Source organism: Ambystoma mexicanum, chromosome 2p, assembly GCF_040938575.1.
Source record: "Ambystoma mexicanum isolate Mex_15411 chromosome 2p, UKY_AmexF1_1, whole genome shotgun sequence".
Taxonomy (NCBI): Eukaryota; Metazoa; Chordata; class Amphibia; order Caudata; family Ambystomatidae; genus Ambystoma; species Ambystoma mexicanum.
The window spans coordinates 279,861,317-280,438,032 of record NC_090923.1 but is presented as its reverse complement, the minus strand read 5'-3'; the positions used below and the strand labels follow the sequence as shown (position 1 = coordinate 280,438,032).

Below are 576,716 nucleotides of genomic sequence, written 5' to 3'. Positions count from 1 at the left end.
AGCATTGAGCCCCTCGGAGAAGGTGCTCAATGTCCTGCATTTTTTGGCCACTGGGTCATTTCAGCAGACAACTGCCATAATGGGGGGGTCTCCCAGGCCACGCAGTCACGCTGCCTACACCAGGTGTTGGCAATCATGATGGCCCGCCCCTGAGTCTGCAGGCACATATACATGCCCAGAACACCCGCAGAAAGGCAGTCCATGGTCCAGGACTTTTACAGGGTGGACACTTCCCCAAAGTGCTTGGTGCCATAGTTTGCACCCATGTGGCCCTACGTCCACCTAGGGCCACTGAGCACATCTATCGAAACCACAAGCACTGCCATTCCATCAACGTGCAGGTCGTATGCAATGCAAAGGGAATCATCACCTCTGTCTATGCAAACTATCCTGGCTCCACTTATGACAGTTTCATATACAGAATGTCTGCCCTGAGCCGGGCCCTGGAAGCTGGGCAGCATGGTGACACATGGCTCCTAGGTGAGTACAAATGCCTGTGCACATGCATGCATGTCACACACAGACAAATACACAAACCCTAATAATCACAACCATTATCACCTTCCCAGGGGACAGTGCCTACTCTCTGAGCAACCACATGATGACGCCAATCCAGGTAAGATACAATGCTGCCAATATTGCAACCAGGGGGATAGTGGAGTGCACAATCAGAGTGCTCAAGTCACGCTTCTGCTCCCTTGACCGCTTTGGCGGGCAGCTACTATATGCACCCCCCAGTAGTGTGCAGGATCATTGTGGCAGTATGTGTCCTGCACAATGTTGCAACACGGCAGGGTGTACCAGTGGACATGGTGGTGCCCCCACATCCCCAACCACAGGCACAGGCGCTGCCCATGGGAGGGGATAGGTGTAAAGGACCGGTAGGGGGTGTCTGTACTTCTGCTCTCTATATGGTAGAAGAGAGGCACTGAAGACCCCAGCCAAGATTCTCTATTACGGTAGCAATGGACGAGCAATCAAGGCCTAGCTTCTCAGGAGGTGATGCAGGCTGGTTCTTAAGTACAGTGTAGTCCCCAAGCCCCCACAAAGGAATGTCCACACACTGTATTGGTTAGAACACAGTATTTATATAATCAATATTCAAGGTTATGTACACTTATCATAATAACTCACTTTGTACTTAAAGTGCATCAACAATACTGTAACAATGTCACACAGATCAATAGAGTGAAACCAGCAATAGAGAGAGGAGAGAAAATAAGATGGTTGAGCAATAGGCAGAATACTGGCCCCTACCACTAGACACAGTTCTGTGTGGAGATCCCCCCACCTGGGCAACCTGTAAAATAAAGATATAGCACAAGCCCATTCCATATATTGTTCTGCAAGTCTTATTCCCTCCTATAATGTTTTTACCCCCACAATGTACCTGGTGGAGTCGAGTTCTTCGAAGAGGCGTCGACAGATCCTTCTTGAGCGACCCCCTTTCAAGCGGGAGACACGGGGCGTTGAACGTCCGTCGAGGAACTCGGCATTCGGCGGCGGGGAATCGACGGCCCTTCTTGAATGCCTTCCCTTTCAAGCGGGAGACACAGGGCGTCGAACGTCCGTCGACAAACAGGGTAGAACGGCGTCGATGAGGCGGCAGCTTCGTCCGAGCGGTGCTCGTCGGCGTCGGAGCGTCGGCGTCCTGCAAGGCAGAGGCCTGCGGGGCACCTCAGTGACAATAGTTCTGGACCGCAAAGATTGTGGAGACGGAGGCCCAGCAAGGGCGTCGAGTCGTTCGAGTCTTTGTGGTCTTCGGGTGGCGGGAAACCCACCAGCAGGTTTCTCCTCGGCGCGTTGGTCGTCCTCGACTTTCTCCGGCAGGATAAAGCGGTCGACGGTGCGGACGAGGGAGTCCTTCGATTCGAATGTTCTTAGGCAAAGGAGCGGACGGCTCCGGTCATCGGCGGCACGGCATCAAGTGGTTCCCACGGCTGGGCAACACAACTTTGACGGGCCTCCAGCGGTTACACAAACCTGCGAACCCTGGTCGACGGCAATGGGCTTCGACGGCGGAGATGTCCGGGTGCTTCACTTCGATCTCCTCGACGGTCCCGTCTCGGGTCGGCAGCCTTTCGAGGGTCTGTCTTCCAGGGCGCTTCGGCGAAGATGGAGCGGTGCTCGATGGTCCCTCGGTGCACGGGAAGAGGGCGCCTTACCAGGTCCTCTCTCGGGTCAGTCTTCGACGATTTCGGCAGCCTTCGGATCGGTCGAAGCAAATGCAACAGCAAGTCGTCTTCTTCCAGCTGGACGTCGAGGATCAGCAGTTCCAGTTACTCTTAGAGTGGAGACTCAACTCCAGAACGCTTCTGAACGCTTCTGAACGCTTCTGAACAATTACCAGTGGTGAGAGGTCCCCAGATATACTATTCTGTCTCTCATCCACACAGCTGGCACACACTCAGCAGCCAGTCATACAGAAAGGCATTCATGCAGTCAGTCAGCCAATCAGGCACACAGTGCATTCAGGCCACACTCCTCCCTTTCAGACACTCACAACAAGGAATGTGGATTGGGACAAGTACCCAGCCATTCAACACTACAAACTGCATTCAGGCCAGTTTCGGGCAGTGCTGTCTCAGTCTTTGTCTCTCATGCCAGAAACCAGACAACCACAACAAGGAGTGTATATTGGTCACACACTCCATTCACCCAGGTCCCACCCACAGGAGGTACCCACAACATACAGTCACTGGGAAGGCTCCAGTCAGTCTAGCTGGGCCTTCACAACAACACCATATGTGGAACTTCCACCCAACAGCCAGTCAGGGGGAAGGGACAGAGTCAGGGTTTCCCAGGACTTTGGGAAACAAGGTAACAGGCAATAGAAAGCAAGAGGCCACATGGGCCATCTTGTTTCCTATCAGGAATCAACTGATCCCAATGGCAGGGCCTGGGTATCCCAAAATGGAGGACACCCAGAGCACCTGTCAAATTCAGCATGGAGCTGCCACCAGCCCATACCCTGCTCTGTGGGCCACCCACAGGTGCCCAATAACATACACTAGGGGTACAGGGTTGTACCACTACCCATGGGTGCCATAAGGGTATCCCATGGGTCTTTTCACCAAACCAAAAGAGAGAGCTGCACTGCCAGGAGTCCCACATGGACTCCTGGGCAGAAAACATGACAGAACACACGATAAAAAGCAGTAAAGTACAAGGATTCAGAGGCCCTGTCCCGCTGATGCATTTCCAGCATCACAGTCGCCCCCCCCCCAGACTGAGGTGGAGGGTGTCTAATCTCCCACGGGATAGACACCCTCATCCAGACGGTCAACATACCTTCTGGAAAGGCCATCTGCATTATCGTGACTCTTCCCTGGTCTGTGCTCTATGGTGAAGTCTAGCCCTTGCAGGCTAATGGACCACCTGAGCAATTTCGGATTCTCACCCTTCATCTGCATAAGCCACTTCAGGGGCTTATGATCTGTTTGGACCTTGAAGGTAGACCCCGTAAGGTAGGGCCTAAAACGCCTAAGGCTCCAAACTATGCTAAAACACTCCTTTTCAACGGTAGCCCACCTAAGTTCTCTACCCTTGAGTTGTCTACTGATGAATATGATAGGATGTTCTCTCCCTTTGTCATCTAACTGGGACAAGACAGCTCCAATTCCGGTGTCGCAGGCATCCGTCTGGACGATAAAGGGTCGGCTGTAGTCAGGCGCACACAACACAGGTGCCCTACACAGGCTTTCTTTCAAGCCATCAAAGGCCCTCTGACAGTCTTCGGTCCAATTAACCTTCCTAGGCTGTTTGGGTGAAGTTAGAGCTGTCAGGGGTGCAGCTATGGTTCCATAGTCTGCCATGAAATTGCGATAGTACCCAGTGAGGCCCAAAAAGGCTCTCACCTGGGTTTGAGTAGTGGGAGTCTCCCAGTTCTGTACATCCTGTACTTTACTGGAGAGAGGTTGGATTTGACCCCCTCCTACCTCATGACCAAGATAGGTAACTTTCCCCTGAGCTATCTGGCACTTGGTGGCCTTGATAGTGAGGTTAGCCCTTTTCAAGGCCTGCAACATCTTATCCAGATGTGTCAAATGCTCTTCCCAGGTGGAACTGTAGACGGCAATGTCGTCTAAGTAAGCCACACAAAAGGCTTCCAGCCCACTGAGCGCATGGTTGACCAATCTATAGAAGGTGGCAGGGGCATTCTTCAACCCAAAAGGCATGACCCTAAACTGGTAGAGTCCCTCAGGTGTTGAGAAGGCCGTATTTTCCTTGGCATGGTCCGTCAGAGCTATTTGCCAATAGCATGAGGTAAGGTCACAGGTGCTCACAAATTTGGCAGCACCTCTGGTGTCCACAAACTCATCAGCCCTGGGCAATGGGTGTGCGTCAGTTTTGGTGACGGATTGACTCCTCGGTAGTCCACACAGAACCTCCAATCCTTGGTACCCGCCTGGGAACTTGCCTTGGGGACAAGGACCACTGGACTGGACCAGGGACTGGTTGAGGGTTCAATAACACCCAGATCCAACATCTTGGCGACCTCAGCCTGGATGTGGTTCTTGACGGTATCTGACATACGGTAGCACCTGCTTTTGTCAGGCACACTGTCACCAGTGTCAATTTCATGCCTACACCACGGTGTAAGGCCTGGCGTCAGTGAAAACAGAGAGGCATACTGTTGGAGCAAAGCCCTGCAGGCCCTCTGTTGCTCTGTTGTCAAATCCGGAGAGAGATGTACTCCCTCCACTGAGCCATCCTGAGGGTTGCTATGCAGCAAATCAGGATGGGGCTCACTCTCATCCTCTTCTTGCCCTGAAGCTAGCAAGAGACATGAGTCTTCTGCTCGCCGGTGGAAAGGCTTGAGCCTGTTGACATGGAATACCTGAGGGGCTACCCCAGAGGCTCCCATGTCAACCAGATAATTGACTTCGCCCATCTTGGAGATGATCCTGAAGGGTCCAGTCCACTTGTCTGCCAAAGCTCTAGGCTTGGTAGGCTCCATCACAAGGATTTCCTGTCCCGGAGTCGAATCCACTTGCGAGGCTTTAAGGTCATGCCAGTACTTATTCAATTCCTGGCTGGCCTTGAGATTTGCGGTTGCCTGACCCATCATCTGTGTCATGCTCCGTCTGAGGCCTAACACATAGTCCCCCACTTGCTTGGCGGGACCTGGAGGGGTGGCTTCCAAGCCTTCTCTGATCAAGGCGAGGGGCCCCCTCACGGGATGTCCAAAGAGTAACTGAAAGGGGCTGAAACCAACACCCTCTTGAGGTACCTCTCTGTAAGCAAACAGCAGGCATGGCAGGAGGAGATCCCATTTCCTCCTTAGGGGTTCTTCCAAAGCCCCTAGCATGCCCTTGAGAGTTTTATTAAATCTCTCAACCAGACCATTGGTCTGGGGGTGGTAAGAGGTGGAGAACTTGTAGGTTACCCCACACTCTTTCCACATGGTTTTGATGTAACTAGACATGAAGTTGGATCCTCTGTCAGAGACAACCTCCTTGGGGAATCCAACACGGGTGAAAATGCCCAGGAGAGCCCTGGCAACCACCTTGGCAGTAACAGTCCGAAGGGGTATTGCCTCAGGGTACCTGGTGGCATGATCTACCAAGACCAGGATGAACCGATGTCCACCTGAAGTGGGAGGGTCAAGGGGACCGACAATGTCGATGCCCACCCTCTCAAATGGTGTGCCAACCACTGGCAATGGCTGCAGTGGGGAAATGACACTGCCTCCAGTCTTGCCAGACAACTGACAAGTTGGGCAGGTCCTGCAGTGGGACTCCACCTCTACTCCCATCCGTGGCCAGTAGAAATGGGCAGAGAGCCTCTGCTTAGTCTTCTTGGTCCCAAGATGACCAGCCAAGGGCACCTCATGCGCCAACTGCAGTAGGAAGGGCCTGTAAACCTGGGGTACCACCAACCTCTTGAGGGCACCAGGTTCAGGCTTAGTGGGCTCACTAACAAGGAGCTCACCCTCCCAATAAATCCGGAATGTCCTAGGCACTTCTCCTTGTGCCTGGGACAGGGCCTGTTTCCTCAGTCCCTTGAGAGAGTGGCACTCTCTCTGTCCCTTACAGAAGTCTGCCCGGGAGGGTCCCCCTTCAGCTAACAAGCATTGAAGGTCAGGATGATCCTCCGGGTTGAGAACCTCTCCCACAGGAGAGTCTTCTGTCTCTTCTCCCACAGGAGTTGAGTTTGGGTTTTCCACTGGACCCAGCCCGTCCGGAGCATGGATCCCAATGGGTGCTGTCGGAACAGCAGGAAGAGAAGGTGTTCCCTCCACAGAGGTGGCCTTCTTGGTCTTCCTTCTTCTTGCCTTACGCCTCGCCTTTGGCTCGGGTACCTGACTCACAGCCAGACCCGGTGTCACCTGTGACCTAGTGACTGCAACAGCAGTCATGGGAAGACCATCCGAGATCAACCCCAACTCTACTAGATCATTTCCTAACAGAATGTTAGCAGGGACATTGTCCTGAACCAGGACAGGAAGCTTTGCTGTCTTGTCTCCAATCATGAGTGTGACTAAGGCTACAGGCGATACTTTGGGAGGCCCACCAGCTAACCTGGTGGTTCTCAGAGGAGCACCTACATAGTCCTCTGGCTTGAGCAGGGTCCTGTCCACCACTGTCATGCTTGCCCCAGTGTCTCTCAAACCAGTAGAAGGCTGGCCATTCAAGAGGACACTTCTCAAAAACCTACGGGTGCTCTGTGGGATAGCCGCCAGTACTTCTGCATACTGGTCCCAGGCCCCAAGGGACACTAAGGAAATCTCTACCGGAGCACCAAATGTGATCCCGGTAGAGGAGGGGAGGACAGTGGCCTCCAACTCAGACACGGGGTAAGGGTAGGTCAGGCTGACAGCCTGTACTCCAAGTGCCTTACCTTTACACTTGGAGTCACCCCTTTTGTGATCCAGAGCCTCACAGTCCCAACAAGCGCCAGGAGTGCGGGGTACGGTACTGGAACCACTGTGAGCCTGCTTTGCAGCAGGTGGACCACTACTCTTATTCCCACCCACAGATGACTTATCCCCACTAGATTTTTGGGTCTTGGGAGAGGAAGGTTTAGGTTTACCCGACTGTGACTGCTTGTGGGACTCCTCAGTTTTCTGAGAGGCCCCCTTTTCTTTGTCTTTGTCCTTCCCACTGGAGTCCTTAGGGGACACCCGGTGGGAGACCCACTTGTCAGCCAACCTAGCCAGCTTAAAGGGGTCCAAAATGTTCTGGTCAGCCACATACTGACACAGCTCTGGTGAACAGGCTTCAGAAAAATGCTCAAAAAACAAGAGGTGGGACAATTCAACAAAAGTCTTAACCTTGTATCCATTAATCCACCCCATCATGTTCATGTGCGCAGCACTTACCCAGTCAACCCAAGACACATTCTCTCTTTTCTTAAAATCCCTGAACCTTCTAAGATATTGGGTAGGTGTCTTGCCAAACTTGGCAATCAAAGCAGACTTCATACACTCATACTGACCCCTTTCTTCCACACTCAGCTTCAGAATGCAGTCATATCCAGTTTGAGGCACTCTGCTTAATAAACACTTAGCCCAATCTCTTTTATCAACATCATGAATCGCACAAGCCATTTCAAACGCTTCAATCCATTGGAGGATATCTGAACCCTCCACAAATACACCAACCAAATCTTTCATAAACTTGGTGGCTGGGGACCTGACACTCTCACTGGTTTTAGCTGAAGTCTCCACTCTAGCTTTCTCTAGCTGGATTCTCTGACATTCAGTGTCCTGGCTCTTGAGTTCAAGGTCCTTATTCGTGAGCTCCACTTGTTGAGCCAACTCCTCTTTCTTAAGTTCAGCATCTATTTCCAACTTGAGGTATTCAAAGGCCAATTTCATCCTTAATAACTCAAGCTCCAAGGAATTGCTGGGGTTTGGAACAGAGGCAGCAGGAATGGCGGCATTCCCAGAAACAGATTCAGCAGAAACCCCAGGGGCAGAGTCCTCATTGGTTGCATTCCCCCCCTCATCAAGAGTTTCACCATCAGTCTGGTAGTCCACCAGGGCAGCTATCAGCTCAGCCCTAGACTTATCCACAAAGTCTAACTCCCTGGCTTCACAAGCACTCTGGAGAGCCTCCAAGCTCATCCGGGTCAATTTGCCATTTGCAATAGACTCCATTGTTTGTAATGCAGTTATCTTGTACACAACTAAACCTTAATTTAATAAAGTGCAGATATTTTGAAAGTGGCACGGTTATACACTGATTCTTAAAACCATAAGCATCCCACCGCTGCCGCCAGTGTAAAGGACCGGTAGGGGGTGTCTGTACTTCTGCTCTCTATATGGTAGAAGAGAGGCACAGACAACCCCAGCCAAGATTCTCTATTACGGTAGCAATGGGCGAGCAATCAAGGCCTAGCTTCTCAGGAGGTGATGCAGGCTAGTTCTTAAGTACAGTGTAGCCCCCAAGCCCCCACAAAGGAATGGCCACACACTGTATTGGTTAGAACACAGTCTTTATATAATCAATATTCAAGGTTATGTACACTTATCATAATAACTCACTTTGTACTTAGGAAAATCAACAATGGCAAATATATACAATTCTAAAGTGGTACCACCCTTTGTATTAGATCTCATTAAAGTGCATCAACAATACTGTAACAATGTCACACAGATCAATAGAGTGAAACCAGCAATAGAGAGAGGAGAGAAAATAAGATGGTTGAGCAATAGGCAGAATACTGGCCCCTACCACTAGACACAGTTCTGTGTGGAGATCCCCCCACCTGGGCAACCTGTAAAATAAAGATATAGCACAAGCCCAGTCCATATATTGTTCTGCAAGTCTTATTCCCTCCTATAATGTTTTTACCCCCCCAATGTACCTGGTGGAGTCGAGTTCTTCGAAGAGGCGTCGACAGATCCTTCTTGAGCGACCCCCTTTCAAGCGGGAGTCACGGATCGTCGAGAGGCGTCGAGAAGCGTCGAGGAACTCAGCGTTCGGCGGCGGGGAATCGACGGCCCTTCTTGAATGCCTTCCCTTTCAAGAGGGAGACACAGGGCGTCGAACGTCCGTCGACAAACAGGGTAGAACGGCGTCAATGAGGCGGCAGCTTCATCCGAGCGGTGCTCGTCGGCATCTGAGCGTCGTCGTCCTGCAAGGCAGAGGCGTGCGGGGCACCTCGGTGACAATAGTTCTGGACCGCAAAGATTGTGGAGACGGAGGCCCAGCAAGGGCGTCGAGTCGTTCGAGTCTTTGTGGTCTTCGGGTGGCGGGAAACCCACCGGCAGGTTTCTCCTCGGCGCGTTGGTCGTCCTCGACTTTCTCCGGCAGGATAAAGCGGTCGACGGTGCGGACGAGGGAGTCCTTCGATTCGAATGTTCTTAGGCAAAGGAGCGGGCGGCTCCGGTCGTCGGCGGCACAGTGTCAAGTGGTCCCCACGGCTGGGCAACACAACTTCGACGGGCCTCCAGCGGTTACACAAACCTGCGAACCCTGGTCGACGGCAATGGACTTCGACGGCGGCGATGTCCGGGTGCTTCACTTCGATCTCGTCGGCGGTCCCGTCTCGGGTCGGCAGCCTTTCGAGGGTCTGTCTTCCAGGACGCTTCGGCGAAGATGGAGCGGTGCTCGATGGTCCCTCGGAGCACGGGAAGAGGGCGCCTTACCAGGTCCTCTCTCGGGTCAATCTTCGACGATTTCGGCAGCCTTCGGATCGGTCGAAGCAAATGCAACAGCAAGTCTTCTTCTTCCAGCTGGACGTCGAGGATCAGCAGTTCCAGTTACTCTTAGAGTGGAGACTCAACTCCAGAACGCTTCTGAACGCTTCTGAACAATTACCAGTGGTGAGAGGTCCCCAGATATACTATTCTGTCTCTCATCCACACTGCTGGCACACACGCAGCAGCCAATCATACAGAAGGGCATTCATGCAGTCAGTCAGCCAATCAGGCACACAGTGCATTCAGGCCACACTCCTCCCTTTCAGACACTCACAACAAGGAATGTGGATTGGGACAAGTACCCAGCCATTCAACACTTCACACTGCATTCAGGCCAGTTTCGGGCAGGGCTGTCTCAGTCTTTGTCTCTCATGCTAGAAACCAGACAACCACAACAAGGAGTGTATATTTGTCACACACTCCATTCACCCAGGTCCCACCCACAGGAGGTACCCACAACATACAGTCACTGGGAAGGCTCCAGTCAGTCTAGCTGGGCCTTCACAACAACACCTTATATGGAACTTCCACCCAACAGCCAGTCAGGGGGAAGGGACAGAGTCAGGGCTTCCCAGGACTTTGGGAAACAAGGTAACAGGCAATAGAAAGCAAGAGGCCACAGGGGCCATCTTGTTTCCTATCAGGAATCAACTGATCCCAATGGCAGGGCCTCGGCAATCCAAAATGGAGGACACCCAGAGCACCTGTCAAATTCAGCATGGAGCTGCCACCAGCCCATACCATGCTCTGTGGGCCACCCACAGGTGCCCAAAAACATACACTAGGGGTACAGGGTTGTACCCCTACCCATGGGTGCCATAAGGGTATCCCATGGGTCTGTTCACCAAACCAAAAGAGAGAGCTGCACTGCCAGGAGTCCCACATGGACTCCTGGGCAGAAAACATGACAGAACACACGATAAAAAAGCAGTAAAGGACAAGGATTCAGAGGCCCTGTCCCTCTGATGCATTTCCAGCATCACAATAGGGCATGTGGTGAGGCAGCCCGGACCCAGCTTGTGGACACATTTTTCACCTAAACTCCCACCCCTGCGGAGTGCACACAGGCCTGGCACATACCAGGTGACAATCGATGATGACAAAGAGACAGTCAACTGTCACAACCTTACCACCCTGTGAATGTTGCCATGGAAGTGCTACATTGTGTGCATCCCTAGCTACTTAAACCCAACCAATCCTGTGTGACCAAAAGGAACACATGCAAGGTGTGTATCACATCCCGCCCCCCCCCGTTCCTCCTGCAAAACAGGCCATGACAATCCCTGGTATGTCACCCAAACCCTCCCAACCCACATCACCCTTGTCTGCCACACCATGACATGGCATGCAATACCAAAAGCCCACCACATGACCAATAAGATACGAAGTGACATGTGATAAATGGAAAGTGGCTTGAGACAATGACGCCTGACATGGAATCAGATGAAATGATGGAACAACAACCACCCACACATACCAAGTCATACACAAATGCTTTCCACCAGTCGTAGCATGAACATAACACTGAATGCCTGTTCACATGCACATTGGGCAAGGCAAAATCCCTACTCCAGAACCTGTGTGCTGTGTGTGTCTCCTGCAACACACTGCTCAGCACACAGCAGTGAGCAGCCATTGTGTTGCAGATACACCTTGAGCATCACATGAAAAAAAATAATTAAATAAATAACCAATTGATGCATGTACAGGATCCCCTAATGGTCATAGATCATGCGCTGCGGGGACACAGCTGGCCCCAGAAGGCAATCCGTGTGCACCTGTGGCCATGGAAGGGTGGTTGTACATGTGGTGGATCATTGTGCAACTGTGTGTGTCATTAGGGACATGCACTCAAGACATGCATGTGAAATCAAGTGACCCTCAGTGTCCTGCACACATCACATGTGAACATTGCCCATGTGTACACCCCAGCATGTCAAACCACACCAATCCCCTGACACCTGAAAAGTAAAGACAACACAGGAACAGGCATTGTTCAGCAGAACACATCATGTACATAGTACCTCACAATTACAATGTCAGAGTCCCCAAAACATTGTAGCCCAAGCCAACTGTCCAACAACAAAAGGCTCTCCCTCATTTACACATCACCATGATCTACTGAACAACTGTGTCTAGGGTATGTAGCCTTCTTCCTTCAAGTCTACCTGGCTACAGGATAACACTAACCCTTGGTCTCCATGTTTCACCCTGCGTGTAAATAGGGTCCAGCCTCCTGAGAGGCCGCTTTGACTGGTAAAAATACCAAATCGCAGAGAGCTCCAAGGAGACAAACCCACAAACCAGGGAAAAAACCTGTAGGCACCAAAAAACCCTGGAAGAGTCTCCAGTAGATGACTTGAAGTAGCAGAAAATGTCCAAGCACATGTCCAAGCACAATGATAGAACAACCAAGGCGCAGGAGTGGCACGAACCAACCACCCCCTCCGTGGTCTGGGCGCCTGCAAGGTCAAACTTACACAGGCCTCTGAGACCCCGGCAGGGAAGGAGGGTCAGGGATATGTTGTTCAGACAGGCATTGGTATTCAGGATAACCGGAAAGAGGGGCAGGAGAGGGGAATAGGATTGTCAAGGGAAAGTAGGCAAAACACAAAAAACAACTATTGACAATAACACATACTCAATCAGACAATACATGTTCATCATGCACATTGTACCAAATGAGTCAAATGCAATCCAAAGAGAGACTTATCTCTGGGGTGAGTGCTGGCCTCCTCCCTGCGCACTCTCAGGTCCGGTAACAGGAGCAGTTCAATGCTGCAAAGAGAGTGTCAATCACTAATCTGTGTGTGTTTACAACACACACACACAACACCATACATGCCCCAAAGTAAGTGACTCCTCCACAAACAAACACTGTTGTCTGCTGCTTTGTACCCATACGTTAGCTTGCCCCCGTGATGGTACATACTGTCAATGCAGTAAGGCAGGCGCACGTGGGCGCGCAGGAAATGGAAGACCAATGCGTCAAAAATCACATATCATACAATGGTCCCTGGGTGAGCAGCTAGATGCGTATAGCGAGGTGCGACTTCAGTACAAATTGTGCTCTGGCATCCGCAGATTTCAATAGGTAGTGCATGTGTCAATTTGCACATGCCAATGATATGCACTGCACACGAGTCTGTGCCTCGCTAGTGTCCCTGTGCGCTGTATAAGTATCTAGCTATGAACGCTACTGCGCTAATAACTCTGCTTCTATGGAGCAGGGGGGACCGGAGGTGCGACAGCCCCTGCGTGTGCCCCTGACAACTTGGAAAGCAACTTGCCATTTGTCCCCCAACGCATCTTAGCTCTACTGTGCACTTCAACAACAATATCTGTCCAAGCTCCCCATCAGTGGTGCTACTTAGCATGCATGTGCAAGTGGTCTGGTGGAAGGTTGGCTGCGGTGTGGCCCCCTTGTGCTGCTCACCTTGCTTGGATCACCTGGGAACATGTCTGCTTCTGTTGGACGTCTGAGCACAAGCCCTGTGCCACTGCTTGCACACACATGTGCATGTCTGCCCCACCAAATGTGGCCAGCTGTCTGTAGTACTATACCCCATGTCTGCTGGCAAAGGTGGTCTGGAGGTTCATTCTCCTGCAGAAAGGGCACAAAACATATAATTAACGCTGGAAAGTTCCCTGTGTGTGTCTCTTCATGCTGGTTGTGACTGGGCCATGTCGGAGACCTACATCAGAATTCCTCCCACCATCAGTGTGACTTTCACAGGCAAAGGGTGCCGGCCACCGACTACAGCATGAAGTGCATCAAGCACATGTACAGCAAAGAAAAGAAACATACATCACAATGTATATCAATTAATGGACACATCAATCATGAACCCACCCAAATCTAATACAGACATGCCGTGGATAAAACCCCCACAATCCCCAATAGGGGTGTTAACACAAGTAGTACAGCAGCAGACAGGCCACAGATATGACAGTCCAAAGCCCTTGTGTAAATGACTAACACCAAACCATCCTTGCGAGTCCATGGATAAGGGAAGCAGGAGTGGCCCATGTGAGTCAGGACCCCAAGCTGCAAACACATACACGAGACAAGCTTGAAGGGCCCAGCTGGAACAGACAGTGGATGCTTTCAAAAGCCACAAAGCACCACACTGTCACATGAATGCACAATAGACAAGCAATTTTAAACTATATTGACTAATTAAACTAACTATAAAAAACCTACATTGCCTAATTAAACTAACTATCAAAAACAATTTTAACTAACTAAACTAAAATGAAAAATCAAAAATGGCCACATACGACCTGGGGTGGGGGGGACCCAGGAGCGGGGAGGTACAGGGTGCACCTCAACACCCACATGCGATGATGTTGAGAAAAAAAAAAAACTCCATGGGCTCAACGCCTGCACAGCCCAACCTGTGTGGGAGATATCTCGTCGTCCGAGCCAGCCTCTTCCTGAAAAGGTAGACGTGGCACAGGAGCCTGACCACGCCTAGGCGCTGCTTGCCCCTCGTCGGAAGCAAGTCTGCCGGACGGGTGAGCCTGGTTCTGTGCGACAATGACATGTAGGTCAGCATGCAGAACCTCCCATGATACGCGTGCTTCCTCTTGCAAGGTAACACGTGTAACACAGAGTTCTCCCTGCGTTGCCTGGCTGGACAACTGATGCACCTCCCGGCAAGCACGTAGCTCAGCCGAGATGCTACGCTCAAGCTGCGCAAACCACTCCTCTGACCGCTCCCTCTGGGACATCAAGAGCACATCCAGAGTGGATCTGAGGGATTCATACTCAACCCTCAGGGCCTCCATGTGTGCCTCTGTGTGAGCAGCAATTGCTTGACGCAAAGACACCATTTTAGCCCATCGTGCCCTGACTGAGGCTGCCATGCCCAGCCTGAGCGAGCGGGCCGTGGACTGTGCCGTCCGCTGCTGGAGTTCCACATGCCTAGCAGGTGGTAGCACGGATTGGGCCACACGCTCCATGCTCTCAGCGATGTAATCAATTGCTGCCCCCTGGTGTTCTGAATTGGGAACCATGGCTTGCTCCCACTCAGTATACCCGGGTGGCGCGCGGCCACCGCATTGCTGGGCTTGACACCTGCGGGGCCCAAGGCACCGACGTCCTTGTTGGGTTGGCACCGCCAGCGGCTTCAGGACTACATTCCCCCATTGACGTGATGCCCCAGGCACATCAGCAACTGGTGTGGAGGGTGTCCCTGCATCCCGATCCACCACAGGCGGAGGTCCCACCACTGTCTGGGCCCTCAGTGCAGGTGTCGCGGACAGAGGAGCGTCCACATCAGAATCACCCACCCCTGATGAATGGACCCGATGCACATCCAACTCGACATTGTCGTCAGAGTGATCATCCGGGCTTGACTCATTGCCAGCCACAGACAATATGGTCTGTAACACATGTGGGCTCTCGTGGTCTACCACCCCACGACCCCCACTTGTACCGGGTTGCTGGTGTGATAGCAAACCTGTGCCCGGCATGACAACACCATCCTCAGGATCCATTGCATCATCGTCTGGAAAGTGGAGAAAAATGTACATTAGTACACAAGTCAGAAGCACATAACACACACATAGACATCACACAGACAGCCAACACATAAAGCAGACATGTTCCACACAAATGTGAACCTTGCATGCATGCCAGGTCACTTTGACATAGCATCAGGGAGTAGGCATGTAGAATGGTGCAACACAGCTCTGAAGTGGGTTGATGCAGTGTAGAACATGTGTACGTTATCCACTATCTACATGAACAAGTACATCATGATGTGTATCAATGAACTTGAAGGCAGTGCAAGGGCAAGTTCAGGCATCATGTGCAATTTGCATGCAATGTGTTGCATGGCTACAAGCAAACCACCCCCCTAAGTGAAAATGCAGGGATGCATTGCATGGCAGCGAAAGGGCGACCAGAGACCTGTGCATTGGCAAACAGTTTGTCTGTTTGTTTGTTTGTTTGTTTTATTCACTTATAATGCGCAGCAGACCCGAGGGTAACCGGGCGCAATAGTCAAGAAAATGCAAAGCTTAAGTTACAGGGTAGCATTGGTTACATACAGAGTACAGGATACAAATACAGATATCACAGGTAGTAGGAAATTATAATTTACAAAAGGCAGCGTGAGAGGAGTACGTGTATTCTGAGGGGTGCGCAGAGAGTTTTACACGCGAATTTGCTAGCGCGAGAGGGGTACGTGTATTCTGAGGGGTGCACGGGGAGTTTTACACGCGATTTTGCTAGCGCGAGAGGGGTACATGTATTCTGAGGGGTGCGTGCAGAGTTTTACACATGATTTCGCTAGCGCGAGAGGGGTACGAGTATTCTGTGGTGTGCGCGGGGAGTTTTACACGCGTTTTCGTGGTTGGGGGGGCCATATGCTGGTCCACTGGCCTGTGCACTATGTACGGGATTTGTGCGCTGTTCATGGCGCACGGCGAGGGTTTGGGGGTGTAACTGGCGCTGCTGCAGGGTCGCTGCGCCACTCTGCGCCACGGCTGGTTCTGGATGTTGAAATCCATGAATACGCTGTGCGCTGAAATGGGTCTTGGTGCACGCGGCTGGCGCAGACGGCCGCACGCGCACCCTGTTCGCCAGCCGCGTGCACCACTTGTGCACCGAATTCTATGAATTGCCCCCTTCATTTCACTTCCAGATTGTACCTAAGATCTATAGCTACACCCCAACTAAAACACTGCAGTCCAAATCAATTCAATCCCCACGTGTCATTTTGATTATAAACTGTTGTAAATCTTCCATTCAATTTCGAATTGTATGCTTTTGCTCAATCCATTGCTTGTGATTGCTGTTATCTTTCCAGTGTTGCTCCAGTAAAGAATTGTTTTTGTTTCAAGATTTTATACACATTCATTGTTTTATTCAGCCATTCCCAAGTGTCATTTTAACATTGAAAGGGTTTCAAATCCGTTTGGAATCCGTTTTTTCACTCTCATTTGAGGAGGGAAAGTTAGATTTGAATTCCGTTTCCAGATTTATATTCCTAACCACGTGCTGCTTCCTTAAATCCATTCAGAAGCAATTATTTGTGGGTTGAGGGAACATTGCAGGGGGATATCCTAAATTGAGTGCTATCTTTCCAAATATCCAAACGTGTTTCTATTCCCTGGTGTTTTCTATCTGTGTTAATAAAGGGCTGAATTAACTGCATTGCCTACATTCCTATTGTTATTATCATCAAAGTGGTGATTGCTGCCCCATTTATTAAAACGTGTATGATTTCTTTTGAATTTTTAAATAAATAAATAAATATTACCTTTACCCGCCAGCCTGGTTCCTGGTCCATCGTGACCCAGGGTATTTGAAAAGGGTGTGTGATATGAGTGGTATATCTCTCAAATATTGAATCTATATATAAACAAATAAGCATTTCAGTAGGGCGCTGCATACTAGGCTGAGACCAGGGTGTGTCGCCTGATTGAAATCCTTAACACTATAGCCGGATCTTCTTATCCCCAGAAAGTAATGATATCTCAATAGTGAATTGCTTCTAGATAACCTTCAAGAACCACCTCCAGTCACAGGCCTGTGAGTTCTCAGAGCTACATAGTGCTACAATGCCCCCAACGATCCCAACCTATTTTGACTGTGCATGTGGTGTAGGCAATCAAAGAGGTTGGTCCCAATCCGGCGGCATGTTAGGATGGGTGTACATTACATGGTGTATGCCAGTTTACAATTAATGAGTAACTGGCTAAGTGGATTTATCATCTTTCCACAATGTGTCGGGAGTTCGGCTATACGTGTCACATTTGTTTAATGCGTACAAGCCGAACACTTGGTGCTGTTGTCAGCAGGTTTTTTAGCGGCTGCTGCATTGCATCACCCTGTAGATAGTTGACATTTGTCTTCATCCCCAGGTGCCAGTGTGGGTCATCTGTTTATTGAGAAAGTTACAATTTGTTGCCTACATAGTTCCATCGTGACCAGAGGTACCCGGGTGCTACATGCGATCTCCGTGGAGGTAATGTTGTTGTCATCCTATGCCATTTTGCAGACCATTCAACGACTGGTGTATGGTATATTGTGGTACTTATACAGAGCATGGTGTCTCTGTCTGTTGTCTGTTACTACAGGACCTCTAGAATACCCAGGCAAATTGATGCGTCGTTTAGAAATGATATGTGTCCCATTTGTGGTACATGAGGCGATTACTGATTAGAGGACGCCTGTTAAAGAAATACCATTGAAGGTAATCTTTGAGTTTCATTCTTGGAACTGGTAGAGGTGGGTTAACTAGTGGGCCCGACTCTGTGTTTCATTACTGTGATATTTATTTCCAGTGTTATGGATCTACAGAATTTGATTTGTATGTTGTGAACATTGCCCCAGAATCATTTAGTATATGCCTTTTTATTTTTAAGCACATTGGCCCTCCATTGTTGGTGTTAAAAAAGACCCTCTCAACACGGTGTTGAAGAAATCTATACATTTTACAAATATTCCCCTGAAGAATGTTCTCCCTACATTGGCTTGATGAACAGAAACATGTCGGGATTGATGATGTTTTTATGACACATTTAGAATGTTGTATGTTTTGATGTAATATCTTTTGTGTCCTGCACATTTTTGGCTATGCTGTTTTAGATTACGATTAGTGTTGTTGTTTCACTGTGTGTGATGTCAGGGTCTATTATATGTTTTAGATATTTGAATTGATTTGAATAAATACATTTGATGAAAAAGTTTTTGAATTACTGCACACAGTCCATTTTGTCAGGACTTCCTGTGCAGGGTCATCAGCGGATTGCAGGTTCTGGGTGATGAGGTGATTGTGTAGAAAAAAATCATCTGACTCCTTATTTATACATATGATCCATTTCCTGTTGGTGGAGTGATATGATTTATTTAGAATAGGGATTGTGTCTGATAGACCTATTTTAGCATACTAAAGCAGTATTCGGCAACATCCGCTCCAAATCCACCAGATATTTTGGGCTACAACTCCCATGATTCCTCAACATAAGCTTTGCTGGCTAGGGCTGATGGGAAATGTAAATCAAAACATATGGAGTGCTGCACATTGCCTACCACTGGTGCAAGGATTCCAGCAAGGGTTCTCACCCAGCCATCAAGAACCCCTTTGTGCAGTGCTTCTTGGTAACGTGAAGCACTTATTTTGAATAAATAAATACAAATAAAATTACTCAGATATTTCAGGTATAGAATTCCGTAAAGTTGCCACTTGATTTAAAATGCAGGATTCACCACATTTCTGGGTGGATACATTTTCCGATTGCAAGTATGGTGAACCATCTTAAAATCTGGTATAAAAAAAGTTGAGTACTACATTGTTCAGGGCCTTGTGTACTGTACACAGTGATATGAATGGGACTATTCTCTCCAAAGGCAGCTCAAATGTTATTACAATACTGGGGAATTGTTGCTCCCACACAGACTCACAAAGCAGCATTCTGAACACGCAGTGGCCTCAATTCAATCTAAGTTCATTGAGAACACAGTGCCCCCATACAAGCTATCACCAGAGTCGGGTATCGGGGCTATAATAACAAAAATGGCTGTGTGTTTGTGCACCAATTAGATTCACTAATCACAGCACGAAGAGTTTCGCAAGGATTATGACTGTGCAGTGTGAATCAACAAGGTGTACCATACACAACCCAAAGCTTTGAGCTGCACATTGTGTTCAGTGTATTTGTGAGGTGCATAGCCTGTGTGTGACGATCACAGACGGTGCTGTGTATATCTGTGGGAGAACACACAGTGATTGTTTCAGATAAACCACACAGCCCGTAGCTTTCCTAGCGCCCAACACCTCTGGGGTCCTGGTCAGCCGTCTGGGGCGCTGCCCTTCTTCTCGTGACCCCCTTGACCCTTATCTACCCAGTTGTTAAGAACCTTTTTTCGGTCTACTTAAATATGGTGGAGGTGTCAAGAGACATTAGGAAAACATACGTGCACAGGGTCAATGATACACACGTTTTGCATCACAGAGTAACTGAATGAAACCAGCGTTATCTATACATTAGATAAACAGCAGCACTCGCTCTCTGATGAGCTAAAAAAAAGACATATTGACCCGCAACACAGCCCAAATTGACTCTTGACACAAACCAAAGTCTTTTTCTGTTTTTATAGTGTATGCCTTTCATTCGCTATCAGGGATATATTTTCTAATCAAATATTTCCAATAGAGACGGTAAACAAGATATTTTATAGTTTTTATCAATGACATTTCCTGCTATGATTCCATGTTTTTGTCTGTGACTAGCCGGGCCATGTACACAGTGCTCATTGTGATTGTGGTACAAAAGGCTCGGTCTCCACTGCCAGGGTCAGGATTCTTGCTTCCCCAACGGGAAAAAAATTGCAGTAGAACAATCCTGAAATGTCTTTAAGTGAAGCACAGAGAAGAATACATAAACACTCTGTCGGTTAATTAAATATTATTCTTCATTATATAAAACTGAAGGCCCATTTCTGTAATTATTTAACCTTCAACCCAGTCCTGTTTTGCTTTTGAATTGAAACATCTGTGCATTAGGCAATGAGCAGTTTGCCACGATTACTGTCTAAATGGCAGTGTTAACCTGAGGCGTTAAGGACTTCAACCCAAGGTACTGAAATTAAATACAGGGGAGCAGAACTTAGTAAATAAGTGACATACTTATTACAAGCATTAGCAAATCCAATAGGTTTTGGCTGTCAAATATCAAATGCATCTGATCTTCAACTGCCTTAATGTGTGTTGTGTAGTCACTGTACAGTAAGATATTGCACCAGATATGCAGCTGCTGCCATCATATCCCATGTGCACCCTCAAATGGCCCAATACTGTGCTCCATGTATTATACAAATATTCAATCATGCAGGAATCCCTTAAATTGGCAAGTGAGAGCCCTTTTCTTAGGAAGTCTACCTTTGCATTTTACCTGACAGTATCTAGACTACATCCATGAGGAAACTTAATTATACGTCTGCTTTTAACACTCTTTCAAAAAAATCTATATATTTTAACCCAGTGACTCTGAAAAAGAAACAAACCTCCATATCACTAAGGGCCTGATTCATGGAACGTTTTCCTATGAGACGGCGCCATTATAAAACACTTCCTCGAATCAGGCCCTAAATTGCATTTATATGTGTTTCATGATCTAGCTTACGATTATCGTTTTACATTTCGGGTATATTCTCAATGTCACAGAGGGATTCATAGCACTCCCAAGGAAGCTGCAGGTGTTTCTTAATAAAATGCAGCGAGGGGAAGGGTGAAGCTCACAGAGAGCAGTCTACATATGTACAGACATAGGAAGAGAGAGGAGGGGGAAGTGCACAGGGATGGAAAATAATCACTCAGAGCAGGTCAGGCGATGTACAAAAACACATATGCCAAAAAATAGATACAGGAGAAATAAAATGGTTTAGTGCAGTGGTCTTGAAACTTTTTCATTCGGTGCACCCTCCCCTTTCCCCCCCCCGAGCAAATTTTGGGCAGGCTGCGGCACCAAACTTCCAAATGGCTAGTTGGTCAAAATCACCATGAATTTCTGTGTGCCGGCGTAGAGTCCCAGGGGTCCCTCCACCCTGCTTAGTCCCTGGGCGCCCGACCCTTCTCCCAACCACAGCACCAGGGCTCCCCACCCTCTCCCAGCAGTCCCTGGGTGCCCCACCCTGCTCTCAGCAGTCCCTGGGTGCCCTGCCACACTCCCAGCAGTCCTTGCGTGCCCCACCCCACTCCCAGGGCTCCCCCATCCTCTCTCAGTAGTGTTTGGTCACCTCACCCCACTCTCAGCAGTCCCTGTGTGCCCCAATACCAGCAATCCCTGGGTGCCCCCACCCCACTCCCAGCAGTGTTTTGGTGCCCCACCCCACTCCCAGCAGTCCCTGGGTGCCCCCACCCCACTCCCAGCAGTGTTTTGGTGCCCGACCCCACTCCTAGATGTCCCTGGGTGCCCCACCCCACGCCCGGCTGTCCCTGGGTGCCCCTCATCCCACTCCTATCAGTCCCTGGGTGCCCCCTACCCCAGTCCCAGCAGTCCCTGGGTGCCCCACCTCGCTCCCAGCAGTCCCTGGGTGCCCCCAACTTCCAGCAGTGCTTGGGAACACCCAGCCCACTCCCAGTAGTCCCTGGGTGTCTCCACCCTGTTCCCAGTAGTCGCTGGGTGCCACATCCCACTCTTAGGGCTGCTCCACCCTCACCCAACAGTGCCAGGCACCCCAACCCACTCTTAGCTGTCACTGGGTGCCCCACTCCCAGCAATCTCTGGGTGCCCCCTACCCCACTCCTAGCAGTCAGTCCATGGAGGGCCCCACCCCAATTCCAGGGCTCCTCCACCCTCTCCCTGCAGTGCTTGGGCACCCCTACCCCACTCCCAGCAGTCCCTGGGTGCCTCTAACTCCTCTACCAGCCGTCTCATGGCTCCCCCAACCCACTCCTGCACAGGAGCAAGCCCACCTTCATTACGTGAATTTGTAAGGCGCCGAAGCCTGCAGGCATCAGGGTGCCACAGATGTCCAGATGCCTTGTCTGCTGCACCGTTTCCCCTCTGCAGCAGATGGAAACAAATGCAAATGCACTTTCTCATGCTTACATTTGTGTGTGTTTCCTGGGCCAACCACGCTTGCTGACCCAACGACTGGCCCTCCGTCACACAGAGCATGATGAGCGGGGGCCATGTTGAGATGGGATATGCACAATGGTGCACCCCATCCCGTGCACCTTCTAACTTACCACCCCCTCCCACCTTGCTTTACAGATCTGCCAGTGCATCAAGAAACCAAGCCGGTGGCAACAGAAACTTTCACATAACATAACCTAAAAACTCCAAAAAACTAAGGATCTGTCTGTGTCAGGATGTCAATAACTGAAAAGCCGTCCTTGTGTCCAAAATGGCATATCCTGGATCTCACACTATCAAAAAAACAATAAATAGTGCAAGAAAATGTCTTCAACCTGATATTGGTAAATAAAGTGTTCACAACTGAAAATAAGAATAGCTCCAATGAAAATGTTCTCCAAGGTGAAAGATTTTGGATCCAGAGGGTGTTCCCCTTCCCCTAGATTCTTCAGTAGGATGGCAATTATCTCTTTTACTAACAGTTCCTGTGCGTCTCTCCTTGACTCACAAGGTTCCTGTTTAGGCAACAAGTTCTGTAACAGTCTTTCTTTAACACAAGTTTCTCCTCTGTTTAGAAACACTGTCTTTCTTTATTATACCTAGTAGCTTTGCAAACCGCCTGATATACTCCTCTGCCAGGACTCTTTATGCAATTCCAACTGCCTGGTGTACTCCCCTGCCAGGACTTCTCTTGTAACTTCACTGCCGGGTATTCTCATTTGCCAGGACTTTTTATGTGTTTCAATTGCCTGGTATCTTTCCTTTGCAGGACTTCTTATATGTTTCACACGCGCCCTCTGTATCTCCAAAATTGTATGTGCTGTTCTTCAATTGGTATATATATCTGGAGTAATGTTTACTCAAACTTGCATCTCATGCATTTGTAACTTACTAGGGTTTGAATCTGTACTTTGCCTTTTCTGCATTCAAACAAACTTCGTATTGGGGTTTGATTCTGCACTTTGCCTTTTCTGCATTCAAACAAACTTCTTGTGTTCTGCGCAATGGTATCACATTCCAATAGGCATTGGTCCAGTTGCTGGAATTCCCTGGGCGTCCACACTGTCTTTGCGTACACTCATTGGTTCTCTTCAGCATCTCTGGTAGGGTTTGTGCTAGTGAAGTGAAGCTCTTTCACTCGCTTCCCATTCTGGAGTGCACAGACGTCCTTCCGGCTTCCTTTGCGGCTCTGAAATCACATGCTTGCATTCCTTGAGGTCCCGGTCTGGAGAATACTGCCTCTTCGAGCTCACAAGCATCTAGGAACTCTCTTGTGGTTCCCAGCGTCTCCACAGCACTTCCTGCTCATGCTCTGCATTTCTCCTTTGGTTGCAGCGGTCTACTGCCCTCCGCCACACTGGTACTTGTTTGTGCTGACAAACCTCTGCATATGAGCCGACATCTTCTCCTGCACTGCTACCTTCAGTAGTGCGGTTGCCATCTTTAAATGTCCCGCTCACAGGTTATTTGGAAAAACAACTAGACTGCATGTTGTGCTTCAAACTCTTGATAACTTGTACAAACTCCTTCATCCTTCTCGTCTCAGTACTTGGGTGATTTTGGGAATTTGAGTCTACGGGTGTCATTGGACACATGGTGCTTAAACAGTTCTTCTTAATGATTTCAACTAAAGGTATTTGATTTGATTAGATTTTGGATTTGTAAGGCGCCAAAGCCTGCAGGCATCAGGGTGCCAAGAACCCATATGAGTGGGAAAAGCCAGCAGAGGGTGGGCATAAGCAACAACGTAGGGTACTCAAAAAGAATAGTCTTTAACCTCTTCCTAAATCTCAAGAGGTCTGTCTCAGAGCGTAGCTCCCTAGGCAACTGATTCCACAGGGTGGCGGCACGGACAGTAAATGATCTGCCCATTCCCCTGGTTCTTCTACTTATTAGGACCAATAGGTGCACTGACTCACTTCCTCTGGTAGATCAAAGATGATATTTCAGAAGCAAAAAGTGTTGTGCTGGAGCTTTGCGTGTTTATGTCATAGGTGGGGGTTGCACCAAAGGGATATTGAGAATAGGTTTCTTCACTCCCTCTACAAGGGGGAGCCAATACCTGACAATATGCCATTAAGCTTTGGGTATTAGAGGGTCTTCCTCAGGGGAAAGCGGGGGATACCGCATCTCATCCAGAAAAGTCATGATATCCCCCTGGCAGTTGTCTCCTCCCATGTGATCCTCCCTCATATAGTCTCCCCCAGGGCCAGGATCAGGTAGCGGCTGCTGTCCCCTGGCCACATGGGAGGAGGTAATTGCTGGGGAATCCATGATGACTCCATTGGATTCATCACAATGGTTACAAGGGTTGGGATATGATATGTGGTTTCTTGTCAGCAGTGTAAAGGGATATTTGTGGTGGTGAGATATATCAAGGGCTTTATGTCAGCCTTTAGCCATAGCAAGTGGAGAGTTTGCCTGGGGCATGACATTGAGTATTTCCCAAGGGACCTTCTATGCTCTCAATGTGTCCATTTCACATATGCCTGGCCTGCAGCCATGCACAGTGTACACTTTGCTGGGACCTGACCTTCAGCCATGCCCGAGGCACCTCCTATGCACCCAATACACCCACTGGGCATAGACTGCAACTGCGCCCCTCAGGTCACTTTGCCAGGGAAATGCCATTTGTCCATGCTCTGGACCGGCCTTGACACTGAATGTCCAGGCCCAGTCAAAGTGGCCACCAGATAAGGCAACCTGCCATGCCCATCATTCTCTTGCCCAGGCCATGACTTTCAGTCACGCAGCAAGCACCCCTACAGACTCCAGGTCCCAATGGAAATGGCCTGTGGTCAAACCTAGTGGGCACTATGGCATGGGGCATGGCCCTCAGGCATATGAAAGCCACCCTACATGCCCACAGCGTATGACCTGAGGTCATGCCCATTTGCCACTTTTGCTGGGGCTTAAGCTCTAGCAATTTCCCGGGTTTGTAAGGGCCTCTTGATCAGGCCAACAGGTTTGGCCTTTGGCTTGCCATTTTACCCAGTGACCACTTTGGATAGCTTTGGTGTTCATCAATCTGACCATTGGGCATGGCCTAACATCATGCACAAGAGCAACATTTCCCAGATTCTGACCTTGGAAATACCCCAGGCAGCCCCAAGACACCCAGGATGACCCCTGGGAATTGCCTTCACCCATGCAGTGGCCACCTTAAGGACAGCATGGCCTTTGGATATGCCCCCGGTACCTCCAACTCCCCCTCTGTGACACATCCACTGCTCCTGTATGCATACTGAGCATGGCCTGCAACTCAGAGGTACACAGAAATGCTGTATTGTTGCTCATTTTAAGTCTTAGGTACACATTTATAAGTACAAAATTGCTCATCAAATAAATTGGTTTGCTAATCAAGAAAATGTTAATTCGCAAACTGCTAATCCATTTTCGAAAACGAATGTTTGCCTTGGATGGAGGGGGGCAGATGTTGGGATTTACTGCTGGGCATTTGATAGGTGTGATGGATAGGGATGGTACCATGATCCAACCAGTCTTGTGCAAAGGGGGCGAGACAGTCAATTTATAGGGATTAGGGTAGGAGCTAATCCAGCAAATTTCCTTTGAGATGGTGTTGCCTGTGGCATGCTGCGTATTGTAAAGTTGGTCAATGTAGCCCACGAAGGACGCTGTGATCCCTGCCTAGAGTAAGTTACCAAGAAGATGTTATTCAAGTTGTTGATAGCTAAAATCATGGGCGTCTCTAGAAATCATTGTTGGAGACACAAACACAACTAGTGGGTACCGATTCCAAACTGTAAAATCTTAATAGTATACTCATACTATACTTTGAGACACTACAAGATTTGTTTTCATTCTTGAAAACAATACATCCCATTATCAAACTCAAGCTTGTAATAGGTACAACTTTGGTTCGTTCATTATCTAGATAATGCAGTGAAAACTGACTCTGACTCGGATTTCAATTTTCATTTACACAAAAAAACCTACAGCTCAGAATTTACTATTGCAGGCAGACTCAATGCATCCAGTAAACATGATATAGATGTTGCCATATTCGAAGCTGCCAAGGCAGAAGATAATCATGAGTGGTCTACAAGTATTGCATGCATCATCTCCTACAGAGGTGGCTCCATACTTTGTCTGCAGGTGTCAGCAGGGGAAGCCAGTAGCCAGGCGTCAACCCGCAGCTACTATGTAGGTAGGAGTGGTCTGGGTGGGGAGTAGAGCAATCACTCTACCCTGTAAACCCTGCCACATAGCAAACTTACCTATACTGGGATACTACTGTGATTATTAGCCTGTGCCTCTCTGGGATAGTACTGTGATTATTAGCCTGTCCCTCTCTGAGATAGTACAGTGATTATTAGCCTTTGCCTTTCTGGGACAGCACGGTGATTAATGGCCTGCATCGCGCCCTTAGAGATTTGTGCATATTGATTTGAATCACATCTAGAAAGCACCACAATAGAATATTACTGTGATTATTAGACTGTGCCTCCATGGGATAGTACTGTGATTATTAGCCTGTGCCTTTCCGGGATAGTTAAATGTTAAAGGTATTTGTACTGCGCACCGTCACCAACAGAGTTGGTCCCCAGGCGCTCTGGCGGATCTGCAAATGAGAAGGTGGGATGGGTTAGTAAGGTGAAGAGGGGGTAGGATAGGGAGAGGAGTGATGTTCTGTTGGCAGCTTCAACTCGTTATACATCGGGTGCTGAGCTTTGATGCAAATATCGGATCGATATCAGTCCTCGTGTGCTGTTGGTGCGGCTTATGTGTTGTTGCAGTGTTGTGAAGTGCGTGTGGGTTGTTGTACGAGAGATGGTTATGTGAGTTTTTTGAGTGAGATTAGTATGCAGAAATGTTGAGCTTTTTTTTTGGTTAGTGGGTTATGTGATATTTAACATGCTAACCCTCACAATTCTGCCTAAGTGTGGCACTTGCTAACCTTCACAATCCCGTCAAGAAGCGGCTCAGGCTAACGTTCAGAATTCTATCCAAGTGTGGCACATGCTAACATTCCCAAATCTGTTTAAGTGATGCGCTTCGTAAACTTCATAATTCCATATAAGTGTAGCAGCATGATAACAACCACAATTACATCTAAGTGTGGCATTTGCTACTCTTCACAATTCCATCCATGTGTGGCACATGCCAACATTGACAATCCTATCCAGATGCGACGCAGGCCAGTGGTCACAATTCCAAGTGTGGCACTTGCTATCCTTCACAATCCCATCCATGTGTGGCACACGCTAACATTCACAATCCTATCTTGATGCAACGCATGCTAAAGTTCACAATTCTAAGTGTCAGACATGCTAACATTCAAGTTCCATCTAAGTGTGGTACATGCTGACATTCACAGTCCTGTCTATTTGCTACTTAGGTTAATGTTCACAATTACATCTAAATGTGGGACATGCTGGTATTCATAATCTTATCTAGATGTGACGCAGGCTAAAGTTAAGAATTCTAAATGTGGCACATGCTAACATTCATAATCCTATCTATATGCGACACAGGCTAAAGTTAAGAATTCCATCTAAGAGTGGCACATGCTAAAATTCATAATCCTATCTAGATGTGACGAAGGCTAAAATTCACAATTCTAAGTGTGAGGCATGCTAACATTCAAGTTTCATCTAAGTGTGGTACATGCTGACATTCACTGTCCTGTCTATATGCTACTTAGGCTAATGTTCACAATTACATCTAAGTGTGGGACATGCTGGTATTCATAATCTTATCTAGATGTGACGCAGGCTAAAGTTAAGAATTCTAAATGTGGCACATGCTAACATTCATAATCCTATCTATATGCGACACAGGCTAAAGTTAAGAATTCCATCTAAGAGTGGCACATGCTAAAATTCATAATCCTATCTAGATGTGACGAAGGCTAAGATTCACAATTCTAAGTGTGAGGCATGCTAACATTCAAGTTTCATCTAAGTGTGGTACATGCTGACATTCACTGTCCTGTCTATATGCTACTTAGGCTAATGTTCACAATTACATCTAAGTGTGGGACATGCTGGTATTCATAATCTTATCTAGATGTGACGCAGGCTAAAGTTAAGAATTCTAAATGTGGCACATGCTAACATTCATAATCCTATCTATATGCGACACAGGCTAAAGTTAAGAATTCCATCTAAGAGTGGCACATGCTAAAATTCATAATCCTATCTAGATGTGACGAAGGCTAAGATTCACAATTCTAAGTGTGAGGCATGCTAACATTCAAGTTTCATCTAAGTGTGGTACATGCTGACATTCACTGTCCTGTCTATATGCTACTTAGGCTAATGTTCACAATTACATCTAAGTGTGGTACGTTCTAAAATTCATAATCCTATCTAGATGCGACGCAGGGTAAAGTTAAGCATTTCATCTAAGTGTGGGACGTGCTAACATTCACAGTCCTGTCCAGATGCAACACAGATTAATCTCCACATTTCTCTCTCGGTGTGGCAGCTGTTAACATTGGCTAGTATGTTAGTATGTAATGCAAGATAATATTTACAGTCCAGCCATAAACAGATTTAGGCTGGTGGACATAAATCTCTCTAAATATGCATGGTGTAAGTCTATGGCAGTCTACGTTATGGAAAGGTAAGGTGGAGTGGCAGGGGCTTTCTGAAGTAGAGTAATTGCTCTACACCCCACCCATGCCACACTTACAGTTTTTGTTGGTGTCTGTTAGCTGCTGGCTTCACTGGCTTCCCCTGCGGACACCTGCAGACACGTCCTGGAGCCACCAATGAAGGAGCCGCCCTTTGCCTCTGGCCCTTAGCCGCAGAGGGCTGCTCTGGAAGGGTCAGTTAAAGGAGCCAATCAGACCACGGGGAACGGCTGGGATGCGGGATGAGGGAGGAGAGGGCAAGCAGGGACACTGGGCAAGCAACACTGCAGGCAAGGCACTGGGGGCTCAAAGAATAAAACAATGCCCAGATAAAAAAGCCCAGGAGGGTCGGGTCCTCACCCACGCTCACCTGAACACGCTGTGATGTTAAAGGTGGTCGGGAGCTGGGAAGGCGACTAGGTTCGCCGGCTGCATTAAACAGCGGCCAATCAGACCACGGGGGATGGCTGGGAGGCGGGATGAGGGAGGAGAGGGGAAGCCTGGACACGCGGCAAGCAATGCTGCGGGAAGGGAGAAAAGAACAATGCCCAGATAACAAGGCTCAGGAGGGTCGGGCCTCACCCACGCTCACCTGAACACGCCGTGATGTTAAAGGCGGTCGGGAGCTGGGAAGGTGACTGGCCGCTGATTAATGCAGCTAGCAAACCTAGTCACCTTCCCAGCTCCCGACCGCCTTTAACATCCCAGCGTGTTCAGGTGAGCGTGGGTGAGGCCCGACCCTCCTGGGCCTTGTTATATGGGCATTGTTTTATTCTTTGAGCCCCCAGGGCCCTGCCCACAGCATTGCTTGCCCCATGTCCCTGCTTCCCCGCTCCTCCCTCATCCCACCGCCCAGCCGTCCCCTGTGGTCTGATTGGCCGCTGATTAATGCAGCCAGCATACCTAATAAGACCACGGGGCATGGCTGGGAGGTGGGATGAGGGAGGAGAGGGCAAGCAGGGACACGGGGCAAGCAACGTTGAGGGCAGGGCCTGAGGGCTCAAGGAATAAAACAAAGCCCAGATAACAAGGCCCAGGAGGGTCGGGCCTCACCCACGCTCACCTGAACACGCCGTGATGTTAAAGGGGGTCGGGAGCTGGCAAGGCAAATAGGTTCACCGGCTGCATTAAAGAGCAGCAAATCAGCCCACGGGGGACGACTGGGAGGCGGGATGAGGGAGGAGAGGGGAAGCAGGGGCACGGGGCGCAACGCTGTGAGCAGGGTCCGGGGGTTCAAAGAATAAAACAATGCCCAGATAACAAGTCCCAGGAGGGTCGGGGCCTCACCCACGCTCACCTGAGCACTGGGATAGTGCTGTGATTATTAGCCTGTGCCTCGCTGGGATAGTACTGTGATTATTAGCCTGTGCCTCTGTGGGATAGTACTGCGGTTGTTAGCTTGTGCCGCTCTAGGATGGTACTGTGATTTTTAGCCTGTGCCTCTCTAGGATAGTACTGTGATTATTAGCCTATGCCTCTCCTGGATAGTACTCTGATTATTAGCCTGTGCCTCTCTGGGATAGTACTGTCATTATGAGCCTTTGCCTCTCTGGGTTAGTACTGTGATTATTAGCCTGTGCCTCACTGGGATATTACAATGAATATGAGCCTGTCCCTCTCTGGGATAGTACTGTGATTATTAGCATGTGCCTCTCTGGGATAGTACTTTGATTATTAGCCTGTGCGTCTCTGGGATAGTACTGTGATTATTAGCCTGTGCCTCTCTGGGATAGTACTGTGATTATTGGCCTACATCACACCCTTACAGATTTGTTCATGTTGGTTTGAATCACATCTAGAAAGCACCACAATAGAATAGTACTGTGATTATTAGCCTGTGCCTCTCTGGGATAGTGCTGTTCTCTGGGATAGTACAGTGAATATTAGCCTGTCCCTCTTTGGGATAGTACTGTGATTATTAGCCTGTGTCGCACCCTTAGAGATTTGTTCATATTGATTTGAATCACATCTAGAAGGTGCCACAATAGAAAACTGTGCGTATTGGCCTGTGCCTCTCTGGGATAGTGCTGTGATTATTAGCCTGTGCCTATCTCTGGGATAGTGCTGTAAATAGAAGCCTGTGTCGCACCCTTGGAGAATCGTTCATATTGACTTGAGTCACATCTGGAGAGTGCCACACCAGGATAGTGCTGTGATTATTAGCCTGTGCCACACTGGGATAATATGGTGAACATTAGCCAGCATCACACCCTCACAGGCTTAGTAACAGGGCCTTAAGTCACATCTAGAGAATGCCACATTGGGATAGTGCTGTTGAATGGTAGCCTGTGCCACACTGAGATAACACTGTGATTATTAGCCTATACCACACTGGTATAGTACTGTGAATATCTGCATGCCTCCCACCCGTAGATAATTGTCCATGTCATCCTGAATCACATCTAGTTCGTGCCACACTGAAATAGTACTGTGATTATTACCCTGTCCCACACTGGGATAGTACTGGGATTATTGGCTGGTACCACACTGGGATAGCACTGTGGATGTTGGCCTGCATCGCACCCTTGGAGAATTGGTGATAGGGCCTTGAATCACATCTAGAGGGTGCCACATTGGGATAGTACTGTGAGTATTGGCTCCTGCCACACCGAGATAGTACTGTGATTATTGCTGAGATGGTGCTGTGAACATTAGCCTGCCTTGCACCCTCAAGAATTGTTAATGTTGCCTTGAGTCACATCCAGAGAGTGCCACGTGCCACATTGGGACAGCACCTGAACTGCCCTAGCTATATAACCTTGGCTAGACCTTCCCCACCAGACAGCGCCCAAGCTTGTATCAGACAAACCCACTTCACCCAGACCAAACCCAGAAAACAGCCGGACTAAGCACGAAAAACTGACTCTGAGCGACAACACCACATCCACAATCACACATACAACAAAGAAAGGAACCGAACAAAACCAATCAGAAAAAACGCGAGCAACCGTACAATCATAAGGCAACCGAGCCACCCAGCAAAGCACTGCGCGAGGGCTACCTCCACTGCAACCGCAACCTCAACCCCGAAGGAAACCCAAAGGAAATATAAACCCAACAGGTTACAAAGAACGCAACTGTGACAACACAAAAAAAAACACAAAAAACCCCCAAAAAGGACAAACACCCCGACACCAACCCCACAGCGACCGACCAAATAACTCAAAATGCCGGGAAAATGACTTGGACCAAAAGAAAGACAAAGTGCAGAGGGAACAAACCCAACTGAATGCCACCAAAGATTCACCACTGCAGAACACACCCCCATTGACAAGAATGAAAACAGAACCAGAGACAACAGAAGAGAGAAATCTCTATACCTAACACCATACCTCGCAAATAGCCACTCACCGGAATGAACCGACCCAATGAACGAATCAAGAAAGACAACAACCATTTAGAAGAGGAACCTGATGAAAACAAAAACCCAAGACTTAACCTAGAAGAGCTGCCCCCAGACATCTACAAATCAATCCTCAGACAAGGAACTCCATCTGAATATTACAGAAATCTCCTGAATCTGTCACTCGTGACAGGTACTGTACCACAATCCTTCAAATCAGCATATATTAAACCACTTCTTAAGAACACAAGACTTCTCCAACTACAAGCCGATTTCAAACATTCCCTACCCGGCAAAACTCCTAGAAACATACATATACAAACTAACCCAAGAACACGTAGAAAAACACCAGTTGCTAGACCAAGCACAAGGCGGCTTCTGACTCGCAAGAGGAGCAGAATTGGCACTCCTATCCATCTGGGACAACCTAAAAACAGATGCCGACTCCAACACAACCTCGGCCCTGATTCTGGTCGACATCTGGGCAGCTTTGGACACAGTAAGCCATGACAGTTTGATCAAAACATTAGAAGATATAGATATAACGGACATGGCACTACTATGGATTAAATCATTCCTAGCAAACAGAACAAAAACTATATGGCTAAAGCCCTTCAAATCTACTCAACAAGTTAACGACTGTGGAGTACCACAAGGATCCTCACTATCACCACTGTACTTCAATATCTACCAGACTCAGTGAATCGAGATTTTCAAAAAATACAACCTTACGTGCTACAACTACGCAGATGACACTCAAATCATTTACAACATCGAAGATACACAAGCAGATCACTCAAATCTAGGAGAATGTCTATAAGAAATCTATGACTGGATGAACGCCAACAACCTAAAAATCAACCCAGGAAAGACAGAAATCATGATTATATCCAAAAACTAAGAGAACAACACCTACATACCCTGGCCGATTGCATTGGGAACCGCGCCCACACCATCAAAGGTAGTCAAAAACATGGGAATCCTAACAGACAACACACTAACCTTAGAACCACAAGTAAATGCAATAATTAAGAAATTCTTCTTCCTCCTACACAACAAAAAGAATCCTACATTTCCTGTCCTTCACCCACAAAATACTGACAATCGTCACCCTCATCATGTCAAGAATCGACTACACAAACAGCCTCTACCTCATGAGGCTGGAACACCTCCTGAAGAAATTACAACGCATCCAAAATGCAGCAGCTAGACTACTCCTCAAACTATCTAGAAGAGATCACATCACTCCAGCGCTAAAAATGTTATATTGGCTCCCAATCAAACATTGTATCACGTTCAAAACACACAGGGCAAACAACAAACAGGGAGCAGAATTCCTGCAAAAGAAAATAACAATCTACAAGCCAACAAGACTCCTCAGATCAAGCAAAAAAATCCACCTGCAACCAAAACCATACGCCAGGAAAAAACTAAGGGGCTCCCTTTCGCCCACCTAGCGGCAAAAACCTGGAACATGGTCCCCAAAAAGAATAAGAAATACCAAAGACCACCTAAAATTTTGAAAACTACTAAAAACCTCGCTCTTCAACACCTTGGAACCAGATGGAAACAACTGAAACAATCAAACAGGAAATACAAAAGAACAGGCTGCCAGAATCCATGACGGCATAGACAATACCTAGAACCGACTAAGAGAAAGTCCGACAAGAACAAGAGAGACAATGCTAGGTGGAACTGACCACGAGCGGCAACCCTATCAGGACAGAACAATTGCAAACAATCCTAACACAAAGGCACAACCACCAATCTTACCCAGTCAGACAGGGCGTTGGGTACGGGCATAGGTCGCAAGTAGATTGATCCGAGAGGACTAGTTTGCACCAACCACAAACTGGGATGCAGGGGCTGGCCAAAAACGAAGATAGAAATGCAAAGACTAGCTAACTTAACATAATGACAGAGAGATGAGAGACAGCCTTATCATGCTGAAATTAGATCACTGAAAGGAAGACAACCTTGTCTAAATCCCGAAAGACACACAATAGGAGTGTGCATTTCTCTGGACAAGGCTACTAACCAACCCTACAAAAACTTCTGAAAACCTCACCCCTCTTCACACATCTCTCACACCCTAACTAAACACAACCACACCTCTAAAACCGAAGCGAACCCACATGCACTTCACCACACCAGAACAACAAACACACCACACAGACCCTCACACAACAGCACACGACGGAATCGGACCAGATACCACACCAGAAAGCTCAAAGTACAGTGTTAACCGAACTGAAGCTGCCAACAGTACATTACAGCTCCCTTGCTCCTCAGCAAACTTTGTCCCACTAACACGCCCTAACCTACCCCCCTTTTCTTTCATATCCGCCACTCCCGTGGTGAAAGTGTAAGGTACAAATATCCTTTAAAATTAACAATAACATTCCAATAACAAGCAGACAACGTTATGGCTAGTCAAAAGGAATGAAACACGTTAAGCCCAATCTCTTGTATTTGTATGGGAAGAATGGTCACCCAAAATGAAACAACAGAATAAAAGCACCATGAATTGGACTCTTACGTATGATGCACGATGTGCCATTCGAATGTTGGACATTTTAGCAAACAGACCCTAGACACTCTACAATTACAGCGAAGAAATTGAGACTCACATACAAAACACAGAATTTAGCAAACATGTTAATTTGTGCAGCTATTATTCATCAGAATAATTGCATCGCCATCTAGTGACGAAAAGGGGACATTTCACCGTTTGCAAAGTTCCTCCTGTTGCAGAACTGACATTAACGGAGATTAATCATTCCAGTACCGGCAAAACAAATCCCTCGCGTCATTATATACATTCTATAACTGAGAGCGTCGTTTACTTGCTGAAATGCCTCTGTGGAACATTTTATGTTGGAAAAGCTACAGACCAATTTGAAGACTGATTGAACATAACATTGATATTCGCAGTACCACCATAACATCAAGTGGGAGAAGTTATTTCTCAGCCAGCAGCCATTCAGTATCTAAAGAGAACGGTCAGGTTTTGGAAGTCATTCAACAATTGTACTGTACACACACTCTTAACACAAAAGGATCAAAATAAAACTTTTTTCAGCTAGCCAGTATTCATTTATTGGGTAAGAACGTGCAAATGTCTTAACAGACACACGTTCCTCAATTTAGTCCAAGATGAGACGAATGTGTGTTGGTACCACATCTGATACACAGGTATTTCCTGTGTTTATATTTCTTCCACCTTGCTATGCTTGTGCTGTATTTCAGAACTCGATAAAGGGAATTATATGTTTCTGCTGGGGGTGAATCTAGTGTCGTTTTACATTCTGGGACTTACAGTTTTCCTTTTAGGATGTGCAAAATAAAGCTACATTGAAATTATTTTGGTTTGACATAATTTTAGAATGATTTACTTGCGGGAGAGTTGCAACAATTCGTTTATTTTGATAGTAAAATGTATAAGCAGTATTAGGGAAGTCCTTCGAAACCCAAACTATTATTTTGTTTGTACCAAGTACAGCTTGGAAAGGATATGGGGACATGCTGAACTTTCACAATGGGCTAAAATCACTATTTAGCCAAAGTGCGTGATCCTTGCCAAATAATGTAACTTCACTCTGATTTAACTGCAGACACTGTAGTCCCATCGCATGATTTGAGAGGCAGATATATAGCCTCGCCAGTCAGTGAACCCGAGATTCGGATATAAACTGGAAAAGTCTCCATCTGGACTTACAGCCAGTGAGGTAGGACCGATAGAGACCTGAAGATCTGATATATAAAAAGTGATGCCAGGAATCAGGCTGGACTCGTCCATCCACTACTGCAATAGACACTGATCAGCACTGTGGCGTTGCCCCTTTAAGGGTGCGCACGGGACAGAGTGACGTATCACTCTGTCGCATGCTTGTATAAATGAACGGGGCATTCCCGGAGGCTTCAGAGCCACCAGGGAGCCTGCACCAGCAGCACCGTGTCCGTGTGTCTGTGTCCGGGGGTGGGGGGTTCACGGGGCACGTGGCAACCGCTAACAGTGGCGACGAGCTGGGATCATGACCCGGGAAAGGCGGTAACTTTCATCAGGGTGTTTTGATGATCCGACGTAAAGCGCACTGCATGAAACATTCCGCGGAGAGGGGCATAATCCACGCGGTTGGTGGCCATCTTTGATCTCAGGCCCTGGAAAGTCGCGGCTTCATTTGAAGCGACGGTGAGCCATCCAGGCATAATTTTTGGGTATTCAGGTGGCAGTCACATGATGCACTGAATGTGCTTTTTGAAGTGACTTTCCAGTATTTTCACTGCTTTTCGTCAAGTATTGGGTGTGGAGCCAAGGAAGGTCTGCTATTGTGTGTACACCCTGGGCCCACCCTGCTCAATTTTTGGGACATCTGAATTGCCTGGTATCTGCCCTGCTTTGTTGAGGGACATTGTGACTGTGGGGAACCTTGATCCTTGGAGGCTGTTGGCTACAACTGGTGCGAGTGAATCATCAAGGGCCTGCCTAGGTCCATCTGTGAAGGTGGTGAATTGTGACGCCGGCCAAGCTGCAGACAAACAGCAAGCCCCTCCACCAGCGGTTCAACAGCCAATGACAACATTACCACCCAGGCCACTGCTGAGACCACGTGGGCCCTGCAGCCAAGGCCTGAGTTTGATATCTCAGGTGCACCATCAAGTCTGGGGCTAAGGTGGAAAACGTGGATGGACAGGTTAGAAATGTACTTTAGAGCCACCATGGAGGCTAATGACGACAGTAAGGTGGCTACCCTCTCTGTACTGTGCTGGCCCTGCGGTACATGAGGTGTTTCTGCCCGTCAACCTCCAGATCGTTCATATGCAGGGGCAAAGGATGCTCTCCACAATGACTTTCTGCCCTTGGCAAATGCTGATTACGAGCGCTTCCTCATGGGCGCAGCACGCCAAAAGGACAATGAGACGCTGGACACATTTTATGGGAGACTGTGCAGGCTTGCGGTCCCCTGTGCCTGGAATCACCCCGATACGATGATAAGGAACCAACTCATCCAGGGGTGTGTGTATGGCAAGTTGCGCCGCCAGATCCTGAGGGAGCCTGGCATCAGCCTCCCTCACATCCTGGAACTGGGGAGGTGCCATGAGGTCTCTGAGCTGCGGGCGACCCACATGGAGGCAGGAGTGCGCCCTAACAAGGTGGAGAACATGTGTGCTATTGTCAGAAGCAGAGGGATGAGACGCCCAGCAGGCAACCAAAGGGATAGGGGGCAATCATCGGTCAACCCATGCTTGAAGTGCGGGTTTGAACTCCCACATCCTGCAGAGTGCCCAGACATTGGAAAATCGTGCGGCCGCTGATCATTATGCCTGCATGTGCAAGGCCCTGACACCGACCACCATCCCAAGAGGGCCAGTCCGGGCCAGTTTCTTCCGCCAACAGCGCTCGTCAAATGTGGTTCAGGTGGACCAGGGGGACGACGGAAATGGTCCGGAAGGTAAGAAAGAGGAAGAAGAAGAAAATGTATTGTTCGTGTCGAGTGTGGGTGTCTTGCCCTCCAAGTCCAAGCAACAGCCCAGATGCAATGTACTGGTCAATGAGGACTCTGTACCGATGTTGGTGGACACTGGCGCATCAGTGAACGTAATGGCCAGGGAACATTATGATACCATGCAGTCCCCGCCTGGCCTGTCCACGCCGAAGGCACGCATCTTCACGTTGGGGGGGGCACAGCCAATCCTGCTGGACGGTGAATTCATTGCAGATGTGAGATATGGTGGAACCAAAATCCGGGCAAGGTTCTACATCACGCCAGTGAGCAACAACACCTTACTATGCTGTGCAGCGGCAGAGGCCCAGGCAGTGTAACCTTCACGTACTCGGTGTATGCAGATGACATCCAGGTGCTGCTGGGCAAACACTCATCTCTGTTTGAGGGCATAGGGCAGATGGCTGGCGAACCTGTCCCGGCTACACATTGATGACTCTATACAGCCTGTGGCGCTGAAATATCAGCGGGTGCCATTCAACCTCAGAGACCTGGTGGATCAAGAGTTAGATAACCTGGTCAAGCTGGACATTATCGAAAAAGTGGAGGGTCCCACCCCGTGAGTCTCCCCGATTTTGAATGCCCGGAAACCCAAGCAGCCGGATTAGGTAGAATTTGTGTGGACATGCGCCTACCCAACAAGGCGATAAAGCGGGAGAGACACCTAACGCCCACAATTGATGACTTCATAACCGAGCTACAGGGTGCCAGGCTCTTTTCCAAACTGGACCTCTGGGCTGGGTACCATCAGGTGGTGCTCCACCCAAAGTCACAATATATCACCACCTTCACCACATACTGGCGGGTTGTACAGATACAAAAGGCTCAGCTTTGGGGTGTCTTCAGCGGTGGAGGTCTTTCAAAATATCATCAGAGGGACCCGCGCAGACCTGGAAGGGGTGCTTAATATCAGCGATGATATCGTGGTGTTCGCAAGGTCCGAGGCAGAACATCTGGCCTGTCTGGCAAAGACATTTGAGCATCTGCACTCCCTGCGACTCACCCTGCATAGAGATAAGTGCACATTTCTCAAGACAACCATAGAGTTCTTCGGCTTTGTTTTTAAGGCGGACAGGGTGTCCCCTGATCTGCGCACAGTGAGAGACATTCAGGAGGCCAGGCCCCCAGAGAAAGTGGCTGAAGTGAGGAGTTTCTTGGGCACGGTCACGTACTGTGGCCGGTTCATCCAGAACGTGGCATCCCGGTCAGAGCCGTTGCGGACACTAACAAGGAAAGACGTCACCTGGAAGTGGGGGGGCACTGGAACAGGCTGCCTTTGATGACATCAAGGGTGCCCTCATTGCCGAGGACAGAATGGCGTTCTTTGACCCGGCCCTAGAGACGGAGATCATCATGAATGCCAGCCCGTATGGCCTCGGAGCGGTCCTCACTCAAGTGGGGGCTGATCAGGAAGTCCGGCAGATAGCATATGCCAGCAAGGCGCTGTCGGACACCGAACAGGGATACTCGCAAATTGAGCGGGAGGCGCTGGCTGTACTGTGGGGCTGTCACGGGCCCACAGTCACGTACTGTCACGGACCATAAGCCCCTACTTCCCATTCTGGTGGGCTCATCCTCCAAGCCTCCAGTGAGGATAGAACGGTGGATGCTACCGCCCAGGCAGCATCAACGCTGCAGACTATCTTTACAGGCACCCAAGGGGGGGCGACCAGCCATCTACGTGCGCGTAGGAGGCGGGTGAGCATATCCGGCTGGTGGTTGAGGCGGCTATGCCCAATTCGGTGCCGGTAGAAGAGCTGGAACAGGCCTCGCAGGCAGATGACTGTTTTGGTACCCTGAAGGCGGCCATGGAGCATTGCACCTGGAGGGCTGTGATGGAGTCCCTGGCCCAGAGAACACATGAGGCAAAAGTGGCCCTGGAACAGCTCTGGCCGGTACGTGAAGAGCTGACATTCTCGGACTCTGGACTTCTGCTAAGAGGGGACAGGATAGTGATCCCACAGGCCAAGGTGCTACAAATCATCGGCCTGGCACACCAAGGGCACCAAGGGGCGCCAAAGATGAGCTTGAAAAGATTTCCTGGAGCTCGAAAGGAGGGTCGAAGAATTTGTGGACTCCTGTGTATGGTGCCAGGCAGCTTCACCTGCGCTGCGTGAGCCAACCATCGAAACCATGCCCAGAGGGACACGGCCATGGGAGGTGGTGCACGCAGACTTTGGGTCCACGACCGGGGGCACACACTTCCTGGTGGTTGTCAATGAGTGGTCCCGATACCCTGAGGTGGAGTTTGTAGAGTCTCTGGTGTTTGAAAGAGTGGTGGTAGCGCTGGAGAAAATCTTCACCACCCATGGACTGGCCAAGGTGCTATATTCCGATAATGGGGCCCCATTCCAGGGCTAGAGCTTCGCCGACCTCATGAAAGGGTATGGCATACACCACAGGAAGGTCACCCCACTGTGGCCTGAGCGAACGGAGAAGCATAGCGGATGATGCGCACTCTGAACAAGGTCTTCCGGATGGCCCAAGCCAAAGGCGAGTGTCTGCAAAGGGCACTGTATGTGTTCCTGCGAGGGTACAGGGCCACCTCACACTCATTCACGGGGGTGGCACCGGCGGAGGTCTTGTTTCAGCATTGCCTGAGAGACATCATACCGGAGGTAAGGGAGCGAGAACCTGTGTGTTATTATCAGGTGTAGCAAAAATGAATTTGTCCCATTGCCTTTCTGTCTTCCCTATTGGTTCTGTGACCCACAAGTCCTAAATCCTATTTCCAATTCACATTGATGTTTGGAGGGTGAATGTTGCTGGGACGAAAGTATCACGTTCCTGTCTGTTTGCATTCATTTTCCGGTGTGCTTTGAACTGTTCTCTGCTTGTATTTCGGGTAGCTATTGTAACTGCATAGTCTGGTATCAGCTCTGTGGTGGTACTCTGCTAAAAAGGATATTTTGTCTTTGTGTTGCCACAATATTGGTGGCTGCTGTAATCTTTTGGTTCTAATTTGCTTGAATAAATTAATTAATAAATATCTTATTAATACACACCGGCCTGGTTCTTAGTCCATTGTGGCACTGGGTGTTTGTTGAGGTTGTGTGTGAGACAGGTTGGTTGGAGGCCTCACTACAGTGATCCAAATAAAAACTCATGGTGATTTGTTGTGTGCCACATTCATTGTAGGGGAAGAGGCTCCTTGACTTAATTGTGACCGTACAATAAACCGCGACAAAACTGATGGCTCGTGCCGTGATGGATTAAGTGTTTTCACTCATGACAGTGCAGCAGAGCAGAATATTCATTGAAGGTATTGTTACATTTAGTGGATAGAAAGCTGTGTTGCATTGTGAAGGCGCCATCCAAACCTGTACCCTGGGTTTTAGGGCTGTGTGTATAGATACAAATAATCAGTGAGTCCATCATTGTGAATACAAACTAAGCAGGAGCACTGCTAACTTAATTCCTACCCGTTTGCAAGAACAGGGAAACATGAGGCAGCTGGACTCAATCAGGACTAGTATAACTGAGCCGGAAGGCCAGTCCCTATCAGATATTGACGGACATTTATCTTTATCCAAATTTAAAAACACTGTAGCAGATACTTCTGACCAGGAGGGCTCCTATGATGAGAGGATCAGGGAATTAGACTGGCAGAAACACAAGTTACAAAGGGACCACTTGGTCCGCTTTGCAGACATAGTAGAATCAGAGTCCAGGCCTCAGAAGAGCATCTTGGAAACCTTCACATATATAGAGAGATGGAGGGAGGTCTCCACCACACCCAGAAGAAGGGATGAGGAAGATGAGTACTCCCAGGTGCGAAAGGGGGAGCCCAAGGGAAGTGACCCAGAGAGCCCACAGCGCCACAGGGGAGAAGAGACCAGGCCCATGTCATTCTGAGAGGGATTCCCATTCTCGGGGAGGCAGGGAGCACCTAGAGGACATGGAGTGGACCACAAAAGTAGCAGCTCTGAGTCAGAGGCTGAGTGGACTCAGGTGCAGCGGAAAAAGAAGGCGGCCAAACAAAAGAGAGCTCTTGTAAAAGACACAATTTGGCAAATAAAAGCCATCAGAAGCTTTATGACACTCTATCACAAAAATGCCAAATACTCAGTATGGGAACATCTGGAACTGTATGACCAGATGATGACATCATTTGGCGTCAAAGAATTATTACAATTCCATGGAGTTTGTCAAATGGATATTTTCCCCGGAATACTCCAGCTTCTTTGCTGGGCTGGAGGATCAAGACCACCAAAGATGGCTGAGGTACAAGGTGGCCATATTAAAGCACTTCTCTATGCACAGGAACCCTCAGGAGGCCCGCAAGGTGGCCTACAACCTGCAGCGTGGAGAAGACCAAGCACCTAGAGAGTTTGTGCAAGAACTGAAGCAGGCATTTGCCCAGACCTCTGGACGGCTGCGCACCAATAGTAGGGAGATCATGAATACTTATTTCCATGCCCTCCCTAAGTACATAATGACCCAACTGGTTAGGGACTTCCATGAGAAAAGGACCCTTGATTACGCAATAGAACAGGCTACCCGTATTTATGAAGTCCAAAAGCCAGTGGAAAACAAAAATAACCCCAAAAATTCCAAACCCTCTAACACCTCTGCTGCCGCCAAGGTGGCAGAGGTGAAAAATACCCCCATTTTGGACTTGGAAATGGGGGGCCTAAAATACTCCTCCCTCTAATAAGCAGAATAAGAGGCAGAGGAGACCCTCTGATCAATCTCAATCAAGTGGTAGCCAGGCAGGGTATCCAAACAACTCTTCACCTGACCCTGCCACCTATATTAGCCCAAGATACAAGGGTGACAGACCCATCTTGGGGTATGTATGGACTCCCCAGCACAAGAGGGGGGTCCAATCAGGTAAGTACCGCCCCAGGAAACCTCCCTTAAAACTTCTCTCAAAATGTCCCTCAAAACTTCCCTCAGGAGGGAAGAAATACTCCACCCTCCATCTTAAGCTTCTTTCCCAGATACCCTCCAAACCTCAACTTCCAGAACAATCCTCTCTCCCCGCTTTCAAGACAATACAGCCTCAAATCAGGGAGAAGGGAGACCAAGGATGCAGGATTATCAGGGAAACACTCAATACCTGAGCTACTCTGGGAGAAGGGGCAGCTATTCTTCCCAAGAGCAGAAAAGGTATGACTCTAGACCCCCATACCAACCAGAAAGGAAGTCGCAACTGGAGCGCCATGTCCACAATCTGACACAAGACCTGGGTCGCAGAGCCCTCAAATTAACATGGCTGCCCAGAACAGCTCAACACCCGGGTCTGGTGCCCCGGAGAAATGACGGGCCGAAAACCCTGATAACAACAGGTTCCAGAGTACGAGGCCTGGGGGGAAGGGAGATTCAAAGCCCTAAAGAGAAACTTCCATTCTCACCTGTGAAAAACCCCTAGAAACCTTTGAACCTGAACCCAAATCTCCTACCCCTGAAAAGCTGCAACCTATGGAACAGAGGGTAAGTAGGAGAAATCAGGGGCAGAAGAAAACCCACTTTGTGGAGGAGATCTGAGTCATCCTGTTTGAAGGGGAAGAATCCCTGGAGGATTCAGGGAAGACAATATTCTATTTCAGGGGTGGGGGATCCCTCCCAAGGATAAATTGCTTCCAAAAGACCCTAACTTAGACTGGGTAAGTATGAATATTGTCCTAGAACCACAAATTCCTAAACTCCAACAATGTCACCCAGATGACTCTGAAATCAATGAGGGATCCTCCCCACACATCGGTTCAAGTGACTGTCTCCAGGAAAAGGGGGACAGCAGAGAATCCCAGGAAAAAGGGGATTCCACAATCCCACAGATATCTGGGTGGCAAATTTTCTTTACAGATTCCCGGACTCCGACACAGAAAACTGTCCAAGAGCACACAGTGTCAGAGTTAAAAATAAAGAAATTAACTGCCAGGCTGGTACAAAATGTACATTTCCTTTGCCCCCTTGAGGAGAGGGAAGTGAGATGTTATGCCTCCATAAAGATACAAGGTCAATGTGCATTTTCAGCACTGGTAGATACTGGACCCCAAGCCACCATTCTGTCCAAAAAGGCCTTTGACCAAATGAATTCAGGAAGGGGGGGGAGAGTCAACAAATTCCCCTCACACCTTTTCCTGGACAACTCCGAAACTTCGATGGAAATGACATTTCCGTCAAGGGGACTGCGGATTTAGAAATCAAAATTGGGCGACATAGGTTGAAACACCTGGTGATAGTCATCACTCCAGAGTGCACACATTGTCTCCCGGGGAATGACCTCCTTCGGAACTTATCACCCCTGATTGTCTGTGTGAACAAGATCCTCTGGACTCAGACTAACCGACCAATCAAACTGAAACAAATCACCAATATATGATTTTAAATAGCACATGCCACATGATTGAACAATGGTCCGACCAGGTCGAATTTCACTTCAGGAACAATCAAGTCCCAGACATCACTGTCATCTCTCTAAGAGAAAAAACTGGTGATTGGAACCCTTCTCCATTTTTGAAATTGAAACTTCCTCCCAGTTTTAAGTGGCATTCCACACTGGAAGGAAATACTTAGAAAATGTATACAGATCCACAATATGAAGAAAACCCAAATCCCATGACAAAAGATGATGAAAAACAAGTTCAAAGTTTGGCTGATATACAGAAAAAGGGTGAACAGTTGTTTCTCCCCATTCAGGTAAATGAGGGAGGGAGCCTGTTCTCGCCATATTATGCCTGAATATTGGAAAAAGCTTCATTCCCGAAGCGTTATTCAGGAAACTCCCAAAATTTCAGACCATTCCCACATTTAAGTTGATCGATAAGTGGGAAATGGGTCTAGAAACTCAAAATTCCAAAAATCTCCCGCCTAGCAGGTGCATGGTAAAAATGTCCATTGGCGACAAACGCATAGAACATAATTGTTGGGTTGTGAGAGAAGTCCCCCCTGCATTTTACTTAGGCAGTGACATTCTCAATCGATTCGCAATTAATTTGGACCTAATTAATTACAAACCTGGTCCTGACTGGGCGGTAACCCCGTGGCCTTTGACAGCACTGAGAAAGCATATCGGTCAGCCCAATTGCTGGCGTATGCAGTTGACGTTCAAACGGGAGAAGAGGTCACCATCCCAGGACAGGTACGACAATTCACAATTCACCTAAAAATTAAGCAAGGACAGAACCTCAAAATTCAGGACACTTATATAACTTGAATTATCACCTCCAACAGCAAGGGTTGTATATGAACCCGACACCACTAGTGGACCTAGAACACAACACCATTCGAATATTGGTGGATATCAGCGACCCTAGGAGTATAACTCTGGGCGCAGACACCTTTATTGGATTGGTGGTTGATTCCCAACATTATTCTATTGACTTAGGGAATGAGCTCATGGGACATATTCCAAATGACTGTTACAATTGTGACGACGATATCCCTCTGGAAAAGATTTTCACCCGGCAAGGGGGGAATTTCTTGGTGTACTCTTCCTGCCCTTATGGTGGGGAAGAGGTAACCTGTGACATCAGGAAGGATGAGGTGGTATTTCAAGTCAACGGTGACTACCTCCCCTCCTGGAAACCACATGTCCAGGCCAACAACATAACAAGAGATCTCTCCACTCAACTGGAGGACACCGCAGAAATTGAGAAACCTGAGGTATTTCCAGGCTTCAAGCAGATGGTTGAGGAACAAATCAACCAAGCTGATGCCTGTGAGACAGAGGAGCAAAAGCGAAAGCTGAAACAGGTGTTTTGGGATTTTTAAGAGAGGAGATCTTTGCCATGGACTTGTACGACTGTGGACTCGTACAACTGTGGTCACACCGAGATACATTCAACCTCCATATCAACGGACCCTGGGATGCCCCAGTATTTGTCAAGCAATACCGGTTGCCTCTCACGTCTATGGAGTCACTCACTGTCATCCCCCGCCACGGCAGCAGCCGAGATTGGTGGATACTTCCGCGTTGGAGTTGGCGACGCAGAGGTAGGGTGTTTTAGTCCTTCCTCTGTGTTTTTGCTTGCGGCTCCACTGACATAGCGCCACTGGGAGTATTTAATCCTCCTCCTCCCGGCTGGATGTAGCGTTACAAGCCCCATTTGGATGTTTCCTGTTCCGGGTTTCCTCACTCCCAACTTCTGTCTTCCCACTTCGGTCCGGTCAGAAGTTCCTTGCACTCGTGTGTTCGTATTTCATACGAAACCCACCTTCTCCTTTATTTCCGACCGCTGCCCTGAGCGGTTCGCTTCTATTTCCTCTCTGGTGGCTTTGTTACTTCGGACACCACTTTTTTCTCTACCCTCTATTCTTCCTCCTCCTATTTTTCCTTCTGTTTTCTCCGGGTCTGTGCACCCTTCCTACTACTTCCTCCTGTTCGGCCCGCCTTGGATTCAGCATACACCATTGTATTGCCTCGTCTCCACTTGCAAGGTGTTATTGAGTTCTGCGACTGCGACTCCTTCGCTACAGCTCTGTTGAACTTTCTACCTGGCTACCTGCATTTTTAACATAGCCCTCCAGCCGGCGGTCCGCCTCGTCATCAGGATTGGAAAAGAGTATACACTCCATGAAGGGTTTTTTCCCCGAATTCGTGTTTTTCCCTTATTCCGGCTTGATTCCAGAAGGGAAGTCCCGGGACTGCTGTTTTTCCAGCGGTCACTGTGGCTTCCCTCCGTGACAAGCATGTTCATCTAAAAAAAGGGAGAGACTACCTTGCACGGCGACGCCTACAAGAGACCGAAAACTCCAGCAGCTCAGGTGAGGAGAGTGTGTTAGTAGGGGAGGAAGGAACCAGAGTGCAAACTATACCACACTCACAGAGATTATAAAAAACTTAGAATCCAGTGGGATAATTCGTCCAGTCCACAGTAGCTTTAATAACCCGGTACTGGGGATACTCGAACCCAATGACCAATGGAGACTTTGCGCAGACCTTAGAGAGTTAAATAAACGGGTACACAAGGGGGCTTGGCCACCGAGCGTACAATGAGGACGTGACTCCTCTGAGCTCCCAGGGCCGCCAGCTAAATCCTGTTTTTATCCTGTGAAATTGGGCAGTTATCAAAAAAAACCCACACCCACGGGTGGCGGAACCTTGATGGGATGGAGCGCTGCTCTGGCGGACTGAACCGGAGCACAGAGGGTGAGATAATTTCTACTGAAGGAGACGGCGTTCGTGGGCTGTGCAAGCCCCAAAATGGCCGCCGCGTCTGTGGAAAGGAGAGGAGTGACGCGGGAGAACTGACGCGACACAGCCGTGGTCGCCTGTGACTGGGCCTGCTCGCTTGGCACTGAGGCCAGGAGAAGAAAGTGCTGAGCGGAGGGGGCGCGAAGCGTCCTATTCCAACCTAAATGGCATTGGCGGAGACAGGCTTGGAAGCAAACTGAGTGTGAGCGATGCCCGGCCTCCCTGCACCTCTCCCAATACAGAGCGGGGCCTCCTGTTGTGGTGCCGGGCTGCTTGCCGGGTGAAACCCGACCTCGAAGGTACTGCAGCACCCGAGGTGCGCGGGGCGCGCGGCACACTCTGGAGCTACATCCCAGAGCAGAGCTGGGGCTGGTGCGGGTGCGCACGTGTCCAACGGCGAGAGCCTGCTAGCGGTCCGGAGTCCACCGCGCAGATCTCCTTCTCGCTTGCCCTGTTGGTCATCGGACGTTGTAGAATAAACAACGGGGAGTGAGGAAATTTGAGCACTGCATCTCCGACCCGGAAAGGACACAGGATACCACCATGAACGACCACGGAGTGTCCCCTGGTCCAAATCCTACGAACTACGCTGCGGCGCGGTGTGGGTCACTCATCTGTAATCTAAAGACAAGCAGCCGTTGCACTGCATCCAGCTCTCAAAATGGTTACTATGGACATGTGACAGACGAAGGGAATGACCCTGAGGCGTCATGCCAGTCAGGGGGAGCGGAGAGGAGGGCACCAATTGGTCTCTGTGGCGGGTGCGATACGTACAGGTCCCCACCAGCATACTTCCTATTGCGCCGGATAAGGCGACAGGGCTGCCGTGGCCTGCTCCGGTGGCGCTGCTGCTATGCCAGGAGTGGACCAACACATCGCCAAGATCTGCAACGAGATCCCGAGCACTCCGGAAGGCGTAGTGCGTCCGCTGTGGCCCCATCGATCCTGAAGTAGCGCTCCTATTGCCCTGCTGTCGACGGAGATCCACAGCGGTAAGGAGTGGTGGGAATTGGTAGCGGGAATTGGGGTGCTGGTGGCAAAGAGACAGGACATTTTCCGCCCCCTCCCTGTTGTTTCCGCATGAGACACTGAAACTACTGTTACAGCTGAACCCTTCTACAACGGGGGCCGGGCCCGGTGTCACTGACCCAAGAATCGGGAAACAAAGCATGCCGCTGATGGTATAAGACAAACACTGGGCCCTCCCCAGGTCCCAAACGAGAGGTACAGGCCTCTAGGGGGAAAGTGTGACTGCCCGAAACTCTGGCGTCAGTCCAACAATAACAGCATGCTGCAGCACAGCGCCCACAAGTCAGCCATAGGCACCCAGAAAATCCTCAGCATATTGTTCATACCAGGCTGGTGTGCCAAAGCAGGAGACCGCACGAACAACTGCACGCTACGGCCTCAAATAGACTGTTACAGCTCATAGCAAAGGCGCATCACGACAGAGGCGGCTACCTTTCCCCCCTCTCGTTGTGAAGCACAGAACGGAGCTCAACGTATATTGGAGACGCGCTGACACGGATCCTCCCGATGCAGCCCGTCATCACAAACAACTAATAAGCACTGAGCCCTGCGCCCATAGTGGGAATCGCATCGTATCTCCGACCAAAAACACGATGATCACGTCAACTAGAACGATAGCACGCGCAAGATCATATCTAACGCATCCCCACGCGAAACCTTACGTTCTGTGGTCATCCTAGCTGTAAGGCATAATTGGAACATTATAGCCATATCTGAAGCAGATCCACGCGATCGCGTCCATACCGTGTCAAAGCATAGTGTATTCATCACCGGCCCCCCCAGAAACATCTGCTTACCCACTCTGTCACCCTCTTCCCCCTCCAAGCGGGGCACGAATCTCCAACGTCACTACACCGAGCACCTGGAAATGGGGAAAGATAAGCCCAGGAAAACCTCTACACAAAGCAGAATCGAGCAATATACAACCACACCATTGACTCGCTCCCCTGAGCTGCTGCCACTACCCGGAACAGACTGCATGGAGGAAAATATCTCCCTCAGAGACATAATGAGTGCCATTGCCAGCGCTAGAACTTCAATGGAGAAGAAGATGGACAGTATTGGCGCGGACGTGTCCCTACTAAGACATGATCTGCAAAAGCTGACCTCACGTACGGGGGAAGCGGAGGCACAGATTTCGGAAATCGAAGACAACCTACGAGGGGTGAACCGCCACATGTCCGGTATGTTAGCACGTATTAAACTTCTGGAATCTTGGCCTCCCGAGAAGGCAGAAGGGGCCTACATGGAACTGTTCCTTGAGGAATGGCTTGTAGACATATACGACGCTCAGTCCTTCTCCAAGTTTTTCTCCATTGAGCGGGCCCACTGCATTCCAACCGGCAGTTACACCAGTTGCGCCACTGCGCACAGTCATCACAAGATTCCTAAATTATAGGGACAGTGACACGTTACTACAGCTGGCAAGATCAAAAGGGCCAGTCAAGTATAATGGTTCAAAAATCGCCTTCTTCCCTGACTTTACCAGGGAAGTACAGAAAGCATGGCAATCATTTGACCCGCTTAAAAAACGCCTGCAATCAATGGGTGTTAAATATGGGCTAATCTTCCCTGCCCAGCTCAAAATATTCCACAAGAACACCACAGTGCATTTCACAGATCCTAAGGAAGTGTGGAGCTGGGCCGAAAGACATATAGATGGGGACTGGAGCTCTGAAGGGAGGAGGAGAGGGGAGCGCAGCAAACCACCCCCTGCGCGACCACCGGACCTAGATCTACAGCAGCAACAACAAATGGAGAATCCGCAGCAAGAAGCTGCATAATAGGTCGCAACATTGCTCAAGACGACTAAATCACTGCAAACGAACCGCAAAGAAGCCCACGCTTCACATGGCATATTTAAGTGCAATGCACAGCACAGCTGGTGGCCAACCGAACAGCCGCCCCCCCAGACAAGGAGGCGTATCCGAAACAAAGTTTAACTGTTTGAAAGTTTATATTGGGTCGACAGATGCTTCAGTTGGGGGTGGAGGAGGGGAGGGGAGGGAGGAGTTGGTGATAACGTTTTTATTCAATGTTTAGCATACAATGGCACTATGAGCACAATGTACAGGGCAAACGCTGTGATATTGGTGCAAATACAGCCTATGAAACACACACGTGAACCTAAGCTCCAAACAACTGATGGCACCTGAGACCGCTTCAACCAAAAAACGCTAATGACATGGAACGTGAATGGGCTGGGATTCAGTATCAAAAGAAGACTGGTACTGCAACATATAAACAGGCACTCCCCGGACATAGTCTTCCTGACTGAAACGCATCTTGCAGGAAATGCATGCAAATTCTTCCAAAGATCCAGCTACCGCATAGCGGTACATGCCGGTTTCTCCATGGGAGCGAGTGGGGTGCTTATACTGATTCATAAAAGGCTTCCACTAGAGACTACGAATACAACGCACGATAGAGGAGGTTGCTATGTACAACTGCAGGCAAAGCTATGGAACCAGACCCTGGCGCTCATGGCAGTATACTCCCTGCCAGCCCTCCTCAACACTCTGTTAACCGACATTACTCCCATCCTGATGGCAAACCCCACAGACACATGGGTAATAGGTGGAGAATTCAACAAAGTCATGAACAATGCCCTAGATCACACGCACTTGAAAGCCAGAAACCCTGCCATCACCACCAAACTGGCCGCCTTCTTGTCCGCACTGGGACTGCGTGATGCGTGGCGAGATCTACACAGTAACGATTGTGAATACTCCTTCCACTCTGGTGTACACGCCTCAATGTCCACAATAGACTACTTCTTCCTACCACATCAGAACATTCATACCGCATGCACCGCATCCTTCCTCCCATGAGGAATCTTCGATCACTCCCCACTATTACTCGAATTAGAAACAGAGAGGCCACGTCCGCCTCCCACATGGAGACTCAACTCCTACTACCTGTGGTTCCCAGACCTTCAAGAAAAGATAGTGGCGGCCACCTCCAACTACTTCGAACTAAATACAAGCTCGGTGGATGACCCGAATACTATGGGAAGCATACAAACCAGTTCTACGTGGCGAAATCATCTCGTGGACATCGGCAAAAAAAAGGCACAGCGCGAAGATATCATCAAAGCCGAAAAAGAGGTAGTGTCCAGAGAATTAGAACACATCGCCAGTAACTCCCCCGAGACGAACAGAGCCCTTACATTGGTGCAGAAAAAGTTGCATAACTTATCACTCGACTGCACCAAAAAGGCACACATCGCCATGAAGGCACGCCTGTACGAAACGGGGGACAAGGCAGGCAAAATGCTTGCATGGCTGGAAAGGCACGATGAAGGGCAACGGCAGGTGAAGTGCATCAGGACATTGAATACAGAACTAGTCTCCTCCGATGCAGGGATAGCAGAATGCTTCGCTGACTTCTACGAAGATCTCTATAAACCCCCCGCTGACGCAGCAGCAAACACCATACTGGACAGTGTCGATCCCTCACAACTCACCATGGTGCAGGCTAGTATGCTGGATAATAAAATAACAGCAGACGAAATATCAGCAGCCATCACCCAACTCCAAACAGGCAAGACCCCAGGTCCCAACGGCTTCCCACTTGACATCTGTAAGAAACTAAACCATCTAGACATTTCCACCCATCTGCTCAACATGTTTGAGCACTCCCTAACAAAGGGCGAGCTCCCGTCAGACCTCCGCAAGGCCACCATTATAGTGATCCCCAAAAAAGACAAACCCCCAGATGAATGCAGCTCCTACAGGCCCATATCCCTAATCAACAGTGAAGCTAAAATACTAGCCTAGCTACTAGCTAATAGACTACAAACGGTCATCACAACATTGATCCACCTGGATCAATGTGGCTTCATGCCTCAAAGGTCAACGAGAATGAACATTCGCAGGCTACACCTGGCGCTGGAGAGAGCACCCGCCCTACAACAATCGCTGGCACTATTAGCCATAGACTTTGAAAAAGCCTTTGATTTAGTTTATTGGGAGGCTTTATGGGCAAAAATACGAAAGATGCAATTTGGAGAACCATTTATAAAGTGGGTACAACTTCTTTACAACAATCCGTTAGCAGAGGTGAGAGTGAATGGATGGCCCTCGCACAACATTCAGCTGGGAAAAGGCACCAGGCAAGGATGCCCACTATCGGCAATGTTGTTCGCATTAATAATAGAACCGCTAGCAGTCATCCTACGGGGCACATCCATGTGGACCGGCTTTCGATGGAACTCAGAATGGGAGGACAAGATATCCCTTTACGCAGATGACCTCCTAGTCGGTCAAGTGGCACAGCGAGTAGAGCGCTCGCTTTGACATCCGTGCAGAGCCTGTTAACGCAGGTTCGAATTCCGGCGGGGCCAAACTCAGCCTTTCATCCTTCCGAGGTCGATAAATGAGTACCACACACTGTGGGTAATAATAAGCCGCGCTCAGATACCTGAGGGTTCGTAGCGCTATATAAATGCCTAATTATACCTGGGCGATCCAGCGACCTCCTGCCCTATAGTCACTCAAATACTGGTAGAATATGGAACCTTTAGCAGCCTCAGAGTGAACTGGGCTAAATCTGTGCTCTTTCCGGTGAAAGGAGTGGACTGCATACCGGCACTTGGATCCCCATACCATATTGAAACCACACAGTTTCGTTACCTAGGCATCCTAATCGCAAATAGGCTGGATAGCTACGTGTCTCAGAACCTGCATCCATTAATTAAAAGATATGCACAAGATGTAGCCCACTGGGATGCACTCTACCACTGACATTGCTAGGCAAGGCAGCGCTCTTCAAGATGCTGGCCCTACCCCGGTTCTTGTACATCCTCCAAAATGCCCCTCTCCACATCCCTACTGCAGAATTCCGTAAAATAGGTAGATCAACACGCAAACTCCTGTGGGGCGGGAAACACCCGAGGATAGCTCTCAAAACCCTCCAACGTTCAGTCTGGGAGGGGGGATTAGGCCTCCCGAACATCCAAGTCTATTACTTGGCGACCCAAATGGCGACGGTAAACAATATATTACATGGTAATCCAATAATCCCGCATATAAAGGCCGAAATAGCTGCAAGACATGATGTGTCCCCGACTGAAAGCCTCTACAGTCGACAGAACTGCCCGCCCGAATGCACGATAGTAGCGCATACAGCCCAAGTATGGAAGGAAGTGCATAAACACATAGGCTGGGACAACAAAATCACTCCAGTCCAACCCATCTGGAATAATGCCCACCTCACAGGCATCAGTAACCTCCCGAAATGGCCAAACTGGGTAGCAGCCGGTATACAAACCATCCAGCAAATATATGCGAACAATCAGATTATACAGTTCGCCGAGATCTCGACAACATATGATCTACCAACTACCGAAAACTACCACTATGGACAATTACAACACGCAACCAAACCCAACTGCTGGACATGCCGGAGTGTATGCCCATAGAAAGAAGGGAATAGTTTCTTACCTGTAACTCCATTTCTCCAGCATTGGTATCTTTCATGGATTCACATGTTTAGAATATTCCCTGTCGACAGACTGGGAACCCTCGGTACACTTATAAAGCCGTTTCCCATAGGAAAACTTCCGACACTTTTGTGTCCTATTTACGTCGTTTTTGGGGCTGCCCACGCATGCCCCACTAGGACGTAGCGGTATAAATGCCCCGCCCCTGCGGCTCCCTTCAGATTTCGAAAGAAACAACAGAACAATACTGTATTGATTGAAATGGCGCCTTTTTATTAAGCATACATGTTACTAATTACTGCAATAAGTGTCCCTACAAGGGTGTCTGAGAGCTCATTCCACAAGGGCAACTTCGTCTTCGACGGCGTTGTGGGCAGGAATCCTGCTGGCAGACATTTTCCAGGCGGCGGCATGGTCAGTGCCTCACACGTTTACCCGCCATTACTGCTTCGAACGGCAGCATGCGAACGAGATACAAATGGGAAGAGCAGTCTAACGCCATCTGTTTCAATAAGGTAAGCCCTTTTCAAGAAGAGTCTGTACTTATTTTAGCATATGTATATATGGACGTATATATGTATATGTATATATATATATAGATATTGATATGTGCATGTACTTTTGTGTATTTTTAAATTGGCAGTTTTAAATAAGTATGGTTCGGTATACGTATGCTTAGGAGGGTGCCGGATTGCATTCACACCTCCCCTTTTCAGGATCACTGCTGTATATTCTATTCTAGGCATGTGAATCCATGAAAGATCCAATGCTGGAGAAGGGAATAGTTTCTTACCTGCAACTCCATTTCTCCAGCATTGGTATCTTTCATGGATTCACATGCGCCCGCCGGCCTCCCCGAAATGCAATCTACTTGTATAACTAGGTTTTCACCCCATTCTGCTTTGGAGGGGTCGAAATCTGAAGGGAAACAGCCTTAAGGCAGCTACTGGCACCCGATGTTGTTGATGTGTGTAGGTTGTTTAGTTAAAGATTCTTCCTTTTTGGAGTCTAACTGGCAGCTCTAATTCAAAATACAGTTTCCCTCAGGCTGTCCAAGGGTTGAAAAATTGAAAAAAACAACAGAACAATACTGTATTGATTGAAATGGTGCCTTTTTATTAAGCATACATGTTACTAATTACTGCAATAAGTGTCTTGCAGTTATGCACTTAGTTATCACTGTAATAAATGTCTTACAGTCTGTTGGTGTGCTCATTATTTTCTCTTTGTTTAAGTCCTTTAGCCTCTTGCTTTTTGCTTGTTCCTCTTGTGTCCTCTTTATACTTGTCCTCTTTTGAATTATTTGTGTCCTCTTTTCACTGTAATAAATATCTTACAGTCTGTTGATGTGCTCCTTATTTACACTTTGTTTAGGTCCTTTATCTGCTTGCTTTTTGCTTGTTCCTCTTATGTCCTCTTAATACTTGTCCTCTTTTGATTTATATTGTGTCCTCTGTCGTATTCGATTCTCGCAGCTGTGTTAGTTACATATTGATGCCGATGTTCCGCATCACGTGTCTCTCAAGTTTGCGATCACGTGACGTTTGTTAGTGACGATCGTCATTTTGGTTTGGGCATATTATTCTCTCTTATCTTACACGTTTTGAAACTACGTTTGTTATTGCTTCCTTATTTCAATTCGAACTTGTGGTTTTCCTTCTTATTTTGCATTTCATTGGTACCTCGCATTTTGAAAAAAACATTTCCTTGTTGCGAATGTTATATTTCTCTTTTTTACAGGCAATTATTTCTATGTTATTGAGTAGATTCTTACTTTTCTTACATTTCGTCTTTTTTGCTTTCCAGACTTCTTTTATTTTTTTTTTTTTATTTTAATAATTTTTTTTTTTATTAAGGTATGTAATATACAATCATATAGTCATAACTTCATAAGCATAATGCGGTGAAACTTTTACATGAGAATAGATGAAACAATGGTAAAGTGGAAGTGTTCCAGTAGAGCAATTAATTAAATACACTGTGTGCAATTGCATATAAGGAACAAATTGTCAATATAATTGAAAACTTACACATAAGAACTATAGCACAGTGTTGTGCACAACTTAGTATGGAACAAATTCTGCATTATGATGTCTAAGTGGGGGGGAAGACAAACATAAGACTGACATATGACGAACACGACATATGGAGGGAGGGGGGAGAAAGTGAGGTGGTAGGTATTGATGCAGAGAGGCACATTGGTATATAATGCAGTAAATATTCAGTCAAGTGTCCAGATTGGTATTCGCATATAATAATCTTGGGAACATCAAAGGAGTGTGAGAGATTTGGAGAAGTCACATTCCATGCGTGGTTACATTAAAATGGTTCAGAAATCGAGTAAAAAATGACCACTTAGCATTAAACTTAGGTATAGAGTTAAGATTGTTTGCCATGCACATTTCCATCTTTTGCGTGAGACATATGTTATTCCACCAGCTTCTTATACATAAGGAATGAGAGTCTTTCCAATTGGCAGTTATACTCTTCATAGCCAAACAAATAAAGAGATCATAGAGCCTGGAAGCATCATATGGCAAGTGGGTGGTAACTGCCAGACTACCTAAAACAATATTCAAGTCGGCTATGTTAAAGGGCGCAACATCTCTTCCAATGCCAGACTCCTTCTAAATGCTATCCATCTATCTAATAAAAATAAAAAAGATAAACAGGGCGCAGCGGTTATAGCACTAGATGCTGAAAAAGCCTTTGACCGAGTCAGCTGGGACTTCATGTTCCAATCCCTCCGCTGGCACGGTTGCAGTGACAAGTTCATTTCTCTAGTCAGTTTACTTTACTCATCCCCAAAATCTTCAATATGTATTAATGGTCTTACCTCCCCATTTTTTTCCCTCAGCAGAGGTACTAGACAAGGTTGCCCCCTCTCACCTATTCTATATATCCTCTCCTTAGAACCATTAATAGAACTAATCAGATCCAATAACAATATTCCAGGTATAGCAAGTGGCACATCCCATATTAAAATAGCTGCTTACGCTGATGACATCCTTATTCTCATCAAAAACCCCAAAACACACCTCCCATATTTACTTGAAGTATTATCCCAATTTAGCTCAGTTTCAGGGTACAAACTTAACAAAGATAAGTCAGAAATTATGCCCCTCAATCCCTACTGCTTTAAATATGACATAGACCCCTTTGGTTTTAAATGGTGCAGTTCCTCTATTAAATACCTAGGCCTTAGATTTGCTCCTACCATCCAAGACACCATTAAACAGAACACACAATCATTACTAGATAGACTTAAGGAATTAACATCCAGATGGTCCCCCCTATATTTATCTTGGTGGGGCCGACTAGATACGATCAAGATGATGTTATCACCAATAATTTTATATTATCTACAACTCTTATGTGTTCCGATATCTCCTTCCTTTTATAAATCAATTTACTCTATCCTACTAAATTTCCTATGGGGGGAGGGCAAAAGCAAAAGAATAGCCTTAATCAAATTGAAGGCACCATATGACAAAGGAGGTGTCAGGTTTCCTGATTTCAAAGCATACCACACTGCCTTTCTTTTGAAGCAAGCTAGATATTGGTTTGCCTGCCCCATAACGTCAGACATTGCCACATGGTGTACCATAGAGAAGCAGTTAATGTATCCTGTAGAAATCACCGATCTCATTTATATATTTAAGCACTCCTCGCTGGCTATATCAGAACCCATCAGAGCCACAATATCAGCCCTCCAACTCTTTTTATTCACACAGACAGACTCCCCAAAAAAATAGCTTTCCAGACTTCTAATGTTGTCATATACTTGTATATGTGTTGTTAGCTAGCCCAATGGCATGCTTTATTCATTGATGTTACTTCAGAGGAAATGGTGCATTTCCTGGTCTTTGTAAACCCAGAGGTGGAAATGTTGAAAAAATGCTAAGGAAAAGAGAGGCATTTTGGATTTGTCGTCTTGATACATGCCACACAGGACTCAACAAAGACCAGGAAATGCACCATTTCCTCTGAAGTAACATCAATGAATAAAGCATGCCATTGGGCTAACTAACAACACATGTACAAGTATATGACAACATTAGAAGTCTGGCAAGCAAAAAAGACGAAATGTAAGAAAAGTAAGAATCTACTCAATAACATAGAAATAATTGCCTGTAAAAAGAAATTATAACAAATATAACATTCGCAACAAAGAAATGTTTTTTTCAAAATGCGAGGTACCAATGAAATGCAAAATAAGAAGGAAAACACAAGCTCGAATTGAAATAAGGAAGCAATAACAAACATAGTTTCAAAACGTGTAAGATAAGAGAGAATAACATGCCCAAACCAAAATGGCGATCGTCACTAACAAACGTCACGTGATCGCAAACTTGAGAGACACGTGATGCGGAACATCGGCATCAATATGTAACTAACACAGCCGCGTGAATCGAATACGACAGAGGACACAATATAAATCAAAAGAGGACAAGTATTAAGAGGACATGAGAGGAACAAGCAAAAAGCAAGCAGATAAAGGACCTAAACAAAGTGTAAATAATGAGCACATCAACAGACTGTAAGACATTTATTACAGTGATAAACTAAGTGCATAACTGTAAGACACTTATTGCAGTAATTAGTAACATGTATGCTTAATAAAAAGGCGACATTTCAATCAATACAGTATTGTTCTGTTTTTTTCAACCCTTGGACAGCCTGAGGGAAACTGTATTTTGAATTAGAGCTGCCAGTTAGACTACAAAAAGGAAGAATCTTTAACTAAACAACCTACACACATCAACAACATCGGGCGCCAGTAGCTGCCTTAAGGCTGTTTCCCTTCAGATTTCAACCCCTCCAAAGCAGAATGGGGTGAAAACCTAGTTATACAAGTAGATTGCATTTCAGGGAGGCCGGCGGGCGCATGTGAATCCATGAAAGATACCAATGCTGGAGAAATGGAGTTGCAGGTAAGAAACTATTCCCTTCTCCAGCATTGGATCGTTCATGGATTCACATGCTTAGAATAGAATATACAGCAGTGATCCTGAAAAGGGGAGGTGTGAATGCAATCCGGCACCCTCCTAAGCATACGTATACCGAACCATACTTATTTAAAACTGCCAATTTAAAAATACACAAAAGTACATGCACATATCAATATCTATATATATATACATATACATATATACGTCCATATATACATATGCTAAAATAAGTACAGACCCTTCTTGAAAAGGGCTTACCTTATTGAAACAGATGGCGTAAGACTGCTCTTCCCATTTGTATCTCGTCCGCATGCTGCCGTTCGAAACAGTAATGGCGGGTAAACGTGTGAGGCACTGACCATGCCGCCGCCTGGAAAATGTCTGCCAGCGGGATTCCTGCCCACAACGCCGTCGAAGACGAAGTTGCCCTCGTGGTATGAGCTCTCAGACACCCTTGTAGGGGTTTTCCCGCTTTGGAATGACAGAAGGCAATCGTCGACGAGACCCATCGGGCCAGTTCCTGCTTCGAAATTGCTTTTCCTCTCACCGACGGACCATATGCAATGAAGAGTTGTTGCGTAGATCTAAGTTGCTCAGTCCGATGAACGTAAAATTTTAGAGCTCTCTTCACGTCCAAGGTATGGAGGACTTTTTCTGCAGCCGATGAGGGGGTCGCGAAAAATGTAGGCAGGACAATGGATGAGTGTTTATGATAAGCCGTAGGAACTTTTGGAATGAAACAAGGATTAGTTGACAGAACCACTTTGTCCTTAAAGAACCTTAGGTACGGTGGGTCTACGACCAATGCTTGCAATTCTGAGAGCCGCCTAGCTGATGTTATAGCTATTAGAAAAGCCAATTTCCATGACAAGAACTTCATCGACGATGTGGCCATTGGTTCAAAGGGTGCTTTCATTAACCCTGCTAAACCGGCGGGAATGTTCGGAACAGACCCCTCATGAAGTGTTTGTAACGCTCACCTGACTCCCACGGAAGCACTGGCCTGGTTCGCGCTGCTGTGACCTCTTCTAAGGTGATGCGCAGGGTTCGGAAGACGGACTGGACCGGGCCCCCTAATCTGGCTTGTCTGGCTCGCAGAAGTATCCTTCTGTAGGCGAAAATAGGAGATTAACTGTCTGCGGGGTAATGCAATCGGCCTCCCACTTTCCCCTCTCACCCTCCTCGAAACCCTTCTGTGATTCCTCGTAGCGTATCACCTTAGGGTCTGGAAGGACGAGCTCTCCATCCTGCTTCTGATGCAGGGGCGCGTTGGTATCCAGTTACTTCACTGGATTTTCGGATTGGTGAGAACCAAACTTGCTTGGCTTCCAGGTAAGGTTTTTGATAAGAGGTTCCCCTTGTGTCCATGCATTAATGTACTAATGCCAGTGTCTTTTTCGCCATAGGGGCCGGGGTACGGAATGCCGGGGAACAGGCACCGACCCGAGATGAGAGGTGAAATCCTTGTAGAAATCAGGTAAGTCTTTAATGAGCGTTTTTTGGTAATGTCTTTTCATTCGCTCATTAATGTTGATGTCTTTTTTCCCCTTAGGGGCCGGGGTCCGGAAATGCCAGGATGCGGCGCGGACCCGAAATGAAGAGGGAATGAATCAACAGGTAAGTCTTAACATGGAGATTTAGCTTTCCTTATTCCCTTCTCTCTCTCACCTTTTGTTCTTGTCTTTTTCTCCGTAGGCGCTGGGGCGTGACTGCGAATCAGGATGATCGCTACTGAACATGGAGGCGCCCTGTAAAGGTGAGTGGAATGCGGCGCTGCAGCGATCAACGCGATGAGCTTTTAAATAAAAGTCTTCCTTTTCAGGATTGTCGGCGAGATGTCTCCGGGATGCAGATTTAGCAGGTAAGGACTTTTCCTTCTTCTGTTCTCTTCTTCTCTTCCTTTGCAGGTGATCCAGGATGCTGGCAGGCGTGGCAGAAGTCAGGATGCAGGAGCAGACACGGTGAGCGTCCAGCTGCTAGATGCAGAACAACGCGAAGCACGTGTGGCTGTTCGGGTGGGGTTTAAATAGCCTTGGAAGAAGTTCCAGGTATGTATCCTTCCTCCAATCAGGTATGTATCCTTCCCCGACCACGCCCGGATGGTAAATTAGTCCCACAGGTAAAGTAGTTCCTTTCAGGCCTCAAGGAGGCCGGGATCCTGCACCATGGTCTGCATCAGGTAAGTGCACCCAAGCACTCCCATAATGAGCCTGGCGCCTATGGCGCCAGGACTGATGTCTTTTATGAGCCTGGCGCCACAGGCGCCAGGACACTGTCCAAAGGGCCCCTATATGGGGTTGCTGGGTCCTTCCTTGGGGACTGGATGTCCGCTTTCGGGGACGCAGGGCTTGAACCGGCTCCCCGGGAGCGGGCATCATGACAGTGTTTCACCAGCCTGTCACTAAACAAGGGAGACCATTGCCTCCTCCTCGTGAACCTAGAGATGGCCGCCAGGTGTACCTTTATTGATGAAAAAGATAATCCGCTCTTTGCCAGGTGTAGCGGATACGGTAGAAGTTGCTCCGGAGTTACCCTTAGAGGTTGCACTCCCGACTGTCCTTGACACTATGTACAGAACCTTCTCCACTTACACGCGTACAACTTGTTGGAAGGGGCCCATGCTGCTTGCAGGATTCTCCGACAATCCGACGAAATGCTCAAGGCACCAAATTCCGAAAAGTCAGGAGCCAAGCTGTGAGATTGAGACTGTCTGGATTGTGATGCCACACTGTTCCTTCGTCCCGGGACAGGAGATTGGGAACCTTCGGGACTGTTATCGGTTGATCCACTGACAGGTGAAGCAGGTCGGAAAACACCGGCTGCCTCGGCCAACACGGTGCCACTAGGATGACCCGGCACCTGTACCTGCTTATCCACTGCAGAGTTCTCCTTATAAGAGGGAACGGAGGGAAGGCGTAGAGGAACTTGTCCGTCCACGGGAAGGAGAACGCTTCCCCCAGAGAACCTTCCTGTGGCCATCTGCTGGCATACATCTCGCACTTCTTGTTCCTCTTCATTGCGAAGAGATCGAGCGGAGGCCGTCCCCATTTCTCTAAGACTTTCAACAACTGAAAGCTGTCTATCTCCCATTCGTGTATTTGGTCCATTTTTCTGCTGAGTGAGTCCGCTTGCTCGTTCCTTACTCCCGGAAGATGATGAGCTACGATGGATATATCGTGTTTCAGAGCCCAATGCCACACCTTCTGAGCCTCGGTAGAAAGGGTTCTGGACTGCGTGCCCCCTTGCTTCCTTAAGTAAAACATTGCTGTCGTGTTGTCTGTCAATATTCTCACCATGGACCCTCTGATGTGCGGCAGGAAAGACTTCAAGGCCCAGCGCACTGCTCTCAGTTCCAGAACGTTGATGTGCAGGAGTGACTCCCTCCGAGACCAACGACCTTGCGTTTGTAGAGTGCCCATGTGTGCTCCCCAGCCTGTCAGGGATGCGTCAATCACTATGGTTAGCCGGAACTCCGGCTCCTGTAGGAGTACCCCTCTCGATAGTTTCTGAAAGCTCTGCCACCACTGAAGAGCTAGTAGGAGCTTGTTGTCGTCGACGGTCAGTTTGTCCAACCAGAACCCTTGGGCCTGCGTCCACCGGTCCACCAGAAACTCTTGAACCGGCCTCATGAACAGTTGCCCACCAGAGGAATGCAGGATGCCATAGCGCCCAGAATCGACACATATTTTCTCACCGATAGTCTGGTATTGATTCTCAGCCGACCTGCCAATCGATTGAGTTTGGTGATTCTGTCGAGGGATGGCTTCACTAACCCTGACTGGGTCTCGAATTGCGCGCCCAGGAACACCAAGCTTCTCGACGGCGTCAACGTAGATTTTTCGATTTTTACCGCAAACCCCAGCCGTTGTAAGAGTTGCATGGTGGCCTGCAAACTTGTGTGAGTCGACATAGGGGAGGACCCCCTCACCAACCAGTCGTCAAGATACGGGTACACATGATGGCCTTGCCTTCTCAGCCAGGCCGCCACCGGGTCCAAACATTTCGTGAACGTTCTGGGAGAGGATTTCAGCCCAAAAGGAAGTACTGTGAACTGGTAGTGAGTCCGCCCTACCACAAACCTTAGGAACTTTCTGTGTCGCTGACACATTGGTATGTGGAAGTACGCATCCTGCAGGTCCAGAGACGCCAGAAAGTCCCCTTCCTGAACTGACCGAATCGCTTCCTGGAGCTTGAGTATCTTGAATTTTAGGCTTTTCAACGTCTTGTTTAGATTGCGCAGGTCTAGAATGGGACGCCACTTTACGTTTGGTTTTTTCACCACAAAGTATCTGGACTAAACCCCTTGACACTTCTGCGAGGACAGAACCAATTCTATAGCACCTTTTTGTAGCATAAGTGCTACTTCCTGCTGCAACACGCTCAGATGGGGTTGAGCTACAAACGCCGGTGGAATGTGCGGAGGGTTGCTTTTGAATTGCAGGGAATGTCCGTATCTTACTGTGTCCAACACCCACTGATCCGTTGTTATTTGCTCCCATTTGTCGATGTAGCACGATACTCTGCCTCCCAGAACGTTCCGATGCCCGTCATTGCTGGTCCTTGGTCTGCTTATCTCTCGTCGACGAGTAACCTGTTCTCTTCCTGGGGGTCTGGTAGTCCCAGTGTCGTTTTGCCGCTTGAGAAGCTCGTCTGTATTCCTGGGAAGGGTATGCCGGCCTACCGAAGGATCTGTCTCTCGATGCCGAGAATCTTGAGTTTCCCGATGCTCCCCTAAAGGGACAAAAATACCTGAAACTTCGACCACTCTGGAGGGCACCCAAGGAACGCGCCGTGTCCGAGTCCTCCTTCATGCCCTTCAGGGCCTCGTCCACCTTCTCGCCGAACTGAAGGTCTCCCTCAAAAGGCATATCCTGCACCTTGTATTGCAACTCTGATCTAAAGTTGGTGCATTTTAGCCATGCTTGCCTTCGGAGAACCACACGGTTATTCACCTGTTAAAACCCCGATTCTGCGAGGTCCACCGCGATGTTTATGGCATGATTGGAGGCCTCTTCACCTTCCCTGACAAGTAACATCGCCGCCTTACGATGTTCTTCCGGAAGATGCTCCATATGCTCTGGCTACTATAGCCAGAGAGTTGGCCGCTTTCACTGTGGTTGCTCCTACCAACAGCACTTTTTTGCTAAAGGCATCCTGTCTTCTGGCCTCACTTTCCGGGGGGGTCGTGCACTTGTGCTGGGCCCTCGCCTTTCTCGCCGCCGCTGACACCACCGAGTCAGGTGTTGGTTGGAAGGACAGACACTTGGCTGGTAGCTTCTGGGGTCTTAAATTTTTTCTTCAGGCAACCTTTTATTGCCGGTTCCGAGAAATGGTGACGCATGGTCTGTAACCCCTCCTGCCACACATGATCCAGGATGGGTACCGAGAACACTAACCTTCTTCTCTTTCCCATGTGGTCGAAAAGAAAGCAGTCCTTTTTCTCCTCTTCCTGGGCCAACCCAAATTCTGTACACGCTTTGGCCATCATGGCGTGAAATGACCCAATGTCGTCCGGGGGAGACGGCTGAGCCGGGCTTCTCGGGGCTTCTAATTCCACCTCAGACTCCCAGGTTGGATCCCTGGAGGGGGAAAGTGAGACATCCGATAAGGTTCTCCTGTCCGAGTCCGAATCTATCAGTTCTCCCTCCTCATGGCGTGCAGCTGAGAGGTCTCCACCCGCTGGCACTGCCGTGGGGGTTGACGGAGGTGGCTGACGAGACGGGCCCGGTTCATCGATGGGCGACCTGGCCAGATTTGCTTGAGGTAGCCTCTCGTCCAGTGTCTTCAGCAAAGTTTGTAATGTGGATAAAACCTCCAGCGACAAGAGTGACTGCGGATTGAGAAGAGGGGTAGACCCCAGAATGCTGGCTCCCCCGGAGAGAGGCCTGGTCATTCCTCGTAACCCGAGGTCTGCAGGGCCAGCTACTCACACATCCTCATCTCCCAAGGACACCGACAATGCCTCTTGCTGCAGTAGGGTCTCTGGCAAAACCGGGTCGAATACTTCTGGTCGCCAGGCCTCTTGCGGGATCTCCGTCTACGAGGCTAAAGATGGCCCCATCGTCGTCATCGCCATCACCATCTGCGGCCCAAGAACAGTTGAGACCAATTGTGTCAGTGGCAAAGAATGGGTCGACGACTGCCCTGCCGTCGACGACGGTGGTGGTCGTGTAGGTCCCTGAGGCGTTCCCGCCTTTTCTGAACTTGACCTACGCTTCTCTGCTTCTCGACTCGAGGTCGATCTATGGTGATTGCCCGGGGAGGATTTCGACTTTTCCTTTCTGTCTTTCTTCGTCGAAGATGAGGATGACGAGGCTTTCTTCAACGAAGACTCCTTAGAATGGCTTCTCGATGATTCCTTCTCCGCCGGTCGTGATTTCTTCACCGGGGGTTCCGACGATGTTGAGCGGCGTGGGGCCCCTGAAGATTTTGACGCTGAGGCCACGCTGTGCGTGGAGCCTACCTCCGAAGGCGGGTATGCCCCCGCTCCATCGTTTAACCACGCCACTAGTCGTCGACTTCGATCTTTAAGAGTCTTCTGGGAGAAGCCCTTACATATGTCGCACTTGTCTGCCGAAGGATGAGGGTGTAGACAATATATGCAATCCATATGTCTGTCCCCCTCATACACCTTCTTCAACCCACATGTAGTGCACGGGCGGAGCATCGCTTTTCCCGACATCAGGACAAAACTCCAACAGCACAACCTAGACAAAATAGTAGACTACACGGGGTGCTCCCACTACTTTGGAGACGGTTGAAATCTGAAGGGAGCCGCGGGGGCGGGGCATTTATACCGCTACGTCCTAGTGGGGCATGCGTGGGCGGCCCCAAAAACGACGTAGATAGGACACAAAAGTGTCGGAGGTTTTCCTATGGGAAACGGCTTTATAAGTGTACCGAGGGTTCCCAGTCCGTCGACAGGGAATATTCTAAGCATGTGAATCCATGAAAGATCCAATGCTAGAGAAACATAGTTACAGACAGTGTGAAAAACAAGGTCACTTCTACCATGTATAATGCTATCTCCTCGTTTGCCACGAAGGAGCTGTTGAGCCTGAAAACGAAATGGGAAAGGGACGTGGGCCCAATATTACCTGAAGAATGGATCTCGGCCCTGATGTATCCTAGAGACACCGCAATCTCGGCAAGAATCAGACTCATCCAGCTGAAAATACTTAACAGAATATATTATCCCTGTGCAGCATTGTACAACTGGGGTAAAACGACCGACCCCAAATGCCTATGCTGCAAGCAAGAGGAAGGAACCTTCTACCACATCCTATGGCAATGTACACGGATACAACACTTCTGGCATAAATGTAGTGAACGACTCTCGAGGGTCATGTGCAGACCAGTCCCAACGGACCCCAAACTCCTTCTCCTGGGAATCGAAGAAGATGGGGACATGTCTCGCCTCGAAAAGCTGTTGCTCTCAACATCCACAGGAATAGCCAAAAGAAACATGGCGCAAATGTGGGGCTCGGAAACAACTCGTCACCACTTGAGCGAGACAATCAAGAAAGTGCCAATTGTTACTGTTTTTAATTGTTATTTTTATTTCAATTCTATCTGTATCTTAATTAATCTGTGTTTCTATATATGTACATATCCATGCAGCACCTGTTCACACTGCTCCGTCACTTGTATGCAAAGTTATACGGTTGTGTATTGTACGTCTTTGTATTATGGGGCCAAAATGCAATACAAATGTTGTTATTAAAAAAAAATAAACGGGTACACATGTCAAGATGGCCCCTTCCCTACATCGATCGGGGACTGGCCCAGATCCAAGGGTCAAGGGTGTGTACCGCCATTGACCTGACCAACGGTTACTGGACAGTACCCTTGAGTAGGGAAGACCATTTCAAGCTTGCCTTTACTTTCTGGGGGCAGCAATACACATGGACCAAAATCTCTTTTGGATACATAAACTCTGGCAACAAATGTAACATCTTCCTGCATAAGGCCATGCCCGACTTGGACGAAAGGGGAAACCTGGCCTATATAGATGATGTTCTAATCAAAAGCTCAACTGTGGAGGAACATATAGCTGAAATATGCTATGTTCTAACCCAGTTGCAGAATGCCAGAGCAAAACTGTCCTTTCAGAAGGCACTTTGGTTTAAGACCCGCAAGAACTTCCGAGGGCATGAAATCAACCCTGAAGGTCTCAGTCCCCAGGTGAAAAAGGTGAAAGCCTTACTGAAATTAAAAGACCCCATGACTCTTTGTGAACTAAGAAACCTTCTTGGACTTACTAATTATAGTAGAAAGTTCATAGAGGACTACGCAGAGGTCACGATACCCTTGGTCAATTTACTAAAGTCCGGGGTCAAGTGGGAGTGGGGTCCAGAACAAGCCGAGGCAGTAAAACAACTCAAAAGAAGCCTTTCCCAAGTGCCTTGTTTGGTTTACCCCATAAAAAACAAGGATTTCTTCTTGGAGACAGGGTTCTCAAATACTTGCTTAACAGCAGTATTCTACCAGAAAAACAACAAGATCAACAAAGTAATCACGTATACGAACAAGACTTTGTCCTCTGTGGAGGAAAAATTCAACGATTATGAAAAGGCACTCCTGGCAACGGTGTGGGCATTGAAGAGTTACCGCCCGTTCATCCAGGGGGAGCACATCATTGTCGAGACTCCTCACCCGCCCTTGCAATATCTACAAATTGACCAAATCCGAACAGGGAACGTGAGTAATTCCAGAATTATTTCTTGGATTCTGTCCATGCAGGGCTTTCCTGTGGAGGTCAGATATGGCCAAAACAAGAAGAGTACTCCTGCGCAAGTTTTGGCTGACTTGCATGACTGTGCTCAAGAAAACTGTCTCGAGGACGAAAGTCTAAAAACCAAAGACAACATGGAGGCGTACCTCACTTCCCCACACAAACTTTGGGAATGCCTGGGTGAATTATGCCCCGGAGCCCTGTGCTGAGTACAAGATTGGTCCCCGAAGTAGTCAGGTTGCAGAGATGATGGTGGTACATCAAGCCATTCTCACTGCTGTGCAACACCAACTCCAAGAACTGGTCATAATCAATGATTCAGATTACATCAGGAATGGGTTCGTGGAGCACCTGTTTAACTGGAAAAATCGAGGCATGCTGTGTGAAAATAACAAGCCGCTCAAGCATGGCAAATTACTACAATCCATTGATGATCTGGTCACCTCTAATGAGATGACCATGGAAAAAGATCAAGGGTCACTCCAAAATAGAGGGACCAGACAAAACTGGAAATGACTTGGCCGACCAGTTGGCCAAAACCAGAGCCATCCACGGGAATCTCATAGAGATCGAGTCCCTGTTGGGGGAAATCCAGACTGCTGCTGTCACCAGGTCCCAAACACTTGCCCAAAATGAACTGTCAACTGCTCAGTGGAGTAAGGAAACCCCAAATGCTGATTTCATTACGGCACAAAAAGGGGATTTGATTATTGTGAAATGTTATCAACACATTGAAGACCCCGTGAAATTTCCTCTGACCAAAACTGATTATACCGGGAAAGAGGATCTCCGGGTGTTGATGAAGTTTTCCAAAATGTTCTGAATCCAAGAAGGTTTGTTGGTACAGAAATCCATCTCTGGATGTGATCAGTGGGTGGTACCGACCTTATTCCAAAGCCTGATATTAAGTCACGCCCATGATGCAGCCACAGCCAGTCATAGGGGGTTTCATACAACTTTGGAAATCTTGCGAGATGCCGCATACTAGCCACACATGAGTCAGGACCTCGACCAATACTTGAAGGGGTCTCTTGTGTGTGCTCAATTTCAGCCAAGTTCCCTCACACACAGAGCTCTCCTACAGAAAAGGGGAATGACACTGCCTTGGTCAGATCTGCAAGTTGATTCCATTGGGCCCGTGATTCACTTCTCTAGAGGAAACAAGTACATGTTAACCATGACATGCTTGTTTATCAAGTGGGTGGAATGTCTCCCGGCCCCAAATTGCAAGTCAGAAACAGCAGCTGCCCTGATGATCAATCACATCTTCTCGCATTTCGGCCTCCCCCAAAGGAGGAGTCGGACAGAGGAAGGCACTTTACTAGTGAGGTGATGACAAAGATGTGGGAGATGCTCGGAGTAAAGAGAAAACTCCACGTTGCCTACTGCCTAGCCTCGAATGGGGGAGATGAGAGTTACAATAAAATGAGTGTCTCGGGAGCATAGCTCAGGGGAACATTCTCCCCTTGGAAGCAAGACGACTCGGAGCAACACGGTTTCGATCCCCGGGTCCGCACTTTGAAACCTCTGGGTATTAAGTGAGTTATAAATAGCCTATAATATCATATATAATCCTAACGAAGTTTGTGGTGGATTCTGGACCTAGTTGGGACATCCGATTACTGCTTGTCCTGATAGCCATTAGGTCTACACCATCTTCTGTGACAAAAATGTCACCATACGAGTTCATGACTGGATGAACAATGGTGCTAACTCAGCATCTGCTTTACATAACTCAAGTTCAGACCCTGATCAACGTGTCCACGACCCATAAGTACATTGGGAATTTACGAAAAGACCTTCAGCACGCTTTTGCTTACGCTCAGCAAAATCTGTAAAAGTCGGCAGAGGGGATGAAAACCCACTATGACTTAAAGACTACCAAGAAAGAGTACCAAGTAGGAGACAGGGTCTACTTGTACAATTTTCAAAGGAACCGGACCATCACATCCCTACTGAGGAAAATAGTATTGTATGAAATACTTAATCTCTCCTTTCTTCTTGGCAGATTAAATAACTCCTTGCCTCTACAGGCCAGAGCAAGAGATGCCAGAAAGGGAGGGGTCCAGGACCAAAATATAAGAATCTGAAAAGAGTGGAGGGCAGACCAGAGCACCGCTCCATGAGGACCAGGAAAAGAGCAGGTGTGCTCTAAAGGAGATTCCTGTAACGAACCCAGGCAACAGTGAAATGGACACCCCATTCTCTCCTTGCTCTTCTCGGTGAAATTCATCAAAGAGTCAGGATGTGGGGATGAAATAGCCCCTGGATGTGAGAAATAAAGAGGCCAGAGTCATTGAGGGGCATGCCCCTAAATAATAGGCCTGTGCTGAAATAATGTGGGACATAAGGCCTATAGAACCCATGTAAAAAGGAAATAAAGTGGTCCTAAGTACTTCAAGATGCTAAAAGATGCAAATTGCCCTTCATGAAGGAAGCAAAACACACATGGACATAACATGTACATAAATCTATGGAAAGCTGCAGTGCAAAGGATTTTAAATAAAACACCAGAATTGTGTCTTCAAAGAGCTGCAGTGAAACTGAGCCTTTTTTTCTGTACATTAAACCACATAATGTCATTTTGTTTTTCCCTCCAAGACTAATAATATGCTCAGCAAAATGTTTGCAAGACTTTCAAAATGTGAACTTGGTTTCTGTCTATCACAAGCACATCACATACAAACCAGCAGTGCACAGAATCTATAATGGGATGCTGAACTGTGTTCAAGCAGCTGCAGTAAAATTGAGTTCTTTTCATGGGTGAAATAATTAAAATATAATTTCGTTTTTCCACCAAAGTGACAATCTGCAAAGCAAAATGTTCACCAAAGCCACTAAAAGTGTGATTATGATGCTTTCATTTAACAGCTGTATGCAAGGGACAACTTTGTAGTAACACTTATATATGCTGAAACTGTGTGCCTTCTAAGATTTAATTTAAAAGTGAAATGTGAATTAAAAGGCAATTTGCGGCTGAGTGTGAAAGGTCTTGCGCTGCTTGCCATTTCTTCAAGATGTGAGACTGAATTCCAGGGTCTCTGTTGCCCTGGAGATCTAAGCCTGCAACTTCAAACCTCAGTGCCTTCCCTTAAAAATACAATCTTAAATTACTTTTGAGATCTGAAACGCGTGAATGTCAGATAAAGACAGATCTGTTCTCCAGCCCTTGTGACATCGAGGTCACAAAATTCACATTGAAAGTGCATTCATTAAGCAATAAGCCCCGAGCCATGGGGGCATTACCGAGTCAGGTAATGCCCCAGGGCCAATAATGCAGCGTTTCAGAACAAAACATAAAAAATGTCAATGAAAATGGCCACTGGGGAAGGGAAAACAGAGTCCGTTTTCCTTTTCCATGGCGACCATTGGGAGCGGACGCACTGGGAACAGAAGTGTTCCCAGCGTGTTCTCTCCCGAAAAAGGAGAAATAAGAAGGTAAGTGGGGTTGGGAGGGCGAGGAGGGGATTGTTTACAGGGGAGAGCAGAGGAAAAAAAACACATACCTGAATCCCCGGCGGGGGAGGATGGCAGCCTCCAGCCGTGTGGAGGCTCAAGCAGGGATGGCCCCGTTTTGTGCCTCCTCATTGGCTGAGGGGCTGCCACGCCCCCGCTGGGAACAATGGCAAGGAATCCCGGCCAAGGGATTCCCAGTTGGGTAAAGCACCGACGAGGGCTAATCAGAATGTTTGTTACATTCTGGTTGACCCTCACAGTGTACTAATGGTCATTAGCTTTTAGAGGGCTGAGCTAATGTAAACACAGATCCCTCTTGACGTCATGTGCTCCAGGAGGGTGGGGGCCTAGCTAGATGAAGAGTGAGATTGTACATTGACTACAATGGGAGAAATGTATTTTATCGTGTAAAATTGCCAATATTCATTGCACCACAGTCATTGTAGGATTTATGTAAAGAGGATAGTAAACTCCTTCTGATCATCCCAAAACGATTTTTGTGAGATAAACACAACTGAAGTTATTTATCAAAATGTGATGTGGCTTTTCTTGTAAATTCCAGAGACATGAACATTTGATAAAACATGCCAATCATAATTCCTATGATGCCAGTAAAATGGCATGTTTTTCAATGGTATGGTTCCAGAGTAAATAAAGGAAAACTGTAGCTCTGCACAGGAATGACATACAGACTTCTGAGTGTCATTTGACTTGCAGTAAAATATGGTTGTCAAAAATGTATTCATACATGTAAAGTTTTGGAAGTTAAGGGTACTTGCAAGTTAGTGATATTTTAAGTGCAAAAGCATGACCGAGCCCACCTGTTGAAGTAAGATGATGAAGTGGTCTCGTCCCCTAGTGTCCCAAAGCACTCCCACATTCCCTTGTCCTATCAGCACAGAGGGGGGAGTGGGGTATGGAGCATTAACCAATCCCTTTCACGAGAATCATGGCACATTAGTGATGTCATTTGCCCTATAACTAAGCCAACTTGCCTCAGAGCAGGACTTTTTGCCACTAATCCCAAGAGGTGATGTCGAAGTCTGGCGTGAACATCCCAGCAGAGAGAGGCCTAATCTTGCAGAGGAGCCAGGAGACTTAGAAGCTGACATGGGACCCCTTGGAGGACTCAGCAGAGACCTTGACTGGCCCCCTTTTGCTCTCCCAGCAGTGCCCTGATGCTCCCTGATGTCCAGTCCAGACCTCTCCTGTAAGTAGAACTAAACCCCAAAAGCTATAGAGTATGTAGGCCCTGTATTCTTTCAGAATTGTCTTAGTCATTTTCCCATTGAGAAAGCACGTTTGCCTGTGTATTTAGTTATTTCCCCACTGAAAAATCCCCTGTTGGCCCATGTAGATCGTTAGCATATTTATCAAAGGAAATCAATTAATTTCCCCATTTATTTCACAGGATCAGTATTGTTGGCATTCGAAAACCAACCCTCGTTTCCCAGTGTATTGTGAGCCATTACAGTCATAAAGAGTTGCCCAAAAGAATTAATCCCAACCCAAAACCAATTTTCCCATTCTGTTCTGCCATAATCCTAAAGCCTTGTGTGTTATGGTCAGGTGCAGCAAAACACATTTTCCCCTTACCTTTCTTACTGTCATATTGTTTCTGTGAATCACAACCCAAAACTGATTTTTCCATTGTGTGCTGACTTATTTCCTCAAAGCCCTGCCTGTCCTTTTGGTGTAACAAAACGTATTTCCCATTTCTTTCTATGTTTTCCCATTGCAACTGTGTTAGGTAACTCAAAACCGATTTTCCCATTCTGTTCTGACCATAATCCTAAAGCCATGTGTTTTATTATCAGGCGTAGGAAAACAAATGTGTCCAATTGCCTTTCTGTTTTCCCTATTGTTTCTTTGACTCACAAGTCCTAAATCCGATTTTTCCCTTGTGTGCCCCACTCCCTGCCACTGCCTTCCATTCAAAGAAATCAAGTCAAATTGATGTTTGGAGGGTGAGGGTTTCCGGGACAAAAGTATCACTTTCCTGTCTGTTTGCATTAATTTTCCTGGTGTGCTTTGAACTGGTCTCTGCTTGTAATCGGCGGTTGGGGGTCTATGTAATCGTAAAAGGTAGCTACAGTAACTGCATAGTCTGGTGTCAGTTTTGTGATGATACTCTACTAAAAAGCATATTTTGTCTCTTTGTTGCCACAACATTGGTGGCTGCTGTAATCTGTTGGTTCTAATTTGCTTGAATAAATTAATTAATAAATATGTTATTAATACTCACTGGCCTGGTTCCTAGTCCAACGTGGTACTGGGTGTTTGTAGAGTTTGTGTGCGAGACGGGTTTGAAGCCTGACCACAATCAACCAAATAAAAACTCATAGTGATTCGTTGTGCGCCTCATTCATTGGAGGGGAAGGAGCTCCATGACAATTCCATTCCTGGGCAAATTATTGGAAAAGCTGTCCATCTCCCAGCTTACTCTCCACGCTGAATCTGTTGGTTATCTCAATGACCATCAGTCTGGCTTCAGAGCAGCCAGAGGCACGAAAGCTGCTCTCCTGAACACCTGTGAAGATCTGCTCACTAATTTTGATTCTAGCCTTCCTTCTGTCCTCATCCTCCATGACTTCTCCTCTGCCTTTGACATGGTCAATCACGCCATCCTGATCAAACAACTCTATGAGAACCTGGGCAAAACGGATCAGGCCTTGGAGTCGTTGACCTCCTTCCTCCTGGACCAACCCTCCCAGGTCTAACTTGGGTCCTTTCCCTCCATCACCTCTCTCTCCACGTGTGGTGTTCCCCAGGGCTCTATCCTCACACCCTGGCTCTTCAATGTACTTGGCCCCTTTGGACCACCTGATTTCTACCTTCTCTAACTTTCAGTATTATGCAGATGACACTCAGCTCTCGTTCAGGCTCCCCTCAGCATCCTCTCCTCTCTCGCTCATTCCGGACTGTCTATCCATGATTCAGGATTGGTGTGCCTCCAACGATCTCTGCCTTAATGCCAGTTAGATGGAGATCCCTCTCATTGGGACCCCTGCTCCCGCTTTCCCTCTCTGACTCTGGCTGCCTTACTTGGGCCCTCTTCCTTCACCTTCCTGTGAGGCTAAAAATCTTGGTGTCATCTTCGACTCCACCCTCTCCTTCTCTACTCACATGACGGACCTTGGCCAGAAGGCCCACTACCAGCTGCACCTCCTCAGAGGTATTCTTCCTTTTCTCACTTTCCCCCAGAACCTTACTGTCTCCAGAGCCCTGGTTCTAGGCTGGACTACTGCAACAACCTCTTTCTCAATCTGCAGTCCTCTACTTTCTGCCCTCTGCTAATCCATAACAGGACTGCGAGACTTGTCCTTGGCCTCAACCCCAGAGCTGCACTGACTGGTTGCTTGGCGACCTTCAGAGTCTTACTGGGTACCAGGCTCCTCCATGATCAGTCTCCCCTGTACTGCCTCTGGGCCTACTGCTCCCTTAAGGGCAGTAACTGTAACCCCACAGTCACCTGCCTTCTTGCAATTACCCAGAGCCGTGCTGCTCTGGCTGCACTTACTCAGAGCAATGCTGCCCTGATTGCACTTCCCCCTTCCCTCTCCCTAGCACTTCCCTCCTCCCTTCCCTCTGCACTTTACGTCATCGCACTTGCACTGTCAGAATGACACAAGGCCTAGTACAATCGTTTGTCTTGTCCTCCCTCTGTCTTCCCTCCCTTATCTTGTCATGCCTAGAAACACTTGTGTACAGGTACGCTATAAAAGACATATATCATATAATATCATAGTAATCGAGCCTTGGAATCTATAAGAACGCCTTTAGTACCCCTGAGTTTAAATTCGGAATGGAGCCTGATATTTAGGCCAGTGTTTACATCTGATAATCCAGCTCGTGGTACTATGCAGATTCCTTCACCCTCCTCTTCTTTGGTCTTGAATTTAGTACCGACGTCCTTAACACCCCAACCAGTGGAGGTAGTAAATAAACATGTTTCATTTGTTCCCATTTAGTGTAAGAACCTCTTTCTCCACTATAATACTAAGGGGGTACCTTGTATCGAGAAACCTGTTTTTAGGACAATTCCCCTTACATTTAATAGATCTAGTCACGCTAATTCCCTAGCTAATTGGGAATGGAGAAAGGGGAAAGGGTTAACCCAGACATCACAAACTGAGATGTATAGTGTCTTGAAGGGTTCTAAGGGAAGAGAATTCCTAAATGAGGATCCTGATCATCTTTGTCCTAGACTCAGGACCAAGAATGGCAAGGACTTTTGTGTCTAGCAAGGGAGCAGAAATTGGTTTGGGAACTTAAGGTACTCTTAGAAATGGTTTTACTCAACAAAAAACATTTGGTTCTGAATCGCACAAATATTCTTCGCTTATTGAATGCAATTCCATCTTTTGGCGCAGTCACCATTCGAGATATTGACAGAATTAATTTTTTGGATCATTTTAGGACAGATCGATTGGAAGTACATTTTCGGTCAAGAATGATTTTGGATATTGTTATGAGCGAATTGAGCACTGTCTACTCACTGGTCTTCGACATTTCAACCTATATAAAAAGGGGTAATCTTTGGGGTGGGGTGAGCGGTGGAGGTCAATTGAGTATTCCTCCTAAGGAAATCGTGGTCTCTCTAGCTCCTGAACAGGTATCAGAACGAATGGTGCAAGCTTTTAAAAGTAATACGAATCTGGAGACACAAATTAGTGATTGGTCATAGATTTCTGGTGCTTTAAGTGGACAAAAATCAGAGGCTGCGACTTATACATCCTAACAATAGCTCTTACCTAATGTCTTCTAAAAACAATATCGATAATAAGCATACAAGAAACCTGCCTTAATTTGCCACCAGTAATTGCTAGCTGTTTGTAATTTTCCATCCACTAAAAAAGGTACTCAGGGTGGTCGTCCCTCTAGAGGATTGCTGACCCTTGTGTAATCTAGTCAGTTCTATTCCCTCATTGAACGTATAAACCATACTTTCCATTTTATAGCGACCCATGTCAGATTTTCCATTGAGTGCGATATAGATATTCTGGTACTGAATGTTTACTGGCATTTGGGCTGCGGTAACCTAAACACATTTGTTAATATAATTTTTAGCTGTATAAATGAGTGGCTTGATAAATAAGAGGGGGGGGGGTTGATTCTTCTATCAGGCGACCTTACTGCTACTTGTTTTTATGCAGACTTAACTATTGGCCTAACTGCAGCGTTAATAGGGAAAGAATATTTTGGCCACATATGTGTTAAACTACTAACTGTTATGGCCTTCGTGATGTTAAATGGAGCCTTCACAGGTGACATTCCGAGTCAATTTTCTTGGTTTAGTGCTAATTGTACCTCCACACTGGATTATATATTTAGAAGCAGCAGATTGTTAGAGGCATGTAAACACGTATCCATCATTCCTACAGAATTTAGTGACCATTGTATTTTAAATGCAGAATTTGATTTGTGCAGGTAGCAGGAAAAGGGGATGGGTCCATGGATTCAGGAGTTTGTCTTAATACTCCTGGAAACAGGTTAAGATTGAACCCCTCAACGGTGCACCATGTAAATACATGTGTTACACATTATCTTAACACTATTACTACGGAACAGCAGCATAATTGCTTTTCAGTAGACAATTTGAAAATTCTGTAGGTGACTTAATAAATGTCTTTTTCGATTGTGTGCATCTTCGAGGGGTTCAAAGCGGATTCACCCTCATCTGTGTGATGCACAAGTTGCAAAAAGGAAAAAAAATCATGAGCAATTTAGAGTAGCTCAGTGTTGCCAATGGTAGACAAACAGAGGTCTTCTGAAAGGCCAAGCAGTCACTTAAATATTGGCTGAGGGTTAATCATGCATTAAGCAGCCACAGAGAAGCGGAACAAATGCTTCAAGCCTTGACTAATACAAACTATCAGGCTTTTTGGCAGTTAATAAATGACCATTGGAATGCAAGCCTGACTCATGAGCTAAACCCAATCCCGGAAATGACATGGGTATCTCATTATACCAACTTATTTGCCACCTCTGAGGATCGAGAGACCAGTGCCCGTAATGACTTGAACTTGCTTGATACCTCTTGGAAGGTATTAGTCTCCCCTGCCTCGATCTAGGAGATTGTACAAAGAAATAGTGTTTCCCGGGCCCCTAGGCTCAATAAATCGTCCAGTCTTTTATTTAAGGGCACCCCAAACATGTGGACGGAGAGCTTGACTAATCTCTTTGAAAATATCTCCTCAACTCAACGGTTTCCAACCTCCTGGTCCACTGCTTCTGCCCTGCTTGTCTTTAAAAAGGGGTTTAGATCTGAACCATTGAACTAGAGACCTATTGCCACCCTGGATGCTGGCAGCAAGGTATTTGTGGCTTTGCTGTTGTAACATCTTGAGGATTGGAAATCAAGGGTGGGCAGGATTGGGCCCTTCTATGGACTAAAACTGAAAAATGTGGGATACCTGGAGGGCTACTATGTCGTATTATTGGACTACATGAAGGTTCAAACATTCAAATACGCTTAGACCAGCAAGGTTCCCTTTCTCGTAAGATCAAAACATATAGAAGTGTTAGGCAGTGTTGCGTGTTAGCACCCTGCCTGTTCAACCTATATATGTCCGATGTTGGGGATTCTTTACTTCCGGTATCATTCGCCAGCCTTATAATTGGAAACTTAAAAGTAATGTGGTTGGGGTATGAGGATGATTTCCTCATATTTGATTGTACCCAACTAGGCCTCCAGTGCTTGATTAATACCCTTTCTGCCTTTGCAAAGGCTCACATCCATAAAGTAAACCCTACCAAAACTAAAGTAATTGATTGAACATTATGGAAATATCTCACAAAGTTTAGATGATGTCTGGAATCGGCTCTGATTGAGATAGGTGACCATCTGATTTCTTATTTTTTTTTTTAACGAACTTTTTTTTAAAAAACATCTTTTTATTCAGGTGTTTTATATGAATACAAAGCACAATACTGTTTTGACGATTACACATCTTTACACAACAAACCCAGGAGAGAAAAGATTGAAAGCTTCGTAATAACAAATATCCAACATGCCAGACCATGGTTCCTTCCAGCGTTACAGCAAGTGTCCGTTTCTTCCCCTCCATATCCCCCCCACACCCTCAATACCGCCTTCTTCAACCTGCCAACTCTTCACTGCCCTTCAGGGAGGTTTCAGGTCTACCAAGGAGTGTAGCTCATTTAACAGCTGGCTCCAACCCACCAACACCCCATCCTCTAATTCTGGATCCTGGGGTTTGTTGCACAATGTCTAACTCTGCCATCCCTCACCTACGGATGTCTCCCATCCATTGCACCAAGGAAAAGCCCTGGAGTTTCTTCCAGGCAATGGCTACCCTCATTTTTGCTAGGATCAGCTGTGCCACCTGTTTCCTCACATTGTGTTGCACTCCGCCAGGTATTAAACCCCAGAGGCACACTTTTGGACCACAATCTAAACTGGAAATCAGCAACTCATTAATCTTGGACACCACTGCCTGCCAATAGCGTGCAATCACTGGACATCCCCACAACATGTGCTAGATACCCGCCGGTCCAGACCCCTATCGTGGACAATCCACACTCACGGTACTATTCATTGTATGCAGTTTAGTTGGGGTCATATATATCCTATGCAAAATATTAAACTGAATAAGTTGAAATCTGGCATTTCTCGAAACCTTCCTCACCTGCTCCCACATTGTACCGCAGTCTGTCTCAGAGATCTGGTCCCCCATATCCTTTTCCTACTTGGTCTTAACTGCCAGCTGCTCCAGGGGAATCATCCCCCGTATAGATCGGAGAGAACTTAGCTGCCCCCTCCCCCTATGTGAGCAGCAGCTGCATCAGTGGGTGTGTGGTAGGTTCCTCCGGTATATCTGTACACATAGCAGTCAGTCGCCCAGTCACTGACCCGTAAGGAATTTGTTTCTTGAGTACCTATACTGCATCCTCCAATCTATAAAACAGCATCAGCTTCCCTGGCTCAAATAAGTCCCCCACTGATCGACATCCCTTATTCACCAGGCCAGAGAGAGAACCATGCCTGCCGTATCACCGACGTGAGTCCTGGGTCCATGCTCCACAGCAGATCTGCACTGTAGAGCCCTGGTACCCATATTCTTCCTATGAATTTTTTCCAGATTTCCCGTACCACTCGGAATATATTAGTGGCCCCCTCCCCTCCAATTTTACCCCACAATAGTTCCACCCCTTTCCGATGAACTGGAAGGTCCCCCAATAAGCCCAGCAGACGTTTCCCCTTTTTGTCCACCCTTACCAATACCACCTGCAATTGCGCTGCCATGAAGTACCATTCATAGTTCGGTAAATTGAGGCCCCCGTCCTGACGTGGACGTCACAGGGGCGCCAGTGTGACCCTCCTCCTCCCTGCATTCCGCAATAATTCCCCAAACTGTTCATCCAACATCTTAAAAAAAGATCTTGTTAATACAGTAGGGAATATTAGTGAAATAGTAGAGGAGTCTTGGGAGGAAGACCATTTTACACAACGCTATCCTCTCCATCAAGGATATCAGCAACTTACTCCAGAAATTGACCGAATCCCCTATTCCCGACAGTGCCCTACCTGTATTGTGCACAAACGTATCCTCGATGTTGTGGAAAATCTGGATAGGCAAGTATCTAAATGACTGCCCCTCCCACCTAATCCCCCAGTCAGGAAGGTCAGTAAGGTCCCGGCTGCAAAGGCCCCCATTGGGAACAGCAGTGACATTTCCTTATTGCTTCGAAATCTGGAAAACTTCTGGAAATTACTCAGGACATCCATAGTCGGAGGCGTTGCTAGGGGAGGACTAAGGGGGCTATAGCCCCTGGTCTTTTGGTTGTAGCCGCAGATAGAATCTCAGTAGCTACAATCAAAAGGCTAGCTAGCACCAAGTCCCGACAGTTCCGACATTAGCGCAGCCCTGGGTCTTTTCCAGTCCTAGCAACACCCCTGCCAGAGTAATATTGGCAGATTTTCCAATGGGTATCCCAAATATAACAATAAGTCATTGGCATACAGGAAGACTATGTGCATCACCCCCCCACTAATATACCCGGCCCCTCCATCTCCATCCTGAGTTACCACACCAGTGGTTCTAGTACCATTGAGAATAATATCGGGGAGACCAGGCACCCTTGACGCGTCCCCCTTCCCAACTCCCACCTCCGCTACACCCATTCGTTCATCTTCACACTTGCCATTGGTTTGTTATATAAGAGTCGTAGCCACCGGCAAATATTATCCCCAAATCCAAAAGCCCAAATCACCCTAAACATCCATTCCCACTCCTCAGAAAAAAAAGGCCTTCATCGCATCAAAAGAAGCCAGTGCCATGTCCTTGTGAGAGCCTTTGACCTGATCCATCACATGATGTAAATGGTATAAATTAATCGTGGTATTACGCCTGCTATAAATCCACACTGGTCAGGATGTACCAATAGCGAAGCCATCCCGGACAGTCTAGTCGCCAGCATTTTGCCCAGAATTTTTGCATCGACATTCAGTAAGGAGATTGAACGGTAGGATGCGCAATCCGGGGGAGTCTTTACGTTCTTTCAGCAGAACCGTTATAACCACCTATCGCATTGAGTCTGGTAAAATACCCACCTCAAAGGCCTCATCATAGACTTTAAGTCGGGGGACCAGAAGACCCTCATACCTACAATAAAACTCCACCCGGAAGGCTGTCGCTTCCCAAGGACCTACACTTATGCATGTGTCGCAACACCCCGCTTATTTCCGATTCCTCAATGGGTTACTCCAGCCTCTCCCTAAGATCTCCCACTAGGACTGGCAGCTGCATCAAGTCTAATAGTTCCTGTGCATCCTCAGCCAAGTACATACCCTTACTCGTATATAGGGCTTGGTAGAAACTCTGGAAGGTCTAATTGATCTCCTCCTGTGTGGTGGCTAGTTCCCTAGACTCCCGCCTTTTCCGAGTAATAGTGTGCCTGGGTTGTTTCCGGCAGATCACCCAGGCCAGTAATCGCCCAGCTTTATCCCCCTCCCTGTGAATCCGAACATTGCACCTAGTCCCATCAAACATTGATAGTGAATCCTGCATCTCCTGCTGTTTAAGAAGGGTCCCTGCTGGCTCTGATCACGTCACCCGGCCCTCGTCTAACCCCTTCTGCAAGATGTCTACCACTGCTTCTGGTTCCCTTCTAGTTCCCTTAGCTTGCGTCCCACAGGTTGCCCAGTCCCTTCACCGACCCCTCATTAATCTAAAGAAATCATACTATTTATTCCTGCAATGTCTCCCCAGTTACCACATCTTCTAAGTTTGTGGCCGATGGCCACCACAAGCTTGCTGACGATTTCCGCTGCACTCCCTCTAGATACGTTATATCGGGCAAATATTCTGATAAGATCCTCCCTAGATATGCCGTATTACCAAATCTATGGAAGTACTCCGCCATCACCTAAATCTAATCCATGTCGGAGTAGGACCCATGTAGGAATAGCCATGTTCTTTTCCATGCGATTCCCGCCACAACTCCAGATCCAGGTCACCTACAATCTTCCGTAAATACGCTGCTGCCTGTTGTTTCATTTGGCCGGATTTCCCTGTACCACCTAGTCCCAGATCTAAAAGGCAATTAAAATCCCTTCCCCATACAAACAGCTCTTCCCGATATCCACCCGCCAGTTACATCACCGATGGGAAATAGTCTCTATCGTGCACGTTGGGCACATAAGAGTTAATCACACAGAGATCCCTACCTTCCAGTGAGCCTAAGAGAACCACCGTCCTCCCAACATCATTAGTCAGCGGCTTGTTCATCTGCAAAGGTACCCCCCGCCGCTACCCAAATCAGAACACCTCTAGCATATTTTGAAAAGGACGTTGCTTCCACCATACCCCCACCACCTCCTTATTGATTCCAAACCTTTCTGTGTCAAGTGGGTTTCCTGCAGCATGGCTAAGTGCATCCTTTGTCACTTCAAGAATTCCCCAATTGCATTTAAATTTCTTACCCAACCCTCGGACGTTCCAATTTTCAAACAATCACCCCCCCCCCCAGGCTGTATACAGAAATATACATCTCTCCTAATGTTCCTCCCTCCTGTGCACCTCCCCTGTTCTTGAACCATCTCCATCTGCTTTGTCAACCTAACTGCAGACTTTAACCAACAAGGCAGGCTTGCTCTAACCATCTGCTCAGCCACCCTCCCCAAAACACTATCCCCAACTGTTTCCCCAACACCCCCCCAAGTCCTCCCGGCCCCTCTATCCTCTCTCCCTTCCTCATGTCTCCTACTCTCCCCCATGTCAACTCCACTAACCTCTCCCAACTTCCCCCAACTCCCCAACCCCTTCCCGTGCACCAACCAGTGCTCTCCACCCCCCCTATTCTTAAACCCCCCTGGTCATTCTCACCAATCTCCTCTCCCCCTCCATAGAGAAATGACCAGAAGTATTTGGGGGTCTCTCTGTAACGCTCACCTGACTCCCATGGAGGCGCTGGCCTGGTTCGCGCTGCTGTGACCTCTTCTAAGGTGATGCGCAGGGTTCGGAAGACGGACTGGATTGGGCCCCCAAATCTGGTTTGTCTGGCTCGCAGAAGTATCCTTCTTAGGGTCTGGAAGGATGAGCTCTCCATCCTGCTTCTGATGCAGGGGCGCGTTGATATCCAGTTACTTCACTGGATTTTCGGATTGGTGAGAACCAAACTTGCTTGGCTTCCAGGTAAGTTTTTTGATAAAAGGTTCCCCTTGTGTCCATGCATTAATGTACTAATGCTAGTGTCTTTTTCCCCATAGGGGCCGGGGTACGGAATGCCGGGGAACAGGCACCGACCCGAGATGAGAGGTGAAATCCTTGTAGAAATCAGGTAAGTCTTTAATGAGCGTTTTTTGGTAATGTCTTTTCATTCGCTCATTAACGCTGATGTCTCTTTTTCCCCTTAGGGGCCGGGGTCCGGAAATGCCAGGATGCGGCGCGGACCCGAAATGAAGAGGAATGAATCAACAGGTAAGTGTTAACATGGAGATTTAGCTTTCCTTATTCCCTTCTCTCTCTCACCTTTTGTTCTTGTCTTTTTCTCCGTAGGCGCTGGGGCGTGACTGCGAATCAGGATGATCGCTACTGAACATGGAGGCGCCCTGTAAAGGTGCATCCTTCGCTGTCACTTTCAGCATTTTCGTTGCACCCACCAGGCCAGAGGAGCTGCTCGCTCCCTGGCTCCTCAGCTGCTTCTCCGTCCTTTTCAAGCCCTCCAGATGTAAGGGTGTAGGCTGGGTGCTTTGCTGTGCCAATTCTTAGCCCCCTCTTCTCCCTGTGCTACGTTGTTCTGTTATGTATGACAAAGTGCTGCACTTACTTAGTGCCAAGCTGCTACAGAGGTCTGCCCCTCCACCTTGAGACCCTCCTACAAACCTGCCCCAATGCAAGCAGCACGGGTGGGGAGCTTATCTAGTCGTGTCCACTCACTGAGTGAATAAAGAAGGTGAAGGAGATGCACCCCTATCACTGTTCAGTCACTTTGCAGCTGGACCTTGCCATAAGCCACTCCAGGTGCAGTTCTCCACCACTGTGCCTCACTGGTGCCTGCTCCTCATACTCCATCGCCTCCCGCTACAAGCAGGGATGCCAGCTCACTCACCACTAGGCCTCCTAGGTTGCCAGAGTCCACCTCCTCCAGTCGGCTCCTCCCTGCTACTGTTAGCACCCAGCCACCCTCTGTTTCGCTGTCTTCCGAACTCAATCTTCTGGGTCCCCTTCTCGGGGCTCAACCACCCATTCGGTATGCGCTGCCTCACCTCACGGTGCTAGTTGCCTTTCCCGTTCCTCCACCTGCTTTGTTTCTGCTCCGCCACCACTTTGCCTGTAGTGCTTGTCACCAGGTACCTCCACACTCGTTGGAGGCGCCATCAGAGGTCCTGCCTGGATTTCCGGGCGACCATGTTGGTTTTTGGATCACCCGCCCGCCGCCTGACTCCCTGCTCTCCACCGGGGGCTCTTGCAATGCACCCCTGCACCTTGCCAGTCAGTTGGACCGTGTCCCCTCAGTTCACAAAGCTGGGGTCCATTGTGAGCGAATTTAGATATCTACAAATGCAGGATTTATTCAGGATATTGTCGGGCGGCTCAGGAGCTCCAGAGAGCCACATGCTCTTGTTCCGACAGCTGGCCATGCCTCCTAGTTGACCATCTGACTACTTGGGTTTTTCAAATCAAATAAAATCACAAAACAGCTTATAAAAGAACAATCGAAAATATGTATGATCAAGGTATTGAATCAGCTTCGCGGAATTGATAATACATATTGCAAATTCTCATTGATCCCAGCTAAGATACTTTGAAGCAAAGATCATTCCAAAAGTTCTACATGGGATTGAACTCAGAGATACCTGGATTCTAGACTTTCTACCTATTATAGAAGGTATAATGTAGAGGAAAAACTTTCAGGTCCCAAATTGCGTCCCAATAGCTGCGATTAGATACCAGCTTGGAACATATTCCCTAAAAGCTAGAGCGTTGTTAGGCAGAATTATATGCAGTACCTTTGGGAACACTACACACAATTAGGACTACAAGTGGCAGCACAAATTCACCTTTGGTACAAACCAGTACTACACAGGAAAGTGGTAGCAATGGCTGAGCAGCCAGACTTATCTCAAGAGTAAGTGAGCAGTATCAAATAGTTACACAAAGGACAGCAATTACTATGATTCAAACAAACACTGACTCAAGGTTTTCAAGTAAAATAATATACATTTATTTACTCTTCAGTTGTATAACATTTCACTAAAGTAAAGCAGTTTAAAAATCACCCTCTTAATACACCACTCCACTCCCAATAGTTTCCAGACAAGTTAAGCTCACAAAATGAAGTGGGAGCAAAATGGCACTCTGTTAATTTAAAAGGGAGGGGAAGACAACATTAGGCAGAAATGGAACAGTACCAACAAGTAAGTAAGCAGGGCAATCTAGAAAGAGGAACTACAGTGATAGAATCAAGTCAAATAGGCTTAGGGCCAAAGTCAATAGGACAAAAGTCTTTTGCTCCAGATCACACAGCTCAGGGTAATTTACGGTTAAGTCTTTGCCAAGAGTTCAGAACGAAGTTGGCCAGCAGAAACATTAGTTTAAAGAGTAGAGAATGACAAGCCCTCGGATTGGCGAAAGGTTTCACACCTTTCCACCGCAGCTGGACGAAACGAACAACCGGATGTTGAACAGTACCTTAAATGGAGAAGAAGCTGTAGCTGCGACGGATGTTCCTGGTAGTTCCAGCAAGCTCACGGTTCCTGAAGCGACTGTTGGACTGACACGAAGTAGGAAGACTGGAGGGTCCTGCACCACCCAGAGAAGAAACCAGCAGCAGAGCAAAGCAACAAAAAATAGGTGCGCTCCTTAAACCCCAAGCAGGGTCCAACCTTCCTGGCTATCCGGCCCACTGTAGCTCTGTACAGCGAATTCAACCAGAAGAGGGGGTCCTGGCTTGGAGTTTGGGTGAACTGGTTGGTCCCACCAGCTCAAGGGAAGAAGATTCTTGGAAGACCTCCCTGTCATTGGAGTCTGAAGATTTGGACCTGCAGCAGGGCTTCACCGGGTGGTTCAGTCATGGTAGGGGTCCTCTTCTGTCAGCTCCTCTTTGGTACTCTCGTTTCAGTGGCGACTCTGCTCTCCCATAACCAGAGACCAGCTTTTTATGCAGTTTTCCCCGATTCACACAGCCTGGCTGTCAATAACACAGCAGGGTGGCTGTACTGGCGGGGACAGTCACCCAGCCAATCAAACAGGAGTGCAACCTAGATTACCAAGTGAACCCATGGCAGGGGTCTCAAAACCCCTCCCTCACATCCTGCCTACCCAGACTTTCAGGCACCTAAGGGAGGGCTTCTGTGCAGAAGCCCATGAAAACACGGTGAACAAAGGAACCAAACCTGGTTTGGCGCGTAGAGACGAACACCAGAAAGACTTTTCCAAAAGAAATGGTGACTAAACCCAGCCGGAACAATATTAAAAACAATATGGTCAAGCGGGTTTAAGTTCGAGGCTACCAAGATAGCTTAAAACAATACCATGGTTATTTAAGATAACCACGGTAGGAAAAATAGGGTAGTTACCACTGCCACCAGCCAAGTCTTAATGGAAATAGTGCAAAACAGTGCTCTAAGAGAGACAGACAAAAAGGGATAAGTAGTAACCCTTTCCAGTACTCCATGTAAGATGGTTTGCACTGGGTCTGTGTATTTAAAAGAGACTAGTAAAGTTAATGGCAACTTTACATTTTCTGGGGTACAGTAGTCAGCCCCACAAAATGGAGTCTGAGTTGGGAAGTCTAAAAGACAACCCTGTGTCACTGAGTGCAGTGGAGGGTGCTGTGTAACACATAGTAAAAAGATGATGCCTGTGGAGTAGGTGCGGCTCCATAGTCCATGAACACAAACATGTTAAACATATACAGCAAAACACATATAAGAGTGGGAAAAAGGGCTCACACTCTTACCAGATGGAAAAAAATAAATCATAGAAATCCAGCAAAGCTGCTGAGGGACTTACTAGGTAAGGGAAATTAGCCATATATGAGAATTCTCCCTAAAAAGCGTGTAGAAAAATCTTAGGTTTTTATGGTAAAATTCGCTACCCAAGGAGCGATTCTTTATTTTCTGATTTGAAAACAATCTTGAAAAGGAAGGGAGATAGATATATTAACACACTGTGTTCCATACATGGATATAGTTCTTTAGGTCACTTGAGTGGGTACCATAAGAAAGCAGGAATTTCTGTCCCATATCTTGCTATATACCCAGACAGGAAAGTAAGAAGGAGCTTCCTTCCCTTTTGCTGGAATCTTACATTAACCAAGGATGCCTTAACAAGATATGGGTTATTGGGCTCAGACCGAGGTTGGTGTTGCTTCTGTAATGATGAGCAGCACAAGGAAATGTTGAAACATCTTGTTATATCCTGTGCTGCGGTGCAAGGGAAAAGGTTGCATTACTTTAAAAAACATTTAGACCTGTCTGCTGGAGGTGGTAGACTGTTTGGCAGTGCTGTTTCTCGGGTAGAACCACTTCAATAGTATTAGCTGCGACTGGCTTTTTGGATTGCCTTCAATTGGAGGTACCAGGGAACGTGTAATGCACTTTAAATTTGTACCTCCTTTTTTAACAGTAATTGTGATTGTATATCTACTTCTTGTCATAATTGTTAAATTGCTATGTTAGATTAATTTATTTCTGGTAGACTTATTGTGTTTTTGTATATTTTGTGGTACTGATGAACTCTGAATCTTGTCTGATTGTGAGTGGGTTTTAACATCTTTTTTTATTATTCTGATAAGTTAAGATGTTACGTTTGGATGAATTTATGTACTGATTTTTTCTTGTTTTTGTAAATGATTTTAAAGGGATTGAATAATTCAGTAAAATTGTTAAAGGTCATTGTTTTAACCAAACAACAATAAAAAAAGAGATTCCATTTAAATACAAATACAAATTGGAGTAGAATAAGAAGCACGAGATTCCATGATCCTGATACAAACTGAAACAATTATTCCACTTTTTCACACATTGTCTAAGATTGAAAAATATCAGAGAGACCCATGGGAAGGTCTATAGGCAGAAGCCATATCCAGATACACAGACTTCTTTCTAAAAGCAGTAAATTCCTGAAATTAGATCTTGCACAAAGAATCCCAAAGACCTTGTTAAAATGGAATAATGTTTTAAAAGAAAATCTGATTATTCTGTATGCCGACATACCACAGATAGAGACACTAGAGATGATTACATATCATTTGAGTGAATATGTGTATTTCACAGAATCTTATAGGAAATTTATCACCTGACATTCTGAAAGAAAATGTCTTCCTTTTTAAGAAACAAAACTCTTCCATCAGTTTGAAGGGACTGAAATGAGGGTTGTGGTTGCTCCCATAGTGGTTAATGCATATTTGAGTAACATTTAAGACTGACAATTATTTGGTCGATAGTCTCCATCAATGCCATTAGAGTTTCTACTGCTGAGACAGATGACATCTTAGCTTTAAGGAAAGCTCCTATAGATGATAAAAAGGCACGGAAGTTGTCAGAAATGTGTACACAAGGGTTATCCCCCTAAACTAGTAAAATCTGAACAAACAATGTCTAACAATCATTTTGAGGCATTGTTGGAAGAAAGAAGGCTATCACAGGAGGCAGATCTGTTGGAACAAATACACATACTCACATACTCGCATCAGATTTTTTAGATCAAACATATAATTCTGAAACAGTGGCACTTTCTTTTGCCATTCAACAGCATTCAGGGAAAATCTGCAGACAAAACAGATTCTGCACTGGTAATGTACAAATACTCCCAATCGTCGTGATGCAAAGAAAAAATAAACTAACAGCCTGTCACAGAGCTACGGGCGTTACCTAGAGTATTTGTACATTACCAGTGCAGAATCTGTTTTGTCTGCAGATTTTCCCTGAATACTGTTGAATGGCAAAAGAAAGTACATACAAAAAGATGGAAAGTGTGCCAAACTCACAGTGCTAACCATGAATGCTATCCACCACCTGATCAAGAGTAAGACTGATAGGGCTTGAAACAAACTCCAAACGAGCTGGTCAGAAATTCAAAGGCATAGCTTGTACAAGGAGAAGCATTATCATAAGAGAGGGAAGTAGGCCCTTACAAGTTAAATATACAGCATACTTTCTAGGCACAATACAAAAGGGTCTCTCTAAACCAAAATATTATAACATCTCCTAATTATGAAACCCTGACAGATCAACTGGTCTGTATTTTACATGTCCCAATGAACCAGTATACTCAGGACTGCATATACCATGATATGATATGATATGGCATTTATAACGCGCCTATATACAAGTGTTTCAAGGCGTAACGAGGCAGGGGAGGGGGAACAGAGGAAAGACAGACAACGATCCTACTAGGCCAGGTGTCATTCAGATAGGAAGGGGGAAGAGGAAAGTGGGAGGGGATGTGGGAGGGGACAGAGCAGTAAAGGATAATAGAATAAATAACATTAAGTAAAGTACAGCTAGCAGCTGGCAAGTGCAAGGGTAGAGGTAAAGTGCAGGCATCAAGTGTCAAGTGCTAGTAAAGGGACTGTAGGAATACAGAAAAAAAAACAGACCAAAGTGCAGGGTTGCAAAGAAAGCAGTGCAGGTGTGCAACTGGCGGGGGAGGGGACCTGGGCCCGAGATCAGAGGGTGGCCAGGTAGCCAGTGGAAGGTCAGTTTCAGCCAGGAAATCAGCAGGGGGGAGGAAGAGAGAAGGCAGCAGCAAAGAGAAAGGTGTTGAGGTGCTTCCGGAACCAGAGATGGTTCTCCTCGAGTTTCAGGAGGGCAGGAAGACTGTTCCAGAGTGAGGCCCCAGCCGAAGAAAGAGATCTACCACCAACTCGTTGCTTGGAGAAGCGACTGACCCTGAGAATGTTGGAGGTGGAAGAGCGAAGAGCTCGAGAAGGAAGATATTTAGGAATAGACAGTTGAAGGTATTGAGGCCCCAGGCTCCAGAAGGACTTATGGACAATGCAGAGGGTTTTGAACTTAATCCTTGCAGCCACTGGGAGCCAGTGCAGAGATTTCAGTCCTGGAGAGAAACGATCCCTAGGCTTGAGGCCAAGGAGAAGTCTTGCAGTGCTGTTCTGTATGAGTTGCACAGGGCGGAGGGTGGAAGCAGGCAGATTTAGAAAAAGACTGTTGCCGTAGTCTAGCCTAGAGAGAACCAGACCTCTGGAGACAGTGAGCTTCTGGGGAAGAAGAAAGGAAAAATACCCCTGAGGAGGTGCAGCTGGTAGTGTGACTTCTTAGAGACGTTGGAGATGTGAGGAGAGAAGGAGAGTGTGGAGTCGAAGATGACCCCAAGGTTTTTTGCCTCACAGGTGGGAGGAGGAAGAGGGCCAAGAGAGGCCGGCCAGAGAGTGACAGGAAAGGAGGGTGTGGGTGTGCCGACGAGGAGAATGATGGTCTTACTGGCATTAAGGCAGAGATCATTGGCAGCACACCACTCCTGGATGGCGGAAAGACAGACAGATATGAGAAAGGGAGAAGAGGTGGCTGAGGGTAGCCTGAAAATTAGCTGAGTGTCATCCGCATAGCAGTGGAAGTTGGGGCAGAGCACAGCGATGCGGTAGGCAAGAAGTGCCAGGTATTGGTTGAACAGCCAGGGAGAGAGGTTAGACCCCTGTGGGACACCACAGGTAGAGATAAAAGTAGAGGAGAAGAAGGACCCAAGTTGAACCTGGGAGGGTCGATCAGAGAGAAAAGAAGTCAGCCACGCCAGGGCCTGACCGTTGATCCCCAGGTTATCACGGAGACGGTTGAGCAGGATGGCATGGTTGACCGTGTCAAAGGCAGAGGAGAGATCAAGTAAGATGAGGACACAAGGGGTGTTGGAATCGAGGTTGGAGAGCAGGTCTTCACGGATCTTCAGGAGAGCAGTTTCCGTGCTCCTGGCAGCTCTGAAGCCAGCCTGATGATCATGGAAGCAACCAACAGATTCAGTGTGAAGATTGAGCTGGGAGATGGCAAGCTTTTCCAAGAGTTTTCCCAGGAAAGGAGTAATGGTGATAGTTAGCCGGACAGGATGGGTCAGCAGATGGTTTCTTAAGAAGGGGGTGCACAAAGGAGTGCTTCAGAGGGGAAGGGAAGACTCCAGTAGCGAAAGAATGGATGCAGAAGTCAGCCAGGGCAGGAGCCAGGGAGTCAATGTGGTCCTTGATAGATTTGGAGGAACAGGGGTGCACCTGTTTTAATGTGACTTTCATAGATTGGACTTGTCTAGAAACCTCACCTGGGGAGAACAGGGGGAAGGTTGAGAAGGGGGAGGAGAGGAGGCCAAAGAAGGGCCAGAGGAAGAGCAGAGAGTAGAAGGAGGAAGGGGAGAGGAGGAGAGAGAGGACAGGATGTCCTGGGTTTTAGAGATGAAATGAGATGGGGGTACCGTGTAGAGGGCCTGGGAAGTGACAGGAGAGGTAGAGAATGCGGCAGGATTGGCCAGTTCCTTGCAGATTTTAAAGAGTTCAGCCGAGTTGTTGGATGCCGCAGAGACGCAGGCTTGGATGTGGGCTCTCTTCTTAGTACGAACAGAGAGCCGGTATTGCCTTTGTAGCAGGCGGCAGGCCAGTTTGTCAGAGGATGAAAACGAAGCACACCATTTACTCTACAACCACCCTGCACTTGCGCATAAGGGTGAAGAGGTCTGAGTCATACCAGGAGTTGCCCTTGACTTTGGGCTTCAGACGGATACTCAAGACAGGGGCAAGAACATCGAGAGTGTCAGATATAGCAGATTGGAGCATGGAAAGGGCTGTGTCAGGGTGTGAATCAGCCAAAAAGGGGGGGGGGAGAAAGTGGTGGCGAAAGCCTCAACAGACATGCGCTTCATGGGTCGAAACATGGAGTGGATTCAGAAAAGCCCTGGGTGCCCCCATCACACTCCCAATATTCCCCCACCCTCTCCCAGCAGTGCTTGGGCACTGCCATGCCACTGTTAGCAGTCCCTGGGTGGACTCACCCCACTACTAGCAGTCCCTGGGTACCCCAACCCACTCCCAGGGCTTAATCACCCTTTTCCTTCAGTGCTTGGGCACCCTCATCCCATTCCTAGTGGTCCATGGGTGCCACACCCCACTCCCAGCAGTCCCTGGCTGCCGCTCACCCCTCAACCAGCAGTCGCATGGCTCCACCACCCACTACCGTACATGAGCAAGACCCCCCTTCCTTACCTGATGCCACAGTGCCGGCTGAGGATCTACTGGATTAGCCGAAGGCTCCTTCACCCGCCTGGGGGGCTCAGAGGTCGTTGTGGAACCCTGACCAGTGTTTAGACACGTACCTTCCCTGTGACCCACAGATTACATGAAGATCATGTTAGCGTAAGCTTTTCTTTATTCCTCATCTCACAACTGGCTTCCCTTTCCCTTGTCCCTCTTCCTCCCCGCGCCCTCCCCCTTATCACATGTCCTGCCCTTAAAGGGCTCGCTCCTCTAGTGCCTCCACAACATCACCCACTTGCTTATCATGAAACTTCTCAGGCTCACATGATCAGTTGTGCCGGTTTTCTTATGGCCCGGTTGGGTCTCCCTTGTGACTCACAAATCTCTCCTTGTCTTCCATCCGCTTAGTTGTCTTTGGGTTGATCTCTGCCACTTTCTTCTGGCACCTTCTCCCTCATGCCCTTCTGTGCTTCCTCCTCATCTGGTGGCTCTGTGGCCTCTGTCCCTGGCGGCTATAGGCGAAGGAAGAATGACGCATTCCGAGTGATCTCGCGCTGTTCCCTTGCTGCTGTAACTAGGGATCCTTTGCCCTCATTCACTTGATGTGGCTCTGGATCATATCGGGAGTCTGTTGGCATACAAGGACTGATTCCCCAACCGGCAGTTGTGGTTCTTGTGGTCTTCTCCGCTGATCCGCCCATCTCTTCACCTTCCTTTTTCTCTCGGCATCTCTTTCCCATATCTCAGCGTCCTGTTCTTTGGTGTAATCCTCAAGTTGTACCATTAGCGTTCTCTGACAGATATCGGATGTGGTGTGCCGCTTTGTTTCCCAGCACGTCATTTGCTTGTCCGTCTGGGTGTCTTGACAAGTAGTCACCAGGGTTTGCATCGCGCCTGGCTTGTGGACAATGTGGAAGTCGTATTCTTGGAGCCTGAGGCCCCATCTCTCAATACATGGGACATTCTTGTTTTTGGGTTCCCGAATAGGGATACCAGCGCCTGGTGGTCTGTTATGAGGGTGAATTTTGTTCCAATGACAAAATGTTGGAATTTCTCACATGCCCACACAGCTACCAAGCTCTCCCTTTCAGCTTGGGAGTATGCTCGCTTGGTGGACCACAGGGCTCTGCTTGCGCAAGCAATTATGTGCCATTCTTGTTGGTGGTTTGGGCCAGAATTGTTCCCAGTCCTTCGTGGCAGGCATCTACTGTTATCTCTGTGTCCCACTCGGGGCTAAAGTACGCTAGCCTGCAGTTGCTGGTTAGTTCTTCCTTTATGGCCTGGAAGGCACTTTGGCATGTCTCGTTCCATTCAAAGGTGTTATTCTTTTTTAGCAGCATTCTAAGGTGGTCTGTGAGGGTGGTGCAATTGGGCAGGTAGCGAGCGCAGTTTCCTGCCATGCCCAGAAAGGATCCGAGTTCGGTAATTTCTGTGTGGGAAGCCAAGTTGATGATTGCACTTATCTTTTCCGGGTCCGCTGTGATGCCTTGGTCTAAAAAAACATGCCCAAAGAACCTCAGACTGGGCTTGTTGATTTCACACTTGGCCTCATTGAGGGTGAGGCCTACTGTATATAAGATCTCTCAGACTTGAAGTAGCGCTTAGTCGTGTTGATCGTGGGACGTGTCGAACACCTGGATATCGTCACTGCAGTTGCATACGGCAATCACTGGTTATATTATCCTGCGGATGGTTTCCTGGAATATCTCCAACATGGATGATATTCCAAAATTAAGCCGTTTGTAGTGGAAGAGTTCCTCGTGTGTTGCAAATGTGGTGATGAGCCTGGAGTCGGGGTGAATGACCAGCTGGTGGTACCCATGGTTGAGGTCTAGCTTGAAGAATCGGGTGGCTTGGTTCAATCTGGTCATCTTGTCCTCTATGTTTGGGCTGGGGTGTCTTTCCCTTTGTATGGCAGTGTTCGGTATGCTCATGTCGACGAAGCGGCTCAATTGGCCATTTTCCTTCGGACGACTAGCATCGTTGACACCCATAGTGTCAGGCCACTCAACATTTCGATAATGTTATTGTCTAACTGAAGTTGTTGTTCTCGCACAACATGTGCTTGTAAGTGGAAGCCAACATGGCGTTGGTGTTGGGGACCTAGGGTGATTCTTGGGTTTATGTGTTGGGTGATTACTGAGTCCTTGAGCCTTCCTACTCATTCAAATAGTGCTGGGAATGATGCTTCCATCATCTGTAGTAATATCCCTCGACGGGTTAGCATGGTTAGTTCTTTCGATCCTGTCGGGAGTCCCTGGACAATTTCTGATTGATCATAATGCATGTCTATCAGGGTAGGGGCCCGTGCGGTACAGTAGCTTAGCAGACATCGGTATCGCATGGATGGTTGTGGATACTCTTGGACCTCTGTCATGTAGGTAAAATTTTGAAACTGTCCTCTCGACCAGAGTGGGCTTGTTGCACCCCATTGGAATATGCTAGCCTGGGATGGGCCCAGAGGGTATATGTCTTATATAGCCTGGTAAAGGGCCTCATTCATAATTTTTACAATTGTGTGCCCACAATAAATTTGTTATTTAGTCCTCCCATCTGGAGGGTAACCTTTGGGGCCGAGCTGTAATCTGTCTCGGCGTTGATAAAACTGACTTATTTCTTGCTGTAACGATCCTGGTAGGTATAGGTTCCTTGACCCTGGGCCTCATCCTCCCGGTCTGCGTGTGGGTTTTCATGTGGGTCAGCCGCATATCTGGATGGCATGTTTACATATGGGTCTGTTCTGTAGCTTGTTTCATACCCTTCAGTGTAGCAGGTGTACAGTTCGGGGTTATTAAGTGAGTGGTTGAACTTGTCTCGGTATTGTGGCGGTTGCTGTAGTGTGAGAGCTTTCATTGCCCTAATTATTCGGGTGTAGCTTTGAAACAGAGTCGTATTTCTGCTTGCAGGTGGCCTCTGTATCTGCTGACCTTGGTATGCCCCGCTGTTGAGTCCTCAGAATGGATTTTGTCACCTAGTCATACCTGGCTGTGTGGGAGGCTTGATGCTTGGGAGTGTCAGGGTTTTCTCCTTGGACATTCCCCAAAAGTGGTTTTCTTGGCAGCATCTCATGCACATGTGCCCTAATGCCGGGCTTGCTCTCTGGCGGAGGGGGAAGTGAATCCACATCTGTAGCATTGTTTGTCTCCTTGGGGCCGCTGATATGTATTTTTTTGTCCTGGTCTGAAGGGAGTTCCTGAGCCACGGGCACTTATTGCCAGAATGTTCTGCTTTGCTGCTATGCTGTCCCCTTTCCTGGGGTTTTCTATGGCAACTGCTTGTACATCCACCCTCTCATATACTCTGGCCAAGTCTAGTATTTCTTGTAATGTCAATGGGTTTTTCAGCAGGTGTTTTTTGAAAACCGAGGATGTGCACCCTTCTATGATCCTAAGTCGGAACGCTTCATTGTCGGAGAAGTAATTTTTAATTGGCTATTTATAACGCACCTAATACCCAGAGGTTTCTAAGGGCGGACACGGGATCGAACCTGTGTTGCTCCATGTCGTCTTGCTTCCAAGGTAAGCGTGTTGCCCCTGAGCTATCCACCAGGTTTGCAAAGTCGCAGTGAGTTATTTTCTTCTCTAGTCGGAGGACAAATACCCTGATGGTCTCATGGGGTAGTTGGGCACATTGGTTAAAGGAACATTTTTCGTAGTCCCAGTTAGGTAACACAATCAGTTTTCTGTTCACAGCCATGTTCGTCAGTGTGTATGTGGCCTTTTCTTGGGGCGGGATTGTTTTTAGGATGCTTTTTATTTCTTTTCCTCTGAGGTTAGTGAATATGTCTGCCAGGTTGGGTGAGTTTTGATCTCCCATGACGTCATCAAATTCCTCCATCCATTCCTCCCATCTCTGGCATTGGTCATGTTGTGGCTGCAGAGTAGGGTGACCAGACGACCCGGTTTTGCTGGGACTATCCGGGTATTTGCACCTCCGTCATGGGGTCCAGAGACTTTTTAAGTTTAAAACCCTGTCCCGGGATCGGGTGACTACTATCCCGGTTTTTTCCCAGATAGCATGATTTTTGGCAAAAACCTGGATGGTTGCCACCCAATTCCCAAATCCGGGACACGTTTTTTAAACTAAAAATAGCCTCGGGACCCGGGCACTGCAACATGACACGGGACAGGCCACCCACAGAGAAGTAGGACTACAGTTTCACAGCTGAAGCTGTAGTCCCACTTCTATGTCAGTGGCCTGTCCTGTTTTTTTTATTTTCAAAATCTGGTCACCCTACTGCAGGGAGTATGGGCTGTGCCTTCTCAGAAATGCAGCCCTATATGATATTCCTGCTATGAGATCTGCTGGTGCCTCTGCTCCCCCTTGTGCTCCACCATCTGCATCCATTTGCACGTTGTATACCATGATGCCCGTTCTGTGTTTTCCTGGTCATGTTTCGGTTGCAGCTGGGGTCTCTTTCTCTTTTGAGTTGCTTCTGTCCTGCTAGTAGTGGTCTGTTGTTTATTTGCTGTTGTCATTGCTCTCTATTGGGTGTTCTCGCTTGGCGGTCTGTGGCGTCAGTGTGGCATTGCTGTGCTTCTCTACTTGGGTGCGGTGCCCACAGTCCTGTGTGTTTGGGCCGGCACCCTCTTTTGTGTTCTTGCATCCTCCTTCTGCTTGCCACCTCTGCTCGCGTTGTCGCTGTTTTACTGGTCCCTCACTCCCACACTGCCTATGCGAGCGGTTCCTTCCTTTCTTTACTGCCTCTTACGGGGGCCGATGCCACAGAATCCCCTTCTTGGTCTGTTCGGCATCTAGGGCCGCAGTTTGTTGTTGCTCTCGAGCGAGGCACTGGTGGGGGCGCATCGTCGCCAGTTGTTTTGGCGCCTACTTTCCCTGTGACCCAGAGATTACACAGAGATCATGTTAGCGTAATCTTTTCTTTATTCCTCCTTCTCACAACTGGCTTCTCTTTCCCTTGTCCCTCCTCTTCCTCCCCGCGCCCTAACCTTTATCATGTGTCCTGACCTTAAACGGCTCGCTACTCTCGTGCCTACACAACAACCTGGTGAGCAAAGAAATGGAGATAATATGGTGTGTCGAAATGCCCAAATTCTGCAGGTGTACAAGGATGATTAGTGAATAAACCACCTACTCGGCCTCCAAACTTCAACAAACAAACACTGATCCCAATCTTGGAGGTGGGTATACACTGAAATAGCAAACAATCTAATTTCGGTCTGAAGATATTGGGTGCATACTCTCATGGTTTGCATTTCCCTGATGAAGACGTGTGGTGTGGCCGTATAAATGATCACACTGAGCAGGAGATTGAGTTAGTGTTATTTATTTTGCATAACACATGTAACTCTGCTTAACCCATAAATTATCTCTCAGCAGGAAGTGCAGTAATTGGTGGTATTATCAATTTGGGTCCTGCTGGAAGTCTCTGTATTTATAGTGGTGTGTGGGCCCTTGATCAGGAGGTTGCATGGGAGAGTGTTTGGCAGCCTCAGCTCATAATGCCGTGAGCAGGAAGCTCCGTTGCAATCTCGCGGTTGGTCCCGCGAGACCTCCCATGGGACTTTGTGAGGGTCCTTTACTCTACAGACCTCCTTTTGTTGGACAAAGTTTGTCTCACTCCATCACGTAGTTGGTGTACCTTCCTGGTCTTCTTCTTTCTTTCTGCAGTCAGCTGCTCCCTGCATTCGCTTCACGCAGTGTTGCATCCCCTTCACTGGTTCTCTAATGTCTCACCACATTTCTCTTGGGACTGTCTTCTACTTGGGAGGGTGTCCCTAGGTCCTCCATCTCTGAAAGTCCAGACTGTTCTCTTATGGTCAGGCTGTCTTCGACCAAGCTCTCATCTTGACTTATGTGCGCTTGTGTTACATGGCTGAATGCTTCTTCTGCCCCCCTTTCGTACAGTGCTACCCTCTCTGAGTTCCATCGCTTCCCGTTTTGCGTGCATACGTGGTTTGTCCCTCGCTGCACCACTCTCAATGGTTTGCTGAACTTCGACACAGTCTCGGGATCTCTATGCACCATTTTAATCTTTATCATATCTCCTTCCCGAACTGTGTTTTGTTGAGGCTTTCTCCTTTCGTCACTATATCTCTTCATGTTTTCTTTGCTCTTCTTAACTCGCCACACCAATTCTTCCATGTACACCCTTTCATCTTCTCTCACACTCGCCAACCATGGCGGAACAAGGGTGGAGGCTGCCCTGCTGTTGGAACTGAATCACTGTGGCTGTTGTTATGTTGGGTACAAATTCGACTTCTAGCTATTTGGATAAGTAGTCCACTAACAATATGCCATACTTGCTTCCGGGTTCCATGAGTTCTAGCGGGCATATGAAGTCCAAGCCAAATTTTTGCCACACTCCTTCTGGCACTTCTGTGGGGTGTAGTGACGCTTGTCTTACTTTTAGTCGCTTGTCGCTATTCATACCTTCATGACACTGCTCCGTCATGGTCCTTATTTCCAAGTCCATACCTGCCCACCAATACGCTTCTCTGACTCTCCTTCTCGTCATGTTGTTTCCAAGATGACCGGCATGAGCCCTGCATATGATGGTTCTTCTCATAGCTATGGGTGGGATCACTTTATCGCCTCTCATGAGCATCCCCTCATTTTCAAATATTTCATCTGACACTTTCCAATAGGGACGCAAACCCTCTGGAGTGGACCTCTCATCGGGCCACCCTTTCCTGACCCATTCTGTGATTTTGGTAGTGGCGTCATCTTTGGCTGCTTCTTCTTTCCAGTTTTTCTCACTAATTTCGAGGAATTCCCTATGCCTCAGGTCGGTGAGTGATGCGACGACACATTCATCCTGTAGGAAACTGGTTTCTGTATCTTTGTGCTGTGGGAGTCTGGACATACAGGCCGCCTGGGTATTTTTCCACCCCGCAAAGTGCTGTATCTCATACGGAAATTCTTGCAGCTTGGCTGCGATGCGAGTAAGGTGAGGTGTCACTGTGCTTGTCCCTCCTGGACTCAGTAGGTGCATTAGGGGTTTGTGATCGGTAACCAGCAGAAATGTAGTACCCCAGACGTATGTGCGGAAGTAATCCACGGCCCATACACATGCTAACATTTCCTTTTCAATGATGGAGTCATTTTTTTCTGCTTGTGATAGAGCCTGGAAGGCGCTGGCATCCGTGGTAACAATAGTTTTCCATTGAGGATTGAAAGGTTGCAGACAGGGCGCATGCGTTATTCCCTCTTTAACATCTTCAAATGCCTTGGCTTGTTCTGCCTTCCATTGGTATTCTGCGCCTTTCTTCAGTAATTCTCTCATTAGAGCAGTCGTCTGAAAAATGTGGTACAAATTTTGCGTAGTATTCGGATAGTCCCAAAAATTATCTTAGTTCTTCTTTACTGGTTGGGGGAGGCACCTTCACGATGGCTTGCAGTAAGTCTTTCTTGGGACTGATACCTGCCTTGGATATGGTATATCCCAGATATTCTGCTTCGTCTGGCTGCAGTACGCGCTTGTTATAGCGTAGTCACATTCATGCTTCTTGCAGTTTTGCCAACACTTTGCGGAGAGCTGTGTCATGTGTCTCATTATCTTCTGCATATATTAATATGTCATCCTGGAAGTAAGAGACATTTCCAATTTTTTTCAACAAGGCGTCCATCATGCGTTGGAACGCAGAGGCTGCTGAGGACAACCCAAAAGGCATTCTGGTGAATTGATACGTCCCAAATGGGGTTATGAATGCCGTGAGGGGTCTGGACTCTCGACGTAAGGTGATCTGGTGGTAGGCGTCCCTCATGTATAATTTCAAAAAGACTTTTGCCTCCTTCATCAGCAAAATATGTACATTTATGCTCGGTAAGGGGTAACTGTCTGCCACCACCTCCATATTTAGGCTGCGTAAATCGATGCATATGCGCAAGTCGTCGGTGACCTGTTTCTTTTTGAGGAGCACTGGGCTGAGCCATTCTGAGGACTCCACCGTCTCTATGGTTCTTTTTGATAGCATCTTGTTGAGCTTTTCTTGTAGTGCAACTCTCGCCGTCGGTGGGCATAGGCCTCACCCTATGCTTAAGCAGTACTGCTCCCTGTTTTAGTTTTATCTTGTTGTGAGGTGGGACCCGGAGTGGAGGGGGTGCCGGGAGGGGTAGCGGGACTCCGCGGGATCGCGGCAACAGGCCGCGAGACAGAAAGCGCAGCCCCATCCCACCCATCCTCCCCGGGACTCTACAGGATCGCAGCAACGGGCCGCGAGACGAAAAGCGCGGCCCCCTCCCACCCAGCCTTACTTGAACCCGCCAGGGGTGACGCCGGGGCTTGCAGCCCGGGATCCGGGTTAGCGACGGCGAGCCCTCGGGGAGCACGAGTGGTCGCGGAGAGCCGGCCCACACGGCCCGCCGAGCGTCTCTCACCACCAGGAAGGGAGAGGAGGCAGAGACGGCTTGCTCGGCGGGGCGGTCCGCTCTGGAGCGGCCGCGTGCACGAGCCCACATGGCGGGAGGGAGAGACTTCCAAAGGGGGGAGGGACTCACGGGATGGAGTTGCCTGGGAGCGGGACTCTCCTGGCAGGCAGCAGAATCAGGCACTTTGGGAATCAACGGCAGCCTTTAAAGGAGGCGGACATGGCTATACCAGCCAATGGGAAGCCAGATTGACAGGGGAGGTTTCCATTGGGGGGGAAGCAAGTCACTCACATCACATAAAAGCCGGGGAACTAATCCAGCGTTTGTTGTTGATTTTCCTAGTCATACGAGGAGGACGAGGAGAGAAGGAACAACTGGTGGGCCTATCCGGACACCAAGGAGACTTAGGAGGGTTTAAGTCAAGTCCCTGGAAGGCTGCCTAAGAGTGGAGTAACTCTCAAGGAGTTCATGGACTATATTTTCTTTAGTTTAAAATCACAAGAATAAAGTATAATTTCAGCAAACCAAACCTGGTCCGGGTCTTGATTTCTACACTTGTGCATGTAGTTTTTGATGCAGCCAGATGTGTCTGAAAACAATCCTGGGAATTAATCTTTGGTGATTGGCGTACCATTTTTGTTTATGGAAAGGACTTATCCTTCCACGCTGAGGTCGAGCCTGAATTGCAGTTTGGCCTGGTCATTCCAGCCCAATACTGGTGGTCCCTTTTCTGCGAGATACACTTTGGTTTTGGTGACCCTGCTTTTGAATTCCACCGTCACTCTGATGTACCCCAGAAGATTCACACTGGCACCTCCGTACGCCGTGGGACTAATGTTCGTTTTATATGCTTCTATTCTTTCTCTTTCCACCATTCTTTTGTACAAGTTCAATGGTAGAACAGTGAGGTCGGAACCCAAGTCTGTCATCACTCTAGTTTCATGGCCATTGACTTTAATGGTGCAGTGGGGCTTTTCCCTCTGGTTCGTGCTGCTGTTCACCATGAGAACAGTGGCGCATGCTTCTTTATCTGAGTAGGCCTCATCTCTGTCCTCTTCACTCTGGATTGTTGTCACAGTCTTCCTCGCTTTCCATGTGCACACGGACGCAAAATGTCCATACCTTCTACATTTCGAGCATTTTTTATTACTTCCCAGGCATTCTCTGCTGTTGGCTAGGTGGCTTGTACTGGTGCCTCAGTGGCACTTCAAGGGTTCCTGTTTCACTGCTGTGTCATCTCTGGTTTCTCGTTGTCCTCTGTTTCTTCTGCCTCTGGATTGCACCCACTGTACTTCTGGTATTTGCACAGCAATCCCCCACTTCTTGCGCCTGAAGGACGTCTCTTCTACCGCCTCACAATCTGGATTGCTTTGTCCAACACTATTTACTTTTCAAGAATACATTTGTCTTGTACCTTTCTGTTGTTCATGTGGACTATGAGCATGTCACAGATTCTTTCCTCCGACGTTGCTCCAAACGCACACAACGCAGCCAATTCTCTTAACTTGACTAGGTAATCGTGAACAGGTCCTGCCGGTTCTCGATTCCTGCCATAGAATCTGATTCTGTGTAGTACAATGTTTTCTTTACATGAGAATCTCTTGGCTATTCACCTTTTTGCTCCTTGATAGGCATCATCACCTTCTACTGCCGGGGCTTCTGGGTACAGATCTGCAAAAGTTCTTTGTCCTTCCATGCCCAGCGCATTAAGCAACATGGCCTTCTTGCAAGCCGCTTGATATCCTGTGCCACCCATGGCTTCCAAATAAGTTTGAAACAAAGGCTCCCATTGGAGCCATGGAATGGCTGGCTTGCCTGGGACTTGCAGGAACGGTTGCGTTGCTCCTTGCATCGTAAGGCAGTTGAGCCAGTCCGATCCTCGTCTCCAATTATGTTGCGGCCGTATAAATTATGACACTGAGCAGGAGAATGAGTTAGTGTTATTTATTTTGCACAACACATGTAATTCTGCTTAACCCATAAATTATCTCTCAGCATACGGTGCAGTAATTGGTGGTATTATCAATTTTGGTCCTGCTGGCAGTCTCTGTATTTATGGTAGTGTATGGCTCCTTGATCAAGAGGTTGCATGGGAGAGCATTGGGCAGCCTGCCGCTCCGTGGCTTGCCTCAGCTCCTAATGCCGTGAGCAGGAAGCTCCATTGCAATCTCGCGGTTGGTCCCGCAAGACTTCCCACAGGACTTTGTGAGGGACCTTTATTCTACAACGTGGTTAATCAATTCCAATAAGTTGAAAAGTGTCGGATTTTTAAGCAGCCTGAAAATGGAAACATGACAAAATAATTGGTCTGCATTTTGGTCCACATTTGCAAACACATTTTGTCATTGGGTCCATGTTTAATAAGAGTTTGTTTTTTTTGTCTCTTGAATACAGTGTGTTCGGGTGTTGAAGATATGGGTATGGGTGACTGTATTGATTGAGTGTCAGTATGTCTGATAAGTGTTTTTTGTCTTTCTGTATTGATTAATGTATGTTCTCCAATCTATTCATGATTAAATAAAATTAGCTTGTATTTATTAAATAAATCTTGTTATACTTTGGCAATTAACTCCTCTGGACTCCTCCTTTTTGTTGCTGTTGATACCCGGTCCAGATACCGTGTCTACTCCACTGTTCCTCCTCTGCAGCAGATGGAAACAAACACAAATGGAAACGCACTTAACTCGTGCTTCCATTTGTGTTTGTTTCCTTGATCAGCCAGACCCGCTTATCCTACGCCTGGCCCTCCATCACACAGAGCATGATGGGCGAGGGCCATGTTGAGATGGAATATGCACGATAGTGCAACCCATCCCGCACCATTTTTTCTTTTCTTTTTTGTCTTCTTTTATGGTTTCTCTTCCCTATTTTCAGCTGTAGGGCTGCACCCCCCTCTGGCTCTCCCAGGGCAGGCAGCGCCTCCCAGTTTGAAGACCAGTGGTCTAGTGGAATTTCCAGATGGACACCATGCTGTAAAGTCAAAGTACTAAGACAACAGAGGATGGTTACAAGGGTTGGGATATTGTATGTGGTTTCCTGTCAGCTGTATTAATGGATATCTGGGGTGGTGAGCTAAATTAAGGGCTTAATAACAGCTTTCAGCCATGGCCAGTGGAGAGTTTGCCTGGGGCATGAGATTGAGTATTTCCCAAAGGACCGTCTTCGCCCTCAATGTGTCCATTTTACATATGCCTGGGGTTCCACCCCAGGCAACCCCAAGACACCCAAAATGCCTGCCTGGGAATCACCTTCACCCATGCAGAGTGGCCACCTTAAGGACAGCATGGCATTTGGCTATCCCCCTGGTACCTCCAAACTCCCCTCTGTGACACACCCACTGCACCTCCTATGCCCACTGTGCATGGCCTGCAGCCATTGCCAGTGTCCAAATTATCAAGCTACATCCTTCTGTAATGCTTCTAGCAACCCCAGCCAAACCGATTTTATGAGAGAGGGAGGGTGGAAGGGAGGGAGGATGTTGAGCAGTTGACTTTGGCAAGGTTGATTAGTGATTTATTTTTCTGCAAGAGTTTCTCTGTTGAACGAATGTCTCACTTGCTATCAGTGAGATCCTGGCTAGAGATTTTGCTCTGACTCAGTGTTGTTTCAGTTATGTGTAACGGCCATTGAGGACATTGTACTATGCGTCAAACGTGTTGAGGAAGCAGAGGACACCTCTGGGTGGACACATATCTTCCATAATAGAGAGAAGGCTAGCTTCCAAAGCTTGCCTGCAAAGTCCTTGAAGACGCAGTGAGTGATGGCAAAGCATAAAATAAGCAGTATTACATATGCCCCAAACCTGAGGATGTCATTCCTTCTCCCCTAGGTGGAGACCTTGCCCATGGGGCCAGGGCGTTGTGTCCACAGTACAATAGTCCCTCTGGGGGTGGTGCACTGAGGAAGGATCACATGGGGGAGGAACCCCCTTATGGGATTAGGGACGACCATGTTCAGAGAACGCAGTATTCCGCTGCGTTAGTATATCTCAACACTTCCCCAATGTTAAATCCCTCTTCCCCTTTTGTTGATAGAGCCAGTGTCTGCTATTTTAGCCAACCTAATATATTTGGCATGATTGAAACAGCAGAGAAGACAAAGTATACTGCATATGGCTCTGTTTCAAGTATCGGGAAACCTGATTTAACTGAACTGGCCCATTAAAACATGCAGATCACTTTACTTCAAATGTTAGTCAAGCTAATATACTTGATAAGATTCTAACCTAAAAGAGTAGAAAGTATATTACATCTGACTCTAGGTCATGTACTGAGAGGAAGAAGATGACCAGGAGTCCAATGATTTTACAGATGCAGTAATGCAAGTAGGGAAAAGTAACCTTGAAGGCTGGCTACGTAGTGAATTAGATTGCGGCGATGCACCAATCTATACAATATAGGAATGCACAGAACCTCGCTATTCCACAATGCACTTTAAAGCAAGGCTGAATCCCATGGGTGAAGAGGATTTCGGTGTGTGGCGCAGTTGTAAATTACTGATTACTGATGGCAAGGTGATTTTTGAGAAAGGCTTAGCTGGCCTAGCATCAAGAAAACAAGGCCATAGTGAAGTTGGGCGCCTGTCAAAAGGCTACAAGAATGTGAGAAAAGAACAAACTTCTGTTTGAAGCAGTATGAAAAAACACTAAAGGCGTCAAGAATTCACCATTTAAAAGTCTCAAAAGAGTTGTCTCCAAGTCACATGGTCAAGATCGAAATAGCTTGGGTCAAGCTACACCGAAAGCAAAAGACAAGCAGCTTCTGCAAGGCCAAGTTCAAAGCTTAAATTGTCTGGCAGACTGTAGGAGTGATGATAGATGTTGAGCTAATTGGTGGGGAGATAAGACCACGCTAACCTACCATGCACCTGGAATGGTAGCCTGCATGCTGCCAGCGTGTGGAATATTCTAGAGGGGTACAAGGGTGCCAAACCAATTGTAGAGGGCCACGTAATGAATAGCCCTATAGTTTGTATAACCAATCAATCGTCATGTATTTAGTGACGATAATGATGACCATTTATTTGGGATGGGCTTAGTTGACCACCTGATTTAATATACCCAATCATAACCTTCGGCTATATAGAATGTATACTTAGATGTTCCCTGAAAGCCAACCACTGTTACTCATAGGTTTTTGCAGTTTGCCACGTAGTATGACGTCAATGATGACAAATCTTTGTTATAAAAGATCAGCTTTTTCAGAAATGACCTGAGATTGTGCCGTGCGACGTCGGATGTTGTCCGTTGTACTCCCTGTTTTCGATAATTGATAATTAAACAAAAAACAGTTTTGCCAACTTCCTGAGTCATTTTGATTATTGATGTTTGAGTAACTTCTGCATCCCCATCCACCTCTATGTATTGCTACCTCATCTTAAAGGGCTCTAGGTATTAAAGTTCAAAGGCCTGGAGGAACATGGCCATTGTCTCTGCTATAGTCGACATGACACTTTTCGCCTCCTTACTGGCATTACAACATCCACTGTCCTGGACGCTCTTGTGCATGAGTTGCACCTCCTGGAGGTGCTGCTGCACCAGGGCCGTCAGGGCATCCTGGCGTTGTTCCATTCGGCTGAGTCAGCCATCGATTTCCCCTCACACTGGGGAAGGGTAGGCGTTGTGGACTAATTGGGCCCATGGGGCTGAATAGCAGTGGTTCATCAATGCTGTGGTCGGTGGTATCCCCTGTGTCCACTGCACCGACGTCAGCTGTGTCTTCTACAATGCACGCATGTGCAAAGCCTCGTGGCTGCAGTGGTGGTGGCGGCACTGCTGCAGCTGGGGCTGTCGGGGTGGGTGCAGCGTGTGGGGCCTGAGGTGGCTGGACTGGTTGCACCAGTGGGGCCTAAGGTGACTGGATTGGTTGCACTAGTGGGACCTGAGGTGGCTGGACTGGTTGCACCGGTGGGGCCTGAGGTTGCTCGACAGATGCAGCTAGGGTTGCAGTAGCAGTTGTGCCTGTTGAGGCTGTGGAGTCCTGGGTTGAGGTGGTGGTCTGCTGTGTTTGTTGGCGTTGACGGCTGGTGCCCCTTGGATGGGTCCCCTCATTGCCAGATGATGTGTCTGAGGGAGTCGGAAAGGTAGGTCATCAGTGATGAGTGTGGATTGATAAGGCAGAGATTTATGCTTTGGCTTTTTTATGATGGTGCTGTGTCAGGGTCATGGCGGGGGACATGGCATGGTGCACACATGCTTGTGTCATGCATACTGTGCAGGTGGATGTGTGATGTATGTACATGGTAGGGTGGTGGGCCGGAGATACTGTTGTGGTGTACTGACAATTGCTGGGCAGGGTGTTAAGGGTGTGGCCCACACGCTGTGTGATGTTGTGTTGGGGAGGGGTGTGCCATGGATGGGGTCGCTATGTGTCTGCTGCCTGTAGCACTTACAGGGATAGGTGTCAATTTGTGCTCATGGGTCGGGCTGGCTGGGACGAGGGAGTCACATGTTTCCTTGATGTGTGATGCTGGTCATTTATGGGTGGTGAAGGGGCTTAGCACTGACGTGACTTTGTGCCAGGGCTGGCATGGCGGACACACGCCAATTTTGCAGTGGCAGCAGGAGCATGTTCTGTTGGCAGTACAGGGTGCCTGTGCTATGTTCTAAGTGTATTTGTGGTATGAGTGAGGTTTTGGACGAAGGTGTGTGTCGGTGTGTGCACCCAGGTTGCGGGTCTCACGGGGTGGGGTGGAAGGGCTGTACTGATGTTGTGCATGACACACTTGACATATTTTGCTGCTGTAGTGGGTGCAGGGTGGACAGGGTGGTTGATGTGACATTGGCGCTACATGTACTCACCAGTCTCCTCATGTCCTGGCTCCAGCCTCCACAGCACCAACCCCTTCTATTGACTCGAGGTACAGCACACTGCTGCACGTCTCCTCCCAGGGCAGCAGGTGGATTGGGGATGCGCTGCTGCCACCTGTGGCCATGCCCTGTCCGCGCTGACCCGAGAGGAGGTTGTGCCCCATCAACCGAAGGTCGTCCCACCTCTTTTGGCAGTCACGTACTGTGCGGGGGGTTGTGCCAACTGCTGTGACTTTCTGGGCAACCTCCTACCAGATGGTCTTCTTCTGCAGCTGGGCCTGCCTGCGCTGGTCAGTTGAGAAAAGTTCATCAGCATGCTGGACTATGGTGTCCGACAACATGTTCAGATTCGCCTCACTGAGGCTTGCGCCTCTGGGTCATACAGACTCTTGATACCATTAATGGTTGTGTTTCTGTGCTCAGGATTGTGGTATGTCGCCTGGGCTGTCAGGATTGGAATGGATTGTGTTTTAGTAATGTCCACCAGACCATTTCCTGTTCCGGCGAACACTGCATTTCCAGTAACTGTAATTGCGGCACCGTTGTTACCGGTGCCGGTGGCTCTGGGTTAGGTGTTGCTGGAATCTAAGTCACCGGCACCTACGACGCCAGTGTTGCCATTTTGGGGGGGTTTTGTTGGTATTTCTGGCATGCCGGTGCCGCCGTTTCTGGCATGCCGGAATGTGCGCACACGCCAACACACAATCAGCCGGAGTTTCCGGCATCACGGGTTGCCGGACACCGTGGCACCAACATGCCAGAAAATGAGATTTCATACCGACAACCTTGTTATGAGGCCCATTGTCCATAAAGTATTCTGGGCAGAGAAGCACATGCGTAAACTAAGCAAAGAGAGCACCACTGCAACATCCAGGCCTAAGTTATTAGGTTCTAGAAGCCATACCCAAGAGGGACCAGACGCTCCCGCAGGGTTCAAGGTAAGCGTTACAGAACACGAAGCCCACGTTACCACCTTCCTCGAGCGCCATGGACTCCTCGGAGATAGATCAGTTAGCGCAGCTCCTAGGTGGGCTCAGGGCGGAGATCCATGCAACCCAGTCTGAGACCAACGCCCTAAGGTGGGAACTGGTGGGGAATAAGGACCACACAGAAGAGTTGGCTAGACAGTCACTGCAAGCCCAAGCTGGGCAAGTCCCACTACCTGGTCTGGGTCCCCCAGTCAAACCCGCAGCACCAGTTCAAGTGGTTGTTCCTGGAGCAGTCCCTTTAGCCCCCCCAGAACGCTTCACAGGAGACCCCCACAAGTTTGCGGTTTTCATGAACCAATGTCGGCTTCAGTTCCTTTATAGACCCGGGGTTTTTCTCAACGATCAATCCAAGGTGGCCTTTGTTTTATCAGACCTGGGAGGGCATGCTGTTAACTGGTCCATCCTGATAGTGAATCGAGATTACCCACTCCTGCACAACTATCAGGGGTTTCAACAGGAATTAGAAAAACTGTTCGCTCACCGAACACAGGGACAAGCCCTTGATAACGAATTGCTCTACGTCAAGGCAATCAGGATTGTCTGCCTTATGTGGCCACCTTCAGCCGGCTAGTGGTGGAATCTAACTGGCCAGAGGAAAAATGAACCACTTTGTTCTATCGAGGTCTCCAAGGGGAGTTGAAAGATGTCTTGACGCAGGTAGTTAACCCGCCAGAGGGATGTGCCGAATACATTGATTTGGTCCTGCAGCTGTACCACTGGTTACAGGACCACAGAATGGATTGCGTTCACTCAGAGGGGTGATCGTTATATGTCGCCAAAGGAAGGTCCAGTACGTGCTTCAGAGAACCACCCTGAGCCCATGCAGCTGGGAGATATCCGCTGCCCACTCACCAGAGATGAAAAGGAGAAGAGAAGACAACAACAATTGTGTTTATACCGTGGTAAAGAGGGTCATTTCCTTCAGGACTGCCCTGTCAAACCACCTAGAAAGATTGTGGGGGCTATGGATACCACAGACATGGACGGCAGAGAATGTCAGCTGGAACACTCCAACACTAAGCAAGCTCCCCGGTTTCAGATCATCTTAGGGATGCCCTGGCTAGAGTCCCACAATCCCGGCATTGATTGGTGTGCCAGGACCTGTACCTTTTCGGAGAGCTCGTGCATATGTGTTACACTACAAGCCCTGTTTCTGGGGGCTCCCTGGTTGCATCCGAATGAAAGAAGATGGGCACCATCCTAGGCATGGTAGGAGTGTAACCACCTGAATATTCAAAATACCAAGATGTGTTTCATAAAGAGCCAGCAAATAACCTTCCCCCACACTGACCGTACGACTGCCAGATATACCTCATACCCAGCTCCGAAGTACTTTGCAGTCAGATTTATGCACTGACGGAACAAGAAAATGCCCATCTCAGGATGTACTTGGACCAATACCTAGCCAACTGATTTATCTTTCCATCCAAGTCCCCAGCGGCATCCCCACTCTTCTTCGTACCAAAGACGTAAGGGGACCTAATAACTTGTCTTGATTATCGATCACTGAACCACATCACGGTAAAAAAACGATATCCGTTGCTCCTCATACCTGTGCTTCTGGATCAAGTCAAAACACCTGCATTGACACCAAATTGGACCTCCGAGGGGCATACCACCTGGTGCGTGTTAAAAGCGAAGAGGCGTGAAAAACCACCTTCCGCACCAAATTTGGCCTCTATGAATATCAGGTGATGCCCTTCGGGCTGTGTAATGTGCCAGCGGTGTTCCAGTATTTCATGAACAATGTTTACCATGAGCTTTTGGACGTGTGCGCAAGTGTCTACATCGATGACATCCTGATTTATTCAACCACGTCTCAGGATCATGTGCTCCACGAACGACAGTGCTCGAGAAATTACGGCAACATAAATTGTATGCAAAACTGGAGAAGTGTGCCTTTCATGTCTCAGAGGTTGAGTTCCTAGGTTTTGTGTTGACTCCGCGTGGCATACGGATGGACAACTGGAAAGTTGATGCAATTGCCCACATAAGTAAAGAGGGTCCAGAGTTTCTTAGGATTCGCAAACTTTTACCACTGCTTCAGTTCTGGGTTCTCTCATTTGGTGCATCCGATTACCACATTAATCCGTAAGAACAAGAAGTTTGAATGGTCCTTGGAAGCGGAGCAAGCGTTCCAGGCATTGAAACACAGGTTCACAACAGCACCTGTCTTGCAACACCCAAAGTCGGATCTTCCATACGTCGTCGAGATCAACGCTTCCAATGTGGCTATGGGAGCTGTCTTGTCTCAGAAGAATCCAACGACGGGTCAATTATACCCAGTGGCCTTTGAGGCAAAAGAATTATCATCGGCAGAGCATCATTACGCCATTACAGACACAGACTGTTTGGAGTTCAAGGCGGCCTTCAAGGAGTTGAGGCACCATCTTGTTGGGCGCAAGACATCCCATCACTTTTATTACTGATCACCGGAACCTCCAGTACTTGTGGTCAGCTAAGGCACATTCATTGCGGCAGTTGAGGTGGGCCCTATTCTTTGCAGAGTTCGACTTTGTGATAATGTTTCGACCCGGGGTACCCAACGGCAAGGCTGACGCTTTATCTTGTTTGGGATGAGACAGGGCTTATGCTTTCCCTCAGCTGGTGGCCATCATTTCGCAGACAAATTGCTGGGCGCCGTCAGAACTGCGGACACTCCTTTAGATGTGCTACACAGAGCCATAAAGAAGACGGCGACATTGGACGAGCAGGAGGCCTGGGCTTCAAAAGACACCCAGCGGGAAGTCCGGGACGAGTTATCCTACTACCAAGGCCAATTGTATCTCCCGTAACCAGCATTACAGGCTCTGGTGTTATCCGACTATTACAACGTGCTATTGGATGACATCCCGGAATCACAGAGACCAGGGTTCAAGTACAACAGCATTATTGGTGGCCAACCTGGCGCAAAGACATTGCGCAGTATGTCCAAACCTGTAGCATATGTGCTCAAAACAAGACTCGGAGACAAAAACCTCCTGGCCTTCTACAGCCTGTAGCAGTGCCTCCAGCCCCTTTGCACACAATGTCATTGGACTTCATCACAGATCTACCCCTGTGCAGGGGTTTCAACATTACATTGGTTGTAGTGGATCTTCTATCTAAGATGGCACACTGCATAGCTCTTAAAGGACTTCTGAAGGCTAGCTCATTGGCCAAACCCTTCGTGGAACAGATTGTCAAGCTTCATGGTTTCCCTTCTGTGGTAATTTCTGATCGAGGCAGCGAGTTTGTGTCTCAATTTTGGAGAAGATGCTGTGACCTAGCCCAGATAGATGTACATTTGTCTACCAGTCATCATCCTTAAACAGAAAGGCAAACAGAAAGGACTAACCAAACGTTAGAGCAGTATCTCCGGGGTGTGCTCCACCAGGTTGACCAGAGATAAGACGATCTTTTCTGGACAGCGGAGTATGCGTATAATACCTCTGTGCACGCTTCAACCAGGTACAGTCCTTCCTATATACTACATGGCAGGCATTACTGCACCTCCACGTATGACCCACCTGAGAAATTAGAGCTGTCAGCAGTTTCAGCATTGCATGAGATCATTCATTACACTTTGAAACAAGCTGCGGCGCATCTATCTCCAGCAAAAGAAGCCCACGAAAGGTTTGCTGACCGGGGCCAAAGAGACTCTCCTCATTACAAGGTGGGCGATGAAGTGTGGTTAGCGACTAAACACATTCAACTGAAAGGACCGAGGAAATTTCACCCCCTATACAATATCAGCAGTTGTTAGCTCTGTAGCTATGAAATTAGCATTACCATCTACCATGCACATACATCCTGTGTTTCATGTCTCGCTACTTCAACCTGTCCAACCGGGCACATGTGTCATAACACCACCGGTCCCGGTATTGGTAGACAGTGAACCAGAGTACGAGGTCAAAAACATCCTTGATTCTAAATATGTGAGAAGCACTCTAATATCTAATAGACAGGGAAGGCTATAGGGCTCAAGACCGCACAAGGGACCCGACACAAATGCACATGCACGGCGTTTAGTAACCAGTTTCCATTGGGATTACCCAACCAAGCCAGGCCCTGGCAGTCACCCCTTGGAAGGGGCCTTGAAGGGGGGTACTGTCATGACCTCCAGAAACATGACCACCAGTAGCTTATTTTCTGGTCCTTTCCTTTTTGCAGCGGCAGATTTCAAGTCTGCACATGTCCTGGCTTCTGGTGGTGGGCTGACCACCGGAGATGCTGTTTTTCCCCACGCACGGTAGCTGGGTGACTTGAGGACGATTGCTTTATAGATGATGCAGCAAGACTTGAAGGTGATTTTGTGTGCATTGGGAGCCAGTGATGGTCGATGAGGGCCGGGGTGATGTGGTTGTATTGGCATAGAGCCTTGATGAGGCATGCAGCCACATGTAGGACACTTCTCAGGGGCAAAAGGGAGGATGACGGGAGGCCTTCAAGCAGGGCATTGCCCCCATCCAGGTGGGATAGGACGAGAGCTTGAACAGTGGATCTAAAGCTGTCCAGAGGGAGGGAGGGCTTGACTTTCCACAGAAAGGAGAGCTTATATCAAGCAGTCTGAGTATTCTTAGCTATGTGCATCTTGAAGGAGAGTTGCTTTTAGATGTGGCACCCGATGGACTTGACACAGGAGGTGAGCTCTGGTGGGAAGCCCTTAGGGTTCATGGTTGATAGCCAGGTCTGTATGTCTGGTGTTGTTGGTAAGGAGTAGGAATTCGGTCTTGGAGGGGCTGAGCTTCAAGTATGCAGTGGACAGCCTGTGGATGTCATTTATGGAGTCGATCTTGAGGTATAGCTGTGCGTTGTTGGCACATTGATGGATGTGTATGTTGTGTCTGGATAGGAGGGCTCCCAGTGGCTCCATGTATAGATTGAAGATCACTTGGGAGAGGATAGAACCCTGCGGGGGTCCACAGGTGACAGGTAGCATTGGCTATCTAGAGGAGTCCATCTGAACAAACTGCTGGTGGTTGGCGATGTTGGACTTGAACCAGCTTAGGACAAGGTTGCTGGTCCCCATGCACCGATGTAGAGTGCATGTGAGCACCTGGTTGTCTACTGTGTCGAAAGCGGTAGGGAGGTCGAGTAGAACTAGGAGGTAGGGGTGGCCGTCTTCAAGGCTGTTGAGGACATTGTCGCCATCTCTGTCCTGCATTTGGATCTCATCCCGGATTAGTAGGTTTGTAGGAGATTGTTGGTGTCAATGTGTTGCTGCAGCTGCATGGCTTTGTTTTCTCAATGATCTTACCAATGCAGGGAAGATGGGTGATTGAGTTAGGGAGCTGTTGCTGATCTCCAAGAGAGGGAGTGGAACTTCTGCAGAGAGGGTCTTGAGGATGGATAATATGATATGATTTGGTATTTATAAGGCGCCTGTACACAAATGTTTCTAGGAGCCACAAGCCACGACTTGGAAGGGGGAGACAGTGGAAGAAAGGACAAACGATCCTACTAGGCCTTGTGTCATTCCGATTGTGTAAGTGTGAAAGCAAGAGAGCAAGGGGGAAGGGAGAGGGGGAAGTAAAGAGGAGAGGCTACTGAAAAGTGTGGTCAGGGTACCATGGCTCTGACTAAGTGCAGCCAGGGCAGCAAGGCTCTGGGTAAGTGCATGGAAAGCAGGAGGCAGTAGGAGTTAATGTTTCAGCCCCTAAGTGTGTGGTAGGCCCAGAGGCAGTGCAGTAACACTGATCATGGAGGGGCCTGGTACCCTGTGAGACTCAAGAGTACCCGGCAGCTAGTCAGGGCAGCCAGCCAGTCAGGGCAGGCAAACAGGAAGGTTGGCAAGGAAGAGGGAGAGAGAATGCAGAGGAGAACAGGAAGGTCTTGAGCAGCTTCTGGAACTTCAGGTGGTCCAGCTCAGGTTTCAGAGGGGCAGGGAGGCCGTTTCAGAAGGAGGCACCTGCAGTGGAGAGATACCTACCACCCACTCTCTGCTTGGAGAAGCATCTGACACTCAGAGAGTTTGAGGTAGCTGAGCAAAGGGTTCTATAATTAAGATATTTTGGCAGAGAGAGTTGGATATAGTGTGGACCCTGGCCCCAGAAAGCCTTGTGGACGATGCAAAGGGTCTTGAACTTGATCCTTGCAGCCACCGGGAGCCAGTGCAGAGATTTCAGGGCTCGAGAGATGCAGTCCCTGGGCTTGCGGCCAATGATACGTTTTTCAGTCCTGTTCTGGATCAGTTGAAGGGGGTGCAGGGTAGAGTTAGGCAGATTGAGAAAGAGGCTGTGCCAGTAGTCCAGCCTGGAGAGTACCAGAGCTCTGAAGGCCGTGAGCTTCTAGGGGAAGGTGAGCAAAGGTAAATACCTCCGACGAGGTGCAGCTGAAAGAAGAGCTAGTTCCGTGCCTCTGGCTGATCTGAAGCCAGACTAATGGTCGTAGAGACAACCAACAGATTCAGTGTGGAGGGTTAGCTGTCAGATGGCCAGCTTTTCCAGGAGTTTGCCCAGGAAAGGAGTGATGGCGATCGGGTGATAGTGTGTTGGACAGGAAGGGTCAGCAGACGGCTGTTTTATAAGGGGGTGCACAAGAGAGTGCTTGAGGACAGAGGAGAAAGATCCAGTGGCCAAAGAGTGATTGCAGAAAACGGCCAGGGCTGGAGCAAGGGAAGCAATGTGGTCCTTGATAGTTCTAGAAGAGCAGAGGAGCACCCCTTTGGAAGACCCTTTCATAGATTGGACTTGTCTAGAAACATCAGGTATTATCGGACAGAGGGAGGAGAGGAGAGGAGGCCAAAGGGGGCCTGAGAGCGGTAGAAGGAGAGAGAGAGAGGAAGAGGAAAGTGACGACAGGATGTCCTGGGTTTTAGTGGTGAAAGGAGAAGCCAGAGTGGAGCAGAGAGCCTGAGAAGGAACAGGAGAGGTGGATACTGCAGTAGGATTGTTCCGCTCCTCAAAGTGCGATTTTTCGATGGAGTGTGGTATGGGAGGGTCAGTTAGCGGGTTGATGCAGTGCTTGACCGCTTTGAAGAAGGCTCTGCTTATGTTGTCAGCTTCTGCTATGGTGTTCTGATAGTAGGAGGCCTTGGCTGTGTTGATTAGTTGTCAGTGGGTTGCTTGGAATTCCTAGAGGATGGGGTCCTGGAGCAGAGCCAGGTTTTCTCTAGTTTCTTAATGACTCTGAAGAGGGTAGGTCGAAATCTGCCCCTGCTTCCCCTCCCGCCAGATACATGAACCAGAAGAACAAAAAGAACCATGATCAATCGTACCATTTCGATCGGTTCCCAGTGCTCCCACAATAAACAAGTACGTTGAAAGGCAACCACTCAGTCAACATTACAGCCCGGGAGCAGTGCAAACGTTGCCCAAGGTGGATGAGAAGCCTCGAGGCGCAACCAAAGATACCTCCATTGACAGTCTCGACTAAAGCACCAAGAAGCCATGCACAGTGTTGTTAGAGAAACCACAACATGGTAGCATTAGACATGATGCACACGCACCATATGCACATCGGGACACCATCACACACCCGAATACACGAAGAATACATGCGTACAGTTTTATAAGTTAGTGGACAGACACATGCACATATTGTCTTCACGTTTATTATTTTTGCCATTAGCCTGACTGGAGCAATGCAGAAACCGCAAGCAAGAAGCAAGAGATCATGTGCAAAAGGTTACAGATGCTATATGCAAATAATTTGGAACTGCAGGAGCACCTGAGGGACCTGACAGAGCCATAAACAACTAACCTATGGATACTATAGAATAGCACAACCAAGTCAGAAGCCATGCCATGGCTTAGGAAAATTACAGTAGGTCACAATCGTCTCAGTAAAGGCTGAGCTAAGCTGAATTCAGTGCGGACAAGAAGATAAACCATGTGGGACTGGGCCTGCTGCCAAGGCCACCAAGATTCAAGTGACATTCTATTCCTAGCAGTAACACCGGCAGAGTAAATGCGAATAAATCGGAGTAATTCAGACCTCCAGGAGCCCAAAACTTGGTCTCTAGACACGTTACCCGCCGAGCTGATGATGAACCGAAACTAGAAGCTGGGTACAGGGAGCAGTCTCACGCAGCCAGACAATGGCCTGAAACAAAGTTGTTACAGAAGAACCCGAGTGTTGCATGATGAGAACGAGCACTCTCATAGTCTGTGGTGGTGCACACACGTTACAATGCAGACGCATAGTTGTTCTTATTACCTTGAAAAGGTACACCTCGAGCTGAGAACCAATTTGGGTCCCAGGCCTGGGGGCGACAGCTCTAACCAATCACAGTACAGGACCATAGGGGGTGGGTAGCTACAGGCAAGAACCACACTACGACACTGTAGAAGTACCATTTTTTGGGGATGATCCAGGCCAGCCATCTGACATGGCAGAGCCAATAATATAACAGATATAGAGTCTGCCATAGGTGGACTACCACTCAGCGGCCAATTCACTTGCTCGATAGGTTTGCTGGTGAGGGACCCAGGTTATGATATCATTGTGAGTTGGAGTTGCCTAAAAACTAGCCCTGTACCCCTCCTGCTTACCTGAGAGTTTATCCTAAGAAGTTGGTAGCAGAGAGATGGTTGGCTCCGCCAGCCCGACACCAAGCCAACCTCTTTGCCACTGAACCTGAGAGGCTGTGGGACCCTTGCGTGCATTTCGAGAACCCCGGGAAACGCGTATCTGCATAAAGGCCGTCGGGAACCGTTTGAAAATCATCCAGCCTGGAATCGGTGAGTTGTCCAGACAGACCAGGACGGGGAGGCGAGCGTCTTGACGGGGGAGGTGGCAGCCGAGTAGTGCCAGTGCAGCACAGAACATAAGTATTGGTCAAGGCTAACAGCAATTGTGGGTTCAAGGGAGGGTATGGAGTATTGTGGGGGTAACAGCGGGTATTGTTTAGTACTAGTGAAGTATTGTCTACCAGTGTGTCATAGCATTGTTTAGTATCATTGTTGTGAGTAGGAACTGGAGCAGAAGTAGAAGTATCCTTTTTGTGAATAGGCCACATTCAGGTTTGGAATGCTTGGATGACAAAAGGTTATGAATAAAGGTATTCCTGTGGGTTAGGCGTTTTATCTCGGGTCATAAATGATGGTATTCCCGTGAGGGTTATCTGGAGCTATCCTAGATTGCGGAAGGTGTAATGACTGGTTAAGTCTCCTGGGGAGAGGTGTTTTACACATTAGGCAACGCAACGGGTGCAGTTCAATCACAGGAGAACAGAGGTATACTCTGTCCTGGAGAGGCAGGAAGACAGCTGTGGGGTTTGTATGGGGTTGGAGTAACGGGTCACTGTTGTGTTGTGATTTAAGCTTGGTGATGTCACCCTTAGGTCGGTGCATAGGACAGAGAGTTTGACAGTGAGGAGCTAGTATTGTGAACATGTGATTGGCAGACAAGGTGAACCAGTGGCAGTGGGCGGAAGGCGCATGCGCAGAATTGTGGTGGTGTGCCGGAGAGAGGCAGAGATTGTGAAGGAGGGGCGGTGCGTGGAGCACACCTGGTACGGTGCAGGGCCAAAAGGCTCGCAGAAAGTGGAATATACTAACTTTGTATTGTGACCTTTCTTCCATGAACAGCAAATTATCGAATACCTCAATTTGAGGTCAGGTAAAACAAGGGTTTACGAAGTGTATCAGGGAAGTAGCGGGGGAGTCACCCCCCTTCAACACTTTTGTAAGACATTGCCACCCAATAAAGAGAAAATTGTTAAGTACAGTATAGAGTGGGCCAAAAACATGGAAGGTAAATTCACCAAACCATGGCCGCCCTGCGGCAGTTTCTCGAGGGACGTGCAGCAATTGCTATTGACACACATACAAGCTACTTACAAGGGAAAGAAATTGATCAAATGCATGGGGGTGTTCGAGTTATGGTGCATGTTCCAGGAGGGAGAGGGGGAAACGACGAGGCATCCATGGATGCTGAATCAGCATAAGGTGAAGGAGGGAGGGAACAATCTCTCTGCACCTCCCCCACCCCTCCAAGTGTAATATCTGATGATACAGACGATGAACAGGGAATGTATCCAATTAGAGAACTGAGAGCAGCAGAGGGATATTCAAATCCGACATACAAGCCACCACCATACACTAGAGAGGACAAACCGAAAGGTGCAGGACAGCCTGTTACAAGTGTGGAGGCGAGTGTGGAGGGACAAAAGCATGCAAAAGCAGAGTTTGAGGGCATAGGTATGGAGGAATGGATAGCATCACAGATACTCTTGAAGCTTAAGGGGAAGGCAACAGAGGAGGCAGAGGGAGCAACTAAAGCAATTGAGAGTTTGGAAAAGGATCGCAAAAGACTTGACTAGGCAGAAAAAATGGTGGAAGATAGAAGGGAGAAGGGGAGGGAAGTGAGGTTAGAGTGGGTGGACAGAGAGAGGGGGAGAGATGAAACACTGGAGCGGGAAGATAGAGAACGAAGAAGGGAAGAGGAAAAGAAACAGTTGGAAAGGGAGTGTGAAGAAAGAATAGAAAGAGAACTGAAGGAGAAGAAAAGGGCAGAGGGGGAGAAACGGTAGAGAGAAATAGAAAAGGCAGAGAGACGAAGGGAGATAGCAGAGCACAAAAAAAATGCAAGTTAGCAGAGAGGGAACAGAGGAAGTTGCAGTTAGACAGGCTGTTGAGGGAACAAGCACGAAAAGGAGGAGGATACGCGAGCAATAAGGGCGGTTAGTGAACAAGTTTCCCTGGAATGGGAGAGAAATAGGCGGAAGGGGGAGAGGCAAGTAGAACCAGACAGCATGAATGTGCAAGTGAGGAGCACAGGAGGAAGCAGAGCTGCACACCTGGGGTATGGGCAGGAGGCAGCAAATATAACCTAGTGGATATTGATCTTAGGTCAGAATCCAACATCGACTCAACATCAAGAAGGTTGAACTTTTCCGATGACTTCTACAGCAACATGGACATAGGGTGGGACAATGACGACGGACACATTGGTGACTTGATGGGGGAGCAGAGCAGGCTCCACTCCACGGTGACAGGCGCGGTAACATCATGGGAGTGTAGACCCCACGGACAAGGAGGAGGAGGGGCTGATCTAGAAGATCAAGCACAACAAGCAACTGACAGGTGCACTACACACAATACATATATCAATATGCTCAGGGATCTCCCAGGACGCAGGAGAGAGGAGACACACTGGCACATTCCAGAGGACGATTGTCTAGCGCTCATGACAAAAGCAAACCAGTACCCGCACTAGAGACAGTGGACATATACACAGACATTGACAACGAGAGGGGGCCTATTCAGATCAGACAGTATCGAAGGACACCAGATGAGAGGGCAACGTTTTCCCAGATGCCATTATTGGAAAGGGGAGGGACGAGGCCTCAGTATGTTCCCTGGAAACACACAGACATGAAAAATGTCAAATGCAGGCTACCATCCTTAAGTGTGGAGCTGGGAAGTAGATTTATGTCTGTGGGTATTTTAATCCGCTGGATTGCGAGTTACTCAGGCAAGCCTAGTGGTGGCAAGCCAGAGAATTTCTGGATACTGGTTCAAAAGGCCTTCTTACACCACACAGCACCCTACTGGGTGGAGAGAATAAATTTGAGGATTTTGGCCTTCCTGGAAATCAATAGTTCTCTATTGCTGGCAAGAGTTTTGGCCTCTGGATCTGGAAGAATATTAAAGCTGGATGTAGAATGCTGGATCAGAGTGCTTCACCGGAATCAGGAAACTGAGTGGATCTGTGAGTCCCTATGTGTTGTCAGCTGTCTCTATTTATGCTATAAAATGACATCACAAAGAGGGTGTATGGGCCGGTTTAACTAAGCTTTCCCCTGTGAGCTGGGATTGGACCCAACTTCATCTCCGTCTTGCGATTTGAGTGATTGGATCAAGGCCGGATGATGTCACATTTTATAGTTTGCTTCACAAACCTCAGAGACCTCCCTTTAGCCACTGTTCTCAAAATCGGATTTGATACTAAATGTACATTTCTACATTGGTCACCTTTATACAAACCACACACAAATATGCCATATTTTATGTAGCAGCTATTCCTCAAAACCCTGCAGCGGTGGGATCTTGTCTCAACTTTCTACAGAATTTTGTCCTTTTCGCTATGAACACAATTTCCAAATTGTATGCAAATGTCTGTAGCTGTGTGTGTTTAACATAGGGATGTGCTTGTAAATTTACACAATTCTAACCTTAATACATTTTGTATAAAACCACATATATTGCCATTCCTGTCCAGAACATGTCACACAGTTCTACCACCTCTTCACATGTGCTGCCCAAAATTAAATTATCAACTATATCCTTTTTATATTCTTCACCCTTTTGTATGACAAGTTATGAGTCTTTTAAGAATTGTTCTTTGTTCATGTTTAGCAACAGATGGTCCGCCCCTTATTGTCTCCCTGCAGTCCAGGGGCATCCCCCTCCTTGTTAGTTCCTTCCAGGAGCCATTTACAACCAGCTTCACACCTCCAGTTTCCTGGGCTGAAGCTCTGTCATTGTTCCTTCTCTTTCCATAGACAAAAGTCTGGGCTAACCAGAAATTAGCACCTCCCTGTGAGTTTCTGCTGAGAGGAAGGTCCTCCTTCTGGGAGAAACCTGCTTTTCCAGTTCTTGTTGCTCAGCCACGCTAATTAACTTTTTAAATCGAGCAAAAACCACATTTGTTGCATCAAACATACATACATTTCTTTCTTAGCCTTAAAATCTGTGGGATCAAAAACACAACTAAGATCTGTATACCTTTTTGGCAACAATCGTTTTTATGTCTGCTAATCTAGCAGACTTTTAGTTTTAGGTCTTTTTAAAGTTTCATCAGTAACTCATCTGACAGCTGTCATTTAGGTACCGCCGGATACTGCATCCAGATTTTGGCAGAGGCTGTCAGTTTTCAGACTTTGTATGTTTCACAATGCTTCATTAGATACATGAATTTTAGCACCAGGCAAGATTTTGAATGTTGAAAAGTGTTGTGTTATAGGCATTTTGGAGTTTTTAGCAACAAAGCAGATGTCATTTGTGGGCCCATTTTGGGGTTTCACTTGCAAAGTGCTGCTTCTCTCTCTGCACTCTGTTTGCTGGTCATGGAGCCCACTGGCACATTTCTGCAGGGTGTACTCTATTCCCCCGCACATGCACCATGGGTGGCAGGTTGTGCATCCCTCTTTTTGTGTGCTGAAGCATACGGTTTTTGTAGGTTTTTGGCACACACAAGGGTTTTGCCGCCATTGTTGCCGTTTCTTTCACCATAACTGGCAGGGTGATGGCGCATAGCACAGCGGAGTGGGTCAATACATCCCACGTAACTAAGGAAGCAGACGAGGGCATTTATGAAACGATCAGCGCCCTCATCGAGAGAGACATCTTGGTACCATCAGAATCTCCATGCAACACAGCAGTGTAGCCTGTGGGAAAGGCCAACAGGGGATCATGGCATTTCATACAACACTTGAGACCCCTTAACCATATTGTAGAAGCAGAGAATCCAGTAGCAGCAAATCCAGCCACCATTTTGAGAGGCTTTCCAGCGGAAGCCACCTGCTTCATAGTCATTGATTTAAATGTGTTCTTTTCACCCAGAACCACAAGATCTCCCCAGCTTTATGTACCGCAACCAGAAGTGGAAACATACTCATTTGCCACAGGGGTACTGCAAGTCACCTTATATCTTCAACAGAGTGATCCAGATGGATCTAGGCAACATAGAGACCAAGAGCACAGTTTTACAGTATGTTGATGACATTTTGATTTACAGTGAGACAGAAGACGAGTGCAGAAGAGATTCAGTACACAGGTTGACAGTGTTAGAAGACAATGGGTACAAAGTACAAGGTAGACAATGGAAAACTACAGTACTGCCAGAAGGAAGTTCTTTACATTGGACAGTGGATATCTAAGGACTGCAGGCACATTGCCCCAAAGAGAGCAGGAACATAATTTGCCACACCACAGACCAAGACAGTGAGGAAAATGCAACGATTCCCGGGATTATACAATTACTGCAGAGCATGGATCTTTGACTACAGCACATACACCAGAACACTCCTGACTGCACTAAAAGAGGCCCAAATTGGAACAAAGACACTACAATGGACTACAGAAATGACTGACGCCTTTGAGGAGTTGAAGCTAGCCATACGTACTGTGCCAGTGTTAGGGACCCAACTACAAAAAGGTGTTTTTCCTGTTTTCCCACACTGACGGTGCAGTGATGAAGGTAGTACTGACACAGAGAACAAGCATAGGCCATAAGCCAATTGCTTACTACAGTGGACAGCTTGACCTAGTGATGAGAGAACATTACACATGCGAACAATCCATGGCAGCTGCAGCCTTCGCAGTGGAAAGAGCATCAGCTGTGACAATGGGGTGCACCACCACTCTTTATGTGGCGTACGCCCTGTTTGCGATACTGCATCAGCCAAAGAGCACACTGACAACACAGAGAGCATCAGGGTACGAGGTCATGCTGTCAAATGTGGGATTGCAAGACTGTAAACCCAGCCACATTTCTGGCAGACGTCCTTCAACCAGGAGACTGGGCTCATGACTGCACAAAGAACATAGAGCAATTCAGTGAGACACACAAGGTGGAGGAAGATGCACTTGAGGGGGGAGACGTGCTGTGCATTGATGTTTCATCGACTATTAATCAAACTGATGGGGTCAGAATGACTGGAACTGCTGTAATGTGGTTGCAGGAGGACTGGACAAGTGAAGTGGTTGCAAGTGCGCGGTTACCATCCCATTACTCAGCACAGGCAGCAGAACTAATGGATCTCATATTGAAAATAGAGCACAGTGTAGAGAAAAGTGTAACAATCTATTCTGGCAGTGCTTACATCACATTAACAGTACATTCAGGATTGGCACAATAGCTGAGGAGGGGGTTCAGAAAGGTAGATGGGACCCCAGTACAACATGCGCTCTTGCTAGGCAAACTGATAGAGATGCGATTGCATATCCAAGGGAGCTAGCACTAGTGAAATGCCAGGCCCACACAAAAGGGGAAGACGCAATTTCAAGGTGAAATGAGGCAGCAGATTATGAGGCAAAGTATGCAGAATACTTTGGAGAACTGTGGGAAATGAAAGAGAGACCCAATGCCCCAAGAGGAGTAAGAAACATGGTGATGAGGGAAGGCTACAACAACATACCCGAAAAACAGATCATGGAATTGCAGGGAGCAGCACCACAGGAGGAGAGAGAACTAGGGGTAAAAAGCGGATCATTCATGTCTCTAACAGATGCCCTATGGCGACAAAACAATACAGGGAAGGTGGTCATGCCACTCACTTTGTTGTAAACAGCACTGGCACAAATGCATTAGCCAACACACACAGGGTAAGAGGTAATTGCTGTACGCACTGGAGAATCATGGTTTTGCCCAAATTTGAATGAACATGTAGCCAATTTCATTAGTAACTGCTTGACTTGCCAGCAGTTCACAGCTGGACACACACTGAGAGTTGTGAGAGGAGCCATACCAAGACCCGAAGGCCCATTTCTGTGCCTCCATGTAGATTACGTAGACACAATCCAAGTGTGCCAAGGATCCCGCTTCATGATAGTGGTTGTCTGCACATTCTCAAAGTGGATAGAAGCGGGAGCCTGTTCACATGCTGATTCTCTTAGAGCAGCAAAATTCCTGGTCCGAGACGTTTTCCCAAGATGGGGAGTGTGTGTGAGGTCCTGCGGTCTGACAATGGCCCTCACTTTGCCAATGAAATTCTTCAGCACATCATAACCCTGCTAGGAATGAAACACAAATTCGCCTGTGCGTACCACGCCTAAGCAAATGGGGCATGTGAACGCCTCAATGGCCTCCTGAAGGAGTGCATTGCCAAAGCTCAGCAGAGCATCAAGAAAAACTGGCTTCATTGTTTGCCACTGGCACTATTCGAATTGCTCAACAAGCCAGGGTCCGTCCAAATTTAACATCCCACGAGGTGGCGACAGGACGGCGCATGCATCTTCCCCTGGTTCCTCCCACTAGAGCTTTAAAGGATTGTGGGAATGGTGCTGATGTGTTAGGGCAAGAGATGTTCGACTATATCAATTTCTTGGTTTCTAGCGCTTCTTTTATCTCTCGCCAGATGCAGCGGACACAGGGCAGGCCTGAAGACAGCAAAGCTACAGATTCTAATGACCAAGAGCAAAACATTGGACACCCACATTCAGTAAAGGTGTTACGCTCACCTGACTCCCACGGAGGCGCAGGCCTAGTTTGGAGTGCTGTTGCCTCTTCTATGGTGAAGCGCAGGACTCGGAAGATGGACAGGACCGGACCCTCAAATCTGGCTTGTCTGGCTCGCTGAAATAGCCTTCTGTGTGTGAAAAGGGAGTATTAACAATCTGCGGGATAATGTGTAAGCCTCCCACTCCCTTCTCACCCTCCACGGAACCCTTCTGCGATTCCCCGTGAAGTCTCACCTTAGGGTCTGAAAGGACGAGCTCTCCATCCTGCTTCTGATGCAGGGGCGCGTTGTAATCAAGTTACTTCACTGGATCTTGGATTGTAGAGAGTTCAAGTTTGCTTGACCTTCCGGGTAAAATACTGTGAGAATTCTGTTTATAAGTATGAGCCCGAAATAATAATTGTCCGTTGTCTCTATTTCAGGTGCAGAACAAAGATTCCAAGATGAGCAATGGAACCGACGAAGGAAACTCAGGTGAGTTGTTTGATGAGAGGTTCCTTTAGTGTCCTTGCATTAATGCACTAATCCTTGTGTCTTTTTTCCCCATAGGGGCCGGGGTTCAGAAATGCCGGAGATATGGCACCGACCCGAAGTGAGAGGTGCAGTTCCAGTAGATATCAGGTAAGTCTTTAATGAGCGTTCAGGTAATGTCTTTGCATTCGCTCACTAACGCTGATTTCTCTTTTTGCCCCTTATGGGCCGGGGTCCGGAAATGCCAGGATGCGGCACCGACCCGAAATGAAGTGGGAATGACCCAACAGGTAAGTCTTATGATGGAAAATTAAGGTTTTCTTATTCTCTTCCCTAGCTCACCTTTGTTCTTGTCTTTTTCTCCCTAGGCGCTGAAATGTGGCTGCGGATCCAGATGGTCGCTGATGAACATGGAGGCGCCCAGTAAAGGTGAGTGGAATGCGGCGCTGCAGCGATCAATGCGATGTGCTTTTAAAATGAATGTCTTCCTTTGCAGGATCGTCGGCGAAATGTCTCCGGGATGCGGATTTAGCAGGTAAGGACTCTTCTTTCTTCTATTCTCTTCTCTTCTCCCTTTGCAGGTGTTCCAGGATGCTGGCGGGCGTGGCAGAAGTCAGGATGCAGGAGCAGACACGGTCAGCGTCCAGCTGCTAGATGCAGAACAACGCGAAGCGTGAGTTGCTGCTTGGGCGTGGCTTAAATAGCCTTCAAAGTAGTTCCAGGTATGTATCCTTCCTCTCAGGTATGTATTCTTCCTCCGGCCACACCCGTGTGGTTAAGTAGTCCCCAAAGATAAAGTAGTCCCATTCAGGCCTCTAGATGGCCTGGATATTGCAGCATGGTCTGCATCAGGTAAGTTTACACCAAGCACCTTTCTACACAAAGTCATCTTTTATGAGCCTGGTGCCTATGGCGCCAGGACTGTTGTCCAATATGAGCCTGGCGCCAAAGGTGCCAGGACTGAGTCCAAAGGGCCCCTATTTGGGGCTGCTGAGACTTCCCTCGGGGACATGATGTCTGCCTCTGGGGTAGCTGGGCCTGGTCTGGCTCTTTGGAGGTAGGCATCATGACAAAAGGTGGGGGACCTAGTCCTCCGAAAGAACATTCTGCATAGGTGGAACTAAACCCAGGTTCCCTGGCCCCCACGTGGTGGAGTCCATCACGGACAGAGCTGTGCGGCTCAAGGGGAAAACTGTTTGGAACCACATCCAGGACATCAAGCCCTACAACGCAGTGGCCTCGCCCGGCAGTGGAGTAACAGTGATTGACAGAACCAACGTTGAGGATCTTGATGAACTACAAGTGCGTGCAGATCTCACAGATTTAGGGAGGCCAGGCCCACAACTTGAACAAAGTGCTTACCACGTTCTGACCACACTCAGAGATCCCTCGATAAGGAAGGTCTGGGAGGAGGTCTTTGCATTTGCTATTAGCGACTACCTAGTCTGCGGAGCTTGAGGGTACTGACAAATACTAATGCAATAACACATTTCTTGAGATTTTCAGGCAGGCAATTTTATCATCTCATCTGCTGTAAGGATCAAGCAGCGTAAGTGGTCATGTCGGGAACAATAAAATTTGATCTTACTTTGGTGTGTTTACTGATTCCCACCACAGCGTTGGGCATTATAGTCTGGCAGCTCTACTTTGCTAGGAGTGCTACCACTGTATCCACTACTAACATTCCCGATCCCAAGCAGGAGGAACTACCATGTCAGTTGGAGAAGAAACTGATGATAAGGTAAGGAGAGTTAAGTGCAGTGTTGATGCAGACATGAAGGGAGTTGACATGTACATCACAGACACAACACGAGTAACAAACATCATGTGGTTCAAACACATGTCCAAAGTTGGTAGGCAACCACTGGGGAGAGCTGTTATGTCTGCTCATTAATCCCCTACACTATAAGTGCTTCTAGAACATTCATTGCAACTGAAATGCCTGCAGCCAAAGCGCAGTGCTTGATGTACCTCGTAATGTTCCAAACACGAGGCTGATTCCAAGGGAAGACGGCAATCTTAAAATAGATGTCCAAGGGAACCTTCCCATATGAAAATAGGTATATCAAGATCCTAGTTATGATGAAAAATTACTGGCACCTCCATGAAGGATTGCTGTACATAACAGATGGTCCAGAGAAGGGAGAGACTAAGACTATCACACTGAAGGAATTGCCATGCCCATGGGCAAGAGTAAAGGAGACAGGAGGAGAGCCAGGCTGCTGGGAAAGACCACAGATATTGGTCTATGGACATGTGTACACTAACAATGGCTGGGAAGATGGAGTGGTGGGAAGCTCACTAGCCAATACACCAGTGCGCAAGGTGCAAGAAGAAAATGACAAGTGCCTGAAGGAATGGAACAGGAGTGCAAAGTTGGTAACATGTGTGGGAATTGAAGCTGGACCAATGCCAATAATTCCTTTGAAGACACTGGCTCTGTGTTAGCAACACAATGGTGATGAGGAAGTTGGTGAAAACGTGGGATGCAAGGCGGTTGAGACTATCCCGGCAATGGAAGCAGGAACAGCAGTACTGATGGATCACTATTGGGTATGCCCATCTAAAACCTATGAGAAACTACCACCAAATTGGGGAGGATTATGCTCCCTAGTGCACATCAACATGCCCTTGTTGGTGGTAACCAAGAAGGATGTGAAGCTTGATGACTTTCCAAAGAAGGAAAATAAAAGGACGAAGAGTTCCCTAGAGGGAACACCACCTGTCCAAACAGACAAGACTGACCAGCCAAGAGGACTGAGCAGAGTAAAGAGAGGGGGGAATTACTTCTCAGGAAAATAAGAGTCAGCATTGTCCGAAGTACCACCAGAACACAGACTGTTTAGTAGAACACAAATGTTCTTTACATCGCTCATACCAGGAGTGCAGACTTACACAAATGCCAAGTGGTAACAAATCACTTGTTGGTGACAATAAATTCAACAGTAAATGGATTCAATGCCATAAAGGAAGAGCTCAGAGCAATAAGGTTGGTGCGTTCCAGAATAGGTACGTTCTGGATCTTCTCACAGCAATGGAAGGAGGAGTTTGCATGGAAATAGGGAGTTCATGTTGCACGTTCATACCTGAGATATAACGTTGAAGACAACAGAACTTTCTCAGATGCAGTTACACAATTGGCACAAATGCATGCGAAGATGGAGGACGAAGCACGCGGAACGGGAAAGGACAAGAGCTGGCTAGCATATGTATATGTTATGTTAATCTATTTTATAGAGCGCACGCTTGCCAAAGCATTTTAGCGCTGTCAGAGACCTGCAAGGAGAACTGTCAAATGATAGAAGGGAAGGAGACTGAAAACAAATAAGTTTTCAACAGTCTATGGAAGGACAGGTGATTTGCAGTAGATCTCAGTGGAGCAGGCAGAGAGTTCCACAGCTTGGCAGCAGCCACCAAAAAGGAACATCCTCCAACCTGCTCAAAACAGTAATGAGGAACAATGAGGAGGCAAGAGTCTTTTGAACGTAAATCACGGGAAGGCACATAAGGACAGAACTTTTCCTGTAGGTATTCTGCACTTGATCCATAAAAGGCCAGGTGTACCATCACCAATGATTTGAACTGCACCCACTGATAAACTGGCAGCCAGTGAAGTGATCTGAGAACGGGAGAGATGTGAACACCATAGGGAGAGCCTGTACAGATCTGTGCCGCATAGTTCTGGAGTAATCGTAAGCGATGCAGCAAATACAGAGGTTGAGCTAGCAGTAGCGAGTCGCAATAGTCTAGTCGACTTAATACTAATGAGGCCATGACTAAGGGCCTAAGTGGGACCGGGAGAAGTGGGATCACCTTACAGAGGACGCAAAGTTGAATAAAGCCTATCTGACAAATAGCCTCAACTTGGGCGTTCATCGACAGTGATGAGGAGAAAATGACTCCTAAATTCTTTACCTCCAAAACCGGAAGGGGGCATGTCGTCAGTTCACTGGGCCAAAAGGCCAGCAACCAGGACAGAACAGGCTCAATGACAGCACGCCGGGGGCCGCATAGGGGTGCACCACCAGGACCTTGGTCTTGTCCCCGTTCAATTTCAGCCAATTGCTGCCCATCCACTCACTCACGGCCGCCAGGCAACTCCTAAACTGAGATGCGAGGTCCGGCTGGGAAAAATCCAGCTGGACGATCATCGGCATAGGAGTAACACCTGAAGCCAAACGAGCAGATGAGCAAAACAAGAGGCTGAATATAGATGTTGAACAAGGCAGGGGACAAGGCCAATCCCTGTGGGACGCCGCAAAGCAGCATAGTAGCTGCTGAAAAAAAGGAGGCTAGAGTCAATATTTGACTGCTGTCAGCCAAGAAAGAGGCAAACCATGTCAAAAACCTGGCCGGACAACCCAGCCACAGCCAAACGATCCAGTAGCACCTGGTGGTCTACGGTATCGAACACGGCCAATAGATCTAATAAAATAAAAGCGCCTGTACTACCCTCATCAGCCAATCGACAGAGATCGTCATACACAGAGACCAGAACGCTCTCAGTCCCCGACCTGCACGGAACACTGACTGAAAGGAATTGAGGAAAGATGAGGACTCAAGAAAAGATGTAAGCAGAAGGGATACAAGGGATATATATAAAATATATATAAATATATATATATGGCCATTGATGCCATCATAGCTGTCTGGTGGACTGAAGGTGATAGCTGGAGCGCTAGTGTTGGGAGCGGCATCAGAATGCAGAGTGAAGATATGCTTCGGAAGGTGCAAAAAGACAGCAGAAGAGGCAATGGGAATGCAGATTTTGATGGATGTGAGCATAGGAGGATCAATGGATGACATTGTGAGAGAAAGAGACAGACTATGGGAGAGAATATCAATGTGTGACCTATTTCTGGCAGGGACCAAGGTGGATAAACCCTGTGACCGAAGGAAGTATGAAGGAAAGTGGGTTTGGTACAACCCCAAAGGAGTATGCTGCTATATGTACTGTCCTTCGGTGATCATACAAACTGTTATACTGTTATGGACACCTCGGTGGAGTGACGAAAATATGCCAGCTCAAAGAAGATGAGTGGTTCTTTCATGATGTGGTCGACAAGTCGACCAGAGGGGGGACTGAAAAGGGTATGTCAAAATCTGCCCCTGCATTTCCTCCTGCCAGATACACGAATCAGAAGAAAAAGAACCATGATCAATCGCACCGTTTCTGACCGGTTCCCAGTGCTCCCATAATAAACATGTAAAGGTACCCACTCAGTCCACATTACGGCCCAGAAGCAGTGCAAAAGTTGGCCAAGGTGGATGATGAGACTCAAGGTGCAACCACAGACACCTCTAATGACAGTCTCGACTAAAGCGCCAAGGAGCCATGTACAGCCTCGTTAGAGACACCACGATATAGCAGCGTTAGACATCAAGCAAGCATGCCATCCATACATCGGGACACAATCACACACCCGAATACACGAAGAAAGCATGCGTACAGTTCTTTAAGTTAGAGGACAGACACATGTACATACTGTCTTTACGTTTATAATTTTGCCATTACCCTGACTGGAGCAACACAGAAACCGCAAGAAGCTAGAGATCCTGTGAAAAAGCTTGCAGATGCTATATGCAAATAACCCTATAGAACTGCAGGAGCACCCCCGGGACCTGACAGAGCCATAAACAACCAACCTATGGATACTATAGAATAGCACAACCAAGTTGGAAACCATGCCATTGCTTAGGAAAATTACAGTAGGCCACAATTGTCTCAGTAAAGGCTGAGCTGAGCTGAATTCAGTGCCAACGAGAACAACCACTGTGTGGGACAGGGCCTGCTGCCAAGGCTACCAAGATATGAGTGACATTCCATTCCCTGACCTGCAGTAACACCGGCGCAGTAAATGTGAAATCGGAGTAATTCGGAGCTCCAGGAGCCCAAAACAAAGTCTCTAGACACGTGACCCGTTGAGCTGATGATGAACCGAAACTAGCAGCTGGGAATGTAGAGCAGTCTCATGCAGCCAGCCAATGGCCTGCAACAAAGTTGTTACAGAAGAAGCCGAGTGTTGCATGATGAGAACGAGCACTCTCATAGTCTGTGGTGGTGCACACACGTTACAATGCAGACACATAGTTGTTCTTATTACTTTGAAAAGATACACCTTGAGCTGAGAACCGATTTGGGTCCCAGCTCTAAACAATCATGGTACAGGATCCTAAAGGTGGGTAGCAACAGGCTAGAAACAATGATTACACTCTCACACTGCAACATTGTGGAAGTAGCATTTTTCGGGGATGATCCAGACCAGCCATCTAACATGGGAGAGCCAATAAACTAACAGCTATAGGGTCTGCCATAGGTGGACTACCACTCAGCACCCATTCCACTTGCTCGATAGGTTTGCTGGAGAGGTTTCCAGGTTATGACGTCATTGTGATGTGGAGTTGCCAGGAGAGACGTTCCAGGAGCTTTTCCTTGTTCTGATCCCTGTTGGTTTTGGCTGTAATAAAACGCAGTTTGAACTTGCTGTCTGTCTGGGCCTACGTTCCTTTTGGGAAGGGAAGGAGTTAGGCCTTCAATGAGTTCGGGGTCCGCAAACTCCTAGTAGCCCTCCTGCATACCTGGGAGTTTATCCTAACAACTCTTTTGCAGAGGTTGAGCTCTTGCTTGTACCAGGGTGCTGACAGTTTCAGTTTGCGGGTGCATTGTTTCAGAGGTTTATGTCGGTCGATGGAGGCTGAGAGGGTGGCATTGAGTGCTTCCAGTAGAGAGTCGGAGTTCGGTTGGTGGTGTTCGGTCCATGTGAGGTGGAGGTTTTCAAGGTCTTCCGTGAGGGCTTCCACCGGGAAATTCTTGAAGGACCAGAATGTTTGTCTGATGAGTTTCTACTGGGAGTGCTTGACTGGGGTGGAGTGCAGGATATTGAAAGGCATGGCAAGGTGGTCAGACCAGTCAAGAAGGAGGAGAGCTGTAGTGGATGGAAGGCAGTGCAGTGTTGTTAGGTTGAGAATGTTAACTTTCTCCTATGCTGTGTGAGGGTGTCGAGAAGGCCAAGGAGAACTTCCTTCATCGGTTTGGTGGCCTTGTTGCATGGGAGGTTGAAGTCACCAAGGATGTTGTTGGCGGGCGTGTTGGACATGGTGGTGACCAGGTTGGTGAAGTCTCCGATGAAGGCAGTGTTGGGTCTGGGTGGTCTGTAGATGAGAATGAAGGAGATTGTGTCCTCTGGGAAGAGCAGGAAGTGACAGGAGAGGACTTCGAAGGAGCCAATGTTGTCAATATCAAGTCTGGTGCAGGGTCGCAAGGTCTTGTGGATGACTGCGAGGCAGCCACCGATCTTGTTCGGCCGGTCTCTGTGTTGGATGCTGTTGAAGACAAGGACCTCTAGGATGTTGATGGAGGTGGGTGATGAAGATGACATCAAGATCACGTCTGCTGCATGTGTGATAGCAGAGCAGACTTTGGCAAGAATCAACTTCCGTGTTGTGGACAGTGAGGGGGTGCTGATGGGCTTGAGACTGATGTGGGTAAGGTTGCTGCATTGCGGAATCCATGCCTTAGAGGAGGGGTGATATTGTTGACGATGGCGTTGGCGGATGATGGTGGGGATGGCCTGTGGGGACGGAGGGGGAAAATACATGTCAGCGCATGCTTACCTGTTGTCTAAGCAGGGGTTCGGGCCCGGCAAGAATCATGGGTTTCACTCTAGACAAGGTATACCGAAGTCACCCATGAAGAACCAGAAATCCTGGCGACTACAGCAGGCCCATGGTTAGAAGACTCTGGCACTTTTTTAAAACTTGGGAAAAGCAGTCTGCAGTTGCCTGGGCAAATCATACAGCGTGGTAGGGTTATCAAACAGAGTTTTAGCTAATTAAGCTCAGTTGAACATGATCATGATTACTATCCCAAGAAACAATACCCAGAGAAGACTCGACAAAACCCATTGTGAACTACGAGAGAAATGGGCAATCATGAGAGCTCCGCTGGAACAACAAAAGGGATAGGGATTCTCTTTCTAGTCCTGAAGAAAATGGTTCTGGTTGATTTCGGACATCAAAGCCCTGAATGTATTTGTGAAAAAATAGAACCTTCAGACGGTTTGTACTGCTGGTGACAAAACGTGATTGGTTTGCATCACTGGACATACAGGATGCTTATTTTCATGTGGCTATCAGGCCCAGCCATACAGCTCAGATTTGAGGTGGGAGGGATGAATTATGAGTTCCAGGCCCTATCCTTTGGATTGAAAACTGCACCCATGCTCCTTATGAGGCGGGCAGCACCATTAGTTGCTCATCCCCATCTGAAAGAGATTCAGATACTCCAGTACCTGGACAATCGGTTAATCAAGGTAGCCCAAAGGGGGACTATGCAGGTCAAACTTCAACGGGCGTGCAAGGCATTCTGAGAATGGGGGTTTCTATTGAACTAGCAGAAATCTGAAATCATTTCTTCCCATAACTTTTATAGGTGGACACCATTGAAGGGAAGGTTTTACTCCTACTAGTAAGGGCAGTACGCCTACAAGCGGTGCCAGCCAATGTTCTGGCAAAGGATTGGGTATCAGCACAGGATCTCTTAGTTGTTCAGGGTCACATTTCCTCTTGTGTATTCCTGGTTCTGTGGACTTGGCTTCACCTCAGGCCCCGTGTCTCCCATCTCCTCAGTAACTGGCTGCCTGTCACTTAGACATTGGAGTCGTTGATTACCATGACCAAGGGGCTAGGATTTAGGCATTGGGGATCCGAGGACTGAACTTGCCCTTTAAGACCATACTCACCACAGACATCAGCAGTCTGTTATGGGCGGGGCACCATGCTGGCACGGTCCTTTCAAGAGAAATTAAATTAAGAAGAACCTCATAATGGAGGGAACTGGCAGCAATCAGCAGGGCCCTGAGGGAGTTCTCCTGGATGAAGGGCCAGGCAGTGTTGGTCAGGATGGACAATTCCAAGGACATGGCCATGGCATATATCAATCAACAGTGGAAATCAGGATTGACAACCCTGAACTACCTTGTTTGGCAGATAGGACCCTGGGCAAAGAAACATGTACAGTCCTTGTTTACATTCGTGGGCTAGAGCATGTTGAGGGAAACAGACTCAGCAGAGTCATCCCTAGTTCTCAAGAATAATTGTCCCCGTCAGAAAGAACCTTGTGTGAGATCCGTCTGAGGTTTGGGACCCCCAAGATTGATGTTTGCCACCCTGACATTAGCAAAAAGTCAACCTGGTCTGCTTGAGGTTGCAGATAGAGTGGGCCATGGGGGTAGGTGTTTTCACTCTAGAATAGCCACAGGGATTACTGAATGCCTTTATCCCAATTCCCAGAGTTATCAGGAAAATCAAGGAGGAGGTATCCCAGTAAATTCTGGTACGTCCACCTCAGCCAAGAAGGGACCAGTTTCCCATCCTTCTAGAACTCCAGGAAGTGTGAAAGATTCCAATGTGACTCTGCGCTCTATAAAAGTGGCAGGTTTCTGGGGTGCACAAAATCCAATTACCAGTTTTGAAATTGAGCGGGGTAGGCTATTGACTTTAGGTTTGTCCAAACAGGCGGCAGAGATGATTCATCATTTCAAGCACCAGCCACCATGAAGGTATACGAAAGACATTGGGTATATGTTTTGGGTTGGTGTGAGATTCGATATCCTCCACTCCAAAGCAGTATAGCAGCCCTACTTCAGTTCCACACGGACGGAATCCACAAGGGTGTAGTGTAGTGGTATCTACCCTAAGGGTCCAGTGGGCCGCTCTTAAAACTCTAAAGTAGCTAAGAGGGTGTCTTCTAGCCCTTGCTGTATAAAAAGTCACATCGTCATGGGATCTGCCTATAGTGCTATGATCTCTTGAAAAAATAGGATTGTGGTTAAGTACAAGGTAATTTATCTCCAGGTTAAAAAAAAATATTCATGTCAGGGAGGCAGGTTTTCAAATTCAAGTACTGTGAAGAGGAAGACTAGGAGTAACGAGTACTGGTTAGTCACTGGGACAATAGTGTACTGGCCCTTACGGAAATGGTTGAAGGTCCTGTCTGACAGACCAGTGTGGGCAACTTTTTTTAGCCAATGTGCAGAATTTTGATACAGCCACTGCTCTGATTACTTACTGGTAATCTTCATTACTCCTAGTACTACTCTTCCTCATCACAGTACTTCTTCTATTTCTTTTATTTTGTATAACTCCTCCCCTTCATCCTCAGCTTCTAGTTTAACATATTCAAGCCAGAGCATGGGACTATGTAGTATGGAGGGCCATCCGTACTGTGACGAGGAAGAGTAGGACTGGGAGTAATGAAGATTACCAGTAAGTAATCAGCGCATTATCTTCTAGTCCCCTCTTCGTCATCCCAGTACTTACTTCATGAAGCATACCATATCAGCAACGGGGAAGAGGTCCCAATGAGACATAGAGACAGAAAGTGCAGCAACAAAAAGCACACCTTTAATGACTCCAAAATCACATCCCAACAGACAAAACATCAACCCCGAAGGAATCATCACCGGAATGGGAGACATTCAACCGATAGTGGTTGACAAAAGTGCTCTGATCCGCCCAGGTGGTAGCTCTACAAATCTCCTGTAGAGAAACGCCCCCCTCCAAACATCCGCCCAGTAAGCAGCCAAACCATTGATAGAGCGACCATGAACGTAGTCAGGCACAGGCCGGCCAGAATCCACATAAGCCATGGAGAAACAGTACAGATCCACCAGCTAATGGAAAAGTGCAGGGCCAAAAGTAACCAAGAGACTATCAGACTGCCGGAAAGGGACAGTCCGAGCCAAATATCCCAGCGCACATCTGGCGTCTGCGGATCATGGAAAAACGCAGGGAGAACCAGATCCTGAGAAGTGTGAAAATGAGAGACAACCTCACGCACAAACTTTGGATCACACCGCAAAAACCACCGAGTGCGGTAGACACAACAGAGCCCCAACCTCACCCAGCCCCAACCTCACCCAGATCCTGAGAAGTGTGAAACTGAGACACAACCTCAGAGGAGGGAACGCATAAAGGAGACCCCAAGGCCAATCCAAAGTCATGGCATCCACTCCCCAAACCCCTACGGTCAGAAACCGGGAACAGAAGAGAGGGACCTTCACAGAGGCGGGAGAGGCAAAGAGATCTAGAACCCGTCGCCCAAACCTGATGCAGACCTCAGCAAACACCCTGTCCGACAGAACCAGTTCCGAAGAGGAGGGTAACCGCCGGCTGAGCTGATCCACCCGATTATTGTCCACTCCCTTGACATAAGTGGCCACCAGGGACAACAGGCGTGACTCACCCCCCTAACACCCCAAGAACCTATCTGAGCCGCCAGTGTATTCACGGCTTGGCCAGACCCCCCTTGGCGGTTGACATAGGCCAAAGCTGTGGTGTTGTCTGTCTGGACCATCATTGCCTGGCCTTCCAAAAACCTCCTGAAGTACAACAGGGCCCGGAGAATGGCACACAACTCCTAATTGGACGAGCGACGAACCTCCCCAGGAGTGCACAAACACTGGGCCGAGAGGATGCCCAACGTGCCACCCCAACCACTTCCGCTTGCGTCTGTAGTAAGAGTGGCCACCCCCGCCCAGAGATTTGGAACCCACAACCACCACAGCAAATCGGTTCTCAGAGCATGTGACACCGGGATCAAGGCCTCGTAAGCCTGATGTCAGGCTTTGCCCATGGAAATTGTGGCAGACTTGGAAACATTAACGTCATCTACTAGAACCGGAGTCTTGGTCTAGTCTTCTACCAAGATGGCCACTGTTTGTTTATCTTTGGGCCACGCCCCCTGTACAGTGTGTTGTATCTGTCCATTCTCTGTTGGACCGCGCTGCTGTGTTTTTCGCAATTTTCCCTCTTTTAGTTTTCCTCTGTACCGGTTTGCTAACCGGCCTTCCGCCCTTATAGTTTTTGGTACAGCCTCGTACCACCTCTCTCTCTTGTCTGCCAGTGTTCACTTGCTTTCTGTCTCTTTTGCTCGTTTGTCTTTCGTGCGGCGTTTCACCGGCGCATTCTGCTTTCCTTATCCGCTTGCCTGTCCTTTCCTTTCAACCCTCCTAGCGTTTCACTCTTAGCTTCTGCAAGGCTTTTAACCATCGCATTCCACTTTACTTACCTGCTTTCCTGTTCATGCCTTTGTCTGCATTCTAGCACTTCACTCTACTTCTGCCTTTGGTATCGCTCTACACTATAATTACTTGTCTTCTGTCCTGTTTCATTTTCACAACCGCATTTCACTCTTCAACTGCTCCCGGTATTTCAACTTCCTTTTCTTAGGTACTCTTTTCTGTTCTTAGTACGTTGTCTTTATTTCTTCCTTCTTGGCTGTTGTACAAGTCTTCCTCTCCGGATCTGCTGTCCATTCCATATCTGCATCAGGGTGTTGTAAGCCTTTCCATTCACCAGTTAATCCACCTTGTTGAATATAGACTTTACTACAATCCTGGAACTTCGGATTCCAGAATCCTTCAGCTTCAAGTATCCACCCAAACAGAGCACACACATTTCCATCAAAAAAGACTTCCTCTTGGAGCTGCTATTGGTTACATCCAAAAGACACCTTCCGTTGGATCTACTACCAGGGTTTTTTCATGCCTCTGCTTTTTCCCCTAGTCTGGGGTTTCGCTCCTCAGAATTCCCCAGTAGCAGGTGCTAATCCTGCCACGGTGGCCTTGGAGGGAGCCAGACCCTACTTGCACGAAAAGAAATAAAGAAGGCCAAAGGAAAAGAAGGCTATCTTCTGAAGATAGAGGTGAGGAGGAGGTTCGAGAGGGTAGGATACAGTCGGACACCTGAGAAGCCAGGGGTCAGTGGGCGAGTAGATAAGAGATCAGAGGACGCAGATGAAGATGAGCCCAAGGGACCAGGAAGACACAAGAGGCCATGTGTCCCTGAAGCATGAGCAACAGGCGAGCCGTGACACTCCGCTGCCTGAGAACCCTGCCAAGGACAAACAGCAGGTGATGCACCCTCTCCCGGGACAGAAAAACCCTCCCCATCCTGGTGCAAATCGGAGCTCCTATCAATACTAGATTCTGGAGGGCTTCAGTTGAGATTTATGCCAGTTTATCAGAAACTCCCAGTGCTGCAATGCTTGGCAAACCAGTTGGAGATGCGCCAGGACCGTCTGCCGGAGGGCCCCCTTGACCAACCAGTCATACAGGTAGGGAAAAGCCTGAATTCCCCCCAGGTGGAGATGCGTCACCAGGTTATCCACCAGTTTGGTGAACGCCCTGGGTGCTGAGCGCAACCCAAACGGGAGCACTCGGTACTGAAATGCCGAGACCCCACAGCAAAACAGAAGAACTTCATATGGCAGGGGGCGGAGAGGCACATGGTAATATGCATCTTGGAGATTCAGGAATGCCAGTAAGTCCCCCTGGTGCAACATTGGGAGAATGTTCTGCAAAGTCTCCATCTTGAACCGTTCCTGCTGGACGAAGCAGTTCAGAGCCTTGAGGTCCAAAATGAGGCAAGACATTCCCAAAGTTTTTGGGACCAAAAACACCCTCTAGTAAAATCACACACCCAGCTGTGGAAGGGGAACCAGCATGATAGCCGCCTTCTGCAACAACTCGGACAGAGCCGTTGACATAGCCAATCTCTTGGGCAGAGAGCGGGTAACAGCAGTCAGAACCATGCAACTATGGACAGGGGAAGACAGGAAATCCACATGTTAACCCCTCCGGACAGTGTCCAGAGCCCAAGAATCCAAGCACCACCGGTCCCATATCAGACAAAACAGCCAGAAACGTCCGCCCACCGGCCTGGCCAGACCGCCAGGACTTCTGAGCGGGGTTGGATGAGAAGAGCACGGAGGACCACAGCCCCCTCTGGGACTCCCGAAAGGAGGGAGTATGAACCAGGGATCGAATGTTCAGTCCTTGCACCCGCACCAGAAAAGGATTTCTTGAATGTCAAGGAAGACTTCCGTCGCAACTTAGCGTGGTTGTCAGCATGAAATACTTTATGCAACTTATCTTCAAGCAAATCACCAAACAGTTTGGACCCGTCAAAAGGAAGCTTAAGGGCAGCCACCTTCTGCAAACCCTCAGTTTTCCAGTCATGTAGGTGTACATGCCTCCGGCCAGACACACCGACACCCATAGCCATGGCCGAGCCACTCACTCCATCAAATGCGAAATCGGACAAGAGTTCAACCTGCCGTTGCATGTCAGCCAGTAGCGGGGCACAGTCACCTTCCACGTCTTTTCTCAACTTCATGAAACCACTCAGCACCGTCTCTGCAGTGTAGGAGCCCACCCTGGGGGCCAGATGTGCACCAGCATGAACCTTCTGCAGGCTGGAATTCACCGTACAGTCCACCGGGTCCCACGCAGCCACCTCCACAGCTGACATAGACGAGCGATCTACCAGACTAGCGAGGATATCATCAACTTCAACAGTGTCCGAGAGCAACATATCACTCCCCTTCAACAGGTAGAGCTTGGCCATAAAGCGGGGCATGGCAATCTTCTCCGGATCACACCACTCGAGAAGGATCTTAGCACGGTTGTCAGAGACCAAAGGTAACCCCATCCACGGGGTATGCTTATACTGCCTATCCTCCTGCACTGAGGGCTCAAAAAACCCTGTACAGTCCTAATCATGTGTAAGAACTTCCTCCGCCCCCTCCCCATCCAGATAATTCCCTTCCGCATCAGCAGATGAGGAACGGGAAGCAGCAGGAGGCCTCCAACCCAGAAGAGGACGAAAAAGATGACAAACGCCAGCGCTTGTGCCCATGCACGTGTCCATGTTGCCAAAGGAGCAACTTTGTAATGACCTTCCTGGACAGGGAAAAACACCTTGACTTCTTCACCTTCCTTCAGCGATGCCAAGAGGAAGAAGAAGAAGAAAGAGCAAGGTGCCTGAGCTTCTCAGTGCACGTCCCCATGGTGTAGCCAGAAGAACAACACCAGCGAAACCGGAAAATATCCGTTGGAGCCATGGTTTTAAACACCAGGCCTGGGGAAAAACATCAATCATTTCCCATGGCAACGGGCCGCTACTGCATTGCTCCTCACAATCAATAACAACCCCCCATTTTCTCATAGAATGCCTTAAGGCTGCAATTATTTTAGGTGGGAGAATGTGAAAAATAGCAATATATTTCACTGAAAAATCAGGAGTCTCCTGCCTAATTCGGGAGGGTTGGCATGTACCCTTACCTTGGCCAGGGCCAGTAGGAGCCCGGGCAGCAATGCCTCACACGCCACCCAAAACACCCCACAGAAGACAGGAGAGGCTCCGAGCTCAACCAGAGTCCAAGCCCAGCAGGGGAAGCGAAAGCACGCCACACCTTCAGGGGAACAAGGCCCTGCTTCACAGCTCCGTCACAGGGCCAGCAAACGAAGCTCCCAGGCGCCCCACACCTGGAACAGACAACCTGCCGGAGGTAGGAAAAATTCAACTGGAGCTGAAAGTTAAGGGAAGTAGTTATGCAAAAGAAAAAGAAATATAAGAATGTCAAGTATCGGAGGCAGGGGCCTCATAAAATAAGTACTGGGACGAGGAAGACTAGATGTGGCGGTAATGTGCTACCCTGTGATGTCCACGTGACATGACGAGTGAATAAAGGTAGGAGGAGCCTGCCAAAAAGGCAGTTCCCACTCCAAACCGAAAGCACACTGTGTCTCTGTCTCTTTCCTCTGCACCTGCGCCTTTATGCAGCGGGCTACCCCAGGTCGCACCTCACACTGGCGACGAGGCGGGATCGATGAGACCCAAGCAACCCGGCACCACACAACGGGGAACAGGTAGCCTGTGCCCCGCGCCCCCAGGCTTCCCGAGGCCCGCTGAGCTACTCGCGCCGACGGAACGGGAGCCTGGGAGAAAATTCATTTTAAAAACATGTCACGCGGCAGCGCTGCAGACGACCAGGAGGTTGTAGCTACACACCTGCCAGCTGGCAGGAACTACAGTAAGTGTGCCGCACGTAACAGCAGCAGCCGCACGCCCACGCTCACACCCTGTGTCACACGGTCAGCCTGCAAGCATCGCAGTCAAGAAAAGGGGGAAGTACACAGCAAACACACCCCCACCCCTACGAGACAGCTTAATTCCTGGCACACCAGCCCGGCAAGGAAGCGCCCCCAGAAGAGGGCAAGGCAGATCACCACTAATATGCCCAGCATGCTAGAAACACTACGCACCAACTCCAGCTTCGCCAGCAAAAGGCCCACAGTCCAAGGAAGCGCCATAGCCATCGGGTCACGGTGTCTGCACATCCACAAGAACGAAGGTGCCGATCGCACGCTGACACACAAGAGCACAGCGACAATGAATGCAAATCTGCCACAACATGACAGACGACATCACAACGCCACAAAGGCAACTGAACCGCAACCCAGACACAAGTTTGTGGCTGGACACCACGCAAGGTACATTCATGCAGCCATTTCAACCCTTTGGACCACGCACTGGCCTTCGCTGGGAGCTGTGGATCCAACAATTCGAGCTATGCATCCCCACACTCGACATCAACAGTGAGGAAAAGAGAGCATTCCTCATGCTTAACCTAGGCACGATGGCCCTCCGCATATTCAACACCCTACCGAACCGGGGCACATCTGATGATTATGAGACAGCGACAGATGTACTTACAAGGAAATTCAAACCGAAGGTCAGCTCCAACTTCGAGAGGTTTAAAATGAGCCAGGCCAGGCAACTGCCGCAGGAAAGCATAGATGACTTCCACAGCTGCCTGAGAGAAATGGCATTACCCTGCGACTTTCCGAACGAAGAATTCTCGGTAAGACAACAAGTTACACATGGCCTATCATCAGAAAAACTCAGATGCGCCATACTCTCAGAAACGGATCTTCCGCTGGACACCATCCTGTCCATGGGGCAACTACGGGAGCTAACGGATGAACACACAACCGAGATGGAGCAAATCATAAGCCGATACAGAGTCAACGAAGAACAATGCGGCGCAATCAATGCCCTATGACAACAAAGACCCCGACTAAGCCAGCCGCCAGTCGGCCGAAAGACTGCATATGGTGTGGAGGACAGCACGCCAGGAGCGATCCATGCCCAGCATATGGCACTAAATGCCACAAACGTGGAAAATCTCAACCACTACGCGTCTGTATGCCAGAGCTCCAGACAACCCAAAGACTATTCACCTCAGGAGTTTGCCCTGCACCACAAGACCGTCGCAGGATTTAGTAGACCGTCCAAAGCAACGGGATCGCCAGCATAAAGGTCAGCCAGGCAGAGCGCGCAACAGCAGAAGTGGATGCGCTTGAGCCATTGAGGGTGAAAGCACCAACAGCTACAGCAGTGATGAAGAGCAGTCCAGCAGGGAACAGTCCCCAAACGCCGACAAACCACGCCACCGCAGAAGGGAGAAGACACATATGATCTCTGCAGTGATGATTGACACAAGGGCCACCGTAAACCCAAATTCAACAAACTTGACTCAAAACCTATGCTTCGGCTGTGTTCATTCCTGCTCTACGCCTATGGCTGCAAGAAGTCCTCCCTGTGGCTGGTTACTTCAAGACAACCCTCTTCCACCGGGAGGATCAGGTGCAGAACCTGCATCCACGTTGTAGACGCCGGGATAGAGACCCTACTCAGCTGTGCCACAGCGGAATGCCTGGAAGTCATTCAGTTCAACCTCGGTGTACAATCAGAATAGAACACCTGTTGGCGAAGCACAAGTACCTCTTCACAGGAATCGGCTGTCTCAAGGGCAGGTCAGTGAAGCTTCGTATCGACCCCACCATCGAGCCACGGGCAGTACGTCACAGGAGAGTACCATTCCACATGAAAGCCGCAGTGGAGGCAGAGCTCAAGAAACTTGAGGATCTAAGAATCATTGAGAAAACCTCAGGGCCCACCCCGTGGGTCTAATCAATGGTAGTCACAGTCAAACCAAAGCAACCCGATGCAGTCTGCATATGCATTGATATGCGACTCCCCAACGCCACAATAGGACGAGAGAGACACATCACGCCAACAAAAGATGAACTGATTGTTGATCTAACGGAAGCAACCATTTTCACCAAGCTTGATCTCCGATCGGGCTACTACCAGATCCGCCTTGCAAGAGACTCACGTTACATCACCATGTTTTCCTCACACCTGGGTCTCCGAAGCTACCACGGCCTCAACTTTGGCATCTCCTCGGCGGCGGAGGTCTTTAACATGAAATACGGAAGGTCCTACAAGACCTACCAGGAGTGACGAACGTCAGCGACGATATCCTGGTCTACAGTTAAACAGAAGCCGAACACACCAAACGACTTGCACCCACCCTTCAATGACTAGAGGACTCAGGGCTCACGCTCCTCGAGGAGAAGTGCGAATTTGGGAAGCAGTCATTGAGTTTCTTTAGCTATGTTTTCAACGAGCATGGGGTGTCACCTGACCCTAGCAAAGACAACGACATCAAGAATGCGCATGCCCCAACCAAAGCGACGGAGGTCCGCTGCTTTCTGGACATGGCAACTTACTGCAGCCGCTTCATTCCTGACCTGGCCACCTCCGCCGCCCTCCTGTGCGAAGTTACGAAAGCCAAGGCCCCCTGGAAGTGGGGCATGAAACAAGAACAAGCGTTCAAGAAGATCAAAGACTCCCTTTCCAGTGACGCCACCATGGAGTTCTTTGGCATATCCTGCATGACGGAACTGCTTGTCGACGCAAGTCTGGTGGGGTTAGGTGCGGTATTAACACCGAAGGACAAAGAAGGTACAGTTTTCACCATTGAGTTTGCGAGCAGGGCGCTCACACCAACGGAAAGAAACTACCCCCACATTGAAAAGGAGGCGCTGGCAATTATCTGGGGTGGGCAAACACTTCCACGTATACATCCGGTGAAGGTGATGACGGACCACAAGCCACTCATCCCCATTTTCGAAGGGTCAGCACCACACCTCACTGCTAGGATTGAGCGCTGGCAACTACAACTACAACAATTTGACCTGGAAGTCCAGTACCGAGTAGGTGCTGACAATCCGGCAGACTTCCTGTCACGTCACCCTCGCCCGGCCACCACCACCGAACATGAAGCTGCGAAAGTGACGGAAGGACATGTGTGCCAGATCATCGCATGTGCCAGGCCCAGAACAATGAAAGTCGAAGAAATCCAGGTCGAAACGGACAAGGTTCCATGTCTACAACTGGCGAAGGCAGCGATCCTGTCAGGCGAATGTAAAACATTTCTAACAGCAGTTGCACGGAAAACAGCCCCAGCTCAAGAGCTGATACAGGCACTTTTTGGGATACGCCAAAAACTGTCATCTCACTAGATGGCCTAATCCTGAAAAGACATTGGATCATACTACCCGCCTCCCTTCATGAGAGAGCCCTCAGACTGGTGCATAAGGGGCACCAAGGTATAGTGAAAACACAAGCATTCCTCAAGTCCTGCGTATGGCTACCGCACATGCAACGCAAAGTCATAGCACTCGTAGAAGCCTGCACTGCTTGCTTGTCCACACGCCAACCAGGGCCATCGGAACAAATGGAGTTCCCCCCACCGGAGCGACTGCAGGTGGGACGTCATAAGTATTGACTGCAGGATTGCAAACGAGATGTACCTACTTGTAGCAATCGACAAACACAACAAATACCCAGTTGAACCTGTCGCCTCAACAGACATCACATCCGTGACCACTGAACTTGAAAAGATGTTTGCGACACACGGCACCCCATCCTCGGTCCGGACCGATAACGGGGCCCCCCTTCACGAGCAAAGAATTCAGAACCTTCATAGATGATCTAGGAATACATCACCCTGTACTGGCTGCAGGCCAACGGGAACGCCGAAAGATTCATGGCCTCAATCAACAAGCATGGGCGTAATTATAGGGGGGGTACAGGGGGTTTTGTCCCCCCCAACTTCTGTGGCATGCCTATTTGTCCCCCCCAACTTTTGAAGGGAGGGTAGGGGGGCCTCAATCATCAATTATGTAATTGGACAGCACAAGCCCGGCTGGGGTGCCCAGCAAGGCTTGCGCTGTCTCATTACATAATGCTGAGATGCCTGGCAGCCTCGCTGCAACACATTCAGGGCCGGGACGCCATGCATGGCTCAGTCCCTGACCCTGGCTGGCCTGACTCAAAGTCAGCAGCCAGGGTGCTGAACTGGGTGTTGCAGGGCCTGGCGCCTGTGCTGCCACGCTAACAGCAGCACTTCCAGGGGCCGCGGCGCAGAGAATCACTTTCAGGCTTTGTGTTTCTGCGACACACAGACAGGAACTAGGAAGCTCACTCAGATTGCTAGTTTCTGTCTGGAGGTGCGTGAGTGCAAAGAGGTTAGGTCGGTGTAACATGAAACGTGGCCCGGGTGACATTTGAACGCAGAGCAGAGATACTTTTCTTTAAAATCATTTTTAATTGTGTTTGCGTATGTTTGTTGGGGGGCTGGGCTGCGGGCTGACCCTAGTGAGGGCACGTGTCACATTTGGACAATGTGAGCAGAGCGCACAGTACACATTAAGGCCCCAGGTATGAAGACACATTAACAATAATAAATGGTGCATTCACTGTGGCAAGCCACAGCCCTGCAACGCCTCTAAAATTAGTCTTGCCACTTTTCAGATGCCTCTAAAGCACCACAATCCTAATTTCAAAATGAAGTTGGCGGAAGGAGCGCCCTCCCCAAGTAGAATGGAAAGAGTCAAGCTGAGAAAACCTGTGACCAACAAATGTCATACTCTGCACATTCTGTGAAATGAATTAGAGTGCTACATGCCTTCCAAACATAGTGAACTTTTGTTAACAGTTTTTGCTCTAGGTGCGCAGAAGGAACTGTTTGGGATTTTGTATTAAAAGCACACCTTTAAGAGCCCTGTATAACCTTTCCCCCTGCTGCCAAAAATAATCTTCACCAAACTGGCAAAACGTATTTAGAGTTTTGCAGACACTTTTTCAGAACGGTTTGGTGCAAATTAGTAAATAGGTGTCATGGTTCAGGTTACAGGCCACCAAAAACTGCTTCACTTACCAAACTAAGCATGGGAGAATCCAGCACTGTAAGAGTGGGGGATAAGGAGGGGTGAGCAATGAAATACAGTGGGCCTCATTACAACCTTGGTGCTAAGTGCACCAACTTTACCACCATGGTGTAAACTCCGTTTACACCATGGTGGATGGCGGATTTACCGCCCCATTCCAAGGTGAGTGGGGCGGTAAATCCCCATTTCCCATTTTCCCTTCCCCATTCCCATTTTTGCCCCATAGGGCATAATGGGAGTGGGGAAGGCGCTAATTACGCCGCCGTAAATTGCGGCGTAATTAGCACCATGGCAGGTTAGCGCCATGGATTTTAACGCCTGCTAAAAGGCGTTAAAATCAGAATCAGGAGTTAAGGGTTAAAGTCGTGGCGTTAACCCTTAACGCCTGAGTTGTAATGAGGCCCAGTGTATGGAATTCCACGTGGTCTCATTGGCACCCCCAAACCGCCCACTCCTGCCCCAATCTACTTTTTTGGTAACATTAGTGGAAGATGGAATTTTAACACACAACAACACAAATAAAACTGCAGGATCATTCCAGATGCAGGAAACTCATCTATTAGAGCTCTGTCCAAGTCCTCTGAGGCAAAATACATGCAAACTTCCTAATAATTATATGGATTGCACCAACAGAAGTGACTTCACAGAAAAGGACATTTCAAGGCGCATCATCAGTCCTTGGTACTTGGAGGCAGAGGCGTTGCTAAGGGGGCTATAACCCCGGGTCTTTTGGTTGTAGCCCCGGATAGAAGCTCCGGGGCTACAACCAAAAGGATATAGCTAGCCCCGAATCTCACCAGTCCCGACATTAGCTTAGCCCCTGATCATTTCCAGACCTAGCAACAGCAGTACGTGGAGGTACCATGGAAGTGACTTCGAATAATTTGCCATAAACAAGCAAAGTGACAACTTTTGTGGTGCAAAATACCTAAATTGCACTTTTGTTCCATATGGAGCAACGCTATAATCATTAGGCTTTTCCATTATATCATTATACATTAACATAAGCTTTGAAGTGAATCAGAGTCACTTGTAGAGCTGCAGATAAGGAACAATGTGATTAAATGATTTGCTCAGGATCACCCACTTTGTTTAATGGTGAAACTGGGATGTGGACAATTTAAGCAATCGAGCACATCTTTCCAGGTTTAGTTGATATAGATATTTATTAAGGTTTTGCTTTACATTTCATGTGCTTAAATAATTATTTATTGCAATGCCTTGGAAGCAACCCACATTACATAATAAACTAGCCTTTCATAGTAAACTAACCATACACTATATACACTGTCATAGAAATATGTTGAGCAATGGGAGTAAGGCTTTAGTTGTATTCTCCCCATTCTGCATGCAAAGTCATAATAGTATCGTGTAGATTAATGTGAGCCTAACAAATCCCCCTTGGGGTTTAAAGCCATAGTCATTATTTAATAAAGCATGCAACTTTATGCACCCTTCTCACTTCTGATCAATCCCTCCTATTCACATTTCTAAAGTGACAAAAGTCCCTGCTCTCTCCCATCAGTGCCTAATGGCTCACATTGTAATGCTCTGTTGATACAGAGCAACATGAGAACCCTCTGCTGCCCGGAGCTCCTTGGGACAATGTCCTGGCAACGGGACACCTCTACCGTTCGGAACGGGTAAGGTGTCCTTCTGCCAGGACAATGAGCGTGCTGAGCAGGAATTGCTCAGCACAAATTGTCCTGTCGGCGGGACACCTTTGCCGTTGGGCGCCCTCTTTGATGCGCCGAATGGGAGAGGTGTCTCAATGACAAATGTCTCGGTCTGGCTCTTAAAAGTGCCATGGCGGGCAGCTTGCCCCCTTGCCTCTCCCGCTTGGTACTCCACTGCTTGGAGCCATTTGAACACAGGAAAACATACCTTAATTTTAATCAGTCAGAATCTTGTGGAAAAAATCTGTCAGCACATACACATACAGTGCAGAACCCAAGTTTGGAGATATATGGCATTTAAAAATTGGTACCAGGTATACTTGGTCACCCACTGCACTACATTAGCCAATGGCTTCTGCCTTTGAATGAAAGGAAAAATCAAGAGAATTGCTGACATTCCAGTGAATCTGTTCCTTTCAGCCATGGCTTTATAATTCAGCTTGGTCAAGTCAACTTAGCCGAAAATGTCAGGGATCAGGGGGTGATAGAGTCTGGTCTGCTCAATGGACGTTGTGCCACGGTTTCCATGTGTTATCGTATATGTACATATAAATGTTGTGTGCACACAGTGTATGTCAATGGATGTGCTGGGTGCATTTGTGTGCGAGTGAGAGTGTATGCAAGCATATGTGTGTTGACTTTTGTGCCTGAATGAATGATAAATAATGCATTGTTTATATGTTCTATTGGAATTAAGTTTGTGAATGTTATGTTGTGTCACTGGGTGCATGGCAGGCCAGCTGGAGATGTGTGGGGGCCCAATTGAATTGTAAAGATAGGCCATAAGTCTTATGAAAGTTATAACAGAGCGTCAGAAATGGACTCTTGTGGTGTAGTAGTCTAGTGTTATCCCTCACGGATTTAGGTTGTTTGACCGAGGTACATAATTACGGAGAAATTGACCGTAGTCATTTACGCTGCGAATATGTTTTTGCCTTGGTACAAAAAACCAAAACTATGTCTCCCAAAACCGCCAGTACACCCATAAACCCCACCCCCTACTGACCTTTTCTCCATCCGCCACCTCTCCTGTACCCTGCACAGTCAGATCCATCCATCCATCGAACGCGGGTCGGATCCGACGCTGCAGTGTCCCTTTTTCTTCTTTTTTTTGTTGGGTCCCCTGCCACCAATGCTGAGGAAGCAGAGGACACCCCCGCAACCGCGAAGTCCTTGGTTTTCGGTATTTCCAGCTTCGAACTAATGGCGGTGACTGAATTCAGTCAAATCTACCATTCAACCAAATTTTATCGAACAATTTGTCCAAAAAGATCCCTAAGAGCCAATTCCCCATCCCTGTCCACCCCAACATTTTCTGCAAAGTTACTCCACTGTCAACAAGACAGTAAGAATTGCCAAAGACAAATATTGGCCATGGCTCCAAGAGGTCTACAGGCTGACCCCTCACTCGACAACACGTGTCAGCCCAGCGGCCATGATGTTCGGTGTCCCTATCAAGGAAGCCTACCCCTACACTACTCCTGGAAGCCTCCACAGATGGACCTAGAGGTCGGAATCAGGAGACGCAGACACAACACTAAGGAAGACGAAGTCAGAAGAGCCACCCCCCACGAGCTTCAGATAGGAGACACGGTGCTCGTGAAAAACAGGACCCAAAAAGGAAAGATGTCCCTCCCCTATGAATCAGCACTGTGGACAATATCTCGCTGAGAACACAGCCTTGCCTCTGCCACCCGAGGACAAGAGACAGGGATCAGAAATGTCTCACACTTCCAAAAGATCCCACCAACTCTGTGGGAATAAGTGAACGTGGAACCTAACACCACTGGAGCAATGCCCTCACAGGAAGGCAGCCCCACAAGCCCCATAGCAAGTGGGAGGCCGGGCGAGGATACGGCACAGAAAGACCCAGACCAACAAGAAGAGGGGACCACAGCCATACCCTCAACACCACACCGGAGCGAGGGGAACACTACTCACTCCGGAAACAACTAAAGCCGTCAACCAAACTGACAGGCTATGTACTGAACGGCGTCTATGTGCGAAAGAGGGGCTGAACTAGATGACGAGCTCCACCAGACGGTCTAAGAAATCTTGTCTCCACAGTTCTGATTATGAACATGTGTTAGCTATCTGCTAGTTAATATGTTTTGTTTTGTTTATCTGAAGTTGAAAAGGGTTGTGATGTCCAGTCCACATGACCCTTGTCACGTGGACGAGTGACTAAAGGTCGGAGGAGTCCACCAAAAAGGCAGTAACTGATCCAGACCAAAAGCACACTTTGTCTCTGTCTCTTTCCTCCCCGCCAGCGCCTTTATGCAGCGACCTTCCCCAGGTCGCACCTCACATACCCTAACCTGCTTTAAAAAAATGTTTGGGAAAAAGGCACACCAGCCAACCGTTACTTGCTCACAGCAAAATTCATTTAATACCTCTAAAAGAGTTAGTTGTGAAAAGTTACAAAAACCTCTTTCTTGGGTACGCCCCAACCGGGTAATCCAAGACTATTTTATGTCGCATTCCGCTTCCCCCAGCAATGCTCTACGTCATGGATGCACAACATACGGCCCGCGGGCCAGTTGCGGCGCGCCATGCTGTTTTTTCCGGCCCGCGAGGCACAAAGTCTTTCCTAATGGAGGCCGGCCCGGCCGCCCTCCATTAGGAAAGTCTTTGTTGTCTTCCGGGCCGGACAAACAACTGGCCGTCATTGGCTCAGCACACACGCACCACGTCGCTCCTACGAGCCACATAGTGCGTGTGTGCTGCACCAATGGAGTGCCAGCACTACGGCTGGCGTGGTCCATAAGGCTTGATGCCGGAAGGCATTTCAGCCTTGCCACGCCCACGCCAGCCGTAGTGTCAGAGACCTCGCCAGCGTTCCTGCTTACCTGCCTTCCAGCACGTCTCCGGTAAGTGGTCTGTGTGCTTGTGTGTCGGGTCTGTTCTGCTGTATGTTTGTGTTGTGTATGTTGAGATGGGGGTTGAGGGGGTGCCGGAAGTGTATGAATGTTTGTTTTTGAGTGTTTGTGTTGTGTATGTTGAGATGGGGGGCGGGGGGGTATCAGATGTGTATGAATGTTTGTTTTTGAGTGTTTGTGTTATGTATGTTGAGATGGGGGTGGGGTGGTGTCGGATGTGCATGAATGTTTGTTTTTGAATGTTTGTGTTGTGTATGTTGAAATGCATGCATGGGTGCATGCTTCAGAGTTTGTGTGCTGAGTTGGGGGTTTGGGTCTGTATGGGTGCATGCTTGAGAATGTGTGTGCTGAGTTAGGGGGTGGGGGGTTCGGGTCTGTATGGGCGAATGCTTGAGGGTGTGTGTGCTGAGTTGGGGGTGGGGGTTCGGGTCTGTATGGGTGCATGCTTGAGAGTGTGTGTGCTGAGTTGGGGGGTGGGGGTTCGGGTCTGTATGGGTGCATGCTTGAGAATGTGTGTGCTCAGTTGGGGTTTGGGGGGGGATTCGGGTCTGTATGGATGCATGCTTGAGAATGTGTGTGCTGAGTTAGGGGTGGGGGGGTTCAGGTCTGTATGGGAGCATGCTTGAGGGTGTGTGTGCCGAGTTGGGGGTGGGGGTTCGGGTCTGTATGGGTGCATGCTTGAGAGTGTGTGTGCTGAGTTGGAGGGTGAGGGGTTCGGGTCTGTATGGGTGCATGCTTGAGAATGTGTGTGCTGAGTTGGGGGGTGGGGGGTTCGGGTCTGTATGGGTGCATGCTTGAGGGTGTGTGTGCTGAGTTGGGGGGGTGGGGGTTCGGTTGGCACAGTGTTTGGTTGGGGGTGAGGGGGCCATGGAGCATAGTGTTTGGTTGGGGGTGAGCGGGCCATGGGGCATAGTGTTTGGTTGGGGGTTGAGGAAGCCATGGGGCATAGTGTTTGGTTGGGGGTGGTGAGGGGGCCATGGGGCATAGTGTTTGGTTGGGGGTTGAGGGAGCCATGGGGCATAGTGTTTGGTTGGGGGTGGTGAGGGGGCCATGGGGCATAGTGTTTGGTTGGGAGCCATGGGGCATAGTGTTTGGTTGGGGGTGGGAGCCATGGGGCATAGTGTTGCACTTCAAGAGTGAACCCAATAATAAAGCAAAAACAGGCACAGTTAGGAGATGTACATCCTTTGCTTTTTGAGGAAACCTGACTCAACGAAGGCCATACTCCTCTTGGGCAACCCAAACAGCAAACTATAGCAGTCCAAAATAACGGAATGTCCAAAAAAGGGTCAATAAAATATATATAATTTAATTAAACAGACGATATACAATAACTAAATAGATACAAATTATAACAATGTAAAATGTGTAGTACAAAATGTAAGTTTGAAATGCAAATAAAAATCGTTACGCCTCAAAAACATTCTTTTTCCAAGTGTTTAATACAAATTGGGGGTTGAAAAAGCCTCCTGCCACGCCCCGCCTACCGCCCCACCCACATTTACTTTTGGCCCACTATAGCCCTCATGTAAGCTACTTTCGGCTCTCTGTCAAAATCAGTTGTGCACCCCTGCACTACGTAGACACTTCTGCACTTGCCACCTTCATGAACTAAGTCACATACGTTGTTTTTATACTCTCCATTCACACCTCCCACTTTTGAAAGCCGCTCGCAACTCCGAACCTTCTGACTGCGAAACATAAACTGGTGTAGCAAAACGCAACCAGCGAACCATGAACATGTTCTACTCGATCTCATACATGTTACACCTCACAGACGTTAACCCCGCCCCACGACTCTGACCGTCCAATCCGTGTTATGTAGAGCCATAATGATTAAGTCACGTGACCATGACCCTGTGCTAGGTCCGTTCTTTTAACCGGAACTATTCACTACTTGAAACTAGACACTACTCTTGCCATAAGCTGCGATAGGTTTCGTATTACATTAGACTGTGTGACACAATATATTGAGCCACACAGATCAATGACGGTCATTCTGTGAAATACAAGAACGGGGTCGCTTTCATATATCTGTGACCGAAACATGGATTCCCAGGACCTGCTCACAGACACTACCAAGCTTGCCTCCTACAACATTCTGCTGCAGGTGAGATAGGTGCCGTTTAATGCTGCCAGCAGTGTGTTCTTCTATAGTCCGTTGTTTCTGGTATGCTGATGCTCGCGTACTGCAGCAGGTAAACCAACAGGCTCTTTTTTGCATGAGTAAACTAACCTCATTGATACATATTTCTGCAGATAAGCTCTATCATGCTGTGTAATGAATATACCACTGCAGACAAGTAGTGCACTACAAAATACTGCGGCAAGTAAACTGTCATCATGTAAGGTGCTCAACTTCAGTACCTTATATAAAAAAATATGTTATATCCGGAAATAGTTATGTTATTGCCATTTGTTAGCACACGTTCACCCAAAGGTAAACTTGGTGCGAGTATTACGAGGTCACAGCTCAAAGCAGGAGGCTAAAACAGAAAAGTTGTCAGAGACTGCTGGAAGAGGAGATGATTTTCCATTCCTCTCAGCGTCGCCGGTAGTCCATCCCACAGTTTGGCGGCCGCAAATTAAAAGGCACGGCCACCAACGTGGGAGAGATGAATTTTGGTAACGACCAAAAGGTTGGCCTCGCTAGAGCGAAGTGACTGAACCGGGATATAGCTGTGGAATTTTCCTAAAGTGTTCCGCCCCCTGCCCATGCAGGGCCCGGTGAACCAGACAAAAGGATTTGAATTTTATTTGGGCTATCGGAAGCCAGTGCAGCTAGGCTCGTATCACAGAACTAATGTGGGCTCCGTACAGAGACTCTAGCTGCTAAGTTTTGCAGTAACTGATGCATAGTACCCAAAGGTTGAGCCAGGTACAGGGCATTACAGTAGTCTATTTGGCTCGTTATTAACCGAGCCACTACCATCGGCCACAGTGGGGCGGAAGAAAGGAGAGCACCTTCCGCAGGACTCTCAATAGAAAGTGTCCCACTTTACATACTGCACCAACCTGCGGAGCTATGGAAAGTGAACATGAACGCAGCACCCCCAGATTTCTAACAACCATCACAGCCACCGGAAGTTCACAGAGCATGGGAGGCCAGAAAGAAGGGGTCCAGAGCAGAGATCCAGAAGGAGAACCCACCACCAGGACTTCCGTCTTGTCCCCGTTCAGTTTATGCCAGTTCACATTCATCCACTCTCCCACTGCAGAGAGGCGATCACACGCCCCACGACCGCTCTTCCCGATCCAGTTTGACCTGTACCTGAGTGTCATCGGCGTAAGAGTAGCACCTAAACCTGTGGGAGCGGATGAGGCAAACTAGTGACTGAACGTAGATGTTTAAGAGCATAGGGGACAAGGCAGAGCCCTGCGGTACACCACAAGTGAGAACATGTGCCAACGAAAGAAAAGATGAGAGCAGCAGAGACTGGTTCCTCTCAGACAGAAAAGATGGATAGGCTAGCCGTGACCAGATCTAATTAACCATCCATTACACATTGCACCAGGGAAGCTACCCTAACTGTGTACTGCTGCAGAAGTTACTTAACCCAAAATATGGGAGTCCCCTGCGAGCCATGCTGAGGGTGTTCTCCCCCTGCCCCACAGACAGTTTGTGTTTGGTTTTGTAGGGCAACTCCAATACAAAATTCAGTATATGAGAGCCACCGACAGTGCATAGGAGCATTAATGCTTTAATTAATGTAATAATTGTCATTAGAAATGCTATTCCAGAATAAGAAAACCTGTACTCACTGGCTGCACAATGTAGGCCAGTGTAGACACTTAATAATACTTATGAGGTTTGCATTACACTTGAGGATGCCCCATAAAAAAATGCCATGCCACAGTCAGACATGGCTATACTGGCTCTACCAAAATGCTGGTCTAGCCACGTACATGTATCATTTACTTTATCATAGCTGCCCATAAAATTGTGCCCTGCCACAGTAAGAAAAAGCTATACTGGATGCACCCAAATGTCAGTCTAGCCAGCTAATAACACTTATGTATTGATTTGTACATGGTTTATTTTCTTTCATACATATGTTTTTCCAAAATCGACATACCGCTAATTGCAGCGGTATGTGCTAACTAATTTGTAAACTCTCATTTGTTAAAAGCACATTTAACCTAAAAGGGATACAATTATTCCTAAATAAACGGTCTGGAAATAACACCGATCATGTATCCTAGGCAGGGGATACAAGAGTGGGGCAGGTGATCTGAAGGTGGGTATTGCATAGATGGCACAAAGGTTGAGGCAGGTGCAGGGACAGTCGGTCGTGCATGGGTGAAAGTGGGTGGGAGAAGGTTTTGAGGTTCAAAGGTGGCAGCTCCATCACCCTCCAGATACTCCATTGCAATTTGTTGTTCAGAAGTTGGAAGCAGACAGCTCCACCTTGCTCTGCCCCCACCATATCCAAATTAACATTAATGTGGTGCACTATATGGGCTAGATGATGCAAAGGCCTTGCGTGAACCTCCAGCTCGGACAACATCTGCATACCAGGTGTTGCGTTTCAGGATTATACGTTTCAAAGTTGCAGCTTTTGTCACTTGGGGGTGGCCTGCTTATTTCATAGTGCAGTCCAGTGCCCAATTCACTGCCCCCTTCTCAAACCGCAGAGATTTGTGGGCGTTCTGTGTTAACAGACGTAAATTGTATAATATGTCAGAATATTGTAGCACTTCGCCACGTAGCATTACACATTGCAGGACAGTACAGAAGAGCGAGTGAGTGGGAGGCATAGAGAGTCGGGCAAGAAACAGACACCTACAGTAGACAGTGTGTGACCGAGGGCGAGACCCTGTGATTGGCATTGTCACCATAGTGCAGCATACACTGTACAGTAAAACAGCATAATGAATGTAGGTTGTTTGCATGAAAACACTACATTGTTGTAAGTGACAGAAGTGAGAGGCAGGCATACCGTACTGCAGTATTATAGAGAGAGTGTGAGAATGAGAATTTATGTTTGAGACATATCCCAGTAACAAGGTATAGTAATAAAAAATAAGGAAAATTGAATCTACTGCATCATTTACTATGTCTCCTAAGTGAATGGTGCTCTCAGGGTCCTGCTTCTTCAGGAGAACAATCGCAGCCACATTCGGGCCTTTTTTCTGAAAACTCGTATTACAATATTATGTCATAATACTTGATCACATAACCGAACACATTGCAAAGGAAGAAATGCTTGTACCCCTTGCTCATTTTTGGTTTGAGGGCTGTCAAATGCAGACAGTGACTGTCCATTCTTGGAGTTTCTGTTCTGTTTACTGTGAGAGAGGAGAGGTATTGCAGTGCATTGTCGTTGTAGAGGCCTGTTTAAAGTTTCCACATGCAGGTAAGGCATAGGAATGAAGCTTATTTTATGGTACATGAGACAGGATTTGCTTGTATGCTCTATAATCTGAACAGTATAGAACCGCTGTGTACATAACTTGTTATTTTGCAGATCCCAACTTAGGAATCCAAAAACGGATTCCCTGGGACCAAGACCAGGAGTGGATACAATCTCTGTAACTAATGTACAGACTGTACAGTAAGCAGATATCATAGCAATAAAAGTTTTCATCAGCAACCTGCTTCTCTCTGGATGTTTTGGACTGCAAATCCTCAGGACCCTCAGCATTGACCATGCTGGCTGTGGGTTATTGAAGTTGTAGTTTAAAACATCTGTGAAGCCAAATGTTATAGATCACCATTAGTGTGGTAGTGAGAAAGCCCCCTCCTTAATGGAAGGGTATGATTTTGATGATTTCAGGAAATGCAGCACCTTCTGTGAATTCTGTGGTTTCATAACACCATCTAGTGACATATGATATGGGCCAACTGTTAGGACAGCTTTTCTAAAGTCTGACTAAGGGCTTCATAAAACCATATTTGAGGCAGTACAAAACTCCACTCTTAAGATAAATCTGTAACACCTGACAACATTTGGTAGCGTGGACAGAGCAGACAGGCGTATTTTAGGAGAGAGAAAGGGCTGTAGCTTGGTACTAAGAAATTGTAGCAATCAATTGGTCCAAAGAAACACTATGTATTGTAAAAATAAAGGATTTATGTAAATACAAGTAGATCAAGATAAATCCTGGGAAAGTAAGTACTATAACATATATAAACACAATTATAAAAAACAACTTAATACTTATGGTATGCAAACCAAAGTATAACAGTGTTTAGAATAGCTATCAGGAGTTCAAGGTGCGTCAAACCTATAACGCATTTAGAATGGCATTTTGCTATTCGTGCAGAGTAAATCCACAGTAGTTAGACTTTTAGAATACCATAAGCAATTCAAGGGCAGCAGGCCCTATTGGTCAAAATCTACAGTGTAATTCAGTTACAGAATCACCTAATTAGACCAACACTTGTTACAAGTCTGTCTTGCAACATAGGTAACTTTCTTCTCGGGTACAGTTGCACACCAAAGTGACTTTTAAGAACACAGTTCACAGGGAGTCCCTTGAATAGTAGGGCTTGTGCACCAACAATGAGCACAGTTCAATGACAGTTCAACTGCTTCAATAGTATTGTCCCGCACTGAACACAGTAAAATGACAGTAATAACAGCTCAAATGCTTAAATAGTAGTGGCTTGCATCGGCAATGTACACAGTCAAATTATAGTTCAGTTATAAGCGATTGGTACATAAACATTTATACTATTTCTAAGCGTAGGAATAGACAATTTGACCAAGGATACTTTTCAGAAGTGTAGAATACATTATAGGGTAAGTAAGAACTCTAGCAGACTTTTAAGACATGTAATCCACAGTTCAAGGTAAGAGGACCTACATTCTTTTCAGAAGGGCTTCAAGCAACTCCAAGACAAGCATTAACTCCAATACTGTTTTAGAAAGGCACTATGCAGATCAGGGAAAGCAAATCCCCAATGGTACACTTTAAGAATGACAATAAGTCATTCAAGGTAGGTAAACCCTACTGCTAAGCTTTTACACTCATTCAGTTAAGAATAATAAAACAGTACTAACACAATTACGTTTAAGAAGAATGGAACACTATTCAAAGTAGCAATAAAGGAACATCCAGCAACTTAAAGTTAAGTAATAACTTTTGTAACACTTTGTAACTTATTCTCTTCCAGCGATACAGTCACAACACTAACTCATTTACAAGTAAGTACGTTTACACTTATTATATTTTCCAAGACAGAAACCTTATCTTTTGTTGTCCTTGCCTATTCCAAAGCTTGAGTGATCTCTGAGGCAGAAAAGGGTTCCTAGTGGTCTAGGAGCCAGCTGTAGGCAGGTCAGGATAGGGTTCAGGTACAGCAAAGTCAGAGTTTCAGAGGATATCTTCTTCAACAAGTAAGTATGAGCTTCAGAGTTAGTTTAAAGTTTTCATGCACTTCACTGAAGGCTCTGTATATGCGTTCCAGCATTAGACTTGGGCAAATGTTATGGGCAAACTCCCACTTACACGAATCACCCACTCATCATCGCAGGATTCACAGATGGCTTAAGGTAAGTATTACCTCTCAATCCACCTGCCTGTACTGTCTTCCTCTTTTGTTGTCTCTTGTACCTTCTAAATCTCGCCATCCCCCCTTTGATGTTACTACCTCCTCTCCCTGCTTACCACTCCTTCCTTCATACTGCCACTCCCTCCTCCACACTACCACTCCCTCCTCCACACTACTACGCTGCTGTCTCTTCCACACTACTACTATTACTCAGACACCCTCCTTTCATTCAGCACCATATACTGTACAGCCACTCTTTACACTAATTCTCCTAACCAAACATACCACACTAACATGCACACTCACGCTGCAGTACTACTTTCACTCACTAGGCAACATCTCACCTTCTTCAGAAATTACCTCCTCACTCTGCCACTCCGTCCTCCCTCCTGCTGGTCTTCTACATCCTCTTACTTTGACCTCTCCCAAATAACCCACGCTTAGTGTTTCTTGTGGTCCCTTTTTATCTCCCGCCCATTCATTGAATTTGTTCTCTGTCCCTGCCCAATTTGGCCCTATCTTCCCCACTCAAGACGTTGTGATAATCTGAAAAGTTACACGTAAGGGTCTAAGCCCATCCATTTCCTCTGCAGCACAACAGTGGTGGCCAGTGACGTTGGAAGTCCTTGTACGTATTAGGGGATCTGGTTCCTGACACCCCTTAGGTAAATCCTGTTGTTGCGAGGGTTTGTGGCCCTTGAGACAGTCCCTCTTGGCCAAGAATCACCGTTAGTGCTACTGTACCCCTGCAGTACCACGCTGTTAGGGAGAATTCTCTGTTTAGGCTGAATTTCCTAACCCAGTGAGTCCCCCAGCAGCTTTGCTGGATTTTTGGGGTTTATTTTTTTCTCCTGCCAAGAGTGAGACTCTTTTACCCTCACTCTTGGGCATGATTTGAGTGTGTTTCTTTGAATCTAGATGTGTTTAATGGGATATGGGGTCTTTTACTCCATAGGGCTTCATGTGTTTTTGTGATATGTGTTACACAGCACCCTCAGTGCAGTGACACAGGGGTGTCATAGTGACCCCCCAGTATAGACTCCATACCCTGGGACTGACTACTGTCTCCCAGGGCATGTAAAGTCACCATTGACTTTACTAGTCTTAAATTCTGAACAGAACCAATACAAACCATCATATTGTGGATGTACTGGCTGGGGCAATTCAATTGCCCCAGGGTCTGTTAGTCGAGGGGGCACGTCTCTGTCCCCCCTGATCGAGTTTTGGCTGGTGGCAGTGGATACTACTTTTTATATTCAACCGCGAATATTTTCCTATGGGATTTCCCATTGTTTTAGGCTACTATCTTTATTTATTTACGGTAGCCTCGAACATACCGCCGGTTTATTTAATTAATATTCATTCTCCGGTTGGTATTTTTTGCCAAAACTTGATTCTAAAATGGTGTTTGTGTTCTCTTCTATGACTCCAACCCAAGTCGAGCCCTTTGTTCCACTTTTTGGCGGGCTTCTCCACAGAAGCCCTCCAAAGTGGTGCCACTCTGTCTGGGGTACTTAGGAGGGGTTGAGGGGGATTTAGGCACCCTGGACTGAGTTTCCTAGGCAACTCAAGTCGCACTCCGTCCTGATTGGCCCAAGTGGTGAGCCGGCCGGCTCACCACTTAGCATGTTTGAGTGACAGCTAGGCTGAGTGAATGGGGGTTTTCTGCATAGAAGCAGGGCTTTGGGGACTGGAACTTCAGAAGTCGCCACAGGACCTAAGAATCTGACGAGGGAGAAGCTGAGCCGACCTGCCACGACACCACCACCGGTGGAGCCCTGCTGGACCGTCTCACCACTTTTCTCAACGACAGAGGAGATCTTCCGCCGGAGAGTCTTCTTCCTTTGACTGGTTTCACCGTCTTTTCGCCTTCCCGACGTACCTCGTGGCCGCCTTGCCTGTGCCAAGCACCCCGGCAACCGGGATACCACGTTGTACCACGACCACGAAACAAAGGTACCACCTTTAACCGGAAAACTCTGCGGCTGGTTTCTTCCCTGGTAGTGCAACGAGCTTCATCTTTCCTCCAAGTCGAGATCTTCTCTTCCCCTGGACGACGACGCAACTTGCACCCACTACCAGGAACAACTGCCACCGCTGGAGGATCCTTCCCACTTAAGGTACTGTGTCCCGCCTGGCTTCCCTTGCTACCGACTGTACGGGGTAGATTTAGTCCCTGGCTTTCGAACCTGGGTTAGCCTGGGATACCCTGGCTAAACTTTCCTAAGCCTCTCTAAACTCTTTTTGAACCCTCTGCAAGACTTTCAAAGCCTAGTGTAACTGTGTGATCTTGGGCGCATTTGTGCTCTGCTCTCACTAAGAGTGGGCCCAGCCCTTGGACTTTGGCTCACCAGTGACTTTTTGCTCTTCTGCCTTGCTAACAGTGTTCCTGAATCTTAGAGTGGTGTACCTTTCCATATTCTGTCTTTCTCCCTCCCTTTCTCACAAATTTATTGGAGTGCCATCTAGTTAAGCGCTCACCTCTATATGAAAATAAGTGGTGTTTTACTGTGAGTTATCTGATAAGGGAAAGGGGTGTATATATTACAATAGTAACTGTGTTTAGAATATTTTACAACAAGAGTGCTGGAGTGTTTCAAACCGTGTGTTTTTAAATAAATAATTATATACGTTGATACCAAAGCTCTGGTCAGTGTTTGCTTGTATTATTGTATCTGGGTGCCTATTGTGTATACTTTGCATACTGTCTAACTCTTCTTGAGGGAAGTCTGACTGCTCAGCCACAGCTACCAGGTAAATCTGGGTGGTGTAGACTGCTACTAAGTGGGTTTACTGCCAACACCTGTAGTCTTAAATCTTTTGCAGTGTTCCCTAAGGGAACTGCACAGGTTTCTGCCTAACACACGCTGCCTGCCTGGGTTTTGCACTACTCTCCCTCCTACCAACTGCACCTCCTCAGAGGTATTCTTCCCTTCCTCTCCTTCCCCCAGAAGCTCACTGACTCCCGAGCTCTGGTTCTCTCACAGCTGGACTACTGTAACAGCCTCTATCTTAATCTGCCTGTATCCACTCTACGCCCTCTGCAACTCATCCAGAACAGGACTGCGAGACTTGTCTTTGGCCTCAAGCCCAGGGACCGTATCTCCCCAGGACTGAAATCTCTACACTGGCTCCCAGTGGCTGCGAGGATTAAGTTCAAAACCCTCTGCATTGTCCACAAGGCCTGCTGGGGCCTGGGGCCTGAATACCTTCAACTCTCTCTTCCTAAAGATCTTCCTTCCCGAGCCCTTCGCTCATCCGTCTCCAACTCCCTCAGGGTCAGCCGCTTCTCGAAGCAACGAGCTGGGGGTAGATCTCTCTCTGCGGCAGCGGCCTCCCTCTGGAACAGCTTTCCTGCCTCCCTGAAACTTGAGGAGAACCATCTCCGGTTCCGGAAGCACCTCAAAACCTTCCTCTTTGCTTCTGCTTTCTCTCTCCCTCTCCCCTGCTGAATTCTTCACTAAACTGCACTGAATCTGCAACTGGGCCACTCTCACCGACCTCGGTACTGGGCCCAGCCACTCTCCACTTGCACTGCCTCCCTGGCAACCCCTGCACTGCGGGACTGTCTCTGTATCCCTACAGCCCCCCCTCCCAGCACTTGTCTGCACTTACCTTGCACTTGCCACCAGCTGGCCCTATTTTATTTATTTTATACTACTTACCTTGTACTGCAATCCCTCCCCACCCTCCCCTTCCCCTTGCACATTTTCCCTTCCCCTTACCCCTGCACTTGCACGATCTGAATGACACCTGGCCTAGTAGGATCGTTGTCTGTCTTCCCCTTGTTCCCCCCCTCCCTGTCTCGTCGCGCCTTGAAACACTTGTGTATAGGCGCGTTACAAATGCCATATCATATATCATATCATCATATCCTCTGGTCTGCCAGGAGCTTGTTACAGGAATCTGAGAAGCTGCATGCTGGTGGTCAGGTCACAGCTTTTCTGTTGCTGCATGTTTATGGCTCTTGCTTCGCTGGTTCTTGTTATTTCTGTGTTCTAATGGTGGCTCACTATAAGAAAGCAAAAAGGACTGGCAAATATTTAGTCAAGGAGGTATGGCATAAGTTACAGGTGGACTGCTCAAAAACCCACATGCAAGGGCGGGGGTGGCAGGAACTGGGCCCTTAACTGCTACTATCCTCCTCAGGGGAAGTGCTGGCTCTGGAGTACCCCTGATAACCCTCCAAACCCTGTCCGAGGGGTGTTTCCCTTCCCCTCTCTCTACACAAATGCTGTGGGCCATTCCTCCCCCATTGAATGGCTAGGAGTCATTGTTAGGGAGATTTATCATTGTTATGCTTCATCCCCTTGCCTAGTGAGACCCCCAGCACCTTTTGCTGGACATCTGGACCTTTTTCGTTCCATCCTGAATGAGCAGAGCCTTTTTCCACTCATTCATTATTATGGGCTCTGTCTTTTGTAACTCTGTTCTGTGTTTTATCTTTACTATGGAGTCTACTTACCTGCATATCTCTTTTAAGTCCTCTGTATTTTCCTTTTGCAGCACACAACTCTTTATGACCAGTGTTGCTGGGAACCTTTTGGGTTCTCCTTTGAGAGTCTTTCTATATCCTTACTTACTAGGATAGAGTGATACTTTGTAGCTCTGCTAAAACTTTGTATTCTGAGAGATTGGCACACACCACCTTATGTGGAGTGCCAAGGAGACACTTAGTATCCCCCTTCTCTCTGCTCCTGCTTTTTAGTCACATTACAACCCTCTAGTTATGGTTGGTGGTAGTGGACGTGTTCTATCAACTATTGTGCTATTATTTACAGAAGACTGTATTCACAGTACAGGTTGTGCACAAGAGGGTCACCTAAGTACTAACTTAGTGGCTCCTTTCTTTTTCTTGCCATTTCTAGCATGGATGTTTTTTATTAGACCACCTTCGGCCATTCTGGGAGAGGGAAGTCTATGTGTGTGTGTGTGTGTATTTTGCCTTTGGCGGGAACTCTTGGGTGTCGTCGCCTAGGCTCCAGTGTGTCTGGGCAGGCAGGAAGTGGAGGAGAAGGTCCCTGCCCTTTGTCTGCCTGAATGGAACCAACTCCCACTGGGGGTCTTGCTTGCCTGATTAAACAGGCACCTGCCCCTTTCTGTTAACTGCTGAGAGAGATTGCAGAAGAGTATATGCTGAAACTGAATGAAAGGTGAGGTTCCTGAGGTGAAGGTCAAATTGACCACTGGAAACTGAAATATATGAAGAACAAGATGACCAGAGACGCCGGCAGACCCTTTTCAATAACGTGAAGCCACCACTTCTGTCCTGACCCCGTTTTCTATGCAACAGAGGAACTCTGAAGAGGCAGACTCCTTCCCTTTTGGATGGTGGGACCATCCAGCTCTGAGATGAACTACAATCATCTGAGCCATCTCCTTAGGTGATATGGCGTTTTAGAGCTGCAGACCGCGAATACCAAGAGACCTCCAACTCAGTCATAGTGCATCAACTTGCCAGGGCCGAATCTGTCCAAGCCCTTGCTGAGCTCCAGGTGAACCTCAAGAGACACAATCCAACTCCTCCATGTCCCCTCACCAGAGTGCAGGACTTCAGAAATCGTAGAAGATTGACCGGGCAAATCGTGCCCTTTATTGTAGCTGCAGAAAAGGTGCCAAAACCGCAGACTGACCAGAGAAGCTGAAGAAATCTGTGCCAGAGGTCCTCCCTCGGGACTGCTGCTGAGAGATCCCGTTCATTGTCTTGGCTTTCGTCACCAGACCAAGGAATCCGGAGAACGGGTCCAGCGCTGCTACATTGAGGAGAATCCAGCCACGAACATTTCTTCTAACCACTCTTACCTTGGACCCAAGCTGTTGGCTTGTGTCCCTCTTGCGAGTCTTTTAACATGGTCTAACCTTTTGTCAATTCTTCTAGCATCTTGACCTAGAGACTGAAAGTATCCACAGGAACCTTTGCTGTTCTGCTTCTTTGTGAGACCTTGAGCCCCCACCAAACTGACTTTTCCAGATAGTAAGGGATAAGACTTTAAACGTGTTAAATTGCACTAAAATCGCCTCTAGAAACTTAAACTCTGCTACTGTTGGACTAACCAACTATTTTCCTTTCAAAAAGACTCTATCTTATGTGGTATTGCTAACTAAATATAACTACTGTATATCTTTGTGCACGAGTGCGTGGTAATACCAATAATACTGTAGAACTGTCATCAGTGTCAAACTCTAAGAATTGTAACCGTGAGCAACTGCAAACTAAGCAGTGGCCTTCGAAAAGTATCTAAAAGTATTTCTATGTATATTGGTTAAATGAAATAAGTATTTTTAAGACATTCCTTGTGCAATTATAATAGGTATATATTTTAATATACATTAATTGATGTGTTTCTTTGATCTGCTTTACTAACTGGGTTCAGTGTACTTACCTACAGCTCACATCTTCCTCTCATGATAAGCCTGACTGCTCTGTCACTCTACCAAGGTACCATCAGTAGTACAGACTGATACGAAGAGTTGGGGACCTGTATATCATTGGATAGTTTTATGAAGTCTTACCTCAAGTAGACTTTAGGAAAACTCCCCTAGTAGTCATATACTGGTGAAATGATAATCGGGATCTTTGCACAACTAATATCGAAGATATGTTGGGGCCAAACCAATGTCAAGATGCGTGGCCGATGTCAGCTGATTGAATAAAACAAAAGCAATACCTACCAAACTCGCTTACAGGTACTGTACTAACAAAATGTTTAATCTCTGTTTAATCATACAAACATCATGTTTTATAGCACATTGTTACCTCTTTTGTAGCACAAGGCCCTACGATCCCTGGTGGATTGACTACTCAATGGCACAATGATAGCCTAATTCTCTTGATGTTTTAATCTATTCTTCATCACAGTTTGGCTTCTCATCTTTCACAGTTTGATTTATATAGTTTGTTGTATTATCTTCCCCAGTTCAGTTTATGACTTTCACATATGAGCTAATATATTTCTCTGTTGTGTATATTTACTTTCCTAGCAGGGTTTCTTCTCATCCCCTGTTAGATTGTCCCGTTTTCGGTTGTACATACCGTCTTTCACAGTTTAGTTTAATCTTTCATAAATTTTGCATTTGTCATAGTCTGGAGGGCACTTCCTTGTCTTGATAGCTATGTTATGTGGCAGAATTAATAGTCATACATCTTGTATAATTAATTATGTTCCTTGGAAAACCCTGGGCCTTCCCTGTGGGTAGTGTAAGGAACCCATGATGGAACAGCAGAGACAGACGCAAGTGATCACAGTTCAAGGGTGTTTATTAAACTGAAAATGCAGGGTGGATAAACACCTAATCTAAACCTAACATGGGAGCAAGTTTCAACCATCAAATGAAAAATAAGGCAGTCCTTGTGGCATTGTGTCAAAATAAAAGGGACTATACTAAAGAAAATCATTTTGCTAATTCCTTACAACTAACTACAGAAAGAGTGTGGGATCGGGTTTCAATCATGAAATAAGTATTCCCAAATAATAAGTCAGGATATGATTGCCAGGGGTCTCCCTTCCCCACGTTTGAGCACGGGACAAGATAGGACCTTTGAGCACAGCACACGCTCGAGCTTTCCAATCACAAGCCGACAGTTCAGTTCGTTATCTGGTTATTTGATGGTTGTCTTTTTTCAATAAAAAAGTCTCTTGCCTTGGAGGGCCTGATGGATTCAACAACAAACAAAACAGTTCTGTTCCACCTATGGCTTTCGGGGACGGCTTCACACCTGGGTCCTCCTCTTGCAGACGCAGACCCCTCACAAGTCGTACTCAACAAATCAATTGAACAGTTCCTTTCTCTGTGAACTTTGGGTGATGACTTTCCACCCCTGGATATCCCTCCTTCGGGTTCGGACCCCTTTTCCAAAGCTAGCCTCCCTCCTTGGGGTTCACAATGGCTTTTCTTCCATTCATGAGTCTTAATGTCTTTTTAAACAGGTTTTCAGGCTTTGCCCCTCATTATCGGCTTCCCTCTGTTCCAACTTTTACAGACCATTCACTGTGGACATCCCTTGGTCGGGTTTACTTCGATCCACATACTGTTCTGGTTGTCGGCTTCCCTCTGCCAGGTTCACTTTCGCCAACTTCTACAGACAGTTCATTATGGGACTTTAGACTCCGCCCTGTCTTGTTGGCATCCCTCCTTTGGGTTCACTCTTGCCAACATTTACCAACAGTTCACTAAGCTGGATTTATCTCCCTTTCTTTCACAATCATCTGTCGGTCAAAGACTTTTGACGGTATAGAGGATTTTACTTTGACCTCACTTCGCCTCTTCCCGAGGCATTCTGGTTACGGTAGTCTCTACCATCGGGTAATCGCCCAGAGTTTCCTTCGTGAGCACCCACGTGGTGCTGGACCCATCTGTTGCAGGTTTTCCCCCTCTTTCTCAATAATTCCTTTAATCCTTTCAAAGTTCAAATTTAGCTGCTTTCTACTTTTCGTTCAACACAGTTCGGTCTCTTATCGACTCTCCCTTCGACTCACCAGCTGTGATGAACAGCTTGGCTTTCTTCTCCTTCAAGTCAAGGTTGGTACCACCGAGACAAGCATCTCTCCCCAACTTGGTAATCAGCGGAGGAGGGTCTTGTGTACCTTTGACATCTGCTGCAAAACACAGTGGCTTTTGTTCGAGGTCTTATGTTTCATTTGCAGAGGTTTCACGAGCCTGGATCGGGAAGGGCAAGGTCACTTCTCTCTTTGTCACCCTCTCCATATTCTCCGTCTTTCGCTTCCTCTTGAACTGCTGTGCTGAGTTGGCTCTGACGTTGTGTGGTCTGCCTTGCTTGTCTTGCTCTCTTGTGTTCTACCTTTTATCCATGTGGGGAAGAGAAAGTGCTGTTAGTTGTGTGTGTGATTCTGGTTAATTGCCTGACTCTGCCTGACCCTTAGTTTGGGACAGGTCAGGTAAACAGTTTTAGCATTTGTCCGCTGTCTGTTACAATGTAAGGAAGTGTTCGGGTTGGAAAAGGAGGGCGATACAGTTCCTGAGTATCCTACGGGGTAGGATGGAGAAAAAGTGTTATGCGGAATCAGAGCCCCTCATACTAGGGTTGTGGATACATTCGGAAGAGTGAGATTGGTAGGGGTAGTGGAATGAACGAAAATGGCCAGAGTTTTTATCGTGACCTGGATAGTGGGAATTGTGGGAACAGTAGTGTTTTGCAAAAGTGGACTGGGTGTTCGGGAAAGAATAACCATATGAAGGTGGAGTAGAATGGTTGAGAGTATTCGGCCAGGAACCAGGAAAACAGACATTCTGGGAGATATGGTTTCTGAGTGTACCGGGGTTTGGGTTTCTAGGGAATTTACCCGATATGGAGGGGTTGTTGGATTTGAATAAGGGAGATCTTTTGGACGGAAGGAAGGTAAATGTTAGTACACCTATAAAAGCTTTAGGGACTTCGTCTCCTTCACCTTCTTTTCGGTATATTACTGCCTCTCACCTGGGGCATTTCCCAGAGAATAACCCTGGTCTCCCCTGCCCAAATGATCGTCCCTCGCTCGTCCACCCCCAGTGTTGGGATCTGAGAGCGCCAGCCCTTCCTTGGCCACATGAATAAGGGATTCTCGAGGTCTACTCAACAGAATACCCCCAGTTTTCTCACAGTAGACAGACATGTGTTTAATGTAACAGTTAGTTATATTGCATACTGCTGTGAGTGGGAGTGGGATATTTTTCCTGATATTCGAAGATACCTTGATTGGCAAATGCTACCGGTAAATGATGGTCACAATCAAATTCTTTGTCGAATTGATGGGCTGCTCTGTAGCAGTGCTCTGCGAGTTATTGCAGATACCAAGTTCACTGGAGAGACAGGCACACAATGTGCGCTTGACAGTGCGACACAGCTCTTTACAGTTTACCTCATATGAAATCTATGCCAAGGTTTATCTTTATCCCAACAAAATATGAACTCAAGAATGCGTGGCTATATCTACTGGACTTGCGGTGCTTAGATGTAGTCTCCTTAAGGTCTGTTAATAGTGTCCACATTTCTAATACACTTTCTTTGATTTTTTTTTTTCAGGTATTATTTCGAGTGCTGACCTTTGGGTTAAATGCATTTACTCTTCGCTTTGTTTCAAAGGAAATTATTGGCGTTGTTAATGTGAGGTAAATAAAAAGCACTGTAAATGACATGTTTTGTCCTCATCTACACTTCATGCAGCCAGTTTAATATATTGTTTGGCTACTTATGTATTTCACAAATCTGTTATGCTAAGACCTTTATATGATCTGTGTTTGTTAATTGCCATGGTTTTTCAATGTAAGAAATTATTGTTAACGAGTTTTCCTTTGAATAAGTCACTTCCAGTTGCTTTAGCATTAGCTTGTGCAGAGTTGTCAAGCTGTGTATTGAATGATAGAATTTCTCTATTGCATTTTAAGGTACTGAGGGTTGGTGTCATGACAGAGGCTTGCAGAGTGCTTAGTTTTTTTTCTTTCGCTACCAATGCTATGGAAGCGGGGGACAGCCCAGCACCCCAGAAACCCCAAATTACCGAACATGGGGAGTGAGGGACAGCCCTGCAGCGCCCGCTCCTCATTTTGTGTTATGTGCAAACAAACTGGTAAATGGTCAAAAGGTACAGGGCAAAATCAGTTGGATGAACAATGCAAACAAAAGAATTGGAACATGGTTAATATCCATGTAGCCCCAATAGGGGCGTATTTAAAATATCAGGTTGCTGAGCTGATCGTAGGAGTTGTAGGTAGATCTCTGGTTTGAGACCAGGGAGTAGTATTTGGGGGTCACTATCATATATTACATAAGCTGCCTGAAGAAGTCATAGTGGAGTTTATTTTGTTTCATGAAAAACCTTTATGCTCTAAAATAATTTACAAACGGAGGACAAGACCACGTACAAAGTCAACTGTATATGCTAGAGGAACGCAAGACAAAAACAAATCAATTATTCATCATCAATAAATAACCTCATGTACACAGGGCAAATAACAAAAGACTACGGGGACATGAGATGAGAAGAGTTGAAAGACAGGAAGGTTGAGAGTTAGTTACATTGAGTAGAGAATAGACTGGAAATCATCTGTGTTCTTGTGAGAAAAACCTGGCAGTCAAGTGGGAATATGAGTGAATGAGATTTTGTTAAAAGGTGTAGCAAGAACCTAAGACTGTGATTACTGTAGGTCTACATAGTTTTTCTGGGGGCAATAATTGCCATTCTGATTGAAAAATATATCCCTTTACTTGCACCTGCACTTTCACCTATTTGGGTGGGTAGTTGGACTTATTGGCAGATTTAGGCTATAATCGTCTTTCTATTGCAGCTGAAATGGTCTGGTTATGCTTTAGGCTATGTATTGGGGTAGTGCATTTCTTCAGCTTAGGGGCTGTTCATTTTCTTTGTTACTAGTCTCATTGAGGTTTAGGTCACTGGGAGTGCACATTGTGGATTACACCGCATCCCTCTCTGCTCGCCGTAACCCCTAAACGAGCAGAAATGGGTTTGGTATGGTTTTGGCCAACATGAGCATAACCTGACCCTGCCTCCTTGCTTCTCTTTTGTTATAAGCAATGTCTAACACTGTTCGGGTTATACGTTCTGAGAAAGGGAAGCAGATTAGGGGGGGGGGACCTGCCACCCTGCCAATCTACCTTTGTTGAGGTATGATGGTTTAGATTTAATGGGGTTCACGAAAAAGTATTTTAAAGACATGTATATTCATCTGTAAGATCTACCATGTGAGGATGCGGATTAGGCATATCCATCACTTGCATAGGGTAGTTCCATAACACACCTATCTATAAAATGGCACTCTCTTGTTTTTGTCTTCCAGATTAACATTGCTTTACTCAACAGTAGTATTCTTAGCGAGAGAAGCATTCAGAAAGGCTTGTTTGAGTGGCAATGCAAAGCAAAATTGGACGCAAACGGTAAATCTACTATGGCTGACGTAAGTTTTTCTTTTTGAGTATTGTGGAAGGACAAGTGGCGAAACAGCATTTAATACTTTCAGTTAAAATGTTCATATATCAGTCACCTTTCTTTTTTCTGCAACTAGACACAGGAGAGAAAACCGGAACATTTTTTGCAAACAATTTTTTTTCTTCCCTTTTTCCACTTGCAGGGTTCCACTCGGTGTGTTATGGTCAGTCTTTCTGGGCTGGATCTGGCTAGAAATACTTGAGGTTCCGGTTGCTGATGCTATTCCCCATTATGGGTTTGGAGTTTTGGTGTTTGGCCTTTCTGCCGTGGTAGAACTTCTCTCAGAGCCTCTTTGGGTATTGGCTCAAGCACATATGTTTTTAAGGCTTAAGGTAAGTTAAAGATGAACACACTATGTACTCAAGTTGTTAAAGCATGACTGCATGAATCTTAGCAAATGTATAAGTAGTAATACATTTTCCAACTAATATATTTACAGCTTTCTACTTTTCGGTCCAATTTCATAAATTATAAATAACTGTATAAGAATATCCACAATAAGATTATAGACAGTAGTAAGACTGGAAATTAAATATTTGGTAATGTCATCCAGTTAAAAATAAATCTTCCAAAACTCTGAATCCCATGCATACATAGAACCTTACAACGTAGAAGTGCTTTCCATGTTTGTCTTCTCAATATATTCGTTGGTGCACATGTTGGTGCAATAGTCACCCTGAAAATAATGTAGTGAACCATATTCATTGTTGTCTCTGTGGCTCTTGTGATCTTTTTCATATGATTCAATGAACTACTACTAATATTGCAGCCAACACCTGAGATTCACAATAAGATAGTAACTAATTTATATAGTGCTTTTATCTAAAGTACTTTACGTAGAAAATGTGTTAAAAATGATTATTACCCAAATGAAATTAGTGTAAGAGAAACGGATCACTTACCAGCTTCAGGGTGAATTCTTCTTTGATATCTGCCGGGCTTAAAGCCCAACTGCCAGTATAATGTCATTGGCAGGACCTCTAATGTGTTCTTATTTCAATAATGAGAGCTTACATAAGCATTTAACAATAAAAAGTGAGGTGGAAATCGGAATACAGTGAAGTACCCATGAATTTGCCCAGTGGCTTCAACCCAAACACATAAGGCATCCCTGTCCACTTCTGTACACGTAGTATTCCAGCACGTGCAACCAGTCGGCACACTCTTGACTCCAATAAGCCAGCCGCACTGTCCACTTTTCTACACATACCATTACAGTACTTCAACCAGGGGGCACACTCTTGAACTCTTGAGTTCATCGCCTCCGGCCATGCACCCAAGACTATAGTAGCTGGCCACAATTCCCTCCCACTGCATACAGTGTCCTACACCCACTGAATCCCTGTGGGTGCTTCTGAAGCAGCTGGAAGATAAGGGGCCTCCTTTATAGAGGTGGCTTTCTTACTCTTCCGTCTTCTTGCCTTGGGCTTCCTCTTTGGCTTGGGTACCGGACTCTCAGCCGGACCAGGAGTGACCTGTGATTGGGTGACCGCCACAGCAGCCATGGGTAGGCCATCTGTGATCATCCTCATCTCCACCAAATCATTGCCTAACAAAATGTTAGCAGGTACGTTGTCCTGAACCAGGACAGGAAGCTTTGCTGTCTTGTCTCCAATCATAATGTTGACTAAGGCTACATGCGATAATTTGGGAGGCCCACCAGCTGGTGATACTCAGAGGAGCACCTACATAGTCCTTTGGCTTGAGCAGGGTCATGTCCACCACTGCCATGCTTGACCCAGTATCTCTCAAACCAGTCGAAGGCTGGCCATTCAGGAGGACACTTCTCAAAAACCTACGGGTGTTCTAAGGGATTGTCGCCAGTACTTAGCGTACTGGTCCCAGGCCTCGAGGGACACTGGGAAATCACTACAGGAGCACCAAAGATGATTCCTGTAGAGGAGGGAAGGACAGTGGCCTTCACCTCAGGCATGGGGTAAGGGTAGGTCAGGCTGACAGCCAGGACTCCAAGTGCCTTACCCTTACACTTGGGGTCATGCTTCTTGTGGTCCAGAGCCCCACAGATCCAACAAGTGCCAGGAACGCGGGGGTACTGTACTGTAACCACTGGGAGCCTGCTTTGCAGCAGGTCGATCACTATTCCTACTCTTACCCACATAGGACTTATCCACACTAGATTTTTGGGTCTTATGAGAGGAAGGTTTTGGTTTACTCGACTGTGATTGCTTCTGGGACTCCTCAGCTTTCTGAGAGGTCCCCTTTTCTTTGTCCTGGTCCTTCCCACTGGAGTCCTTAGGGGACACCTGGTGGGAGACCCACTTATCAGCCAGTCTGGCCAGCTTAAAGGAATCTAAAAGGTTCTGGTCAGCAACATAAGACGCAACTCTGACTTCAGAATAATTCTTAAAAAAGAAAAGGTGGGACAATTCAACAAACGTTATCACTTTGTAACCATCAATCCACCCCATCCTGTTCATATGTGCATCACTCACCCAGTCAACCCAAGACACATTCTCTCTTTTCTTAAATTCCCCTGTACCTTTTTAAGGTATTGGGTAGGTGTCTTGCCAAACCTGGCAATCAAAGCAGACTTCGTGCTCTCATACTGACCCCTTTCTTCCACACTCAGTTTCAGACTACAGTCATACACAGTCTGAGGCACTCTGCTTAACAAACACTTAGCCCAATCTCTTTTATCAACATCATGTATTCCACAAGCCATCTCAAACGCTTCAATCCATTGAAGGATATCGGAACCCTCCACATACACCGCAACCAAATCTTTCATAAACCTGGTGGCTGGGGACCTGACGCACTCAACTGGTTTTGCTGAAGTCTCCACTCTAGCTTTCTCTAGCTGTATTTTCTGACATTCAGTGTCCTTGTTTTAAGTTTGAGATCCTTATATTTGAGTATCACTTGTTGTGCCAGCTCCTCTTCAAGTTCAGCTTCCGTTTGCAACTTTCTATATTCATAGGCCAATTTCAGCCTTAATAATTCAAGTTCCAAGGAATTCCCTGAAGAAACATTGCAGGAGGTCGGAACAGAGTCAGCATGAGTGGTTGCATTCCCAGAATCAGATTCAGTAACAACCCCAGGGGTAGGGGCCTCCATGGTTGCATTCCCCCCCTTCAAGAGCTTCACAATCAGTCTGGTAGTCCACCAGGGCAGCTATCAACTCAGCCGTAGACTTGTCTTCAAAGTCTAACTGCCTGGCTTCACACGCACTCTGGAGAGCCTCTAAGCTCATCCTAGACAATTTACCATTTGCATAGATTCCATTGCTTGTAATGTAGTTACCTAGTACACAACTAAACCTCAGTTTAACAAAGTGTGGATATTTCGTAAGTTGCAAGGTTACACACTGATTCTTAAAACCATAAGCATCCCACCGCTGCCACCAGTGTAAAGCACCGGAGGGGAGTATCTGTACTCCTGCTCTCTATATGGCAGAGTCAAAGCACAGAGCACCCCAGCCAAGATTCTCTAATTGGTAAAACGTGGCGAGCAATCAAGGCTTAGGATGTGGGCTGGTTCTTAAGTGCAGTGTAGTCCCCAAGCATCCACAAATGAAGGTCCACACACTAGGTTAGTGAAAACACAGTCTTCATATAAATAAGGTTCCAGTTATATACACAATACAATAACACATTTTGTACTCTGGCAATACTATAATGGCAAATATATACAGGTCTACGTGGTACCACTCTTAACTATCGATTCCGTTGAAATGCATCAATTGCTAACAGTTCAAAATGGCATACGAATCAGATTTTAAGATGAATCAACGATAGACCGCAGAAAGAATGCAAGTTAAATCAAGCAATGGCAGAACAGTCTCCTGTCTACCTAGAGACAGTTCGGTGTAAGGATTCCCCCCACCAGGGCAACCTGTAAATATAGCATATTGACAAGCCATGTCCAGTTATGCTTAATATAGTCTCAGGTCTTTCTAAAGGTTCTACGACCCCAATCTACCTAGTTTTGTGAAGTTCTTCGATGAGTCGCCGACAGGCCCTTCTTGAATGCACTCCCTTTAAGACAGGAGCCACGGGTCGTTGTGATTCGGTGAAGAAAAGGTGAACACGGTCGTTGAGGCAGCAGCTTTGGTTCTTGCGGTGCTTGTTGACGATTGGTTGAAAACATCCTGCAAGAGGAGGCGTGCAGTGCACCTTGACGACGATAGTTTGTTGCTGCAAAGAGTCAATGAAGAACCTTGGCCCAGCAAGGGCGTCGGGTCATCAGCGCCTGGTGTCAGCGATCGGGACGTGACCACGGCTGGCTCTTGGCTCTTCGTCAGCGTCTCTGAGGTCTTCAGGTGGCGGGTGGCGGGAAACCGACTGGTGGATTCTCCACTGTCGTCGACCTTGACTTTCTACAGCCGGACAAAGTGGTCGATGAGGATGAACAAGGGAGTCCTTGAATCAAATGTCTTAGGCAAAGGTGGAGCGTAGCAGCTTCGGTCATTGAACAGCACAACGTCAAGTTGTCCCCGCATCTGGGCAACACACCATGACGGGCTTCCAACGGTTATAGCAAACCTGCGAACCCTGGTCAACGACGATGGATGGATGTTCAGGTGCTTCACTTCGGATTCTGCGGCGGTCCCTTTCTCCGGTGGGCAGCCTTTTGAGAGTCTGGCTTCTAGGGAGAATTGGCAAAGATCAGCTGGTACACGATGGTCCCAGCCAGATCATCTTTTGGATCAGTTTCTTGAAGGCACGGCAGCTTTCATATTACGCCGAAGGGAACAGCGGTTCACCTTCTTCTGGCTCGCCTTTGAGAGTAAGCATCAAGTATTGACTTCAGCTTCTTAACAATTTCCATCAGTGAGAGGTCCCCAGATATACTGTTTGGTCTCTCATTCACTCTGCTGGGTCCCACTCAGGAAACCATTCATTCAGAAGGGCATTCATGCAGTCAGGCAGCCAATCAGGCTAACAGTGCATTCAGGCCATTCTTCTCCATCCAGACACTTACAACACAGAATGTGGATTCGGACAAGCACCCAGCCATTCAGCACTTCACACTGCATTCATCCCAGTTTTGGGCAGGTCTGTATTCGTCACATACTCCATTCACCCAGGTCCCACCCCACTAGTGAACCCACAACATAGTCATTGGGAAGGCTCCAGCCAGTCTGCCCTGGACTTCCCAAAATACCATATATGGAACTTCCACCCAACAGCCAGTCAGGGGGAAGGGACAGAGTCGGGGCTTCCCGGGACTTCGGGAAAACAAGGTGATAGACGATGGAAAGCAAGAGGCCACAGGAGCCATCTTGTTTCCTATCGGGAATCAACAGATTCCAGTGGCAGGACCTGGGTATCCCAAAATGGAGTATACTCGGAGCACCTGTCAATTCAGCATGGAGCTGCCACCAACCCATACCCTGCTCTGTGGGCCACACTAAGATGCCCAAAAACATACACTAACGGTACAGGGTTGCACCCCCCACCCATGGGTGCCATAAGGGTATCCCAAGGGTCAGTTACCCAAACCAAGAAGAGGAAGAGCTGCACTGCCAGGAGTCCCACCTGGACTTCTGGGCAGAAAATAATACAGAACATACATGAAAAAGGACTACAGAACGAGGACAGGGAGTCCCTGTCCATCCAGTGCATTTCCAGCCTTTACGTACCTCGCCCAAACCTTTTGCTTTTATTTGGCTAGCCTATCCTGACTTTTGCCAGTGGAGCACAGCCTTCAGCTGGACAATCGTTCTATCCTGCAGGGAGCCGGAGCGCTGCGACTGCAGGACTCGAACCAACAAGCGACCCCGACTAAACTGGCGACGTTAGATCCGGACTGTGCCGAGGGTCGGTGAGTACTTGCATCGCTTACTGGTGGCCCCTTGCACAACCGATCACTTTTACACACAAATAGAACTTAAAAGGTATTCGATCCTGGCTGGATTAGCCTAGCTATTCTCACCTTTTTTAAATTTCTCTGCCACCAAGGGCAGATTGTACTCGAATAGTGGGAACCAATTCTTCATAGCCTCAAGCCTCTTCCTGACTTGCTACAGCTCTCTGCAGAAGACCCACTTTTTTTCTGCTTGCGCGCTCATGCTTTTGTACGCACAAATGTACTTTTGAGCACAAGGCTCCCCACTTCTTAGGGCTGTACTCAAAAGTTAGGGAACGACTCTGAAGAATTGTCTAATGCTCCTAGTGTGTTAACTCACCCTTCTCTTTACTGGTTGTGGCTGTGCTTTACTCATTTTCTCATTTGTCGCATCTTATTGTATATTTTATATATTTGTATATTGTGTGGTAACTATGTTGATATAACTAAAGTTTACTTGTGTCTATTGGTCCGGCCGACAGTAAATGTATAGATATTTTTCATATACACTTGTCTAAGAGTAATTTGTGGTATGTTACTGTGTGTGCTCATTGTGGGCTTTCTGTCACTCTCACCCCTCCTGAGACTTGACTGCCTGCAAGCTACCTAGATTGGCCTGGCTTGTCCAGAAGGTTCCCCTGTTTCGCTAAACCGAGGGTGACCTCCTAAACTTCGGCCCACCAGGTCAGAGTTTAGAAATCCATCTTAACAAATTGGTGTACAGTGGTGGGATAAGATCGGAGGTACCCAGTTTTGCACACTGGTAAATTACCCAGATCATACTTGCACAAGAGACACAGGGCCTCATTACGAGTCCGGCGGCAACCAGCCGGTTTTTCCAGCTCGGTTACTGCCGGACTCGTATTACCATTCCGCCTCCGTGATTCCCGGAATTACCAGGGCATTACGACCCTGGTGTCCTGGGAATTCCGGAGGCGGAATTCGGTAAACACCCATTCCCATTGAGTCCTACAAGACTCAATGGGGAAGTGGAAACACCGGCACCATCTCGTGATGGTGCTGGTGTTTCCAGGTCCGCCTGCAGGCGAGCGGTGTTCAACCCCCCAGTTCAGGCCTGGCGGGAACATCACCTCCCACCTGCAGGACTCGGGATCGGGCGGTCCGGAATTAACAGTGGTGGCGGGTTTACCGCCACTGTTATTTCCGGACCGCCCAACCCGTAATGAGGCCCACAGTGTCCTTAGGTTAAAACTAACTGTAAGCCAGCTGCCTTTAATTATAATATGGACGCAATTACAGACATTGCTTTGAGTGCCTCAAAGTCTGAGACACTAAGAGATTTGTCCCGAAAGGGGCCTAGTGGCCACTGGTGCCAGCTCCGAAATGGGCCAAAGCATCATGTATTGGCAAGAAATTAGGATTCAGGCTTTGCCCTCCTATGATAGTGCAGAAGGTAATGGGGCAATCCCAAGTACCAGTAATGTACAAATTAGTGCTGCTCTAGAAAGAGACAGTGCTGTTGAAGATGATGATGATGATGATGATGTGTCCCATACTTCGCTGACCGGTTTGGAGGCTGAGGCCATGCTGGAGTACAAGAAGCAAGAGCTGATGTTTAAGCAGAAGGAGCTTGAATTCTGCATAACTAAGCTAGACCTGTAAAGATTACAGAAGCAGAAGGACAGGGACCACCAATTGTAGCTTGCTTAACTGCAGAGCACCTATGGTCCCTCAAGAGGGTCTGGTAATGGGTCTGGCCCCTCCTCTCATCCAAGATGTCCGAAAGATCTACTTCGTGTATAGGATGACAAGAATGACATTATGGACTGGTTGACTGCAATTGAGTATGCATGTGATGTACAAGACGTAGTGGATGCTGATATGATTGCATGGTTGCTCAGTTAACTACCCTGTTCTGGCTGCAGTGTTATTATGGATATGTCAAAGGCTGACAGAAGAGACTTTGCGAAATTGAAGTAAACTCTGCTCTTAAGGTTTGGGAAGACTCCTGCCCAATACTTGAAAAATATTCAGAGAATAAAAAAAGAAAGAAGGTAATACTTGGGTTTCTTATGTGGCTGATTCCTTTAAAAACTTGACTGGTTGGGTGGAAGGCTACAAGGTAACCACCTTTTGAGGGTATGATGTATTTAGTCATGCTTGAACATATTGTTGCTTCTATTTCCCCTGAGCTTAAGCAGCACTTGGCTGACTCTTAAGGAGATGGATCCCAAGAAATTGCCCATTGCAGCAGATTTATGGGTGCCACACAGAGTGTCCCACAAGGATAAGACTGCTTCTGGTAAGCAGGATGAGGAAAAAGCACAATGTAAGGAGGGTGGGGGAATCTGAAAAATCTTCCTCTCAGAAGGCCCACAAAAAGTTTAAAAAGGGTAAGTCACCTGAGAATAGTGAGAGTAGTGGGAGCACTCCTCCCAAGCATAGCTCGGATTACGGAAAGCCTCCCTATGTACACAGACCCAGTGGATCTTGTGTGGCTTGTGGAGCAACTGACCATGTGAAGGGGGACCTCAGATGTAATGTCAAAACCTTGTGGGTTCACTCTGTGAGTCTGGCCTTTGTCTCCTATGAGGAGGAATACAATATCACAGGGTCATCATTCTCTTCAGTCTCCTTCCCCAATGAGATAGAGTCTGAAGTAGTCTTAGTTTACCTTGCTTCCTGGGAGCCAAGACTTTCAGAAGCTTTTGCTAGGATACCTGATGGCACCAAGCACTACTTTAAAGACGGTGTGCTGATCAATGGAGTAGACAGTCCTGCCCTTAGGGATAGTGGAGCCAGCTGAACTGAGGTGGATGCCATGCTGGGCAACCAGGAGAAGCTTGCCAGAGCTACCCTGATGCCCACCAAGGTAGCTGATTGTCCCCTCCCCCCGTTCTCAAGTTCCCAGTAGTGCCTGTATATCTAACTATCAATGGTTCATTAGTGAAGATTCCAGTGACCATACAGAGGCAAGTCCCTGGAAAGGTCTGCTGGGTAATGACCTCAGAAACTTGGGTCTTGTGGGGGATACAGCAGAGAGATCCTGTACAAGGTCACAAACAATAGCTGTCATGGCCTAGTCTAAGGCTGAGTCAAAGCCAAAGGGGAAACCCAAGGCTAAGGGAGTCAGAAAACCAAAAAGAGGGAAAGAGAAGATTCCCCCAAACTCACCTACCACTGAGGTGGAGGTGGTTGGCCAAGCACCTGAATCTGACGAGGAAGAGGTGCTGCCTGAACCCCCAGGACCATCCTGAACTCCAAAAAGTTGGTTGAAGGTAGTGGTCCTAATAGGGAAGAGTTCAGTAAGGGCCAATATGATTGCCCATCTTTAGATGGCCTAAGGAGACAGACCTGCTCCAGCTTGAGGGGAACCTCGCGGGAAGCATAGGATTTATTGGGAAGGTGGGCTCCTGTACAGTGAGCCCACAGAGTATACTGGAGGAAACCATAGGAGGTTGGTGGTCCTCCTTCAAGTCAGACCCTATCTCCTGCTACTGGCGTATGAAGTCCCCCTTGCTGGTCACCTTGGGATCAAGAGAACCAAGCAAAGGATATCCATGCATTTCTACTGGGCCAAGATGGGGGTGCAAGTAGAAGGCCAATGTAGGAGTTGTGTCACTTGCCATATCTCTGGAAAAAGTGGCTCAACAATCCAGGCACCATTGGTGCCGCTCCCTGTTGTGGGAGTGCCCTTTTGAGATGGTAGGGATTGAGAATGTTAGTCCCCTTGACCCTCAGACATCTTTTTGAAACAGGTGTATCTTGGTGCGCTGGTCGACCATGCCACTCCTGAAGCCATCCCATTGAAGACAGTGACTGCCAAGTCAGTCAGTTGCTAAAGCTTTACTTGGCATATTTACTAGGGTTGGCTTCCCTAAAGAAGTTGTGTCTGACAGATGCAGCAACCTCATGTCTAATTATGTGCAAGCCATGTGGAAAGAGTGTGGGGTCACTTATAGGTTTTCATCTGCTTATCATCGACAAAAAAATGGCTTAGTTGAGAAGTTTAATAGAACTATCAAGAGCATGATTGGGGCTCCTGAAGAATCCCAAAGGAGAAAATGGGATCTCCTGTTACCATGCTTACTCCTTGCTTACAGAGAGGTACCTCAAGAGGGGGTTAGCTTCAGCCCCTTTAAGCTTCTTTTTGGTCACCCTGTATGGAGACCACTGGCCATAGTGAAGGAAGGATGGGAGTTCCCCACTCCTCCTGTTACTACCAATGTAGAAGACCCTGTGCTGGGGCTAATGAAGCGAATGGTCCTTCTGATGGCTCAGGCCAGTGACAAGCCGAAGGCTGGTCAAGCTTTGGTTTAACATTGGTATGGGCAGAAAGCTTCACTTGTCCACTTTACCCTAGGCCAAGAAGTCCTGATCATGAACCCAATAAGGCCTCAGGTCCTACAGGATAAATGGTCAGGCCCTTGCACAGTTGTGTAGCTGGGTTAGGTTAACTATTTGGTGGACCATAAAAGGCATGGACAGGCCCCAAAAGGGTTTCACATAAATAGACTGAAGGCTTTCATCCCTAGGGTTGAAATAGCTGCATATGTAAGAGGAGGAATTAGAGCCTCCTCTTCCTGACTTATTCCAGAATGATCCTTCAGATGGCTCCATTGATGGTGTCCAAGTGGCCCCTCACCTGACTTCTGACCAACAAGGGGAAATAAGAACTTTGCTGAGGCAGCTCTCCTCCTTGTTGTCACTGACTCCTGGTTTGACACCTTGGTGCAGACATGAGATAGGCACTGGAGACAGTGTACCTACCAAAAGTAGGTGTTGCAGAATGTCGGCTAAGGTGAGATCCTACATCAAAGCTGAGGTCAACAAGATGTTGGGTCTGGGAGTGATTGAGCCTTCCAGTAGTCCATGGTCCAGTCCTGTGGTTCTAGTGCCAAAAGCTGGTGCTTCTGAACTCAGGTTCCGTGTGGATTAAAGGACTCTGAATGCTGTCACCAGGACAGATGCTCACACCTACCTAGAACTGATGAGCTGGTGGATACTTTGGGTGCCTCCAAGTACCTCGGCACATTTGCCCTCACTGCAAGGTATTGGCAAATGGCCCCAGAAAAGCATGCCAAGGAGAAGACAGCATTTTCAACTCCAGAATGCCTTTACCAGTTCCGGGTAATGTCCTGTGGGTTGAAAAATGCACCCGCCACTTTTCAGAGGCTTGAAAACGATGTTCTAAATTGGATGGATGAATTCTGCTATCTAGATGATATAGCAGTCTTCAGTGCCACCTGGGAGGAACATATGGGGCAGCTTAGAAATGTGTTACACACTCTTCAGAAGGCCCACTTAACCATAAAGGCCAACAAGTGCCAGCTTGGTCAAGGATCTGTGGTCTACCTTGGGCATGTAGTAGGTGGAGGGAGAATTCAGCCTCTACCCAGTAAAGTACAAGACTGGCCTACCCCCACTACTCAAACCCAATGGAGAGCCTACTTGGGTCACACTGGGTACTATAGAAATTCTATGGCACCTCTGACTGCCTGCTCTCACTACTCCAAAGATGCCCAAGAAGGTCTCTTGGTCTGAGGAGTGTGAGAAGGCCTTCAGTGGCTTAAGACTCCCCGTACCAGGCCCCTGTCATCAGGGCCCCTGACTACAAATGTGCTTTTATTGTGCAGACAGATGCTTCTGACACTGGGATAGGTGCTGTACTATCATAGATAGATGAAAGGCAAGGAATGGTACGACGTCCTTCCATCGCGGGATGTTTTTTCGCAGGGTTTTTTACTGCAAATATTTTACAGAAAAAACTCATTGTTTTTGTGGGGGTTAGAAAAATATATAAGTTGGGTGTACGGGAATATAAAAGAAAATTAAAGGGGATGGGCGTTTCAGGGGGTAACCCCCCAAAATAATAAAATAAAAAATTCTATGAGTTTTTTTCATTAAAAACTCTGCGGTAAAAAACTCTGCAAAAAAACATCCTGCGATGAAATGACATGGAACCCAAGGAACACCCGATTGGATTTGTTAGCTGAGTCTCTAGCTCTATGGGACCCACTTCACTGTGCAAACTGACCATAATCCCTTAAAGTGGCTAATAAACATGAAGGGAGAGAATCCAAAGTGCTCAGGTGGTCCTGCAAGGGTTTGACTTCACCATTGAGTACAGGCCAGGTGTCCAACATAGCAATGCTGATGGGTTGTCCAGAATGTTTAACCAACCTAAACATGAGGCCCATCCAGGGGTGGATTAGTTCCCCATTGTCCTTGGTCTGGAAGGGGCAGGTGTTAGGAAAGATTTCATCAATGTGTAATTTTCACTCCATTTGTGGACGCCCCAAACATTTTGCTTTGGTTTGGCTAGCCTATCTTGACTTTTGCCAGTGGAGCACAACCTTCAGCTGTGCTCACCTGGGCTTTTGCTCACTTGTTATGGGGAAACTGACCCAGCCTTTAGACTGACAGTGCTGGGAAACTAGGTTTCCCTTAGTCTTGGACTATGTTACATTTCTTGGTAACCATTTAACAGTGCACAATGGGGTCCTTTTTGTTTTATGGCCCTAGAAAACTTTCAATAGATTTGTTGGTCTATGTACAAGTGTGCCTGGGACGAACTGGTGGCAGCAGTTACTTTTTTAAAGTTTTTTACTTCTTTTTACGGGATCATATCCCGTTTACCGCGTTTGGTTCAAGACTGTGGCCAGGTCCAAGAATTGCTGAGCCACAGTCGTCTGTTCTGCCCTATGGCCATTTTGTCCCTTGCCTTCACACAGGTCGAGTTACCTGGGTTTTCCTTATTTGGGCATACAGCCTCCTGCAAAAATCTTTCTCTTTCGCTGGCTTCTGCCTGTCACATGTGTGTGTGCCCAGGAAGCGGGTTGGGACTGTCTGGTCCCAATCCACACTACTGGTTGCAGGATGTCTGGAGTGCCTGAATGACTGGGACCACAGTGGGCTGGGATTGGTCCACGACTGGGATGCCTGCATGAGAGCAGATCTTCGATTGGAAGTCCTCAATATTGGCACAAAGCTAATCTTGGATTAGAAAAAGGGGCTCTGAATCCATTCCAGGTCGATCACCTGAGTTCTCTCCGAACTACAGTATCCTACAGTGAAGAAACTGACTTGTGTATCCGCCAGAGAAGCTTTGGAAAGTTTGCCACCTTTCACCCTCTGCTGTCTCGTCGGACCTCTGTTTTCTTCATCGATCAAGAAGGCATGCCAAGGCGCTTCAGCCCTTTTGGAGTATTGGGAACAACTACTCTCAGCGCCCCCTGCTTACCCACCGAACAAGCCCCTGTGTAAGTGTTCCTGGGCCATCCAGTGAACTGTCCAGGTCTACCCCTGGGTATCCCACTGAATCGCTGCCACCTCGAGCGGAAGCCCGAGACTTGAGACATTGCTTGCTTGTGGTCCTGTTCCCTCTCCTGCCAAATTTCGCAGGCTTGGCTCCTCTAGCTCCTGAATTAGGAGAGTATGAACCGTTGTCTGCATCTGTGATGCCTGCATCACTACATGTTGGTGACGGTCGCTGTAGGAGCCTTGCTGTTCTGCTCTCCTGTGCCCTGAATCCTGCTGCACCAGAATATTGTTCATAGCTCATTCGGAAGCTGAGAAAAGGCAACTGTACTGTCACAGACAATCGTTCTATCACGCAGCCACTGAGAGTCAGAGCGCCGCAAAACTGCAGGACTCTAACCTACTAGTGACCTCGACTAAACTGGCAAAGTTTGGTCCGAACTGTGCCGAGGGTCGTGAGTACTTGCATCACTTACCGGTGGCCCCCTTGCACAACCGATCACTTTTACACACGAATATCCCCTATAAGGTATTCGATCTTGGCTGGGTTAGCCTAGCTATTCTCACATTTTGAAAACTTCTCTGCTGCCAAGGGCAGACCCTACTCGAAAAGTGGGAACCAATTCTTCATAGCCTCAAGCCCCTTCCTGACTTGCTACAGCTCTCTCAAGAAGACCCGCTTTTTGTTCTGCCTGCACGATCATGCTTTTTTACGCACAAATGTACTGTTGAGCACAAGGCTGCCCACTTCTTAGGGCTGGACTCGAAAGTTAGGGAACGACTCTGAAGAATTGTCTAATGCTCCTAGTGTGTTAACTCGCCCTTCTCTTTACAGGTTGTGGCCGTGTTTTACTCATTTGTCGCATTAGGAACTGATTGTATATGTTATATAGTAGAGGATTGTGTGGTAACTGTGTTGATATTAAAGTTTATTTGTGTCTATTGGTCGTGCCGACAATAAATGTATAGATATTTTTCATATTGTCTAAGAGTAATTTGGGGTTTGGTACTGTGTGTGCTCATTGTGGGCTACCGTGCACTCTGAACCCTCCTGAGACTTAGGTCATTACGAGCGCAAATACTATGTCTGTGTAGGAAAAGAGGCCGCTAACAGTGGTCTATTACGAGTTCTCGTGCACGAGCGTAGTGGCATGCCGGTATCGACAGTACCGGCATGCCGCTAAAGTCCCAAAAATGTCTTAGTGGCATCATGGGAAGCGCAGACAGCACTACCGCCGCCGTCAACCTCTAAATAACGGGCCCGGCATCAATGGATATGGCATTAGCGGGTACCACCAATAGTGGCCAACGCTATTGGCGGTCACCGCTAATATGCAGAACCGGAAGTAACGTCATCGCGCCGGAAAGGGAAAGCGCACGGCGGCCATCTTTAAAAAACACAATCCATTGCCTTCCTCACTTCACAGCACCTTGAGACTCATTCCGACAGCAGAAAAACATCCACTACACCAGCATCATGCCAAAGGCAGTGAAGAAAGGGGCATCCCGGCAGCATAAAGAGCGGTTTTCGGAGGACGAGCTCACAATGCTAGCAGATACGCTGGCTGAAAATGCTGAGGTTGTCTTTGCGAATGACCTCAAGAGAGCAGCCCAGCTCAAGAAAAAGAGATCTGTGAAGAAGTAGCCCGTAAAGTGAGTGCAGTTGGGAACCCCACATCCCCACACAGTGAAGGACGTGCGTAAACGGGTGGACGACCTGTGCCTAAGAGTGCGTAACATATGTCGGCAAACTGGAGCCAGGGCCTGGCTACTGGCGGTGGCCCTAGCTCGCCTATTAAACTCAGCCGATGCGCCAGCACTTTCAGCATTGAGTCCATCGAAGGTGTGAGCGAGATGGAACATGGCGCCACATCATCCACAGATGGAGGCGAGTGTCCTAAGAAAACACTGTAATGCAAAGTATGATGATAGTCCACCAATGTGACCGTGCCATGAGGCAATGCATGGCCCATTACAGACGCATGGACACATCCCTGCTTAGATGCCGTCTTCAGCACTGGCACATCCACATGCATGCAGCATGCTAATGCCATTCCTGAAACACACCCCACAAACATGGAAACGGCATTAGTCACACTGCACGCAGTCCACAACAGAAATGCATGTCACACAGCATACACCACCTCAAACATGTGTTACCCTGACATTTGCCTGCATGCCCCCCCCCCCATACAGCTAGCAACCTGATTGTCAAAACTCCAATACCTAATCCCCTCTAAGGTGTACATCCGCAATAATACCAATGTATGCATGATGCATGTAGAATCATCACTGATGCCGTATCTCTCTCGGTCCTCCACAGGCTCAGATCCTGACAGCGAGGACCGCGACTCAGCGGCGCAGGCAACAAATCCCAGGAAGAAGGCCAGGGGCAGGGAAGAAGGTAACAGGCCTTCAACATCAAAAGACCCAGGCAAGCCACAACTGCCACAGAAGGGGAAGGCACCACAGGATGCTACGTCACTGGGGCGGCTAAGGGCCACTGCCACAGCAACAGTCCCCACAACACCTGCGTGCACTGCACAAGAACCAGTGGCCGATGGAGCCCTTTCAGCTGCCAACAGCTCTGTCAGGGAGGCGGCAGCCACGGCACCCCATAGCGACGAGGATGTGCGTCCCTGTGGAGGACGAGTCATCAGACTTACCTGCCACACCCAGTCCCCTGCCATCACCCCAGATCACACCATTCAGCACCACCAATGACAGCACACAGTCGCAGTCTGGAAGGGAGCCAGGGCAAGGAAGCTTGAGCCCCACAGAGGAGCCACATGATATGGGACATGTGCCACATGCAGCATCCACCTCCAATGGTGTCTGGGTTGGGGTCCAGCAAATGGCACAGACGGAGCTGCGCCAGGAGGAGCTGACTGGCCTAGTCAGACAATTTGTCTCGGATGGTGCCCAAGCAAGGCAGGAGGGCCGGGATAACATTGCGTCCTTGAGACAGGCCATTGAGACAAGCACAACTCGTATCTGCGAGGAGTTGTCTGCTGTAAGGCAGGTCATTGGCCGTATGGCGGATTCCTTGGAGGCAGAGCATCAGTGCCCCGAGACTGGAGCAAGTGTGCACGACCTCCTCTTCAGCTCCACTCAGACCAGCCCCCTTTGCAGGTCTGCGTGCACCTTGCGGCGCGCAGACATGCCGCCACCAGATGCGGGAAGTGGTCAAAAGTAGATGGGGCAGCCAGAATATGGCAATTGATGCAGAAACATGCAGCATTTGATTGGACACCATGTGTGGGGGAGTTTTGGGGGAAGGGGGAGGGCGGAGAGGGTGTGTGGGGGAGTTGTGACTGGACGGGGAGGCGGGAGAGGGTGTGTGGGGGAGTTGTGGGGGGAGAGGGTTTGTGGGGGAGAGGGGAGAGGGTGTGTGGGGGAGTTTTGGGGGGGGAGAGGGTGTGTTTGAGGTGGAGGGTATGAGCACTTTTTACTATTGTACTATTTAGTACATCCGTTGTGTACCTGAAAAAATACTTGAGTGGACATTCCTTATTGTATATGTGACATTTATTGGTCTACAGTGCATAGTGTACATGTACTCCCACACCCAGTGCCCTCAGTTCCACTTTCATGGCACCCTCTGTACCCATGTGTCTTAGAAATATTGTCCAAACACAGACTGGCGCACAGCACGTCCCTCCTGTGCATCAGCACCGCGATGATGTGCGCCCACATCTTCTTCATCACCTTGTGGTTGCTGTTCAATGTCAGGGGGCAGGAGTATATTCCGTCAGATTCACATGTTGTGCAGCATGACCCATGCCATGATGATCTTGGCCACCTTCTCATGCCTGTAGAGGAGTGCCCCACCCGACCGGCTGAGGCGGCGAAAACGTGCCTTCAACAGGCCAAAGGTCTGCCCGATGACCACACGGGTATGGGAATGATTGTGGTCCTCTTTGTGCCTGTTCTGCCGGTTCCAGACAGGGGTGAGGAGCCAGGGCTTCAAGGGATAGCCACTATCACCTGCATGGGTGCAAAATAAGGCATGCGTTAGTCAATTCATGATGGACAGCTGTACTTATCACACATGCCTGCAGATATTTGTTGGTCACATGCACATGTCCCTGGTTGTATGCACACATTTTACCTTACCTCAATGTGTGCTGTGTCATGGTCTTATGTTGTGGATTGCGTCTTCAAGATGATACACGGTGTGCACTGCCTTGGTGTTGCTCATGCATTGTGGACGCATACCGCTGTGTTTGTGTTATATACGTGATGTGTAGTGTTCTGTATGATTTTCTTACGTGCAGCGTTGGCAGTAGTCTCTGCATTATTTAGCATTCAGCGCTGAATATTCCCATGGTGGCATGCTGCACTACTGTGGTTGTGGCCCTGTGACAAGCAGTGGATTCCCTTGGTGGTTTTGTTTTTTGCACCCTCATGGATGCTTGTCCTGTGTAGTGATTTTCTGCAGACATTTACATTGTGTATACTCACAGGATGTTGCTGGATTGTGTTAAGGAGGGTGAGGTCTGATGATGGGCGGTGCACGTGTTGTGGGATGTGGTGTGGTTGAAGGTTTGGCATGTTGTGGTTGGTGTGCAGGTTCCTTCATTGCTATGGGGATTGGTTGTCCTGTTCAGTTTGGGATGCTTTGGGGCACAGTGTTTTGGGATGTGCTCATCGTGCTGTCACCACAACAATGACATCCAAAGGATAAAGTTCAAAAGTTGAGTATCAAGGAATTTTATGTGATGATCTTGCTGGAGTCACATACCATCTGTACATTGATTGATTGAGTGATATAGCTTACGATTGCGGTACACCACCTCTGTTGCATGCGGGACCACCAATTCCACATGGGTGCAGTCAAGTGCACCAATACAATTTGGCATGCCTGCCAGTGCATGGAAGCCTACTTTCGTGTCAAAGATCTCTTGGGCAGTCCGTGGTAGGGATATGTAGTTCCTTGAGTGCTTCAGGAGGGCATCCAGCACTTGGTTCAGCATGCGAGGAAAATAAGGGTTGTGATATGCCATGCATGTGCCCCACTGTGTGCTGGTAGATGCCTGTGGCCAGGAAGTGGAGCACAGACACTACCTTCAGTAGAGGAGGGAAGGCGGTGCATATTTCAATCAGGCTGACAATGTCGTTGTATATCATGTCCACAATGTTGGTGATGGTGTCCCGGTCCAGGCGGGACAGGGTGTGGATCTGCTCAGGGGTTAGGTTGAATAGACTGGCACTGATGCGAGGGATTGTGGGCTGCCTGTGTGGTACCACTGGCTGCATTGGTGGGGCTTGCTGCCCCCGTCTCACCCTCCTTATCCTCTGTGTTGCCTGTTGTTGTTGCTGGTGTAGCAATGCAAGCATGTCCACCAGCCCCAGTATTGCTACTACAAGTGGAATCATTTTGGTGTGGTAAGGGGTGTGGTGTGTGGGTGTGCTCCTTTTGTGCTGGGCCAGACTCCATTGCCACCACCTGTACTGATTGTGTGCACCTGTAGCAGTTGGGAACACTGCACATTGCTGTTTGTGGGTGGTGCGCGTATTGCCGGCATACCGGTATCCCTCATTACCGCCTTCATGATGCCGTTATTTGCATGTCCGCCTGACTTGTGATGTCCTTCTGTTGGCGCCATGCCGCTATTGCCGGACCCAAGGCCTGCATGCCCGCGCGCATTCTGGTACGGGGGAGCACGCTATCAGCTGTGGTGCTAATACCGGGTTGTTGGGTCGGAATAGCCCGGAGCGGTATGCGGTGCTGGTAATCCCTTACAGGCATCGTTTTTCCATTACCTCCAACCTCGTAATGACCCCCTTAGTCTTGACCGCCTGCCTAGCTACCTAGATTGGTCTGGCTTGTCCAGAAGGTTCCCCTGTTCACTAAACCTAGGGTGGCCTCCTAAAGTTCTGCCCACCAGGTCAGAGTTTAGAAATCCATGTTAACATTTAGCTCTGCCAGCGTTGTAGTCCTATCTTAACATTTAGCTCTGCCAGCGTTGTAGTCCTCCCCGCTGCCTCAAGTTTCCAATGTTGCGGTTCACCCTGCCAAGCCCCTCCGCCTTGTGGCCGACCTCCTGGAGCCTGAGGGCGCGGCTCCCTCAAGCCAGGCATGCAGCTCTGTCACCCACAGCCTCTCTCGCCTTCACTCCGGCACCACAGGGGCAGGGCCCGCCCGCAAGCCGGCACTCAGATAACCAGCCGGCACCACTCTTTCCTAGCTCCAGGACCTGGCAAATGCGGCAGCGAGTTGGCAGTGGGAGGGATTCCACTTCACCCACCAATGCTCAGCAGGGCCTTAGTCCCATGGGCCCAGAGTTGAGCGGCTGCCTCACGACCCCTTCCGGCACCTGATCAGTTGGATGGAACTCCCGGCTTCGGGGTTAGACAAATCGTGGCGGCCTCCTCCACACCAGCGCTCCCGGATCTCAAAAGAGAGCTGCCATCTTGCAGCTAGCTCTGAAGTGGCCCCCCTCACTTCATTTCTAAAACTCAGGACATCTTGTCCTCACACTCCTCTACTCCTTGCCCTTCTCCCTCACCTGCTCTCAGGCGTCCCTTGTCCCCCTTTCTCCCTTCCCTCCTACTCTCCTCTTTTTCTCCCTGATGAAGTTTCTAGACAACTCCGCTCTATGAGAGTCTTATCCAAACAGGTGCCTCCCTGCTCCTCCAGAACTATCAAGGACAATATTGTCCCCCTTGCCTCAGCCTTGGCCGATTTTCTTCAATCACTCCTTTGCCACTGAATCCTTCCCCTCACTCCTCAAGCAAACTACCGTCCAATATCCATTACCCCCTTCCTGGGGGGCAAGCCCTTGGAGAAACTGGCCATCTCCCAGCTTATCCACCACACTGAATCTGTTGGTTTTCTCCACGACCAGCAGTCTGGCTTCACAGCTGCCAGAGGCACAGAAACTGCTCTCCTGAACACCCATGCAGACTTGCTCTCTAATCTTGACCCATCCTCTGCCTTTGACACAAATCATGCCATCCTGATAAATCGTCTCGATGATACCCTTGTCATTACAGACCTTGCTGTGAACTGGTTGACCTCCTTCCTCTCGGACCGACATTCCCAGGTTCAACTTTGCCCTTTTCTCACCACCATCTCACTCTCCACCTGCACTGTCCCTCAGGACTCTATCCTCTCACCTTCGCTTTTCAACATCTACGTTTCCCCTCTAGCCCATTTGATCTCCACCTTCTCTCCTAACTTCCAATGTTATGCGGGTGACCCACAGCTCTCCTTCAAACTTCCCTCCTCTGCCTCCTCCTCTTTCTCTCTCATTCCTGGCGGCCAGTCTGCTATTCAGGCATGGTGTACTGTTAACGATCTCTGCCTTAATGCCAGGAAGACTGAGATCTTTCTCATCAGGACCCGTGCTCCCTCTTTCCCTCCTACACTCTGCTCCCCCCCCCAGGGGCCTCCTCCCCTCACCCTCCTGTGGGTAAAAAAGCTTTGATGTCATCTTCGACTCCTCTATCTCTCTTTCTCTCTCTTTCTCTTTCTCTCTCTTTCTCTTCCTCTCTCTTTCTCTTCCTCCTTCTCTTTTCTCTTTCTCTTTCTCTTTCTCTCCTTCTCTCCTCACATCACAGACCTTGCAAAGAAGGCCCACTTTCAGCTCCACCTCATCAGAGGCATTCTCCCTTTCCTCACTTTCCCACAGAAACTCAATGTCTCCAAAGCTCTGGTGCCCTCCAGTTGGACTACTGCAACAGCCTATTCCTCAATCTGCCTAACTCCTTCCGCCCCTTCAACTAATCCAGAACAAGACTGTGAGACTTATCCTTGGCCTCAAGCTCAGGGACCGCATCTCTCCAGCCCTAAAACCTTTCCACTGGCTCCCGGTTGCTGCACTGATCAAGTTCAAGACACTCTGCATCATCCACAAGGCTTTCTGTGGCCTGGGACCCCTCTACATCCAACTCCTCCCTGAATACCTCCCTGCTAGAGCCCTTCGGTCGTCTAGCTCAAACTCTCTGCAGATCAGACGCTTTTCCAAGCACAGAGTGGGGGGTAGATCTCTCTTCTGCGGGTGCCTCCCTCTGGAATGGCCTCCCTGCCCCTCTTAGACTTAAGCCGGAGTTCCTTAAATTCCGGTAGCTTCTCAAGACCTTCCTTTTCTATTCTTACTTTCTTCTCTCCTCTCATGCTAATGTTCCCTTTCTGCCTCTTGACTGGCTGCCTGGTTCCTTCAGAGCATTACAGGGCACCAGGCCCCCCTAATCCGGTCTAACACTGCACTTGCTCTCCCCTAACCCTATCCCCTGCCCCCCCTCAACCGAAACATGCCCATCTTGTCCCTGCCCCCCCACTAGCCTGACTGGGCCTGCACCCTTGTAGCCCTTCCAACCCTTCCTCCCCTTGCCCCTGCACCCCCCTGCCTCCCCTCCCCTCCCCTTCTCTTACTGCATTTCAACCTACTGCATAAAAAAAAAATGAAATTTGCATGATCCGAATGTCACAAGGCCTAGTAGGACCGTTTTTGTTTAGTCTTCCCCTTCCTCCCTCCACCCCCCCACCCTCTTGTCTTGTTGCGCCTCGAAACACATTGGGTATAGGCGCATTATAAATACCCAATAAATAAATAAATAAAAATTGATTGCCCTGATTGGCATGGTCTGAGTGATCCGGGTGCATGTCCTTTCTAAGCACATTAATGTCACTACACTGTTCTGAGCACATTAATAATGCATTATTGTTATGCCATACTTGTGTGCTTTATTAGATTGAAATAGTTCACATTTCAAATGACTAACTTCCAAGATGTTTTTAGCTGTTTTATGTAATTGCATCTAAACCCAACCAATGGGGATGCACAATATTGCAGATCATGGTGTAATAGGTTGACTTACAACAGGACATATTGTTTTTATAGTGAAAAATTACAGTACTGTTATTTGTTCTTTTTATCACTCTCACCGTGAATTATTCCTATTTTCCTAAATATGTTTTTTTCAGGTGGTTGCCGAAAGCCTTTCTATAATCTTGAAATGCCTCTTCACAGTTATTTTGGTTGTGCTTTATCCACACTGGGGACTTTTCATTTTCTCATTGTCTCAGGTAAACGCAATTTAAACGTTTTTAGTTTGTTTAAGATGGTTTTGTTTGTTTTTGTTATTTGTTGACTTTTAGGAGTCTGTTAATCACTAAAGATTGTTGATGCACCAACTCTCCCTTTACTTTTTGTAATCCCCCACACCTTCTTACATTAACCACTAGAATGCTTCCTCCCCCAACTATGCATTACTGCACTTAGTAAAAATAGTGTATTTGGTTATCATTCAAACTTTCACAGTAGAACAGATCACAGTCATAAATAATGAATATTTAAGAAATAATCTCTAGCTCATTACCATTTGAAAAGGGTTAGAAATGGTTTATTTTGATCAATTCATTTGTTATAAAATCTCTACACTTTAATTCACCTTAATGTAATGCTCACATTACCCTGCTGTAAGAGTCTTATTCTTCATTGCCGGTGTTAGGACAGTTTTTCTGAGGTCCAACTAAGGGCTTAGTAAAACCATTCAACTGAGGCAGTAGAAGACTCCACTCTTAGTATAAGGCTGCACCACCTAAGTACATGGTTGCGCACACAGAGCAGCCAGTCTTATCTTAGGAGGGAGAGAGGGCTGTAGAATAATTACAAATGAAATTGTAATACAAATGGTCCAAAGAAACACTAAAAAACTATGTATGTAAAAATTAAGGGTTTATTTAAATACAGGTAGGCACAGATAAATCTACGAGTCAGTAAGCACAAACACATGATATGAAATCACAATATAAAAACACAACACTATACTTGAAGGTACACAGACCCAAGTATAGACCTTTATTTGAAGTACCTAACAGTAGTTCTAAGAAAGCCAAAACCTTTTCATACACATTCAATATAGGTCAAGCCTTCTTGGAGAGTAAAAACAAGTGGATACTTTCATATCAGCATTCAGTAGTGCAAGGGCAGTAGACCCTACCAGTTATACACTGGTACAAATCACTTAATCAGTCAAATGGAAAATCTACTTTTTGTGAATAGTGGAACACTTGTTCCAGGTGCAGTAAAAACCTAGAACTACTTTGTGATAACACACAGTTCTATTAGGTGAGTAAAACCTAAGGATGTAATCAATTACAGGTGCTTTTGAAATCAAGGAACCCCAGATTGAGGTAAGCAGTAACTCTTGTAACTTATTTTTGGATGGCACACGGCTAACACAAGGTAAGTAAAACCCACATACTTTTTTAACCTTACAATGAAGGGGAAAGTAAAACCCAATGTCACACTTTACTGAATGACTCAAAGTTATTGTAGGTGGAGGCAACAACCTAATACAGACTTATTCTGGACAGGCTAGCAGCAAGTCGGGGGAAGCAAGACCCAGTTGGGGGACACTCATACAATTATCCTCAAAGGACTAATCTGGTGATACCAATAGTTGGAGGAAACTCGTATGAGCTGGGTGTTCCCAAACAGCCCTTTAAGATGAGTAGCGGTACCCTGGAGATAGATGCGGATGCAGATTTTATTCATACATCAATAATCAAGATGACACAAGTAGTTTGGCAAAGTTAATCTGTTTTAATGTCAAGTATCTAAAACGGCGAGTACAACGAACATCAGCAATCCCTCGATACTCTGACTCTACTTACTTCATAAAAAAGCTGGGTTCTTATTCCCATAACTGGTCATCCATGACGTTTTGACCTGCGTCTTTACCAATGTCATCCTACATGGCAAGACTACACAAACCTAATGGGAGGTGGGATTGGTTGTAAGTGCATAACTAAGCATAGGTTCCATATGTCTCGGGAGGATAGCTCAGCGGCAATGTGCTCGCCTTGGAAGCAAGACGAAACGGAGCAACACATGTTAGATCCCTGGGTCCACGCTTAGAAACCTCTGGGTATTAAGTGCGTTATAAATAACCTATCATATCATATATCTGTTTAGGGTAATGGAGAGAAACAATTGGATAGTTAACATCAGGTGGGGCAACTAAGCCCCCCCTCAAAATGGCCACTATGAACGTCACTAAATGTACGACGTCCCATTGCCTACACAAGCTATAGGACCCCCAACTACGTGGTCCCCTACAATTGGCTGGTTTCTAACCCCCGTCGGTACTTTTCCACCTACGTTAGCAGCATGCAGACTGAGTAACCAGGTGCGGGTGAGCTCTTAACACCAGCTTCCCACAAATTAGCATATAATCCATCATCACCTCAATGGTCCAGTGTCAATTAGTGCTTTGAAGTTGGCTTTGAGTTTGTACTGTTCTCTGAGAATGTTTAAGGAGTATAGGCACCAGCCGGCTTCCATGTAGTTGTGATCATCTCGCTCATCCAACTTCCTTCTATCACTTGACTGGACACCATGAAATTGAGCCTTTTCGTGTATTTGATCTTATTCTTCAATAGTCCTCTGACGTCTTTTGTTTTTGCTTGACCTCTCTGAACAGGAAGTTCTGTTCTTTCACGTTAATTGTATCCAATGTCAGCCAGTTCCAGTTTGATAAGACCTTGGCTTTCTTGGCTCAGTAAACTCCATAGCTGAACTTTTATTCTATTTAATTCAATTGCTTTTCTCAACTGCTACACTAAAATGAGGCCTTCTTGCTTTGTTCAGTACTGCTTATATACCTAGTGGAAACATCCATCCTTTACTTGTCCATATGTATCTATAGAGGTATACATATGTATATATTGGCGCTTGCCACTGTCTAACTATTTAAAAGAATGTGGCTAGTTTCATGATTGCTATGTTCATTCTTAGAATTACAGTTACAAACCAACTCTTTACAAGTAAGTAACTTTTAAACACTTCTTTTCTAGGCAAAAGGTCAAATCCCTTCTAAGTCTTTCCTTTTTTATTGGAGCATGAGTGTTCTCGGTGGTAGAAGGGGGGTCACTAGGGACTAGGGGCCAACAGACCGTGTCAGAATAGCTTCCTTAGTAGCAAAAGTCAGATTTCCTTAGGAAAACTGGGTAAGCAGGTGAGTACTTTACTTCTAGGGTTAGAAGAGGATCCAGGGGTTTTGCAGAAGATACCCTAGCCGGATTCTAGCAGTGGACTGGGTGCACTGGATGAGAGGCCTTCCCATCGCAGAAAACAACCTACAGCTACACAGAACTCCTAACAGGCTTAAAGTAAGTACATACCCAAGCCAACACAGTACCTCAGCATTGAAGAAGATTTTGCAGCAGGACGACTTCAGGGTCTGCAGCCAAATACCCGGTCAGTTGATTCCTTGTCGTGGTGACTGAAAACAAAACCTCAGAAGGAACTTTGCAGCAGTGATCGATGAAGAAGGCTATAGGCAAGGTTTCCCTTGCGGCTGAATGCGGTTCTGCAGATTTGGCGCCTTTTCAAGGTGCACAGAAGAAGACAGAAAATTGCGGTTGGATTCTCGTCATTACAAAGGTCCAGCACTCTGAGGGGACCTTTCGGACTCGATTTGTGTCTCTGGAGATCCACCAGGATGACCACAAAGTTTCAGCGAGTTTCAGAATTCAGAAGACTGTACACCGCACGATGGCTAGAGATCCCACGGTATTGGGGTATTGCAACAATGCAAAGTCGCAGCAATGCATGGGATGGCTCAAAATGCAGGTCTTCTTGAGTCTAGTGGGTCTCACCAGGCTCTGGTTTGCGGTAGTCTTCTTAGAGTCCCCAGGTCGATATGGAAGGAAGGGCTACAGCAGGCTCCGGTTACACAGCAGGCTTTCCGGTCGCTGGGAATCGCTTCAGCCGCGTTTCCTTCATCTTCCTCTTTGGTTTTCGGTTCCAGTGGTCAACTTTTCTTCAGCTTCCAGGTTTGCAGCATTTATCAGGAACTACAGCACAACCTCTGCATTCTCTCCCCGCATTTTACAAGAAGGGGGGTCTGGTTGTCCAATCAGGACAGCCAGCCCCCCCCCCCATTGGGATTTGTCCCCATTCAAGCAAGGCATATGACAAAGGGCTGGGGAGTTTCTCATACGCTTCTTTTTCCCTTGTACTAAGGAATGCCTAGTCAATTTCCAAGAAAACCTTCTTGATTTCTAACCATTTTAATTCCTAAAGCAAGCAGATTTCAGTCATGTGTGTCATAGAAACCAGGTTGCCCCCATGATGCTTCTTCATTTCCAACACTTCAATGCAACCGTTCTGCATTTGTACACTCATCCTGATTGACCAAAGAGATGGCGTGGATAGCCCTCGCTATTTTCCCATCTGTTTTTCTCACTTTAACATTTTAACATACTACCAGCCAAGTGCTTGCACCTTCATCCCTCAACGTTCTCCTTATTTAAATTTCTCGTAGTCCCCTAACTCCTTCTTCCTTGACCTACTTTTTGACTCTATGTCCCTCATGGATGAATGTAACTGCTCAAATATGTTCTGCTCTCAACAACCTGATCTTGAAACTGTTACTCCCTTATATCCTTCTATCACCTACCTATCCACGATCAAGGCATCACTTTCAGATATTCTCTCTGTTCTCCGTTCCCTTACATTTACCAACCTTAATATTGACCTACTTCCTTCACATTCCAAGACTTGAAATATCTCCAAATGCAAGTGCAAGCCAAAGTAAATGACCTACTACCCCAAAAAGATGTGATCCGCCTTCTATGCCCTATTGGCACTCCCAACATGTATGCTATCTAGATCGATCAGGGCTTCAGTGACTTAAGCGTGGCTCTTCTCTCCCCATTCGTATAATTTTACTATGTCATCCTCTTGTTCACTCGCCCAATTATTATGTCAACTTATGATTAACATGTACCACCACAGGCTTAGCTGGCACACATTCCACTTCCCTCCTCATCTTTCTAACAAAGATTCTCTCTTTACAATCACTATGATCATAATTTAACATCATTTCCTCTCATCGTTCACCCCCACAAACTCTCTTCTACCCTATGTTAATCCCATGCCATACCTCCTTCCTCTCTGCAAATGACCTTTCCCTCTACTTTTCCCCTGCAATCTTTAAGATCCGGGATACACTTGTAGCCCTTCTCTTCCTCACTCCTCCATGCCCCCTTTTTTCACCCACTCTCACACAGTCTATGTCCTGCCTTTTGCTCTTGCTTCCCACCTCGCCCACTGAATAGACCCCTATACTTCATACCGCCAACCCGTCAAGTGTCCGTGTGGAACCCTTTGCTCCTCAAACTATTAAAGCAATTGCACCTATAACCTGCTACTATCTGTTCACGCTCTTCAATATCACACTCTCCTCTGGGGTCTTTTTGCTCTGTTTGAAAGCTGCCACTGTTCTACCTTTCCTAGAAAAACATTCTCTGGCTCTGAATAGTCTGTCTAAATATCGACCTCTCTCTTCTTCCCCACTATAGCAAAATCCTAGAATGAGTGCTATTCAACAGGATCATGCACTATGTTGAAGTCAATGAGCTTTCTGAAACAAATCCTTCAATCAAGATTCCAAAGACATCGCTCCACTGAAAAAGCTCTTACTCTTGTCTCTGACATCCTCACCCACGCCCTCTCCTCAAACTTGCCTCTATCCTCCCCCCCCCCCCTCATTTATCTATGCACAGGATTTGACACCATGGATCTCTCCACTATCTTAACGGCCCTCTTTGACGTTAGAATTCTCAGCACTAACCTGAATTTCTTCTTAGCGCACAGATCACATTTATTTCTTTTTCTGGAAACTCACACACCTCCAATATCACCCCTCTTTCTGCAAATGTCCCTCAAGTGTCTGTTTTTCTCCCACTTAGATCTATTTTTCTCTTCGTTCTTCCTTCAGTATTTTCACAATATTTCCCTTCAGCAATAGATCATCTTGTTCTAAGTATACATTGTGAAAGACCATATTTCGATAATGGTGTCCAGAGATAAAGGGACTCTGATGTGGATTGAGACCCGGCAGAAGTTTTTGGAGTTCCCAAGAACTCCACCTCCATTTGTAGTGTGACAACCATACTTCAGAAACACGAAGATAGAAATAATAAAGAGGTTGCCCAAATATTTTTCACAGGGACCTTTTCCCCATAGTCCTTCACCCACCCACCACCCAGGCCACATATTAATGTGACCACAGAGATGTTGAGCAGTTTTACTGATGATTTTCTTTTTGCTCCTTTATTCACATATAACTCTATGGAACTGTGCAAGGTTTTACTTTTCTTTTTAACCTGTGCTGAGTTCTGAAGGTCAGAAGTATTTTGCTTTACTTACCCTACTTAGCTCATCTATGTTTGGGGCACTGATCAGTTGCTATAGCTATCAGCGCAGGGGGGACTCTGCCCCCATTGCAGAATTCCTTGTTTATTTTACACTGCACATATCACTTTACAATAAGGTATGGTAGGGGTACTTTGTATCTCTTTTTTTAATTTTAAGTAACATTTCTGTTGCCTGCATGATGCGTTCAGGATGGGCTGTTGACAGCAGATATTGTTCTGCCATAAGATCTTCAAATCAGCGTACATCAAGCCACTCTTAAAAAACACAAGTGGCGACGTAGATGACCTTTCCAACTACAGGCCGATCTCTAACATCCCCTACCCAGCAAAACTTCTAGAAACCTACGTATATAAACTAACCCAAGAACACGTAGAAAAACACCACATGCTGGACCAAGCTCAAATCCGTTTCAGACCAGCGAGAGGAACGGAAACAGCACTACTATCCATCTGGGATGACCTCAAAACTAACGCAGACTCAAGCACTACTTCAGCCCTTATTCAGCTCGACCTCTCCACAGCCTTTGACACTGTTAGCCATGACACCCTGACCAAAAGACTAGAAAATATAGGCATAACAGACACAGCACTACGCTGGACCAAATCATTCCTAACAGACAGAACAGAAACCGTATGGATAAAACCTTTCAAATCTACTCCACGAGTTAACGGCTGTGAAGTACCACAAGGATCCTCACTATCTCCACTATATTTCAACATCTACCAGACCCGGTCATCGGAATCTTCAAACAATACAACGTTACATGTTACAACTACGCAGATGACACTAAGATCATCTACAAAATCAAAGACACTGATGCCGACCATTCAACCCTTACCGACTGTCTAAAACAAGTCTTCGACTGGATGAATGCCAACAACCTGAAAATCAACCCAGGAAAGACAGAAATCATGATTGTATCCAAAGACCAAGACAACGAAACCACCATCCCATGGCCTACGGAAATGGGAAACGCACCGACACCATCGAAGGTAGTAAAAAATCTGGGAGTCCTAATGGACAACAACCTAACCCTGGAGCCACAGATAAATGCAACAGTGAAGAAATACTTTTTCCTCCTGCAGACGGCAAGAAGAATTCTACCTTTCCTCTCCTTCGCGCACAAAACACTCACTATCGTCGCCCTAATCATGTCTAAAATAGACTATGCAAACAGCCTCTACCTCGGAATACCTCCTGAAGAAACTGCAACTGATCCAAAATGCAGCAGCAAGACTACTCCTCAAACTATCCAGAAGAGATCGCATCACTCCTGCCCTAAAAACCCTACACTGGCTCCTAGTTAAATATCGCATCACCTTCAAAACACTGTGCATAACGCACAGGGCAATCGGCGGACAAGGAGCAGAATTCCTACAATTTCTATTCCCTCCGATCGAGCAACGAAATCCGCCTGGAACTCAAACCATACCTCAAGAAAAAACTTGGAGGCACCTCCTTCTACCACTTAGCCGCAAAAACCTGGAACAACATCCCAAAGGAAATAAGAAACACTGAAGATCACCTAAAATTCAGGAAATCACTAAAAAACTGGCTCTACAACACCGCAGACTAAACCGGAAAAAGGAAACTGGTAAAAAGGATAACTAAACCGGAAAGACACGGACATCCCTGACCGGGTAGAGTAAAGCCCACGGCAGCTGGACGGGTGACATCGGATAGACAGGAACACAGGTGGCACGCACGGAGACTGAGTCAACAAACCCAGACAATCCCACCAACACTCTAGCCCGCCCCGTAACTTAACTACTGCCAGGTACCACGTTGGTGTGGAATTATCGAGACATTGGCAATCTACCCACTACCGGAGAGGTTGTCATTAGCAGATGCACTGGCCACTAGAGTCTAAATGGAGGATAAGGGGAGCCATGAGAGAGCATGTTAAACGCGGGGACTCGAGCAGTATGGAACCTGTATGCCAGACAGAGCCGCAACAGGGGAGACTACGCAAGCCGAGCGCTTCAATTCAGGATAGAGATGCAAACTAACCAACACTACTAACAATTTCCCTTTCTGCATACACCTCTCAAATTCCAAATCAAACACAACCAAAACCTACAGCACAACAAACCGCACAAACTTCACTACATTGCAACAACAGAACAAAAATACACACAGCCTTGCACAACAGTACACGACGACTGCCCGCCGCAAACACCCCAGGCCCAGCCAACGGACCCACCGGGCTGAGGCCGCCAACAGCACATCACTGCTCTCTTGCACTGTGCCTGCTTCCTCCCACTAACTCAACCTCCCCTCCTCTTTCAGAGCCGCCAGAGCGCCAAGGGACCACTACGGTGGTGATAGTGCGCGGTACAAATGTCCATTAACATTAACATATTTGTTTACATTTCCCGCTGTAATTTAACCATATGGTGCCTTTTAGAGGAGCATATACCCTAAAAGGGATCTATGAGATCACTGCTCCGGCCACAATGGCGACTACGAAAATGTCCACTTCCATTACGTCACGGTGTGTGCCACCGACTCCCCTCTATCCCCTGCAGCATCAGTTCCCACCCACTTGGGTGGAGCGGAGCTGGCACTGCATGGTTTTTTTTAAAAACATTTTTTTTTCTTTCTTAAACTTTCACCCGGCTCTTTATGTAACAGAAGCAGGAGACACCCCAGAAACCCCTGAGCCCCATTACACTGACTCTAGTGAGCTGGGGGCACCCCCATAAACCTTGCTCACCTTAGTCTTGTGTAATGGGGGTCAGAATTTTTGTTTTGCGGTCAGGCGCAGTATTCGTAATGTCAGCACAATCGTGGCAACATTTTGGTACGATTCCCTAAAATGACATGCCACAAGATTTTGCCTTGTCCTCTGGTCATCTTGGCGTTTGGCCTTTTTCCTGCCCTCTCAGGGCCATATATACACCATATAAATCAATCCCTTTCCTTGATAAAGCCTTGGCTTTCCCATGTAAAGCAGAGGTATGGCCTTCTGGCCAGATGTGTGGGCTGGGACTGTCTGGTCCCAGTCCATCTTCTGGTCAGAGTGTGTCTTTTGGTGGGCAGATGTGGTAGCCGGAACCTGTCAATGATTGAACAGCCTAGCCAGTCTGAATGGTGCAGATTCTTACTGTTGGTGGGTTCGGGGGTGACTACTGCTCGAATTTAGGATAAAAGAAATACTCCATGTAGCCATTCTTCAGATCGTCGTTAGATCCAACGTCTCTACAAAGAGGAGCAACCTGCTGAAGACCCGTGGAACGTCATTACAGCCAACCAACATTGCTCTCAGCAACCATTCCGGCAAATCCCTGCTCCTTTGTCAGAGCTCCTGAAAGCCTTAATTTATTCCTCAGCTCCTGGCCTAGGGGGAAAAAACCACTCTCGACCTCTGCTTTAGGATCCTGCCCTTGGAAGCCTTCATGGTAACCCGGGCCCACTCTATATACTGACCAGCTCCCGCCTGGACCATCTCATTGCATCCGTCGCCATCCTGAGTTTGGACATGGGACTCCGCAGACCCTCCACTTGTGAGACAAGAGGACTTCCCCTAGCAGTTCTCCAAAAAGACGAGGGGCCTTTTGGGACCTACTTCTTTGTCTCTGCCATGAGGGTTGTCGGACACCATCCGATCAGTGTTCATTACTGCCCTGACTACATTATGTCCTGGGGTCCACTGAGGTCATCCGCATCATTGTCTTCATCATGCCAGGGTCATCCAGATCACCGGTCCCAGAACCGTCTCGCAAGAGAGTGGAATCGTCAGTTGGAACTAAATCTTGATTCTGAAAGCAGCCTCTACAATAGTTACTCTAGAGCCCCCCTTTCAACTGAACCAATGCACACAGTAAGTGGACCAAGCTGTTTCAGAAGACACGGTAGTGTTTTCTGACGGAATCGGATTACAGGCGGTGAGTTCACGTACCTATTTCCACCCACCTCCTAACTCTGCATCTCCCGAATAGCTATCCTATTAAGTTCACACTTCATCATGTGCAGCAGCTGGGGAGCAGGTATAAGCGGATCTAGGAACCTGGCCTAAGCCCCGCCCACCTGGTGCCTTCCTGCTTGCCGCTCATTTCCCTACTTAAGGAGCCCTCCAGCCTCTTTTCCATTGCAGCTGGGGAGCAGGTGTAAGTGGATCTAGGTCACCTTGCCTAAGCCCTGCCCACCTGGTGCCTTCCTGGTTGCTGCTCCTTTTCACCACTTAGCAAGCCCCGCCCACCTGGTGCCTTCCTGCTTGCTGCTCTTTTCCCTACTAAAGGAGCCCTCCAGCCTCTTTTCCTTTGCTGCTGGTGAGCAGCTGTAAGTGGATCTAGGTCACCTGGCCTAAGCCCCTCCCACCTGGTGCCTTCCTGGTTGCCGCTCCTTTTCACCACTTAGCAAGCCCCGCCCACCTGGTCCCTTCCTGCTTGGCGCTCTTTTCCCTACTTAAGGAGCCCTCCAGCTTCTTTTCCTTTGCAGCTGGGGAGCAGGTGTAAGTGGATCTAGGTCACCTGGCCTATGCCCCGCCCACCTGGTGCCTTCCTGCTTGCCGCTCCTTTTCACCACTTAGCAAGCCCCGCCCACCTGGTGCCTTCCTGCTTGCCGCTCCTTTTCACCACTTAGCAAGACCCGCCCACCTGGTGCCTTCCTGCTTGCCGCTCTTTTCCCTACTTAAGGAGCCCTCCAGCCTCTTTTCCTTTGCAGCTGGGGAGCAGGTGTAAGTGGATCTAGGTCACCTGGCCTAAGCCCCGCCCACCTGGTGCCTTCCTGGTTGCCGCTCCTTTTCTCCACTTAGCAAGCCCCGCCCACCTGATGGCTTCCTGCTTGCTGTTCTTTTCCCTACTTAAGGAGCCCTCCAGCCTCTTTTCCTTTGCAGCTGTGGAGCAGGTGTAAGTGGATCTAGGTCACTTGGCCTAAGACCCGCCCACCTGGTGCCTTCCTGCTTGCCGCTCCTTTTCACCACTTAGCAAGCCCTGCCCACTTGGTACCTTCCTGGTTGCTGCTCCTTTTCACCACTTAGCAAGCCCCGCCCACCTGGTGCCTTCCTGCTTGCCGCTCTTTTCCCTACTTAAGGAGCCCTCCAGCCTCTTTTCCTTTGCAGCTGGGGAGCAGGTGTAAGTGGATCTAGGTCACCTGGCCTAAGCCCCGCCCACCTTCTTAGCCCTGCCTCTTCCTTCCTGCTCTTAACTCTTAGATGAAGGGCGTCTCTCGCCCGGGCGTCCAAAGTGAAGGGCAGTCAAAGAAAAGGGCTATAGCTGTTTGGACCTGTTCAGAGCAGGAGGATCCAGAGTCCGACCCCCTGCTAAGACAGCAGGTAAGCATGCAAAAACATGTGTTTACACCCTCTGTCCCAACAGGCCATCCCCACCCTCTCTGGTGCCCCAGTGTTGTTCCCTTATGCACCCCTCCCCTTCCTGCACACAGGAGTCTGTCTTGATACATTCTGGTTTCACGATCACCATCTTGTGGCCAATGCTGCGTTTTACTTTTATGGACTTTATTGATTCACGGTGCGTCACCCTTTCTCAACTCTCATGCTGGACTTCCTTTGCATCTTGTACTCATGGTGGCCCTGAATCATGCTGTTCCATCTTCATCTTGTATCCTGGCTTGCAACATTATGTGTTACTACTGACTTCTGCAATTGTATTCGCTCTCCTCTCTTGCTTCTCCACTCTTTTTGACTGTTTAATCTCTGTTCTCTCCTCCCCTCCTCCCCTTACTTTCTTCTATGCACTTACTCTATCAGAATTGTCCCTGGACCTACTATGATAGCAACCTCGTCTGTCGCTACCCTATCCCCTTACTGTTGCCCCTCCACTCCCTCCAGCACTATCTGAAACGTTGTCAGGCCTAGTACGATAGTCACTTGTTTTGTTCCTCCCCTCCCTTTCTGCACCCCTCTCCCTCACCTTTTGTTTTCCTTCAGCTCTACCAGAAATGTCGTCAGGCCTAGTACGGTTGTCGCCTGTCTGTTTCCATTTCCTTCCCACTCTCCTCCTCTCTTCATTATCTATGTCTTAACACTTGCACTATCTGAAATGTCGTCAGGCTGAGTACGATAGTTAATTTCACATCCTTACTGTTCATGGCCTGTAAGAATGTTGTTGTATTTTCCCTTGTTCCCTTCCTTGCCTTGAAGCGCTTTGAAACACATTGTGTATAGGCGCTATATAAATAAACTATCATATATCATGGATACAAGACAAAGAGTATAATCTCCAAACTTGCCCCATACGAAATACTAATCTTTACAGTCCCTATAGGACAAACCTGCAGCCCTTCTCTGTGAGTACTCTTCAGAACCTGTAAATCACCGTTAGCTGGTGTTTACTATGTTTAGTTGGCGCTCCTCTCTACATAGGATAGTTAAGATAAAATGCATCAAATTCTTTTGTATCTTTTTGAGCTTGTTTTTAATTTTAAAAAAACAATGTTTTTCTAAAATCAAAATATTCTCAGGAACCTGGCAGGTTTTATTGTTGCTGTGAGTTTTTCATGAAAATCTACAATCCTGTACTATACAGTCAAAGTGCCACCATACCAAAACCTGACTGTGGCAAAGATTTAATACATGGATCGTACCATGTAACTGTTTTTATTAGGCTTGTGATTTAATGAAAGACAAAGGAGGAGAATTGCCCAGTGGTAGGCCGATTTCAATACAGAAAGTGTAGCAAATGGCCAACTTGTTTAATGTCTGTGAAATATGTATATTTGTGCTCCATGTAATCATTCTTTTAATAATCTTTTCTCAAGTATTGCTTCTCAATATCTTCTATCTAAATAACATTTTTTATGTAGGCATTGCTCTTGTAGTAATTTCTTTTGAGTAATTAATTTGGATTTAATTTCTTCTGTCAAACATTTCTCATGTTTATTGTTTGGGATATTCAATGATGTTCCTTTTTATTTTGATATTTCTTATCCGGTGTGAGAACCCCCCAAACTAACCAGCTATACCCCATTGTTTCTTGATTGTTATTCAAAAAGATATTGTTCTAACAAAGGTTAAATGAAGTTTATGTTAAGGGTTTTTCAAAGACTTCTCTTTTCTTCCAGCTTTTGTATACAACCCTTCTTGTTCTCTGCTATGTCATTTATTTTGTGACATTTATTGGATCACTCGAAGCAAGAAGTAAATCTTTTCCAGTGACTAGAGTGACTGACCTGTTGCCCACTCTGAAGAAAGGCCAGGTAGCTATTAACTGGCACTGCATTTTGTTGCTAGAAATATGTTGATGAGGATCTATAATGAACAATGTTTTTCCAACTTGAAATATTTTCTAGTTTGTGGCTGGGCCTTTTTGTTCACCATTGTTTGGCTGGGGGATTTTTTTCATTTTTTTCTTGCAAAATGTGATTCAGGTGAGGAACTTCGCCACAAAGCTTACAACAATTTTTCCAGCTGATTGTGATTGAGATTAGTGATTCACTTCTCTCATAGTGATAAATTAATTTTTTCAACCAAAACAATGGTATGAAACATTTTTGCTTTTTGTCAGTGTGAGAATTTTAATGGAAATGATGGTGATTTGTCGTTCATCAATTAAAAGAACATTGGGGAAAATTGCCCAATTTGCTTTTGAGTAATTTAAATGTATCCATCCCTTCTCATGGGCAACAAATGATTTCATACAATTGCTGATGGTCACCGCCATGGCTTCTTATTGACAGATATTGGTTTGATACTGATGGGGTGATCATGAAAACATATTGATATGTAAGTAAGTGATCATTGCTCTTAAATGCCCTTCTTCTTTTAACCTCTTTTAACCTGTTCTTTTCAGACAAAGAGAGACGTAGATGACCATGTGTGCTCTCACCTATAAAACAGGCAGTGGAGAACTTGGGGGTCATGGACTGTTAATCAATTGCAAATATTTGTGTTGTCTTAATATTAGAATGATTTGTGATGTAGCATTGTAACATAATGGTAAACTAAAAATGGTAAAATATTGAAAGCAAAAAACCCTTCATGCAGTCCTGTCACATAACTCATATACTTAACAGTGATATTAATAATATTTGGTGTTTTATATAGCACCCCATATATAGTAAACACAATGTTTAAAGCCCCTTTTAAGAACTCTTAATAATTACCTACATTATTACCTACATTTATCATACTCAATTTACAACCTCTGAAGGATGAAAACGTGAGTCAGCCAAGAGTAGCATCAAAACCTTTTCTGAGTAGCAGCTCCTCCTCAGAGACCTAATGTCACAGCAGCATTAGGGGATGGAAAAATAAACGTGTAGGTCTACTCTTTTAATGTTACTTCTTGTATGTTATATTTGAATGGGTAGAGGATTCCAGGTACCAAATCCGAGGTAGCGTTTGAAAATTCCTTCCCTTTAATCCCTCAGCTGCTGACAAGTGTGTATGTCCCATTCTTGACACTGCTTTCCCAGTGCTGAGAAAGTGGTAAATGCATTATGTCCTCATTTACTATTAGTTGCACTCAGCACTGCATATAAATGCATGCAGTAGTTGATGTGTTAAGAAGAGTTTTGCTCCAGAGGGACCAATACCCCTTAGACAGCATGGTGAGACACATTTTAAAGAAGCCATTGCTAGGAGACTGCCCTTTATTTATGTTTTTGTTTTTTACTGAAAAGCTCTTATGCCCTAATTTGGCAAGTCGCCAATTGTGGAAACCCATTTGAGAGCCCTTTTTCACAATGCACTTCAGCCTTTCTTTGTACATACTCTTTGGTGTCTCCTTTACGTATGTGTTTTATTTGGTGGTCCACCTCGTACTCTTCCCCAACAGCTCTCAACCATTTGTGTCGCAAAGGCGGGTGAAAACACCCGATTTTATTTTTGGCGGGTGAGAGGCCCATTGAAACAAATGGGCATGCAGGAGGCTTGGCGGGTGAGTCAGCTGTTTACAAGGCGGGTGACACCTGCCAAAAGCGTGTGAGTTGAGAGCTATGCCAACCTCACTCGCTCCAGCTGCAATCTGCGCTCCACACGCCATCCATTTCCCAAGTACATTTCTCAGTCACCCGCCCCATCTCCACTAGTTTACTTCCCTCTTATACACAGCCGCCATTGCCCTCTTGCTGTCTCCTGATCCTCACCTCTCTTCACTCCTCCTTCTTTGTCCCTTTTGTCGCTATCTGGGAGTATAGCTTGGGGTATACGTGCTTGTCTTGGATGCAAGACAATACTGACCAGCATGGTGTCACGTTGTGAAGTGACAGACATTAGACTCCTCCACATCTTTATGTGGGTGATTCCCCGTTTGGGCCATGAGGGAAAAGTGAAGTGATGTTGGGTTAGGGAGGGGGGCAGTTCGGGGAGGAAGGGGAAGTGGTTGGCCATTTCAAGGTTGTTCAAGAATAAAGGAGGTTGTACTTTGCACCCGGCCTGTGTTCCGTTATTGGCGGATGCGTGCTGAAAGGTGTGATGCCTGGTTCGGAGTGAGTGCCGTCCACCACCCGAGCTGACACTGGCGACGAAGGGCACAGGGCCCCACACCACGGCCAACACTGCCACGGAGGTCCCGCACGAGGGAAACGGAACGACCTGTAAATCCAGCCCGCCTCTGTGAAGGCAGCACAGAGGGTGTCGTCGGGCACTGTACACGCATCGGCGTGCCTCCATAGGCAAGGCTGCATACACACAGCGAGGTGCGCATTACGCTATGGCAGGCCCGGCTCCGGAGAGCCACACCCCATTCCTGCGCAGCAAGCGCAGAGGCCCTTGCAACTTTGTATTCCACGTTTTAAGCCCGGCACAGTTACATCTCGCCCCCACAGGCACTCATAGGGCACCACGTACCCTCAGCAGCCAAACATGAGGCTGCCTGTCACAAGTGCAGGCAGAACAACAGTTTCCACATGCCAAGACGGCAAGCAACCGACACAACTGCAGGAGGATTGGCCCTGCTAGTAGCCTGGTGGCCCCCAGCTACATCCCAAGTGCCAGACCCAATTTTGGCCCGCAGGCCTCCCCAGTGCAGTGGCACACACACCAACCTGCCCATTTCGCCTCAACCATGCCTGGACTTTGCTCTTCCTCGCACCCACACCAACTGCGCCACCAGGAAGCCCCCACAACATTTCAAGTTAACCTCAAATAAGCCATAGCCATGTCTGACGAAGAGGCTTCATCCACGTCTGGCGTCCAGGACCCTCAGAACAGACATCTCCCTCGGGCAGTGAATCCCAGGTGCTGTACCTGCCCCACGCGTTTGATGTGCGCAACACCAGCAATCTGGGCCCCAGATGGTCCACATGGCTATGGGATTTCAAATTCTATGTGGGTGCAATAGGACTCGATGACATCCGCCTCAAAAACACACGGTCTATGGCCGTCGGACCAGCAGTCAGATACATCGCTGGAGAGCTGGTGAACCTTGACACTGCGACCTACCACGATCTGCATACCAAGTTTTTTTTTTTTTATGGTCTCCCGTTCCCTCCCCTCACCCCGAGCCTACCCTACTTTGCGATCTGCTTCTTCGTCTGGCAGAGGGGTTCCCTCCTCTATGTTCTCTGCTGGGTCTTGGTCACTCGACCAGTCCTGAATGGACCCAAACAGTGTGGCTATTAAATGTTTCCAGGCTGTCAGGGTTTCTGCTTCTTCACCTCCTCCAGCGTTACTATCTTCTTGCCATACTGCAGTTTCAGCCTCTGCCCATTTCTGGAGGTCTTTCCACCATGTTTCTATCCTTGGTCTGTGGCATGCCTTCCATCCCATGGCAATTCTACGCTTCGCAAGTATATACGCCAAATCCTTTAGTTTACTTACATGTTTAAGTTTACGTGGTCTGGGGAAACCCCCTACCAGACATGCCCATGCTGTGTAAACAGTTATCTTAATCCCTTTTCCTTTAATCTGTGGGCTATTTCTCCCCAAAATGTCTCTATTTCTGTGCATGCCCAGAACATATGAGTCATCCCAGTGCTTTCTTCGCTGCATTTGGGGCATATTTGCCTTACCGCGTTTTTAAATTTGGCTATCCTCTGGGGTGTCATATAAGCCCTGTGGGTTATATACAGTTGTATTTGCTGTAACCTCGCATTCCTTGACACTTTCTTGTGGTACCCTTGGACCCTCTCCCACATACCATCACTCATAGGGGCCCCCACTTCTTCCTCCCAGTCCTGTCTCAGCTGCAATACTTCCTTCCCCACGTTGGACATCATCAGCTCATATATCCTGGATATCTCGTGCCCTCCTTCTGCTATGTCGTATATTGTTTCTATGGCAGTGTCCGGTTGCTCCTCTAGTACTGCTTCGGACCATGTCTCTCTGATTTGCTGCACCATCCTATGATATATGATGTATTGTCCCGTGTGCAAACCCGTTTCCTCCACCAACATTCCGAATTCCTTTATCTTCCCCTCTTGCCATATGTCTCCCACAGTTGCTATCCCTACCAGATCCCAGTGCTTCCTGATCACCTTTATTAATTGGCCTTCTTTTCCCGTCAATGTGACCAGTGGCACTTGCGGGGAACGTGGGGTTGGGTTCTCCATCACCTGACAGGCCTTATGCCATATCTTCCATCCCAATATCATCATCTCTGAGCGCTCTTTCATATCTGATTTGGGCAGCCATATCATTTCTTTCAGGAAGTATGGGGCGCATTCTAGTCTAAACAACCTAGATTCCGGGGTTGGGTCTTCTGATAGCCATTTTGCCACATATTGTAGTTGGCGATTCTGTTCCTCGTCCCATGCCAGAGAAATTCCTTACATATGCTATGCATTCTAGCGAAAATTCTTCATGGTATCAGATATGGTATGTTCCCGAAATAATGCAATAATCTCGGCAGAACTACAATTTTTAGCATCGCCCCTCTTCCCATCATCGCCAAAGGGAGCCTTACCCAGCACTGCATGCTTTTTTCCATGCACTTGACCGCTTTCTCAGTATTATGTTGGTGCTCTGCCTCCACAGTATGGTAGATGTCTATCCAAAGATATCTGAACGTATCGACCTTCCATGGTATTTGCAAGACTGGTAATTTATCTTGCAGGGTCCCAATATACCTACCCAGCAGAAATGTAAATGATTTTTTGGGATTCACCGCTATGCCAGGTAACGTCACAAACCGCTCCATTACTTCCAGAACATATTGGAGGTTTTCTTCAGGGTATCTGTCATGATTCCTGCCCCTCATGTCCCCAGCCCTCCAAGATGTCAGGCTGGAGCCAGTCCACGATCACTTACATGGCCCTCAAGGGCCTCTCCATCCCTCCAAAGACCCACTTGGAGTCCGACTTGGCGCTTGTGGCACCAGACTCACTCACTCCCATAGGCTAACATTGGGGTTTGGACTTGTAGTGGATTGATGGGGACAAGATGGATGCCCCCACATATTTCGGTTCCCACAACTGCATGTGCGGTCTAGTCTTTTGGGTGTGGTTCAGCCCAGAGACACCTGGGATGCCCAGAGACTATTTAAGCCACACCCAGGCTGAGAAACATGCTTTACGTTTTCTGCACCTGCAGCGTGACATTCACTGTGTTCGGATCGGTTTCCAGTAGGCCTGCATCTTTCTTCTGCGCTCAGCTCCTGCAAAGGCATCTTCGGCGGTGTCATTCCCATCCCGGCACACCGCTTCCTAAGGGAAAAGAACAGAAAAAAGGCATTAGTAAGCATTCTGCAAATCTTCGCTTATTTTTAAATACTTTACGAGCTTCAAACACTTACCTGAATCCCAGCCGCTCTGGGGGAACTCTCTCCGGAGCTTCTCATCCATCTGCAAGAGGGAAAAGACACTCCAGGTTAGCGTGGAAACATCTAAAGGCGCCGCATATCGCGCTTACCCACCGCATTTGTTCTTCATAACCGGCATCCACGCTGAAAACGTTGCGGCACCTAAAAGACACAGAAAAAGAACTCAGTTCAATGCAAATACGAAAGGGGTGCATCGCGCATCGCGCTACTCATCTCGGCAGCATGCCGCCATTCCCGGACGCCGGCCAACATCTAAAGGAAGGAAAGGAACGAAGTTAGAGAACTGTTCAAAATACTCATTAAACTTACCTGTTGGACTCTTGCCAGTGAAGTAACTAGGCAGCAACGAGCCCGCATCAATCAACGAGCCCCTGCGCTGAAAGCAGGACGGAGAGCACACTATCCAAGAAAACAAGGTGAGCTGTGGATGAAAGGGAAGGGTTGGACCCCGGCGAAGGAGGGGTTCAAGCACACAGAGACAATAGGGAGTTAAACTCTACCAATCCTGTGTTTCAGGCCCTGTCTCCAGTCGAATAGCCTCCAGGGAAGGGTTTAAGGTGTTAAGAGGTCAGAACAGGCTGAGCGACGTCCCCGTGGATACCAGGTGAGCGTTACAGGATCGCAAATACAGCAGCATATCGTCAGCGTACAATGAGACTAAGTTTGACTCCCCATTTATGTTAATCCCTACTATGTCATACTATTGCCTTAGATATATCGCCAGGGGCTCTAGTGCTAAAATGTACAGCATGGGGGACCAGGGGCATCCCTGTCTAGTACCCCTACTAAGTTGCCACCTCTCCGATATTATTGCTCCCATTTTAACCCTGGCCAGCGGTGCACTATATAGCATTTTGACCCATTTAAGATACCCCGGCCCTATCCCATAACTGGACAGAGCCGCCATCAACCACAGCCATTTGACTGAATCAAAGGCTTTAATTGCGTCCAAGGATACAATTGCAATTTCGCTCGCATCCCCTTTCGTATGTTCTATAACTCGGTGAAGTTGTCTAAGGTTATTGGATATATTCCTATGTGGGACATATCCAGTCTGATCGGGGTGTATTAGTTTAGTAATGATATATCTCATTCTGTTTGCCAGAACAGCTGTGAGCATTTTGCTGTCTTGATTAAGCATTGACAGCGGTCTGAATGATCCACACTCATTGCCAGGTTTATTGGGTTTAGGGAGCGGTATGATAATCGCCTCTCTCAGGGACACTGGTAACCTTCCTGTTTCGTATGCCTCATTAAGCATTGCTCAAAGCGGGGGGAAGCACCTCAATTCTATACATTTTATAGAATTCACCAGGGAGTCCATCAGTCCCCGGCATCTTGCTAGTGGGTAGCTGCACTACCACCTCTTCTAATTCCTCCAGGGTAATCAGGGCATCTAGGTCCTTTTGCTCCTCCGAGCTAATTCGTGGTATCCCTATGTCTTCTAGTGTTTCCCTTATCTACCTGCGGTCGCTTCCCCCTTTGTCCCCATACAATTGTTGGTAGTATTTTAAAAATTCCCGATTCACATCCTCTTGGGTATCCACTACACTCCCATCCTCCTTAGTTATTGTTCTGATTGTTGGTCTGGGAGTCTCGCTTTTATATAACCATGCCAGCACCCTCCCTGGTTTATCTGCATACCAAGTTGACTGAATATTTCATACCCCATACCAATGTTGACTATGAGCGCCACCTCTTCCACATCACACAACAGGACAAAGGAGAGTCCCTCGACAACTGCGGAATTAGACTGCGCATTAAACTGAAACACTGCAAAATTCATCGCTACTCGAATGATGAAGCCCTACGATTGCAAATCATAGCAGGGTGCAAACCCCATTCGTTTTGCAAGAAACAGCTACAAAAACAGCGGCCGCTGGATGAAATGCTCGCTCTAGCACTCATTGAAGCAGCAGTGGATTCCCAACTGGACAATCTGGGCAAAGTCACTTTACAGCCAAAGGCCTCTTTCCCAGACGCTGCCCACAAACTTTTCACCACGCCTTCGAATATACCATCCAGGCGCATAGACGCCACATGCTAGAGGTGCGGGTCCGAATAACCCCACACAGGCGACTGCCTAGCCCTAGGACAGAAGTGTGCTGCGTGTGGGGGCCATGACCACTTCAGGGCAGTCTGTAAAAATGCCCCCGCTCCCCCGAGCAGTTGGAGAAGCATGAGGGACCGCAGGCGGACCATGCCTATAAGCCTCCAGGAGGGTGGTCCGGACCAAGAACCCAGATGGCAATGTCGGGAGGAGCGTGACCGCAGGAGAGCATACGCCTGAGAGTACCGGCCAGCTGACGTTCCCAGACAGCATGGCCGCAGATGCGATGTCTGCTATATTGAAATGTGGTCACCAGCAGTGAGGACCAGAGGAAGAAAGGATATGTCTGGGCCCTAAATAATAACACGGCCACTCAACACAGCCCAGTGTTGGCCCTTCAAGGGAATGGCGCGCCATTGGACTTCTGATAGACACCGGAGCACCAGTTAACATAATTAGTGAAGAGGCGTACAACTCCCTCCCCGACGCTCCAAAGCTCAAGAAGGCCACAGTGGACATTTACCCATACGGCTCCACCACGCCGCTCCCCTGCAAGGGTGTTATCTCTGCCATGTGCACGCACAAGGCTCATGCAGCTGAACTCCAGTTACACGTCCTCATGACAGAAGTAAACAGTGGCTGTATACTCAGCTTTAAGACTGCGGTGGACATGGGGCTGGTGCACATACTATACCAGCTGATGGCCCACAAGTACTTTGGGAGGCCTGAGGACATTGAAGTCGCATTACCCAATCTATTCAAAGGGATGGGCAAGTTGAAAAACTGAAAATTCCATCTCCACATTAACCTGGAGATCAAGCCTGTCGCACAACACTATAGGGGCATACCCATCAATATCCAGATTCAGGTGGAAGAGAAAATCAACAAACTCCTAAAGCAACAGGTCATTGAGCCCGCGGCAGGGCCCACCCCATGGGTATCCCCCATAGTACCCGTCCCGAAGAAATCCCGAGGCGACTCCATCAGACTGTGTGTGGACATGCATTGGTAATGCCAATAGTTTGGGCGTTTACTGTTTTGCAGTTATAGGCACCAGAGTGCAAGGTTGACAATGCAAAGGTTTAAAGGAGGATGTGATAAGGGTTGCAGGTGTGCATTCAAATTAGAAGGCGAATAGAGCAACGTAGGAAGCCATTGATAGGCAGATGGGGAGCTGGTGCAAGTGGATCTAGGTCACCTTTCCTAATCCCCGCCCACCTGGTGCCTTCTGGGTTGCCGCTCTTTTTTTCCCCTATTTTAATAAGCTCTCCAGCCTCTTTTCCTTTGCAGGTGGGGAGCAGGTGCAAGTGGATCTTGGTCACCTGGCCTAAGCTCTGCCCACCAGGTGCTTTCCTGGTTGACGCTCTTTTTCCCCACTTGGCAAGCCTCGCCCACCTGGTGCCTTCCTGGTTGCTACTCTTTTTCTCCATTGTTAGGGATAATTCTCAGAAATGTGCTAATTCCTCCCTACTTTAGAGACCCCCAGCTCTTCTGCTGGACTCTAGGACTTTTTTATTTTTGCCTGGAGAGAGTGAGACCCTTTTTTCCCACACTTTCATGTATTTTAATGTTATTTTGAACTCTGTGTTTCTTTTGGTTGTGGAGTCTGACAAACTCCATAGGCGGAATCTTTTTACATTGTGTCACACAGCGCCTTCAGTGCAGTGGCACAGGGAAGTCTTTCAGATTTCCCCAAGGTTTAAATACCTTCTCTTGGATAAACTATTGTTTCCAAGAGCAGTAAAGTGAAATTGACTTTACTTACACTTGTAACTTTCTAGACGCAGCACACTATCTTACAATAGGGTGTTGGAGGGGTTACTTAGTATCCCCTTTGTCTACTTATCATTTCCTCGATGAATGGCTGGTGGCAGTGGTTTACTTTTAACTATTATGGTGTGCATTTACCGCGGGCGCATTCGCAGCTGCAGTAAAGCGCCCAAGGGTGCTATTTTTGTCAAAATGGCCCAGTCTTCTTTTTTTGCCATTTCTTTGTGGAAAGGTCCTTCTTGAGATTTACTTTGCAAGCCAAACTAGGTTTGGTCCCTTTGGTTTGTTTTGTCTTTGGCGGGATTCAGAAGTGAAGCCGCCTCTGGCTCCAGGGTGTCTGGTGGGGGCAGGATGCGTGGGAGGTGCCCGAAAACTCCCTGTGCTTAGTCTCCTAGGAGACAGGCATGCACTCTTAGGTGATTGGCCGGCTGGCTGTCTGGAAAGGACAGCCACCCAGCTGGGTGACTGACAGCTGGGCTGGAATGAATGTGAGAAACCTGCATAAAAGGTGAGGCTTTTTGGCTTGAAAGCCAGAGTCGACCACTGGACGAAGGAATCCGAAGAAGAACTTGAAGAAGATGCCTCCTGCAACTCCTAGACCGTTGGTTTGCCCGGTGAATCCCTGCTACTGTGCTGAAACTCCAAATTCGTATTGACAGAGAAGCTCCTGCAAGGACGACTTCTCCCTTTGAGTTGGTGGGACCAATCAACTCCAAAGTAAGCCACCTGGACATCCTCTCGGAACTGGTTGAAATTCCACTGCAGTTGCTGCTGGAACCGAATAGCCAGGGAGAGGAACACCAGATTGTGTGTGTTGCTTTTAAACTGGCCAAGAGCTCAGGAAGATCCTCCGGACTCCGAGGAAGCAGAACTGACCGAGCCTTAGCCACCTCAACAGAGAGCTGGACCCCAGGTACAAGGAAAACCCATCTCGACAGCCAGGAACCGCAGTGTCGCTATTTGCCATAGATGCAAGGAGCTGAAACAACAAAGTGCCTCTTGTTTGAAGATTACTGGTTGCAGTCGGTGACCGTCCTATTGCAGTGCAGGAGTCCCCGGACGTCCTCCCTCTTGTCCCCACGACTGGGGCCCAGGAACACCAGGATCTGCACAGTTGCACAGGAACTGAAGTCATCTGCTGCCCTTTTTCTAAAGTTACTTTACAGTCTAAGACAACTTACCTCTTGTTGTGTAACTGCCCTTGTTCTCTGTTGGTAAGACCTGTTGCGGTTGCTCTTTAGAGTCGCTGATAGCTTCTTTACTTCACAAGTCTAAACGGCTTGTGGCCCTACTTTTGAATTCTTCTTTTCTACAAAGACTTCTAAAAAATTGTGCAAGACTTTTACTTACCTGCAAGAAGTGCTTCAGCTCACCTAGAATTTTGCCCAATTGGCTTTGGCCTAGCCGGGCTCCCTGAATGACTCTTCTGCCCTCTGACATTGTGTTTTATCATCCGTCCAGGAAGGGGTTAACTAACTTTGTATTGGGGTGACCAAAAGTACTTAACTGCTTCAGAATATTTGTGTGATCTCTTGTTCTGTTATAAGAACCTGTTTCTTTGCCAAACTCTTAAGTCTAATTCTAAATGCAAATAGCGGTATATTAATGTCCACAGTGTCCTAATTACCAAACATCACCTAAGGGTGTAGGTCTGCCATCCCAAAAGGGTACTTACTGGTTTAGAAATATTGGGATTTTGGAGTGTATTTGTGTGTTACTATTACATTGCCCCCTTCTGAAGAAGGCTTACTGTAACTGACAAATACATTAATCATTGTTTAATCAAGAAACCTTGTGTGTAGAGTTTATTTGAATACTTGTCACTGTGAATCTCTGTAACTCCACTACAGCTCACATTTATCCCTCTTGAGATAAGCCTGGCTGCTCAACATGCTACCAACCTGTGTAGTACAGACTTATAGCAAAGGTTGGATTCCTATTGCCAGGAGGTCAGGGTTGTTGTAGTGCACCCAAAGGGTACTGCATACAATTGTGCCTAACACCCACCTAGCGAGCCCCGCCCACCTGGTGCCTTCCAGGTTGCCGCTCTTTTTTTTCCCTACTTGAGGAGCCCTCCAGCCATTTTTTTCGTTTGCAGATGGGGAGCAGGTGCAAGTGGATCGTGGTCACCTGGCCTAAGCCCTGTCCACCTGGTGCCTTACTGATGGCTGCTCTTTTTCCCCACTTAGCATGCCCTGCCGACCTGGTGTCTTCCTGGTTGCTGCTCTTTTTCCCCACTTAGCAAGCCCCGCCCACCTGGTGCTTTCCGGGTTGCTGCTCTATTTTCCCTACTTAAGGAGCCTTCCAGCGTCTTTTCCTTTGCAGAGGGGGAACAGGTGCAAGTGGATCTTGGTCACCTGGCCTAAGATCGGCCCACCTGGTGCCTTCCTGGTTGCCTCTTTTTTTCCCTAATTAAGGAGCTCTCCAGCCTCTTTTCCTTTGCCGATGGTGAGCAGGTGTAAGTGGATCTTGGTCACCTGGCCTAATCCTCACCAAACTTCTTAGCCCTGCCTCTTCCTTCCTGCTCTTAACTCTTAGACCAAGGGCGTCTCTCGCCCAGGCGTCCGAAGCGAACAGCAGACAAAGAAAAGGGCAATTCCTGTTTGGACCTGTTCAGACCAGGAGGACCCAGCACCATACCACCTGCTCAGACTGCAGGTAAGCATGCACCAACATGTGTTTACTCCCTCTGTCCCCACAGGCCATCCCCACCCCTCTCGTCCCCCCGTGATGTTCCATTGTACCCCCCTTCTGGCACACAGGTGTTCACTGTTTTGCTTGATTCTTCTACCCTGCCCCCTCCAGTCTACTTCTGCGGGAGTCTGTCCTGATGCATTCTGGTTTCAACATCACCGTCTTGTGGCCAATGCTGGATTTGACTTTTATGGACTTCATTGATTCACGGTGCGTCACCCTTTCTTAACTCTCATGCTGGACTCCTTTGCATCTTGTACTCATGGTGGCCCTGATTCGTGCTGTTCCCTTCTTCGTCTTATCTCTCGGCTTGCAATTGTATGTGTTACTACGGACTTCTGCAATTGTATTCACTCTCCCCTTTTGCTTCTCCACTCTTTTGACTGCTCACTCTCTGTTCTCTCCTCCTCTCCCTTTTCATATCTCCTCCCCTTACCTTCTTCTATGCACTTACTCTATCAGAATTGTCCCTGGACCTAGTATGATGGCAACCTCGTCTGTCTCCTCCCCCTCCCCTTACGTGTACCACCCTCCACCCCAGCACTATCTGAAATGTCATCAGGCCTAGTACGATAGTCTCTTGTTTTGTTCCTCCCCTCCCTTTCAGCACCCCTCTCCCTCACCTTTTGTTATTCTCTGGCTCTACCAGAAATGTTGTGCGGCCTAGTACGGTAGTCGCCTGTTTCCATTTCCTTCCCACTCTCCCACTCACTTCCTTATCTATGACTTGGCTCTTGCACTATCTGAAATGTCGTCAGGCCGAGTACAATAGTTAATTTCACATCCTTACTGTTCATGGCCTGTAAGAATGTCATTGTATTTCCCCTTGTTCCCTCCTTTGCCTTGAAGTGCTTTGAAACACATTGTGTATAGGCGCTATATAAATAAACAATCATATATCATAGAGGGTGCCGATGATGAGCAACAGCAAATATGAGCGACAAAGGGTGAGAGCACAAAAGAAAAAGCGAGTGTGAGATGAAAGGATGAAAGAAAAATTAAGGGCTGAGAGCAAAGGTGAGGGTATGAGAAGACGGAATACGGGAATATCTTCAAGGGTGCCATAGAGAGAGTGTGACAGCACGTGCGGAGAAGGAGAGTGATAGGAGAGTTAGAAAGAGAGACAGACAGTGGGCGCAGTAGGAGAGCGAAAGAGAGCAATGTGCTCCTTAATTAATCCAAATGTAATTTGGATATGTGCGTACTTGTAAAGCACCACCGACAGTGGAGTAAGAGCGGTGCCTTGGAGGATTACCACGCATCCGACCCATATGCACTTAGGAAGGACACAATTAAAGAAAGGGAGAGTGGCCCAAAGTAGGCAAGAAAAGAAAGAGTACAATGAAATATGGGATTGTAGTTCTTCTTCTATGCAATTCCAAACGAGAAACATTTAACAGAATTATTACCTACTATCTCGAGCATTAGAATTTCTATGTACTGGATTGCACATTTTAAGAGTCCTCACTTTCAGGTTTTGAAAACTCTACTAAATGCTTTGTGTAAGTATGCATGATTTATTATCATTTGTTTTAACACTGACAGAGAGTAGCAAGAACGTTTCTCCCTATTAGGCCCAATGCACCCAAGCACTTCCTAATTCTTTTTTTTTTTATTGCATTTCTGACATCAAAACAACAGCAACACATTAGAATTCACTGATAACCACGCGCATGCTCTTCAAAAGGTCCAGCCATATGACCTAGGGTCTTTAATAATAAAACACTTGCTGAAAGTAAATTAGGTCATGAACACTTACCACTGCTTCCAACGGAAGTTAATCATTAGCAGGAGTTGTGGCTGTAAACATCCTGTGGGGGCAGCAGGAGCATTTGTTCCCTCGCAAAAAAGGTTGCCATTAATACAGCTACTTAAGTGTTTCATCTTGTGGAGATCAGAAAAGGGTTTCAACGCCAGCGTCCGGCTGAAAATGAAATGCATACTCAAGGCGTGCTGCTGAAATGTGTTCAGACTTCAGGCAGCTGTGCCATTCAGGGACACAGGCTGCTGCGGGCCGCCTTATCCCATCCATTGCACTTTTAGAAGCTTGCATTTGTATGACATTGTCTTTACAAAGCCTCTCTGAAAACAGACATTTTTTATCGGCCTACCACCACCATAGCAAAACATTTTTGAAGCGGAGCACTGCCGTTTCCGCCAGGATAAAAGGAAACCGTGATACCATGAAAATGCTGGCATACTCCGACAATGGCCATGAATATCGATCACTTTAATCGCAACCCAGCGGCCAAAGCCACAGCTAACTGATCACCCCTTACCCGCCACACTTCTCTCCAAACCCTGGATTATCCACACAAGGCTGCATATGAGGGAAAAATGGCATGGAAAATGCAGGACAAACGTTTGCCTGCAGCGCGGCGGTAGAGAGGAGAAAGAGCAGAGTCTTGCAAACAGATCCCTCCACGGCCTCCAGTCACACAAACACGTGACGTGTGACCGTACTCCTGTTTGGGAGAAAAACCATTAAACCGGGCACTATTGGATTACATCTGTGTAGTACAACATTGCTGAACACTTTGTGCACTGGGAATTGTATGGCACAGCATTTCGAGTTGTAATGCCAACACCAAAGAATGCTTCTTGTAACCCCTTTCTTCTTGTTTTTTTTTAATTTTTTTTATTGTAACAATTAGTTTATACAAACTTTAATTACAAAACAAAGACATCACATAAGACATCACTAAAAGAAAAAACACAAGTCCAACCAAACGCATAGAACCAGTCATTAGTGATTCAATTAAGAGACTTATCCTTACTCTAAAAGTTTTTCAAGGGAATCAATCACTGCACAGGTTAACATCACATTGTTAGCAGTCAACAGCATCCACCACCATTCATCCAGATTAGTGTCAACCGGAGCAAATCTGCCCAAGGTACATAACCGTTGTGTAGTTCTTGTGGGACATTCCATAATTATGTGTTTTAATGATTCTATTTCTGTGCAAAATCGACAAAGATTGTCAGCAGTCTTTATGTCGTGTCTCCTCCATAAAACTTCTTTAGTTTTGTAAACATTCAGACGTAGCCTCAGAAACTTATTGCAATGCCATCGGGAAGGAAATCTTGATAGATATTTTGGTAGTTTGTCTAGGCAATTGCATGATGGACCTAGATTCAAGGATGATGACATTGATGTGCGCCGCTCTTCATTCGAAATCCAGTTCCACTGTCTTTGTTTTTTCTTTGCAAATTGAGGCATTGCTGTTACCATCTGCCATGAGATATTAGTTGTCTCTAATATTTTCCTGATTTTATTTGCCCAAGCCAGCGGAATTCCTGCATGAGGATTCTTTAGTCTTGATTCAAAAATCTTGTACGCTGGTGCTATGTTTGACAGATGCATTTTGCGTAATGCTGCAATTGATTTCCTTTGAGTAGTTCCATATTGTGCTTCCAAGCCCAATTCATATCTTAGTGCCACAATCGAGGTACTGCTTGGGAGTCGCAATACTTTTTTCCAAAATTGGCCTTCCAATACGGCCCAAATTCGACTGTCAATGTTTCATCCTGCTTCTGCCCCGTATGTAATTACAGGAATTACTTTTCTTTATGTAGAAGGTCCGTAATGGTAGGAGTGTGAATTTGCCGTATTCAAAATGAAGCTTTTGGCCTTGCATAACTAGTATGGACGTACGATTTTTTAACACAGCCTTTCTTCTTGTAGCAATTGTTTTGGTGACATTTGGTGGCTTATGCCACCAAGAAGCTCCAAAACCAAAAAATCATTTAAGTAAAGTGTATTTTTAAGGAGAAGAAAGTCAAAAATATATATCCCCAATAATATGCACATTACCTCTAAACAGGGAGAGTTGCCATGCTTCCCTGTGCAGTTACCCCCACGAACAATTCCACTGCCCAGATAACCTTTTCTGTTGTTCTTGCCCAGCTCACGTTTTACCTGACAACACTTAACTATCGCCGGATTAGCCGTGATCTACTCATCTTCCACCACCATGGTTAACGATGGTGCCCTCAACAATCACCACCTGTACAATTACAATTTGCATGGTATATGTTTCCCCACCACCCTCCCTTACGTGTTGTCCTGGTTTAAGTTTGCGAACAGCAGCTATGCGTTACCGGTCTCGCCGCTCTGTCTGCCCAAGTTCATGGCTGTGGTCCCTCACTGCCCTCTCCTCCACTGGCTCAGCGTGACCTGCACGGTCTTTGCATCCCTCCTGGACCCGCTTTTTTATGCTTGGTCACTCAGACACTTCAACATCAGCACCTCACAGGCGCACTTCCAAACTTGCCAAAACCTTGTCACTTTAGCACTTGTGCAGAGGTAGAATAAACAAGTCCCGGCACATGAAGTGTAATCCTAACGATCGTAAAGCCTGGTCTTGGTGTCATGTCAGCATGATTGCCATTTTGAAGGGGTTACACAGATGTGAGTGACAAATGATACATTGCCTTTCTCTTGATAGACTAGCCTGTATTATAATTATGAACTTCTTATAATACTACATTCAAGTTGGCATCTTTGCCCCCTTTTACCTCCACACTTCACCTCCACACATGGATTAGCCACACAAGACTGCAGATGAGGGGGAAAAAAAGGCATGAAAAATGCAGGGCAAAGCTTGACCTGCAGAGGAAAAATAGAGAGTCTGTGTCCGTCTACTAAACAGATCACTCTGCAGCCTCAAGTCACACAGACAGGTGACAGTAATCCTGATTGGGAGAAAAAAACATTGAACAAGCCACTATTGGATTATATCTGCGTTGAACAACATTAATGAACGCTTTGTGCATTGGGAATTGTATGGCACAGCATTTCCAGTTGTCATGGCAGCCCCAAAGACTGCTTCTTGGAACGCCTTTCTTCTTGTAGCAATTGTTTTGGTGAAATGTGGTGGCTTACGCTACCAAAAAACACCAAATCCAAAAAGATGGAAAGGAATATAAATGGACACACAGGCATTTTAGAGTGCTGGGCACTGACTCAAAATAGCCACAGAGTTTTCTGACCAGCCCAGGGGAACCCACCGATATGTGGGTATCAGAAATATCTGATAAGTGCAGAGGAAGAGTGGGGGACTCTATGGGTACATATACAGATCCCAGTGCCAAGGGTGGCCCAGAGGCAGTGCAGAAGGGAAGCGGGGTGCGCAGGTGCCGAGAGAAACAGATCAGCAGGGGAGAGGAGGGGCAGAGGCAGAAGCGAAGAGGAAGGTCTTGAGGTGCTTCCGGAACCGGAGATGGTTCTCCTCAAGTTTCAGGGTAGCCGGGAGGCTGTTCCAAAGGGAGGCCCCAGCCGAGGACCAAGATCTGCCCCCAGCTTGTTTCTTTGAAAAATGCCCAACCCTGAGGGAATTAGACATAGAAGAGCGAAGGGCTCGAGAAGGGAGGTATTTACAGAGGGATAGTTGAAGGTATTTTGGTCCCAGGCCCCAGAAAGCCTTGTGGAAAATGCAGAGGGTTTTAAATGTAATCCTTGCATCCACTGGGAGCCAATGAAGGGATTTCTGAGCTGGAGAGATACAATTTCGCAGTCCTGTTCTGGATTACTTGTAAAGGGCGGATAGTGGAGGCAGGTAGATTTAGAATGAGGCTGTTACAATAGTCCAACCTGGAGAGAACCAAAGCTTTGGAGACTGTAAGCTTCTGGGGGAAGGTGAGGAAAGGCAGAGTACCACTAAGGTGGTGCAGTACGGAGTTTGACTTTTTAGAGACGTCGGAGATGTATGCAGAGAAGGAAAGTGTGACCCTGAGGTTCTTGGCCTCACAAGTAGGGATAGGAGGAGGGCCAAGAGAGGCCGGCCAGAGAGTGAGGGGAAAGGATGGCAAAGGTGTACCGATGAGGAGGATCTCAGTTTTGTTGGCATTTAGACAAAGATCATTGGCAGCACACCAATTTTGAATGGCGGAAAGGCAATCGGAGATGAGGGAAGGCGTGGAGGTGGCTGAAAGGAAGCCTGAAAATGAGTTGGGTGTCGTCAGCATAGCACTGGAAGTTTGAGCAGAAAATTGAAATGCAGTAGGCGAGAGATGCCAGATACTGGTTGAAAAGCCAGGGTGAGAGGTTAGACCCCTGGGGGACACCACAGGTAGAGAGGGAGATGGTGGATATGAAGGACCCAAGTGTTCCCTGGAAGGGTCGATCGGAGGGGAAAGAGGTCAGCCAGGCCAGAGCCTGATCGTTGATACACAGGTTGTCACGGAGACGGTTGAGCAGGAGGGTATGGTTGACCGTGTCGAAAGCAGAGGAGAGATCAAGAAGGATGAGGACAGAGGGAATGTTAGAGTCAAGATAAGAGAGCAGATCCTCACAGATGTTCAGGAGAGCAGTTTCCGTGCTTCTGGCAGCTCTGAATCCAGACTGGTGGTCGTGGAGAGAGCCAACAGTCAGAAAGAAGGCTAAGCTGGGAGATGGCCAGTTTTTCCAGGAGCTTCCCCAAAAAGGGAGTAATGGAAATTGGGCGGTAGTTAGCCGGACACAAGGGATCAGCTGTGGATTTCTTGAGGAGGGGATGCACAAAGGAGTGCTTGAGAGGGGGAAGGGAAAGATCCAGAGGCAAAATAATGGTTGCAGAAATCAGCAAGAGCCGGAGCAAGGGTATCAATGTGGTCCTTAATAGTTTTGGAGGAACAGGGTTGGACCTGTTTTGATGAGGCTTTGATAGATCAGACTTGTCTAGCAACCTCATCCAAGGAAAAAAGAGGAAAGGTGGAGAAAGAGGGAGGGGGTAGCTGAAGGAAGGACAGCAAGCCGGGCGGGAGAGGGGAGAGGAGGCGAGGTGGAGGAGAGGGTGGACAAGATGTCTTGGGTTTTGGAATGAAAGTGAGAGGCAAGGGCATTGCAAAGAGCCTGGGATGGGGAGGGGGGTGGAGACTGCAGTAGGGTTGGCCAGCTCCTTGCAGATTTTAGAGTTCGGCCGAGTTGTTAGATGCCACAGAGACGCAGGCTTGAATGTGAGCTCTCTTCTTGGAGCGGACAGAGAGACTGTGTTGCCTTTGGAGCAGGCGACAGGCCAGTTTGTCAGAGGATGAGCAGGAGGCCCTCCATTTCCTCTCAGCCACCCAACACTTGCATTTGAGTGTAGATAGGTCTGAGTCGTACCAGGAATTACGCTTGGCTTTGGACTTCAAACGGATCCTCATGACAGGGGCAAGAACATCAAGATCAGAAGAGATAGAGGAGTAGAAGGGACAGGGCTGTGTCAGGGTGTGAGTCAGCCTAGGGAGGGGAGGAGGGGAGAAGGCCACAATTGACACGCGCTTAATGGGGCGGGGCGTTTCGGGGTGTTCCAGGGTGTTCTGCAGGGTAGGAAGGGAAAGAGGTGTTACATGGAATTATAAACCCTGTATTGGTGATCTCGGAAGGGTAGGTTTTGTAGGGTTTGTGACCAGAGTAGGAGGGTTGGTGGAACAAATGCATGTCATTTTCTAGTATTAGTACATTAACAGATAAATCATCCACAACTCGGGCATTCACAGAAGAGGAAGCAACAAGAATTTTAGGCTTGATCAAAGACACAAGCAAAGTTACATCATTGGACAACATTCCAGAACGACTAATTCAAAAATTAGAATGTCTCATCAGGAGAGGGATTTCACAAAAACTCCATGTAGCTACATTGGCACAATACTATAGAGCCAAACGTATTCCAAGAGGTCTGAGAATCTACCTCAAACCAACCCTTTGTAAAGAAAACAAAGAATTTGTCAACAGATGGGAACACATCCTTAACAAGTGTTCATTGGATCTGATTCTGCTCACCCATCAAAATCAGTTCTAACACTACAGCAGGAAATAGAAGAAGTCACAGTACAATTGTCTAAACTCAAAACATAAACAGAACTAAAACAAATTTTGGAAGACACTAACAACAAATTGGATTCATATAAACAGGACATAGAACAACTTAAGATCAGAAAATTCCGCCATGATACCTTGGATTACGCCAGAGATATTGTCTACTGCTGGCAGGAGTTTTATGCAAACAATAGACCAACACCCAGGAGACCAAATAGACTTCAAAACACACCGGATAGCAACACAGATAGCAGCGAAGTACTACGTGGAGAAGTCGATGATAGAGGTCAATCGTCAACAGCATCTACTTCCATTAATAATCCAATTCCAGAACATCTTGAAGATCTGAGTACAGAAGCTACAACCGACACTCAACCACGTCCTTTTTTAGGAAATGCAAAACAAGACGAGGACAGAAGAAAACTACGTCAGAAAAAGAAATAGACAAACACCTTGTCATTAAAATCTCATCCAAACCACTAACAATGCACAAATTGAAGCATTAAACTTGGGAATTTCCTTCATACCAACCAATTCAACTTCTCTTTTTGAAGAGGGAGTCAATTTGTTCAAATTAATAAGGAAGATGGAGCTGAAGGTATTCTTCCATAACATTGAGGATAACCTACAACATAAGGAGACACCAAGATATTTGGAGATGATGAATAAGAGTACCTTCCACCCTCAGGTGAACCATCCACTTATGAATCTGTTCAAACAGAAAACTACGAAGGATTTAAAACGCCTTAAATATGCTCCCTCGAACAAATGTAACATTAGGAAACATCAACTCAAGATCATAAAGCAATTGGCAGAGGACAACATCCTCACTCTCAAACAAGCGGACAAAGGAGGTGCCCTTGTTCTAATGGACACCTCACTCTATGAAAAGGGATACTTGAAACTCTTGGAAGATGCCCGTACCTATAAACCACTCGACAATGACCCAGGATTGGGGATTATTTTAATTATCCAAACAACAGTAGAAAAAGCAGAGACCATGAACTGGATCTCAGAGAAAACAGCAGAATACCTAATCCAGAAACATCCAGTTACCCCAGTTTTTTACGGACTACCAAAAATTCATAAAAATGCCAACGATCCACCCTTCCGTCCAATAGTTGCAGGAACGGACAGTATTTTTCAACCTCTCGCCATCTACCTGGACACTGCTCTTCAACCATTAGTTCAGTCCATCAAAACATATCTCAAGGACACCAACCATTTTTTGAGAATCTTACAATCATTACAACTGCCCAGGAGAATCTACTAGTCTTTACAATGGACGTGAACAGCCTATACACCTCCATCCCGCACTCAGAAGGAATTGAAGCTATGGAATGGTTCCTATTGTCGCACAGAGAAGTCAACATCCAAAAGGTTTTCGCTTTGGAACTGCTCCACATCATTTTGTACAATAACTACTTCAGGTACAATGGACAATATTACCTTCAAACATCTGGTACCTCCATGGGGTCCTCTGTGGCCCCATCCTATGCAAACATTTTCATGCATCAGTATGAGAAAACATATTCACTAGACAACCCCACTTGGAAAAACAAAATTAAGATTTGGTTGAGCTATATCGATGATATATTTGGTATTTGGAAAGGCACGGAGACAGAACTCTTGGATTTTTGGAACTACCTGAACACCTGTAACCCAAGAATAGGGTTCACAATAGAAATTGGTAAACCCTCGGTGAACTTCCTGAATGTCACAGTGAAATATACCGGCACAAATCTTAAAACAAAAATCTTCCGAAAACCTACAGATGTCAATAGCTGCCTACATCATGCGAGTCACCACCCGAAACACTTGAAAGACAATCTACCCTATAGCCAGCTCTTACGGGTTAAAAGGATAACCTCCGAGACCAATACATTACAGGATGAATATGACGTCATGAGAAAAAGATTTCTAGATAGAGGATTTCCTCCAGAAACAATCAACAAAGCTATCACTCGGACTGAAGCTCAGGATAGAAACACTCTCCTACAAGGTCATCAGAAGACGGAAAATAGAATTCTAATACATACGCTTAATTATTCAAGCCAGAGTTTCCAAATAAAAAGAATCATCTACAAAAATTGGGAATTAATCAAATCCGACGAAACTCTTCCAAATTTATTTCCAGATCCACCAATGATGGCGTATAAACGTGGGAAAAATTTCAGCGATCCGCTAATAAGAGCTGAAAAAGTGAAACCAACATCACAGAGGACATTAAGCAAACCAAAAGCTGGCACCTTTGCCTGTTTACACTGTCAACATTGTAACAATCTGATCAAAGGCGACCATATCCGCCATCCACAGACAGGCAAAAAGATCTTTCTAAAGGACTTTGCAACATGTGATACGAAAAATGTCATCTATGCGATACACTGCCCCTGTGGCAAATATTATGTTGGAAAGACAAATAGGAGAGCTAAAGATAGATGGACGGAACACAAATCCTGTATCAGGACAAAAACACTAATTCACCTGTCTTCAGACACTTTCGAGATATGAGACACAATGTTTCCCAAAGGAGATTAGCAATACTGGAAGTCATACGCCCATTCAGCCGGGGAGGTAACTTACCCAAACTGCTAGCACAAAGGGAATTGTTTTAGATAAACAAACTTGATGCAATGACTCCTTTGGGTCTAAATGAAGAATATTACTTAGGACCGTTCCTGTAGACATACATTTTACTAGGAGTCACAAGTGCCATTTCTTAACCCCTGTTCGTTTCCTCTATGTTTTTATGATCGAAATGAAATAGTTGTATTCTAAACCATATGATGGTAGTTAGATACATTTATCGAAATCTAGACAAGATTGTACACCCGGCGGTCATGGGTTAAACAACTAACATTTTATTTTGCTAAAAAATTTGCCTTATATTTCATGACTTTAATGTACATTATGGTGGTTAGATACCCTTTTTAAATCCACACATTTTTTTGAAATCTTAACAAGAATCTACACCAACTGTTATGGGGTAGATAATTATCATCCTATTATGTTATAAAAATGCGGTTTACACTTCATGCCTTTAACATACATAACGCTATTGCTCTGTAGTTACCTCGAATAGTAGAAGCCAATCATAATTGCAAAGATCTCCAGACTTGCACCAAGCTGAGTTAGACCATATTAGCCTCTTCTTCACTGACAGGCGACCTTTCTCTTTCAATATGTTAATTTCTGGCTTTTTTACAATAACATTTTTTTAATAAATCTTCGCCTTAGACTTTACATTTTAAGAGACATTATATTCTAACCTTATTACGCTAAGGTCCTCGTTTTTACAAAAGAACTCATCCATTCGGACAAACAGAAATGACGTCATAATTATGTACGTCACTCGTGGTGGCGCAGGTATTCATTCACTTGTATAAATGTTGACCTTATGGCCTCAGAGTAATTACCATTTTTTCTTATTTATTTATTTTTCTTATTTTTTTCATCACTCCACATTTGTTTACTCACCTTTATCATGATGCCGATCATGCAACCGCGAGTGACGTCATTAATTTTAGCGCTGCACGCGCATGCGCGAGTGACGTCACGCTGACCATGTTTACATATATAAACAGACTCGCGGTAGATGTGGTCGGAAAGCAGCGCTTCCTGATCGCATCTCCGCTACTGGACCAATTTGAATCTCCTAAAATTGGTAAGTTTAAACATGGGCTACCTCTCTATGCCCATCTTCCTAACCTGTTCCTCAGTCTCTAATATGTGCATCCTCCCCTAGGAGACAAGAATCAGCTAATAATAAGCCCGCATTTTGGTACAGATGCCACTTCAGTAATGAAACAACTTGGGAACCCCATTCCCTCACCTGTAATAAAGCTACTTCTTCAGTCCTTTAGAAGAGGGGCGAGTTTCTCCCAGAGTGCTTATATCATGCATATCCATAATGGTCTATGATTAGGCAGTTGCTAAACACCACATCTAATTTAAGTATTATGTTACTGGTTACACAGAGTTTTTAACCGCCATTTTTTCAATACAACCCTACCCAAACTAAAACTTCTTCCTGATACTAATAAGTGTCTGTTACTAAAATTATTTCATAGTTCAGTATCATCAGGCATCCAAGGACACTAGGGACTTGTTGTCTATCTCTTGACTATTCTTGCTGAAAAAAGACTATTTCTCTAAAGATTTACTTGTGTTTTTTTGAAAAAGAAAAAAACTATTTGGATAAAAAAAAAACTTTATTTGAATGAAAAATGTCATAAAAACATTCCTTTTGAACTTAGTATGACACCCGTGTAATTTTCTTTCTATATATGTTCTTTATAGATGCTTGTGAAAGTTATGTTGAAAATGTAAGCCCCTGATGAAGAGAATATGAATCTCGAAATGCGTTGGGCCAATAGAAAAAATCAATTAAAAGGAGAAGACCTTTGTATTCTCAAAAAGAAAAATGATCTATTGAATTTCTTCATGAACTACTGTCAACCCTAAATTTTGAATCATTAGAGATTTCAACGTTATACCAAAACTTTGTTTAACTCATCTAGGCTTTATGCCGTCTAGAAAGTGTGCAGGGGGACGCAGTTTTCCATAAACTGGATTTATTTTTGTTCTCTATTGTATTCCGGCCTAGATACCAAGGCTGAGTCCTTCTCCCCTGCACCTTGAATCCTACTAAACACACCCTATGAATTAGAATATTTGCATAGAATTTCCATTTGAATACTGGTGTGCAAGTGTATTTCTGTGTTTTGGAACAAACGGGAATAACCAGGATTGTGAAATGAACAAGGTGGATTGACCGTAGTTTTCTGTCCTAGTAGATCGGGTGTTCAGAAAAGAATATCCAAATGGACGTGGAGCGGAAGATTGGTAGTATTTGAGTGGAGACAGGGGAAACGGAGAGTCTGGGATATATACTTTTTGGGTGCAACCGGGTTTGGGACTTTAGAGGATTGGTTATGTACGGAGGGGTTGGTGGATCTGGGCAGGAGTTTTAATGGGAGGAAGCGAGGCAGAGGTATTATATCCTATAAAGGTCTTAGGGAGTTCGCCCTCCTCTCCTTCTCCCTGGCTTGTGCCATGCCATGTCTCACCTGGGGTATTTCCCTGAGCCCAACCCCTGGCTCCACTATCCAGGTGATCCTCTCTTGTTCATCCGCTCCTAGGGTTGGAGTCTAGAATGTCAGTCTTTCCCAAGCCACCTGAATAAGGGCTTCCCGAGTTCTGCTTGGGAGAATACGCTCGGGTTTCTCACACCATGTATTTCTCCAATAGATTTTTGTCGATCATGGCTATTGCATTTGTTGAATTTGAACTATTTGTTTTTCGTTATTTTACCAGGTCATTGTAGTCATCACCAGTCTCCCATTATATTCTACTTATCAACCGCTTCCCCATTTCCAAAAACAAAGATTCATTTAAAAGAAACATGTATTTGTAAAAATGTGTGGTAAAGTAGATCTGCAGGCATTTCATGTATGTTACAGGTACAATGCTTTATTCCAGTTACACTTAATTCCTTTAGTTACATGAAAGAAACCCACTGGCACCCACCACCTAGGCTGCATTTCTCCAACTGCCTGGATTGGTATGCCAGCACATTAGCATTATCTCGCTCATACATCAACACTCTCACCTGTCAACATTCTCGTTGACCTCATGCATTCTAGACTATCCTGCATGCATCCATCCAGCGAAGGACTTCACAAAACAATCACAGGGAAAACAATACATTTTTGACACAAAACGCATACAAAAGTTACCATTTATAACAGGGAAGAGAGGACATCGATCCTTTACAATAGAGTGAGAGAATGTGACTTGAAGACCTGATATTGCAGGGGAAGGTGACAACATAACCAGTGACGAGGGCAGGACAGTTGACATAGGAACAGGATGGTGGAAGAAGTAAGGATGGAGGGGTGACAGAAAAGTGCTCTCGGGTTGTCCGTTAAGGGTAGCAAGGGAGAAGAACAGGGTGATGCTAGGAAACAGGTTCTTCAGAAATAAGGAGGGCTTTGAGGTTGGATTTAAATAGTGGTAGAGTGGGAGTAGTACGGAGAGGAAGAGCATTAAAGATTAGGGAAGCAAGAAGCAAGAGAATGGAAATGACAGGGCGAACAGGAGGCTCCAGTGGTGGCAAGGAGGTGAGCCAGGGATGATCGTAATGAGCAAGGAGGAGAGTAGAAAGTGACACGAGCAGACAGGTTGGGTGCAACGAGTCATGGATCATTTTGAAGTTGAGAAGTACTTTATACTTAGCCCTTTGTTTCATAGATAGCCAGCCAATCTGGAATTGGGCAGAGTGGGTAGAGCTAAAGCGAGAAAGGTTGAAAAGTGTGGGGACCTCAAAGTTGAGGACTTTGTCCAGAGGTGAAAAAGCATAGTTGGGATGGCCATAGAGGAGACTGGCACAATAGTCGGATCTAGAAAGGATTAAGGAAGATATTAGCTGTTTATTAGTATTGAAACGTGACAGATTTTTCTTATGTTAAGGAAGTTGAGTCTGGCTGCAGTGGCATATTTGGAGATTAAGAGCGAAAAGATGGGTCGAAAATGATGCCAAAGTTACGAGCGGAAGCAGAGTAAGGATGGTACTCGGGAGAGAAGCAAAGGGGCAGGGGAGAGGAAGAGATGGCCTGTGTGACTGGGAAGTAGATATCTTCATTCTTAGTGGAGTTGAACATAAGCAAGAATATTTGGCGGAGAGGCAGTTTGACAACCGCCTGTCATATGAGGAGTGAAAGGGGCACTTCTGAGTGTCATTGCCGAAGAGTTGATGGGAGAAGCCATAAGAGGAGATCAGGGTGCCAAGAGCTGAAGTATATAGAGTAAAGAGAAGTAGACCAAGGGTAGGCCCTTAAGGAACTCCAACATTAAGGGGTGTGAGCAGGGAGATCGGGCTGTTCCAGGACACCTGAAAGTGTTTGGGGGCAAGATACAAAGCTAACCAATCGAGGGCCTTATCTCTGATGCCAAGGAGAGATAATGTAGAGCGAAGGTCAGAATGGTTGACTGTATCAAACAGCAGCAGAGAGGTCGAGAAGAATAAGAATAGATTAAATGTTTGCTGACAAGTGGAAGAGATTAAGTTTCTGACATTGAGGAGAGCTGTCTCGGTATAATGCAGTGGTCAGAAGCCAGATTGTAGAGTATCCTGGAGGTTGTGAGTATCAAGGAACTCGGTGAGTCAGTTTGAATACTAATTGCTCTAGGATTTTGGAATAGTGTGGTAGAAGAGAGAGCGAGAGTTGGCAGGATAGTTATGATCTAGACCAGGTTCCTTAAGAAGGATGAAATTGGCTGTGTTATAGGATGAGGGAAAAGTGGCATTGTCAAGAGAGGAGTTGAAAAGGGAAGCAAGATGTGGAGCAACACTGGAAGCTATGTGCTTCACAATGTGAGGGGCCATTTGGTCAGTGGGGCACAGGAATGGTTAGCCTTGAGGAGAAGGACAAGAATCTCATCCAGGTTAGTGGGAACAAAGGAAGACATAACCGCATGAGTGGATGGTCCGAGTGGTAGAGAAAAGTAAGCAGGAGGAGGGTGTAGAAGGTAAGTAGCAAGGATATTGTGAATAGTAGAAATCTTAGAAGACGAGTAGAAAGCAAGATCATTTGCAGAAAGAGGAGATGGTGTTGTGTTTAGGAGGTGAGAGGATTGAGTTGAGAGATATAGCAGTCACGTTTGGTAGAGTAGAGGAGTAGTTTTGAAGAGCTCTGAGATAGAGTTGGAACTCAGAGGAGTGTGTTGATCTTTTGAAAACAACAATGTGGAAAATGGTTTGAACTTGGCAGAGTGTGGATGAGAAGTGTAATCCAGGGCCATGGAGAGGAGGATTTAGAAGTGGGTGCAGTAAGAGAGCAGTGAGAGAAGAAGGGATCTTAAGGAGCAGTGTTAAAGTTAATGAAGGCTTCTTCAGTGGATGGAAAGGGGAGTACAGTGTTAGGAGGAGAGTGGTGTCATTCCGACAAATAGTCAGGGAGTTTGGAGTAGGGAAACTTGCACTTAGAAATAGTTATAGATGTTGAGAGTGAGGAAGAAGCAGGAGTGTAGATTGAAGCAAAGACGAAAGAGTGATCAGACGGAGAAGGAGTGGAGTAGACATTGGCGGCAGAGAGATGAGAGAAGATGAGAATAAGGTTCAGGGAGTTTACATTTGAATGGATGAGCATAGCGTGGACAGAAGAGAGTGAGAGGTTAACAGAAGAATTAGTCTGTTGATGGAGCATCATAGAGGGAGGGGATGTTGAAGTCCCCAATGACAATGAGGTGGTGATCGGGAGGGAGAGCATCAATATTTTGGGAAATGGTGTCAAAGAATTGACCACCAGACCAGTAGAGAGAGATGATATGTATGCCATGGGGGCAGTGATTGTGGACATGGTGTATTCGAAAGAAAGGAGAATTAATGGGAGACTGGGGAGTATGCGAGATAGGAAGTTTGGAGAATAAAAACAATCCTACACCCCCACTCCTGCCAGTGGGGTGGGCAAAGTGACTGAAGGTGTAGACCGAGTCGTGAAGGACTGCAAGGGTTGCAGAGCCAGATGGTGAGATCCAGATTTCAGTAAGGGTAATGAAGTCAAGAGAAGGATAATGAGAGAGGAAGAAGTCGGAGGTAAAGGAGGTTTTCTTGTGGTCAGAGTTTGCATTCCAAAGAGCATTAGAAATAGTGAGATGTAGAAGCATAGCAATGTTGACTCTGAGAAATAGAGAGGCGCTGGAGGTAGATGCGAGATGAGGAAGATTAATGGAAGTTAGTCTGAGTAGGTTTTGTGAATATAGAGTGTAGTGGAACTAGGAGATATGCCGTTGAGTAGAAGAGATGATAGGGATATGATGGAGAGTTGAGATGGTTCTGATCAGAGTGAAGTGAGAAGTAGAAGGGAAAGGAAGAGATAGTATGAGAAGTATATGGTGAGGGTGAAGCTGAGAAGAAGCAATAATGGGTACTGGGATTCCTTTGGCTGGATGCCCCTGGGGAGTTCAGAATGGATGACACTCTGCTCTCATCACCTGATCGCCTAATCCATTAGTGGTTGGTCTCACTGATTTTATCCCTGTTGTTGCTGGGATGAGGCGATTTCTTCCTGATTGGTGTTCCCAAATGAGTCTTTTGAGCTTTCATGTGTCATATAGATACCAACTATCATTGGTTAAATATCATCTGTCTCTCTTCCAGGCGTTTATTAACTGGACACAAGCCAAGCTGACATTGAGTTTTTTCAAACAATCGTTCCTGAAACAGATTTTAACAGAGGGTGAGCATTATCCTATTTACTTAATGTAATTTCCGGAATATCAGTTTGATTAAGCTACTGACAACATGCTTTCTTGCAGCTCTCCTTTCTAACAGATGTTTGGCCTAAACTGTTAGTGTATGGATACATTGGAGCTCTGACAATGCAGTTATGGCAGCATGAACTTTATGTATTTTGGAGATTGTAAACATGAACAGATAAGGCTATATCCTTATGTAATGCTGTTGTGGGCTCTTAGATTGTATACACCTGGTAACAGCAAATACCAGTCCTTGTCTAAGCCTATGTTCAACTATTTTATTTGATCTACTTCGGTCTCTTTCCAAAGAGGCAGGTGTTGCTATACTATACTAACATGAGCAGGCCTATTTCATCACAAACCTAATCATACTGCATTTGCCACGTTTAATAATACATCAATAGGTTCAACATCTAATTTATCACTTATTTTACTAAAATGTAGAACTTTCATGTCAAAGCTTCAAAGAAACGCAGTTGACAAGTCTATATGTATTCTCCATTTCTGCTAATAGTAGAGTTGGGTATCCTACTGTCCTCAGAGCAAGCACTACTTTAGAAGGGATGTCATTCAAGCTTACAGAGATCTACCAGGAACAGTCACACACAAACCTATGTTCTCTTATTTCCAGCCGCCTGCTATGCATCCACCGTCTTCTATGAATTATTTATTGTTATACCTTAATAAAAATAAATTACCTCCTGAATCTCGTCAAGGGCATACCTATCAAATAAGATTGAGGGGGCCCAAAATATCAGTGTGTACATAACCTTCTGTAGGAGCCTTAACCCAGAAGACCTTCCATATCAGTATTGCAAGACCAAGCATTAGCTTGCAATCGAACAGTGGAATTAAATTGTTTACTTTTGGCTGAAAGTTGGTCAAGGAAACTTTGCCTAAGTATTCCTTTGTGTATATAGGCTTTCGATTGTTGTAAGGATGCATTCTAATTTGGCTCTGTCACAAATTACCCAGAAACTCCCCAGGATCAATAGATATTGCCAGAATGAAGTCTGGACTTTTCTTTGGATGTTTTCACTGCATTGATGCAAACGAAGGGATTCTTCTTACTAGTCCCTCAAACTCCTGTCGGATCCCTTCACCCTATCCCAGGCATCCCTGCCACCCCAGGTACATGTGGAATACTAGAGATTGGTAACCCCCTACTCTCTAATCTAGCCTCTCTATCCAGGAAGACCTAAAGACCAAGGCCTTTTCAAACTCACTCACTCTGTGCCTTTCAAGGGTTCCAACTCTATGCTCCCACAGTGAATGGTATAAAAGGTTTTCAAGATGATGCCAGAGTTACCTCAGTCATTCTCATGTCTCCTTCTCGCTCCCTCTCCTTTCTCTGATCTTACAACCTCTTATTCTCTCAATCACTCTGTTAGGAAGAATTCTCATAAATGTACTAATTTCCTTCACCTTAGAGACCCTCAGACAACTTTGCTGGATTTTGAGGACTTGATTTCTTTACCTGGAGAGAGTGTGAGCCTTTTTTCCCACTCTCTCATGTACTTGGAATGTGTTTTACTCTGGTGTTTTCTTTGGTTAAGGAGTTTTAGACAACTCCTTAGGCATCATCCTTTCATGGATGTCACACAGCACCCTCAGTGAAGTGGCACAGGGAAACCTATCCAGGCTTTCCCAAGGTTTAAATACCTTCTCTGGGATAAACTACTGTTTCCCAGAGAAAGCAAAGTGAAATTGACTTTACTAAGTCTTTCCAAATTCCGAGACCCAGCACACCCTATCTTGCTATAGAGTGCTCGAGGGGTTACCTAGTATCCCCTGTGTCTAGATACTCATGTAGCAGTCAAATGCTACCCTTCCCTCTCGAAATGGCTGGTGGTAGTGGTTTTACAACGAGCTACCATGATTTTTCCCAACCGCGAACACTGGTAGCGTTAAATCACAGAAGCCATGTTTTTCAAGATGGCGTCTGAGCCCCCTTTCTTTAAACAGGTCTCGGTCTTCTTGTTTCCCCATTTCTTTTTGAAAGGTCCTTCTAGAGTTTGTCTTTGCGCGCCAAACCAGGTTTGGTCCCTTTGTTCCATTGCCTTTGGCGGGCTTCAGGACTGAAAACCACCTCTGGCGCCTGATATTCTGGGTGGGCAGGAAGTGAGGGAGGTGCCTGAAATTCCTGTGCTTGGTCTCCTAGGAGACCCAAATGCACTCTGGCGTGATTGGCTGGCTGACTGTCCGGCAAGGACAGCCACCCTGCTGGGTGAGTGGCAGCTTGGCTGGAATGAATGGGAGGAAACTCAATAAAAGGCGAGTCTCTTGTCTTGGAAGTCAGAGTCGACCACTGGAACGAAAGAACCGAAGACGAGCTTGAAGAGGACGGCTGCTGCAACTGCTGGACCGTTGGTTTGCCCAATGAAGCCCTGCTGCAGGTCCGAATCGCCAAGTTCATCTCGACAGAGAAGCCCTGCAAGGACGACTTCTCCCTTTGAGTTGGTGGGACCAATCAACTCGACCCGTAAGCCACCTGGATACCATTCTAGGAGCTGGTTGGATTTTCCTCTGAGTGCTGCAGGAAACCGAATAACCAGGGAGAGGGACACCAGTTTGTGTTCTTGACTACAGCTACCGGAATTGAAGATTTGCCAGTTTCCAGCTTTACGACCAGTGCAGTGCAGGAGTCCCCTGACGTTCTCCCTCTTGTCCCACGACTGAGGCTCAGGAACAGCAAGAACTGCAGGAACTGCCAAGAGCAGAAGTCTTCAGCTGCATCTTTTTCTTCATTATAAGGTAGTGTGAAAACCCGACTGAGCGAACTTACCTCTCACTGTGAAAGTGCTTGGAACTTTTGCAACTTGCAGGCCTAGTCAGTTAGTGACCCAACATATGAATCTTTCTATTACAAACTACTTCTGAGAACTTTGGCAAAGACTTTTCCGTTTAACTACCAGAACCGCTTTATCCTATACAAGACTTTAGCCCATTGACTTTGGCCTAACCTATTGCATTGAATTGGCTCCTCTGGCAAACTCTTTTTGCACTGTCTAAGAGTAAGAGTAACTGTAATATACTTTTTATTAACCAATGCCTTTTTGCTCCTACTCAAAGTACTCTGAATGACATTTTGCTCCTCCTTCAAAGTAGTTTAAATGCCTCAGACCCGTACCGTGTAAAGTACTGAAGTATAATTTTGTGTGATATAGATTGCCTCCTTCTAGTGAATGTTTTATAACTGACTGAAAAAATGTATAAGAGTTTTACCAACCTTGAGTGTAAGAGACTATTTGAATACTTGTGATTGCTGACCTCGGTGCACCATCATTACAGCTCACATTCCCCTCTTGAGATAAGCCTGGCTGCTCAGCAACACTACCAAAACTGTGTAGTACAGACTTATACCAAAGGTTGGGTTTTCTTACACCTGTAGTCCTAGTTGTGTGTAGTGGTCCCAAAGGGTACTGCATTCAAACTGTGCCTAACACACTCCTACTCCCTCTCACCCGCCTTCTGTCCCACCCCATTTCTGCACACTGCATTCTGCTCTGTCTCTGCTTGCTTAGAGCGGGGATTATTTGGAGCTCAAATGCTTGGGCTTTGCGGGCTTGGGCTTTGCTGTAAGGTGTACTGCTGCTGGTTTAACTGGAGTATGACAGTTGCAGGAGAATGTTCATGGTATTTGAGTTTGTGGGTTCATTTCACCATGTGTTTGTCACCAAAAGGCATGATGGTACTTGGGGGTCATTCAGCAATAAACAAAAATAACTCTGCCCGGAATCAAGGGTGTACAGCATTGTTTGATTGACAGTGCTACCAATGTCAGGGACCGGGGCCCACCCAACTCCTCATCCCGCCGCTGGGGTAGGACTGGCTCTGCCATATGGCCTGGTAGGCCTTCTACCACAGGCTTTGATCTCTGTACTCCCCCTGATGGGGTCCAGCCCCTGACCCTACCACAGCTCTCCTTTTCCTTCCAGTTGTGCACGCATCCAAACGTACTGTACGCACCCTATTGTGCAGTTTTAGGTTTTGGCCCATTTAAACGCCAACTTGTGGTTAAAAACAACTCTACAGTGAATAGAGAGAAGTGAAATTGTGGTGGGAAGCAGGCCTTATCCTTTATCACAGTCCTTCCCCTTCATTAAAATCCTCTTGTGTCCTAACCATCTCTGCTCTGGAATCTCGCAATCATTTAACCGTTTGTTGATGTCCAATCTTAAACTGTCATTTAGAACTTTGGCAGTGTAGGGGAATGTCCAGATAATAAGTTAATTTATCCTTCCAATCACAATTAACCCATTGGAAGAAATGACCTTTAACGAGAAGAATAGTTGGAAAAATGTTGATCACTACAATATGGAATGACACAAATTGGAATACCTGTATTACATGTTTGTTAATTGAGGCTTCATATCCCATTTGTGGTTAGGTCACCAACTTTTATTATTAACAGATGGGCGGGTAGATGTGAAGTGCTCGAACAGATGACCCAGTTTGTAAGACTTCTGTTTGTAGAACCGCATGACGCATTATTCAACATTTCATTAAGGTCCTTAATCATCCCATAGTAGCAATCCACCAAGGCATCTACAACTTTTGGCTCTTCAGATGTTTTTGAATAGAAATCTATCATGCTTAGCGATCTTATTCAATGCTGAGGATTCATGGAAGTCCTCATCCAAAACATCTAGAGAGCCGTAGGTCGCAGACCTCTGCTGAAGAGCATTCAATTGCTAGTTAGCAGATAATCCTTTTTTCCCATTTGGGATGCAGTCACTATAAAATCCTGATAATATGAATGTTGGTAGTGCCAACTCACTGAAAGGCAAATAAATGCCTTTATTTCACAAAAGTCTTTTTATATTGAGGGTTTATGTGAATTTTACATTGTGGTGTTCTACCTTACTATTTTTTATTTAATGTTTACATTAATATTCCTCCAATACTGATGATTAATGAGCCTTATTTTCCGCTCCTTGGCACATTACAGCCTCATTAACTTGGCAATCTATGCTGTTTTGCTGCCTTGTTTCTTTGTCCTTTTCCCTTCTTATGACCTTCCCCATATACATTAGTTTCATTTTAGTGTTACTCTGCATCGTTTATTTACATTTTCTTAATTGTAATTTTGTTGAGTTTTGTATGTAACTGAGTGAATTTTCACTAAAATCTAGTTTCTTTGAATTTGTTTTTCATTGAGATGTTTCATTTAGATGTATTTGATTGAAATAAATTGGCTGGGATGGTAGAATATTGCTTGTATTCTCTTTACTAGAGCCTAAAGAACGGATTGTAAAATGTTGGCAAGCATAACCTTTCATAGGGTGCATACCGAAATGCTACGATTTTAGTCAAACACATATGATGAATAGGCTGAGTAGGTGCTTTAGCCACTTCTCACTGTCTCTTGGGCATCCAGTGTCCTTTAAACCCTAACCTAGTGCCCCTTATGGACCCTCCTCATAGCTCCTTGTACCCGTGCCTCAACACTACTTGTGCCTCTCTTCCCATTGTCCATTCCATTGGGTCCCTGCCATAGAGCTTCTTTTGACCCTCCAGCCACTCACTATGCCTCCTTGCCACAAACCACAATGCGTCTTTCCCCCCTAGTGCACATTGCACCCTGCTGTGCTCCCGGCCCCTCATGTCCCTTGTGCCTCTCCCTTGTGTTGCTTTGCACACTCACCATGTACAGGTGCATCAGAGTATTTCTTCTGCTCCACTTCTTGCTCTCCCTTTGAATGCCAGTGCGCCTTCCATGTCCCCTCTAGCACTTGTTCATGCCCCAGGACCTCTTTGTAAAGTCTTGATGCCCCTTCTTTCATACATGAGCCTGTTTGCGCTCCCCACATGATCCTTGTTTCCTCCTTGCTCCCAGCATTGTATGCCCCTTAGTGTGCTTTCCACTTCTAGCACGCCTTTGCTCCCCTGTGTGTCCCAGTGGTCCTTGCACCTTATTGCCCCTTTTGCCCTTGGGGATCATTAAGCCTTTTAAGCATTGCACATCCTAGGCCATGTGCACCCGCCCAGGGACCCTCGAACCCCTAAAGGCCGTTGTTTGCCCCAGGTATCCCCCCCCCCCCACTGTGTTCTTTAAAGGTGCTCTTTCTGTCCTCATACAAAAAATAAATCGGGGTTGTCCCTTAAGGAATAAAGTGGATTGGGACTATTATAGGAAATATCTATTGTTAAGACAAAGGTATCCACTATGCTCAAATGAAAAATAAAAATGTTTTCCTTTTTTGTAAAGAATGAAGTTCAACCAATTTAGTGTGGTTGTGCAACCTAAACCAAGGTAATCACAGATGTTCTAAGCCACAGTATTTATGTTCTGAAAACATTCCTTGTTTATCAGGATAATTTATTATGCGTTTTCAAGACAATTAAATAAAAAGGAGGGGGAAAAGACATGTGTAAAACATGGAAATGCAGTCTGAAATGATCAGAGAGTTGAAAAATCAAACAGGTTTAACAAATAAACATTCAATACAAATAAATCAGTATGTGTTATGAATACAGAAGAATATACGGTGACAGAGCAAATAAGGAAAAGATCCCCTCAGTGAGAAGGAAGCTATGGCGGCCCAAAATCCAGTATACAGGTGCCGCTATGTAGATGAATAAATGAATGCTGGTCTGCCGACGTGTTGGTGTCTAATAGGGCTGGAGACTCCTGGCAATGGCACAACAATGTTCGTGCTTAAGCAATTGTCGTTTGAGCACAAGTTTGAAATAGGACTTTAAATTAAGTTCCAGATTAGAGTCTTCCAGTTAAGAAAAAAGGTTTTTAGACATCCATCTCACGTTTCGGATCTGCCCCCTGCTGGGCAATTAGGTTTATTATCGAGCCTTACTCAGGGCGAAAACATGAAGAAAAGGGAAGCCAAACCTGTCCCTGTATGAAGGCAGACAAAAAAAGGAATGGGGGGAAGGTGTGTCATAAAACCAGTTTTATTTTCAGGAATGTTTTCAGCTTTAGTGGCATTAGTCTAAATTTAAGCACAAGTTTACTTATTAGTTTTTGCAACAAAACACAATTTTTTTGTAAACCCAGTGGGAATATGGTCCTTACCCTTAATCTGGGAGTGGACTGTAATGGGAAACCCACTTGGGCTGGGATTGTGGTCTTCCACAGATTAGAAGGATGCAGCGTGGAACATGCAGTCCCCAGGGCACAGCCACTCGCTATTTTGTGTGCACTTGCTGCAACAGGGAAGAGGAAATAAGGAAAGGGGCAAACAAACAAATGTAACTTTCTCTATGAAGTGTCATGTATGGTCGATTTACCGTACTGTGAGCGATAAATGAATTAGAGACCACACACCTCTTATGGATGAGAGTCGTGGCTGTTACTTGGTGTGTGCGGCGTTGGATTCAGATGTGCTTGCAGTGGTCCTCAGACTAGAGGAAGCCAAGACAGAAATAAAGAAAGACATGGAGATAGTAAATGTAACGTTCTCTTGACGTTACTTGAAAAGAAGCTAATGCAGATATCTAGCATTAGAAAGGTGGTGGAGGAAGAAAGTGCCTCACATGCCTACAGTGAGGACGGTTTATAGAAATGTCCCGTTAGAGCTGAGACGCCTGTGTTGTGTCCAGGGGTGCGCGCTGGGCAGACTGTCTCTGCTTGCCGAACGCTGAGTCAAAGCTGACGAGCAGAACACGCCGTCACTGCCGCGGCGGGTGTGACTCGTCATCGAGGAGCTTGATTGGCTGTCCCAGGGGTGGGGGACCCTTCCTAATTGGTTGCGTGTTGAAACAATGTGATTGGTGCACTTAACCTGTCAGTTTTGTCAAGGCTGAGGGGGTGTGTCCCTTCGGCATTGGAGCTCAAACGGCATCCATGGAAACCGTGTATTGGTACATCGAGTGCACATGCCCAGAATGAAGCGGGTGGAAAGTCCTCAGTTACATAAACACTGGCTGGTATCAACAACGCATATATGTGAATGCCGTGATATTAATTGAATTGTTAACGCCAGCCAGGGCGTTTGTTGAACAATAGTAAAGGACCAATGAGGGCATTATAACGTATGACTCAGTCACATGAGTCCAAAATGGACAGCTGAATTAGATCAGGCACGATTTTGGTCGCGCTCCTGTCTTTTGAAGAGTAGGATTTCCGAGTCCTTGTTGGTGTCAGAGCGGTACTAGAAAAGGGTCAGTTTATGAGTAAGTTGAACTGCTCAAAAATGTCAGCTGGCCCTAGCCGTGGAAATTGCTAGAAATGTGCCCACTTTTTGTACTTTAAATTAGAGGTACACATTCTTCATTTAAACCATTTTCATGACTGGAAAGTCTATGGATCCATCTTGCTTCTTTTTGCTGGAGGCTGTGTGGTATATTGGCAGATCCTTTGACTACATCCAGGATCCACCATTTGATGTCATTAGGAGTGTGATGTTTTTCTAAAAAGTGGTTCACAAGCGGTGCTGATGTGTTTTTGTATCTGATGCGGGAGCGGTGCTCAGAGATTCTGGTGTTCACCGATCTGCTTGTCTGGCATACATACCTGAGGCCACAAGGGCATTCAATGCAGTAAATTGCTTGTTTTGCAATTAGTCATGGAATTTAAGTGCCAAGTCTTGGTTCCAATGTTAAAATTTTTTATTTTGCACGTGAACTGGCATACTGAGCATGAGCCGCACGGAAAGTTTCCAGTGGTCGTTCTGAGGTCCCAAAGGCCAGTTCTGGGGGTTTTTTAAATTTTGAATGTACCAGAGTGTCACATATGTTTTTTGCTCTTTTAAAAGCAAAGCGTGGCGTTGGGGAGTTGGGCAAGCTCAGTTTTACAATCGGCCAGTATTTGTGGATTAATTTCTTAATCTGAAAGGTGTGAGGGCCATGTGTGATCACACAGGTTATTTTGTCGGAGTCAGGGTGTTCTCGAGTAATGTCATTGGATAACAAAGTGTCTCTGTCTTTGAATCTAGCTCTTTTCCTAGAATTTGAGATGAGTTTTTTTGGGGTAGCCTCTGTCTACTAAACGGTTTGTAAGATCCTCAGACTGTTGGTAAAAATCTGTAAGGTTGGTACAGTTCCTCCTGATTCTGAGGAACTGACCATAGGGTAAATTTGCACGCAGATGGCGTGGATGATTACTTGAAAAATGCAGAAGAGTGTTGCGTGCAGAAGTCTTCCGGTACACACTGCATTTGAGGATACCATCTTCGTGCTTGATTTTGAGATCAAGGAAACAGATTTCTTGATTGCTTTTTCCATGGTAAACTGGATGTTGTTGTCAACATTGTTTAGCCAGTTTAGGAAAAGATTGAGTTCAGGTTCAAGGCCGTTCCAAATGAAAACGATGTCATCGATGTATCGTTTCCAGTACGAAATCAAAAGTTGATAGGGATTTATTTCGCATAAAATGTGGTTTGACTCAAAGTTGGACATAAAGAGTATTGCAAGGCTAGGGGCAAATGTGGCGCCCATTGCAGTTCCTTTAGTCTGCATATAGAATTGTCCATCAAATTCAAAGACGTTTTTACATAGAGCTAAAGTCATAAGTTCCAGAACGAAATTGTGAGGTACCCTGCTTTGTTGATCATGTTGGGTAAGTATTTGGTGAATACATTTGATGGCCTGATCTTGGGGAATATTTATGTACAATGATTTAATATCCATTGTCACAAGTATTTGTGACGAGGGTCAAAGGGCAGTTTTTCAAAAATTTGGATGGTGTGAATGGTGTCTCGTAAGTAAGCTCTTTCTGTCCTGACATGCCCCACACTTGTATCCTCTGTGCCCTTTCCCCTTGGCTTCTTGTCTGCTTGTGACTCACCATCCCAACAAGAACCAACACTTTCATTTAGCCCGATCTATTGTTTTTGCCAATGTTATTTTTTGTACAAAACTATACACTTAACATTGTTTATGCAATTTCGTCTCAATTTTGTTTACAGGTGAACGATATGTTATGACATTTTTAAATGTCCTAAATTTTGGAGACCAAGGTAAGCATTCAGGTATTACTTTTCTATGACCAAGGATGGGGATTTTATTTACAATGAATGTTTTGTGTTGGGATGTACTTTCATGGCCCGTCGGCTGAATAAAGTTATTTTGATTGATTGAATGCATGTTTAATACACAGACGGTTATATTTATTTAATTATTGTTTGCTTGTTAGGCGCTTATACAGGAAATACAATTAGTTTTTAAAGCGGCCACAGGGCAGGAGGGAGGGGACAGGACATAGGGTAGAAGTCCAGTTAAAAACAGAAAATACAATTAAGTACACAAAATACAGAGGGGGAAGGGACGGACGAGCCTACTATGCCTTGTGAGCATTCAGAACGTGCAAGAGCAGGAAGGAAGAGGGCAGTGGGGTAGGTGCTGAGGTGTCCGTGCTTGAGGGTGAGCCACAGATGAAATGCAGGGTATAGTAAGTCCTATGTACCAGGAGCCGCGTTGGGTGGAAAGTGCGAACCACCAGTGTGGAAGTTGAGCCGAGGCCAGAGCTGAAGAAGACAGATGCTGGGGAGATTGGGTGTGAATGATCAGGGGCACTATGGATGCATAAGGGTCCCATACACCAATCCCAGCAACTGTGTGAATTAGCAGGGGAAGGAGGAGGAAAAGAGGAGAGTCTTGAGGTGTTTTCGTAGCTTCAGAAGGTCCTGCTCAAGACACAGCTGGAGGGGGAGGCTGTTCTAGTGGAGGAACCAGCTGAGGAAAGCGAAGATACTTCTGCTCTCTGTTTAGCCAAACACTTTACACATAGAGGGTTGATGCCAGAGGAGTGTAGAGGTCTAGAAAGAGAGTATTTGGTAAAAGACAGTTGCTGGTAGAGTGGTCCCCAGGCCCAGACAGCCATGTGGATGATGCAGATGGATTTGAATTTAATCTGTGCAGCAACCGGGAGCCAGTGGAGGCTTTTTAGGGCAGGAGAGATGGGGCTCCTGGGCTTAAGGCCAAGTATAAGTCCTGCTCTATTTTAGATTAGCTGAAGGGGTTGCAGAGTGGAAGAAGGTATATTGAGGAGGAGGCTGTTGCAATAGTGAAGCCTAGAGAGAACCAGGGCTCGGGAAGCATTGAGCTTCTGGGGGAAAGTGAGAAATGGGAGAATTCCTTTGAGAAGGAAGAGTTGCAAGTGGGACTTCATGGCAATGTCCTGTGTATGAGGGAGGAAGGATAAAGGGGAGTCAAAGATGACTCCAAGGTTTCAGGTTTCAGAAGAAGGAGGAGGGGGAGAGTCCAGGGAGGTATGAGAAACCTGAAAGTGTCTCTCTAGCTAGTCCCTGGGGATCTGTCATCCTGGTGGCCAGGACACGACCATCGCTTATTGGATCCAGTTCTTGGGGGTGTACCAATGAGGGAGGATCACCTGGATGGGGGGGTCCTCCGGGATTGGGACACGGATGGGTGAGACGTGGTATCCCCCTTCCTTTGACACCTTTTCTCCATCCTCTCACGTAGGACATTCAAAACCACTCCCCCCCCCCCTTTCCAACACAAACACTTTTGCACAACACAAAGGACAACGGACTAACACGAGAGCTGTTTACCTGACATGTCCCAATACAAGGGTCAGGCAAAGCCAGGCAATTGATCAGAATCGCTCACACCTGTCAGCCCTTTCCCTTCCCCATAGGGATAAAAGGTGGATCCCGAGAGCACAGGACGAGCACGGAAGACAGCACGACGAGACGGCTAATCCAGTGCAGTGTTCAAGAGAAGGAGAAAAGGCTGCAGGAATCGAGAGGGTGGCAAAGAGAGAAGTTACCTTGCCCTTTTCGTCCCATATCCGTGGAAACTTCGTGGAAGAGAGCCTAAGACCGCGAACAATAGCACAAGTGTCTTGCAGCAGATGTCAACGGTACACTGGGCAAGTCTACGCTGAAAAGTAGGTGCGAGGGAAGCTTCCACGTCCGTGGTACTGGCCTTGACTCTGGAGAAGAGAGAGGCCAATGTTACGCTCACCTGGTTCCCACAGGGGCGTCGATCGGACCCGGACAGCTGCGGTCTCCACCAACGTGATGTGTAGTGAAGAGATGACAGTCTGGACTGGCCCGCCTAATCTTGTCTGCTGGACTCGTAGAAGTATTCTCCTTATGTTTTTAAATGATGAGCTCTCCATCCTGCATGGCATGCAGGGGCGCGTAGATACCAGTTACTTCACTGGTTTGAAGGTACTGGAGGAGTTCCGGAGGAATATTGACTCCAGTGTCTATAAAGTTCAAAGAATTCAATATGTCCGATGTTCACTCTTGTTCCATTCCCTCGTTAGGTTACAGCTGGGTCCAAAAGAATATTGCCTGGAGGCAGCTGATGGCGTTCAGGTAAGAGTGTATTACCAAACACTGTCCGGTAAAAGTTGCATGAGTTTAACTTGCTGTTTTCTCTCCCTTTATAGGTGCGGCATAGAAAGATGCGGCAAATTAAAGGATAATACCTCTGGTGGTAAAGCAGGTAAGCCTATGGTGGCAAAGAGATTGTCTTTGTCGGTTTTCTTGGCTCACCTTGTTATTCCTTTTGTTTTCCTCCCAGGTGCTGGATTTCGACGAAGGAAATGATGGAGGCAGCGCCGAGTTGAAAGATGCGGTGGACTGGTGAGTATAACGCGGCGCTGCTGCTGGCGAAGCAACGCGTGCTGAAATAATGTCCTTTCCAGGCTCGGAGATGTGCTGAGTCCGGAATCAGGTAAGGAATCAAATAATGTCTGTGATCTAACCTCTTCTCCTTTCTTTTCCTTTTGTCTAGGAGCTCCGGATTCGAGGCGGGCGTGGCAGAAGACTGGATGCTGAATTGCAGACACAGTGAGTGTTACGCTGCTGGATGCAGAATAACACGAAGCATGAGCTGCTGTTCGGGCGTGGTTTAAATAGCCTGCAAATTAGTCCCAGGTAAGAAGTTCCCCAGAACCACACCCGAGTAAAAAATAGTCCCTGTAGTAAAATAGTCCCATCCAGGCCTCACGTTGGCTTGGACTCATTTGCAGCATGGTCTGCATAAGGTAAGTAAACCCCTGGCGCCTAAGGGGCTGTTGGGGTTTTAATGAGTATCTGGATGCCTGCTCCCAGGGCTGATGGACTCGATCCGGATGCCCGGGGGTAGGCATCATGACAGCACTCTTCCCCCCCCCCCAAGGCCCCTCCTAAAGTTGTTGTTCCCCTTGGCCCTGGCTTGTCTGGGAAGTCCCGATGGAATTTTTTCACCAATCTAGGAGCATGAACGTGCCCATGACCTTTCTTGTGGTCCGTAACCCTTCCAGTCGATAAAATAAAAAAGTCTTGATTTAACCATTTTAGAGTCGAGGATGTTTTTTACCTCGAATTCAGGTTCTCCATCTATTAGAATGGGGTCAGGTGATTTGGTTAATCTTGTCCCGGGTTGAACTGGTTTTAGAAGTGAAACATGAAAGACAGGATGAATCCGCATATTAGAGGGTAATTCTAATTTGACGGCCACCGGGTTGATAAAGGCCTTAATGGTGTAAGATCCCAAATATCTAGGATTAAAAGTCTGAGTTCCTTTCAGAGGTATATGTCTTGTAGCCAGCCAAACTTGGTCTCCGATTCGATATGGTGGGGTCTCACGTCTATGTTGATCAGCATTTTTCTTGTATTTCTCTTTTGCTTGTTTCAAATGTTTTGTTGCCTCTTTAAAAGCTTGTGTAATAATAGACTGCAGATGAGTTACTGCCGGCATTTCTAAATGCTGGGGCGAATCGAGTTCTGAGGTTCGGGGATGATGTCCATATATGGTATAAAAGGGGCTTTGTCCGGTTCCTGAATGTACAGAGTTATTGTATGCGTATTCAGAAATCCATAAAATGTCCTTCCAATTACTTTCGGTTTGGTGGAGCATACAACGTAGGTATTGTTCAAGAGTCTGGTTGGTTCTCTCCGTCTGACCATCGGTTTGGGGATGGTGACTGGTTGATAACCTTACGTCGATTTGTGCCAATTGACAACACTGCTGCCAAAATTGCGAAATGAACTGACTACCACGGTCAGAGATCAATACGGAAGGAAATCCATGTATTCGAACAATATTTTCGAGAAATTCCTTGGCCAAGATTGAAGCAGAAGGTAATCCTTTTAAAGGAATAAAGTGAGTCATCTTGGAATAAAGATCCACAATAACTAGAATGGTGTTGAATCCATTACATGGCGGTAGATCTGTAATAAAGTCTAAAGACAAAGTGTGCCATGGTGTCGGTGGAATATCATCTAAAGGTTGTAAAAGACCAGCTGGTTTCTTCTTTTGACTTTTGTTCTGGGCGCAGATGCCACAAGACAGTGCAAATGACTTTAAATCTTTTCGCCAGGTGGGCCACCAGAATTGTCTTTTAATTTTAGCTTCAGTTTTTGCAGTACCTGGGTGCCCTTCCATCAGAGCCTCATGGTAATTGGAGATTACTTGTTGTTGTAGTTCCTTGTGTGGTAGAAATAGACGCCCTTGATAGTAAGGTAGGTCATTGACAACTGAATAATCTGGGCCCTTTTCAACCCATTCCTGCAGGGCTGCTGAATCGAAAAGTTGTTGGATCTTTAAATGAATATCTTCTAAGGTCTGTAGAGTAGTTATACCAAGAATTCTTTGTTCAGGAATTGTAGGCACCAGTTCCGGGTTTGAATATGCTTCTCCCATCCCAATTCGGGCTAAAGCGTCTGCCTTACCATTCTTACAACCTGGTCGATAAGTGATCACAAAATCGAATTCGGCAAGGAATAAGGCCCATCGAAGTTGATGCGATGATTGGGCCTTGGCTGTTTTTAAATACTGCAAGTTCCTGTGATCGGTGATTACAGTAATGGTATGCCTGGCACCGAAAAGATAATGCTGCCAAGCCTTGAAGGCGAATTTGATGGCTAACAACTCTTTATCGGTAACCATATAGTTTAATTCGGAGGCCGAGAATTTTCTGGACCAAAATGCTACTGGATGAAGTTGACCGGTTTCCGGATCCTTCTGGAACAGGACAGCCCCCATGGCTAAACTGGATGCATCGGTTTAAACTATGTATGGGAGCTCGGGGCGTGAATGCTTTAAGACAGGTGCCGACGTGAATTTCAATTTCAGTTCTTGGAAGGCTTTTTCAGCCTCTTCGGTCCACAAGAAGCATTTGTTTTTTCGCAAAAGTGCTGTGATGGGGTGTACGACATATGAGAAGTCAGGAATAAATCTGCGGTAGAAATTAGCAAATCAAAGCATGCTTTGCACCCCTTTAACTGAACTAGGTGATGGCCACTTGAGAATTGCGTCCACCTTTCGAGAGTCCATTCGGACTCGTTTTGGAGTCAGGATAAATCCAAGGAATTCAACTTCTGTAGCATGAAAAACACATTTTTCCAATTTTGCATATAACTTGTGCTGGCGTAGTTTCTCAAGGACTGCACGAACGTGCTTAACATGGTCTGATTCTGAGGAGGAGTACACTAGACTATCGTCTATGTATACGACATCACAGACGTCAATGAGTTCACGAAGGACATCGTTCATAAAATACTGGAAGGCTGCTGGTGCATTGCACAACCCGAAGGGCATCACCTGATATTCGAATAATCCGTACTTGGTGCGAAAAGCGGTCTTCCATTCGTCGCCTTTCTTTACACGTACCAGATGATATGCCCCTCAGAGACCTAATTTAGTGTAGATGCAAGAATCCTTTACTTGGTCTAGTAGTTCGGGGATCAGAGGCAATGGATATCGGTTCTTCACCGTGATCTGGTTTAATGCGTGGTAGTCTATGCACGTTCTGAGGTCACCTTCCTTTTTGGCCACGAAGAATAAAGCTGAAGATGCGGGGGACTTAGATGGACGAATAAAGCCATTAGCAAGGTATTGGTCCAAGTATTGTCGTAGGTGATGGTTTTCGGGTTCCGTAAGGGCGTAGATCCTACTGCATGGAGGTTGTGCACAGGGTATGAGGTCAATTTGACAATCGTATGATCTATGAGGTGGTAAGGTGTTTGCCTGTTCTTTTTGGAAAACATCCTGGAATTCTTGATATTCCTGAGGTAACTGCATGACTGGATTAGCGACTGTGGCCAGGCTTTTGTTCAAGGTTTTTTCCGGGTAATAGGTGTGTGCACACTCCGGGAAGGTTACTCTCTTCTCTCGCCAATCAATACAAGGATTATGTGTTTCCAACCAAGGTATCCCCAGTATTATTTGGATTAAGTCAAACACAATAGTCTCTCGATGCCCATCTTGACCCAACAGTGTCATCTCTGTGGTGGAATGAGTTACAGGCCCAGAGGCAATTTCAGTTCCATCGACTGTGGTGATAACATCCGAAGTGGTCTTTTGGCAGAGAGGTCGATTCAACCTAGAAGCCAATTCGTGGTCCACATAGTTTCCTACGACCCGCTATCAGTGTATGCCCTAACTGCATGCATATGCGATGGCTGCCTTGGATCAATAAGGACCATTGGTATGATTAGGTGCGAGGTCCGAGTGTCCTTCTTTAAGCTCGGCAAGCGGACCTCTGTGCTTGTCGGGCGTGGTCGTTTCCCGAATCAGGCTCTGTTTGATTTCTGTCAGCAACTCTGACTACTTTCTTGGATGGTTTTATAGGGCAATCCTGTGGAAAATGTCCTGAGGCCCCACAGTACAGACACAACTGCATCTATCATCTCTTTTCTCTTTCTTTTTGAGTTAAGGGTCCCTTAACCCCCCCCGATTGGCATTGGGTCTGATGCATCTTTTCCTTTGGGAGTAACATTGGGTTTAACCAATACCCGATTCTCGAATTTAGCTCGATCAGCTTTTCTATTCTGAAGTCGGTGGTCTAGCTGGACCACTAACTCTATATATTCTGCGCAATTCTGAGGTGGGTTCACAACTTGGGCCAAAACATGAAGTCCATGATGAAATAATGTAATTCGCTTTACCTCTGGCCATCCGGTTTCCACCACCAACCTATTGAAGGTTGCGATATAAGTTAGCAGGTCCTGGTTTCCTTGTCGTAGGGATAGAAGTTCGTTATCCAGGGCCTGTCCCTGGTTGACTAATGGAATTGGCCGATCCGCTGCGCTGCCACTAAGGTATGACAGTACAAAGGCTACTTTGGCTTGGTCGTTTGGAAAAGATGCAGGGTGCATAAAAAGTGCAAGCAGCATTGGTTCATGAACAGCAAACCTTTTTGGGTCCCCAGCAAAGCGTTCGGGTGGAGCTAAAGGAATGCACAATCAGTTCTCTCCTGAGGGCATTAGTTTCTTGGCGCGCGGAGTGCACTTCGGCCCTAAGTTCTCCTAACAATTGGGCTAGTTGGTCGGTTTCTGAGGTCTCCATTAGGCCCGGGTGGGGATTTGTAGATAGGCTTTGTGTTCTGATACGCTCACCTGGTTCCCACAGGGGCGTCGATCGGACCCGGACAGCTGAGGTCTCCACCAACGTGATGCGTAGTGAAGAGATGACAGTCTGGACTGGCCCGCCTAATCTTGTCTGCTGGACTCGTAGAAGTATTCTCCTTATGTTTTTAAATGATGAGCTCTCCATCCTGCATGGCCTGCAGGGGCGCGTAGATACCAGTTACTTCACTGGTTTGAAGGTACTGGAGGAGTTCCAGAGGAATATTGACTCCAGTGTCTATAACGTTCAAAGAGTTCAATATGTCCAATGTTCACTCTTGTTCCATTCCCTCGTTAGGTTGCAGCTGGGTCCAAAAGAATATTGCCTGGAGGCAGCTGATGGCGTTCAGGTAAGAGTCTGTACTACCAAACACTGTCCGGTAAAAGTTGCATGAGTTTAACTTGCTGTTTTCTCTCCCTTTATAGGTGCGGCATAGAAAGATGCGGCGAATTAAAGGATAATACCTCCGGTGGTAAAGCAGGTAAGCCTATGGTGGCAAAGAGATTGTCTTTGTCGGTTTTCTCGGCTCACCTTGTTATTCCTTTTGTTTTCCTCCAGGGTTTCCACGAAGAAAATGATGGAGGCAGCGCCGAGTTGAAAGATGAGGTGGACTGGTGAGTATAACGCGGCGCTGCTGCTGGCGAAGCGATGGGTGCTGAAATAATGTCCTTTCCAGGCTCGGAGATATGCTGGGTCCGGAATCAGGTAAGGAATCAAATAATGTCCGTGATCTAACCTCTTCTCCTTTCTTTCCCTTTTGTATAGGAGCTCCGGATTCGAGGCGGGGGTGGCTGAAGACTGGATGCTGACTTGCAGACACGGTGAGAGTTACGCTGCTGGATGCAGAATAACACGAAGCATGAGCTGCTGTTCGGGCGTGGTTTAAATAGCCTGCAAATTAGTCCCAGGTAAGAAGTTCCACAGAACCACACCCGAGTAAAAAATAGTCTCTGTAATAAAATAGTCCCATCCAGGCCTGACGTTGGCTTGGACACATTTTTAGCATGGTCTACATAAGGTAAGTACAGTCTATGAGCCTGGTGCCTATGGTGCCAGGACTGATTTCTATGATGAGCCTGGCACCTAAGGCGCCAGGACTGAATCCAAACAGCCCCCAGCCGGGGCTGTTGGGGTTTTAATGAGTATCTGGATGCCTGCTCCCGGGGCTGATGGACTCGATCCGGATGCCCGGGGGTAGGCATCATGACAGCCAAGCGGTTCATCACAGCTGGTGAGTCGAGGGGTTAACCGGTATGGACCGGGCTGTGTTAAGTGAGAATCGCAAAGTGGCAAATTTGAACCAAGCTGAATGAACTGTGAAGACCTGTAAAAGGTGTTAAGTGGAGACCAGCTGCATTAGGAAACCGGCACCATGTGGGTACTTAGTCCAAAGACTCTGGCCAAGCCCCATCTGAGCAAAACTACAGGCACCAGAAGGCCTTAGGAGAGTCACTGAAATAGGTCAAAGTGGTTATACTGAGGGTCAAGCTAAATCCCTGTGTAATCGAAAGACTTTGATCTACAAACTGTGTGAAAGAAGGGAAGTGAATCCCGCAGTGAGAGGAAACAAAGGAAGCGAATCCCAAGAGGGTTAAAGTCTAAAGTCCCAAGAAACGGTGTGTTGACAAAAGTGAACCTTGCCGAGAGATGTCTGTTGGAATTGTTTTAAAACGACATTAAGATATGTAAAGAAGGAATAGCCATAGTGATCCACACCGAGGGAGGCTAAGATTCGAGAGGGGTCAGCGCCCGGAAGAGGGCAACCCAAGGCTGGAGAATCCTCAACCTAAGTCAAACGAAGAAACAAACTTTAATTTGTGGAAGGAACTTTTGCTTTATTATTTTGAAGACATCCGGTCCTCGAAGGCAAGAGACTTTCAAGTGAAACAAGACTTGGCATCAAAGGCCCTGATAGCTGAAAGCTGAACTGTTATCTCGTGCTGGGAAAGCTCGAGAGTGTGCTGTGCTCCACGATCCCACCTTACCCCGTGCTCAAAACATGGGGAAGGGAGATCCAGGCTATCGCATCCTGATGTATTATTTGAGAACACTTATTTCTTTTCTTGAGCACTATCCCACACACCTTTTTGTATTAGTTGTAAGGTTTGGCAATAGGTTTCTTAGTATAGGCCCTTTTTTTTGACACAATGCCACTAGGACTGTCTTATATTTCATTTGATGGTTGACGCTTGCTCTTGATATAGGTGTAGATTAGGCATTTTTCCAACCTACATACAACATTCATTGTTCAATAAACACCTTTGAACTGTGATCACTTGTGTCTGTCTTACTTGTTGCCACCATGAGTTCCTTACACGGTGGCCAGAGAGAAGGGAAGAAGGAGGGAGCAGGGGTCCCAATTGGAAGGATCCCAGTTTAGCTCGCATTACGGCTGTGATCATTGGAAGAGCACCGGGCCTGGATGGCAGACGGGATGAAGGAAGGTGCGAAAAAGTCAGCAGGAAGACTGAAAAAGAGTTGTCGTCTGCATAGCACTGGAAGTTAAGGGAAAAGGAGGAGAAGAGGTGTGTGTAACGCTCACCTGATTCTCGCAGAGGCGCCGTTCTTTACTGGGCGACTACCGTATCTTCAAAAGTGATGTGTAGCACCCGGTTGGCTCTTTGGGCTGGACCTCTGTGCACTGTATGCCTGACTCGAAGAGTAAGATGTCTGCAGATAGAAAATATTAATATTATAATATTAATGAACTGGGGTTATTGGGGTGTCCCTATCTCTTTCCTTTTCTCCTCTCCTGTAGAACCCCAAAGGTTAAAGCTCTCACCTTAGGTAAGTGAACGCCGAGCTCTCCATCTGCCTCGGGGCAGGGTGCTGTAACCAGTTTCTTCACTGGATAGGTAGCGCAGGCCTCTTGACTTCAGAGGACTGCTGTCCGTCGTTTACTTCACGAACGGTGAGTTCCGAATATTTCAAATGTCTTTAAAAGTCTTTTGTAATGCTGTCTCTTATTTTGCAGGGTTCCGGCGATGGCGGTTGACTGGCTGAAGTGAGTTGAGGATGGACCCGTATGCGGAATAGAAGCGCCTGGAAGCGCGTAAGTAAGCGCTTGTTGCTTGCTTCACGATGCGCACTAACTGTCCTTTTATTTTGCAGGTACCAGTTCGGAGCTGCTGAAGGATGCCGGAATGCCCACTGAGTTCGGCGTGGATGGAGTAATGGCACGTGTGTATTTAACGTTACCCAATGTCTTTAAACGCACCTTCTTTTGTCTTACAGATGCGGGATGCAGCGCCGAAGGCCTCCGGAGCGTGCGAAGAGTTGGTAAGCTTTTGTCTTTCAGATGCCGGAATGCAGTGCGATGACCTCCGGAGCGCGTGAAGAGTAGGTAAGCCTTTGTCTTTCAGATGCAGGAATGCTGCGCGAGGCGTTGATGACAGCCGATGGACCAGGTAAGAGATGAGCTGTCACTGAAGACCGTAGTGCTAACCTGTTCTTTCTTGTCTTTATAGATGTTGCTGAAGACTGGATTCAGGATGGTAAGCCTCTTTCCTTTAGGCCCAGGATCAGATGCAGAAGACACGATGAGCGTTCTGCTGCAGAGGATGCAGAATAACGCAAAGCAAGATTCATCCATCGGGTGTGGTTTAAATAGCCTCCTGTAGTGCTTAGGTGTCTCCTTCCACAGCCACGCCTAGGTAAGAAAAGAGTTCCTGCTTTCCAGAAGAGTTCCAGTGTTCTGAATCTAGGGAGTGGCTCCTGCCTCACCCAACAGGAAAAGTAGTCCCAAACAGAAGAGGATCAGGGGTTCAACTGGCAGGTAAGTAAGCAGCATGGTCTGCTGCAGGTAAGTCCACCCAAGCATTATGAGCCCGGCGCTTGCAGCGCTGGGACTGGGCATATTTATGAGCCTGGCGCCACTGGCGCCAGGACAGGGTCCAAAAGGTCCCAATTGGGACTGGCTGGCACTCGGAACCTGGGTTATGGGTCTGCTTCCAAGGGAGTTGGGTAAGTCCTGGCCTTTTGGAAGCAGAGATCATGACAGTGTGCAGGTTGTGCAAGGTAGATGTTAAAGAGCCAGGGAGAGAGGATAGATCCCTGGGGGACACCACAGGTGTAGAAGGAAGTAGGAGAGGAGAAGGTTCCCAGGATGACATGGGAGAAGCAGTCAGTTAGGAAAGAAGCCAGCCATTCCAGTGCCCGTTCCGAAATACCCAGTGTATCATGGAGCCTTTGTAGGAGGATGGAATGGTTGACCGTGTCAAAGGCAGAGGAGAGATCAAGTAGAATGTGTACAGCTGAGGAGGTAGAATCCAGAGATGCAAGCAGTTCTTCACGGGTATTCAGTAGAGCAGTTTCCATGACTCTGGATGCTCGGAATGCAGATTGATGATCAAGAAGACCACCGACAAGATCAGTGTGCAGGGTGAGTTGGGGCAAGGGCCGCTTCTCCAGCAGTTTCCCCAGGAAGGTGGTGATTGAAATAGGGCGGTATTTGGATGGACATGTAGGGTCTGCTGAAGACTTCTTGAATAGTGGGCGCACAATGGAATGCCTGAGAGAGGAGGGGAAAGAGCCAGTGGCGAAAGAGCGGTTTCAGAAATCGGCGAGTGCGGGGGCTAGAGAGCCAATGTTGTCCTTGAAAGTTCTGGACGAGCAGGGGGGAACCTGTTTCGAAGAAGCCTTCATAGAGCGGACAACTCCGATAACTTCTACAGGTGAGACACGGGTGAAGGAGGAGAAGGCGGAAAGGTGGGCAAGGGAGGCAAGAGGGTATGAGGTAGGTTAGGTGGGTGAGTAACAAGGGTGTTCAGGATGTCCTGAGTTTTGGTGGCAGTTTATGGCCAGTGCATTGCAGAGGGCCTGGGAAGGAAGAGGGGAGGACAAGACTGCAGAAGGTTGGCTAGCTCCCTGCAGATATTGAAAAGTTCAGCTGTGTTATTGGATGCACCAGATACCTGTGCCTGAATGTGGACCCTTTTCTTGCCACGGGTGGCGACTCTGTATTGCCTTTGGAGCAGGCGGCAGACGAGTTTGTCAGAGGGTAAACCTTAGGTTTATCACTTCCTTTCTGCTGCTCTGCACTTACGTTTCAAGGCTGCAAGATCTAAGTCATACCAGGTGTTACGTTTAGAGGCAGGTTTCCGGTGGATCACCATGACTGGGGCAAGGATGTCAAGGATATTGGTGATTGCTGAGTGAAGATCGCTGAGAGCAGAGTCTGAGGTGGAGTCTGAGGTAGGGGAAGGGGGTGGTGAAGGTAGAGGTAGAGGCAGAGGTAGAGGCAAAGGTAGAGACTGACACTCATTTCATCGGGCGAATGTTCGAGAACGAGGTTGACGGGTCTTTTGTGGATGCGGTAGGAGGGCTGAAGGGTCCCAGGTGGGAGGAGAGGAGGGCATGGTCTGACCAGGGGAGAGGGGTGGCCAGAGTGGGAGTGAGCAAGAGGTCAGAATGGATAATGGCATCCAGGGTGTGTCCAGCTGAGTGAGTGGGACCAGATGGCAGGATGGAAAGGGAGAGAGAGACGCAGAGGTCTGTGAGAAGAGTGGCTGCTGAGGCGTCCAATTGGATGTTGAAGTAGCCCAAGAGGAGAGGTTGGAAGTGGATGAAAGTAAGAAGGAGCAGAAATCAGCCGATTCAGAGAGTAACAGGGTGGTAGCACCTGGAGGCCGATAGATGGTAGCAATGGTCAGAGTAGAGGAGGCAGAGATGACCAACTTGCAAACCAGGCTCTCGAAGGAAGTGTAATGTAGAGTTTGGTTGGTACGATGGAAGAAGGAACCCACTCAGGATCGATTAAGGTGACCCCAGCACGCTGAGGTTAAAGCTTGGAAATGATCTTGAAGACGACAGGGAGGAGGGAGTCAAAAGCAGTGACAGAGCTGGCTTTGAACCAAGTCTTGTTGAGAGCAAGAACGTCAAGGTCTGTGTCTTCAAGAAGGAGGCAGATGTCAGCAGAGTGTTTGTTGGCAAAACAGACGTTCAGAGTTGCCAGGGGAGGTGGTATCTGCCTTTGAAGGTTTTCTGAGGACGAGTACAGGGGCGTGGTACTCCGCTCGGAGAAGGAGGGACAGTGAGAGTGGTGAGGGGAGAGAGAGAAGGAGGTAGGAAGTTTATGAGTGAAGGCAGGATCTTGTTAAAGAGTAGAAGGTTGGGTTGAGGACCCTGGACCATGATATTGCCAGTGTGGTAGACATTAACAATGCAGCGTGAGGATGAGAAGCCAGCCAAGAGGACTTCCCACTTGGTTCCACCGTTGGTGGCAGGGGAAGTGAAAGGGGAGAGAGTCAAGATAAGATGAGTAGTCCAAAGAGCCAGAGAGGGGACAGAGAAGAGGATGTCAGTGAAGACCTCTCCAGAGGTTGCGCTGATGTAGGTGTCTGCAATGGGCAGGCCAGGGTTTGCACACAAGATTTCTTTGTGCTTTTTCATTCCGGACTTCGTGAGAGTGGAGGTAGGAGGTTGAATAGCAATTGGGAAAGATAGGAGAGATGTTGAGTGGCATTAGGATGACAGAGGAAGTTGAAGAAGGGCAACTGCACTGCACAGTTCTGACATAATCTCAGTCACACGGAATGAAGTTAGGATGCAGGATGTCAATACACACAGCTAATTTGGAATTTCAAAAGAAAGGCCACAGGCAATGAAGTTAGAATGCAGGATGTCAATACACACAGCTAATTTTGAATTTCAAAAGAAAGGCCGCAGGAAATTATTATTATTTAAATTCTTATTAGGTGCTACATGCCCATGATCCACAAAGCGCATGCAAGAGACAAGAAGGAAACAGAAGAAGAATACCGAGAGGTCAAAGACGGGGAGGAAAAGGGAAGGAGCCGTTCAGCTCAGTCAGCGGAATTAATAAAAACGGTTTTGCTAGTCCTCTTAAAGACTGTTCGAGTCGGTAAAGATCTGACAGTAGGTGACAAAGCATTCCATTCCTGTGGGGTATGGCCATCAAAACTTGTACCAGCACATCACTTCAACTGAAAATGAGGTTGGTTCAGAAGATGCTTTTCAGTGGACTGCAGCATCTGACCAGGCTGTCTTAACTTAAGCCTTTTAATAAGGTATTGGGGAGCAGCCGCATTCTGACATTTGTAGGCTAGAGATAGGATCATATGCATAATTCTTTGCTTTATAGGCAGCCAGTGTAGCTTTTACCTCTATGCCGGAATGTGATCACACTTGTAGATTCCAAAAACCGCCCTGACAGCTCCATTCTGGGTGATCTGAAGGCGATGGATATTTGCCTCTGATTTACCCGTAAGGAGACAAACCGTGATCTGCTCTTTAATGAGAGATGAGGCCTGATCTGATAGAATAATGTCATGGCCACTAGTCAAGGGGCCAGTCCTTCCTCATCCCCAGGGTCCCATTGGACCCTAGGCCTAGGTCGTGTGCAGTTGTGCCGGGCGTGGCCATGGAACAGAACTGGAAGAGACGTGCTACAGGCCCAAAGAAGGGCAAGGTGGAGTTTGTAGGCGGAGCTAATGGGAGAGGCCTGAACCAGCCTATATAAGGCCAGCCCATCCACGTGCCCTCGCTTCGCGTTATTCTGCTTCCGAACAGCGTAACGCTCTCCACTGTACTTACCCGTGCCTCTCTGGATTTCACAGCCTCATTTTGGAGAACACTTCTTACCTGCAGTCTTCCGCCTCCCCGCGAGCGTCTCCACTTCAACAACTCCATCGCTGCGGACGTGTCTTACCTGCTGTCAGCCGCTCCATTTCTGAGCGCGCATCTTACCTGTTGCCAGCCGCTACATCGCTGAGCGCGCATCTTACCTGTTGCCAGCCACTACATCGCTGAGCGCGCATCTTACCTATTGCCAGCCGCTACATCGCTGAGCTCTCCAGCCGCTACATCGATGAGCGCGCCTCTTACCTGCAACTCGTTGCGGCCTTGCCAGACTCTTCTTCTTACCTCCATTCCATTACGGTCGGAGCTGAGCCTTCTTTCTAAATGACATTCCATCACGGTCGGAGTCGGAGACGCCCTCCTGCAACCGCAAATCTTCATCAAGGACCCAGACACCATTCTCCATCATCGGCCTGCACCTACGAGGAAATAAGAACAAACCAGTTAGAACTCATATGCATTCACACGGCCGCGTTACACAAGAGACTAAAGTTCCCTTATAAAGATCTTACCTGCCACTGTTGAAACTCCATCAGCCTCCAAGGCCTTCCGGACTCTTTTTGATCCAGATTCACTTCCCCGTACCTATGGAAATGGAATGCGACATTGCAAGAATTACTATTAAATGGAATACAGACATTCTAATCGAACTATAATCACACCAACGACTTACCTTATACGTGGATTGGTCACAGCTGGTCTAGATCAACACTCCCACGGCCCAGTGAAGTAACTTGGTCCGTTCTACGTGCCCCTGCTAGGAAAAGTAGGACGGATAGCTCATCATCACAAAATTACAGGTGAACGTCTATGGGAAAGTGCTTGCCCACCGTATTCTGGCACGAAAGGACTGGGGGAAGTCCCGATATCCCCACTCCATTCTCATTGCCTCTCCTCTTCACGCAGGGGCAACACCCATCTCCTGAGCCGCAGGTCCAACCACTCTCTGAAGGGGAAGGTGATTTCGAGGAGCCAGGTCGAGGGAGGGCTCCAACCGTGCCCCAACGCCCCCGCTGAGACCAGGTGAGCATAACAAATAATTTAACATGTACCCATGAAGAACAAACCTGTGAGCCGCGTTGTTTCATGGAGAGTTCGGCGTCAAAAATGACCCAATGTTTTCACTGATTTGCTTACAGGGTTCAGGTTACCAGAGATCAGAAGCTGGGCATACTGAGCATCAAGGTTCTTTAAACGTGGCCCAGAGGCCACGATAAGCAGCGCTGTCTTCTCATTATTAAGGGGCAACGAATTTAGTGCCATCCACATTTTAATTTTGTTGAAGACTTTGTTGACCCATTAGCACATCATCCAGATATATACCCGTCAGCTCGAACAGGACCTGGGTGTCATCAGCCTAATTTGTGTATTGGACACCCAGTCCATCCAGGCGATCGAGCAAAGTCTTGGAATAAATATTGAAGAGCAGTGGGGACAAACATGAGCCTTGTGGGAGTCCACAGGTCAGGGAGATGGATGAGGCTTGAGCGTTCTCTGCGGCCACTCTGGAGGTTTTAAGGCCCAAGCATGATGTGATCCATAAAGAGGGCTTTTCGGAGCAGTTGGTGATGGATTGTAGGCTCTTACAGAGCAGATTATGATCCACAAGATCAAACGCTGCTGAGAGGTCCCGCAGCATAAGTAACGCAGGATGACCTTCTCGAGTACCTCTGCGATGTTGGATTCAAGGTCCAGAAGGGCTGTCTCCGTTCCGTGATTTGTTCTAAAGCCCAATTGACTGGGGTTGAGAATGTTATTTTCTTCCACAAATTATTGTAACAGCAAATATGCTACTCTTATCTATAATCTTCAGCATGTAAGGCACATTTCAGAATGTCAGCAGGACATGAATCTCCTAAACAGCAAGTGAACTTAAGATTCATAACAATCTTGAGAACGTACGTTTCAGAGCAGCTGTGGGAATCAAACTTGGGGGGTGTCGCAAGATTATCCAGGATGATGGTGTTATGATTATATTTACCTACATTAGTAGCAAGGCAGGCTCGATGGTTTGCAGTGGTCATCTGGTGCCCAAAGATTCTGTTCTGGAATTCATTGTGTATAGACTGACTCCACACTGAGTCTTTAATAATAGGTGCAAATGGTGATGTGTGGTTCTCAAAGGCTTTGAGAATTTTGAAGAGTTCATTAGAACTAGATTTGGCGTGCTCAATGCGTGAGTTATGTTTTTGTTTTTGCTTCAGTCATTGCATGTTTATAGGCGTGCACGGATTTATTATGTTTCTCTAAAGTGAGGGGGCAGGGGTTCTTTTGCCAATCTTGTTCCAAGGCTCTTTGTCCTTTCCTTGCTTCCAGGATATTATCATCAAACCATGATTTATTGATGGTTTCATAAAACTTTCTTTTGCTTTTTGGGGGGTTGGGTGTCGATAGTGGCCTTGATGGCTAACGAAAGATGAGATGCTAAATGGGAGGTCTTCTAGAAAATATCTATGGTGCCCAACTTATTTGAGAGTAGACTGGAGAAAGCAACCGATGAGATATTCTTAGTGTTCCTGCACGTAATATCAGTTCTTATATTGCTGTCCAGTCTAGCAGAGGGAATAGGTAGCAGGACAACAAGTTTGACCAAGTAGTGATCGGACCAGGGACAGGCCTGAATATCTAATGCTTTGCTTTGTAGATTATGGGATAGAATCCAGTCTAGAATGTGCCTACTTTGATGTGTTTGATCCTTTAGTAACTGGGAGTAACCGACAGCTTCTAACGAAGAGAGGAAGGATGCGGTCTGTAAGTCAGCAGGGTCATCGGCCCATAGGTTAAACACTCCCAGACCCAGTATGGGCAAATTGGGCTTAGTAATACTATTTAGCAACTCCTGAAATTGTCCCTCAAAAATGGACAGGGTTTGAGGCGGTTTACATAGAATAAGAATTGTGAGTGAAACATTAGGGTTAAGTTTCATTTTTACAAGCCAGTTTTCACAGCCATGTAGGTTTATGATATCAAAGGAATGACAATAATATTGTTTCACGATCAGGGCTACTCCCCCCACACCTCTGCCCCTACCCTGTTCCTTTCGATCTGTTCTAAACATTTTGTACCCCACTGGCACAGCCCCATCTGCTGCAAATTGACTGGCATCGTGCAGCCAAGTCTCGGTAACCGCGAGTATAGCTGGGCTATGCATGGAGACCTAACCAGCAACTTCTGCCCCATGTTTAACCAGTGAGCGAGTGTTAAGCAAGGATATGTTTAACACACTATCAGGGGTTATCTTCTTATATACTTTAGTGCCTATGATAACATTAGGTGGCTGGGTGCAGTCCCCAGGATGTTCCTCTTGACTGAGTGGGATGATCTGTTTTCTGGCGGATAGCGACCTTTGTAACCTCTCATTTTTGTAAATATCAGATACCATAGCACTAGCATGATTCCCATATAACGGGAGTGGGTCAGCTAAGGAGGCGGCATTAGCGTTCACTACATGTTTAGTGACACATATCATAGGGGAGGGAGGGCAGATCGATTTTGCGTTTGTCGTCTCTGTAACAGTGTCCCCAACTGGCAGTAGTGCTAGCGCTAGACATTTATCCAGGATTTCGGCTCTTTGTTTGGAAACGAGTTGTCATGGAGGATGTCATGACGGATGCAAAAGATTCGGGCGAGATTATGCTGCAAGCAGGGCACCTTACCTAATATTATCTCTTGTTGCAAGAGATAAAGTAGGCAGTAAGATTTGTCGGAGTTGAATGAAGCAATGAAATTAGAATGCAGGATGTCATTAAACACAGCTAATTCCGAATTGGAAATGAAAGGCCACAGGCAATGAATTTAGAATGCAGGATGTCACTACACACAGCTAATTTCGAATTCCAAATGAAAGGCTACAGGCAATGAAGTTAGAATGCAGATGTCATACACACAGCTAATTTCGAATTCCAAATGAAAGGCCACAGGCAATGAAGTTAGAATGCAGATGTCATACACAGAGCTAATTTCGAATTTCAAATGAAAGACCACAGACAATGAAGTTATAATGCAGGATGTCACTACACACAGCTAATTTCGAATTCCAAATGAAAGGCCACAGGCAATGAAGTTAGAATGCAGATGTCATACACACAGCTAATTTCGAATTTCAAATGAAAGGCCACAGGCAATGAAGTTAGAATGCAGGATGTCAATACACATAGCTAATTTCGAATTCCAAATGAAAGGCCACAGGCAATGAAGTTAGAATGCAGGATGCCATACACACAGCTAATTTCGAATTTAAAATGAAAGACCAAAGGCAATGAAGTTAGAATGCAAGATATCAAAACAGAAGGGCTAGGCAAGAATGTGCAGAGGACACACATGGAGGAGAGAAAGGTGAAGATGTTGAAGTTGAGATATAAATAGAAATAGATCATGGTGCTAGAGGGAGAAGAACAGAAATAATTCACCCATCACTCACTGCAAGCTTGAAAGATTGTAGCTGTGCTGAGGCCCAAGTTAATTAGAGAGCAGGAAGTATTCAGCTGCCTGTAACATGGTCAGTGGAGGGGGGTGGTGACCATGCCAGGCTCCCCAGCCCTCCACGGCCCAGGCAGGACCCAGATGTGGGCCTTCGGTGCAGGGACTGCCTCCCAGAGCACCTGATTGGGTAAAGTACAGTGATTCAGCCAATTGCATGGGACCAGGCTACAGACAAAGGGTGGCTCCACTGCCCTAGACAGCGGTGGCCATATTGACGAGTGCCCACGAGGAGCAGAGTCAATGCAGGCATATGTAAATAGGCCCCTCAAATCATCATAAGCATCACGGATGCATCAAAAACATAATCGCTTTGCTCTAAATTTGATTTGCCAGCACAGGCTCAAATTTATGTACGTCTCGCGGGCACAGCAACAAATATTGGCAAAAATGTAATTAAATGCAAAAAAAGCTTATTTCAATGGATTAAGGGGAGGGGACGTTCACGTCGATTTTCTGAGTCCCCGATGGGTAAATTTCAAGATAACTTTGATGAACATATTCGAGATCAATTCATGACACATTGTCGATCTAACAAAATACGGGAAGAGTTATGGCTAAAAGATGAACCAAGTTTAGATGAAGTATTGGATTTGGCTAAGAGAGTAGAGCATTCCTTAGCATGTGTAGCCAAGTTATCTAAAAATGAAGGAGAAGATACTAAGGAAGTAAAACCAGAAGTAATGAACATTGCGGAAGGAAAGAACAAAAGAAGAGGAAGAAATAGACAGTCAAGCAGAAATATGCCGGAGGAAAGAAGGAGTCAGAATATTTGTCAGAAAGATGAAAAAAAAGAGGAGAGGAAAGATAATAGACTATGTTATCGTTGCGCTAGTGCAACCCATTTTGCATCCTCCGTAGTCTGCCCAGGTCGAAGGACCGTTTGCACTAAGTGCAGGAGGAGAGGACATTTTATGTCCTGTTGCAAGAATTTTCAATTTGGGCAAGAAAACCAAAGAAAAGTATTTTATGTGAATGAAGAGGAGGATGGGAAATCGTCAGATGACGATGTTGTAGTTATGCCTTCTCAGAATGTTATTGTCAATACAGTTAATGTTGTTGGTAAGGGGGATGAAGAGGATGACTGTGAGCGTCCATATGCTATTGTGGATGTTAATGGGTTCAAGTTGTCATTGATGGCCGACTCTGGGTCAAAAATAACGCTTATTTCTAGAAGTGTATTTGAAGCAGAGATGAGAGGGAATGTATCGGCATTGTCGCAACCGGACATAAGTCCAGGAAGTTACAATCAAGATAAAATTGAGCTGTTAGGGTACGTGTGGAGCAAGTTTGAATTTAAAGGTAGATGTTGCGATGGAAAGGTGTATATCACTAAGAAAGGACAATCTCTACTGGGATGGAGAGAACAAAAGAATTTGGGAATAAGACTTGATCCCAACCATCCAGACCAAGTCCTACAAGTTTCCGAAGAATCCGTGAGTCAAGGGAAATATATGTCGAAGTATAAGAAAGTGTTTGATGAGTCTTTGGGAAGAATAAAAGGGTTTCAACACCAGATAGTTTTGAAGAAGGATAGCGTACCTGTAGTGTCTAAGCTCAGACCTGTGCCGTTTGCTTTACGAGGCAGTGTAAAGAGGGAATTACAAAAGTTGTTGACGTCAGGTGTAATTGAGAGAGCTGGGGGAGTAGAGTGGGTTTCCCCAGTTGTAATAGTGAAAAAGAGTTCAGGGGATTTGAGGCTGTGCGTTGATATGCGTGAGCTAAACAAATGTGTGTTGGTGGACAGGCATCCCCTGCCCAACATGGGAGAGTTATTGACCAGGGTGGGCGGGGGAAAGTATTTTTCTAAACTGGATATGGTGAGTGGAGAGACTTTAGAAGAACATGACAAAAATCTGTGCAAGGTGTTGAAGATGTTTGAGGAGAGGGGTATCACGGTGAAAGGGGAGAAATGTAAGTTCGCTGTGACGAGAGTGGAATATCTGGGTCATGAAGTGTCGGGAGATGGGATAAGACCCAAGGAAGATATGGTGAATTCTATAAGAAACATAGAAACGCCTAGAAATAAAAGTGAACTTCGCTCATTTCTAGGGATGACAGAATTCTACCAGAAATTTGTTACGAACTATGCTGATAAAGTTCAGGAACTAAGAAAAATTTTGAGAAAGGGTGCTGACTTCGTGTGGAATGATCGATGTGAGAAAGAGTTCAATAGCATCAAAGAAGATCTAGATATGGCTCGCCCGTTAGGATGTTTTGACACTAGGAAGTCTACTATTATTACTGTTGACGCCAGTGAGGGTGGTTTGGGAGCTGTATTGTCTCAGAAACAAGTTGATGGTTCTGAAAACATTATAGCTCATGCGTCAAGAGGTCTCAGAGGAGCAGAGATGAGGTATTCGGTCATTGAGAAAGAGGCTTTAGCTTGTTTCTGGGCTGTTGAACGTTTCAAGAGTTTTGTGTGGGGAGTGGGATTTACAATTCGCACCGATCATAAGCCTCTAAAAGCAATATTTGAGAATAAGGGCCTTGACAAAGTTTCGCGTCGGGTGGCAGGTTGGGTCACCAGGATGCAGACGCACTGTTTTAAAATAGAAGTCATACCGGGTAAGGGAAATATTCTAGCGGACAGCCTGTCCAGGATTAGAGTTGCAAACTCTGAGAATGTGAAGAATGAGGATTTAGAATTGGTATTTGTGAATACTGATGGCATAGTCTCCAAATCAGAGTGGTTGGAGGGTATGAAAGAAGACCATGTGATCAACAGAGTAATTTCATATGTTGTGTCTGGATCGTGGCCAAATAAGCAGTCATTGGAGGAAGATACAAAACCATATTGGGAAGTGAAGGACGAGTTATCTGTAAATGAGAGTATTTTGTTCAGGTGGGGTAGGGCTGTTGTCCCCATTGGATTGAGGAAGAAAGTTATAGAATTAGCACACAGCGGTCACATTGGTGTTACTAAGACAAAGGGTGTTTTGAGAGAAGACTATTGGTGGCCAGGATTTGACAAAGAGATAGAGGCAGTTCTGGCAAATTGTCAGTTTTGTATCAGGAGTGGTAAGGGGATTGTAGCCAGGAAACAGCCATTGGTGGATGTTGGTCTACCCTCCAGGATATGGAGCGATATTGCTATGGACATTCTGGGTCCTGTAGAATTAGGCTATGGTCGCGGAAAATATGTTGTGTTGGTTGTGGATTTGTTTTCCAGGTGGACAGACTTTAAAATTGTCAGGGATATCACGGGAGAGAGCATGATAAAGGTTTTACAAGAAATGTTTCCCAGTGAAGGCTTACCAGAAACTGTTTTGACAGACAATGGTCCCCAATTTATAGGAGAAGCTTTCACCAACTATTTGAGGAGATGTGGAGTGGGACACAAGAGAACTTCGTTATATCATCCTGAATCAAATGGTGTTGTTGAGAGGATGAATAGATGTGTAATGGAGAGTGTGAGGATGGGAGAAGAATGTGGTTTGGACAAGATAGCCATGATACAACGTGCCCACCTTGGCTATGGTAGAAGTAGGGAGTCTGACCTGGTGGTAGATCAGGTGAGGAAGTCTCTGGTAAAAAAAAAATCAGAATGGGTCATGCGTGAAAATATGAGAAGAGGAAAGAAAGAATTGCGTGTGGAATGTGGAGATTGGGTCAGGATAAGGAAAGGATTCCTCAAAAAGAAAGGGGATTCCCTTTATTCGGACCCGGTCAGAGTGGTGGCAGTCATGAAGGTTGCAGTACGTGTGACCGGTGGGCAGGTGTGGAACAAGAGTAGGATCGCTACCGTGAAGAGGGGTCATGTGTGAAATGGGAACGCTTTTGTATAACAGACACTTGGAAAGAGAAATTTTTAATGTAAGTGTTTTAGTGTGTTAAAGAATTCTATATATATATAAAAAAAAAATGAAATGAAGGGAGATGTGTTGTAATGTTGTTTCTCTTTGGGAGCAGAGAGAGGAGCTAGTGTTGGTGACATAGGTAGAGCATGGTGCCTCTATGATGTCATTGGAATGTTCACTGCATTTTATTACTGACGTTCTAAAGTGGTCAGTTGATGGAGGTTTTGAAGGGGAAGGATCTTGTATGTTCGGGGGTCTTTCTTGCTTACATTTATCTTAAATAAAATGGGAAATCAACTTACCAGCGTCTGTGTGCTGCGTCACAACACTTACCTTCATGAAAAAGCAGCTCCAAGGAGAAAGAAGGCAGTGGGGGCTGTAGGGAGCACAATACTTCTGTTCCTTCTACTGGACAATCCACTTGTATTGGTGTATTTCCTAGATGCTACATTTGAGATTTTTTAAAAAATACAACTTTTGTTGTTTCATTTCAGTAGTAATGGTTGTTTTAAGGTGCTGAATTGTAAATGAATCACAATCCGAGTAATCTAAAAAATAAATATTTTAATTCAGGAATTATATATTGGACTGTTAAGCCCTATTTAAGTTGAATTTCCTTTTGTAGTTTAAAAATTAGATTACTTCCAAAGAAATATGTGGATTCATTCAATGTTGTGGAACGTCTATTTCACAAAGAGTAATTAAATCCAATATTTATTGCTGCTGCACATTTGCCAGTAGTCTTAAAGGGTAACTGATGAGGAAGGTTAGTCTCTGAAATAACACACTTCTTGAGAAAAAGAAAGTCAATAATGAATCTTCGGAGCATTGCTATAATGCCATCAAAATACTACTGTAATTTTGTTGTTGCTTGGTTTATTGCTCAGCTTGACCCTCTCCTTCTTTGTTTAACAAGGCATTAGAGACCCAGAAGTATATATAAATATTTTTTTATCAAGCACGATATCCAGGTTAAAGCCAAAAGAAAACCTATTCTTCCACACACTGAAAAATTCTACTCTGCGTCCTGCAGATCTTTGTTAAAAATCTGTTTTTCCAGATTTGGGTGCTACAATATGTAATCTGTAGGGGCCATTTTCAGTGGCCTGGTATGATGAAACCGAGGTGTAAAATCAACCCGTAACATGTTTATGCATTGGTTTATCACTCCGGGTAATTATGAAAATGGTTTGCAGGGATAGTGGGAGACTGGATGAGGCATCCGTTTCCTCCTCGTCCTTCCCGCTCTGCCTGCACAACTTCTTCATTGTTGTAAAGACTGGAGGGGGGTGTCTCTACTCAGAGGACCCCAGCCAAGATTCTCTATTTGGTAAAGCATGGGCGAGCAATCAAGGCCTAGCTCTCAGGAGGTGATACAGGCTGGTTCTTAAGTACAGTGTAGTCCCCAACCACCCACAAAGGAATGTCCACACACTATGTTAGTGATAACAGTCTTTATATAAATAAGGTTCAAGGTTATATACACAATGACAATAACACACTTTGTGCTCAGGTTAATCTAAAATGACAAATCTATACACAGTTCTACGCAGTACCACAATTACTATTGGATTTCATAAAAGTGTATCAACTGTCCTTAGATTAAATGTCACACAAATCAAGCAATCAAGAGAACCAACAGTAGATCTAAGAGGAAAACAGGTTGGTTAAAATAATAGGCAGAATACCAGGTCCTTACCGACCAGACACAGTTCTGTGTGTAGATCCCCCCCCCCACCCGGGCAACCTATAAATAAAGATATTGGCAAGCCCAGTCCATATATTGTCGATTAAGTCTCATTTCCCCCTAGAAAGGTTATACCACCCCATTGTACATGGAATAGCAGAGTACGAAGTTGGATCGTCGACAGATACTTCTTGAGCGGCTTCCTTTAAGGCAGGAGCCACGGAACATCGAAATCCCACGAGGAAAAAGGGTGAACACTGTCATGGTGGCAGCAGCTTCGGTCTTTGCGGTGCACATTGTCGATTAGTCAACAACGTCCTGCAAGCTGCTGCGTGCGGTGCACCTCGACGACGTGTTTGTTGCCGCAAGGAGTCAAGAACGAACTTTGGCCCAGCAAAGGCATCGAGTCGTCAGCGTCTCCACGGTCTTCGGGTGCCGGGAAAACCCACCGATGGATTCTTCTCTGTCGTCAGCGGCCTTGACTTTCTCCGGCAGGATGAAAGTGGTTGACGAGGGTGAGCAAGGGAGTCCTTGTTCTATTGTTCTTAGGCAAAGGAGCGCTGTGACTCCGATCGGCGACGGCGGTCGTCGATGGTGATGGACTTCAAAGTCCGGACACTTCTCTTTGTGATACCGTAGCGGATCCCGTCTCCGGTCGGCAGCCTATCGAGGGTCTGATGTCCAGGGAGCTTTGGCAAAGATCAGCTGTTGCATGATGGTCCCTCGTAGCTCGGGGAGAGGTCTCCTAGCCAGGTCCTCTCTTAGATCAGTTCCTTGAAGGCTCAGATAGGTGAAGGACAGCATCAGCAATTCTTCTTCTTCCAATGGGCTTCAAAGTTAAGCATCAAGTATCAACTTCAGCTTCTGAACGATTTCTTGCAGTGAGAGGCCCCCAGATAATACTGTTGATCTCCCATTCACTCTGCTGGGTCACACTCGGGCAACCAATCATTTAGAAAGGCATTCAGCAGCCAGGAAGCCAATGAGGCTACCGCGCATTCATTCCATTCATTCCCATCAAAACACTCACAACACAGCATTCATACCAGTTTTGGGAAGGGCTGTCCCAGTCATTGTGTCAAACACCAGATACAAGACACCAATAACAAGGAATGCGTATTCGTCACACTCCATTCACCCAGGTCCCACCCCACAAGCGTACCCACAACATACAGTCATTTGGAAGGCTCCAGCCAGTCTGGCCTGGACTTCCCCACAACACCATATATGGAACTTCCACCCAACAGCCAGTCAGGGGGAAAGGACTTCCCGGGACTTCGGGAAAATTAAGGTAACAGGCGATGGAAAGCAAGAGGCCACAGATTCCAATGACAGGGCCTGGGCCTCCCAAAATGGAGGATGCGCAGGGCACCTGTCAATTCAGCACGGTGCTGCCACCAGCCCGTACCCTGCTCTGTGGGCCACACACAGGTTCCCAAAAACATAAACTAGGAGTACAGGATCATATTCTCACCCATGGGTGCCATAAGGGTATCCCAAGGGTCTGTTCACTAAACCAAAAAGAGGAAGAGCCGGGCCGCCAGGAGTTCCACACGAACTACTGCGTGGAAAACAAGAATGAACATACATGATAAAGCAATAAAGGACAAGGATACGAAGGCCCTGTCCCTCCGATGCATTTCCAGCACACAATTGTACCCTTGCATTCTGTTTTCATGCAGGCATACAGCAAATGGATTCCCGTGGCATCCTCCTACATTTAGAACCTGCTTAAATATGATTGTTTCCATAGGAATCTATTGTAAATACTGTTTGCAAAGCTTTTTTTGCAGGCATCATTGACATATTTTGCATAATGATAGCTCCTTTTTTGCTCTTTACCTTTGTACTGCATTTTGAAAAATTCAAGTCAGGGGACCCAACGCTATGTACATGATGATGTTGGTGTCCTGCATACAATAAAAATGTTCTTTTAAATAACCACCTTTTTGTTTTTGTATTACAAGCCTCTTTGAGGTATATTTATCCCAGGATATACATTTTGAACCCTCTGCATGGGTGTTCTATTATTATTATTATTATTAATATTATTATTATTTAGTATAGGGCTGCATAAAGAATGAAATACTTAAGAGCGGTAAGGATGAATGGAAGATAGAAAGTAGTTGGGACACATGGTCCTTACCAAGGAGGGGAGGTGAGAAAAAGCGGGTCAGTGTCTTGTGTTGAGAGTCGTGAAGATATAGGAGACCTCCGTCCCCAAGTGCCGCCCAGGGAGAACCACTTAATCACTCCCTGTGCAACCTTTGAGGCCGCAGGTGGAGATAATCCGAAGCCGGAACCGAAGTACTAGGAACCCCAAGGCAGCTGTGAAAAAAGGCAATGGTTAGATACCAAGCAGACAGGATACTACATACAATAATCAGAAGACAATCTTACCGGGGATCTGATGAAAGGGATGGTGAACCTGAACGGGAGGATGGTTCCGGGACTCACGTAGGCAAAGGACCCACCCTGCGGGGTAGATCTAGATGTTCTTCGCCAGTCTCCACCTGGAGAGTGTATTTGTAGATGGGCCCCAGGTAATCAGATGGCAGCCACCAACTGGAAAGTTAGATTACCCGTGCAGAGGTGCAATCAGGGAGGTCCGTTTGCAGAAAAAGGTCTGAAGCCAGGAAGAGCCGTCCGAACCAAAGGGAAAAACAAAAACGTGATCCAGAGGAAGTCCGTAGTTCAGTCCGGGGTCAGGAGCCGTGACGAGCGGAAGAGCCGATGCAGCCAAATCCAAGCGTGATCCACAAGAAGTCCAGAAAACGAAAGCCAGGTCCAAGGAAGCCAGGTAAGCAACAAAGGTAAGTAAGCCAAACAGAGTTTTCCAGGTAAACCAGCTGTGAAGCGTAGTATACCGGCACTGCACTGTTTAAATATCGTCTACTTCCTGTTCACATGATGCTAAACGGAGTCACGTGACCGCGAACCCGGGGCACGTGACCGTTTCCTCGGGTCACGTGATCGGGCCACAACGGTACGAGCGAGTGTGTTACTGCTCGAGCGGTGGCCTAATCTCCATGGCAACTGCCAATGGAGAAACGGCCGCAATCGTGACTGTAGGGTGTATGGCGTTTGTTTGGCTAGCGCACGAGCCAAACTGGGTTGCCTGCGTGAGCCGCGGGAGACAGGTGAATGGGAGGGACAGGTCGCTAGACTGGGTGTCGGGACATGGCCGGAGGAACTACCCGAAGACATGACAGAGCCCCCCCCCAAAGGCCCACGACCCCGTGGGCAGGAAGGATGCTCCCGATGAAACTAAGAAACCAATCGAGGGGCATGGACATCCGAGGCGGAGACCCAGGTGCGCTCCTCCGGACCAAAACCCAACCAATCGACCAGGTACTGCAGGCGACCCCGAAGGAAACGGGACCCCAGTATGCCCGAGACCTCAAAAACATCAGGCGCATCCAGGGACACAGGGGCAGGAGAAGGGCGAAGACGCGTCGAGGACGGGCAGGGCTTGAGGAGGGAGGTGTGAAACACAGGATGCACCCGCCAAGAGGAGGGGAGAACCAGGCGATAGGCCGCCGGGTTGATGACACGGGAAACAACATAAGGACCCAAAAAACGGGGCATAAGTTTGCGGCAGCCCTTCAAATGGAGATGACGGGAGGACAGCCAAACCCGGGACCCAACGGGATATAACGGGGCCATGGTACGCCTAGCGTCTGCGGAGGCCTTCATGGATGCCTGTGCCTCCTGCAGATGAACGAGGACCTGGGTATGGAGGGCTGACATATCCCGAACGCAGGCTGCTGCGGCAGGGTTCTCGGTGGGAGAAATGTCGGGGATAGGGAGGACCCTGGGATGTTGGCCATACATGGCGTAAAACGGGGAAAGACCCGTGGAGGAGTGAGTAGCGTTGTTGTAGGCGAACTCAGCGTAACGTATATTCTGTAACCAGGTCGATTGTTGTTGTAGCATCAAACAACGCAGATACTGTTCCATGGACTGATTTGTTCTCTCGGTCTGGCCATCGGTTTCCGGGTGATAAGCGGAGGAGAGCCGTGCATCGATACCTAGCAGAGCGGTCAATGCACGCCAGAAACGGGATGTGAACTGAGAGCCTCGATCGGACACCAGGACAGAGGGAAGGCCGTAGAGACAGAAAACGGTGTCAAAGAAAATCTTGGCCAAGGCAGGGGCAGACGGGATACCATGACAAGGGATGAAACGAGCCATCTTGGTGAAGACATCGACCACCACCCATACGGTGTCGTAACCCTGGATCTTGGGTAAATCGGTTACGAAATCCATGCTCAGGGTGTGCCAGGGTTTTGGTGGCACGGGTAAGGGTTGCAGTAGCCCCAGTGGACGACCCCTACGATGTTTACCCTGAGCACAGACTGAGCATGAGTTTACGTAACAGCCCGCGTCGTGTCTCATGGACGGCCACCAACACCAGCGTTTCAAGAGGCCCAAGGTGCGGGCCTGGCCCGGGTGACCATTGATCGGGGCGTCATGGGACCACTCCAGGGCTAGGTTTCTGGTGTCAGTGGAAGGGAGTACTAGACGATCCTGTACATATGGTAGACTGTTGTGATAAGTGGGATCCCATTCTGACAGCTGATAGGGGTGCTTTTGAACCCAAGAACGTATCTCTTCTAGGAGCGCTAGAGGGGGAGTACATGTGTGTCCCCGGGGTAAGAGCGTGTCAGGAAACGCCGGCAACGAAACCCCCCCAGGGGAGCGAGACAAAGCGTCAGCCTTGCTATGCTCAGTACCAGAGCGATGTTTAATCTGGAAGTCGAAAGCGGCGAAGAACAGATGCCACCTGACCTGTCTACTGTTTACGCATTTCAGGGCTGCCAGGTCTTGCAGGTTCCTGTGATCTGTGTATACCGTAACCTTATGTTTGGCCCCCAACAGGTGATGACGCCAAGTTCGGAAGGCGTCCATCACCGCCAGTAGCTCTTTTTCGGTTACGGTATAGTGGGATTCTGCAGGGCTGAACTTACGTGAATGGAAGGCTACAGGATGCAACCGCCCTGTAGCGGAACAGACCTGTGACAGGATCGCCCGCAACGCGAAAGAAGAGGCATCGGCCTCAACGACGTATGGTTGGTCGGGGTCGGGGTGTTGGAGCACAGGGGCAGTGGTAAAGGCGTTCTTCAACGCCTCGAAGGCCTGCTGGTGTATCTCCTGCCATTCAAAAGGAACAAGAGGACTGGTAAGGGACGTGAGAGGCGACACGAGAGAAGAGAAGCCAGAGATAAAGCGATAGAAATTAGCGAAACCCAAGAAAGATTGCAAGGTCTTTAGGGTCTTTGGTGTTGGCCATTCGAGGATCGCTCGAACTTTGGCATGATTCATGGCCAGACCACCAGGTGTGATGTTAAACCCTAGGAACTCCACGTTAGACACATGGAACAAACACTTTTCGGGTTTGATAAACAACGAGTGTTCTTGCAGTCGGGACAATACTTCTCGTACGTGTTGTATGTGTCCTTCCAGAGTGTGAGAGAAGACGAGTATATCATCGAGATACACCACCACAAACTTGTCTAATATGTCCGAGAAGATGTCGTTCATGAAATGCTGAAAGGTGGCAGGGGCGTTGCACAGGCCGAAGGACATGACCGTATACTCAAAAAGGCCATACAGCGTACAGAAGGCGGTCTTCCATTCGTCACCCTTTCGGATGCGGACGAGGTTATAGGCCCCCCGCAAATCCAACTTGGTATAAATGGAGGCGTGGGTTAACCGGTCCAAGAGGGGAGAGATGAGTGGAATCGGATAGCGGTTCTTCACCGTGACGGCATTAAGCCGACGATAATCCACACAGGGACGGAGGTCGCCCTCTTTTTTGGGCACGAAGAATATGGGACTGGCTGCAGCCGACTTAGATGGACGAATGTGACCCAGACGCAGCGCCTTATCGATGTACTCCTTAAGAGTCAGGTCTTCCGATAGGGACAAAGAATAGATGCGGCCTGAAGGTACCAAGGCCCCGGGCACTAGGTCAATCGGACAGTCATAGGAGCGGTGAGGAGGGAGTACTTCAGAGGAGCCCTGATCGAATAGCAATGTGTAATCCTGATAAGCCACAGGGATGTGAGCGGTGACTAAACCCACTATATGTGAGGCAGGGGGAATGTCGTCGCCCAGTATCGTAAGTTGGGCAACAGCACCAAGTGCTAATGCTGGGGTGTCTGTTTCTCTGTCCACGGGGAGGCAGTAGTTCTGACAGAGCTCCGATTCGAAATGGACGTGTCCCGTTCCCCAATCAATATGCGGGTTGTGTTCTCGCAACCAAGGTATTCCTACTATGACGCCGAACTGAGGCGTGGATATCAGATCAAAGTGGAGGGTTTCCCTATGGACTGATAGGATAGTTAGGACGAGGGGGGTGGTCTGTTGCTTAATGGGACCAGAAGCGAGTTCCGTCCCATCGACTGCTTGAACCGGTTCGGGTCGGGGTTTATTGATCAGGGGTAGGTTTAATGTCTGAGCCAGAGCGATATCAATATAGTTCCCGGAGGCCCCGGAATCGATAATGATCCGCACCGGGTGGATAATCCCAGGGGCAGGCTGTATGGTGGCTTCTACCTGGATGGGCCTGATCTGACCAAACGTTGGAATGATTTTCGGGGAAGGGCATGGAGAACTCGATCCTACCCCCGTATCTAGGATCGAGCTGGATGAAAAACCTGTTTCTTGGGTCGGGGTCTCCGGGGACACTCCTTCACAAAATGCCCCCCTAAGCCGCAATAAAAGCAGGCGTTCTCAGCCCTTCTGCGCTCCCTCTCTCTCGAGGTGATGGGACTCCTAACACCCCCTATTTGCATAGGCTCACCGGTGGATTCAGAGGAAGACGACGGGATAGCAGAGCTGGCCGTTTGGGAAAACCCGGCCTCAGCCCTGCGTTCAGAGCGTCGTGCGTCCACTTGGAGAGCCAAGTCCACCAGGGCCGGGAACTGGACTGGTAGAGACGGTACCATATCCAAGGCGTCTTTCATAGGGCTGCTTAGCCCTCTATAGAATACAACCGATCTCTTACTTTCAGGCCAGGAGGTCTCTGCTGCCAGTTGGTTAAATCTTGTAATGTACCCAATAAGAGAGCCCTTCCCCTGAGACAGGTCCAGCAGTTCTAGATCATGGGCTTGTGCTTTATACCTGGTGTCGAACACTCGGGACATTTCTAATACTAGCTGATCGAAATCATAGAGGGCAGGATGGTCGGTTTCTAACAGCGGGTTTGCCCAAGCAGCAGCCATGCCAGCTAGGTGAGAGAGAGTGAATGCCACCTTGGTGGTAGGATCCGGAAAAACAAGAGGTCGACACAAGAAGTGCAACTTACACTGGTTAAGGAAAGTCCTAAACCTTCTCGGGTCCCCATGGAACTTTTCTGGGGCAGCCAAAGGAAAGGGAGAAGGCAGAACCACCGGAACGGGAGCCGAGGGAATCGGGATTGGGTGTGCAAGGGGTATCGGTGCTGGAGGGGCGTCTCCGAGCTCCGGGTCCACGGGTAAGGGATGTTGGGCGCTCTGTAACCGGTCAAGACGCTGATGGACCGCGGTATTAGCAGCCACCATGTCGGCCCATAGTACCGTGATTGCTTGGATGACAGCGGCCAGGGGGTCTTCAGCGGCACCCTCCATATCTTGCACGACAGGCTTCACAGTCTGTCTTGTGTTGAGAGTCGTGAAGATATAGGAGACCTCCGTCCCCAAGTGCCGCCCAGGGAGAACCACTTAATCACTCCCTGTGCAACCTTTGAGGCCGCAGGTGGAGATAATCCGAAGCCGGAACCGAAGTACTAGGAACCCCAAGGCAACTGTGAAAAAAGGCAATGGTTAGATACCAAGCAGACAGGATACTACATACAATAATCAGAAGACAATCAGAGTCTTACCGGGGATCTGATGAAAGGGATGGTGAACCTGAACGGGAGGATGGTTCCGGGACTCACGTAGGCAAAGGACCCACCCTGCGGGGTAGATCTAGATGTTCTTCGCCAGTCTCCACCTGGAGAGTGTATTTGTAGATGGGCCCCAGGTAATCAGATGGCAGCCACCAACTGGAAAGTGAGATTACCCGTGCAGAGGTGCAATCAGGGAGGTCCGTTTGCAGAAAAAGGTCTGAAGCCAGGAAGAGCCGTCCGAACCAAAGGGAAAAACAAAAACGTGATCCAGAGGAAGTCCGTAGTTCAGTCCGGGGTCAGGAGCCGTGACGAGCGGAAGAGCCGATGCAGCCAAATCCAAGCGTGATCCACAAGAAGTCCAGAAAACGAAAGCCAGGTCCAAGGAAGCCAGGTAAGCAACAAAGGTAAGTAAGCCAAACAGAGTTTTCCAGGTAAACCAGCTGTGAAGCGTAGTATACCGGCACTGCACTGTTTAAATATCGTCTACTTCCTGTTCACATGATGCTAAACGGAGTCACGTGACCGCGAACCCGGGGCACGTGACCGTTTCCTCGGGTCACGTGATCGGGCCACAACGGTACGAGCGAGTGTGTTACTGCTCGAGCGGTGGCCTAATCTCCATGGCAACTGCCAATGGAGAAACGGCCGCAATCGTGACTGTAGGGTGTATGGCGTTTGTTTGGCTAGCGCACGAGCCAAACTGGGTTGCCTGCGTGAGCCCCGGGAGACAGGTGAATGGGAGGGACAGGTCACTAGACTGGGTGTCGGGACATGGCCGGAGGAACTACCCGAAGACATGACAGTCAGAAGCAAGGGGGAACAGCATCATTCACAGCCGACACTGTGCATTTGCTTTCTTGGTATCCTGAAGACATTACAAAGGTAATTACTATAAAGGCCAGGCCTTCATTTGTGGAGACCATAGCCTTTGTACTATTGAAAATTCTTGTTGAAGCCCTTGTGTTTTGGACTTCCCCTGGGTTGTGAGGTCCAGTATTGTTAGAGTGGGGTTGATACAATTCCAATCACTTTTTGACTGGGAAGCGTATTTGAAAGAGGACTGCTGCTAGTGCTTTCCTGAACTGTAGGTTGTAGTTCTCGTGAAGCACATTCCACAGATCTGGGCCTTAAAATGGGAGCAATAAGCCACTCTGTCCGCCTTTTTGGGCGTGTAGTAGTTCTATCTGGTCTGGCCTTGGGTTACTTGTTGGTAACTCTTGTAGGAAATGTACCTTGGCCTTGGTCCAGATAGCTTTGTGGACTGTGCAAAGAATTTTGAAGTTCAATGACTTGCCGATGTAGGACTTGAAGGCCCTGTATAATCTGCCAGTTTATTATTTGGTCAGGGTCCTGTGTGTTACCCTACATGATCTGGACGTCTGTGGGTGTATATTTTGGGAGCCCAGGGTGCACATCTTTGCAGTAATGTAATTTTGATAGAGTAGAACCAGCACTCTCCCAAACTCTATGTGGCAGACCTCCAAAAGGGAAGAATTGCCCTCAGGATGTCAACATGGCAGCAGGTATTCCTGGTCACCTTGTTTATTTGTGGCTGGAAATGCAGTTTTTAACAGGATGCCCATTGTGCAGTGGCAGTGTGTTGCTGGTCCCAGAGCAACGGAGTAATGTTTCCACCTTACTCCCATTCAGGCAAAGGCAGCTCTCCATCATTCCATTTAGGATTGTCTGCATCCATTCTGTGACTCTTGAATGCGATCACTGCCGTTGTCTGTGTGGATCTTAATCTGTCATCCTCATAGGGTTGGAATGGGGTTGCAAATGGTTGTTATGCTATTGCCTGCTTACTCGGGTACAATATTCAGTAGCCATGTGAACCCCACAGGTTAGGTGGTGGAGGGCTGAGTACAATTGGCCCATGGTTACTTTGGTCACAAGGACTGTGAGGAAACCAGCCTAATGCCCACTCTGATGTCCAAGATATGTTAAAAGTGGTGGCGAATGATGGCTTGGTGAAACACCTCAAATTCAGGTGGCCGATTGAGCAGGATCATTGTAGCATGGTAGTTTATACAGGTCTTTGTGGATGTCGTCCGCGATGTAAAAATGGTTGACCATATGTTTTCAGATAAGCTCTACTTAACTATAATACTATCAGGTTGCATTACCTGGTTTAGTGACATGTAAAAGCCTCTGTAAACAGAGTGTTTACATTCTGTCACTGAAATATAACCTCAAACATGTTTTTATTTTCAGGTGTATATGATATAGTGAATAACCTTGGATCTCTGGTAGCAAGGTTTATCTTTATGCCAATCGAGGAGAGTTTCTACGTTTTCTTTGCAAAGGTGCTTGACAGGGGAACCGATGTTAAAAGGCAGAGGCAGGTATAGTAATGGCTTGTATATTGCTGACAAATGTTGATATTAGAATATTAGTATGAATACATTATTTCAACGTTAAAATGTAAAACTGTTTTGTTTGCTAGAATGTTATTATAGCGAGGAGTTTACCGCATGTTTTCCTTAAAGTTTTATTTATTTTGTAGATGTTTGGCACAGCATGCAGAAAAAACGTTTGCTATCAATTAGTTGGTTTCTTAAAGAATTCAAATAAAGCATAATTAAACATTTGAATTTTATTTATTTTTCCGCTACTAGTTAAAATGTTTCGTATTTTTTTGTAGCATTTCTGAGGGTTAATACATGAGTAGTTGACCAGTAGAATGTTCTGTTATCTAAATGTGTTTCACATGGAGGGGATTTTAAAAAGTCATTTCTGCCTGCAAAAATAGCTGACTTTAAGGTAACGTGTTAATTGCTATTCATAAGCACCTGGTATAATAACACCATCTCTTACCCAAGTATGGCTTAAGCTATTTGGTTTGTAAGCAATGCTACAGCTCATCGCACGACCCTGACTACGTTTATTTCTTTTGTATGGAAAATGTAGAGTAGTAATAACTCGGTTTTTTGTTTTGAAAATGCAGAGAAGTGTGTGTTAGTTCATCATTTTATTGAGTCGATCCGTAGAACATGTTAATGTATACAGGTTTTAGTGTCACAAATATATGGCATAGGAAAAATGCCTAAATGTAAAAAAAAGTCAATGCGTGAAGCACAGTAGCACGCAGCCATGAATAAAACGAATTAACTTCTCTTTCGTTCTCATGTATACACAGTGTAAAGACTAGGACCAACCTGCTCTTCTGTTTTATTTCGAAAAGGCAAATACTAGTAGTGGAGTAATTTTTATTGAGAGGATATGTGGAACATTTCATTTCATACGGGCTTTAATGTTCAAATATGATACGGGAACATGCCTGCATATACAAAAACACTTTTCAAACTGAATTGTTTTTAGATGCTCTGTTAATGTGAGAGGTCTCAGCTGACCGGTGGAGGTACCCGATATGTGTAAGAGGTTCTTTAGTACTTTCTTGAACCCCCTTATTGAGGGATGGCTTTTTCTTATTGAGATAGGGTGGGTGTGTGTAAAGTCTTTGGACAGGGCTGTCCTCTCTTCCCTCCCAAAATATATGCAGACATACACTAGCCTACTGAGATGTCATGGTCATTATACCTGCCACCGGCATTGTAGCACAGACATGGGACCGGCATTGTAGCACACACGGGTTCACTGGCTGCCCATCAGCCGGTGGGCCTCCTTCAAAGCCATGTGTAATACCCACCGTGCCATTTACAGGAAAGTCCCTGATTTCCTTCAAAACAAGATCACACGCTACAGTCTCACCCAAATTCTCAGATCGGGCTCTGCACATCTGGAAGTCCCCCCACTCCCATTTCAAGTTCTCCAGTCTAGGAGGTGCCTGTTTTTCCGTCCTTGCACCCTCCACCCTCCCTCTGGAGCTCCCTCTCCCCCACACTTCTGTCTCAAAGAGGATCACCTGGCCATCAGGAAAGCTTTCAAAACATGGCTGTTCACTACCACATCCTGATCCCATTCCCTTGCCCCGACCCACTCCCCTACCACTAGCACACTAATCTCATCCAGCTGCCACTGCACAAACCCTCTCACTTATCCCTCTCTCAGCTACCTGCCTCGTCTCTCCTTCTCCTTCTGTGTACGGCCACTGGGGCGCGGCCATCCCCATGCGGATGACTCAAGAAGGTAGCCCAGTAACTTGCACATAAGAATCCTAATAGTGTGCTGGGTATTGCACTCATATGGGCACATGTGGATGTTCTATGCCGCCATAAGAAAATATGAAAGGGCAGCCTTTTACGCACTAGGAGGAACTCAGGTGAGTATTATTCATTTAGCTCTTAGATCGTCTGAGAAACATAGCACTGCTCCTGTACATAGATGGAAACCAGGATGTAGATGTTGTTTGTACAGCTGACCCACTTTCTCCCCTTGCAAACCGCACCTTCGTATATTAGCGGAAGGCACTGAATAATTCCACACACCCTGCACTCAAGTTTAAGACAAACACTGCAGCACAACACCTCTGCCATTAGAATTAAGCTACTTTTAACGACAACAATTCGAACTGTAGCTTCTCACATTCTCTATTTCCTTAAACACAACCCACCCCTGCTTAGTTAATAGTTTACCTCTGCTGCGCCCAACCATAAACCATTCAAACATTGGTGACTAGTAGGGTCCTGGCCACCCTCACACAACTTTAATGGCTGAAATACACACACTCATAATAGCACCTCCCAACTTCTCCCAAAGATGTGAGGAGAGAAGGAGAGTGTGGAGTCGACGATGACCCCAAGGTTTTTTGCCTCGCAGGTGGGAGCAGGAAGAGGGCCAAGAGAGGCCGGCCAGAGAGAGACAGGAAAGGAGGTAGCAGGTGTGCCGACGAGGAGAATATCAGTCTTACTGGCATTAAGGCAGTGATCATTGGTGGCACACTACTCCTGGATAGCAGACAGACAGAGAGGAGAGACGGAGAAGATGTGGCCGAAGGTAGCCTGAAAATAAAGCTGAGTGTCATCCGCATAGCATTGAAAGTTGGGGCAGAAAGTGGCAATGCGCTGGGCAAGAAGTTTCAGGTATTGGTTGAACAGCCAGGGAGAGAGGTTAGACCCCCTCGGGGACATCACAGGTAGAGATAGAGGAGTGGAGGGACCCAAGTTGGACCTGGGAGGGTCGATCGGAGTGGACAGAGGTCAGCCACACCAGGGCCTGACCAGTGATACCCAAGTTATCACAGAGACTGTTGAGCAGGATGGCATGGTTGACCGTGCCAAAGGCAGAAGAGAGGTCAAGTAAGATGAGGACCCAGGGGGTGTTGGAATCAAGGTTTGAGAGCAGGTCTTCACGGATGTTCAGGAGAGCAGTTTCCATGCTTCTGGCAGCTCAGAAGCCAGACTGATGGTCATGAAGACAACCAACAGATTCAGGGTGAAGATTAAGCTGGGGGATGGCCAGCTTTTCCAGGAGTTTGCCCATGAAGGGAGTGATGGAGATTGGGCAATAGTTAGCTGGGCAGGATGAGTTGGCAGAGGGTTTCTTAAGAAGAGGGTGCACAAGGGAGTGCTTCAGGGGGGAAGGGAAGACACCCGTGGCGAAGGACTGGTTGCAGAAGTCAGCCAGACCAGGAGCCATGGTGCCAATATGGTCCTTGATAGTTTTGGAGGAACAGGGAGGGACCTGTTTTGATGAGACTTTCATAGCTCGGACTTGTCTAGAAACCTCATCTGGGGAGAACAGGGGAAAGGCAGAGAAGGAGGGAGGAGAGGTGGCTGAAGAAGGGCCCGAGGAAGAGCAGGGAGTAGAGGAGACAGGGGAAGAGTAAGAGCTGGAGGACAGGATGTCCTGAGTTTTAGAGATGAAATGAGAAGCCAGAGCTGTGCAGAGGGCCTGGGAGGGGACAGGAGAGGTAGCGACTGTAGCAGGATTGGCCTATTCCTTGCAGATTTTAAAGAGTTTGGTCGAGTTGTTAGATGCAACAGAGACGCAGGCTTGGATGTGAACTCTCTTCTTGGTGCGGACAGAGAGCCGGTATTGCTTTTGGAGCAGGCGGCAGGCCAGTTTGTCAGCATGTACCAGAAGCACACCATTTCTGCTCAGCCACCCTGCACTTGCGTTTGAGGGCGACAAGGTCTGAGTCATACCAGGAATTGCATTTGGCTTTGGGCTTCAAGCGGATCCTCATGACAGGGGCAAGAACATTGAGAGTTTCAGATATAGCAGAGTGGAGCATGGAAAGGGCTGTGTCAGGGTGTGAGTCAGCCAAAGGGAGAGGGGGGTTGAGAAAGTGGTGGCGAAAGCCTCAACTGACACACGCTTCATGGGTCGGATAACTGAGAATGTGGGTGGAAGTGCCGGAATTGGCTTAGCCTGGGGGGGGGAAGAGGGTGAGCTTGGAGGAAAGGAGAAAGTGATCACTCCAGGAGAGAGGAGTGGTGAGAGGGATAGAAATGGGAAGGTCTGAGGAGATCAGAACATCCAGAGTGTGCCCTGCAGAGTGAGTCAGGCCGGGGGGGTGGGGGAGAGAAAGAGATATATATCACAAAAGAGTCCAGAGGAAGGACAGGAAGCATCCAGGTGGATGTTAGTGTCCAAGGAGGAGGAGTTGAGTGGTCGAGACCAGAAGGGAAGAGGAAAGGTCAGCCCATTCAGAGACGAAGGAGAAAATCTGACTAGGTGGCCGATAGATAGTAGCCACAGTAAGAGAATGGCTAGGAGCGAGGGAGCCTGCAGACGAGGCATTTGAAAGAGGAGTAGGCCTGCGTAGGAATGACAGAGGCAGGAATCCACTCGGGTAAAATCAGGGCTACACCCCCTCGGGATTGGTTGGGCCTGGGTGCGGAGAGGGTCTTGTAGTCATCAGGGAGGAGTGTGTCAAAGCTTGTGACAGAGGTGGCCGTGAAACATGTCTCAGTGAGACAGAGGACATAGAGGGCAAGTTCCTCCAGGAGGTGGCTGATGTCAGAGGAGTGTTTGACAGCTGAGTGGGAGTTAAGACTTCCGGGAGGGGTACAAATCAGAGGTACTCCCTGCAGAGGTGTAAAAGAGGAATGAGGAGAGGGCAAGGCAGCCAAAGAGGAGACAGCACGGGAAGGCAAGGGAGCCGTGGAGGGAAGAGAGGGGACAGCAGAAGGACGGAAATTCCTGTTGGACTTAGCTGTGATTATGGCAGTTTGTATTCTTTGGAAGCTTTGGTGAAATTTAGTTTTGAGTAGATGGTGGGTTCTTTTAGCCAAGTTAACAGTGCTTGTCGTTTCATGGTGCATAATCCGAACAGGTCAGGGGTTAATCAAGAATTGTGGTGTCTGACCAACTTTGCTTTGTGAGGTACTAAGGAGGCTAGGGTGTTAACTGCTTTGTAGAGGATTGAGATGTAGGTATCCACTAATGAGATAGATAGAAGGGAGCCTGAAGGCGGAGTGAATTGATCGAGGGTAGGATATTGTGTCTGGTGAGGTTCCGTTAGCTTCTTGTGACAGCCGGAGGGAATGGGTTTGGTGATTGTGAATGCTTGATTGGCTGTATGATAGTGAAATGTATGATTTGATGGTCAGACCATGGACAGGGTGTTTTGGCACTTGTGGCGATTTGGTAGTTGTGATCTGTGATCCAGTCCAGTGTTCAGCCTTTATTGTGTGTGGGATTGGTTGATACTTTGAATGAAACCCAGTATGTTGAGTGTGTCCGATAATGATTTGAAAGGTAGATCATTAGGGTCGTGGAGGCCCAAGTTGAGATCTCCCAGCAGGATTATTTTGGAGGAGGCTTTGAGGTTATCCCGGAGAGTATGTAGTATGTTTTGCTCAAAGTTTGGAGATGGGCCAGGAGGGTGATAGATGAGGTGCATGGTGATTGTGCAGGTAGTGGATGGTGAGAATTTGAGAGGGAGAAGAGCGGTATTCTTATCAATGGATATATGAACTTGTCTGAGGGGAATGGATTTTCTTGCAATCATAGGGACTCTGCCTCCCCGGAGGTGGGTCTGTCATTACGTAGGATGATATATCCTGTGGGGATAGCTAGGGCTAGAGCTGGGCCTGATGCTTCATGAAGCCAGCTCTCTGTGATGGCTAGTGTATCAAGGTTGTTATTGGTGATGAGGTAATGAATATCGAGTGCATGGGCAGGAAGGGATTGAGCGTTGATCAAGGTGCATGTTAGGAGGGGCTGAGGGTCATTATGCAGGGTGACAGTAGCTTGATCAGGTGTAGAGGCTTGATTCTGAGAGGCTAGTTTGGGGAAAAGGGGAGGTGTCTGTTGTTGGGATGAGGTTTGAGTATGGTGGATGCTATGGATTTTAGTGGAGTCCTTGATTGTGGTGTGTGAGTGGTTGGGGGAGGCGTCTAGGTAACGAGTGATGGGTTGTATATGGTGTTTAAATCTGGACTTGGACGTTATGATGGGGGGGGTAACCTTGAGAGAATATTGCTACTTGTAAGAGGCGTGGCTGAACAAAGTGTTACATCATGAAAGTCACTTGGGTTTAGGGTGGTGCGCGACCTGTGTCGTGCGTTCCTGGTGTGGGTTTCCTGTGGAATTGTTTGGGAAGATGAGTTGTGGAGGCGCAAATAGTGTCTTGGATGTTTTCGGGGGGGCTGCCTGCCTTCTGTGCTTAGGGGTACAGGCAGCAGAACGTGCAGGGAGCGTGGGATCGCTGTGTGCCGGCAGTGGATCACATTCTTACTTTTTGTCCATATGTCAGTATTGCACGCATGGTATGCGTTGTCGGAAAAGCCAGCTTTCGCAGGGCTGAGTCGAGGGGAAGCTGCGAATACACTTGAGATCTGAGTGTGGACCGGCAACATGTGATGGACATTGATTGTGTGTGTGTTGCAAGGTGCGTGGCGTAAATCTTCCATGCTCGATGAAACTTGAGCGTTTGCGTGGGGCGGAGCTATTGGGTGTGCATGAGCGGTAGCACAGGGTTGTGGGTAATGTAGTTGTTTTTGCACGAATCGCGCTAGTCGGCCCTTGACTAGACTACCAGCTCGTGGATCGAGGCAGGAGTAGAGTAAAGCAAAGAGGGTCTGTGCGTTTGCGTCTAGCTACATGTGAGGTGTAGCGTGTCCATGATAAGGGTAAATGCCACGCCTGAGAGCACGGTTCTATGTGGCACGGCAGCTCGACAAAAAGTCACTCGTGCAGCAACGTGTTTGAACGCTGGCTTGCGCTGCACGGTTGCGTTCATCTTTTCTAATGGGCACGGTAGTGCAGAAGGGAGGAAGCGGGTTGGGGGGCAATGGGATGACATTGTGACAGTATACGCAAACGTGCACCATAGTTTGGCATGCAACAGCATTGGCACAACCAGACAAATCTACAGTGTAGTCTTTCTAAAACCTATGTGGTTGTGCATCAGCTGAATGCTGAGCAGCCCTATATGATCACAACGAGCAGAGTTCATGCTCGAGCTGGGCTACTTTGTCTTAGAGCATATTTGGAACGGGTCGGACGCTCATCGTCGTAAATAAGTGTATACCCCATGCCTTTAACTTAGCCCAAAGGAGACTTGTATTCATCATGTCAAAAGCCTTGCACAGATCAATCATTGCAGCGTACAATGGCGGGGTACTAGCTTGCCATGCCTGATCTCTTAGCATGTTCACTACCAATCTGTTCAGAGTAGTGGAGTGGCCTTTTCTAATGCCAGTTTGAACCCTATTTAGTATCCCACCACTCTCTGCCCAAGACATCCGCTTCAGCAACACTGCTCCGGCAAGGATCTTGCTATCAGCATCAGGAAGGGTGATCGGGCAGTAGTTATTAGGATCCGCTCGATCGCGCCTTTTTTATGTGGGTGTCTCTGGCCTACGGCCCTGGCTGCAGCGCCAGCCTAGGCCTCGATTCCAATATGGCTGCTATTTAAAAAAAATGGAGATTGATTTCCCATGTACGCTAGAACAAAAACATCCCCCATTCTCCTCTAACTGTGGCCCTTGCCACCAAGCTCCTCTCCCTTGTCACTTCCCGAGTCCCTACTGCACACGTCCTAACCTCTGCCTCACCCGAAAGCGCTAGGGGGCCTGTGACGAATGCCCCCCTTCCCAACAAATAGAAGTCTTAATGAAGAAGCCAATATTGATGGCCGTGGTGACAGGAAGCAGTAGCTGGTTAAGAAGGGTGCATGGGACACGTGCACACAAACACACTCGTACACTCTCTCTCTCTATCTCTCTCACACACACTTGTGCTGATGCAGCAATGCCAAACACAGCTATCAATAATGTGCACCGATATGTTACACTGAATGGCAAGGTGAGCACTACCATTTCACTATGAAGTACCGAAGATAAATGTGCTAACTTAAATATAACAAAACAACCATATTTAAACACCACTGATTGCATTCATTCTTTTTGCATGTGGGTGTGTGATAGCAAGTATTTGAGGGAAGGCATGAGAGAGAGTGAATAAGTAAGATGACAATAATTAATCAAGCTAGCACTGTCATCACTGATTCCCTGAAGAGAATCTTTCATTGCGTGGCCAGGGAAGGGCAGAAGCTACCTGACTTTGACCTTGGGGGTGGCTATCTGTGGGAGGACCGCATAGGGAAGGGCAAACTCCAGGGAGACAGAATACAAATATTAGATCAAAATAACCCTTCAGCTGTAAGTCTAAATGACATCCATGTACTCTTGTCACATGCCTATATGGCTTATTGTGATGTAGATTAGGAATGTCCACGTTTTTCCAGTCAAGTTGCTTATTTGCCGGTCCCCATCCCGTTGTTGTGCTAAGACGAGGAAGAGACGCAGAGCAATGACGATAACTAAGAACGGGCAGCCAACAATGCAGTCTAATCTATGGAAATTGCTTAGCAATGCCAGGAAGTTTAAAACTGCTACAGCTGACTGACCAGAGGGAGAGAGAGAAGTGACAGGCCCTAAAGGGACCGGTGATTTGTTAGACACAGATCAAACCGATGAGTGCAAGCAAACCATAAGAAGCAGCACAGTTGCTGTCATGAGCGTCATGCAGGGAATCTTGACGGAAGGAAGCTTGCTGCTTGAGAGCCTGAAGCAGCGAGAGCTGTAAGCTACAGAGAAAGACTAATCAGGAGCTAAACGGCTGACAGGACGCACACTGAGTTAGCGAGTCAAAGAAGACGGAGAAGAGGAGCTGTGAAGAACACGAAAGCCGCCTGGTAAGCCCTGGTCACCGCACGAGAGGGGCAAAGTGAAATCTGTGGAAAAATTGGTACGTTTGCGAACAGTACTGAGAAGGGGTGAGAGACCCCTAGTGCTTATTAGAAGAAGTTAATGGGAATGAAAATAGTGTTGGAAAAGGGGTAGTGGCCCAATGCTTGAAAGAAAGTGTTGAAACTGAGACAAACTTTGTCACAGAAGGGTCAGTGACCCAGCATTGAATAAATGCTATTTGTGGATAAAAGAAAGACTAATTAGAGAAAGTAAAAACCCTGGAAGGTTAGTGAACCAGGTGAACTGTGAGTCTGAGACTCGGATGCAGGAGAAGAAAGATAAAGAGAAGTGTGATTGAATTTATGAAACAGTAACATCCTGGCTGGAGAGCAAACCAGGAGTGGGAAGAGAAGTAAACTGGAACCTGTAATTGAAATTGTGAAACAGTAACCGCCTGGCAGGAGAGTAAACCAGGAGTGTGAAGCAAAGTGATCATGGAATTATACAACTGCAAAAATTAAACATAAAAGGGAGGAAATCATACCCCTTTGTGGAGGATCGATGAGAAAATCATTAGCTCCTGGCAACGGGAATACACCAGGAATAGCAAGAGGAATGATCAGTGGAGAGAGGTAATCCTTTGACGCCAGTGGAAATGCAGTGTATGAGAAATTGAATGTATAAGAAAACAATATGTGTAAGAGGAGCTATGGCAAAGTGGAATTTTCCTTAAACTTGTGAAAGCCTAAAACATGTAAAACTATAGGGAGAGGTCGTACAAGTTGAAGTTATACAGTAAAGTTACAGCACAGGAACGAAAGCAGTGGTGGACAAGAGGAAATCTAGGGGAAGTGAGACCCCTTTCCTGGAGGAACTTTATTCCATTTCTTTCTTTTTTTTTAACCAATTTTATTTTCAGTAAAGACCATTACATGTGACGGTTGTTCTTTGCACTATCATATATCACTGCAATTAGTTTCAACTTTCAGTTTTAACAAAGGCATCGGTTAAGTCTTCAATTTACTATCATTAACTTTCTTTTCTCACTTAGTCCCTCCACCCTCACCCGCCCCATCCCTCATCCCTTCCCCCAATTTTAACCAAGAGTATTCGATCTCGCTCCAGCTCTATTCTCTGAGCTAGGCTTTTGGGCACAGGCACTCCATGTCTCTTAGCGAACATGTACATTCTTGAGTAGGCGCGGATTCCATTTCTTTCTGCACTTTTTGAAACCGTAATGTTTTGGAACTTTGGAGGAAAGCTATGAGAGTATGACTTGTTGAAAAACCCCTTGTACACATTATGTTGAGTTTAAACTGTAAGGGTCAGTTTAGGGTTAGAACACAGGAAGGAGGATGTTTTTTTGTTAAACATCCTGACAGAGACGTTTCTTAGTTTTGTTGAGGCAGGGAACCCCCTCTTAGTATAATGGATAGATAGGATTTCACTCAACCTTCTTATTATTTTGATAAGTCTATAGCCAATAACTAACATGACACTGTGTCTGAGTCTTACTGTTGACCCCTTATATAAAGCAGAAATACAGAGTAGAGAGCCGTTAGAAGCTGTACAAGTTTAATAATGTACATTTTCGTTCAAATGTTCTCTGAGTTCTGCACATAAGGTGGGATTAACTGGGGATCATTTGAATTTGACTTTATTTGCTTGATAATTATTCGCCCTCTTTTTCAAACAATTACTGATAACATATAAGCATCTGTCAGGAAATCCAAAGTTAAAGTACAATTAAAACACTGACATACCCATTGGAATAAAGCCTATGTACATCTGTATATATGTATTTGGGGTTATATAGAGCAAACCTAGCTAGGAAGCAGCAACGCACCATACAAATAATTTGGGATTAACAAGGGTCGGTGGAAGAGGAGGTTACAGGTATAGTATCTTGGATGTCCCATGATGGATGGGGTGGTGTATACCTTGGAGTAGCAGGTCCTGTGTTATTCAGTATGTTTGAACTTGATTTGTTATAAGTAGCACCTGCTTACAAATGTTGTGTTAAACAATTTCACTTCTTTATACTTTGCAGGAAGATGTTGCTATGTCCGCAGCTGTTCTGGAATCACTGTTAAAACTGGTTCTTGTGATTGGTCTGACCATAACAGTTTTTGGTTATGCCTATTCTCAACTAGCTCTGGATATTTATGGAGGAACAATGCTGAGTACTGGATCAGGTAGGATGAAAACAGTGTTCACCTACCATTATGGTTTTACACCCCAAGAATAGGTGTGCCCTATATGAATGTGTATACAAAGGTCTGACTTACCTAAGTCTGTGCTTTGATCTGTGTATTTAAAGCGTAGTGGTGTGCGTTTATAATGTATGTATATGCTTTATGATAGTACCTACTTACCCAGCAATCTCTTGGTCTGCTTGTATATAAAATAAACGCTTTATTTTTACAATACATAGTGTGTCAGTGTTTCTTTGGACGATATGTATAATGCAATTTCTTTGTACTGATTCTACGGGTGGTGCAGCCTTATACTAAGAGTGGAGTCTTGTACTGCCTCAGTTGATGAATGGTTTTACTAAGCGCTTAGTTGGACTTCAGAAAAACTGTCCGAACATGGACATTCCTATGAAGACATACAGCACATCATGTGTATTCCTATAACATAGGTACACAAGGTTGTTAATTATATATCTTTTCAGAAGTTGTATATACGATAATTTAATGTGTCCATACTTTAGTCTTCCAGTGTACAGACTCCGACTATTAAATTGTACATACACAAGGCCTTCATTTGTAAGGCGCGGATCCCGATGGAAGATATAATACCCCTTTAGTATGCCCCTAAGTAGGCACTTTGGGTAAAATGCATTTTGGTCTTTGAAATAGAACCTTTTCATTGTTTGGCAGCCATTTATCAAGTGTCTTAGTGTATGATGTCATATTCTGCACTTGGTATATGTCTGCAGTCTGAAACACACTTTTTCCTATTTTGTAAGAAGTATGGGTAACTGTATATGTACACACACTATGATGGGTACTGCGGGCGGCGGATATGTGAATGGTATGTTGTATGACTGTTCAATGGACAGTGCTTCTTTTCTGTTTAATAAATTGTATGTTCATATCAAATAAAAGTATGTGCATTCAAACTTTGAATCAAGCTGTCAAAGGCATAGCCGTTATAGACACAAACTTCGTCTGAGTACAATTACTGGGTCATAATAATGCAAGCAGTAACTGCACAGTGTAAAATAAGCCAGGAAATGAGTGCAACCAACTGGGTCTCAAGATGATACTTTGTCGGAGTTTTTGTCTCATTGATGGTAGAATGACCTAAATGAGTATCAGAGTGCAAAAGAAGGTTGGGGGTGTGGAGGTCCAGTTAATCCCCAGTAACCTATATGGAGACTGACAGTATAACAAAAAGGTTGTAAACGTTTTGCCCCTTTTCTCCTGTCAAATGTAGGATGACCACTCACATGGGTAAGAAACCGTACATGGGTGGTTGGAATCTGATTTTGTGGCTTTAACGTTTTTGACAATAGGATTTAGTGACTTCAATATCTTCCTACCTAGCCTAGGATATGGTATTGGACTCGTACTGGCATTATGGAGGGAAAGCTTGAAAAATGTTAAACATCTGGGAACACAGTCCCACACCATGTGTTCCTGAAGTGGAAAGTTGAAAAGGGTAGGAGTGAGCTACAGTGATAAAAATATATGAACCTGTTTATATTTTCACCAACATTTCCGGATATGTTTGATTTTTCCTGTATTTAACAGTAACTTGCCAGAAGAGAATATGATTTATTTCAGCAAGTCAACACAAGGTCCCTCTCAAACCTAAAGGGGACAATAATAAATTCAAACTGTTGACTATGGATAACTATGGATTTGAGCAGAAGCAGATGTTAATGAGTTAGTGATAGATAATACCTTTTTTGTTTACATTTTTTTTTATTGTAATTGGCTTGATTAAACCTTTACAAAAGTGCAAGAACGAGCAAAAGGCAGAAAATAAAAAAAAAACATAAAAACATACATTAATAAATAGGAACATAGATAATACAATCGGAAATTATTTACATTTGGTAGTAATTAAGAAAAAAAACATTTTAAGAAGTTAGAACTCTGAGATATTTACAGAATATATCAAGTAAAAAAACTCAATATTTTAAATGAGATACATTAACATTGCATAAAAATAAACCATGGCCTATCAAATAAAATCAATGAGCAGACAAGTTTTAATGCTTCAGCTCTACAAATTCAGACTTTTGATGAAACCCGAAAAGGCCAGACCCTCATGAATATTGTGAATGTAGAGGCAACGCTTCCATACCCACTCTTCATTATGGATTCTGCAGTTCACATTCAAGGGCACAAGGAATTTAGCTCTTAGGGTCTCTAGTGGCACACACTCAAGAGCTAAATCCAGATTCTTAGTACAAAACCTACAGTACGCTTCTTCCACTGGAATTAATGACCTCCTCGCATGAATTTCACTGGTTCCATGATACCCTAAGTAAAATGTATCTATAGTATCTGTTTGGGAATTGGAGCAAAATATTCGTTAAGGAGCCTCTATATCTGTGCTTCAAATGGCTGAGGGAAGGGTAAGAATGGAAATCCTCAATGGACGGAGTCCAATCGGAGTCAAATAGGGCTCGTTTAGCCTTCATGGGATTCATTATCACGGTCTCCCAAGTCACACCAATCTCATCAAGGACCCGCTCTGATCCATCCCTGATAGAAATAAGGACCCAAGAGAAATTCAAGTTTCTTCCCATTAGATGATACAGGGTATTTGGGATTGGAGCCTTGGTTTTCGAATAAAGGGAAAGACGAGCCCATTGTACTCGTGCCCACAAGGAAACTATCCCCAATTCAAAACGGATTGCCGAAATGGGTACCGCATTCGGGACCCCCAGTATTCTCCTCCAAATATGGCCCTCAATTCTATTGAGGGTTTTATATACTTTGTCAGATTTTAGTTCTAGGCTGTAAATCAATTTGGGGATGATTTTACCTTCAAACAACATCACTGCAGGTTTGAAAGTAAACTTACTGAACTTTCTATCAATCCCAACAATCTGTGCTTCGAGCAATTTTGCCTTTTGTAACAGAGGCTCAATCACTACCTTGGAGCCGAGCTAAGCCGAAAAGTTAAAGCCCAGATATCGAACAGACTCTGAGAGCTGCAGAGGAATGCCACCAACTTTGCCAACAGGACCGATGGTCTTAGCCCTCTCATTTCTGAAGGAAAGGATCTTAGTTTTAGTAGGAATGATGACTAACCCATTGTCTTTATTATATATCTTAAAGTTGTTAAAAGACCTTTGTAATCCCACCTTAGTAAGATCAAAAATCAGAAGGTCATCTCCACAGGCAAGCCATACAATTCTTTCCTTGCCTATTTTTGGTGCAACGGGCCCTTCCTTCATAAGCGAGAGCGCGACATCTGAGAGATATTGGTTGAAGAGCCAGTTGGCCAAGGAACAGCCTTGTCTCACCCCCCGGTAAGATCGAATTCTCTGAGAGGTCCCCCTTTTGGCTGAGGCAGACTTGGATACCACAATTTTCATAGACCCCGCTAACAAGTCTTAGCAGCCCATCGGGCATGCCCCATTTTGCCAATTTGACCCATAATCTGCCCCTGTCAATACAATCAAATGCGGCAGTTAGATCGATCAAAGCTATGTAGGTACATCTCCCAGTTGTGGTCCAGGCCTCTTCCTGCACGCATTTGAGAGTGAGGCCATTGATATTCGTGGAGTAGCCCTTCCTAAATCCTTTCTGCAATTGGTCCAGCGGATGAGAGGTACTAGCCCAGTCTTCAAGATGTGTGAGCAGGAACGCCGAACAGATCTTATAGTTGGCGTCAATTAGCGAGATGGGACGATAATTAGATGGATCAGTCCTGCTACCACACATGAAGATGGGTACCACATGAGCCCTATTCCGGGAGATCGGTATTACGCCTGTGGAGAGGATGTGCCTAAACTCCAGAAACAATAGGTTTGCCCAAATATTTTGATTATCTTTGAAGGTATTATTTGTTGGGCCATTAGGCTCCGGGGCACGAGATCTCTTACATTTAGTGATCAGGTGTTGAATAACGGCAATGTCTAAGTGAGGATCCCATATTACCCGTCCTGTTAGATCAGCAGCCATTGCAATATCAATTTTAGGGGGCCCAAACCTTTCCTCATAAAACTGTACCCATTCTTGTTCAGAGATCAAATTGAGTTGAGAGATTGGATGGTTGGGATCTTGCCCATTTACCAAGTGCCAAAAGGCACTGACCTCAGAGTTAATCTGGATCCCCAATATCATTTCAGCATCTCTTTGCAGGATATGAGATTTGATAGATTTGCAGTAGTTTAAGTCTGTTTGGCTTTCCTAGTTAGCTCCTTACTGATAGCTTTATCCGAGTTGGTGCGCTGGATTAATTTCACTACCCTCCTCAGGGATTTTTTTGCTTCAGCTAGTTCAGGATTGTAACAGTGGGTATGCCTAGCAGTCTTATCCCCCTATTTCCCCTCCCTGATACTACCCTAGAAACCAGTGAGCCGACGAGTAACGAACTCATTCGCATTAAAGATGTTAATCTTCCACTCATAAGTGGATCGATTGAGTGCCAGTTTAATATTAGAATTTAATTGGCAGATGTTCAAATCAGTCCATCTAACTCCATTGCCCGCTGCATTAACAGTCACTCAAAGGTGTGGCCGAAATTCTCTAGGGCAGAAATTCCAGTCGAACAATGCAGTTCAGATGGAGTGATCACTCCAGTCATTTCTCTCCACATCAAATGACCGGCAAAGTTTCATCAAGAACGGGTCGACATAGATGTAATCAATTAGGGAGGAACTATTGCCTCTGTGCCATGTGTGCCACTCCCCAACAGAGTGGTGGTCAACCTTCCTTCCCACTAGGGGTTGTAGACCCCGTCCCCCCAGGCATGCATGCCACTTCTGGCTCAAGTATCTCTTCCCTGTGTGTCCATTCGGTATCTCATCTAAATCCCCCACATATAGATCACAATCTGAATTCAGATACCCCATGACAATAATTTTCCCATTCAGATAGCTCGCAGCCCACTCATCAATCTCGTGCATGCCCTATCCACAAAGAGGTCCACCTGTTCAATGCCCCTATGCCAATAGATCTTGCACAATAAGATATTAGTTGACCCATCTCCGGTGCAAAGACCCACTCCCAGGGCACCAAATGGTAGATTTACAATTGCAGACCCGCTAAGTCCCAGGGAGTTTTCAACTGCAATCAAGAGGCCCCCTCAAGGCCTCGCGCCAGGGCAGACCTTGGCTGGCTGAGTAAAAACACTATAGCCATCCAAGATAGGTACAGAGGTCAGCCAAGTCTCTTGTAGGCAGATGCAGTTTGCGAGTCTTAAGATATTCATACAGGGCACATTTGAGAAAAGATGGGAGTTGGGTATTCCAAGATTTCGATCATAACGGGGCACCCTCCCGGACGTCACAAGTAACATCCTCCTTTTGATGGGACCAATCTTTGACACAGGGAGGAGATTATAGATGCCCAATACCTTGGGAATTGTTTAAGAGAACTAATTGAGTTACCCAAATGCAGCGATATAGGTGGATTGGATAAAATGTATTGGATATATAGTGGGTCGAGTTTTAATACAATTTGTGTTCATTGGTATTTATATCTAGAAGCTTAAACTGTTGCGATCTAATACACTTGATTAACTTTAGGAAGCTTTTAAGATGTGCATTAACTGTTGACTGAAATTATTATGACATGTTTGTGTATATATGGTAAAATTGCTACTTGCATATCCCTAGTGCCTATATGTTTCACTATATTTTGCACTTTATGTTCAGCAGCTATCGAATTGAGGATTGTATTGTTTTATTAGGAATTACAAATTGTGTTTTTATTAACTTGTGTATGGTTTAAAGGCAATGCTGAAATAAACATGTATTGTGATATGATTATATGTTTGATTTTTGTAGCACACATGCTTTTAACGTATTTGCTTTTTTGTCTCTATGAAAGTGGGTGATAATTCTGTAATATTTTTTTAATCTATGGATCATCAAGTCTTAGATTAGTAACATAGACGTTAATTTGACATGGTATGTATCATTGTTATCAGTGGTTTGGATTGGAGACCTACTTTTAGAGGCATTGTGGGCAAAGCGATGTCTAGAATACAAACTGCACTACATTTTCCTGAATTTTACAAACTGTAGAATGATGCTGTTAAATGTAATGTTTTTATTTCTTCTGCCAATTTATCTTTTAGGTCCTACTCTTCTTCGCACATATTGCCTGTATGTCCTCCTACTTGCTGTGAATGGAGTTACTGAATGTTTTACATTTGCATCTATGAGCAAGGAGGAGGTAGACCGGTATGTACATTTGAGTATAGAAAATGCTTTATATGGTGAATAATAGAAACTCAATTATGTTCTGATGCACAATCATGTTTTGTATTTCTTTTGAGCAATGACTGTCAAATTAGAGTAACACTGTAATAACCACTGAAGCAGACATGGTCTGGTACTTTTAATGATTAGTCTAGTACAGAATAGTTTACATCACATTTATGTGTCTTATGTACTAAAAGTACTTTACCAAAAGGTGGCTGGGGAAATGGATGAAATAATAACTGAGAAGAGGGAAAGTCTGAAACATATATGTAGGTTGTCAGCTTTCCTCAGGATGAATTTGCATTCCCATAGTCATTCTGAAGAGAAACGACTGCAGGGGTGGGTGGGGGACGGGTTGAGTGTGTTGTGTGACGAATCTGAGGTTGACGTCCGTTCTCCCCCTTTCCCATAGCCCCAGGCCTGTGTGTCGTCCGTACAATATTCCTCTGGGTGGTGGTACACTGAGGGAGGATCACATGGGGAAGGAAGCCCTCTATAGGATTCGGGACTATGCTCCGGAGATGCTGTATACCCCGCTTCAGTGTTACTAACCCCTTCTCCAGTAGTAACTCATCCTTCCCTCTTGCCAAAGCCAATATGTTCTGTTGCCAAAGAAGTCAGACTAATACACTTGACGGACTGAAATACCAACGAAGTACCTTGCATTGGGTGCTAAAAGAAATACTGTGAAGAAGATGACGAGAGTCCGATGGTCACTTTGGAGGATCAACGAGAGCACTCTAGTTTTTCATGGAATGTCATTGGCCCAAACGAAAGCAGCAAACCAGCGCAGGAGTAAAGAATTAGCTTAGCTGGGATGCCAAGAAAGAACAATCCTTCAAGCAGGAACTGCGGGAGCCGTACACTGGGCAACAGGACGAGAGCTGAACTGGAAGCTGTGAAGAGAGAGAAAGGGAACGCAAACCTGGTCCATGCTGGAAGAGGCTTTCGCACTGCTGCCAAAACGCATCTCAAGGCAACCCATGCCCCGGCAAATCATTGGTGAAAAGAGCCACACAACCAGGTAGAGTGAGACGTCTGAAGACCCGCTGCAGACCCCACCTTGCAACCGTACACTACCGGAGCCTCAAGGACAAACGGAGCTGCTCCATAAACACTGGTACATACAACAAAGAAGTTAACAGGCACGTGGGTTACCAGAGAGGCAGTGGAAGTCTGGGGAAGCAAGGGGGTGAATAGAGAAGTTAGAACAAGTGGGTCTGGGACCCCAAAGAAGAAGAGGGTCTCAGACCCTGAAGAACATTACGAGTCTGAGACTCGCACCTCTTTTAAAGTCAAAGAGTAAAAGGGTCAAGGACCCTGAGAGCAACCAAGAAAGAAGATGTCTTTTGAAAGTCAAAGAGTAAGGGGGTTTGGGACCCCAAGGACAGTCGAGAGAGAAGAGTTGTATGTTTGGCAGGAGATTCAACCAAACGGATACAACAGCGAAGTTCAAGTCTTGGACCCACACCCATATGATAAACCAAGAAGAAGAGGGCCTGAGACCCTAATTGAAGAAAGGGCCAATGAGAGAAAGTTGTATGCTTGGCAGGGAAGTACACCAAGTTGTTCAGCCCAAGCTGTCATCCATACTCTAGATACATCGGCTCTCCTGCCACTTCACTCCCAGTTTGTAAAAAAACTCAGTGCCGGTCAAAGACAATAGCTCTAGAGTCCCTAATCCTATTTCTCACACAGGGACTCCTTTGATTCCTCAGAATCAATCAACCCAAAAGAATCAGCAGGCCCTCAACAAACCTGTGAAACCTGCTTCTACTGGTCAGACCTTGAGATTATCTGCATCACCTTGCTTATTTTCCTCTAAAGAGCCCTCGGAAAGCCCATCCCCTCTTTCTCGACCTCCTCCCTAGTTGCTTCCTTTTCCAAATCCACCCCCGGCCCTCCTTTGGTTTTCCACCATCTATGTCTTTAACCCTAGATACTGCTCTCAATGCAGTAAACACAAGCATATTCTCCTTAACCAAACTATATGAAGCGATTGATGCAAAAGTCACCAATCAATCCACATCCCTAAACTCTGTAAGTGCAAAGCTAGATTGGATTGCATGGAGACTTCCACTCTTCTCTGAAACTCCCCCTCCTGTAACTTCATCACTCTCGGTTCCTCAAGTAAACACACCTTCTGACCCACCTGTAAACTTGGCGGACACCAGGACAGAAAACGAACAAAGAGCGGCACCATCTCGGCAGCAATCAGTCATCCTATTAAAACTCGCCTAATCACCCCAATTCTTCAAGTGTGATCGAATCAAACTTTAATCCTGCCCCTGAGCATGCCGCTTCGGAAACTCCTTTCTATGATGTTTTTCAATCTAACATCCAAAGTAAGACCAAGAGAGGGAAACGAAGAAAATCCAAAAAAGCCAGTCCCCTACAACTGGCTCAAATACAAAAAAACAAGAACTCTAACTGCCCAAACCAAATAATATTCCAATCAGAACACTAAAAAATGTATTGCAAACCTATCTACACCACCAAAAAGTCACAACGGCTCTATTGTCAACATAGAGCATGAGGCTTCCCAAACCCATTGCTAACTGATCCAATTGCTGCTACTGCACCTATTCTCCCTCCTGTGTTGCCTTTGCAAGCAGGTCAAGGTAATCATGATTGCAAAACCACATTTCCCGTAATTATTGAAAGTGATGATACTGAATTGAGTGAGAAAGATGCAACAAATTATTATGGCATTGACCCAGAATTACTAAACTTCTCAGTGTACCCAATATCATCTCCACCTGTCACTGAAATAGTACACCAAAGTCTGCACCATACCTCCTCTCATGTGAATGACCACAGACAGACTTTCTGTGTAAACATTGACATAGACTATCCAAATTGTAAGACCCTTGACCAGAAACGCACAAATTCTCTGACCAAATACGTAAAATCTACAAACACTAAAGTCGAAACCAGAAATGCCTCAACATAAACCTCTGATTCCTGACAATCATTCTCAAAAGTTACAAAGTACCTTGCCACCAGTTGCTTCTACCCTAGCAGATTTCTGTTCTCCGCTCTAAAACCTTGATTGTGACAATGATGGATACTGCCCTTTGATGCATTTCCAAAAAGATCAACAATCATATCCATCTTTAATAAAATCTCTGGCCTAGAACAAATCGGAGAATAATTAAAAAGTAATGTTCTCCTTGTACAGATTCAAAAGATGGAACCGGTTCCTAAAAAATGAGATATAGAGACTGCCAAGTCAATGGAATTGGGATAACCTATCTGCAAATGTGCATGCACAAACAATTCAAATTTAAACCCATCTACCAAGCCCACTCCCAAACCACTATCAAGATGGGACTGGCTTTAGAGATCTAAAACTAATCCTCAACAAACCAATACTTCCTAGACGGCTGCTAGGACCTCCTTGGCCACATGCTCACTAATATCATGGAACACACGTGGATTTCGCACTTGCTCTCTGCTCAAGCAAATGTATTAAATTATCATAATATAGTTCTCCTACAAGAAACTTGGCTTACTATTGACCCAACATGACCAGAACGCTCGTTAGTATGCATTCCAGTAACTAAATCTTCTAGAGGTTGTCCTTCTACCGGCCTACTGGTAGCAGTTACCACTTCTTCTCAACTGCACCTTGAAAATTGGCTATCTCCCTTCCCGGGTATCCAAGTAGTTATAATCTCTTCAATCAATCCCCTTCATCCTTTATATCAGCAGACTGCAATTGTCAACATCTATTGGAATTCCATCACCATTAAAGAAGATCTCTTTTTATCATATATGGAATCCATATTAGATCGTATTCTGCTCACTCCATGAATTCAAACCACCATCATTGAGGGTGATTTTAATACTAATTGTCTTCTAAAAGAATGCTACACATTCTAATTCAAGAGCTACTAAATGGCTTGCACTCATGCAAATTAGGAATTTTACTCTGTTGAACGGATCAACTCATCAAGATTCTCCTCCCGCTTCAACCTGGGCTAGAGGTCTAGCATCCTCCGCATAAGACTACATATTTATTTCAAATAATGTTAATAAAAGAATATCGTCTTTTAAGACAATTCCTAACTCTGCAAGCGATCACTGAATGCTTGAAGTTAAGTGGTCACTGCATTCGAATATCACTCCAACCTACAAAACTCAATCGACATTACAAAATCAAGCCATAAATCTAATAATATGAAGCACTAACAGTCTCAGAGAAGCATCTTCTAGTGCTCTGATTATACTAAGTTTATTCAAGCGATAGTTCAATCACACCCAATCACGGGTCCCATTTCATTTAAGCATAAATACTCTTGGGACCTCAATATATTTAATCTAAAAAAAAAAAAACACAAACCATGAGACAACTCTCTGCTGATACTTCCGCTGTTCAAAGGCGCCTAATGAGAACTAGGTTTTGCAATAATATCAAACAAATTATAGCAAATAAAAAGCAAAATTATGCAGCCAATATGCTATCTGCAATTATCAACAAATCAACAGCATAGATATGAAATCTTATGATATGATAGGTTATTTACAACACGCTTAGACACCCAGAGATGCCTAAGCACGGACCCGGGGATCGAACCTGTGTTGCTCCATGTCATCTTGCTTCCAAGGCGAGCATGTTGCCGCTGAGCTATCCTCCAGAGTTAATAATATTGCCCCATCTGCTTCCTCATCTACTCTACTCAGTACCATAGACTAAAATACATGGGTAAAACATTTCGAGTCTCTTCTTAATAAGTCATCACCTAAATTGTCATCTCAATCCGCTTCATTTCCAGATCTCAACAAACACACCTTTGACAAACTTGACATCATTCTCATTATTAAAAAATTAAGCTCATCAAGAGCACCAGGTCCAGATAATATATCTAACTTCGCTATCAAGGCACATCACCAGGAATGGGCAGACGTACTAGAACTTATATATTATGAGATCATTAGATCAGGTCAAATCCCTGCATCCTGAATACATTTGATCATTATACCAATATTCAAAAAAGGAAATAGATCTAATCCACTAAATTATAGACCAATAGCTGTGCAAGATAAACCTGGAAAGAGTTTTTGTTGTCTAATACTCTGTGATTTAAAACTATGGCTCAGTGATAATAAATTATTAGATATTCATTAATCTGGATTTATTCAAGGGGTAATGACAACATTAAATGTATCCATCTTGGCATCTCTTGAAAAACAAGCAATAAATAAGAAACAGCCAATATTTGTAGCTCTAATTGATTTTAAGCAGGCTTTTGACAGTTTTGCTCGCTAGATTTTATGGACTAAACTTTTTAATGCAAACTGGCCACCTTATTTGTTCTATTTAATTCGACAATTTTATACTGACACTTCAGTCAGGGTCAAATTGACCACGGATGATTTATTATCAGAAGAGATAACCTACTTCATAGGTTTAAAACAAGGATGGATCTTTGCATCAACCTAATTACATTTTTATATAAATGACATCCATAAAGCATTTGAATCTGTTAGATCGTTTCCATCTAAACTTGGATCTCGCGAGATAGGTTAGTTACTGTATGCAGATGATTTAGTGATTCTAGACTGAACACCAATAGGACTACAACGGAAACTCGATGCACTGAATGTATATGCTATTACTAATAATCTCTCAATTAACACTGCCAAATCCAATACTATAGTCTTTCATCATCGGCTACCGAAACAGGGCTGTGAATTCAAATGGTCATTATCGCAGACATACTAATACAACTCTCCCAGTACAAATATTTAGGAATAAATCTAAACAATCACCCATCTGATCTCCCATATAAAGTGGAATTAAAAGCAAGAATGAAGGCTCTGTCAACATAAGGCAAAGCAATTCAGTTTAAATATGGTCAATTTTCTGTTAAACCAACAATAGTATTCTACTTATAAAAGGTAGTCCCTATCATTACCAGAAAGCAAACTCTTAGGCCTCAGACAATCTGGCTTTAGGCCCAGACACGGCACAGAGACAGCTCACCTTGATCTTAAGATCCAAATGGACGAGGCGATGGATAAAGTTAAGCTAACAATCCTCCTACTCCTAGACCTATCTACGGCCTTCGACCTAGTCGACCACCCAATACTAACTCACCTCACCCATCTGATCTCCCATATAAAGTGGAATTAAAAGCAAGAATGAAGGCTCTGTCAACATAAGGCAAAGCAATTCAGTTTAAATATGGTCAATTTTCTGTTAAACCAACAAGAGTACTCTACTAATAAAAGGTAGTCCCTATCATTACCAGAAAGCAAACTCTTAGGCCTCAGACAATCTGGCTTTAGGCCCAGACACGGCACAGAGACAGCTCACCTTGATCTTAAGATCCAAATGGACGAGGCGAAGGATAAAGTTAAGCTAACAATCCTCCTACTCCTAGACCTATCTACGGCCTTCGACCTAGTCGACCACCCAATACTAACAAAACACCTCACCTCAGCTGCAGCATTCTCCTCAAATGCATCTGAATGGATCAACTCCTTTCTCTCAAATCGGACCACCAGAGTCTTTTCACCATCAGCCGCAGCAGACCCGAAGCCCATACTCTGTGGAATCCCCCAAGGTTCATGTGTGTCACCTACACTCTATAACATATTTGTTGTTATCAATCTGGGTGTCATCTACACCAACTATGCTGATGACACCCAGCTCCTCATCCCTCTCACTGGCTGCTACGACCTAGACTCTCAACTACTGAACTACTGAACAACATCTATCTTGAAATCCAAGCATGGATGGCCACCAATAGATTATGTCTTAATGACGATAAGACCGAGCTAATGATCGTAGGTACCCATTCACGAGTGAACAAACTCAACCCGAGGTATTCATCCTTCAATATTGATGGCAATGAGATTAAAGTATCCAAAGAAATAAAAACTTTGGGGGTCTATCTAGACTCCACACTATCCCTCAAAAAACAAGTTAGTAGCCTAGCAACATCCACCGCATACACCAATAAGCTAATTTACAGTTGTAAATCATTCCTATCTACCAGCATCTGCCTAACGCTAGCTAGATCACTTGCACTGTGTAAACTAGATCACTGCAACACTCTTTCCTGGGCTCCTCTAAAATCAATTTAAACAGACTCCAAGTCCTACAGAACAGTCTACCCAGATCCAGCCGAATCTCCTCTTTGTGACACAAAGCCAACTGGCTGCCCATCCGGGATAGAATCACATTACGCACCCTGGCTATCACACATGTCTCTAACACAGCCCCTAAATACCTGTTTGACAAAATACGCATTCACCATCCCTCACGCACCACCAGATCGACTCACTCACTCAGTCTGTAGGTACTAAGGTACAAACTAAAGCCTGCGAGAGGCACCAGCTTCCCAGTACAAGCTGCCAAATGCTGAAATTCCATCCCCATCCATTTCAGACAAGAACCCTCCTTCCTCACATTCAAAGCTCAAATTGGCTCAGAAACAAGCCGCCTCAGTAAGAGGCTACCTACCTATCCTGGAAACTTGCAGCACTTCTACTTCCAGTTGTTCTCCCAGTTATTGTTCGACAATGCTCTATGGCCTGGTCCACTTGGCTCCTCTGTAACCAGGGTCCTGTGCCTATGACCAGCCTTAATTGCCTGTGTTTTCTGACCTCTTTGTAACCTGGGTCTCTCCTTTTTTTTGTCGATGCAAGTTCTCCTGTATGCCACTGCAATTTTCCACACATGTATGTAACTACTAAGTCTCAAGCCCCCAGTTACCTTTGGGTTCGGTGCATGATACAAGTAATAAACAAATACAAATACAAAATTACCTGGTAGCATCCCAAACGGGGGGGTATTAGAAGGACTCAATTGGAAACACATTTTATCATTACCACCTAGTATCCTGATTGTAGTAATAAGATATGAGTTGGGCCTTACATCACTAGCAACCTGGGTATCTTGGCAATCCATAGCCGCGTATAGAAACATTTTAATTGCCCCTACCACCTTGTACACACTAATTCCAATTCTAAAAGCCTCACTAGAATCCACTGATAAAGGCCCGCTACAAGCATAGAAAACGGCATGTCTTCTGATACTAGAGAAGGCAGATATCTCAATTGATTTATTAATCGAATTTCCAAAAAAAGCCAAGCTGAAATTTCACGTATGGGACTGGAGAACCACCTGGGAAAAATGTACTGTTCATGTTATTTTTCAACAAGGTGCTTTTATTCAGAAATCCTTACATGAATTGCAAATCTACCTAGAGCGATTTCCATAATCTAAGTTTGCAATGTCAAGTCTTCACCTAAGATTGAACCTATGGCCAACTAGGTCCAAACATGCATCCTTCAAATCCTCTGCCATAATAGATTCAACGTGTAGGTTCTGTAACCTGCCAGATGTTAAAGAAACACGCTGCCACTTAGTTATTGAATGTACTGCCTTATCACAAGCAAAGTCACAGACGTACCACAAGCATTTCTGCGAATTTAGAACTTTGACAAAAGAAGGAATGTGGCCTGTATTTTTAACACAAGAGTTTCCTTGAATATAGCGACAACTAATTTTTTACTTGCCCTTAATCTTGTAAATAATGAAGATAATCGGAAACATCCAAGTATTACATAATCTTCATTTGTACCTATAAACTGCAAATTTAGAATTCTAGGAGTTTTATATTCTACTTTTACTTATGATTTTAATCAAGTAATTGACATCTTATTGGTATTAAATGATAGTTCAATTATTAATTTTAGTATTAAATATGGTTTTATTGAATCAATGTATATGCTAGTGGTGTGGTAGAAAATATCTTAACGCTTACATTTTATCTATCAATTTTAGCGAATTAGTGACTGCCAGAATTGTATCGAGGCCATGGATATAATTATCAATTTTAGAGAATTAATAATGGTAATAAATACCCAAATCTAACAAAAATAGAACTGTTAAGGCCTATCTAGTGACATTATTACACAAACAGTAATTAATTGAACATACATTATTTAACAATTACATCTCAAGTGATCTACTATTCCATTTATTGTACAATTAAAACATTTTCCAAACACTGTGCAAAAGCTTGAAACTGACTTTGTTAACCAGTGTGAAGAGAGCCACACATCATTTGAATCTTGAAGTCAACTTTTCAACAAGTTCAAGTCTGGAGGGTGAACCTCTTTTGCAATGTTCCGTGGCATAGACAGGGCACTGGAACCAAAATCTGCATCATTTCTATGGGTTTGCATGGCCAGCACATTCCATGCCGGACCTTTCACATTCAAAATCCATCTGTTGGAAGATTGGCTTTGCCAACCAATGTTTGCTTCTTTTGGCAAACTCCTGGTTTTAACAAGGCATCACGAAAATTCCTGCAGGTTTTGCTTGTTCCCTTGCAATGTTCTTGTTGTGTGCAAGTACAGCCAGTCTTGTTCTGGCCTGCAAACCGTATATGCCAAAATTCAGCTTTTTAGGTCTGTACTTTAGGCACATATTATGAAACCCCTACAAATCTCCAGTGTGGCAGAACTCTGAGAGTCCCCGCATGTCTCTTGAAAGTGTTTGGTCGTACACAAATCTTCTTCTCAAGTGCTGTGTGAAGAGGGGGGGAGCCTGGAACCAAACACCTTTTCATACGCTCCTGATCCTTGCTCAATGGTTCATGTGCACATTTGGAAATGTTTTCTTTTCAAGAGTGTGTTAACAATGATGCATCAATGAACACCATTTTTCAAGAAGAATATCTACAGATCCATCACAGGTGTTTGAGCTCCACCAAAAATAGTTGCTTATGGACTGTGACCAATTTTAAATGTTTTTGGTAGCCTTTTTTCCAGCAGCTGTAATTTGTTTAGAAATTGGTTTGCTGACGTGCCATACATCCTATTGATGCTTTATGTCTGGGAACTGCTCTTGCATGACCTTGGCTATTGAATTGTTCCTGTCAGTGGCTATCGGGTCTATTTACATTCCTTTGGATTGCAGAAGTTAAATTGTGTTAAAGAACCCATATGTTTCCATAGCAACAGAAGATGTACATTCAGATACTTGCACGACGACTGAACTCACAATGTCTTTGGTTTCCATGTCTGGAAGTGATAAGTACAGAATTTAGCAGAAAAACCTGAACTGTCACACTGTCCATCATCAGCAAGCCAGAGCCCTTTGCCAGCGAGAGCATTGACATCAACAGTGTCCATGCCTGGCTAATAGCTGGGAACAAGAAATCCTCCTTATATTTGTAGTACTAGGTTTCTGAAAGGTACTCGAGTCCCACAAACTTAGAAAACTTGAAATTGTACCGTACGTTGATCCGCTAAACAAAAAACAGATAAGTACATTTCCAGCAGGCACTTTTCCAAGTATAGGTTTAGCAGACCAGGAAAATGAACTATGGTGGTGTACACAGCTACCCTGGATCTTCAGGTTGGTGCCTTTGACTACACAAGTAAACTTCCCAAAGGCTCCCCACAAATCGTCCTATGCAATTTATGATCACATCAATTTAATCATTTTCATAATTTCGATCAGGTAGCAGTCAAATACAATGTATTTTGGTTCCTTTAATAGCCAATCGTCCAGAGTATACTGGTTTTGCGATTCCATGGTGGTGGATAAGTCCTCAACACTAAGAAGAGTGAAGTCCACATCACGAGCACAATCGTCAATCAGTAGCGAAGATGCTTCGGTTATTTCTGTGTGTGACATTTCCAATTTTTCCACATGTATTGGGGAAGCAGATAACATTGTCGGTTTCGTAGATAGCATTTTTTTAGAGGGGGTGGATTGTGTGAGCGGTTCTGCAAGCAATTTTGAAAAATCTTCTTTGTTTCTGTTTCTTCTGCGTGACGTGTGCTGTAACAATGATACAGGGTTACTTTCCATGGGTCACTGCTGACATTCAATTCAAATTCCGCCCACTGGACATCTGCATCACGACACAGAATCTTGCAAGGACCATGCTGAGCCTCAAAATATAGCTGCTCCCAAGTAACGGTTTGGCAATCGACATCATTGGTTTGTGTAGTTGTCAGAGTCTGTATGCTCCTCTTCTTCCTATGCCTCTAATTGCAGAGAGAAAAATGCTCAATTTATAGCACACATACAGAATGTATGAATTACAAACATGAAAATGTAATATCAATGAAACAGTTCAATTGGATTTGCTGACCACCAGACCAAGCTGAAAAACAGAATTTCGGATGGATTGTGTCCTCCCATGTATTCCTCATCTTTGACTTTCAATTCTGCTTGCAGCTTGCTGCTGAATTTATTTTTCATAGGATCAAGCGTCAGCGTTGAGTCTTAGTCCTCAATGGCCTCCGTAGCATCCCTCATGACATTGACGCTGGTATAGGAAGCACACACGCTGACCGTTACCTCAGTTCAATTTTTTCCACATTGCTGCGTGCTTCGTTGGTACTCGCCTCAGTCTTCGAATAATGTCCTCAACACCGAAGACAGGCTTCAAGCGGTGTTCAGACTGTGGAGAGAAAATGTCTGTCACAGACCCTCACCTTGTCTGTATGTAGTGCTTGGAGTCAGGCCACAAAGTCGACGACTGTGGCTCATGTCTAAAGAAGGCAAAACTCGATGCAGGTAAGGCCTCTCCCATATACCGGCTGTTACCCCCATTGAAAAGAAAATCATCCTCTAAATCGAGAGATGTTTCTCCCATTAGAAAGCGTCCTAAACACTGAAGACGTTCGAGGTCTAGTTCACAACACTCGACGTCCTATTCTCATAAGAAGAGTAAAAAATGGCATTGCAGATCCTCTTCAGCGTAGTCTCCCTCGCCCCAAAAAAGTTTCTTTTCCAAAGAAGAACTCAAAGCGGAATTAGAAAACTTCAATTTGAAAATGCTTGAAGTTTTCCACAGGCAAGCTCTTCTGAGTGCCCCTCTGAAGGAGTCTGAGAAAAGAAGCCACCCCTCGTGTCTGTTAAGACCAGTAGGGAGTCTTGTGGGGCTCCTTCTTGCATGCTTCAAGGCCCGGGAAGAGAGACTCCTAGACACAAGTTGAAGGAGTCTTCCTAGATGCACAAGAAAGACCCTGTGTCAACAAGAAAGTGTACCCCTGTGCAATTCTCCAAGGACGGAAAAAAGTAGTTTGCTCAATAGACCCGACTATTGGGGCTATTGATGAGTCATGTTATCGGGTCTCTACAGTTGGAGATCCTCAGATATGGTTCTATGAGTACCCACCACCAATCCCGATAAGGGTTGCAACAAAAAAGTCAAAAAGCAATGGAAAAGAAAGATACATCAATACCTTTGTTTTACTTCACAAGAAATGATTTTAAAAGGAAAAGTAAATATGACTATACAAATCACAATTAGTTAATGATCATTATACTGACATAAAAACAGAAATCATGAGTGTTTGGCAATTGGTTGTGTCACTTCATACAAACTAAATATTTGGGTGTACGGTGGAAGATGTAAACTGTGACAACTCATAAAGTTAATATTTTGATTAACAAGAAAGAAGAAATGAAAAAAAGAAATTTGAACACAAGTGTATTGTTTCAACTTGTTTTTTTGGGGGACGATAAAAATGAGAAAAGATCGTTGACAATACTGTTTTGTGTCAACTCTTATACAGTTCAAATGTATTCATTTGCCCCAGATGTGGGCTGGCTGCCAATACCCCAATTTTTGACAAAACCTTAGTCGACACTGGGGAAATTGGGTTCTTATTTTTACCCTAAGTGCAAATTCTATTTGTGAGGAAATATTGTTTCGGGGCTTTTTTTGGTATTTTCATAGCCAACGTGGAAAGATCTGATTTGACAAGATCTCAAATAAGAAAACCAATCTAATTGTAGTTGTTCCCTGTGGCCTTTACATTTCGGCGGTCACAGGCTATTCAAATGCCACCTTTATCAGGACTCCTTGTCAGGCACCCTGTGAAAAAAACGCATGTAGTGTGTGAGTGGTGCGTACTTCAAAGAGTGCCTGGAGAGCCTAAGCACTTTAAACAAGCTTGGTTATCCTCTGGGCACCGGTAGCGAACTTACCTACGGGGCTCAATCCCAATTCCTGAGTCTGTATGTCCATATGGAGCAGAACATATGGCTGTGGTGGTCCCAATGTAGGGTTGTTCGGTGGGAACTGCCTGGTGATTGCAGTGGAGGGGCCTGTTAATGCGGTCTGTCTTGGTGTCCGGGAGGCCAGGTGGTATCCTGCCTTGGCTCCGGTGTGTGAACCTGAGAGTAAATGTGTAAATATAAGAGGGAAGCTCTGAGTAGAATATGTGATATGCGAAATGATAATATATAACAACACGCTGGCTTAATGGGTAAGTTTCTTGTGAACAACCAGTAGTGTGTGGATAATGGGTAGATACAGGGCCCCTAAGTTTGCCAAATAATTTACTTGAGTCTCCGGAAAAGGCATTTTATTCTTCTAATTCACTTTTCTGCAGGTGGTCCCTGATGTTGTAAACATGCTCCTCCCTCTGTCCTGAAAAGAGAGGAGTACTGAGGGGCCATGGTTAGTAAAGTACAGGGTCTGCTAGGAGACCATGACCGTTTTATCGTGTCGTTGTGCCCGGTTGCTTGGGGGCGCCTAGGGTCTAACTGATGTTTGCTGTTTGGGCAGGGCACGCTGACCTTGCGTGTTCTGTATGATGCTCACTGGCAGCAGCCAGTGTTCTGTCGGCAGTGGATGGCGGGGTGACGCGCATCCTCGCAGCATGTATCCGATTGTCATGGCAACTCTTCATGTGGTGTGCGGCTTCGGCTTTCTCACGGTGTAGAGGCAGAGACTTGTTCTTCTAATCTCCCACCTTTTTGCCGGATGATGAGATCCAGAAACCTCATTTCAGAGTTACTATGTTCCATGGTGAATTGTATGTCTTCATTGCAGGAGTTGAGCCAAGTCCAGAATTCATCCAGTTGTTCCGTAGGGCCTGTCCAGATAAAGATGACATCATCTATGTACCTATGCCAATAACTCACTTGTTCCTTCCACCTATTGAGGCAAGAATAGACAAACTCCTTTTCATATTTTGCCATGTAGAATATTGCAAGACTAGGCGTAAAGGCTGCGCCCATGGCTGTAAAATTCTTTTGCAAAGAACAACTCAAAGCAGAATTAGAAAACTTCAGTTTGAAAATGCTTGAAGTTTTCCAGAGGCAAGCTCTTCTGATTGCCCCTCTGAAGGAGTCTGAGAAAAGAAGCCAACCCACGTGTCTGTTAAGACCAGAAGGGAGTCTTGTGTGTCTCCTTCTTGCATGCTTCAAGGCCCGGGAAGAGAGACTCCTAGACACAAGTCAAATGAGTCTTCCTCGATGCAAAAGAAAGAGCCTGTGGCTGGCCCTTCGAAGCATTCATCTTCGGTATCGAAGCCATTATGTTTATCACATAAACCTTTTGAGGCATGTGATCCATCGAAGCATACTAAATTGTCGGCCCATTTACTGACTGCTTCGAGGAAGTCGTCGACGCCTTCGACACCTTTAACTTCGTCAGAGCATTCAGTGCTCTCGAAACACTGCTAAACCTATGGCTGATATATCTAAGTGTTTTAGACCCAGTCCTAGACCTGATTTATTCAGACAAATGGGATCAATCTTTGAGGAAGATGAAGATCAGCTCCCTTTTGGGTACCAATATGAGACACCAAATGTTCCTGATGAGTTGATCTCTGAAGAATCAAAGATGCACAATCTGGTTTAAGCTCTAAAGGAGACCAGTAGCTGGCAAACATCACCAGAGACAGTTTGGTAGCCCAGTGTAAGGAACTCATGGTGGCAACAGTAAAGACAGACACAAATGATCACAATTCAAGGGTGTTTATTGAACTATAAATGCAGAGTGGAAAAACGCCTAATCTAAAATGGGAGCAAGCGTCGACCATCAAATGAAAAATAAGGCAGTCCTAGTGGCGTCGTGTCAAAATAAAAGGGCCTATACTAAGAAAAACCTATTGCCAATTCCTTACAACTAACTACAGAATGAGTGTGGGATAGGGTATCAAAATAAAGGAAACAGTGTTCAAATAATAAGTCAGGATGTGATTGCCTTGAGGTCTCCCTTTCCCATGTTTTTAGCAGAGGACAAGGTGGGACTTTGGAGCACAGCACACGCTTGAGTCTTCCTAGCACGAGCTGGCAGTTCTGTTCCAGCTGACACAGAACACGCTCAAGCTTTCTCAGCACAAGCCGACAGTTCCATTCCAGCTATCAGGTTCTTCGATGATAAAGTCTCTTTTCAATTAAAGTCTCTTTCTCTCGAGGGCCTGATGTTTTCCACAGCAAACAAACATAAAGTTCTGCTTCACGTATACTTTGGGTGACGGCTTCACCCCTGTGTCCCCATCTTCCTGGCACAAACCCCTTAGTAATTGTATTCTACAAATTTATAAGACAATTCCCTTCTTAGTGAAATTTGGGTGACAGCTTTCCACCCCTGGATCTCCCTCGGCACGGTTCGGATCCCAGATAACAAGGGGGACAATTCCCTTCCCCTTGTCTTGCAATATTTCTTGCTTTCACAAATCTTAATGTCCTTTTTAAACAGGTTTTCAGGCTTTGACCCTAATTACTGGTTTCCCTCTACCGGGTTCACTCTCACCGACCTTTGGTTGTCGGCTTCCCTCTGCCGGGTTCACTCTCGCTGATGGTTATTGACAGTTCATCATGGGACTTTAGACTCCGTCCCTTCTCATTAGCATCTTTCCGCCGGGTTCCGTCTTGCTAATCTTTACGAAATACAGTTCATGTATTTATGTTCACCCTGCAGGATTCACTTCCCTTGGCTTTCTCAATCATCTGCCAGTCAAAGACCTTCAACAGTACTGAGGATTTTACAAGACCCCCTGCATGACCACTTTGACCTCTTTTCGCCTCTTTCCAAGGGCTTCTGGTTATGGTAGTCTTTCTACCATTGGGTAATAGCCCAGAGTTTCCTGCCTGAGCATCCACGTGGTGCCGGCCTCCTCTGTTGCTGGTTTTCCCCCTCTTTAGCTTCTCAAAGTTCAAATTATCCGTTGGCTACTTTTCGTTCAACACAATTCGGTCTTTTATTGATTCTCCCCTTGACTCACCGGCTGTGATGAACCGCTTGCCGTTTTTTAATCCTTGGAGTCAAGGTTGGCACCTCTGAGACCAACGTCGTTTCCCGGCTTGATTATCAGCGGAGGAGGGTGTTGCATACCGTAGACATCTGCTGCAACGCATGCTGTCCTTTGTTCGTGGTCTTATGTTTCCATTTGCAGAGATTTCACAGGCCTGGCTCGGAAAGGGCAAGGTCACTTCATTCCTTGTCACCCCCTCGGTCTGCACCGTATTTCTCCTCCTCTTGAATTGCTGTGCTGAGTTAGCTCTTACATCTTGCTGACTGCCTTGCTCTTCCTGTGCTTTCGTGCTCCACCTTTTATCCCTGTGGGGAAAGGAAAGGGTGGTCAGGTGTGTGTGATTTTGGTCAATTGCATGACTTTGCCTGACCCTTGTGTTGGGAATTGTCAGGTAAACAGTACTCAAATTAGTCCTTTGTGTTTTATGTCGGGAGAAAGTGCTTGTGTCAGAAAAGGGGAGGGGTAGAGTTTCAGTGTGTTGTGCGGGGTAGGAAAGGAAAGAGGTGTTATATGGAGTTATAACCCTCGTATCGGTGATCTCAGAAGGGGGTAGGTTTTGTAGGGTTTGTAAAATGAGTAGGAGGGTTTGTGGAGCAAACGGGAATAACCGGGATCGTGAAATGAACAAGGGGGTTTGGGGGAACGGTAGTTTTCTGTCATAATAAATTGGGTGTTCGGAAAAGAATAATAAGAGGGACGTTAAAGAAATGACCAGATGTATTGGGGGCGGTAACAGAAAAACAAGGATTCTGGGAATTGTGGTTTTTGAGTGTAATGGGGTTTCTGGATTTTATTAAGGGAGCTTCTTTGGTTGGAAGGTAGGTGGGTGCAAATAACCCAAAAAAGCCTCAGGGACTTCGTCCCTTGTAGAATACTGCATCTCTCCTGGGGTATTCCTCCAAGCATAACCCCAGGCTCCCCTACCCAGATGATCCTCCTTCGCTCGTCCACCCCCAGGGTTGGGATCTGAGAGTGCCAGTCCTTCCCAGTCGACCTGAATAAGGGATTCCTGATGTCTACCTGGAAGACTATCCTCAGGTTTCATACACCCAGAGATGGCTGGTCAGGCTGATCCCTCATGCAGAGCTGTAATTAGTAAAGTGGCTGAGTATCTGGGCTGGTCCAAACACACAGCTGCTATGGAGACTGATGACCTCACTGATATTTTAGACATTGATCCAGTTAGGGAGGCTGTGTTACCATTCCATGCAGCCTTAAGAGTAAGGGTTATGGAAAACTGTCTAAAATCAGATTCTGTTCGACCTGTTAACAAATTGTTAACAAAGAAATACAGAACTGCTTCTGTGGACCCTCCTTTTATGAATAGGCACCCTACACCAGAGAACCTGGTGGTTCAAGCAGTAATAGTTTCATCAAAAGCTGCAGCTTACCCTTCTGCTCAGGAAGTTAAGGAAAATAGAAGAATTGACTCATTAGCAAAAAGAGCATTTGGTGCAGGGAGCATGGCCTTAAAATCAGCTAATTCTACCAGTGCCTTAGCAAATTACACTCGCACCCTTTGGGGTGTCGCTGCTTTTGCATCAGAACACATTCCGGAGGAAGAAGAAAGAGGTTTCTTAAGCCTAATACAGGCTGGAGCAGATGCCATGAGGCAGTCGTTGCAGTCTAGCCTGGATACAGTGGATTAAATAAGCACGTCCATGGCTGCCAGTACAGTGCTTAGGTGCATGTCATGGCTAAGAAAATCAGGATTTTTCTGCAGACGTCCAGGCATGTTTACTTGACATAAACAACAACCACAGGCGGTGTGAGGGAACAAATGCCACAAGCGATCCCTCTAATAGGTTACTAAACCTTTGATTACAGAAAAAAAGCGCTTGTGGGCAAGAACAGCTGTTCAAGAGGGAGATTCATCTAACACCAATGCCCAGATCGATAAATCAGTCTTTTTACCATAACTTCAGACATTACATCTTTTATTATTAACATATTGCAATAAAGAACATTTGCTTTGTTTTCTACAGTTCAGCTCTTGAAGTTTAACAGTGCAAGAAAGAGACAGTTCGTAGGAAGCAAACACATTTTGAACTTCCATTACTCTTAATAAAGTGTCTAATGCTGTGAAAAAAGTTGTTTCAGCATTCATCAGGCACACCGTTCATGCTCATATCATCCCAGTCATACCAATTCATAAAACATTACAAAACCCAACATGTTTCTTTCCCATTAAGTTTTTTCTCAGTAATACCAGGAAATTCATCCGGGTCTATCTGTCAGAAAACTAAACATTGTTCAACTTTAAATACAAATACCAGATATCAGTTTTGATTTTTATATTATTGAACAATTTCTATTAAGCTCTTGATTCCTCGTTCATGAGTATCATCTTCTCTTGGCCAGAATGACGAATCTTTCCTTACAACAAAGTGAACATTGGTGTTAAATTACCATATGTCATCGAGTGTAAATCTTGTAACGTCAACCAATTCAATTAGATGCTGACTGTGTACCTGAGTTACACCATTTAAATACAACACATGCAGAATTCTGAAATACACTCGTGAGCCCAAGCATCTTACACGCTACAAGACAGGGTTGTTCACTACAACAGACTCAAAATCTGAGTCTGTGTTGAAGACCCACACATTAAACAATCTAAAATCAATTATCCGGTCACAATTATGTTTAAAGTGCTCATCCTGGCTTATCATTCTAAACAAGGTGATTTCCAATACTGCGTGCAGCAAATACCGGCGTCGGGCGTGCTTGCACCTTATTATGGATCATCAAGTATTTTATGCGGGCTGCCGTTTATCGACAAAACATACTGTGCAAATCAAAACACAGACAACAAATATTTACCACCTCTGTTTAGGCCATTGCATTGTTTAGGGGCTTACTATGCCATATGTGTTTAAGGCGTAGATGTAACAGGGTTTACCAGAACAAATGCAGTAAGACCGTACTCTCCCGCTTGGAAACTGTCTACTTGGAAAAAATCTAAAGTTGCGGGTGTACACAATACAGAAGGTTATATCTCGACCGTTGATTTCCCGGTATGATGTCGGTCTTGTGTTTGTTATGGACCTATACCACAGGCTGGTAAAACAGACCGGTAAAATATCTAATTATGATTCCTAAAGGAGTTTGTAACATTTGTCTAAGTGTACATACAAGATCAGATTTATATAAGGTGCTGTTAAACTGTGGCACATAACCTGTCTGTGAAAGCGCACCTGTGCGAGAAACGGTTCTCAGGCCGACAGGGACAGCCGTTCGAGTCAACTGGCTCAGACTACAACGCCAAGGCGTCGGCGATCAGCTTGCTGTAGCTGGCCAGTGATGGTGCTGGGTAGCATTGCCCCCACAAATCGTAACTACATTTGGAGGAAAACATTAAAAGAATCGCTCATCTAGTTTCGCCCCGAGAGACAACACATAGTCTCAATCGTTAACAACTGCACAGGAAAATCGCTTACCGGTAGGGCGGTTCCTCCTGCCTGCCGTGGCGCTCGTCTTAGCTCATCAGCCGTCTGATAGGCTAGACGCACTTGGCATTTACTTGTTTTAAGTTCGGCGTTGTACTACAAAACTCTTTCCTGATTGGGTGTGAGAAAGGTACATCTCCTATGTTGGTCTCCTCCGCCTTCAGTCCTCTTTTGCTGTCTGTTAATTGTATCATGTCTTCTATCCCGTAATGGGAAATTATAGTCTAAATCAATCAAATGTTAAAGTGAGCCTCCAGCGCTTCTCTATCTCCAAGTGTGCGGGGTGAATGTCATATCTGTTGCTAAATAGATCTTACCCCAAAGAAAGAAAGCCAAAAACAGATGTGCTTGCCTTGTACATTTTCTCAGCTATTCGCAGTTCACCATATGGATACACTAAAAGGCAGTACAGTGATGACCCAACTCATACCGTCCAGTCTATTTTTTCGTTGAGTCCTTTCTGCATGCTTTTCGACAGAAAAATTAGCTGCTGCCCTTTTCTTAACAGTATATTTTTATCGCGATTGCTGTCCATTGATCTTATTTTATACAAAATGGACCATTTCAATTCCTCAGGTTGATGTACTCTTCAATCCAGTGGTCCACCATTGGTGCATTGGGTGTCCGGTTTTTTAGGCGACTCCTAAGTTCACCTATCCTGTGTTTAATTTTCCTATCGGTTTTACTTATATAGATTTTCCTGCACGGACACCAGATGATGTAAACTACCAAGGACAAATTGCAATTGGTATGCTGAGTTTGTTTCCATGGAGATGTCAATCCAATCTCAATCTGTGCTCTTGAAGGTATAGCAGCAGCATGTGCGGTGTACACAAGGATGGTGGCCAGTAATCTCTGGCAAACCCCATTGTTGAGGCAGTGTCCTTTGTTTTATGGGTCTCAAACTTATATTGTTTCTTGTGAGGTGATCTTTCAAGTTTCTACTTCTCTTAAAAGCTATTACTGGTCTCGGTACAGGCTGGGGGCTTTTTTCCCAGAATGTTCCAAGTTTTAGAGATTATCTTCTTGATTGCGTTTGATAGCTGGCTAAATGTATTCACAAAGACTCATTTGTTGTTTTTGCCTTTGTCCACTGATCGGCCCTTATATTCTAATAGGGAGTCCCTGTGGTTGTTACTGGCCCTTTTTAGTGCTTTTTTTGTGACCTCATCCGGATAGCATAGTAGGCTCAGTCGCTCTTTCATCTTGTTGGCCTCTCTTTTGAAATCGGCTTTATTTGTGCTGAGAAATTGTCCTAAGGGAAGATTATCCCTCGAGAGTCGAGGATGAAAGCTGGTATAATGTAGAACAAAATTCCTGTCACTAGGTTTATTGAAAGGCTTCACAAAAAGGGTTTTCTTAATGGGATCCACTGTGATAGTGATGTCCAAAAAGTTAAATTCATCTGTACCATGGCTGTATGTGAATTTTAAGAATCTGTCTTGGGCATTTACCCAGAGGCAGAAATTCTTGAGCTCTTCATTCGTCCCGTTAAAGATGACAAAAATGTTGTCAATCTTATTGCCTCCAGGCTTGTATATTTTTAGCTTTTGGATTGTGGATACACATGATTTTCAAGAGTTTGAAAGCCTCCATGTAGAGGCTGGCTATGCTCGGTTCCAGGGTAGCTTATGTTTGGGGGTTCTTTTGAGGTGGAAAATTTGTTAATCCAGTGGCTGAGAAGAAATTGCCTGTGAATCTTAACATTCATCCAACTTTCCACGTTTGTTTACTCAAACCAGTAACCAAAGTTACAAGATTGAATTCAGTTCCTCCTTCAATCTTTGTTGACTCAGATTCTGAAGAATATAAGGTTAAGATAATCTTAGATTCTAGGAGAGTAAGAAATAGATTGAAGTACTTAATTGATTGGAAAGGTTATGGGCCAGAGGAAAGATCATGGGATTTTGCGGATGATGTTCATGCCCTATGTTGGTAACATGGTTTCATAAAGAAATTCCTTTTAAACCAAGCCCTGAGGCCAGGGCCTGAGAAGGACGGTACTGTCGGGTAGGGTCAAGAGAGAAACATGGATATTAATTACAAAGTTTTGGGTTTATTAAGGGGAGATGTTTATAATTGGTTCAGACCTTAACTAGTTGGCTATCAGAAAGAGGATTCCCCAAGCCATCATGGCTGACATGACATGGAAGCTGATTGGTGAATATTAACAGGACTGCTGATTGGAGGACAATTGGAACTTTGGTCCTGTTTGTGTTTTCCAACTGCCTTTCATTGTCTTAACTTGAACAGGAAGGTCCAGTGTTTATGTAACTCTAGTTTTTAAGGCCTAATCACTATAAGCTGTGATGAAATTCTAAGAAGAGTCCAGCTGCTAGCAGGAAAGTCAGCGTGGCACAAGACAAGCTGTTTTCTCTTGGTGGGAGCTGTAAGGAAATCATGGTAGCAACGGTAAAGATAGACACAAGTGATTACAGTTCAAAGGTGTTTATTGAACAATGAATGCAGGGTAGAAAAACGCCTAACCTGAATCTTAGATGGGAGCAGGCGTCGGCCATCAAATGAAAAATAAGGCGTTGTGTCAATTAAAAGGGCGTATACGAAGAAAAACCTATTGTCAAGTCCTTCCAACTAATTATAAAAAATGTGTGGGATAGGGTTACAATAAAGAAAAGAAGTGTTCCAATTCATATGTCAGAATGTATTGCCAGGGGTCTCCCTTGCCCACCTTTTCAGCATGGGACAAGGTGGGACCTTGAACACACTCAAGCTTTCTCCGCACGAGCAGGCAGTTGCATTCCAGCTAGCAAAGTACACGCTCAAGCTTTCTCAGCAGGAGCGGAGAGTTCTGTTCCAGCCATCAGGTTCTTCATGATAACGTCTCTTTTCATTAAAAAGTCTCTTGCCTTCGAGGGCCTGATGTATTCCACTACAAACAAACAAAAAGTTATTTTCCACAGTTCACACTGGGTGATGGCTTCACCTCTCGGTCCCCCTCTTCCAGGCGCCGACCCCTCCATTATCATATTAAACCAATCAATTGAACAGTTCCTTTGTCAATAAACTTCAGGTGATAGCTTTTCACACCTGGATCTCCCTCGACCGGGCTCCGACCCACTTGACAAGGGAGACAATTCACTTCCCTGGTCTTCCAATACCTGTCACATTCACAAGTCTTAATGTCTTTTTAAACAGTACTTCAGGCTTCTTTCCTGATTGCCGGCTTCACTCTTGCCAACCTTTACAACACACTTTTCATGCACTCATTTCACCAAGCAGGATTCATTTACCTTTGCTTCTCAATCATCTGTAGATCAAAGACATTCGACGGTGCTGAGGATTTTACAAGATCCCTGTATGATCACTTTAACCTCTTTTCGCCTCTTCCCACAGGCTTCTGGTTCCGGTAGTTTCTACCATTGGGTAATCGCCCAGAGTTTCCTGCCTGAGCACCCACGTGGTGCCAGACCTTTTTGTTGCTGGTTTTCCTCCTCTTTCCTCAATTGTATCTTTAAGTCTTTCAAAGTTCAAATTGTCCGTTGGCTACTTTTCGTTCACACAGTTCGGTTTCTTATCAATTTTCCTCTTAACTCATCGGCTGTGATGAACTGCTTGCCTTTCTTTATCCTTGGAGTCAAGGTTGATACCACCGAGACCAGCATCTTTCCCCGACATGGTCATCGGCGGAGGAGGCTCTCGTGTACCGTAGACATCTGCTGCAACACACGCTGGCTATTGTTCGTAGTCTTATGTTTCCATCTGCTGAGGTTTCACAGTCCTTGATTGGAAAGGGAAAGGTTACTTATCTCCTTGTCGGTATTCACCATCTTTCACCTCCTCTTGAACTGCTATGCTGCGTTAGCTCCCACGTCGTGCGGTCTGCCTTGCTCCTCTTGTGCTCTGGTGCTCCACCTTTTATCCCTGTGGGGAAGGGAAAGAGCTGTCGGGCATGTGTGGTTCTGGTCAATTGCCTGACTTTGCCTGACCCTTGTATTAGGACATGTCAGGTAAACGTCTCTGGTGTTAGTCTGTTGTCTTCCATGTTGTGTGAAAGTATTTGTGTCAGAAAAGGGGGGGGAACTGTTGGAATATCCTATGTGGTATGATGGGTAAAAGGTGTTCAAAGTAGGGGGATACAGCTTCTCTCCCGTCGGTGTACCACTCCCACTCCCCAAGGACCCCCCCCCATCTAAGTGATCCTCCCTCAGTGGTCCACCCCCAGAAACTGGATCCAATAGCGATGGTCGTGTCCTGGCCACCTGGAAGATAGATCCCCGGGGTCTAGCTAGGGAGACATTCCGGTTTCTCAGAGGTTTCTCAAGAGACGATGTTGACGTTTATTTTAATTTTTTTAAATGTTTTTATTTGCATTTGTGAACATACATCTATTGCAAGCTGTAGGTTGCATCGTACAATATATGCTGCAGTATTCGAGATTTTGGGAGACGATGTGGACGTTTATGTGGCACTTTTAAATAACGTTTCCCTTGGTTAAAAGGTTGTTTAGTTTAGGCAATTAGTGAGGGGCGCAAGATTTACCCGCATGCAACGTTTCTCCGGAAGAATTTGAAGCTCATTCTGTGAAAGTGCAAGTTTCTGTTGCGCGCGTACTCCAAATTGATACTTCGTTCCTTTTTACTTTAAGACAGTGCGCATGACTGTAGTGCGCTTTCCCGAGCCTAGAGCATTGTTTTTATGCTCGTGCATGTTCAAAGAGTTAATGAATTTTGTGAAATGCAGCAGAGCTTCTTGCCTGAAAAGAGAAGTGTCTTCTGGGAACAGAGCTGTTCTGAGCATGCATACGTGAGGATTGGATAGTGTCCGTGTACTTCCCTGTTTAATTAGAGAATCTTTGAACAACGTTACAGTACAGGGGCAATTTTGAGAAAATGCACAATTAGTTTGATCTGAGTTTGTGGAGACATTTCAAAGTCAACGCAGAAGAAAAAATCTATTCAACTAGTTTCATAAATAGAAAACGTTCCAGACCAGAGAGCTGTGTCTCCATGATAATATGATCAGCCTTCAAACTATTTCAATAAAGTAAAGATACCTCTACGAAGAGTTCTTCTCTAAAGGTTCAAGAATGTTTTGAAAACTACCTTGTTGTAAGTTATTTTGACACCTTCAAAAGGTTCTTTAAATAATGGAATTCCTCCTAACTCCTCAAGAAGGAAATACAGGTATATGTTGTACATTGGGTCTGAAAGGAGCTGTCTGGGTTTTAGAGGGGAAGTAATTGTTTTCATTTTTTCGTCCTCTGCAGATTTTCAGCTACTAGCAGGCAAGTTAAAGACTGAAGTCTGTTCTTTTTTATTTTATCCACTTCCCCGTTCCCTCTGGGGCGTTCTGACTTCTGCTGTAAACTAGATCAGTAGTTGGCTGAACACTTTATAGGGTCTGTGGGGTTCAGCAGCTTCTGCGGATGAGGTACCAGGACCTGGAGAAACTAGCTCAGGAAGATCTCCTGGAGCTCTTGCTCTTCAGGTAACCACCCCCCAGCCCCCTCCCCCCCAAGTGGATCTGTTTGCGACCAGTAGCAACCAGAAGTTCAAACTGTTCTGCTCCAGGGAATTTCCCCAAAGAGGAGCTCTATGAGAAGCGTTCCTAGTGGACGGAGTTTCCACTGCTGTATACGTTTCTGCCAGTCCCTGTCATTCCTCATGTCATCAGGAGGTCGAGGAAGTTTGGTCGGATTGGGCCAGGAGAACGTGCTACCTGGACCTTCTGGAAATTGCCATTTTCCCTCCAACTCGTCTTCCCCAAAAAGAGGACTTACTCTCGCAAGAGGGAGGTCACATTCTTTACCCAGAGAGCTTGACTCTGAATCTTTACGCCTGGTATCTGAAAGGGTGAGATGCAAAGATTGGGACCTCCCGGGAAAGACGTAATGGAAGTGTTGCTTTCGCCAAGGAGGTCAGCAATTAAATTCCTGTACCGTTACTGTTGGAATATGTTTTGCAGCTGGTGCAGGGAAAAAAGACTAGATCCTTTTGCATGTAAACTTCCTGATGTTCTGTCGTTCTTGCTCCACCTGACCCATTCTGGGTTGCAAGTAGCCACAGTGAAAGGGCTACTTAGCGGTGCTATCAATCTTCAAATGATCACCAAATGAGGGGTTATACTTCAAAGTGCCGATTCTGGTACAATTTCTGAAGCGTGTAACCAATTTCTTTCAACCCACTCCCTTCATCGTGCCGTCATGGGATTTAAATCTTGTATTAAGAATTCTTATGGGAGCTCCATTTGAGCCCTTACATTTGTGTCCTCTGAGGATGCTCACTATGAAAATGGCCTTTCTAGTATCTATCACGTCTGACCGTAGGGTAAGTGAGCTGCAGGCCTCATCTTCCAAACAACCATTTACATCCTTTTCTAAGGATAAAGGAATTTTAAGAGTTAAATCATCTTTCCTTCCGAAAGTTGTGTCAGTGTTTCATTTAGCACAATGTATTGTACTGCCATCTTCTTACCCTCTTGCTCATCCATCTAAAGAGGAGGAGAGACTACATCGACCCGAAAAGGGCACTAAGCTACTACATTATAAGAACTTGAAGTTTTTGGCAAGATAATAAGCTTTTTATCACTTATGCTGGCCAAAGACTGGGCATGGCAGTGACAAAACAGACAATCTCTACATGGATTGTAATGTGCATAACAGAGTGTTATTCATTAACAGGCAAAGATTCACCCGTAGGGGAGGCTGCTTCTTCAGCTCTGGAAAGAGTTGTGCCTGTGCGAGACATTTGTAGAGCAGCAACCTGGTTGTTGCTTTACACTTTCAGTACATTTTACTGCTTAGATCTTTTTCAGGAGAGGAAGCCAAATTTGGCAAGGCTGTCCTCCATAATATTAACAAAAAGACAATACTTGGCCCCCACCACCTAACTCAAACTGCTTTGGGAGTCTATCAAAATACGTGAGAGGACACAATCCTTTCGAAGAGCAAGTTATTTACCCGTGTGAACGTTCTTTTGACTGGATGTTCCTCCCACGTATTCCTCATCGCCCACCCATTCATCCCCTCTTGCCTGCTTAGAATTTTCCATATCTTACTTTCTCACAACGTCAAGATTGTCTTCTCCTATGACACAGCATGCAAGTTAAAGTGGGAAAAAACGAAGAACGGAAGTAATGCGCACTGCTTCATAAACCAGCGTCGATGTCACAAGGTACGCTACGGAGGCCATCGAGGACCAAGACTCTGTGCCGCTCGACCCTATTAAAAAAAAATTCAGAAGCAAGCGGACTTGAATGTTCAAGATAAGGAATACGTGGGAGCAACATTCAGTCGAAAGAACATTACCACAGGTAAGTAACTTGTTCTTTGAAATTGTAGAAACCTTGAAATGTGTTCTTCCACTTAAAGAATCATATATACATTTAAAATAAAATGTCACTATGGAAACCATTAGAACATAGTTCAGTTAAAATGAATGATAACTGATATTTTACAATATGTTGTTAAACCTCTTGTCCATGTCTCTTCAATTTCGACCACTTCAGTAGTACATTCTTTTTACACAATAAATTCAAAGAACATTGACTAAATTGTTAAACAGTTTAATGTTAAAATCTTTGATCTGACAAGTACATCTTGAGAAAGATGATTTAATGATTGTCGACCTTACAATGTAAGTTAATCTATGTAAAAAGATATGGTTAATCATCTGATTAAAACTTTTTAAATTAATGACATAAGGTCGAACACTGTGTAAATGTAACCTTTTATAAAGACCTATTGAATACTGTACATGATAACCTTTTGAGTTGTCGCAGGTTGTTGATGTGAGATCATCGTGCAAAATATATTGATTCTATTGTGGCCCCTTTTAATGGGTTGTAATGTTATTTTGACACAATTCAATTTTTCCCCTAAACAGCTAAAGTTTATAAAGAAAAACAAACCATTCATATAGTGAAAGAGTCTGTTATTCAGTGACAAAGTACATTTTTTTGAAGCTTTACTTTCATTGTTGCATGTGTTTCTGCGATAAATACATCACAGTTGTTGATCGAATACTTTGCAATTTGCTGACAGTATTGTAAATTATCACAAAAAATAAGTTATCTTAAATGTAAAAAAGATATTGTTAATCAACTATTAGTTCAAATCAATATATTATGACTTCTCATAGCTCATCCTGCAGACCGGTTGCAGTAGAAGAATAGTACATTGTTGAATTTCTAGACTGCACCTATTTACTTTATTTTATTTGTAATGCGCATCCATGAACCCTGAGGCATGAGGGCGCATACAAGACAGACAGAGACAAGAAACATAAACTAAGATGGAGACCTGCTAAGCGGAAAGGCTGAGGACTAGGGGGCGCAGGTTAGTGCACCAAAGCCTGGTTAGTGAAATAAGAAGGTCTTAAGATCTTTTTTGAAGAGGGGAAGGGAGGAGTGAGCTCACAGTGAAGGCGGCAACGAGTTCCATGTCAACAGGGCGGCCCTACAAAAAGCTCCCGTCTGTGCCTTCTTGATTCTGCATCTCGGCAAGAAAAAATAATTCTGATGACTCGACCTCAGGATTCTACTATGGGGTTTTTCCCTAATATAGTCTTACAAGTAGGAGGGCATAATGCTCAATCTACATTTGAAGGTTATAACTGCAAGTCTAAAAGTATAACGTGCCTCCACTGGGAGCCAATGCAGTGAACATCCTGGCTGATCAGCTGGCCAAAACCGGAGCCATCCAAGGGGATCTCCTTGAGATAGAGTCCCTGTTGGGGGAAATCCAGGTCACTGCTGTCACTAGGTCCCAGATAAATGCTCATAATGAACTCTGAACTGCAAAGTGGAGTAAGGAGACCCCAGATGCTGATTTAATCACAGCACAAAAAGGGGATCTGATTATTGGGAAATTTTATAAACACATTGAGGACCCTGATTACATTGGGAAAGAGGACATCAGGGTGTTGATGAAGTGTCCAAAATTTTCCAAATCCAAGATGGTTTATTGGTAAGGAGATCCATCTCTGGATGCGACCAGTGGGTGGTACCTACCTCATTCCGAAGCCTGATGCTCAGTCATGGTCATGACTCGGCCACAGCCGGTCATCGGGGGTTTCATATTACTCTAGTAATCTTGCAGGAGGTTGCATACTGGCCACACATAGGGCAGGACCTCGACCAATATTTGAAGGGGTGTCTTGTGTGTGCACACTTTCAGCCAAGGTCACTCATACACTGTGATCCCCTCCAGAAGAGGGGGATGACACTGTCTTGGTCAGATTTACAAGTAGATTTCATCGGGCCCGTGATTCGCTCTTCTAGGGGGAACACGTACATGTTAACAGTAATATGCTTGTTTATTTTTAAACCTTTATTTATCTTACACAGACATTACCGCATAACTTGACAGTGCATTAGCCATGTCATCATCACATGAATATACAGCGATCAGGTACACTTAGATACAACATTACAGTATTTCTGAATCCACATTTCCTGCATATTTATCAGCCAGGTATTGTCTATATCTGCCCCATACTTCTCTGGGATGGCTATAGCTGGATAGTAAGCGGCATACACCTCTTCAGTCACTGGCCCACAGCATGTCCTTTTCCCAACCCGCTTCCGTGGGTGGTTCTACACATTTCCACTACATCAATATTGCCCTTTTGGCTAGTAGTAAACTGAGATTGAGCAAGTTACGCCAAGTAGGATTCATTTTGCTCACTGTGCCCAGCATGCATATACCCGGATCCCATACCATTGGGTAATCTGCCATTGCATCAAGTGCTTTGCATATGTCTGCCCAGTATTTAGACGGTCGCATGCATGACCACAACATGTGAAACAAGCCGGCCTCTTCACTCCCGCATCTGGGACATTTCTTGTCTGCTATGGGATATATGGTTTTAATCCTGGCCGCTGTATAGGAAGCTCTGTGCAGGACTTTATAAGGTTTGAAGCGATAGCGCGTGTTTTATGAGACGTTTCTTGTCAGTAACATGCTTGTTTACCAAATGGGTGGAATGTCTCCCGGCCCCAAATTGCAAGGCAGAAACAGCAGCTACCCTGATGATCAACCACATCTCGCGTTTTTGGCCTACCCCAAAGGATTGAGTCAGACCGAGGAAGTCACTTCACCAGCAAAGTGATGACAAAGATGTGGGAGATACGTGAGATGAAAAGGAAACTTCATATTGCATACCGCCGGTCCTTTAGAGGGGGAGTTGAGAGGTACGATAAAACAATTGTGAGCATCCTAAAAATGTTTGTGGCAGATTCTGGGCCAAGTTGGGACATCCGATTACCGCTTGTCCTGATGGCCATCAGATCTACACCATCTTCTGCGACCAAAATGTCTCCATTTGAGCTATCACTGGATGAAGGATGGTGCTACCTCAGCATCTGCTCTATAGAACACAAGAGCAGACACTGATAAACGCTTCCACAACTCATGAATATGTTAAGAATCTAAGAAAACACCTTCAGCATGCTTTTGCATACGCTCAGCGGAATCTGGAAAAATCAGAGAGGCGATGAAGTCTCAATATAACTTATAAACAACCAAAAAAGAATACCAAGTAGGAAACCAGGTCTACTTGTACAATTTTCAAAGGAACCAGACTAAGGAGAGAAAATGTCTCCCCTCCTGGCGCGGTCCTTTTGAAATTGTAGATGAAATTTCACCTGTCGCCTACAGAATCCGCATCCCCAAAGAAGAGAAATGGGTCCACATAAATTAGTTAAAGTGTTGTCATCCCAGGCAAACCTTGCAGCTGATTGAGGCGCCAGGGGAAAATCAAATAGAGGATACATCTGGAGAATGAGAACAAGAAAAAGAAGAACCAGAAGGTAACAGATAGGTCCATAGGTATATCTATCTTATAGGGAGTACTTTTCTTCATTTTCATTGCAAAAGTGCCTCACATAATCATGGTGTAAAAATAACTGTTTGCCTTGTTAAGGAATTATTTGCTGATATTGTTCGAATACTGTAATGAATCTAATGTATGTGTGTCCCACTGATGTCAACCTTCCGGGAAGACAATCAGTGGGAACAGTTTGTAACCTGTCTTTATTTATTCACCAGTGAGTACTGATTCCGTTCCTTGATAGACCAATGAGAATCTCCCAAGGAACCCGGAAAAGGGAAGGAAGGAAAGGGGGTGTCGATCCACACTCCAACAAAAGACAAAGGGAGGATCGTGGCGTACCGTTCCTTGATGGAAGGACTCCACCCAATGAACCCCACTTTGCCCTACTCTCCCTCAACAAGATGTCTCAGGAAAGGCAGGGGGGGATTTGTCCGCCCAGCAGAACTCCCCTACATCACCAAACTATTTTTCGGTAGTACAAGCAGATCATCTGCACTGGCTCTGTTGAGCACCATTGCATTGCACCAACACTGCACTTTGCAGTCTCCAAAATGATGGCTGAGCCGTCTTACCAGCCACACATGGGGCAAGATGAAACACAGAACCCCCCGAGAATTCCTGCCAGTATTTTCTTCAATTGCACCAAAGAAAAGAATTCAAAGGCAGCACTGATATGCTGCCAGCTCAAAAGTTTTTCACTGAGACACGCGTTTAGCAAGAGTGGTTGCTGAGTGGGCTGTCTTGCTGTTCCTGTGTCCTGTGTCCAGTGTGAAGATCGATCTTGGATTGGACTCTGTTTGCTTCTGTGGAACTGGAACTTTGTTCATTGTGTAACCAGTCCATGTCATTGACGTTTTTTGGGTCATTTCTTGACTTCCTGCCTTCCCCTTTCCCAGCAACCTCTTCATAACCACCAACGCCGTGCGTTTAGCGCACACGTTTAGCAAGAGTGGTTGCTGAGTGGGGTGTCTTGCTGTCTCCCACGCTGTTCCTGTGTCCTGTGTCCAGTGTGAAGATTGATCTTGGATTGGACTCTGTTTGCTTCTGTGGAACTGGAACTTGGGTACGAATTATTTCTAAAAGGGTCTACTAAGGATCTGATTGACTTTATTCAGCGAAATAGTGGCTCATTTTCCTTATTTTCTCTGTTTTCCATAGTTCATTGTGTAACCAGTCCATGTCATTGACGTGTTTTGGGTCATTTCTCGACGTCCTGCCTGCCCCTTTCCCAGCAACCTCTTCATAACCACCAAAGCTGCGCGTTTAGCGTGCGCGTTTAGCAAGAGTGGTTGCTGAGTGTGCTGTCTTGCTGTCTCGCGTGCGAGTGGGCTGCGGCTGTATTTTGGTATTGCTAAATCAGGTGGCTGGTGATTCAAAATGACTACAACGGTTAGTAAAAAATTGAAATTAACCTCAGGCATGCCTGCAATTAATCCTGGCCAGCTATTTAATATAGAAACGGCGGCGATCAAAATTGGTCATAAGGTTAGCCACAAAAAGCAAAATTTACAGCGCTCAACGTCACTTTCATCTGACATTCGTCTGTATTATACCCAAGATATGATGTGCAGTAAAGAGAGCGGGTCTAATTGTGGAACGTGTTTGTTATCTGAGCCTTCAACACTAACGGCCCCAAATCAACCAGTGTGTTCAGAGACTGGGCAAGTGCCGATAAAGAACGTGTCGGGAGAGGCTATGGTGAGTGGCAATGTTACCCCTTTACCTGCTTCTGGTACAATTGCAGAGCCTTCTGGGTCAGCAGTAGTGACAAATATGACAAATATGAATGAGTTCCCTAGTAAATATATGGTCACTGATGAGCATGTGATTCCTAAACTTTCAGGCGAAGTCACTGACATGACCTTGGTGACAGCCTGTACCTATGATGGACTCCAGCCCGGTGGTGAGTCCATGCCTCATGCTGACATGGGCATGCAGCCTATGTTGGAGCCCATTTGCGTTTCAGTGGCAGCCCAGCGTCGTCTGCGTGCTGCCTATGAGATACTTACTCTGACAGGAGAAATTGATGAGGAGGCTATGGAGTTTCTGAATACATCGGGAGAGTCTGTCTCCCCCTCAGCTGATGTTATGTACATATGTTCTAACACAGGGGATTTAATCCAGTTACAGCAAGACAACATCACAGAGACTACAAATCAGATAGCTAACTCTGGGGGAGGTGGGACTCCAATCCAAAATTGTCATCAAACCCCTCCAGTGAATGAACAGATGATTAACTCTAATTGTATTGAAGAATCACCCTCTTTCATTGCCCCGACACCTCGAAGAACAAGGTTTGAGGAACCTCATCGGGAGTCCGATTTTTTTATTAATAAGAATTGCTCCAAACGGTTTTCTTTTCCGGAAGCCCCGGCGCTAAATAATACTCTTGGCGCCATGAATACTGCTTTACTAGCATTAGCAAAACTTTATGAAGTTCTAGAAGGTAAGCTTAATCATCAATCTACCTTATTAGAACAATGTTGCAGTGGCCTAGCGGTGTTAACACAATTACCGCATGTTGAGAAAGTGAACATGCAGCCCAATGTAGAGACTGTCCAAAACTTTCGGCCTGAATTGCAAAATCTAATGCATGAGGATTGTATACAAGTTGGTGCCTTGAATGAACTAGGAGGCAATGAAAGAATGTGTGATGTAGATCTTAATGGTCGTATCCAGCAGACATTGAAAACAACAGAGGAACTTGCCCCATCTGAAACTAACCTTCTAGGTAGTGAACAAACTAATTCCAATCAAAGTAACGATGATAAAGCTACTCGTGAGCCTGACGGCCAAAGCAATGAGAGGGGGCCTTTAGTCACCACCGTACCGTCAGGCCATATGTTCTTTTCGTCTAAACCTGTTAAGGTAAATGTAGTCAAGACGGTGGCGGTGGTCACTGATCCTGCACCCCCTGCTCCCAGGAAATTGTTCACAAAGGGGCGAGGTGCCAGATCAGAGGTCTCAGGCCGCAAGTTTATCAAAACCCTATCTAGACGTAATCAAATTGTTAAAGCTGTGAAAGTCGATCTGGTTAAATCAGGCCCCAAACAAGCCACTCAAACCTTTATGCCGTATGGGCCCCTGGATGAATTGGTTTCTATTTCAGTCGGTATGGGTGCCCAAGACTCAGAACGGTTTATCAAATCCCAAACAATGATAAATAATCCTGATTCTGATGTAACTAAGAATGATGGTACAAGACCGTGCAATGAGGGACATGTAGACACACAGACTAGTTTGCGCATGGGGATGAACGATGGGCATCTGAGACAAACGGCCCTAGCGGAACTTAGAGAAGAAATTAGAACATCTATTAAGTCATATATGTCACACATACCTGGGTCTCCCTCCTGTCCCTTAAATAGTGTAGGTTCTATGATGATCCAGGGTTCTGATGTGGGAAAGGAGTCTACTATACTGTGAGACCTAAAAACAGTAATTTCCAGTGAAACTCATCTACAAACTGATGTGAATACCAAATCAGGCCCGATGCCTCCAATGCAAGCTGAATCTTTTGCTCAACCTTGGCTCACAGCCATGCCCCGACAATCAGTCAATTTATCGGGTGTTCCTTTGTCCCAACAATATGGCATCACTCAAGCATATGGTCAGTCGCTCTGGCCCGAAACTATTGCTCAGACCCAGGATATCCGAGATATCATAAAAACTTCGATTGCAGCATATATTGGCGAAACCAGCCAATGTATCCAAGGGACTGGTGGGAATCCAATGCTGCATTATCCTGATGTGAGCCAGTTATTAAAGGGACCGGCTCAGTTGGGCAATCGAGCAGGGCCGGAAAATGATGTTTCATCAAGGCAGAAATTTTCGACAAATGCTCAAGTTGCTAATAGCAATTCTAAGGATGGTAATAAACAGCAAACTAAGCTTAGGTCCCACTGCTTAGTGATCAGATGTCGTGAAGATCCCTATCCTACATATGTATTAAATCGAGCTAGTATCTTGAATATATGCAGTGAAATCACGGCCTTGTCTGACATATCTTCAACAGATGTCTCATTGGTTGAATTTACAAACATAAATGATCCATCCGCGGCAAGACTTCATCTACAATCAGCAATTGTGATGAACATTTTGTGGCAATCTAAAACAGCCCTATATGAATTGGGCTTTCATTTATTCAAAGACCCACTCATAACAAATAATGTGATGGACAAAGCGAAAATTAGGACATACCAGCCTACCAGGAACAGAGAATCGAATCAGATTGTAAACTTTGTTCCAAAGATGTTGACATCACATGAGTTCATTACAAGATCATAACATAATGCTGATTTAGGCAGCCTACTCTCGTGGAATACGAGAGGGCACAAGCATTTATTTGAGCTTGCAAGTGAAGATTTGGCGCTATATGATCTAATAGCCCTACAGGAAACCTGGCTCGTTGATTGCCCAATCTGGGCGTCCCACAATATTATAAAAACACAGGCCATTCAAAATTATAGAGGCCGACCCAGTGGTGGTCTTTTGTTGGCAATTAATAAAGCTGCAGGTTTTGTAAGTGAAAAACTAGTTTCTCCATCCTTGTATTTCCAGATTGTCAGACTACAGAGAAACAGTGAACTCATGGTTATTGTCAACATTTATTGGAGTAGAGGTAATATGACCACTGTATCATTTTTTTCGGTCATTAAATTCGATTCTCGATCGCCTGACCCTTGAAAGCAATATATGTCAAACTATCATAGTAGGGGACTTAAATCTCCATTTGATATCGCAAACTCTCCGAGAACATACTGCTGATGAATTAACTTGGTTAAATACGATGTAGGGAGAGGTTTTGTGATGCTGAACGGTGCTATTGTGGGGGATATTCCTGCTAAGATTACATGGAGTAGGGGGTCACAGCAAGCAATCCTTGATTATGTTTTTGTCTACAAGACTTATCTAAATTGTGTACAATCCATGCAAGTGGTTGCAACTAAACGTAGTGATCCTAATAAGCTCGCTATGTATTACTCAAGAACACCACCAGTAAATCCATCAATGGTTGAGACCTATGTACACTCTAATCTTGTAAACAATAGTGGTACCCGAGTGAGATGGAACATAAATCGATTAAATCAGTTTCATGAGGCGCTTCTTACGTCAACAAACTGTTATGTGACGGTGATGCAATTGTTTAAGCAGGTAAGTATGCCGGACTTGAGTATCCGACATAAACATTGTCATCCCTTTGATCCATCAGTTCAGTGTAGAAAAGCTGAATTACGAAGAGATCTACGTAATCTTAAATTTGTACCAATAACCAATCGTTCTTTAGTTAAAAAGCAACTAAAAGCATCCTATAGAACATGGTTAAAGGGCCATAGAGCTGTATGTTATCAACAAAATGGGGAGGTTATGCTGTCTCAAATTATTAAGAAGTCCACTGGTGGCATATGGGCTTGCCTGAATGAGGCCACGCATAAAACACAGGATGCTGTACAAATAAATGCTATTCCTAATGAGATCTGGAAAACCTATTGTGGCAAGCTCTATTTATCGCCTTTTCCAAACTTGATCCCAAACACATTTTCCCAAGGCTGGTCTCATTACTTTACCATCTCTATTGAGGATATACAGATATGTATCAAAAACCTGAGTCGCTCTAGGGCAGTGGGCCCAGATGGTCTTCGTAATGGTACTCTCAAAGATCATCCAAACGAATGGGCAAGGATCCTCCATCAGATATTTAGTAAAATTCTCTTGACTGGGGTTATTCCCAAATCATGGAAGAAGTCCATCATCCTACCCATATTTAAGAAAGGAAATCGTGATGATCCAGTTGCATACCGCCCTATAGCGCTCCTGGACTGCCCGGGAATTTTTTTTGCATGATTAGTCTCGAATAGATTTAACATTTGGCTGGATGCAAATATGTATAGAGACCTGTTTCAAACAGGGTTTTTGCCTGAAAATGGGACGACTGTAAACATCATTACTCTTACAAGTATCATTCAAAAGGCATCCCAACAACAACAGCCACTCTATACAGCCTTTATAGATTTTAAAATGGTGTTTGACGCTGTACCTCGTGAACTCCTTTTTAAAAAAACTGATGGATAAAAAATGTCCGTGGTGAATTGTCAAGTGGCTTATTGACTTGCATACAGATACCTCAATACAAATAAACTATCCAGTGATGATCTCCTGTCCGATCCAATTAAGACTGCATGTGGGTTGAAACAAGGCTGCTTATTAGCCTCAGCTTTATTTACCTTCTTCATCTCAGATATTGATGTAGATTTTAGTAAAATTGTGGCTGATCCACCCAAAATCAATGGTATTAATGTAAATGATCTACTTTATGCTGATGATATGGTGTTATTCTCAAAGACCCCCAAAGGGTTACGTGCACTTCTGTGTGCGTTGGATATATACACCAAAAAGAACTGTTGTACCTTCAATTTAATAAAACAAAGGTTATGCCGTTTGGTTAAAGCAAGCAAAGGAAAACCACATATAGATGGCCTTTACAAAATGTTAACCTCTCATCAGTCTCCTTTTATATCTTCTTGGGGGTCTAGATAAGTAATTCTCCAGATAAGCGCTGCTTTAGATGTTGATGGTTAGCATGCTTAACGACTGCAATATCACAAAGTAGACTAATAAGAAGCAAATACTGCAAATTCTCTATAACACCATTATTGGTCTATTATAGACAGAAATTTACCCCGGTAATTCTCTATGGTTCGGAGGCTGTCTTGAGAAAATCCTACCAATACTGGGCCATATTAGAGGGTTGTTATTGGAAGCGTGCTTTAAATCTCCCCTTGTCGGAACCCATTTGTATCTTGCTAGATCTTCTGTCTCTTTATGCCATCTATAAATGGAGGTTTTGCTCGTTGTATCGTAAGTGTATACTAAGTGTCAACCAACCAGGGTTATTAGGTATGATTGCAGTGTACCTCTTAAGATCTGACGATGCATTTGCAGTTTCTTGGAGAAGTCACGCTGAAAAAATCATCATTAATAACGGTTTTTCATTAGCATTACTGCTAAGAAATCCCGATAAGGCGAAAAAACGTATATGGGAGGATGACTGGATAAAAACATGGTCAGCATGTCTCCAATGCAAAAAGTTTAAGATTAATCCATTTGCCTTAAAACGGTATGGGGAAACAGAAAGTTATTTAATTCTGTTTCCTCATTCCCGACAGCGGGATGATTACCTAAGGTTTCGACACAATATTTGGCCCACAAAGGAATTTCTGTGTGACCGCAGAATCATTTTAAAAAATGATGTTCAATGTCGATTTTGCAACCTTGCCGTTGAAACAATGCAGAATTTATATGTTGAATGTCAAAGCTTGCAAGCAAAAAGAATTGTTTATTTTGAACATCTGTTTTCTGGGTATATGACCATGTCTAAAACATACTGCTGGAATCTGCTATTCATTGTCATTTGAAAGTTATCAGGTATGCCATATTGAATTTTCTGTATAGTTTGGGACTAAAAGGTAAAGTCAGTATTTTGAGTCGTATCTAAGGAGATCACTATATACATTTTAGACTCTGGGTACACCCTATTGATTGTATTTTGATGGGTATGTATTTGTCCTGTTTTAAAGCATGAATGAGTATATGTATATATCTACTTTGCAAATTAATTAGGTAATTTTGTATATGTTTTGATTTGTGTTAATCTTTCTTTTAAATCTAAATATGTTATGTATATGTTGAAAAATCAAGTTTTACTTGATTAAAACAACTTTCAATAAAAAACAATTAAAAAAAGAAAGAAAATATTCTGCCTTTTTAAAATGACTGCAACCTGATGCTCTTTCATCTGTTCAACAGTAGACAGTTCTGATCCAGTGAGACCCAGCTTGGTCCCTCCATATTCAGGTTGTGCTTAGCAAAAAGGGGGCATTTCTCACTGAATGACAGGCTGTGTCAGGAAAGATCTGTGAAATAACAAAGAACTTTGCTCCAAACCGTACAGAAAAACGCTTGACTTTTTGCAACAAAATATCACAGCTAAACTCTTTGCAAGAAGCCCTGTCTCTCTGTGCGTATGTCAGTTTCAGTGGACTCTTGCCTTGAACAGATTTCTGTGTATAAGAAATTGACTAGGGTTACAAATAATGTTTAGAATCTAGATGTGAGAGAAACCCGCATTGTGAAGTGACAGCAAAGGAAAATTAACCAGGTGTAAAATGGTGCTTTTTACAAACAAGGAAATGTATGTTTAAAAGTAAATTGTTGAATTAAGGCCCTGTCCTTGCATAGAAAGGTGAGGGGGGTTTGTTTTAAAACTTATGTAGGATATTTAATTCCAACAGTTTTGCATTCTGGTTCAGGAAAGAAAAAAAAGATTTGCTGAAGCCACAGAACAGGTTTTTTCCTGGCTTTGCTTACTGGGAACAGGATTTGCCTCCCTTCAAGTAGACCAGCCCCGGGGCATATGAATAGGCAAGGGTGGGGGATCTTGCACCCTCGTCAGACTCTGTGGCAGTGCTCCAGCCTGGACAATGGATTTCTGGGACACATAGGAGTGACTTTTTAGCAGCACCTCCCCTCAACTCCAACGGGGCAGTTTCAAAGGCAACTCCATTACAGCATTGGACTCAGGCTGGCTAAAGCCTGACATTTAGCTAGGGGTTGGGAAGTATGCCCTTATTTGGAAGACCATGCTGGACCATTTGGGGCAAAAGACTGTTCTGAATTAATAAACTAAGACTTTTATTTCTGCAACCGGAAAACGCAGTAATACGGCAGTTGAACAGTTTAAATGTAATTTTGGTGGCATTAAAACAAGACATTGTAGCTTTTCCTAGCATGTGGAGGACGCAAACGGCAGAAAAATGTAAATCATGGGAAAAGTATACATGGTATAACTTTGAAATATAATGCAAACATGCTTTGTGATAATGGGTACACCTATCTAAAATTTTAGAATTTTAAGTGAAGCGGTTGCCACTAGAAATGGCGAAAGGTTATTAGAACGGTGAAACAATATCATACAAATGTGGGAATTGGAATTACATGTTCATTGTAAAATCTGGAATCTGCCTATGTGATTTTCAAAAGTGCTATAACTGTAAAAATGTGCAGTTTATGTCATAACTGATTTTGGCTAAAAGAACTGTGGGAGGGCCATCGGCCTTCTAAGCACACCCCATAAAACGGATGTCATGTCCATGAAGTCCAACCGGCCGACAGGAAGGCAGTAACAGTAACTCATGACCAATCCAGTTGTTAGAGGCATATCAAGCCAAAGGTCTGCCCCCATAGTAAATCCTGTGATGTCACCCACCTAGTAAAAGGTGGAAGCTCACAAAGACAAAGGACACTCTCTTCTGAATTTTCCAGCTTCTGCGTATCCAGATATTCCATATTCAGCCTGCAAGATTCCAGACTCCACTGCCAGGCCAGAGCATAGCTGACCCTACCCAGGCAGGACCATTGATCCAGAAAAACCCCACTAAGAAAATCCCAATAACTCGGGGATAAAGGGGAAAGGTGGTTGAATCCTCATTGGGACTATCCAGTACTACCTGCTTGCCCTGCTACCCGCTTTATCCAGCTGAGGTGCTGCTGTGCCGTGACCCTTTGCCCAGCTGTTTTCTTCTAGGAGAGCACGCCGCTGTGACCAGTGACCAGATATTGCCTCGCTGTCCAGAAACTCGGTCCGCTGTCCAAAATACCCCATTCAAGTGCTGCTTGTGAGTATTTCCCTTCCCCAACAACCACAAACTGCATCCTTTGTTCTGTTACCTTGTAATAGGTCCAATCCCATAGAAATCCCCAAACTGCCTTAGCAGAAATCCTTAAAATTGTCAGAATCCTTTGTGCCTTCTGTCCTTGATTTCCAAGTGTTAGTGCCGTTCTTCCACTCTTCTCTGTCCTGGTGTAAGTCCTTAGTACTATTTTGCTTAAATAAATGAATTCTCCCTAAAAGAGGCACACAGCGTGAAGAGGTTACAACTGTTGCAAAGGGTTTTAAATTTTGCCTCTCTTTTCGTGAGGGAAGGTCGTATTTTACCTCTGTTTGCTGCCTAGTATGCCTGGCTCCTCGCTACTCATTGCTGCCCACCCAACATTCAGTTAACAGATAATTGTGAAAGAAGGGTCTGAACCCGGCTGAGGGAGATCCCCGACAAAGAGTAAACCGCCCGACTTCAATATTTGGATAGGAACTTTTCTTGGTTGTTTCTGGTACATCAGGCCCTCTGATGCAAGAGACTTTAAACGAAAGAGATGTGGTCACAGAAGGCCTTGATGTTGGTAAAAAGAAACTGTGACCTTGTGCCGAAGAAGCCCAAGAGTGTGCTGTGCTCAAGTGACCCACCTTGTCCCGTGCTAAAAACGTGGTGAAGGGATGCCAACGGCCTAAACATCCTGACTTATAATTTTGTGAACACTTCTTTCTTTTTGTGAACATTATCCTACACTATTTTGTAGCATAGTAGTAAGAATTGGCAATAGTTTTTTTTGTATAGGCCCTTTTTTATTTGACTAAACTCCACTAGTACTGCATTATTATTATTTGATGGTCGTAGCTTGCTCCCATCTTGGATTTAGGTTTGTTTTTTTCGCACCCCTCATATGTTCAATAAACACCCTTGAACTCTGATAACTTGTGTCTGTCTTACTTTGATAGCATGCCTTCCTTACAACTCAGAGAATCCCACTGCCATATAGATAATAGATGATTCAGACCATCACTTCTCAACACAACAGGTTTCCTTAACTGTCTTTCCCCTCTATCAATCTAACAGAGCCACTTACAGCGAGGCACACATTATTGACAGGAGGGCACGTTGCAAAACCACTTTACCGTACCTTACTTTGAAGTAGGGTGGAACTAATATAAAGGGGTATGTGTGGCTCTTTACATGTACTGAGGTCGCTTTCAGAAACGGGGTTCAGTGAATGCTATGCTGAAGTCGGTTGTGTGAAATATTCTGTTCCAATCTATCCTTGGATTAGCTTTCACCTGGTAAGCAGTCTATGGGAAGGAATACCACATGCAAGGAGAATTTAGGATGAGGCTAATATGGATCCATGTATTGAATGACTATTAACAGATCTGTGTGTAACCTAGAGATCCCAGATCAAGGTTCTGACTATGTTGGCTCTGTTTTATTCTTTATAAGGTTGTTAGAATGCACATAATGAAGTACATAGTGTAGAATCTGAAGTACATAGTGTAGAATCTGAAGTACATTTCTTAATTGTGTTTTCCATTTTCTTCTAGGTACAACTTTGTCATGTTGGTGCTATCATTTACATTCCTTTGTTTTTCCTACTACTTGACCTGGTGGCTGGGAAGCATGGGTTTTATCCTGGCAAACTGCTTTAATATGGGACTTAGAATAGCACACAGTGTCCGCTACATCCACAAATACTACAAAGCTAGTGTGCACAGGCCATTAATGGGCCTGGTCTTATCACCCTCGCTGATAATGGTATACCTTATTAGTGGAGCCGTCACAAGCTATTCCGAGGTGAGTCACAAATTTAATTTGCTTTTCGACAAAGAATTGTTTGTCTGTACATTACATCCTAATAGCTCATCTTGCTTAGCATGACACACTTTGGATACCTATTTGCATCAGCGTCCGCATTTTCATATAGACAAGTAAGTACCACACTTGTGCTACAAAATAGCTATAGAGAATCTGTTGGGGAAATGTACAATTCAACTGTCAGTTAATGATCACCATAGTTTCATGGCTGAAAAGAGAACAAAAGAGGAGACAGGGACAGGAATGACAGCAAGTCACCCGCTTCCCATGCTGCAATTGAATGTAATCTCCTAAATTCCTGCATATTACTTTATACTTATCATAGAGTTTGATGTGGTGGTAAGTGAGATGCTCTCCCCATAATCCACTCTCAAGCCCAGCTGTAACTGAATGTCCGTTAGTGTAGGGCACACCTATGCATATGTGTATCTTATTGCTATAGTTGTTATTCTTTTGCATTTAACCATGTTGTTCATGTGAGCGTTAGGCTGCTAAGAAGATGCAGAGGTATTTTGCACTGCCCTGGGATTTGTCTTAGAGCTTTCTGCCATGTTCTGAGAACATATTTGATCAGTTTTGTTGCCTTTCCAGTGGGCTTTTTTTTTGTAGGATCATGACCTTTGGCCTCATTGGCATCCCTAAACTTTGGCCCTGGAGAACATACATATTGTTCCATAACAAACCACACTCAGTTATTCAAGGGGTCTGTGTTCTCTAACTAGTTCAACTTAATAAAGTAGGTGCTTTACATGTAGGGCAAATAATAGATCCTACTTTATTGATAAAAAATAAGCAACAGATAAACTGCCCCACCACAGACTATCCTCACTTCCTAAGGTTCTTATTCGAGGGGATTGGGTCCTCGGACGTATTCCATATCTATGACAGTAATCACCACAGCTGTGCTGCTTCAGAAAATCTTTCGCCGTCTGCATCGATAAAAGTTGATACGCCGCCCTTGAGGACCTCCTCAGACGGCCGACATCACTGGATGTTATAAGTAGGACGCATGACGCCCGTAGCCTCAGTTCTGTTTTTTCCGCGAACGTGTTCGCTTCGGCGATCTCGGCGTGCATCAACTCTTTGGAGTTTCTGTTCTTTCGGTTCTTCAAACCTGTTCGGTTGTGAAATGTTTTCCAGATGTCTTCCTCTTCTTCCACCCCGCGTCCGGGCTTCAAGAAATGCAGGGACTGCGGGTCCAAGATGTCGGTGACGGACTCGCACGATGCCTGCCTCTGGTGCCTCGGGGAGGCCCACGACGTGGATGATTATGTTGACTGCCAGTCGCTTACGTCCAAAGCCTTGCGGGAGTGCAAGAAGAAACTGTCGGTCGGTAAGGTGTCCAAGCCCCGGAAGTCGAGGTCCACTGGGCTTTCGACGGACGATTCGAGGGGCGACTCTCTGCATCGTCGGCGTAAGTCTAGGGGGTCTCGGTCCTGGAGTGGGTCCCGCCACTCCTCTGCCTCTTAGAGGCACTCCCGGAAGCGCTGTCATCGGTCGCCATCCCCGTCCTAGTCTGAGGACTATGCCCGTCGGCGGGTAGTTTATCCCACCAAGCATGCAACTCCGAAGGAATGGGCTTCCTTCGGTAAGAAAATGCTGGCAATTCTTGAATCGCAGGGCACCGGTCCGTCCGCGCCTCCAAGTGGGGTCGGGCGTGACCGTACTAGAGACACTGCTCGTACGCCTTCGGGCTCGGGTGGTCGGCACGATTCGCAGGAAAGGTCCCGCTCGGACAAGGGGAATCGTTCTAGTCATGCCCGTTCCAGGTCCCGGTCCTCGACGCGCTCGAGACTGTGTGCACCTCTCTCTCGAGGCTGCTCCTCCGAGGAAGTCGTCGACGCCACCGGTGCCCAGGCTGTCGAAGGACACGCTTGGGGCTCTGCTCTCGAGGCCAATGTCGCGCTGTCTATGCTGTCAGCGCCGCGTTCGGGTCAACGCCGATTCACTCGACGCCTTTCGAGGCTGTTTCGACGGGGGTACCCCGGGGTACGGTGGAACCCCCTAGAAAGGCTCTGGCCAAGGCCACGCATGGCTTTGTTCCCCCTTCTGTGCCCACTTTCCACCATCTTGATTACATTTCGGAGGTGGATGAATGCTCTGATGATGCCATGGTTCCTAATACGGTGCCAGATGAGATTATCTCGGGACATAGTCAGATTGAGGACCTGCGTCAGTCACTGCAGGACGCCAGTGGTCTGGACACCTCCAAGGTGGAGTTTTGTAGGCCTGAGCCTGGCACCCATGCAGACTCCTCGTACCGGTGCCTTATGTCAAGGGTCACCGAGTACTTGGGGTGGTCTGCTCCCCCAGGGGACTTTCTTCAGGATGACCTCACGGATATCCTCGACGAAGGTCCACCAACTGACCCGGTACTGCCGTTCCATTTGGCTCTACAGAGGAGGGTGGCAGCGGCTTGGTCTGCTCTGGAGAGTCTCCCGGCAGTGGGCAAGTCTTTGCCACGAAAATACCACCCAGCCAGTAGCGACTGTTGCTACTTGACCAAGCACCCCACTCCGGAGAGTTTGGTGGTGCAGGCGGCTAAAGCCCCAGCAAAGCATGCGTCGTATCCTACCATCCCTCCCGATGGGGACAACAAGCGTTTTCATGGTTGGGCGAAGAAAGTGTTTTCTTCAGGGGGTATGGCTCTTCGGGCTGCCAACTCCGTATGTGCCTTGTCACGTTTCACGCACACTCTGTGAAACTGTGTTTCCTTAGAGGCTGAACATATTCCCGAAGGGAACGAACAAGATGGTTTACTTGCTATGGTCCCGGGTGGCAAGGATGCCATGTGTGAGGCCGCTCAGTCGGGTTTGGACATGGCAGATTGCGTCAGCCGGTCCATGGCGGCGAGCACCCTAATACGCAGGTTTTAAGTCGGGGTTTGCTCCTGATGTGCAAGCCCGGCTCCTCAACATGCCCTTTGATGGTGTCCATCTTTTTGGCAGCAAGGCTGACGAGAGCCTTGAGAGGTTGCAGACCTCAAAAGCTGCAGCGAAGTCGTTGGGCACTGCAGTTCGCCAACCTCCGCCTTTTTGTCCTAGGGGACAGCAATGGAGGGGAGGTTCCTTTCGTTATTACTCATCCTTTTGTTAAAGCGAAAGGAGCTGTTAGTCAAAGGGGCCACCGTAGGAGTGCCAGAGGTGGAAAACAAGGTACTTGAGGTGCCAAGGCCGCTCAGGCTGTTGCCTCTTTGCCCTCAGGCAACGCCGCAGCCGCTTCAGCTCAGTCATGAGGCCATGTCCCATGGTTCGCTGGTTGGGGGATGGCTGGCTCAGCATCTTGTTGAGTGGCGTGCCATTACTTCAGATGTGTGGGTTCTGGAGATCATAGCCCACTGCCTTCCTTTCTGGCAGAGGCCTCACGACAATCCACCAGGGAACCTCTCTTTGAAGAGTCCGGATCCGCTCCTTACGTAGGAAATTCAATCCCTGCAGGAGAAAGGCGCTATAGAACTGGTGCCTGTGGCGGAGAGGAACAAGTGATGGTATTCCCCTTATTTTTTGATTTCAAAGAAAGACAGGGGATTGTGACCCATCATGGACTTGCGCGGTTTGAACAAACTCCCCAGGAAGGACAAGTTCAAGATGGTTACTGTTTCTCAAGTCCTCCAGGCCCTTCAACCTCAGGACTGGTTGGTGTCTCTCGACCTCAAAGACGCTTATTTTCATGTGCCGATCCATCCAAAGCACAAGAAGTACCTGAGGTTCGCGGTTGGTGACTCGCACTTTCAGTTTCGGATCCTGCCATTTGGATTGACCTCCGCCTTGAGTGTCTTCACCAAGCTCATGGTAGTGGTGGCAGGGCATCTCAGGAAAGGGGGGATTCACGTCTACCCCTACCTGGACGTTTGGTTGATCAGGGCACGCTTGCTCTCCCAAGCAGGTCCTGGATCATCTGTCCGTCACCTGCCACTAGCTGGGCTTCTCCCTCAACTTAAAGAAGTCCCACTTGACGCCAACTCAGAGGCTTCAGTACATTGGAGCAGTGCTCGACACGTCCCTGTGGCAGTGTTTTCCTCCCTAGGTGAGGGCTCATCACATTCAGCAGATGGTGCAAAAGTTCCAACATGCCCAGAGTCTCCCTGCGTTCGAGTTCTTGAGATTGGTCGGCTCATGGCATCCTGCATTCTTCTGGTGCCCGAGGCCAGGTTGCGGATGAGATCTTTGCAATGGGCACTCAAGCTAGTGGTCTCAGTCCTCTGGCAGGATGTCGGACCCCGTTCAGGTGCCGCCCTTGGTCACCCAGGACCTTCTGTGGTGGGCCGTCCAAGGCAATCTGTTGAAGGGGCTCCATTTTGGCTACCCTGGCCAGAGGTGACGATCGTGACGGACGCATCCCTCACAGGATGGGGAGCTCATGCCAACGAGTTGACAGTCAGCGGTCGTTGATCTCCGTTTGAGTCCAGACTCCATATCAATCTGTTGGAGCTGAGGGCCGTCAGGCTTGCCCTGAAGGCTTTTCTGCCGACTGTGCGTGGAAAGAATGTCCTGATTCTGACGGACAATACAGTGGCCATGCACTACCTCAACAAAAAGGGGGGGGCAGGGTCACTTCCTCTGTGCAGGGAGGCGATGCAGCTCTGGTTCTGGGCAATCCAGCAGGAAATTTCAGTCTTGGCAGTTCATCTGGCTAGAGACGTAAATGAGACGGCGGACGCTCTAAGCAGACAGAGCGTGATCTCTCACGAGTGGGAGTTGGCTCAGGAGATTCTCCTGGAGATCTTCACCCTTTGTGGGACCCCTCAAGTGGATCTCTTCGCCTCCAGTGTCAACTGGAAGTGCGAAAGGTTCTGCTCGCGGGAATTTCCTCCAAGAGGAGCCTTAGGAGACACGTTCGTGGTGGAGTGGTCATTCCTACTGCTGTACGCATTTCCTCCAGTCCCCGTCATTCCGCAAGTGCTGCGGAGGTTACGGAGGTTCGGTTCCCAGATGATCCTCATTGTTCCGGCATGGGCCAGGAGGACGTGGTACCCGGACCTTCTCGACTTACCCATCTGCCCTCCACGTCGTCTTCCCTACCGAGACGATCTGCTCTCACGGGAGGGGGTCAGCTTCTCCATCCAGAGGTCAGATCCCTCAACCTTCACGCTTGGCTTCTGAAAGGTTGAGGTATAAGGATTGGGACCTCCCTGAAGACGTGATGGAGGTGTTGCTTTCGGCCAGACGGCCGGCAAAAAAGTCCCTGTACCGTTGCCGTTGGAGAAAGTTCTGCGACTGGTGCAGGGTTAAGAATGTGGATCCTTTTTCATGTGACATTCCTGTGGTTCTGTCTTTTTTTGCTTTCTTTGGCCCACAAGGGCCTGCAAGTGGGTACCGTTAAAGGTTACCTGGCGACGCTGTCCATATTTATGCGCTCATCTGAAGAGTGTTCTTATTTTAAAATTCCTTTAATTTCTCAATTTCTAAAAGGGCTCACTAATGTGTTCCCTCCGTCACCTTTCCAGGTGCCCGGTTGGGATTTGAACCTTGTTCTCAAGTTTCTAATGGGTGCTCCGTTTGAGCCTTTGCATTCCTGCCCTTTGAGACTGTTAACTGTTAAAACTATATTTTTGGTTGCGTTCACTTCCGCTCGCAGAGTGAGTGAGTTACAGGCACTTTCAGTTAAGCCACCCTTCACTGTGTTTCACAAGGACAGGGTTATCCTTAGAGTTCGTCCTTCCTTTCTTCCGAAGGTGGTGTCGGAATTTCATTTAAGCCAGAAGGTTATTCTACCACCGTTTTATCCTCCTCCGCATCCTGGTAAGGAAGAGGAGAGGCTCCATAGGCTGGATCCTAGGAGAGCTTTAAGCTTTTATATTTCACGCATGTCCCGGGTCAGAGTGGACGATCAACTCTTTATTGGTTAGGCTGGAAGGCGTTTGGGACAAGCTGTTTACTAAGCAGACTTTGTCTCGATGGATTCTCCTGGCAATTTCTGAATGTTACCGCTTGGCGGGTAAGGACCCTCTGATAGGCTTGCGGGCCCATTCTACCAGGGGTATGGCTGCCTCTACTGCCCTGCAGAGGGATGTTCCTATTTGTGATGCAGCCGCCTGGGCTTCGGTCCATACTTTTGTACGTCAGTACTCCCTCGATTGTATCTGTGGGCAGGATCTGGCCTTTGGCAAGGTGATCCTTTACTCTGCAATTGGATTGGGCATTCTAATTTTCTATCTTCTAAATTCTTTTTCCCACCTCCTTACATTGGTACTGCTTTGGGAGTCTGTCATAGATATGGAATACGTCGGAGGACCCAATCCCCTCGAAGAACAAGTTACTCTCTTGCCTGGTAATGTTCTTTTGATGGGATGGTCCGACGACGTATTCCATATCGCTCCCTCCCTGCCTTCCCCGCTACAGAATTTCTTATACGATTGCAGCTTACATTTCCGCAAGGCTTTGTGTGGTCAGACTGGCAGAAGACTGGTGCCACACGTTCTGGGAAAAAACTACAACTGAGGCTACGGGTGTCGTGCGTCCTACTTATAACATCCAGTGACGTCGGCGGTCGGAGGAGGTCCTCGAGGGCGGCGTATCGACTTCGACGCAGACGCCAAAAGATTTTCCGAAGCAGCACAGCTGTGGTGATTACTGTCATAGATCTGGAATACGTCGTTGGATCATCCCCTCGAAAGAACTTTACCAGGAAATAGAGTAACTTGTTCTTCCATGTGATCCGATCTTGTTTCAAATTCCAAGCCACTTGCATCACTGTTCCATCACCACATTCTCATTCTCCGGTCAAATTGCTACATTCCCATTCTCCATGCCAGTGAACCTTCCTCACACCAGATTCCACCCATCTGACGTCTAAACACACAACAATGTGTCTCACAATGTGTCAATCTTGATAGTTTGTGAAAAACCTAGAACATAACAATTATAAACCTATATTTAAATAATTGAGACAAGGAGTTAATTGCTTGTTCCTTTATGCTTCTTCTTTAATCACTTGAATTAATGGATTCAACTGTCTCAAAACATGTTCTGTTTGAAACGACTTATTTTCAATATGTGAAGAAATCCATAACTGATGTTCATTGGTTCTTGCTGCATGATGTCATTTCCGCACCAGTTTGTACTTAGCTAAATCAGAAAATTCTGTACCTTCGTAGCATAGATTGTAATTGTTGCGCCATTTTCACTAATTCCCCGTTCTCAAGCTCTTTTCAACCACTGTGAACAAAGCCCACTGTTAGTGTTCATTACTCTCAATATCTCAAGTAGTATCTCCTAAGTGTACACATATTGTGTAAATCTACTGGCATTAATTATTTCAGGCATCATTTATTTTCAGTATAGTCTTCTAATGCTGGATTAGTTTATGTATTGTTTTACACTCCGGTTTCTATTGTGTCCTCCCACAGATTCCTCAACTTAGATAGATCATAGGCATCAATAGCTGTTACAGCAAACTGTTCGCCAGTGTGGTTTATACCAACAAAAACAATCCAAGGAACCAATAATGAGAGGCACGGGTTACAAGGAAAACGGCTTTAATGCATGTGTTAGGCAGAATCGCATGCAATACCCTACATGGGAACACTACATACAATTAAGACAAGTTTCAGTACAATTTCACCTTTGGTACAATCCCGTACTACACAGTTGTGTGGTAGCAGTGGCTGAGCAGCCAGACTTATCTCAAGAGTTTAGTGAGCAGTAGAACACGTTACTCAAAGGACCAACACATTCAGTGATCCAAATATAAACTTGCTCAAGGTTTCTTGGTATAAGAATATACATTTATTTACACAGTTTGAAAACATTACACTAGCAAGAGCAGCTCAATATCACACACTTAATATACTACAAATACATAACCGATAAGTTACTGAACAAGTTCAGCTCCCCTAAAGTGGGAGCAAAATGGCACTTCAGATACTTAATAAAGGGATACTTAATAAAGGGATAAAAAGACAAGGTTATAAGAATCAATAGCGCAAATACTTGAATAGGCAGGGCAAAGGGTTTCAGTAAATTACAACCAGCAATTCGGTTCATAGGCCTGGGCCAAAGTCAATGGTTCAGAGTCTTTGTATGGGATAGCACAGTTCTGGTAGTAAACGGTTAAGTTTTTGCCACAGAGTTTAGAAGAATTTGGCTAGGCGAAAAGTTTGACAAATGTTTAGGGAAGGACAAGCCTTCGAAGTTGAGGAAACTTCCACAAACTTTCGCGATGGACGAAAAGATTTCCGGACCGCGTTTGCAAGGTACCTTGTTAGTGAAGAAGAGCTGTAGCTGAGGCAGTTGTTCCTGGCAGTTCAAGCAGATTTCGTTGTTCCTGAGCTTCAGTCGTGGGGACAAGGAGGACATCAAGGGGTTCCTTCACTGCCCACGGATGAGGCCACAAGCTTAGCAAAACGTCGGTTTAAGTTGTGAGTGCCTTAAAGTCCACAAACTAGTATCCTTCCCACTGGCTATACGGTTTTCCACAGCACTCTGCAGAAAATTCGACCAGGCGGCTTGCGAGTTGGTTGTTCCCACCAAACTCAAGGGAAGAAGTTAACTTTGAAGGGCTTCTCTGTCGAGAGTTTCAGGCAATTCGGACCTGCAGCAGGGCTTTACCGGTCGTCCAGGAGCTGCAGCAGTCCTCTTCCTTCAGCTTGTCTTCGGTCTTTCGTTCCAGTGGTCGACTCTGCTTTCCAAGTCCCAGAGACCTGATTTTAAACAGTTTTCCCCCATTCATTCCAGCCTGGCTGTCACTCACACAGAAGGGTGGCTGTCTTTGCTGGACAGCCAGCCGGCCAATAATGCCAGAGTGCATTCATGTCTCCCAAGAGACTAAGCACAGGGAGTTTCGGGCAACTCCCTCACATCCTGACCACCCCAGACGCCCAGGTGCCAGAGGAGGGCTTCAGCACTGAAGGCCAATGAACAGAGGGACGAAACCTGGTTTGGCGTGCAGAGACAAACACAAGAAGGACCTTTCCTAAAAAGAAATGGCGACTGGAGTCTGTTTTTACAGATAGGTCTTGGGCGCCATATTGAGAAACATGGCTGACCCATGTTCGCGCTTGGGAACAATCATGGTAGTTTGATCTAAACCACTGCCACCAGCCTTTTGAAGTAGGAAAGGGTAACATTTGACTGTTACATGAGTGTTTTGACTCTGGGAATCCAGTCCACCCCTCCAGCACTCTATAGGAAGATAGTGTGTGCTGGGTCAGTGAATTTAAAGAGACTAGTAAAGTCAATTTAACTTTACATGCTCTGGGAGACAGTAGTCAGTCCCAGAGAAGGTATTTAAACCTTGGGAAGTCTGAAAGACATCCCTGTGCCACTACACTGAAGGTGCTGTGTGACACACAGAAAAAGTTGATGCCTAGAGAGTTGTTTTAAAACTCCATAACCAAAGAAAACAAAAGTAAAGCGCGCATCAAAATACATGGAAGAGTGGGGAAAAAGGCTCTCACTCTTCCCAGATAAAAATCAGATCCTAGAAATCCAGCAAAGTTGATGGGGGTCTCAAAAGGTAAGGGAAATTAGCACACTTTGAGAATTCTCCCTAACTGCATGCAAGTAAACAGAGTTGGGGTTACAGAATCTTGACAACCCCCTCGTTCCCGGGCATTGTAGCCCCACAAGCTGTAGCATACTTTTTGCAACTATCATAGTGTAACAGGTTGATGTCTCCGGCCCACAGTCTTCTAGCCTGGACACCATATCTCTTGGGAAGCAGGTGGCCTCATTAGAAGTATAACTAAAGCACTGCTCTTGGAGAACTAATTCTTCATATTTATGTCCGTTTCTAAGCCGCCCAACCATGTAACCATCAGAGCTAAGACTTGATAGAGGGCTGGAGAACCACTGCCTGGTTTTGGTGTTCTGGCATCTTCTCTACACGAGGTCTTTGTTCATATTGGAAACATTGCCTTTTAGTAACTCTTGTGTATGTCTGCCCTGCACTAAGGACAGAAACCTTTTGTGGAATGCTCAAATGTCCTGGGAACAGTCAGGGTATAATTCTCGAAACAATAGCTAATGTGTGTCCTGCCCCTCCAGATTGGGCTCTGGCATGATTTTATCTGAAGAGAAGCAGGAATGTAGTTTGACTTTAGAAAATTACACAACACAATGGGCCTAGTGTTGTGAATGGCAAAACGTATCACTTAAATGTCAGTAAGTACTTCTGAAGCAGCATGCAGACGCTGTCATCTTAGTGTTAGACATTAGGCCTAATGTAGCAGACTTGTATAATTGGTGGTGGTAAGATGATTGTGAAATGCAAAAAGGGCCTAGTTCAATAGAGTGGCCTAACCGTGGTCAGCTTGTCCGAGCTCTTCTTGTGGATATAATTCTCTGAGCCTATACTTCCTGTTAAGTTTGGTGTGTTGATAGTGCATCCCCATTTCTACACCAGCAAGGAGCTGAGGTGTGCCTTGGCATCCATCTTCTTCAACAGTCCATTCCTGGATTCCAGCAGTGACAGCACCCAGCCTTTCTATTGGGCACACAATGCCCCAGGATATCTGTTTCTTTTTTCCACATGCTACGCACGCTGGACAAGGAAACCTCTCCTCTCCTGAGTATTTCCCCTGCCCCAATCCTATTTCTGCCATGCAGGACTGTTAGGCCCCGGGATTCAAGCATTGCAGGGACTACACCTCTAAGATGTTGATGAATGACCCCCATAATATGTGCATTTGGTGTTTGGGGGTCAACCATATGAAGTGTGGTTCCTGCCTAACTATGAATACAATGGCGATTCATGAGTGAGCTGCTAAATTGGCGGTAGGTTCCCTTTGGCCTTCCCCCCCACAGCAAAATCATGGGAAACCATTTCTTTCTTCGGAGGAGAGCAGGGTAACAGAACATCTTACACCTGAGAAAGAACCCTCGCCTGAGAAAGAGACGTGTAAGAAAACACATAACAACACTGCAAGCGGTTACACTCCAGAAGTGGCTCTCGTCACTCCTCATCTTCTGCTGAGAATAAGAAAAAAGAAAGCACTGTTCCAGTCCGGTTGAGACTGAGGAGGCATTGGCAAAAAAGGTAAAATGACCCACAAGCTCTTCTTTAGCTGTAAATTAGGAGGCGTTCAGACAGAAAATAGGAGCTAATTTTTCCAAAGCTTCAGCTGCCTGCTTGACTCCAGTTTGCCACTTGAGGCTGAAGAAAAGGGGCATTATTATACTGGAACCCATTATGAAAGTGAGTCCTGATACCTTGGCATTAAAGTCAAGCACGATAATCGCAGAAGGGATTCCCTCAACAACCTTGAGGCAAGGCAGGGAAGACTTACTACACTGTTGATGGATGCAGAATGTTACACTGCTGCCTTGAGGACATTTATTTCCAAAGTGTAGGATCTATATATACACTAAAAAAAAACGTTGTTAAAGGTACGTTAATGTTAGTTGCACTACTAAAAAACCTATGAAATTCAATGGAAAAACGTTGCTACAGGGACATTATGGTTCAGGTAAAACCGAAAAACCTCAGAAATTCGCCAGTTATGGTAAGGTACGCAACCATAACTCACGCTACCACTGTGCACTGCAAGGACTAACACCCATGACCTCAAAGATGACATCACAAATGTCATTGTTGACATCACTCTCCCTGCCATCAATCTCCCTGCCGACAAAATACCAAATTATATTTTTGTTGGTCCACTACACTTCGGTGGGAGGACGAATCTCGTCTCATCTGGTGGCATGCAGACCATCACCAAAGACTGGTGGGGTTTGTCCATCGTTTAGGTGGGTTTTCGCTTGTCCTTTCCTCCTACCCCACCCTTCAAACCTCTCTTCCAACAGATCAGGATGCCCTCCCTCAGAGCAGAGGTACAGAAACTTCTATACCTTAGAGCAGTGAAACCTGTTCCCCTCATGGAGCAAGGGAGGGGCTAGTACTGCTGTCCTTTCATAGTGCTCAACCAAGCTGGCCTGCGCACTATCTTCAGTCTTTCTGAGAGAGATTCAAGTTGATCACGTCCTGCCAAATAAAGTTCTCTCTTTGGAAGGGCGATTGACTCAGTGTGGTGGTCTTCCAGGATGCGTAAACGCATATTCTGACTTGGAGCCCACATTTGAAATATCTGCGGTTCTCCGTGGGAGCACAACACTTCAGATTCGGGTACTCTTTTTATGTTCTCAGCTCAGGGAGACGCTCAGGAAACTCCTCTTGAGGGGCCCGCAGCGGTCTCCCAATTCCGGATCTTCTTCCATGGTTCCCCATTGGGAACCACCTAAGGCTGACCCCAGTTCTGCTGTGGCTTTGGATACCAGGGTTCGCCCTGAAGCGTTGCTGGCTGGAGCTAACTGTACCGAGTCTTGGCTCGAGGCCCCTCTCGAGATGGCTGTAAAACCAGGGTTAAACCTGAGGTTCCCCTGCTTGGGGCTAAATCGGTCAACAACAGAATTGAGAGTCCCTTATAGAGGGTCCTGGCTGTAAGGTATTTCCCCTAAGCCTTTCCGCGCATGCGGCCGTGGTGATACCAGTTCTGTTGAGGGGGCGAAAGAAGGCAGTCACGCACCACAGACCTTCCAGTAACGTCTCTGCCGAGGATCCTCCACTAGAGGCTAATTCTGGGGAAGCCGCTGATGTGGCGAGTAAACACCTTAGATCTGCCTGTACCTGGTCTGCCAAGGTTGCTTGTTTCAAGATTAGGATGGCACGCACGGCCCCTGACTCCCCTGGGGAGACTTTTGCTCCACTTGCTCCTGTGACACAGTGCGCCCCTAGTGTGTGGTAATGGCGGGCCAACCTCTACGGGCCACAGTGGCCATTTTGAATACCTCCCTTAAAGCAAGGTTTTACATCAACAAGCAGGGCGACACAGACTGTCCTCTCCTTGTGGATCTTGCCATACAAATTTGGGCTGTATTCAGTATATTGTTTGGCTCCAGGCTCCACACATCCCGGGTCACCTCAATATGACCGCAGATTAATTCAGTCGCCAGTCGGCATTGGTTACGAGTGCGAGATTAACAGCAATATCATCTCCAAATTTTTCCAGCAATGGGGCACGCCAGAGGTGGTCCTTTTTGCAGCTTGTGGGTCAACTTGAAAGCTTATGCTTTCCCCTCATTGGCTCCTATCTATTGGTCGCTCTGTAAGCACATCGTACCGTTGCCAAAGCAGCAACGTGGGCTTTCCCATCAGCTTTTGGTAAGCATAACTGCTTAGACCGGAGCTCCAAAGCCAATGCTCAACTCCTTTTTCAGTAAGAAGGTTTCATCCACCCTTATTTCCTGTGAGGAGTGCTTGGTAATCTCCCAAAAGTATGGAGGAAAGGGGACGGGACGTAGGAGTATAACAAAGTTATTCACTGCAGTGACTATCTTACTCCTAGTCCATAGTCCGCTTTCCTCATACGCCCGCCCGCCGTCCCCTTTAATAAGTATCCTCTATTATTGCTTAAAGGTCTCAGACATAGCAATAGAAAAGGACTGAAGGGCGATGCGCGGGTCACAACTCAGGAGGGCGGGGTTACGGCCACATGCAGTACCCCGCGTAAAAAGAGAAGAACACATTTTTCAATTTGATGCTTTTTTACAAAAGTGCTCTGGTCCCGTCCCACTGGACGGAATGTCCCAAAAGTATGGAGGAAAGGGGACTATGGACTAGGAGTAAGATAGTCACTACGGCGAGTAACTTTCTTATTCAGCCTCTTTGGTCGTAGTGTATGCTGTCCTTGGCCAGGTTTGCACTTCAAATTGGTACAGTAGGTCACCAGGCCAGATGGCTGATGATTCAAAACAGGGCCAGATTTAAAGGTCTTCTCTTGGTTCACAAATCTATCCACAGTAAGGCACCAATGTATCTATCCTTCTTTATCCAACTCTACAAGCCTTCTTCTAAACTCGCCTCTGCCTCCTCGACTACCCTTGTGGGTCCTTGCCCTCCCTGTGCTTCCTCTCATTTTTGCTTTTTTTCTCTTCTTGTTACACTTGCATGGAATTCTCTTCCCCCAAATAGCCGAGAAACAGTCCACACAGATTTGTTCAAAACCTCTGAGTTACCCTCTTAACCCTTCCTCTCATCTGCCTGCTATTAAACATTAATTAATTAATTAATTTAGTATCAGCCACAGGAAATGTTAAAAAGATGAAATGAATATTGCCTGTAAAAAAGTATGCTCATACTCAACTCAGGTTAACTTCAGTCACAGTTAGTATGGTTATTTTTGATCACACTTTATAGCAGAGGGCCCAATTTAGATTCAATGCTTGTCCATATGTTGTATAAAGCCACTAATAGGCTCATATTCCCAGAGTTTATGCAATATTGCCAAAAAGATTGATCGCTAATGGTTCCTAAATTATGTACATATTTGGCTAACATTTCCTGGATGGATTTGGCCATGACATGGCATTTAGTTAGTAAATGTCTCGCAGTCTCAGGGGTTTCTGCTCGTTTGCAGAGTCGATAAATTTGATCTTCTATCAGTACTTTTGCTCTACTTCCCAAGTTCATCCTAGTGGAGAGTTGTTCCAGTCTTAGCAAGATGATGAACCGTCTTAGTCTGATTGCTGGGCAGAGATTTAGGTATGCCTGGGGCTTCATGAAGTCATAGTGTCTGAGGTGGACAAACTGGTATCGATTTAGCTTGCTCAAATGGGCATAGTTTTCTAGCCAGTCCCATAAGGCTACCCGCTTATGGAGCGCATTCTGCACAGCTTTCGAATGGCTTGTTCCTCTGTGATTCCATCCTATATCTGTTAGGAATTTAATCATGGGCTCGTACAGTGAGCTAGTGTTGCAGCTTTTACCAAACTCCTGTTGGATAGTTATCAATAATGGGTTGGTGGAGCCGCCAGTCGTCCTCAGAAAAAAGTCTGCTCTCTTTTTTAGGACAGTGGCTTTTAAAGAGAGGAGACCGAGTTTGAGCCGTATAAGGGCCATTGGGACTCCAGGCGGTAACCCCAGGATCCGGCGCCAAAATTTTCCTTCGATGACCTGGAGCCAAGCCAGATCCGAAGTCCATAGCGCCTCTAAGCCGTAGGTGATCATTGGAGAGAACACCTGGATGTATAAGTGCCGCATAGCCCACATTGTGAATCCCCCCCTGTTTGTAGGAAAAACTAGCCATAAGGGCAGACACTTGTGCGGCTTTGGTAATACGCATTTGTCTGCATGTGTTATAGTCACTGTGTGGTTCGAATTCGATCCCCAGGTATCGATAGCATGGTGTGTATGCTATGCTCCTGTTGCCCACCATGAGGTTGACCCGACTGACTCTTTTATGCGTGTATCTGATGACCTTGGTTTTATCAAAGTTAATCGTCAGCCCGTTGTTATTGGCATACTCCCATAGTGCTATAGCAGATCTTTTGAGGCCGTTTATGGTATTGTCCAGCAGTGCCAAGTCATCTGCATAGGCTAACGCAGCACAATGAGAATCTCCAATTTTAGGGGGGCAGTTGTTAGCCTCAATTACTACTGGTATGTCATGCACATATAGGTTATAGACCAGTGGTGCAGTGACACACCGTTGTTTGACTCCCCTATTTTGGTAAACCATATTAGTCAGATGCCCTTCCTGATCTAATTTGAGCCTGGCCGTAGTATTATGATGGAGGAGTCTGAGGTAGTATAGTAATCCCTTTGGGCACCCAATGGTTTCTAATTTGAGCCACAGCCTGTCTCTGGGGATGGAATCGAATGTCACCTTAAAATCTATATACAATGCGTAAAGTGGAGGCTGCTCCTTGGTGAACGCTCTAGTGCGTAAGATGTCCATCACAGTGAGATTGTGTGTCGTGGAATATTCTCACCTAAATCCACACTGAAATGTACACAGAATGTTGGCATTATCCACCCATTTCTGCATTTCGCTCAATAGCAAGGATGCAAATAGTTTTCCTGTAGAATCTAACATAGATAATAACCTATAGTTATTAGGATCTAATATATTTCCCTTTTTGAAAATAGGGACGAGTATTGCAGATTGCCAGGAGTGAGGGATTATTCCATCTTCCACGATCTTGTCGAACAGGATGGCTAATAGACTGGACCAAAATTCAGGGTAGTTCTTGTTGACAGCATTGGCCAATCCATTAGGACCAGGTGCTCTTGAGGATTTTAGGTCTTTGATTCTGGCCAGTATAGTTCCCGGGGAAACATCAAAAGGGCGATATGTCAGTGCTTCGTTGGTAGAATTCATCTTGTCTGGTTCTAATACAGGGTTGCGATCGTCCAACTATTTTTCCCATTCAGCTCTACTTATTGGATTATCTAGCAGGGTTTTACTTTTGCTTTTGGACTCACTTAGAAGTGACCAAATGCTTCGCAAATTTTTAGAGCAAATGGTTTGGACTAATTGCTGATGAGCACGATTTCTTAGCGCCCTTTTGATGTTCTTAATGGTGGTCCTATATCTATTTTTTATTTTCCTTGCTAAAGCATCATATTGTGAGATGGGTAAGTTCTGTGCCTTAATTTTGCGGGGATTAGCTCTTAGACCCCTCTTGGCATCTCTAATCTCACTGTTAAATGGCTGCACATTTCCTTTCACTCTTGTCATTGGTCTTCTGGTAGATGTGGCATGTTTAATAGAAAAGGCCGCCATCCACTCCTCAATAGAATTAACGGATATGGCATAGAATTTAGGCAGGCTACAAGTATCCTCATCTAGTAAGGCTTTAGTGGCCCGGCTGATGTTATTGTCTGACCAACTTATTCTATTTCCTGCCTGATTTACCTTAATTGTACCCAGGTTGCTCTGCACACAACTGTCCCACGCAATGCTGAAAGTACATCGGGGGAAGGCATGGTCACGCCAGTTGTTCAATGTCACTGACATATCAACAACTAGTTGTAACATTTTGGGACATAGAAAAATGTAATCCAAAGTACTAACTGCCATACCGTTTGTCCATGTCGGTTTACCCGGTGTATCTCCGGGGGACGGCCGTTGATAATTTCGAGTTCCCAACCATCGAACAGCCGTAACCAACCCATCCCCTCGGCGTCCTGTTTATTATGCATCATTGTACATTTGTCTTTCAGCAAGGGGTTCGAAGAAGAGATTTCCGCCCCTGTCATATGACAGTTAAAGTCACCAAGCACTACCACTGCTGAGTTCCCACATTTCGTTGACCAAGAAGTCATTAACTCCTGCAGTGCTTCTTGGATTAATTCCCTTTTTGCTGCTCCAGGTGGATTGTATACATTAAGAAGGAGGAATCTTTCTGGTCTACGTTCATGTCCCAACTCCACTTCGACTGCAATAAGGTTATTTTCTTGATAACAATTAACCCGACTAGAGGCCAGTGAATTGGTCACGCCAATTAGTAGGCCGCCCGAGGGACGACCTTTTTCTCCTCTGGTTGCAAAAGCTTGATGCGCCACATACCCATCAAATATCAAGGAGTCAGTTGCCCAGGTTTCTTGCAGACAGAAACAGCTATGTTTGGCCAAAGCTTTGGCCGGACCCTCTGCTCTCAGCAAGTGGGAGAAGCCTCTGCAGTTCCATGTGAGGATAGTGAACTCTCAATTGTTGGCTACGACACCCGCGAGAGAGTCCAGCAACCGCTTTAGAGTTTGCTGTAGTTCCGCAATGTCCACTCGCTTCCCTTCCATAGCAGAAGGGGTTAATAAGGGTTTAGCTGGAGATATCAACTCCTCTGATACTGCATTAGGGTCGGCTTTGTTCAGATCGACATCAGTATCAATATCCGCTAGCCTCAGGTCATCTTTGTATTTTCTTACGATCTTAGCTGTTGGTGCAAAAATGGCCCTTGGCTGGAGGGATCTTTTTCCTGGCTTTGGCCGCTCTCTTCCTGGCTTTTTTGGACTGCATTATGGGGGAAGACCCATCTGGCTCCGATGCTGGTTGTGTACTAGATTTTGTATTCTTTAGTGCTTTCTTTGCCAGTCGGCGTTGTTTCCGGGAGAAGTAGACCAAAGGGCTTTGTTCGAGATCCGGAGAGTTCTCGTTGTTTTGTTGAACATTGCTATTTAACATTGTTCTCTCACCTCTATCCTTCTCTGTCCCTCACTTCCTTTGCCTCCACTCTATCACTTCACCCATCAGGGTCACATCCTGAGCATAGCTGGCCATACCACCTACCTGCACTTAATGTCCAATGTCGATTGTCCTTAATCTATGTATGCCCACTGTGTCTGCTGTGACTTTTCTATTTACTCCCCTCCACAACCTGGTCAGAATGTCACTCAAACTCACCCATTGTAAGAAGATCACTGCTTCCTGTCAAATCTGATGTATCATCTGTTGTACGTTCCTTTGTGATCGAAAGAGCATTGTTCCTCCTGTATATTGTGAAAAACCAGAGGGTGTTTCTCAACCTAGTCCCTGGGAACCTCGTACTCAGGTGGCCAGGGTAAGGCCATTGCTTTTGGATCCTGACCATAGGGGTAGACGAGGGAGGAATACCTGGGTAGTGGGTGTTAGGGAGAATTCTCTGTTCAGGCTGAATTTCCTAACCTAGTGAGTCCCCCAGCAGCTTTGCTGGATTTTTGGGGTTTCTTTTTTTCTCCTGCCAAGAGCGAGACTGTTTTACCCTCACTCTTGGACATGATTTGAGTGTATTCCTTTGACTCTAGATGTGTTTAATAGGCTATGGGGTCTTTTACTCCATAGGACTTCATGTGTTTTTGTGATGTGTGTTACACAGCACCGTCAGTGCAGTAACACAGGGGTGTCATAGTAACCCCCCAGTATAGACTCCATACCTTGGGACTGACTACTGTCTCCCACGGCATGTAAAGTCACCATTGACTTTACTAGTCTTGAATTCTGAACAGAACCAGTACAAACCATCATAATGTGGCCGTACTGGCCGGGGTAATTTGATTGCCCCGGGGTCTGTTAGTCGAGGGGGCACGTCTCCGTCCCCCCTGATCGAGTTTTGGCTGGTGGCAGTGGATACTACTTTTTAGTAGCCGGTCAAGTGGCACAGCGAGTAGAGCGCTCGCTTTGACATCAGTGCAGAGCCTGCGAACGCAGGTTCGAATCCCGGCAGCGCCAAACTCAGCGTTTCATCCTTCCGAGGTCGATAAATGATCACCACACACCGTGGGTAATAATAAGCAGCGCTCAGATACCTGAGGGTTCGTAGCGCTATATAAATGCCTAATTATTATTATTATTATATTCAACTGCAAATATTTCTCTATGGGATTTTCCCATTGTTCGAGACTACTATCTTTATTTATTTAATTACGATAGCCTCGAACATACCGCCGGTTTATTTATTTATTATTAATTCTCTGGTTGGTATTTTTTGCCAAAACTCGGTTCTAAAATGGCGTTTGTGTTCTCTTCTGTGACTCCAACCCAAGTCGAGCACTTTGTTCCACTTTTTGGCGGGCTTCTCCACAGAAGCCCTCCAAAGTGGTGCCACTCTGTCTGGGGTACTTAGGAAGGGTGGAGGGGGATTTAGGCACCCTGGACTGAGTTGCCTAGGCAACTCAAGTCGCACTCCGTCCTGATTGGCCCAAGTGGTGAGCCGGCCAGCTCACCACTTAGCATGTTTGAGTGACAGCTAGGCTGAGTGAATGGGGTTTTTCTGCATAAAAGCAGGGCTTTGGGGACTGGAACTTTAGAAGTCGCCACAGGACCTAACAATCCGACGAGGGAGAAGCTGAGCCGACCTGCTACGACGACACCACCGGTGGAGCCCTGCTGAACCGTCTCACCACTTTTCCCAACGACAGAGGAGATCTCCCGCCGGAGAGTCTTCTTCCTTTGACTGGTGGGGATAACCAGTTTCACCGTCTTTTCGCCTTCCCGACGCATCTCGTGGCCGCCTTGCCTCTGCCAAGCACCCCGGCAACCGGAATACCACGTTTTACCACGACTGCGAAATAAAGGGTAATACCTTTAACCGGAAAATTCTGCGGCTGGTTTCTTCCCTGGCAGTGCAACGACCTTCATCTTTCCTCCAAGTCGAGATCTTCTCTTCCTCTGGACGATGCCGAGACTTGCACCCGCTTCCAGGAACAACTGCCACTGCTGGAGGATCCTTCCCACTTAAGGTACCGTGTTCCGCCTGGCTTCCCTTGCCACTGACTGTACGGGGTAGATTTAGCCCCCGGCTTTCGAACCTGGGTTAGCCTGGGACACCCTGGCTAAACTTTTCTGATTCTCTCTAAACTCTTTTCGAACTCTCTGCAAGACGTTCAAAGCCTAGTGTAACTGTGATCTTGGGCGCATTTGTGCTGTGCTCTCTCTAAGAGTGGGCACAGCCTATGGACTTTGGCTCACCAGTGACTTTTGCTCTACTGCCTTGCCAAAAGTGTTCCTAAATCTTAGAGTGGTGTATCTTCACATATTCTGTCTTTTTCCCTCCCTTTTTCATGAACTTATTAGAGTGCCATCTATAGTTAAGCGCTCACCTCTGTCTGGAAATAAGTGGTGTTAACTAAGACTTGTCTGATAAGGAATAAGGGTTGTATATATCATAATAGTAACTGAGTTTAGAGTGTTTTACAATAAGAGTGCTGGAGTGTTTCAAACAGTGTGTTTCTAAATAAATAATTATATACTTTGATACCAAAGCTCTGGTCAGTGTTTGCTTGTGCTATTGTGTCTGAGTGCCTATTGTGTATACATTGCATACTGCCTTACTCTTCTTGAGGGAAGTGTGACTGCTCAGCCACAGCTACCAGGTAAATCTGGGTGGTACAGACTGCTACCAAGTGGGTTTACTGCTAACACCTGTAGTCCTAAATCTTTTGCAGTGTTCCTAAAGGGAACTGCACAGGTTTCTGCCTAACAGGGGGTCATTGGGTAGTGGGGGAGAAGCACCCAATGGTGAGACATGGTATCCCCTTTTTTCCACAACCCATCTAACCCATATCCATGTTTATTTCATGAAAAACTACAACTCCTCGCACCTTGTCTTGACAAACCTACTGCAGCAAGGAAGATGAGGAATGAGCACAGAAGGATTACCTGCCCTGACTTGCATTGGCCTTGTACCTGTAATGAGGCCAGGCAGAGCCAGGCACTTAGTTCTAATAATGTACACCTTGCACTTATTAAGGCTCCCTTTGAAAATTAAAGGTGGCGTGCACAGACACACTTTGAGGCTGGGTACAAAACAGAACAGCTCTTCTGAGGCTGATGTGAACCATGCTGTTGGAGTTGGAAGGCCAACAGGCTGATCAGCAATTGAGAGGATCAAGAGAAAGCCAAGCAAGATTCCCAAGCTTTCGGAAAGCCGCGAGTGTTCAAAAGGCAAAGCGTAGTGAGTGGAGAAAAGAAACCTTCAAGGTGCCAGGAATCAGTCGGCGACCCTCCCGAGTGAACGGCAGAGTTGGGGAGGAACAGAGGAGGCGTTGGTAACGGCCTTGAGCTGCGATGGAAAAGAAGAAAGACATTAATTTAACACAACTGGTAAATTATCGAGCACTTCAAAAGTCTGGTTGATGTTAAATGGAAAGTGACTTGCGATTTGAAAGTTGAAGGTTGCTCATGTGCTGATAAAATGGGAATGAAGAGAAGGATCCAGAGTAGCAGAGTGGTCCTGTGTGAGGAAGCCACACATTCAAAAGGCTCTGTGAAATGTTATGAACTTTTGAAAGCTATTACAAACGGAGATCAAAGTAAAGAAAGTTAAAAAGGATGAAAGTAAAATATGTGAAATGTGAAAGAAGCCACGACTGCAAAAGTAAAATATAAGAACTTTGGAAAAGGTCAAGAAGACAAGTGAAAGAGAATAAGAACCACAAGTACCAAGAGGCATTGGTGCTGCAAGTGAAGATGTGACTTGTGAAATATGCCAAGAGGGCAAAAGGTAAAAATATAAGAACTACAAGTACCAAGAGGCATTGGTGGAAAAGAAATACCAAGAGGTATTGGTGTTGGACATGAACTTTTGAACAGGCCAAGAGGGCAGACCAAAGAGAGCGAGAATTATGAGTACCAAGAAGTATTGTGTCACAAGATGATTATGGATTGTGAATTGAAGGAAGATTGAAAGAGAGGTTGAAGTGGTCATGAAAAGGTATATGTAAATTCTTTGCAGTTTAGAAAGTCTTCGACACTGAAAGAGATCTAAGATAAAATGTGGGGAAGGGAACCCCCACGAGGAACGTGACAGGCTTGAGCCCGGCAGAGGGAAGCCGGTACAGAACTGTGAGAAAATGAGAGCATATGAACTGTGTATTGATGACAAGGTGTGTGAAGCCTAAGGAAGAGATTGAACTACCAGAAATTGAAAGCCTAAAGATTGAACTGTTGAACTGTACCAGTAAGCCAATGTGTGCAAGACTGACAGAACTATGCCATCGGCATATCCTTTGTTTATTAAGAGACTCTCTAAACCCCGTGGGTTAAACCCTGGGTAAGGGAGTTGATATTGAAGCCATTCTAACATTTCCTTTTGACACACCATTTTCCTTTTTGTATTCCCTTAACATGTTTATCTACAGAAGCAGAACATGGTTAGGTTTTCTTAGTATAGGCCTTTTGACCCGACAGACTTGGACGTATTTGTTATTGTTTAATGGTCAAGATTACTCCCATGTTAGAGTTAGTGCCAGTTAGGAATTCTACCATCCCAAGCAAATTCGTAAATAAAGGTTTTTGAAACTTGTATCCATGTGTCTGTGTCTGCTGCTCCATACCATGCCTTCCTCACAATATAAATGAACAAACAATAAAGGGCACTCCTTAACTTGTTTTTATTGAATTTATATAATGTACAGGCTCATATACTTATCAACAGTTGAAGTTTCACTGACAAACCCTGAATACACGGTCAAACCCCTCCCCCTTCCCTCCAGGAAACATGTATGAGATACCTTCTTCACACAAGTGTAACTTAAAACAGTTATCCAATATGCAGTTATATCAGTATTTGCAGGCATAGGGGGCTAGTGTAATCGTCTTTCAAAAATGTTTAAAACTGCTTCCCGGTCTCTACGGAACCCTTGGTGGTCTCTTAATATAGAGTATGATATCCAATTACAAAATCCTAAATGTTCTTTATCCAATCATGTTCAGACTGAACCCCTTCAGATTTCCATTTTTGCACTATCAAAAACAATGTGGCAGCTAACAGAATTGCATTCACCTTGGCCTCTTCTCGAGAGTACCAGATACCTTCCGGATCCTGAATATCCAGGGGGAAAACAACGGCGAGTATTTCCGGGGTATAGCGAACATCCTGTGGAGGTTGGTCTGTAATGTTGCACATGTCCACCAAAAGTGTTCCCAATCTCCCTGTGCGTTGGAGCCCCTCCAACACTTCGGCGGTGTGTGCACAACCATTGTGTGCACTTTAGTAGGTGTATAGTGCCATTGAAACATCATTTTGTACAATGTGTCTCTATTCTGGATATCTTTGGCTTTTTAAGCTATGTTTCTCCACAACCATTCCCACTGTTGTTAACGTTGTGGTTCCTCATCTTTCCCCACTTATTGACATACAGATGTTTCTCCATCAGGGCTCCTTCTATGATTAGTTTATAGAGTGAGGACACAAGGTTCCTACTACCAGAGTGTGTAAGGAGAAATGTTTTAAAGATGATAAACTGTCATGTGACTGCAGTTCATAGAGGTACACCCGAGACCCAATGCCTCAATTTATAATAATAAAGACGCTCCTTTTCAGTAAGGTGAAAGACACCTTGAAGGCTCAAAAAAACGTATTAACACCCGGAATACATATCCCCCAGTCTCTTACATTCAGCCTTCCACCATCTGGCAAAATCTGGCCCACAATCACACAGCGACTTGTGGATACCCGAAATAGCAGTGTAAAAGGTGATGGAAACGAGGAGATACCATATGTTGTCACCAGATTGTCCCAAATCTCCCGCACCAACCACACTATTCTGCTTCGTGCCATACTTATCGGTCTGTCCGCCTCCTGGACCCACAACACCTTGTCCAGGGGCCTACCTACTACCGCTCTGTCCATTCTAATCCATGTTTCGGGTTCAGTCGCCCACAAAGCATTCTCTGATCACCCTTATTTGTGTGATTTCATAATCCATTTTCGGCAATCACTTCTAATGCCTTGTAAGAGCTGAGAAAAGTTAGCCTCGCAGAACGTCATCAGACTGTTCGTAAGCCTAATTCGTAGGCATCATATACCTTTCGATGCAAATGTAAAGGATGAGTCAGCCTTCGCTACTATGGGCCACAAGAGTCAAATTTATATATATTTTCAGACCTGACACAGACTGCAAGTCTGCTAGTTCTCTCCTCACAGCACTTAAGGAATGTAGTGGATCCGTTGATGCCAATAATATGTCATCCGCAAAGGCTTGCCTTATGTTCCCCCCCGCCCCCAAAAGGTGATCCCCTTAATATCAATGGTTTCTCTAAGACGAGACATGACTGGCTTCAGGAATATCGCAAATAGTAGAAGGGACAAAGGGCGCCCCCTGTTTAGTACACCTTTTTAACGGGAAAGCGCTTGAAAGGGTTTTGTTATTCAAAGATTTCGCTGATGGGTTGATATAATTTGCCTGCATGCTTTGCAGGTAGGCCTCCCCGAAGCCTGTGTGCCAAAGAGTAGCAAGGAGAATCTACCATTCCACTCGTTCCAACATGTTTTTCGGCATCTACGACTTGGAGGGGTGCTGGAATGTCCACCTTCTCCGGTTTCTCGAAAAGGAGTGAGATCCTCCTAATATTAACACATTTCTGGTAACCCTTGACAAATACTGTGTGGTCTTCCTTTATCAGTTCCGTGAGAATAAATTCTAAGGGATTCGCTATTTACTTTGTGTATATCTTGGGGTCAATGTTTATCAAGGCTATTGATCTATATGAACAACATTCTGTCAAGTCTTTCTGGGGTTTGAGGAAAATGATTTTTGCCTCTTCCATGGAGGATGTGATCTTGCCCTATTGTAATTTTTTTTTAAACTATTGAAGAGGTTTGTCAATGTCAGGAGCAGCTGTTCCTTCAACATTTTGTAAAAGGTAGCGTGAAATCGTTCCGGACCCGACCATTTGTTTTTTTAAGGGTCTTTCTAACTTGGGCAACCTATTCCTGTGTAATGGCTGCATCCAACAAATCATGTTCCTGTGACGATAAACATGGCAGTTTTAGGTCAGCCAGATATCTTCCCTGCATCTGCATTTCTGGTGAGTTGCAGAATAGATTTGAATAATAGTCAACAAGTTCATCAGAAATTCCCTCTATTATGGTGATTCGCTCTCCCCCTCATTAGTTTTGAGGCCTGTTTTTCTTGAATGGCCCTTGCAAGAAGCCTATCTGGTTTGTTGGCTTTGACATAATATGTCTGTTTCGTGAGTAAAAGCGATGTTTTCGGGTTACTGGGTCGTAAAAGCTCTAATTGCTTGGCCTTTCCTTGTTGGGTCTTGTTACGTCTGGGGAGTATGCTAAAGATGACAGAGGCCACGCCAGGAATGCTGCTTCAGGTAAGTGGTTTATACTCCTTCATCGATATACTTTGCCCTGTACCGTTCCTGGTACTAACATGATGGTAAGGCCCCAGAGCTGGCATCTACCTCCCAGGCTGTTACTCTTTCAACTGTCAAGGGTTACAGTTAGTTCATCAACATTCCAGCACCCACATTTCAATACTGACATAGGGATTAATTACACACTTGCACTGCTACACAGCTCGCACTTCACTGGGCCACAATGCCCCATACATCTAAGGGACCACTGCATCTCACACACCGGTAGTGATCACTGTACACCTCCTTTCCACACAAACCCACAGAGAATAAAGAGAGGGCAATGCAAATAATCAACCTAGGAAGTCCTCAAATCCTACTTTATTTAAGCAACCAAAGAGAATAACTTAGCACTTAACGCGGACCACTTCACCAGGACAATGCACACCACCCACCAAAACAGACATAGAACCACCTCTCCAGCCATCACAACATAACAGCCCATTGGCAGGTTGATCACTGTCTAGAACACTTGACTGCATCTGAACTACAGACCCCAAAGGAACCAGAAGCTCAGGAATATCCACAAGGATGAATTCCCCCAGCTGGCACTGAAAATAGCATTGCACAGGCAGCCAAAATAATTAAACCCTAATCACGAAGAACATGGAGGTCACTACACTTCACACCACATGCTCATACACTGAACCAAAGAACCTGCAGGTCACTAACCGCCTCACCACTCAACACAACACTAACAACCTGCTGGTCACTATATTTATTTTACCACACTGCACAACACCAAGAACCTGTAGGTCACAAAGCTTGCTGCGTAAATCCATACACACCGTACATAAACGCCTCCAAGACAAGCATTTCATAGGTTACAACAAATCCATAACAAGGCATAGCTCACCAGACACAATTAGACTGCCAAGTTATACTAGAACCATATTAAAAACAACTGTGCAAGGTACCAAAACCTCCTGCCTCCACATTGCATTTAAGCAATACTTCTTTACCAAGCCTGTGCTTCTACCAGTGACAGATTATATAGATGCACAACCTGCTATTATGGTTCCTACCCATCTGCGCTACTTATGAGTCACAGACAGTTTGTTCACATAAGCACTACATGCTCTTCTTACCCATGCCACCGACGAGCCACAAGCAATACGTCCTATAGTGCAACTTGCTACTCTGTCAAATACACAACTGTGCTGCGCTGAGTCACAGACACATTCCCATAACACTACATGGCATAACCATAACTGTGCTGCTCCGAATCACTGATAATTTACATCATCACAAACATGCTACTCTAACACTTGCATACTAGTGCTATTCTTACATACACCTACATGTGCTGCTCCCCAGACACAGGTGAAAACATTCCCTTAACACAAAATGCACCTGCGAAGTCCTCCAGCCACAGGTAAAAACAGTTCCATAACTCAACATTCTATTAGAATTACAATCAGGCTAATCAGGACAGCATATGAGAAAGAAACTCTGCTCAAACACGAGACATTTATTTATTTAGCATTTGTATCTATCCTATACATCAAAAGTGTTTCAAGACATCACCTCTCACATAAATCCGAACTAGAAAGCTGGTCCCATACAACCACGTTCTTGAACATTAATGGTGCCAATACACCAAAAGTATCCCCATTCACTTCTGTTCTATCACCATAAGCCAAAATAGAAACTTGCTGTGTAGGAATAGGACACTGCTCATCTACAACTTTAACAGGGTATCTGCCCACACACACACATCCCCACAATATAAGATAGAAGTGCATTTAATACACTCACGTGTTGCACTAATTGCTAAAACATGTGCATTAAACTAAACATTTAAATAGTATATGCTCTGGGGCTAAGAATGAACTAATGGATAACACTGCGTTCATTTACAGCCCCACAACATAAATACTGCTGTCAGCCCTCCATGGCAACATAGAAGGCAAAAAATATTACAAAGACATCAACTCTAATCATTACAATGATGCAGAGCCCAAATTAATTTCTTTAAAAACCCATAGATCAAGTTCTTGAAGAACTGAGATACTCATTCCCCCCAGAATTTGTTCACAAATGAGACAAAAACCCAAGGCAGAAGCCAAGTTGTTTTCATCATCAGAACAGCAGAAGCTCATTGCACATGTGGGACACATTCCCTTCCTGCTGCTGACAACATGTGAACGTCTAGGCTAGACCCCTGGGAGTTTGTTTGTGCCCAGCCTTCCTTATCGACAGAAGCAAAGGTGATGTCTCTTACCTCCCCCGCCCCCACCAACTGAGTGCAGGAAGCTGCTGTAGAAGCGTTGTTGGGAGCTAAAAAGAAAACGAGGGTAAGCCCTGCTGGGCTCTTCCCACTATGCTGGGATTATTTAAATGGAAAGAAAACGAAAAAAGGAGATGAGAAGCAGTGTTATTTCTCTGCCTGCAAAGCGCTCCTGTTTGGCTGCATCTTGTTGCTGTTGTAGCATTTCTGTGGGCATTTGCGTATCTTCGGGCCAGAAATGCTCACTCTGTCAGATGGCCGCCAGACTCTAGGGCAGGGTTGTTTTTCACTGCCTGACTGCAGGTACATCTGCAATTGGCTTCCTCCCCCTTTCCAGCCAATCGGAGGTGCCGGTAGGCAGAAGACTGCCCTCCAACAAAGGCCTGCTTCTAAGGCCCACTGCCTGTGCCTGTCAGGGCCTTACTGGGCATGTGGCTCCACTCCATGTTACTGCAGGCAAAGATATGGACTATGCTGGCCTGTGCATCCTAGCGCCCCTGGACTATGGTATCCCTCCTGCCATAACGTGAGTGCTATCTGTTGCTCAGTAGCCTGTCTCATTTCTCTGGACTCACATCCTCTGCCTTTCTAGGCACTCTCATTGCCATAGCTCTGTTCATACATGTCCCCTTGTACTTCATGATTTACCTTCCTAAATTGTCTCTTGCATTTCTTGAGCTCCCACAACACTGACTTCACTCTGTGCTACTGTGCTGTAATACCTGTGTCTCAACACTCCATTTCCGGTTTGCTTTCATCCTGCATTGATTGTGACTGTTGTTTAAAAATTGAATTTAGGTGTGCTTTTCATTCCGTATTGATCGTGACTGTTGTTTAAAAATGGAATTTAGGAGTGCTTTCATCCTGCATTGATTTTGAATGTTGTTCGATTTTAGGTGTGCTTTCATCCTGCATTGATTGTGTCTGTTGTTTAGAAAGTGAATCTAGGTGTGCTTTCATCCTCCATTATTATGTTGTTAGTTATAAATCCAACATACTTGCTTGCTCTCTGTATTGCCTCTGTTTTCTTGCTCTCTTGTACCACCATTTTTAGCTCCCACTACTTTTTCCCATTCCTATTCTGTTCCTTGTGTGCTGGTGCCCCCTGTTAACACCCTCCCACGTGCCCCACTTGCTCAGCCTGGTTAAAGGCACCACACTCTGTGCCCCCTCACAATGGCGCTTTCTAACTCTCCTTTTTTGTCTAACTGCTTCCCAATCTCCTATCCTTCACCACTCATTAAGTCTGGCAGGAAGAAACTTAAGAAGGACACACTTGGCTCCAGCCCAGGATTCCTATCGCTGACACCTACGTTTGGTACAAGGGCCCCAACTCAACCTCCATCTTTTTTATAGACTTCGCCCTTGACTTATCAACTTTCTACCTTCCTCCTCACTGGCTCCCTTGCCATCTACCACTGTCCCTGCACTCCCTTCCGCCCCTCTGCCTTCTCTTGTTACTATCTCACAGGCACCTTTGCTGCTTATGGGGAGGGGGGCTTCTGCCCCTGCACCCTCCCTTAAGTCATTCAAAAATGGCAATCTGCTCCACTTTGCCACGCTTAACTTGCGCTCCGCAGTCAAGCACTCTTCTGACATCTGCCACTTTCTGGAACACCTAGACCTGGAAGTTCTTTCCCTCACTGAGACTTGGTTTAAGGTCAGCTCTATCACAAGTTTTGACACTCTTCTCCCTAAAGGCTACACGATCCTATCTGAACTCTGGCTCAACAGACCAGGGGGGGGAGTTGCCCTAAACTTTCCAGAGTGGATTGCTGTTTCCACCATCCCCACTCAAGCCTATTCCTCTTCCGATTGTCTGGTCTGCAGGCTCTCTCTATCTCCTGTCTCCTCTCTTACTCTGGCCACCTTCTATCGGCCACCAGGCCAGTTCACCCTCTTCCTCTCAGAATGGGCTGACCTGGCATCTTCTCTCCTTTCCTCCTTCTCCCAGGTCATCCTGCTGGGGGATCTTAACATCCATCTTGACTCTCCTGACTCTTCAAGAGCTTTCTGCAACCTATGCAACTCGGTCTCTCTCCATTCTACCCTCTGGTCCGACACACACAGCTGGACACACCTTTGATGCTCTTACCTCCACAGAAATCCCTCTCTCTATCCCTCTCACTACCCCACTCACATGGACTGATCACTCTCCTCTCACTTGAAGCTTTCCAGCTTTCCTCTCCTTTAGCACTGGCACACCCTGCACTGCCTCTAACCTTCAAGGTCATCCGACCCATGAAAAAAGTGTCAGTGGCTGCCTTTGCCTCCACCTACTTTCCTCCTACTCTTGCGGCTGACTCTCACCCTGATACAGCCATCTCTAACTTTCACTTTTCCATCTCCAATACTCTCGGCATCCTTGCCCCTGTCGTGAGGGTCCGACTGTAGCTTGCCAAAAAGTGCAACTCTTGGTACGACTCTGACCTGGCTGACCTTAAACGCAAGTGCAGGGCAGCAGAACGCACATGGGGATCTTCAGGCCCACCTTCTGACAAGCTGGCCTACAGTCTTCTGCAAAGGCAATATAGACTCTGCATCCGGTCCAAGGAAAGAGTCCATATACAAGCCTGCACCTCCGCAGCATCTGACAACATGGCCAAACTTTTCAAAGTCTGTAAGGAACTGGCCAATCCTACTAAAAGCCTCTTCGTCTTCTGTACCCACCCTGGCCCTTTGCTCGGCCCTGGCTGTACACTTCACCACCAAAACACAGGACATCCTCTATTCTCTCTCCTCTGCACCCATTCATACACCGTCATCTCTTAGGCCCCCCCTGACCGCCCCCGCCACTCCCCCTCTTCTCTCCTCCCTCTCCCCTGTCACACTTGAGGAGGTCTCTAGACAAGTCCGGTCTATGAAAGCTTCTTCCAGACGGGTGGACTCCTGCCCCTCCAAAACCATAAAGGACAAAATTGACTCTCTAGCTCCAGCCTTGGCAGACCTCTGCAACCTCTCCTTCGCCACTGGAGTTTTCCCCACTCTCAAGCATTCTCTAGTGCACCTTCCACTCAAAAAACCCTCTGCCGACCCCACTATTCCGGCATACTATCGCACAATCTCCATCACTCCTTTCCTGGGAAAACTTCTGGTGAAGTTGACTACCTCTCAGCTTATCCTCCACACTGAATCTGTTGGTTGTCTCATGACCATCAGTCTGGCTTTAGAGCATCCAGAGGCATGAAAACTGCTCTTCTGAACACCCGTGAAGACCAGCATTCAAACCTTGATTCTAACTCTCCCTCTGTCCTCATTCTTCTTGCCCTCTTCTCTGCTTTCGATACGGTAAACCACAACATCCTGATCTCCTGTCTACATGAGACCCTGGGCATCACTGATCAAGCCCTGGCGTGGCTAGCATCCTTTTTCTCTGACCCTCCTTCCCAGGTAGAACGTGGGTCCTTTCTCTCCACTATCACTCTCTCTCTACTTGTGGTGCCCCTTAGGGATCTAATCTATCTCCCTGGTTTTTAAATATCTACATGGCCTTTTTGCTTTCATCTCCAACTTTCAGTGTTACGCGGATGACACACCGCTCTCTTTCAGGCTACCTTCGGCCTCTCCTCCTTGCTCATCCCTGACTGTCCCCAATGCAGTCCTGGTGTGCTGCTAATGATCTCTGTCTTGATGCTAGTAAGACAGAGATCGTCCTCATTGGGACCCCTGCTCCCGCTTTCCTCACTTTCTCTCTGGCCTGCCACCCTTGGTCCTGCGCCCTCACCCACTAGTGAGGCAAAACATCTGGGGTCATCTTTGACTCTACCCTCTCCTTCTCTTCTCACATCTTGGACATGTCCAAAAAGTTCCACTACCAGCGTCACCTCTTCAGAGGTATTCTACCCTTTCTTACCTTCTCCCAGAGGCTCACTGTCTCCAGAGACTTGGTTCTCTCCAGACAGGACTATTAACAGTCTCTTCCTCAGTCTTCCTACTTCTACCCTCCAACCTCTTCAACTTATCCAGAACAGAATCGCAAGACTTATCCTTGGCCTCAAGCCCAGGGACTGCATGTCTCTGGCACTGAAATCCCTCCACTGGCTCCCTGTGGCTGTAAGAATCAAGTTCAAGTCCCTCTGCATAGTCCACAGGGGTTTCTGGGGCCGAGGCCCTTACTATCTACAACACTCTCTTCCTAAATACTCTTTCCAGAGCCCTCTGCTTGGCCTCTTCCAACTCTCTGTGAGTGAACCATTTTACCAAACAGAGAGTTGGGGGTAGATCCTTATCCACTGCAGGTGCCTCCCTTTGGAACAGCCTACCTGCCTATCTCCGTCTTTAGCAGGACCTCCTTAAATTCCAGAAACTCCTCAAGACAGTCCTCTTTCTCTCTCCCTCTACTTGCTAACCTCCTTTTGTCTTCTCTCCTACTCCCTCCTTCGTTCTCTTCCCCAACCTGCTAAATTCGCTGACTGGTTATCTGGTGCGCCTCCAGATCCTCACAGGTCCCAGGCTACCCCGCCAGTCCTACACTTGCCTAAGGGCCGTTGCACTCTGCCTGCACTATTGCACTTGTAATACGTTCCATGAAAGTGGCAACCACTATGCACTTAACCCTGGCCCCTGCTGGTCTGGGCGCACTTGTCCCCCTCCCTTGCACTTCCTGCCTGCGCACTTTCACGACTTTGAATGTACTAGGTTTAGCAGGTTTGTCTAGCCTGTCCTCCTCTGTCCCCCCCCCCCTCCCTAGCTTGGTTGTGCCTGAAATACGCATCCATATGTGCACTGATGACCAACCTTTTTTGTCTTTGTATGTCCTTCTCCCCTCCACCCTCTCTCTCCCTACTCTTTTCTCACGCACATATCAGTAGAAATGCCTCTAGCCCAGTATGCTAGTTATTGTTGTTTAGATCATTCGGAATCTTAAAGGCCTAAGAATGACGACTATATCCCCTTGTTCCATTCCCAACCTGAAGCGCTTTGTAACACTTCACTTGTGTATAAGCGCTTTACAAATAAAAAATTACAACCGTAACTCTGGTACGACGCTTCGTTGTACTCCAAATCGGCAGCGAAACGCACTTGATGTCAGAAAGATCGCCTTCGCATCTTTCTGACATCATCAGACCAGTTCTTCATCTCCCTTGCTTCATCACCCAGCTGGAATTGCGACAACCCAATCCCCATTGGCATTGCTATGTTTGGTTACAAGTCACTCCTCTGGAACTCGGAGAGCACATCTCTTCCCAGAATGTGCTGTCTGTGTCACAGCAGATGGAGTGCACATCTCTTGTCACTGCCATCACCAGACATCTTCAACACACCCCATTCCTCAGCCATAGCGGAGCACTGGAATGGCACTCGCACTGACAAGGCAAGCAACGCCAGCAGGGGTGCCAAGTTCTGCAGCATTGCTGCTCTTCGCTGGTCGGCAAAGCCCCAGGCAATATCCTGGACCAGGGCCACCACACCTTACAGCAGCCCACCAGAGAGGTGTCCGAATGGCACTTCACTCAAGAGTCAACTCCCCACAAAGCCCTGGGTGGCAGAAACCCTGGGGGCAGCGTCTGGGCACTCCTGCGCCTCCCACAGCAGGCACGCACAGTAGGACTTGGTAAACCCGTCAGCAAATGTTACGTCGGGAGCATGCTTAGGATGACAAGGAGGCCACGCCAGTAACAATGCTTCAGATAAGTGCTTGCTACTCCTTTATTGACATCCTTGAACACTACAGGTTTCTTCCCAGGGTGGCCTTCAGCTCAGTCAGTTCTTTCTCCAACTCCAGTTCTGCCACTTTCAGCTGTTTTACCCTGTGAAATTTCAGTGAAATTGTATGTCCCCTGAGCACTGCCTTCAACGTGTCCCAGGTCGTACTCTCAAAGGTGAGATCTGGCAGATTGTCATTTAAAAAGTCTACGATCTTGTCTCGAATTGAATCTAGAACTATAGGGTCCTTCAAGGTTTCCGTAGGGAAGGACCCTCACCCCTGTGTTGGATGAAATGGAAGCTCGTCTGGACGGGGGCATGGTCCGATATATAGAAATGCTCCCTATAGAGGCTTCCTTCACCTTGGCCATTAGAGTAGAAGCCACACAATATTATCTATCCTAGAGACGGTTTGGTGCATGTTGGAATAGAAAGAGAAATCTCTGTCTTGGCTTCTTAGCTTTCGTGAGACGTCTCTAAGGTGTACCTTGTCCATACCCTTGATGCAATGCCCCCTCCACTCATTGTATTGCTACTCCTATCCAGGGTCGCAGATACTGCCATTTTGAAGTCTCCAATAAGGATCTGTTCACCTGTCCTAAAGCTTCCCAATTGACCTAACGTTTCCAAAATAAAACTCTCTTGGCCTGAGTTGGGGGGTATAGATCGAAGCAAATGTGTACATTATCCTCCCGTTTATGAATAAGAATCTACATTTGTCGTCTTTTTATATTTTCCGCTATAAGATTTCCATTGTCCCTGAAGGCTAAGAGGACCCCACACATTTTACTTTGTGGTGGCTTGGAACAATCGGGAGTTGCCTCGGAGCCTCACTATTCAGGTATCTGTAGAATGCATGTGTGGCTTTTGCAGTGCAACCACTTCCGGGTTGTCCATCCGGAGTAGGCGTCCTACTTTCTTCCTCTTCGACAGGGAATTAAACCCCCTAAGTGTATATCCTGAATTCCTTGGATTTGACTGTGCGCAATGGCTGCCGTTGTCTCTGTCTTATGCAATGTGTCCCCATTTTCCTGCCATGCCATATATACTCCACAATTCGCTGTATCCAAACTCCTATCTTTTCTCCCTTTCCGGTCTCCATGTGACCCCTGCCTCTCCCCCAAACCCTTAAACATCCCAAATTAGCCACAATAATCAACCTTTTAGCAAAAAAATAAAACAATACTAAAAAATAACAATTAAGACCAGGGTCCCAACGTCCCATGGACTCCTGAGCACCCTAAGTCTCAGACTTGAACCACTGGTCCATTCCCCCTACTGAGGCCTCCTTGATGCCTCAACTGAATACACAATACACCGGATCACTTCCTCCCTTCAAGGGAAGACACTTTCCTTTTTCTTCTGACTGACCCTCTTTATAAGTCTTGCTTTAACGGGAAGTTATGATATGATATGAAATGACATTTGTAACGTGCCTATACACAAGTGTTTCAAGTTGCCCCATCGTGGTATACTCCACTGCCATAGGGGAGCCATGATAGTTCCCTATCTCTTGCTCTCCTAGGTAATGTCTCATTACTCTTTGCTGATTCTTTCTTTCTTGAGGAAGCTGTTGCCTCAGACCATTCCCAGGGTTTCCTTTTGTGCATCCCAGTCACGCTGTAAGTCGCGCTGTTGTTTCCCCGTCTGGCAGCTGTGAGAGGGCTGCCCCCTCGCTCATTGTCATGATGCAATATTGGGTTCCCTCTCATTGAAACAAGAGGGCAAACAGGAAGGTCCATCAGTATCTGATGTCTCTTCTAGCTAACTCCTTCCGGATGTTCGCATCTCGAGCCTTGAGAGAACCAAATCCTGAAATAGGAGTACCTCTTTGTCACTAATCTTAATTGGTCCACCCCTTCTTGCTGCAGAAAGAATGACTTCTTTCTATGCATTTGAGGTAATTGCGGCAAGGACACCTATTGGATAGGTCTTAGGGCCTCCCCTCTTTGGGTCTGTGCGGCGGATCCTATCCATCACAATATTGTCCAGAGTGACATCATCCAAGACTTTGCTATAGAGTTTCTGAAAACACTTCTTGATGTAGCTATCGGGAATCTCCTCTGGAATACTCCTTATTAGTATGTTAGCCCTCCTTGATCTATTTTGAAAGTATTCACAATACAACTCAAGGTTCTGAGTGGTCCTGTTTAAGTGCTCCAGCAGCTGCCCATGTCATTGAGCGTCTTCAGTGATATCCTGCAAAGAACTTTCGGTTGAATCCATTTTATATCCTAGTTGTGCCACCTCCCCTCTTGGTTCTTTAATAGAGTTCGTCAAATCCGTTTTCAGGGTACGAATTTGCTCACGTCTCCATAGATGACTCCTAAAATTGAGAGAGGCATTGTTGGAGATCTTCTTTGGAGAAACCTTCAACCACCTGTGGTTTTTTTCTGATTGACCTTCCTTGCCATCTCCTGCATTTGTGCGGGTGCCTCCACTGTTTTGTTCCAGTACTGCTGCAGGCCACCTTCATTCATGGGGCCCTGTGATTCAGGGTGAGAGCCAAGTTCCATCCCTTATCCTTTTCTGCTTTGGATTTTTTTTTAAGCACAGTCTTCAGTCCGCTCTATGGATGTTGCTATCCAATGTACTGCAGTATTTCTGGGAGGACGTTAAAACCCAGAGCGTTGTCTTGGAGCAGACGGCCCGCTGTACAACTGCCTTTCCTTCTGCATCACCAACACAACAGAGGGAGAAGTATGCATTCAGAAGTCTGTGCCCAGCAGCCTGTCACCTTTCCACCGCTCAGAAATATCCTCTCCAAAGCACGAGTCTCTCATGTTGCATAATGGTGTGTCCCCCCTACCGATGTAGCACAGCAACTCGTGTCCTCTCCCTGCACAGCGCCGTATTGAGTTCCTGGTTTCTATTTTTAAGAGGTTGCAAGAACTGGTGTCCTACTTTGGCATTCCTAATGTGATCCAGTTTTTAAGGGGCCAATTCATGCCCATTCCATCAGAGGAGTTGCAGCCACCTCAACAGTACAATAATAATAATAATAATAATAATAATAATAATTTAGCATTTATATAGCGCTACAAACCCTTAGGTATCTGAGCGATGCTTATTATTACTCACAGTGTGTGGTACTCATTTATCGACCTCGGAAGGATGAAAGGCGGAGTTTGGCCCTGCCAGGATTCGAACTTGCATCGGCAGGATCTGCACAGATGTCAAAGTGAGCACTCTACTCACTGTGCTATCAGACCGGCAAAGACAAAGAGGGGGTTCTAACAGTAGATCTATATCCAGGGTCTATGTGGTCTTCCTTAAATACTTTTACAAAGCATTACTGTTGGGTCTCTATGGCCTCCCAGTTTGTTCGTTTTGGATGAGCAGTTCTAAAAAATATGTTGGGCTAATGGAATTGTTCATGCTCTCTCCCCTACTTCGAGTTTACTGACTGCTTTGCGAGTGTAGGAATCGGTGAGAGGATGTGGTGCATTAGAATCAACAAATTACTTGCCTCTTATATTGTTCTTCTTGATGTATGCTCCTCCCACAGATTCCCATCAAACCCCCCCTCATCGTACACCACATAGAGAGAGAGCGTGCTGCCACAGGAAGAGCTTGCATTATTTATTAACTCTGTTCTCTCAGCTGCTCCGCATGTGGGGGAAAGTATGGAACGGATGTCAAGGGGCATGGTGTGGCTGATGTATAGGCTGGGCGCATCACTCCAGGATCCAAGGAGTGAATCGTCGAAGAGTATTGGCGTCAAGGCACCTCTTCCCCCTCACCCCCTCTCTTGAGGAACGTTTTCCAGTACCAGCTGTCCTACCCACAATCTATCCAAGATTAAGAATCTGCAGGATGAGCTTCCATCAAAAAGAACATAACCAGAGTTAAGTAATTTGTTCTTTACCTTTATACCAACTGGCAACGTCTTCTCAATGAATATTTCAACATAAATGCTCATATCACACAATACATTGTACAGTATTATCTGTCACTAGCACAACTGGAGCTCATTGTTTTTTAAACACATTTTCTAAAATGTAATCACAGTTTTGCTCTTACCACAGCCCACCTAAGCCTACCTTCTCCTCTGGTAATTTGTGCATGCTCACCTCGGTCACCAGTAATCTTCCCTTATCAACTAATGTGTCTTACTGACTGATGTGCAAGTTCAAAAATACTTTCTTTAAACTCCTACCAGTTAAATACAAAATCATGTTTTAATTCTTTTTACATGACCCGCCTTCCACATAGAAAGTTCCCACCATGTGGAACATCTTTTATGTAGCTGGTTCTGCCTATTTTCTTCGTGCACACCCATACAAACCAATTCTCATGTTTTGTTCAATCTACGTCCTCCCTCTGTTCATTTCTCCACCCATGTTAATCCCGTTACACACCTGCAGAATGTTCTCTTCACCTCTGCTTACAGAGCTTTTCCTTTCCCCAATTCCCCCCTCAGTCTCGTTCCTCCTTCAATGCGCTCTGAAGTGAACTTGTTTTGAATGGATGCCCAAATAATGACATTTGAAAAATAGAAAAACAATCCACTGTTACATATTTTTCATGAATATATACAATGTTCTTTGATAATACTTTGTTTGTTTGGTTGTTGATAAATGCTTACCTTCCCAAAATGTGGAGGTCCACATCTTGGCTTGGACATTTATATTGCCCTATGAATTGATGATGGTGTCCATGCATTAGCCGCTATAACTGCAGGTGCTGTAGTAAGGCTTTTGGTTACGATAAGGTGAAGCAGTTCAAATTCAAGATAGCTAACAAGCGTGCATCATGTTTTATTGCCTAGAGGTCTACTTTGCTACTGCTATAGAAGTTAACTTATGGCTCTGCAAATTCCTCAACACAGTCAGAATAATTTGTTACTTCCACAACCAACCCAACATTACTTTCTTCACATGCAGCCAGTGCACTATGTAGAAACTCTGCTCATGTCTCGACTGGTTCTACAGAATTCCTCCATTACATTCATATATCAGCCACATTGCACTCCCTTTGTGAATTGTCATGTGGTTGTGTCCACTTCCCCTCTTGGAGCCAGTGTCCAAGTCAATACATACAGTTCCTAGTAAATGGCTTCACCTCCCTTCCCCTGTTCATTTGTCTAGACTATTGGTGGTATTTCCAGGGTTCCGTAGACCACGATTGACTTTAACACCTAATCCTGCAAGTAGACTTGCCATGGTTGTGGTCAGCAGGGAGCTCTAGAGAGGGGTCCCTATAATGGGCTGCATGCTCTGGACATTTTGCCCTTTGCCTCTTTGCTCCTGACGGTAACTTCCCTTTCCCCGTCTTGTTCCTCCTTCCACTGTTTGGGGTAAAGGTGGCCTGCTGGAACCTTCCTGTTCCAGCTGTACGAGTCCTGTCCTTTACCACTCGCTTCTTCACTCTCTGATCTTCCTACTGCTACCGCATTACCACTCTCTTCGCTTAACATGACTGGTTCTGTGTCATTCCTGGGTCCTGAATTCCATACTTCCTCCAGCACTGTGGTTCTACCACCTCCTCTGTCTTCTGCCACCTCCTCCCTGTATCTGAATCCTGATGTTGTCTGATCCTTCTCTTCCCCCTGGACCTCTTTGGCTTCTGATGTCCCCACCTCCATTTCTCTCGTCCCTTCAACTGGTTGCATGCATACTCCGGTTGCCCCTGCCTCTGGTTATTTTACTGTAAGGTCTGAACCTGTGAGTGTTGATAGATAATTGCTGGGATTGGCTAGCTTTGAGTGTACCTGGGGCGAACAGTGGTTGGAGCAATGGTATATTTGGCTTTTAGTCCATCTTGGATTCTGTATTTATCCACCCAGACCCGCCCTGAGGCAGTCTAATTGAGCCAAGGGATGTGGTGTTTCAGTATGTGAATACTGGGCTGGCAAGACTCTGGGCAAGCTCTCTATACTTTCAGCATAATTATTTGCCATCATTAGCATTGTGAATGTAGATAAACCTGACGCTCAACTTCCCTTCCCTAACTGTAGCTACAGTTACTATTAGTCACTTTTGACACACCTGCACAACACTGCACTTGAGCCGCAATCTTCCAAACATTGAGCCAGGGATTTGGATGCGCATACACCAGAGAAGTGCTCATTTGGATATCGAAGGGGGTTCTCTTCACTGGAGAATCAATACAGAAAAAATAGGGAAGGCACAGTGGTGATCATGATGGGACAGCTGGAATCTAGGTAGTTATGTATAATCAACGTTTATGCCTCCCAACGTCCATACTGCACCCTTCATTATACAGATGTTATCCAAATTTGAGTTGGATTGAAAGACGATCTGGATGTGGGATGGAGATTTCATTTGTGTCCTGGACCACCTGCTTAATAGGTCCACTTTGGCAAAATGCAGGCTGTCTACCGCTACAGCGGCTCTACAACTAGTTTTAACTAACCTCGCACTAGTTGTCATATGGCAAAGAGCCCACCCTCACACTCTAATCTATTCCTTCTACTCTCATCCACATTGTATTAATTTCCATCTTGACTACATATTTACAGGTTGAGAACACGCACATCTATTTGAGGAAGCCATATACCTGGGCAGAACTCTGTCGGACCACATGCCTCCAGTGACAACTCTGAAACTGTTCCTGTTAGGGAGAATTCTCATTTATGGCTAATTTCCCTCACCTAGTGAGTCCCCCAACAGCTTTGCTGGACTTCTAGAGTTTATTTTTTTCCACTTGGTATGAGTGAGAGCTTTTCCCCCACTCTTACCTGGGTTTTGCGATGTGTTTCTACCTGTTTTTGTGATTGTGGACTCTGAAGTACACCACTTCAGTACCCCCTTCTTTTGTGTGTCACGCAGCACCTTCAGTGCCGTGGCACAGGGTTGTCTTTGAGACTTCCCTCGACTCCATTTCTGAGGCAACTACTGTCCCCCAGAAAAGGGTAACGTTACCATTAACTTTACTTAGTCAATCTACCACAGATCCAGTACACCCCATCTTCCATGGAGTACTGGAAAGGGTTAACTCGTATCCCTTTGTATCTGTACCTCCTAGAGCATTGTTTCGCTCTTTTAACATTTAGACTTGGCTGGTGGCAGTGGTCTCTACCCTAACTTTTCTACCGCGATTATATTAGATAAACGTGGTACTGTTCTTGGCTATTATATTAGCCTCGAACATAAACCTGCTTGACCAAATTGTCTTTCTCTTGGCTCCGGTTGGGTTTATTCGCCATTTTTTTATGTTAAAGTCCTTCTTGTGTTTTACTTTGCGCGGCAAACTAGGTTTGCCTTCTTTGTTCACTGTCTTTTGGCGGGTTTCTGCCCAGAAGCCCTCCTCAAGGCGCCTGGATGTCTAGGTGGGCTGAATGTGAGGGAGGGGTGTAGTCATCCCCTGCACAGGGTATCCTAGGAAACCCAAGTCGCACTTTGTCATGATTGGCCAGGGTAGTTGTTCGGGCTGGACAACCCCCCTGCTGGGTGATATACAGCCAGGCCGCGTGAATGGGTGTTTTTCGTATAAATGGCAGGTCTCTTGGGCTAGAAGTCAGAGAGTCGCCACTGGAACTACAAGGAACCGAAGAGAAGCAGCGAGAGCGACGGCTGCTGCAACTACCCCGTCCCGGTGAAGCCCTGCTGCAGTCCTGAACTATCTGCCCTTCAACGACTCAGAGAAGATCCAGTCCGGAGTCTTCTTCCCTTGAGCTTGGTGGGGATAACCAGCTCATCTTCTACAGCCAGAGGATCCTCTTCCGTGGTCGAAATCGCTGCACACTGCTGTAGTGGTCCGGATAGCCACCTGGAGAGCCTCTCCTGTTTTTAAGGAGCGCACCTTTTATTCCTTATAGCTGCTGCCAGCTTCATCCCTGTGTGGTGCAGACCCCCTTCAGACGCCCTCCTTCACAACGAAGCTCCAGGAATCGTGGGTCTGCGGGAAACCAACAGGAACAACTGCCAGGGCACTAGCTGCACCACTGGAACAAGGTACTGTGTTCTGTTGTGGAAACTGGGTGAATCCCTTTTTCTTCATTTCCAAGGCTTGCTCTTGTCTTCCCTTCTAACTTTTGCTTCCGAACATTGACAATATCGAAGTACTTTTGGCTACATTGAATCGTGAACTGTCTGACCGTGTGATCTCCGGCAACTGGCCCCGGTGTCTTTCGACCCTGGCTCCGGCCCTTTGACATTTGACCTCCTGTCTGAGTGTTTCTTGATTCTGCCTGCCTAACCAAAATACTGCCTGTGACTTTTGCCCCCAACTCCCTCTGGGTATCTCAGGTGCTAAGTGTGTTTTTGCCCCGGTAGCATTTCATGTCACGGATACGCGTTTGTTTAGTAGACCGAACTGTCAAAAAGTGATCGCAATCGTATTTGCGGTAACATGTTTTGTTCATAACACCAGTTCATTCAAACACAGTGTACTTACCTTGATACTTACTGTACAAAGTGAATTGGTTAGTTGTAGTATATTTAAAGTGTGGTTTTTATTGAAGTTTAATAGAAGTGTTGTGTTTATAACGAATGGTTTAAAAATAAATGTACTTACATTTTTCTACCTGAAACCTTGAGTCAGTGTTGGCTTGAGTCACAGTGATTGTGATCTCTGCTACTGCTCATATACTCTTGAGATAAGCCTGGCTGCTCCGCCACTGCTACCACTCTGACATAGTTGTACAGGCTTGTACCAAAGGTAAAACTTGTATTGCTACCTGTAGTCTTAATTGTGTGTAGTGGTCCCTAAGGGCACTGCACAGGATTCTGCCTAACAGTCCCACCCAGGACCCCCATTTCTACATGGAGACATGATCCTATGGAACTAACTGATGTAGTATATAGCTCCACACTCGCTAAGAGCATTGACGCCCATGAATCTAGAAATTATTTGGGGAAACACTCAAAATAGTTGAGTGGGGCACATGCATTTCTGCTATGGTTGGAGTCCGCAAGACACTGAATAAACAGCTGATGCAGCTGGAACAGAGAATATCTGATGTGGAAAACTCTCCAACTGCGCAAAATAACACTTAGACAGTACTCTGCGAACTCAGGCTGCAATGTCTTGACATGTGGCAAAGTCTAGGGAAACATGGTACCGCTGCATCTATAAGAGAAGCCGCCTGCACTGAAGCCCATCTTGTGCAACCCTTCGAATACATAGCACTTGCTCCATTCACAGATGGCCACTGACGTCACTCCTGCTCTAATTGTAGACCCGGCTGCATCCACTCACTGCGCTCCCACACCGCGGCGTGTTCTGCCCCCAGCTCTTCATCATTACCGTGATCCAGCTTCAAAGGCCAAAGCCAGTATGAGTGGGCAGACACAGCCGGCTCCCTACCAATGCCACCTACAAAGGCTTACACTTGTCTGGACTGCCTCACAAGAGACGACCGCTGCATCCATAAGAGAATCTGCCTGCACCAAAGCCTGTCTTGCGCAACATCAGGTAAGACCTCCAGGGCTTTACCCTTTGAATTCAGAGCACTTGCTCCATTCACATATTGCCACCAATGTCGTTCCTTCTCTAATTGCAGACCCTGCTGCCTTCTCTAACTGCGCTGCCACGCCACTGGACTTCCTGCCTCCAGCTCTTCCTTATTGGTCTGATCCAGCATAAAAGGTCAAAGCCAGTATGAGCCGGCAGGCGCACCTGGCCCCCTACCAAGGCCCACCTACAAAGGCTTGCGCTTGTCTGGCCCTGTAGGTGCATGGGAGGGCACGTTCTCCAGCCACCTCTAAAGTACGTGCGCCACCCGCCCCACTCGCCTACCCTCCAAGGCTTCCTCCCTAGTCTCAACTCAGTATACATGCGCCTTACCCTTTCCCTCCCTCCTCTAGTGAGGCTATAATCTCCACCAAGCTTGAGCTATACTAAAGTACCTCAACCTGCTGCTTCCCCGATTTCCCTTCATATGCCCCTTGCCTCACCACTGCTCCCCTCCACCTGACAGTCTCCACAAGGACCCTATGCTCACGCACCTACACCATCTCCACCGCCTATGCACTCTCATGCTTAGCACTCCTTAACACTCTCATCCTGTAGCCTTGATCTTCCCGGAGTGGATCCCTGCTTCTATCATTCCTATGCAGGACTACTCTTCCTTTGAATGCTTCTCTCTCTCTCTCTCTTCCTTAGCCTCTCTCCCCCCTTGTCTCTCTCTTCCCTAGCCTCTCTCTCTCCTGGCCTTTCTCTCTCTCTCTCTCTCTCTCTCTCTCTCTCTCTCTCTCTCTCTCTCTCTGTCTCTCTCTCTCTCTCCCTTTCTCTCTTTCTCTCTCGCCACTATCTACCGGCCGCTTAGCCAGGTAGCCACCTGCCTCTCTGATTGGCTGGGTCTCTCCTCCTCTCTCCTCGCCTCAGCCACTCAGTTTTTCCTCCTCAGAGACCTTAACATCCACCTGGATGCTCCTTATCCTTCTGCAGGGCTCCTTCGCAACCTCTGCTACTCCCTCTGTCTCTCTATTCTACCCTCTAACCCGACTCACTCTGCAGGGCACACTCTGGATGTTCTGATCTCCTCAGACCTCCCCCTCTCCAACCCTCTCACCACTCCTCTCTCCTGGAGTGACCACTTTGTCCTTTGCTCCCATCTGTCTCTCTCTACCCCCGAGGCTAAGCCGAGCCCAGCACTGCCACCTACCTTCATGGTCATTCGACCCATGAAGCGTTTGTCAGTTGAGGCTTTTGCTGCTACTTTCTCTCCTCCTTCTGCATCTTTGGCTGACTCACATCCTGACACATCCCTCTCTAACCTCCATCTTTCGATCTCTGACACTCTTGATATACTTGCCCCTGTCATTACCTTGAAGCCTAAATCCAAGTGCAACTCTTGGGATGACTCAGACCTCCTTACCCTGAAACGCACGTGCAGGGTGGCTGAGAGGAAGTGGAAGGCTACTTGCACACCTTCTGACAACATCCAAGCCAGAATCTCTGCAGCATCTAACAACTCAGCCAAATTCTTTAAAATCTGCAAGGAGCTGGCCACCCCTGCTACAGTCACTGCCTCTCCTGTCTCTTCCCAGGCCGTCTGCACGGTCTTGTCCTCCCATTTCATCACTAAAACTCATCCTGTCCACCCTCTCACCCTCCTCCTCTCCCACGCCTGTCCGACCTGTGGCCTCCACTCACTCCTCCTTCTCTTCCTTTCCCTTGTTCACCCCAGATGATGTATCTAGACAAGTTGGATCTATGAAAGTCTCGTCAAAAAGGTTCTCCCCTGTTCTTCCAAAACCATCAAGCACCACATCGACACTCTTGCTCCGGCCCTGGCTGATTTCTGCAATCACTCTTTTGCCACCACAACCCCCCCCAGCCCCTCTGAAGCACTCCATTGGGCTCTCCCTCCTCAAGAAGCCCTCAGCCAATTCTTCCTCTCTGGCTAACTATCGCCCGATCTCTATCACTCCATTCTTGGGCAGACTCTTGGAAAAGCTGGCCATCTCCCAGCTTCAACTGTTGGTTGTCTCCCCAACCATCAGTCCGGCGTCCGAGCAGCCAGAGGCACAGAAACTGCTCTCCTGAACATACGTGAAGACCTGCTCTCCAACCTTGACTCTAACCTTCCTTCTGTCCTCATTCTCCTTGATCTTTCTTCTGCGTTCGACATAGTCAACCATGCCATCCTGCTGAAGCACCTCCGTGATAACCTGGGTATCACTTATCAGGCCCTGGCCTGGCTGACCTCCTTTCTCACTGACCGACCCTCTCAGGACCAACAGGAGTTCTGCCTCTCTTCTAACTCTCTCTCTCTACCTGTGGTGTTCGCCAGGTGTCTAACCTCTCTCCCTGGCTGTTCGACCAATACCTGGCTCCTCTCGCACAACGCATAGAAGCTCTCTGCTCCAATTTTCAGTGTTATGCGGATGACACTCGGCTCTCTTTCAGGCTCTCCACTCGGCCGCCTCCACACTTTCTCTCATTCCTAACTGTCCGTCTGTAGTTCAGGAGTGGTGTGCCGCTAATGATCTCTGCCTCAATGCCAGTAAGACAGAGATCCTCCTCATTGGTACACCAGCTCACTCCTTCTCTCTCACTCTGGCTGTCCAGTCTGGGTTCACTTCCTTGTCCTACCTGTAAGGCTAAGAACCTTGGGGTCAGCTTCGACTGCACCCTCTCCTTCTCTCCTCACATATATGACATCTCTAAGAAGTCAAACTAATAGCTGCACCTACTCAGAGGTATTCTTGCCTTCCTCACTTTCCCCCAGAAGCTCACTGTCACCAGAGCTTTGGTCCTTTCAAGGCTGGATTACTGCAACAGCCCATTTCTAAAACTTCCTGCCTCTACTCTCGGTCCTCTACAACACATCCAGAACAGGACTGCAAGACTTGTGCTTGGTCTCAAGCACAGGGATCGTAACTCTTCATTGGCTCCCAGTGGCAGCGAGGATCAAGTTGAAGACCCTCTGCATTGTCCAGAAGGGGCCTGGTTCCGCACTATCTCCAACTCTCTCTAAATATCTCCCTTCTCGAGCTCTCCGCTCATCCACCTCCAACTCTCTGAAGGTCAGACGCTTTTCCAAGCAGAGAGTTGGGGGCAGATCTCTTTCTTCGGCTGGGGCCTCCCTCTGAAACAGCCTCTCTCAAGCTTGCAGAACTATCTCCGGTTCTCGAAGCAACTCAAGACCTTCCTTTTCGCTTCCGCCTTCTCTCTTCCTCTCCCATGCTGATGATTGATTGATTTGAGTTATTTATACCGCGCACCTGACGAAATCAATCGTATCTGGGCGCTGATGTCAAAGTATAACAGAACTTCTTCAAAGGCTATTGTATGGCAGAAACAACCCATACACAGTCCAGTAACTACACCAAATGTTATTCTTTCAGCAGAACAAATGGGTATTCACCTTGTGAGGGTTTTAAGTTATCAGTTCTTGGGAGGCCGTTCCAGAGTCTTGGTCCGTAGTCCCCTTTACTCACGCATCTAGACCGTGGTACTTTCAACAAGTTCGTGTCAATCGAACGTAAGTGACGGCATGGGATGTAAGACAGGATTTTATCCGACGGATAACTTGGGGCCAACTGATTCACAGATTTGAACATGATGTAGTGGATTTTGAACTCTATGCGCTCTTTCACAGCCAACCAATGTAGGGACCTCTGTAGATTGGAGATGGGGGATGATTTTGTCACCCTGAACACCAGTCTAACTGCTGCATTTTGCGCCATTTGCAGTCTCCGCAGCTGGAATCCTGGTATTCCCGTCAACAGCGCATTTCCATAATCCAATCGCAAGTTGGTAAGAGTCCCTACAACTGTTGCTCGGTCCTTCTCTGCTATAAACGGCAAGATCTGTCTGAGCATTCGTAGGGTGTGGAACACAGACTGCACTTTGGCGCTAACCTGTGCTCCACATCCCATGAGCACCACACACCGTGGGTAATAATAAGCAGCGCTCAGATACCTGAGGGTTCGTAGCGCTATATAAATGCCAAATTATTATTATTGTTTATGTTGTCTTCCCAAATAAATGATTTTTTTTGGGAAAACTCCAGTTGCGAACCCAGAAAACATGGTGATAGTGCCTGCTTATTTTGTTGCAAATGATTTTTCAAGCCAAATAATGTAACCTCTGTTTTTCTGGCATTTAGCAACAGCTGGATGGAACACATCCAGGTTTGTACCTCCTATAAGCACTGTTCCACCAGCTCAAAGGTCTCCTCTGATCTCTCTACTCTCAGGAACACCCGAGTGTCATCTGCGTAAGAATGGAATTTCACCTGATGTTTCCTCAGTATGTCCATAAGAGGTTTAATGTATAAATTAAAGAGAAGCAGGAGAGTGCATGTGGAACCCCATGCATTTGCAAAAAGGAGTCTGACAGGAATTATTTGACGCTCTTATTATTATTATTATTATTATTATTATTATTATTTGTTATACGCAACCAAACAGGCCCAGAGGCATACAGGTGCAGATCATTAGAGCAGGTTAATCCAAGCAGATATCATAGAAGGACTAATGATCTAAAGAGTTAAGTCTCGAGTTTGTTTTTAAATTCACCAATTGATCCACAGTTTTTTTATGTTGGATGGTAAGGCGTTCCATGTAATAGGAGCAATTTACCAGAACGTGCCCTTTTTCACAAGTTATAAGGAGGTTTTAGGAGCCTCAAGGTTTTGATCTCCATTTGAGCCAAGTGAGCGTTTTATTTGCTTAAGTTTTAACCTATTGGGCCTCATTACGAGTCCGGCGGTAGCCGTTCTGGAAAAACCGGCAGGCTGCCGCCGAACCTGTAATTCCATTCCGCCTCTGTGATTGCCGGAATCACCGGGGCCTTACAACCCCGGGTGACCCGGTAATTCCAGAGGCAGAATTCTGTAAATCCCCATTCCCATGGAGTCCCACAGGACTCCAAGGGGATGGGGACCATGGAAACACTGGTTCCGTCTATGACAGAGCCGATGGTTCCATGTCCGCCTGCAGGCGGGTGGTGTTAATCCTGCCAGGTCAGACCTAGCGAGTGTGACACCTCCTTCCTGCAGGACTCTGAATCAGCCTGTCTGGAAAGAACAGTGGCAGCGGTTTTACCGCCACCGTTCTTTCCAGACCGGCAGGGTCGTAATGAGGCCCATTATGTATTGAGGCGCATCACTGGACAGAGCCTTAAACGTGATGGTTAGGAGTCTGAATTTCACCATTTGCTCAATGGACAACCAACGCAACTTCCTTCTTACCTCTGAAACATGGCCATATTTTCTATTCTTAACTACCTGGAGTTTGTTCAATTCAGCTTTGTTTATACCAATAAGCAAAGAGCTGCAATAGTCCAGTTTTGCAGATATAATGGCTCTTGCAATGGTCCTGCTTGTGACAGGAATGGTCTTATATGTGCCAAGAGTCGAATGTAGTATGCAGATGAGGAAACTAGATTATTAACATGGGCTGTCATAATTAACGATTGTTCAAAGGTTACAATCTCAAGCCTTTGTTTAGAGCCGATCAACATCAGCTCTGCTTTGCCTGGATTCAGGGCCATGCCGTTCGCATCCATCCATTTACAGATAAAATCATATATTTTTGCTACAGTCTCTGTTCCCTTCCAGTCAGGAATGACTCAACCCACTGTAGGTCCTGTTCAGAGACCCTTCCAACCTCCCCGAGCCGCTTCAACAGGATCTTGTGATCTACTGTGTCAAATGCGGCCCGATAGGTCCAACATGATTGATTGATTGATTGATATTTTATTTCTATTGCGCTTATACACAAGTGTTTTAGAGCGTGGCCAGGCAGGGAAAGGGAATAGGGGAGAACAAAAACAACGATCTTACTAGGCCCAGTGACATTGAGAACGTGCAAGTGCAGGTTAGAGGGAGAAGGGGGAGAAGTGCATGGAAGGGGGAACAAAGAGTGCGGAGCGAGAAGGAAAAAAACAAAATAATAATAAAATAATAAATAAAAAGGCAACAAACAATGGGAGTGCAGTCAGCAAGTGGCAAGTGCTGGGTTTATGGCAGCAAGCCGTGTACGTCTGAAAGTGCAGGAAGAAAAGGGGTGGGCTGTATGGGTACAGATACAGACCCCAGTGCAGGGGGTGGCCCAGAGGCAGTGCGTGAGTGTGGCAATATGAGCAGGTACCTGGGCCCGGAGGACAGAGGGTGGCCAGATGCATGGTGCCAAGGGAGAGCAGAATCCAGAGGGACAGTTATGATCAATAATGACCTGCCCCCCTGATCTGCTGTCTCCAGAAGATCGTCCCAGACTGTCAATAAAGCAGTCTCTGTCCCAAATCCTGATCGAAAACCTGATTGAAGAGGATCCAATAGTTTCTCCTGTTCAACATAGTCCTGTAACTGGGACGTGACTATTTTCTCCCGGATTCTCACTGGCCATGGTAGTCCTGCCACTGGTCTGTAATTCTGGAAGTTCTTGGGTCTAAATTTGCTTTTTTTTTTTTTTTAGCAATGGACTGATCATTGCCTTCTTCAGATGACCCATCTGTGCCACGCACCTGGCCTACCTGTCCACCCTCTGAACTTGGAACCAGATCCCTGCCTGTCCAGTTACACCTCACACTGACTCTTGGCCCTCCTAGCACTCGTGGTCTGTATCTGTAACCCTACAGTCCACCCACTCTGCACTTATTAGCCACCCGCTGACTGCACCCTCTGATTACCAGCACTAAGCCACCTGCTTGGCTGCACTTTGTTACCTGAACTTCTCCCTCTCCCATTCCTTTACACTTCTCCACTCTCCTACCCCTTTATTGCATTTCTCACCTCCCCTCCCTGCACTTGCGCGATCTGACTGACACAAGGCCCAGTAAGATCTCTGTTTTGTCCTCCCTTGTTTCCCCTTCCTTGTCTTGTGGCGCCTATAAACACTTGTGTATAGGCGCGTTATACATGCTATATCATATCAAATCCTCACACCCCCACCGCCTCACTGCACCATCACACATCTCACCCATGCCTCCCCACTCTTACAACTCACTCATCAGTCCTGCTGCCATATCTTCACCAACCACCCCCCCTGCACACTCATCAATGCAAGATCTATCGTCAGCCACGCTGTTGACATCAGGGTTATCATCTTACTTAATGACCGTGACTTCTTGGCAATCACTGAAACATGGCACCATCCCGCAGCTGGTCCCGCTCTCTCCATCGCTATACCCTCGGGCTGCACTATCAATCGTTGTGATCACACAGTAAACAGAAGGGGTGGAGTAGCCCTTATTTATTAAGAAGTCATCACCATCAGACCCCTGCCTTCTAACCCCCCTCCCACATGTGACATACTACATCTCAAGCTCACTCTAGCCCCAACCTCAACTTTCTCCCTCTACATCATTTACCGCCCACCTGGCCCTCTAAAAACATTTCTTTCTTAAATGATCTTCACCATTCTGAAACCATCCTCCAAACTACTCCTCCTTGGCGATCTCAACCCATCAAACCACTCTCCGACCATCTGGTCACCATCGGTGTATCTTTCACCAATCATGCCGATGATAACCAAATCCGTCTTACCCTCTCTGACGATCATACTCTTGACACCATCACTGTCAACATAATCCATGAAACCATCCAAACCCTTGATCGCTTCCCACCAACTCTGCTTCAATGACGATAAAACAGAGATCCTCATAGTAAATCACCTTCACGTCACCTTAAAGATGCTCTGTAGACCCACAACTAGGGCAGGTTAAGGGTGCCAGACTTTGAAAAATTATTTATGGCAGCGCAACTACAGTATGTGCCCATGTTGCTCTCAGATGATGTGAACTCTAAAACAAGGCTTCTCGGTAGCTCGATTGGCCCACACACAATGAAGGAAGCCCTGTGGATGGATGGGACAAATAGAGAAACCGATTTCTTGATCAAGACGGAGTCCAAATCTGGAAACAAACCTCCATCAAAATGCATTTGGGGCCCACTACACTCCAGATATTCCACTAGGCACTGGACCCGGTCTGCCCCTTACTTTATTACACCCCAAACGATCACACTGGGAAATGCATGATATAGTGACCTGGGGTCTTATATTTGCAGAGGGATGCCTCGTACCATTTGAAGAATTAAGAAATCCTCAGGAGATCCCAGTGTGGCAGTTTCTAACTTATATTGCCTTACTTGATAGAGCCAAGCAACACTTGACAGAATTGCCAGTGGAACGGCCCCAGGACGCCATCCTAAGTGCTCTTTATGGCTGTAGTGATGTGGGGAAGAGGATATTGCTAATATATGAGGTATTAACTGAGAAAGCTTCCCAGACGGAATTAAAGATCATGGTTATATCGGAGAGGAACCTGGGATATATCTTTGAAGACACTGAATGGGAGTCTATCCTCACCTACCCTAAAATAGTGTCGAGAAACCAGCGTTACGTTAATACAACTCAATCTGCTTCCTATGGTTTACCTGGCCCCTGGAAAGCTGGCACAAATGCTCCCTGACACCACACACTGCTGCCCTAAGTGCCAGACAGTGAATGCCGAGTTGATCCACATGTGGTGGTCATCTCTGAAGATCTCTCATCACTGGGAAAAAATCTGTAATTGGCTACAAAAACTGTATCTAACTCAGGCCTCGCTAACCCCTGCTGCGTATTTGCTGGACCTTTGATCTTTGAGATCCCAAAGAACACCAACAGGTAGGATTTTAAACCCTCCCTGGTACTGGCAATTGGACTAATCACAATGGCATGAAAATACTAGAAAGCACCAAGCCCTCTAACTGGGCGTAAAGCTCTACAGAGGTGGGGAAGAGTGGAGCTTAATTCATTACATCAAATGCAATGGGAGACCACACACAATCAGCATGTTGGGATGCAATGGGAAACTATTCCACTAAACATTAGCCGAGCGTCAATGAGAAGCCACTGTGAATTGTACTCTCCCCTCTGAGTTCCATGCCATACGATGAATGTACAACAAGACTTATGGTTATGTTTGTAGGCAATTTTGGGAGGCAGCTACAGTCGCATTCTGTTTATCTGGGAATATATGCATGCCTGCTGGACATCTGAGGAGTGGCTGGGAGGTATGTGAGGAAACTGTGGAATCCGCCTATTACCGGAAAGAGGACTTGTTGATATGCAGAAATGCGTCACTGCCACAACCTGTACAGGGATGTTAGCCTTATTGCATTTGATATCCTGTAACTTGATTGCCCAGTATGACATGACGTCTTTTAGTTTTAGGTTATTTTGAAAATTGAAATAAAGACATTTAAAAAAACGTTGTGAATGTTGGGAGCATGCTACTTTGTTTTCCCAGCATAGGGTTCAGCTACTTGGTTATAGTAGAGTTTACACTCTGTTGTCGAAGGTTTCACTGCATATGGAGAGTCGCTTGCTTAAAGCATTGTATTCACTGAATGGCAGTGTTTGTTGTGGGTCTGCTCACTTCCAAACCTTACAATTTATGAAGCGCCTGGTGAACTAGTAGCATTGTATCCACTATCTTTGCTGGCCACACAGAAAGTCTTTCTCTTAAAGGGGGAGCTTTTCCTTTGAGTATTGGAGATTTGGGTCTGGCTAGGGCAAACGTTAGCTTCTCTCAAGTGGGGGCTGGATCCTTTCCACTAGCCTGGAAATCGTCGTATTGGTTTGGAACACTGTTTATGTTGCTGGGGCTCTGATGTAGCATTGTGGGAGGGAAGCACCTGGGTCCCTGAGACTGGCAAGTGTAGCAGGAATGTGATTTTCTCCTGTCATGTGCCAGGATGCTGGGGAAAGTGACCCGGGGGGTCCTGTGAGAAACCTGAAGGTGTCTCACCCGCTAGTCTCTGTCATCCAGGTAGCCAGGACATGGCCATCGATTTTTAGATCCAGTTCTAGGGGTGTACCAGTGCGGGAGGATCACCTGGATGAGGGGTCTTCGGTCGGGGAGTGAAAGTGGGTCACCAGATGGCGAGGGGCGGTATCCCCCTCCCTGTAACACCTTTACCCCATCCTACCAGGTAAGATACTTAGGAGCGCAACACTCCCCTACCCCCCTTTCCAAAACAAACACTTTCTCACTGACAGCTCACTGTGAGAGACAACGGACTAACACCCGAGCCATGTACCTGACGTGTCCCAATACAATGGTCAGGCAATTACTGGTCATTACACACACCTGACTTCCATCACACTTCCCCACACAGATAAAAGGCGGAGCACGAATGCACACTCTGGGCGAGGCAGAGCAGCAGTTCCAAGATGGCAGTTTAATACAAGGTGAAAGACGGCAAGACCGAAGAGGATTGCAAGGAGGGAAGTACCCTTGACCTTTACTCCGAAAGACCATAACTTTCATGAGCCTTCGAGAATCTTGTAAAAATCACAATGCGATTAAAACTCGTAAATAAAAAAAAAAGAATAGGACTGGCCACCAGGGGGCGGACGAATGAGCCCAGCCTTCATGTGAGCTCCCACGCCTCTGGTCCCTGAGACGCGTTGAGCCCCCGTCTCATGACCCCCCCATGGAAGTGAATCAAGGTGCTGATCCATAAATACCCCCCCGTCCTCCCGAAGCAATCGCCGTCCGAAGAAACCCGCTTCCCAGTGCATGGGAATCGAAAGTACAACTTGGGCCAACTGCTGCTGCCGCCCCGCGGTCGTCTACACGAAATTCTGAGGCCCGGACAGACAGCCTCCGCAGCACCCGCCTGGGCCTTCAACCCGTCAACTAGCAGGGAGGAATCGCGGAGCGCTTCGCAGCACGCCGTGACACCGGAGATCCCCAGGTGAGGAGCCTATCCGCATACCCGTGGAACTGCACGCGGCCTCGGACGGCGCTCCTTCACGGGTGCCTGCGGCCTGTCTGCTTGCGGCCCCCGCGGCTGGGGACCTCCCTCGGGGGGGCTGCGGCTTCCCCTGCGCCCCAAGTTGGGGAGCCTGGAAACGGGCTGACACCACCGGAAGCCCCCACCTGTCATACGCCGGGCCCCTATGCCCCAAAGCTCACCAGTGTCCTCATTGGCGACGTGCCCTGGGTGCTCCCACGGGAGAGGTGAGCCTCCCCTCCTGTGGAGGACGACTCACGATAAAGAAATGCACTCCACACGGCCACCAAGCAACGGACACCCGAACATGGGGTCCAGACCCCCCCCCACCTCATACGCAGCCTGATCCCTGATCAACAAGGAAGATAGGGATTCCCTATGCCCACGAACTTCACAACCCCCATACTGAGAGACAGCAGACAAGATGTTCCCCTGACACGCTGATCATATGTGCTTTGTATTGGATGTCTACATGCCGGCATGGCAAGGGACCTCGTCGGTCCGCATTTGAACCTTACTGACCGCCACACTCTAATGATATATTGAGGACACGTGCTGCTCCCCCCCCCCAGTGGGACGTACTTTGGGGTTCCTGGCGCTCCCAACTGACAGCGACATCTCCAGGAATGCTGTACTAGACCTGGTCACCGTCGATTCTCCCTCCGATAGAGCACAATTTTGGGAGTGCTTTCCAAAGGACTCGCCCCACGGCCTCACGGAATGCTCATCGCAAACCCCGATGACTGCACGTCGACTTGCATGCGGTGCCAAATATAGGGGACAGCCCTGATCCTGCAGTCCTGTGCAACTCCGAAGAGGGTAAGGCCTCCGATTCAGGGGCGTGTGCCTCCTATGACCCGGGTCTCATCATATGGACACATCACAAACTGGCCAGATTTGCCGACGACCCATCCCCTTCGTTCATCAGACCCACAGCAACCATGTCCACAGACACCTCGGAGCCAGGTGCTGCTGCTACCAAAGGAGACATCGCCACATTATTAAGCGAGATAAAAAACATGGGGGCAAACGTTGGTGGTAAAATCGATAAAATTACCCAGAGAATGGACAGATTTGAAGAATCGGCTGGAAAGTGTTGAGAAAAAACCAGGCCTCGATTGACACCCTTGAAACCCAGATGGACATAAGGATTCTTAATATTGAAAAAAGGGAGGTTGAGGTGCGGCTCAAGATGGATGACTTAGAAATCAGAGAGGAGGAATAACCTCCGCTTTTTTGATATTCCAGAGCGCGAAGGCGAAACTGAAAAGGACCTCAAAGACACCATCCACGATATCATATAAATATTAACCGCTGATGAAGAAATTGATGAACCTAAAACTGAACGAATACATAGAGCTGACGGACCGCGTTCCGTCTTGGAGAAATTCCAAAACCAGAATTCTCGAGAAGGCCAGGTCCGGAGGCCCGCTCACAATGGGAGGCGCCCAAATCACCATTTTTCAGGACTTATCCTCACTAACATTAGCGCTCAGATGCCTCTGCAGCCCCCTGACGAAATGGCTCAAAGACCAGGGCACACGGTATAGATGGGGATATCCTTTCTCGCTCACCTTTGAGCACGGAAGCAGGAAAATCGTCCTCCGATCTGAGGAAGAAATCAAAGACTGCATTGCTGACCTCCTCGGCACGGGCCCGAGGGGCAACGAAGGTGGCGAAAATGAGCGGCCTGGATCACAATGGGAACTCCAGGGCCCCAGGCAGAAGAGAGTAAAGGGATCAAGGAAATACAGACGTCCCAACAACACTCCTGACAGTGAAAAATGAAGAGATATCCTGTGGCTCCTGCGAATCGGCTTAACTACAGCCTCAGCTGAAACATGGGACACCGACCCCCGCAGAGACTGAGAACCAGCAAGATCCGCGACGCGGGTGTCACCGCAGGTGGGGCACCCACTTTGGATCGAGAGGGGACACAGACTCTCGCGGGAGGACCCTGGGAATGCACGTAACGTTATACTCCTACATGTTTGTTGCTTTTGTTGAAATTATACAATGTTTGTGGGGGAGGGAGAATGTGATAGGGGCTCATTCTTAAGTTGAGATGATATATTTGACTGGGACAGTGAGGCAACGGTCCCCACTGATGGTCTGCCAACGGACTGCACACTGTCATCCAGTCCGTTCCGGACGCCGTCAACAGCTGCCCGTGCAGCACCTCCAGTTCCCGTGCTCACACGAGCACCACCAATTATGGCGGAACAGGGGGAGAGAGGGGAAGGGTAATTGACACTTGGGAAACGTACTAGCATTACTTGGCTCATTCCAACACACCACAGTCAATGAGACACTAAGAAATTGCATATTTCTCTGGCCGCTGAAGGTGAATGATCCCCCAATACAAGTTGCCGATGGTGTCACCTGATGAGTCTAAAGGCAAGGGCCTCCTCAGAATTGGGACCATTAATGTGAAGGGATTGAACTCGCCAACTAAGAGGTCACTGGTGCATAGAGAATTCCGCAGATCTGACATAGACATTCTCCTTCTCCAGGAGACGAAATTTGCAAAGGGGGAAGAGCGGAGCGTTCTGGGGAAGCGGGGAGGCATAGAATTCTTGGGCTCTGGCCCGCTCAGGAAAGGAGGGGTCGGAATCTTAATCAAGAGGGGAACTGGATTTGAACTAGAAAAGACTTCGGATGTGAGTGGTCGAGCCCTCCTGATAGTGGGAAAAATTGCGAAAGTCCAGGTCACAATTGCCACAATATACTCATCCAACAGTGGACAGGCCGCATTCCTTAGGAAAACGATCCCCAAAATAGTGCTAGAAGCTGCAGGCCACGTCATTTTGGGAGGCGACTTTAACCAGTGGGTCGACCCGTCCATAGACTGGAGACCAAGCAACCCGGAAACGAGATCCCAACACAAGAGGGGACCGTACAGAACTAGCTGTCATCATGGAGCCATACGAACTACGGGACGTGTGGAGAACTCTGCACCCTAGAGAGAGTGGATTCACCTTCTATTGGAACCCTCATGGCACATTTACACGTATAGATTACATATTTCTATCAGCCGACCTCACAGGTTCCACAAGTTACTCTGGAATCGTCCCGATAACGTGGTCAGACCAAGACATGGTTCTAGCAGATGTCAACTGGACCAACCTACCTGTCACTGGGGGACCTTGGCGTTGCAACGAGTCCCTCTGGAATGATGCAGTGTTTAAAAATGAAATGGGGACCGAGATTGAAGAATATTTTAAGGTGAACAATAATGGGGAGGTCTCCAAACAAATGATCTGGGAAGCTGGGAAGGCCACTTGGAGAGGCATACTGATACGCGAGGGCTCCTCCAAAAAAAGGGAACGTAAGATTGTAGAAAACAAGCTACGTAATGAAATACATCAACTAGAGGTGGAAGTAAGAGGAAACCCAGAGGTGGACCCTGACAAAATAGATGCAGCTCAACGTAAAAGAGAGGAACTACGGCTGTTCGAGCACGGCCAAGTAGTGCGCAAATTGCAATTTCTTAGGCAGATATACTACGAAAAGGGAGACAAAGCTGATGCACTATTAGCAGCTAGACTTGGGGAACAGAGAGCAGAACGCAAGGTGAAGGAGATAATGGAGACCACTACTCCCATGGTGCACCCTCCCCACTCGATACCTGAGTGCTTTGCCAGCTTTTATGAAAATCTATACACCTCCGAGTTGACCTCTGCCCAATCTGACATAACCTCCTATTTGTCCTCAATCACCATGCCCGCAATAACACACACAGAGTCCGAGCTCCTTGATACTCCAATAGCTGAACACGAGATCCGGGACACAATCAAACGGCTAACACTGGGGAAATCTCTGGGTGAAGATGGTTATACAGCCGGCTTTTATAAGATCTTTAGGGAACAACTGACACCCTTCCTAACAGAGCTCTTTAACGAGATAGTGGACACTGGAGTTGCACCGGACTCTTTCAAGAGAGCGCTCATAACAGTAATCCCTAAGGAAGGGAGAGACCCCAAACTCTGCGGGTCGTACCGCCCCATCTCCCTCCTCAATCTCGACACCAAGATCTATGCTAGGGTACTAGCAGCGAGACTGGAAACCCTAATGCCCAACTTGATCCACCCTGACCAGGTCGGGTTTATTCTCGGGAGGCAGGGAGCCGACACAATGCGTAAAATGTTACACCTCATTCATGCAGCCCATAACCTACCAGATGATCCGGTCTTCCTGTCAATCGACGCAGAAAAGGCCTTTGATAGGGTGGAATGGGACTTCTTGGGAGCAGTCCTACAGAAAGTAGGGATAGGCCCAAAAATCCGAGATGGGATACGAGCAATATGCACCTCTCCCAAGGCATCGATATATGTAAATGGGGAATATTCCAGGTGGTTCGACCTACGGCGAGGAACCAGACAGGGATGCCCCCTCTCTGCGATCCTGTTGGCACTCTCCATCGAACCGCTGGCGCAAAAAATGAGAGATGATCCCCACATAGAAGGAATGTGATTGGGAGAGGTGGAATATAAGGCAGCATTGTATGCAGATGACATCCTTCTACACATAACAAACCCTACATGCTCCATCCCTCATGCCCTACACCTAATAGAGGAATATTGGCGGTGCTCCGGCTTCAAAGTAAACAAATCTAAGTACATACTTTTCCCCCTCCAAGGTACCCAAGAAGAGAACGATGCTAAATTCCTCTCATTAGGGCTCAAAGTGGAAGACACAATGTTGCAATACCTGGGTATACACATTTCTAGAACCCTGAGTGACCTTTATGAGGCTAACTTCCCTCAGCTTCTCCGGCGATTTGAATTAGATCTAAAGAAATGGAGCAAATTGACGATTTCCTGGCTGGGGCGTATTAACACCGCCAAGATGGTATGCCTCCCCCGATTCCACTATCCCTTTCAGATGTTATCAGTTGAGATGCCCAAAAGATTCTTCATAGATGTCCAAAAGATCATGATGCGATTCATCTGGCAGGGGAAGAACCCGAGAATTTCATACAACACACTGATACTCCCCAAAGACAAGGGAGGAGTAGGGCTTCCCAATCTGAAAACCTATTATAAAGCCGCCCAGTTGCGCGTCCTAATTCCACACCTTAGGAACCACAAGCACCTTCATTGGGTACAGATGGACAATCACTATCTGTCCCCTGCTGCAGTTTCAGAATGGCTATGGTCACCATACCAATGGGTACAAAGGAAAATCAAATGCCACCCCATACTGAGCACTATATGGAACATATGGCGAACTGGGAAAGAAATGCGCAAAGTCACTACCTGGCCATCCCCGCTCAGTCACCTGTGGTCACCCGGTATAAACAACTATATCCCCAATGTAGAGTGGTGCCAGGCATGGTATGAGGCGGGTCTGGAACGGGTGGGGCAACTCCAAAGAAAGGACTCGTTCATTACATTACCGGACCTGACGACGGCATTGGGGATAGGCAATCTATCGACATTCCCAATTAAAAGGGGTACTAACGAAACCCGAATGGAGAGAAAAGCTTAAAAGAGACCTTACCACCTTTGAGAAACTCTTAGACTCCAGATCAGAAATGAAAGGCCTCATATCCGTGATGTATCAGGCGCTATTAGCGGCGCGAGACGGAACCACAGATCCCCTCAGGGCCAGATGGGAAAAAGACTTTGGCAAAGAGATACTCCCCAATCAATGGGACTTAATGTGTAGAGCTGCACCTAAATCCTCCATATCCAACCAATATAAGCTCCATGCAATAAAGCTTCTACACAGGTGGCAATATGATCCTCTTAGTCTTTCTAAAATGTCCCAGTCCATGAGCCCGAGATGCTGGAGGAATTGTGGCGAAACTGCTAACTACTGTCACATGTGGTGGAGCTGCCCACACATCAAAGTGTTCTGGACTGAAGTCCTGGGTTGGATCAAGGAGGTAGACGAGATCCAAAGGGAGCTTGACCCCTATCTTATACTGTTCGGCCTCGAAAAAGACGAGGAAGATTGGTTCCGGGTGAAAGGCTTGGCCCCCCCCAACTACTGTTGGCGGCGAGAGCCCTAATAGCGATCAAATGGAAATCTCCTTTAGTCCCACGAAAGAACGAATGGGTCAAACTGGCCTCGAACATCTACCTGATGGAAACAATCACGGCCTCCCTACATAATAAGGCAGCAAAATGTGAAACCCTATGGATGTACTTCAAGAGTAAATATATTACGCCTATCTCAGACTCCCAGTTGGAGGAACCCTCAAAGGCTTGATCTTAAGATGCAAAACTTAAAGAACACTACATGGGGTGAAAAAAAAACCTCATTTTCAGCGGCAATGGTGCTGCCAGACGTTGTACTGTGTTTACTGTGCGTTTCTAGTACTTACGTTAAACAACTATGCATAAGATGTATACTAACCCAAGTGGGGGAGGGGGGCGGAAGTGGGTTGAAGCGAACAGTGGAAGTGACACAACCAGAAATATGGAACTATTGCCAAACTATGTGATTCTTAATAACATGCTATGTTCCGCCCTGATTGGATTGACATGTACTTCTGGAGATGTATATTTCTTTTTTTTTCTCTTTTCTACTGTTTGCTTCTTGGTTTTTGTTTTTTCTCTTTCTTTTTTTTTGTTATTGTAAAACCAAATTAAAATAAAAAAATAAAAAAAATAAAAAGAATAGGAAACGTAAGACCTGGAATAAAAGCCGAAGAAACCTGCATTGTGTGTTGAAGGTACCCAGGGCTCTCACGTTTCGATAGTGAAGGCGGGGAGAATAGTTTGCTGGTGTGGTACTGTCCTTGGCTCCTACAACAAACCAGCACCAGTGAAGTCAGTGAAGTCAGCACAGCCAGTGAGTTGGGGAGACTGATACCAGACCTGTCTGTGTTGAAGCCAAGGTTGCAAGCGGCAACATTGTATAGAGAAACCTGAAGAGAACAGTGTGTGAAGCATATGCTGCAAGCAGATGAGTGACTGAACTTTGAAGCCAAGATACGATACCGTAGATGGAGTGGTCCGGCAACACGTGGGTGCTCATACGAAAGTCTCTGTTAGGTATCAAACTGAGCAGTGGCAATTGTTAAAAGGAAAGAAATTGTGAAATGAAAGCAGGCCTGCAACGGGTCAAGCCAAACCCTGTGCACATTTGAAAGTCTTCGATAGTTGATGTTAATTGAAATTGGTCCGAGCCCAGCTGAGGGAGACTAATTGTGTCAAAAGGGATCTGAGCACGGATGAGGGGGATCCAAGGTGATGAACATTGTGTTAAAAGGATCTAGCCCGGCTGAGGGGGATCGGGGTGAAAAGCGAATCACCTAAATTTCTTGTGAAAATCTGGAAGAGGAAAAAAACCTATCGTTGATTTGGTCGCATCAGTTGCTTTGAATAAATTGACCTTTATAAGCAAAGAAACCTGAGCAGAGAAGGCCCTGATGCTAATGATTGAACTGTATCCTGCTAAAGAAGCCAGAGACTGTGCTGCGCTCGAGTGATCCACCTTGTCCCATGCTGAAACATGGGAAGGGAGGCAAATGGCCTGAACATGCTGAGCTATCATTTTGTGAACACTTATTTCTTTTTCGTAACACTGTTTCCCACACTATTTGTATTTAGAGGTAAGGATTGGCAATAAGTTTATTAGTCATTTATTTAAATGGCATATAAAAGGCATTTATTTAGACAAGACACCACTAGGACTGCAGATGGTCGTAGCTTGCTCCCATCTGTAGATTTAGGATTAGATGGGTAATAATAATAATGTTTTTCAAACCCTTTTTGAAGTTCAATAAACACCCTTGGTCACTTGTATCTTTCTTACTGTTGATGCCATGCCTTCCTTACAGTCCGACCCATAACTCCACTGTTTCCAACATTCACTGGCTCTGGGTGGCGCCTGTCCCCCTGTGTTCATGTAAAATCACACAGGGTTACTTTGTCACAGTCACCTAAACTTGTTGCTAGTGTCCATGGAGTTTTGACTTTTATTTTCAGTAGAGGGACTTCTATTGAAGTCCCCATGTCACTGTATCCTTTTTCCGGTTCACTGCCCCTAGTAGCCATATGGCTAGCAGGTAAGGGGTGCTTACAAAGTATCCCATTTTGGACCCCGTGTGATTCTGTCATTCTGAAAGTGTGTTGCAAAGTATGCTGTTTGCAGTTCTGATTTAGTTTTGGCTACACTGGGTTGTAATCACTGGTTTTCATTAGTAGCCTAGTGGACCTATGTGGTTAGAGAATTAAAGTATTTTTCAAGCCCTTCTCCTGGCCATTCCTATGCCTGTGTCCATAGGGCGTGGCCAGCAATATGCTGTGTTGCTGATGAATGCTCATCCAGAGCCCACATAGCCACCCTTGGTTGTGGTTTAAACTACTGTAGACTGTTTTTACGTCATCGCCAATCTACATCCATTCTGGGAATGCCTATGCTTAGGCCAAAACCTGTATGTGCTGCCGGGAGTCTGATTAGAGGGGTGGCTTAGACAAGTCCCTCAGTGAATGTGTTATCATTGGTATACCTTGAGCATTCCTTAGATCCTTTCGTGAGTCTTACCCATGGACAAATGGATGGTGATTTGCTGCGAATGATCCTGGTTTGTTCTTACTGGCTGGAGCCTGGCTCCAGTGTCCTTTGCATTCTGCTTCTCCCTGGTGGTACAGTCCAAATGTGTTGGAGTTTTGCTCACCTGCTGTTTCGGGATGCCTGGAAAAATACTACTGTTTTATTTTCTCATTAATGTACTGTTTAATTCAAGTTAGTTTGGAAGAAACCTTATAACTGGGTTAGAAACCATGTGCATAGTGTCCAGGGGGTTTTCTTTACTTAAGCCACTGGCAATCAGACTGTATATGTGCTTTATAAAAAAGAAAGCTTATTTTGTTTAAAGAACTGTTCAGAGCTTCAAAGACAATATCGGCTAACATCAGCTATGCTCCTGCCAATTATCACTTTCAAAATGCACATATTTAAAATAAAATGGGCATGCACCAACTAATTTGCTTGCCAAAAGTGAACGGCAGTCTGGTTCAAATCCAGGAGTCCTGTTTTGTACCAAGTCGCCTCATCTCGCAGCGTAATGAAAAAACAGATAACTCATTCACACTCTGTTATGAAAATAGACACTAGTTTTGAACTTGGGCCTAGGCAATCAAACAATATATAAAAGGTTCCACAACTAGGCGGAGATATAGAGCTATGAAGCGATTCCATGATTAGGCGTCCAGATGCTGCAAAAAAGACCAGGCAATGAGCACACAGCAGGCATGTGAAGAAACGTTGATGCTAGAAGGTACAGCATGCAATATAAATCAGGCGATGAAATGCATTTTTTGCTAACTTTGAAAATGAATGCACATGTATCTCGCTCTTGGGTTTTACATCCTGGAGGTTCAGATCGCATTCATAACTAAGTAATCATTAGTAGTTAGTTGAGTGATTTATTTATAACTGTGCAAAGATTGTTAAATATGCAAGAGTAGAATAACTGATTTCTCGGAAGAGGCATCTTAGTGAAAGAATGGATCTTTTAAAGTTGTATATGCATCAGAATAGAGATCTTCCAATGATCAAAAGGAAAGTCTGGGAAATTAGTGAATAGGGAATGTTGACATTGGATGAATATATAACTGCAGGTATGTGTACAATAAATTACAAAACATACCAGTGTGGCGGTGCTTCTAAATTACTGCAATTCATTACTCATGTTGTCTCATATAGATTTTAAATAGTATTTAAAGATAAATATTCTTGTTAAAATGCATTCTGGTGTACACAAAATTAGACTTTAAATTGCTTATATAAATAAAGGAAGAGGGATCCTGTTTACATTCTAGGCAACGAGAGCAAGAGGTCCTGTGCCTGGATTACCCTTTCTAAATTGGAGTGAGACCCCAAGCTCTGCAAATTTGCCAAACACGTGGGATCTCCTCTACTGAGAATAATAACCTATTCTCTGGAATGATTCCCATTCAGAGTGGTGGACAACCACATGTTAACTATTTGTACCTTTTACAGAGGAAAAATACCCATTTGCATATCAGTCTGGTCCCTCACACAAGGACAGCAGCACAGAGGGACTCCCGCATTTGGCCCCTTCTAAAGCGTTAGATGCTCCCTGGACTAGTGTATCCTCACATATTTCTGTGAAGATGTTACTCATTATAAGATGAAACTAGGCTTTATTGGCTGCATCCCCGTTTTAGTCACTTTGAACTTTGAGGTAGACTGAACATTCTACAGGTGTGCTAAGTGGTGAGCCAGTTTCGTCATAATCAATAGTGTGTCATTTTCAAAAGGTTTAATAGTTTGCTATTTATTTAGTTCCCCTGATGCCTTCACTCTCTTGTATAAGGGGTAACGGCTGAACTGCTCATGAGAAAAGAATAGGTGAGAGTTAGGGAAGATTAGCTTTTTGCTGCTTTCCCCAAACAGACCTCTGTGGAACCCCTTGATGTGTTGCTTTATTTTTTTAACCTGTCCTGTTGTTTGAAGGCTTGTAAAGCTTTTTTGCTTGACCTTTTTTTGCTTAGGCCATCTTTGTTGGGGGCACTGGTCAGTCCCTTTGACTAATGGTGCATAGGTACTCTTTCCCCCATTACGTAATTCTTTGGGGGTTTTTGAGCACTGCACACATCACCATACAGTAAGGTGTAGTATGGGGTACTTTGTATCCCTTTCTCGTTTTTTTAAGTATCTTTTACTTGCATCCTGTGTCCAGGTTGGGCAGGTGGCAGTGGATATTTTTCTTCCATGTTTATTTACCTTTCTCGCATGCACGTTTGCATTTTACAGCATAATGCCTTTTATAGTACCATATACTCTAAAATGGCCATGCCACAGGATTTTCCCTTGTCCTTTTGGCCTCTTCCTGCCCTTTAAGGGACAGATATTCGATGTAATGCAAGCCCTTTCCTGGAAAGACCTTGGCTTTCTTGGGCAAAGTGTTGGCATATGTTTGTGAAGGGCATGGGGGCAGGGTCAGTGTTGTCCCAGTCCACATCCTGGTGAAAGTGTGTCTGTTACAAGGCAGATGTGGTGGCCGGCAGCTGCCCATGACTGGGCATGATGGATAGCCTGTGCCAGTTGAAATGTTGCAGATCCTTAATATTGGCGGGCTCAGCAGTGATTCCATCTTGAATTTAGACTAAAAAGAGGATTCTTGCAGTAACTCTTCAAGATCATAGTTGGAGCCAAGACTACTTCAAAGAGGCGCAAACCAGAATTGCCTTCAGCAACTGACCCCGCGAAGCTCCTTTGTTTGATCTGCTGATGACCTCCATTGGTGCCACAACCTCAGTGGTGGGAGCAATCAGTCTTGAGACCTGCTCGAGGATCTGCCCTTGGAAGCCTTAAGAGGTGTCATGGGACCACCCTGTGGATTGACAAGCTTCTGCCTGAGATACTGTATTGCATAAGTTGCTGCCCTTAGTACTTGGGACTCTTCAGAGCTTTGACTAGTGAGACAAGAGACCTTCCCATGTAGTTGCAGCTCTGATACGAAGAAGGGCCTTGCAGGACTAGCTTCTTTGTCTCTCCTACAAAAGTCGTCTTGCGCCACCTGATCATGATGTTCATCACGGTTTCCCATCTGCATCTCGTCCTGGGGGGTCCCCTGAGGTCCTCAGCATCATGGTTGTCTCCTCTACATCGTGCCAGGGTTTTCCAGCAGTCCAGTGTCAGAAACCATCTAGCCCAATCATGGAACCACAGACAAGTCTGACTTAAACTCTGACGCAGAAAGTGAGATCTGCCCCAGCGATCCATAGACCAACTCCAACTGAACCATGGCGCAACAAGGAAGTGGACCCAGCAAAGTTGGTAACCTCAAAAGTAGTTTCTGAAAGAATCAGAGTACATGTGGTGAATATATGTCTGTTTCTGCCCCCCTCCCTCCATAGCATTTAACAGGTGCAAAGTCTTAACCCTACGCTCAGTGGAGTTCTAGCCAATTACCCCCTTGTTCGATTACCTTAAGGTGGTGGGATTGGGGGGGGGCTCCTAAAACCTTTGCTTGCTTTGTTCTTTACTACTTGAGACAACTAGTCTTTGCCAACCCTGGTGCAGCCGCCTTAATAGCTTTCTTACTCCCTACAAAGAGTTAACTTCGAGACTTGTGACTTCAAGGGCACCAGGCCCCATCTCCTTTAGTGGGATGGAATATTCTAAGGACTTTTTAAGTTTAGAACCTTATTTTTATCAGGCTGTGTATTGTGTTTTTCTACTCTTTGAACTACTTATCTGTTTTCTAACTGCTTTCAATACTTAATTTGTTTTCTTCACTTGCTTCCCTACATTTACAGTGATCTGCGAAATTATCTAACTGTTTACAAAGTAAAGTGTTGGTGGTCCGGAGTCCGAGCACCCCAAGGCGGATGTTTATATGTTAATAGTGTATGTTGGGTAGTTTTGCTTACCTGTGGTTTTCATTGATAAGAGATTGTTCAAGGCCTTATAAATATTTCTGCATTTTTATACGCTCTGCCTAACTTGAATTATTAAGAGTGCTCTCTGTGTGCTTAACTGAAAACCTCAGCACCCCTACACTCTCCTAAGTCTTTGCCTTACTGCTCAGTAACACTACCTTGATAGAACTTGGCTAGACATCAATGTCTTTTCCTGTTACCCAGGAAAGGGTGGCCTCTTAGAATCTGTCCACAAGGCTGATTCTTAAAATCCATCTTCACATTGAGAGTTGGTATCCTTTCCTTTGTCTGGCAGCTCACTGAGGTGCCCCATGGGTAGAGCAGTGTCAACGGTTGCAAGGAGTGTGCGTGCAAGTGGATTGTCAAAGAGATGGATGGACATGGATACTGTATTTAGGGGCCTTGAGGCTAGTGAATCTACTCTTCACTAGGGTGCACCAGTGCTCCTTTGGAAGGCAGATTAAAAATAAGTTTGCCTTATGTAGAAAAACACTCAGGAGAGGCAAAGCTTCAGAAGTAAATAGCAATCAGTAGATGGTTTGTTGGGGGCAGGGGCACGAGAATCCAGCAAGTGGGCTGCTCTTTGTTGAGCTCTGTCCAGAGATTGCTTTATTTTATTATATTTATGAACTAAGAACACTTTGCACATGTTGAAGGGCAACATCTGCTGGTAGAAAGTTCAGAGTATGTGAGAATTGTGATGGCAGTTTATAGTTTAGTGGATCAATACTGGATGGCACCTCTGAACTAAGCAGCATGCCATCATGACGTACCTGTAGAGACAGAGTGCCTGTAGCGAGGGAATGGAACCTAACCCTCCCTCTACCCATAAGGGAGAAAATCGGCTTTAGCACTGGTGTGTGGTCCCAGCAGCGCTCCATGAATGGCACTGGGCATGCTGCAGCTCTGGTGTATGGAGTGCGTGGACGTCGGAGTAGGGCCACTCAGGACCCACTGCTACCTGCCTCTTTGGAGCACACATACCCAACCTACAACAGGAAGGAACAGCCACATTGTGCACTATGACTGTGGCTATCTGCATACACTGCCTTTTGGGTTGACAGACAATGATGATCTGACGATCTCTGCCATCTTGTAAGTGGAACCCCGCATTTCATTTATCAAATTACGTGTTTTGTCAGTTCTCCTAATCTGAATATTGCAATGAAAAGTTATTGTCCATCATCTCGGCTTATTAAGAGGTTTATAGGTAGACAGGAGCATTGATTCAAGTTTGTAATGCAGTATTTATCTCGGTGCAGTTGTAAGTGGCCCTGTCGGTTTTGTAAGATGCTGACACAAGTATGGGCAGGTAATATTCTGCATGCACTGGTGCTTTGACTATTGTGGCCTAAAAGTAGATGCTGGCACTGATGGCTAGTAACAAATGAGTTCTACCTGAAATATGAGTACTGCCTGCATATTTCCTTCGACAGTGGGCCTGGTCACACAGTTTATACACAAGATGATAACCAATTTTGTAAGGCACAGTCAAGATATCCCATGATTACACCCTACAAATAGGTCTGGTCTGTAGCACTTTGCTGGGTAGAATGCAATATAACTAACATTGCTAGTGAAAGCTAAAAGCTGTTGTAATCTTTCCCGGAGCAATTGACAATGTTGACACAGTAAACCTCTCTAGTGGGCTTCAGCTCCTCTTCCACCTCCTGGTATCGCATCTTCCACCACAACTCTCTCTCTCCACCACCTGTTGGTACCATTTCAACCCCCTGCCATAGCCTTGTATCACCTCCTCCACCAGAGTGCTCTCTCCACCACCTGGTGTTCCTACCTCAACTACTCTTCCACCTTCCAATGTTACCATCTCCTTTCTTCTCACCAGCTTGCTCTCCCCCTCTACTCCTCTGCCTCTCCAACTTTCTACATCTCTCGAGCATGTGATCCTTCCAACCATCTCCAAACTCTAGCCTCCTATTCAAACAGTCAACACAAACTCACTAGTGTCCCTGGGTGTTAAAGTGCTCTCCCTGATGAGTAGCTGCACTGTTATCTTGTAATTAGTAAAGGGTTGGGATTGGGTGCTGGTCATTGGTGCACCCCAGGTTGGGCATAAAGGGCCAAACCAAGCCTACATTTGGCCTGTCAAATGCACAGAAATCATCCGCCTCGCTGAAACAGAGAAATAATCATGGTTTTCCAGGGTTCTCTCTGTTTAGAGTGGTGCTCGTGAAATGTCCCATAAGTGCCTTTAAATACAATAAGAAGAATTTGTTTTTAAGCAGTATAAAGTGAACAAATTGTAAAAGTGAACTCACCCCCTCAAAATAAGAACTTTGCAGCCTAAAGCGGAATGGTGTTTCTTTGTGCATTTTGCTTTATCCTGATTTGAGAACCTCAGAGTCCAGTATCTTGATAAAGTTAATCAAGCTGTGGCCATTTTTGGTAATTTTCAGGATTTCTTTTTATCCTTGGAATTGTGATCCCACAGTGTTGTAGAAAGCTGTGACAGGGCGGCACGCCACAAATAACCACACTGACTCCTTGAGTAAATTCAAGGGTCTTTTGATGGTCAGACTGGTTGATTTGCAAGGTTCTTTGGGGTCTAATGGGGCTGGGGAATTTGGCGCAAGGGCCGGCCCTTTCCTCTCTCGACTTCCCCGCACTTGGTTTCCCCCTCCCTAACCCAGACATCCCTATCGGGATGGTTAGTAACACTCAAATCGGTAACACCTATCTGTCTTTGCCCTGAGACAATTACTACCCGTCTCCCTAGGGAACCTATAACTTTCCCTCTCCTATCATTGGTTAGAACATAGGGTATGGTGCCTTCATTTTCCCAGCATCACAATCGCACCTTTTACACCCACTCGTACCTGACCATTTGCTATACCTATCCCTTAAGCTGATCTCCTGCCGGCACGTTACTGTCCCTCCAATCTCTCACTCCGCCTTTCCACCTCCACTCTTCGATCTTACTTCCTTTCCCATTCCTATTCTTGCTACCACTTTAACTATCCTCCTTCCTCTGTTATTCATTCCTTTCCTTCCTTTCACTGTATTCTCCCTGCCTCTTGCTGGTTCTCTAGTTAAACTTCCGTCTGCACCAGTATCTACTCCTACTCTCCAACTCACTGTTGCTCTTCCTGCTCTACCTCTACTACTGTTCCTATTCCGCTATTACCACTACCTCTCTACTACCACTGTCTTCCTCTCACCGGACCTGCATTGATATCGTGCCCTACTCAACTCTCTCGCTAGCCCCTTGTCAGACCCTGCACACCCCTCTACTGGCCACTACCACCTATCTCCTTCACTCACTACTCCCACCGTCTACTTTACTTCCAGTAAATGCCAGTTACTACCACCATCTCTACCACTACTTCAGTCTGCCACTACTCCCACTCTACCTCTAATGCTGAAACGCTCCGTCTCTCACAAACATTTCACAGACCTCCTCCTTAACAATAGTCTGCGCACTCCAGCCGCTCTCGCCACCTCTGGTCTCATAGACTTCCGCCACCACCGGTCCTCATTCAAAGGCAGCCCACACCAAACAACTCCCAAGCTCCCTCTTATACATCCCTTCCTCTCTCTGGGTTGGCCACTTTCCCTACCAATGGCTTACCTTGCTTTCAAGGGGTGTAACAGGGAAGCTTGGGAGGTTACAAAAGAGCTTTAAACCCTGCCCCTTTTTCTATGCGGCTTTATTGTATTGGGGAGTTTCTCTTGGTGAACCAGCTCTTCTTCTTTTAAGGTATGTGGCTTTTCTTGCGAGGATGTTATGCAGTGCAACACCAGGTCCTGCCATGGTACCATCCTGGCAGGTAAGGAGATGGTAGGAGAAGGCCTGTCTACACATTTTCCGGCACCCAGGGTTGTTGGGGTCGGGCTCCCTCCCACCCCTGACAGGGCTGGATCAACGTCCCTGTCACAAAGCATACATTTCACAATTCTATTACCTATTATTAAGAGGAGCATCCCATGTATGTACTGTTGTTTAAACTGATTTTTACAATAATTAAAAACTGAAAGAAGGCTTGAGCATCCTTTGGTTGTGGATAACATAGGTTGTGGAAGCTTTAGAAATATGGTTCTATTATAATTCCTTCATTAAAACAATTATGAAATTTCATTTCAATGTTGTGTCTGAATTGAAGCATTAGTCTGTCCAAAATTATTAACATACTTCTGCATGCGTTTTTGTTGCTCTCTAGGTTCTATTCTGCTGCGAAAAAGGATGGCTGCCACGAATGATGCACATTGCAATAGGAGTAGTGTGTTGCATGGCGTCTCTAGTTGCGATTATCTTCAAAGAGACTAAGCTGGTTCACTTTTTAAGAACTCAGTTTATGTCCCAGTATAGAAAGAAAAAATAATTTAAAAAACTACCCTTGTGTGCAATTTACAGATGGCACACACTGTACTTTTCTACCATACCGGTTTTTATATGAATCATGTATGTGCAATGAATCAGAATCTCTGCTAGATACTTGGAGTAAGTCCCTTTTTTCTTATCTTAATTTATATTCTGTAAAATGTTAATATTAACATTGTAATGTTGATCGTGATATACCAGGACAACACGCACATAACATGTGTTCTGAATGAGTTAATGCAGCTTCATTAGAAATGCTGTACTTGCATTTCTTACCTGTGTGGGAAACTAAGACTGCACAAGCCCACGTGCCACAAGGGGAGCATCATGTTTAAAAGGGAAGTAGACCTATTACGAGGAAGCAGATCAGTTCTCATGAAAGGTGAAATAAAGGATGCAAAAATACAACTGTGCGAAGACCGACTATCTATATTTGACCATCAGTGCCAGTGGAAACCAAAATCTAATTTGTACCATCTGTGAGATTAAAATTGGATTGATCCGGCTCAGGGATGCAGCAGAGACATGCCACTATGAGAGAAGATAGAAGATAGTGGCTATAGCATGCCAGTGCTGCCCAAGAAGGCAACAGGAGGAGACTACAACATTGCAGACGACTACTTACAGTTAAGGGCACAAACCAATCGTCTGCTCTGATTGAATATGTGTATCGATTGCCAGTGCCATCTATGGGCATTTTTCTCTGGAATTATTCTCCCTGAGCACCTGGTGAACGGGACCATTTGCTGGAAATTTGAACTCAGGTTTTTTACTTTTGTTTATTGCGACATGTCTCTATTAAATACATTGTGAGTTTTCCCTGGATTGACTTGAAAACATATTGATTATCTAGCTGGTCGCTACTGGTAAAAAAAGGTTGCAGATCATACTTGAAATAGTAATATTTGCTTACAATGAGTATACACAATCTGCTTCTCCTTTTAAAGGAATTGCTATAGCTGTGTGTAAACCGATAGGTTTTGGATTTTCTGTTGCAATGTCATTTTAATGTAGGAGATTATGTATATTGTGTATTATCACATTGTCATTATGTCCCAATGTTACACCCAGGATCCAATTATGTATTGTTTATTTTTAGGTTTGGCCCACTTAGGTTGTGCATAAGCACTACCTACCTATATGTCATCATAAATTATTATTATAGATGTGCAAATAATACAGCTGGAATGTTGGAGGCACATGTAAATACTGGGTGGCGTTTTGCAGTACTACTTTGTGTCTGCATTAGAAGCCATTTTAGGGTCTGGAATTTTGTAATCCTTGTTGAATAGAATGTTACTAGACTTTATCGGGTTAGGTAATAACTCTGTTGTGGATGTTACATTTCTTTGCTAAGTTATCAATTATAGGTGAACATACGCTAACATCTACACATGTAGACTCTTAAAAGTATGTACAAGGCATGTAGAGCCTTTAGTCACTGTTAACTCATCAGGTTTTTAGATTATGCCATCACTATTTTAAATCGCACTGTAAACTTAAGCCACTAATTTAACCAGGCCCTACATACCCAATCATTAATTTTAAAAGTGCAAAATCTGTGGAAGGTTGTGTTTGCCAACACATGGAACATTGATTCTCTACACTGTGGTGGCAACTAAGGTTCCTTTGACTCCATCTTTTTAGTAAACCTATGTGTGCAGACACAAAAACCTACGCGTGTTTTTGAACTTAATTACTTGGTATGTAGATCCTATTTTATATTCTAGTGAATTTACAACCCTACAAATCTGGAAATTGTGTGCAAAATTACAAGAAAAGTGTGCACGTTTGTGCTTACATACACATTACATTACTAGTAGATCTAGTGCACAACGACCATGCACTGTAATAAATGTATATCCTTTTACCACAACATAAGCATTCTTATCCAGTAGTTCAGTATCTGTTACACTATTATCTGCACCTGTCGAGACCATTATTAGGAGCATTCCAGATGACTAAATGGTGGTTAAGAAAATTTAGAGGTGGCTAACAGACTATTATGGATGGTGGAATGTTGGACAATAGAGCAGACATATATGATGCCTTTTATCTGGTATTCAAGACCCGTTTCCTGGCTCTTTGCTACTAAGAAAAAAAGACATTCTGATATACAGAATATTTTGTTCTCTGGCACTATTGATTATCCTAGGGTTTCTGATAAAGCTTTTACTATATATCTTTTTAGACTAAACTGTTTGCGTTGCCAGTGCTTGTTCAACGTAGGCATGCTGTTTACTAGGCATTTATTTTGGTTGTGGGATGTCTAGTTGTCATGATATTCATCAACTTCGCTTACCAGGTCCTATCCTCCACCCGAAAGCGGGCTAAATGCCCATCTGTGGCTGGTTTTCTGGCAGTGAATTGTGCTGTACACAATGCTAGGCTCTGGAGAGGGTTGGATCTCTGCACTTAGTACAAGAGAAACCACTGCCCCTGACCACCTGACAGGCGTTCTATTGAACTGCAATATTCTTGTGGGTCTACCTCCAGGAGTATCTCATAACTAATGCTTATTACCCTTGTGGGTATGATAAATATTAAACATGATCAATATCTTCCCCCACATAGTTTTATCCCTAAACCAACAAGTAATTACACTTGAAATAAAGTGCCTTTTATACTCATCAGTGCTCTCACTTTACTGCTTAGCCATTAAGTATATTATACTTTGAAAAAATGAGCAGTAAAGTATTTGAATACATTTCAGCATCCTACTCTTCTGTTCACTTCTAAAATGTGAAAGCTACCTAGAGCCAATCAGCAGTGTGTGCTGTAAGGGTGCAGAAGAATGACTGTGTCGCAAAGGTGACATGTTTGGGGCTAAAGACTTTTATTAGATAATGAAAGAAGAGAAAACCTATCTTTCCCTATTCCTAAGAGGATTTTTCCTGCCTCAGCTAAAGATCTCAGGTGACTGTCAGGATGTCTGTTAAAGTAAAGTTGTCCACTGTCCTATGTCAAGAAAACTTTACTTCTGTCCCTTAAACTATAAACTAAAGAATAAAGCATTTGGTCCCAGGAGAATGCCTCCCTTCTCCTGCGTTATGGTCAAAGTTCCACTCAATATTTTATTGGTGGGCTAGGAGAATTGACTCCCTTCCTCTGGTATTCAGTCTCACATAACCTGGGGGAATTACTCCCTTCCCCAGGTCACAAAGTTCTAAACAATATCTAGTTTATGGGCCAATAGAATGCCTATGTTCTCCTGGCGTGCCTTGTCAGTCTCAAATTACCCCAGAGGTATGACTCCCTTCTCCATGCCTGTTCAACCTTCCTACCGATCTGGGTTACCAGGAGAATAACTCCCTTCTCCTGGTAGTCCTAAAACAATCTCTTACAACCAGGTGGAATGACTCCCTTCTCCTGGTCTTCTCATTAGGTTTCACACTTACTGCACCCAACTCTGAGTGTTATGAGGATCCATGACCCTGGCTTCTCTCTTCTTCTTTGCTTTGGCCCATTTGGTCCACTTCCCTGCCAAGCATTGCCACGAGGAAGATGAATCTTATCACTCTCTTGGTTTGGGTCCCTGACCCTTGTTTCTCTCCCCTCATCTTTATGTCCCCTTGGCTGCCTCGCTTTCTAAGTAATGAAACGAGGAGGATAGTCCTGCTCGCTATGTCCGTACAAGGTTTTTGCCTCCTGTACTTTCCAGCCCCTACCGACAGTATGGAGACTGATGCTTGTGTTCGCTTCACCGTCTGCCAGCCTCCCGTTACTGTCTGGATGCAGTTGGGCAAAGGACTCCCATTGTCCTCTTGACACCGGGAGCGGACTGCTCTGAGATCTGACCTGGCCTTCACGCGTCTCCTTTGTGCTTGGCTGTCTCTCATTCTGGTTGGATGTCTCTCTGATAGGCAATCCTTCTTTGATTTTTATGGCGTAAGCGGAACTACGCCTTTGCGGAAGTCCTATACCGCTGCAGTTCCTTCTTGGTATTGCTCTTCATTGTTCCTGTGTCCCACCTCGTCCCAGTAGTTGGATTACCTATCTTCCTGATGTTCTTCGTCTCAGTACTTTCCATAACCTTGAGAAGTGACTGCATCCAGTGATTCGTCACAGTGCCCTTTGTGGCACAGTAAAACTTCAAATCATACAGTCATGGTGCTGTCAGTATTGGCAATTCTGGGGACAGGTGAAGATATTACATACCAGCCACTGAATAAACCATTAAATGTAAAGGGCTAAACATTGTATATAGAGTCCATTGCCCTACGGGCAGTCAACTAAGAACAACCTAAAAGCCATCTAAAGCCATGGATAAAACATTACATGTAAAGCTTTTGAAATACTTCTGCAAAGGATTCCTCTCTTCTGTGGTTTGTTGGATCCACTTATCCTAGCCAAAGAAATATGAGGGGAAGAACATGTCCTCTGTTATGCGAAATACAGTATCACGAGAAACTCAGTGTTTCACCAGCACAGAGGTGGTTGAAAAGATAACGAACAAACAGCATGGTGCCACTGCATGGTACAACTATGTATGCATGTTGCAGAGACTAATTTCAGCCCCAAAATATTGAAACCGTCACAAAATGAGCATTTGGACAAATGTGCAAAGTGCCAAGTATCAGCCCTTTGAGAAGTTTACTGTCTCAGAGTGAAAGCATCTGGAAACTGTTTTCCGATTCTTACCAAAGCAGTTCAGTTTTGTAATTTAGTTTTGCCTTCAAATTATTGAAGCAAGCATTTCAAATCCGAATTTGAACAAATTGGCAATGAGTCACATTTGAGGCACATTGGCAGGTCGCTGTCATGTTCAATGCATTAAAATAGCAGCTTCCTTTCTCTTATCCAGGAAACCAAGTTTTGTGGAATCGGCTGCGTCCTCTAAAACTCTGCTTCCATCAGACATCTTCAGTGACCTGTCCCGTGTTGTCTCATGCAGGCATAGGTTATAAAGGCATAGGTTCGCCACTTCAGGCTCATCTGAACCATCCTAGTTTCTTCGGTGCAATTCATTTTATCAGTGTTTTCAAACTGCTGGACTTAGACGTGAGGTCCATGTCCTATTGGAGTAACATTAGATTTGCAAAATGTTTATATGTCAAAGTGTTCTCCATCTTGGAAACGCCTCCCAAGAACAGCGCCATCCCTTTTCTGGCTGTAATCATCTGACCTTGATCCCCTTTACCTAAATGCTTGCTCCGTTGTCCATTCAAATAACCATGGATTTGCAATTTGTTTTCATTTAGAACTATAGAATGTGTATACACCTTCAATATAGATCCAGCTAATTAGCATCTGATTCTCATGACTTGGCAATGCATGACAGCATTTTTTCTGTCATGCCATCAGTTTTCACTATGGGGAGATTTTCAGATCAATTATTACATTTAACTTAACTGTTACAATTTACAAAGACGTGTCCTGCAAGAGAATATAAAGATATTTTCTTACAGTGTACGATGAATCCCTTCAAAATAACACATCCTGTTTTAACAAATAGCCTTGCTTTGTGTTCAATAGTCACATTCTCTGTTTCATAATAAAATCAGGTTCGCTGATAACATTTATCTTGGCATTGAGCATGAAGCAATTTTTTTCACAAAATGACGTGTAAGCAATACAAGATACAAATGAACCCTTTCGAAGTTCTTCATGCTCTGTGCAGGTTTCATAGGAAAAAAATGTTTTTATTTTAACGTAGCAGATCTTTTCTGACTTGTAAGTCTGTACATTCCATATGTACATGTCACTTGCAGTAGACATGTTTTATTTATTTGTATTTTATTTATATAGCGCTTTCGCCAAAGCGCTTTACGAAGTTATATGAAACAAGGGTACTTGATGTATGCTAAATGACCCAAAGTCATCAAGACTGATTAGAAGAAAGAGAAAGTAGAAGATGAGCTTTTAGTTGAGTACGAAAGATGTGAAAAGTAGAAGATGCACGGATATAAAGTGCAAGAGTACTCCACTGCTTAGGAGCCAGAAGTGAGAAAGAGCTAAATCAATGCAATTGAAAAGTTTTTAAAGATGATTTGTTTATATTACTTGTCTGCAAGCTGCAAGTCACACATGTCAAAGCTGATCGTCTGAACTCACATTATGGGTATGCATCGCTCTATGCGATTGCTAAAACTTGTCAAAGTATGTGTGCATTATTGCACATAGATTCCAGGTGTATTAAGCTTGCCTTGGATTGTAAGTTGTTAAATTCACAGGTAGATCTGCTTTTAAACATCATTGTTGTATTCAAACTACGTTTCTGTCACTCATTGTTGTTGGTTTTGTATCCACATTAAGCACAAAGTGATGGGGGTATGCAACCATTGGCTCTCCAGGTTTTGGACTGCAACTCCTATGAGCCCTCTGCATTAACTAGGCTAGCTAGGGCTCATGGCGGTTGGGGGGGGAATTGTAGTCCAAAGGTTGCAGACCCTCTGACCTAGTACATTGCTTATGTGATAATAAATGTCCTTTTTAACTGAATGCTCATTCACTTGATGCTATTTTGTTCCCTTACCCTCTCTCTGTGCCTACTTTGTAGATGTGTTTCTTCTGTGCATTTTGTGATATTGACCAAATTCACGCTGGGATCTTTCATGTAACCTAGCATTAAAGACCGCAATTCTCTCTTGCTATTATGGCATTCTGTACAAATGTGCATTTTGTGATATTGACCAAAGTCACGCTGGGATCTTTCATGTAACCTAGCTTTAAAGACCGCAATTCTCTCTTGCTATCATGGCATTCTGTACAAATGTTTATTTTCATAAACTCAACCATGCACATTTAAGGCACTTTTACTCCTAGCCATTGAAAGAAACGCCACAGCAGCATTTTAACTGAAGATGTGTATTCCTTGCCCTGATGGGTGCTGCCCAGGATACTGGAGACAGCTAAATGGCATTTGTAAATATTGCTAATAAGATATTTTAAAAATTGAACCATTTTTGTTAGTAAATGCTTTCAAAACAGAAATGTCTTGCAACCAAGGCCAATAGTTTGAAAATAAACCAAAACGAACAGAAAATATTAAAAAAATACCTCATCTTGATCTTTGCATAGAAGTTTGATTCCTTTGCGACTAATGCAGATGTCTGTGTCCGTTTGTTCCATTTTTGCCTTTTTTTGTTTTCAAGAGTAAAGTGTTTTCACTTTCACTAAGGCTTCTTGTTCAAGCCTATACCCCAAACGTGTCGCTGAGTCTTTTTTATGCGTCTTATATTTTACTTCCCTATAGTTCTACTCAAAATATTCAGGGGCTGTGTTAAAGGTCTCTCTGGAAATAGAATGTCCCATCATTTTTCCATATATGACGCTCACTGCATTGAATCTGGACAAAGGAAGCCGTCGGCATGTTAAATTAAAGAATAGATGGACTCCAAGCACTTTTATTCATTTTTGAAAAGTCTTGATCTGAATCAGCTTTTTTGACAATTTAATCTAAAGAATGGAGAGGTGATTGAGCTTTTATGAAGTACCTATTAATCGAAAGGTGACACATATTAAGGACATGTGTGTAATCTTCGATGCAGGTGTTGATTTTGCTCGCCAGGTCAATGTTGTAGTCAAGTGCTTCTGTTTCAATTTTTGTTGCTACAGAAAATGCTCTTCCCTTCAAACAGAATACTGGGTAGAATGTATGATTGTGTACCACAGGCACGCCATAGCAGTATTTGCTGTAACATTTGCTGTCGCGCCTTGAAACACTTGTGTATAGGCGCGTTACAAATACCATATCATATCATATCATTTATGCCTGTCTGCCCAAGATATCTTTATACAGATTACCGAAACTTCAGGATCAAGTGTGCAGATTATGGTTAAATCTGGAAAAGTGAGATTCTTTAAAACTGGGCCTGAAATCTCTCCACTCCACCAATAGAACCCAGCATTACGTTTCCAAATCTATGTACCATGCATAAGGCATGTGAGAGAGTGGTGAATCAGCAAGCGTGTGCCAAACATAAGGAAATAGCTTTATATAGGGCAAGTTATACTCATGTATAGAGTCTGCAGCATGCACCTGAGAGGAAGCTCATCTTCACCAGGTAACCTGCTTACGTAAATAACAAATAATTACCTCAATGGCATCTTGGCACATACAAGATACTTTTTAAAGAGTGTATATGTATATTGATCAACACTGTCAACAAAGGAGAAAGAATGTGAACAAAGTAGTAGTATGTATTTATTCTTTACAATTAACTGGTGCCGAGTTTATGCGTTACAATTGGTCGCTGCCTACACTTCTGCACATGCCTGTGCTTCGTCTATACTTTGGCTTAATCAAGTCTATTCAAAATAAGAGACATTCACTATATCAACATCCAGACTAGAAATTATTATTAACACGGGCACATGCCAGAATGTAGACAGCAGTCAATTGTAACGTATAGACTCGGCACCAGTTAATTTTAAAGCATAAATGATTCTTTTTTCACATCTGTTCTTATTTGCTGACAGTGTTGATCAATATATACATACCCAGTGTAATAACTTTCTTGTCTGCGCAGAGTTGCCTTTGAGATAATCTTTTGATACATTCATAAGGCATACAGTGCATGTACCAGGTTCCAAACCTCGGAACATCTAAAACATGAAGGCAGATTGGCGAATGGGCCCTAGGATTTGGAAGGATTTTAAGACCAACCCGAGAACAGAACAAGCCCCAAGTGCTTCAGAATACTTCTGTAAACGGAGCTTTTCCAATTAGTGAATGATTGAACATTATATTCTAAGAGGCTAGGAATACTGATTGGGTTCCATTGTTTACATCATTTTGGCTTTGTCATCCCTCAAACTGTAATGTTAACATAGGTCCTGGATCTATAGTACTCCAAAAATAACCTAAAGGTGTTGTTCTGAGTGTCACAGAACTCTGTAAAGTAATTAATTTAAAGGGGTAGATGTTGAAATAGTTATATCCACCAGTGAGTTATGAGATTTATTTTAATTTCATACATTTATAATACATATTAAGACACTCTTGTGAGACCGATAACAAGATTAATTGGTTCCCATATAGCGATAACATACTGCATGTATTTTTTGTAACACCAAGGCAGTTAATCATGCTTCTAATATGTATCAATCATTATTCTAATTATTGACAAATAGAAAGAGTCTACATGTGTGTTTCATCCCACGATGTTTGAACAAATTCCTTCATCAGGATGGAGTTAAATATTTGCCTTATGGGATGTCGGTGCCCTTTGCCATCAATACCTGAATGGGTGCCAGGAACCTGTAACACAACAGAGCATTCGTCTGCTCCAGAGAGGTAGATGGAAGCCTGATATGAAATTACCAGAGTTGCTGATTCCAAATACCACATAAACTGATTCATCTTGATGCTAGGCAGTTTACAGATTTGCAATCAAATAGCATCAAGAAGATTACAATGTTGTGTGATGGAGTCACTCCTGCTCACATCCTAAAGGTTCTTGAAACCTCTGGGGCAAATTGCGAAGCCACCCCTTTAGGGGTGGTCTATTTTGGGAAGCTCTACAGTCCAGCTAAATACACTAGTCAAGGGGATTGTGTCTCGACGTATACCACATCTATGACAGGTAATGAGCACAGCTGTGCTGCTTCGGAAAATTGTTCGGCGTAGGCGTCCTGCATCAATGACGTTGATACGTTGTCCCTCGAGGGCCTCCATCGAGGGTTGACGTCAATGGATGTTATATATAGGACGCACGTCGCCCGTAGCCTCAGTTGTGGTTTTTCCGCAAACGTGTTTGCTTTGGAATCTCGGCGCGCTCGATTCTTCTACTTCAAAAGTGATGTCTTTGTCTTCTTCTACCCCGAAGTCGGGCTTTAAAAAATTTTGGGACTGCGGTTCGAAAATGTCACAGACCCACACAACATCTGCCTCTGGTGCCTCGGCGAAAGCCACGCCACCGACGACTGCGATGACTGCCAGTCCCTGACATCGAAGGCCTTGCGGGAACAGAAGAAGAAATTAACGGTAGGTAGGGTGTCTAAGCCCCATAAATTGAAATCTGCTGGGCTTTCGACCGAAGACTTGAGGGGCGACTCTCCATGTTGGCGAAAGTCCACGGGGTCTCGGTCTCTGAGTGGTTCCCGCCATTCCTCTGCCTCTTCGAGGCATTCTCGGAGGCACCATCACCAGTCGCATTCCCCGTCCTCGTCGGAGGACTCTGCCAGAAGTCGATTGACTTGTCCCACCAAGTCTTCGTCGTGGGCAGAATGGGATGCATTCCTCCAGCAGATGATGGCGATTTTCGAATCACAAGGCACAGTTCGAGCCACGCCTTCAAAAGAAGCTAGCAGGGAGCGGGCTCGGTCCACGACTCGCACGCCTTTGGGCTCGGGCGGTCAGCGCGATCATCGGGAGCCGTCAAGGTCCCATTCGGACAAGGAAGATTGCCGTAGCTGTGCCAGATCAAGGTCCCGCTCCTCGACGCCATCGAGACCGCCGGAACCTGTGAAGCCTTCGAGGAAGGCATCGACGCCATCGGCGCCGTGTCCGTCAAAGGACGCTCTTGGGGCTCGGCCCTCAAAGAAGTCGATGCCATCAGCGCCGTGTCTGTCGAAGGACGCTCTCGGGGCTCCGCCCTCGAGGAAGTTGTTGGCACCTCTTCTACGCCGATGCCCTCAGCGCCATCGACGCCTTTTGTGGAGGATTTGTCGGAGGTGCCCCGGAGGGCTGTGGAAGCTCCGAGGAAGGCTCTCAGTAAATCTGTGAGGCCTGTTTTTGAGCCCTACTCTGTTCATCCTCCCAGATTGGATTTGTTCCAACCTTTGGAGTATATGTCAGGGATGGAGGAAGGGTCTGATGAGGAGATGGTTGTGCCTCCCGATGTCCCTGATGACCTTTTGTCTGGTCACAGTCAGATGGAAGAACTCCATCAGTCCTTGCATGATGCTAGTGGTCTTGACACCTCTCCGAAGGTTGGCAGACCTCAGCCTGGAACGCATGCCGAATCCTCCTATAGGCGTCTCATGTGAAGGGTGACTGAATACTTGGGGTGGTCTGCTTCACCTGTTGATTTTGATCAGGATGATCTGACGAACATCCTGGACCAAGGTCCACCCACTGACCCGGTGTTGCCATTTCACATGGCTTTGCATAGAAGGGTGGCGGCGGCTTGGACTGCTCCCGGCAGTGAGTAAGTCACTTCTGAAAAAATACCGCCCAGCAAGTAGTGACCCCTGCTACTTGTCGACGCACCGTACTCCGGAGAGTTTGGTGGTGCAGGCGGCTATGACCCCCACAAAGCAGGCTGCGTACCCTTCCATCCCTCCTGATAGGGGCGATAAGCACTCTGATGGTTGGGCGAAGAAGGTATTTTCTTCTGGAAGTATGGCTTTGAAGGCAGCCCACTCCGTTTGTGCCTTGGCAAGATTCACTCACACTCTGTGGAATTGTGTATCTTTGGCGGCTGAGCATATTCCCGAAGGGGAAGAACGGGATGGTTTTCTAGCCCTCGTGCAAGATGGCAAGGATGCCATGTTTGAATCCGTTCAGGCGGGTTTGGACACGGCAGACTGTGTTAGCCGGTCCATGGCTGCAAGCACTGTGATACGCAGGTTTGCGTGGATGTGGAAGTCGGGGTTTGCTCCTGATGTGCAATCCCGGCTTCTCAACATGCCCTTTGATGGTGTCCATCTGTTTGGCAGCAAGGCTGACGAGAGCCATGAGATGTTGCAGACCTCCAAAGCTGCAGCAAAGTCTTTGAGTGCTGCAGTACGTCAACCTCCGCCTTTTCGTCCTAGGAGACGGCAATGGAGGGGAGGTACCTTTTGGTACTCTTTGGTAGATCGAGAGGAGCTGCCAGTCAAAGGGGCCACTGTAGGAGTACCAGAGGTGGAAAGCAAGGTACTCGAGGTGCCAAAGCCGCTCAAGCAGTTGCCTCTTTGTCCTCAGGCACTGCCGCAGCTGCGTCCGCTCAGTCATGAGGCCATGGTTCGCCGGTTGGGGGCAGACTTGCGCAGCATCTTGGAGAACGGCGAGCCATTACTTCAGATGTGTGGGTTCTGGAGATAATAACCCAGGACTACTGTCTTCCCTTATGGCAGAGGCCTCACGACAATCCACCGGGGAAGCTCTCTTTGAAGCGTCCAGATCCGCTCCTTGCGCAGGAAATCCTATCCCTGCCGGAGAAAGTTGCCATAGAACTGGTGCCTGTAGCAGAGAGGAACAAGGGATGGTATTCCCCTTATTTTTTTATCCCAAAAAAAGATGGGGGATTGAGACCCATCATGGACTTGCGTTGGCTGAACAAGCTCCTCAGGAAGGACTAGTTCAAGATGGTGTCTCTTTCTCAAGTCCTCTAGGCCCTTCAACTTCAGGATTGGTTGGTGTCTCTCGACCTCAAGGATGCTTACTTTTATGTGCCAATTCATCCCAACCACAGGAAGTACCTGAGGTTCACGGTTGGTGACTCGCATTTTCAGTTTCGGGTCCTGCCTTTCGGATTGACCTCGCCCGAGGGTCTTCACCAAGCTGAAGGTGGTGGTGGCAGCGTACCTCAGGAAAGGGGGGATTCACGTATACCCCTACCTAGACGATTGGTTGATCAAGGCGCCCTCTCCCGAACAAGCCCTGGATCATCTGTCCGTCACCTGCCACTCCCTTCACAAGCTGGGCTTCTCCCTCAATTGAAAGAAGCCCCATTTGACACCTACCCAGCGACTCCAATACATCGGAGCAGCGCTAGACACATCCCTGGGGCAGTGTTCGCCTCCCCAGGTGGGGGCTCATCACATTCTGCAGATGGTGGACAAATTTCAACGTGCATAGAGTCTCCCGGCGTTCGAGTTCTTGAGGTTGCTCGGCCTCATGGCATTCTGCATTTTCCTGGTGCCAGAGGCCAGGCTTTGGATGAGATCTCTGCAGTGGGCTCTCAAGATGCAGTGGTCGCAGTTCTCCAGCAGGATGTCGGATCCCGTTCAGATTCCGCCCTCGGTCGCACATGATCTACTGTGGTGGGCCGTCGAAGGCAATCTGATGAAGGGTGCTCCGTTTTGGCAACCTTGGCCGGAGGTGACGATTGTGATGGACGCATACCTCACGGGTTGGGGAGCTCATGCCAACGAGTTGACAGCCAGCGGCCGTGGCCCCTGCGGCTGTCAGGCTAGCCCTGAAGGCTTTTCTGCCGTCTGTGCGGGGGAAGAATGTCCTGATCATGACGGACAATACGGTGGCCATGCACTACCTCAACAAAAAAGGGGGGGCAGGGTCACTCCTGTTGTGCAGGGAGGCGATGCAGCTCTGGTTCTGGGCCATCCAGCAGGAAATTTCAATCTCGGCAGTTCATCTGGCCAGAGACGAAAATGCGGCAGCGGATGCTCTGAGCAGGCAGAGCACAGTCTCTCACGAGTGGGAGCTGGCTCAGGAAGTTCTGTTGGAGATCTTCGCCCTTTGGGGAACCCCACAAGTGGATCTCTTCGCCACCAGTGGCAACCGGAAGTGCGAAAGATTCTGCTTGCGGGAATTTCCTCCAAGAGGAGTGTTAGGGGACACGTTCGTAGTGGAGTGGTCCTTCCCGCTCCTGTATGCGTTTCCTCCAGTCCCCGTCATTCCGCAAGTGTTGCAGAGGTTATGGAGGTTCGGTTCCCAGATGGTCCTCATTGCTCTGGCATTGGCCAGGAGAGCGTGGTACCCGGACCTTCTAGACATGTCCATCTGCCCTCCACGCTGTCTTCCCTACCGAGACGATCTGCTCTCACGGGATGGGGGTCGGGTTCTCCATCCAGAGGTCAAGTCTCTCAGCCTTCATGAAAGTTTGAGGTATAAGGTTGGGACCTCCGCGAAGACGTGATGGATGTGTTGCTTTCGGCCAGAAGGCCCGCAACGAATCCCTGTACCATTGCCATTGGAGAAAGTTCTGTGACTGGTGCAGGGTACAGAATGTGGATCCTTTCCAATGTTCAATTCCTTTGGTTTTGTCTTTTTTGCTTTCCTTAGCCCACAAGGGCCTGCAAATGGGTACTATTAAGGGTTACCTGGCGTTGCTGTCTATATTTAAGCGCTTGTCTGAGGAATGTTCTTATTTTAAGATTCCTTTGATTTCACAATTTCTAAAAGGGCTCACTAATGTGTTTCCACCGTCGCCTTTCCAGGTGCTGGGATGGGATTTGAATTTGGTTTTAAAGTTCCTGATGGGAGCTCCATTTGAGCGCTTACATTCTTGTGCATTGCGTCTGTTATCCTTTAATACTGTATTTTTAGTTGCAGTTACTTCCGCACGCAGAGTGAGTGAGTTGCAGGCACTTTCCGCCAAGCCACCCTTCACTGTGTTCCTTAAGAACAGGGTTGCCCTTAGGGTGCAGCCTTCTTTTCTTCCGAAGGTTGTGTCGGAATTCCATTTGAGCCAGAAGGTAATTCTACTGGCGTTTTATCCTCCTCCACATCCTGGTAAGGAAGAGGAGAGGCTCCATAGGTTGGATCCTAGGAGAGCTTTGAGTTTCTATCTCTCACGGATGTCCCGGGTCAGAGTGGACAATCAGCTCTTTGTAGGTTATGCTGGAAGGCGTTTAGGTCAGGCTGTTTCCAAGCAGACCTTGTCCAGATGGATCATTGTGATGATCTCTGAGTGTTACCGTTTGGTGGGAAAGGACCACAGTAGGCTTACGGGCTCACTCTACTAGGGGTATGGTGGCCTCCACTGCTCTACAGAGGGGCGTTCCGATTCGGAATATTTGCGAAGCAGCCACATGGGCCTCTGTCCATACTTTTGTGAGACACTATTCCTTGGACTCCATCCATGGGCAGGATTTGGCCTTTGGTAAGGCAGTCCTCTATTCAGCAATTTGATTGGGCATTCTAATATTCTAAATTTGTAAATTCTTTTCCAACCTCCATATGTTGGTACTGCTTTGGGAGTCTGTCATAGATGTGGAATACGTTGGAGGACACAATCCCTTCGAAGAACAAGTTACTTACTTGGTAACTTTCTTTCGATGGGATGTTCCTCTAACGTAATCCACATCGAACCCTCCCTGCCTGCCCCTCTTCAGAATTTCTTATGCGATTGCAGCTTATGTTTCCGCAAGGCTTTCTGCAGTCATACTGGCAGGAGATTGGTGCCACACGTTCTGGGAAGAAATTACAACTGAGGCTATGGGTGCCATGCGTCCTATTTCTAACATCTGGTAACGTCGGCCCTCAAGGGACAACATATCGATGCAGGACGCCTACGCCGAAGAATTTTCCGAAGCAGCACAGCTATGATCATTACCTGACATGGATGTGTAATACGTCGGAGGAACATCCCATCGAAAGAAAGTTACCAGATAAGGTAAGTAACTTTTTCTTCTGTGGGGACCCCACCCCAAGTTAATCACACAGGGAAGCCCTTCATCTATAACCCATCATGAGATATTTTACACAGCAAAGCGACATCCCCCAAGAATAGGCAGAGGAATGCTGGGGTGTTGGATCTAGAAAGCACAGGCTGAATTGCAGCACCAGTACACCAGGGTTCCAGATTGAAAAGGAAGGAAATGAACAAGGCAAGTATGTGCGTAGGAGTGAAGGGACAGAATCAACCAGGAAAGAAATTGCCATACCTGTAGAGAACCCAGGCAGTGGATATAAGTTGAGTATGTGCTAGGTCGCTGAAAGAGGGCTGCAAGCCCAGGTCGATAGTTCTAGGTTCCAAGTGGTGGAACTGGCAATGGGTGTCCACACTCAATGATGCAAGAACAGAGGATGGCCCTACCAAATGGCATGAGAACACAGTGTCAACGCCCACACCACGAAGATGCAATACCAATGTTCAAACCCAACACTACCAGGACACTGAGCAAAATGAGACACAAGTGGAGCGCAAAGGAAGCCCAGGCAGAAACCCAATGAAAATCTACGCAGGCTGGGATCACAAGAAGGAAGAACGGTGCCCAGGGGAGTGTATACTGAGTTTCTGGCACTGCCTTAGATTGCACCCACCGTGCCAGTTCACCTTGTAGTTAGCCTCTGGCCAGTTGTTTATAAAGCCTATTTAAAAAAAGATATTATTCTGATTAAGCCTCATTACAACACCAGAGCTGTCCCTTCACAAAGAAGTCCTTTGGAAATTAGAAGAAACATCTGAGTCCCCAAAGTGGAAACGGTTCAGATTTATTAACAAGAAAAGAATTGGTGAAGATCCTGCAGCACATCCGACTTCACCTTGCAAACTCTGTGCTACATGCAAATGATTGATCAATACTGCCAAGCCCAACTACTACCAAAACACCATAGCTAAGGCCAAGATTGAAAGCAGAGGCCTCTTCAATGCCATCAAGCCCTGCATCAATCCTTTGTCCAACACACCCGTAGCACACTCCATCGAAAACTCTACCATCAACTCTCTTCATCAACACGATCAGCATTATCCTCCAACACATGGACACAAGTGCCACAAGAGACGACACACTAAACATCTCATCTTGAAAAACCACAACTACATGGACATCTTTCAAGACATTAGCTATGGTAGACCTCACTGCCACCTTAGCATCCCTCAAGGCTACATCGTATGCCGACGACATCCTCCCTGCCTCTGTACTCAAGACCCTTCCGAATAAAGTACTCCACCCTTACCTGTCAATCATCAACAGCGCTCTAACTCAAGGCACCTTCACCTTGTCCATCAAGACTGGATAAATCCTCCAGCTTGTTAAGAAACCAACACTGGACCCTGACGATCTCAGCAATTACCGCCCCATCTTCCCATCCTTGGTAGGACCCTTGAGAAAACAATAGCCATGCAACTCCTCCAGTACATCAAAGCGAATAACCTCCTCCAGTCCTACCAATCTGGCTTGGGACCCATTGTAGCACAGAAATGGCTATAATCAAGGCTATCGACGATGCCCATAAAATCCTCGATGATGGCCATCCTTGCCTCCTAGTTCTCCTTGACCTCTCATCAGAATTTGACACCACCAGACACGCACTGCCAATCTAAATTGCTGCATGGGCATCAGCGAGATCATGCTCAGCTGGTACAAATCTTACCTTGCTAATCGCCAACAGTTCGAACAAATCGATTCCTCCAGATCACCAACTCTGCCCATCGTCTGTGAAGTCCCGCAAGGATCCATCCTGTCCCTGGTGATCTTTAATCTTTACATGGAAGCACTCGAAACCCTCCTCGCTCCACACAACATCCACATCCATCAATATACAATTGACACGCAAATCTACCTCAACATAGCCTCCATCGAAGACATCCACAGGCTCAAGGCCTGCCTCACATTGATCTGGTCCTGGATGTCCAGTGCTTACCTGCAGCTCAACCCCTCCAAGACTGAATTTCTACTGCTGATCAACAACATTGAACACCCTGACATCCAGATATGGGTCTCTGCTATGAACCTTCACCCAGACCCTCATAGAACTGCACTGGCTCCAACTTCAGGCCTGGATTGCAGGATGTGTTAACCCGGGAGTTATCTAATTCGGTGGAATTTTCCACCCATCTCAAACCAGGTACGCACAAATCTCCTTTATTTAATAAAGTGTTTTATGAATCTGGATCCCCCAATTTAATAAAATGGATTCCTTACAGCGTCACTCCCCTTTTTGAGCAAGAAACACACACGGTTGCACAGAAGGTCTATTGATTAGATACATAAGTTATGTTGATAAGATACATAAGTTATACTTCCATGAACTTCAAATACCAATGGTAAAAAATAGTCAACACATCAGCACCTCAATTTTCAGAACTCCAGAAACATATTCTAAACTCGCTCAACTTCCCCTTTATTACAAATAGATACCACCCCCTTTTAAAAGATTTTTTTATTCAGTGTTTAGTTTATTACAAACATTTCACTATTCTCATACATTCATCTGATACTATTAAAACTTCATGCATTAAAAGTTCTTCCATTCCTTAAGTCCAGTTTTCCCCACAGATAAGTAAAATTAATTACTTTCCGCACTCCTTCAGTTTTTCAAAAGTAGCTCCAAGGAATTTTCTTGGGGCAAATATGATTTTTGGATTTGGCCCCCCTACAAAACCTCCCACCACTTTTCCGCATCCATGGCAACCTTTTTGAACATTTGGTTATATAAATGTATTGATCTTAGGTTCTCCAAGTTGGGGCAAAACAACGTTGGATGTTTTAAAGATTCGCTCTGTAGACCTCAAAGGCGGCACTTTTCTTGTTTACACCCATATCTCTTAAGAGTGGTTTTGGTCTGGAGCACATTCAGCTGGAATCGCAAGAGCAGGTCTCGCTGCTTATTGTTTGGCAATTTTTCAAATAACCTGGAATAACATTTAGTTGTCCAAGATTATTTATAGAGAGATTATGTGGGACGGAATTTGATCTTTTTACTTCGGTCTCATGCCAGTCATCCGCCCACAGAATCATTTTTACATATGTCAGGTTTCTGCATAGGATTTCGACTGGAGTCCCTAGATTCTGTAGAATAGTTCTACAGTGATTCCTCCACTGATTTAGTGCCCAATCATTCATACCTAGTTCTTTGTTCTTGATCATGTCAAACTGTGGGGGACTGTTTGTCCTGTTTATCTTCCTGAAGAGCTGCAATGCCTTCCATACAACTCTCACATATGATGGTAGGCCTAGCTCATGTCGAATAATTGCCACAAGTGTGCCCTTTGGGAGATGTAATATCGTTTGCAGAAGAAACCTTCCAGATAGTCCCACGTTTTCCAGCTCAGTCCGAGGCAGGCATCTGCCCCGTCGGTAAGAACTGGTGCCACCTTTTGGTTGCAAAAGGTTATCACTGGTTGGAGGGAGACTTTCCCGAAATTATGATCAATCGTCATGCCCTGGGAAGTTAGATGTTTTGCTTTCCTCTTCAGGTAATCAATCCATGCATTTTCCCCTATTGCAACGCTTAGGATTGTCCCAAGATATTTTATCTCGTACGATGGAATCGGGTGTTTCCCATTTAATAACCAACTTTCGCATTTCTTCTTTCTTTTTTTCTTTTTTAGCCCCAAATACCATTATTTCGTATTTTGACGCATTTATCTTCAGGCAGTTTGTTTTCGTAGCTCTGTAGGATGTCAAATCTTCTCTGCAGACCAATTTGTGTCTGGTCCACGAGCACCAGATCGTGTGCGTACAGTAGCCAGCCTAATTCTGTTTCGTTGATCTTAGGAGCGAAAGTTGTTTTGTCCGCCAAATCTATTTTTAGGTGTTCTACAAAAAAGTTGAATATAGTAGGGTCAAGGGGACATCCTTGTTTCAGTCCCTTTGAAGTGTATATTTTTCTGGTCAGGTTGCCCTGTTGATCTAACTTGATCTGCATGTTTGTCCCCGAGTATAGGCCTATGATGGCTAACAAGAAGTAATTCGGGCATACTTTAGATTTTAACTTCTGCCATAGTAATTCTCGATCTATACTATCAAATGCTTGTTCTGGGTCAATGCATACCACATAGATTTTACCTTTATTCTTTGTAACTCGAAGTTTCAGTAGACTAATTAACAATAGATTTATGCTGCATGTTACCTCCTTGACAAATCCAGCTTGTCTTGTGTCGAAGCTCTTTGTCACCAACACCCACTCGTTCAGCCGCCTTAGAAGGATCATCGCAAAAATATTTCCTAGGAGAGCGATTTGCCTGTAGTTTGTTGGTAACATTCAGTCTCACTTTTTAAATATAGGGACTACTATCGCTGCTTTCCAAGATTTTGGGTTTTTTCCCCTTTGGCTGATTCTGCTGAAGAGGAGTTGGCAGAAGTTGGCCCATGATTCCGGGGCCACTTTCAATATGGCGTTGGAAAGGCCATCCTGGCCTTTGGCTTGTGACCAGCTTACTTTTTTAATTAACATTCAAATTTCGTGCCTGTCAAATTCAACATCCAATCTCCAGCTGACTGCGTTTTGTGGTTTTGTGCTGTTTGGATTTTTTGCTTCAAACATATCCCCAAAGTGCTTTACCCATGTGTCTTCTGGTATGGGATTTGGTTGGTATGGGCATGCTGATGTTTCTCTTTCATTCGAAAGCTGCCATAGGGTATTAATATTGTTGTTATTAAGAGTCTGTAACATTGTGTCGGCATCATTTCGAAGGATCCAAGCTTTGTTTTATCCAATGCCCGTATTTTTGTCTCCTTTTCCACGATTGTTCTTTATTTATGGTTATCAAGGTCTGAAGCAGTTGTATGTCCTTTCTAAGGAGTTTTTTTTGTGCTGCCACCCCCTTGTCATAGATATGAGATGGTTTATGAAACGGCTTCAAATCTCTGTGTTCTCTGAACGCTGTCAGGACTTTATCGTATTCGACATCTTCTATTTCCTGATTTTGCCATGCAAGTAAGTCTTATGAAATGAAGGGATGTCTTTGGGCAATATACAAAGTCAGTTTCATCCTCCTTCCAGTTCCACCCGTTCCTTCCATGTGTATGTATTTTGCCGCACCATTCCTGTACGTGTCATTATTATAGGATTGTGATCACTGTGTGGCACTGGTTGTACAATTAGGGAAATTATGTCTGGAAGGGGGTTTTCTGATTCAAAGAAGTAGTCAAAAGTTGCTTTTCTGGTTCCATTTGTCCAGGTAGCTGCTGCCGGGATATCTCCCTTGATGTTTCCATTTAGCAGGTGCAGCCCTCTCAGCTCCATCTCTTCCAACCATCCACGTCCTCTGTCTCTTAAGGCTGATTTCACCATCTTCTCTTCCAAGGGTCACCGATCCTCTAGGGAGGCAATCTAGATTAAGATCACTGCCTACCACCAGCCGGATATTCTTTTGAGCCGAGTATACCTCATCAATCCAATCGGTCACTAGAATCACAAATGTCTCTCCCTCTTTGACATCAGGATTCCAGTATGGATTAAAAAAGAGCAAGAGGTCTGTTTCTTCTTCTCGTGTTCCTCTAAGCAGATGAGCAGGATCTGTATGTAGGGGTGCGGGATGGTGGTCTGTAGTACCCTCACATTGAGTCCATTTATGATCAGTACCAAGAGCACTGACAATGGTCTGCCAGTCAAGCTCCTTTTGGCCTGGTATAAGTATGCTGAATAGCCATTGAAAATCGCGGCCTCTGTCAACCAAGATTCCTGGATGCAAATTATAGCCAATTTGGCTATCACCGGGTCGATCTTGTTAAAAAGATGGATGTGTCCTCGAGTATTCCAGGACCCGATTTCCAGGTTTCTCTGCCCTCCTGTCTTCTGGCTCTAATCATGATGTTTCGTGGCTAGAACCCCTGCTAGCCAACTCCATGACTGCAGGTCTTGCAACAGTGAGGTAATGATCCGTTCTTCAGTCACTCTCCTTCTTGGTTTATCTGCAATGTCGCTCCCCCGTATGGTGATCTTAAGTTGGGTCGGGCAGAGTTTTTCCTTGCTTTGTGATGGATGGGACAGGTTTCTGCCGGCACCCTGCAGAGAGCCCTCCTTTGTTTACCTCTGGTTTCGAGGTGATCTTTTCAATAATCTCTCATGAACTATCTCTCATGTTTTCCCTTCTCAGGTCGAAGCCCAAGGTTCGAAGTTCATCGTTTGCGTCAGGGAGTAGCGAGGTCAAGGAAGCTGAACATGTGAGCAAGTTTTCTTTCATTCACTCTTTCATTCGGCAAGTCAACCATTTTGATATCGTCTGTATTTATCACTCTTAGCTTGGGGATATGGTGTAATAAAGGCATTATGTTTGATCTGTTTAATATCAGACCATCTGAGGCTCTTAATATTCTCTCAAGGGTGATTGTTAATCTTTGGTCCTGCTCACTATCAGTACTACTCGCTCTACTTGAGTTCTCTCTCCTGTGGGACATTGGTCCTTTACTGGTTCTTTCCTGCCAAGTCTTCTTTGGGAGTACAGGAAGACGATCCGAGTTAGACTTTAGGAGTAATTTACTCATTATTGTTTCCGATTTGGAGGAACCAGTTTCCTGGTCTTTGCAGATCCTTAGTTTCGTTCTTCTTTCTTCCAAGGTAAGGGGATGAGGGACTTGAGCCCATTTTGGGTGGGGGGCTCCGCTCCAATGTCATTTTGAGCTGCTAAAACCTGGCCTACTGTTGAAGCCCCCTCCATGTCAAGCACTTCCTCATCTTCATAGACAGACAAATCCATTAGATCTACCTAACAATCTTCAAGCTCCTGTGGCTGGTTGTGAGTGGTGAATCCTCAGATGTGGTCTGGAGCTGCAGACTGGCATCCTTCTGCCATGAACTGTTAGAAACCCGAAGGTGTCTTCCAGTCTAAACCTCGAGGATCTGTCATCCATATAGCCAGGACACGACCATTGGTATTGGATCCAGTTCCTGGGGGTGGACCTGTGAGGGAGGATCACCTGGATAGGGGGTCCTCGGGGAGTGGGACAGTGACGGGTGAGAGGCGGTATCCCCTTTCCTTTGGCCCCTTTTCTCCATCCCCTCGGGTTAGACATTCCAAACCACTACCTTCCCCCCCTTTTCTGACTCTAATACTTTTGCACAACACAAAGGACAACCGACTAACATCCGAGCCCTTTACCTGACATGTCTCAATATAGGGTCAGGCAACTGATCATAATCACACACACCTGACTGCCCTTTCCCTTCCCCACAGGATAAAAGGTGGAGCCAGAGAGCACAGTACAAGCAAGGCGCGTACAGCAAACAGCACAACGAGATGGCTACCATGCGGAAGGAGAGAAGTGACCTTGTCCTTTTCGTCCCAGGTCTGCAGAACCTTCATGGAAAAGATGCTAAAACTGCAAACAGATGTTGACGGTACACTGGACAAGCCTATAACGATGAGCAGGAGCGAGGGAAGGTCCTGCACCCATGGTACCGGCTTTGACACCACAGAAGCAGAATGCCAAGCAGTACGACACAGCCAGTGAGTCAGAGGGAGTACCGATAAGAACCAGGCTGTGTTGATTGAAAGTCGCAGAGTGGCAAATTTGAAATAACCTCGAGGAACTGTTAATGAACTGTAACAAGTACAACTATTGACGGGGAAACCAGCTGCAGAGGGGAACCAGCACCATGTGGGTGCTAACTCAAGAGGCTCTGGTCGAGCCCCATATCAGATAAACTATAAGTACCAGAAGACCGTAAGAGGGCCAGCGGAATAGGTCAAAGTGGTCATATAGACGTTCAAGCAAAATCCCCATACAATCAAAATACTTTGATCTACAAACACTGTGAAAGAAAGGGAAGTGATTCCTACAGTAAAAGTGAACATTTGAAAACAAGGGAATTAAATCCTGTTAAAGTCAAGAAGGGTCTGAGCCTGACTGAAGGAGATCCAGGGGTGAAGCCATGACCTGAGAATATAAAAAGGCAAGACGGGCCCGAGCCAATGGAGGGAGATCCAGGGGTGAAGCTGTTATACTTTGGAATAAACAATTGAGAAGGGTCAATGCCCAAAAGAGGGGAACCCAGGGGTGAAGTTGTCACCCTACATGAAACTGTGATAAACAATTGAGAAGGGGCAGCGCCCAGAAGAGGGGGATCCAGGGGTGACCCAGTGAAATTTGGAAACAAATTTTCATTTGTTAAAGGAACCTTTGTTTTTGTTATGTGAACACATCAGACCCCGAAGGCAAGAGACTTTCACAGGAAACGAGACTTGGCCATCGACGGCACTGATAACTGAAAGCTTGAGGGTTAAAAGCAGAACTATCCTCTCATGCTAGAAAAGCCAGAGAATGTGTCCAAATGACTACCATTGGAACTCTTGTTTCGTGCCTGAGAGGCCAGAGACTGTACTGTGCTCCAAGCTCCCATCTTACCCTGTGCTCGAAATGTGAGGAAGGAAGACCCAGGCTACCCAATCCTGACATAATTTGAGAATACTTCTTTCTTTTCATGAAAGCTATCCCACACCCCATTCTGTATTAGTTGTGAGGGTTTGGCAATAGGTTTCTTAGTATAGGCCTTTTTGATTTGGCACAACACCACTAGGACTGCCTTATTTTTCATTTGGTGGTCGATGCTTGCTCCCATCTTAGATTTAGGTTTAGATTAGGTGTTTTTCCAACCTGCATACATCCCTTGTGTCTGTCTCACTTGTTGTCACCATGAGTTCCTCACAGACAGGCCTGCTTTTTCTCTTCTCAAATCCGTTCTGGGTAGAATGTTTGGTGTCAGAGTTTTCAGATTTCTCAAGAAGCTTCGCGAGCCACAAGGTTTCAAATGCATTGATTTCTTCACATTTTTGATTTCTTAATTTGTCGCACGAGTTTGCCTATGGTTACCTCAGCTCCTTTATTTCTTACTTGTTCGAAGATGGAGAAACGGTTTCTATTGAAATTGGTCGAATCACGTTGCTCAAGCTGCTCAGCGGTTTTGGGCTTGACCACCCTGCCAATCTTTGCTTGGTCGTTTTGTGATTGGGCCGTTGTTCTTTCAGCTGCCGAGGTCATAGGTGTGTCAGGTTGGGTACTTGTGTGAATAGACACAGCTTGGGGCTGGGTTCATGCACGTTTCCATTAGGGCCATTTGGGTTGCCTACCCCCGGAAGTTGCACAGAGGAGAGGGTTGCTGACTTCTTCGGCGCCCTTGTCCACCTCAGTTGATGCTTCCTTTGCTAGGATGTCAGGGTCTTCTGGTGGGTGCTTTTGGGTTTAAGACCATGAGGCAATGTCTCTGACCTCCTTTAGGAATATGCATTTGTCTGTCTTGGCGTCTTGTAGTAAGTCGATCAATGATTTTAAGATAACCCCCTCCATCTCTTTTTCTCTTTCTTTTTTCTCCCTTACGGATTCTATAAAGAATTCATCAAGGCTATTAAGGTTGTTTGATCCTTGTAATTTTCATTTAAGTTCTCATACATTTTTAAATAGGGGGCCAATATTATAGTTACTGCTGAGAGGATGGAAGCCTTCAGGTTAGTTGCACAGGAAGGCTAGCTGCCTTGGTTCTCTATTGATCGCTTCTGTTTTTTTTTTCCTTAGTTCTTTCTTTTTGGTTTGCCCCCTGGACTCCTGTTCTGAATCAGATACATCAGAGGATTCTGTTTCGGAGGAGTAATCGTCACTGGAGGATTCTAGCCTGAGCATGGCCTCTATAACTTGGGTGCTCTCTGTGGTGGTTCGCTCTATTTGGTCTGACTTGTATTTAGGCGTCTCAGCGGCTCCTGTTGGAGACCCACTCTCCAGAATTGCTGGTTTTTTCGCTGGTATAGCACCCATTGAGATCTTCTCTAATGTCTCGGTTGATGAGCCTCAGCCTTTTAGGGCTTATTTCTTTATATAGACGCGGTGCCAGCTGCACAATATCTTTTGTAAAGCGGGCAGCCTGAGACAAATTTTCCCCTACATCTTTGTAAGTGGCTCTCCTCCTGCTTAGTTCCCCCAGGAGCCTGTTTTGGGATTCCCGGTCCACATTGGCATTCTCGCAATCCTCTTGGGAGGATCCCTCACCCAACATCAACCCTATCAGAGGCCCCTTAAAGGGTCTCTCGTTAGGAAGGGTCTTTCTAAGTCCATTTGGGACCTAGGTAGCTGTTGGTCCAAAGTCACGGAAGCACCAGAGGGATTCTTTATACTCTCTGAGCAATTGCTGTCGTAATATGGTACGCTCACTTTAAGTTCTGGGAGCTGCCCGTTTAATGATGCTTTGTCCAGTATGGTATTCTTTAAATGTTCTGAGTAGCTGTGATTTGGACCTTCTGTGTCGAGGTTCTGACAGGTACTCGTGAGTCTGGGGAGATATTATTAAGATGATTTTTTATCTTGATCACCCTGATGAGAGGAGGCACCAGTTTGCATGGACTTGTAAAGATTCCGCTGCTTAACAAGACTTCATCTGAGGGATCATCCCAGATTTTACAGGTAGCCCCAGACCCTTCCAAATCGGGAGTCGGCACAGCACCCCGTGGGGGCCAGAGATCTCGGGATTTTCCATTCCTTGTGTGTTAGGCGTCAGGAGAGTGACATCATGATGAACAGGCCGTTTAAAGTGCCACTTTAGATTCCCCAGATCTGAGACGCAGTGGCATTTTTTTTTTAATAAAGGGGCCATGTTGTATTCATTGTTGGTATATAAACTCATGGCAGAGGGGACTTTAGCAGACGTGCTATTTTCATGGGAATTTTGAATCTTTATCTGGTCTTGCCCCAGTCTCCTCTACCCCCTTCCACAGGAGTTTGATCATTTGTCACTTTGTCCCTCGTAACTTCCAGAGTTCCGGTCTCTGTTAACAACGGATTCACTGCAACGTCCAGCGTATTTGGGAAATCCACTCCGTCCTGCGTTATATCTGACAGGACTTGAATTGATGTTTTACAGGCTCCGCTAGGGTGCTGGCGTAGGTTGTGTGGTCTGTAAGGTCTGTATGAGTGTTTGAGTGTTTTTGTGTGTGATGGGAACCCCGTACTGTCAAGTAAGGCAGGGGAAGGCGCTAAGGCAAAAGTTTTGGAGTTTAGCCGTACCTGCCATTGGGTACGCTGTGGATCTCTTGTCTCCCGTTTGGGCTCAATGTTGCACCAGCTACAATCTGCTGGCCACTCCATTTCTCTCATCACGGCAAACACTCAGCAAACGCTCTGTGACACTCTGCATCCGGAGCTGGTGTTTTGTAGAGTTGACCAACAATAGAGAGCAAAGACAGACTTTCAAGACCAGCTGCAGAATGGGGTCACCAGTTGCTTTCCAAACACTCCGCATCCGCAGTGGGTGTTTTGTAGAGTTGACCAACAATCAAGAGCAAAGACAGACTTTCAAGCCCAGCTGCAGAACGGGGTCACCAGTTGCTTTCCAAAAACTCGGCAAACACTCCACCCTCTTTTTACTCAATAGACAGGTCAAAGATTCAATTAATTTGTAACAAACTATTGGACCTTCAGGTCTGTGAATGGCTTGTAGAAAAGGAAATGTATTTTCAGCATTATGTTGCCAGAATTCCCTTCAAGGTTGTTTCTATTAAACTACCATGAAAAATGTATCTTTCTCCCTTTCAAAAAGCACCTTGAACAGCAGAAAGAAATGGACAGCGAATAATCACCCTATCCCTTTTAATTTTAGCAATCCGAATATTCTGCTTCATAGTATACCCAGGAATTAATTCAATTATCTTCTTTTTCTAGATATGCGCACAGTAAATTATTCTTCTTTGCTAGACGTCATCGTCAGAGAAAAGGGTCAGGTGAATCTCACTGTATATACACCATGGGAACTAATATATAAAATATATCTCTTCCAGAAGCACATACACTTCTGAAATGTTCCCCAACTTCTCAGGATGCACAATCAATTTATATATTACCACCCCTCAGTACTGACGAAGAACAGAGCAAGGATTTAATCTTATTCCTTTTTGGGATCTCTCCCCACAGGGTTTCTTCCCTTTTAGATAATGCTCACAAAACCAGATTTCTTTTGGCTGAATCTGACAGGTGGGTACCCTCTTAAGGGCTGCTTCAATTATGCCCCTCCACAAACAGGTGGGCATTAGCCAGTAAGATAGGATTCAGCTTTTCTCCACCGCCTATCAGCTTTCTCTTCCTCTGAAGAAGGCCTGGGACTTTAACTCCTTTTAGGCCTCATGGCTCTGGGGATAATCCAACATGGGTAACAAAAGAAACCAATCTATTCCATCTCCTTCCAGTTCTTATCTATCCTCTTTCTCTCCTTCCCCGTCAGTTAGTCAGTGAGTGAGCAAATGAGTTTCTTCAGTAAGTGGCCATGAGTGTGTGTCTCAGGGTCTGTCTGTGTTTAGTCATGTACAGAACAGAACCCCGCCACATTTTTTAGGTGTGTATACTTTCCCCAATCTAATTGATGAGTGTATGTGATTGGACTGTGTTCCAACTGTGCTGGGTATGCCGCTGCAAGAGGAGAGGAGAGCTTCAGGTGTGTTGAAAGAAGAGTGGTCAGTCCAAGAAAGAGAGGTAGTGAGAGGGATAGAGAGAGGGATGTCAGTAGAGATGAGAACATACAAAGGGTGGGCCGAGGTGTGCGTGGGGCCACAGGGTAGGATAGAGCGGGAGAGAGACTTGCATTGGTTGCTGAAAGGTCCTGAGGAGTCAGGAGAGTCCAGATGGATGTTGAGATCACCCAGCAGGAGGAGTTGAAAGGAGAAGGAAAGTAGAGTGGAGGCCAGGTCAGCCCATTCCAAGAGGAAGAGAGTGGACTGTGCTGGTGGCCGATAGAAAGTGGCCAAAGGGAGAGAAGATTTAGAAGAGAGTGAGAGCCTGCAGACTAGGCACTTGACGGAGGAGTAAGACTGAGTAGGAATGATGGACACAGGTTTCCATTCTGCGAAGATCAGCACCACTCCACCCCCTATCTTCTTTGGCCTAGGTGCAGAGAGGATTTTGTAGCCTTCAGGGAGGAGTGTGTTGAAGCCTGTGACAGAGCTATCCTTGAACCATGTTTCTGTGATGGTGAGCACATCAAGGTACATAAGTTCAATGAGGTTGCAGATGTCAGATGAGTGTTGGACTGCGGAGCGAGTGTTAAGCGTGGCAATGTAGAGCAGCTTGCCATCTTTAAGGGTCTTCCGCGGGGGGCACAGGGGACGCTGGTCCCCCCGGGGAGGTGGCAGAGCCAGAGAGATAGTGGAGGATGGCGGAGGAGCCAATGCTGGCAAGGGTGCCAGGAAAGTACGGCAAGGCAAGGGCGCCAGTGAAGAGGAGGAAGGGAGGAAGGCACAGTGGGAAAGGGGGCCAATGCAGGAGAGGCGGAAGGCACAGTGGGCTAGGGAGCCAGTGCAGAGGAGGAGGGAGGCACAGACGGAAGGGGAGCCAGGACGGAGTGAGACGTAAGGTTAGAGAGGCGAGGGAATATCCTGTCAAAGAGAAGAAGGTTGGGTTGAGGACCCTGAACCATGATGGTTCCATTGAAATAGACATTGATGACGACTCTGGAAATGGCAAAGAGGTCAAGGCGAACCTCCCAGCGAGTGCCACCATTAATGGGAGAAGAGGTGATAGGAGAGAGAAAGCCGACCATGTAGCGAGTCCATAGGTCAGGTGCGTTAACATAAAAGAGAATGACTGTGAGAGTCTCTCTGGCGGAAGCAGTGACATAAGTGTTTGCAATAGGAAAGCCTGGTTTGGAGCCCAGTATGTCCTTCCTAAGTTTCTTGTAACCAGATTTAGTGATAGGAGAGGGATAGGACATAGTGAATAGTGAAGCAGTTGGAGAAGATAGGAGAGATAGATAGTGACATAGTTGGCTACAGTGGTGGGGTACACTTACCAGTCTGAGGCACTGATGCACACAGAAGAAGGGGGAGGTGCACAAGGGAGGGGAAGAGACAGGAGGGTGTAGCGCACACAGCTAATGAAGACACCAATCAGCCACTAGGCAAAGCTAGATTCGATATCAGCAGGACAAAGTAAAAACAGAATGCAGCAACTGGGCACAGCTAAATTCTCCTCAGCCTCTGTGTGTTCATGTGAGGTGTAGAGGAGCACCCACAGACCCGACCAGGCAGCGGACAGGGGCCTTAGGAGTGGGCCTTTGGATAGGGGGCCGGCTAAAGCCTGCGGGTCCCCAATAGGCCAATTTGTGAGGCTCTCAGGCCAATCGGCATTCAGGTATGGTGGGCGAGGAGGACTCCAAGCCTCCTCCTAAGGTGCACAGCAAATGGCAGCCATCTCGGAATTTCCACAAGCACCACCAGGCAAATGGGCAATTGCAGTAGATCTTCCTCTTTGGCCAAATTGCACGCCGCCCCAGGGTGTAGATGGGCAGTGAATAGGGCACCAAGAAGGCAACACGAAGGTCCACGCGTACAGAGGAGTGCTTTAATTTAAAAAAATCTTTTTTCGATTTCAAAAAGCGATTATCCAATTTCAGAACACTCCTACCTCGTGTGCAGGGTAGTGTAAGGGGGGAGCATAGTGTGACATCAGGAGAAACTGGAGTACCCCCCGGGTGTGTAGAAAAAGCATGCACGTCATCGTGGCTCCAGTGAGAGGGAGAGAAGCAAGGTAACATCCCTTGTAATTTGCAGTTCTTGGGGGTTTTACAACTTCTGTCCTGCCTCCTCTTGAGAGGTTTCCAGACCTGTAGTCCTGTCAAGTGTTAAATTCTTTGATTCAGGAAGGCTGGAAAGATGGTGTCAAAAGATTCGACTGAACAGGACCACAGATTCATCTGATTTTTTTTTTCTTTTTTAAATGTTGCCCCTAATATACACAAAGAGCAAGTAATAAAACTCAACACTTACACTTTATAGAGTGGTCTGGTTTCCTTCACCTGTTTAAAGGAGGATCCGTATCTGCAGTGGGCAGCTTCAAAGAGTTTATTAGCTTGGGAAGGGAAATTATCTGACCTCCCATCCTGTATGCTTTAGTTGGGGGGGTCTTTGCGATTTGAAAGATTCCCTTATATCAGAATTCAGTGCTGGCTTAATTTGAAGTTGATCTCGGTCACAAATGCAGCTTTTAATTTTTAATTTGACTATTTTCATAAAACACCACAGTTCATATTGCTTTAGCTTATTAACGAGGAAGAGCATCTTCTAGCCTCGGGAGTCATCCAGGGGTCCCAGAGCCATCTTGGATGCTGTTCTCCTGTGGCCTCTCAGGTACTTTGGGATGGTAGAACCTTTTAAAGAACTTTATTGGACTGGGCTGTAAAAGACAAGGTAAATTACTCTCTAACTTTTCCCTCACAGGTTGCCCAGGTGGGGGGAGGATCTTCACATAGAATTGTATATATAGTCTAAATAAAGGATTCTGGCACTGTTCACAACTAACCCACTTTTCCTCCCTATTCTAGGCTGATACACCTCACTTAAGAATTCACATGCCTATTTAAAACTGTCTGCAGTTAGTGCCTCTATTACTGAATTTAAGTATTGTGTGGTACCACATGCAGTGTATATATTTGCCTTTCTTTGAATAAGTATTTCCAAGTACAAAGTGTTATTTAAATGTATGTATATGCCTGAATCTTATTTTATATAAAGAATCTGTGTATAGGGGCTGGACATTCCTTTTTTGTGGCTTTGGGGATTCACTGTACTTAAAAACCAGCCTGCATCACCTCATGAAAGCTTAAGCCTGGCTGTTCATCCATCGCTACCAAATTGAGAGCGCTGGCTGGGGTATTCTGTGCCTTTACCCTACCATATAGAGGGCAGAAGTAGAGATTCCCCCCTCCAGTCTTTTACACCTTGTTTGATGAACAAATATATGGATGCACCAATTGCTTTTAAGTGTCACCATATTATTGTACACCATTTATTGTTGATGGCATAATTATAATGGTGTGATTAGGTGTGCACAGATTGTGAGTTATTACTCTTGGGAACATTTCTAGACTACAGAACTAAATAAGCTAGCGGATCAGTTGATAATAGACATCCAGGAAGCTCTGAGTGCAAATAACCTAACTGGATAGAACTTACAAGCCTGGACTTCTGGGAAATGAAGTCCTGCACCATTGTGAGTCTATTACTGACCATACAAATCATTGCTGGGCTGCGGGCCTGCCTGGCCGCCATAGCTAACTTGCTTGATTCCAAGATGGTGGCTGACTTATTTATGCTCATGAAAACTACAACAATCAAATTCCCAGTAAGAACAATGAATTGGGGAAATCCCATCACCTGAACCTGATGGAGAAAAGAGGGGCCACATATGGGGAGAAGCTGGAATCATCATTATCATCATCATCAACAAAACTGTATTCGGCATTCAGGCCATCAAAGTACATCCTATCACAATTTACAGACAAAACCCAACATATTGCTACACATCAAAGGTCACATTATAGGAAAAAGGAAACCACCAGGAGAAAACCCAGCCCTTTTCAAGATAGCGTCAGCACTGAAGCACATTATAACCCACTAGGCCCCTTCCCAGAGGAGTAAGATTCACACCAGTTAGGGGAGAATTTCTCAGGGGTTGCCTGGATAGGCCATCAAGACCATTGCAGTGGTGCGGACTGATTAGAATCCCGCTCATGTGCAACCGCCAATCCCCCCCTTCTTCCAAGGACCCCTTCAGCCACTCTCCAGTCCCCAAAAGACAGTTTGACAATGTCATAGGAGTTCTGCCCATTGCTTGGGACTCTACGACATCCCGCTATGGCTTCCCTTGAAACAAAGTCACACCCTCCTGTCGTTCACAACCAATGCAGGCTTTTATTTAGAAAGGCATCCCTTGGTTCTGGTTTCTTCATCACTAGTTTGGGGACCCCTTGGAGGTAGATTGTGGCACATCGGAGTGATCCTTTTACTTTGGGCTTGCCCCCACCTCTTCTTTGCCATGTGGCTTGACCCCTGATTGCCCCCAAGCTAGTACGTTTTATATCCGCCAGGCTTGATACATGACCCCCCAGCGGTGTGGGCTATGGATTGGATTTAATCACCCCTTTGTGCTCCACAATCTTGGCGATTCTTTAGCATGGGGCTACGATGTTGGCAGGGCTTTGTTTCCCAAGATACGAATTGCGGTGATCAAAGTTCTCATTAGTAAGCTCTGTACTTAGAGGCACCTGCTCAATAGGGCTTTCCATCGGTAGATTAAGATGCCCCTTGCCAGCAATGGGAATGGTCCTGGGGTCCCCCTTCTCTGCAGCTTTACTCCACCCATCCCAAAGCCTCCGTCAGGGCTATAAGCATTTCTTGTATTATTAACAACTCGGCGAGTGTTTGGATGCACCCTTTGGTTAAGCATTCATCCCCTGGCGATGGATCGGAGGCTATCCCAACACCCAGAACGGTTGCATGTCATGAGCGGTTGGGGGCCCTGCCCGCTTCCTCTTCGGGTGGGGGGCAGGAGTTGATGAGGTAGCAGTGCAGAGGTCATTTGCTAGTGTGAAAGCTGGGTCCAGGCTGGGGATTACAGAGATCGAGCTTGAGGCCATGCTGTAGCTTGCTGGTGCATCGGAGATAACATCCTCCTTCACTTCCTCATAGCGGGGGGCACAGACTTTGATCCAGGATATGGGGATTCAGGTAACAAAAGCTGGAATCACAAAGATTGTACCAATTCAACCACTTGAGGCTAATGGGGAAATGGACCCACCAATCACACAGTTTGACTTATTAGTACTAGACCCACAGTACAAAAGCTATACCAGTGACCTAGCCTTGAGGGCGTTAAGACGGCGTTCCTGAGAGTTGATGCGGTCAGGGAGAAAGTAGCTGGAGCAGAGACAGACAGGTGGCTGAGCCAGCTAACCCAGTCTCAGAGACAGATTACAAATCAAGAGGAATTGTTGCAACATGCCTATCTGGAGCTATCGCACAGAAGATGGCAAGGTCCAGTAGCCATTAAAAAGAAGTATTTGGTTACCATGTTGGGCGCTATAGCCCCGAGCTTGGTCGTAATCCTGAGACCACGAGAGTTGAGAGAGAAAATGAGAGACAGATTTGATTTTCTGTTGGGTCTGGAGCTTGAAAGGTGTTGGAGACCTTGAGAATTTGAGAATAGCCTATGTTGCGCTCAAGCGCAGGACGGTGATGGATGGTGACTTATCTGCAGCTTGAAAAGCACAAATACAGGTGTGAAGGATTGCCACGTTGCAAGGTTGTGAAAAATATTGACTTTTTAAAATGTATATTAATAAGAAATGATGTGGGTAGTCCATCTCAGAAAGGATGGACAGCTAAAGAACCCACCCCCCTTCATTCAACTCCATGCCAAAAGCATAGTGTACACCTGTGCCCTATTACATAAGTCTTCTGATCTACAGCTCCTGCTCCCCAGTAGCAGAAAGCAGGCTCAGAGGTGACAGATTACCTGTTGACAGCTGACAGCAAAGTCACTGCAGACAGAGGTTCCATTTAAATCTACCTCAGATCCAAAACCATACACCTCAGATCCAAAACCATAATAAATATGATAAAACTATAGCCTGGGGGCAGGATCATCTGGACATGTAAGCCATACCTGGCATTTGATATGGTGGCTAATAGTTTACATAATCATTAAAACCATATCTGATCTGTATCATATGAGTGTCAGCCTTGTAAGCACATGCCAGCAATGAGAGGCAATATGGATTCTAGGCACCTGCCCGTCTCATTCAAATGAACAGGACAAGGAACAGGATGCCTGCCTCTGTTTAAAATCTCAGGGGTTGAGCAACTCCTCCCTGCAAAGTCCAGTAACTCACTTAAGCAATGTGCCCCGAGCAGGGGGTAGGGGGCATTACAATTTCAGTTAAAGCCCAGGGGCCCATAGTTACAGGCCCAAGCTTTGCTTTGCTCAGGCCTGTAACTATGGGCCCCGGGGCTTTACCTGAAGTGGTGATGCCCAGCCTGCGAGGGGTTTGCTATTAGTACCCCGGCCCGTAAGACCGGGGTACTAAAAGCATTTTTTTCTGTTCCAAGACGCTCTGGCGTTTCGGAACAGAACAAAAAGTGTCCAAAAAAATGGCCACCGGGGAAAGGAAAACGAAGTCTGTTTTCCCTTTCCTCGGTGGCCATTGAAAAAAGTGAACAAAAAAAAAGTCCCTTCTCTCTTTCCTTGGCACCCATTTAAAAAAAGTAAACAAAACGGCCTGCCGGAGATCGGGAGCGTACGCGCTGGGAACAGAAGCGTGAGACTGAAAAGAAGGTAAGTGGGGGAGGGATGGTTTGCAGGGAGGGAATTCTCTGGATGGGGGAGCAGGGAGGGGAGGGGGGAAGACCGCACATACGTCGTTCCTCGGCAGGGGAAAATGGCAGCCTCCAGCTGTGCCCCTATTCCAAGCCTCCTCATTGGCTGAGAGGCTACACCACCCATCGACCCGCAGTGTACAAATACAGGAGATCTGCTAGGAGCCTTGCTTCAAAGAGGTAATTCCATAATAAAGGCCTGTCTCACAATAGGGGGTTGCATACTGAAGTGCATTTTTTTTTTGGTGTGCCGAAGTGCTCTGGCGATTTGCAACAGAAATAAAAATGTTAAAGAAATGTCCACTGAGGAATAGAACACAATGGCGGCCATTGAAAAAAGTAAACAAAAAAAATTGCTGCTATGAAAATGGGAGAAGAAACTACACGTACTTGTAGTCCCTTCTTCCTTTCCATGACTTCCTGTCGCATATCGGGAGCGGCGCACTGGGGACACAAGTGTTCTCAGCGTGTCCAGTCACGAAAACGACAGAAAAGAAGGTAAGTGGGGGGTGGGAGGGCGGGAAGGGAATTCTGTGGATGAGGGAGGGGGGAGGGATAGACTTACCTCATTCCCCGTCGAGGGGAGATGGCGGCCGCCAGCCCTGAGGAGGCTCAGGGCGGCAGGATTATCATCTGGTAACGCCCGCATTCTGAGCCTCCCCATTGGCTGGGAGGCTGCCACCCGCCCTCGCCGGGTACTATTAAAACATAGCACACACTTAGACATTTCTCACCTCTACTTCTAGCCCCTTTTTTAATTTCACCCCATCATTGTTTGTTGTTTCATTCATAAGAGTCATAGACACCCTTCAAAACAAAGCCCACTCCATGTGAACTTTGAGTATGTTTCTATTCCTACTACATCTTTCTCAGTTTTCCCCACAACGTATCCATTTAAATAATAAAGATTATGGCATGCTGTCATTAGCAAGTGGTCCGTGTTGGGTTACACTTGTCCAACACAGTCAAAGTATAGTACCTTTATTCTCATGTCTTTATTGCTGGTTCAGGCTCACCAAATCCTGCCCCGCTGTGTGTGGCTGCCACGGGACAGACACACATGACCTGCTCATGATTCGGGCATGTCTGTCCCTTTACCCCCATTTTCGGCTGAGCTGCTCTGTCTTCAGAAGTTCCTCTGTGGCAGTGCACTCGGGGCTTGTGGAGCCCAGATCTCATTTCTTCTGTGGTGATGGGTACTGGAGTTAATATTAACCATTATGGTAAAAGAATCCCATTTTCCTCTGTGGTGGTGCCTTTAATATTGTTGGAGCTAAAACAGCTCTGATGTCCTCCGTGGCAGTGTTTGGCAATCATCCAGGGTTGTCACAAACCTTCTTTCCTCTGTGGTGGTGCTGGAGATTCATGCCTCCAGTGTGTGGCGTTAATGTTGGGCTCTACTGAGGTCCTGCTTACTTCGGTGGAGCCTACGATAAATCAAGGCCTCCGCTGCAGAGCCCGGCCGCGTAGGCCTAACAAACTGGTTAGTGCTGCTTTTTGGCACTTTTTTTTTAACCGCTTCGAAGTGCTGTTGCTGCTCCTCAATCCAGTTTGCCTTTGCTCTGTGCCAGCTGAGTGCGTAGATTGCCCAGCTTGAACAACAAGCTTGATACTGCAGAAGCCTTCGAACCGCCATGTCTCCACCCATGCCTTGAACAACCAGCATCTTTGCCATAGAGACCAGCTCGCAAGCCGAAACAACTCTGGCGGTCTCAGCGACCCACATCCTTTGAATGTTGTCTTGAACGTCCGAGCGACCCACATCTTTGGAATGCTGTCTTGAACTGCTGCAGGCTTCATCTCTAACCCAACTCAATACCTGCTCCCCCTCTGTTCACTACCACTTGCTGCATCTGATCCTTGTTCGACTCCCTGGCACGTTAAGAAACCTTGTTCAAAACATTTGAACCGTCAAGAGCTGATTAAGGTGCTGCCGGAAGACTGCTTTAGCAGAGGAGGCGCAGAAAGATGGAGCTGCTTTAGCAAAGCTGATGCAGAAGGAAGATTCTGCTCCAGAAGAGCAAAAGCAGAGGCATTTTGTGCAACTGTGCTAAATGGAATTGGATGCTCAACGGTTATGCAGAACTTCTAGTGGAGAGTGAAGTATCTCCAATGGTGGGGCGTGGCCCGCAGCCATACAGTGAGGCTGCTTTCTTTCAGAGGTCCCACAAGACCTTTCCATTGATCCCTGGAATTGAGCTTTAAACACATATATAAATACATTGAGCACAGCAGAATCGTGCAGAGATCATAAGGAAGCAGGCTGCGGCGGGGTTGGGGTGAGAAGATACTTGCATCAGAGGAAGCTGCGGGCGTGGTGGTGTGTGAGGAGGCCCCAAGATGGCAGCCGCGAGCGATTGCTGTGCCGCATAACGAGCAGCACAGCGGGGAGACCCGGCGGCTCGAGGAGGGACAGGACAACCCAGGCAGACCAAAGTGACGATCAGAGGATCCTGGGTGCCACGTGCAGTGAGAGCGCTGGGCGCAGAGGTGGCACCAGAGGGAGCCGATGGCTGTTGAGGGTGAGCCGGCGGCTTCTCTCCCTCCTCCCGTCCATCCCCCGCTCTGGAGAGCAGCTGTGACGGAGCATCTAACCCAGGGGACGCAGATCTGAGCCGTGGTGTGGAGGTGGGACTGTGGCGCTCACTGGTGGAGGGAGGTGAATTGAATGCGCCACACTGTAGTGAACAGCAGCTAAACAGGGGAAGCCTGCTGCACATGGCGCCCGGGGAAGTGGGTGAAAGAAAACCAGAGACCTGGGTGAAGGATACCAGTCTGAGGCAGACCTGACAGCGGCAGTTGAAGCGAGAAAAGAGGGTTTTGTCTTGGCACCCACACAATAAGAACAGAGAGTCCTATCGTAAACCAGCGGCAGCAGGGTCCACTGGCACCTAGCTTGGCAAACAGATACTGTGGCCCGGGCAGTTGCCGTCTGTGATTGTGCGAACTGCAGGGGGCTTGATTTGGCACAAGGCTGCCGGTGTAGCAGAGGCACTGACTGTAGTGGGATTGAGCTCTGCGAGTGGCAGGGCCCTACTGAAGATACCCTGGGAGTCCTACCGCCAGGGCGTGGGGCTTGAACTAGGTCACCCACTGACATAGAAAGCATAACTGCCTAAGATGGAAGAGTCTGGTGCTCACCCAGGGGATAGTGAGTAGGGAAATGCTGACGAGGCAATATGCGAGTGCGCAACCAATGACGTCCACCCCTTACACTGCTGGGCGAGGGCTGTGACAGGGGAGGGCACACAAAGAGACTGCTAAGGCAGGCAAAAGCTACACACATGCCAGATAAGCACCACCGTGGCAAGGCAAAACAAACCAAGATGGAATAGTTTGCTAAGGGAGACGTTGAGGGGGCAGCAGAGCTGCCACAGGCTGCTGAGACCCCACACAAAGAGACACAGGTAGGGAAACATATTTTGAAAGCTATAGCCTCCCTTAAGGCGAGCGTGGAGCAGAAGGTGGACGCAGTCATCAAATATGTTTGGCTGCTACAACAAGACGTATGGATCCTGGAAGACCGGATTTGGATGGTGGAGAGACAGGTGAGAGAGACAGCAAATCCATCGTTGCTGCCACCCGCACACAGATGTCTGAGCTAGAGACGAGGGTGTGTGTATTAGAGCACTGTGTAGAATATGCCGAGGGAAGAGTGCGGAGGAACAATATTAGGATCCTCGGCCTATGAGAGGGAGAGGAGGGCAGTGATCAACTATGTATATTGAGAATTTACTCCTTCAAGAGGTTGGCCCAGGAACACTGAGCCAGGTGTTCACAGTCGAAAGAGTGCAGAGATTGCTGGTTCAGAGGTAGCCCCCGGGAGCACCGCCGCAGCCGGTGATAGCGGGAAAGGATCCTTGCCTTCTCCAGGATGGGAGGGAACATTGTCCGGGCGTTGGCGAAACTAGCCCTTTACCCGGATTTGGTAGGCTGCTGGAGCACCCTGGTTAACATTTTGTTTCCGATGCCCATTTTAAGGCATTGCGCTGCTGTGCGGTTTCCGAGCGGGGAAGTGGGAAGGCCAGGGAAGCAGTGGAGCCTGCACACATGTTCTGATTCAGGGCTGTTGGTTTTTTGTTTCGTGGAGGCGAATAGCGCCTGTGGTTGGGGTTGTTTTTCCACCCTTAGAGGGGTGGCATTGTTCTGGTTCTAGTTGTTTGTCTGTTGGCAGGCGGTTTGGCAGGACTATTTGGGCAGCACATACAGGTTGTGACAAGCCTAAAGGATGCTGGTTTCCAAAAGGGGAGCAGACAGGGATGAAGGAACCTAGCGACTTAACAATAGGGGAGCCTGGGGCAAGGGAAAGGGGAGAGGGGATTGGAGTGATGCAGAAGGGGGATGAGGATGGTAGAGAGGATTTAGGGAGCACAGTGGACTAACCAGGTGGCCAGTGGGAACTGCAGAGGCCGGATAGAAAGAGACCAGATGGCTAGTAATCTGAGTATTGCCACATGGAATGTCAGGGGCCTTAGCAAGAGGCTGAGGGTACATGATTACCTGAAAAGGAAGAAGATACATGTGGCTTTAATACAAGAAACACACTTAAGTGCAGACCGACAGAAGGTATTAAGTACGAAATGGGGAGGTAGTATGTATGGATCTGGTTTCTCAGGGTATGCGAGGGGGGTGCTAATTTTGAATTGCAGGGATAGTTTAAGCGGGACGATGAGGGAAGAATGGTGTTGATACATGGATTCCTGGTGTATAGGGAGACGTACTGTAAACACATATTCACCTAATAGTATTGCTACACAGTTCTTTGAATCCCTGTATGCTAGGATAGCCGAGCTTTCGGGGAGCCACATGGTGGGTGTGGGTGACTTCAACTGTACGCTTAATCCTCTGGTAGATGGGTCAGACGAGAAGTTCTGACTATCCTCCCCCACGAGAACCACCTTGAGAGAGATGTTGAGTAATTTTGGTTTGGTGTGACATATGGAGGAGGATTCATGCGGCAGCAAGGGAATACTCTCATTACACAGCACCTTCAGCGGTCCATACACGTTTGGACTACTTATTCACCAGCCAGGATACTGTTGGGGAGGTGGAATGTAAAGCAAGGGTCCTTTCTGACCACGCTCTTTTGGTTGCGATTTGGGGGTGGACCTCTCACAGGCCGCTGATACCGATGTTGTGACTCCGAGTAGAGGCACTGCAAGATGGTGTGTTTAGAGATCACCTTGTGGAGAGGATGGAGAAATACTTTTAGAGGAATACAGTGTCACGGTAAGGGGTGTCTTATGTGACGCCTTTAGAGTTGTGATAAGGGGGGACGCCATTGGGAAGCTGGGCGGGATTAGGAAGGAAATACTAGACAATTTGGAGGGTGTTGAAAGAGAAATTGAGCTTCTCGGGGCTGAGTAAGGAAAAGAGGGAAGAGTGGTGGCTGCCTGTTGGCCAATCGACAAAAGTGCTTTCAAGAATGGGAAAGACTGGGGAAATTTGATTATTTAAGGTACACCGAGAGAATGCATGCAGAAGGGGATAAACTGGGATGGCTATTGGCGTGGTTGTGCAGTCGGAGTAACCTAGAGAAATGATAAGTGGCGTACGGGATGAGAAGGAAAGTCTTAAGACCACCCAGGTTGCGATAAATTAATCTTTTTCAAGGTATTACGAGGCATTGTATTCAGTAAAAGGGGGAGATGCTCTGGAAACTGCAGAGGCTATGGCAGAGATTGGGCTGCCTCAGTTGGGAGAGGCAGGGGTGGATAGTCTAGACGCTCCAGTCACGGTGGAGGAGATTCAGGCAGTGATACAATTGTTACTGACAGGTAAAATGCCCGGGCCAGACGGCACATTCACAAAAAGAAAATGTACCTCATATATTAGATGTGACAGACCAGAGCAGAGAAAAGTCATGCGTGTTCCCTCTTGCAGGCCTTGCTGAGGCAGGTCGGATCCATCTTCCCAAGTTAGGACTACGGTGGCAAGCAGAGTCTTTTAGGTACTTGGGGATTACTGTTGGGCATGAAATGGTCAAAGCCCACAAACAAAATACACAGAGAGCGCTAGAAGGTATTTATATGGCAATGACCTTTTGGCAAATATTTCCCCTGTTAGTCATGGGCAGGGCTGACCTGCTTAAAATGGTAATGTGACAATCTCTTGCTTTTCTCCAATCACTAATGATGACACTTCTCTCTTGTTGGCTCGGGATCATCCGACTGCCACTCCATTTGACCCTATTTCCTCTGTGCTTATTCCTAAAGTCTATCCTTCACTTGTCTCTTATCTCACTTCCTTTTTGATATTTGCCCCTTGACTTCTACTTTTCCCTTCTCCTTTGGGCATTCTTCGATTATTCCTATCTTAAAGAAACCTTCTGCAGATCTTTAACTTGCCTCTTATTTACGTCCTATTTCTCTACTGCCTTACTTTTCTAAAATACTTTAACATCTTGTCTATTCTCAAGTCTCTACTTTCATCTCTAATAACTCTATTCTTCCCTGTTTTCAGTGGGGGTTCTGCACTTTTCATTCTACTTAAACAGCCCTTCTTTCTGTTCTAAACGCCTTACTGTCAGCACGCTACTCTAAACACTTGCCTGTTCTTATTCTGTTAGACATTTCTGCAGCTTTTGATACTTTCGATCACCCTCTTTTACTGGCTTCTCTTTCCTCTTTTGGTTTCACTGGGTCTTTTCTTTCTTGGTTCAGGTCGTACCTGTCCCAAAGGACATTTTTGGTTTCTTGGGCAGGGGCATCATCTGTCATGCTGTGGCTCATCTACGGTGTCCCACAAGGTTCGGTTCTTGGTCCTTTTCTTTTCTCTCTGTATACCGCCAAACTAGCTGAAGTTATTTCCTCCTTTCCTCCTTTGGTCTATCGCATCCGTTTTAGGGTGACGATACTCAGCTTTTTCTGTCTTTCCCATCCTTTGCCCCTGAAGTCCAAAATAAACTCTCTTCATGTCTATTGGCTATCAAATCTTGGATGTCGTCTCACTTTCTGGAACTGAACGCTGCTAAAACTGAGGTACTTTTCTTCCCTGCCAACACCATTCTGTCTCCTCTTGCTCCTTCCTTTGTTTCATTTCCTCATTTCCTGGTTTCTATTTCTCCCACAGCTCGTAATCTGGGACTTTATTTAGACACTGATCTATCTTTTTAAGAATCACATGTCTTTATCTTCATGTGTCTGCTGCTATTACTTATATAGCATTCGGAAAGCTTGTTCTTTCTTAACTTTTGATGCTACTTAACTCTTGATATCTTCCCTAATTTTCTCACAACTGTTGTACTGTTCTACCGCTCTCTTTGGCCTTCCTCTCACCCGTCCTGACGCCCTGAAATCTGCTGTGTTCAATGCTTCTATTTGTCTACTATTGCTTCTTGTGATTCTGTTTCTTCTTCTTCTCTATCTACTCTTGGCTGGTTCTCATTCCATTTCTGACTTAAATTCAACTTGTTGTGCCTTGTCTTCAAATCCCTTCATGGTCTTGATTATCTTTCTTCTTTAGTTTCATTCTATACCCTTCTTACTCTCTTTGCTCTTGTTCTCAATTTCTTCTTGTTGTCCCTCGTCTTCCATTTGCTCCGTCACGTTTTCGTGCATTTTATTTGCTGGCTCCTCTGCATTGTAACGTTCTCCCTCTTTTTGTTCTATATCTGTTTATTCTTTATTTCGTGACTCCTTGAAGTCTTATCTACCTCACTCTGTTTAGTATGGCAGATTGTTGTTGTTAATACTCCCTTGTATTGTACTGTTTTAAAGACCATGTCTAGAGCGCTTTGGTTTAAGGCGCTATATAAAATCCCCAAAATAAATGCAGTACATTAATTGCCCTCACATTTCAGCCCAGTGCAACCTCTGGCCCACCCCTTAACTCTATCACATTGGCTCATTGGTCATAAGAGATATTCTGCTGTCATCCTGGGATTAAGTAGACAACTCAGGGGGTGAGGCAGGTTTATTTATGGAGCTGAGGGCAATAACCATGTCTTGAGGGCTCCCCAGACGGTCAGGTGGTCCTCTATGCAATGGATGTTGAGCAGCAAAGAATTTGATAGTGGGGGCTTTGACGGACAAAGTGGTGCCTCCAATTCTTAATGATTTGAAAGAGGGGATCACCAGAAGGAGAGCAGTACCTGATCACAGGTTTTATCTGTCGCATGTATTTAGGTCCTGTCTTGTGTAATGCTCAGTGAGTGATGCACATGACTTTGAAAGTTACCCCGCCGTCTGATTTGGAGCCAGTGGAGGATAGTGAGGAAGAGCCTAGCCGCGGAGTTCTGGACAATTTGCAACTTTTTGAGTTGGTAGGCAGGGGCACCCAGATTGAGGGAGTTTGCATAGTCTAGTCGGGAGAGGATGATGGACATGATTGCTGTCGCTCTGTGGGGGTAAGAGAGGTAAGGGAAAATGCATCTGAGTATGCAGAGCTATAGGTAGGGTCCTTCATCTCGCTTGGTAGATGGGGGCTAGGATGTGGTCTATGAAGAAGCCTGGTTCAGGTGATAAGACTTCCCCCTTTCCATGATCTGCTTTTAGATCCATGGATGTTCTTCAGAGGCAGTTTCACAAGGCATGCTTAAAATAAACAGCTTTAAAAAAACCTTTAATTCGAAATACAATTTAAACAATATGAAGGTAAGGCAGACCAGACTTTACAGTTCTTTTCTGCCAAGACTTATTAAACTCACAGGAACTTCAAAATGTACCCATAAAGTTAATTATCTGATTAGGCCCCAGAGACACAAGGAGCATTCCCTAACAGACAAACTCTGCCTAGCAGGAGGGCAAACACGCTCATCCAAACTAGGCCTAATGAACCTAGGCACATAACACCACATAACCAAGGACATCCAAGGACACAGCAACTGGTTGCTTAACCAGCACCGGGCAATCATTCCCTATGCTAAACACTAGGGGCAGGAAAATCCCACACAGTATATTGGTTCCTGATTTAGTGTCCCAATACCCTCACAGGGCGGAAAGGTTGTAAGCTACTGAACAGGTATAGAAAGTCACTCCATGCCTGCATGACCCACCGCACAGAGCACACTTCAAAATGCACCAAGAGACAATTATCACACCAGTGGCGAGTGAAAGGTTTGAGATCTACCATCACATATAGCAGTAGGGCTATAGAAACCTTTAATATAGATGAATTTTAAATGCAGAGTGAACTTTGCATTGGAAAAAACCACATCTACACTCAATAAATCCAGGGCTTTAAGTGGGCCGGGGCCTGCCGGGGCTGGGCCCCGGCAGGCTCTGAAATTTCGTTTTGAGGCGGGGCCCTGCCGGGGCCCACTAATCTCCCCGGGCATCCCCGGCCACTACACGAAAAGGCATTTTTTTCTACAGCCTGAAGCTCTCGCTCGTGTGCGAGAGCTTCAGGCTTCAGAAAAAAATGCCTTTCAGCTATAATGGTGGCGCCGCACCTGCGAGGCATCCCTTTAATCAAGGGATGCACGTGGGCCGGCACCACCATTATGGAGAAACGTGAGGCCGCTGGAAGCAGAGGCCTTGCTTTCTAAATACTGAAGCTCCCGCGGATTCGCGGGAGTTTCAGTCTTTAGGAAAAAGGCCTCTGCTTCAACACCATTAAGGCTGAATAGGCGAGGCGCTGTCCCCTGCCAGGCAAGCCTATACAAAATAAATGCCGAGATCAGCACCCTCTCCCCCATAGGGGAGAGGGTGCTAATCTCTACAAAAGGCTGCCTGGCAGGGGTGCCAGTAGCCCATTGAGCCGGGGCTCGTCAAGGGGGCGTGGCCTAACGGCCCATCAAGACCCCGTTGTTAGGCCACGCCCCCTCGATGGGCCCCGGCTCGATTTGTAGTGCCACTTAAGGCACTGAATAAAGCCATGGCATGCATCAGACACGTAAACTCACAACATCCGTAGACACTTGCATAACATTTTGGTGTAAGCCCGGTGCTCTGAATCCAGCAATAAGTTTTGTTTCAGATCGAAACTCCAGGTCCAGCACACCACAGAACACACAGGAGACGGAAAAAAACACTGGTACGTGGAAAGAAGAGAGGAGAGTTCAAAGTCCCTCCCTTGCATTAATTACTTTATCTCCTCCCGGGCATTGTACTCTAAGATTGTGAGTGAACGGAAGGTTGCTTTTATGGGCAACAACCATGTGATCTTGCTAGTTAGAGTAGCGACTTGGACCAGAACATTTGTCTGCTTAAATTAGCCACTTGCATCAGTTATATGTAGTCCTCCATTTGCCACGTTCTTTGGCCTAGAGTCTCCTCTGGGAAGAAAACTAGCTATCCAACCATGCGTTTCCATCACCAAGACTGCCAAAGGGAGATCTTTCACAAACTCAAACTGCATTGGTTCCAAGACAGACTTGGCAACCCTTTTTTCCTTTTGTAAATGCCATGTCGTAACTCAATTGACCTGCAACATTAGCAGTTCTATCCTGCTGCCTACCAACGTTCTTTTTGTGAACAAGTACTGTGAATCTTGCATAGGCCTCCATACTGTCCATGCCAAAATGCTACCTTTTGGGCCTGTACCTCAGACACATATTGTGGAAAACCTCAAAATTCTCAGTGTGACAGAATTATGTGAAGCTCTTCATATCTCTGGTGCCTCCTTTGTCGCAAACTTTCTTTACAATGTAAGGATTATAGAGTGGATTCGAAACTGGTCATCCGTGCGCTAGTGATCACTAATGGGATTCATTTGAGGTGAGATAAAGAATATGAAAGGTGCAAGCAGCAATCACACTAGTCTCACCAACCAATCCACCCTGGTTGGTCCTAATGAAATATACTGATACAGAATGGGAAGGTAATGTGCTTTACACCATTACAATAATGCATCACAGAAGTATAAGAATGTTTAATAAGATCGTGAACAGCCGACACGTGGTTCGACACACAGGTCGCCTTCAAGGCGTGCAAGGTTGCAGTCAAGATAACTCCGTAAAATCCAATTGGACAGCCGTGACCACTACACAGCAATGAGGATCAAGAACGTCATCCAAATGACAAGAGAGTAATGTACATGCTTCAATGGTGATTGCACATATCGCTTAGTCAATCAAGCCACGTAGAATAGAACAGGGAAATCCTAGTGCGTCAATGATCTTATTAAACATACTTATACTTCTGTGATGCATTATTGTAATGGTGTAATACGCATTACCTTCCCATTCTTTATCAGTAACTTTCTTTACAATGGTTGTATGAGGAGGCAATGGTTTTCCTCAACTGTTACCACATGTTGATGTGTTGCATTCCAGCATCTTTAAAATGTCGAGCAGGCAGCAGTCAAACACTATGTATGTGAGTTTCTTCAAAGGCCACTCATCTTCCAATGCAGTGCTTTCTGCTTCAAAGGTCATGGTAGCTTCCTGTCATACTCAGGCTCTTTGTCCTTATTATGAGTTCATTCTGAGGTTGCCTCAGTGGTTTCCATCTGGGAGAAATATATTGGACATGATTCAATAGGTGAGAAATGAAAATGTATCACTGAATATTGCCCCAATTCTTTAGATGGTTTTGATTGTGTGATTGTATGTGCTAGGAATGGTGTTGCCTTGTGTGTCATCAGTGCCAGTTGTGAAGGACATTGGGCCTCATTACGAGTTATGCCAGTAAGGGAAAAATGATGCCGGTATGTAAATACCGGCATCATTTAACGTTCCGTAGCATTCTGACCCACAAACCCGGTATTAACGGCACCGTTATTTACGGTGCCGCTAATAGCGGCACAGGCGCGTACACGCGCCTCCTCAGGTAGTAAATACCGGCATGCCGGTAATAGGGGGCAATCACAACCCACGCAAACATGCAAATACCGGCATCGCGAACACGGTAATAACGGGCTGCATGATGCCGGAAAAACAGGCATCGCGGACCACCTGCAAACAGCAACCAAGATACAAGGCAGCTGCCACAGGTGCACACAATCCCCACAGGTGGAGTCAAAGGAGGCTGTGCCAGTATGAACTGAGCACACCCACACACCGCAACCCCCCCCCTGGCGTAGCCAATGCAGAGTTGACCATAAGAAAAGGCGCACAATGAAACACCACACCCCTTCCCACACCAAAATGCCACCACTAGCACCATCAAACATGGTGCAGGAGGACCCGCCCATAGTGATACAACCACAGCAGCAACAACAGGCAGCACAGAGGAGACGCAGGAGGAGAAGGAGGGCGAGACATGGCCAGCAATCACCACCAGCGCAGCCACCAGTGCCACTTAGGCAGCCGCCAATCCCTTGCACCAGACCCAGCCCATGTAAACCAACCCCTGAGCAGACGCACACCCTGGACCGGTTGGACCGTGACACCATCACCACCATAGTGGACATGACACAGAATGACATTGCCAGCCACATCGAGATACGCACTGCCATCCCCCCACCAATAAAGGTGGTTACTGTGCAACACTTCCTGGCCCCAGGCACCTACCAACACACAGTGGACCAGCTGCATGGCATTTCACAACCACTACTCTCACGCATGCTGGACCACGTGCCTGGCAGCCTGGTGAGTTGCACAACTGTCCCATGGCTGTGCTGTGGGGACCTGATCAGTGCAGATGCAGAAGGGGGGGCTACTGCACCTGGGTGGCAAGGGGGGGAATAGTGCACCTGGGTGGCAGTAGCCAGTGAGTGGAGAGTGCATGCCGAGCCAAACACTCCAGACCTGAACTAGCCAAACCGAACCCGACACATCACTGGGCCACAAATGCCAAACTATGCATATGGATGATGACAAGTAAGAGCCACAACCAGGCAACCATGGCAATGTCAAGCAATGCAGGACTGAACAGGATGGTAACCCTGGCAATGTGGCCAGTGTGAGCATGCATAATTGTGAGCATGCATAGAATACACATCATGAATTGGAGGCCAAACATTGCCGCACTAACACAGCACATCTGCTTTAGCATGCATGTTACACCCTGCATCATTTATCAAACCACATCCAGTGTCCCACACCTCATTACAGTATCCATAGCATCTATGTGACTATTGCGTATACGTACAGGAACATGTGCATGCCCACAGCAAATAGCTGCCGCCATGACTGAGTGCCCTGAAAGTTGGCAAGTCAGAGTGACACACACCTATTCCAATCTGCCTGCAGGTGATGGAGGATATACCTTCAGGTCGTGGCTACTTACCCCAATGCGTAACCGCTGAACTGGCATGGATAGGAGTACAATCGCGTGCACACTCGTACCCGTGTTCTGCCTGAACATACCTTTGGCCTGTGAAAGCGCGGTTACGATGCCAATGCAGTTCTGGTGGTGCACTCCTATATAGGCCTGAGGGGGTGGCAAATATCACCATGGCCTGTGTCATGCTGCACAACATGTGCGTCCGGAGGAATGTACCACTGCCAACTGACATAGACATGCATGGGCCGGGTGACCATGAAGGGGATAGAGACGGAGGTGAAGGAGCCCCCCTGCCAGTACATGATGCACGGGATGGCCATGCTGTACGCCAAGCACTAATCCACGTGTACATCTGAAACGCACGGACCATGAAAGGAATGTTCCAGTGACACACTGGCTGCATGTGGGCATGCACACTTGTATACTTAGCAGTTCACAACCGTACGCTATCACACATTGAATGTACATGCACAAAATTAAGAATGTCCAGCCATTGAATTGCTTGCAAACAACGGGTGTATTATTCACATACACGTGATAATATTAACATTCCCCTCCAAACACCCCAGTGAACCCCCCCTCCCACCCCACAAAGCCTCCAAACACCCCAGTGAAATCCCTCTCCCTCCACACAGATGCTAAGTGTCCCCATGTGTGCATCGGACAGTGCTCCTTCCACAATGTGTCCTGCCACAATGTCATTGTCCGTGCATTCATTTCTTTTGCATCTTGGTGTTGGGTGGTGCCATGGCCGGCCGTCGTGCGCTCCTCCTCATGTGACGCACTGGACTGGATTGGGCCGAGGTGGCAGGGGTAGTTGTGGCGGAAGTGTCAATTCTCAATGGACTGCCTGTGTCAAGGTGTGGCCGCTGCATTGGAGCGTTACCTGCACGGATGGCCTCCGTGAGTGTCCCCATGCACCCCGGGTAGGCACGCCTGGATGCCTCCACTGCTGCAGTATTGGCTGCTATTGCCCTCACGATGGCACTCATGGCCTCTCTGCTTGCTTCTACCTGCTGCATGATCTGGAGCATGGACTCCTGCCGGGCCTCGACCCTTGTCAGGCGGGTCTCGAATGATGTGACGTCCACAGGTCTGCAGGTTGCTGGCAGGGTGGAGGAGGGCAGAGTGGAGGAGGGCAGAGTGGAGGAGGGCAGAGTGGAGGAGGGCAGAGTGGTGCCTTGCAGGGTGGTGGTAGGTGGCTGCGCGGAGCCATCCTCCGGGGCACTGTCCTCGAACAGCGCAGTGTCTGATTCACCGAGGTCTGAATCATGCAGGCACGGATTGTCGAGGCACTCAGACTCTGCTAGAGGTTGGGGGCTGGCAATTGGGCTTGGGGTGGGTGTGCCAGGCATCATGTCTGATTCCTCTTCCACCTCTGTGGACACAACGTCCTTGGTGGCTTGCGGCAGGGCTACCACTGTTGTGGTTTTTGGTTGTTGGTCAGTGGGTGCAGGTGTTCCCTGCAGGGTTGGTGCCTTGCGTGGCATGCTGGCTTTGGCAGATGACTTCTCCTTGGACGGTTGTGTTGGGGTGTCCCTGAACCCCTTTGGTGCACTGGACGTGCTCGCACCCCTGTCTACTGGTCTACCTTCATCGTCAGTGCCTGGGGGATAGAAGAGATGCGGGTCATCAGTGATGTGGTCAATTGGCGGCTGTGATGTATTGTGGTGGGATGTGTCCATGCATTCAGCCATCATTTCATTTCTGGTTTGTTGCTTTGGGTGTACTGAGGGGGTATGTGGGGGATCAATCCATTCCTGGTGGTGTAGCATTAGTTTGGTCTCTGTGTGGTGGGTGCATGGGCATGGTTGGGTCATGTGGCACCTCTGTTGGGATTGGGGTCGTCACTCTGCGTCCATGTGGTGCGGGAAGTGACGATGATTGATCTATGGGTATGTTGATGCATCGCCTTGCCCACTCTAACTTCCCCATCAGTTGGGCCACATCATGTGTCGTGATACGTGGTTGTGATGGTACACTCACCTTCCTCTGTGGTGATTGCCGCCCCGACCTCCTGATCTCCGATCCCCTCAATGCTTTCGGTGTTGATGAAGCGACTTGCCGTCTCCTCCCATGGCATCAATTGGACTGGGGAGTGTGGCCCACCGCCTGTCGCCCTTGCGGCTCTCCGATTTTCGGACAGGGTCGTCCCACCGCTTCCGGCAGTCGCGCACACTCCTTGGGGCGCACCCCACTTCTGTCACCCTCTGCGCTAACTCGAGCCAGACCTCTTTTTGCGGGTTTGGGCCGCATGCTTGAGGTCTGTGCAGCGTATTACGTCCGCATGCTCTTCCAGTGTGTTGGCGAGCATGGTGAGCTCAGCGTCCGAGAACCGCTGCTTCCTCTTCCTCTGGGTGGATTTCCTGCTGGCCTTGGACATGGTGATGCTCTCCTGACACACAACGACACGGGAGGAGTGTTGGTTGTGGAGGATTGCAATGGATTGTGTTTTTAAAGATGGCCGCCGGCCCATTTCCCGTTCCTGTGCGATGACGTAATTTCCGGGTCCATTTTTTGCGAACACGGTAATACCACGCCGGTATTACCGTGCTGGTATTTACGGGTTAGTGTGAGGCGGTAGCGCAATGGGCGGGCCCCGCCATGCCGGTATAGGGGGCTTGGAGGCCCTTTACCGGCATGGCGGTATTGCCACTACCGGCATGGGGGAACGCGCGTGCTCGCGCACTCGTAGTCACCCGCTATTGGCGAGTTCATACGTGCACTGACCCGCTCATTCCGGCATGCCGGTAATGAACACGGTTTTACCGGCAAACTCGTAATGAGGCCCATTGTATGCGTACCAATAACCCCTAATTATTTTCCGGGGCTCAGTGGTGAAGTTGTGCTCAAATTCAGGCAACTGTACATGGGCATCCTGTATCAGAATCAATGCTCACCATGATGTTGACATCCTGCATGAAAACAATAATTTCCCACTTAAAAATAAATAAAGAATAATTACAGAAGAACAAGACTCGACTATATTCTTTACAAGTGGCATATGCACAGAGCTATACTATGCAAAGGGTGAAACATAAAGACGCGCTGTTACAAGAGAGACACTTAGCTACAGGTTACGACATTGCTACTGGATACATGAGGTGTAGCAGGTTTGGAGCAGGTTACATGGTGCAATAAGATATACATGACAAAGTTATTTGGATAAGAAGCAGTGATACATGCAGGACAATTCAACGTATTTAGAGCCCTATGGGTAGATACTGGGAGATTTCAGATGAACAGTCTGTTTTGATTTCTTTACGGAAGGCTAGGTTCTCCTTGTGCTTTGTCGTACTTCACAGACCTCTTTTAAAACACAAAGGATAATTAGTATATTAAGTATACAAAATATATTGATACTTGTAATAGTCAGGTCAATATGCATTGCAATTTGGATTATAGAGATAGCAACATATTTCACTTGTTACATTGTTGCTTACAACAAGAATACTTACCCTAACCATGGGCAAGCAATAATCAAAGGCTAGTAATATACCTGTTGTCCTTGTGTACAGGTGTACTTATCCATGAAGGTGAATGCCCATTACAGTATCACATTTCAGTACAACAACTGAATAGATAAGTGAACAAAAGTAAAAATGAAACATTTGTACAATTACAAGATTAAAGGAGAAATATGGCTTGAAAATTGACGTAGTGTACTGACAGTACTGATTACTACGATTTGTGTCATGAGTATACAAACACACAAATTGGTGACATCAACGAGGATGCAAGAAAAGAAGGAATTTAAGACGCCAATAAACGCAATATATGGTGGAGATGGACAAGACCATATTTAATTAAACCAAAAAACTAGTTTGCCTAATAAATGTACATCTGGCAACACACAATCACGACTAATAAAATGTAAGCATCTTATTCACTGTAAAACAACTGTCATGAAAATCCAATTATGATGTGTATGCTTTTATGCTCTATAGCACTAATATTCTCATAACTATACATACAAACGTTACAATAAAGTACATTTTGGCATACTTTTGCTTCCTGGCAGTCTGCATCAATGCAGTGAAAAATAATGCCATCCCGGTCATCTCCTGTATAGGACATATTGAAAATAAAAAGCTATACCTGTACCTTTTTAATGCAATTTGTGCATACTTTAAAACAATGCTAGGGCTATTGTTTTTGTTCAATTACACTTAAGCATGTACAGTAAACATCCACCTAATACAGTTATTCACACAAATTGGTTTCAATGCACTGCTGACAGATTACTTTATTGAAAAAACTTACAAAACGTATCACCCATGACTTCTAAAGATTTCTATTTAAAAAATAAACATGATAGCTTCAAAGATAGTATGGACCATGGAGAATAAAATAGATATTGATAGAAAAACAGGATTGATCATTTGTCAGTTTGCAGACAGATGTACAACTAAAAAAGGTATGCTTGATCATCCAAGTGATGTGTTTATGGTTTCAGATAAGCTGGTAGAAGTTGTGGGTTGGCCCTGTTGACAACATTTAATGTGTCAAAAACTGTTTTAAAGAAAGGACAGTATAAATAGCAAACAGACATTACAAAACTACAGCCAATCTCCCTATGTAAGACCTATAGGCTTACCGTTGGGTTCATTGAAGTGTCTGTTGTTTCGTCTAAAGTACTTCAGTGCACTTCCATTGTCTCTGTCTGCTTTATGAACAAGGCCAAGATAAAAACTATAATCTAATAACTGTGATGCTCTGAAGGGTTAACATGCATCTATCATAAGGATACTGACCACTGTAATAAGAAATGGGATCAATCCAACTTATGATATAAACTGATGCACTAACCATTTTGGGATGTGTCTCATGCATTCTTCTAGACATATAACAGGAATTTAGAGCATGAGTATTACAGGAAACGTGTACTTTTATATTAACCTGTCTATACGTTGATAGACACTTGGAACAGCATTTGGCAGCAACTTGTGAGTCAGCCTGGGATGACACTTTTTGGTGAATTTTGAAGACTTGCACATCTCTGGGGAGAAATGCATGCTACACATGTGGCAGGGATCGCCCCTTATGTACGCAAAGACATCTTTGGCACAGCTGTCAAATTCGGGATCTGGAAAGCCACAGTTGAGCAACCATTGTCGTATAAAAGACAAGTCCTTTGGGAAAACATGCAGCAATGTCCCAGGAGTCCTTGCATGATTGAAGTTCACACATTCTAAAACAATGCAGGAAGGCATATTATCAGGCAAATGAAGCTCTGAAAAAATAAGCATTTGAAAGAATACTAAAGTTGCATGGAAGTAAATGATTGACAATACAATTGATTATAAAGTGGAAGCTGAATCTTGAAACGAATTTGCTTGTTGCATAGCAAAAACAAGCAAATTGAAATATTTTCAAAATTAGAGATTCACAAAAACTTTAGGGAGGGAGAGCATCACAAAAACTAATATTAATACATTTACTAAGTTGGAATATGAACACAACATGAAACAACAAATGAAATGCCTGTATGAAGAAGATTAAAGGAGTGATTCAGGACTGAAGACAAAGTCCTGGATGAGGGTATTTTCTGTAGTCAAAAGCAGAGAATTGGTCTTATTTTGGCTTAGAAGTCGGCTTTAGAAACTTGACAAAGGGGGTGTACATTTCTTTTTTTGTGTTATAGTCGAAATTAATGACTTTTCACAAACATAAAAGAGGAAACCAAAACAGTGAATACAAAAAGAGCAATGAAGAAAACAAAATATAATAGAAAACATGACTTAAATGTAATAAAACCTAAAACTCGCAAGACCTTTAAACCCTCAATAGTAAGTCTTATTTCATGGCCAGCTATGAGTCTTTCCCGGAATGAGGATGATGACAACCAATCTAATTTATCAACGAATCTTCCCAATATCTGTGCCCACAGTTCTCCAGTGCCATTGCAGACAATTAACAGATGGTCTAATGATTGAACAGTAATTCTACTGCAGAAAGAACAAGGAACTACTTTGGGAATTGACCTATCTCAAATAGACTGGATTTCTCCTGTATTAATTAAATTCAACTGTAATTTAAATAATTCTGATCTCCACTTTGAATTTGGAAAGTGCTTTTAATAATTCGGAAGAAAATCCCTCGGTCTATCATAAGGTGATAGGGATCTGAACAAATTTGAGTTTCGCGTTTGTGTTATCGTTTATATCCGGATTATTCGTGACATGGCCATCTTACCACCAAATCTTTCATTGTTTGATCACACTGTTTCAACATCATAGAAGCATATTTGCCCGGCCCAGCCAAGATGTTACTCAAGCCCCCCTTTAGTTCAAGGAGCACATCTTCAATCAATGAATCCACCTGAGGAGTTATTATATACCTATGAAACAGTTTTCCAGTCCACATGCAATTTTAATGAATTCAACCCCAATTCATATCTCAGACTGGCCATTGGCAAACAATTCGACAATCGCAAGACCGTCTTCCAGATCTTACCCTCCAATCGAGACCAGTTTAACACCTGAGAGTGGGGATGTATATCTGAAATAGGGGTGGATACAGGAAGGACTGTCCTTTGAATTGGGTGGATAGTGTTTATTGGAGGCTGAAAATACATTGACATGTTATGGCAATATAAAATGTCTACGGTGACCAGCAGGACCAGTGGCATATGTGTATTCCCAGGTACTAGTTGTAGACACTGTGTCTGCTGTGGCCATTTGGCTAATGGCAAATAAAACTAGATTAATTTGTGTTGTATGTTATCTTTGCAAGTAGAGCCTCTCTTGCATCTCCCATGACCAGTTGCTCACTCCCATTGGCATAGCTTGGCTAAAGTGAACCTTGCTTTTGGTTTGGGGTGAGGGTGTGAGGATAATATGAGGAGAAAATGAGGAGAAATGTCTCTGGTTGCCTGCAGGACAAGTGGCATTTGTATATTCCTAGGGATAGCCTTCAAAGTACGAACTGCTGACACTGCCTAAATGCGGCCATTTGGCCAATGGCATATGAAGCTAGATTCCTTTGTGTGCACATAATCTTTGGAAGTTCGACATTTCTTGCAACCCCCATAACTAGTGGCCCACACCCATTATCAGAGGTTTGGTAAAGTGAGCCTTGCCTTTGGTTTGGGGGGAGAGTGTCAAAATGATACAAGGAGAAATTCCTCCTGCAGACGGCAGGATCGGTGTCATATGTTTATTGCCAGAGACAGTAGCCAAAGTACTAACTGTAGACAACGCCCTCTATGGTGACCATTTGGCCAATGGCATATGAAGCTAGATTCCTTTGTGGTGTACATTATCTTCGGAAGTAGGGCCTTTCACACATCCTTTATGACCAGGGGCCCACATCCATTGCCAGAGGTTTGCTAAAGTGAGTCTTGCATTGGATTAGGGGGAGGGTATCAAGATGATGTGAGAAGTAATGTCTCTAGCATGTTTATTTCCAGGAACAGGCTTCAAAGTACTATCTGTAGACACCTCATCAGCCGGGGACATTTGACCAATGGCATAATTTATATTTGTTTTATGCTGTCAATGGATTTCTAAATGAGTTCCTTCTTAGGTTCCTATGGGACCACTGGTGAACCCACCCTGCATACAGTACAATGGATTACGTGGTCTCAAAGAACGTCAGATGAGCACATGCCCATGGCAGAAATTCCTATTCACCCAAGTTCAAATCCTAATACATTTTATGTGATTGTATATTTACATTTTTACCACACAAACATTATAGGAGGTCTGATGCTTTGCTACTCATTATGAATCAAATTTTGAACACTGTACAAAGAAACACCCACCGAGTACATGATAAGTAAGAAACATGTATATGAGAACCTACAATTATCCACACAACAACTTTCACATCGGTATCCCTAATAGTCACACTAAAGAACACATGCTTAACTTTTATCTTACAAATCCACGTTTAGCGACTCACTATATAGTTGAAAAAGGGACCTTTACAGTAGGACCTCTAGTAAATTTGAGAGGTTATGAAATGGCATAATAGAGAAATTATATAACATGAACATCAGCATCTCCTAATGACCTTTCATGCAGTATTGTTTGGGTGACTTCAACTATATATTTATGATTGTGATCACTTATGGATCTTTCAATTTCAATATGTGTTTCTTTAGAAGCAATAGACACGTGTATATGGTGTGCCTTTTTGCTCAAACACAATTTATGCAGAAATGTGAACTCTTGCAAATTACTCTGAGAAAGGCGTTCATTACACATTGTAAAAACAGCTCAGGGTCATAAGCAATAGGATCACTAATCTATTTTTATTCCTGTCACATGTCCTTCTATACTTTGTGTATATTAGAGAATATTTTTTTTTATAATGTAGTACCAAGGAACACAATGGAGTTTATCAGCCTCATTACGAGTTTTCTGGTGTGGCCAAAAACGGTGGTAATGCACGGCTAACAAAGTTACCACTGCATTATCGCTGCATCACCTCTCGCCAAAGTATGGGTTTGGAGGTAAGGTGGATGAAAAACATCCAGCAAAATGCTGGAGGTAGTTCCTTTACTTTACAGCCAGAAAACTAGCACATTCGGCAGATTTACTGCTGGCGATAATTCCATCAAAATCCCCATGGAGTCGTATGGACTCCTATAAATGAGGACAAACACCACCTTACAACACATGTAATCTGGTGGTAATTCCACCGGACTAAGTGATGGTAATGGTAGATCGGTTTGGTCGTATCTGGGTGGCTTTACCTCTGAGATACCATCAAACTTATAATGAGGCCATATGTGACTTGCTAGTACCAACAATATTTTGAAAGAATAACAGGAATAGCAACAATTGGAAAAAAACAAGCAATTCGATAAATAGAATTTTGTTGTCAATTTTTCGGTAATACTTTTACTCAGATCTAAATTATTAATTTAAAAAATCAGATTGATAGCTAAAGCTATGTTCAATTGAGGTTGGTTTGGCTGTATTCTAACAAACCCAGCATATGCATCAGTTTCACTGGAAATCTCTCTCTTATGGCCCGTACAACACATGCAGGTATCAATCTATGGACTCTGACCCTTGATCTTCCATGAATCAACTATGTATAGGCTCTGGAGGGCACGAGCCTGTCCCATCTGTGGAAATAAGATGAGTCTGAGGAAGTGAAATATAGTTTTGACTATTTTTGTATATAGGTTAAAAAAATACATTCTGCTAGAACTGCACAACAATAAAAGTACTGATCAACAGGGTTCAACAATAGTTAGAAAAAAAGGAATTTGTAGTTATAATCCAAGGCCATTTAACTATTTGGTGGAAAATGTATTAATGACTATATTGAACAGACATGATTTTTTGTAGATTAGCTTTGTGACAATAAACATTGTGCACTATTTGTACACCCTTTTTCATTTGTTTATTGGTCAAAAAAGAAATTTAACCTTAACAAAACATTTTCAAATTTAAAAAGAAAATAATAATAAAAGAAATAAAAAAAAGTCAAGTACAAGACATAACAGAATAACAGGCATGAGCACAGTTATAAAAAAGCAGAATTTCATGATGTGTTTGGTCCTGAGTTAATTGTGCCAGAAAAACCAATGTGCTCAATCCATAAAACCAATTCATTTATAAATGAAAATATATGTCCTTCATGATGCAATCAAAAATTCCAATTGTTAAGGACTTAAGTCAGTTAAGAGCGTATCCCCAAGAGTAAGGGAAATATAATACTTGTTTAAGGAAATTCAGGTGATTTAGGTTCAGACTGTCAATAAAAGTGATTACTGAGACCACCATTGACACTTGCACACCAATCAGTAAACCTAAGTAAACCTTTAGTAAACCTAAAATGCACTTGAACACTTGGTTACCCCCACACCTCAAAACCTTGAGAAGGGAAAAAAGAAAAGGCAAAGTTACATGGAGGCAACTACCCACTGATGACAATAGAACCAACCTCAGCAATGTATCTTCCCTCTACAAGAAAGAAATAATTATTGCCAAACAAGATACCTACAATAAGCAAATCCTACAAGCTAATTCAAGCATAAAATAACTTTTCGTAATACTAAAAGAACTTGAAACTCTGATTCCTGTGCCAGATAACTGCGTCAAGGACAAAAATTGGTGAACCAATATACATAAAGCCCTATCTAACAAAGTAGCATCCCTCCAGGATAAGATTGCTAATGAAGAGCTAACCTACCCAATATGATTCCACAACCTAGCACTCCCACTCCCCTACATAAACCTACACTCCGCTTTAGCTTCTCTAAAGTCTCAATCCTCAAGGTTGAGAAAGTCATTCTCACCCTCAAACCCTCTAACTGCCAGGGCGACAAATGCGCAGCCCAAATCATTAAAGATACTGCCAGAGACCTTCATTTCAAAGTTAATTAAGGCATCCTTCTCCTCTGGCACTATCCCCAGCAACCTAAAGCAGTCCTGGGTACTCCCACTCCTCAAAAAACAATCACTTGATCCAACAATTCCTACCAATTACAGGCCAATTAGCACAGTACCATTCTTGCTTAAAATCTTAGATATGGTAGCCTACCTCCAAATACAGGAGTACCTAGAACAGAACTAACTAGTAGGAGTCTGTCAGTCAGGCTTCAGGCCCCAACATGGGACTGAAACAGCACTGATAGACCTTAAAGCCCAAATTGACGCACTGAAGGACAATGGAAAATCTGCTTTGCTACTTCTACTTGATCTCTCGGCTGCGTTCGATTTGGTGGACCACAAAGTCCTCTGTAACCACCTGGATTCAGCTGCGCACTTCCCTCAAGAGGCTATATGCTGGATACAATCCTTCTTGAATAATAGGACCATGCAAATCTTTTCACCATCAGCATCCGCTGACCCCATTCCTATCACTTGTGGAGTGCCACAGTGTTCATGTGTCTCACCTACAATGTATACCCTATTCACTAAGCCCCTTTTCGATGATCTGGACGTTCTTGGTATCAACTACACTAACTATGCAGATGATACCCAGATCCTCATACCACTTACGGGAGATTATGACAAGGATTTGGCCTTGGTGAATAGAGTTTACCTCATCATCCAGGCATGGATGGCTGCCAACGGTCTATGCCTGAATGATGACAAAACTGAGCTCATCATCCTTGGTACCACCCCAAATCTTAATAAACGTGGCCACAAATACTCCACCTTTAACATCGATGGCAACACCATTAATGTCGCCAAAGAGGTAAAAACCTTAGGTTTTTATTTAGACGCCACCCTCTACTTTACCAAACAGGTCAACTCCATGGCCTCCGCCACTGCTTACACTTGTAAGCTAATTAGAGCAGCCAAGCCATTCCTATCCACAAACAGTTGCACCACTTTGGCCAGAGCTCTAATTCTATCCAAATTGCACCATTGTAACTCCCTATACATGGAGGCCAATAAACATCTCATTAACAAAATTCAGATTCTCCAAAACAACGCCCTTAGAGCAGCGTTGGGTATAGCAAAAAAAGAACACATATCGGAGATAAGAAGGCATAATAACTGGATAACCACCAACGATAAAATCTTGCTAAAAACTTCCTCCTTGACACACAAGTGCCTAAACAACGCTGCTCCACGCTATTTTACAGAAAGATTCAACAGAAAATCATCCAATCGACCAACAAGAACCGCCAACTCTAATTGCCTGATGGTATCAAGGTTTAGACTCACCGAAGTTGGGTGGGTGCAACTTCCCAGTTAAAGCTGCACAGCTTTGGAACTCCCTACCCCCCCCCCGAGGGCAGACCAAATTTACCCGCATTTTAGACATAATATCATCAACTGGATTAAAGAAAACAACCGCCAAAAAACGTAGGGCGACCGCCTGCCGGTTCAACCCCAGTATTCTGCATTGTATATAGCTTGGCGTTACGCAATATCTTGTTGTTAATTTTGCCCTTACTCTGCCTGTATATAATTACCAACTGTTTTCTTTCTTTTACTGTATAGATTATGCTTACCTTATCCTTGTTGCATATACATCATTTTGTATTTCGCTGTACAGCCCTGTAACCTAAGCTGAAAATATTCCTGTATCTTCTGCGCCCTGATACCCTTGGGTCTGGTGCGCACTACAAATAATAAAAAAAACAAACAAGCAATCACATGCAAAATAGTTTTTTTGGACCCGTTCTGGGTTGTTAGTTAGGACGTCCTTTCCCATTTCCAACCTGCACAGTATAATTTCACAGCGATTAATGAGATTTGTCAAAGTGGGTACCTGGCCAGATTTCATGCCCTCAGCAATTGCCAAATAGAGGGTGTTTTTACGGGGGTTGAAAAAATGGAGTGTATAATAAAAACAAGAGATGCCAATGACCTTTGGCTTTCAAAGAAGTCAGCCCAAGTCCATATCTAATGGCACTAACAGGTACTAATTTTGAAACACCTAAGACCTTGCGCCAGATCACACCCTCTAGCCGGGTGAGATAATCCAGAGCCCAATCTTCCAGTAGCTCAATGCCATATAATAATGTAGGGCTGATTTTAGCCTAAGAAAAATCTGATTAAAAGGAACCAGAGAAAACTTGCAGTATCGATACTTAATTCTTTTCATTTGGGGGATATAATAATCTGCTTTTACCTTCAGGTGATTCCTGAGGAATTCTCTGCTTGAAGAATTTATGATTCGAAAGCCAAGATAGATAATTGTCTTAACCTTCTCTAGGGCAACCCCATTCACAGAGCAGCTTAATGACGTTTTGTGTGTTTGCCTTGCAAATGACATTAGCTGAGTTTTTGGGGAATTTATTTTGAGATTATTTTCACTTGAGAAGCCTTCAAAGGCTGTCAGAAGGTGACGTAATCCTGTTTGGGTGCAATCCAGTAGCACAAATTCATCAATGTAAGCCATCCAACTAATTGGCAAATTTCCAATTTTAGGCTGGGCAAGGGAGTCTGCCTCCAACAGGCAGGCCGCGTCCGCTTCATATAAATTGAAAAGGCAGGAGGCACGCACCCCTGCCTTAGGCCGTTGCTTGTGCATATCTTTTCAGAAAGACTGCCCTCCATATTTAGTCTAACTTGGTCGTTGGTATCTACATGCAGTTTAATGATTAGATTCAACAAGCCCTGAGGGATGCCCAGCTTCCTTAATTTTACCCAGAGTCTAGGTCTTGAGACAGTATCAAAGGCATTGGATAAATCCTGTGTTGCCATATGTATGACAGAGTATTTACCTGGACTGACTAGATCCTGAAAGCAGCTCAGTATAGATCTGTTCAAAATTGTACCGTGGTTTTCACAGAAGCCTGTTTGAAGCAGTGATAATAGATGTTTGCTTTGGGACCAAGTTTCCAGTTTCAGGACCAGACTGGCAAACATTTTGCTGCCTGCATCTAAAATTGAGATGGGTCGATAGTTTTTGGCATCAGATCTACTTCCCTTTTTGTATATTGGAATGATGCAGTCAGTTCTCCAGGTGGATGAATAAATAGCTGTCTTCAGAATGTTGTCAGAGAGGGGCTTCAAAATTCCTGTCCACTTTGTCATGGCTCCCCTGAACAAACTATTTGATGTTTTATTTGGGCCTGGAGCTCTAGAGTTGCTTGTTCTTTTAATAGCCTCAAACGCGTCAAACATGTCAAAGGTGATAGCACCCGCGAGCTCATTGACAACAATGTTGCACCTTTCCAGATTACATTTGTCCATAGCTGGATCCCCCCCACTGCCATACACAGATCTAAAATGCCGAATCCAGTTCCTTTCCGCGACAGCATTAATAGAGCTTTCTCCACTACTTTTAATTTGGCTGTTCATTAAGACCCAGAAGGAACGCAAGTCTTTCTTCTGGAGATTTCGCACCATTTCCTCTGCATCCGCTTGAACCATTATGGCGCCTGGTTTTCTAATTTGCTCTCCGGCTTTCATTTTCAGGCTCATTCTGTTTCTTGATTATTCTTATCGAGAGTCTCATTTCCTTCTTTTTTTCTGCTACTGCCTCATCATATCGATGTGTTATCTTGTTGATAGTGTGTTTGACCTTATTCTTTTCCCGTTTACCATCATGTTTAGTATCTATTGCATTTTTGGAGAAAATCACTGTAGTGGTCATCGGTGAAAGTCAACATTTTCCAGTCATAGTTGGTACTTTGACTGCGCCTTTGACTTCTTCATTCACCTCATCTATCTTGCGTTGGTTCCATTTTATCCTGTTGGAGGTCAGGGTTTCAAGAAAGGTATCAACTGTTCTACATCCTTGTGCCAGTAAATGTTACAAATTAGAAGTTGTATGTACATCAGGTCATTTTGCATTTCCCACTCAGTTGCCAATAACCAGTTTGAACATCATATGTTCTTAAGACAACTATCAGATCTACACATGGTCATAAGGCCCCCTTTCGGCCTCCCTCTCACACCCTTGTTTGCCAATTGTGCTGTGACGGTAAAGCCATCCATGGCAGGAACCTCCCTCAGCCATGTCTCCTGGAGACAAATTAAGTTTAGGGCTTTCAGCATAAGTCCTCCAGTTGGATTAGTGAATAGGTGCTTATGGCCTCTCGTGTTCCAGGTGGATAATTTGAAGGCTGAGGGTACTAGAGCCTGCATGTGGGTTTTTGAAACCCACAAATTGAGTTGAGAGTCGCTGCCACCCAAGACCAGTCTAGCTTGTACTCAATCCCCTCCCCTGCCATTCTTTCAAGAGCCACCCTCCTATCCCGTTTACCTGCATTCATTGTACAAGTCATTTGTTGTGACGGAATGATGTATTGACGCTGTTCGTCAGTGGTGGTGGGGGCCCTCTCCTTCATGTGTGACGGCCTGGACATATCCATGGTTTTAATTACAAACCCAAGTCGCCTCAGTGTCTCAGCCTCCTTCACTATTAATTCAAAACCAAGTAATACTGTCAGTGTGGCATTGATCTAGGAATTCAACACGTTCAATATCTCTGGTCGATATAACACTCAGGTTGACAATTTCAGAGAATAAAGTCAGGACTGCAGTACGATTTAAAACCAACCCCCTGTCTTGATACAGTAGGCTTTCCAACAGGAGTTGGTACATAGCCGGTTGTTTTGCTGGACTTATTTTGGAGCTAAAGTCCCATTTAGAGGCAGAGGGTTTATGGAGGGTATCATATGAGTCACTGGTGTTCTGTGTCGATCCACCTGATTCTTCTCTGCCCCTTGCACCCTTCAAAATTGAAAACGTGACAGTCTGGCGGTTGACACCAGTACAGTTCAGAGGTTTTTTAATTTGTTGACATAGTTTTTCATAGATATAATGTGCACCAAGTCATTGTTATCAAGGCCTTCGAGCTCTGTTCTGTCGCTTATAACTTCGGAATCTGATTTGTGCCCCAGCTCATTGCTGTTTGCCTGTTGCCTCTGAGTATAATGCGATGAAGTATGTGTGGCAAGTCCATGGCACCCCTCAAAGCCTTGCCTTGTCACTACACCCTGATTGGTTCCGCAGAAGTCAGCACAACCCGTTGGCACCTTCCATCATCGTTCATCAGTGGTGTGAGTCAGTAAGAGCTGTGTGTTGAGATCTCTGTAGATGGTCTGGCTGCTTGTTTCTATTGCAACACCAGCTCTCACGGCTGCATCCGGCAGCACCTTTCTAGCACACATGCATTGGGTTGCATCAGTGACTCGGGCCAGGGGATCCTGAAATACACCCTGCAGAGGAGTGTCTGTGTTATTGGTCGCTTCACCACACTGTGAGCCAGTCAATTTCATTATTGGAACAGTGGCCGGTGCAGGTTCACTGGCTGCCTTGTGGTTAAACTTGTTTGTTGGCACTGGCCTGCGTGCCATTTGGCAGACTTTGTCCCCACCCTCTTCATCTGAGACACACATGATTACTGAGTCTGTTTCATGCTCATTGTCAACTATCTCTACAGAGTGAGAGATTGACTTTGTCCTCTTCCCAGCCAGTATTTCTGGTATAGTTAAATTCCGTATGGATTTGACCACTGACTGTGTGGTGGGGTTTTTTGTTCCTTTCCCTTTGTTTGCTTTCTTTTCCCGTTTGCCTTTTTTTCGAGGACCATGCTTGATGACAATTTTGCTGCTGGTTATGCCACAAGAAGATGTCCTGGTTCCAGCTGTACCCCTTGTTTCTCTGTCCGAGAGGAGACCATTGTAGGTATCGTAGTGTGACCAACAGAATGGACTGTGACGGCAGGGGGATGTTTGTGTTGAGCCACATTGTTGGTAGCTTCCAGCACTGTGTCATCAGAAATGAGTAGCACTTGTGAAGGGTCAACTTCCCTAATGGAGAGTCTTTCTGCGATGTAGGGTCAAGCAGCTAGGTCTGTTTTCTCTTTCGATCAGAGAAACAAGTTGAGTTAATTCCGTCCCTGTGGTAGAAGGGTTCTGCGACTGCATTTCATGACTTTTAGATTGCTTAATTGAGCAATCTAGTTTGTTTTGTATGACCAGCAGCAACAAAGGCCAACTAAGTAAGGACCTGATTGATTGAAGATAGTGCAGTCTGTGTGTGCAGTTCATTTATTACAGCTTGTTGCATAGAGGGACAAAATTAGCTGCGTCTGGAGTATAATTTAGTCTTAGAGGCATAAGAGGTGCTTGTTTCAGCTGAGCTGTCATCCTCGCCCACGTCCGTGTAAAATATTGGAGATGTCACTGCTGATTGTCCATGCACTTGTTCGGGCATCATTGCAGTGGCTGTTGGCACCTCGCTATCTCCTAGGTTGACAGCCCTGTCCCCTCGCTCTGAGTAAACTTGAGCTGGATCAAGCTCTTCATCTCCTGCGTCCATAGAGTTTGCCTGCTCCGCGTGGCTTCTTGGTTAAGGCTGCCGGGACTCAGGCAGCGTTCTGGGGGAGGGGGACTTAAAGCCTCACTGTCATTTGTTGTGGGTGATGTTGGGAAAGGCTTCTCACTGACCATTTCCAACATTTGTTCGTGAAGGGACTTAAGGGAGTGCTTTGAGAGGCTTCTTAAACCGAACATTTGTGATTGAGTTATGCAAATTCAAAATGATGTAGGGTGGGTCTCAATGCTGCCTTTGTATGGGCAGGAGTAGGGTGAAGAATATCTTTTTTTAATTAATTTTTTAATGATTTTGTTTTTGACGCTTACACATCTTTACAAAATTATACAAAAATCAACTTCTAACATTACATAATTTTACAAAAGTTTAAAACTCAAATATGTGCATTACTCGCGACTACAGAAAATAACCATTACATATAAAATATACATTACTTACAAACTTTTACGTAACAAATGGTTAAAATTGCTTTTTTTTTTATTGCTTTTTTTATAGAGGGAAAGGCAAAAAAGAAAACAGCAATATTTCTTATGACATCTGAAGGTATTAATACAAAGAAAGAGCTGAATTAATAATTTTCATCAAACGTACTGTTGCAAATATTATGGAATTACTAGTGCCCCACATGCATCTTGCCCAAATTAGTTCCCTTCCATATTCAGTATGTGTAGAGCGAAAAGAATTGATAATTTTTAGTATATCTTCTTCGAAGAAGGGTCATGCAAGAAAAAGATGTTTTAACGTTTCTATACATTCAAGGTTTTTACAAAATCTACAGATAATGCCTTGAGAGTCAGTAATGTTAGTAGACCAATGCTTAATTCTCGCTTTTATATGGAATAAGTCTAGCCGGAAACGCATATATAGTTTACGGGTTTCAACACTAGGACAAAGTGTTAGATATTGCAAACGTGGCGTTTGCTTATGTCTAAACATCGCATATTCTGTAAATGAAGAGTATGAAGAGATTTGAATAGATGTTGTAGCCCAGTCATTCAAAAAAAGACGTTTGTGTGCAAGTCTGAGTTTAATCTGCAGATCGTCTGGAAGAATGTTAATATCAGACAGTATGGTAAGTATACGCTTATTTAAATTTTCAATAGACGCAGGAAAGGACTCCTTCAACATGTTGAGAAAATCTCCATAGAGCGAGTTTACTATAGGGAAGCGCATCTTTAAGTATATATTAAGAATGCCCCAGTTATGGCGAGACGCAAGGGAATTTAAGCCCAGTTCATGACGGAGAATAGCATTGGGCAAATACATAGGCAAGCCCAGAGTAGATTTCCAAAGCTTTGCTTGCAATTTATTGAGGAAGGTAGTAAGATCAGGAAGACAAAGATCAAGACCATATAGGAGAATTGCTTCTACCTTCTTAGAGTAAAACTCAAACAAGGGCACCAGAGAAAACTTACAATATTTGTGAAAGATTATTTTCATTTGGCTTTATAAAGGAAGTGCTTTCTCAGCTAAGGCTTTTTGCCAGAAAGAAGAGGAAGAATTGTTTGCCAAATTATAACCTAGATAAGTAGCCTGTTTGACAAGCTGAAGATGGTGAGATTCAATATGCCAACAAAATTTGCACACCTTTTTCTTTGAAGAAAGGACTAAAATAGAAGATTTTGATGAATTAATAGAAAGATTATTTACTTTACGAAAGTGGTGGAAGGATTCCAATTTGCTCTGGAGACCTGAGTGAGTACTGTCAAATAAAAGCACATCATCGGCGTATGCCAGCCAAGACAGGTGTAACTTGCCAAGTCGTACTGAGTGGGATTTAGAAGAATCCCAGATTCCATCAATATCAGATAGATATAAATTGTAGAGAACTGCAGCAAGGTTACAACCCTGCTTAACACCAATTGCTGTAGGAATTGGCTCGGTCAAAAGACCAGTGTTGGAGATGCGTACTCTAAACGAAGTATTGTGGTGGAGAAGTGCAATGAGAGCAACTAAAGAGGGCGAAAAATTGTACTCTAACATTTTTTGCCAAAATCTGAATCACGCAGTCAAAGGCGGAAGACAGATCTAAAGAAGCTATGAAAATAGGCCCATGAGAGGGGCAATGTGCAGCAGCTGTTAGAGGAGCAATAATGGTAGCGTTTAGTTGAGTCCCCATGTTTTTCCTAAAGCCCGTCTGAACTTTGTTAAGTATGCGATTTTCCGCGATGTGATTTTCAACATCGTTTAATAATAGGAGTGCGAAGATTTTAGCCGCAACATCAATGAGAGCAATTGGCCTAAAATTTTAAGGATTATTCAATGGCCCCTTTTTGTGAAGAGGTATAATGATCGAAATAATCCAAGATGGGGGGAGACATTTGTTTCTAAACATTGATTGGAAAATCCTTAAAAACACAGTGGCCCAAAACAAAGGATCGTCTTTAATGACACATGGTGGAAGGCCATCAGGTCCTGCGCATTTAGAGGATTTTAATTTTGCAATTGAAAACAAGATGTCTTCTAGAGACCATGGGCATTTCGGAGGAATATGTGCGATTAGATCGCTGATATCATCTTGTTTAAATCCTGCCGGAAGTAGATATTTCTGTTCAAAAAACACAAACCAAGATGTACCATCTATGGCTGATTCCAACTGGGTCTGAGGAATTTTATTTGCTGATCGAAGTATTTTCCATATGTCACGAATATTGTGATTACAAATAAGACGTACCATATTCTGATTTCCTATAAGATGAAAGGATATACGTGCAGCTTTTACTCTGTTCTTGTATGTTCTTTGGAGAGTTTTTTTGTTGCATGGTACGCTACAGTATCCATGAAGTGGAAACCTCTCCTTAATTCTCTTAGCTCAGAATTTCTTTTTGTTTTTAATTGAGCGAGAGTATTTGATAAGACAAGGGAGGTATTTGCTGTTTCATGAAACCTATGAGTTGATTCAGCTATAGTTAGAAGATGAGATTGTATCATTTGAAGATTCCACGTAAGAATGGTCTGTGATGCTTTATCATCAATGTTAGAGCCACGCCACAAGTCGCGATTAACTAAAAACGTTAGTCGACGACATGTTGAAGTGTTCCAATGAATGGAAAGTAGTGGTCTATCAATTTAAACTAAAGTCAACGCGTGCAACATAGCAAAGGAATTTATTTCCACAATCATAGTACTAGAAAGAATGGAGTGATCTCCATAAGATGGAAAAAAAGCAGTAATAGGGGATAGATTACCCGATAGAAATTTGGAGGCAACTATAAAATCAATAGTGGATCTTGAGTTTCCCCTTTTCCATGTAAAAAAGGACTTTGAATGTTGTGATTCGATCACATAAAGATCCCAGCAAGAAAAATAATTAACCCATCTTTCTCTGTTTGCATAAGCAAACTTGAAGTGTTTGGTGGATTCATTTGCAGGCGGAGAGTTAACAGTTGCATACAGAAAAGCGTTAAAATCACCACATATCATTAGCTCTGCTGTCGGTTGTTTGCATGTGATATCTGTTAAGGTATCATTGAAGATATTAAGTGCTTCATCAATCTGAAAGGCAGCCGCATTCCAATAAATTGATAACATCACAACCTTTCTGAGCCCAGAGATATTGATATTCATGTCAATTAATAGAACCAATTGTGTATACAAGCTGTAGTTTACGGAAAAGCAGAGTTGATTATTGAGTAAGATTGCAGTGCCACCGACTAGACGACCCAATAGCGGTTGAGTAGCCATGTTATGAAAGGCTGTGAAGCCATCGAGTTGAAATTCATTATAGCACATTGTTTCTTGCCGGAATAAAATTGAGGGTAGATTTTCCATGCTACTATTCGCAAACCAAGTTGAAAGATTTTTAAAGCCACAACAGTTCCATGATTGAATAGTCAATTTTTTACATTATGAATTCATAGTTGGAGAAGAGTTTGCAGAAGTGAGCTGAGGTGGGGCTTTTGAGATGGGAAGAATATCACAAATACAGGGTCGTACTTACCTTGTGTCCCACGGTAAGCCATGGTAGTCCATTCTTGCTCCACTCCCCCGTCTTCAGCTGTCGGCTTTAAAGGGAGATTCCTTCCCACCTCCAGGCACCGCAGATTACTGCAAAACACTCCTGTCTCACTCCGTGCTTGTTTTTCCGGGAGAGGCAGGGGGTTTTATGGGTAGCTCCTCCTTAGAAGTCACGGCCACAGTGAAAAGACTGCAAAAACAATTGCAGCAAGTCGCATCAGCAAACACAGCAAAACCCTCCCGCCTCACTCCTCAAATAGAACTAACAGGGAAACGACGATTGGTTGACGATATTAAAAAAGGATAAATATTACATATCAAATACACAGCACTGGCAATTGTTTGACATCTGGATTGTACAGCCCCTTTGTTCAAAGAAAGTCTACCCCTGGTATCCAACCAAATACAACACTACATCAATTCCTCACTACCAACCTTCCTTCAAAATAATCAGTCAACTAAACTTGCCATGTCCCACCAAAGTGTAGGCTCAAGGCTATGTATGGTCCTGCCAGTGTAGCAGCAAACTACCAGCCACCGGATTTCCAAACTTTGTTTCTTCTCCGGAAAGCATTCTAACTCACTAACTTTAGTCGCACTTCAAAGGTCAAAACCTCCTCAGGAAAACCAGTTCCGTTTCTGCTTAGGATTCTGCCAAATGCCTGTGTAAACATGCAGACTAGGCGACATGCAGCATCACAGGCGATGGAGAAGTCTGCTGGCTTGGTCTCATGTGCATTGGGTGAAGATGCACATCTCTGACCACCAAAGCCTGCCCTTCTGCCTCATCTCAGGTGCTAGTCATGGCTCGGGACGTTTTTGGATAATGTCCTCTCTCTTTAACATAAGCCAGACCATAAGCCTATCCCTTCCAATACAAATACTAAGGGCCTCATTACACGGAATGCCGTAAACCATGGTGCTATTAGCACCATGGTTGCCGCCGCTAACATACCGGTACCACCATGGAGAAAAGGGGAATTACCACCCTATTCCAAGGTTGGCGGGGTGGTAATTCCCCCTTTCTCCATGGCCCTTCCCCATTCCCATTTTTGCCCCATAGGGCTCAATGGGAATGGGGAAGGGGCTAATTACGGTACCGCAAAATGCGGTACCGTAATTAGCACCAAGGTCCCTTTGGGGGGCCCAACTTTAACGGCTAGTCTACACCAGCCGTTAAGGTCGGGTCCCACAAAGGGACCTCGTAGTAAGGTGGTAAGGGTTTACCGGTACCGGTGCCCTTACCGGTACCGGTAAACCCTTACCACCTACCGTGTAATGAGGCCCTAAATCTTAACATGTGGACGGCATCCCTAGTTCATCCCTCTCCCCTCCTGTCCTACTTTTATCTTTGCACTGTAGACCCCCCTTGGTCCACTTCGTTGGCATCCTTTTCTAATTTGATGTGGATGACATCTAGATTATGGTCCAAATTAATTTTATTTCTTAGGTATTTTTAATGCGCCTATTACAGTAAAAGGTGTTTCAAGGCGCAACACTGCATGCTCTATAGTCTGCATCAATGGTTGATTGCAATTCATTATTGGGTGCACAAAAAACGTTTAAAATTAACTAGTGACAAAATCAATGTCAAAATCATCAACTTAATTTCTTTTCACTGGCCACCATCCTCGGACATAGCCTCATATCATCCCCTGTTTTGAAAAACCTGGTCAGCCACATCCATGACCCTCTCTCAAAGGCGATGATGCTCTTTGTATTATCTCCGTTCAACTTCTTATTTAGACTTGAGATTGAGTTCTCTCCTACTTGGTCTTGGGCATTATTAAATACAACAGCCCGAAAGAATGCTCTTCACGGCGTCCGTCCAGACTTTCTTTAAGCTGCTGCTATCGATTCAATTGTATTTGGATAAAATGATACACATGTAGTAAGTAGATAGTATGGTATATTAAATTTCTTTCAAAGTTTCTCTAATGCCTCGGAAGGTGGTGCATTGTATACCATGTACAATTAGTCAAGCAATATAAACTATGTCACAAGAGGCCGCCGATAATGGCGGACTGTTCACATTATTCAAGACAATTTGTAATAATCATACACATTCTTCCATTGTTACTAGTTCCTTTTGCCAACACAAAGTGGCGCTAGAGATCCGCACAAAACTCTGGGACCTAATTGTCTTCGTTAAGGACAGCAGATGGAACACCTGCACCGTTAGCTATTTTTGCTGCATCACGACGTGTGCTGCGGCTTCTGGTAGATGTGCTGGAGACAGGGACTAATAGTCTTGTCCTTTCATTCCTTAAGTGGACACATGGCACGCACACCATGTACTGTTTATACAACGAATGTATGCCAGTGGGCGTCTTTTTAACTACAGGCCCTCCACTGCAGTTTCTGTAACTTTGCAGTCATTGATGAAGAGATCTGTTTCCTGACCATTACCACGTATGTGCTTAACCTGTAAAAAGGCGATCCATTATGGATAATGAAACCAGGTTTTGTTTGGTATCAATCTGAGCGTGACTGCAACTAAAAACAAGCATTTCTGCAATCATTAATTTACCTCTGGAACCTTCCCCTCCCCCCTGAAGCACTCTCTTGTGCACCCTCTTCTCAAGAAACCCTCAGCTTACCCCTCCCTTCCGGCTAACTATCACCCGATCTCTATCACTCCTTTCCTGGGCAAACTCCTGGGAATAGCTGGCCATCTCCCAGCTTAATCTTCACACTGATGCTGTTGAGTGTCTCCATGGCCATCAGTCGGGCTTCAGAGCAGCCAGAAGCACGGAAACTGCTCGCCTGAACATCATTGATGACCTGCTCTCCAACCTTGATTCTAACACGGTCAACCATGCCATCCTGCTCAATCGGCTCCCCGTTAACCTGGGTATCACTGATCAGGCTCTGGCCTGGCTGACTTCTTTCCTCTCTGACTGAGCCCCCAAGTCAAACTTTGGTCCTTCCTCTCCTCTATCTCAGTCTCCACCTGTGGGGTACCCCAGGGGTCTAACCTTTCTCTCTGGTTGTTCAACCAATACTTGACACCTCTTGCCCACCGTATTGCTGCTCTCTGCTCCAACTTCCAGTGCTATGTGGATGACACCCAGCTTGCTTTCAGGCTCCCCACAGCCGCCTCCTCTCCTCTCATCTCTGTCTGTCTGCAATCCAAGAGTGGTGCGCCGCCAATGATCTCTGCCTTCCCCTCTCTTTCCCTGCACTCTCTGGGCGGTCTCCCTTGGCATTCTTCCTGCTCCCACCTGTGAGGCTAAGAACTTCGGGGTTATCTTCAACTCCTCTTCAACTCCTCACTTACCTTCTCTCCTCACATCTCTGACATCTCTAAGAAGTCAAACTACCAAACTACCAACTGCACCTCATCAGAGGTATTCTTCCTTTCCTCTCCTTCCCCCAGAAGCTCACTGTCTCTAGAGCTCTGGTTCTCTCTAGGCTTGACTACTGTAACTACTCTCTGTCCTCTCCAACTCATCCAGAACAGGGCTGTAAGACTTGCCCTTGGCCTCAAGCCAGGGATCGTATCTCTCCAGCAAAAGAAACTTGGGGTTATCGGTGCACACTAATGGTTTAAAGTAAATTTTTCATATATGCATATCAACATTCTAGAATTTTAAGGTGCAGAGGAGAAAAAATGGTCTTGGCACAAGACCAGTATTACATAAAATGAGAAGAGTCAGAGGATCCAAATTGGGAGCCCTCCCGTCCCCTGCACACTATGTTATGCTGTCAAAAGACATTCAATGGTTCAAACAAAATTCAACATGCAAAACACGTTCAATTGTATTCAATAATGATCTCAGTTTAAGAAATTAGAAACATTTAATCAAACAAAAAGATTTTTTCAGTTGTAAGTATATTGATATTCAATGCAAATGAGAACGTCCATGAGTTCAATCTACTTGGCTGACGCGTTTCGAGGTTTTTTCCTCTTCTTCTTGAGCCTAATTGAACTATTTGAGCAAATATCTGACCATCGTAGATTTTCTGCTTCCCCCTGACCTCCAATCGCTCTTCTGATTCATCTTTGTATCTTATTGTATTGTTGGCGTCCCTATGTCTCCGGACTTTGTCTTGTGCGCATCCATAGTCGTGCTCGTTGTCTGTGGATGCGCGAGTTGTTGCTCCCTTTTTTGAATCTTTTTTTCCTTTTCCGTATTCCCCTAGGTTAAATCCCACCTGCAAAGTGTTCAGTTCATGTCCCTCGCGTCGGTTTGAGTATTGGAAGGCCTTGCATCTCTCCAGCACTGAAATCTCTCCATTGGCACCCAGTGGCTGCAAGGATAAAATTCAAGACCCTTTCAATTGTCCACAAGGCCTTCTAGGGCCTGGGACCAAAATATCTCCAGCTTTCTCTTCTGAAGTATCTTCCTATTCGAGTGGTTCACTCTTCCATCTCCAACTCCTTGAGGGTCAATCGTTTTTCCAAGCAACAAGCTGGGGGCAGATCTCTCTCTTTGGCTGGTGCCTCCCTCTGGAACAGCCTCCCTACCTCTCTGAAACTTGAGCAGAACCATCTCCTGTTCCGGTAGCAGCTCAAGACTTTCCTCTTTGCTGCTTCCTTCTCTTTTACTCTCCCCTGCTGATCTCCTGTCTGATATTGCACTGGTTACCTGGCTACCCTCTGAATTATGGGCCCAGGACCCTGCCCTCCCAGTTGCACACCTGCACTGCCACCTGGCAACCCTGCACTTGGGGCTGTATCTGCAACCCTAATCACTTGCTGTCTGCAATTAACCTTGCACTGCCACCTGCTGGCCGTACTACTTGTTTTTTGTTGAGCCTATGTCCTGCACTTGCTCTTCCTCCCCTTACCCCTGCACTACTCCCCATTACATTTCCCCTGCACTTGTGGAATCTCAATGCCACTGGGCGTAGTAAGATCGTTGTCTTGTCCTCCCTTCTTCCCCTCCCATGCCTCGTCGCGCTTTGGAACACTTGCGTATAGGCGCGTTATAAATAAAGTATTATATCATATCATTGGCATTGCTAACAGTTTGAGCTTTTGAGTAGGCATAGGAAAGGCAATTGCCAGGCACAACCATAGTGGTATTAACTGTCCATTGATGGTAGCAGGTATAATATGGTGCGAGTACCTGGGCATCTAATAGCAGTGCCTGGCAAAAACATAATACTTATGCACAAGTCAAAACTGTTGGCTGTGCAAATGCTTGATTTTAACAGGACTTCAGTGAAGGACACGCATAGTACTTATAAATCGAGTGGCTGAAGGCAGGCATGGTAAGACATTTTTATTGATTTGATTTCATTTTAGTTTTTCTAAACCGCTAGATCGCCCATAGGCCTCAGAGCGCACAATCAACCAAGACAAGACAAACAACACAAACTAGCAGGCAGTCCGAGGGGAGAAATTAATCAGGGTGAAATGCAAAGAGGGCTGGTGTGCCCCTCAAATTTGTATTAATGAAAAGATCAATCAGGGTCAAGGTTGAACGGGTGGGTCTTAACTCCCTTCTTGAACTCTGCAATGGATTTAGCTTGCCTCAGATGAGTAGGGATTTTATTCCAGGGCTGGGGAGCTTGATATGATATGATATGGCATTTGTAACTCGCCTATACAGAAGTGTTTCAAGGCGCGACGAGACAGGGGGGGGGACAAGGGGAGAACAGACAACGATCCTACTAGGCCAGGTGTCATTCAGATCGCGCAAGTGCAAGGGTAGGGGGACTGGGAAAAGTGCAATGGGAAGGGGAGAGGGGAAGTGCAGTACATGGTTAGTAGAATACAAGATATGTAACAGGGCCAGCTGGTGGCAAGTGCAAGGAGAGTGCAGTACATGGTTAGTAGAATACAAGATAAATAATAGGGCCAGCTGGTGGCAAGTGCAAGGTAAGTGCCGGGAGAAGGGGCTGTAGGATACAGAGACAGTCCTGTAGTGCAGGTAGGCAGTGCAGGGAAGAGTGGCAGGGCCAAGGACCGAGATCGGTGAGTGGCCAGTTGCAGATTCAGTGCAGGTTCAGTGATTTTAGCAGGGGAGAGAGGGAGAGAAAACGGAGGCAAAGAGGAAGGTTTTGAGGTGCTTCCGGAACCAGAGATGGTTCTCCTCAAGTTTCAGGGAGGCAGGAAGGCTGTTCCAGAGGGAGGCCCCTACTGCGGAGCGAGATCTACCCCCAGCTCGTTGCTTGGAGAAGCGGTTGACCCTGAGGTAGTTGGAGGTGGATGAGCAAAGAGCTCGAGAAGGAAGATATTTAGGAAGAGAGAGTTGATGGTATTTTGGCCCAAGGCCCCAGAAGGCCTTGTGGACAATGCAGAGCATTTTGAACTTAATCCTCGTGGCCACTGGTAGCCAGTGTAGCGATTTCAGTCCTGGAGAGATACGGTCCCTGGGCTTGAGGCCAAGGACAAGTCTTGCAGTCCTGTTCTGGATGTGTTGCAAAGGGCGGAGAGTAGAGGCAAGAAGATTTAGATAGAGGCTGTTACAGTAGTCCAGCTTCGAGAGAACCAGGGCTCTGGAGACAGTGAGCTTCTGCGGGAAGGAGAGGAAAGGAAGGATACCTCTGGGGAGGTGTAGCTGGTAGTATGACTTCTTAGAGACGTCAGATATGTGAGGAGAGAAAGAGAGTGTGGAGTCGAAGATGACCCCGAGGTTTTTTGCCTTGCAGGTAGGAGCAGGAAGAGGGCCAAGGGAGGCCGGCCAGAGAGCTGCAGGGAAGGAGGGAGTGGGTGTGCCGATTAGTAGAATCTCAGTCTTACTGGCATTAAGGCAGAGGTTGTTGGCGGCACACCATTCCTGGATAGCAGAAAGACAGTCGGAGATGAGGGAAGGGGAAGAGGAGGCCGAGGGTAGCCTGAAAATGAGCTGGGTATCATCCGAATAGCACTGGAAGTTGGGACAGAGAGCGGCGATGCGGTGAGCAAGAAGTGCCAGGTACTGGTTGAACAGCCAGGGGGACAGGTTAGATCCCTGGGGGACACCGTAGGTAGAGAAAAAGATGTCAGAGAGGAAGGAACCCAGTTGGACCTGGGAGGGTCGATTGGAGAGGAAGGAGGTCAGCCACGCCAGAGCCTGACCAGTGACACCCAGGTTATCATGGAGATGGTTGAGCAGGATGATGTGGTTGACAGTGTCAAAGGCAGAAGAGAGATCGAGCAAAATGAGAACACAAGGGGTGTTAGAGTCAAGGTTTGAGAGCAGGTCCTCACGGATGTTCAGGAGAGCAGTTTCCATGCTTCTGGCAGTTCTGAAGGCAGACTGATGGTCATGAAGACTACCAACAGATTCAGCATGGAGATTAAGCTGGGAGATGGCCAGTTTCTCCAGGAGCTTGCCCAGGAAGAGAGTGATAGAGATTGGACGATAGTTAGCTGGGCAGGAGTGGTCGGAAGAGGGTTTCTTAAGAAGTGGGTGCACAAGGGAGTACTTGAGGGGGGATGGGAAGACTCCAGAGGCGAAGGAGTGATTGCAGAAGTCAGCCAGGGCAGGCGCCAGGGAGCCGATGTGGTCCTTGATAGTTTTGGAGGAACAGGGGTGCACCTGTTTTGACGAGACTTTCATAGATCGGACTTGTCTCGAAACCTCGTCAGCAGAAAAAAGGGGAAAGGCAGAGAAGGAGGGAGGAGAGGTGGCAGCAGAAGGGCCAGAGGGAGAGCAGGGAATAGAGGAGGGGAGGTGATAGGAGAAGAGTGAGGACAGGATGTCCTGAGTTTTTGAAATGAAGTGAGAGGCCAGTGCCGTGCAGAGGGCCTGGGAGGGGACAGGAGAGGTGGAGACTGCAGCAGGGTTGGCCAGCTCCTTGAAGATTTTAAAGAGTTCGGCCGAGTTGTTAGATGCCGCAGAGATGCGGGCTTGGATAAGGGCTCTCTTCTTAGTGAGAACGGAGAGCCGGTATTGCCTTTGGAGCAGGCGGCAGGCCAGTTTGTCAGAGGATGAACATGAAGCACACCATCAAATCCAGTTCCACCAAAACCTGAAAGTTTAAATCTAGGTTGCGTGAGCTTCGTAGGATCATTGGAACGTAAAGTGCAAGTGACTCTACATGCAGATAGTCGTTTAGAAAGATACTGGGGGTATCAGCGTGACGGCACTTATATGTAAGAGTAAGCATTTTGTGTGTAACACGCTGTTTCACAGGGAGCAGGTGAAGTTCCTGTCTGGCCGCAGAGACATGATCTCTGTGGGAGAGACCAAAGACGGCTCTGATTGCATTGTTTTCTGTAACATGGAGATAGTGCAGGTTACTTATTGCGATGCGTGCCAAGAGGCTATTGCCATAATCTAGACGTGAATTGTTAAGTGCTGTTGCAAGCAATGCCCTATTCTGAAATGAGATGTAGGGACGGATGTGATTAAGAAGTTTGGAAATGTAACTACATGAGGCTTTAACTTGGGCAACATGTGGCTTCATAGAAAGTTTGGCATCCAATATGATGCCCAGGGTCTTGACTGACCTAGCAACCGTAATTTTGATGTCGGCGATGGTAAAAGCATCATAGTCGGGGCTAAATGCTTTCAATGTATTGCTGGATGCAATAATCAAACGTTCAAAATTTTCGGTGTTCAGTCAGTTTCGGTCTTTCCATGTATGAATTGATTCATACATGGAAAGAATAATGTTAGTATCCTTAATGTAATCTCCAGATAGTTCAATGATGACCTGGGCGTCAGCTGCGTAATTGGTAAATTGGCCACCCAGTTCATCAAGGAGAGTGAGAAGGGGGTGGTGTATATATTGAATAATGTGGGGGAAATGCAGGAACCGATTTCTCTTATGCTCAACTCCAAGAACACTTGGAGAGCAATCACCTTTTTAATATCAAGCAATCAGGCTTTCGGGCCAAACATGGAAACGAAACGGCACGCCTCGATCTCAGGTCAAGTGCGGCGGACAAGTCAAGAAGCATCAGGAGCGCAGATTTACCCCTCCCCACAATGCCTCCCACACTTGACCTGAGATCGAGGAGCGCTGTTTCGTTCCCATGTTTGGGCCAAAATCCTGATTGCTTGATATTAAAAAGGTGATTACTCTCAAAGTGATTTTGGAGTTGAGCATAAGCTACTCGGTTGAGAATCTTCAGTATAAACGGCACATTAGTGATTGGTCGGTAGTTTTTAGGGTTGTGAGGATCGAGGGAGCTCTTCTTTATCAGAGTTGTAACCAAAGACGCCTTGTGTTACCCACTATTACACCAGTAGTGGGTTTATAACTCCAATTAATTCATTAACTCTCAGAATACCATCGCTAGTCAATGGGCTGGCTCTTGCTGGGTCCGAGATCCGGCATCAGATGTCTCCCGGGATCTCAGACCCGGCCTGCCTCAGCCCTGACACGGCTTTACCGAGCACCCAGCTTTGCCAAGGAAAGCTAGGGGTTTGGTGATTTAATCTGCTCTGTGCTCCTTTCCCCAGCCCAATTCGGGCGTTTGCAGGTCAGATTTTCTTAGCCGTTTTTCTTTCTTCTGGCCCGAAAAGGGACACGATGGGTATCAATGGCCATGACTATCACTGGGGTGGGGACAATCACTGCTAAAAGCAGGCTTTCTACATGCTGGGCACACTATTGTTTTCCAAAAGTGCATATTAGGATTTCATAGAAAACAAAAGTCATTTCCAAACTAAAAAACGCTGCTTAAACTTGCATGCCTCTTCCTTTGTGTTTTATCACAGGTTATATTTATAAAGGTGCTGACAGCAGTTCTTAGGAAATTAAACTCTGGGTCCATGGGTGCCAACTTTTGATTTTCACTACAGGGGCAGAAATACCCCCACCTCTGCCCTGAATATAAGTAAGCGACCAGCCCAACCCATGCCATGGCCAAACAGATTTCATACCACTTGTTTTTGATAAGGTATTGCAAAAAGTCACACGATTAACAACCAGTTTTTAATATATAACATCTCAGCAACGGTCTGTCAACCTGCTGAGCTACCCTGGTAGCCTTCTACTGTACAGCCTGTCTATAGATCCCTTAATGTACTAAAAATCACTGTATTACCAACAGAATGTTGGGTGCACCACTGTCATGGAAGTGATCTAAAGTGGAATTGATGTACAGTGTGAAGTTTGGAAAGTGGCCACATGAAAGAAATTGCACCATTGTTAAACTATTATTTTGAACATTTCCTTTGAGCAGAGTTCAGCTTCCAGCTCCACCCCCTCAGGCCCCTGCCCTCATCCCAGCCCCTGTGGGATCCCCCTTTAATTTTTTTGGCATTTCCAACACTGCAGAAGACTGATTTGCAAAAACACTGGCAGGCACTTCGAGTGTAAAGTTTGATGGTAAGGCTTGAAGAAAGTGTGCTCAAAGAGTTCCCATGAGTAGGTGTTTTGGGCGGGGAGGGGCAGGAATGGGTGGGAACAGCCATATGGATTAGTCAATGGGTGGGCACATAACCAAAGAACATCTGCAGACTGTGTCATATGCCATACGTCCATATCTGTACTCTAAAGCAATAGTTTCAGCTTATAGGTGTCACAAGTTACACCTAATAGCGCAAACTAAAAACCCATGACATGGCCGCTAAAGCCTACGCAAGGTAGCTCAGCCAGTGAAACGCTGACCCGAGACAAATGGGTTAGGCTGCGGACCTTAAGTGCAAAAGTGGCGGGACTGCTCGGCTCTTCTTCCTAACCAGATGATAAATGCAGTACCATTTGCTTGAGAAACAATAAGACCCATTGTTGAAGCTTGTAGAAGACTGAGGAATCCAGCAAGAAGTACTGTGTAACTACATTACTGAAAACCTATTTGCATTAACATGGTACATTATATTCACGCGGTTCAATGGAACGCACTGCATCAGCTGCAGGTATCTCTAATGAACAATCATAGGCACTGATGCAGTGATGCAGTGATGCACTGATGCAGTGAATAGTTGTCTTGCTCATTTAGAGGGGAGTGCGTGTTGGCATTTCATTATTTAGGGCCAGACTGTGCTGCCACCCGCAGCCCATACACTATGATCGTGCAGCCTAGTTTAGGAGCTCATGCCATACTCAAGTGCCATTCGGAACTCCTCTCTGCACAGAAGGGCTGCCATGGAAAAATAAAAGACTTGCAATCTCATTGCAAAATAAGCATGTGTCATCATGCAATGGCCGATTACTTACCAGTCATCTTCATTACTTCCTCGTCCCAAGAAAGACTCCCCAAGCTACCCCTTCCAAACCATGAGAAGAGAGACCCAGCTCCTCCCTAGTCCCTCCTCTATGTCACTTTGCTTTTCTCAGTTATCATATGATCTATAGAACCTCCCCGTGCCTCACCACGGCCTGTATCAATAACAAGCTGGGCCATACCATGTGTGTGCGGGTGGGAATGTAGGACTGTGCGGAGGACAGGACAACTCGGACTCAGTGTAATCTTACAAATCATCCGACTTCTCAGCATTTTTTTTTTTTTTAATGAGGCTGCACGACGTATTATCGCCTTAAACACAGGGACCGAGCCAGTGTAATGAACCAGTAGTATCTTGTGGCTGAATAAAGTCAGGGATGGTAATGCAAGTTTGGATTTTGTGTATGCGTGGGAAAGCTATTTGCCAGTGACTGCCGTAGTGATATTAACGGGCCATTGATGGTAGCAAAATGGTGCAAGTACCTGGGCATATAAAATGGGGCGAGTAGCTGGTCACTTAATAGCAGTGCCTGGCTTAATATTTATTCAAAAGCTGAAACTGTTGGCTTTGCCAGTGCTTGTTTTTAACAACTTCAGTGAAGGAAACACTGAGGGCCTGATTCTGAGCTTGTGTTAATTATAGTGTTGAAAGCCAACATTCTTACCTGCAGTTTCCAGCACCACCATTCTGGGGTGGGTGGAAATACTGAAGGGGAAATGTGCTTCCCAGCCACAAAAGCTGCATACATCTACCACTTAGAAACATGTGCGAGCATTTTCTAAAAGACTGCCACTTTACTAGCTTAAGAAAGTTTTCTTAAAGGAGAGTTCCGGGACTTTTTTTTTATTGTCCCTACGGTTTTTAAGCATAACTCGGTAGGTCGTAGAAAACTTTCCTATGGACCTTACCCGACTTTTCGTCCATTAACGCACTCGAAATCAGCCGCCATTTTATGATAATCCTATCACTTGCCGCATCGCCCAGGCTCACCTGCTTTTGCGGCACTAAATCAAATCCCCCGCCCCTGAAACAGACTTTATCAAAACATTCATATTCCCCGCCTCTATCCGTGACGTGACTGTGCTGCGTAGGCAAACGCGCCCAGGCGTCTTCTACGCGACTCCACACAGAATCCGGAAATCAACACAGATCAGCTCACACAACACAGCGCGCCACAATTCGCAATATGAAACTGTACTTTTAAATCGAACCGCAAGATTGTAAATTTGGTAAAGTACATTTATTTGACATCAAATGTTTAGAGAATATTCAGCGATTTTCATTTTTATTTGCTCACGTTCCAAAAAGTTCGTTTTGAGGCACGCGATGTTCCTTTGCTGTACACAGGGTCTTAGATCATCTCACAATACAGCGCCACAATTCGGAATATGAAACTGTGGTTTAAAAGCAAACTGCAAGATTGTACATTTGGCAAAGTACATTTATTGGACATCAAATGTTTAGAGAATATTCAGCGATTTTCATTTTTATTTGCTCTCGATCCAAAATAGTTCGTCTTGAGGCAAGCGATGTTCGTGTGCAGCACACAGGGTGTTGGTTTACGATAAAATAAGCTCTTCGGTCGCACTGATAATCGCATGGCTGTTCCAACGACGAGGCACTAGGCCACCACAACGGTCTGTATGTTGCATCTAGCCGTTAGTACCGCGTAAGGGCATACTTGTACTTGGCGATCGTCCCATAAAATGGTCAGGGTGGTAACGTTGTTCACGCGGAGAAGCAACTGGCGGTTATAAAATCCATCCGCCGGTGTCTGGTACTCGTGACACAGACAATAATGGGTGAAGTACCTGTTTGAAAAACATAAAAAATTAAATTAGTCTCACCATCAGATCTTTATTAAAATTATTCATTTTATATATTCGGTCGGGAAATTATTTCATAGCTAGGACAGTGCAACTGGGTTTTAAACGTCAAGGGGGGGCTGTAGGATACTGAGACAGTACCTCAGTGCAGGGGTTGACAGGGAGTGCAGGTGGAGAGTGGAAGGGCCCAGGACCGAGATCGCAGACAGTGGACCAGTTGTAGCAGGGGAGAGGGAGAGAGAAAGCAGAAGCAAAGGTTTTGAGGTGCTTCCGTAAAAGTAGACGGTTCTCCCCAAGATAGTGCGCGGTACAAAACAATATGCCACATAGAACGAACAAGTACAACTTAACCCGTCTTTAAAGCTACTGTATAGTAATTAAATTGCGGTATAAACTCATCTAAAGAGTTACTTACATTATATTTGCATTTTCCATTGTGTCTGTGCGTAGGGCAGCCCCGAAATACCACTCCTTCTATGCCGACGTTATTTCTTCTAATGAACGAACATGAAATGGCTTTCGTTTCTGAAATTATATTCATTATCGTTTCTTACGTGGTCCCGGCCTGTCAAGGTCAAAATACAATAGAACCTTACACTGATTCGTGGGCCATTCTGGCACCCGAGAAAAAATCAAAGCAGCTGACCTTCACTTTGAACGAGCACACATTCCTAGTTAGCTACATTAAGTGTAAGGCATTCTCACAGGACTTGAAATTTACACTCCATCTTTGCATTTTGTCTGCGTGCTTTGCAGCCCCACAGAACCATAAATACGGAGACATTCTATATTTTTTGAAAAATGATTTATATTACTGTTTGGTTTAATTTAATGCGCAAATGAACAAGGCTGGATAGATACACATATTCAATGGGCCTGCGACATGAGGAGACTCGAGAGAACAGACAATCAAATTACAATCATTTAAACCGTGATGTGTATTTCTCAATGAGTTCTTCTTTAGGTGGACATGGAACAGAGGCAATGTTGGGTGGCAATGCAGTTGTCCCCTGCACAGGTTCGTTCACAACTCCATTTATGTGCCTATCTAGGACGTCAACAATAAGTTTCTCAATAAACTCATATTGCATATCCTCAAACACTGGTTTGATCACCCATTGTTTACTTCTTTTAGTGAAGGCCTTATTGTAGCGAAGCGTCCCTAAAGTTCCGGTCGTCCTACTTTGTTGACGGCCAACATTATGGTTATGTGCCAAGACCGCTAAAAGAGTCCGATTTATCATGCCCTCCATGCCAAAATGCAATCGTTTTGGCCTGTACTTTAGGCACATATTGTGGAACACCTCCAAATCTCCTGTGTGGCAGAATTCCGTGAGTCCCCTCAAAGCTTTTGTTATAGTTTTATCAAATACAATCTTTTCAATGGCTTTGTGAGTGGGTGATGAAGGAATCAACCACTTCTTCTTCCGTGCCTCCTCTGTGGACAAATGGCCATGTTCACAATTGTGGAAATGTTGGTTCGTGTTCCATCGGTGAACGTTTGTACAGTGTGGCATTACTGACCGCCATTTTCCAGTAGAATTTCCAACGACCCTCCACATGTTTTTGAGCTCCACCAAAGATGGTTGCTGATTGACTTGGACCACTGTGAAATACCTTGCAATTCTTTTTTTTTACCTGCAGCCGACAATTTTTTATTGATTGATTTTGCAAGATGCCAAACGTCAAATTGGTGATTTATATTTTTGTACTGTTCTCTCATTGTCTTGGCAATTGAAACGTGTCTGTCCGTGGCTATCAGGTCGATCACCATTCCCCGCGATTGTAGTTCTTGCAATGATGCTACAAAGCCAACTTTCTCCATGGCCACTGAGGATGTACTTTGTGACACCTGCACGACCACCGAACTCACAATTTTCTTACTTTCCATGTCCTGAAAGTGGTAGGTGCAGTACTTGGCTGAAAATCCTGGGCTGTCGCACTGTCCATCACCGGCTAGCCTGAACCGTTTGCCCGCGAATGTACTATCAATAGACATTTTTTCCATTCTCCAAGCTTCGCTAATGGCTGGAAATAGATAATCGGTTTGGTATTTGTAGAACTGAGTTTTCGCAATGAAATGGATTCCCACAAACTGAAAGAAAGACTCTAATTTTTTAAAACTTGAACCACTAAAAAGTGCAGCCGCTGCACAAAGTAGATTGCCTGCTGGCAGTTGTCCCAGCATAGGTTGTGCAGACCATGTGAAAGGATGATATTTTGTACAGGTGGCATGTATTTTAAGGTTAGTGCCTCGTATTGCACGAGTCACATTAATCAATGGCTCCCCACATACTTCCCCACCTACCAAATGCCCACATTTAATCCGAATAATAATATCAATCAAACAACTATCGAATACAATGAATTTGGCCTCTTTCCTTATACTGTCACTCTGCATCCCAGCTGGTTCGGCCTGTAACGTTGAGGACATGTCACTCACATGAAAGGTAGAATCTCTGATATCGTCTTCCGCTATGTTCAGTGATATTGATGGTGTTTCATTGTCGTCTACTTCATTCTCTTCCATTGCAACATCTGTTCCTTCTCCGGCGATGGCTGAATAAAACAATTTCTTCAACTTTCTCGCGGTCTTAGTTTTTGCGGGTGTGGATTCTGTGAATTGATCTCTGACTGCATCCGAACTACCAGGAGGACATTCACTATCAATGGCTGGTGGTGGTATAGCTCCGTTGTCAATCACTTCATATTCTTCCCATTGGCACGATGCTTCTCCAGTCTCAAGTCCTTGCCAAAAGGTTTGACAAGCAACATCTCTCGTTCGCTTCACTGTCTGTGTAGATCTAGTTCGTACACCCACTCGCAACTAGAGGACAGATTGGAAAAGGGGTGTTCAGTTTAAACACAACTTACAGTATTGAACTATTAACAGTGAAAAACAACATAATATAGTGCCCAGGACACTAACCTTCTTTTGCTTTCTTTTCTTTGAAACTTTCTTGCCTCGAACTTCAACATCAGGACGCTGTTGCTCCGACTCGTGTGTGCATGTCTCCACTTCCTCTTGCGCTGCAACGACTATGTTTTCCTGATAAGCACATCCATCACGCACTGACGCTCCATCGACTCCCTGAAACATAGAACTTTCATTAGTATGTATAATAATATCTTAAACACAAAATGTACTTGGGGACCAATACCCACGTACATCTCAATAGCAAAACACGAATGAACGCTTTGTGTAGAACATTCAAACGACAATTATTCACGCATTGTTGATCTAGTTAGATGGAACTGTCAAGATCCATACCTCGGGCTCCTCATAGACTTCCATTGATGATATTATTGAAGATGATGCTTCAGTGACTCCCTGAAACACAGTAATTGCATTAGTATGGTTTTCTATTTTGATAAAAAGAACAGAAAAGTTTGTGCAGGCGTGAACGGCTCATCTAAATAGACCTGCACAAATGATCAGTTGTCTAAAATAAATAATGGATATCTAAATATGATTCGATTTGCTCGATCGTTGGAAGTGTCACCACCCAGAAATCTGCATCAACTACTAGGGGTGATGTTCTTGTAGAAGAAGCTCCGTCATCTCCCTGAAACATAGTACTTGCGTTAATAAAGAAGGAAGTATAGCGGATGTAATCACGTCATATGATTTCGCTTCATCGAACTGTCAGTATCCATACCTCGAAATGCATAAGAACATCAAGGGACGATGTAACTGCGGTGCACACTTCTGCAAGCTGTTGCGCCGACCCGTAACTGCACGCTCCCCCATATTCTTCTTGGACTAATGCTCCATCGACTCCCTGAAACATAGGACTTTCATTAGTAATGAACACAATATTGAAAAAAGAAGACACATAGGAGGGCGACGACAGAAGGACATATCAATGGCTAAAAACGAAAGAAACATTGTGTGTAACAATCACGCTACAAGAATGCAAGATCTGATGATCTCCATCGATGGAACTGTCCTGAAACGTACCTCGAGCATCTGAGTGACATCAACGGTAGTCGTCAATACGTTGGACTCCTCAGCATCTCCCTGAAAGACAGTACTTGAATTATTTTGGATAACAATAATTATAACTGAAAACAAAGACTAGAGGACGAGTACAAGGGTGTACCATTAGGTAAAATAATTACACGATAAATTAAAACTATTGATTTACATGCCTAAAACAAGTCAGTGGCAGAATAGCCAAGTAAGATTACCCGATAGGCGCTTGAAGTGGCTGATGACTGCAATAACGACACGGATGGAGAATCTTCCGCCTTCATATTGAGTGGATACATAAATGGGGAAATTATTGTTAGCTAATGCTACACACTACCGCAAGGCCGAGAGATAAATACGTAAACTTGACTCACCAGTGGAGGGATGTGGACGAATAGAGTGGGAATAGCGGTTGAGAGCAATTTTCGCCTCTCTCGCGGTGTGTTCTTCTTTATTAGCAATGATGTGGAGTACATGTCAGAGGTAAAGTGCCTGCTGCAGATGCGGTATCGATCACCCCTCTTGTCCGCAAAGACTTCTAGGACTCTACTTTCAAGCTCAGAGGGTGGATATCCGCAATATCGGACCCATTCTCTTATCTGATCTATTGTCTTAGGGAAAACATGCATTATAGTACCTTCAGATTTATTATGGGTCTTCGAAGGGCAACCGCCAATGGAACAGGCAGGCATTGTGGAAAGTTCTGAAAAGTAAAGATCAACAATTCTCTATGAATACCAATGTGTTAAAAAATTAAATGACACATAAAAGGTTCAATGCAAGGTATGTTTTGGTTCTTGGAACTATACACGTTATTCACATGCGGATAAGTATTTGAATAACTTTAAAAAAATAGAAAAATAATTTGACTAAACTCAGAACATGTGACTAGTTCCTTGCATGTACTGTCTTGAACGAAAAGAAATTGGACGCAAAATGAGTATGGTACATGGCCTTACCTTGACGAGCAAACAGTTAGATGCAGGGATCAGAGTAGTTTCTTGTCGTTCACAGGTTGCAAACTGACGAGTTTCCTCGAAGTGGTCACGGAAGTTCACAGAGACGAAGAGCAGATAACCAGCACCTTCACGGGTTGACTAGCAAAGTACAAAGAAGTTCTCATTAGAAATATGAAGTGGGTTATAAAGAATTCGAAACAGGGGTGTGTTTGTGAATGAATGACGTGTATATGTCGTGGCATTATGCGGATTGCAGGGGGCCGTCCAGCGTGAGGGGGGATGCTTGGCAGGAGACACGGGGTCTGGCGGTAGACATGGGAACAACAACCCATGCTCTATAGACCACTTTGAAGTGTACATGGTCTTTGGCACCTCTTGGCCTTTATCGCTCCCTGACAGCTCCACTTGCCAGCACAAGTACCCCGGTGCGAACTGCCTTTGATAGGGCGGGGGGTGGATTGGGGCGGTGGTCGTGCAGACAAGACACAGGAAGACTCGTGAATGGAGACACACTTATGTGGATTGCAGGGGGCCGTCCAGCGTGAGGGGGGATGCTTGGCAGGAGACACGGGGTCTGGCGGTAGACATGGGAACAACAACCCATGCTCTATAGACCACTTTGAAGTGTACATGGTCTTTGGCACCTCTTGGCCTTTATCGCTCCCTGACAGCTCCACTTGCCAGCACAAGTACCCCGGTGCGAACTGCCTTTGATAGGGCGGGGGGTGGATTGGGGCGGTGGTCGTGCAGACAAGACTCGTTTGCCGCAGGGCCTCACCAAGGAGAGGACATCTAACTGCATGTAAGAGGCAGGCTGCAGGATCTAGTACATGGAAGGCAGGGGGGTGAGTTTATAAATACCTCACCCTCCCAGGAGAATATATGGGTGCAGTTCACCCTGGAGACCCTGGATGCCTAGGCAGTTAGTCAGCAGCAGGCTGGCCTGTGGTGGCAAGGCGGCACGGGCCAGAGGGGGTCATCTCTGTACCCAGTGCCCAAAAGGATGATTTATTATGATCAACCATATTGATTATTTACCTATAACCATGTTTTGTATCAATAAAATCCAACGGCCTTCCTTTTATTGCCAACGCTTGAACAAAGTGGTGTGGTAAGTATTTTTTGGGGAGGAGGCAAGGCCGGGAGGCTTGATGCCAACCCGCAAAATAACATATGTATGTCTGCTGCATATGGGTTCAACGGTTATGTGGATTGAAGGTGGGCGGCCAGCGTGAGGGAGGATGCTGGCCGGAGACATGTGGTGTGACAAGACAAGGCACAGGAAGACTATTCAATGGAGACACACTAGATTCATTTAAAAAATCAAAACAACCATTGTTAAAATATATGTTGGGTTTTATTTTAGATCTTAATTTCAATTGAACATAAATAATAAACATTACACATTGTAAAGTTGCGGTTGCAGCACATCCAGGGAAAATCCGCGGTATTGTCCACTGTCGCTGGGGAAATGTTGTCTAATGGCAAGTACCGCACAGGCAGGTATTACTCTCCAAACGCGGTGTCCGAGCCTCCCGTGAAGCCACCAAGTGAAGCAACGATAGGCCACCAGCCTGTACCACCTGTGAAAATGAAAGATGCAAACTGTATTAAAATGACAACTTTCTTATCACTGTCGATTCAGGTACAAAAATGTCATTCTGCTTTGAAAAAAATTCTATCTAGAAAATGCACAACATGGAACCAATTTACATGCATTCGAATGATATGTAGATGTAGTTTTATATGTGGGAGACGACCATGAAATAGTAGTGGCATCACTGACATCACAACCAGAGTATACTTACTCGTTACTCGGACGAACAGTGCCGCAAAGTTCGTGCATAAGCACCATCATCATCCTCAACACTGTCCGTGAGAGGCAGGCTTCCCTGAACTCTGGCAGCTCGGTGATGCATTGCGGACTTGGCTCGCCTTCCGAAATGTAGGCCAAGCACCCGGAATTTTCACGGCAGCAGCAGTTCTCCTCCTCAGTTGGCATTAGCTCGCACCGATTGCACGTGCACCAGGTGGAGACGCCGTCCATGCGACATGGTCCAGGCTCTTCATCCGTTGACTGGTCCTCCCAACTGCCGTCCGAATCCCCATCGTTTTCGCGTGCTTGCCTTTCCAGTAGTTCTTCCTCAGTGTACTCGGGCTCGTACATATACGGCATTATTGTAGCCATTGTGTGGTAAAGAAAGTAAAATAATTTACAGAGATGGTACAGGTGTTCACAAGGCCTAGAAGCGGCGAAGGTAGCTGACCAGAGCACAGAAACGAGTCACAGAATACTCAAAGTAACACAGAGAGAGTAATGGAATCGAAAATCTGCTGCTGTGTGTTGTGAAACGGTGTGTTTATACTTATTGAGGAAAGAGGCGTCCTGCCATTTCCATGGCGACACGTCATTAGCTGAGGCGCAGCGATTGTTGACACGAAACGTGCTTTGGCGTTGGGAAATGGGCGGTACGCGTCTGCTGATGTCAGGCTCAGGGGCGGGGGATTTGATTTAGTGCCGCAAAAGCAGGTGAGCCAGGGCGATGCGGCAAGTGATAGGATTATCATAAAATGGCGGCTGATTTCGAGTGCGTTAATGGACGAAAAGTCGGGTAAGGTCCATAGGAAAGTTTTCTACGATCTACCGAGTTATGCTTAAAAACACATGGCCGAACCGTAGGGACAATAAAAAAAAAGTCCCGGAACTGTCCTTTAAGCTTTTATTAAACTGGAAAAGTGGTGCTGCAGTCTTGGAAATGCCATTTTTATAAAGGAAAATGTGTGAAGCAGCGTTTAACGGCACCTCACTGGTGTCATGTTGTAACTCCTCTTGTTGACGTACTAAAGCTGTGCTCTTGAGAGCCCAAATCCCCTCGCAGTGCCAGCCCTGCATTTCTCATGGTTGCTAAGGTTGTTGCCAGACTGACACATTAGAACTTCACCAGAATAGGGTGCTTTTAAAGAAAGTGTTCATTCTTCATGGATGAACACTTCTGTGTGTTTGCTTGCACCTCAGAATCGGACCCTCGGTGCTTACACATTCAGTGGTTGAAGGAAGACCTGGTTAAGACATTATTACTAGACAAATAGCTCGTTGACAGCTCCAGTTAAGTCATTAACTCTCAGAAGACTGATTTGTAAAAATACTGGCAGGTACTTTGAGAACAAACTTTAATGATAAGGCTTAATAAACCTAGCTCAAAGAGATCCCAGGAGGATGTGTTTTGGGCAGGGAGGGGCAGGAAATGGGTGGGAATGGCCATAGGGATTAGCATGACCATAGGTCGTACATTGGTGGGTAAATAAACAAACAACACCTACATGCATTGTGTCCCTCCTCATATGCCATTTCTCCCTATTGTACACTAATGCAATTGTTTTGGCTTACAGGTGGCACATTAGCGCTACCTAATAGCCAAAATTAAAAAGGGCCACCTAAGCACCCTGCCTGCTGTTTGATAATGCAGAGGGAACAGGGAAAATGGGGACTGGTTAACTTCCAGATGGTGAAAAGCCAAACTCTGCCCAAGAGGCAGCCTATTTCCATGCAGAACCTACCAATGAGAAGATAGAGCCTTGTGTGCTGCAGAGCTAGACAATCCAGATCCACTGTCTAGCGTACCAGAATCGGGTTGAATGTGCCCAAACTAGCCAATAGGAGTAAGCAATCTGAAATTTGAATGCAAGGCCAAGCCACACACTGCGGGTACCAAATGCTTGCCAATGCCAAAAGTGTAACGCTTAGACTCCTGAAGAATACCTCTCAGGATGGCCTCAAGTGCCATGATTTTCTGATGAGGACCGAGGCGGACCCAACAACCTCCCACCTAGGGGTATCCAGAATGGTACATGCTACCTCAAAACCCATTTGCAGTGATTCCAAGCACCACCAGAAGTGGTACCCAGGTATATTGTCGTCTAGTTCCAATCGTCTAGATTTATATTTTTTCGTTTTATGTGCGCTTGTGTCTGTGTGAGGGGGGTAGTACTGGAGGAGGGATGGAGTATGGGCAATGAGGGAAGTATGAAGGGAATCCCCCATAACATGTTTTAGAACTAGAAGATTTGAACTCGAAGACATCAATATCTATAGAGACAATTATGATGGCTAACAATTGCATGTGACTCATGCCAAGAGCATGCACAAGGAAGTCTATAAGATGGGCTGGATCGGCCCCCATGCGCGTCCATAAGACCACAGAGGCGATCCGTCTTTATAGGGACTGGGTTGCACTTCACACTAAAAGTGAGAATTGATCCACTGCCTCCGCCCGACCATGTCATCAAGTTGAACAATGAGTTTAATGGCCTTTGGAAAATGGAGATGGAGAACCACAAGAAGTCTGCATCCTTGGAATTCACAGAGCTAGGCGGAAAACAAGTGCTGGATGTATCGCACCCCTTCCAATAGGAAGCACATGGCAGTGATGCCAAGATACCTGCACATTTCAGTTGCCACCCTGTAGCTTGAAAACACAAGGCAACTCCCCAAGTGCCACTAAGCCCTTGAAGTGCCACCCTCCAGTCCCCATTTGGCTCAGCAGAGATTCATGACATGCGAAGGACCAACAGCAAGAAACAGGAAAAGAAAGGGAGACGCAGCCCCAATCTACCTAGCACCCTAAATGAGGGGGAACTGACAAGCTAACATCCATTGTTGAGACCATGGGACTGACATTCCGAGATCAGTTACTAGAGATTCCGTTCTGTGGAGAACAGAGCTACTGTGGGGATACTGAATGCAGTCACCAATTGGAAATGAATGATAGAGAACACAGTGGAATACGAATGGAAGGACCTGCTGAGCAAAGTCGCGAGCATGTTCCCCACCTGGAAAAAATAGCTGCCGACTGGAACAACAAGATGCTCTTCCCCTTCTGGGAACATCGCGAGGGCACAATTGCCTGAATTTGTGCCATGTGTCCATTGTAAAAGTAAGAAGCCGGCCATGGTGATGTAAGGGGTGGGTTTATAGGTCACACGACATGGAAGACGGACTAGGGCACAGCCGCTTTCTCTTCTATGCGCGTCTTGGGAGTCCACACCTCATTAAAGTAAGGAATGTGAGATCGACGATGAAGGGGCTGAAATATTTAAGGATGCACCCTGAGACTTCTTGCAGATGACACAGAGAGCAGGAACACCAGGATACGCAGTAAGTTTAAAAATAAACTCTTTCTTTATCTTACAGAGATAAGACCAGAAGGTAGACAGGCGAGCACAGGTCCTACATCTATCTATTCAGTTCCAGCTCCTGAGCTGAAGTCCTGTCCAATCAGGGGTCAAGTCCTAACAATGAAAGTGGGGGGACTCATCAACAAGTGCAATGGGATGTGAAGTTTGCCAGAAATTAGGATATGAAGGTGAAAAATGCACATTTCATTAAATTGGCTTTGCATTGTTAGGCGGAAACCTGTGCAGCTCCCTCTGGGACCACTGCAAAAGATTTAGGACTACAGGTGTTTGGCAGTAAACCCACTTGGTAGCAGTCTGTACCACACAGATTCACTTGGTAGCTGTGGCTGAGCAGTCAGACTTCCCTCATGAAGAGTTAAGCAGTATGTGGAGTATACAAGATAGGGCAGTTCTTCACAGTAAGACAAGCAAACACGCAACAAGGCTTCAGTGTAAAGATATAAAGGTATTTATTTATAACGGCACATCTATAGAAAACACTTTGGCACTATCACGGCAAACACTTCAATTACAATTACTCTACGAAGAGAAAAGATCAATCCCCCTAACAATAGTTCGACAAATCTAGGTTCTACCAGCATCACTTATTTGCAGACAGAGGTGTATGCCCCAACCTAGAATGCACTCTAATATTAGTTAGGACGGGAGAGAAAATAAGCAGGTTACGAAATCAACACAGTTCAATACTTCACGGAAACAAATGCAAGGCAAGAAGACAAGAACCACAATAGATCATAAAGTTCAGAGGCCAGGCCCACTCGGAGAGAGACAAGGCGATATGTCCCAAAAAGTCTCTTAGTGGAAATGCGTTCGAGTCTTTGTAGCAAATTGTTATCGGCAGATTGGACCAGTTCAGAACAACACACTAAAGAAAGCTTGGAGGCGACCCTATGGAGAGGCGAGGATTAAGACACCTCACTCTATCCGGCAACAAGGGAAGCCAGGTGACACAGTACCTTGATTGTGGAGAGACAGCTCCGACGGGGGCAGTTGTTCCTGGTGGTGGATGCACGTCCGGTCTTTGCCAAGAGAATAGATGATCTCGTCGTCGAAGGAAAGTTGAAGATCGTTGCACCACCAGGGAAGAGACCAGCCGCGGAGTGCTCCGTCACAAGGCACCACATTTTTGTCGCGGTGCAGGGGTAGTGGCTATCCGGTTGCCGAGGTGCTCTGCACGGGCAATTCGACCACTGCGTCCTGGGGAGAAGAAAAAGCAAAGGGGATTGGTTGTTCCCACCAGTCAGGGGAAGAGACTCTCCGGCAGGGAGATCTCCTCTGTCGTCGGGAAGTGGTGAGTCGGTTCCGCAGGGCTCCACCGGAGGTGTCGTCGTGCAGGTCGGCTCAGCGTTACCCTCGTCGGATTCTTAGGTCCTGTGGCGACTTCTGAAGATCCAGTCCCAAAAGCCCTGCTTTTATGCAGAAAACCCCCATTCATTCAGCCTAGCTGTCAATCAACACACGCTAAGTGGTGAGCGGGGAGACTCACCACTTGGGCCAATCACACCAGAGTGTGACCAGAGTTGGCAAGGCAACTCGGTACAGGGTGCCTAAACCCCCTCCCACACCCCTGTGGTAGCCCAGACAGAATGGCACCACTTTGGAGGGTCTCTGTACAGAGGCCCGCCAAAAGTGGAACAAAGGGCTCAACCTTTGGTTTAGGAGTCACAGAGACGAACACAGACGCCATTTTAAAAACCGAGTTCTGGCAGAAAATTCCATCCGATAAACTTATTTAAGATAAGTAGACCAGTGGTACGTTAGAGATTAACGAGAAACAGTATCAATCTCCAACAATGGGAAGAATCCCATAGGGTTATATTCGGGGTCGAACATAACAAGTAGTTTCCACTGCCACAAGCCAAAACTCGACGAGGGGGGACGGGACAGTGCCCCCCTCGAGTAACAGACCTAGGAGTAATCGAATTACCCCTACTAGCACGTCCACAATAAGATGGTTTGTACTAGTTCTGTTAGTAAATTTAGGTCTAGTAAAGCCAATGGTGACTTTACATGCCCGGGGAGACAGTAGTCAGTCCCCGGGTATGGAGTCTATGGTGGAGGTCCGCTAGGACGCCCCAGTGTTACGGCACGTAGGGTGCGGTGTAACACACATAGAAAAACATATGAGACCCTATGGAGTAAAAGACCCCATAGCCCATAGAACACATTGACATTCAAAGGAATTACACACATACATGTCCAAGAGTGGGAGAAAAAAGAGTCTCACTCTTGGCAGGATGGAAAAAACAAACTCCAGAAATCCAGCAAAGCTGCTGGGGGACTCACTAGGTTAGGAAATTCAGCCTAAACAGAGAATTCTCCCTAACATGCATAACCACCCAAATTGCACAAGACGAACTGGATTTGCATTTCATAAAGTCAACACACACACAAAACCAAGACAGCATATTTTCTTCTAATAGTGTTTTTGAAAACGTTAAAAGGTGTGCATGTTTTAAACGCCAAGAACCAATACAGATGTTTTCCCTGGAACATGCAGTACCGAAATGGGACGTTTCACCTTTAGTTGTTTGCAATTTTTTTTATCACTTTATATAGTGTGGTGGTGAGGCGTCTGGCCTGAGAACCTGACCACTGTGGTTCGATCCCCGAGGTCGGCTTTAATTCATAAATACAAAGAAGGCATTCAATGTTTCTCATTTTAGCTGGAGGGGACTGAGTCCACCCTCTGAAAAAAGTGTTGGGACACTGTCCACCCGCGTGTACCCTCGACTTGACCCCTGTGTCCAAACGACTTCACTGGAATCTGGGGCTTCCCACATTCTACATTCCAATGCACCTTTAATTATATACTACGTGCAGTCAGTCAGGGTACTCCCTTCTTGAAACACATTTCTGGATGCTACAGAGGGTAATGGTCCTGGATGTAGTGTTAGGTCTATAAGGGGGAAGACCAGAGTTGGCCATTGTGTGGCTTGACACTGTGGTATGGAGTGTGAAAACAGAAAGCTGCAAGTTGTCAACTGATTGAGTCTTCTTACCTTCATGTGAACCTGTGTGGATGTGATTGGCTAGTGGTCACTCCAATGTTTACAAGGAGAGGGGTGGGAGAGATGTGCTGTCAAAAGTGGTACTGTGTGGATTTTATTTATATTAATAAACCTCTATGGTATCTTTTTGCCTCTGGTGAGGCAGCCAATGGAAAGAGTGAGGTGATCAAATTAAGATATACAGGGCCTCATTACACGGTAGGTGGTAAGGGTTAACGGTCACCGGTAAGGGTACCGGTGAACATTAACCCTTACCGCCTGATTACGAGGTCCCTTTGCGGGTTGGTACTTTAACTTCTGCTTTTTAGCAGGCGTTAAAAACCAACCCGCAAAGGGACCAGGGTGCTAATTACGGTACCGCAATTTGCGGTACCGTAATTAGCACCTTCCCCATTCCCATTATGCCCTATGGGGCAAAAATGGGAATGGGGAAGGGCGATGGGGGAATTACCGCCCCGCCAACCTTGGAATAGGGCGGTAATTCCCCTTTCCTCCAAGGCGGTGCCAGTATTTTACCTGCATGGACCAAGGTGCTTATAGCACCTTGGTCCACCGCCTACCGTGTAATGAGGCCCATAGTCTTGAATTAGTTCACCTAGTTTAATAGCTGCCGGCCCCTGTCTTTAAGTCTGTGCCTTTAGTACTAAGCTTTCTATCGGATGTGTCTTGTACTACCCAATCTGACAGCAAAATGAGCTGACTTAAACAAAAATTTGCATTTTCTTCTAATGCATAACCAGATGGCACCATAGGCAGCTCTGGAGGTTCCTGCTGCTTCATAATGCGGTGGAGCTGGCTCGACGATGGTTTGGCTTAAGTGATTGGGTGCTCCCTAATTTTTTGTTGACGTGAGTCAAATCTGTTGGAAGGGAGAGTCTAAGAAAGAAAATAAGTGTGTTACAGATTGACTACCCCTCTCTAGAGGTCCTGTATGTAAAACAGGATAGGGTGGAGTGCGCCTGTTTATATGATTAACAGGATTATCACCTTAGTGGGAATAGTTATTTAGGCTGAATGCAATTTTGCAAAACATAAATCTCTTTAATGATTCATCATAAAAACATCTTAAAAAATATTACAAACTTGTGCTCTCATGATCGTCAACCATACCTTTCATACAACAATAACCTTTCTACAACTTATATTTTCTTCTAGCATAGCAATTATTGTTAGTTTGACACCACATGTGAGCAAAAATGGATTTACAACTTAGATACAGTCAAACAAGGGCTCAATATTGCCGTGGAATGGAGTGCATTTATTTAATGCCACACAAATAATTAACACTCCGTTTGGGAATTTGTAAATTTGGGGCTCTTAATACTCATAATTATGATACTTCTTTTGATTGTATGCTGTAGTCCTAAATGGCTTAAGGGCGTTTTGACATCAATGATCCTCTAACACACAGAATGCCTTTACAAGCTGTGTTAATAGCCATGTTGGTGATTTATAAACTAAAGAAAAAGAACCCCTTTCCAAATTGATTTTTTTAAATTGACGTCTGCCTAGCGTCCATTATCCAATAGCTCCTTTCTGAACAACCTAGCTTTTGGGGAAATATTGCATCTTAGCACTGAATAAAGGGAGTAACCAAAAATTCCCCCTCCCCTCCCTCCATATTCAAATTTGAGCCTACGTGTACCCGTTTTTTTTTAAATCGAGCCAGAGCTTATAAATAAATGTAGCACTTCTTCTTATTATCATTTATATGTCATTTTGAAGATGGTGAATACGGAACAAACACATTATGCGAATATACAATAACTACGGTAAACTTCCAGGTTTTAGAGCAGAGTTCAGTTTTGGTTTCACATTTAAAATGTGGATGCAGAATTCGACTGCTAGCTGCCTTTTGGGGCACAAGCACATGAATATTCGAGCAATCTATTTATTTGATTGCGGTTCTAAAGGTCAGGCACGGTACGTCACGTTCCTAATAGTCAGGCACGTTACGTATCACGTAACAGCACTGAAAATCAGGTGACTTATAAAATTCGAATGAGATACAACACGGACCGGCTTCCGATGACTGCGAGCAGGAAAGGAGCGAACGCAGAATATCTAAACAGGTAAGCCCTTGACCGCGCACTACGCACATTAACTCTGATGAACATGCGCATGTATCCTGCTATATCATAGAAGGAATACAGTTCTACTTTTAGTCATGCTCATAACACCGAGCTGACCATGATGACGCCCGGAAACATCATGCCTTCCCATGATGCCTCATTCAAAATCACTAAACACTACTAGCTCTTAAACCAGCCCAAAAGATTGGCGCTCATCACCAGCCACAGAAATAAGCCAGAGGTGAATGCGAACCACCTTGTATAACCACTTGGGTACATTAATCATGTTTTTTCATGATGCCGTGGCCGAATTACTGAATATGAACTATCATAGGCACTCTCAATAGCCCAAAGTATTGGCGCTTATCATCTGCCATAGAAATAACGCAGAGAAATAATGAAGACAGTTCAAAACATGCTGGGGACATTTGGTATGCATGGGCAACTGAAACTGTTCAAATGAAATACTGCACACTTTAACTTTACTTATTTACAGTCTGTTACACACATCAGGAGATATCTGAACAGTACTTAAGGGGAAAATACTGGCTGGGCCATGGGCTAGAGTACTGTGAGAAACCAGGAGATGTCTCACCCACTAGTCCCCAGGGATCTGTCATCCAGGTGGCCAGGACACGGCCATCGCTTTTGGATCTAGTTCCTGGAGGTGTACCAGTGTGGGAGGATCCCCTGGGTGAAAGGTCTTCGTGGAGTGGGACACCAGATGGTGAGGTGCAGTATCCTCTTCCCTGTAACACCTTTTCCCCATCTTACCAAGTAGGATACGTAGGCACTTTACCCCACACAACCCTTTCACAATACAAGCATGTTCTCACGGACAGCCCACTATGAGAGAAAACAGACTAATACCGAGCCGTATACCTGATGTGTCCCAAAACAATAGTCAGGCAAGGTCAGGCAATTACTGATCATCACACACACCTGACATCCATTACACTTCCCCACATGTATAAAAGGTGGAGCACGAGAGCATACTCTGAGCGAGGCAGAACACATAAGGAAGCAGCAGCAGTTCCAAGATGGCAGTTTAAAATGAGAGGAAAGAGGGCAAGACCGAAAGGGATTACAAGGAGGGATATTTCCTTGACCTTTTCGACAAGGAACTGTTACTTTCCAGAGGCCTCAAAGATAGAAAGCGTAAGACCAGAAAACCAGGCTGAAGAATCCTGCATTGTGTTTCGGAGATATCCGTGGCCCTCCCGCGTCAGTAATCAAGGCGGGAGAGTCACAAGCCTACGTGGTACCGTCCTCGGCACTAAGATCAAAGCAGTAAATCAATACAGTCGTTGAGTGGGAAGACCGATACAAGAACGGTCTGTGTTGAAGCCAAGGTTGCAAGCAGCAACATTGTATGGCGAATGCTGGAACGAACATTGTTAAAACGCATATGATAAAAAATGCAAGAAAAGTTGAACTGCTGATGAATGATTGAACTTTAAAACCAAGATATGATACCTTTGACTGAGTAGTCCAGCACCTCATGGGTGCTGAATCGAAAAAGTCTCTGTAAGGTATCTAGCTGAGAATTGGCTAAGTGAAAGTAAGAAAGCAAGCACATCAAGAAAAGAGTGAGTAATTGTGAATCGAAGTGGTCCTGCGGCGGGTTGAGCAAAATACAGCGCACAATCGAAAGTCTTTGATTTTCTGAAGTAAAGAAAGTTTGGAAAAAGTAGAGCAAGTTGGTCCGCACCCAGCGGAGAGAGATCAATTGAAAGCTAGGTGTTAAAGGGTGTCTGAACCCGGCAGAGGGGTCCCGGGGGATCCGGGGTGAATAGTGAATCACCCGAGAAGGTTTTGTGTGTTAAAGGGGTGTGAACCCAGCAGAGGGGGATCCGGGGTGAACAGTGAATCATCCAAGAAGGTTTTGTGTATTAAAGGGGTCTGAGCCCGGCGCAGGTGTGCCCAGGGTGAATCGAAAATCACCCAACAAGTTATGCATGAGAATCCTGAGTAGAAAGGAACTTTTTAATGTTTGTTTGTCGCATCAGGCCCTCTGAAGTAAGAGACTTTGAATGGCAAAGAGACTTTGACATAGAAGGCCCTGATACTAAGATGTGAGCTGCATCATTGTGTTAGAAAAGCCGGAGACTGTGCTAAGCTTGAGTGTGCTGCCTTGTTCTGTGCTGAAAACATGGGGAAGGGAGGCCAACGGCTTGTATATCCTGACATATCATTTCTTGAACACTTTTCTTTTGCCTAACATTGTTTCCCACACTATTTGTATTTTGAAGTAAGGATTGGCAATAGGTTTATTAATGTAGGCCCTTTTATTTTGACAAGACGCCACTAGGACTGCGTTACTAATATTTGATGGTCGTAGCTTGCTCCCATCTTTAGATTTAGGATTAGATAGTCATTTTGCAAAACCAACTGAAGTTCAATAAACACCCTTGAACTATGGTCACTGTGTCTGTTTTACTGTTTGATAGCATGTCTTTCTTACAGCACAAAGGGCATGTTCTGCCAGGGGTTAATTTTAGGGGGTGTAAGGCAGGCGGAAGGGAAGCTCCTCTGCCAGTCCTTCCCGTAGAGTGAGGATATAACTTACTGGATGCCCAGAAATTGGTAGACCCCTTCTTTATCCTCTTGTTCCTTGGATACTGCATTAAGCAAGGTGTGGCAAAGGTTAGCGGTTGTGGCTGTGCCATGGGTCTTCTCCCTTGCCCTTCTCTGGTTCTCAACCTTTGGAGCTGGAGAAGCTCACTCATGGTCCAAGTTGGACTGTTGTGCAGCAGGAGAGAACGCTACTTCAGCTGAGTCCTTCCAAAAGCAAAGTCTGGATACAGGAAAGGTCATGACACAGTACATAACACCCAGCAACAATTAGGACGGCAGCCATACGAAAGAGAAGCCTGATTGTTGAAAGTGAACGTACTTGCTACAATATAACAGAGTGATCCGGTGAGACACGATCACCTATCAGAAGTCTCTGTATTGAACTGGCAAGTACTTTGAAGTGAAAGCGTAGTAACAAGTGTGATGCTAGCGGTTTGAAGGCTTGCCTACAAAGGAAGGTCTGAGCCCGGAGGAGGGGGACCTGAGTGAATCGTTGAAAGTCAACCAAATATGTGTTTAAAAAGACATCAAGAGCTCCTTAGTGTTATAAGCTAGTAGAACTGCTAACCTTAACTGAACTGTGATTTGAAGGTGAAGGCAAGTCCCACTAAATGCACACTCCAGAGTAAATGCAACCCGCTAGGGAAAGACGCCAAGAGATAGCACTGCAAGGATAACAAGGTTTACTCGTATAAAATACAAGGGCCAGCAAAGAACTCTGCTGCTCAAGAGCACTCTGGTCTTGCATTAGCAAACAATAGTTTATAACTTCCAAAAACATCACACTATAGGGTGCACTCCGGGATTGCTGATTGGAGGCACCCTACACATAGGCTTGCTCCATAGGGGATGTCAAGCAGTAGTGGCTGGTTCTTCCCCGTCGAGCTGGCTCCACGTGGTTCAGCTGGGCTCATCCTTGCAGTGAAGGCTATGGCACTCATGAGACACAATGGGCCTCATTACAAGATTTGTGGTAAGCCAAAAATGAAGGCAGAATGGTAATACCGGCATCGACTACCGGTCCGGGCCATTACGAGTTGACCACCCGGCATTACCGCCACCGCCTGAACCATGCCCCTCCGTACCGGCATGCGCGTGTACACGCGCCCTTCGTGGCAGCAATAACGGGACGCCGCTAACAGGAGGACATCACAAGTCACGCGGGCATGCCCCTACCGGCATCTTGAAGGTGATAAATAGGGTCTCCACGATGCCAGTATTATAGGCATCGCTGATCACCCGTAAATAGCAATCTGCTGTGTTTTCAACTGCCACAGGTGCACACAATCACCACAGGTGGAGGCAATGGAGTCTGTCCCAGCACAAAAGGAGCACACCCACACACCACACCCCTTCCCACACCAAAATGATCCCACTTGCAGTTGCTATCTTGGGGCTGGAGGACATGCCTGCATTGCTACACCAGCAACAACAACAGGCACCACAGAGGAGATGCAGGAAGAGAAGGAGGGTGAGACAGGCCCAGCCAGTTCCACTAGTTCAGCCAGTGGTACCACGTAGGCAGCCACCAATCTTTTGCATCAGAGCCAGTCCATACAACCTAAACCCAGTGCAGATCCACACCCTGTACCGCCTGGACCAGGACACCATCACCACCATTGTGGACATGATGCACAACGACATTGTCAGCCTGATTGCAATCCGCACTGCCATCCCCCCTCTACTGAAGGTAGTGTCTGTGCTCCACTTCCTGGCCACAGGCACCTATCAGCACACAGTGGGGCAGCTGCATGGCATATCACAACCTTTCTTTTCACGCATGCTGAACCAAGTGCTGGATGCTCTCCTGAAGCACGCAAGCAACTACATATCCCTACCACGGACTACCAAGGAGCTCTTTGACACTAAAGTTGGCTTCCATGCACTGGCAGGCATGCCCAATTGCATCAGTGCCTTCAACTGCACCCATGTTGAATTGGTGGTCCCTCATGCCATGTAGGTGGTGTACCGCAATCGTAAGCTATACCACTCCATCAATGTGCAGATGGTATGTGACTCCAGCAAGATGATCACACATTGTTGTGCCCGATTTCCCGGATCTACTCATGATCAATGGTGCTACGGAACTCCTCGCTACCCCGCTACATGGAGCGACATGCTGGACGACATGCCTGGCTGCTTGGTAAGTCACCTGCCAGGCCCTTGGCAGTGTAATGGGGGGGATGCTACTTCACCTGGGTGAGATTGGGTAGGATGCATACTCCACCTGGTTGCGATTGGGGGGGATACATACTCCACCTGCGTGAGATTGGGTAGTGGGCATGCATACTCCACCTGGGTGAGATTGGGGGGGGGTGCATACTCCACCTGGGTGAGATTGGGGTGGTGACAGGAAAATGGCCATACAGCAAAACACTGTGGCCCAAAACATCCCAGCCTGACACATCAATGTCATACAAAAAAATCTATGCTGCACACCAATGCCAATATGCCAGACTTTCAAGCCGGCCACATCCCTCAACGCGTCGACTGCACATCATCTGAGCATACCCTCTGCAACACTATCCAGCAGCATGCAGTGAGTATGTGTAACGAACATGACTGCAGCAAAGCACAACACAGGACATGAACCCATGAGTGCCCACAAATGAATCCCACCAAGGGAATACACTGATTGTCACTGGCACTCCACCACAGTCGTGCTGCATGCCACCATGGAAATACCAACCGATGAATGACAAATCATGATGAAACTTGTGCCAATGCTGCTAGTAGGAATATATACAGAGTACCATACATCACCTATATGGGGTCAAATACAGTGGTAGGCATCCACAGTACATCTGCAACAGCATGAAAGTGAACACCCTGCATCATCTGTATAACGTAATCCACACCTGCAGACCATAGTACAGTACACATTGTGACAAATGAACATCTGTGCAGACATCCAGGGACATGTGCATGTCAACCCCAAATAGCTGCAGGCATGAGAGTGATAAGTACAGGTGTCATGTCGGAAATTGACTCACACATACCTCATTGTGCTCCCATGCAGGTGATGCTGGCTATCCCTTGAAGCCGTGGCTCCTTACCCCTGTTCGGAACCCGCAGAACAGGCACGAAGAGGACTACAATCGGGCTCATACCCGCACCCGTGTTGTGATCGAGCAGACCTTTGGCCTGTTGAAGGCACGGTTCCGCTGCCTCAGCATGTCTGGTGGAGCACTCCTTTACGAGCCTTAGAAGGTGGGAAAGATCACCATGGTCTGTGCCATGCTGCACAACATGTGCACCTGGAGAAATGTACCACTGCCACCTGATATTGACCTGCATGCACCAGGTGAGGATGAAGATGATGATGGAGGAGAAGCAGCACCCCTTCCAGTTTGCGATGCACAAGATGGCCATGCGGTGCGCCAATCAGTGATTGACGATTTTTTCGGACACACAGGGATACTGATGTTTCTGTGTTAGTACTACACTGGGCACTGGGATCGTGTGCATATGGACACAGGGTGTGTGGGGAGTTGGGCACGTGTCATGAATTGAATAAACACACACGAAATGAACAATGTCTAGTCATGAAATGATTTCGCACACAACGGGTGTATTGAAAATTAAACATCATTGTGGTTGAACCCTCCACCTCACACACACACACCCCTTCTCTCCTCCCCCAAAGCCCCCTACACCCCATACCCCCTCCCCCCAACACCCGCAACACCCCATACCCCCTCCCCCAACACCCCATACCCCTCCCCCATTTGCATCCCACACATGATGTGCTATGAATGTTTTTCATCAAAATGCAGTCAGCACATGCAGGGTGGCCCTGCTAGTGGCGGCCTCTCTTATGTTCTGGGGGCTGCATATCTGTGTGACGTGTGCTGCGCCTGATGAACTAGACAGGGCTGGTTTGAGTGGAGCTTGCAGGTGTGCTGGATGAAGTGGACATGCCTGCTTGTGCATCTGACGGTGCAGGACGCTGCTGCTGCAGGTGATCGGCGATCCTGCCCAGGGCCTGCGTCACTGCTGCTAGACTCTCCTGTATCACCATTGTGTTTCTGTTCATGGCCACAATGTTTGCAGCATTTGTCTCACGTATTTCCCGGCGGGTCAATTCACCCTCCGCAGCGTACTGCCTGACCAGCTCAATCACCTGATCCTGGCGGGCCTCCATCCTGGTCATGTGGGCCTCCATGTCACAGGTGACTGTGGAGGTGGACGGGCCAATTGCGGGATGGGCCAATGGAGGGGTGTCCTCTGATGGGGACCAAAGATGTGGACTCCCCACTACTCCAGACTGGTGTTGATGGGTGCTGACTAGGGTGCCCTGTGTGGTGTGCAGGGGGATGGGCTGGGAGCTCGGCGTATGTGCGCTATCCCCATGGAGGTTGCTGTCCATGTCTGATTGGTCTTCAATGTGGCCCTCTACTTCTGCATCGCTATGGGGGGCTGAGGCAGCTACCTCCCGAATTGAGCTGGTGGCAGCAGAATGTGTGCCATCCGCCTCGGCTTACACCACAGTGGACAAGCCCAGTGTATCTGTGTCTTCAGGTGGTGTCTCAGATGGGGTTTGCCTCTCCTGTGGCCTGCCATGTACTGGTGGTGCTGCTCTGTGTGGCATTCTGGGCGTTGATATTGCCCGAGAGGTTGATGGTCTTGTGCCTTCTTGGCTGGGCCTGGATCCCTTGGAGGGTGTCGTGGCCTGTCCGGCAGCCTCCTGGCCGTCACTGTCAGCATCTGTGCCTGTGGGGGACCAAGAGAGGCAGGGCATCAGTGATGGTGGTATGTGCATGATGCATACATTGGTGTTGTCCAGTTGTTCCCATTTGATGCATTGCATACTTGTAGGTGTGGCAGACAGGGTGCTTGCAATGGGGGGGGCCATATTGGCATACGTCGGGTACTCACATTTTTGCACTGGTGTGTGCTGTGTAGCCTACCATTGTATTGCGGTTTGCGTGATGTGTGACATGTGATGTTTTGCTGTGTGTTGGGTGTCTATTGTTTATGAGATTGGCATGCAGCATGCTTATCAATGTGCCAGTGTTTGGGCCACCATCTGGACATGGATCTGTTAATGTGTGTATGATGGGCCATACATTGCCTTACTTCACTATCACATTAGTTGTGCTGCGTCATGCTTTGGTTATCTGTGGTTTGTGCGGACACTCACCTCCATCTGCCGATGACGGCACCCCCAACGCCACGTCTACAAATCCCTCAATCGACTCCATGCTAATGGTGCTGCTACAAGTCTCCTCCCACCTCTTCAGTTTTGTGGGAGAGTGGTCCCCGCCGCATGTTGCCAGGCCCTACCTGCGGTTGGCAGACATGATGTTTTGAACGTGGAGACGCAGGTCGTTCCACCTTTTCTTTACGCTCTTCGCAGTACGGGTGGTGGTGCCAACCGCAGTGACCTTCCTCGCCACCTCCTCCCAGATTTTTTTTTTGCGCAGTTGGGCTGGGCGCCTTATGTCTGTTGCGAACACCTCATCAGCTTGGCCAGCCAATGTGTCAGCTAACATATTTAGCTCATCATCAGAGAACCTTTCTTGTGCAGGCGGGGGGTGGATTTCCTGGTAGCTTTGGACATTTTCAGGTGATTCGGACTGATCTCGACTCAGTACCAGTGCTGTGTTCGGAGGATTGCGATGGATTGTGTTTTTTAAGATGGCCGCCGGACCATTTCCCGTTCCAGCACGATGACGTTACTTCTGAGTCCGGTATTACGGACCCGGTATTAACATGATGGTATTGCGGGGTCCGTTATTTAGGGGTTGTTCATAGGCCGAGGCGGTATCAGCGGGTTTCGTGTTGCTGCTATCGGGGGGTTGAGGGGTCTTTAACGGCATGGCAATGCTGCCATTACTGGCATGGAAGTATCTGCGTGCACGCGCTCTTGTAATCAGCCTCTGTTTGCAGTGTCAAGGGTACACGGATGCGCCAGTAACGCCATGCCGGTAATGACAGTGTTTTTATCACGAATCTCCTAATGAGGCCCAATGTATCTTATCTAAGCTAAACAACTAAAACCAAGTCAATCAGTATGGTGGGTACATGGGCGGCACAGGAATGGGGTGCCAAGGAGAACAGAGGATAAAATACAGTCATCCTGACCCATACATTCCGGACTTCATTAATACCGCAGTTCCCTCACCTAAGGTCTCCTCCCTTGGGTTTGACCTGTGATTTACCTTTCCCGGTACCTCCTGTTACAGGAGACTTGTGTTGCTGTTAGTGAGATGTATAATCGTGGAGGTTTTAGATCTGTGGTGGCCACTTTAGGGAGGTTAGGACCTGGAGGTCCAGTCGGTGGAGTGTGGCTGTCTCTGACCTGGATAGGTGGGGGTCTGAGGGCTGATGGCAGGTTAGTGGAGATGAATGGACGCAGCGGAGAGCCCTGTACTGTCTCATGCTCTGCGCTGGGCACATTCCTAGAGGTGATATTAAATATTCACAACACTGGAGGGACAAAAGGGAAATAGAGTTCCGTGGGAACAGGGCTCGTGTAGAACTGGCTTGTTGTGCCAAAAATGGGCTTGGCATCTCTGTGTGAACTCAGGACGTGAGCATCGCAGGCCAGCAGCTTGTCTGTTCTTGGCCTAATAGAAAATGTCGCGGGCAGAGGCATGACTAGTGCTATTCACCTACTTCTATGTGCTACAGGGCCTTTATATGAGATCTGCGGATGCGGGCTGATACCCCCCTTGTGTGTTATATAGCCTCATATGAGGTTTGTCTTATTTGGAAGAACCTAGGGGGTGGGATAGGCTCATCTTCATCCCATCAAAGGCTACAGGGAACCCAACAGAGGGATGCCAAGCAAAAGACATTGATTCGAGGGATCCTGCCTTTTCTGAAGAAACAACTTCCTGATGCCTATAGACTCAAGGGGTGCTCACCGTCATGCCACTGTTCCGCCTTGTCCCAGGATGTAACATGGGGAAGGGAGTGCACTAGTTCAGCAGTTCTGAACTACCAAAGATTTTGGATCTTTCAGTTTGCACTACACTCTTTTGTTATACATATCATTGTCCCACACACTTTTGTTATATAAAGTAAGGATTTGGCAATATGTTCATTAGTAAGGCCATTTTGTTTTGACATGACACTACTAGGATAGCGTTTTCTTTACTTTTAAGGTTGTAGCTTGCTCCCATCTTAGATTTTGATTAGGTGCTTTTCTCACCCATATGCTGTTCAATAAACACCCTTGGATTGTACTCCTTGTGTCTGTCGTACTTCTGATAACCATGTTTTCCTTACATCCTCCCACGGTTGCCAAGAAATTTGCCAAGCAGCTCAATGTTAATTGCAGGAGAACAACAGATAGCAGGAAGACAGGTTTGCATTATGAGGGTTCAATTTGAGTTAACAAGCAAGCATTTATTCATTTATTGCATTTTTACAGCGCCCACAAGTCCTCAGGCATCAGGGCGCTACAATCCAGTTACATGGAGCCCATAGGCCAGGAAAAAGTCCTTAGATCGAGGTTGGGCATTGGTACCTGTGGATAGGTAGGATACATCAGAATAGGTAAACAGACAGGTAGAAACATGACAATGTAATGTTCATTCATAGGTTACAGAGACAAGTACAATTTCAACTTCCCACTGTTAAGGGCGGCGCTTGTAATCTAACTTTTTACTGCCACTGACTTGATTACTTAACTTTCTCCGTTCAGGCATCACTTGTAAGTTGTCACTGCAAATATCTGCCATGAATCCCTGCTTTGGCAGTTCTACGTGTATTCTATCATTGCCGTATCTCGTATCTCTCACACTGATCTGGGCTCCTTATGGCAAGCTCATCCCTAACACCAAGCTTGTCTCCCCCATTTCCTCCACAGTTTTTCCCATAGTGCACAGCCCCCCACTCGCTGTGTCGGCCACTCTTAGCTTCTGCAACAGTGTCAGATCGTTTTTGTCCCACAACCCTTAGCCCTATGTCTTTTTTTATCTTTGGTCTTTTTTACCTCTTTGGACAGGAGTTCAACAGTCTCACATACCTGTCACTGTATAACTGATCCATTACTGCTGTGATACCCTACTGTGCTGCCTGCTCCACCGCATGATAGCTAGCCAGCCGGCGCATCCTCCTCTTGGCACATAGCTCCATGTCCCTCTCCCCCGCGCCATGTCACTATTGTGCGAAGCAACTACTATGTTTGTCCTGTTTCGCAAATGTTACCACTGTCAAATCTATTAGTATTTTGCTATCTAACGAATATGTGCCCTATTTCACGAATGTCTAGTCAGATTGTGCATCTACCATTAGGCCGTTAGCTATTGGTCGCTCTCATTCTTGCCACCTCATAATTACAGCTTCTTCATCGCTCTGTCCTACAGAGCCTAAGTTGCTATCAACTCACTAAGTCCTATTCCTACTTCTCAGCCACTCCCTATCTGGTAGCCATGTAATAGCGCTACAGCTTGCGCTGCCCCTCCTAATATACTCATGGCAATCCTCCAAAAAGTCACCTTAGCTATGGTTACCGTCCTACCTTTACTTAACACCATAGCACCTACTAGATTCCTTCCAGCTCTTAACATGCCACTGCCCTGCTCTGACAGCGTCTCAGCTGATAGTGGCTCATGCCCAATCACTCCCTCACAATGGATTCAGCTCTCTGCCTCCCGTCCCATGCCTAACCAACCTTGCCCATTAAATACCAGAAATGCCAGACTAGGTTCTCCCTCCAAAGCTTCTAGGATGGTTAATTTGCACCACACACTCACCACAAAGCACATTCTCACTCCCACCACCACCACTAGAGTTAACATTGAACTCATCAACACCAACAATGCCCCAATACTACAAGCAACCACATCCTCGGGGACTACTACACCTACCCCTGAGGTACCTCACCTCATATGAGCACTCATTAATGCGAGATCACTCACTGCCCACACCTTAAACATAGCAGATCTTATCACCTCCAACCATCTTGACTTTTTGGTGATCACCGAAACCTGGCTACATTCAGCCGCAGGGCCATCTCCGTCTCTAGCTCTCCCAGATAACTACACCATTATCAGAGCTGACAGAGATACCAGCAGAGGTGGTGGAGTTGCATTAATTGCTTAAAACCAACTAGGCGTTAGAGAGATTACTAAGGAAACCTTCCCCTCAGGAGAATTTCTCTCAATTAAACTCCCGCTGTCTAACTCACGTACTCTCTCGCTAAATCTCCTATATCGACCCCCTGGCTCAATTTCCTCCTTTGAGGAAGACATCACTCTACACCTCTCGTGTAATACAAAACCTTGTTCCCAAATTGTGATTCTGGGAGATTTAAATCTAGGCCTTCATGATGCAAACGATATCAATGCAACAGCCATAGAGAATACTCTCTCTCAGCTTGGCTTTGAACAATGTGTCAGCGGCCCCACTCACAATAAGGAAAGATCCTTGGATTGTCTGCCAGACATAAATTGCACCACCAAGATCACTGCCAACTTGCCATGTGCTTGGTCAGACCACCACTGCATCTTCTTTACCATCCAGGACAGCTTGTGTCCAAGCCCTAATATCATCTTAGCCCCCTTGTCCTGTCTAGAAATACATGTAACATCACGGCAGATAGCCTTCTGCCCTTGCTACAACCCATTACCGTACCGGCTAATGGCTCAGACAAGGACCCATCTTTGCTCGTGGACTTGTATAACCATACCTTACTACAGGCACTAAATAAAAACGCTCTGTTAAAAATTTGAAAAGCCAAACCTACAGCCCATCTAAACAAGTGGTTTTCCTCTGAGTTAAAAACCCTACGCAGCCCCAAAAGATCATCAGAAGCCCTGTGGAAAAAATCACCTTCTGACTTAAACAAGGAGAATTTCACAACTGCAGCTTCCATTTACAAAGAGACCTACAACGTTAGAATACAAAATGCTAAATCAGGCTCAAAAGACATTTTTACCATACTCAGAGAGTGGGAGAGCCCTGTTCCACCCTCTGAATCCTGCACCAAAGACGCCTCGTGGTGTGCCAATATCCAAAAAGCCTTACATGACAAAATAGCTCTGTTGCAATCCAAAATAGAAGGCAAAAAGCAAAGTCTGACTCTGAGTACCAAACTCAGCGAGCCTCACGACTTACCGCCTATCTCAGGCCCACGATTCCTATTCTCCCCGGTCTTCACCAAGGAGGTAGAAGATATCAAAGCCAGTCGAAAACCCTCCAAATGTGAGGTGGATATTTGCCCAGCCACTATCATAAAAGAAGGAGTAAAGGATTGCACTCTGTTCATCACTTCCCTGATCAATGCATCCTATGAAACCTGCACGGTCCCAAACAATCTGAAGGAGGCATGGGTCATGCCCCTTCTAAAAAAAACTAACATGGACCCAAATATTCCTACCAACTACAGACCCATAACAACAGTACCATTTCTCCTGAAAATCCTTGATAGAGCAGCATACCTCCAAATCCAAAAGCACCTTGAGGATAACTATCTCCTAGGCCTCCGTTAATCAGGATTCAGTCCGAGACATGGCACTGAAACAGCCCTCCTCGATCTGAAAATCCAAATGGACGAATGAAAAAATAAAGGTAAGCTGGCCATCCTCTTGATGTTGGACCTGTCGGACGCTTTTGATTTAGTCGACCATAACATACTGACCAAATACCTGACCTCAGCAGCCTCCTCCTCTGAACGCCGCTGTCTGGATCCAATCTTTCTTAGTAAACAGGACTATGAGAGTCTTCTCGCCCTCAGGCTTGGCTAAACCATTACCAATCTCCTGTGGAGTCCCACAAGGCTCCTGTGTCTCTCCCACTTTATACAACATCTTTACGAAGCTCCGGTTCGAGCACCTTGACGACTTGGGTGTCACCTATACTAACTATGCAGATGACACCTAAGTCCTCATCACTCTTACAGGCTGCTACGACAAAGATTTCAAAATGTTAAACAAGATCTACCTTCACATCCAGGTGTGGATGGCCACCCATGGCCTATGTCTGAATGAAGATAAGACCGAGTTTCTTCGCATAGGCTTGCAGTCCCATCTAAACAAGCTAGATACCCTCTACAAATCTTTTAACATCTATGGGAATATCATCAAAGTATCTAGTGAGGCAAAACTCTAGGCATATACCTTGATTCCACACTCTCCCCCACTAAGCAGGTCAATGCAACCGCATCAGCCACAGCATACACTTCCAAAGTGATCAATGCCTGCAAACCATTTCTCTCTGCCAACAGCTGCATTATCCTAGCCAGAGCCCTCATTTTCTCCAAAATAGACTATTGTAACACCTTATATCTAGGCTCCAGTAAACGGAATTTGAACAAATTACAAGTGCTCCAAAATAACGCACTTATATCTACCAATATATGCCTCACTCTAACCACATCTCAGCAATCAGACACGATATACAGTGGCTTCCAGTGAGAGAGAGAATCACTCTTCGAACATTAGTAATCACGCACAAATGCCTTTCCAACACCGCTCCAAAATACCTGGTTGACAAATTCACCAGCAACCAATTTACCAGACCCACTAGGTCAAACTACCTACACTACCTCAACATTCCTAAATACAAACTACAAAAAGCTGGCGGATCTAGCTTCCTGATTCTAGCTACTAAACTCTGGAACTCCACGCCTACAGCATTTAGAGCTGAACCATCCTTTTGGACCTTCAGAAAGGATGTAAAAGCATGGATCTTCGACCAGGCCTTATGATTAAATACCTCGTTTTGTTACTTTCCGCTATTGTCATATGTATCATATTAACTGTCTCATTCTGTATACACTCTCTCATTGCTATTTATATTACACTATACACGCTGCATTTGTCTAGCTTGTTGTCTTCATATGTAACACAATAACACTTCATATGCTACATGTTTTTTAGTTTTTCTTCTTTGTAACCAATGCCTACTGCTCAAGCATAAGTGCCCAGATACCTCAGGGTTAGGTGCGTTCTACAAATAAATAAAATAAAATAAAATAGACTAAGCTACTGATTTGAACGGTGATGGCAGGGTGATAGTCGACTCGTTTAGGTGAATAGCCAGATTTTTAAGGATTTTTGAAAGGCCCAGTACAAGATTTCTGCTCTTAGTGGCTGCAGGAGGGCATTCCAATGTTTTGCAGCGAGGACTGGGAAACTTGAGACTCCCGCTCTGGTTCGCTTGAATTTAGGTTGGATCAAGTTGTGGGTGTAGAGTGTTCTGGTAGGCCTGTCGGTTTGATGGAGGACCTTTTTTCTGAGCTAGGTATTGTGGGGCCACTTTTGATATGCACTTGTGGGTAATGGTGAGTGTCTTAAAGAGGATTCTTTGCCGTATCGGAAGCCAGTGTACTGCTTTCCTGGCCTCACATAAGTGGTGATGTCTAGGTAAGTTTAATGCTGCCCATAAGGCGTTATTTTGAATCGTCTGAAGCTTGTGTATGTTGTGTGAGGATGTGCTAGCGAAAAAGGATGTTGCAGTAGTCCAATTTTGCGCCTATCACTGTTTGTGCAATAGTTAAGCAGTTATCTTCAGATAGATATGGTCTGGCAGCGATGAGGAGTTTAGTGGCATAAGCTGCAGATGAGGATATGGCATTTACTTGACGGGAGAGGGTAGCATCTAAGAAAACCCCAAGGGTCTTCTTAACCGGTGATACTGAGATCATCGTACCGTCTATGTTGAAGGCAGTGTAGTCTGCGTCCAGTTTGTTTAGGATTCAGTGTGGACCAACTAGTGGTAGTTCTGTCTTTTCATCATTGAGGCAGAGGCCATGGGTTGCCATTCATGCCTCTATGGTGGTGTATGTGGTGTTTAAAACTGAGTCTTGAGTGTAGTTGCCTGATAGAGCGAGGAGGAATTGTGTATCGTCTGCGTAATTTGTGTAAATAATACCCTGAGCCTCTAGGAGGTCGAAGGGAGGCTTAGTAAAGATATATATATACAGCGTGGGAGAGACACAAGAGCCTTGGGGTACTCCACAGGTGATAGGAGCGGGTGCTAGCTTGGTCAGAGAAAGCCTTCATAAATTGACATTCTAGGAAGGAGGTGATCCAAGCTGCTGCTTCATGAGAGAAGGATGCTGCAGAGGTGAGATGGTGACATAAGATGCTGTGATCTACCAGGTCGAAGACTGCGGATAGGTCTAAGAGAAGCAGTAGGGCCTGTGTTCCCTTGTCTCTAATGTTGTCCATTTGGATTTTCAGATCGAGTAGTGTCAACACTGTACCATGGACAGGGCAGAATCCGGATTATCGGACACCTAAGATTTGATTAGATTCTAGATGGCGTTGAATCTGGATGCAGGTAACTTTGTCCAAGATTTTGAGAAGGAACGGGACTGTGGTGATGGGTCTATAGTTGTTTTGGATGACCGGGTGTATGGAGTTTTATTTTAGTAACGGTAGGACCCAGGCTTCTTTCAGCAGGGATGGGACTACTCCTGACGTGAATGAAGCATTAATAAATGATGTGATGCAAGGTGCCAGTTCTTCTGAGCAGTCTTTGATGAGTGGGGCTGGACAGGCATCTCCTTTGCATCTTGAGTGCTTAAGGCTTTTCAAGATGTGTAGTGTGTCTACGGTGGATATATTGTTGAATGTAAACTTAGGAGTGTCGGATGTACCACAATTGATGCTTGGATTGTTAGGGGTATTCGTGATGGCTTGTTTGACGGCTATTTTTTTCTGATAGCATGTCATTTTTTGGCAGCATGGTATTTTGTATACTGGTGCACCAGGCAAGGTTTTTGTTCTCAGATGAGGCTTGTGGGATGGGTGATTCCAGTTCTCTGAGGATGGTGAATAGCTTGCGCGTGTTAGAGTTGGCATTAGATATTCTATATATCGATCGAGCTGTATGTGGAGGCTTTGGCTGTGGTGATGGCGTGTTTGTACTGTTTGGCCAGTTCCTACTTGAGAAAGTCAATAGGGAAGTTTTTCCAAAATGTTTCAGCTGTTCGTTTCTTGGACCTAAGGTGAGCTACCTCTTGGGAGTACCATGCGTTGACGTGCATGGAGGGTTTGGCTCTCTTGTGGGTTAATGGGGCGATGGCGTTAACAGCATCGGTTAGTGTGTTGGTGTAGAGCTCAGCTAATACTTTAGGGTCAGTGGTGCAAGCATAGAACAATGCATCCTCCTCCTCTGTGCCTGCAAGTCTGAACAAAATCTCAATGTAAATTATAGAACAGCAACAGGTGGCTGTAAGAATGATTTACAACATGAGGGTTGCATTTGAGCTGACAAACAAGCAAACAGACCAAATGTGAATTCAGAGAAAACCTGGTGGATCCAAAAGGATTCAGGATTATACGCTCAGGAAACACCAGCTCTGCTGAGTCATTTTCCATTTAAACACATTGCAGTACATTCAAATACATGGCTGTCCATATAGTTCAATGTACATTTAAAACACATTATTTCCCACCATTCTTGTAATGTGAGAACAAAGGTCTTACTGTCACATAAATAGTTTGTTTGTCGCCTGATTTTAGGGCAGGTCTTGTCTGACTGCACTTTCAGACTCTCTGTATGGGCACATATCAGTATGATCAGCAGGGGCATTGCTAGGGGGGGGCTTAGGGGGCTATAGCCCCTGATCTTTTGGTTGTAGCCCCGGATAGAATCTCAGGAGCTACAGCCAAAAGACTAGCTAGCCCCCAGTCCCAACAGTTCTGACATCAGCATAGCCCCGGGTCTTTTCCAGACCTAGCAACTCCCCTGATGATCAGCCTGTCAGGGTCTGGGTGCCTGGAGACCACTGCATTTTTGTCTTTGACGTACTGTTCATAACACCTGTATTTCGCAAGAGAAATGCCACTCCTCCCCACCATCTTTACATGTTCAACCAATGACATATAATGTATAGGAATTCCCTATGGTAGATCTAGCCAGTCACCGCCCAGAGCAATCGGAAACAGGTGGACCCATAGAGTATTCCACTCTACAGTGAGGTTTTCTTTTTTGTCCTTGTATGGTCTTGTGCCTAGGTGTGTCGTATTTGCTTGTCTGCTGTAAAAAGTAAAGCTGTATTGGAGCGGTTGCCAATAATAATGAATGATTTGCGCACATTTTAGTTAAAGGCATTGATTGCTCAGTGCCAGGCGCTGACTTGCACTCAGATCAAGAACAGATGTCGACCGGGCCCATTCGTTTCCTGGTCCAACACCTTACCATCTCATCACACCAGCCACAACACCCACCCCCCTCCTCGCTCCTTGCTGGCAGTCAGGCACATTTAGCGCTTGCTCACAGGGCTCGGATAAACATTTGTCAGGGCTCGTGGCGGCCCATTTCAATAGGATTGGGACCCCCCTTGACAACGGTTAGGAGGGGTGGGCACAGTCTGTGGCACCCTTTGGTTGCTTAAATAAGAATGGATAGAAAGGAATGCTGTTTAATCTCACAGGGCAGGCAGCCAGAGAGGAGTTGAAACACTAGACTGCACTGAAAAGTTACCAACTGCTCTGTCAGCAAACTGCTAACGCTGATGAAACCACAGTAAAAGGCAAAGAGGTGTAAACACTGCTGGATCCCATCAAAGGCAATCTGTAACCTACTGCCAAGCACACATGTAAAGTCTTCAGTTAAGGCAGTGGTCTTCAAACTAGGAAATAAGATTAAGATGAAGGTTTTTAATATAGAAAAGGATTAAGGGGACTGCTTTTAATGGAAAATATAAGCAGTAGAAAGTCTGCTTATATTTTCAAGAGTCTGGGCCCCCTCTGGACATCCTTTGGGCCCTTAGGGGGGAGACCAACGCCTCGGTAGGGGGTCTCAGAACTTTCTTTTTTACTAGGGGGAGGAAGCTCGGTATGAAAAGGTTTGAATACTACTGAGTTAAGGGGAAAGCAGCCACAAAAGTACAGCCTTTAGCATGCACACAAGGCAAAGTGCACTTTTAATGATAAGAAAGAAATAGGTTGCTGTGTAGTCAGACAGACAAAATATAGGCAGCTGTGTGGGCCCCCGGCCCTGAGGCGCTTAAACACACATACACAGCACAACAAATTCACAACACTGTAGGACCGTTAGGCACACCAGGCACTATGTTCTAATTTGTCTTCTGGACCTGAAAAAGATATGGAGAATCCTAATTTGTGCAATATGGATTGACATGATCAGTAGCGACATCACAGTAAATAACATTACAAGCAGTGACATCAGTCTTCAATACTCTAGGATAGCTTTGGTAAAGAAATAAAAATAAAAATAAATGTTTGCGTGTAAGCCAAGAGACTAATACGCTGTGCAATATATACATATACACTATTATAAATATACAACTCAATAGTTCAGTAAACTCTGAGGGTTTTTCTTCATAGCAAAAATTGCAAACCAAAGTGACACCCAATGTCAGCAGATCAAGCACAATGAGATGAAATGATTTGTCCAGGATCACACATTTTGTTAAATTGGTGAGATCAGTATTTGGACCCAGGCTGTGCTTTAAGCACTTGACTACATATCTTCCCAGTGATAGGTCACATAAATATTTGTTACAGTTTGGATTTCCAAAGACGAAATAATTCGTTTTTCTTTCAATGCCTTGAAAAGTACACAAATCACATAAGAAACAAACCTGGCATTACATGCATAATAGGTCAAGGAAAAAGATATATAAGTTTAGTTTCACTACCTTGAATGCATAATTGCAGTACAAGTCTGCAAAGGAATGTGGACCTAAAAACCATATCATTTGGTTTTAGAAAATGTATTCACAGTGAAGGCGAATTCAATATAAGGTTATCTGCTTGAGACATTATTTTACACAGCCTGCAGTGTTATATTCCCCTCCAATGTATTATCACCCACCAATCACAAGAGTCTTTACCCAAGCACTCCTGTATCTGGATTATCAACCTCTAATTGATTTATTGAAATGAGGTCGACACAAAGCTGAAACGGAGGGTTCTGGTGGAGCATACATCCTTATCTATGTGGCTGCATTTTAATTGTTTACCTGTTCATTTATCTGTTGCATCTGTGACTGCGTATAGGTGGGCAGCTTGGGCAAGCACCTGCCCACCTCACATCACACATATGCTCCAATTTTACTCCTTTCCCTGTTGCTTCAGTTTTCTCCCATACAGCAGTATTATTGACCTCCTTTTTTCCTTACTAGCCATTTCCATTGTACTGTCCTACCCTTTCCTGCTCTTTTTAAACACTGTGGGCCTCATTACAAGCCTGCCGGTCCAGTAAAAGTGATGCCGGTAAAACCGTAACATCATCATTTACCAGGGTATTACGAGCCGCAATGCCAGTGTCACCGGCAGGAACCCGCCGTGACCGGCCTCACTGTTGCCGGTATGAGCTGCGACACACAGCAGCCGTGCCAGTGACACCGGCATGGCGCAGTTAAGTGCAAATTAGGAGGTGCATGGACATGTAATCACCAGCATGGACATGCCGGTAATAACGGCAACAATGATGCCGTTAACACCGGCATCGCGACGCAGGCATTAATAGTAATCTGATGTGTAGAAGCCTGCCACAGGTGCACACAATCAGCACAGGTGGAGGCAATGGAGTCTGGCACAGGCCAAAAGGAGCACTCCCACACACCACCCAAATCCACAATGCTACCAATAGCACTTGCACTGCTGGAGCTGGAGGACATGCTTGCACTGGTACTCATTGAGGAGGCAGTGAGGCAGAGAATGCAGCAGAGGCACAGGAGAAGAAGGAGGGTGAGATTGGGCCAGCCCATACCCATTGTGCAGGCAGTTGTACCCCGCGGGCAGCCACCAATCCCTCGCCTAAGGGCCAGCACACTCAACCTAACCCCTGCACAGATCCACACCCTCTACCGCCTGGACAGGGACACCATCACCACAATAGCGGACCTCATCCATGATGACCTGGTGAGTCTGATCAATATCCGGACAGCCATCCCCCCTTGCTGAAGGTAGTGTCTGTGCTACACATCTTTGCGACAGGCACTTATCAGCACACAGTGGGGCATCTGCATGGAATATCACAACCCTTTTTCTCCCGTGTGCTCAACCAGGTGCTAGATGCACTTCTGAAACACACAAGTAAGCACATCAAAATACCACGGTCTGCGGAGGAGGTGAATGTAACCAAAATAGCATTCCATGCAGTGGCAGGCATGCCAAATGTAATTGGTGCCCTCGACTGTACCCATGTGGAGTTGGTTGTCTGGCATGCTGTGGAGGTAGTGTACTGGAACAGTAAGCTGTACCATTCCCTGAATGTACAGATGGTGTGCGATGCATGCAAAATCCTCATGCATTGCTGTGCAAGATTCCCTGGCTCCACACATGACGCCATGGTGCCGCGCAACTCCACGCTTCCCCACTACTTGGCACGACACGCTGCACAACATACATGGGTGCTAGGCGAGTGTAACCACAGGCACATGAGGGGTGTTGATTGGGGCGGGTGTGCAGAAGCATAGACAACGTGCCTGCTGGCTGGCCCATCAGGGGTGTTGACTGGGGGGGGTTCACAAGCATAGACAACGTGCCTGCTGGCTGGCCCATGAGGGGTGTTGATTGGGGGGGGTTCACAAGCATAGACAACGTGCCTGCTGGCTGGCCCATGATGGGTGTTGATTGGGGAGGGGGGTTCAGAAGCATATACAACGTGCCTGCTTGCTGGCCAATGAGGGGTGTTGAATGGGGGGAGAGGGTTCACAAGCATAGACAACGTGCCTGCTGGCTGGCCCATGAGGAGTGTTGAGACACTTGTTTGGGCAACAGAAGTCAAAGTTGGATGAGGAATCGGGCCTACCAACCTCTACATCCCCAACATAAAATCACACACACAGAATGGACCAGAGCACACACTGCATCCTGGGTGGCTAAATCTGTGACCTTAGTAAAAGCAACAGAATGTGCAACACAGGCAATGCTTGCATATGTGCCAGGCCCAAACAGCTGTGTGTACATGCAATCAACAGAGACAGTGCGCACACCAGCACATGCATCCGGTACATCAAAAAACATGAACCCCAGGTACCACAATGCACCAACCTGCAGTCACAATGCATGACATACATGATCTCAGCAAAGGAAATCATGAGTCATGATGCCCTGCTAGAGCTAAATCCATCGACCACACAGCAAAATCTCAGTCACTGCACTCAGTCCACAGGTTCACTGTAGATCAGTATGGCAGTCATGTCACCTTAAGGGACACCTCCAAGTACAATGGGTCAAGCATAGAAATGAATGAAATCCTAAGACATGTAGTACCACCAAGAAATGAATGAGAGGAGCAGGTCCCTTCCAAAGTTCCTTACCACCCTCCACCCAGCCATATCACAGAAACGTAACCCTTCACCTGTGGCCCATACCACCAATGTGAATCTGACCAATTCATATAGGTGAAGGTGTCGATGGACATGTACATGCTCACAAATATCAGTAGATTGCATACGGTGGACTGCATTAGGCAGATGTGCGATTATGCACTGAACATGCACAGGCCATTCCCATCGGAGACACATCAATGAAACCTGAAGACATCATGGACAGGTACACAAGAATGGTCCTTGGGAAGGTCAACAGCCCCTCCTCCCCCAGCCCCCCAACATTGGAAGATCCCTAAGTATACTTCCCTGGGTCATTGAAAACGGAAGAAGTCATGTGCAGTAATGAATACTTAGTTGCATGAAATCATGAACACTGTACAGCCAGTGGTAACATGAAAATCACATATGACTCCCAAGTACCCTTCCCATTGCTCCCATGCAGGTGATGCCAGGCAGCCCCTGAAGCCGTGGCTCCTGACTCCCATCAGGCAACCAGTTAACAGGCAAGAAGAGGACTATAATCGTGCACATGCAAGCACTCCTGTCACCATTAAACATTGGGGCTGTTGAAGGCCCGGTTTCACCGCCTCAGGTGACCGGGGTTGGGGGGGGCACTCATTTATGGTCCGGAGCAGGTGGGGAAAATTGTGTTAGCATGTGCCATGCTACACAACATGTGCATCCGGCGCAACATACCCCTGCCCCCTGACTTGGACATGGTGCCACCTGAGGATGAGGATGATGATGGGGAAGATGGTGGAATTCCTCATCGGCACAATGTGAATGAGGAACATGCAACACAGCAGGACGTGCAACACAGCAGGATGTGATTGACCACTACTTCTGATGGACTGGAAAAGACAAAGGCACTGGGGATGGGTCACATTGGGCACTGTACATAATTAAATTGACACAGACTCAAGAAGCAATGTCCAGTCATGTGCTTTTCTTTCTCATAACTCCTGGATTGATAATTGAATAACTATGTACATGTGCTATTGCAGAACTACCAGTGCTATCCCCTTGAATTGACCCCAACAACCCCTCTTCCACTACCCCACACCCAATACCCCAACACCCCATCCCCACTAACCTCACACCCAATACCCCAACACCCCCTCCCCCAATACCTCCACACCCACTACCCCAAAACCCCCTCCCCACTACCCCCACACCCAATACCCCAACACCCCCTCCCCCAATACCAACACAACCACTTCATAACTATTGCAACCCAACATGCCGTTCTGAGTTACCCTATTCATGCTTTTTGGAGTGGGTTAGCCTCTGTGTGGTGCACAAGTCGCTGCAAGTGATGCACAGGGCTCGTTTGCGCTGGTGTGCTGCTCGACGATGGACCGGACTGGAGGGCTGTGGCTACATTACGCTGCTCGGCAATGGTGATTGCTAATTGTGTGATGGACTGCGCCAGGGGCCGTCATTGCTGCATTGCCTTCACGGATGCGCCTGGCCACGCGGTACATGGCCCTACTGACCATCCTTGCATTCTCCTGCGGGCCTTCCTGCAAGGCCTGCCATGTTTCCTCAGTGTCCGACACAAATTGGGTCACTAGGGCCTGCATAGCCTGCTGCCGGCCTTCTATTCGTGCCAGTCTCCCCTTAATGTCCCTGATCTTCTGTGGACCATGTGCTGGCAGGGGAGGTGGGGTGTGAAGGCTTGCCGAGCTGAAGACAGCTTCGTCGCTGTAGGTGTCAGGGGCTATATCCTCCACTGCGCAGTGCGGACCCGAGCCATGTGCATGTGCCCTAGGTGGGCTTCCCTGCCTGGGTGGTGTTGATTCACCATCCCCTTGCTGGCTACGGTTTGGTGTGTCTGCCGTTTCCTCCTCACTGTGAAGTGAGGATTGCGCTGCCTCACCCTGCTCACTCTGGACCGCTGAATGTGCCTCCTTGTGCTCACTGGCTCGGGGGATTCCGGCTCCTCCCCTTGAAGTGGCTCCTGTGCCCCTGATCTGGATATTTGCGTGGGCCTTTGTGGCAGGAGTAGGTGTTGGTTTGGGGGCCTTGCTGCCAGGAGTGGATGTATGCCGGAGGGCTTTGCTGCCAGGAGTCGGAGTTTGCTGGGGGGTCTTGCTAGAGGTAGATGGTGGCTGTTCTGGCTGCTGGACAGCCTGTGTGTACTCTTGGCGGGGGGCTGTGGCATGGAAGGCATGGTACGCTTTAGTCTCATCGTGAAGGTTGATGGCTCCCGGCTGGAGGTGTTGTCTTTGCCGCGGCACAGACGTGCATCGGCTTTCAGGGTTGTTGGGGAGTGTTCACCCTCACTGTCTGTTCCTGTGCCTGTGGGGGACATTGAGGCAGGCCATTAATCATGGGTGTGCATACATCCGATATACATCGATGCTAGTACATTATGAGTCATGCACATTCTCATGGACATGTTGTAGGACCTGGCATGGTGCACACCGGACTGGGGGGTGTGGGAGTGCGGTGTCGGAGCATCCTTCTGGTGCGGACATGTTGTGCATGGTGTCTGTTGGGTGGCCTACAGGTGTGTAGTGGTTTGCGTGTTGTGGCCATGCAACAGGGGCTGTATGCCATGTGGTGTTTGATTGATCAACTGATGTGCACCCATTCTGTACGGTAATGCATTGATGTTTACACTGCGTGCATGTACATGGTGGGTGTGTCAGGTGTGCAACTGGTGGAGGTGATGTGTGCATCTTGCCATGAGGTGGAACAGTGGTGAGAGCTGCAGCTGTACAGTGATGTGTATGTGCGCAGGCAGTTGGTGCTTGTGTTGGCAATTATGGGGTCATGTGTGGTGTGTCAGGCTTTAGGTGGGTGCTGATGCAGCCGGAATTCGGTGCTACCTACTTGGCATTTGGATTTCTCCATTGTGGTTGGGGAGGAAGGTGTGTGGTGTTACTTTGGAATTACAGTAAGGGAGAGTCCCCATCATCATCCGTTGTTACAGCTCCCATCTCTCCATGTCCAACACCCTCGATGCCCTCCATGTTCATGACAGTGCTACAGGTCTTCTCCCATGTGGCAAGCTTGATGGGGGATGGCGGCCCGCCTCCTGTAGCCATCCCCTGGCTGCGTTCAGCAGACAGTAGGTTACGAACCAGCAGGCGGAGGTCATCCCACCGCTTGTGGCAATCGCGGACGATACGGGCTGTTGTCCTCACCGTTATCAGCATGCCAGAATGCGCGTGCACGCTGACTTGGAATCTACCGTAGATTCTGGCAGCAGTGCTACACGGACACGTTAGCACCAGTACGCTGGTATTGTTGGATTTTTACCAGCAAACTCGTAATGAGGCCCAATGTCAACCTCTGGTCTTGCCTCATTTCCTTAACCCTCCTCTCGCCTTTCCTTTCTCCATTTCTGCCAGAGGTTCTTTCTTATAAAGATACCGCTCTCCTCCTCTTTTTGCTGCTATGCGGATATTCACCTGACTTACTTTACTCGGATTTACTATAAATCCAAATAAATAAATACTAAATTTTCCCCTCCCTCGTTTAACCACATCAGAGCAGTTGCCTTTACATTGCTCCACCTCCACTCCCCATTCCTCACCCGCCTCTCTTCTCTACCTTTCTCATGCCCTCCCTCACTCTTCATTTCTCCCTGACTCTTTAGAGCACCATTATTCCCCATTCTCCTGAACCCCCAGCTCTCTATTTCCCTTCCCTTCAATCCACTTTACTCTGCATTTCCCCTCACTCTTGTGCCTCACTAACTGTTTTCCTTCCTTCGTTCATTCTCTGCACCCATGCACCCTTTTATCCTCACCTGGCCCCCTTCAATCACCTAATCTCTTGCCTTCCTTCACTCGCAATATCTCCTTCACGATTCTGCACTCCTTCATTCTCCACTCCCCTGTCCCATTAGTGTTGGAGAGAGGCGAATGAACGTGTGCATCATCGCTTTGGCCCTCTCCCCGTTCGGACGGTATAGACACAAACAGTGCACCTTACTTATGGCACCTACCCCCTCACCACTGTTATACCCAGATGATGTCACTGAAGAAACAGCCCTGCAAGCGATGAAACCCCTGGATGAGCTGTAATTACAAAGGAGACAAATGACATCACGGCTAGGGCCAACATTCGTAGGCACATTAGACACGAAGCACACGCATCCAAGCAAGAAGATACACAAACACTAGGTCAAACTGCATTTAGACACGAAGAACATGTTTACAATCACAGGAGTAGAAAAAACACACTTTCTCTCTCCTATGCTGAAACACAAGTCGCGCAAGAGTACACATAAGTGCTTGTTTAATGCTGAACGCAGTTGAAACGGATGGCCATGCAAACTAAAATGGAGAGCGCATTAGGGGAATTTCATCAGCCGAAATGACAGAATGACCGAGTTGAATAGTGCAACAAACAAGCATATAACATTGCCAAGGCTAGCAGAGACGGACAGGTTCAAGCCGACGTTGGAACAGTACAGGGATAAGGCAAACCCCAGACAGCAGACAGCGGTTTATCTAAATCAACAAGAAACAAATGTTGTGGGAAGGTCATGTTCCATCAGCTCACACCTGACACAGAGGAAAGAGTAGGTTGAAAAAGTCTCCAAAGGCCAGGGCGGAAATAACACCAGCAGTAAAGTCATCTCAAATGTGTGTAAATTACTGAACAGGGTAATTACAAATACGGTTTCCATGCACGTTACTTGCAGCTGGCAGAGAAGTACTATTCATTAAAGCCAGACAAGAGCAGACGGAGACCTTCATTCCCATCCATCTCCCTAGATGGAAGATACAAAATGGTACTAAGTTGAAAGTAAAATGTCCTGGCTCGAGGCCTAGGGAATCAGGGAATGGTAACTTTGGTGGGACATGCAGCACCTTGGCGCTGTTCCCATCAGCTTCAATTGTTGCTCATGTGCTGGTAACTGTCCAACCTGCCAAGGCTGAGAAGCCACCCATGACCAATCCACATCCACCTTCCACATTCACCTCAAAAGTGTTGCAACAGCTACTCATAATTTGCCCTTATGACATGTTCCTCATGTATCGTTTTCGTAGGTGGTCATAGGCAGGGTTATCCAGTGTTGCGGACTAATTAGAACACTCACCCCATATAGAAAATATATGCTCCCAAACTACTCACCCAATCACATCCCCCCTAGGTTTAAATAATCTATCCTTTGTTCATGACGTCTTTTTCAGGTAAAACCCTTTGGTAAGCTTATGTTCGTCGAGAGAGAATTGGAGATCACCCGATGTCCATGATCATCCCAGTTTTATTTGGGTGTTAGTATTTTTTGTCACATCATTGGTCTTTTCCATTTTTTGCCGGGGGACACTCCATGTCTGTCCGCTGCGTACCGAAGAGAGGGGGTGTCTTTCCCACCTCAACAAATGAGGGTGGCTCTCCAATACCATCAGTGACTGTGCCACCTTTTTCCGCCGCAAGCATGAAGGACAGCGTCGCACCCGATGAGGACCGGATTGTCAATTATGCGTGAAAAATTCAGACGGTTGTCAGAAGCCCCCTTGGAGAAATTCCAGCCCGCTCCCCCCGGGACACCCTGCAGACCAGAAGGGGGAGTGGCAGATTGTGGGTAGAGGTGGCTCTGAGGGTGTCGGTTGACCAACGGATGTAAGGATGAGAATAATAATCTGGCAAATTTAGGGGGAGAGAAGGGTTTTGTATACATTATGAAGACAGAGATAATCCTGTAGCTAGGGTGTTGCCAGAGTTACCGAAGCAGAAGATGGCACCTTATAAGGTATTACAGAAAAAGAAGAGAGAAGAGTTATCCTGTGGCCGAGCGCGGCACAGAAGAAGGGCCTAACAGGGAATTTCTGAAAGGAGGAAATTCTTTCCAATAAGTTTTTGACATGAAAGCATGCACAGAAATTATTGTGTGGCTTTACGAGTGCACTCATGCAGGGTTTTATATGTGAGATGGTGTGCAGTGATTAGATCGAAAATAAAAGAAAAAGAAATGTAATAATACCGAAAAAAAAACAAAAAATTCATATATGGGGTTTGCGGGTAAGGGGTTATAAAGTATGGGGGGTGGTTCTGGGTGGGGTTAAAAGCATATTTCATTCACTATTTTTTGATTTGTTATAAATCACACGTAACCATATGAGGGTAGGTTGTTGTTAGAGATAAGTTGTGATCGCACTTTGCACTTTAGAGGATTGGGTAGGGAGAGGCCCAGCAAGAGGGGCACATAGTGTTTTAAGGTGGTGTAAAAGACTGTGTTCTTTTTAGGGTTAAAAGGTAGCAACCAAAGAGTGCAGAACCCGGCTTGAATCCAGGTTAGTGAGGCTGGGAGCTAGAGGCTCGCGAGATCATAGGCTTGAAGCGGAGAAGAAAGGTTGTTTTCATATTAGCACAGGCTCCAGGAGCACGTGGAGGTTTGGATTGGCCTTTAAGGGCAGAATTGGAAGAAGCGGCAGAGACTGTGGTGCGCGACGCAAGTTGGTGTCGGTGGAGCCAGAGAGGCTTGTGGAAAGAATTGAGCAGTTGTGAATTTTTTAACAAATGTATTAACACTTGGCGAAAGAATTGGGAAAGTAAAGTGCGGATATTTTAAGGTATAAAACAAAAGCCCTTTTTGAGGTTGCATAAGTATCAACAGTCAAGGAGTGGCGTGCCATCATCAGGGACACTCCCCTTATGCATATGTGCAAGTCCCTGCCGCAGTATAAAGTCAAAATCTTCAAGTTTAGTGCGGAATGGACTCGCGAGTCAGAGGGCAGATGATAAAACCTTGGCCCAATGAGGGCAGTTTTTCAAAATCTGTGCTGCAACACATCACCACATATTTATGAGCCACACATAAGGGTAAGGAGCTACAAAACAGGATAGCCGTTCTGTAACTATGGAAGATGTTTGGGTACGAGGTGCAGTACCCACCCGGGAGAGAGTGGATGCCTAATCAGCACCATGTAGAGGATGAAGCACCCACGTCTCCTCCTCCTCCCCAGAGCACCAACTCTCCAAGGTAGTGACAGGGATTCTAGCCAGTGAAAGAATTAAGGGCAGTGGCAGAGTATACTAACCCGGTGTACGCAACTCCCCCATACAGCATTTAAGACACAACAAACGGAACAAAGGTAAATAACCCCAAGCTAATACCCTTGCAAGATGAATATAAGGAGCGCTGCGAATTACAGGCAAAGCTAGCAGAAAGTGAAATGGGAAGGGCGAGCACAGAAAACGGTGAATCGGTGGGAGAACAAATATTGCTTAAACTGGATGGACAGCACAAGACCGACCATAAAGATAAGGGAAAAGGACCCACAGATAAGCGGGATGAAGAAGAGGAAGAAGCGTGGTGGAGAAGGGAGTTAGAGGAGGAAAAAAGTAGAATGGGACAAAGTGGTGAGGGAAGTAGAGGAGGCGGAGAAAAGGAGGAGGGAGGCAAAAGAAGCAGAAAGGGTGGTGAGAGAAGCAGCAGAGGAGAGGGAGAGACAGGTATAATTAAATGAGGAAAGAAGGAGACGGGAGGATGAAAAACCCATGCTGGAACATCTGTGCAAAAGCGAGGAAGTAAGCAGCAGGAACAGGAAAGGGAGAAGCTAGGAGAGGCAAGCTAAGGAAATGGAAGCAACAATGAGGAATAATGCACGTCCTGATGAGGATAGGGGAGAAGAGATACAGAGGAGGATTGGGGCATCATATAAAAGCAGATGGAATGGTGGGGCCAACTCTAGAGCAGCAAGGAGTGCAGCAGGATCTCCACAAGAAGAGTAGCTAGAAACATCAGACAAAGCTGTGACAGGACGAGGGAGGAGAATAATATTAAAATGACTGAATTTTGAAAGCGACGAGGACGGAAGGAGTAATGATCGTTGCAGGACAGTGGGGTCAGACGAAGAAAGAGAGATGAGTGAAGATGAGGAAGGGGGAAGGGGGAAGGGACTCTCAGAGAGGGCAGCTTTGGAGCAGAAGTCAGAAAGGTTGGAGGGGGAAGAGACAGATGGAGAAGGGTCGGGGCTTAAGACATATTCAGTGTAACGAAAAAGGGCTGCTCGAGTAGCTTAGACGGAGGTACCCCATATACCCAGAGGTTGAGGAAGCTACCAGGATGAACAAGGGCGAGCAGGACTGGAGCGTTCATGGCGCGAAGGGTCTGGGTGCATCCAAAAGTCATGCAGGGCTAACGTAATACCTGCTGCTGGAGAAGGGTGACCACAATGCATACCATGGCCTCAGATGAATAAGGTGGGAAAATGGTATATGGATAGAGAAACTGACAGCAGGAATGACCCTTGCAGTGGGCGACATTAAAAGCTTGCTCTCTGCCATTCTTGGGGTGAGAACGGAGGATATCTGGAAATGAGCAGGATACAGCGAAGTTAACGTAGAGAACACATCCCATGACAGAGTTACGTTTAATAACTGTAGGGCAGCTGTGTGGCAAGCACTCAGAGTACAGTACCCTGACACATCAGACATAAGTGCGATCATGACACGCAAAATGCGTGACGACAAAGCCTCCATTGCTTATATCTAAGATATCCAGGAATGTTGGCATCTAATGATGCGTGAACCGTGGAACAAGATGGTGGGTTTGTTTGATCATATACTGAGTCAAGGGCTACTCTATTATGTACAGAAACAGTTGAAGAAATTAGTGGGGATGGACGGAAAGCCATAGCCAGAGATTCAGTTGCCTATCGTACACTATTGTCGGTTAATCCAAGAGAATGCTAGAAAGAAATGTGAGGAAAGAAAGCAGGACGAAGCAAAACTCCTTCAGAGAAATTGTCGAAATACTCGATGGAAGGGGCGGTCCTGACAAGTGGAGAGGGAGTGGTTATGCAGGATCCACTGCATAGCCAGTAAATGTCAGGAAGGAGTTTTGTAGGAAGGGGAGGATAGGATCAGTGGCACCAGGGAAGTGGGGGGGGGGTGCCGAGAGGAAGAGGGATCGGATTTCAAGCTCTGCTAGGATAAGAGAGATGTAATGGAGAACAGTTCAGGCGCATGGGGACCATACAATGTTGGACATGCGGGAGGATGGGTCACATGTTCTGCCAGTGTAGGTGTGGAGGAGGGGTGCAACAGAGCTGGCAAGAACCAAGAGAGGGGACAGCACATTCACCCACATGCACAACAGAGAAAACTAACAATTATACCCAAGACTACACATCACATCAGATGCATGTGCTGCAAGCACAGCAAACCCACACACAGTCACAACCGCAGCAGGCGCACCAACCACAAGCATCACCCCAATCACCAGTGCAGCTGAATTCCTCAGCTACATGTAACACAGCCACAACAGTATATACCCCTGCACCCAAGCTAGGGAGTTTGACAGTAGTGGGAGGGAATCCTTTCACCAGGACAGGGATGAACTTATACCCACAATAGGACAGCCCACAGACTGACTTGTTGTGTTCTATCCTATCTGTCACACCTGCAAGAGTAGCCACAAGTGAGAGTGTCTATAGGTGACAAAGCATTCTCTTTTTTTGTAGATACAGGGGCCACCCAATCCTGTGTTAGGGAAGGGAGATACCCAATGGCAGGCTTTGCCATGAACACACACGGCTTTTCTGGGGCGACAAATTTGATTCCGTTTACTAACTATTTGCCCTGCACAGTGGAGGAACACAATCTCTCCATGCCACTATTGTACTCTCGCCAGACCCCAGTGAACATAAAGGGGAGGGAGATGATGAGCAAGTTCAACATGGCCATCTCCTTCACTGAACAGGGGACAGTGTGCTCCACTCCAGGGATCCATTACGTGAAGGCCAGAGAATTCATCTTATCAATTTGTGGGCAGACAGTGCAGAGGGGGCGCCCCTAGATCCCGAGTTGTTTCACAGTACAGAGTGGGTGTTATACTGGCATGTTTCCCATGGATACAGGGTAGGACATTAAGATTACCTGCAGATATTTTGGTTAGGCCAGAAATCCCCATGGATGAGGAAGAGGGACACAAGTTCGCATTAGAACTAGAAGATATTATAATAATGCACAAGAGAGTGGTTTTCCATAGGACACATGACAAGAGGAAGGCATGGTCAGCAGTTATTTCCCTGGACGAAGGACACAGACTGTCTAACTTGACTAACAAAGAGTTTAGAGATGACTATTCTGACAAAAAGGTAGTGTTTTCTTTAAGCATTGGATGAGAATTGAGTACAAGTAAGTGCCACAGTGAATGGCTCTCATGAAAAAGACAACAACATTTCTCGAAGACCACTTAGCACAGGTGCCAGCTGTCTTGTGGACCAATAGCCCATATAACATTGGTCTACTGAAGGGAGTAGGGGCAGTCAAGATAAAACTAAAACGAGGAGCAATTCTACCCAGAGTGAAACAATATTGCAGGGAAGCAGACAAGGGTATTTTCAAAACAATTTAAGCACTAGAACAAAAGGGAATTCTAGTACCATGGGAATTCCCATGTAACATGTATGTGTACCCAGTGAAGAAGGCGGCAGGGCAGTCATAAATATTTATTCAGGATTTACGCCCCTAAACAACATTGTGGAGGCAGAATTCCCATTAGTCCCCAACCCGCAACCATATTATGCAACATCCCAACAAAAGCGACACATTTTACAGTGATCAATCTCAAAAACGTGTTTTTCTCAATTCCCCTTCATGAGGGGTCACAAGACCTGACCTCATTTTCCCATAGAAACCAGAAGTGGAAACATACAAGATTACCACACGGGTATTGCGAGTCCCCATCTATATTTAACAGGTACTTCAGATGTACTTGGGGAACATACCTATGGATAGTGCAATAATTCAGAATGTGGATGACATTTTGGTATGCAGCAAGCCAGAGGAACAGTGCAGGCGAGACTCGATACAACTGATGACAGTTGTAGCAGACAAGGGATACAAGTTGTACAAAGCAAAACAACAGTACTGTCAGAATAAGGTTCTATAGATCGGACAGTTGATTTCCCAGCAGGATAACACCATGAAGAGCAGACTCTCTCATCAAGACCCCCCAGCCAAAGACAGTGAGGGAAATGCAACAATATTTGGGCTTATGCAATTATTGCAGGGCCTGGGTATTTCATTACAGCACATACGTTAGGCTTCTCCTAGCAGGACATAAGGATGCACATAGAGACAGCAGTGAGATATCCTAGACGAGTGATAGGATGGAGGACTTTGACAAATTGAAAAAGGCAATATGTACAGCACCAGTTTTAGGTATCCCTGATTGCAATGAAGATATTCACCTATTTTCCGATTCCAATGGGGTTGCGATGACCGCAGTACTCACAAAAAAGACTACCCTGGGACACAAACCATTGGCCTGCTACAGTAGGCTCTTGGATCAGGTCATGAGGGGTCATTACCCTTCCGAACAAGCATTGGCTGCAGCAGCCTTTGAATTGGTGAAGTCAGCAAATCTCACCATGGGCTCCAAAACAACACTCTGTGGTGCATGTCCTTTTCGTCATTCTCGAGAAACCCAAGAGCACATTGATGACGCAGAGGGCGTCGGTGTATAAAGTAATCATTTAAAACCCAGCAGTGAAAATAGTGAGATGTAGAATAGTGAACCCCGCAGCATTCATAGCAAAACTGGTTGAGGAGGGGGACTAAGTAGACGACTGTGCCAAATACATTGAATACTATGACGATATATCACATGTGAGGGAAAATGCCCTCTGAGAGGGGGGGGGGTACTCTTCATTGACCGGTCTTCAACAATTGATCAAACTTCAGGTGAGAGACACACAGGGACAGAAGTAGTAAAGGCAGGACTGAGTGGGAGATTTGAGGTGGTAGCAAAAATTGCCCTCACGTGTTTCGGTGCAAGCAGCACAGTGCAAGCTGCAAAGCTAGTAGCACTTATTGTAGCCCTTCAATCACATGAGGATGAGGAAATCACAGTATATTCGACTCAGTGACATATATAGTACATGTGGGTCTGTCACAGTGGAAGAGGCAGAGATTCCTGCGTGCTGATGGTACACCGGTGCAGAATGCGCCCCTATTGGACTGACTCATAAATGTACTACAGTTCCCAGTGGCCATTAACATTGTGAAGTGCACAGACCCATACGAGGGGGGGTGGGATTTAATCTTCCAAGGTAATGAAGCTGCAGACGCGGAGGGAAAAGAGCAGCATACTTTCCTGAAATTACCGAGTTTGACACCCCCCCCAACAAACACATGTGCACATTCAGCATGATACAAGGGAAGGTTTTAATTTGCTGCCCCTCACACAGATAGCAGAATAACAGGGAAGAGCCCCACTAGAAGAGCAGGACCTGTGGCAAAGAAGGGGGTGTTCACTGCCCCCAATGGATGCCTTATGGTGCCAAGGAATCACTGGTATGCCAGTTATGCCCCCCTCACTATTACAGACAGCATTAGAGCAGCTCCATCATCCAAAAGGAGAGTCTTGCAGCACTGATCGTAGAAAATTGGTTTGCTCCCAACTTGGCAGAGCATGTTTGTTTTCAACTATATAATCTGTAAGTAGTTCACAGCAGGACATATGAGGTTTATGAGTATAACACAACTCTATTGGGGATTAAGCATACATGTTCCTGTACTTATCACCCACAAGCAAATGGAGTTTGTGCGTGCTTCAATGGCCTGCTCAAGGAGAAAATATCCAAGCTGAAGATCACCCTGAAAAAGTGTTGGCTCCATTGCCTGCTCCTAGCACTTTTGCACTAAGCAATCAATCTGACTCGATCACCATTTAACGCCTCATGAGTTGGTGACAGGGTGCAGCATGTGTATCCCACTTGCTTCTCCCACTAGAGCATTAATTGATGCCCAGAATGCTGCTGTTATTTTGGGAAGTGCGATGCATGATTACCTTACCACTATGATGGCAAGTGTCTCTTTTATTTCACAACAGCTCTGTGTGCGGCAGGGCAGGTTGAAGAACGAGGAAGACGACACAGCATCAAACCCTCAAGAATTGTTCAAGCACCCGCCGTAGTATCCAGGGGACACCGTTCTCTTGAAGAATTTTGAACGTACTTGGCACAAACCTAGGTTTAGTGGCCCATCTTTACTTGAAAATACCACACCCACCACTGTAAAGCTCATGGGGGAAAAGGCCCTGGTTCCATCTCAGAGACATCAAGCTGTGTACAGGTGAGACTCCCCTGCCTCACAACCCAGACGAAGCAGTCCACGAAGAAGAGGAGCGAGGAGTGCAGACCCAGTCCATGATGAGGAGCAGACCAGAGGCCACAGAGAATGGTGCAGGCACATAATCCCTTTCACACCCAAAGCTACCCGTGTACAGGAAGGAACAATACTCCCTTAAACAAGACCTTTTGCACAGAGGATAAGGAGAGCCAACAGTAATGCATTTTGACACCCAGAAACCCAGACATTCAATGTTGCCTATTCAGTTTGCTATTTGTGTTTTTCTTGCATATGTAGCCAGCAGCTACCCAGCCTAAATCAGAAGCAAGGCTCCCGTTGTTGTCCTATTAGACGACCTGAAGACGAAGATTCTCTTCGAGCGAACACTAGAAACAATTGTAAAACAGCTCCCTCGTAACAGTCTAGCACCTAAACACAGAGGGGAGAAATGCATATGACGACGGCGAAATTATTGTTCCAATTACTGCTGTGAATTTTGCAAAATATAGAATAATTGCTCATAGAAAATGTAACAAACCTGAACACGCACATCACAAGCCTTATACAATGAAGCTGATTATAACTATGTTTCTCTCATTCTGCTGTTTCTACTTCTTTACCCTTCTAGCATTGGAAAAAGGTGATGATGTATTATGTGCCTGAACCAATGTATGCCAACACGACACCCATCTCCCTACTAACTGAAACGACAATCCTACCCCTCACCAGTGCCAGCCAGCAGATAAAGGGCCTCATTACCAGTTTGGTGCTGTGGGAAAATGTTACCTCTTTTCTTCCCCACACCACCAAATTACAAGTTTTAACGAAATTACCAACAGTGGAATAATGAATGGTAATTGCGCCGATTTCTGGAGTGAAAGTGGAGGATATACCTCCAGTATGATGCTGGAGGTGAACCCTCCGTTTTTCTAAAAAAATACAATAATAAATAAATAAATAAATAAATAAAATCACCAGAATTACCACTCGTAAACCCACCTGTAGTAATTCCGCCTATGGACTCCAGAAAAGGGGGATTTGCAACACTTACCACCACTTATCCTGTGGTAAATCCACAGGACCAAGTGGTGGTAACTGTAAATCCATTTGGTGGTATTTCAGAAGCTGTACCTCTGAAATACCTCCAAACTCGTAATGAGGCCCGAGACATAAGCAAAGCATCACTGATAATTTTGAACACGTGAATGCTTATATGACTAATTCAGCCCACATCACCAATAACATGTGGACCCAGCACATGACCCGTGTGGAGAGAGAGGATTTAGGGGAGAGCTGCTATGTTTGTTCGCTCATTCCCTATACCATGAGCGTTGCCAGGACATTTATAGCCACTGAGATAGCAACTAGAGCACAGTGCCTAATGCATCTGGCACTTTGCAATACCAGAGGTCAATTTCAGGAGAAATGGGCCACACTGAGATTTATGTCACGGAAGACATTCCCATATGAAGATAGTTATATAAAGACACAAACAATGATGGAGAAAGATTGGACCTCAAACAAAATGCTGCAATACCTATTGGAAGGCCCGCATAGAGGGGAGGCTAGAACAGTGACACAAAAGGAGCGGCAGTGCCCTTAGACTGGAAGAAGTGAGATAGGTAGAATACCAGGATGGTGGGAGAGGCCACAACAACTAGTATACAGACAGGTTTTTACAGGAGACAATTGGGTCAAAGGGCTGATGGGATGTAACACCCATGCACTCCTGACAGTTCCAGTGGAAGTGGTGCAGAAGGAAAATTATAAATGCTTCAAGCATTCAGCAGAATACTCAAAACTACTTACCTTAGTAGAAGATGAAGCATGTCCCTTGCCCATAATATCCCTCAAGATTGCATCACTATGTTACCAGAATCATGGTCCAGTAAAGGTTGGAGAAAACATAGGCTACAAACGCATCTCAAACAAACCTGGGATGAAGGTAGGAACAGCAGTACTCATGGATCACTACTGGGCTTGTGATCCCAAAAGCTGACCCCTAACTGGGTAGGGATCTGTTCCTTGGTGCTACCGAACACACCAGCCTTGGAAGTACCCCAGAGGGACATGAAACTAGATAGGTTCCCCAAGATGGGCTTGCACTTGAGGAAGAAGAGATCCAAGGAGCTGAGCAGAGCAAAGAGAGGAAATTACGCATCAAAGAAGATGGAAGCAGCAGTTGATGCAATACCAGAAGAGCACAGACTTTTCAGCAGGACAGAGATGTTCTTCACTTCAGTGGTTCCTGGAATACAAGCAAATGTGAACATACATACCTGCCCATGACGAGCAGAATGGAACTTGCACAGAAGCAATAACGTTACTGTCAGAGTTGCATGCTAAAATGGAAGAAGGAACAAACTCAATTTGAGCAGAGGACCACTGTCTGGCGATACCTTTTCCAGGATCCCATCCTGGATGGCGAACAGTCTAAAGGTCCTCATAGCTGCATTAGTGTTAGTATTATTTGGAGTAGCAATAGCACAATGCAAGAAGACAACTCCGAAAATGATAGGGATAAAAATATTAGTAGACATGAATTCCAGGACAGATGAAAATACACACACATTTGTCTTGACCATCAAACAATAAACAAAACAGTCCTAATGGAGTCTGTAAAATCAAAATGGCCTATACTAACAAAAACCTAATGCCTGCCCTATCTCTTGTACAAAAAGTGTAAAAAGGAGAAAATGTATGCAAAAGGAAAAGTCAGTGTTCAAATGATAATGTGGCTGAACCAGCTCTCTTCCCAACGTTAGGCCTCATGAGGTAAGGCAATCATTGTAGGCAGGATGACACACTCTGGCTCAGTTTCCAATACAGTAAACAGTTCACAACCGTGGATTGAGGCTCTCCTGGCCTTCCACGTTTAAAGTTCCTTTCTCTGGCTTTCAAAATAACGTTTCAACCAAAATGTTCACAAAGCTCTGCCTCTGCCAGCTCAGACTTTTCACCACACACTTCTCATAGGTCCAGACCTCTCTCGATACAGTTCACACAGAGTTGCAAGGATGCTCCCTTTCCCAAGCATAATATATATTGGGTCTCCCTCAATCGGGTTCGGACCACTTTCGGATGTCAAAGTCTTTCGAATGTTTGTGGCTTTCTTTATAGACCTACTGCAGGACCACTTCGATTCATAATCCACTATTTACTTTCACTCTTGCTGTTTGTTTGCCTTTTAGCTTCAAACAATGCACCTTTCATGCCAATAAAAATTAAAAAACAATTAAAAAAAACAATGCACCTTTCATAGATACTTTCAAATGTGCTACTACGTTTCACCGGACCACTCCGTTACTTAGTATTGCTTACCTCGCAGCTGTGTTTCAATTTAAAGTTCATTCATCGGTCTGCCTTTCTTCGCGTTTCATCCACACGCATGCAACCTTTACTTGCGATATGATGTTGCTACTTCATTCACTTTAACATACACCGGTCTCTCAGGTCGCTTGCCAACTCACCGGCTTTGTGCGCTTCTTTCTTGTTTGTTGGTGAATTCCAATTTTTGAGTCAAAGTTAGTACCACAGGCTTGACCTCGCCTCCCAACTCTGCCATTCACGCGGGAGGGTCGCCGGTGTCCTTGAAACACAATGCAATCTTCACTTTGGGATCTGGCCTTCTCCAAACGTCTTTCGCGGCCTCTCAGAAGCAACAACCTCCAATAGGGAAGCCTTGGGGTTTTTGGTCTGCTACTCTCGTCCCTTGGCTTGTTGTTCTGCTCCAGTAGGTGGGCCTTCGTCCCGTAGGTTTTGCTCGTTCTCTTGTTCCACCTTGCTCAGAGTGTGTCATTAGGTGTTGCTGTTTATTCGTGTGAGGAGAGCCAATTGGTATCAGGTGTATGCACTTAGAGTAAAGTGCCCGACTTTGCCTGACCCAGTTAACAGGACATGTCCAGTACGATGTGAGAACGTTAGTCTAGTTACTCTAAGTCACCCTCTTCCTATGCCCAGTGTTTGTGTAAAATGGGGGAATAGAGGGGAAGTTGGGTCTTTTAAAATCGTAAAAAATAGGATGGGTTAGATGAACAAAAAAAGGGGAAATATTGTGCCTCACCATCCGGTGTCCCACTCCCAGTCCCCGAAGACCCCTCACCCAGGTGACCCTCCTGCAATGGTCCACCCCCAGGAACTGGATCCAAAAGCGATGGCTGTGTCCTGGCGACCTGGATGACAGATCCCCGGGGGTGAGACACCTTCAGGTTTCTCACACTACATAAGTATTCAGTATGTTACAAGGAGTCTGTTTCTCTGTAGAAACAAAATTAGGTACACGCAATATCGTTTTGAGAATGAACTACCACTTCAAAGATGTGCATTCCCTCTTTTTGGTCAGCAATATGCTTCACAAGAAATTGGGAAAAACAGTTTTATGTGCGCAACCTCTTGATGTTAAATGGGCTTGTAACATTGCAGGAAAGTCAGATTCTACTTCATATGAGTTACCGGCAACGTTTGCCTCTTTAAAAGGAGACACACAACCTTTCGGCAGCAGTTTACAGCTAACAATGGGAAAAAGAGAGGCTTTCTCATCACGCGGGTACTTTAGTTTTGATGATAGAAGCGTGTGATACGATTCCCTTGTCAAAATGACTTCCCACTTCTGTGAACAACTTTTACTCGCTCACACTTGCATGAGAGTATAAATTAAGCTGGCTACAGTTACCACCAAGGTATTCTTGATGATTTGGAGTACAGAGCTTCCTTTACCAACTCCAAAATCAAAGCGGCTGCAGGCTGCTTTTACTTACAGACTTAATTTATTCTGCTGCTACTGCTACAGGAACTCTTGGGACCCACACCCCTCTGCCAGCCTCATGCTCTGCTTCTTCTGCTGCTACCTCTGACGACCTTCCTGCTTCTGCTCCAGCTTCTTTCTGCTTCTCCTTCCTGCTGCAACCTTTTATGCCCTTCAGGTGGGTTAGTTGGCTTCAGGTACAGCCCTTAGGCCTAATTGCCTGACCTTGCCAAAAGCTATTAGGCCTGCCTGCCTGCCTGACCTTGGCTCCTACATGCCTCTTCAGCTCCCTTCTTCGTCACAGTCACTGAGGGATTCTGGGATATGTAGTCTACATTAGAGACATTTCGTTTCTTAATGTTTAAGGATTATTTTTCCTCCTGGTCTAGATTCCACCTTCCCCTTCATTCTGGCCACCCCTGCATTTTCATTTGACAAGGATAAGGGTATCATTCCTTTCCCATGTTTAACCATAGTTTCTCCGCCCTTTCAGTTCCTTTGGGCGACGTAAAAGACCCACTCGTTACAACATGGGACTTCAGTACCCAAAACCAAAGAAATGGGAAGATCAGATATAACTGTTACATTTATGGAACAACCTTTTCCTCGAATGGTAATATTAAAGCCAGTAATGGGGTGTTTTTCAAGTTGTCCATGTACACAGTTTACTTCCCTATGATTGAAGATTTTTCAACCTTCTGGTAACAAACTGGCTTGTATAGCTGATGCTTTATTTCCAGTATCTAACAGTAGCCAAATAGTCTTATTTTGAAATACCACAGGTATTCTATAGCTGGTTTTCTATCCAGTGCAAAACATTTTCTCTGGTTTCTTTCTTACCCTTTTCTATTTTTCTTCCCTTTTGGGAGAGGTTTCCCTGGGCTGTCTGTTAGTATTTCCCCAGGATGAACACAGAGAATACTTATACAAGATGGATCAGCCCTTGTATCCTTATCTTGCCCACCTTGACTGGCATCTTTTAACAATGAAGAAGTGGGGAGATCAATTCTATTCGAGAGGCAACACCTTGCCTGATGACCATGCTCCGCACAAGAAAACCATAATATTTGATCCAAGGGCAGGTATAGGGTTAAGATAGATGGTATACATTCCTGAGATAATTCTTGTTTAGGGGTTCGACAACTAATAGGAAACCCAAAGTCCTGCCATGAGAGAACAAGTTCTTCTTCATTCTTGTCTGTCAAGGAATGTGCTGTCTGTGATTGAATATCTTCCTCAGACAGAGTGGAATTATCTCTCACTGCGGAGGTCTGAAAGATTTTGGACTGTGATACTTGTTTCTCACAATGTGCATGATGCTCATCCATGGCAGAGTCCCTCTTGATCAACGTATGTGCCAACATTTATCAGGTAGGCCTATCAATCAGCGTGACACAAACGTCCAGAACCTTCCTTCAGTGCAAACATATTTGCTGGTGGAAAAACCCCCTCAGTACCGATCCAAGTCACTCATAACCCCTCCCATCCCGGGGCCCAGATGCAAAATCTCTGGAATGTCACATGCAAATGAGTACCTGTTTACCATGAACGGCAAAGCAGCTCTGGCGAAAGCAGAATCCTTCTGAAAAAGCCAAATACATGAATTGCGATTAACCCCTAGTGAGCAAGCTCTACAGACCCTACATTCTGCTAGTTAGTGTCATAATATTACAAGACGGGCCATCTGGGTGCTATAATGCTTTAATACTGCAGGTCTGCAAGCACTCAATATGTGCCTCTATTAGCTTTAAACCCTATCCTGCCTTTGCAAGCTATGCACTGTAGTTAGCTCAGCAGGTTTTGCACCTGCGCATCATTATATAACACTCCACCCCTTAGAGCCCTGAATTAGGTGCTGCAGACTATTTAAACATGAGAGGTACCATAAGGAAAAGTCCAGTTAAGCACTTTAGTGAGCTCTGCATGCAAGGTTATATGAAACCACCTAGTCAAAATGTAAAAAGTGTCGGTAGTGACATCTAAAACAGTCACAACCTGGTCTACTCAAAATACCTACAAATTACCTTCTAACTTATAATTTTTAATAAGAAGAGTGGTTAGTACCAATGCAGTCTACTGTTAATCACCTAAAAAATGTCAGTCCCGTTAAGGTGATATTGCATCCATGTGCATTCACCCATTATGGGTCTAGTATCCTTCCAGTCTGAAGGCACACCCACCCCTGATCCCAGAGCATACAAGTGTGACTATGGGTCGAGTAATTCTGGCTGTCCAGCCACTCCCCTTGTATTTGTGGAACTCGCTAAGAACCATTTCATCTCATAGACAAAATTGTAAATGAGCACCACATCTCGAAAGCATAAACAGTTCTGCTCATTTGCATTAAGGAGTAACAGTTATTAGTTTTGCAATTAAAAGCAACTGGCTTAATGTATATATATATTTGCAGGTAAATGCAACTTCTTGTGCAGTTTCATTTACTTGTCTTAAAGCGGCAACAATATCTACATTGCTAAAATTCTACCATCAACAATTATTGCCTATACTTTTACAGCATTTTCCAAAGCAACATTCAATATAAGGCCCAGATAACCTAGGCCTCCTGGCTACGCACAGCTTAGTAATTGGCCAAACAAAATAACACCATTTGAAGCAGCGGGGTTAAAAAAATAAAACATTGGGCCTCATTACGGGTCTGGCTTTAACCCTGCCTGTAAAAGGGCGGGTTGCCGCCAGACCCAAAAATAATTGCCGGCACCTGACTTCCCGGTATGGCCAGGAAATCAGGTGCCGGTAATTCTGTTAGTCCCCATAGGACTCAATGGGAATAGGAATGACACATCGGCACCGTTGATAATGGTGCTGGTGCTTCCGTGAAACTCTGCGGACAGGTGCCGTTCCGCCCGCCAGATCTGACCCGGACAGGCGGGATGGCACCCGCCTGCAGAGTCGTACTGTGCCGGTCCGGCAACAGCGGTGCCGGTAGGCTTACAGGCACCATTGTTACCAGACCGGCACAGCCATAATGAGGCCTTCTGAGAAATCTATATAATAAAAGAATGCATAACATTTCTGCAATTAAAATGCTGTCTCACTACTGGAAAATCCAGCATGCGTACTGTTTCAGGTCTCAATGATTTTTTATTTTTTTAAACAATTCTCCAAGTGGCAAGTCTGATATATGCAAGACCATCTTGGCGATTTCATTCATCACAGTCCTTTGGGAAAAAAAAGTCATGAAACATCAAACAGATTATTAGAACCATTAATGGAAACATTTGGAAATGTAACACAAACAGCCTCATCACAAGTCGGGCGGTATCCCGATTGGGATACCGCCCAACTGTATTTGCATCATCGCCCAACCCTCTGCGGTATTACCACTGGATCACAGGTTGGGCGGTAACTGTAATTCCCCATTCCCTATTACTGAGTGGTAATTTCGCCGAAAATCAGCATTTTTGCGGTGCATTTACCCCCACCTTAGAGCTGGTGGTAAATGCTGCCGGCCCGAGATTGGGCGGACCCTTAATTGCAGCAGTAATAGCTTTACCGCCGCATTTAAGGGCTACCGCCCAACTCGTGATGAGCCCCAAAGTGTCTGACAATATGCCAAGTCAGCACCCAGGCAGTTTCGTATGGGTTTTGATCTGTTGTGCTCTTCTTGCAGGTTGTAGTACAATTGTCGTTATCATACAAGACAATAGCATCGGGTGTGGCCCAGGCTACTTTTAAGGTACAACGCATCTGTTTGACTGGTCAGGATCAACCACAGTATGATCATAGTTTTACAAAGGTAGCGGGCGCCCCTCTCTCGCAAGAACAGACATGATAACCTGTTCAGTGGTTATTAACCACTTGAGAGTTCGCAGCCACTGCTTTTACTCACTGTGCCTTTCACAGATGGGAAATATCCATTTGCATATCAGTCTTTGTCCTGCCCAGGGGCAGTCCAGCACCGAAATACAATGGCAATTCCAATCTGAACGAGAGTACCACCAGCAACCCCATACACGTGTTTCACCCTTGTTGGGGATCATCAGTGAGGTGAAGCTGATGCCTCTCTAAGCACAGTGAGAGGGAGACCACGTCTGGTTGCCCCCAGGAGACCTAGGGTTACCAATCCCAGGTTCCTTAACAAATAGTTTTACAAAGGTAGCGGGCGCCCCTCTCTCGCAAGAACAGACATGATAACCTGTTCAGTGGTTATTAACCACTTGAGAGTTCGCAGCCACTGCTTTTACTCACTGTGCCTTTCCCACATGCCTACCCCCTCATGGCACGTTAGAACGCGGAGAAACTGGTGTCAGGAATATAAACAGGAATGTCCGAATTTTGCAAAAGTACAACATAAGTACTCCTCACCCCTTTGCTCAAAACAGCCCCTGCTTCAGGTTTCATATTAGGATGGTGAACCCACCCTTCCTTTTCATTTTTATCAAAACTACCCTCACCCCTCTGCGTGGTATCAGGGACTTGTTTGTTTTCAATCACTTGGGGTGTAACTGCCTGCTCAAAAATCATTTGTGCAAAAGAGCTATATTTGCTCAATGGTACCTCAGATGGACCTGCATTTTGCAAGAGCGCAGATAGCCCCCCGGTAATCAGGTTCATTCACACCTCCCAGCACATCAATGCCTTTTTTCGCCAGACTGGATCGTGCAGCAATGCTTCCATAAGTGCCAGCTGGCAACTTAATTCCAATGCATAGCGATATAGATTTGGTCTGTCTTGCTGGAATTAAATTACATTGGAGGTCATTACGACCTTGGAGGAAGCCATGCTGCTTTTTTGCAGCATGGCTACCCCCATTCTGGGTACCGGGCCCGGGTTCCTGCAATGGGGAAATACCGGGCCATTCCGACCTTGGAGGGCCCGGTATTTCCCCATTCCAGGAACCCATCCCCATTCGAGCCCCAATAGGGCTCAATGGGAATGGGGACCATGCTAACAACGGGCCCGTTAATAATGGGCCTGTTGTTAGCATACTGGACCGCTCGCAGGACCCGCTAAGGATGCCTGGTAAAACCAGGTGTCCTTAGCGGGTCCCGTGAGCGGAACCCGTAATGAGACGGTAGGGGGTTAATGGGGCCGGCATTAACCCCCTACCGCCATGCTCGTAATGACCCCCATTATCTTCAAATGTAAAGAGGTCTAGTACAATACTGCCTGCTGTTGCTTGCACAGTCAGCTTTGCCTCTTTTTTTCAGTCTTCCATACAAGTGTTTTTGGAGGCTCTTGCTTTTCACTTGTTAGGCTCACAAAGGGTGTATGTTTGTTTCCCAAAGGACGATTATTCAGTTCAAACAAGGCTTGCGCTAGATTCTTGCAACACCCCTTGAGAGTGTCTGTCTGAGTTTGCTTCTTTCTTTGTTGCTTCAGTAAGCCATTCATTCTTGCAAGAGGTCCTGAGGCTTCTGGATAATGGCCAATGTGCAATGTCCACTTTATGCCCTGCTCCAAAGCCCAGTTTTGCACATTGTGTCCTGCAAAATGGCTACCTTGGTCACATTGTATTTAATCTGGAAATCCATAATGTCTTATCAGATACTCCATCACTGTGTCTTTCACCTGCTTAATAACTGCGGCCAATGCTTGTAGTTCAGCATACTGACTTACACCCCCTACTGTAACGTGCACCTGACTCCCACGGGGGCGCTGGCCTGGTTCGCACTGCTGTGACCTCGTCTAAGGTGATGCGCAGGGTTCGGAAGACGGACTGGACCGGCCCCCAGATCTGGCTTGTCTGACTCGCAGAAGTATCCTTCTGTAGGTGAGAATAGGGGGTTAACTGCGGGGTAATGCAATCGGCCTCCCACTTACCCCTCTCACCCTCCTCAAAACCCTTCTGTGCTTCCCCGTAGCGTCTCACCTTAGGATCTGGAAGGACGAGCTCTCCATCCTGCTTCTGATGCAGGGGCGCGTTGGTATCCAGTTACGTCACTGGATTTTCGGATGGGTGAGAACCAAACTTGCTTGGCTTCCAGGTAAGTTTTTCTATAAGTGGTTCCCCTTGTGTCCATGCATTAATGTTCTAATGCTAATGTCTTTTTCCCCATAGGGGCTGGAGTACGGAATGCCGGGGAACAGGCACCGACCCGAGGTGAGCGGTGAAATACTTGTGGAAATCAGGTAAGTCTTTAATGAGTGTTTTGGTAATGTCTTTTCATTCACTCATTAACGCTGATGTCTTTTTCCCCTTAGGGGGCACGGTCCGAAAATGCCTGGATGCGGCGCGGACCCGAAATGAAAAGGGAATGACCCAACAGGTAAGTCTTGACATGGAGTTTTAGCTTCCCTTTTCCCTTCTTTCTCTCACCTTTGTTCTTGTCTTTTTCTCCCTAGGCGCGGGGGCGCGACTGCGAATTCGGATGGTCGCTGCTGAACATGGAGGCGCCCTGCAAAGGTGAGTAGAATGCGGCGCTGCAGCGATCGATGCAATGTGCTTTTAAAAATAAATGTCTTCCTTTTCAGGATTGTCGGCGAAATGTCTCTGGGATGCAGATTTAGCAGGTGAGGCCTTTTCCTTCTTCTGTTCTCTTGTTCCCTTCCTTTGCAGGTGATTCAGGATGCTGGCAGGTGTGGCAGAAGTCAAGATGCAGGAGCAGACACGGTGAGCGTCCAGCTGCTAGATGCAGAACAACGCGAAGCACGTGTGGCTGATCGGGTGTGGTTTAAATAGCCTTGGAAGAAGTTCCTAGAATGTGTCCTTCCTCCAATCAGGTATGTATCCTTCCCCGACCACGCCCGGGTGGTAAATGAGTCCCACAGGTAAAGTAGTTCCTTTCAGGCCTCAAGGAGGCCGGGGTTCTGCAGCATGGTCTGCATCAGGTAAGTGCACCCAAACACTTTCATAATGAGCCAGGCGCCTATGGCGCCAGGACTGACGTCTTCTATGAGCCTGGCGCCATAGGCGCCAGGACGCTGTCCAAAGGATCCCTATCAGGGGTTGCTGGGACCTTCCCCGGGGACTTGATGTCTGCTTTCGGGGACGCAGGGCCTGAGCCGGCTCCCCGGGAGCGGGCATCGTGACAGCACTCCCCCCAATGGCCCCTCCCAAGGTTGTTCCCTCCGGGGGTTTTGGTTTGTTTGGGAAGAGTCGGTGGAATTTCCTGACTAATCGAGGTGCATGCACATGGTCACTTGGTTCCCACGACCTCTCCTGAGGTCTGTACCCCTTCCAATCAATTAGGTAGAAAAGCTTTGACCTAAACATTTTTTAATATAAAATGTTCTTCACTTCGAATTCGGGTTCCCCATCTATTTGAATAGGTTCTGGAGGTTTGAGTAGTCGGGTTCCGGGTACCACTGGTTTCAGAAGTGACACATGAAAAACAGGGTGAATTCGCATATTAGCTGGTAAATCAAGTTTAACCGCTACTGGGTTAATTATTGCCGTAATAGAATAAGGTCCCAGATATTTTGGGTTAAAAGTTCGAGGCCCTTTGAGCGGTAAATGTCTGGTAGCTAACCACACTTGATCCCCAATCTGATACGGAGGTGCTTCACTCCGATGTAGGTCAGCATTCTCCTTGTATTTTCTCTTGGCTTGTTGTAAATGCGTGGTCGCCTCTTTGAAGGCTTGGGTAATGGTAGAATGCAGATGTTCTACTGCGGGCACTCCGAGGTTCTGAGGTGAGTCGAGGTTTGAGGTTCGAGGGTGATGTCCAAACAAGGTATAAAAAGGACTATGGCCAGTTCCAGAGTGTACCGAATTATTATATGCGTATTCGGCTATCCAAAGAATGTCTTTCCAGTTGCTTTCAGATTGCTGTAACATACACCGTAAGTACTGCTCAAGGGTCTGATTTGTCCTCTCGGTCTGACCATCGGTCTGAGGGTGGTGACTGGTCGATAATCTTACGTCGATTTGTGCCATTTGACAACATTTGCGCCAGAAGTGGGAAATGAATTGGCTTCCCGGGTCAGAGATCAGTATAGATGGGAATCCATGTAGCCGAACAATATTTTCGAGGAATTCTTTGGCTAGGACAGAAGCTGAAGGTAAACCTTTCAAAGGAATAAAGTGGGCCATTTTGGAAAACAAATCCACAATTACCAGAATGGTATTGTATCCCGAACAAGGAGGCAAGTCCGTAATAAAATCCATTGATAGGGTGTGCCAGGGTGCTGGCGGTATGTCTAGAGGTTGAAGGAGACCGGCTGGTCTTTTCTTTTGACCTTTATTTTGGGCGCAAACACCACAGGACATCACAAAAGATTTAACATCTTTTCGCCAAGAGGGCCACCAGAATTGTCGTTTTACCTTTTCCATTGTCTTGGCAATACCGGGGTGTCCCTCTATTAATGTATCATGATAACTTGAAATAACTAGTTCGTGTAAATCCTTGTGCGGCAGGAATAAGCGTCCTTGGTAATAAGGTAAACCATTATCTATGGTAAAGTCTGATCCCTTTTGTATCCAATCCTGTAGGACTGTAGGGTCCAGGAGTTGTTTCACTCTGACTTGAATGTCTTCAAGCATCTGTAACAAAGTCATGCCTAGAATTCTCAGTTCGGGAATTATTGGTACTGGTTCTGAGTTTGAATCAGATTCTCCCATTCCAATTCGGGATAAGGCGTCTGCTTTGCCGTTCTTGCAGCCAGGTCGATAGGTAATCACGAAATCAAACTCAGCGAAAAACAAAGCCCATCGGAGCTGCCGTGATGACTGAGCCTTGGCGGTTTTCAAATACTGTAAATTCCGGTGATCAGTGATCACCGTGATGGTATGTCGAGCGCCAAGCAGGTAATGCCGCCAGGCTTTAAAAGCGGACTTTATGGCTAACAGTTCTTTGTCAGTGATTGCGTAATTAATCGCTGATGCCGAGAATTTTCTGGACCAAAATGCTACGGGATGCAGTTGGTTGGTTTCAGGATCTCTTTGAGACAGAACTGCTCCCATGGCTAGGCTGGATGCGTCAGTTTCGACGACATACGGGAGATCTGGACGTGGATGTTTCAATATAGGTGCGGAGGTAAACTTAGCTTTTAAATCCTGGAAGGCCTGCTCGGCTTCTTCAGACCATTCAAAACGTTTATTTTTCCTCAAGAGTGCAGTAATGGGTTGTACTATGCGTGAAAATTCCGGGATAAACCTGCGATAGAAATTGGCAAAGCCGAGCATGCTTTGAACCCCTTTTACAGAGCTAGGTGATGGCCATTTGAGGATGGCATCCACTTTTCTTGAGTCCATTCGGACTCCTTTGGGTGTCAGGATGAAACCGAGAAACTCAACTTCTGTGGTATGGAAAACACATTTCTCCAGTTTAGCAAATAGTTTGTGTTGGCGCAGTTTTCCCAGAACTGTCCTAACGTGTTTTCTGTGATCAGATTCCAAAGAGGACTACACTAGAATGTCATCGATATAGACGACAACACAAACATCGATGCGTTCCCGAAGGACATCATTCATGAAGAATTGGAAGGCAGCAGGCGCATTGCACAACCCGAAAGGCATTACCTGGTATTCGAATAATCCATATTTTGTACGGAAGGCTGTTTTCCATTCGTCGCTTTCTTTTACTCGCACCAGATGATATGCCCCCCGGAGATCTAACTTGGTGAATATGCAAGCGTCCTTCACCTGGTCAAGGAGTTCAGGAATCAGAGGCAGAGGATAACGGTTTTTAACCGTTATCTGGTTCAATGCGCGGTAATCAATACAAGTTCTATGGTCGCCTTCTTTTTTAGGCACGAAAAACAAAGCCGAGGATGCCGGGGACTTTGACAGCGAATAAAACCATTGGCGAGGTATTGATCCAAATATTGTCTCAAATGCTGGTTCTTAGGTTCGGTAAGGGCATAAATCCTGCTACAATGGGGTTGTGCACCGGGCACCAGATCGATTTGGCAATCGTACGATCGGTGAGGAGGTAACGTGTTGGCCTGTTCCTTTTGGAAGACGTCCTGAAAGTCCTGGTATTCCGGAGGTAATTGCATGGAGGCAGAGGTTACAGATGCTAGATTAATCTTCAGGTTTTCTGGGTAGCATGTTTGTGCACAATCCGGGAAGGTTATTCTTTTAGCTCGCCAATCAATTCGAGGATTATGTGTCTCTAACTAAGGAATTCCAAGAATAACCTGAAACTGTGGAGCCTTGATTACATCAAACACAACTGCCTCCCGATGGCCGTCAGGACCAATAAGAGTCACCCCAGTAGTGGAATGTGTTACCGATCCAGAGGCAATTTCAGTTCCATCGACTGTGGTGATGACATCTTTGCTGGTTTTAGGACGGAGAGGGAGGTTAATCCTAGAGGCCAATTCACGATCCACATAGTTTCCAATAGCCCCACTATCGATGTATGCCTTTATTGCATGCAACCTCTTAGGCTTTTCTGGATCTACGAGAACCATTGGCACAATGAAATGCGAGGTCTGAGAGTTAGTTTTCAAGCTCGGCAAGCGGACCCCTACGCTTGTCGGGCTGAGTCGTTTCCCGAAACAGAGTCTTCATGGTTTTTATCAGCGGCTCCTACCGCTTTTCGGGGCGGTTTTGCCGGGCAATCTCGTAGAAAGTGTCCAGAGTTCGCACAATAAAGACATATTTTTAACTGCCGCCTCCTTTCACGTTCCTTTTGAGTTAAGGGTTCTTTAATCCCTCCAATTTGCATAGGCTCAGAGACATCAACTCCCTTGGGGTTAGCGTGGGTCTTGACCAACACCCGGGTCTCAAACCTGGACCGATCTGTTTTTCTGTTTTGAAGTCTGTGATCAAATTGGACCACTAAGTCTATATATTCTGTGCATTCTTGGGGCGGATTTACAACTTGGGCCAAGACATCTTTAAGTTCTCCGCGTAGACCTCGATAAAATAACGTGACTCTTTTATCCTCTGGCCATCCCGTTTCCACAATTAGTCTATTAAAGGTTGCAATATAGGATGGGAGGTCCTGATTGCCCTGTCGCAGGGATAGAAGTTCGTCATCCAGAGCCTGCCCCTGAGAGTGTCGAGCAAATAGCCTTTCCATGCTTGCTTGAAATCCTTGAAAATCACGGAGAATCGGGTCATCTTGAGTAACCAGTGGAACTGACCAATCGGCAGCGCAGCCGCTGAGAAATGACAATACAAAGGCTACCTTGGTCTGATCATTAGGGAAGGCCCCAGGTCTGCATAGGAAGTGCAAACGACACTGATTCATGAATACAGTGAATCGTTTGGGGTCCCCAGCAAAGCGTTCAGGTGGGGCCAGCGGCATGTTTCCAGGTAGATTAATCTGCACAGGGTTACTGGGAACCACAGGAGCGGGGTTCCCTCCGGAACAGGGTAGAGGAGTTTGTCCAGCTTGACCTTGCAAAAGCTGTCTGGCCAGGTCATCAGTTCTTTCTTTTGATATTATTAATTCCCTCTTGAGGGCATTAGTCTCTCGACGAGCGGCATGTACTTCGGCCCGTAATTCCCCCAGTAATTGGGCCAACTGATCAGTCTCAGAAGTTTTCATAGCGCCTGGGTGGGAATTTGTAGGAAGGCTTCGCGTTCTGTAACGCTCACCTGACTCCCACGGGGGTGCTGGCCTGGTTCGCACTGCTGTGACCTCTTCTAAGGTGATGCGCAGGGTTCGGAAGACGGACTGGACCGGCCCCCAGATCTGGCTTGTCTGACTCGCAGAAGTATCCTTCTGTAGGTGAGAATAGGGGGTTAACTGTCTGCGGGGTAATGCAATCGGCCTCCCACTTACCCCTCTCACCGTCCTCAAAACGCTTCTGTGCTTCCCCGTAGCGTCTCACCTTAGGATCTGGAAGGACGAGCTCTCCATCCTGCTTCTGATGCAGGGGCGCGTTGGTATCCAGTTACGTCACTGGATTTTCGGATGGGTGAGAACCAAACTTGCTTGGCTTCCAGGTAAGTTTTTCTATAAGTGGTTCCCCTTGTGTCCATGCATTAATGTTCTAATGCTAATGTCTTTTTCCCCATAGGGGCCGGGGTACGGAATGCCGGGGAACAGGCACCGACCCGAGGTGAGCGGTGAAATCCTTGTGGAAATCAGGTAAGTCTTTAATGAGTGTTTTGGTAATGTCTTTTCATTCACTCATTAACGCTGATGTCTTTTTCCCCTTAGGGGCCGGGGTCCGAAAATGCCTGGATGCGGCGCGGACCCGAAATGAAAAGGGAATGACCCAACAGGTAAGTCTTGACATGGAGTTTTAGCTTCCCTTTTCCCTTCTTTCTCTCACCTTTGTTCTTGTCTTTTTCTCCCTAGGCGCGGGGGGCGACTGCGAATTCGGATGGTCGCTGCTGAACATGGAGGCGCCCTGCAAAGGTGAGTAGAATGCGGCGCTGCAGCGATCGATGCGATGTGCTTTTAAAAATAAATGTCTTCCTTTTCAGGATTGTCGGCGAAATGTCTCTGGGATGCAGATTTAGCAGGTGAGGCCTTTTCCTTCTTCTGTTCTCTTGTTCCCTTCCTTTGCAGGTGATTCAGGATGCTGGCAGGTGTGGCAGAAGTCAAGATGCAGGAGCAGACACGGTGAGCGTCCAGCTGCTAGATGCAGAACAACGCGAAGCACGTGTGGCTGATCGGGTGTGGTTTAAATAGCCTTGGAAGAAGTTCCTAGAATGTGTCCTTCCTCCAATCACGTATGTATCCTTCCCCGACCACGCCCGGGTGGTAAATGAGTCCCACAGGTAAAGTAGTTCCTTTCAGGCCTCAAGGAGCCCGGGGTTCTGCAGCATGGTCTGCATCAGGTAAGTGCACCCAAACACTTTCATAATGAACCTGGCGCCTATGGCGCCAGGACTGACGTCTTCTATGAGCCTGGCACCATAGGCGCCAGGACGCTGTCCAAAGGGCCCCTATCAGGGGTTGCTGGGACCTTCCCCGGGGACTTGATGTCCGCTTTCAGGGACGCAGGGCCTGAGCCGGCTCCCCGGGAGCGGGCATCGTGACACCTACTCCTTCTCTCATCAGCAGTGTTTCTCAATGGTGTCGGAATGCAACTGCTTGCATGCATCTCTGTCCTCTTTCATTCTTAGCAGTGCCGCCCGTGAACCAGGCGTTCTTCGGTGCTTCTTCTGATGTATCATAAGCAGGTGTGACTTTGAAGGAAGAATCTGTCAGGGCTGCGGGAGCAGTCAGTTCAGGCATTTCTTACAAATTCACAGCTTCCAGCATTTGTTCTTACAACTTGGCTGCTCCTCTACAACCAGTCTGGGCGTGTTGTTACAGATACCATTTCCACTTGACATGAGTGGCATCTTGCGCTCTTCCAAACTTTCCTCCCATGGCAGCTTCCTGCACACAGCTCATCATAGGCATTTGTGTGCAAAATGTCACTTGATGCTCACCTGTAATACATTCTGTTTTAACCAGAGTCCATTACACTGCAGCAATTTGCTTCTCAAGTGGAGTATACCTCATCATAGAGTCTGTGATCTTCCTCGACCAGAATCCTTGCAGCACTCTTTTAGGTACTTGCTTTTGCCACAAACTCCACCCTGCAACAACATTATAGACAAGTACTTTTTCAAAAGGATCTTGTTTTGTTATCGGACCCAACTCAATGTAAGTCTGCAAAGCGTCTATGGCCTGTTGAAAAGCAGTCTGCTAATCAATGCCCATTAAAACACAATTTCTTCCTGATAACTTTGTAAATTGGCTTTAAAATCAGACTCAGGTGTTGTATGTGATTTCTCCAAAATCCCATTAACCCAATGAATCTCTGCACTTCCTTTTCATTCACAGGTTGTGTCATCTGTTCTACCATTTCAATTACAGGCATGGGCACTTTCTTTACTGAGCCAAATCATATTGCACCCAAACATTTGACCTCTTGTGCAGATCCCTGCACGTTCTTGTGATTATCTGCCCACCCTTTATTCTGCATATGGGCTATCAGTATTTCAGCAGCTTTTGCAATATGAGTTTTCTCTTACCCCGTTAACATGATATCAACAATGTAATGCACAATGCATACATTCAAATGCAACATTTCTAAGTCTTTGGCAACCAATCCATGATATAAAGCGGGACTGTGCAAGTACCCCTGGGGCAATTTAGAATATGTAAATTGTCTGTCCCACTCAAGCCCCTGCAAATTCATCTTGTGATTCTGCCAAATCAATAACCATGTGCCATTTACCCACTTCTTTAGTGAGTTTCTCAACCAATGTAACGTCTGTCACAACCACGGCTAAAGTAAATGTAGTCCATTAGCATGCCCAGCCAAAACAGAATTCACCACTCTGACATGGATTTTGCGGTTGCCAAAAACGAATTCAATTAAATCAGTAGGTATAACTTTTCATAGCAACACATTTGATCCCAAGATGGATGCGGGAATGTTGTGATGCTGGAAATGCATTGGAGGGACAGGGCCTCCATGTGCTTGCCCTGCACTCCTTTTTCATGTGTGTTCCGTGTTGTTTTCTGCACAGGAGTCCATGTGGGACTCCTGGCAGTACAGCTCTTGCTCTTTTTGATTGTGGTGAACAGACCCTTGGGATACCCTTATGGCACCTATGGGTGGGGGGTACAACCCTGTACACCTAGTGTATGTTTTGGGGCACCTGTGTGTGGCCCACAGAGCAGGGTATGGGCTGGTGGCAGCTCCATGCTGAATTTGACAGGTGCTCTGAGAATCCTACATTTTCGGATACCCAGGCCCTACCATTTGAATCAGTTGATTCCTGATAGGAGACAAGAAGGTCCCTGTGGCCTCTTGCTTTCTATTGCCTGTTACCTTGTTTTCCCAAAGTCCTGGGAAGCCCTGACTCTGCCACTTCCCCTGACTGGCTGTTGGTTGGAAGTTCCATATATGGTATTGTGGGGAAGTCCTGGCCAGACTGGCTGGACCCTTCCCAATGACTGTATTTTGTGGGTACACCCTTGGGGTGGAACCTGGGTGAATGGAGTGTGTGACCAATATACATTCCATGGGTGTCTGGTTTCTGGTGTGTGACACAATGATGAGACAGCCCTGCCCAAAACGGGTATGAATGCAGTGGGGTGTGCTGAAAGGCTAGGCGCTTATTCCAATCCATATTCCTTGTTATGGGTGTCTGGATGGAAGAGAATGGCCTGAATGCACTGTGAGCCTGATTGGCTGCCTGCCTGCATGAATGCCCTTCTGAATGATTGGCTGCCTGAGCCTGGCTCAGCAGTGTGAATGAGAGACAAAACAGTATATCTGGGGACCTCTCACTTACCAGAATTGTTGAGAATCTGAAGTCGAAACTTGATGCTTAACTTTGAAGCTCAGCTGGAAGAAGAAGGCTTTGCTGCTGCTCTCCTTCGACGCAATATGAAAGCTGTTGTATCTCCAAGAACTGATCCAAGAGAGGACCTGGCTAGGAGACCTCTTCCCGAGCTAAGAGGGAACATCGTGCAAAACTGATCTTCTTCATGGCGCTCTGGAAGTCAGTCCTCAAAAGGCTGCCGACCAGAGACGGGGTCCGCCAAGAACCTGAAGTGAAGCACCCGGACATCGAAGTCTATCATCACTGGAAGCGCTTGATGCTGTGCTGCTCGACGACCGGATCCACAACGCTCCACCTTTGCCTAAGACACCTGGAAATTAAGGACTCCCTTTCCATCACTGTTGACCGCTTGGTCCCCACCGAAGAAAGTCAAGGTCACTGACGAACCAAGGAGAATCCGCTGGTGGATTTCCCGCCACCTGAAGTCCACAAAGACGCCGATGAAGATCGAAAGCCAACCGTGGTCGAGTCCCGATCGCCGACGCCACACACTGATGACCCGACGCCCTTGCTGGGCCTTCGCTCTTCATCAATCTGCTTTACGGCAACAAACTCTTGTCATCGCGGTGCACTGCACGCCTCGTCTTCGCAGGACGTCTACGAACAATCGCCGACGAGCACCGCAAGGCTCAAGCTGGGGTCCCGACGACAGTCCTCACCTTCCTTCGTAGGAATCTCAACAACCTGTGGCTCTTGCTTTAAAGGGAATCCACTCAAGAAGGGCCAGTCAACGAACCATCGAAAGAACTCTGCTAAACTCAGGTACATTGGGATAGTAGAACATTTTAGTAGGAAACAAGACTATCTTAAACTTGTATGGACTGGGCTTGTTAGTACACTTTATTTACAGGTTGCCTACGTGGGGTGATCCTCACACAGAACTGTGTCTTGGGTAGGGACAAAGTATTCTGCCATTGTTTAACCTAACTTGTCTTCCTTACTATATCTGATATTGATACACATTACTGTTTGATTTGTATGCCTTTTGAACTGTCAACTGTTGGTGCATTTTAAAGGAGTCAAGAGTGAACTGGGTTAGCACATAGACATTGTACATATTTACCATATTAGAATTGCCAGAGTACAAAGTGTGTTATTGATTGTGTATATATATTGAACCTTATTTATATAAAGAACTGTGTTATCACCTAACATAGTGTGGGCATTCCTTTGTGGGGACTTGGGGACTACACTGTACTTAAGAACAAGCCTGCATCACCTCCTGAGTGCTAAGTCTTGATTGCATGTCCATTGCTACCAACAACAAAGCATCTTGGCTAGGGTGCCCTGTGCTTCTACTCTGCCATATAGAGGGCAGGAGTACAGATAACCCCCCTCCAGCCTTTACAAATGTCAACAATTAAAACATTAGCTTTAAAAGGCGAACCCTTGCTGATCGACATTTGAGCCCCCCCATACTAATTCAATGGTACTCTGGGGCCAGATAACTTGTTTGGATTACCATTCAGAATATTTATTTCAAATGCTTTTGCGACTATTTCTGCTGCTGTGTCTAATGGGGCTATAACCTGTTTCACTTCATCACACAAATATAAACCTTTTAGACGGGAGACCACATTAATTACTTCACTAATCTCTGCAATATCTCTTTTCACATTCCTTGGAGTGCTGGCGAACAAAGCCATTCGCTGCTCTTCGCAGCCTTCTGCTCCCTGGCCTCTTTCCCAAGCAGTAAGTCAGCAAAAGATTTGCTGATTGCCACAGGGGAAACCTTCCCTTTCCAAGCCATCGGGGCAACTAACTGATGCAAAAATCCTGTCATTGTTGCCCCCGAGCTGCAGATAGAACAACATGGAATGTGACAAAATGCCCCACCTTCTGTACTATGCTCTCCTTTAAACTTACGATTTCTCCAAAATGGCATGGCTTTGCACAAATCCTGCCGACTACTCCAAATGTACTGTGATGGTGTGCGCTGGGGTACTTTGGAACAAGCCCAAAACAAGTGCGCACACACACACACAACCCCGCTCAAGCTTGCTTCTTGTGCGACAGTCATGAACTCATGCCAGAGACAATAATTCAATGATATAAACTTAGCATTTATTTAACAATTAGTAAATAATATAAAACGAAACCAGCAATTTAGCATAAAATGGGAAAAGAAATGCAAGTTATAGATCACAGATACTTAGAGTACAGTCTCACGTTCTTTTTTAGCCAACGCGTATGACCCAGCACAGCATATGCACAATGCTCATCCACAGCAGAGTCCCTCCCGATCAATGTATGAGCCAATTTTTTATCGGGTAGGCCTGTCAATCAGCGTGATGCAAACTTCCAGAACCTTCCTTCAGTGGAAACATGTTTGCTGGTGAAAAACCCACTCTGCACCGATCCAAGTCACTCCTGAACCCTCCCATCCCAGGGCCCAGATGCAACATCTCTGTAATGTATCTTATCAGAACTGCTCGGGTCATGCTGCTTTTCTCATGCAAATGAGTACCTGTTTACCATGAATGGCGAAGCAGCTCTTGTGAAAGCAGAATGCTTCAGAAAAAGCCAAATACATAAACCATAGTGTGCTAGCTCTGCTAGTTACTGTCATAGTATTCCAAGAATGGCCATGTAGGTGCTTTAATGCTTTTATACTGCAGGTCTGCGAGCACACAATACATGCCTCTGCTAACGTTAACCTCTTTCTTGCCTTTGCAAGCGATGCACTGCCGTTATCTCAGCCCTTTTCTTCGTCACAGTCCCTGAGGGGTTCTGGGACATGAAGTCTAACTCAAAGGAATTTAGTTTTCTTTCTTCTTTAAAAAGTTTAAGGATGATTTTTCTTCCCTTGATGTCATTGGAAGAAGGATTATAGACAGATGAAACAGGAAAATTCATATGTCCGTCATTCATTTTGGTATTCCTTTGACATTGGGGAGGAAATGGGATTTTAGGGGTACCAAAATCTTGTTCTTTGGGTACAACACTTAGTAGCAGGTTGAGATATATAAAATGGCAATAAGCCAATTCCTCCTCTAAGTCTGTGACAATAGTATTACATTTCAAGGAGAAATACTGTGTCTCACCCTGCAAAATCTCCCCACCAACCTGGGCCTTGTCTCCACCCAGGCGATCCTCCCATGGTGCACTACCCCCAGGATTACGATCAGGAAGTGTCTGCCCTCTCCTGGCCACCTGGGAGGAGACTTTAGGCAGGGTTTTAGTGGGGGATCTGAAGGATTCTCCACAGAGCTCAGTCATGTTAGGTGAAGGGGAAATATTGGAACGCCATAATGCAACAGGGGAATTTCGTCAGCCGAATCGACAGAAGGACCGAGTTGAGAAGCGCAACAAACAAGCTCATAACATTGCCAAGGCTATCAGAGACTGACAGGTTCAAGCCGATGTTGGAACAGTACAGGGACAAGGATGACCCCAGACGGCAGACACAGCTTTTTCTAAATCAACAAGAAACAAATATTGCGGGAAGGTCAGGTTCCCATCAGCTCACACCTGACACCAAGGAGAGAGTAGCTTCAACAAGTCTCTAAAGGCCAGGGAGGGAATAACACCTGCAGTAAAGCCAGCTAAAATTCTTATAAATTACTGAACAAGGTAACTCGAAATACGGTCTCCATGCACGTGACTTGCAGCAATATTCATAATCCCATATCCTCCCCAATGTCAAAGGAATACCAAAATGAAGTCAGACAATAGCAGACAGCGAATTTCATTCCCATCCATCTCCCTGGACGGAACATACAATATAGCACTAAGTTGAAAGCCAAATGTCCTGGCTCGAGGCCTACAGAATCAGGGAATGGTAACTTTGGTGGGACACGCAGTACCTTGGGGCCGGTCTCATCACCTTCAATTGTTGCTTATGGGCTGGTAACCGTCAAAACCTGCCAACGTTGAGAAGCCACCCTTGACCAATCCCCATCCACCTTCAATGTTCACCTTAACAGTGTTGCAACAGCCACTAATAATTTGCCCTGATGACATGTTCCCCATGTATCCTTATCATAGGTGGTCCGAGGCGGGGTTAAGCGGTGTCGCTGGACCAATTAGAAGACTAACCCCATAGAGAAAATATATACTCTCATACTACTCACCCAATCACATCCCCCTAGGTTTCATTAATGTATCATTTGTTCATGGCGTCTTTTTCAGGTAAAACCCTGCGGTAAGCCTGTGTTCGGTGAGAGAGAATTGGAGATCACCTGATGTCTATGATCGTCCCTGTTTTATTTGGTTGTTATTAATAAAACAGTATTTTTTGCCACATGATTGGTGTTTTCCGTTCCTTGGCGTGGGATGCTCCGTGCCTGTCTGCTGCATACTTGAGAAAGGGGGCATCATCCCCACCTCGACGGTGTTCATGTTAACTGTTCCTTCTCTCCTTTTCTCCCTCACTATCCTGCCCTTATTCCCTCTCCATTTACATTCACTGCCCTGCAGCAGGGCTCTGTGGATCTGAAAGAGATTTGGAGGTGGTGGGTTGGAGTTAAGGGGCCTTTCAAGTACCACAAGCAGCACCCACTGAAAAGACAACCCCTGGTATATTAAAAGGTGAACTCCTTTAGGTTTGTGATGGTCAATGACATTTCAAGTGTGTGGGGTAAGAACACACAAAATGGTTCTGCATGCTTTAGGAATTATCCCATAATATCACCTCCTGTAAAGTCCTCTCCCACTGCCTTGAACCCTATAATTTCCAACATTAGCTTCAGGCTTGGAGGCCCAACTGTCTGTAGCTAGAGTCAGACCTCCCCAACACAGAAAGTGGTAAAAAACACAACTTTAAAAAGTAGCATGCGTTCCTACAGTCCCATTGTCCAACCCTGCACACTCTAGGCTCAGCCCACGTGAGACCCTCCCCAACCCCACCTTTGTGCCCTCTGTCATTTTTGCCCACTGGGCCCCTCGCCTTAAATCTGCCACTGCTCAGTGCAGTGTAAGCAGTAAAGCCTTGCCTAACATGCATTTCCATGAGAAAAAGAAAATACTTAACTTGGATTGGCAATTATAGAATTACTTACACTTCTCTTTATGTTTCATTTGTCTGTCCTAATAAAGTTACAATCGATCTCCCCTCCTTGTTTTAGTGCAGTGACTCGCTTATCGCGAGGCTTTGTTCCTTCCTCAAAAGTATGAAGATGAGTTTTCAGTTCTGTGCAGTCACTTTTAGTAATTACAGGTGTTTTTTATTATGCCCACTGCAGCCGTTGACTTAATGGGTTCGAGCCTGAGTGTAATTCCCGCTTGTTGTTGTGTTAGGCGACCTTCTGTTGTCTGGCGGGGAAGGCACGCCCAGTACGCTCTGCTCCAGTCTCATTTTCTCCCGAGAGGGACCGCTGTCCGCATCCGTTACAACACATCCCTGGAGGTTTCGTGACATGCAGGGTCCACCCGACCGTGGGGGCTGTTTTCCCTGTCGCCGTCTGGCGAATGCACTTTCTGCCGTGTGTTTAACTTCATTACGATGTTGTACAAGGTTGCTGCAAAAACAGCCACTGTGCATGGCGTATGCAGTACGAGTAGAGTTTACATCTCTTGAATGCGTTTTAACCCTGAACTAGCCTTCTGCGTTTTCTTTCGGAGCTCTAGTTCAATGCAATTTGCAGTTTTACATTTAAAATGAAAAATACAAAATTAGCATGTTCCAGAATTCCAATAAAAACTGGATGTCTTTCTCAAACATTAAACTGGGAAACTTAAGAGCTCTGAAATACGAATAAAATCAGGTCCCGGTGTTAAAGCTAGCGTTTAGTAAGTCGTGTTGGTTCATAGGTAGTTCTTTAGTTAAAATCATCGGTACTGGCCTTTCTGCGTATCTGCTGCTCTTTCGATCTCTCGCACACCCAAGTTCTTCGCTCTCTTTCTCCCCCGTCTCTTTCTGTCTCCCACCATGTCTGCCCTTTCTATGTGGGCGGGAGTTGTGTAGTCATGGGTATTTATGCTAGAGCCACCCCAGCCTTTGTTAGAAATTTCAAAAGCAGAGATAAAAACAGGTATCTTGTGGGGAGGGACTGTGTTTTTTGGAAACAGCAGCTATGAAAAATAAAAGGCACTATCTGTACTAACATTGTAAAATGTCTTGTTCTAAAATTGTACAAAGGTGTATTCCTTATGTTCACTTCCAATATGTATTTGTCATAATAAGAAAGCTACCTTTGTCCTACTGACAAAGCACATTATCCAAACCTAGAATAACCATGTTATTATCTTTTGGAAGTTAATGCTCGGATTACTTACCGCAGGGTTCGATATTGAGATTCGATGAGCAGGAGCTAAAACCAGCTCCTGGGTGTCGGGCATCACCCTGTAGGCAAGAGCTACCGCAGGGGAACCAGGCGATACCAGAGATGTCCTTTTTGTATGAACCATTTTGTTTAAATGTGTATTAGATGTGTTCCAATTCTTCTTTATTAACATTCTCAAATACTCAAAGTTAATGTCACATTTCCATGTTTGGAAGGCACCAATTAGCCCTAGGAGCCAAAAGTAGCTCCTGGTAGCTGTTGGTTTCAAGCTAACCAGGCTCTACTATGCTAGAAGCCGGCACTAAATAGGTCCCAGCTCCCCTCAATTTCAAACCCTGTTACCGGTAATCTTTGTTACTCCTAATCCTACTCCCTTCTCCAAATACTCACATGTCAGCTACGCTCAGAGATGGAAGTGGAATATAAATGTTACCCTTAGTTTGTTTGCTTTGTACAGAGTGTACCTTTAGTTCACAGGCACAAGAAATGCGTCCTGGATGCTTTTTCTTTCTCCTGAGCCAAATAGCGAATCGGCTCAGGCCTACATTCAAGCGCTGTTAGGCAGACACACACAGAGCGTATATGTCTCTGCATGTCTTTAAGGTGCTCAGGTTTCACAAACATTTCTTTTATCCATGGGATAGCCTTCCATATGCATGATGGGACATTTCTAACGCAAAGAGCTTGGAAAGTACCAGTTACCTTGCAAATCTGTGATAGTTAAAGTGAGCAATACAAAGCGCCCATTTCAAGATTTGTATATACCCATGATGTCTACTATCTTGACATGCAAAAAAATATAGTTACTTTATGTCAGCAATTAAATGTTTTCACCATCATGAATAACAACGAGCTGGAAGCTTGTGACAAAGAATCTGCACATCCATCTTTGTTTATTACACAACTACTTTTATTACATGTCTTAAATCACTAAAAGTACAGTGGGTTTAACAACATTTTTCCGGTTGACATTATCTTGCATTCGGGGACTTCTAGTTTCCCATTCAGGATGTGAAAAATAAACCCACAATGATATTGTTTTGGCTTAACGTGTTGCTATAAGGACTTGCATGTTGTCATGTGCTTTTTTATTTTTATTTTTTGTAAGTAAACTCTACAAGACATTGCTGTAGACCTTGAAATCCAACAAATTGAGACAATTTTTGTGATCCTGGTAATCCCCTCCACCTGAAACTTGACACCTGTATGCCCTATCTTTCCGACCATCCCACTCCCTCCTCTTTGGATGCAGCCAGAGTTCCATTAGTTCCATTAGTTCCTTTTTTCCACTTCGACGACTGGGTACGCTATCTCCAACCAGTAACCCCTTTTCTATTTCTATTATTTTTGTCCCGCCTTCCGCTCTCCAGTCATAACAGCCCTCCTCCCCCAAACACTTCATTTACTATCAATTGACCTAGAAGGCCCATATAACATTAGGGGGAGGGTACGGCGGGAAAGTCACATTGGCATGAGGAAGAGTAGGACTAGGAGTAATGAAGATTACCGGTAAGTAATCAGAGCATTACCTCGACATCCCGCTACCTTGTCCCATTACTCATTTGTGAGGTATGTCAACTTTGGAAAGAGAATGGGCCTAGAACATAAATACAGACGAGTCGGAGGTATGCACAGCGACCAATACCATGTGTATTCAATGACACAGCCCAAAGTCTTGCGTCCTTGTCTCGTGGGTCACAGAAGTGCAACACCCAAAATCCAAGCACCAATTGTGTAAACAACAGCCCAGTCGATGTGCAAAGAGAAGGCGTTTTAAGAAGTAAGACAAGAAACTTGGCCTCTCAAGCACGTCTAATCCAATCTAAGCACTGCAAGTTCTCCCTAACGCCTATGATTGATTTTTATAGAATTAAAGTGGCCCCGATCCTGACTTACAAAGCGGAGGATTCATTCACCCTATCAGCATTGATGTGGCCCAAACTGGAGGGTATTTTCTGGAGATCTGTTTTGTCATTGCCACCATGTCTACCCATCCAGTTAATAAGAGAAGAGTTGGGCTTGTCCTCATTATATTCAATTTCCCTGTGGAAAACTCTAGCATTCTACCGTAAGTGCCTGTTGGGAACCCCCAGAGGGTGGCTTCAAACTGTTGAATAAAGCGTTACAGTACAATACAGAAGTGGTCCTTATGGCATGGAAAAAACTTGCCCTGTAGTTCTGTTGGATCTGAGTACAACTGAAGACACCTTAATGAGGAAAGGCAAAACTAAAATTATTCGATCAAGATTGGATCAACACTAGAAAAAATGTGAGAAAACTGAAACATTATGGTCATTGAGGCGGTACACAGACTCGGTGGAAAAGCATTGAGATATCTGGAAAAATTTCCCAGTAGAGTCCTCAGAAGTCAATTTATGCGTTTCTGTTTGAATTTGATGCCCACCAGAGAAAATATGGAAGCGAGAAAAGCAAAATATTTCAGAAATTATGAATGCAGACTGTGCAAAGGCCAGCAGGAACCATTGTTCCATCTGACATTAGTGTGGCCGGTCTTGAAATTGCAAAGAACCAGGTGGCTGGGCAAATTCTTTTTGCAACTAACTACGCTGTCCATCGATGAATGGTGGAGTATTCTACTTCAAGGTGATAAAGTTTCAGTAAGACTGGCTTCATTATCATTCTAGAAGGAAGTATTCTTATCAATGGACAAAAATCCAGAATTCTAGTTGAACTGTATATATTTTATTCTTGTGCCGATGAGTTTCCTATCACAAAAGTGTTAATGGTGGAGGCCATGACTCCCTGTGAAGTTGCTTCAAAACTTCGTCTATTATCTTTTTTAAGTCTGTGTTTCATATTGCTTTGTGAAAATAGCTGGACGGTTTAACTTTTAAAAAAATGCTAATAAAATATTTAAAAAAGAAAAAGAAAATTTGTATCTATTTCTTTCCCACAGTGAAATGTTAAGTAACTAAACTGAATGGCGACTAAGATGTGCTCTAAGTGACAAACTGAATAGTTATGAGGTACACCTCTGTCACTGTATTGCTTAGAAGTGTATCATATTACACTAGGGTATATAATAATTTGTCTCATTTTGTCTTATGTATTTTATACAGAGACATATGTTATGGAGACCAATGGGTACAACATGCCTTTGAGATGTAGTCCTCAGATGTTACTGTACCGCCTCTCCTACATCGGTGATTGAAGATTGAGGCTTCCGCATAATTTTTTCTTTTTTGGAGGGCAGAATGTGCTTATGTCATATCAAGTAATAAGATACTAACAGTTTTTTTTTTCTGCAACTACATCTAATCAACAGAATAAATAAACAGCATAGACGACATTTGAATGCATTGATGGTTGCCAGCCCTCCAGTATAATACGGCTTTGATGGGTCCTGACGAAGGCGGTCAATAAAAAGAAATATATGCCGAAACGTCATTGTGTCGCCTATCGCCCTATTTAGAGACCTAACAACCTAAGGGTCATCAGATGATTAGGTCTCGACAGAGAATACTGTAAATTGATGTTGAATTGTGACTGGATGTCATATGTGTTTAATGATTTTGTTTTGCTATGTTGTTTATTTATATTTATGCACTTGCACTAGCGCTTTTAGGTGCAATGCTCTTCAGGTATGCATTTGCACTTTATTGTGATTGTATTGCTACATGTATTTTGCACTTTTGTCTGTAGGATGATAGAAATATTTTAATAACAGTTCTTTATACAATGCCTCATTATGAGACAAGTTTTTATATGTGGTTATGAATAAAATCATCAGAGATGGCCTTATCAAGCTGATTTATGTGTTATTGTCTAATACAGCCCTCTATCATGATTCTACACAGGGGGTAACAGAGGTAGAAATGATAGAAATTGCAGAAACGCAACAACCCATAATGGCACAGCCCATCGCTTGCCCTTATAATGTTTTGGGAAACACTGAATTACAAGATAGTCCTGTCCCCCCACCGCTGGACATTGCTAACTGCTCGAATGCAAGGAGCGAAACAGGATTTGTAAGGCAACAAGGCAAAAAGCAGGCGAGGAAAAATAAGCAAAAGAAGAAGAGAGCTCAGGAAACATCGAAAAATGTTGATCCCTCAATTACTCATAGGAGTTATGTCACTTCCCTGGAGAGAGGAGGTGCTAGCAATTCACCTCTCCAAAATCGCTTCGACCCCCTGAGTGAGGAAGCAACTACATTGGGTGCATCTCACTTACCACCCAAAATAAACAAAGGTACTCTCGACACATGACTGCATCAACCAAGGATGACCAATGTGAGTGGAAAGGCAGACGAAACTGCAAACCAACGAACTACCACCAAATTAATGGGAGAAGATAGTTCTGGTTGCTTGCTAGGCAGCACCAGAACACCTATGGAATATTCTGTGAAGAAAATACCCACAAATTAAAGATCAGAGGGTAGTGGATGTCAACATTGTCCGAACAAACAGGTAAAAGAAATTAATATCATTGAACTCTTTTCGATCCCAGAAAGCCTGTTTTATAATCGGGGCAATGTACTCCTACTACTTAGAAATGCACCTCAAATGCAGAATTACGCTAGTGCAGATCTAACCCTAGTGGACATTCCAGATTCACTCAATGACTCCAAATGGGCGATAACACAACTTTTTTTCCCGAATATAGCTGACCTACCTTTGTCCCTCACTAACGACTTCTTGAAAATGGGTTACGACTTTAGGCCATATTGTGGTGAACATATCTCACAGTTAGGAGAGAGCAGCAATAAATTGTGCTTGGGAGGCAATAAAAAATGTCAAGCAATGAAATTGAACTTTTATTTTAAAAAGTTATATCTGCAATAAATTATTCGGGTCTACATGATTTGGAAGTGGATAGGTGGGCTAGGTCTACCTTTGATGATTTAGCATGATCCCCCTTTATTTCTCTGAACGGCCTCATTCTATTACCCTAATATCCCGGAACACAAGATGCTATAACCCCTTCCTTAGTCCTTTAGGCCAGGCATATATACAAAGGGCTGTTCTTTTTGCTCTCCAGGAAACCTGGATGACTTGCACTTACCAGCAGCATGGTTATACAATATTCCAACTTTGTGCCACTAAGAGTGATAGAGGCAGATCTTCAGGAGGGTTAATTGACACTTATGAATCTCCCCCTTCCAGAACAAACAAGCATGTGCTTGCAGCTGTGTTGACCACTTATGTCACCTCCTTGAGTCAACAGATTTTAATTCTTAATGTTTTTTGCGGGCGATATACTATACAACTCACAAAGGATACCGACAGATTATAGATAAAAGGTTGAATATTAGCCCTCAAGGTCTTTTCATAATTGTAGGTGATATTAATTGTTATCGTAGTCTTACACCAGATTTTAAATTGAGCTCCTTTGAACATTTTGGCTTGTGATATGAACAACAGCTGATTGCATTAGACTCAGATACTTTTATGATGTGTAATAACCGCTCAGGGAAAAAAAGGTGGACTAATTTACTTGAAAGATTGGGCTTAACCCATATTATGGCAGTGAATTATACTCTGCCAGCATTTAACTACACATGGCCAAATGGACAATCCCGCTCTTGACTTGATTATGTTTTTATGCCAAATGAATTACTTTATAGTGTTAAATCTTTTCATTTAATTAATAATGAACTAAGGGACCACTGCATCAAGTTGTACCTTGTCTTGGAGGTATGAAAAACAAGACAGACAATTGCAAGGATCTTATACGATTGGGAATTCAGGTAATTGGGTGACCTGGATGTGATGCTGGAAATGCATTGGAGGGACAGGGCCTCCATGTCCTTGTCCTGTACTCCATTATCATGTGTGTTCTGTGTTGTTTTCTGTGCAGGATTCCATGTGAGACTCCTGGCAGTGCAGCTCTTCCTCTTTTGGGTTGTGGTGAGCAGAGACCCTTGGGATACCCTTGGGTGTGGGTACAACCCTGTACCCACAGTGTATGTTTTTGGGCACCTGTGTGGCCCACAGAGCAGGGTATAGGCCGGTGGCAGCTCCATGCTTAATTTGACAGGTGCTCTGAGCATCCTCCATTTTGGAATACCCAGACTATACCATAGGAATCAGTGGATTCCTGATAGGAGACAAGATGGCCCCTGAGGCCTCTTGGTTTCTATTAACTGTTACTGTGTTTCCCCAAAGTCCTGGGAAGTCCTGACTCTGTCCCTTTACCTGACTGGCTGTTGGGTGGAAGAACCATATATGGTATTGTGGGGAAGTCCAGACCAGACTGGCTGGAGCCTTCCCAGTGTATGTTGTGGGTACACCCTGGGGGTGGGACCTGGGTGAATGGAGTGTGTGACCAATATGCATGTCATGTGATGGGTGTCTGCTATGTATGTGTGTGGCACAAAGAAAGAGACAGCCCTGCCTGAAACTGACGTGACTGCAGTGTGGTGTGCTGAAAGGCTGGGTGCTGGCCCCAATCCGCATTACTTGTAATGGGTGTTTGGGTGGATGTGAATGCACTGGGATGACGTAACTTGGTTCAGCAGTGTGAATGAGAGACTGATCTGTATATCTCAGGACCTCTCACTTACCAGAATTGTTCGGAAGCTGAAGTTGAAACTTGAAACTGCTTTTTTCTTGAAGCCCAGCTGAAGAAGAAGGTTTGCTGCTGCTCACCGTTGACGGAATCCAAAAGCTGCTGTGTCTGTCAAACCCGAACTATGAGGGAACATCGTGCACCAGCTGATCTTCATCAAGGCACCCTGGAAGTCAGTCCCAAAAGGCTGTCGACCGGAGATGGGGTCCGCCGAGAAGCATTGAAGTAAAGCACCAGGACATTGAGGCTGTCAACGTCCATCATTGCCTAAGAACATTTAAATCAAGGTCTTTCTTGCCATCACCGTCGACCGCTTTATCCCACCTGAGAAATTCAAGGTCACCGACGACCAAGGAGAATCCGCCTGTGGTTTTCCCGCCACCTGAAGTCCACAAAGACGCAGACGAGTGGAGATCCAGCCGTGGTCGAGTCCCGATCATCGACACCAATGCTGACACCCGGCACACGCTGCCGGGCCTAAGCTTGTCACTGAGTCCTCTTTGCAACACAGAACTCTGTCATCGAGGTGCACCGCCTGCTTATCTATGCTGGTCGTCCTCGATCAATCATCAACAAGCATCACGAAACCTGAAGCTGCTGTCCCGACAACAGTGTTCACATTTTCTTCACGGAATCTCGACGACCGTGGCTCCTGCTTTAAAGGGAGTCCACACACAAGGAATCCGTCGACAAGCTGTCAAAGAAACTCTGCTAACTCAGATACATTGGGGTAGTGGAACATTTTTGACCTGGAAACAACACTATTTAAACATTAATGGACTGGGCTTGTTAATACACTTTATTACAAGTTGCCCAGGTGGGGGGTTCCTCACACAGAACTGTCTCTTAGTAGCAAGGAAACCATTCAGCCATTGTTTGACCTAACTTGTCTTCCATCCTATGTCCTATGCTGATACACATTACTGTTAGATTTGTATGCCATTAGAAACTGTCAGCAGTTGGTGCATTGTAGAGGAGTCAATAGTTCAGAGTGGTACCACATAGACATTGTATATATTTGCCATATTAGATTTGTCAAAGTACAAAGTGTGTTATTAATTGTGTATATATATTGGACCTTATTTTTATATAAAGAACTGTGTTAGCAAAAACATAGTGTGTGGCCATTCCTTTGTGGGGGGGCTTGGGGACTACACTGTACTTAAGCACCAGCCTGCATCACCTCCTGAGAGCTTTAGCCTTGGTTGTTTGTCCATACTACCATATAGAGAATCTTGGCTTTGGTACTCTGTGCTTCGACTCTGCCATATAGAGGGCAGAAGTACACTTTACAGTCTTTACACTTGACAAAGAAGAACATTGAACATTTTAATCAGACTATAATTGGGTTGTTTTGGAGGTACACCAACTTGGTTCCTTTTTAACAAGCTGACTTTTATCATAAACTGGATATGGGCCCCTTAAACGTTATTGACATCTCAAAGAAACATAACTACCCAAAACAAAGCGATGGCAGTGTTTACGATATACTCATAGCAAAAAGAAAGGGAATTGCACCTTAACTTAAGGAAAATAAAAAAGAAAGTATCTTCCATGTCAATATACAACATGAATCGAGCAGAATAAAAATTGCCTATCGTATTTGGCCCAGAGGCCACAATATCCCGACAGCTACTACCCAATGGCACATTAAATATGGTTCACTAAAAGATAACGATACACACAAGTTCTCATCTATATATATAATCGACATAAGGTAGTAGACAAAATTGAAATTAACCCAATCTCTGAGCTGGAATAGGACAAATATGTAAGAGGCCTGTATTTCAGCTGTGGTCAGCATGTGAATTGGGATCCCCGATTAAATTGGTTCTACGATAGAGGTTGTATCCAATTTGAGCTGGATGATATTCTAAGGGTTATAAAACGATTCATGGTGTCTCAAGCACATGGCCCTGATGGATTGGCCAATGTGATTATAAATGAGGCTCCGGAACAATGGGGTCAGATCATTTATACATTATTTCTTGAAATCATTGCTAGGGTGGTGGGGCCAGCTTCTTGCAAATCCTTTTTAAAATGGTGTGGGTACACTTTCCAAGATCTTTTCGTATTTCTTATTGGAAAGATAAACAGCTGGCTTCTCGATAAGAAGATTATAAAAAACAACAAACAGGATTTTGCAAGAGGTTGAATACTCTGACAAATATTTGGAGCCTCTTTTATCTGATATGAAGGGCCTTGAAGTTTAAAAATGAAAGTTTATATATTGTGGGACAAAATGGAAAGATGGGTACTGAATAAATCAGTTATACATCTAGTCCAGGAATTATATTCGGGCGCTTCTTCTGGTATTAGATTAAATCAGGAGGGTTCCCTATCGTCCGGAATACCCAAAATGTGTGGGCTAAAAACAGGTGTGTACCCTTGCTCCCACTTTATATAACATCTATGTAGCTGATTTAGATATCTCACTGTTGTCTTGTCAACATTTCCCCTCAAAGATCAGACAGCAGGCAGTCTGCTCGTTATCTTAGACCGCACTGAAATCGGATTCCAGCGTAGCATCACCACTCTCTATGAATTCGCTACAAAAAATAATTGGAAAATTAAATTAAACAAAACTAAAATCATGGACATCAAATCATCAAGGAAAAATAAAAATAATGGTTTTGTTTGGAAAATAGACCAAACACTTCTAGAAATTGTGCATGGATATATCTATTTAGGAATACCTATTTATGACTCCCTGTGCATCGATTCCTTTAACAAAGATATTTGCACTAAAATACTTTGAACATTTTGAGCTATAAAACGTTTTTGTCCCTCAAAGGTGCAGTTGCTCAATTGAGGGTCTGATAAAAATGTACACCACAAGGTGTTACTCACAGGTTGGTGTTACACGTAGTGCACTTGGGATCCAGATCCTTTCCTCGAACAGTGCTCTGCTGTTTTGGAGCAGTGGCTCTGCTTTGCCTGGAAGAGGGAGAGGGAGAAAGAGACACAGTCGGCGCTGTGTAAGAGGAGACGAGACGTACTTTGTGAAAGCTCTGAGTTGTGGACCTGGTTTATGTTTGTGGAGTCTGCAGAGCCAACACCCGGAACACTTTGCCGCTGCTGGAAGTAAGCCAGCAATTAATCTGGGTTTAAAAAGCAGGTAACTTTAAGGCCACATAAGGGGAGTTGCTGGTGTCCCAAGTAGGCACCCGAAAAAACGGGCCTCACAGCAGCTAGTGCAATCAGCAACCTGCCATGAGTGCCTGTAATAAGGTTGCTTCCCTGGGATAAATCAAGGCTGCTGAACCCAAGGTAGAGGCAGTGGCAGAGGCGGCCTGAAACGTTGAATGCAGACTACTCGGTAGAGCATTTGGCACACAGTGTGTGTGTGCCTAATGGCGCTTCTTCAGAGTTGCAGAGATTTGTCCCAGTTTTGCAGCTGCCTGACTTGCTGCCAGATTTTCTGGTCCACGCCACCGGTGAGTGACAGATACGGCAACGGCCTCGGAGGAAAACACTGGAAAAAACTACTGCGGAATCTCGGATTATAGAGACACTTGCAGGGTAATTCATAGAATTTCGCAGAAAAGTGTCGCAAGCGGCTGGCGCAGAGTGTCCGCGTGCGATTGACTGCGCCAGGCACGTGCGCTAAAACCGATTTCCGCGCACAGCGTATTCATGGATTTCAGGCTCCCAAACCAGCCGTGGCGCAGAGTATCGCAGCGACCCTGCAGCAGCGCCAGTAACGCCCCCAAGAACGCCCTCGTGCAAGGAAAAGCCATCAAAATCGCTAAATCATCGCAAAGGGCAGCGCTAACCCTGGACCAGTCCACAGGGCTGCCAAACAAGGAACGCAAAGCGGGTAACGTGCATATCAGGGGTACGCGTGAAGTTTTACACGCGATTAGCCAGGGCACGTGTATCACAGGGGTACGCAGGAATTATCACACGCGATTTGGCTGGGTACGTATATTACAGGGGTGCGCGGGAATTATCACACGCGATTTGGCTGGGTACGTGTATTCCAGGGGTGCGCGGGAATTATCACACGCGATTTGGCTGGGTACGTGTATTTTAGGGGTGCGCGGGAATTATCACACGCGATTTGGCTGGGTAGGTGTATTACAGGGGTACACGGGAAGTTCTACACGCGATTCGGCTGGGTACGTGTATTACAGGGGTGCGCGGGAATTCTCACATGCGATTTGGCCAGGTACGTGTATTACAGGGGTGCGTGGGAATTATCACACGCGATTTGGCTTGGTACGTGTATTACAGGGGTGCGTGGGAAGTTGTACACGCGATTGGCCAGGGTACGTGTATTACAGGGGTATGTGGGAATTATCACACGCGATTTGGCTGGGTACGTGTATTACAGGGGTACACGGGAAGTTCTACACGCGATTCGGCTGGGTACGTGTATTACAGGGGTGCGCGGGAATTCTCACATGCGATTTGGCCAGGTACGTGTATTACAGGGGTGCGTGGGAATTATCACACGCGATTTGGCTTGGTACGTGTATTACAGGGGTGCGTGGGAAGTTCTACACGCGATTGGCCAGGGTACGTGTATTACAGGGGTATGTGGGAATGAACACACGCGATTTGGCTGGGTACGTGTATTACAGGGGTACACGGGAAGTTCTACACGCGATTCTGCTGGGTACGTGTATTACAGGGGTGCGCGGGAATTCTCACATGCGATTTGGCCAGGTACGTGTATTACAGGGGTGTGCGGGAATTATCACACGCAATTAGGCTGGGTGGGTCCTCACAGGTGTTCCCTGTACACCCTCCACAGCCCCTGCAGGCAGCCCACAAAACAGGGGACTACCCTGCACACCTGCTCATGTCCCCCTGCACCCCCACCCCCCAGCCACCAGGGTCACCCTCCACCAGGCCCCCACTCATGTCACCCACCACCCCCACCCCCCAGCCACCAGGGTCACCCTCCACCAGGCCCCCACTCATGTCTCCCACCACCCCCACCCCCCAGCAGTGCAGGGGCAGCCTTCACCAGGCCCCCACTCATGTCACCCACCACCCCCACCCCCCAGCCACCAGGGTCACCCTCCACCAGGCCCCCACTCATGTCACCCACCACCCCCACCCCCCAGCCACCAGGGGCAGCCTCCACCAGGCCCCCACTCATGTCTCCCACCACCCCCACCCCCCAGCAGTGCAGGGGCACCCTCCACCAGGCCCCCACTCATGTCTACCACCACCCCCACCCCCCCGCCACCAGGGGCACCCTCCACCAGGCCCCCACTCATGTCTCCCACCACCCCCACCCCCCAGCCACCAGGGTCACCCTCCACCAGGCCCCCACTCATGTCTCCCACCACCCCCACACCCCAGCAGTGCAGGGTCACCCTCCACCAGGCCCCCACTCATGTCTCCCACCACCCCCACCCCCCAGCAGTGCAGGGGCAGCCTCCACCAGGCCCCCACTCATGTCACCCACCACCCCCACCCCCCAGCCACCAGGGTCACCCTCCACCAGGCCCCCACTCATGTCTCCCACCACCCCCACCCCCCAGCAGTGCAGGGGCAGCCTCCACCAGGCCCCCACTCATGTCTCCCACCACCCCCACCCCCCAGCCATCAGGGTCACCCTCCACCAGGCCCCCACTCATGTCACCCACCACCCCCACCCCCCAGCCACCAGGGTCACCCTCCACCAGGCCCCCACTCATGTCTCCCACCACCCCCACCCCCCAGCAGTGCAGGGGCAGCCTCCACCAGGCCCCCACTCATGTCACCCACCACCCCCACCCCCCAGCCACCAGGGTCACCCTCCACCAGGCCCCCACTCATGTCACCCACCACCCCCACCCCCCAGCCACCAGGG

The 576,716-nt window shown here is 46.3% G+C and overlaps 1 protein-coding gene across 3 annotated transcripts; it reads left to right on the top strand.

Moving 5' to 3' along the window:
- Window positions 1-151,186: 151,186 nt before the first annotated feature.
- Window positions 151,187-568,135, top strand: RFT1 (RFT1 homolog). 3 transcript variants are annotated; one of them, XM_069643549.1, is made up of 14 exons: window positions 151,187-151,404; window positions 166,814-166,899; window positions 168,586-168,702; window positions 168,877-169,066; window positions 190,696-190,797; window positions 203,966-204,100; window positions 233,059-233,137; window positions 243,023-243,073; window positions 278,077-278,207; window positions 288,958-289,102; window positions 295,182-295,287; window positions 336,795-337,044; window positions 567,457-567,540; window positions 567,663-568,135. In XM_069643549.1, the coding sequence occupies exons 1-13, from the start codon at window positions 151,342-151,344 to the stop codon at window positions 567,496-567,498; spliced, it is 1,497 nt and encodes a 498-aa protein (XP_069499650.1). In that variant the 5' UTR covers window positions 151,187-151,341; the 3' UTR covers window positions 567,499-567,540; window positions 567,663-568,135. The 3 variants fall into 3 exon arrangements, with proteins under 3 accessions (XP_069499650.1, XP_069499649.1, XP_069499651.1); XM_069643548.1 differs by lacking the exons at window positions 567,457-567,540; window positions 567,663-568,135 and adding an exon at window positions 406,976-407,961; XM_069643550.1 differs by lacking the exons at window positions 151,187-151,404; window positions 567,457-567,540; window positions 567,663-568,135 and adding an exon at window positions 406,976-407,246 and having other exon boundaries at window positions 168,586-168,682.
- The last annotated feature ends 8,581 nt before the right edge of the window (window positions 568,136-576,716 follow it).

Excerpts from the sequence above, each read along its gene's own strand:
- RFT1 (XM_069643548.1), top strand. The coding sequence starts at position 151,342 with ATGGATTCCCAGGACCTGCTCACAGACACTACCAAGCTTGCCTCCTAC. Across the intron at positions 151,405-166,813 it reads CCTACAACATTCTGCTGCAG|GTATTATTTCGAGTGCTGAC; the intron begins GTGAGATAGGTG and ends TTTTTTTTTCAG. Across the intron at positions 204,101-233,058 it reads CCACTCTGAAGAAAGGCCAG|GCGTTTATTAACTGGACACA; the intron begins GTAGCTATTAAC and ends TCTCTCTTCCAG.